This window comes from Talpa occidentalis, unplaced genomic scaffold, assembly GCF_014898055.3.
Source record: "Talpa occidentalis isolate TD23 unplaced genomic scaffold, MPIMG_talOcc4v2.1 talOcc4.13, whole genome shotgun sequence".
Classification (NCBI taxonomy): domain Eukaryota; kingdom Metazoa; phylum Chordata; class Mammalia; order Eulipotyphla; family Talpidae; genus Talpa; species Talpa occidentalis.
The window spans coordinates 40514107-40965284 of NW_023601322.1; the positions used below are offsets into that span (position 1 = coordinate 40514107).

Genomic DNA, 451178 nt, shown 5'->3' on the forward strand with positions numbered 1-451178 from the left:
CAGGGTGGTCCCCAGGAAAGGGGGAGGTTCCCTGCCCCACCCAAGGGAGGGTGGAGCTGAGCAGGAAGAGGAGAAGCTGGAGAAGAGACTGAGGAAGGAAGGAAGCAGGATGGAGCCAGGAGACCTGGAAGAGGCGCATGGAGCCTAGAGACACGTGAAGAAACTGCGCTTGTCTTTTGTTCGTGGACTGGGTGACACAGATGTGGGTGAGACCCGTGGGGAGGTGACCATGGCAGCTTTTATCTTGATGTTGATTTTGCTCTTTTCCTTCCGGGCTTGTCCAGTTGTTTGTGACCCTTTTTGGTGGGTCCCCACTGGAAGATGTTTTAGACTTGTGGCAGGCTTTGGGGCCTTGCTCTGGGCCGACCCCATATGGATGGAGTTTTACCCACGAGGGGACGGGTAACTTTGGGTGCTTCACTTAGAAACTAGACTCTTTGCCTTACCTGTATTGTTTCCTAGTTTTATTAAAGTTCCTTCCCATTAAAGTCTCCTATGTTTTGTGTTGATGCGGCGGATGGCAGAACCCATTTAGAATAGGCAGGTTTGTGGGTTTGGGCTGACCCTCTCCCTGTCCTATAACAGATTCTTTGCCTTACCTGTATTGTTTCCTAGTTTTATTAAAGTTCCTTCCCATTAAAGTCTCCTATGTTTTGTGTTGATGCGGCGGATGGCAGAACCCATTTAGAATAGGCAGGTTTGCGGGGTTTGGGCTGACCCTCTCCCTGTCCTATAACAGATTGTTACAAAATCAATGTACAGGGCCTCCCCGGTGGCGCAGCGGTTGAGCGCTGGGTTGCGAAGCTGCCCACAGCCTCCGTGGCGCCGGTTCGATCCCCGGCTGCTCCCCGGCCCCGGAGGAGGATCCCACATGGTGCGCAGACCTCTCCTGCCACCCGCTGCTCCCCTCAGCAGTGTGCTTCGGTCCTTCTGCCTGTTCTGCTCCCCGCTCTGGCTCTGGTGAATTCTCTCACCCTCCCGCGCTTCTGACTGTACCCAGTGCATGTATAAACAAAACAAACAAACAAATATAATAAATAAATAAATAAAAACATGCCTCTATAAAAAAAAAAACTATTTAAAAAAAAAAAACAAAATCAATGTACAAAAATTCATAGCGTTTTTAAATACAAAGAAAATAATTTCATTTTCAGCCATTCCAAAAAAAATCAAATATCTTGGAATCGACCTAAGTAGGTGAAGGACTTACACAATGAGAACAAGATATTATTCAAGAACTTAGTGATATGAGATGGAAGGACATCCCATGCTCACGGTTGGAAAGAATCAATATAATCGAAATGACTATCCTGCCTAAAGCATTATATAAATATAATGCATCCCCATCAAAATGCCAACAATAATTTTCAAAGTAACTGAATAAAAAAAGTACTGAAATTTATATGGACCCTTATACAAAAGGCCTAGAATAGCAAAAGCAATCCTGAGAAAAAAGGAGATGTTATGGCAGGAAGGGCACGGAACAGGTTCTCTGTGACCCGAGCAGATGGGGTAAAGGAGGAGTCCTAGAGAGTCCTGGAGCCCTCGGTGGCTTTTGCAGGCTTTTATTGGGATTTACCAGCTATACGACAGGCAGAGGTGCCGGGGGCATCACATTACCCGACTTCAAATTTACTATAAAGCAACTGTACTAAAAACAACATGGCATTAGCACAAAACTAGATACATTAGTGGAACAAAATCAAAAGCTCAGAAATAAATCCACATGTGTACTAACACTTAATTTATAATAAAGGAGTCACCACCGCACAATGGGGAAAGGAGAGTCTCTTTAATAAAAGGTACTGGGAAAATTGAAAAGCCACCAAAAAAATAATTAAGTTGGATCTCACTCTATTTCCGTGCACAAAAATAAAATTCCAAAGGATTAAAGATTGAGTTATAAGACCCTGTAGGGTAAAGAAAATGTCAGGCTTTTCTGCCCTTCCGCCATCAGGATAGATGATGGATCCTTGTCCTGAATGCATGCCTGATGGCGGGCACCTGGAATAGGGTGTGGGCATACGTAGATGGGATTCAGCTGAGCTAAGACTGTGCTTTTTAAGGGCGGCGTCACGGAGACGCCAGCAGCAGAAGAAGAAGCCGAAGCCGAAAGAGAAGCCGAGAGAGAAGCAGAAAAGCAGAAAAGCAGAAAAGCAGCAGCAGAAGTAGAGAACGCCAGAGAGCCCAGATAGAGTGAGGATTTGCTGGGGGCTGGGAGGCCTGGCAGCCTCCCAGCCCCCCACCCAGCACCCCTGACTGCCATATGCCTGGTGAACCCCAATAAAAGACCTGCAAAAACCCACTAAAGACTCTGACTCCTCCTTTACCCGGTCTGCATGGGATCAGAAAACCTGCACTGTGTCCTGTTCCTGCCCTACAGACCCTCAACCACATCAGTGATCTGTTTCATGACATCAATGATAATGATGTTTTTAGAGACTTGGCCCCCCATGGCAAGGAAAATAAAAGCAAAATGGAACAATTGGGTTTATGTCAAAGAAAAATTGGGATCACCTCTACATGGCAAAAGAAAATATAAGGTTAGGGTCTCCCTGCTGGCCTAGGGATTAAGTCTTAGCACTATTAGCACTATGCCAGCCTGAGTTCAACCCCCAGCCAGGGAGCTAACCCACATGTGATGCAGCAGACCTCTCCTGTCTCACTCGCTGTTCCTGTTATCAGGGTCTTTCAGTCAATCCACTTATTCTGCTCCCCACTCTGTCGCTGGTGAATCCTCTCACCCCCTGCACCTCTGGCTTACACCCCGGTTCTTTTATGCAAAAATAAGTAAAAGAATATAAAATTAAAAGACCCTCAACAAGTATTGGAGAGATGCAGAGAAATAGGAACTCTACTGTTGGTGGGAATGTATGCTGGTACAGCTATTATGAAAAGAGATCTGGGTCTACCTGAAAATCAAAAAACGGAAATACTGTGTGACCCAGCAATACCAACTCTGGGCATCTATGTGAAGAATAAAAACCATTAACAAAAAGAACTAGGGCCTCCCTGGTGGCACAAGGGGTTAAGCACAGCACTATGAACACATCCGCAGCTTCTGCAGCACGAGATTGATCCTCAGCTGGCCAGGGAGCAACCCACATGGTGCAGCAGACCTCTCCTGTCCCACCCGCTTCTCCCCTCAGCAGTGTTTTCAGTCAATCTGCCTGTTCTGCTCCCCACTCTGTCTCTGGTGAATCCTCTCACACCTTCCCACACCTATGACCTGTACCCCAGTTCTTGTATGCATAAATAAATCTTTTTTTTTAAAAAGGAACTATATACTTTACAATGTTTATTGCAGCACTATTCACACTGAGACATGGAAGCAGTGTAATTAACGATCATCAGAGAACTGGATCAAGATGATGCGGTACATTGGAACTATGAAATGCTATTCAACCTTAAGGAAAGATGAAATGCTGCCATTTATAGTAAAATGAAAGGAGTTTGAGGGAAGTATGTGTAGTAAAGGAAGTCAGAATCACAAAGACAAATACTGGACATTAACATAGTGGACAATTTGACAGAGTAAAACGCCTACAAAAACTAATAGGTGTTAATAAATAAAGGGAGGGTTTTGAGGTTAAAGGGAAGGGTGAGGGAGAAAGGGACAAGGAGACATAAGGGATGTGATGGGGGAAAAAGAGATCCACTTTAGTATCACAAACACAAATAGTTTGAAAGGGAAAATATAAAGATATTCCATTTTATTAGTTCCCTGGGACAAATAATCACAACCAGGAGACAGAAAGCAATGGAAATTTATTCTCTTGCAGTTCTGAAAACCACAAGTCCAAAATAAAGGTGCCAGTCAGCCTAGTTTCTTCTGGAGCTGAGGGAAAATTGATCCCTTGCTTCTTAGCATCTGGTTTCTGGGTTTCATAGTGTCCGGTGCATCACTCCAGTCTCTGACTCAATCTGCAGGTTGCCTTTTTCTTTGTGTGTCTCTCAAATACCCTCTCCTCTCTTTTCTCTTATAAGGAGATTGGATTTAAGGTTCTTATTGAATTTAAGGTCCATCCTAACACTAGTGTTGTTTCATCGCAAGTATCTTTTCTTTTAATTTTTTTAAAAGTTTATTTATGCATACAAGAGCTAGGGTGTAGGCCAGAAATGCAGTGGGGGGAGGGAGGGCAGGTGGGGAGTGAAAGGATTCACCAGACACAGAGTTGGGAGCAGAACAGGTAGATCTACTGAAATATACTACTGAAGGGAGCAGCGGGTGAGACAGGAAAAGTCTGTTGCCCCATGTTGGTCACCTCCCTGGCTGGGGATTGAACTCGTGCTGCAGTGGCTGCGGATAGCTTCATAGTGCTGTGTCTTAACCCCTTGCACCACCAGGGAGGGCCCCTCATTTCAAGCATCTTAATTACATCTGCAGCAAAGACCCTATTTCCAAAAGAGGTCACATTCACAAGTATCAAAGTTTAGAATGTAGACCTATATTTCAGTAGTCACTATTCAACTCACTACACATGCAAGTAGTAAAGACAGCTGGGGTAGATGGGCTAATAGCAGACAAAGTAAACCTTAAGTAAAAAATTGTTCCAGAAGTCAAAGACATCAATAAGAAGATCAATCCGTGAAGCTACAACAATTGTAAATATATATACACCTAATAGCAGAGTCCTAAAATAAATGATAACAAAAATGAAGGTTTAAATCGTTACATAATAATAGTTGCCATTCAGTAATGACAATTCAATATAATGTGGTGATATGCTGTTTCAGTAATGGATAGAACTATCACATAGAAGATCAATAAAGAAATAAAAGACTCAAACAAAATCATAAGCTAACTACACCCTAAAGGCACATATAGAAAACCCGACCCAGCAATAGAATGCACATTATTCTCAATGGCACATGGAAATTTCTCCAGGACTGACCACATGTTAGGTGACAGAATAAGACTCAGTAAAATTTAAAAGACTGAATTCATACAAAACATTTTATCTGGAAAGGAAAATTGGAAAATTCACAAATATGTGGAAAGCAAACAACCTCTGGTTAAAAAAAGAAATCAAAAGGAAGGTTAGCAAGTAATTTAAGGTGAATGTAAACAAATCCAACATAGCAGAACTCATTCAATACAGTGAAAGAAAGCAATGCTGAAAGAGAAATGCGTAGTTTAAAATGCTAAGACTTGGGCCTCCCCAGTGGCGCAGCGGTTGAGCGCTGGGTTGCGAAGCTGCCCGCAGCCTCTGCAGCGCCGGTTCGATCCCCAGCTGTTCCCCGGCCACCTGAGGAGGGTCCCACATGGCGCCCAGACCTCTCCTGCCGCCCGCTGCTCCCCTCAGCAGTGTACTTCAGTCCTTCTGCCTGCTCTGCTCCCTGCTCTGGCTCTGGTGAATTCTCTCACCCTCCCGTGCTTCTGACTGTACCCAGTGCTTGTATAAATAAATAAAATAAAATAAGTAAATAAATCTTTAAAAAAAAAATAATAAAAAAAAAAAATAAAATGCTAAGACTTAAAAAAGAAGAAACATTACAAATCTTTAACCTAATCGTATGCCTTAAGGAATTATGAAAAGAAGAGCAACTGTAGCAGAAGGAAGGAAATAATAAAGATTAGAGAGAAATGAAATAGAAAACAGTAGAATTAATGAAAACAAAAGTTGCTTCTTTGAAAATATCAAACAAACCTTTAGCTAGACCAAGACAAAAGATGCAAATTAGTACAAACAGATTTAATATGAGGTCATTACTGCAAATCTTATAAAAATAAAAGGGATTAGAGACTACTGTTAACAATTGTATATCAACAAATTAGACAACCTAAATGAAATGGACAAACTCCTAGAAAAAGATGCTAACGAAATTCAAAAAAAGAAAAAGAAAATTTTGAAGAGAACTGTAACATTGAATAAAATACTTATTCCCCTAAAAACCCAGGACCAGAAGTCTTCACTGGTGAATTCTACCATTTAGGGAGGAGTGCTCCTCAAACTCCTCCAAAAAATAAGAGAAAGCACCTCCTAACTCATTCTATGATACAAACATTACCCTGATACCAGTATCAGAGAAAGACAACAAAAGAAAGTTGAGACTCCACCCAGAGTAATACCCTTTGATTAACTCAGTCACTTAATTAAAGAACTTAATTACATCTGCAAAATCACTTTTACCCTATAATGTAACATAGTCACAGAGATGATTTTCCATTACAGTCACTTGTCTCCCCTCAAACTCAAAGGTGTATACACACCTTATAAAAAGGTGTATATAATAGGGGGAGGAATCTTGAGAAAGAAGGTACACCTTAGGATTCTGCCTACCATGCATCGTGATCTTTGATGATGCACAAAAAGATATTGCCTTTACCTGTGTTTGGGTCTCATGACCACCATTCCCACCCCACCGCCCAACCTGGAGGATCATAACCCATTAGTCACACAAGTGTGTAACTCACAGAAGGTAAGTTTGGAAATATAACTAAGAGCTTTTTTTTTTTTCAACTTAAATGAGTCGCCTTGCTTAAGAACTGATTTTAACACATCCTTGCAGTGTTTCACATAATCACTCCACACTTGTTTTCTATTAGTACATTTATTTGTAAGCAAGCTATTTGGGAATTAACAGAGCATGGTGTTTTCACAGATGTCAAGGTGGCCAAAAATATTCCTTTTACCAATGACATATGATCAGAAAAGTTGCATCTTTGCATGAAGGGGAATTATATTGAATTAAGAGAATTTTGAGTCAACTCTTTCTTTTGGAACTCATCTAATTTATTTTGCTTTTTGTCTGTCTTTATGTCATTCTATACAAATTGTGTCTTTATGTCCTTCTTACAGTTTGTCTTTGTCTTTCCCCTGGGGAAGGAGGAAGAGAGGAAGCATCAACTTTATGTTCCTCCTCTTGGGTTACAACCTGTAAATTAATCCTCTCCATAGGAAAGTACTCCCAAATGACTCCAGTTACCTTGGAGGAAGCAGGGCAAATTTATCTCCCTATTATGGATACTACTTGGCTGCCATACCTGAACCTAATAAACATAAATTAACCTTGAGGGAAGCTTTTCACAGATTTTTGCTCAAGACTCCAGTGACATATCTAAACAATACAGATTAGGAGTGGCTGGGGAACACAAACTCATCTGCCCCCTCGATAACCTCTTAAGCCTTCAATCAGTTCAACTTGCTTCTTCCCTAGGGCTTCACTTGTGTGCTTCTCCGATCCAATACAACTTTTTACCTATTACTTGAGCAAGTCTTAATTTTAACTCCTTTTCTCAGCTTGAGGTCTCTGGCCTCAATTCCTTGGATTTAGTGCTCCTTCCAGAGAAATCAATCAGTTGGAAATCAGATGGTTAGTGCTAAGGCGGGTCTTTGTTAATGTGAGGGATTATTAGTGTTAAAATTAGGGCTACAATTAGTGCAATTGTTGTAGGACAGGGAGAGGGGCAGCCCAAACCCCGCAAACCTGCCTATTCTAAATGGGTTCTGCCATCCCCCGCATCAACACAAAACATAGGAGACTTTAATGAAAAGGAACTTTAATAAAACTAGGAAACAATACAGGAAAGGCAAAGAATCTAGTTTCTAAATCAAGCACCCAAAGTTACCCATCCCCTGGTGGGTAAAAGTCCATCCAAATGGGATTGGCCCAGAGCAAGGCCCCAAGGCCTGCTACAAGTCTAAAGCATCTTCCAGTGGGGACCCACAGAAAAGGGTCACAAACAACCGGACAAGCCCGGAAGGAAAAGAGCAAAATCAATATCAAGATAAAAGCTGCCATGGTCACCTCCCCACGGGTCTCACCCACATCTGTGTCACCCAGTCCACGACCAAAAGACAAGCGCAGTTTCTTCACGTGTCTCTAGGCTCCATGCGCCTCCTCCAGGTCTCCTGGCTCCATCCTGCTTCCTTCCTCAGTCTCTTCTTCAGCTTCTCCTCTTCCTGCTCAGCTCCACCCTCCCTTGGGTGGGGCAGGGAACCTCCCCCTTTCCTGGGGACCACCCTGTTACACAATGACAGTATTAGAATTGAGGAGCTGAAGATCACAGTGAATTACTAATAAATAATTTGGTGACAATCACATTTTTTTATAACACTCCAGATAGTACTACAATCTTTTTTTTAATTAAATGTAACCTGGGCCTCCCCTGGTGGCGCAGCGGTTGAGCGCTGGGCTGCGGGGCTGCCCGCAGACTCTACAGCGCCGGTTTGTTTCGCGGCCTCTGCCAGCAAGGGTCCCACCAAAAAAAAAAAAAAATTAAATGTAACCTATAATTTATGTTTTATTAAGTATGTGTCTTTGGATTTTTAGTTCTGACATTCTCTGTAACCATAAAACTAATTTCTATTAGGTTTCTAACTAATTTCTCTTGATTATTTGCCATATAATTGAGGAAGATAAGGATATGGAGTGTATCCTATTACATATGGAATTTTTTGCTTTATTCAAATTAACGAAAAAAGTCAGAAACATTACTATGAGATTTAATTCTCCCTAAAGACACTCAAGAAGGGCCTCCCTGGTGGCGCAGGGGTTAGAGACAGCACTATCAAGCTATACCCAGCCATTGCAGCACAAGTTCGATCCCTGGTGTAGGGTAAGGAAAAAGTTTCAGGCTTTTCTGCCCTCCCACCATTAGGATAAATGAGGGAACCCTGTGGTCCTGAATGCATGCCTGATGGCGGGCACCTGAAGTGGGTACACCTGGGCTGAGAGACTGAGTTTATAAGGTCAGCGTCAGGGGGACACCAGCAGAAGCCAAGAACGAACAGAAGCCGAGAGAGCCCAGATAGAGTGAGGACTTGCTGGGGGCTGGGAGGTCTGCCAACCTCCTGGCCCCCCAGCACCCCTGCCTGCTATATGCCCAGTAAATCTAAATAAAAGACCTGCAAAAGCCACTGAGGACTCTGACTCCTCCTTTACCCGGTCTACTGGATCAGAAAACCTGCTCAGTGGCCTGTCCTGCCCCTACACTGGCCACCCGGGAGCAACCCACATGGCACAGCAGACCTTTGCTGCCTTGCCCCACTGCTCCCCTCAGCAGTGTATTTCAGTAGATCTGCCTGCTTTGCTCCCCACTGTCTCTGGTGAATCCTCTCACCACCACCCCCATCGCTGGCTTACACCACAGTTCTTGCATGCATAAATAAATCTTTAGGAAAAAGAAGAACCTCAAGGAGTCCACATAAAAGAATTATACTCTGATCTCACGTTAAACTTAATATAAATACAAATGGATAGACACAGAAATGTGTGTGTGTGTATTCTAATACTTAGGAGTTATCAGTTAAGAGGGCTTAAATAATACCCAGTAACAACGAACACGCCTAGTGAACAGATCTTAGTGTGTAAATACCTTTCCTTAACAAAGGAACCAGAGTATATTACACAAAATTTGTGAAGATGTGTTCCTATTTAAAATTTGTCTTCCATTATATCTTAGAATGTTTTGGCCTTTCTTTAGCTATATATCTTTTCATATGACTTCTTTGCAGTTAACTTTGTGTTGGTTTTTTTTTTAAAGATTTATTTATACATACAAGAACTGGGGTACAGGCCAGAGTTTTGGAGAGTGAGAGAATTCACCAGAGACAGAGTGGGGAACAGAACAGGCAGATTGAAATACACTGCTTAGGGGAGCAGCGAGCGAGTCAGGAGAGGTCTGCTGTGCCATGTGGGTCACCTCCCTGGTCGGGTATCGAACTTGTGCCATTGTGGCTGCAGTGAGCTTCATAGGTTGCATCTTAACCCCTTGCGCCACCAAGGAGGCCCCTAACTTTGTTCTTTTAAAAGACTTTTCACTATTTAATAAATAATAAACGTTTATTGTGACAATTACACAAGAGAAGTGCAAAGAAAAACCAATTTCTCAATGGTTTCTGAAAGCTTAAAACTTCAACTTATTTAAAATATTCAGGGGCCTCCCTGGTGGCACAGGTGTTAAAGACAGCACTATTGCCAGCTACTGCAACATGAATTCAATCCCTGGCCAGCCAGGGAGTTAACCCACATGGTGCAGGAGACGTCTTCTGTCTTGCCCACTGCTCCCCTCAATAGTGTATTTCAGTCAATCCACCTGCTCTGTTCCTCACTCTGGTGAATCCTCTCACCCACCACACCTCTGGCCTGTACCACGGTTCTTGTATGCATAAATAAATAAATCTTAAAAAAAAGACATTAATAAATATATCAATAGGCAAACATGAGCAGTAAGATTTGCTAATTTTGAATGGTTTTTTGGAACCTTTTAATATTTTCTATTAGTTTCCTGTTGTTGCATAACAAATTACCACAAATTTAGCAGCTTAAAACAACACATTTGTTATTTAGCAATTTATAAGGTTGGGAGTTTACGTACAGCTAGTTGAATCTTCTACTCAGGATCTCAGAGCCTGGCCACAGCTAACAGTCAGGCTGTGATCTCATCTGAAGACCTGACTGGGAAGAATCTGCTATCAAGCTTGTTGGCCTATTTCCCTGCAATTGTAGGACTAAGAAACTATGTTTTCCTAGTGGATCCCAATAGTTCCTTGCTATGGAGACCTCTTCAAGGGCAGTTCATATGACTCTGCCTCTTCAAGGCATGCAGGAGAGAAGGAGTCTCTAGCTCTAGTCTGTTAATCTTAAATCATATAACCCAATAATCATAGGAGTGTTGACATCACATCACTTTTTCTGTATTCTATTGGTTAGACACAGCTCCCACTTACAATTAAGGGGAAAGGACTATACAAAGGCATAGATTACAGGAGGAAGAGATCATTGGAGGTTATGTTAAGGTCTGAGTTATTTCCTCATGTAAATTTGAACCAATACTTTTTATTTTAAGGAAGAATATGAATGTTTGTCTAACAAAAAGGAAACCTGGACACCTTCCACCCCAATCATCTCATTTATAAACAAGGAATTGAAGCTTGGAAAAGAGTAAATGATTTTTCTAAATTTGGTGGATGAGTTCAGAGCTGGTTTTGATCCCAAGGTTAGCTTGCTTTCTATGCACTGTGATGCCTGTCAAGTAATTTATTTTACTTTATGTTTTTGCTCTAAGGTTAAGTAAAATGAAATATATATGTATTTATTGGACCAGGCAGAAGGCAGGTAAGGCATTATAAAGAATGTTATATATAAATTGTCAAGTATAAATTGTCAAGCATGGCAACCAGAGTAAATATTTGTGTACTCAGGAGCAAAAGTCACTGAGTGAAAGAGAATTACTTATGTTCAGGGGAGATTCTTACACTATTTGATTTAATCATCCCAACCATAATGCAACAATTAATATTCTGCTGATGAAAAACAAAACAGGCTGAGGAAAGGTAATGAGTTATTCTCAATACTGGCAATCATCAAGTTGTAATGATCAAATAAATTGCTCACTTTAGGCCCATCACATTTCCCTGTCATTAATTTATATCTTTAATTTAGAATCCTGTAAATTATTTTAGTCTATACGAACCCTTACCTTTTCCCTGTAGCCTGTTGAAGTCTCACCACTCCTGGCATCTATGGATGATAGCAGAACATACACTTTTTAAAGATTTATTTATTTTTACAAGAACGGGAGTACAGGCCAGATGTGCAGGAGGGTGAGAGGAGTCACCAGAGACAGAGCGGGGAACAGAATAGGCAGACTGATGAAATGCACTGCTGAGGAGAGCAGCGGGCAAGACAGGAGAGGTCTGCTGTACCATGTGGGTATCTCACTGGCCGACCTGGCTCCAACCCACGCTGCAGAGGCTGCGGATAGCTTCACAGCGCAGCACCCAACTGCCTGCACCACCAGGGGAGGCCCAGAACATAATTTTTTTTAAGATTTATTTACCCATACAAGAACTGGGGCACAGGTCAGAGATGGGGGGAGGTGAGAGGACTCACCAGAGTCAAAGTGGGGAACAGAACAGGCAGACTGATGAAATATACTGCTGAGGGGAGCAGCGGGCGAGTCAGGAGAGGTTTGCTGTGCCATGTGGGTCACCACCCTGGCGGGGGGATCAAACTCCTGCTGCAGTGGCTGCAGATAGCTTCACAGTGCTGTCTTAACTCCTTGCGCCACCAAAGAGGCCCCCATAATAAATTTTTTAACTCCTTCAGATATGTTACCTCGGGCTTTAATCATGTGGGCATAAGGAAGTCTAGGAGAACCTATTTCAAAAATGGTTTGTTGTCTGTACATTAGGTGACTGTAAATTCCCGTTAAGTCTATGAAGCCAGAACATAAATGAACCATAAACAGACTTAAGAATTGTTTTAATCCCAGTTCCTATTCTTGATCTTCTCACTTATTTTCGATATGTCTTCTTACTTAAGGCATGCGTTGGCTACTAAAAGGATTTACAGAGAGATTTAAAGCAAACTATCAATGTCCTGACGTTGAATCTTACAGCCTTTGGAGGCAACACAACTTCCCGGGGAATGTAGGATACTTTCAGTAAGTAGTGCATTCTCCAAACCTATCTCTGGCATTAACACCCCCAAATCTTGGATTAAGTGTACCTCAATCCAAGGCACACTTCCTGAGTGCCAAACCCGGTAGTTTACGGGAAGGATTTACCGAGACCCTCCCCGGTGCGCAATAGCTCAAGGTCACCCGGGCACGTGCCCGCCCCGAGACCTGAGCGTGTTGCAAGGCCCAGCTCCTTTTCCGAAGTCGGAGGCCGCTCTTGCCCCATTCTTGGGGTGCACCCGGCAGACTACGACCGGTCAGGAGACCCCTCGCAGTCAGCCGTGTGGAGGAGCTTGGAACCCCGCCTCTGGAAGGTTCCTGAGTGGCTGGCGGCGGGGGCGGCTCCGGAGAAGGCGGGGCGGAGCCGGCGGCGTCCAGCGGGCTGGGCTACGCCGCCCGGGGCCGCTCGGCCGCACCCGTTGGCTGAAGCCGCGCTCCGTCCGGCCGCAAACGCTCGGGTGGAGGGTCCGCCGCGACGTCGCGCCGGCTCTCGCCGGATAGCAGAGTGGCGGTCCCCTTGCCGCCCTAGCCCGCTTGCCTGCTGGCTGGGCGCCCGCCGCAGTACCCGAGCGTCGCGCTCCCCGGGCTATGCAGAGCTTAGCCATGGACCTGCGGATGCTCTCCCGGGAGCTCTCCCTCTACCTGGAGCACCAAGTCCGGGTTGGATTCTTCGGTTCGGGAGTGGGCTTATCCCTGATCCTAGGCTTCAGCGTCGCTTATGCCTGCTACTACCTGAGCAGCATTGCCAAGGTGAGCCGGGGGGTGGAGCGGGCGCCAAGGCGCTGGGCCGCGGGCGGCTTTGCCAGGAGCGATAGCAGCGAGCGAAACCGGGCTGGGCAGTTGGCAATGATTGGGGCGCTCTTGAGGGCGACCTTAGTGCTCCAGAGTTGTTGACCTTTGCCGGCATCTGATGGACACCCTTGGAGCGCGCGCGGGAAAGCTGACCAGCCCCTGACTTACTGCCCGTGGGTCGGGTCCGGGTCCTTGAACCGCAGCTCAAAAACCCCAATTTCTCCGCGCGAGTGGCGCTGCCCTGCCACCGTTCGCTAATGCAACAGTGCTGCTCGGCAGTGCTGTAGCACTTTTCCGAATGGTTCCCTTATCTCAACTCTCATCTTCCTCTCCAGCGGGCTGATGAAGTAAACACTTCTTAAGTCCACTGTGATTGTGATTTGCCTTAGGCTTCCAAAAGGAAATGTAACCCAACGGGTTACGCGCGCGATGGGGACAAGTTTGTGCTCATTTGTCGTTTATGGTTAGCAGAAACTTTGCTCTGTTCTGGATCCTTCACTAATGCTGTTTTTCCCAAACAGAAGCCCCAGTTAGTGACGGGGGGTGAGAGTTTCAACCGCTTCCTTCAGGACCACTGTCCGGTGGTGACCGAAACATACTACCCGACAGTCTGGTGCTGGGAGAGTCGAGGACAGACACTGCTGAGACCTTTCATCACGTCTAAGCCCCCGGTGCAGTACAGGAAGTAAGTACATTGACATTTTCAGTCATTTCTTCAAAGCCACAGTATTTTGGATACTCCCAGTTCTCGGTTAATAGAAACCTCTGGTTTAGTAAGTATATAAAAAAGAAAGGGGACGTGAAAGTGGAAGATACAGCTCCCTTATCCAGCTGAAAGAAAATATTCAGGCATTGATTTTCCCTGTTTTACATACCGCCCACCCCCACCCCCACCTCCACCCTGTGTCCTGATGTAAAATGTTTATTACTGGGATGAGGGGAGTGTTTGGGAGTTACTGTTTGCCAATTTGTCATGCATTGACCCCAGGACCAAAATCCTTTGATGATGTGCACCAGTTCATGAATGGTGGTGGTGGGGACCAGAAGAATACCAATGAATTTGGATTTTGTGTAATGGAACTCTAAAGTCTTCATATTGATAAGCAGATAGGTTTTTGATGATCGTGTCCTTGAAATGCTTAAAATATGACCCAGAATATCAGTAACCAAGAAATTTAAATGGTGCCTATTATTAATTTCCCTGAGTCATCTAGTCTTTCTGGAATCCCTTTTGTTGCCTAGATTTTGTTTGGGAAAAATGTATAGCTTCATAGATACTGTGTGAGAAGTACTTTAAAATGTTAAGGAAGCAAATGTTGTAATACACTTTACAAAGTGAGGGACTGCATGAATAGAGAGCAAGATCAGCGATAGGTCAGCGTTTTACTTATTCATAATTCTCTGTTGAATTATTTGGGTGACCTCAATCAAATAGGGGTTAACTGCTGGGTATTTTAGAGATATAAGGAAATGATTAAATAAGCATTTGAAGTATTTGGAAGTTCATTTTTATATATTATCTTTTACTGAAGTTGCTGGAAATATTTTATGGTGCTGATCTTCATAAAGTTTCTATAATAAAAGTGAAATAAGTACATGTGTTAGTGAACATCAAAAAAAGTTATTTTGAGATGATCAAATGTCATAAATTTATAGAATTGAGACATTAATGTTAAGATATGACTTAGAACACTTAGTATGTAATGTCTTTTGAATTATTTCTTTCAGTGAACTTATTAAAACTGCAGATGGAGGACAGATTTCACTGGACTGGTTTGATAACGATAACAATAAGTGTTATATGGATGCCAGCACTAGACCTACTATCTTACTGTTGCCTGGCCTCACTGGAACAAGCAAGGAATCATATATCCTTCATATGATCCATCTTAGTGAAGAATTGGGATACAGGTACCAGTAAAAGATTTTTTTCATTTTTCACTTAATTTATTCTATTTTTAAAATTTATTTATTTATGCATACAAGAACTGGGGTACAGGCCAGAAGCATGGGGGCTGGGAGGACGCACCAGAGACAGAGGGAGGAACAGAACAGACAGATTGGCTTATATACACTGCTGAGGGGAGCAGCGGGCAAGTCAGGAGAGTTCTGCTGTACCATGTGAGTTGCTCCCTAGCCTGCAATTGAACTCATGTTGCAGTGGTTGCAGATTGCTTCGTAGGTTGTGTCTTAACCCCTTGCACCACCAGGGAGGCCTACTTAATTTATTCTAAATGAAGCACAAATATATCTATTTTTTTAAAGGTTTATTTATGCATACAAGAGCGGGGGTGCAGACCAGAGTTGCAAGGAGTAAGAGGTTTCATCAGAGACAGAATAGGGAGCAGATAAAGCAGGTCTACTGAAACACACTCCTGAAGGGAGCAATGGGTGAAACAGGAGAGGTCTGCTGCACCATGTGGATTAAGTCCCTGGCTGGGGATCGAACTTGTGCTACAGTGGTTGTGGATTGCTTTATAGTGCTGCGTTTTAACCCCTTGTGCCACCAGGGAGGCCCCATATCTATGTTTTTAGGAAATACTTATTATTTATTGCATGGCTTAAGCAATTCCTTAAATAATTTTTCTCTGCTTCCTTCTTTTCCTCTTTTTCAGATAGAGACATATTAAATCATCTGACAGGAGATGGCACTTAGTATAATAGACACTTAGCGTATTTTGAGTGAATGAATGAATGAAATTAACATCACCTAGGAATTAAGAAAAGAGCCAGGTCTGAAAAGCAGTGGACCCCATTGGAGGCCCCATTAGGCTACGGAGAACACTCATTTCAAACCCCTGAGAGAGTACAGTGGCTTCCGTGTCACACATGTGACACTCTCGGGCCCTGGATCCATTAATTTTTCTCTCATCAACTTATATCCCAAATATAGCAAAATATTCATAATCAGCTTGGAGGTCATCCTTATTTTTCCAAAAGTGACTTGTGCCTCTTCTGTCCACCTGAGTTTGCAGGTGCACATGGCCAGTGTCCAGTTGATGATGCCACAGCATTTTTGAGTAACCATTATTCAACTCAGGCACCAGCTAGAAATTTTTTTTTTTTTTTGGCAATTCAATTGACTTAGCAACTTTAAATTTCAAGTTTACTTCTAGAATCTTTAAGCAGGGTCATTGCAAAAGATACTGCTTTTTCGTGCTTCAGTCCTTTTTATTTATTTATTTATTTTTGTTTAAAGATTTATTTATTAATGCATACACGAACTGGGGTACAGGCCAGAGGTGTGGGGAGTGAGAAAATTTACCAGAGACAGAGTGGAGAGCGGAACAGGCGGATTGACTGAAATACACTGCTGAGGGGAGCAGCAGGCCAGCAGGAGAGGTTTGCTGTGCCATGTGGGTCAGCTCCCTGGCCGGGGATCGAACTTGTGCTGCAGTAGTTGCAGATAGCTTCATAGTACTGCTGCTTAACCCTTTGTGCCACCAGGGAGGTTTCCCAGTCTTTTTTAATTGATGGCAATTATTATAATGGAACACTGATTTGCATTTAAAATAGAGTTGTATTATTTCCTGAACTTGAACACTTGTTTGAAAAATTTTTTGAGTTATAGGTTGAGTTTACATTACCAAAAATAGATATAAAAAGGAAAATGCTTTAATATTTAATTCAATTTTCACACGTTAACTTTGGTCTTTTACAGATAAGGCCTATTTTTTCAATGAAATGAACTTTTCAAAACTATGATACAGTGTTCCAGAATTATGGTTCCAATGAAATTTTCACTAAGCAATAATAAGAATTCATCATTATTGCATGTTTAAGCACCTTCCATGTAAGATGTAGACTTGTTCTAATTTTTTGTAATTCAGCAGTGCTCAGGAAGTATAGACCAAGAAACCTTTTGTACATATTTAAATTGCTGGTCCTATACTTGGCCTGAAATTCTCCCAAGACTTAGAATGTGCTTTTAGCAACAGCTCCAAGAAAAAGAAAAAGCTCCAAAAACTATCCCAGGAAGATTAGAATGAATGTTTCCCTCATGGGATATATGCCATGGTGACATTTCTCAATCCATTCCTGTGCCCCAGTAAAAACAAAAGCCCCCCCCCACCAAAAAAAAGGCCCCAAGGAAAAAAAGAAAAAAAATAAAAGTGCTTTTAAAAGCAATGTAGTTGAAACTCAAGGACTAAATCTCATAAGTTCTGGGGATGCCGGTAAGCATGGCTTTCTTCCATCCTTTACAAAAGTTACCAAATTTTATTTCCAAGGCTGTCATTACACTGTTTCAAAAGCTACTGGAAGATTCAGAAATTTTATTGTGAAAATAAGATATAAGAAAGGCTTTGTTCTAGGTACTCTGAGGAGATACAAGAGTTTTTTAAGTTGTTCTAGACTCAATGAGGCTATGAGAGGAGAAGACAGTGACCAGATTAAAAGTCAGCTTATTTGGTTTTTGGAAACTAAAACACCAAATCAGACTAGGCTTGAAGGTAGCAGAATGTATGAATATGCAAAGGTCAATAAGCTTTTTAATGGTGGTTTGGTCTTCCCTTTTTCATTTATTTACTTACTGTATTTTATTTATCATTGAAGAAAAACCACAGTAGCAACTTCTGTGTTGCCTTCAATAAGATCAAATAGTTCATCTTTAACATAACTACCATGCTTCAGAATTGAATTCAATACAATCATTATTACATTATTACTTATTACCCCCATTTATTTTTTTTTAAAGATTTATTTATTTGTACAAGCACTGGGTACAGGTCAGAAGCGCGGGAGGGTGAGAGAATTCACCAGAGTCAGAGCAGAGAGCAGAGCAAGCAGATTGATGAAGTACACTGCTGAGGGGAGCAGTGGGCGTGGCAGGAGAGGTCTGCGAGCCATGTGGGACCCTCACCAGGCGGCCGGGGAATGAACCGGCACTGCAGAGGCTGGGGGCAGCTTTGCAACCCAGCGCTCAACCACTGCACCACTGGGGAGGCCCTACCCTCATTTATTTTTAACTGCAAGCAATCTCTGGATCTCCTTTGGAGATCCAGTTGAAGAGGGTGTATCAGTTAGCTTTTGCTGTGTAACGAAATATCCCAGAACTTCGTGGCTAAAAGCAACAACCATCTACTCACAATTCTGTGGGTCAGCTGGGTGGTTCTGTGCTGGTCTTGGCTAAGTTCATTGGTGCATTTGTATTCAACAACAAGGAAGGTCTGTGCTTGAGGGCCCTCTGGAGGAATGACTCATCTCACTTCTGCCAGGTCTCTCATTCACCATCAGACTCCCCTCAGGGTTGTTCATTAGATGGCAGCGAGTTCCAAGAGTTTCCAAAAGCAAAAGCTGCAAGGCCTCTTACGACCCAAGATGAGAACAATGTTGTTTCTGCCAAACTCTAATCAAAGCTAATCATGTGGTCAAAGAGTAAGGATATAGACTCCCCCTCTTGATAGGAAGAACTATAAAATATTTTTACAATCTGCCACAGACAGTTTCAGAAACTACTGGTAGTTTCAAAGATCACTGAGGTAAATAAAAAATGGATTTGAAATTATGGTACAAGGCTGTGCTGAGTACTTACGTGGCAAAGCATCTAGTCATTGATACTACAGCATGGGGTCTAGTAGCTAACAGAGTTTGTGGGAGGCTGTGAAATACCTGGAATGTGCATGGGCTCTGGAGCCAGGCCTGGGTTCAATGTTAGAAGTACCACTTACTGATGACCCTCAACAATTAATTTTTTTATGGACAATTAATTTTTAATTTCCCCAATCAGTTTCTCACTACAGATAATTTATTTTTTTTAAGATTTTATTTATTTATTTATACAAGCGCTGGGTACAGTCAGAAGCGCGGGAGGGTGAGAGAATTCACCAGAGCCAGAGTGGGGAACAGAACAGGCAGACTGACGAAATACACTGCTGACCGGAGCAGCAGGCGTGGCAGGAGAGGTCTGAGTGCCATGTGGGACCCTCTCCTGCGGCCAGGGATCAAACCGGTACTGCAGAGGTTGTGGGCAGCTTCGCAGCCCAGCACTCAACCGCTGCGCCACCAGGGGAGGCCCACTACAGATAATTTAAATGAATTAGAACATATAAATTATTTGGTTCAATATATTAAAAAGGGGGGTCTTTAGAAAGGTTTGATTTTTCTTCCTTTCTGTTTCCTGACCAGAATAGAATATTTTTCCATGGGGGACCTCCCTGGTGGTGCAAGGGGTTAATATGCAGCACTATGAAGCAATCTTCAGCCACTGCAGCACAAGTTTGATCCCCGGCCAGGGAAGTGACCCATATGGTGCAGCAGACCTCTCCTAACTTGCCTGCTGCTCCCACCGAAAATACACTGCTGTACTTTTGGTGGATCTGCCTGTTCTGCTCCCCACTCTGTCTCTGGTGAATCCTCTTACCCCCCCATCTCTGGCCTGCACCCCAACTCTTGTATGCATAAATAAATAAATCTTTTATAAAAAAGAATTTTTTAATATAATTTAAAGCACAAGTACAAGCAAACCTACTTCTTGGGAAATAAAACATTTAATTTCGTTGTCGGAATACTTGACTGTTATTATAATGTCCTTATACAGAAGACTTTAATAGGCAGTATAACTACCCCTGTATTATGGGGATGTACTTACCTTTGGTTCCCAGCTACTATCTTGTGTAAAGGTTGAATGTTGAGGGAAAGTCATGACTTCTGTCATGTCTCCAGGAAATTATTGATGACTTACTTGTAAAATACAATTTAGACATTAGAGAGAATCTAACTCCTGGCATGTAGACAAAGCAATATAAAGGTTAACTGTTATTGCTGCTAAACAATTTTTCCCCTATACCTGAAAACTAAAAAAAAACATAAAACTTTTCTGCTAAGTTTCACCAATTAAAAATTAATAATGGATAGGATGGAAACTAAGCTAAAGATAACTCTGAGTGAAGAACTTACTAAGAAGTCAGAGATAAATAGAATTGAATAAGGAATATTTGACTGGCCTACAGTGTCCATCTTCACTGGCAGAGTATAGTATGTACTCTCTGGATAGACTTGTCCCTGAGAGGAGAATTGCTGAGCCAAACAGCCCTTCATTTGTCCAAGTTTTAGCAATCAGAGAAGCCCTCCACCTCTTAAAGAATGAATAAAGTGAGAAAGGCCAGGAGACCAGGAGTATGTTTAGACAAAAGTCCTAATAGAAATGAGAGGGCTGGAGAAAAGGTAGTTTCCCTCTAATAAGTTATACCCATGTGAATAAAAAAGTAGTTATCCTTTTCTTCAAGATTCTTTTTTTAAATTCTCTATTTGGTAACATAGCCTGGCAGATACTATTTTATCTGCCTGAAATGATATGTTTTCTTACTTCTTTTTCCTATTCTCTGAATTGATTTCTAGCACTATAATTAAAACCAAAGAAAAAAGTAGTAACTCTGAGACTGCCCAGCTCATCTTTTATTTGTACTTTTTAAAAAAAGATTTATTTTATTTATTTATGCATACAAGAACTGGGGTTTAGGCCAGGAGGTACCAGGGGTAAGAGGATTCACCAGAGACAGAATGGGGAGCAGAACAGGCAGGTTTACTGAAATACGCTGCTGAGAGGAGCAGCAGACGAGACAGAAGAGATCTGCTGTGCCATATGTTTCAGCTCCCTGGGCAGAAATCACTCATATGGCAGTAGCTGGTGATAACTTGATAGCACTGAGACTTTAACCCCTGTGCCACCAGGGAGACCCTTCATATACTATTTTATTCTACCCATAACTAATATTTTAAAAATGACCTACCCAGAATTATGCAATAATATGTTTATTGAAATCTAGGTCAGTCATTAAGTATTTTGGTACTATAAAGTACAGTATCAGAAACTGTATTCTCAAAGAGGATGTGGTCTGGTTGAAGTGACTAAGAGTATGCACTGGGAGGGAAGAAATGCATTAGAGAGAACCAGATTTGGCTACAAGTGAGAGAAAATTCAAAACAACAGTACTGAAACAAGTTACAACTCTCTCTCTCTCTCTCTCTTTCTCTCTCTCTCTCTCTCTCACCCCCTCCGGTAAAAATTCGAGAAAGTAGACCAGGACTTCCATGGTGCTCTATAGTGTCAGAAACTAACTTTGACTTATCCTGTTTCAATACACATGGTTACGCCAGCACCAGCAGTCATATCTGCCTTCTAATACCCAAGGAAGAGACTGCACCACCTTCCTTTAAGAATGCTTCCCAACCATTGTGTGCACCACCTTGCTTATATCACTTGGGTCTGATCTTTCTTAGCTACAAAGGAGACTTAAAAATGAAATCTTTATTTCAGGCAGCCAGGTACCTAATTGGAATTGGGATATTCTATTATTGACAATGAACAGGAAAATGGATATTGGGATAAAACTGGCAGCAGCTCAAACTGAGTGATCAGAATGCTACAAGTGCCAGAATTCTGGAATTTCAGAAAAAAACAAGAGTGACATTTTACAGAGGGAAGGAAGAAATGGGTCAGCAGTGTCAGAGGCAACGGAATGGGGAAGGAAAATGAAGACAGATAAAGCAATATTTGAGAAGATTCAGTAGAACAATGAGGAAGGAAGCCATATACCTGGGAATTCAGATGACCTTAGGAGATAAGAACAAGAAGGGATTTCATGTTAAGTTTGACAGAGGAGGAGAGAAGCTAAAAGGGATTTTTTAAGGCTGTAGGTTTATGTTTTCAAGACTGTAGGTTTATGTTTGAGGGATTTTTCAAAAGAGTGTAGGTTTATGTTTCAAGAAATGTCTTTCTGTATTTTGTTTACTACTTATAGAAATTACTGATTTTTTAATATGCTTTGACATGAGCAAGATCTTCTATTCTTCACTACAGAGTCTGCCTATTGGTAGTGAGGATGTCATTATTGTGTATGTTTTTTTAAAAAAGGTTTATTTATGGATACAAGAACTGGAGTGTAGGCCAGAGATGCAAGGGCTGAGAGGACTCACCAGAGACAGTAGGGAGCAGAACAGGTAGATCTACTGAAATACACTGCTGAGGGGAGCAGTGGGTGAAACAGAGAGGTCTGCTGTGCTATGTGGGTCACCTTCCTGACTGGGGATCAAACTTGTGCTGCAATGGCTGTGGATAGCTTCATAGTGCTGCGTCTTAACCCCTTGAGCCACCAGGGAAGCTCTCCATTGTGTATGTTTTTGAGAGAGATTTGATGTGGGGAATGATTTCATAGTGGTTCAAATTTGACCACTTTTAAATGTCCCTTTGCATTCTAGTTTGGAGTTTGGCCTATGCATTTTTGATGTAGGGGAAGTATCACCAGTGTATATTCAGCCTTAGGTAACATTTAGCTTTTCTTGCAACACTAGAAGTGCATTGAAGGGTCATCCACTTAATTCTTCCTGAGGGAGGAAGGAAGGAGAGGCTGAACTAAGGAACAGAGGCAGTTAAACAAAAGGGCAAGTTCTGACAACTCCCCAGCCTAAAAGCAGTATCTTATATAAGAAGTCATTTTAAGTTACCACCAGAATATTTTTATCTGAAAGTATTTTATCATTATTTTATTGTTAAAATAATTTGTTTTTGAAAAAAGTTTGAGAATGAGTCAGTTAACTGATTATTCATGAGACAAGCTAGAAGAAATGATACATACTGGAAAGCACTAAACAAAGAGTTTAGCTTATTTAATGGTATTTTTGGGAAAAGTTAAGGTGATACTGACAAATGGTCCCATTCTCTTGGGAACTAAATATTAGATATTCCACTATAAAATGATAGCTCAATTAACTAACTTTCAGAGTGAAAGCTCTTTTTATCAGTGCTAGCTTGCATTTATCTATTTTTTAAATTTTTTAAAAAAGATTTATTTATACAAGCACTGGGTACAGTCGGAAGTGTGGGAGGGTGAGAGAATTCACCAGTGCCAGAGTGGGGATCAGAACAGGCAGACCGACGAAGTACACTGCTGAGGGGAGCAGTGGGCACGGCAGGAGAGTTCTGTGCACCATTTGGGACCCTCGCTGGTGGCCGGGGATCTAACCAGCGCTGCAGAGGCTGCGGGCAGCTTCGCAGCCCAGAGCTCAACAGCTGGGCCACCGGAGGAGGCCCTAACTTGCATTTAAAGGGCATTCTGTTCAGATCAACTGTCTTCTTTGGAAAAAGACTTTAATGTTACAAGTTTAAATAACATGGATGGACATAGTGAGATCGTTAAGTGGATTTCTGAATCAGATCTGCCAGGGCTCAGCTCTCAGCTCTGTCTCACAGTACCTGTGTTCTCAATGATACATGATTTAATCACTCAGTACCTTGGTTTTCTCAACAATGAAGATATCTATACCTCATAGAATTGACATATATGTATATGAAGAATTTGACTAGTACTGGCTTTTGAAAAGTATTTTATGTTGTAATGCAATGTTACAACAAAAAAGAAGATATAAATATTTTTAAAAAAGAAAGAAAGAAAAAGGAACCAGGTCCTTAAATAATGTTGCTTTATTCGAAGTTGGGAGGGATTTTTTTTTTCTGTCATCAGCATGATAGGGAAGCAACAAAACAAAATGGCATTATTCAAGGAGCTGCTATACTTTACAAAGGCAACAAATTTTGACTGCTCAAGGTTTTTAGTCATTGGCAGGTTATAGGTTTTTTTTTTTTTTTTTTTTTCCCTGAAATACACTGCTGAGGGGAGCAAGAGGTGAGACAGAAGAGGTCTGCTGCGCCATGTGGGTCACCTCCCTGGCCAGGGATTGAACTCGTGGCTGTGAAGAGTTTCATGGTGCTGTGTCCTAACCCCTTGCACCATGAGGGAGGCCCCCAGATAATAGATTTTAATGGAAGCAGTTTAACATCAGAGCTCACATTTATCAACATTTGTTCAGTTATGTATTAAGTATAGTTGGCAATATAAATAAATATGTAGGCATATTGATTCACAAGTATTTTGCATTTAAAAATATAAGTTAGGGAACGTAAAAGAGTGAAGCATGCCATTGTCTGGCTTAATTAGGGAAAACCTTGCTCTTTTAGTCTGGTCGGAAGGAATGGGTGCTTACTGCCTAGACCCTCAGTGAGAAATCATCCCAGGAGGATCCAGAGATAGCAATGTGCCTCATAAGTCAGTGGGTGATACAGGGAGTAAGAAGGAAATGCCTTCCTACGGTGGAGAGATTGAGGGATTTATATCCAAGACTTGTCTCTGACTCAGTTTTGGATACCAAAGTTTCCAGTAGTGACACTAGAATAGTGCACAACACTATTGATGTAAAACTATTAAATAGCATTTCCCATAGATTAATTCAACTAGGTCCTTTGTTGACAGAATCTATAGAAATACAAGAGAGACCCAGCTAGAATTCAATGAGTAAGATAAAATATGAGAACATCAGAAAGCAACTGAGTAAATGTTAGGTAAATGAGAAAGCTAGTGGGAAAAAATATAAAATAAAATATGAAATCAGTATGAGAACTCTTCATGCTCATTGTATAATGACTTTCAGCTTCATCACATTTAGAATAACTGACTCTTTTTTTTCCCCCTCATAGCTACAGGTTTTGAGGTACGCCTAACAAATAACATGCATTATATAAATTTTAATTTCTTACTTTTTTTTAATTCATAAGGCCACTTAGAGCTTATGATCAGCAAGAGAGAACCAGAATTGCTATTTTGGTTTAATTTCATCAAATTTAACTTTGTTGAATGGCTGCCACATGATAGGCTCCATACTAGGTGCTATACATTGGTTACCTTATTTAATATGCACCAAATTCTAAATATATATTATTATCCCCATTTTACCACCCCCAATCAGAACTCCAGTATTAGTAATTTCACCAAAATTAGACAACATGTGACAAGTTAAAATTTCAACTGTGGGCCTCCCTGGTAGTGCAGGCAGTTGAGCGCAGTGCTGTGAAGCTGTCGCAGCCTCTGCAGTGCCAGTTCTAGCCCCACTGGCCACGGAGATACCCACATGGTGGGGCAGACCTCTCCTGTCTCGCCCACCGCTCCCCTGAGCAGTGTATTTTGGTTGGTCTGTCTATTCTGTTCCCCGCTCTGTCTCAGGTGAATCCTCTCACCCTCCCGCACATCTGGCCTGTATCCTGGTTCTTGAAGAAAAATAAAAAAAGAAATCTTTAAAAAAATTTCAACTGTACAGGCTTGTGGTAGATAAATGTGTGATTTCTATTAGGTCTGTTGAGATGTTGACTATTCTTAAAAACTCTGTTGCTTTTTTTTTTTTTTTTTTTTCAGATTTATTTATTTATGCATACAAGAACTGGGGTGTAATCCAGAGGTGAGGGGCTGGGGGAGGGGTGAGAGGATTCACCAGAGAGCGTAGGGAGCAAAACAGGCAGATCTACTGAAGTACATTGCTGAGAGGAGCAGCTGGGTGAGGCAGGAGAGGTCCCCAACAACGTGGGTTGTTCCTGGCCAGCTGGGGATGGAACTCATGCTGCAGTGGCTGGAGATAGCTTGATAGCACTGTCTTTAACCCCTGTGCCACCAGGGAGGCCCACTATTGTTTTTTTATATCCTGTGATGTCTCATACTTTTAGCTTGCGAACAAATCCCATGATTGTTGTTTATTGGGATAATGTATACCTTTAATAGCATAAGATTCAAATTCAATGACTTTTATTTCAGATATTGTATTTCTATGTTCTAGAATTTTGATTTTTTTATAGGTTTTACTCATCTACTTAGATTTTCCATTTTGTTATTCATGACAAGCTTATTTTCCTTTATGTTTCTGAGTGTAGCTCTGAGTAGATGCTTTATTTTTTTTTTTTTTTTTAAAGATTTATTTATTTGTTTATACAAGCACTGGGCACAGTCAGAAGCGCGGGAGGGTGAGAGAATTCACCAGAGCCAGAGCGGGGAGCAGAGCAGGCAGAAGGACCGAAGTACACTGCTGAGGGGAGCAGCGGGCGGCAGGAGAGGTCTGCGCGCCATGTGGGACCCTCCTCTGGTGGCCGGGGAGCAGCCGGGGATCGAACCGGAGCCGCAGAGGCCGCGGGCAGCTTCGCAACCCAGCGCTCAACCGCTGCGCCACCAGGGAGGCCCTAAGTAGATGCTTTAAATTCTCATCGATTAACTTTAATATCCAGATTACCTCAGGGTCAACTACGTTCTTTTCTTTTGAGTATGAGTCATGTTTTCCTGTTTCTTAATTGTCTAGAAACTTTGAATTATGTACTAGACAGTGTGAATGGTCCATTGTAGACTCTCTGGATTCTGTTGTATTTTTTCCAAAGAATGTTCATTGACTTGTTTGTTTTATCAGGCAGAGAACTCATACTCCTCTCTGGTAGACAGCAACTGAAATAACTATTCATTTTTAATCCTTAATTGAACTACTTAGAGTTCTGATTCACACATGTATAAAGGGACAGCTAGAGCTTTGCACCAGAATTTAGGGCACTTCCTTTGTCTCTTTTCCAAGGTTTTCTTCCTCCTTTTGTAATTGTTATAGTTGCCCCAAACTCCATTTCCTGGTTTTTCAAATCCACAAAACTGCGAATTTCGATCTGATTTTTGTCCAGCTAGATAAAAAAAACTTATCTAGGGTTAATTTTTTTATTCCAAGTGTCAACTCACATTCAGTTTCTGCCTGCTTTTGGTTGTTTTCTGTTGCCTTTATAATGTCAAAGGTTTATAAATCTTAGTCAACAGAAGAATTGATTCAATAGGACCTATTTTGACATTTCTGGGAATAGTACCTCTTCTTTTCTTAATCTGGCATGTAAGAACTCTTTGCCTATCTTAGTCCTAACCTATTTTTCCATTCTTATCTTCTATATAACCATATTTCAACTAAGGTAATGTATCTCTCATCCCTTAGAAAATTTTGTATATTCCTTGGGCCTCCCCGGTGGCGCAGCAGTTGAGCGCTGGGTTGCGAAGCTGCCTGCAACCTCTGCAGCGCGGGTTCGATCCCCGGCTGCTCCCCAGCCACCGGCGGAAGGTCCCGCATGGCGCGCAGACCTCTCCTGCCGCCAGCTGCTCCCCTCAGCAGTGTACTTCGGTCCTTCTGCCTGCTCTGCTCCCTGCTCTGGCTCTGGTGAATTCTCTCACCCTCCTGCGCTTCTGACTGTACCCAGTGCTTATATAAATAAATGTTTAAAAAATAAAATAAATAAACGGGCCTTCTTTTGAAAAAAAAAAAAAAAAGAAAGAAAATTTTGTATATTCCTACCATATCTTTGCTTACATTGCTTCCTTTCTTCCACAATATATGCCATAGTTTCTTTCTGCTGAAATCCTTCCCTTTTCTAAGTGCCAATTTAAGAACTATCTGCCTTTTCCACAAATCCTTTCCTAATCAACTTTGCCCATCCTTACCTCTTAAGGCTTTTTTTAAAAAAAATTATTTATTTATGCATACAAGAACTGGGGTACAGGCCAAAGGTGTGTGTGTTGGGGGGGGGGGAACAGAACGGGCAGACTGACTGAAATACACTGCTGAAGGGAGCAGTGGGTGAGTCAGGAGAGGTCTGCTGTGCCATGTGGGTAGTTCCCTGCCTGGGGATTGAACTCATGCTGCAGTGGCTGTGGATGGCTTCATAGGTTGAGTCTTAACACCTTGCACCACCAGGGAGGCCCTTAGGCTCTTTGAGCTATACCACTAATGGACAGTGAATTATATGCTGCCTTGTTATAGTCACAGAACTGAAAATATGGCACATTTCTTTTCAGTCTAACTAGACTGTACTCACCTTGAGGACACGAACCTTATATTGTTATTTCATTTTTTTCTACAAGCTGAACTCAGTCTTTGATTCTGTATATATTCTGTTTAATAAATTTTTGAAAGACTGAGTCACTCCAAGATTAGTATTCATGTAGCATTCTAGAACATGATCTGGTACTGAATAAACACTAGTATATGCTATCTGTTGTTCCTTTTTTTTTTTTTATTATTTTTTTTTTTTTTATAGAGGCATGTTTTATTTATTTATTTGTTTGTTTGTTTGTTTTGTTTATACATGCACTGAGTACAGTCAGAAGCGCGGGAGGGTGAGAGAATTCACCAGAGCCAGAGCAGGGAGCAGAGCAGGCAGAAGGACCGAAGCACACTGCTGAGGGGAGCAGCGGGCGGCAGGAGAGGTCTGCGCACCATGTGGGACCCTCCTCCAGTGGCCGGGGAGCAGCCGGGGATCGAACCGGCGCCGCAGAGGCCGCGGGCAGCTTCGCAACCCAGCGCTCAACCGCTGCGCCACCGGGGAGGCCCTGTTGTTCCTTTTTTAATCTGAAATCAGTGTAATGATCTCTGCATCTTCCTCTCACTCTACCCTTTGTTGATAATTATTTCTATTCTTAGACTCAAAGACTTATGGAATCTTAGAGCTGGAAAGTATTTGAGGTCATCTGATAAAATTCCTTTATTCTGGTTGATCTCTGGGCTTGATCAGATTCAAGACTGTTTAGTCCTTTCACTGTAACAGGAGTTCTCAACCAAGGGAGCCCCCACTGCAAAGAATTATTTAAAACATCCATAGTGCTAAATTTTGAGATCCTGTGCAGAGAAAAGTTGTCTGCCTTTTATTTAACTTTCATTAGAGGAGACTTGCCTGCTTTTTTGGTGTTTAGTTGTCACAGAAAGTTCTTAATGCCAGATTTATTCTTCATTTTATATTTTCTTCACTTTATATTTTCCATTTTGAGCATAAAATTTAGATAGTTAAAATAGGCAGGAAAGGTACATTTTGCCAAAGAAATTTCCTCATATAGATACCCTTTACAATTGCAAATATATATAAAGATAATTTGAGGGAGCAGTTAGAGGCTTGTAGAGGCTGATTGAATGTCTTAGAAATCATAGTTGTTTTACAACCAGCTCTTTTAGCTTCATATGTAAAGCTGTATCTCTGGGTGAGTGTCAGGATAGAAAATGGGTAAAATGAAAGAAGAAGCTGATTGCTTGTTACCAGCTAGAGTGGTGAGAGGGATAAAAGGCAGCCCTCATTTTGCCTTCCTCTGTAGCTGCTTTGCTCCCTCATTCTTCTTTATTTCTCTACCCCAATCCAAGGCTAGAAATGTACAATGATGACTGCTATTGAATGAGCATTGTTGGGAACACAGGCCTATGGAGAGGTCAGTACAATTCCTCCTCTAGTAAGAGATGCCAGAGTTGTGATCCACTTTTCAAAGTTGCCTGAAGGAAAGTATAAAAATCCCAGTCTGCAGTTTGGAAGAAAATCCCAGCTGTATTGGCTGCTTTTTCATGAGTCTGCAGATCATCCTTTTCTTTCCCTTTATAAATCCTGTTCTCTTCTCTCTGTGGCAGTCACATGAAGATGTCTTGCCTCAGACACTGTTTTTATCCTCATTTAATATTTGCACTTTATTTTTTATTTTATTTTAATTTTTAAATTTTTAAAAGAGATTTATATATTGGTGCATACAAGAACCGGGGCACAGGCTAGAGGCGCGGGGGCTGAGAGGATTCACCAGAGGCAGAGTGGGGAACAGAACAGGCAGATTGACTGAAATACACTGCTGAGGGGAGCAGCGGGCAAGACAGGAGAGGTCTGTTGCGCCATGTGGGTAGCTCCCTGGCTGGGGATGGAACTCATGCTGCAGTGGCTACAGATAGCTTCATAGTGCTGATACTTAACCCCTTGCATCACCAGGGAGGCCCCAATATTTGCACTTTAAAATGCTTCTTTGCTGAATGGAAACTTCAAGGTTCAAGGTAACAGGTAACTTTAACTGTAGTTCAGTGTGTAACTTAGGTGTAAATACAAGTTAATACAAGGCAAGCTTCAGTTCTATTTATGTGTAGTTTGTCTTACCATTCTTTTTACCAAGAAAAGATTAAGGATTACTGACCCTGACTTTTCCACATGTTTGATAGTATATTTAAAGCCTTTCTTTGACTAGTCAATAAAATATATTCCTAGCTTTTTCTCAAATCAGATTTCTAAGATTCTAAACATTTCTCTTCTTTCAATTGGGCCTATTAAAATTTTCCATATGACTTTTCAGATGCCCAAGAGAATTCCTTTGCAGAAACATATCTTTAATACCACATTGAAATCTAACTGCCCTGACTTGTGCATCTTTTGGAAGGCAATCAATTCATTGCTGCTTAGAACCTATACAGTGATCAGAGGCACCCTAAAAGTAGAAAATTAGAAGTTTAAATGATGTAGATGGACTGGATAAGTGAAATAGACAAAAAGAAAATGAATCTTAATTGACTTGACTATGGCTTCACTAAATTAAATAGACACCATGTAGATGCAGTTAGGAATTTTGTTTGAAGATGTTAAAAAAAAAATACATATCTGGGGATATGGTTGATTAAAAGTTAAATGACAGTTAAATATCTTACTTGAGCAATGACTTTTTAAGCATGGCACTACAGCTACTATTTTTATTAATATCTAACTTTCAGTGTACATTTATTATGAACCAACAGTACGCTACACTCTTTACATGACCGTTAACCCAGGAGAAAAAAACAGCATTATAGCAAACAAAGGTAGTCTTTCTGAACACGAAGCAGTAGCCTAGCGGGGACCCATTTTACCAGCTCAGGTGTCAGGCTCCTTGCAGTTCTACCTGTGATGTTTTCACCTGGAAGAAAGTTCTGGTGTCCATATTTGCTGAACCTTGCACATGGAATAAGAGATTTTTCTTAGGATAGGAATAGATACTTGTTAATGTTACAAATAGAATGGGTAAATAATTTTTTTTAATTTGAGGCAAAACATTTACATTTGACTTTTGACTTACATTTAGCATTATTTTAATAACATTTACTAGAGGTCTATACATATGCATAAAAAGAGGTGATAAAAAGTCTGCCCTTTTGGTAGGAAAAATGAACATCATTTCAATATATAATTTTCTAATTTGAACCCACATGTTTGGATACCTGGATTGGACCTTAGTGCATTTAGATAAAACTGTCAAACATTCTCATGTCTGTGAAAGTTTTTTAATAATAACTTAATGCTCTAAAACAGTGACTTTAATATTCTATTGTATGCAAGAATTATATTAAAAATAACAAAAATTACTTTCCTCTTTTTTCAGATGTGTAGTTTTTAACAACAGAGGAGTGGCAGGGGAGAATCTCTTGGTAAGTAAATTTAAATTAATGACAACTTATTTTTAAAAAATCATATGCAGTTTCATAATGAAAAGCATATTAATATTTATTTAAAATAACTTATTATGTAAATAATACAAATTTATTGTGAAAAATATAGACAAGCTAAACAGGAGAAATTTGCAAGATCCGTAATTACAGAAGCAGGGAAATATCCTTAATTTACATTTATCCACACCTTAAATATAAACAAAATATATGTAATGTGTTTCTAGTATTATAAGAATTAAGGTTCTATTTTGTAACTTTTGTATTTGTTATATTTTAATATCAATACATGTTTATCTATATTATTTTAATGTAAAATACATTTCTTTAAAAAGTATACATTTCTTTAAAAGGTATGAAACAAACCACACAATCTTGCTTTTTTTCATTTAAGAAATTTATTTTTGTCATGAAGCCATGTATTTGTGTATTATATGCCTATAGTCAACCAGAGTTTACATAAAGGGAATTTTATATAAATCCTTTTGTTTAAATCAGTTTTATTTCCCTCTAACCTCTGGAGTTTTTGCTAGGATAGGCGTTCTTCTCCCTATTAGAATATCATCTCTATTTGCTGTTAAACCTGTGAGTTGGAATGAGAACTATTCACTCACTGAAACTTTCTTGAAACTTTTCAGCTGTTTGTTCCTCACTACTTCAATAGATCAGAGGTAACTCTATTAGAAGTGAAAGAAACTTTTTGAGGGTGTCACTGATAGAGAAAGATGTTAAGACTCTAAATAATCAAGTCATGCTGAAAATAAAAATTTACAATCATGTCATTAATATCAGAGCTTTATGATTATTTGGAAGGGAGAGGAACTCTTGTACTTTGCTTTCTAGTGGCGTAAGCCTGGAGGAATGTAGATCAATATGATTTCGAAAGCTAAAGTTATAAAGTGTTTATGGTTTTACTCACATACCTCCTAATAAATAGTTTGGCACGAAAGTTCATATTTCCTTATTTGCTCCAGCTCTTTAAGTTTTGTAGACACATAATAGGTACTCTCAAGGGAAAAATGTATTTTTCACTGTCACCTTGGGCCAAGAAAATTGGTTTTAAGCAATTCTTGTCTGCTATGTATCCTTTAGGTGCTTCTAGGTCACAAAGATAGGGAAGACAAGGTCCGAGGCTCTCAAGAAAATGATGTGATACAAAGTAAAGTCCACTAGATCCCATAAAATGAGTGACAAAGATCTATTTATTCAGCAAAGCTGTGTTGTATGTCTATTAAATCGAGACTGTACAAGGCAATAGGGTGAGCAGTGTACACATTATTAGACATAACCCTAACCAGTGAAAGCTTTAACTGTAGTTGCAGGAGAGTGTCAGATACATAAAAATGTATGTAATACAGTACTAAGTATAACATAGGAAGATTTAGGAAAGAACAGAAGGTAGGAATAAACTGTCTGAGGGAGTTAGAAAAATATAGTGGAGGCAGTGTTGGATGTTGAACTCTGTGTTATTGAACCAAGAGTAGAGAAAGTTTTCAACATAAAGAACAAGGTATTAAAGGGCATGGAATAGCAAGTACTTATTGTGGAGGGATGATCATAATGACATTTTTGTCTAATGTTTATTCAGTCCTTAGGTTGTCTCAGTTATGTCTTTTCTTAATTACCAGCAATAGAAATAAGCCTTGGCTTAGGTAAGCATAAGCACCATCGTTCCCATTATACAGATGAAGAAAATAAGGCATAAATAGGTTAAGAACTATTCTAGCCAAAAATTGAGAGCAAGGGTTCAGACCCAGGTAGTTTGACTATGTACTTATGTTCTTGACCTTCATGCTATTTTCTCTCTCGTTATTTAGAGGTGACAGAAAATCTTCTAGAGGGGATAGGGACAAATTTTGAAAAGACGTGTGTATAATCCCAAGGAACCTAGTATCAAACCATCAACTTTTAAAGAAAGTTAGCTTTATTGATATATAATTGACATATAAAATAATTTTACTGTGGTCATGTTTTAGAAAGAGGACCATGGCAGCAGTATATAAAAGAGATAAAGGGGAGGAATCTAAAAGCTGGGAAACAAATTAGGAAGCATTTAATACAGATCTACCCAGAATTTGAAAGAAGATGTAGGAGGAAGGGGGAGGAGAGGACAAAAACAAGGGGTATCCATGAAGTAGGAAGAATCGTGTTATTTGTATTGTGGGAAGTGAGGATAGGAGAGATCAAAGTGGATATTTCTATCTTGACTGATTGGTAAAAGATGCTGATATTTGCCAAATAGGAAATTTTTTTTTTAATTTACAAGATTTTGGTGAGATAAAAATAACAAGTTCAGTGTTAGATGTTTAGGGTACTTTTTGATGATTCAAGTGGAAATTTCTAGTAGTTGAGTATACTAGACTGGGCCTCAGGATCGCGGTAAGGGATTATCTGCACAAGTGGAACTCGGAGCACAGGGGTAGCTGAGATTACTTAGGGAGGGTTTGTAATGGGGAGAGGTCTATGGACAGCATCTTAGTCACAACAAGTAGGAAGGAGGAAAGAAAAAGAGGCAGAAGCAATTTGAAAAGTCTTCTACTCTTAGCATTTAATTAATTGGAAATTGAAAGAATGGAGTAACCCAGAATCTCATCCATAAACTTTAATTGGATTTTTGAAAAACCTCCAAGAACACATTGAATTCTTATGAAGAGATGGTGCATACATAAGCTTTTTTTTTTTAAGATTTATGTATTTGTGCATACAAGAGCTGGGGCTCAGGCCAGAGGTGCAAGGGGGTGAAAGAATTCAACAGAGACAGAGTGGGGAGCAGAACAGGCAGATCCACCGAAATACACTGCTGAGGGGAGCAGCTGCGGAGACGGGAGAAGTCTGCTGTGCCATATGGGTCGCCTCCCTGGCCAGGGATTGAACTTGTGCTGCAGTGGTTGTGGATAGCTTCATAGTGCTGCATCTTAACCCCTTGCACCACCAGGGAGGCCCCATAAGCTTTTTTTTTTAATTGTTTGAAAGAATTTGCTGAATTGTAAGCAAGAGGATGAGTGGCTTGGACTCTGGGATCCTACACTGTACACTAGGTTGAATTCTGATGAACTAGTAGTCCCAGAAAATATCTGTATCATAAAGGCTAATGTGGGCCTCCCTGGTGGTGCAAGGGGTTAAGACGCAACCTATGAGCAGTCCACAGTCTCTGCAGCATGAGTTCCACACCCCAGCCTGCCAGGGAGCGATCCATATGGCGCAGCAGACCTTTCCTGACTCGCCCATTGCTCCCCTCAGCAGTGTATTTCTGTCAGTCTGCCTATTCTGCTCCCCACTGTCTCTGGTAAATCCTCTCAACCCCCACACCTCTGGCCTGTACCCCAGCTCTTGTATGTATGAATAAATAAATCTTTAAAAAATAATAAAATAAAGGCTAATTGATATAATTTCAAAAAAAACCCAAGAATATAAAAATGACCAAAATGTAATTTTAATTATATCCATTAGTAGAACTATTGTTCTAAAAGGAAATTTAAGGTAGTAAATTAATTATAATTTATATATACTACTTATACCTTAATGGATCACAAAAATGAGATACCAATAGTGATTATTAGAGCTAGCTCTGATATTTAGATCCCTTGATAATCCTTTTCTTCCTGCCTTAGAGCTATAAACAATTATTTCAGACTAGAGGAACTCTATGTTTATTTATACCTCACCTTGTTCCAGAAAGAATTTAATGGAATCAGACTCAGAGTAAGTAAGAGTTTAGGATAGGCATAAAAGGAACAAAAGATGAATCAGCAAAAATCAAACTAGAAAGAACTGTCTCTAACTGCAATTAGCCCAAAAAAGCTAGCAAAGGTATACTGGAATTTAAGGTCAGCAGTTCTCTTAGGACTAGAAATGCAAAAGTGAAAGGTCTGGTGTAGCATGTTGGCAATATACTTAGCATTTATAGGGATACTATAGCTTTTGCAAAGGGGAATAAGAAAGTAGAAATTTTCCACCACTGTATTGTTTTCATTTCCAATTAGTCATTGCAAGATTGAGAGAAAGCCAAAAGCCTTGCTTACTAAGAAATGAGAAAACTGCACCTCAGCCTTCCTGAGGGTGTTAGCTGTAGGAAACAGATCATCCTAGTCTCAGTAGACTGATCCTCAGATATTCCTGCAGGGTTCTTGGAGCCCTAGGACTACATGGTACTTTTTTTTGCTCTCTGCAGATTAGTTTTCAAAGATAAGAATCAAGGAATGCAAGTTTTATGCCAACTCCCTGAAATTATTGATTACTTTGTGAAGTAGCAAGTGTCCAACTTCATCAAGGATACTAACTTAAAAAGAACTCAGCTAAAATTGAGTTTGTTGAAAGCTACATAGTGACCTCTTTCCCTTTTGGTTATAGGATCATACAGAATTCTGTAACTCTAGACCCAACAGGAAAACCTTCCTAGTCACTTTGGAAAACTGTCTGGCAGTCAAAAACTCAAACATAAAGTTATATGACCTAAGTATGTCACTCCTAGGTGTATATCCAAGAGAAAGAAAGTTATTTGTTTACTTTTTTACACAATATTTATTGCTACATTATTCATAATAACCAGAAGGTAGAAAGAACCCATATGTCTGTCAGTGGGCAAATAGATAAATAAAAGGTGGCATATCCATAATGAAGAATATTATTCAGCATTAAAAAAAGAAATGAGGGCCTCCCCTGGTGGTGCAGGCGGTTGAGCGCCACCCTGTGAAGCTGTCCGCAGCCTCTGCAGCACTGGTTCCATCCCAGCCGGCAGGAGAGGGTCCCACATGGCATGGCAGACCTCTCCTGTCGCCCCCGCTGCTCCCCTCAGCAGTGTATTTCATCAGTCTGCCTGTTCTGTTCCCCACTCTGTCTCTGGTGAATCCTCTCACCCTCCTGCACCTCTGGTCTGTACCCCGGTTCTTGTATAAATAAATAAATCTTAAAAAAAAAAAAAGAAATGAAGTACTGATGCATGCTATAACATGGACAAACCTTGAAAACATTATAGTTTTCTCTCCTCTCTCTCCCTCTTCCACTCTCTCATCTCTCTCTCTCTCTCTCCCACTTCGCTTCTCTCCCTCCTCCCCATAAGCACACACTGAAAAACAACATTATACTGAGAGAAGCCAGTTGAAAAAGATCATATATTGTGTGATTCCATTTACATGAGATAGTTAGAATAGGCAGATTTAAAATGACAGAAAGTTGATTTGTGATTGCCTATGGCTGGGGGAGGGAGTTTCTTTTTGAAGTCATGAAAATGTTCTAAAATTGTGGCGATGGTTACACAATTCTGAATATACTAAAAATCATAAATTATACATTATAAATGGGTGAATTTCATGGTATGTGAATCATATCTTATAAATCAGTAAAGAAGAAAACCCTCTTTCAGGTGCTTTCCTGTTCCAGTTAGAGCTGGTTCAGCAGGTAAAAGAGGCCAACAGGGAAGGTAGAAGCCAGAAGATACTATAAAGTAGTGCTGCTCCAAGCTGGTTTGTGGACTAACTTCCACTTCTCAAATATACCTGTCCCAGACAAGATGAGGGACTCCAATAGCCTGTTAACCAACTTCAGTTCCGAGCATACTATTTGGGTTAACTGATCTTTTTTTCTTGTAGTAATACTCTCTTAGTGAGAGGTGCAGTGTGCTGATTTGTGCCCTGACACCAGCAGTCATGCTGGACTGGCACTAGGAATAGCTCTGCTTCAGAGAGCCTCTAATTCCAAAAACCTCATTTTATAGATGAGGACACTTCTGGAGAGCTAGTGTGATAGGCTTTTAGGACAGGAGCAGATTGGGATTGAGGGCAGGAGCTAATGTCTAGCTAAGAGTACTCAAGTTATTTTCATTATCTTTCAGCTCTGGTTTTAAGTCAAGTCATCTAAAAAACTGGACATAAAGTTTTTCAAAGAGAGTGCTTATAAAACAATTAACAAAACACAACAAAAAATAACTCTGAGACTCTGAAAAATATGGTAGACCCTTCCTTTCTCACACCCAATGCTTTCCTACTCAACACCATCACGTCACCCATGTCTTCCCTTCCCTAATTGCTCAAAAAAAAAAAAAAAAATCCCTTCACTCTTCACCCCTATCAGAACAACCTAAGGAAGGTTGATCTCAGCTATATATGGGTGTGAATGTATTAAGTCCCCTTATTTTTTCTAACATTGATAGTTCCAGATCAGTAATATCAACTGATGTAAATGGTGGATACACAAAGGATTGCACAATTCTCTCTGTATGAATAATTTCCAAGTAAAAGGAAGAGTGTTTAAGTAACTGAAGAATTTTAGGACTGGTGGTCACAATAATTTAACAGTTACTACCATTTATTGAATGCCTAAAAAAGTATGAGCTGTTGGGCAATATTTCCCCATGCAATGCAAGGAATCCCTGTAGAACCAGATTTCCCTCTACCCATGGTTAGATAGTTTTATCATTCTCGTCACTACAGTGTCCTTCTACCTTGGCTCAGCTCTCACCCTGTTTCATTATTCTTTCCAAGCAATTGGTTCTCAATCCTGGCTGCACATTAGAATTTACTGGGAAACTTTGAAAAATACTGATCCCTGGATCCCATCCCCCAGAGGTACTAATTCATCTGATTGAGGTGGAATCTAGGTATCTAATTTGTCTTAAAGTTCTCCCATGTGTCTAATGTGCAGCCAGGGGCTGACAACCACTGTGAGGTGGTGGGTAGTATTGGATGCGGCAGTCGCCCTTAAGATACAGGCCTGCCACCTCTAGCCCCAAATCCAGCCAAGGCAGAACATGAGATTTGTGTCATAGAAGTCTAGACTGAGGATAATTCCTTTCTGCCTGACTGACCTGCTCTAAGCCACACACAAACTGTACCCATTTATCAGTGTGATGTGTCATATGATAACATAAGCAAGTGCCATAGCCATCTAGAACAATAGCAAGAACATGGCACATTTTGGCCTCAGAATAGGCCAGGAAATTTTCTGGGATCCATTATTTTGTGATTAGTTATTTTAAATAGTTAAGAAAATCTCAGGCAAATTTAGGTACTTGGTCATTTGCATGACTATCCATGATTAGGTGAATTCTTTTTTTATTAAAATGCTGGTTTTGTGGAGAGAAAAAAGAAAGGATGACAGGAAGGAAGGATAGATTCATGCTAAGGCACAGTACCATATTGATGTTGACATAGATGTCAACATCTATGAAATGAGAAAATAATTCTAAAGTATTGTAAAAATATTTTAAAAATTAGTGCTAGGTTTTTATATACTCATAGTTTTGTTTTCCCTAACTCCTTATTTAAACTCATCTCCCAAATATAAGGTCAATTTATCTAAGAACAATTTGGGTTTTTCACTAGGGACTGGACCCAGCCTGGTTGAAATCAAAATAAAACAAAACAATAATAAAAATATATTGGAAAAGTCAATTTAAAAACATAATTTGTTCTCTATAAAAGGGTTATTCCTTTTGGGGAAGCCTATAGCCACTCAAGAATCACAAAGTTCATTAAGGCAGCATCTTATCAAATACTTGAGTATAGGTCATTAAATGCATGAGAGGAATACTGTAAGATGAAATATTCAAACTCTTTATGATTATCAGACATTACAATTAAGTAAATGTGAAATTTAAATGGTTTTTTGAAAGATAGTTGTTTATCTTTTTTGGTTTTCTTTTTTCTGGACAGAAAACTAAAATCCTAGCTGGTCAGGCTCGGTATTGGATGTATTACAAACATAGCATTGAGAGCAGGGTCCTAGGTTATGGCTTCAGTAGATTAACAAATTAATCTCTTCAAGAATAGCTAGGGAGGGTCTGGCTGCCTGACTAAACAGTGAATTTATTTTGTTTCTCGACCAAAAAAAGAAAAATTTTCAGTGAAATTTGCATTTTAATAGAGGATAAGAAAATTATCTTTCAGGTTGGGAAGAATCAGTTTGTCCACATTTTAGAAGGTGGTAAAGAAGAAAAGGAAATATATGCTTTATTTTTTTCTCATTTCTTTAAATATGAATAATAAGGAGTTAATTTTACTTCATTAGTATTTAACATATCTTTAAAAACTAACTTCTAGTAGCCATTAAAGAAATTACAGTTATTTCTCTCTGATTGTAGTTGCAGTTGAACAACTTGAAGAATCTTGTTTTGTAATTATTGCCAAATTATTCTAACTTACAAAATATTTATGCCCAAACATCTGCTGGAAGGTTATCTATCCTTCAGATTTTCTGCATTTTTCCGGAATACCTTTCTTGTCCTCATTTCACCATAGGGATTGTCACCTATGTGACAACTATGAGTTTACCAGCTGAATTCTTTTTTTTTTTTAAGATTTATTTATTTATGCATACAAGAGCTGGGGTACAGGCCAGAGATGCAGGGGCGCGGGGTGGTGTGAGAGGACTCACCAGAGACAGAGTGGGGAACAGAACAGGCAGACTGACTGAAATACACTGCTGAGGGGAGCCCCGGGCGAGACAGAAGAGATCTGCTGCACCATGTGGGTTTCTCTCTGGCCAGCCGGGGATCGAACTCATGCTGCAGAGTCTGTGGATTGCTTCATAGTACGGTGCTTAACCCCTTGCACCACCAGGGAGAGGTGAGGGACCAGCTGAATTCTACAAGGACTTCCTTCATCCATTTTCTTTTTCTTTTTTTTTTTTTAAGATTTATTTATTTATTAATATAAGCACTGGGTATAGTCAGAAGTGCAGGAGGGTGAGAGAATTCACCAGAGCCAGAGCGGGGAACAGAACAGGCAGACTGACGAAATACACTGCTGAGGGGAGCAGCAGGCGCAGCAGGAAAGGTCTGCGTGCCATGTGGGACCCTCGCTGGTGGCCGGGGGATCAAACCAGCACTTCAGAGGGTGCGGGCAGCTTCGCAGCGCAGCACTCAACCGCTGCGCCACCAGGGAGGCCCCTTCATCCATTTTCTGATTAGCTGTAGCTTGACCTTTTTTTGTTCTGGCATGGAAAAAGACAGGAATTATTGCAGTATAGTTGTTGTTTGCATTAGCAACCCATATCCAACTGAGAATTAACGTTTTTTTAAAATCACAGAGCTGCTAGTAATATCTTCAGACCTGAAGAAAATTTTCGCAAGTATCTTTTCTGTGTATTCTATATGAATGTTTTCTTTAATGGGTCTCAAGTTCTGTAGAGAAAAAAGGCATATGATGTTTCCTGTTGCAGCTCATCAAGTAGCAAGAGTTTGTGTAATATAACTATAATCCTGTGTGCATTAGTGGTAGTCAACAAGTATTATTGACTGTCAGAAACCAGAGACAGAAGTAAGATAGTCATAGCAGGAATCTAGAAAACTTAAATAAGGGACCAGGAAAATGAATAACTATAAGAAAGTGAAAATCAAAATCAACAAACAACTATGAACCAGAGACACTCTATGAGGGGTGGGGGGCGGGGAGGGGAGGGATTGGGGTCAAAATAAGGGGGTTGCAATTGTATGGAGAATATAAAAATAAAATTTATTTTAAAAAAATAAAATACCACAAAAAAAATAAATAAAATACTTACCACAATTTAAAAAAAAAAAAAAACAAGTAAGATAGTAATAGAAACTGACATAGATAGGGACAGTAAGGAAGATAAGCAGGTTGGACAGGACAAACTAGGGGTAAAATTGGAAAAATCTCTGAGTTCTCGGTGACCAGTTGCAAGTTTTACCTGCTGTCTGACATTTACTCAAGGCACAATTTCAGCAAGCAAAGTTAACAGTTTCCAAGACACTTGGCAGATGAAGGTTACACAGGTGGCAAAGATATTAAGAAGCCTAGTAGGCAAGAGAACAGCTTTTCATGACCTGACTCATACCTAGAGAAATGAAGAAATATTTCTCATACTAGGGAAATAGTAAAGTACAGAACCATAAAGTACACTTTCAATATTGTGAACAGCCTTGAATGTTTGCCAGAGGAATTTGTGCTTAATTCAGTAGGTAATGAAAACTAATGAAGAATTTTAAGCAGAAAGTCTGTACTGTCGTGATTAGAACTGGAGTTGTCTTTTGTGTGGTTAATCTTACAGGGAATGGGATACACAATTATGCATGGTTACGTAAGGAATGACTGGAAGTTAACCAGGTAAGAGGTTATCTCAATAATCCAGATATGAGGCAAAAAGCCTGATAGCAGAGACAGTTGGTGCCATACCTTTACCACACTTTTACCTGCCTTGGCACTTACCATTCTCAGGAATGCTGAGGGCTTTCAGCTAGAAGCAACTGCTGCTCTTCGATAGAAAGGGGCATTCTGGAGCCACTGGAGGCTGCTGGGCCTGTGCTTGGAGTAAATCAGAGGGCCATGGAGTTATCCTCTGGGAATATTCTTCACCAATGACAGAAGGGAACTAGTGGATAAATAACCCACCTCCCTTGCCACCAGGCTGCGATAATTGAGCCATGTCTGTCCAGGTGCCCCAAGGGGAATTGAATCTTCTTTGGTCACAGTTACAAACTGCTTGGTAACATCTTCTTTATTGACTTCCTACCTTTCCTGACTTACTTCGCGCCGCCCCCCCCCACCACAGATAAACACACACACACTGGGATATCTGGTACCTTCCAAATGAAGTGTTTTCACCTTTCATTGCTTACTCAATTAAGTAAGATTCCTCTGCTAAGTGTTTAAGGTTGTCCACAATATGACAAACAAACTTTGACTCAGTAGTTCACTATTTCTCTCATGTCCTTGTCTCAAGGGCCCTTCTGAGAGAATCTAATATGCCAGGGCTTTGCCAAGATGAAAAGAAGGGTTCTTCTGTGTTTCTTGCAGGAATACTGAAGGAGATTAAAGAAGGAAAGGGCAATGTCACCTAAGTTTTGACTAGGAAAATATACATGTCTTTTGTAGAAAAAAATGAGAAGTTAGGAAAAACATTGGGAGTTTTTATGATGAAAACAGTTTTACTTTTGGGCCATTGAGTTTGAAGTACTATCAAAATATCACAGTGAAGCCACCTGCTAGAACTTTGAAATTTGAATTCAGAACTCAAGATCACGGTAAGACTGTGAAAAATTAAGTTTCATTAGGTACATCTGGTTGTTGAAACTATGGAGGTAAGATCTTCAGCAATTGGGTTGACCAGACTAGGTACAGATGCAGGCTTAAGATAAAACTTTTTGGAAATTAATACTCACATTTGGGGTTGGGGAAGAAAGACAAGAACTGGGCCAGAATTGGAAATCCAGAAGCAGGAGGTGAAGACAGGGAAGCAGCTGGCAAAAAGCAGATCATGCCAAAAAGGGTCTAGATCTGCCAAGTATGAGAGTTCTGGTAACTTTGATCCATATCGTTGTTATCAGTTTTTCTGCTGTGCATTGTGGGTTGCTCTCTGGCCAGCAGGGGATGGAACTTGTGCTGCAGTGGCTGGCAATAGCTTGATAGCACTGTCTTGAACCTCTGGGCCACCTGGGAGGCCACAGTTTCAATCTTAATGTAATCCATTTGGAGAAAAGCATTTAAGGAAAAATCAGTTCCTATATCTGAGGGAATACCAGAGTATGGATTTATTTACAAAATACCTATGGAATCCCAGTGCTTGCAGGGCTTTACAAGAACTAATTTACTTATTAACAAACACATAATCCAGGTTCAGCTATTTCATGACCTTTGGCAAATTGCTGAGCCTCAATGTTTCATGTGTAAATAAGGAATCAGGTACTATCTATGGTTCTTGACACTAAGATTGTCTGATCCTATAATTTTCCGCAGGCCATTTTCTCGTACCCTAGTCCTCTATGTGTGTTCATAGTATGTGTTTGTGTGTATGCATGTGTACATACATATGCACACATACTCCACTTGAAGCCTGCATAACAAGAGTACATGCTGATGACTGTTCATAAATGATTCAGACTTGAAAGCTAGGCAGTGTGAGTAGAGTCATGTGTAATAAAAATGCTGAGTAAGGATGATTTCTTCACACAAATTCTTTTTTTTCTTTTATATATTTTTTACATCATTTTTTCATTTTTGTACAATGTGTGTGTTTTCATCTTGGCTATAGTCCCAGTAATATTCCCACCACCCTTGTTTTGATCCTACTCCCTTCTCTCCCCCGTAATGTGTCTCTGGCTTATAGTTGCTTGTTGATTTTGATTTTTACTTTATTATAATTAGTCTTTTTCCTGATCCCTTATTTAGGTTTTCTAAATTCCTGCTATGAGTGAGACCATCCAGTATTTTTCTTTTTCCTTCTGGCTTATTTCACTGAGCATGATCCCTTCCAGCTCCATCCATGTTGCTACAAATGGCATGAGTTTATCTTTTTTGATTGCTGAGTAATATTTCATGGTGTATATTTCATGGTGTACATCTTCTTGATCCAGTCATCTATTTTTGGGCATTTGGGTTGTTTCCATAGCTTAGCTACTGTAAATAGTGCTGCTATAAATATAGGGGTGCAGGTGCACTTTTGAATCAATGTTTTTATTCACACAAATTCTTACGACGAGTTTTGCTCACTGTGAGTGAGCATGTTAGTAGATATAATTTTATTTAGATTTACATTGAGTTTGTGCCCCCCAAATGCATTTAATCACAAAGTATGTTTTCAGAGTATCTCAGCATAATCACTTATTAGCTCTTAATGTGTTAGAGGGTTAACTTCTCCAAACGCAATTTCCTAATTTATAATATGAATATAATAATAGGATCTTCCTCAGGGTTTTGTTGGCACAAATTTAATTGTTCAAAAATTGATAGCCACTAATTATCAGAGGAGAAGGATTGGGGAGGTATGTGGTAGGGGGGATTGATTGGTTGGCGGATGATAAGGATGGACATTTGCTGGTGCGTGTGGTGTGGTATTATTCTGTTGCTGAGGTGAGAAATTGTACACCTGGCACCTATACTGTATTGTAGACTAATGTTACCTTTAAAAAAATTATTAGCTATTTTAAATACTACAGGCTACATTTGTCTTTTGGAGAGCTCATATTTGCACATCACAAAAAGATAACATCAGTGGTGTTTTAGGCTTGAATTTAATTGGAGGGGTCATTGAAAATTGTGATTTTTCCCAGACTTGTTAATAATTGAATAGTGGAGGGCCATAATCTTCCTTATTGTGATCATGGTTTATTGGTATATGAAAATCAGGATGGTGCAAATAACTGGTTTCAATGTTGTTATCAGAATGATGTTACTAGATTTTATTAAACTAAAATTAAGCTGCTGGTTATTTTATCTCATGTATACTTTAGTCACGTATACTGTTACATATATTCTAGAATTTGGATTCTCCTGTCCTCCCAGATCTCAAAGCTGTGAATCTTTTCTGCTAGAAACAGAGCCCCTTTTGATGAAGTTCACATGAAAATCATGTTTTAATGCATTATGTTTTGAGGCATAATGCACTTTGCATATTTTACATTTTAAGTGTTGCAGTATATCATTGTAAGTGTTGCAGTGTATGGATATATAATTGTAAAAGAAAAAGTTTAATAAGTAGACTAGCTATTGCTTTCTCTGAGGTGAAGGTAGTGCCAGGAAAACACAGTACTTCATTTCAATCGCTCAGGCTAGAGAAAATGGTTCCCCAGTTAAAATTGATCCAAGAGTTAAGATTTTGGTGGCATTGTTATAAAGTCTTTTTGTTTGCTTACTTTTTTTAACATCCATAAAAAAGTATAATTTTCCACTTTTTCTTCTTAAATTGACTCTATTCTTGTTAAGTCAGGAACACATTTGAATTGGGTACTGCATATCTGTTTAATTCAAGGTATTTGTATTGACCTTGCTCCATTTCCATCATGCCTTCCTTGCTTGAACAGAGCCTTTCTTTGTTAATGACAACTCAGATAGTGTTCACTTTGTGAAATATATGTGTACTGCAAGATATGAAAAGGATAAACTATTATTATGTACAAAGGTTATTTTCTCATATTTATGACTTCTTGCTTTTTTTTTGCATTTCTGCATTTTACAAATAATTAACCTCACAATTTTAATTTTTGTGTTTTACCCGTCACCACTTACAGACGCCGAGAACTTATTGTTGTGCTAACACTGAAGATTTGGAGACAGTTATTCACCACGTACACAGTCTATTCCCTTCTGCCCCTTTTCTGGCAGCAGGGGTTTCAATGGGAGGGTAAGGTTTTTCCTTTCTATAATGTCTCCTTCAGAGGACACTTTTGAAATAAATGTTTACTTTGCTTTATCATGTTGCACCACATGTAGCTGAATGAAGTAATTAATTCAGGTGAATTTTAATATTTTCCTTTGACTACTAGCCTCTGTGGCAGAAAGGATTCAAGATGTTCAAGGTTCTGTGAGCATGAAAGCCTGTCTGAATCCCATGAAATTGATTTCCATCACTCAGCTGGCTGCCATGTTGACCTTCAGATTCCCTAATGTACTCCTGGTCATCCCTGTAATTGAGTTTTCCATTGAAAATTCAGGAAGCTGAATTTGTAGTGTGACTTTCATCACTGTAATCATAGAAATAATCACTTAATACTATCTCCAAATGGATGAGGTTTTCGACATCATTTTTCTCCAGTGGTTTTTTTTGTTGTTGTTGCTGCTGGGCAAATAGACCTACCCTGGAATGCTCTCCAGAAACTGTAAGGTTTTGTTGTTAACCCCTTACTCTCCCTTCTACTTTAAGCATATGAATAGTGTGATAATTTGTGCTACTTGCAATTATATTGGGGGCTATTTGGAACTTTTATTTGCCATGTTTATATTTAGGCTCATTTCTACTAATAATTGTTTGAGGTTTTTTTTCTTCTAGTAATGTGAAAAATCTGGCATTTCACTGTGCTTTCCCTGAACATTTGCCCAAAACTTTAATTCAACAAACACATGAGACAGGAAATGATCTATTTTCTCAATTTTGCAATTGATTTATCTATCATTTCTATCTTTAAACATCTTAGGAGTTTATTTACTTGAAAATGAACAACCTTTACAAATGAAGGATTCTGGAAAATAGACTTTAACCACAGCTTTTTAGAATCTGATAAATATAAAACTAAGAAGAAAAGAATACGTTTCTTAAATTAGCATGGAAGGTCTGACTTGACCTACTAAAAGAAAATTGAATCGGTGCTGAAAACCCAAGCAGAATCTCTCTATTGTGCTTAGTGGACAGTATTTTGCTTCTCTTTCCTTTGCCCTATAAATTGAACCTTAAAGGACAGTGTGCCCGCTGATCTTTTTTCACCTTAATCATATAAATTCTTGACTTTTTAAAGGCCAGACCTTACATAAACAGGCCCAGATTCTCTATTCAGAAACTCCCAGGAAATGCCTATTCATGTGGGATTGAAGCCTCTGCCCGAAGGCAGAACTTGACCATTAGCCTTTGCAGCTGGTTGAATATTAATGTCTTGTAAATTGTTTGAAGAAAGCACCCTTTCCAGTTGCCTAGCACTGTGACATGTTCCCAAGTGGGCTTACCACTTGGGGATGTGTTTTACAGTTTGACACATTTTTTTCTTTTGGAGATGCAACAGACAAAAGCATAGTCTGTTGAAGATCCTTAGGCGTAGGTGCTCCCACAGAGTGGGGTAATCCTCAAATATGTGATGCCTGGGGCCAAGTAGGGGCTTTGAGCCAGAACTGAGTCTAGCCAAGGAAGCCATGCCACTCTAGAGCAGTCAGATCCTAGTCTCCAAATGCGCTGGGAAGCAAGTTTTTAAAATGAAAAATCCAAGTATATATAAAAGTAGAAAGGAGTATACTCACCCTCCATAATACTCATCATTCAACTTCAGTAATAATCAACTCTCATCACCCAGCTTCAATAATTATCAACTCATGGATAATTTTATCAATATCACCTCACCCACCCCTCCCAAATCTGATTATTTAAAAGTAAATCTCAGATATCATTTATAAATATTTTATTATTTTTAAAAGGTAGTCTCAAAAAAAAAAAAAATCAAGCTACCACAATACCATTATCACAACTAAAAAACCTAACAGTAATTCCCAAATGTCACCAAATATTCAGTTCTTATCACATTTCCTCAGTTATGGGTTTGTTTGTTGCTTGGTCTTTACAGTTTGTGTTTGAGGCAGGAGCCAAAGTCCACGTAATATATTAGTTCTTTCTTTCAAGCTCTCTCTGGTAAATTTTTTTCTTCTGCTTGTGAAAAAATGGAGTCCTTTTCCTATCAAAGTAAAACAGCTTTTAGGGAGACAATATCTTGACATCCTTTTTCTCCTTAGTAATAACCAAGTGGTATCCATACCTACTTGGTCATCGCTAGTTCTGGAACTTCCAGCTCCTGATAGCTTACCTATAAACCCTTACCATTTGCCAGTTATAAGCCTCACAGCAGTCTCTGACTTCCAGCCAAAGAATAGGGTCACTGTAGGGTCAGGAAGACCACAGAGCAGGTTTTCTATGATCCAGCAGACCGGGTAAAGGAGTCAGAGTCCTCAGTGGCTTTTGCAGGTTTTTTATTTAGATTACCAGGTACATGGCAGGCAGGGGCACTGGGGGGCTGGGAGGCCTGCCAGCCCCCACCAAGTCTTCACTCTGGGCTCGCCGACCTTCTCTCATTCTCTGCTCTTCTCATGGCTCTGCTACTCTCTCAGCTTCTGCTGGCGTCCCTGTTGATGCCGCCCTTAAAAGCCCAGTCTTAGCCCAGGTGAATCCCATCTACCTATGCCCACACCCTACTCCAGGTGCCCGCCATCAGGCATGCATTCAGGAACGCAGGGTTCCATCATCTATCCTAATGGCGGGAGGGCAGAAAAGCCTGACATTTTTTCCTTACCCTACAGTCCACTCCCTCAGGGCTTTCTGCTATACAATCTACATATATACAATTTTCTTAGCAAACATAAGCAATGCAGCCATGGCCCACAAAGCAAATACATCACAATATAACAACAAAATACAACAGAACACAAATAAGCCCAGGCAGGGCCCCAACCTAGTGGCAAAAGACAATTATTGGTACCAGCAGATGATCCACCAAATCTGCTGCCAAAGGCATTGCTCATACAAGGGAGGGGAAATCACTCAGACATCTCTGTCACATGCCAGGAGCCATCAGGCTTCCTGACCTCTGGCTGTGGTCTCAGCTACAAGCCACACACATCATCCACCCCCAGGATGCACTCACTCTGGGATTGGCGGTTCTATACTGTTGGGGGTAATCGCCAACCCTCAGGGTTTCTGTCTGCAGTCGCTCCAACACTCGGCCTTCATAGCCACCAATGCGACACATAGACCCCTGCACTCAGGCCAACCCACTGCACAAGCACATGGGTCGGGGATCCAAACTCTACATGCAGCCTCTCTTGGGTCCCCTCTTTGTCTTGGTCTTCACCCCAAGCCACGTTCCCCACCCATCCCCCAAGGACGGGTTCCTCAGCTCCTCACCCTCGCTCAAGAACGAGCAGGGCATCACCCACAGGTGATTTTACGAGACTCACTGTCCTTCCTCAGCTGACTTAGTGCTTAACAGCCACTCAGGGCTTCCCAAACTTAGCATCAGCACCAGCTTTTGCCTTCTCAGCTGGCTTTTCTCCTCTGCCTAGCTGCACTGGGTACACAGGCTGCTTTTGGCCATCAAGGCCCACTGGCCACCCCAGATTCCCATCTCCTGGGGTATACAAACAATAGCATCCTTCCCCAGGGTCCCAAAAACTTAACTTGCCAAAGTTCTTCCACCTTCTGGCGGAATTGTCAGTCCAAGTCCATCAGTCCAAGTCCATTAGGCTCTCCCTGCATCAGCACTGGCAAGCTGTGAATCATGGTCCTCTCTTCACCGAAGATTCTTGCTGCGTCAGGGGTCATTGGCTGGTTCTCTTGGGCATCTCCTTCACGTGAGGTCTTGTCCTGTAGCTCCCGGACCTTGTCCCTCTCCTATGCCGCCATGATGCCTCCAGCGTTGTCACAGGCAAACAGTTTGTTACAACTCCTTAGTCCCTCCAGGTCTTCGGAGGCTCCATACCTGTCTGCATGGATCATCTTGCCGACTTACGCCAATTGTAGGGTCAGAAAGACCACAAAGCAGGTTTTCTATGATCCAGCAGACCGGGTAAAGGAGGAGTCAGAGTCCTCAGTGGCTTTGCAGTTTTTTTTTATTGAGATTACCAGGTACATGGCAGGCAGGGGCTGGGCGCCTCCCAGCCCCCAGCAAGTCTTCACTCTGGGCTCTCCGACCTGCTCTCACATTCTCTCTGCTCTTCTCATGGCTCTGCTTCTCTCTTAGCTTCTGCTGGCATCCCTGTGACGCTGCCCTTAAAAGCCCAGTCTTAACCCAGGTGAATCCCATCTACCTATGCCCACCCCCTACTCCAGGTGCCCGCCATCAGGCATGCATTCAGGACAGCAGGGGTCCGTCATCTATTCTAATGCTGGGAGGGCAGAAAAGCCTGACATTTTTTCCTTACCCTACAGTCACCAACACTAGAACCCAGAACCTCTGCAGGAGAATCAGCATTATTTTTTAAAATGATTTAGTGAACCTTAGTACTGTATATAAGGTATAAGCTGTTGTGGTCATTTTCAAAAACAAAATCTTCACTTTTCATCTAAAACTTCATCAAATTTGCCCTGCAAGTGAGTTTTCCATTTGGGTTGGATAAAAGAAAGAATTTTTACATATTTGTCCTATTTCAGAGTCTGGCAACTGGAGAAATAAAAGAAAATACAATGAGAAGCAGGATTTAAGATAGTACACTTTCTCTTACTTTGGAATGTTAAATTTCTCACATTGTTATTAGATTAAACTTCATTATTGTCCCTCTTACCAAATAAAACAGGATAGAATCAGGAAAATTAGTAGAACAAGAGGAAAATATCTGATAGGTGATAAGGACAAATAATAGGAAGGAAGAGAAATAATAGGAGTAGGAAGAGAAATAATAATAGGAGTAGGAAGAGAAAACAAATTACTTTAGGCCAGTTGCTTGGCCATGACTCAGAAAGTCTGACTCTAGACTAGGGAACTCTTTAGAGACTTGGAGTAGGTATGAGAATGCCTAGGTGGCTAGAATCGCCACCCAGACCTATTACTTGGACTCTCTGGGGTAAGGCATCATAGTAGTTGTAAAACTCCCTAGGTGATTCCAATATGTAGCTACCCCCACCCCCCGCCATTAGGATAGAACCCTGTGGTCCCGAATGCATGCCTGATGGCTGGCACCTGGAATAGGGTGTGGGCATATGTAGATGGGATTCACCTGGGCTGAGACTGGGCTTTTAGGGGTGGTGTTGCAGGGACGCCAGCAGAAGCTAAGAGAGAAGCAGAGAAGCAGAAGCAGAGCCCTGAGAGAAGCAGAGAGAACGCAAGAGAAGGCCGGAGAGCCCAGATACAGTGAAGATTTGCTGGGGGTTGAGAGGACTGCCAGCCTCCCAGCCCCCGTCCCAGCACCCCTGCCTGCCATGTACCTGGTAAATCCCAATAAAAGCCTGCAAAAGCCACCGAGGGCTCCAGGACTCTCCTTGCCCTGGTCTGCTGGATCAGAAAACCTGCTGTGTCCATTCCTGCTCCTACACCACTCCATCAGAGCTATTTCATTTATGCCAAAGATTGGCAAACCGCAGCTGGAAGGCCAAATTTGACCAGCTGTCCATTTTTGTGCAGTCCGAGCTAAGAATTATATTTTGAAATGGGTGAAAATGTGAAAATTATATGAAATTTAAATTTATGTATCATATATCATGTTTTATTGGCCCACAGCCACATCTATTCATTTTATATTGTCTACAGCTGTTTTTATACTTTAAATCATAAAGTTGAGTACCTGCAACACAGGTTATATGACCAGCAAAGCCCAAAACACTTACGATATGGCCCTTTATTGAAAAAGTTTGCCTGAAATACCCCTCATGTAGTAACTTTAACTTTCTTTTTTTCTTTTTTATTTTTTACATCATTGTTCTTTTTTTTTTTTTTTGGTTTATCATCCTTTATCTTTTTCTTTTTTTCTTTTAATTTTATTTTTATATTCCCCATACAATTGCAACCCCCTTATTTTGACCCCAATCCCTCCTTTCCCCACCCCCCACCCCCCATAGAGTGTCTCTGGTTCATAGTTGTTTGTTGATTTTGACTTTTACTTTCTTATAGTTATTCTTTTTCCTGGTCCCTTATTTAAGTTTTCTAAATTCCTGCTATGAGTGAGACCATCCGGCATTTTTCTTTTTCTTTTTGGCTTACTTCGCTGAGCATGATCCCTTCCAGCGCCATCCATGTTGCTGCAAATTGCATGTGTTTATCTTTTTTGAATGCTGAGTAATATTCCATGGTGTATATGTACCACATCTTCTTGATCCAGTCATCTATTTTTGGGCATTTGGGTTGTTTCCAAAGCTTAGCTATTGTAAACAGTGCTGCTATAAACATAGCGGTGCAGGTGCTCTTTGGAATTGATGTTTCTGTGTCCTTTGGGTAAATACCTAAGAGTGGAATTGCTGGATCATATGGAAGCTCTATGTTTAGTAGGTCAAGAAATCTCCACACAGCTCTCCATAGTGGTTGGACCAGTTTGCACTCCCACCAACAGTGCAGGAGAGTTCCTTTTTCTCCACAACCTCGCCAACATTTGTTGTTGCTAGTTTTTTTAATATGTGCCATTCTCACTGGTGTAAGATGGTATCTCATGGTAGTTTTGATTTGCATTTCACTGATTGCAAGTGATGTTGAACATTTTTTCATATGCCTGTTGGCCATTTGCATTTCCTCTTCAGAGAAGTTTCTTTTTAGCTCTTCTGCCCATTTTTTGACTGGATTATTTTCTTTGTTTTTGTTGAGTCTCATCAACTCTTTGTAGATTTTTGTGATCAGTCCTTTATCATTAGTGTTGTGTGCAAAATTTTTAAACAATATTAGCTTCCCCCACCGCCTCAGGTAAATTTAACTTTTAACTGAAAGTTGTGGCTCAGGGATTTGTGTATTTATTATAAATCCCTAGTATCATTTTGAGAAAAAGAAAAGAAAACCACTCTCAGGTAGATTTCTCTCATGTTTTTAATTTATAGAAGGACATCCATGTAAGTAGCAAATGTATGATTTGCCTTATTCACAATGTTATTGACTATGAGATAAATATTTTAATATAAGGGAAGAATGTAAATACTTACTTTTTTTCCAAGATAGAGAACTTAAAAACTCTTTTATATTTTCTTCTCTAAGGTTAATATAAAATCCATAGTTAGAAATGGGTTGTCTTAAGAGATGTAACTGAGTTCCTGGAGTTAATCACTGAGTTTCCTGTTCTCTTCATTTCAGAATGCTACTTTTAAATTACCTGGGCAAAATTGGGCCAAAAACTCCTTTGAAGGCAGCTGCAACTTTTTCAGTTGGTTGGAATACTTTTGCTTGCTCAGAGTCATTGGAAAAGCCACTGAACTGGCTACTTTTTAATTACTATTTGACAACCTGCCTTCAGTCTTCAGTTAATAAGTGAGTCATCTATAAAACCTCATATCTGCAAATGTTTTCGATTATGTATCCCAACAGTAAAAAGGCTTAAAGCGTAACACTGCTAACATATGCATATTTATTTATACATTATATGCATTTACTCCTATACCAAAATCTTTTTCATTTTGTAAATATATATGTAATACTTTAAGTGTAATCTACAAATATAGATAAAACTTGTGTTTTCTTTTTGTACCCCAATGGATTATTTTGTACAAACCCTAAAGAACATGCTCCCACTTTGAAGATCACTGTTCTTTTGCTGTTCCAGGTTATTCCAAAAAACGTGAATAATTACTATTATGTGTTGAGTAAAATTATGGATGATTTCCCTGGATTTTCTACTTGTAGATAATCTTATCAGTTCCTAATTCTCTCTAAGTAGTGTATAATGTATTAAGTGCTTTTCAGTGCTGAATAATATGATTTCTTAAGCATGTGCTTATGTGCTTAGTCATGGTTTTGGAAAGTTAGGAGACTCAATGGAGGACTATGGGTATTTTGGTAGTAGGAAAACTATGTTGACCACACCTGAGGACAGAAATCCTATATAGAGAAAAAACAAACAAGAATATAAAATAATGATTCATCATAGATCAAAAAAAGAAAGAAATTTAGGAGAATGCAGCTCACTTGGATAATCTCAGCTCCCACCGCTCTTTTTTTTTTTTAAAGATAAATTTTTATTTATGCATACAAGAACTAGGGTTTAGGCCAGAGGTGCAGGGGCGGGGGGCAGGTGAGAGGATTCATCAGAGAGAGAGTGGGGAGCAGAGAACTGGCAGATCTACTGAAATACACTGCTGAGGGGAGCAGCAGGTAAGACAGCAGAGGGCTGGTGTACCATATGTGGGTTAACTTCCTGGCTAACCCTGGCAGGGATGGATCTTGGACACAGAGAAGATAGCACTGAGATTTATCCCCTATACTACCAGGGAGAACCACTCCCACAGTTCTTTCTTTTTTAAAAAAAAATTTACTTATTTATGCATACAAGAGCTGGGGTATAGGCCAGAGGCGTGGGGAGGGTGAGAGGATTCACCAGAGACAGAGTGGAGAACAGAACAGTCAGATTGACCAAAGTACACTGCTGAAGGGAGTAGCAGGTGAGCCAGGAGAGGTCTGCTGCGCCATATGGGTTGCTCCCTGGCTGGCCAGGAATTGAACTCATGCTGCAGTGGCATGGGTTGCGTTTTAACCCTTGAGCCACCAGGGAGGCCCCTCCCATAGTTCTTAACACTACCAAAATATTGTCTATGCATTGGTGTTTCTGAAATTTTTTGCATATCTTCTAAGAGTTAAATAAGTGTGACAGCAAAAAAAAAAAAAAGATATTTTGTTTATTTTGATGACTGTATCCATGCATTTTTTAAAGATTTATTTATTTATGCATACAAGAGCCGGGATATAGGTCAGAGGGGTGGAGACAGTGAGAGGATTCAGCAGAAACAGAGTGGGGAGCAGAACAGGAACATTGACTGACATGCACTACTAAAGGGAGTAACGAGCCAGTCAGTAGAGGTCTGCTGCGCCATGTGGGTTGCTCCCTGGCCAGGGGATCAAACTTGTGCTGCAGTGGCTGCTGATAGCTTCATAGTGCTGAGACTTAGCCCCTTGCACCACCAGGGAGGCCCTTTATCTGTGTATTTTTAAGTGAATTGATTAATAAATTCTCTAAGTAACTGGTACAGTTAATATGTACATTACTTATTGAAAACTGTAGCTCAGGCTTCCTGGTAGTGCAAGGGGTTAAGTGTCAGCACTATAAAATTATCAGCAGCCACTGCTGCATAAGCTCAATACCAGGCCAGGGAACTAATCCACATGGTGCAGCAGACCTCTCTTGCCTCGCCCACTGCTCTCCTCAGCAGTATATTTCAGTAGATCTGCCTGTTCTGCTCCCTACTCTGTCTGTGGTGAATCCTCTCACACCCCACACCTCTGGCCTGTACCCCAGATCTTGTATGCATAAATAAATAAAGTAAATATTTTTTTAAAAAAAGAAAACTGTAGTTATCCTGTACATTGACATTAAACATTGGATTAAAGTTAACCTAATTGATAAATTGCAGATGTTGATTATAAAATATTGCTTACAATATTAATCATCATATCATTTTGGTGGTCATTGAAATGGGGGACTGTATCAAGAAAAGTATAGATGATTTAAATTAAAATATTAGTTATACAAGAAAAATGACCAAAATCTTGTATACTTATTTCTGAAAATAAGTATACAAAAATTGTAATTTTCAGTATAACAATTGAAAAAATAGTGTCTTCAAGTAATTTATCTAGTTAAAGTTTCTGGCGCAAGTTAGTTCTTTTTGGCAAAATTTGTTTAATTCCAGCTGTGTGTAGGTACAATTTGTTATGAAATAAGACATGTTTATTATTACAAAAAGGTTCATTCTTTGTCAATTAAGGAAAATGTTTAAAATGTCTTTAGGACAAATATCATGTACTACTTCTTTGTCTGGTTCAGTAAGTATTTATTGGAATACACCAACTTTGTGCTTTATACTCAGCTTAGTTATTATATATTTTAGGTATGATTGAGATGGGAATGACCTTAATTTTTTACTTTTGAATTCTTTCTTTCCAGGCACCGGCATATGTTTGTAAAACAAATTGACATGGATCATGTCATGAAGGTAGGAGAGAAATTTAGGTAATATTTTGATTTCCTCTTTGGATTCCAAGAATAGGTATAATCTGTTTTTGTATTTCAGGCTAAGTCCATCAGGGAGTTTGATAAACGATTCACGTCAGTCATGTTTGGATACCGAACAATTGATGATTATTATACAGACGCCAGTCCGAATCGCAGACTGAAATCAGTAGGAATTCCAGTGTTGTGTCTGAATTCCGTGGATGATGTTTTCTCACCCAGTCATGGTAAAATTAACTTCTTTGTATACATTATGAAATGAATAAACTGTTTTCAAAATATTGTCATTTTTAAAGATACAGTTATAAGAAATAAAATGTCAGTCATGTAATGCTGTCCACTAAAAAAGAAAAGATAGCTACTCATAATTTAGTATCTAAATGTCTCAGATGACTTTAAAGGTGTCAGAGACCCTTATCTAGTCTATTGTCAGAGTCTCAAAAATTGACTCAATTTTTTACTTGTTCTTATTTTTTATAACTTTTCCTTCTTGTCAAATGCACAGTTCTTTAGACAGATTATGTTATGGTATCAGTATAATCCTCAAGAATACATTGCCTCCAGAATATGTTACTTTTTCTTCCTAAAGTGCCTATACTTTGGAATTTTTCTCCCCTTTGGGTCTAGAAGAGAACTTGAGAGTTCATAAATATTATGTCACTGAACATCTCAAGGAGTATACAGCACATTTCAGGTTACAAAGTCATATTGATGGGAAGTAGTACTTTTTCCTCTGGATTCTGGAGAAAAGAAAATTTATGCCAAAATTAACTTCCTTGCTGTTTTAACTCAAGAAATATTGAATTTGGTATGGAGAAAAAAAATCAATAAACAAAAAATGTGGAATTTGGTAACAAAGATATTTATGCATGTGTTCATGCATTGAAGCAATGTAAGATGATGAGAAGTAATCATGCTATCTTAAGGATCAGTAGACTGGCATCTAATTTTTTCCTAATGACATTTCACAAAACATTTTATAAAAAATGTCACCTTGTTTTCCCACTAAATATTACACAAATATTTTCCTCAATTGTTTCATTTAAAAAATTATTCTGAGTACAAACACAACACATATATATTGTGAAATTTTCAGAATATCCCCAAAGTATATTTTAAAAATTACCTATTATATCTATAGGTGATAATTTTTTATCATGTAATTTATAATTAATTATAGTTAACTTTAAATAGCTGGAACTTCTGGCCTTTGCCCACAAATCAGAAAATGAAACTGAGCTTTAATATCAAAGAAATTACATGATTAATGTAATTTCATTGGATTAAAGAAGTTTTGTATTTTTCCATCTATTTCTGTATTTCACTAACCCTTCTTTTACCAACCAAAGTTTGCCAACATTTAACCTGATCCACTTGGTCAAAGTTTAAATTCATTATTTCCTATTCTTGCCCAAGCCCTTAATGTAGTCTTATCACTCTGACATAGTGGACAATTGTCTGCATTCTGAGAGCCAGCGTCTGTCACATGACTCAAGTGTGGCACAGCCTTTTGTTCTTCTGACAAGACTGTAACTAACAGTGTTAGAAGTTCCTGAGTGCATCCAGAGTGTGAAATTGGGGCTTTTAATAATTCCACTAGGGGCAAATGAAGTTCTCTACATCTATGCCCTTAATGCCTGATGCAAGAGGAAATGCAAAAATAGTATTAGTCATCTCACCTGCTCCTCCCCTTAAGCGCTCACACTTGATACCAAGATAGGAGATACTCATTTTTAAGTGTGGCTGGCTAAGGATGTACGTTCAGAACTCCTATCAAATAAGGATGTGACTCACTGTGCCTTGATTTAGGGTCTCTAAGTTTATTTTTCAGGGAGTGTTGTGAGAGGTCAAATTTAGAATGTCATATTAAACAGGCAATTTGTACAAGCAACAACTCAGTTTGGAAGGAACTCAGTTCTCTATAGTGTGTCAGCTTTCTTTCCTTCATTAGATAGGTGTCAGGTAGGGAGACATTATTTTTAATTAGCTCAAGACTCTGCCAAAGATGTGAAGTCTAATTATTGCATCAACTCTGTTATCTCCATTAAAAAGATAACATGTAGCAGTATCTGAAATCAAAATACTTGTCAAGCCAGGTTGTGATCTATTTGTCACAGATCTTAAGTGAAAACATTTTCACTCTTTGAACTCTAAGCAGAGAAGAAAAAAATAAAACAACTTTTACTCAAATCATTTCAAGTTTTCACTCAGGATAGATTTTAAAAAGCAAATGATGGACCTCCCTGGTGGCACAAGGGGTTAAGACACAGCATTATGAAGCTATCCACAGACACTGCAGCACGAGTTTGATCCCCAGCCAGGGAGTTGACCCACATGGCACAGCAGACCTCTCCTGTCTAGTCCGCTGTTCCCCTTAGCAGTGTATTTCCACCTGTTCTGCTCCCCACTCTGTCTCTGGTGAATCCTCTCATCCCTCCCTCCTCATCTCTGGCCTGTACCCCAGCTCTTGTATGCATAAATAAATAAATCTTTTTTTTTTAAAAAAGCAAATGAAAAGACTGTCATTACTGGCAAATTATTTCAATAAAGCATTTATGTTTTCAAAATAGTTTTACTTTTTACTGATTATAAATAGAATTTCAGAGAACAAAGAAAAAAGAATCACCATGTTTATCCAAACAAAGATAAACATTGTTACAGTTCAGAATATTTTATTCTATTCTTTCTTATTACCTATATGTTTTTATTATGTAAATCATATTTATAATTTAATAAAGAGTTGTTTATTTATGCATACAAGAACTGTGGTGCAAGCCAGAGGTGCAGGGGCTGAGAGGATTCATCAGAGACAGAATGGGGAACAGAACAGGCAGATCTACTGAAATACACTACTGAGGGGAGCAGCGGGTGAGACAGGAGAGAGAGAGGTCTGCTGCACCATGTGGGTTAGCTCCCTGGCGGGCTGGGAATCAAACTCATGCTGCTGTGGTTCCCGATAGCTTGATAGCTCTGTGTCTTTAATCCCTGTGCCACCAGGGAGGCCCATATTTATAATTTTTAATCATTAATATACCCACCAGTTGGCTTCAGGAATCTAACTCCTGTGTAAAGTTAAGCAAAGTCATACATAATGAATTTATAACTCTCACAAAAGTAATAGCATTAGGTTTTTTTCCCTTGTGTAACACCTAAGTGAAAATCATGCAATATAGTATAAGTATTCACTATTCCTTGAATTATCTTTAACTTCTTAAAACATGATTGGGCCTATATTTTATGTAATAATTAAACACCTAGATTGAATCTAAACTTGATGGTCTGGCATATAACTTTAAACATGAACTATTATAAGAATATTGATGGTTGATATCAATTAGTCAGACTTACTCCATTTAGCCAAGTTATAAAAAACTTCTTGATGTTTTATATTATAATGATTGGAAATGATAAAGACATATGATTTTATTAACAAAAACTGGTAATAATTATATTTTTTGTCTCTCCTTCCCTCTCTTAAACTTTCCCTTACTTTTTCCTCCAAGCTATTCCAATAGAAACTGCTAAGCAAAACCCTAATGTTGCTTTGGTCCTTACTTCTTATGGAGGCCATATTGGTTTTCTGGAAGGAATCTGGCCAAGGCAGTCCACTTACATGGATCGAGTCTTCAAGCAGTTTGTGCAGGCCATGGTTGAGCACGGACATGAACTCTCTACCATGTAGTTCTTCAGGTGCATTTTGTCTGAACCACCGTAGAAAGGCAGCTCAGCTTAGTGCACAAATCTTAACTATTGTATATAAAACAAATAAGCCAGCAAGGGGGAAGAAGTCTAGAAGGACATGCAAAAACTACTTTTTGGGGAAACAGAATAACTTTGTAGCAAGAAATGAGGTATAGATTAGGATTGTAATTTATGTAGATTTTATTTTTACTATGCCTTACCAAGTATGACCTTAAATAAAGTAGTACAAACATAAAATTGCACTTAACCAAAACTATTGTGTAAACAGATTTTAATTCCTCAGGGTTTTAATTTAGGGTAGTATTTTTTTAGATTACTCATTTTAGGTGACTTAATGGTACTTTAATAACTATTAAGAGATTTTGTTTATTTGAATGTATGTATAAGTTGGCACATTCCTAAAGATATTTATACCTAATGATGATAATGTGAAAACTGAAATAAGATAAAATACAATATGCTAAATATTTTATGTACTCTAACTTTAAAAGGCAGTTGCAACAATGTTAGACTGACTTCTATACATATTCTTTTAGTTGGATAATATTAAATTAAGGCTGGATTTATGTTTTTTAATGATTATAGTTCACATGCTTATTTTTAAATAGTGTATGTGCATAATATATATCATTATATTAAAGTAAATTCTACCATTTTAAATTGTTTCTTTGTGAGTTTTTAATCTACAGAAAGGCAATCCCAAGAAAGTAATTTATTATACTTTCATGAATGCATTAGTAAGAAATAACTTTAGTTTTACTATTTCCAGAATATTAGGCTCAAACCATTTGCACCAAATAAAAATACTTTCAGGAAAAAGACAAAACTTGCAAGCTGACATAGATGTGAGGCATACAGAAGGGTAAGGGAAGAGTGAGGGGTCAAAACAGGGGAGGGAAGAGCACAAGGGTTTATGGTGATGGATCACACGGGTGCTATGATGGGGGGAGAACTATGGGGACTCACCTGAGGGGAGCATCAAATACTGTACAAAATGAAGAATGGGGCCTCCCCAGTGGCGCAGCAGTTGAGCGCTGGGTTGCGAAGCTGCCCGCGGCCTCTGCGGCACCGGTTCGATCCCCGGCTGCTCCCCGGCCACCACAGGAGGGTCCCACATGGCGCGCAGACCTCTCCTGCCGCCCGCTGCTCCCCTCAGCAGTGTACTTTGGTCCTTCTGCCTGCTCTGCTCCCCGCTCTGGCTCTGGTGGATTCTCTCACCCTCCCGCGCTTCTGACTGTACCCAGTGTTTGTCTATACATGTATAGACAAACAAACAAATAAATAAATAAAATATGCCTCTATTTAAAAAAAAATGAAGAATGATGTAAGAAAATACATATTTTTTTAAGTTTTTATTTTTTTGTGTGTAAAAGAACTGCGCTGTTGGCCAGAGATGTGGGTGATGAAAGGATTCACCAGAGAGAGAGTGGGGAGCAGAACAGGCAGATTGACTGAAATACACTGCTGTGGGGAGCAGCGGGCAAGACAAGAGAGGTCTGCTGTGCCATGTGGGTTAGCTCCCTGGCAGGGATCAAATTCAGGCTGTCACAGTGATAGCTCTGAGACTTAACCCCTGGGCCACCAGGGAGGTCCTCAATAAATAAATTTAATAAAATAAAATAAAAATACTTTCAGGCACAGGAAGTCTGCCTGACAGTGACTTAATTTTCTTCCATCACAAGGAGTCTCCAGGTATATAGGCCAGGAGTAGATATAGGGCTACTGGTGTCATCAGAGACTCAGGCTTTTTCTGTTTCCACTCCATCCTTAGGGTTGCTAGTTATCTGCTATTCAGAAGGGGTTGTGATAGTGGCTGCTGCAGCTTCAGATATCATATTTGTATTCAGAAAAGCAGAAGGGAGGCCTCCCTGGTGGCACAAGTGATTAAGACATAACCTGTGAAGCTATCCGCAGCCACTGCAGCACAAATTTGACCCCTGGCCAGGGAGGTGACCCACATGGTGCAGCAGACCTCTCCTGACTTCCCCGCTGCCACCCTCAGCAGTGTATTTCAGTAGATATGCCTGTTCTGTTCCCTACTCTGTCTCTGGTGAATCCACTCACAGGCCCCCCACACCTCTGGCGCGCACCCCAGTTCTTGTATACATAAATAAATATTTAAAAAAAGAAAAGGAGAAGGGGAAACATAGGGGGGTGAAACACATCTGCCCTTTTAGGAAAGTGAAAGTTTTCCCCAAGACTTGAACTTAATATTCATTGCAAAACTGCCTGTCACAAGGCCACCTGGTAGAGTGGAGATTTGGAAGCAGTGTGTAATTTTTTCCAAGTGTAGTGGAGGCAAGCAAGGGAGAGGTAATTATTATTTCTCTAGTCCAACAATGGTATTATCTTCCCTAACATTTAATATTGTTTCCTTCTGGTTTTTTTTTTTTTTTTAAGAAATCACTATTGTCTAAATGGCTGTCTCACACCACACTTAGTTGTAATAGCTCTTTAACTGCTTTTCCCCAGCTGATTGTAAGCACAGTGAAAAGAGGAAACATACTTTCTTTGTTCTCCACTTTATTTCTTGGGGCCAGTACAGTGCCTGCCTCATATTAGGTTTATTGGTAAATGATAATATTTAATAATGCTTGAACCTTAGGCCCTTAACCTCACAGAAACATAGAAGTTACTGCATACCAGGAACAAGAAGAGAGAGGGATTTTTGCAGCCCCTCTCGAAATTGGAACATCTATGACAAGTGTGTGTCCCATGTAGACGTCAGGTCAAAAGGATAATTAAAAAATTATCTCACAGTTGCTCTGAACCTAAAAAACCACTGGTTATAAGGTAAGCACCCAACTTTTTAGAACTTAATTTAGAGTCAATGAGGATAATTTATAAGGTCAGGTTAGGAAATATGCTGTTTTAACTTTAGTTCTCTCTTGAAAGATAGTATTTTGGCCCTAACCTTTTCTAAAGCCAAGGTACTGAATGGAAGTTCTCTTACAATGTGATATTGATGTCAACATTGAGATCTTCCCCCACACTCCCATACCATTGTTTTCACTTGTCTCCCTCACCCTCTTTTGTCAGTTTTCAAGGGTTGGTTATAAGTTTGTCTTGGTTTGACCCGTTGTCTGTTTTCTCTATATTCCACATATAGGAGACATCATCCAGTATTTATCTTTCTCCTACTAGCTTATTTTGCTAAGTATAAGCCCTTCCAGCTTCATCCATGTTGTCACAAATGGCATGAGTTTATCTTTTTGATTGCTAAGTAGTATTCCATTGTGTGTGTATATGTGTGTGTGTGTGTATTTGTATATAACTACACCACATCTTGTTGATCCATGTGTCTGTTTGGGGGCACTTAGTTTGGTTCAGAATATAGTGCTGCTATAAACATGAGAGTGCAGGTTTCCTTTCAAATTAGTGTTTTTGTTACGAATTGCTTATAAATTGCTAGCTTGTATGACAGATACATTTTTGTAAACATTTATTCATTTATGCATATAAGAGCTGGGGTACAGGCCAGAGATGTGGGGGGGGTGGGCAGTGAGAGGATTCACCAGAGACAGAGTGGGGAACAGAACAGGCAGATATACTGAAATACACTGCTGAGGAGAGCAAAGGGCGAGACAGGAGAGGTCTGCTTTGCCATGTGGGTTGCTCCCTGGCCGATGGGGATCAAACTCGTGCTGCAGAGGCTATGGATTACTTCACAGTGCAGTGTTTAACCCCTTGCGCCACCACGGAAACTGACAGATAACATTTTTATTCTTTCAAGAAACTTCCACACTGCTCTCCATAGGAGCTGGACCAGTCTACATTCCCACCAACATTGTAAAATGGTTCCTTTTTCTCCACACTCTCACCAGCACTTACTGTTTCTGATCTTTATGATTTGAGCCATTCTCCTTGGTATGAGGTGGTAGCTCATAGTGGTTTTGATATGCATTCCCCTGATGATAGGTGATGATGGACTTCTTTTTTTTTCATGTGCCTGTTGGAGATGCATATGTCTTCTTTGGAGAAGTGGCTGTTTAGCTCCTCTGCCCATTTATTTTATTATTTGTTTTCTTTTAGTTAAATTGTATGTTTTCTTTGTAGATCTTGATACCAGTCCCTTGTCAGATATTTGGTGGTGTGAAGATATTTTCATTTTCTTTTTTTTAGAATTTATTTTTATTTACTTATGCATATAAGAACTGAGATGTAGGCCAGAAGTGTGGGGAGGTGAGAGGATTCACCAGAGACAGAGTGACGAGCAGAACAGGCAGATCTACTGGAACACACTGCTGAGGGGAGCAGCAGGCAAGACAGGAGAGGTCTGCTTGCACCATGTGTGGGTTAGCTCCCTGGCCAGAGATGGAACTCGTACTGCTGTGGCTGCTGATAGCTTCATAGTACTGAGACTTAACCCCTTGGGTCACCAAAGAGGTTTGGTATTTTATTTTATTTTATTATTATTTTTTAAAGATTTATTTATTTATACAAGAACCAGGGTACAGGCCAGATGCATGGGAGGGTGAGAGGATTCACCAGAGACAGAGTGGGGAACAGAACAGGTAGACTGACTGAAACACACTGCTGAGGGGAGCAGCAGGCGAGACAGGAGAGGTCTGCTCGCCATGTGGGTTGCTCCTAGGCCAGCGGGGATCAAACCGGCTCTGCAGAGGCTGCAGACAGCTTCACAGCGCTGCACTCAACCACCTGTGCCACCAGGGAGGCCCTGTTCTGGTATTTTAAAGATCATTTCTTGGGACAGAAATTTGGTCTTGAGGGCCTACCTGGTGCCTCAAGGGGTTAAGCAGCGCACTATGAAGCAATCCGCAGCCTTTGCAGCACGAGTTCGGTCCCTTGCCAGCCAGGGAGCAACCCATATGGTGCAGCAGACCTCTCCTGACTCACTCGCTGCTCCCCTCAGCAGTGTACTTCGGTCAAACTGCCTGTTCTATTCCCCACTCTGTCTCTGGTGAATCCTCTCACTCCCCACACCTCTGGCCTATACCCCAGCTCTTGTATGCATAAATAAATAAATCTTAAAAAAAAAAAAAGAAATTTGGTCTTGAATTTTATTCTCAGCACTATTAATCCACCATTTGATCTGAGGCAAATGATTTATCCTGTGTGGGCCTCATTCATTCATTCATCAAATGTAGATGGTAATATCAATGTTGCAGAGTTATTAGGATTAAATGATGTGTGGGTGTGTTATACTTTGTAACAATTAGGTGCTATAGAAATATAAGAAGTTACGCCATACTCAGCAATGTGGATGGAGCTAGAAGGAATTGCGCTCAGTGAAATAAGTCAGAAAGAAAAAGAAAAATATTGAATGGTTTCACTTATAGGCAGAATATAGGGGAACCAAATAAGACATCAATGTAAAGAAATAATAACAATACAAAAGACAACAAAACAAAAACAGACAATTATAAATCAGAGACATCCTGCAGGGGAGGAGGAGGGAGAGGGATCAGAGGGAGGGAGGGAGGAGCACAGGGGACTGAGGTGATAGTGCACGGGTGCATTGGGGAAGGAAACTCTATGGGGACTACACCTGAGGGGGTGGGGGAAAGCAAATATTGTTTAAAAATGAACAATGATGTAAAAAATTACTAAAAAAAGAAATTTAAAAAAAAGAAATATAAGAGGTTAGGGTCTCCCTAGTGGCTCAGGGGTCAAAGTCTCAACACTATCAAGCTATCACCACCCATTGCAGCACAAGTTTGATCCCAAGCCAGGAAGCTAACCAACATATGGCACAGCACACCTCTCCTGTCTCACCTGCTGCTCCCCTCAGCAGTGTATTTCAGTAGACCTGCCTATTCTGCTCCCCACTCTGTCTCTGGTGAGTCATCTCACCTTTCCCCTGCACCTCTGGCCTACACCCCAGTATGCATAAATAAATAAAAATGAATCTTAAAAAAAAAAGAAATAGGTGCCTCCCTGGTTTCACAAGGGGTTAAGACGCAACACTATGAAATAATCCGCAGCCACTGCAACATGAGTGCCATTCCCCAGCCAGGGATATGATCCACATGGTGCAGCAAACCTCTCCTGACTCACCTGCTGCTCCCCTCAGCAGTGTATTTCAGTCAATCCGCCTGTTCTATTCCCCACTCTGTCTCTGGTGAATCCTCTCAACCCCCACACCTCTGGCCTGTACCCCAGTTCTTGATTCCATAAATAAATAAATCTATAAAAAAAAATTTTTAAATTAAAAAAAAGAAATACAAGAAGTTGCTATAAAAAAGATATTTATTATTATAAACTTAATCAAACCCAAATGACATTTTATTACTCTTGTAATATTCTCTATCAAAACCACTTTAGGTTCAGGGTTGGGAAAAAGTATCCATTGATCTGTATGGCAACATTAACCTTGATCCCTTGGTTGAAGTGATGGCAGGATTAGACTGTGTAAAGTTACTAATTTTCCCTTTGTAATTACTTGATATTCTATGAGAGATTGTAAAGATAGTTTGAGACTATCTAAATATCTTATCACCACTTAAAGTTCTCCCACTCAGACAAGGTGGATCTTGCCTGCCATGGTTACTGCTGTGGTTGTGGTGGTGATTTTCTATTTCCCACATTCCTTCTATGTTTATAAATGGAAATTCTTGTTATTCCTTCTATGTTTATAAGTGAAATTCTTTTTTTTTTTAAGATTTATTTGTTTATTTATACAAGCACTGTGTACAATCAGAAGTGCTGGAGGGTGAGAGAATTCAACAGAGCCAGAGCAGGGAACAGAACAGGCAGACTGACGAAATACACTGCTGAGGGGAGCAGTGGATGCAGCAGGAGAGTTCTCTTGCAACATGTGGGACCCTTGCTGGCGGCTGGGGATCAAACCAGCACTGCAGAGGCTGTGGGCAGCTTCTCAGCCCAGCGCTCAACTGCTGCGCCACCAGGGGAAGCCCAAAGTGAAATTCTTAAAGGAAGAATTGTCTTTTCTTTTCTCTCTCCCTCCCCCATATCTTCATTTAATTTTTGTTTTTACTCCAGGTTATAATTCAGTATCATTGCTATTATATTGTTCAAGTTGTTTCAACTTGAGATTTTTTTCCTGTTGGTTTCTATGTCCCTTTGACATGTTTTTTGGTTTTGGGATGTGTGTGTGTGTGTGTGTGTGTGTGTGAGAGAGAGAGAGAGAGAGAGAGAGAGAGAGAGAGAGAGATTAATTTAGCACTGCAGGCATTATTAGATGCTCTAGGCACATCTGGTATTCTCCCTACTCCAGTCCTGGAATCAATTAGTTCTCCAAGGAGTTCTGGTTCCTTTTATTAAAGAATGGCATTTAAAAGCCAAGATCTGGAAACTAGCAATGCTCATTGCTACTGAGGTCACACTGCTCTGGCAGACAGGAGAGCAAGGCCATCTGAATAGATCTGAAGTCTGAAACAGTATGAAAAATCTGATACCTATAATTAAAATCAGTCTTTTAGCCCCACAGATGATCAAGTATTTAATAACGGGTCCTCAGCCTTTGCATCTCCATAGTATATTCTTTAGAAAGAAAGAGATTAAATCCTGCATTACCTTCCTCTATGCATAGACAACATCCACATATCTTTAGTTGGGGACAACTTAGAAGTCCCTGTCAAGAATAATTACATTTTTAATGTTAATGACTCACTGTTACTACCTATATAAAGTAATTTCAAATTTGTATTTGTTGGAACTGTTCTTGCAAAATAAACTGTTGGATTGCTTCTTGGGTTTGAATCCTCATTTTGGTTATCTAGTAAACTTTTTTTTTTTAAGATTTCTTTTTTTTTTAATACATACAAGAACTGAGGTGTTGGCCAGAGGTGCAGGGGGTGACTTCTCACCAGAGACAATAGGGAGCAAAACGGGAGGATCCACTGTAATACACTGCTGAGGGAGCAATGGGCAAGACAGGAGAGGTCTGCTTGCACCATATGTGGTTTGCTCCCTGTTCAGGAATCAAACTCATGTCATAGTGGCTGGCGATAGCTTGATAGTGCTGAGACTTTAATCCCTGAGCCACCAGGGAGGCCCTTTAGTAAATGCTTTACCATTTAGACTTCATTTCCAACACATACATAATGCATATAACACACATATTTATCTGTCATCTATTTGTTGAACAATGGAAATAAAAGTAGATTGCAAATAGAGTAGTTAAAGAATTCCTAGCCTACCTCCCAGTGAGAAACAAATTTCCTAAAGTCTTTAACTCTTTTCAGTGTGGTTATGTGACTCATTTGTGGTAAACATAGATTTAACTGTACCATCTGCATTTTTTTCTTCCTCTCCATATGCTGGTGGATTTTAAATATACAAAATATACTCTTTGTGAAAAACAGTTCTATAGATTTTAATAAAAGAGTGTGTGCCCACTGTAACAGTTCCAAATATAACCTTTCTATCACCTGCCTGATTCTCCCATAATACATATTTATAGAAAACCATTATTTTCGGGCCTCCCCTGGTGGCGCAGTGGTTGAGCGCTGGCCTGCGAGGCTGCCCGCAGCCTCTGCAGCACTGGTTCGTTCCCAGGCCTCCAGCGAGGGTCCCACAAAAAAAAAAAAAAAAAGAAAAAAAAAGAAAACCATTATTTCCACCCCCACAGTGGCTGGTAAAACAACTGATCAGCCTTCCTCCCTATAGTGTTTTGTGTTTTACAGAGTGTTATATAAATGCAATCATATATTACAAAATCTTAAGGTCTAACTTCTTTGTCTTGGGGTAGTAATGTGCCCACAATCACATCACGTGTAAGTGGCAGAGTTGGATTTGAAATAAAAAAAAAGAAAAAAAGCATTGATTCATCTATACTGTGTAATTTAGTAATTCATTCCTCTTTATTTCTGAGTAGTCTGTTGTATGGATGCACCACCCTTTCTTTATCCACTTGCTGATTTAAGGGCATCTGGGTTGTTTTCAATTCTTGGTAACCAGGAATAAAGGACTATAAACATCTGTATACAGATTTCCATGTGAATATAAATTTTCATTCTTTTTGAGTAGGGACCTGTAGTGGAATTGCTGGGGAATATGGCAGGTATATATCTAAATATATTAGAAACTGATTATCTATTTTCCAAAGTGGTTGTACCATGTGTATTCCCATCAGGAATTTATGAGTTTAATTACTCTGCATGCTCAAAGAATTTGGTATTTAGACTTAAAAAAATTTACACATTCTAATAAGTGTTAAATGGGTGAAAACTAAGCTAGCTCAAGATTAAATTAAATCTAAATTAATTTAATTTAAGTCTAAATTAATCTACATTATGTAGATGTGTGAATTTTGCCATTTTCTCAAAATGTATCAAAGAAAAATGTGAAAATATCCAGAAATATCAGAACCTGAGAGACAGAAGGAGCTATGGGAATAAAGATACTTATTTTTATATTCTTTCATTGTTCTTAACCTAATGGAAAGATAAATGGTATCTTTATAATTAAATGATAGGCAAAAGTCACTGCATAAAAAGACAAGAGAATTGAGCAAATGGTTCAGATATCTTACACCTTCAGTAATAGCATTAGGGATAGATTAGAGCCAATATACTCTTCTCACTAATTTCTTGCAACCCCAATCCTTTGACCTTTTGGCCTACAAAAGGTAACGTGACATCTCCCAAGAGGAGGCTGTCCATAGACACAGTCCCTATGTTATGAGATATATGTGGAAATACCCAAAACATTAAAAATGAAAGTGCAGGGCCTCCCTGGTGGAGCAAGGGGTTAAGACACAGCACTATGAAGCAGTCTGCAGCAGCCACTGCAGCAGCCACTGCAGCACCCACTTTGATCCCCAGCCAGGGAGGTGACTCACATGGCACAGCAGACCTCTCCTGTCTAGCCCACTGCTCCACTCAGCAGTGTATTTCAGTGTATCTGCCTGTTCTGCTCCTCACTGTCTCGGGTGAATCCTCTCATCCCCTGCACCTCTGACCTACACCCCAGCTCATGTATACATAAATAAATAGATGTTTAAATTAATTAATTAATTAAAAATGAAAGTGCTACATGATCCTCAAATCCACATGCAAGTACAGGGGCCTCCCTGGTGGCGGGGGTTAAAAACACAGTGCTATCAAGGTATCGCCAGCACGAGTTTGATCCCTGGCCAGCCAGGTTGCTAACCCACATGGCGCAGCAGACCTCTCCTGGCTCACCCGCTGCTCCCCTCAGCAGTGTATTTCAGTAGATCTGCCTGTTCTGCTCCCCTCTCTGTCTCTGGTGAATCCTCTCACTCACACCCCCCCAACACACACACCTCTGGCCTACACCCCAGTTCCTATATGCATAAATAAATATATCTTTAAACAAAACAAAAAAACAGTTAGTATAAACTGTGCTGTTGGATAGCAGGATAATGATTTCCCTTCCTGAGAGAATCTCAACTAGAAGGCACTCTGGGGGACTTCTTGATTACTGTTAATGATCTGTCTCTTGATCTGATTATGTTGCCCACTATCCACACACTGTCACCCTGACCATCATTTGGTAAGTTAAATGTGAGAGACTGAGCTGAAATTCAGAAAGCTAGTTTTATTTAGAAAATTGGGATTTCTGAGGAGATGGCAGGTAAATGTCCTAGAGAAACCCTCTCAAATCTTGGGGCTCAGGTAGGGTTTTTATAAGGTTATTGAAATAGATCAAAGATTTTGGGGAGATCTCATGGTTTTTGGGGTCTTACCCTTGTGTGCACAAATGCAAGACACAGCTCAATCCAGGGTGCAACAACAATAGGGTTTATTTACAGAAAGGAAGTTGGGATAAGCAATGAATTGCAAATGGCAAACTGTCCTACCCCAGATAGTGCCCACAGTGTACAGTACCAAAGGTGCTGGCATAAGATAGTATTGTCCCTTAATGACAACCTGGAGCTAGTGGCACACCAGTGAGTGGTGGACCAGGATTCAATAGGTGGGTTGCTGAGGCAGCATCACAGCAGCATCTCTCCTGAAGCAAAGGTCTGTTTCCTGAAGCCAAAGTCAAGTCTCCTCCTAATGCTACATGATCCTCAAAAACATGCAAGTACGGGGGTCTTATGTTTCTTCAAGTTGAGTCAAACTTTATTTCTCAAGCTGATTCAAGCCTCAAACTGATCAAAAATCTTCCCGCACAGCCTTAAGCCTCTCCCACGTGTCTACTTATATCCCCCTTCAGAGTACCTGCCTTTCAAACCCAATTGGTCCATTTTCCAAACAAGCTGCTTCCAAGATTAATTGGTGCCTATGCGGGCTTGAATCTAATTGGTGTCAGTGGGAGCTCAGATCTCTTTGATTCAGTTTCAAAATCAGCTTGGGGTTCAAAACCAAAACCCTGGCAGTGGATCCAACCTTCCTGTGTGGTCTCAGGCCAGAGCTGGGCAGGTAAGCTCTGCTGTAGCTGAATGGCACTGTGCAGGTTCAAACCCAACCCGCATGTCTCCAAAACGGCCATGGTTTTCTTTCTTTTCCCCCAAAACTCAAATCAGGCTGCACCAGGGTGGGCCATCAAAGTCAACTTCTGTGGTATAGTCCAGGCTGATACCACTCCACTGTGGGCCCTGGCACCTTCAGAGAATCATAAGTCATCAGGACTACTCTTAAAATATCTTGAGAAAAAGCTAAGTTTCGGCAGGTTCCCTCTAGTTTTTTGCAAGTTTGGAATTGTTGCATTGACATGTTGGTGGCATGGGTGGTCTGAGTCATATCTCCATGATTCATCTGTCAACAAAGAAACTGAGTGGGGAATGCTGGAGGTTTGTGTAAGGTTTTTAAGGCAGTTAATATGTGAATGATCTAAGGGACAAAACTGAGTATTCCAAAGTTTACAGTAATGGCTAACTGAGGCAGAGACTTTTTTTTCCCTATTTGTACTTTTTCTGCTATCAGTCACATCACATATGGTTCAGATATGGTTTGTGAACTTTTTCTGTATGCATGTTTATAAAAAATCACATGAAAATTCCTGACACTGAGGAATGGGCAGCTGATGAAAAAGTATGTTGGGCCTGCTCTTCCTTTCTATCATGTCCTAGGTCTTCTATTTTATCTTTGGTCTCATCCAGAAATTAAAAGAATTTAATTTTCTTATGTTTTAAGAAATTATTTATAGATCTTCAGCTTTACTGAAAAAAGGTGTTAAATGGAATGATTTTGTGAAGAAAATTATAAAACTTTCTAAGAGGGCCTCCCTGGTGGCACAAGGGGTTAAGATGCAACCTATGAAGCTGCCCACAGCCACGGTAGCACGAGTTCAATCCCCAGCCAGAGAGCTGCCCACATGATGTGGCACACCTCTCTTGGCTCTCCCATTGCTCCCCTCAGCAGTGTGTTTCAGTCAGTCTGCCTGTTCTGTTCCCCACTCTGTCTCTGGTGAATCCTCTCACCACCCAAGCCTCTGGCCTATACCCCAGTTCTTGTATGCATAAAGAAATAAATCTTAAAAAAAAAAAAAACCCAAAACTTTCAGGTCTCCCTGGTGGCGCAAGGCTTTAAGATACAACCTATGAAGATGGCCACAACCTCTGCAGCATGAATTCAATCCCTGGTCAGGGAGCAACTCACATGGCGCAGCAGACCTCTCCTGACTCACTCGCTGCTCCCCTCAGCACTATACTTCAGTCAATCTGCCTGTTCTGTTCCCCACTCTGTCTCTGGTGAATCTTCTCACCTCCCACCCCCTGCACCTCTGGCCTGTACCCCAGCTTTTGTATGCATAAATAAATAAATCTTAAAAAAAAAACTTTCTAAGAAATAGAAAAAAAATGATCTGAATAAACCAAAAAACATTTTAACATGCCAAAAAAAAAATGGTTCTAAACTTTTCCAAGTTAATTTATAGGTTTAATGAAATACCAATTAAAATCCAAATGGGATATCTTTATTTTATTATTTTTTTAAATGTGCTTCCTTTTTTTTAAGAACTGGGGTACAGGCCAGAAGTGTGGGGGGCGGGGTAAGAGGATTCACTAGAGACAGAGTGGGGAGCAGAACAGGCAGATTGACAGAAATACACTGCTGAGGGGAGCAGCAGGCGAGTCAGGAGAGGTCTGCTGCTCCATGTGGATCACCTCCCTGGCAGGGGATTGAACTCATGCTGCAGTGGCTGTGGATAGCTTTATAGTGCTGCGTCTTAACCCCTTGCGCCACCAGGGAGGCCCAAATGGGGTATCTTTAGAACTCAATAAAGCAATTGTAAAATGCATCTACAAAAGGAAACAGAATTGTCAAAAATATTTTTATAGGAAGGGAAATAATGCCTTACCAGATCTTAAAAGGTAAATTCACTTGTAATATTTTAAACAGACGTAGGTGTAAAATTTGTCAGATCACTAAAAAAGAAAGGAGAACTAGACAGAGACCTTATAGGCAGAATTTAAGCTCCAAAACCACAGTGAGAAAAATGGCAAAAGTGAGGACAATTTATACACACATGCAACAATACAAATAGCTTTTACAATAACAATGTTTAACCTCATTCATAAATAACAACTAAAACTATGAAATATTTTCTATTGGATTGGCAAAGATTTTTTTTCATCTTTTTAAATAATTTTATTTATATATATTTAATATTTTATTTTATATATTTCTTACATCATTTTTCATTTTTGCACAATGTATGCATTTTCATCTTGGTTATATTCCCCATACAATTGCACCTCCCTTATTTTGACCCCAATCCCACCTCTCCACCCCTCCTCCCCGGCAGTGTGTCTCTGGTTTATAGTTGCTTGTTGATTTTGATTTGTTCTTTATTATAGTTATTCTTTTTCATGGTCCCTTATTTAGGTTTTCTAAATTCCTGCTATGAGTGAGACCATCTGGTATTTTTCTTTTTCTTTCTGACTTACTTCACTGAGCATGATCCCTTCCAGCTCTATCCATGTTGCTGCAAATTGCATGAGTTTATCTTTTCTGATTGCTGAGTAATATCCCATGGTGTATATATACCACATTTTCTTGATCCAGTCATCTATTTTTGGGCATTTGGGTTGTTTCCATAGCTTAGCTATTGTAAATAGTGCTGCTATAAACATAGGGATGCAGTTGCCCTTTTGAATTAATGTTTTTGTGTCCTTTGGGTAAATAGCTAGGAGTGGAATTGCTGGATCATATGGAAGCTCTACCTTTAGTAGATTGAGGAATCCCCACACAGCTTTCCACAGTGGTTGGAGCAGTTTGCACTCCCACCAACAGTGCAGGAGAGTTCTTTTTTCTCCACATCTTAGCCAACATTTATTGTTGCTAGTTTTTTTAATATGCGCCATTCTCACTGGTGTAAAATGGGCATCTCATTGTAGTTTTGATTTGTAGTTCCCTGATTACAAGTAATGTCCAACATTTTTTTGTAATGCCTGTTGGCCATTTGCATTTCTTCTTTGGAGAAGTTTCTTTTTAGCTCTTCTGCCCATTTTTTGACTGGATTATTTTCTTTGTTTTTGTTGAGTCTCATCAGCTCTTTGTAGATTTTTGTGATCAGTCCTTTATCATTAGTGTTGTGTGCAAAAATTTTCTCCCAGTCGGTGGGGTTTCTCTTTGTTTTGGTTATTTTCTCTTTTGCTGTGCAGAAGCTCTTTAATTTGATGTAATCCCAGCTGTTTATCAGCAAAGATTTTTTTTTACCATGAATTGGCAACAGTGTAAGGAATCAGTCATTCTCATACAGTGCTGGAAAATTTAATTGGTGAAACCTCTCCACCCCCATAGAAACAATGGCACAAGTAAAATAACAAAAGGCTGAACTTATTTTTAAAAATACTGTATAGCAAAACTATAAATGTTCAATGATAGGAAAGGTAAAATTATGATTCATTTTCACAATGGAATAATATGTAGCCCTAAGTTAGAAATACCCTATGTACTAATATGACATGGATTCACTGGAGAAAGAATTGAAAAAGCAGGTAGAGAGATAGAAGAAAATGTAACCCGAAGCAAAGATGCAGTATTTGGTGAAATAAAGAAGGGGGATTATCTTTCATTGTAATAGAAAAAGAGGAAATATCCAAATGCAGAGTGAATAATAGAGCTTTTCTTCTCTTTTCCAAAACCCTCTCTACTTCAACTAATCTAGAGGTTCTACTTTTCCTTCCCTTTCTGAAACCCATTTACTCAAAATACTCCCAAGCCACTAAAGCTTTTTATGTCATGCGCAATCTCAGACTACTCAAGGAGACACAGTCAGTCATTTTTCCAATTTTATATTCTTTTATTGAGTTTCAGGTAGGTAAAGGAAAAAGGGAGTGATGGTTTCTGAGAGCCATAATCGTTCATATGTGATTTGCACATTTCCATTTTACAAAGTAGATTTAGATAAATATAATGGCAGATATACATAGTGCTTTCAGAAAATTAATTATGATGGGAGCATGGATTAAAAGAGGTTTCACAAAGAAAGTATTATTTAAATGAGACCTTAAAGGAAGATATTTTTGATTGGTTCATATGGAACCAAAGGGATTCCAAAAGGAATAAACTAAGTTACAGAAGAGAGGAAGCAAATTAAAAACCAATCATTTACATAATTTCTCTTCTATAATGATTTTATTCTCCCATTTCCTACAAGTTAACTTTTCATCCAAATTGACTCTTGGAAAGAGGATATTTCTATCTCAACTTCATATCTCAGTGGCCTCTGGGTGATATTCTGCAGCTTCTTTGTACAAGAGAGAGCAGTGTAAATGAGTTACCCAGAGTAACAGAGAGGACACATAACTTTGGAGAATCCTGAACACAAGATTTAGCAAATCTCTCCAGAGGCAGAAATTCATTAGTTGTAGTTTCTCATTAGTTCTTTATCTGGCTTTCTGCTTAGTCTACTGCAAAAAAAAAAAAAAAAAGGCAACAAAAACTGCAACCTAAAGTGAAAGGTGGAACTGGTTAATAGCCAACATAAAACATAATAACCAGAACAATTTAAAAATATATACATATTTGTCTCTTTTTTTTATTGTCTTTTTTTTCCAGGGAAAATTTTAAACATCATTTAAAAATTAATGTGACTCTCTCCCACTTCTAATTTCAAGCTATGCAAGCATCAAGAAGATAAAAATTAGTTGTGGGCATGAGTTGATATTATAGTTGTGTTCAATGTATCTATAGTTTACTGCTCCATTGGCAATCTGTAATCATGGTTTTCATTAGCACTAACTAATCACCAATAAATAAGGGAGTGCAAAAGGGAACTCCGATTCATAAACTCATAAATACACTTACTGTGTTATAAGTCATATCTTTGGTCCAGTTTGAACAGAGTTCCCCAAAAATTTTATTGGTTTCCTTTAATTTGCCAGTATGTTAAGATTCATGTTAGCCAAATCTCTTAGATAACACCAGCAAGAAGACACAAAGAAGCAATTATCAAATGCTTCAGATGTGCGCAGTTAAGGGGGAAATAACCAATGACAACAAATGCCAGGCCTCTGGCTCAAATCCTAGAACTGCAGAATAGAATTCAAACTCAGATGTAGTCTGTGACAGATCAGTCTGTGACAGCAAATGTGCAAGTAACTCTTGTTTAATTGCAAACACCCTGCTGGAGCTTTTATCTTCACTGAAATTATAAAATCTCCCAGATTTAGAAGGCCTTTTATACAAAAAAGGTAACTTCTGAATGGCTATTAAACTGGCCACAATCAAGATACAAAGAAAACCAAAGCTCTAGTTTAGTTCTTGTCTTTTCCTTTGCATATTTTATTTTGGCTTCTAGAATTAAAATGTTTTCTTGTTGTGTAGAAATTTTTTTCAAATGCATCAAATTCCCCAAAGTAGGCTTAGGGACTGCTTTGTCCTCAAATGGCCAGTTCTAATACTATGAAGGCTTTTTATAGTAAAGTCAGGACAATTGAGGTCTTATTGTCCAGCAGTTCCCATGGTCCAAGACCTACTTCTCCCCTGCAGCCAGTTGACAAGAAGCAATTATTATACTACCACAGTGATTTGGAACAAGAGTTGATTGGAGGGCCTCCTTGGTTGCGCAAGGGGTTAAGCACCACACTATGAAGCAATCCACAGCCTCTCCGGCCAGGGAGCAACCCACATGGCACAGCAGACCTCTCCTGGCTTGCCAGCTGCTCCCCTCAGCAGAGTACTTTGGTCAATCTCCCTGTTCTGTTCCCCCCTGTCTCTGGCGAGTCCTCTCACCCCCCACACCTCTGGCCTGTAGCCCGGCTCTTGTATGCATAAATAAATAAATCTTTAAACAAAAGAAAAAAGAGTTGATTGGAGGTTTTGTTTTTGGAGGCACACAGCTTGTTGGAATTTTATTTCGGTCATCAAGATACTAGATGGCATCTCACTTCCTCTGCCAACGATATGCCTACCTAGTATGGTTTGTTCCTCACTAGTAGTTCTGGGATAAATATAGTTAAAAACCTAACTGATATTTAGTGTTCCTAAGTCTTACTTTATGCAGATAAAAATGTTGTCTTATAGTGATTTTGATATAAGCTTGTCATGTTGTAAAATTTAGCAACATTCTAAGAGAAAAAAAGTGCCATCAAGCCCAGGAAGCAGTGTTTACTTCAGCTTCTTTAATCTGGCATAGCATGGATATTGTGTTTCCTATTGTTATGGCAACACAGGATAAGATTTATATTCAAATGTCAGATAACAAGTGTTGGTGAGGATGTGGAAATTGGAAGCATAATACATTGTTGGCAGAAAGTCAAATGGTACGGTCACTTAAAAAAACAGTCTAGCAGTTCCTCAAAGTGTTAAGCATGGCTACCATACTATCGAGTAATTCTATTCTTTGTAATAGTAATTCCATTCCCCTGTGTGTATACACAAGGGAACTGAAAACATATTCACAGAAATTTATGCATGAATATTCACGGCAGTATTTCTTATAATAGCCCAAAGTAGAAATAACCTGAAACAGAAAGATTATTGGTGTGAGGGCTGTAGGAGGAGGTTAGAGAGTGATGGCTAAGGAGGATGGGATTTCTTATGGCGGGATGATGGATGCACAACTTAGTAAATGTACTAAAGTCATTGAACTGTATGCTTTAAATGGATAAATTGTATAAAATGTGAGTATCTCAAAAAAATAGCTTTTCTTTTTAAAAATACTCAAATCTCAGGCCTCCCTGGTGGCGCAAGGAGTTAAGTCGCACTACTATGAAGCTATCCGCAGCCACTGCAGCACCAGTTTGGTCCCCAGCCAGGGAGCTGATCCACATGGTGCAACAGAACTCTCCTGACTCCCTCACTGCTCCCCTCTGCAGTGTATTTCAGTCAATGTGCTTGTTCTGTTCCCCACTCTGTCTCTGGTGAATCCTCTCATACCCTGCACCTCTGGCCTGTACCCCAGTTCTTGCATGCATAAATAAGTCTTTAAAAATATTCAAATCTCAATAAAAATTCAGGCATATTGAAGACTTAAAATGAGGTTTCAGAAAAAATAAGACAAAATTTAGAGGAAAAGAGTTATAATAAAATTGCTTAGAACTAGCAATTGTTACATTAATTTGAACTATAAAATATTTCTCAGCACTAACATAAATATAATTCTTTATAACAAGTCAACTATTTTAATATTTGTTGTAACACATTATCTTGATGTCTTCACCAGAAACAAATACTACTTAAAAGTCTAGTCTGTGGATATATATTGCCATTCACCAGGAATCCCCAGTGCTTATTTTCAAATGTCCAATTTCTCTACATTCTTCAGGAAAGTGATTCCCAGTATTTAAAAAATATATAACAGATTTATGGTCAACTAATCTTTGACAAAGGAGCAAAGAATATGCACTGGAGCCAAGAAAGTTTGTTCAATAAATGGTACTGGGAAAACTGGGTCGCTACATGCAAAAGAAGGAAGCTTGACTACTATCTCACACCATGTACAAAAACCAACTCAAAATGGATTAAAGAACTAGACATAAGACCTGAAACCATAAAATACATAGAAGGAAATATAGGCGAAACACTCCATGATATGCAAATCAAAGACATCTTTACAGACACATCACCCAAAGCAGTGATAGTGAAGGCAAAGATAAACAGCTGGGATTACATCAAATTAAAGAGCTTCTGCACAGCAAAAGAGACAATAACCAAAACAAAGAGAAACCTCACTGACTGGGAGAAAATTTTTGCACCCAACACTAATGATAAAGGACTGATCACAGAAATCTACAAAGAGTTGACGATTCCATATGATCCAGAAATTCCACTCCTAGGTATTTACCCAAAGGACACAGAAACATTAATTCCAAAGGGCACCTGCACGCCCATGTTTATAGCAGCACTATTTACAATAGCTAAGCTAAGGAAACAACCCAAATGCCCAAAAATAGATGACTGGATCAGAAGATGTGGTACATATACACAATAGAATATTACTCAGCAATCAAAAAAGATAAACACATGCAGTTTGCAGCAACATGGATGGAGCTAGAAGGGATCATGCTCAGCGAAGTAAGTCAGAAAGAAAAAGAAAAATACCAGATGGTCTCACTCATAGCAGGAATTTAGAAAACTTAAATAAGAGACCAGGAAAAAGACTAATCAATACAAAGTAAAAATCAAAATCAACAAGCAACTATAAACCAGAGACACTGGGGGGGAGGGAAGGGGAGAGGAAGGACTAGAGTCAAAATAAGGGGGGGGATGCAATTGTATGGGGAATTAACCATAATGAAAATGCATACACTGTGCAAAGATGAAAAATGATGTAAGAATTACATAAAATAAAATATTAAAACAAAAAAAAATATAACCGTATTCAAACACAACTTCCAAGTACTACGGAGGAAATTTTTCTTCTGTGTCAACAAAAATGTCAATTTAGACATTGGTACACTTATAACTAAAATGGAAAATATCACCTCTCTGTGGTTAAAACAGGAAACTGAAAACAGGTGATAGAGTGGATAAACATGGGATTGTAGAAACATTAAGAGAATGAGACCATAGGCTGTACCTCAGTCAAGCTTGAGGAAATTTGGTCCAAAGAGCTAACCAGAAAGCCTACAAATAAAGATCCTGTGAACCACTTAGGGTATTTTTGGTTTCTTATACCCATAACTTTAATTTCCAGGACTTTTATCAACTAACCACCTCAATCAATCTGACCTCCATTTTCTGTAACTTCTTCCCGTCTGAGCCCTACCAAAAGAGGCCTAGTTACCAATCTTCTTACTAGAACAGAGAAAAGAACTTTTTTTTTTCCCTGTGGAGAAGATAGGGAAATGGTCAAAGTGTACCAGTATACAAGGGGCAATTGTCAAAATTTTGGAAATGTTATGAGCTGATTAACAGCATATTGGTAGCTTGAAATTGCCATGGTAGGGAATTTAGCAATGCTACTAATTTACTTGCCCACCACAGGTTGACAATAATAAATGGGCCTTTACTAATTTAAGGGAGTATTTTATGCTTCACTGTTAATCTCTATTCCTAGCAAGCTTTGTTTCATTAACCAAACATGACAAATGTCTACTTTTTATGCTCATACTCACCAGTGTCATTTTCAGAGGTGATATACCTGAAATGGTAATACTTAGACTAATACTTATTTTCCTTTTGCCAAATTTGGAAGCATAGCTTTAAAATATAAAAAATGCACAGAAAAGCTGAATCACCTAAAACTGATATATTTATAGGTCAAGATAAATTATCAGCAATTTAAAATGTTGCAACCTAAGTATGTCCCACACCTTGCCTAAGAAACAGAACATTACCTTAAAAGTCTTAGGTCCCCCTCTGCTATCACACTCCTTATATTTGAGGTGATTGTTCTCCTAAATGTATTAATCATTCTCATAAACGTCTTTAAAGTTTAACATGTTGGCATCCTTAAACAACTTTTACATGTTTCTTACTTTATATAGTGATGTAAAATTATGAGTATTCTGCTACTTGCATTATTTGCCCAGAATTGAGATTCATCCATTTTGATATACGAAGTTCTAGTTCAACATATTTTTTAATATTTATGCATACAAGAACTGGGGTACAGGTCAGAGGTGTGGGGGGTGAGAGGATTCACCACACACAGAGTACAGAACAGAGTAGGTGGACTGACTGAAATACACTGCTGAGGGGAGCAGTGGGTGTCAGGAGAGGTCTGCTGCGCCATGTGGGTGGCTCTCTGGCTGGGGATTGAACTCGTGCTGCAGACAGCTCCACAGGTTGCGTCTTAATCCCTTGTGCCACCAGGGAGGCCCCTCTAGTTCTACATATATATATATAACATATAGGTAATTAGCTTTTTTTTTCTTTGACCACTAAAAAGTACTGCAGCATTCTTGAATATAACTCCCTGGGTAAATGAGCATTTTGTATTTCCAGATTCTAGAATGTTAAGCATCTACCCTCCCTTATGTTGTTGAACTTTGTGCGAACTTTATCTGTATATTCTTTAGTCACTATTAAATTCTTACTGATTTAAGGGAGTATTTTTTTTTTAATAATAAATTTTATTTTTATATTCCCCCATACAATTGCAAACACCCCATTCTGACCCCAATCCTTCCCCTCCCCGCCCCCCCACCCCAAAAAAGTGTCTCTGGTTCATAGATTTTTGTTGATTTTGATTTTCACTTTCTTATATTCATTTTCCTGGTCCCTTATTTAAGTTTTCTAGATTCCTGCTATGAGTGAGACCATCCGGTATTTTTCTTTTTCTTTTTGGCTTATTTCGCTGAGCATGATCCCTTCCAGCGCCATCCATGTTGCTGCAAATTGCATGTGTTTATCTTTTTTGAATGCTGAGTAATATTCCATGGTATATATGTACCACATCTTCTTGATCCAGTCATCTATTTTTGGGCATTTGGGTTGTTTCCAAAGCTTAGCTATTGTAAACAGTGCTGCTATAAACATAGCGGTGCAGGTGCTCTTTGGAATTGATGTTTCTGTGTCCTTTGGGTAAATACCTAGGAGTGGAGTTGCTGGATCATATGGAAGCTCTATGTTTAGTAGGTCCAGAAATCTCCACACAGCTCTCCACAGTGGTTGGACCAGTTTGCACTCCCACCAACAGTGCAGAAGAGTTCCTTTTTCTCCACACCCTCGCCAACATTTGTTGTTGCTAGTTTTTTTAATATGTGCCATTCTCACTGGTGTGAGATGGTATCTCATGGTAGTTTTGATTTGCATTTCTCTGATTACAAGTGATGTTGAACATTTTTTCATATGTCTGTTGGCCATTTGCATTTCCTCTTCAGAGAAGTTTCTTTTTAGCTCTTCTGCCCATTTTTTGACTGGATTATTTTCTTTGTTGTTGTTGAGTCTCATCAGCTCTTTGCAGATTTTTGTGATCAGTCCTTTATCATTAGTGTTGGGTGCAAAAATGTTCTCCCAATTGGTGGGGTTTCTCTTTGTTTTTGTTATTGTCTCTTTTGCTGTGCAGAAGCTCTTTAATTTGATGTAGTCCCAGCTGTTTATCTTTGTCTTCACTATCACTGCTTTGGGTGATGTGTCTGTAAAGATGTCTTTGATGTGCAAATCCCGTAGTGTTTCGCCTATATTTCCTTCTATGTATTTTATGGTTTCAGGTCTTATGTCTAGTTCTTTAATCCATTTTGAGTTGATTTTTGTGTATGGTGTGAGGTAGTGGTCAAGCTTCATTCTTTTGCATGTAGCGACCCAGTTTTCCCAGCACCATTTATTGAACAAACTTTCTTTGCTCCAATGCATTGTCTTTGCTCCTTTGTCAAAGATTAGTTGACCATAAATCTGTGGGTTTATTTCTGGATTTTCTATTCGATTCCATTGGTCTGTATGTCTGTTCTTGTTCCAATACCATGCAGTTTTGATGATTATGGCTTTGTAGTATAGTTTGAAGTCTGGGAGTGTAATGCCTCCATTCCCTTCTTTTTTTTTCAGGAGAGCTTTGGCTATTCGGGGTTTTTGGTGATTCCATATGAATTTCATCAATAATTGTTCTATTTCTTTGAAGAATGCCATTGAGATTTTGATTGGAATAGCATTGAATCTGTATATTGCTTTTGGTAGGATGGCCATTTTAATAATGTTTATTCTTCCAATCCATGAGCAGGGGATGTCTTTCCATTTCTTTGTGTCTTCTTCTATTTCTTTTAACATTGTTTTATAGTTTTCTTTGTATAGGTCCTTTATGTCTTTTGTTAGATTTATTCCCAAATATTTGATTTTTTTTGTTTCGATAATAAAAGGGATGTTTTTTTTGATTTCTTCTTCTTCAGATTTATTGTTTGTGTATAGGAAGGCTACTGACTTTTGCATGTTGATTTTGTATCCTGCCACTTTACTGAATTGATTGATGAGTTGAATTAGTTTTTCTGTGGAGATTTTGGGGTTCTCTATGTATATTATCATATCATCTGCAAATAGTGATAGTTTGACTTCTTCTTTTCCTATTTGGATTCCTTGGATGTCTTTCTCTTGTCTTATTGCCCTGGCTAGGACTTCCAGTATTATATTGAAAAGCAGTGGTGAGAGTGGACATCCTTGTCTTGTTCCTGATCTTAATGGAATTGCTTTCAGCTTTTCACCATTGAGAATGATACTGGCTGTTGGCTTGTCATAGATGGCCTTTATGATGTTGAGGTATGTTCCTTGTATCCCAAGAATTTCAAGGGCTTTTATCATGAATGGGTGTTGCACTTTGTCGAAAGCTTTCTCAGCATCTATTGATATTATCATATGTTTTTCATATTTCTTTTTGTTGATGTGTTGGATAACGTTGATTGATTTTCGGATGTTAAACCATCCTTGTGCCCCTGGAATGAATCCAACTTGGTCGTGGTGAATTATCTTATGGATACATTGTTGGATTCTGATAGCTAAAATTTTATTGAGGATTTTTGCATCAGTGTTCATTAGGGAGATTGGCCTATAGTTTGCCTTTTTTGTGTTGTCCTTATTTGGTTTTGGTATTAGTGTAATATTGGCTTCATAGAACGTGTTTGGTATTGTCCCTTCCTTCTCAATTTTTTGGAAGAGTTTGTGAAGGATAGGCACTAATTCGTCTCTGAATGTTTGGTAGAATTCATTTGTAAATCCATCAGGTCCTGGGCTTTTGTTTTTGGGGAGGTTTTTGATTACCATTTCAATTTCGCTAATTGTAATTGGTCTGTTTAGGTGTTCTATTTCTTCTTTATCTAGCTTTGGGTGATTGTAGAGTTGTAGGAATTTGTCCATCTCCTCTAGATTGAACTTGTTTCCATATAACTGTTCATAGTAGTTACTGATTATTCTTTTGATTTCTGCTGTGTCCGTTGTGATTTCGCCTCTTTCATTTATGATTCTGTGTATTTGTGCTTTCTCCTTAAGGGAGTATTTTATATTTCACTGTTAATCCCTATTGCCATATGCTTTACAAGAATCTATTCCCAGTCAGTGGATTGTAGAAACAAAAGCAAAACCATCTTATTCTCCAATAGATTAAAAAGAAAAGTGGTAATAAAACAAGGTTAAACTCCTAAAAGGAGACATTGGATAACTGAGCTGGGTTGATAAGGAGAATTATGTGATATATATTGCTTACTTATTTATGCTGTATCAAGATCACTTGTATCTACACTTTTTGGATGTGTTTAGGGAAATATTTTTATTTGTATGTTTCTGTACCTACTTAGCCTAGCCAGTAGTAAATATGTGATATCCTTTTATAAATGCTGTTGTATTCTGGTTTGTGAAGTACTAAATTTCCTCTCCAGTCAGATCTCACAGTAATGTCCAATAAAACTCTACAGTGTTGGGGAAACAAACAAAAAAAAGGCAAATGGGCTATAAAATATTCCAGGGGCCAGCAAACTATAGCCTGCCAAGATGAATTCAGTCCCTGACCATTTTATGAAAATTTTGTAAGCAGAACAGTTCGGCCCGGTGGTTTACAAATCGTGCAGTTGCTTTGGGTGAATAGATGAGAGACCATATGGCCCTCAAAGTCTAAAATATTTACTATCTGGCCCTTTATAGAAAAAGCTTGGTGACTCCTGGTATCCATTCCCCTAATTGGGAACATAGTGGTTTTCCATTTTAATGAAGAATTGTGGGGCCTCCCTGGTGGCGCAAGGAGTAGTCTCAGCACTATGAAGCTATCTGCAGCCACTGCAGCACAAGTTGAATTCCTGGCCAGAGAGCTAACCCACATGGTGCAGCAGACCTCTCCTCTTGCCCACTGCTCACCTCAGCAGTATATTTCTGTCAGTCTACCTGTTCTGCTCCCCACTGTCTCTGGTGAATCCTCTCCCTCACCCCCCACACTTCTGGCCTACACCCCCGCTCCTGCATGCATAATCTTTAAAAATAAAAGAAGTACTGTGATAAGTATCTTCATGCCTAAATTCTACTTTCCCCCTTGGATTCTCAAATGGAATATTGATAAAAGTACAGAAAATTTTTTTTTAAGATATGATAAACTGCTTTAAGTTTTTCAATTCATCTTCCCACTATTCTACTTTGAAAAGTTCTTCTATTTTCATAGTGATGCCTGTTACATCAATTATACATTAGTTGACACACTGTCAGTAACAGGGTTAAAAATCCACCAGGATAACTACATTAAATGTATAATTTGAGGGAATTTGTACCTTTATGTTGTTCAGCCTTTTTCTCACTCTGGAATATGACACTACTGGTTTTATGACTCAGGATTTAAAAAAAGAATTGATTTTTCCAATGGTTTCACAAGTGCTTAAAGAGGGTGAAAATTTTTTAGAAGACAGAAAATCTCTACTCTCCTGACATTCACAATGCACATAATCCTTCAAAGACAAAGTGGTTGCAGTAACTCACGTGGCTGTACTTGAATCATATGCATCACATTTCAATTTCTAGATCACAGAATTTCAGACATCAAGTTTTTAGATGCACTTGTTATTTTATGTAACAAAGTTTGCCCATTTAAATGTGAAACCAAATTTAAATTCTTATCATCATTTGGTATTCTCAATTTCAGATACTAAAATATTTTTTAAAGTCCACCCTAGATGAAGTAGAATTCAAGTTAAGTGGTATGCCTTCACTTTAGTAACAATACATAAAATACCTTGGCATAAACTTATTAGAAGTATGGTCAATCATCATGATCCATGGATTCACATTTTGGGAGTAGCTGCCTACTTGCTAAATTTTAACTCCAAAATCAACATGTGTCACCTTTGTCATACAAGGACTTGCAGCACAACAAAAATTTTGTCATCTGATGTGCATGTTCCCAGAAGTTGAATGAAGCAACACTGCGTTTCAGCTTTCATACTATAAACAAATGCCCTTTCCATGTTCTATTAAGTGGCCTATTATTTTGTATTTTGGAACTCTTTGATGGTTATTTTATTATTTAAAATCTTTTAAGTGTAGAGCTGCCTATTGTTCCTAAGTGCAAGATGGCTGTGATGTATCTTTTAGACAAAATACATGTATCAGAAAAGCGTCACTCAGGCCAGAGTTACATAGTGCTGTTGGTCATGAATTCAACATAAACAAAATATAATAAACAGAAACACACATAAAGCAAGTAATGTATAGGTGAATTGATGGTAATGTGACCAGAGGTTCATAGAAGTCTAACCCTCTAGGAGCAATTGTTCAGTATTCACTAGTTCAGGTTAACAGGGATTTATAAAACATAATTACCACAAATAAGAATGTACTGCATTTGATACCTAGTCTTTGTTATTGTCAATTATAATCTCATTTGTAACCTGAATCTTTTATCATATACTAACCTTATCCAAAACATGAAATACCAAACAAAACTTTAAAACTGCTGAGGCTGGTTTGGATGAATCTCTACACTACATGTTCCTCCTACACAGAAGCTAGAAAGGTTGCAAACTTCCTTTTCAAAAGTTTATTTTCTGGACCCACAAGAATTTTCACATTAATTAACAACATTAGACATACTTTTCTATTGCTGTTTTAACTGGGATTGCTAGAAAATGTCTGCTATTGGTTTAAGGGGGACTTTCTTCATCTTAAGGAAGTATCTTCTAGTTTAGCTTTTCAGAAACAAGTGCTGTTATTGAATGTCATTCTCACATCTATTATAGAGGATCATGTGAATTTTCTGTGAACACTGACTATATTATTTCAAAATACTAAGCCATGCTTGCATAAGCTAGTGTAATTGTAAGTTAAAACATGAAATTTTATTTTTCTATTATTTCACTTATAGTTTTATATCTAAACTTACAACTTTAAAATTAAATCTTACATATAAAACCTTAAGCTTTAAAGCTATCAAATGTGTGCAGAAAAAAATGCAGCAGCATGAAGACCTTACATAGTTTTTTAGGAAGATGCTAGGTAAAAGAACCAATTCAGTCTATTGTTGTCTATTGCATGTTGTAGTGTGCCCTGCATAATTAATAATAATGGCAAATAATTGCTTTTTTCACTAAATTAAATGAAGTTTTTTCCACATAAAATTATATAATGACCTCTAGTGGCATAAACTCAATCTAATGCCCACCACAGTTCAGTCTGACATTTAAACTTTACTAGACTGTTTTCACACTGTAAATATCAAATGCCAAAATTCTCAAAACATAGTTTTGAGTTTAAAACCTGTTATATTGGAATTTGACTTAAAATCAAAATGGATTGCCAATACAAACTGCTTTTAAATCAGCCAAGATAGCGCTCGCTTCGGCAGCACATATACTAAATCAGCCAAGATAACATAAAGTACTCTATCATTTGAATAACCACAATTTGCAAGTACATTATCAATGTTTGGCTCTGCTTCTCTTTAAACTATAAATTTCATAAAGGCAGGAATCAACTTCTGTTTATTCATGGCTATTGCAAGGTTATTGTTTGCCTGCTTCAATTTCCTCTCTATCTTGCTGTATCATTGTTTCTTGCCTTCTATTTGGGCTCAATTAATAGGATCACCAATAGATGAGACACACACAAAGACCACACAAATACTCTTGCTCTCTCTCAATTTATGTAACCCTCTCATAGGGTTTAAATCTTTTAGATAACAATCTGCAGAAAATTTCCTTTTCATTTAAAAAATAAAACTGCATATGCACGATTAAATGAAGATACAGACTTAGCCTCCCTCCCCCATCCTCAAAGCTAAAAATCCATACTAACAATTGAAACGAATCCTTCATTTGCTATGAAATGAAGTCTTTTTCCCTTTGCTTTTATAAAGCATTCCTTGTAAAAGTACTTGATAAAGGAATAACTAAGGGGTACTCGCACATTAACAGGTTTCAACACTGCTTACGATAATCTAGTGAATTATCTGCAGTTTCAACTCAGGATAATATAAAACTATGTTATATTGATAAACTATTTTTAAAAAGGAACAAAACATACATTTATAATGACCACAAAACCAAAGACTTCTGAATTAAAAGATGAAAATAATCTTTTACTAAGTATCCAAATCTCCACAGAGTAAAACTCGGGAAAGGAGAATCAATTTAGAGCCCATTAGATCTAAGGACTAGTTTCTGAAGTACCAAAAACAGCTAACTTCACTTGTAGGTAGGTTCCACAGAATTGAGTCAAAATGAAATGCATACTTACTGCATGTTAAGTAAAAAGGTATATATTCTCTACATATGTTAATACGGGAAAATTTTTAGTCTAATAAATTTAAAGCCTAATATAAGAATGGAGTGATTCTGGGGCTGCCTAATAGTAATGCTCAACTCTTCCTGATTTAGGATCAGTAATATATACATACACTATTAAATTTAATTTGATATAGTCAATAGACAACTGTGCCCTACATTTATGTTTATTAAAAACTGACATAAACAAACAAGGCCTGTACAAAAAATATCCCAAATCACATATCGCTTTGAAACAGTAATCTTGGGCGGTATTATCGCCTCGGACCCCCTCTTCCTCTGCCCCGACCACGTCCTCTTCCTCTTCCTCTTCCTCGGCCTCTTCCTGCAACTGAGGGAAGAAAAAAACAAAAATAAATTCTCTTCTGTATGGAATTAACGGACCACCACAAACTGCATCTATAGTAAATAAACTAACTCAGTCACCCTTCTCAACACACTATCCTGCAGAGCCAAAAACTGCTGGACTGCAGAGATTTTTTTGTAGTGTTTGTTTCGTTTGAATATATTTACTGAGAAATTCATCAAGCTTTAAAACATTTTTTTTTTCTTCTTTGTATTGTCTCAAATTCACCCCCAAAAAGAAATACAAGTGATCTGAATTTCACACAGATGGAAAAGATATCCAAGCAAACGAATTCAAACTCAAGAAAGTTGCAAACATACTCTATCATATAACAACCTTACGACTCTTCAGACCAAGTCATTTGATCTAACTGATCATAACTGAGTATTTAAATCCACACAGCAACATCCCTGTTACATGGTCATCTTAACTCTACAAAAAATTCATCACCCAAATGAACTTACTTCATCTCCAGACAGCTATGAGTATTAAAAAATAGCTTGACATGGTGTCCAAGTCAATCATCTAAATTTCTCTCACTGACCTTAGTCTTATCATCCAAAGCAATAAAGTTGGGGCCTCCCTGGTGGCCTAGGGGTTAAGTCTCAGCACTATCACCTTTATGGCCTCAGTTCGATCCCAGGCCAGGGAGCTAACCCACATATGGCACAGCAGACCTCTCCTGTCACTCCCCTTAACAGAGTATTTCAGTAGATCTGCCTCCCACTCTGGCCAATCTTCTCATCCTCCCCGCTCTAGCCTGTACTCCAGTTCTTCTATGCAAGAGCTGGGGTGCAGGTCAGAGATGCAGGGGGGTGAGAGGATTCACCAGAGACAGAGGAGGGAACAGAACAGGCAGACTGACTGAAATACACTGCTGAGGGGAGCAGCGGGCGGGACAGGAGAGGTCCGCCTCACCATGTGGGTTGCTCCCTGGCCAGCCAGGGATCGAACCGGTGCTGCAGAGGCTACGGATTGCTTCATAATGTGGTGTTTAACTCTTGAGCCACCAGGGAGGCCCCGATTATTCCATTTAATGGAGGGGGGTGGGGGGAAAGGAAGGCAAGCAAATACCTTATGCCAAGTCATTAAGAAATTTCAGGAATAGAGGCAATGTCAAATCTTCCATAGTGTAGGAAGTGGGGGACAAGGTCATGCACAAAGAGACAGGAAGTAAAAATAGCACCAGTCTCTTTACTAGTAACAGGAACAATAATAAATAACATACACACTCATGGCAAGTACGGGCAATTTAAAAACAAAACACAAACCTGTGTTGTTCACTAATGCTTATATTCTGAATAGAGGATTAGTATGTAAAGTACATCATTCACAAAACCATTTACAATCCTTCAAACTTACCAGCTTCCCTTTTCTTAGATTTCACCTTTGGTTCAACATCCACAAGTAGTGTATCCAGAGGTAAGCTGTCTGGCAGAATAAAATATCGAATGTTATTTCCTCGAATACTCAGTGTTTCCAGCTGTACTGGTTCTCTGTTCTTCAGGGTCATTTTCACAGCTTTAAGATGTGTATTCATGCTGACATCTACACCTAAAGGGAAGCAAGAGGGCAATAATTAGCTTAAGGGAATTACTTATCAAGCCACAGCAAATACCATCATACAAATGAATCCAATCCATTTTGCCATAGTACAAGTTTCTATGACAGAATTTAGAGCAATCGATAAACAGGGGAATAGTATCAGTGTATATCAGAAATCTTAGATTTTCCTTAGCCGTGATAATGTTTTATTATGTATGATTATAGAAGAGAATACAATAAGCCAGAGGAACCATGACTGGTACATGTGCCTTATTTCAACTGTCCCTATATCTGAAGATTGGCAGTGCTTATTGCATGGGTCCCATTTTCTCCATAACTTCCTCAGACCAAAATTCTACCAGGCTACCTTCATCTTTGTTTTTAACATGAAGTCATGTATGTACTGTGGTATTTTTTTCTTATTACAAGGAATTTAGCAGGGTTTTTTTGTTTTTTTTAAGATTTACTTATTTATACAACAGCTGGGGTATAGGCCAGAGGCACAGGAGGGTGAGAGGATTCACCAGAGACAGAGTAGGGAGCAAAATAGGCAGATGGACTGAAAGCACTGCTGAGGGGAGCAGAGGGCGAGACAGGAGAGGTCTGCTGCGCCATGTGGATCTCTCCCTGGGCGGCTGGGAATGGAACCCACGCTGCAGAGGCTGCAGACAGCTTCACAGCACAGCGCTCAACCCGCTGCGCCACTGGGGAGGCCCTAGCAGGTCTTTTTAATTGTGCTTCAAAAAAGGATTGTTACTATTTTTGTCAATACTTTACCAAAGTTTTGAACTGTGTGCCTCAAATGATTTTTTCCCTTTAAGCCTTTATTTTTTTTTTTTAAATTTGGTATTATTTATTTACGCATACAAGAACTGAAGTATAGGTCAGAGGTACAGGGGGTGAGATGATCAACCAGAGACAGAATGGGGAGCAGAACAGGAAGATCTACTGAAATACCCTGCTGAGGGGAGCAGTGGGCGAGACAGGAGAGGTCTGCTGCACCATGGGGGTCAATTCCCTGTCCGGGGGATACAATGGCTGGTGAGAGCTTGATAGAACTGAGACTTAACCCCTGTGCCACCAGAGAGGTCCCCAAGCCATGATTTTTAGAATAAGATTTTGCAAAATAAAAGCAAGGTTTTCTGGGCCTTCCCTGGTGGTGCAGCAGTTGAGCGCTGGGTTGCGAAGCTGCCCACAGCCTCCGCAGCGCGAGTTCGATCCCCGGCCACCGGGCGAGGGTCCCACATGGCGTGCAGACCTCTCCTGCTGCCCACTGCTCCCCTCAGTGTATTTTGTCAGTCTGCCTGTTCTGTTCCCCGCTCTGGCTCTGGTGAATTCTCTCACCCTCCCGCGCTTCTGACTGTACCCAGTGCTTGTATAAATAAAATAAATAAATCTTAAAAAATAATAATAATAAAAGCAAGGTTTTCTAAGATGGATATATGGCATTATAGCAGAAGCACCTTACTGGAGAATTTACCAGCTTATACAAACAAATGAAATAACCAAAAATCTAGTTAATTTCTGTCCACAGGGCCTCCCTGGTGGCGCAGGCAGTTGAGCGCCGTGCTGTGAAGCTATCTGCAGCCTCAGCAGCACGGGTTCAATCCTGGCCAGCGGGCAAGGGTCCCACATGGTGCTGCAGACCTCTCCTGTCGTGCCCACTGCTCCCCTCAGCAGTGTGTTTCGTCAGTCTGCCTGGTTTGTTCCCTGCTCTATCTCTGGTCAGTCCTCTCACCCTCCCGCGCATCTGGCCTGTACCCCGGTTCTTGTATAAACAAAATAAATAAATCTTTCCAAAAATAAAAAATAAAAAATAAATTTTTCTGTCCACAGAAAGCTAAATCTCAACTCCCCTAATATCTATCTCAAATTTCCGGGCATTAATCTTTTTCTTCTTCCTCCCAGTCAGATAAAGTCTTTTTCTGTCCTCAAATTAACATACTTTTGATGCCATTCCATTTTGTTGAGGACTTTAATCCCTATCAAGGGTGAAAAAAAAAAAATGACCACTGTGTATGTCCCAGAAACTATATGTGAAGAACTGTAATCTAATTCTTGTATCCTATTGTGAGGAAAAAATATATATATTAGAATTTATTAATATAAAAGAAACCTGCAACAGTGATTGCGGTGGAGGGAATTCAACTAACTAGATTTTGCTTCCCCAAGTTACTGAAACTTCCCCCTAGGACATCATTTATAGTCTACTATTTCTTAGGGAACACTTGTAATACATTTATGGATGTGTGGTTTATGTGTGTCTTCCATCACTGGGTTTAGTATCAGTCTAATTTTTTATGTTTCTCTTGGTTTACTGAGGTGCTGGATTTATGCTTCAAAAATTATTTAGAAATATTTACAATTTAAATACTTCAGAGAAGGACCAAGTGCTAAGATAGCTTTATCTTTCATTTGCCTCATTGAGTCTTTGTACATTTTGAAGAGGAACATCTACAATGAGTGAAGAATCACAATAGTTTTAAATATAAAATGAAATACACAAAGTCATTTAAAAAGGGGGGGGGGCAGCACTCCATCTGCCTACCTGTGACTATGCAAGTGCCTCTTTTCACCAACTCTCTCCCTCTGCAGGGCAGCAGCTTCCTGCCTGCCTGCCTGCCTGCCTGTGACCTGTATCTGCTAGGACTTCCCTTCACTGACCTCCCTCAGCAGAGGCACCTCTCCTCAAGGCCACCCCCCTGCAACCATGCAGCAAACCTGTCCCTTTCAGGGCAGTTCTTCCTGCCCGCTTGTGTCTATGCAAGTTTTCTTTATTCCTCTATCCCTTTTCCTAATAAACCTGCCATTAAAAAAAAAAAAAAAAAAAAGGAAGACAACTAAGAAAATGGATGCAAAGAAAATATTCCAAAATGCTATGCTACCAGTGATTGCCTCAGTTAGATGAAGTCCCCATCACTGTTTTCTACATTTGTTTTTAGACCAAAGATAATCAGACATGGAAACCCCATCCTCTATTTTCTTGAAGACTTTAGAATTTAAACGGGGAAACAAAATTCTAATAAAAATAAAATGTATTTTGTAAGATGCAACATTTCAAACAGAGACATACACAGGCAAAACCATAAAAGCAGGAAAACATGAGTCACATATAGGATAGCCCACGGATTCTAGTTTGGTTGCAATACAATACTTGAAAGTGAGGTTCAAATATAAAGGTAATAAAATAGTCCAGGCTAAAAGTATGACACCTACACTCTGACAATATTCATTAAGTAACTAAATAAGAATTTTGACCTTAGAAGAAGAGAAACTCCTCCCACAGCCCATTATAAAACAATCCAATCTCCATACCTGTGATTGTTCCATGGACCTGTGTTCCATTCTTTAACTCGATGGTTACAGTCTCATGACTCAATTTCATCAAAAATCTATAAAACAATAGAATTAAAATAATTTTCACCTTTAAACACTTCAAAAAATCATGCTTATTAAAATCAACAGGGGGCCTCCCCTGGTGGCGCAGCAGAAGAGAGCTGGGCTATGAAGCTGCCAGCAGCCTCTGCAGTGCCGGTTCAATCCCCGGCTGCCGGCGAGGGTCCCACATGGTGCACAGACCTCTCCTGCTGCGCCTGCTGCTCCCCTCAGCAGTGTATTTCATCAGTCTGCCTGTTCTGTTCCCCGCTCTGGCTCTGGTGAATTCTCTCACCCTCCTGCGCTTCTGACTGTACCTAGTGCTTGTATAAACAAACAAATAAATAAATAAATCTTAAAAAAAAAAAAAAAGTAAAATAAAATCAAGAGGGAATTTCTAAATGACATAAATCTCCTATAGCCCTTATCTGTACCAATTCCTGTCAATCTGCACAATTTCAGCTTTCTCTGAATTACACCCTGAAAGAGCAACAACAGATGCTATCATTTGGACATTTTTGATTCTCTGAATCATTCTGTCACCTCCAATATGTGCATACAGATACCAAAATCATTACATGCCACTAAACTAAAATCAAGAAATTATATGAGTGAAGATGGTCAAAAGATACAAACTGCCAGTTGAAAGGTAAATAAATATTGGGGGTGTAACATACAACATGGTGACTGTAATTAACCAGCTAAATGGTATATTTGAAAGTAGCTGAGAATTTATCCTCACTACAAGGAACCTCCCACCCTTATTTTTACGATATGATGGATGTTAACTAAATTTACTCCGGTAAATCATTTTGCGATGTTGATAAGTCATTATGTTGTATATCTTAAACTTACACAGTACTGTATGTCAATTATTACCTTAATAAAGCTGAAAATAATGGGTATTTCAAAGTTACATATTTATTACGTATATACAAACAGAATCAAGTAAAAGTTCATAGGGATATTTTTATAGGCCCATTTTATATGCATTCATAAACATATCAATCTTTTAAATATAAATTAGACCGTACTTTAGTGTTCTCTAAAACTGTACCTCTCACTTAGCAGTTTATATAGTAGTATGTGACTAAACATATACGCACCCTCATATATATACAGCTATTACAAATCCATTTATGTAAACCCTCATCCATACTGTTACCAATCTTCTAAAGTTTTATCAATTTGATGGGTAAAAAAAGTAACTGCCTTTCCCTATTACTTGTGAGGGTGAGTATCCTTTCATAAGGGAAATTCGTATTTCTTCTGTGAATTACATACCCATAATATACACACATTTTCTATTAGGTAAAAATTTTCTGTAATTTTATACCAGCTTGCATTCAAGTTTGTGGTTTTTAGTCACAGAAAGTCTTTCATTTTTGTTAATTTTGTAAATTCTTCTGAGATATACAATTAATATAGCAAGATGTCTCCTACCCCAAGATCGTAGTCTCTTTGTATACCCATACCATAGCATCTATCATACTAAATGGTACAAGTAACATAATGTATTTTTCTCCCCATTAGAGTAGGATTGAAGACGAGGATCATTACACCTTTATATCTAATTCTGGAATGTAACAGGTACTGAATAAAATCTTAAAGTACCACTTTTAGGGGTATAGACAGTAATCAAAAATGAAGAAATTATTGGGTCTCCAGTTTATCACGTCCCAAACTTTTTAAAGCTCATCTGTCCTCACATAGAGATTTATGTGTTAAATTTATTTTCATATTTGCTTTCAAGAAAAGCAGTATCTCAATGAACTTGGTAATTTTTATTTCTCCAGACAAAAATTCTTTTCCTTCCTGCCCTCAATTCTTTGTTTCCTTTTGTTATATATACATATACTTTTTAGTTTAACTGTCCTATTCAGTAATAACTTACTTTTACAAAAGTTCTCTGAAACCATTTTTGGAAGCAGGCAGAATTAAAGTAAAAGCAAAATACCTTAGTATTCAGGATATCAAAGAGAAGTGAAAGGAAAAAACAGAAGGGGGAAGAGGGAGGGAGAGACAGAGGGAGTGGGGAGGAGGGAGAGACAGACACACAGACCATCAAAACACATTTCAGAAAGTCCAAAGATATTTCTTTCATAAAAAATATTTACCACTAAATGTTATGTTGTAGTCTCTGTGCTAGAAAGGATAAAAATTAGCTCTCAAGGAGCTTAAACTCTAATAGGGAGAACAGACACATAAAAGGTATTTTAAAAATTACTAAATAGTAAAATAAAACAGAGATGCATAGGTTCCTATCAGGAACATAATGTAATGTAGCACGGGAAGTAGGAAGTCAGATCTTCACAGACTTTAGTAAGAAGTGTGCAAAGTTGTGAATACAAAGCAAAGAGAGGTAACAGTACAAAGTAATAAAAAAACAGCACATGGTACAGAGAAATTACAGATACTACCAAAGGAATAATATTAAGTCCAAGAAAATGGGTAGGGAAGAATAGGTTCTTCCATAGGGGAAAAGTCACACATTTTGTTAAATAATTCCTTTCAGAGAATTATGGAAAGGTTTTTATCAATGAAGTGGAATGTGAGACTGATATTCATATTTTATTTTATTTGAATATTTATTTATTTATTTAAACAAGCACTGGGTACAGTCAGAAGCGCGGGAGGGTGAGAGAATTCACCAGAGCCAGAGCAGGGAGCAGAGCAGGCCACAGGAGAGGTCTGCGTGCCATGCGGGACCCTCCTCCGGTGGCTGGGGAGCGGCCGGGAATCGAACCAGCGCTCCAGCACTCAACTGCTGCACCACAGGGGAGGCCCGATATTCATATTTTAAACAGAACCTTGAGTAGGGTCAGAAAGACAGATTTTAGAGACAGAAGTACAATCTCCAAGAAGACAAATTTGAGTCTAGGCAATAATATGTAGGTTAGTTACAGAAATCGAGACAAGAACTGCAAAAACATCAACAAAATTAAATTGTACAGAAAGAGACCTACATTTATGTAGTTGATTTTCTATAAAGATACCAAGGCACTCCAAACATGCAAAGCAAACTAATGATGAAACCTAAAATAGAATGCATATCCTCTAGTAGGAAATACTGAAAATCCACATAGAAAAAAAAATGAACGTGGACCCCTGGCCCACACCAATTGCCAAATTAATTTAAGACAGATCACAGCTCTAACATAGATGTCAAAAAAATTTTTTTAAAGTTAAAATTATAAATTGTCTAGGGGAAAACAGAATAAACATCATGGTTTGAGGGTAGACAAAGTATTCTTTGAATTTACACAGAGAGCAATAACCATAAAAGAAAAAATTACTAAATTAAGACTTTCTCAAAATAAACTTCAGCTCACCAGAAGATTATTAAGGAAATAAGCAAATCACAAACTGGGAGAAATATCTGAAAAGGTCTAGTATCCAGCCAAGAATAAAGAATTCCACAACTCAGTAATGAAAATACACAACCAAAACAAAACCTTTCACAAAGATACACCAATACCAATAGCCAGTAAGATGATAAGGTAAATGTCTTACACAGTGAAATTTAGTTTACATTTACTGATTTTGAGAAATTTATACACCGGTGACCCAAATCCCTATGAAGACTTGGATTGCCCATAAATGACATTAGTCTCTAGGAAAATGCAAATTAAGCCGTATGAAGAGACTACTACAGAAGCATTTAAGTGGCTAAAATTAAACAACTTTTAATTTTACAAACAAATGCTGGTGAAAGTGAGAAGCAATTGCAATGCTAGTATACTGCTGGTGTGAGTGTAAAGTAGAACTTTACTTTGAAATTTTTCAAACAACTATTCTGAAAAATAATCTGGCAGTTTCATATGAAACTGAACAGATTTATGGTACGATCCAGCAACTCAACTCCAAAGGATTTACCCAAGCTGGGAGAAGAAAAAAGCAAACAAAAAACACACTCTGCTTGGGGGAAGAAAAAAAAAAATCCATCCAACTATAAGGGTGCCCAATAATGTTGACTTGACAATTCCTGACTCAACAGACAAGAAACGACTTACACACGTCGATGTGGTTATTAGAAACCCTCTGATCCTGGGAGCGGGGCCCCAATGGGTTACAATGGAGGATTACTGGTTCTTTGGTGGTGGGCGTGGTGTGATAAGACACCTGAAGAGGTATGAACCTATACCCCTAAAAAGTGTTGTAAACCAAGGTTAACGTAAAATTAATTAAGGGGAAAGCAAATAAAAATCTCTGCTCTTATGTACCAGGTTCCCCGTCTCAAGGAAAAACAGCAAAATCAAGACCATTTGCGGCCAGTTTTCAAATATTTCAAATCAGTAAGTGAAGACCTCAGTAGGCTCAACTAACCAAGTTTAAACACAACAAAAAATACGAAAGAAGAATCAATTATCGGTGTAACCAACCATTAAAAAGGGAAGAGAATCTGCCCACGTTGGGAGATTTTTCCCCCTAAATCAATGGTCTCTTTAAAGGTAACTGCACGTTAAATAATCCTAAACCTAGAGAACAGGAAAAAAAAATCCAACTTATTAAATCTGAAGTCCATTCCCAATTTAAAACATTTCAAATGGGTTTTATTGCTTCCAGGTAAATTCCTGCCGCTTCTCTGCACGCTTTAGTGGGTACTTTGCAGTTTTAATGAGGCTTAACAGTTTCATCACCAAAAAAGCGCGTTAATTTAGGCCAGTTACACAAGCCATACCATTTTTCTGAATGAGTCCCACGTTTTCAGGGAACTTGGACCTAGGTATATAGCGGTTTCTGGAAGCTTAGGTGGGCCGGAAAAGAATCCTAATCTAGGGCCTCCCCGGTGGCGCAGCGGTTGAGCGCTGGGTTGCGAAGCTGCCTGCAGCCTCTGCAGCCGGTTCGATCCCCGGCTGCTCCCCGGCCACCAGAGGAGGGTCCCACATGGCGTGCAGACCTCTCCTGCCGCCCGCTGCTTCCCTCAGCAGTGTACTTCGGTCCTTCTGCCTGCTCTGCCTGCTCTGCTCCCCGCTCTGGCTCTGGTGAATTCTCTCACCCTCCCACGCTTCTGACTGTACCCAGTGCATGTATCAAACAAACAATAAATAAATAAATAAATAAGACATGCCTCTAGAAAATTTAAAAAAAAAAAAAAAAGAGTAAAAAAAAAAGAATCCTAATCTAGAGTACGAGTTCTAGTCGAAATGAAAATCGGTAACTGACCCAAAGTAAGAAATCTAAGACTGACGCTGCACCTTTAAAGCCCCGAAGCCACTAGGCGGGAAGAAACGCCTTCGCGTCCACCTCTTGGAAGACACGCGGGACCAGGCGAGACCGTCGGAAGCCCTGACCCAGCGCAGGCGCGGCCAAGATGGGGCGGGAGTGGCGGGCGCCGGAGGCCGTTAGCAGGCCGCGCACGCACGCGGCTTTCGCGCCTCTCCCTACAGACACAAGCGGGCCCGCCGGCCCCGGCCCCAAGCGCCCCTTCACAGCCCTCGCTCAGCTAGGTCACCTCCTCACCTCACGAGCTTCATCCTAGCGGCGCCGTCACACTTTCCGAGTGATAGTGCTCAAAACCGGCCTGCTGAGGACCACCCGACCCGGAGTATGAATGGCCGGAAACGCCTACTCCGGTATTCCGACGTAAAGAGCGCGCAGAGCGCGGCGGACGCAAGGCGGAAATGCTGGGGCCGCGCTGGTCAGACGCACTTCCGGTCTCGACTTGCGCCACAGCGGCCCCTGGCGGCTGGAGGTGTGCCGTGCGGCTGCGGAGCACGTCTCAGGTTGTTCTGTAAGGAAATTCCTTGCCTGAAAGTTTTGAAATTAACTTGAATTAGTGGCCCTGTCGCCCTCGCATTTCGTCACGATAGGGCGCCAGCACTAAATATACCCAGGAAGGAAGAGAAGTTCTGAGAGAAGCACAAAGCCGATGGTACTAATTCGGCTCCAACATTGGGAACAGCAACGTTACTTAATACACTTAAGAAAATCACACAATTTACATGATTATTTTTACTTTAAGTTTTGACCAAAGATCTCAAATAGTAATCCTGCATTGTCCAAAGATCGTGCTGGTCTTTTCCAGTAAGTTCACAAACTATTTCGTGCCTTCTTTCTTCCTTTCCTCTCAAACCTTTTCTGCTTTTCGTACTTTTACAAAGCTAGAAGTATTGTTGTTCATTTCAGAGGCAAATTCCTCTTCGTTGTAGTCTGGATTCCATCTCTGATTTTCTCAAGAATTCACTCCTAAGTTATCCTTCTCTAATTTGAATTGTCAGTCGCCCCTGCCACCAGCTTTTGCATCATACAAATTCATCTTAAACTTTTGATTCAGCTTCAGTTAATGCTCAGTTCTTTTTTTTTTTTTTTGGATTTATTTATTTATGCATACAGGAGCTGGGGTACAGGCCAGAGATGCAGGGGGTGAGAGGATTTACCAGAGACAGAGTGGGGAACAGAACAGGCAGAGTGACCTAAGTACACTGCTGAGGGGAGCAGCTAGCAAGTCAGGAGAGGTCTGCTGCACCATTTGGGTTGCTCCCTGGTCAGGGATTGAACTCATGCTGCAGAGGCTGCAGATTGCTTCATCGTTCAGTGCTTAACCCCTTGCACCAGCAGGGAGGGCTTCTTTTTTTTTTTTTAAGATTTATTTATTTATGCATACAGAACTGGGGTGTAGGCCAGAGGTTTGGTGGGGGAGGGGTGGGTGGACTGTGAGAGGATTCACCAGAGACAGGGTGGGGAGCAGAACAGGCACATCTACTGAAATACACTGCTGAGGGGAGCAGTGGTCAAGACAGGAGAGTTCTGCCCTGCCAGGTGGGTTAGTTCCCTGGCTGAGGATCAAACTCATTCTGCAGTGGCTGCCAATAGCTTCATAGTACTGAGATTTAACCCCTTGGGCCACCAGGGAGTCTCCTCCTTATGGATACTTTTTCCTTTAATCTAGATGATCTCCAACACCATGGCTTTTTTTTTTTTTTTTAAGATTTATTTATTTATTTACACACGCACTGGGTATAGTCAGAAGCGTGGGAGGGTAAGAGAATTCACCAGAGCCAGAGCGGAGAGCAGAACAGGCAGAGTGAGGAAGTACACTGCTGAGGGGAGCAGCGGGCTGCAGGAGAGGTCTGCATACCCATGGCTTTTATTTTTATCTTCAGCCTGCACCTCATGACTGATTATCACAGCTCTTGGATGTTGGTAATGCAATGTTCAAACTTTACTAAGTGTAGGACTCAAATGGGGGATACTTGACACTGAAAATTCTGATTCAGTTGGTGTCTTGAAAGTCTGAATTTCTAATAAACCTTCAATTTATAAGTATACCCCTAGTCCATGGACACAATTGGAGTGCTAAGACTATAATATACATTGTGTGCAGCCTTGACAATATTTACTTCAATGTCTTCCTAACAGTTCCCTAATAATCTGTTTATTTGTGTGGTCCTAAGGTAGCTAATTCTAATCTTCATATCACTCATCACATTCCATTACTTGTCCATGGTAGATTTGGGATTTAAACTGATTCAATCAGAACTTTGCAGAGAATGCTCTTTCATTTTGGATATAAATGGAGGAATATAACTCCCAGGGCTATTGGGAACTCCTGAGAACCAAGCAGAGGGTCAGTTTTAGTATAGTTTAAAAAAAAAACAAAACCCATGATGATACTAACGGATCAAACATAATCAAACATAATGTCTGAAAGTGACTGTTAAAATTAAATGAGATAAAAAATCCAGTTATCATCAATAATAACATTTCAAGGGTAATAGCCATATGCAACTATTGCTACACTTTTGGACACTGCAGATTAGAACATTTCCCACATCACAGAACATTTTATTGGACAGTGCTGCTGTGTTTATTACCATATTTGTTTCCTTTTTTGCATTTAATTGCTATTCTTTTACTTTTTTATTATCTAACAAGAGCCTATAAACTGTGTGAAAGCAGGGAATTTTGTCTGTTCTATTCACGGTTGCATCCTCAGCATCTAGAATCACACATAATATGCACAGCATCTACCTTGCACATAATATATCCTCAGTAAATATTTATGAGATAACAATATCTCACCCATTAGACCTTGTGCATATTGTTCACTGCAGTATTCCTAGTACCAAGCACAGGGTAGTTCTTCCTTTTATCCTCAAGGTTCTTTAGGACCTGCCTACCTCTTAATTTCTTTCCCCTTGATGGTATTAAAATATTTGAGTTCTTGCAACTCATAAAGCTCACTTTCCTCTTTCGATTTTTGTTCATTTGGTCTTTTCATCTGGATAATACCTATTCATCCCCCTTTAAGTGTATGGGGCCAGCATCACTACTTATATATATTACTTGGTAGGTAGTGGTGGATGGGAAATTAAAATGTTATTGTCTGTTGATTTATACCAAAAGTCTAAAAAAAAATTTCTAGCTTGAAATGTAGTAATTTTATAATTTGTATTCTGTTCTCTTAGTATAAAACTTTCAAGAATCCTGAAATAAAGTTAACAAGAGTGGAGCAACAACAATAAAAAGACTTTATTTATTGCTAGCAAGAAGGCCAATCTAAAAGTGAGAGCACCCTGTGTTATGGGAATGAGCAGAGGTTTTAGTGTTAACTAGTGTTTAGATTGATATCAAGAAAGAAAGGGAGAAAAAACAGAAAAAGAACAAGGAAATGAAAATGAGATATGTGGGGCAACACAACGATTCCATTACCAGTTTTTAGAAGATATCCTGACGATAAGTGCAGAAAAGTACATTTTACAGTTTGGAGTCAGCAACAAAAACACACAATTTAAGCAACCCCCTGAGATTACTTTCATAATTTTGAGTTTTACCAGAGAACTAATAAGTAGAAGTTGGGTTATGAAAAGTACCTTCTCAATTTACAGAACTATAATGTTGAACATCAAGATGCATCATCTGGGCCACAGCATTTGTTTCTAGCATGTTCATATGACACAAGTGGAGTCAATCAGTGCTCTTCCCCAGGACTTTTAGGCATTTCTTTTCTCAGTTCTCTGTGAGCTTATATAATCTTTGCCACGTTGTCAGAAGAACCTGTTTGAGAATTAAGCCAATGTAGATAAAAGAATAGCTGGACATTTTAGGGATGGTGTCCTGCTGACATGAACTGAACTTCAAGTTTCAGAATGTCTTGAAGTCAGCTCATAACCTGCAGTTCTCAGTTATGGTAACAATAACTTTCTTCTTTTTTTGGTTATGTTAGTTTAGCTGGATTTCAGACATTTTCAATTTAAAGAGACTTGACTTCAGATTACCTAATGCTTATCTTTCTTTAATATCTTCCTATTTTATCTGAAAAACTACTTTCTTATTACTGCAAGTTCCCTTCAGAACTAAAACTTGTTTTCCTTTCTTTTGATTATGATCTGTACTCCTTTACTAGTTAAACAAGAGGCTTCTTATTGACAAATTTGCAAAACCCAAAATCTTTACTCTTTCCTGCAAGGGGCTGAAAGTTTAGTCAAGCAGAATATTTATTCAGTTGATTATGATTATTTTTTAGTAGACAACCATATTAAATGAACCAACTTCCAAGTTCATAGAGATTGTTCTAAAAGAAAACCACTGAAAAAGGCAAAACAAATTTTGTCAAACATTTTACAGAATAATTAAAATTTAATCAACCTACAAATTGAGACTGGTATTAATGAATCAGAATCATTTATCTTTTGGGCCTCCCCGGTGGCGCAGCGGTTGAGCGCTGGGTTGCGAAGCTGCCCACAGCCTCCGTGGCGCCGGTTCGATCCCCGGCTGCTCCCCGGCCCCGGAAGAGGATCCCACATGGTGCGCAGACCTCTCCTGCCACCCGCTGCTCCCCTCAGCAGTGTGCTTCGGTCCTTCTGCCTGCTCTGCTCCCCGCTCTGGCTCTGGTGAATTCTCTCACCCTCCCGCGCTTCTGACTGTACCCAGTGCATGTATAAACAAAAAAAAAACAAACAAATATAATAAATAAATAAATAAAAAAAACATGCCTCTATAAAAAAAAAAACAAAAAAAAAAAAAAAAAAAAAAGAATCATTTATCTTTTAAAATGATAAAGAATGCGCAAGAAAGCTTATTTCCCCCCCAGAAAAGCAAGCTATTTTTAAAATTTGCTTTTATTGAGCTCTTAATCTTACAGCTGCAAATCTAAAGTATATGATATGTTAGGTTGATACATGTATTTATTGCAATATGATTTCCACAGTAGCCAACAAGTATTTATATCACATAATTGTCTTTCTTTTTGTGGTGGGAACAATTAAGATACAGTCTCTTAAACGGAAGTTTATAATACAGTATTGCAAAATCAAACTTTTATACTTTCACAGCAAGTTTAAGAAGCTCACTGTGAAACTTTAGAAGCAAAATGTGGAATAAATTGCAGACACAATTATAAATCAAATATAATTTACTCATGTATGAAATATGGTCTGACATTTGTAAACATTCCTATGCTCCTTATTGGACCCCATACAACAAATATGGTGGAATAGGTCACTCAGAAGAAGTCTATTTTGTGGGAATGGAAACTTGCAAATGTGGTCTGTGTTGTATGCTAGAATTTAAATTGCTAAAGATTAGGTGGTTTATAGGACTAAAAGAAATCCTCCCAGCTGTCTGATAAATCTAAAGGTGAAGGCAAACATAGCTAAGATAGTCTGATGACTAACCAGCTTTAACCAGGTCGGCAGTCTACCCCTGGGCAGAAAGGGGAGACTCCACTTTAAGCCATTATATTTGGGACCAGAGATGAAGGTGGGGTGTGGGCAATAGCCTTACCCATCAATAGCTCTCGCAATTCATTCGTTTTGTGGAAGATATCTGAAAAACATCAGGCCTGACCAACTTAGCGCTCGTTTTGGTTATACTTAGTTTCAAAAAGGAAGAGAGAACCCACCTATCATAACCTCTCCAGATTCTCAAAGGCAATTATCCATTCTCAGTTCTGCAAACGAGGGCAGAACAGCATAGAAAACGCGTATAGTAGTATTGTGGAACCCTCGAACGGTAGTGACAGAATTCTTAAGTCTATCTTCAGAGGCTTAGAAGAGTCAAAGCTTCGCTTCAATTCTACAATTTCTTGTTGACTCATGCTCCCGTAGACAAAGAGGAAAGTGCAAGAACAGGTGAAGCTCTGCATTTTTGGGAGGCGCTGGAGTGCAGTCGAGAGAAGGAGAGAAAAGGGTCACTGTCTCCATTTTCCTTTACATTAGCCTACGTCGAAGATGAAAGGTATTTGCACTAGAGCTCGCAGAGAATGGTACAGAAACTGACAGGAAAATCCGCGGTGACGGATTTCCAAGACAAATCACCTCCGCTGGAGGGATGCGGGGTTTTATTCCCAGAGAAGACCCCGGGAAGGCCCGCGGTCGCCGCCAGGAGGCGCCGTCGCTTCCCCGCGAGGCGCCCACCCGCGGTGCGCACACGCGCGGCCTCCCACCGCGCCTGCGCTAGGAATGGACGCTGGCTCGCCTTTCCCCGACGCCGAGCGGTCCCGGCCGGGGTGCAAAACTGCGTGACACGCAGCGAGCGTGGCGGCCATCTTCGTCTTCTGGGCACGTCAGCTGAGCCGGTAAGGGCTGAAGAGGAGCGCTGCGCAAGCGCGCCCAAGACGGTCACAGGTAACTCCCATCTGACGGGCGAGGCGTCGCCGTCGTCGCCGGAAGTTTAGCGTTTCTGCGCCGCGGGAGAGGCGGCGGTCGCGGCAGAAGCCGCTGAATGTCTCCTGGTACCCGGATGTGAGGCCCTCCGCGGGCTCGCGCTGGACCCGCAGCCAGGACTGGGGAAGGTACGCGAGAGCCTCAGCGCCCCCGCCGCCTGCTGTCGCGCCGCCTGCGCCCTCACCTCCCCGCTGCCAGCCCCGCGGATAGCCGGACGCTTCTCCCCCTTCCTGTCCCACCCTCGGAGTCGCGTCGCCTCGCACGCCTCTTCCTATTTCCCCGACTCGGGCTCCGGAGCCCCTGGGAGGGAGTGGGCGGCTCGGAGACGCCGTCGCCTGAGGGAGGCAACAACGTGCGCATCTCGGCCCGCCCAGTCGCTGCACCACCTGCCGCTACTCGCGAGGCGGTCAGAGGTAATCAGGGGCCGTGGCCGCGGGCGGGGCGGGTCGGGGCTCCCCTGGCGGCCGCGAGGTCGTCCAGAGCCCGGAGGTGCTGTGGAGCCATTGCGACTGCCGGGGCGGGTAGGCGCTGGCCCCGCAGGTAGCTCCGGGCCTTGTCCCCGCCCCGGCGTCTGGCCCCCGCCGTCTCCCCCGAGCCAGCGCCAGCCCACTCGGAGCTGCGGTGCCTGCAACTTGCTCCCCTGCCCCCGCCGCCCCCCGCTGCACCGGCCCGAACCCCCAGGCCCCTGCCGTCTGCGGGGCCGTATTTGGGAATCAGGCTTTAGTCTTCACCCGGTGAGGGGGAGCGGCGGCTCGGGTCCAAGGTCATGCAGTAATTTGGGTCTGGGCACAGGTAGAACGCTCTGGAGTAGAAACGAATGCATTGAGGGCTAGAGTGGATTTTATAGTGAACAGAAGGGGATTTAATCACGATTCATGAGGTTTTCTTTTTTCCAGCGGAGGTTTGTTTCAGGCAGAATGGGGTAACAAGTACCCAAATTAGAGAACTTGCCTACCTCACCCCCTCCTATCTTCATCTCCCCCCGCCAAAAAAAAAAAAAAAGTTGAGTTCTGAAAACCCAACGCAGTGATCTTTTCTGGGAAATGGGGGAGCAGCGGAGGAGAAAGGGATTAAAGCGTTGAGATTTGAGAAGCACCGTGAACCATATTTTTTGTCGCCTTTAGATAGCTGAAATGGAGTGTTGTTTTTTTTTTTTTCTCCAACAGGAAGTAATTGCAGCACACATTGTTTAAATAATATTATCAGGTCTTATTTCAGTAGGTAAAAAGCCCTTGTAGAAATCCAAAATAATGCTGCTTAGTGAAATGTTGGATGTGGATGGGCTTTGTCCCCCCCCCCCCATTAATTTTAAAATAACCAGTGTAAAACACGAAATTCAGTTTAAAACACTCCTGTTCCTGTGAACTGTGCTTTATTCAGTCCGTGTTCTGATTAGGTCCATAGCGCCTGCTTTTATACAGGACATAACATCAGTGGCACTTTTTAATTTGAAAAAATTAAATCTCACTACCTAGATTCTAGTGGAATTAGAGTGGGGTGAAAAGTGCTTAGTTTGGAAGCTGCAAATGTACCCCTTAGGTCAGATATGTGACTTTGGGAGTACCGGGTCTTAGACCAGATTTGATCTGGCTTATGAACTGCTTCTGCCCATCTTAATTATTCTTGATCAAGGAAAAATATGCTGTTACTTCACCTTGCTCAGTCAGTATTATAAATCAAATTATGTTTCCAAAACAGCTGAAAAGGGACCCTAAGTAATGAATGACATTTACCCCTTTGCTGGGTGATGCTTTCAGTTTGGTGATTTACTACAGCACAAAATTGATTGTGTTTATTCTGATAAGGAAGGTAATTAGCATTGTACACTTCAAAATAATGGATTGATTTTTTTCTGTATTTTTAAGATAGTTAAATAATTTTTCATGAATTTTATTGACTGATTTATGATCCACATAGATTTCTTTCAATAGTATCTACTGAAAGTAACTAGAAATCTAGATGGTCGTTAGAAATCAACTAGTAAAATTGTTAATCATAGATAATTCACGTAATGACAATGTTAACCCTTTGAAACCAAGGGTTTACATTTTCTTGTGTACCCTCTTTTCTTGGTACAGTTAAACGTCTTGGGCTGTATTCTGCCTAAGTTATGTATTTCAGTTATACTGAGACAGTTATTTTTGGCAAATACATCATTCTGTTCATCTTATCCTGCCTTTTGAAGGAGCTTTATCTTATACTAATTGCATTATGGTACATCCTAAGAAAGCAAGGTTTATGTTGTCTGCTTTCTTCAACTTTAAACATTTTGGCAGGATATGTGAGATTCACAAATTAAAAACTCAGGTAGACATTAATATTAAATATTTTATGTAATGGTTCTCTGGCTTTTTGTTCAAGATCCCATTACACTCTTAAAAATTATATAAGATTCCAAATAGGTTTTGCTTGTATGAGCTTTAGGTAGTGATAGTTATTTTATTCAAAATTAACTTAAGTGTTTATTTATTAAAAGTAACTAATAAGCTATAGGTTAATATGACTAATACGTTTTATGAAAAACAACTATTCCAAACCAAAAAATTTTAATAGAAAAATGGCAATTGTTTCTTACATTTTTGTAAATCTCTTTAATGTTTGGCCTAATAGAAGACAACTGGATTCGCCTATCAGCTTCTGCATTCAATCTGTTGTATTTTGTTCTGCTTGAAATACATGAAGAAAATCCAGTTTCATTGCCATATGTTGGGAGTAGTACTTTAATCTTTTTAGATAATTGTGATAAATGATTCTACAACAAAACTCAGTAAGTGGTAATTTCTTTTTTGGGGGGGTATAACAGTATTTTTATATAATAGAGTTATGTGGTGAATTTTTTAAATTAATTTTTGGTTTTTTAATTTTGTATATATGTATTTTTTTAAGATTTATTTATTTATTTATACAAGCACTGGGTACAGTCAGAAGTGTGGGAGGGTGAGAGAATTCACCAGAGCCAGAGTGGGGAATAGAACAGGCAGACTGATGAAATACACTGCTGAGGGGAGCAGCGGGCGGCAGGAGAGGTCTGTGCGCCATGTGGGACCCTTGCTAGCGGCCATGGATCAAACCTGCGCTGCAGAGGCTGTGGGCAGCTTCGCAGCCCAGCACTCAACTGCTTCGCCACCAGGGGAGGCCCTTAATTTTGTATATTTTGTACATCATTTTTCATTTTTGCACAACATGCATTTTCATCTTGGTTATAGTCCCCGTACAATTCCCACCACCCTTGTTTTGCTCCTATACCTACCCCCCCCATTTATGGTTGCTTGTTGATTTTGATTTTTACTTTATTATAATTAGTCTTTTTCCTGATCCCTTATTTAGGTTTTCTAAATTCCTAGTTGTGATATAGAATCTGAAACTATATAAATTTTTGTATGATATTGTGCTAAAGTTGATTGGTCTGTTCTGCACTTTGATTTTTCACTCATGTGTGATGGATCTAATGAACCCCCTGAAAGGGTCTCTGGATTCCCCAGGGTTCCCATACTACACTTTGAGAACTGCTGCTTTATTGTAAATAATTGAATAGTTTAGATTTAATGTGGTTACTGAAGCTGAAAGGGATCCTGATAATATGTAAATGAAGTTGTCAGGTAGGAATAACTAAGGTAAATACTTCCTTTTTTATGCTATCACTTCATCAAAATATTAGTAATATTATAGCTAATACTTAGTGTTTATAATGTTCCAGGCACTGTTCATAGTGTTTCTATTGTGTCATTTTGTGATGGATAAGTGAAAGGCAAATATAATTTAACATTTTTTTCTACAAATAGTATAATTTGACATTTTACTGCATGTATGTAATTATAGTTACATTTTTAGAGGGTATATACCACTTAATTTTTTATAAGGTTCTTGAAGATAGGGAATATGCTTATCCCTAGCTTCTTTCTCTGTGTATTTTGAAATACATAGTTTTAGCCTGCATTATTAGCTTATTAAAAGTAGAGTTTTTAAATAACAAGTAGTTTTTGAAAAGATAATTTTATTAATGTGGAAATTTGAAATTTATTGTTTTATTCGGTTATATCAGTACAGCTAGTATTTGAAAGTTTGTTGTGCTAAGTGAATTTTTCTTCAAAAACAAAAATAGGTAATTTTTTGAAGTTATCTGGGCCTTTTTTTTTAATATTTATTGGATTTATGCATACAAGAACTGGGGTACAGGCCAGAGGTGTGGGGGGTGAGAGGATTCACCAGAGACAGAGTGGGAGCTTGTGCTACAGAGGCTGCACATAGCTTCGTAGTGTTGTGTTTAACCTCTTGCGCCACCAGGGAGGCCCAGTATCTGGGGTTACTTTAAAAATCTCATGTATATTAGAATTTCAGACTCAGATTTTTTTTTTAAGATTTATTTATACGTGCAAGAACTGGGGTACAGGCCAGAGGTGTGGGGGCTGAGAGGATTCACCAGAGACAGAGTGGGGAACAGAACAGGCAGATCAATTGAAATACATTGCTGAGGGGAGCAGCGGGTGAGTCAGGAGAGGTCTGCTGTGCCATGTGGGTAGCTTCCTGGCTGGGGATTGAACTTGTGCTGCAGTGGATTTTTTGGTAATAACTTTATGGAGATAAAAATCCATCCTTAATACAACTCAGTGGTTTTTAGTATATTCACAGAAATTGTGCAACCATTACTGCTGTCTAATTTTAGATTATTTTCATTACCCCCACAAGAAGTCCCATGACTCTTAGCAGTCACTTCTCATTTTCTTTCCTCCCCAGCCTTTTACTTCCTTCCTGACTTTATAGATTTGTCTATTCTGGGCATTTCATAAAATGGAAACATACAATATGTGACCTTTTGTGTGTGGCTTCTTTCACTTAGCTTAATGTTTTTAGGGTTCATTTATGTTGCAGCAGTAGTGCTTAATTCTTCTTTACCACTGAATATAATATTCCATAATAGATGTACCACACTTTGTTTATCCACTCATCAGTTAATGGACAGGTGGGTTGTACTTTCTTTGTCTATCGTGAGTAATGCTTTTTTTACGTTTGTGTCCAAATTGTTGTGGAGACATGTCCAGATTCACTTTTTGGTTTTCCCAGTAAATTTTACATGAATATAAACCATACATGTAGTTTTTTATTTTGCAACTGATAAGTGTATTCATTTTTTTTTTTTTTTTTTAAAGATTTATTTATTTATTTATTTATTTATTTATTTATACAAGCACTGGGTACAGTCAGAAGTGTGGGAGGGTGAGAGAATTCACCAGAGCCAGAGTGGGGAGCAGAGCAGGCAGAAGGACCGAAGTACACTGCTGAGGGGAGCAGCGGGCAGCAGGAGATGTCTGCGGGCCTTGTGGGACCCTCCTCCAGTGGCCGGGAGCAGCCAGGGATCGAACCGGCACCGCAGAGGCTTAGGGCAGCCTCGCAACCCAGCACTCAACCACTGCGCCACCGGGGAGGCCCAAGTGTATTCATTTTTTATATGAAAGTTTCAAACATTGCGAAACCATATACATGCAGTGTAAAGAAACTCATTCTTTTTGAAGATTTTGCCCTTTTGACGCCATGTTTTATCTCACTAGAGGTAACTGCTGTTAACTTTTTTTTTTTTTAAGATTTATTTTATTTATACAAGAACCAGGGTACAGGCCAGATGCGCAGGAGGGTGAGAGGATTCACCAGAGACAGAGCTGGGAACAGAACAGGCAGACTGACTGAAATACACTGCTGAGGGGAACAGCGGGTGAGACAGGAGAGGTCTGCTTGCCACGTGGGTTGTTGCTCCAAGGCTGGCCGGGATCAAACCGGCACTGCGGACAGCTTCACAGCACTGCACTCAACCGCCTGTGCCACCAGGGAGGCCCCTGCTGTTAACTTTTTAGTGTGTATTCCTTCCTTTAGTGTTTCCTATGTGTTAGCACACTTACATGTCACAGATTAATTTACCTTTCTTACAAAATTTGTTCAGTTTATCTACTTTTTTAAAAAAAATATGGAACACTTCACGAATTTGCATGTCATCCTTCTGCAAGGGCTGTATCGATCTTCTCTATGTCATTCCAATTTTAGTATATGTGCTGCCAAAAAAGGCACTCCTTATTTCTAGTGACTAAATTCTACATTGGCATTTTACTTTTCTCTTTTGAGCATTTGGGCTTTTTTTTTTTTTTTTTTTTTGTTATTCTTGTTAATATAAATGCTGCTGTTGTCATTGCTTTCTTGATAGAATGTCTGTATTTTCTTGATGTGGGTGAACTGGATGGCCATATAATAAATTCGGGGAGACAGACATTGTGGGAATGAATTGACTGTTTGACAGTTGAGTTTAAAGTTCCTTTAAGATGCCTGAATGGAGATGTCCAGTAGTCTATTGGGTGTCTGAGTGATCGCAGCACTTGGGATGGAGTTTTGTCCTGGGGATACTCATCTGTACATTAATGACTTAAAGGTAATAATTGAAAGTGTGTGCGAAGATGAAACTATTTGGTAAGTGTCCTTTGTGATGGAGGACAAAACCAAGGGAATGCTCATTTATGAGAGGTGAGTGAAAGAAGAGAATTAAAATATTGAGGACGTTGAGCATGCCCTGTCTAACTTAGAAAAAAAAACAATTATCTTGAGTTTTACTGAATACCAACTATCAATCTACTGAGAAAATTATCAGAATTTTATAATTTGTTTTCCTATCAAGGTGATTATGAAAACATTTTTTACAGTGGTATTTCTGCTTCTCTTAGGATAAACTGTATTTGGTGATAGTGAATATCAGTAACTGAAATGCTACTGATTTGGGGCTTATAATTTTCTTTTTAGCATTGTTCCTGTTAGTTTTAGTTCCCCAAACATATTCGGCACTTGAAGTGAGTAGATGATCATGTTAATCACTTATATTTTGGAGCCATTTCTATAATATATTTAATCTTAGAAGTTATGGCAAAAAATTTTTAGGGACAGTACTTTGGGTTATTGTGATGTGTGTGAGTGTGTTTTGTTACATTCTTCTTAATAGTCTATTGTTGCTTCAGTTGTAACATGTTTTTTTTGATTAGTAGTAGTTAATGTAATCTTTGTATTCCTTAAAAATGTTCATTAATCTCTAAGTGTTTACTAGGTATTTTAGAATTTGAGAAACAATTGGATTCCCTTAAATAGTGGGTTAATGAGTTGGCATAATACACAAAGAAAGGAGGATATAAGGGAGCAAATACATTGATGGAGCTTGATCTTGTGGAAGAAAAGAACAGAAATTAACAAAAACTAGACTTTACTGAAGAACACTATGCCAGGCCTTATTGAAATATGAACATAATTCAGGACTCAGAAGGTTGTTGAGAATGGTGCAGTTCTCGCACTTGGCTTCGCTTGTTTTAATTCCTGTAGCAGCAGGTGTCAATCAGAGGTCTCAACCAGGGATGATTTTGATTTTAGAGGACATTGGGCAATGTCTGAAGATATATTGATTGTCAGAGCTGAGTTTGGATACTACTGGTATCTAGTAGGTAGAAGCTAGGTATCTAGTAGGTAAGGATACATTTGATTGTCAGAGCTGAGTCTGGGTATCTGGTAGGTAGAAGCCAGGATACTGCTGCTAAACATCCTTCATGCACAAGACAGTCCCCACAATGAATTTATCAGGTCCAAAATATTAATTAGCATTGAATTTGGAAAGCCTTGCATTATAGTAACTATGTCTTGGCTAGGCGTTGGGTCAGGAACCCATCTTTTAGTCAGCTAAGGGGATCATAATTGATTGGGTAAGGAGGTTCAGAATATAGCTATTTGTGTATTCCTTTTTTTTTTTTTAAAAAAAGCAGATTCCTGTGGATTGGGTAAATTTTCCAGGAAGGGGCTGTGATCATGACAAATCAATCACCAGACTTAGATTTTCAGTAAATATTTCTCTCATCTCTGGGATATAGTGAAAAGTTTGTATGGTTGAACTGGAATAAGAATTGGTGAATTATTAGAGTTAAGGAGATTAAGGATCTCTGCTTATACATGTGAACTCTGTTTATAGTCCATGAGGATGGTAATAGTTTGGTTGGAGAAAAAAACTGTGAAGAGTTTTGAGTATTGAATAGAGTACCACAGTGAAGAAAAACAGAAGGTATAAAAGCAGAATGGCATAAACCTTAAAAGAAAAGTATAAAGAATTTTGTATAAGAGACAAAAAGTGGTTGTGCTGGAAAACTTTAAGTCCCTTGAGAGATACAGCCTGTTTAGGAGAGGCCTTAATAACCTATGTCTGCTGTAACATTATCCCAAACTTGGTGGCTTACAGCAACAGAACTTATTTTCTCACATTTTTGGAGGCCAGTCAGAAGCCAAAGTGTTGACATGGATATATGTCCTCTAAAAACTCTAGAGAAGTCATTCCTGACCTCTCTCATTTTTCAGGGCTGCTCTTGGCATTCTTGGCTTTGTGATTGTATTACTTCAGTCTTTTTCTCCAATTTCATGTTTTCTCCTTTCTGTGTTTGTTTCCTCATCTGTATTTCTTCTAAGGCTACTTGTCTTTGAATTTAGGGTCCTGGGTAATCCAGGATTATCTTATCTCAGAATCCTTAATGTAATTAAGTCAGCAAAGATCTTTTTTTCTTTTCTCTTTTTTTTTAAGATTTATTTATTTTATGCATACAAGAACTGAGGTACAGGCCAGAGGTTTCCAGGGTAAGAGAATTCACCAGAGACAGAGTGGGGAACAGAGCAGGCAGATTGACTGAAATACACTGCTGAGGGGAGCAGCGGGTGAGACAGGAGAGGTCTGCTGCGCCATGTGGGTAGCTCCCTGGCCGGAGATCGAACTTGTGCTGCATTGGCTGCAGATAGCTTCATAGGCTGTGTCTTAACGAAGCCCTTGAGCCACCAGGGAGGCCCCCCCAAGATTTATTTATGCATACAAGAGCTGGGGTATAGGCCAGAGATGTGGGGGGTGAGAGGATTCACTAGAGACAGAGCGGGGAACAGAACAGGCAGATTGACTGAAATACACTGCTGAAGGGAGCAGTGGGCAAGTCAGGAGAGGTCTGCTGCGCCAAGTGGGTCACATCCCTGGCTGGGGATTGAACTGGTGCTACAGTGGCTACGGATTGCTTCATAGTGCTGCTACTTAAACCCTTGAGCCACCAGGAAGATCCCTGTTTTGCCCCTTTAGATAAAAGGGGATGGTTTGGAAAGTGTCAGTTTTCAGTTAAAACTAGGAAGTCTAATTTTATTATCTCAGGATATTGAAAGTAAGAAGCTTCTTTCCATTGCAAAAGGGTTCATTAATTTGGGCCCCCAGTAGAAAGCATTATTGAGAAGGGGAGATCAACAGAGGGTCAAGTTGGGAAGAAGACAATAAGGGAAAAGTAACTGATATGATAAACTTGGATTCGTTTGGTGTATGTGAATGTCTTACAGAACCTTTAAGTTTAGGGATCTGTGCAAATGGAAGGTTTTCAGAGAGAATTCTGATGCTATTGGTAGATTCTGTAGAACCTGCTTTGAGTCAGGCTCAAGATGAGTATTGCTGAAAAGTTATTTTATTGTCTCAGAAGCACAGTTGGCTAGGTGACTTTCTGAATTTGCACAAGTGTTTTATTGAATGAAAAGAAGTTTTGTAGTAGCCTCTAGAAACAACCCTTTAAATTATTTTGGAATTGAGAGGTATTCTGAGTTGGATTTTGCAGTAAATCTTCTGATAGAATTACCTTGGGATGGCCAAACATTTCCAGTGATTTTTGAAATAGCAAGAGCAGAGTGGACAAAATAATCCTATGGTTATATAGGGGGAAAAAAGCTCCTTAAATTTGAAGTGTTTTTCTTTGAGGAGGGTGAATGGTTATGATGAGGTGATAGAATAATTGTACTTACTTTACTGGCCCAGGTCATGTATTAATTCAGTCATCTCTGTGTTCCTCTCATCAGTTTTATTTGGTTGCAGTGGACCATTTGTCTGTGCTCATGTTCTGTTAAAAATAACTAATTTATGCTTTTCATATATTTTTTGTATATGAGATTAGGAGTTTGTGTGTGAGTGTTTGCATGCACTTTTTTGCACATTAATTTTGTTATCAAAACAAATGTATTATCTTGGGTAACTTGTTTTTTGCTGCATTCTAGAACAAAAAAATTTTCAGTTACATACATATTGTGATTTGCTTTAGTAAGCTTCGTAGATGCTGTTTTTACACTTTAAAGGCAGCATCTAGTAAGCCAGTCTTGCCTCTTTTTCCCCCAGTAGCATGTGATCACATTGTGTCACAATTTGTTAATTCTCACAATATTTCAATGTTTTCATTATTATATCTTTGCGCTTTGTGATTAGTTATCTTTATTGTTACTATTGTAATTTAGGGGCACCGCAAACTGTCCCCTATGAGACAGCAAACTTAACTGATACATGTATGTTGTAATTGCTGCGTGAACCAGAAGTTCCCCCATCTCTCTCCCTCTCCTTGCACCTCCCTATTCCCAACACAGCAATATTGAAGTCAGTCCAATTAATAACTGTAATGTCCTTTAAGTGCTTGAGTAAAAGGAAGAGTCACATAGTCTTTCACTTTAAATCAGAAGCTAGTAATAATTAATCTTAGTGAGAAAACATGTCACAAACTGAGATAGACTAAAAGCTAGACCTTTGCATCAGTCAAGTTATGAATGCAAAAGAAAGGTTCTTGAAGGAAATTAAAAGTACTACTTCAGTGAATGTACTAGTGACAAAAAAGTTAGAAAACCTCATTGCTAATATGGAGAAAGTTTAGTGGCCTGGATAGAAGATAAAAAATTCTCATCAGCCAGAGCCTACTCCAGTGCAAGGTACTAACTCTCTTCCAGTCTGTGAAGGCTGATAAGAGGTGAGGAGGCTGCCAAAGAAGTTTGAAGCTAGCAGAGATTGGTTTATGAGATTTAGGGAAAGAAACCATCTCTAACATTGAAGTGCAAAACGAAGGAGCAAGTGATCCAGAAGATCTGAAATAGCTGATGAAAGTGGCTACACTAAACAGCATATTTTTAGTGCAGATGAAACAACAATCTATTGGAAGAGGATGCTATCTACGATTTTTATAGCTACAAAGGAGAAGTCAGTGCCTAGCTTCAAAACTTCAGAGGACAGACTGACTTTTTAGTTAAGGGTTAATGCAGTGGTGACTTTAAGTTGAAGCCAGTACTTATTACCATTATGAAAATCTAGGACCCTTAAGTACTGTATTAAATCTACTTTGCCTGTACTCTGTGACAACAAAACTTAGATGACAGCACATCTGTTTACAACCTGTTTTTTTGTTTTTAAGGTTTTTTTTCCCCCCAAGATTTATTTATTTATGAATATAAGAGTTGGGATATAGGCCAGAGGTGCTGGGCCGGGGGCAAGCGGCGGGGGTGGGGGGCGGATTGTGGTGGTGAGAGGATTCATCAGAGAAAGAGTGGGGAGCAGAACAGGCAGATTGACTAAAATACACTGCTCTGGGGAGCAGCAGGTGAGACGGGAGAGGTCTGTGGCGCCGTGTGCGTTAACTCCCTGGCTGGGGATCAAACTTGTGCTGCAGTGGCTGTGGATAGCTTCATAGTGCTGAGACTTGACCCTTTTCACCACCAGGGAGGTCCTACAACATGGTTTGCTAAGTATTTTTTTTTTAAAGATTTGTTTATACAAGAACTGGGGTACAGGTCAGAGGCGCAGGAGGGTGAGAGAATTCACCAAAGACAAAGCGTCGTCGAGCAGAACAGGCAGACAGACCAAAGACACTGCTGAGGGGAGCAGTGGGTGGGGCAGGAGAGGTCTGATGCGCCATGTGGGTTCCTCTCACAGCCGTGAATTGAACCCGCGCTGCAGAGGCTGCGGACAGCTTCACAGCATGGTGCTCAACCTGCTGTGCCATGAGGGAGGCCCTGTTTGCTAAATATTATAAGACCTACTCAAGATTCCTTTCAAAGCATGATTGCTTGTTGATAATGCATCTGAACACCCAAGAACTCTGATAGAGATATGCAGAGATTAATGTTTTTCATTCCTGCTAACACAGCATCCATTCTGCAGACCATGGATCAAGGAGTAATTTCAACCCCTGTCTTATTAATTTAAAAGTAAATTTCTTAAGGCTATAGCTGCCATAGATAGTGATTCCTTTGATGGATCTGTAAATTGAAAACCTTCTGGAAAGGATTCATCATTCTAGATGCCATTAGGAATGTCTGTGATTATTGAGAGAGGATCAGAATAGCAACAGGAGTTTGGCAGAGACTGATCTAACCCAAGAGGGTTAGAATTCCTTATAAATACATACCAAAAAATCCTCAAAAAAAAAAAAAAAATCCTCATACACTTGCACACTGAATGTAGCAACATAGGAAGGAGATTATATACCATGACCAAGTGGGCTTTATCCTACCAGTGCAAACGTGTTCAACATATGAAGATAACTTAGTGGGGTACACCATGTTAAGAGAAAAAGGGGGGAAACCCATGTGGTCAACTCAATAGATGCAGAGAAAGTTTTGTCAAACTTTTAACACCTGTCTATAAGTGATAAAAACACTCAATAAATCTAGTACTAGAAGAGCATCTGTGAAAAGCCTACATCTAACATCATACTCAGCAGTGAGACTGAAAGCTTTCCCCCTAAGATCAACAATAAGACAAGGATATCTCCTCTTGCCACTTTTATTCAAATTGTATTGGATATTAGCTAGAATATTAGTGAGAGGAAAAAAAAGAAGGAAAAAGGCATATTTATCAAATAAAGGAATAAGTAAAACCATCTCTATTTGCAGGTGACATGATCTTGTATGTCACAAGAGGATCTTGACATGATCCTCTTGTAGGAGAGGAACCTTCAAAAAAAAAAAAAAACCCACAACAAAACCTATTAAAACTAGTAAATCAGTTCAAATTGCAGGGTTACAGATACAAGATCAGTGTACAAAACACAGTTGTATTTATGCACACTATTCCTGAACCACCTGAAAAGGAAATTAAGAAAATAATTTCTTTTATAACAGAATCACAAACAATGTAATGTTTAGGAATAAATTTAACAAAAGAAGTGCAAGATGTACATTGAAAATTATAGCACATTATTTAAAAATTAAAAATAATCTAAAAGATGAAAAGAATATGTCTAAGGATTGGGAGACTTCTTAGGAGACAATAATCCTCAAATCTACAAATTTCAGTTCTATCCCTATCACATTTCTAGCTCTTTTTTCCCTGTAGAAATTGACAAACTGATCAGCAAATTAATTCTGGACAACCAAAACAATCTGGAAAAATAATAGCAAAGTTGAGCAATTCACTCTTCCTCAGTTTAAAAACTTGCTAAAAAGTCAGGCCTCCCTGGTGGCGCAAGGGGTCAAGCACAGAACTATGAAGCTATCCGCAGTCTCTGCAGCATGTGTTCAATCCCTGGCCAGCCAGGGAACTAACCCACATGGCGCAGCAGACCTCTCCTGAGTAGCCCACTGCTCCCCTCAGCAGTGTATTTCAGTCAGTCTGCCTGTTCTTTTCCCCACTCTGTGTCTGGTGAATCCTCTCCCCCCCACACCTCTGGCCTGTACCCCAGTTTTTGTATGTATAAATACATCTTTAAAAACAAAACTTACTAAAAAGTTAACAGTAATCAAGACTGTCAAGATCATATGGATCCATGGAATCAATTTAGAGTCCAGGAATAAACCCATACATTTATGGGCAATTGATTTTCAACAAGCAGGTTAAGACAGTAGATAAAGAATGGTATTTTTAAAAATTGGCTATCCACCTGCAGAATAATGAAATTTTTCTCATACCACAAAATGAATTCAAGATGGATCAAAGAGGCCTCCCTGGTGGCACAAGGGGTTAAGACGCAGCCTATGAGGCTGTCTGTAGCCACTGCAGCATGAGTTTGATCCACGGCCAGGGAGCGACCCACATGGCATAGCATGACCTCTCCTGACTTGCCCGCTGCTCCCCTCAGCAGTGTATTTCATTCGGTCTGCCTGTTCTGCTCCCCACTCTTACTCTGGTGAATCCTCTCACCCCTGCACCTCTGGCCTGTACCCCAGTACTTTTATGCATAAGTAAATCAATCTTTAAAAAGAAAAGATGGATCAAAGATCTAAATGTAAACTAAAACTAGAAAACTCAAAGAAGAACACATAGATGTAAATATTTATAGTCTTGGATTAGGTGGTAGTTTCCTAGCTACAACAGCTAAATCAAAAAAACAAAAGATACATTAATTGGACTTCACCCAAAATTAAAACACAGATAAAAGAATTGGAGAAAATGTTTGCGAACTATATACATCTGATGTGAATCTTATAGCCACATAAAGAATTGTTACAACTCAATAAGAAAAAGAATGATGACCTTAGTTTTATAAAAATGAAAAAGAACTTCGAAGACATTTTTCTAAAAAAGAAATAGTCGTGATTAATAAGCACATGAGAAAAATCTCAGTATAATTATTCATTAGGAAAATCATATCGAACTTACAGTGAAATACCATTTTGTGCCACAAAAGAATGTAGAAAGTGTTAAGCATGTAACCCATACATAATTGATGGGATTGTAAAATTATTCAGCTGGTTTGGAAAATAATCCAACAAAATTAAACATATAGTTAGTTACCATATGGCCCAGCAGTTAAACTCTTAGTTATATACCCAAGAGACTTGAAACCATGTTTACACAAAAGCTCATTCAGGATTGTTCATAGCAGAATTGTTTGTTCATGATAGCCCTAAGTAGAAACAACCCATCAAACTTTATGACTGATGGTTGTATATAGACACAAGGACATAGCCTTGAGCCACAAAAGAAATTATTTTTGGTACATGCTACAACGTTGCTTGAACTTTTAAAAAACATTATGCTAAGTGAAAGACGCCAGTCACAAAAGGCCAGATGTTCCATGATTCCAGTTACATGAACTGTCCAGAATAGTCAAATCTGTAGAAACAAAGTAGTTTTGTAGTTGCCAGGGGTTAGGGGTAGAGAGAAATGGGGAAATGACTGCTAATGGGTACAGGGTTTCTTTTGGGGGTGATGAAAATATTCTGGAGTTAGACACCAGCAACTGTATAACTCTGCATATACTGAAGACCATTATATTTTATGTCATAAAGTGGTGAATTTTATGGTATGGAAATTATATCAATTATAAGATGATTTTTTTTCAAAGATTTATTTATGCATAAAAGAACTGTGGAGTAGGCAAAGGTGAGAGGGTTAGAGGATTCACCAGAGACAGAGTGGGGAGCAGAACAGTCAGATTGCCAGAAATACACTGCTGAGGGGAGCAGCCTGCGAGACTGGAGAGGTTTGCTGCACAATGTGGGTTAACTCAAACTGAGGTGGCTGGTGATAGCTTGATAGCGCTGTGTCTTTAACACCTACACCACCAGGGAGGCCCATATAAGATTATTTTTAAAAATCACTTAAAATATATGGAATGAAATATTAAAATATTTTAATAAGATTTAAGTGTGTTTTATTATAAAGCACTGTGGGAATTGGATGTATTCTTAAATTCTTGCTATTTTTTAACATTTGTCTTATAAATTATTTTTCTACAATAAAACAAATATTTTGGGTTTCTGCACTGATCATTTTTTATGATGTTCAATTACAGTTGTTTTGCCCCATAGTGATTTCATTATGCTAGTATTATTTAACTAGCTTTTATTTTAGGGGGAATCATGTCAGCTTGTTAACAGGTCAAAGAATGTGTCTTGGTTCTTGATTGCAAGATTTTAGTAGGAGAGAGGGTAATGAAGTTATATAATGCTAGATTAGGTACAGTTTAGCATGTAAGGTAAACTAAAGTGATCATTAGCATATCTGAATAAAGTATTGATAACTACTGTAAATTTTTGTATCACTATACCTCTTTTCTAAGGTAGATCCCAACTGCCAGATATTTTGCTATATAAAAATTTTTAGAAATTGGGAGTGGGGGGGAAGAATAAGGAAATAAGGTAATTTATTATTTAAAAAATTAGAAGTCTTATTACTGAAGTAATAAAGGAAATAAAATGGACTGTCTTCATTTTTTTCAAGTTATTATACCTTTGAAGATTAATCTTGAGTAAATTTAGAGCTTCCAAGAAAATAAAAAACCTTAATTGTTAGATGTATTAATTTTAATGCATATATGTACAGAAATGATCCTAGAATTCAGGGTTTATAACAGCAATTAATTTTTCTTGCTTACACATAGAGCAGCTGTGTGTTAAGTGATTTAAATTAGACTTGACAAGGCAACTCTGTTTTAAGTGTGGGTGTGGGAGTCTTTATTTCCCATTGTAATTTAAGCTTGACACTTCATCTGGAGCCTAGTGACCATTTAGTGCTGTTTTTGTATTTTCATGTTTTTGTAAAGATTATTTTGCTTCAGCTGTGGAATTCTTTTTTTTTTTTAAATATTAGTTCCCAGCATACAAGAAGTATTAGAAAAACATCATTTATTAGAAGCATCATCAGTCAACTTAAAGAGAAAAGTGCTATGTGATTTCTCTTTCAGTCAGGTAAATACCTTTACTTTTATAATTTAGCACCTTCCAAGATGATCAGTGTACCAAATATACTTTTTATTTGCGGAGAAATGTAACCCTTGTTTGAAAAAAATCTTAATAAAACATTTAAGTAGATTTAGTGAAAAGCTTTTTTCCACACTTTTGACACTTCTGTTACTCGGAAATCTTAAGAAACTTCTCATACCTAGTGTGCATCAGCAGGTATGTTTTAATACATGTCCTTTCCATTTTTTACACTAAGGGAAGCTTGCTATACATCCTGTTCTGTGCCTTTTTTTTTTTTTAATAGTTTCTTGATTATAGACCCACATCAATTATTTATAGCTTGTATTTTGGCACAACTTTATAGTTTATGTGCAAATAAACTCTCTTAAAATGTACATTTTTGACATATTTACACACTCTTGTAACTACTACCACAGTCAAGATACAAAACAATTTCCATCACCTCCAAAAGTCCTCTCTCCTTCCACCCTTTACCATGAACAGTGACCATTTGCTTTCTGTTACTGTAGATGAGTTTGCCTTTTCTAGCCTTTAATAAAAAGTGGAATCACATACCATGTACTTTGTGTCTAGCTTTTATCACTGAGCATAATGATTGTGAGATTCACCAGTATTATTCCACTAGTTTATTCCTTTTGACTGCTGAGTAGTTTTCTGTTACACAGAATCGTCACTTAATATTGTTGATAGCTTCTTAGAAACTGACGGTTATTAACTAAGGCGTATTCTTGAGTAATCAGTCATTTCATTCAACACTGGCTAGGACTTTTTCCTTCTCATCATGTTAATGAATGATGTTGAATGAAACAATATTTGAGGAACTGCTGTGTATTGCTACAACATATTTTGTTTTATTAATTCACCAAACTTGTAGGTTGCTTTCAGATTTTGGTTTTGTGCATAAAGCTGCTTTGAAGATTTTTGAACAAGTTTTTATGTGATGTAGTGTGGATTGAGTAGGATTCCTGCCTAAACCTTTCTTTGTCTACCTAAGTGTCTCAAAAAATTTTGCCCTTGTTTTCTTCTAGAGCTTTATAATTTTGCATATAGTTTGTGATCAGTCTTAAAATTATTTTTGTGGGTTGTGTGGATTCATCTCTCTTTTTTTTCCTAATTGGATATCCAGTAGTTTCAGTACTTTTTTTTTTTTTTTTTTTAAACTTTCTTTTCCCCATGAACTTACCTTGGAGCTTTTGCCAAAAATCACTTGGCCATAAATGTACGGCTCTATTTGGATTCTTTACCTCTGTTCTTTGTAACTATTATACTCTCTTGACTACTGTAGCTTTATAGTGTCTTATGAATTGGATAATTTATTTCAAATTTGTTCTTAAAAAATGCTGTGACTATTGTACATGATTTGCATTTCCATATATGTTTTGAAATCATGCTGTCAATTCTATATAAAAAGCTTGTGGGAATTTTGTCTGGAAGTCGAATTTCAGCTCTCTTTTGACATGACTGTATGGTATTCTGTTGCATGAATGTAGCATCATTTATATAAAGAGCATAGTAGTGATTCTTGTTTGTTGGGGGCCAGTTTGTTGATACATTGTTACAATGAGTTTTGTATTTATCTTTTCTTTGTGCATTTGTGCAAGTATATCTGTAATAAAAAGTTCTGCAGTTGTTTAGAATGTAACATTTATAATTTTGATAGTTACTGCTAATTTCTCTTTAATCAACTTTGACATTTCCACAAAGACTTTTTTTACATTTCAGAAATCATCAGATATTTCAAGTATTAATTATCGGAGAACAGCATTTATAAAAGTCTCCCTAATAATACCTGATGTCTAAGTAAAAAGTATTTCATGTTTGTGACATTGAATCACCTACAATAATGTGCAAGTACTTGTCACAAATCTGCATCAAGACTATGTTTTTAAACTTCTTGACCTTTGATCTGATAGGTGAAAAATGGTATTTTATTTTAGTTCTGATTTATATTATTGTTATCACACCTTACCACCTGTCATTTCTTTTCTGTAGATATTTATGATGATTAATTGTGCCTGTTATTGTCACTATTTTCCCCTAAGATTTATACCTCTAATTTGGCGTCTGAATTTTAGGACAAGACTGAAAGCCTTTCCCACTCTGAAAATATTAAAATTTTCCAGTGTGGTAACATATATCTGAAGAGGTATGATCCTATACCTCTAAATAATAATGCAGTGTTGTAAACCATGTTACCTCAATGGAAAAAAAACGAAACAAAACACACATATATAACAACTCAAGGAATGTTTCAGCAAGGCACAGCATGAGATTTAGAAAGGTATTTGAGTGGGAATTTAAGATAATAGAGTTTAGCTATGTTTCTTTTTGATCATTTCAAAATACAGTGCTTAGGGAATCCAGTGGTTCACAAACATGAACTACTTTTTACTTAGACATCAGGTATTATTAGGGAGACTTTTATAAATGCTGTTCTCAGATAATTAATACTTGAAATATCTGATGATTTCTGAAATGTAAAAAAAGTCTTTGTGGAAATGTCAAAGTTAATTAAAGCGAAATTCCTATCAAAAAATAAAGTTCTCTTATTTTTTAATTTTTAATGGTTGATTTTTTTCTTAGACATTATCTCACTCTTAGCCCAGAATTTCCCAGATGGCTGACCAGTTGTCCTAATGCCACTCTTGAATGATCTTTTCTTTATTAATTTGAAATTAATGAAATTCGTACCACCTTTATATGTACTAGATTTTTTTATCTCATGCATTGGAGTCTGTTTTTGGAATCTCCCTTTTGTTTCATTAATCCTGTGTCTATTGATGTGTGGAACTAAATTGTTAATTGCTACAACTTAGGTGTATTTTTATATCAGAAAGCACAATTATTTTGTACATCGACTTGTATGTATGTATGCGTTGTTACCAGTGGTATGTGATATTTTTTGTTCTATTGCAAGTTTTTGAATGTTTAACATTTATTTTTTTTCCTACTCATCTTACTGAACGAACATACTGATAATTTTTCTATTGATGGTCTTGGACGTTTTTCTGTAATTTGTCTTTCAAATTTTTGTCTTCTCAGTTACATCACCTCTATAACAATTTTTTTTTTAATATTATTGTATGGAAGAACTGGAATATAGACCAGAGGTGTGGGGGTGAGAGGATTCACCAGAGATGAAATGGGGAGCAGAACAGGTAGACTGACTGAAATACACTTTTAAGGGAAGCAGCAGGCGAGACAGGAGTGGTCTGCTGTGCCATATGTGGGTTAGCTCCCTGGCCAGGGATCGAACTCAGGCTGCAGTGGTGATAGCGCTGAGACTTAACCCCTAGACCACCAGGGAGGCCTCCAACATTGTTTAAAAAATACTCTTGAATTTAATGGGAGACTTCTTGTGTTGCTCCATATAGCATACATGGTTTTTTGGTTTGTACATCCCAAAAGTTAATGATATGAAGAAGTATACATTTGCAGATACCCTTGATTCTTCAACTGCCAATTGAGTGGCTATATATCTGTATTAATAGCAATTCTTTTTAGTTATCTAAATTATTCATAAAAACTTAAGTAAGGGTACACACATGCTCTTGGATGATTCTATGACTTTTTTCTACTTAGTTTCTATATCGATCTTTTTATTAGGGGGTCGCTATATTCTAATGTTTCTAGTTGACTTTGCTTTTCCTTTTGGTTTTCAGAAGTTCAGTTTTGCATTATTTATTTTTTTTTTTATTAGAGGCATGGTTTTTTTTTTTAATTTATTTGTTTTTTTATACATGCATTGGGTACAGTTAGAGGCGTGGGAGGGTGAGAGAATTCACCAGAGCCAGAGAGGGGAGCAGAACAGGCAGAAGGACCGAAGTACACTGCCGAGGGGAGCAGCGGGCGGCAGGAGAGGTCTGCGCACCATGTGGGACCCTCCTCCAGTGGCCGGGGAGCAGCTGGGGATCGAACTGGCGCCGCAGAGGCCGCGGGTAGCTTCGCAACCCAGCGCTCAACCGCTGCGCCACCGGGGAGGCCCCTTTGCATTATTTTTTTTTTTTTAAAAGATTTATTTATTTATACAAGAACTGGGGTACAGGTCAGAGGCACAGGAGGGTGAGAGAATTCCCCAGAGAGAGTGAGGAGCAGAGCAGACAGATGGACTGAAGACACTGTTAAGGGGAGCATCGGGCAAGACAGGAGAGGTCTGCCTTGCCATGTGGGAATCTCCCTGGCCGGCCTGGAATCGAACCTGTGCTACGAGGCTGCAGACAGCTTCACAGCACAGCGCTGCGCCACAAGGGAGGCCCCAGTTTTGCATTCTGAATGTTCTTTTATATTAGTTCTATGAATGAATTAGCTTATTTGTAGTTTTTAATCTCTGCGTAGTTTGTTTCTTCTACACTGCTTATTTTCTGTTTATTTTTTTTAACTTTTTCTTTGTAATGTGGTGATTCTTTCTTACATGCTCATGGTTAAAGTGAGATACTAAAAATTGATTGGAAACTGCATGTGCAGTAATAATAGGTAGGCTGGTAAACTGCTGATTGTAGTATTCGAGTATGTGTGTCCCTGCTTAATATGGGCCCTGCCAGTATTTTTAGGTATTCTCTTTATTTTTATTTATTTTTATGGGTTTTTTTTGGTTCAGAAAATATTTATTTTTTACTTAAAAATTTATTGTAAAATAACAGTAGTAATTCTATTACATTTATATAAATTTCATGCTTTTAATAAAAATATTGATATTTTTTAAAATTTGTGAGAAAAGGAGGATGGTTTTGTATTTTTATCATTTTCTTTTTTTAGATATATATTAATTTTATTTTTTACATCATTGTTCATTTTTAAACAATATTTGCTTCCCCCCACCGCCTCAGGTCCATAGAGTTTCCTTCACCAATGCACCTGTGCACCATCACCTCAGTCCCCTGTGCTCCTCCCTCCCTCCCTTTGATCCCTCTTTCTCCTCTTCCCCTGCAGTATGTCTTTGATTTATAGTTTTTGCTTTGCTGTGTTTTGTACTGTTGTTATTTTTTTACACTGATGTCTTACTGGGTGCCCCAATATTCCTGCTATAAGTGAAACCATCCAATATTTTTCTTTTTCCTTCTGGCTTATTTTACTGAGCATAATTCCTTTTAGTTCCATCCACATTGCTGTGCATGGCATGAGTTTATCTTTTTTGATTGCTGAATAATATTCCATTGTGTATATATGCCACATCTTCTTGATTCAGTCATCTGTTTTGGGGCATTTGGATTGTCTTCTCTTAGACTTAGAAAATTCATTAGAAAACAGTCTTTCCATTTGCTTTCTAGAAGGCCATACACTTGGCTGCCATACACAAGGCCATCCTCTTGGAGTTTCTGAGTAGGCAAAGGGGTCTTTTGGGTGGAGAATGGGTCTCAGCAATCATTGTATGTACTGCTAGTTATTCCCTCTTGTCAGAATGATTGTCTACTCTCAGCTGTGCCTTTTGAGCACTCAGACCTTTTATTTTTTAGTTTCAGAAATTTTTATCTCCAGTCTTTGGTTGTTAACGCAGGGTAAGTCTTCTGGTTGCTAGTAATTGGAATGGCAACCTGGAGTTTACCTGCTTTTTTGAATTTCATTTCCATCTCCTATAGAACCTGGTACTGCCAATTAGCTTTGAGTCTTGGTGGGGTTAGGGGCATTGTAGTTGTGGTTTAAATAGAACTGCTCCTCAGTTCTCTCCATTTTTGGTTTAGGATTCAGGTTTTCTTGAGTCTAGGGTTGTTATTTGTCCAGTTTTTGATATCTTTTTATTTTTAATCATCTGTTCTTTACTTGGAGTTCATGGTTTTGTTAAATCTATTGTTTTTTTTTTTGGTAGGTTTAACATGAGAGTGGAAGGTAAATCTGCATTTAAATTTGCCTTTTTAACTGTGTATGAATGCTCTTCTGTGAATGTATTTACAATATTTTTCTTCAAGATAAGATTTTTTTCTTTACAAATTTAACATAGTTTTTTTTTTTTATATTTTAAACTTCTGTACAACATAAAATGGATATATATTCCATTGGGTGCATATACCAGAGTTTAGGTTTTAAATACTAAAATTAAGTACTCATTGATATTAAAATGGGCTATGAAGGCTTACTGGTAGGGTGAGTAATATTATGGAATGATATATTTGTTGAGAGGTAAATGAACACATCTTTCCTTTGTCTTGTAAACATTTTGAATTTTTTCTTTTAGGTGCTGTGTGATGTGTTAAGAAAATAATATAAGGAATGATTTTGTCAAATTTTCATGAGTTATGGTGGCTGAAAAACCAATTCTGTCTTGTGGGAAAAGGACTGTAAGTAAAACTTAAGAAATAAACTAATTTTCAATTATTCTATTTTTTTTTAATATTTATTTTGCATTAGAAGAATTGGGAAATAGACCAGAGATGCAGGGGTGGTGGTGAAAGGAGTCACCAGAGAGAAAGTGGGGAGCAGAACAGGCAGATTTAGTGAAATACACTGCTGAGGGGAGCAGCAGGCGAGACAGGAGAGTTCTGCTGCACCATATGTGGGTTAGCTCCCTTGTTGGGGATTGAACTCAGGCTATAGTGGTGATAGCGCTGAGACTTAACTACTAGACCACCAGGGAGGCCCCAACTATTCTATTCTTGTATTAGACAAGTTATTGATTATTTCTAGAAATGTACTTGAGATACTTTATTCTGTTATCCTTAAGTATTTAGCTAAATAATGCAAAAGGAGAAATTGTTTTTATTTCTATATAAAACAGGTTTGTTTGTTTATAGTATTAGCATTGCCATATTTTTTGAATTGTACAAAATTTAATTTTTTTTATTTTTCAGAAATGGCAGCACAAAAGGAAATCTATGTTAATAGAGTATTTTATTAAACGAAAAAGGTTAGATAAGAATTTCAAACCAACAGACCCAGCAAACAAGGAACTAAACTCGTTAGCCCTAAGACATGTTTCAAATGAATCAAAGTCTAATAATTGTAGACTTCAGAAGAAAAAAGTTTTCCAAGACATCAAAACAGAGTGGTCAGTGATAAATAACACCTGCAGTAATAGGGCTAGACCTGAAAACCAATAATAATTGAAAAAGTAACAAAACAGTTTGAACCTGAATTAAGTTTTTTCATCAAAAAATTCTCAAAAATTCAAATTAGAATTAAATTTTCTTCAAATTTCTATTGCCTATCCAAGGTAAAACAAGTATCTCTTAGCCTTCATACCAGCTTTCCTCATATCCTAGGGATGAGAGAAACCTTACTTGAAGCAAACTACTATTTTTGTTGAAAATGTGTATCAACATCAGTTAAATCAGCTCTTTAAAACCTCCTCAATAGTAATAATAGATATTCAACATTCATACCTACTAGGACACAGAAATCCTCTCAAAAACTATTTAGAAAAGGAGGACCTTACTCAGGAATGATGTCCATTCAAGAGAAATTAAAAGAAAATTCCTCCAATGTTATTAAAAAAAGTGAAGATAAGAACTTAGGAACACAAAGTCAAGGTTCTCTAAAGAATCCGGCAAAAAAATCAGGTCCAAAAGAAACTACAAAATCACTGGTGAAATCTTCCAGTGAAAGTAAAGTAAATCAGCCTGAAATAGGAACATGTATGAGTACAAGATCAGCAAAAGCAGTGTCCAGTGATAAAAAAGCAAGTAAATCCATTAGTAAAAATATGGTAATTCTGAAGGGACATTCACAGCAAGAATGTACAAAAAAAAAGAAATTATGTCAGAAAAATTCAATCCATGAAATCCCCAGATCAAATGAACAACTTAATCGGAGATCACAAAGATTACAACAGTTAACAGAGGTTTCAACAAGGACTCTGCGTAGTAGAGAAATTCAGGGTCTAGTTCAAGTAGTTAAACAGAATTTGCCACCAACAAGAAAAGAGCGCTGTAGTAACACTCAAAATAAATCTAATAAAGTTAAAACAAGTCAGAAACATGTGAAAAGAAAAGTACTGGAAATAAAATCTGACTCTAAAGAGGATGAAAATCCAGTAGTAAATGAAGTAACAAATTCACCAAAAGGAAAGAAACGCAAAGTAGAGCAACAGATAGCGTATACTAGTAGTTCTCAGTGCATAAAAGGAGCTGAAAAGTGTCTTCAGAAGAATGCTAGAAAAGAAGAAACAAGAACTGTGCCTGTAACTTCATCTGAGATAAGAAGATCCAAAATGACTACTTCCATGGTCTCTAAAAAGAATGAGATAAAGAAGTCAGTTCATACACAAGTGAATAGTAGTGTAAAATCCCAAAAAAGTCCAAAGCCATCAGTGCCTGAACAAAGTGTAGATAAAGAGCTGGAGCAAACAGGAAAGAGCAAACGAGGTAGCATTCTCCAGCTCTGTGAAGAAATTGCTGGTGAAATTGAGTCAGATACTGTAGAAGTAAAAAAGGAATCTTCACAAACGGAAAGTGCAAAGGAGGAGAAACCTACAGAAATAAAGTTGGAAGAGACTGAGGTTGAGAGACAAATGCTTCATCAGAAGGAAACAACTCAGGATGTCCAATGTAATCGTTTCTTCCCCAGTAGAAAAACAAAGCCTGTGAAATGTATATTAAATGGAATAAACAGCTCAACTAAAAAGAACTCTAACTGGACTAAAATTAAACTTTCAAAATTTAACTCTGTGCAGCAAAATAAGTTGGACTCTCAAGTTTCCCCAAAACTGGGCTTATTACAAACCAGTTTTTCACTACCAGCTTTAGAAATGCATCATCATCATCAAAGTACATTTTTAGGGATCAAGTCACATGATGATAAAAACATAGCTTGCCAGCAGAAAGAAATGAAAGAAGTTAATTCTGAAGTTAAAATTAATGACGTTAAGGTTGAATTTAAAAAAACCACAAAAATGGCTTCTGAAAATTGTCAGTTGGATAATCAGACAAAACCTCCCATCCCACCTTTGGGTAACCAGATGAAACAGTCATTTGAATCAACATCAGATAAGGTAATCCATTTTCAGTATGCACAGGAGAGGTTGTTTGACTACTATATAATAAGAAATAAGTGTATATAATATTTTAGCTTAAGAATTAAGTCATGAAAGTCATTTGTTAAGGCATACTGTTAAATCATTAGCAAGAATTTTTATTAACCCAGTCTTCATTGATGGAACTTATTCCTTTAGATGTCTCACATTACATGAATGCTTGTCATTGTTTCCTCATTTTCATCTTATTTTACGTGAGAATAAACCTATTGAAGTCTAGCTTTTCTTTTTAACAGTAAATTGTTTCCTTTTTCTATTATAACCATTGAAATGATGTTTCATAGTGACTAAAATGTAGAACTTGGCTCAATTTTGATATGTTAGAATTAATTTTAGCTGGGATGCCCTCCCTCTCTTACCCCCCACCCTCCATACTTGGTAAAATTGAAAAGTTAAGCATTGGTAGGGTGCCTTCTAGTTTCACTTTTGAGTAGTTGACAAATGAAATGTCTGAAAGATGTAAATTCTTTCTTCAACCTAAGAATAAAATTGTAGTTGCCAAGAATTTTTAAAATGGAAAAGTAAATTGAAAAACAACATCTAATAGCTGTAAGAAACTTTATTATCTGAGGAAAATAGTTATAAAACTTTATATAAAAGCAACTGAACAAGCCATTTCTTTCTAAGTGAAATCATATATAGAACACCAACAGATAGAGCCAGTAAGAAATTTTGTATGTATGTATAGACCAGTGTCTAGTCTCCACTAAAAAGCAAAATGAATTTAAAGGAAACTGTCACCATATGATACTCTAAGATTTTATTTTCTGTGCAAATGGGAATGAAAGCATAAATTAGAAGGTAATTATTCAAATAGTCATAGTAATTAGAATTAAGTAATGGTATGAATAATAAGCATGCTTGCTTCCAGAAATGTGGTGGCATGCTATTCAGGGAATGTTTTTGTCAGCAAATTGGTAGGTACGCTCCAAGTATTGCTGGAGAGAGTATCTTCTTATTCTTTGCTGTGTCTAAGTACCTATGAGAACTCAGAAGGCAGATGGAGGTAATATATGGAAAATATATTGAAGAATAAAAAATATAATCCATTACTTTGTACCAAACTGTACTTGAATAGAGGTACTTCCTTAGATTACATTAATTTGACCTATAATACTGCTTTTACTGAAATGTTCTTTGGATTTATGCCATTCAGGGCATTTTTGAGAGCCTATTGAGATCAAAGACATGACAGGACCTTTTAAGAAATTTGCATTACAGTAGTCACAGAGATTTCTTCTTACTCCATTAAAAAAAATATATAATGAGGTAGCTTAGTTTAAGAATCATAATGACTTTTATTTGATGAACACTGACTCTTTGTCAGGAAAGATGAGCTTCATATAATTCTCACCATAGTTTACACTATGACTTCTATTCCTTTTTATTTTTAAAGATATATTTTTATTTAGGCATACAAGAACTGGGTGTAGGCCAGAGGTACAGGGGGTAAGAGGATTCACCAGAGACAGAGTAGGGAGCAGAAATCACTGCTGAGAGGAGCAACAGGCAAGACAGGAGAGGTCTGCTGTGCCATATGGGTTAGCGCTGTGGCTGGGGGATCGAACTCCTGCTGCACTGGCCACCTATAGCTTCATTGTGCTTAGACTTAACCCCTTGCCACCACCAGGGAGTCCCTGATTTCTATTATTATCCACAGTTTATAAATGAGAATGAGACTTAAAGTTTAAGTAATTTACCTAAGTGACATTAAGTTCTGGAGCCAGGAATTTAAAATAAGATTGACTGGCTTCAGAATTTAGCCAGATTTACATTTGAGATGGTAGGAGACTAGAAAAACAAACCTTACATCACTGAAAAACTTTTTCTGTGATTGCCTATAATTTTGCTCTTCTAATTACATAGTGTCAGTTTTAGCAGTACTGAGAAATTGTTGTGGTTGATAAGGCTAAACTTTCATAGATTTTCTGTGAATTCATCAACAGAATTTAAATGATTCCGACCTTATTTTATGACCTGTTGTTTTAAACCAGTAAGTTTCTATTAATAGAGTTTAGTAATATATCATTGTTTTTGGCATTTATAATTCTGCTTTTCAATGACCAAAAAAAAAAGTTTATTTAAAAAACACAATGTTTGAAAGTAATATTACATGTTTATTGTAGCAGTCACAGTGCAGATAAATACATATTCAAACAAATTTAGTTGCTGGCTTCCTTGTTTCCATTTCTCTGAGTTAGCCAATGATGTTAGAGTTTGGGATGTTTTCTTTTGGTAATTATTGAGTATTTGCTTTTTGATGAGGTTCTTATTTAGAGACTCTTGGGAGTACAGCAATTAAATATAGTATGGTTTTGAAGGAAATGAGGGGCCTCCCCTGGTGGGGCAGGCGGTTGCGTGCAGCGCTGTGAAGCTGTCTACAGCCTGTGCAGTGCTGGTTCGATCCCTGCTGGCCACAGAGCGACCCCCATGGTGCAGCAGACCTCTCCTGTCTCGCCCCCTGTTCCCCTCAGCAGTGTATGTTGGTCATTCTGCCAGTTCTGTTCCCCACTCTGTCTCTGGTGAATCCTTTCACCCTCCCGCACATTTGGCCTATACCCCGGTTCTTGTATAAATGAAATAAATCTTTAAAAAAAAAAAATAGTTGTAGGAAATGAGTCAAAAATAATTCAAAATAGGATGTGATGGTCAAGAAAATAGGTCATGATAGAGGTCGAGATGAAGTACATGGAGAATTCCAGAGTGTGGAGAAGGGTATGAGGAAGCTTGAAGAAGACTTCCTGGAAGAGGTTAGTGACTTGAGTTTATATAATGCGTAAGGTGTTCTAGATCAGTACTATGCAATAGAAATATATTTCGAGCTACATATATCATTTAAAACTTTCTGGTAGCCACATTAAAGCAAAAAGAAACTGGTAAAATTAATGTGTCTTACCCTGCCATATATCATTTCAACACATAATCAGTTTTAAAATTCAGATGTTTTACTTTGTGGTTTATATTACACATATCAAATCAGGTTTTTTTTTTTAAGATTTATTTTATTTATGCATACAAGAACTGGGATGTAGGCCAGAGGTGCGGGGAGGGATGTGTTCACCAGAGACAGAGTGGGAGCAGAACAGGCAAATCTATTGAAATACACTGCCGAGGGGAGCAGTGGGCGAGACAGGAGAGGTCTGCTGTGCCATGTGAGTCAGCTCCCTGGGGGCCAGGGATCCAACTCATGCTGCAGTGGCTGAGGATAGTTTGATAGAGCTGTGTCTCTATCTTTAACCCCTGCACCACCAGGGAGGCCCCTCAAATGAGTTTTACTAACGATATGTTAAATGCATAGTAATTAGCTGTGGCAGTGGATACTGTATTGGTCAGTGCAGATTTAGATAGGTGAAGCTAGAGAAACTAGACAGTCAGACAAATATGGGATATTTCTGTGGGAGATATAAGTTTTTCAATCAGGCATGGAGGAGGAATAATGGGAGTTGATGTTTAAAGGGTGACTTAGGAGACATCATGAAGAGACTTAAGGCGTATCTTTGTGAATTACTCCAAATACAAAGTATTATCATAAGTTTTCACTAAAATTTACTGAAAATGTTTTGGGATAAGACCCAAAGATAGGTATAAAAGCAAATACTAACATTTTGCATTATATGTGTTTAGAATTTCAGCCTGTGTTTGCAGTCCAAGCTTGAAAACAATCCAGTGGAAAATAGCACTACTGTTTCAGCATTTGTCAGTCAAGCAACACTTGATACAGGGGAGAGTAAATTTCCAGGTAACACCTTGAAAATATTTGAATTTCATAGTGTTCAGAGATACTATTGTCATTGTAACAGGAAACTGTATTAACTACCAAAATAGGCATGTCTTACCCATTGCCTGTGTTTTTCAAATGTGTGATTATCGTGATCATCATATTGCCTCTGTTGATTTGTTTTAAAGTACCTAAGTATGATTCTTTGACTCCCTACCAGTTTTTTTGTTTTTAGTCTTTAATTTTATTTCTGACATACTCTCTAGAAAAGTGTTACTTAATGAATTGCCTAAGTTAATGGTGGCAGCTTATTTCTCAAGTATAAATGACTGCTTTCCTATTTTAATTTCTTATCTGTAAACCTCACTTACTCAATTTTCCATCTTAGTGATTCTGTCTTTGAATTAAGGACTTAATAAATGCTGTATTTGTCTACTTACACCATGTAAAAATTGAGCTTTGTAATCTAGTGAAGAATATTTGACAATATCTGTTGTAAACATGTTACATGGGGGTATATCAGATGTAGCTCAAGGGGATATAGAAAAGAATTCCTAATTCTTGTTGTTTTCTCTCTGCTAAAGCAAAAGTATACATGAAACAAAGTATTGAGGCCAGATAATTGTTTCCATTACATGTATTAACTTTTCCTCTTAATTGGGCACAGGTACAGTCTGATACAGAGAAATGTACTTGTTTATTGTAAAATAAAATGCATTGATTATTAATGTGATTGAAACTCCAGAGACTCGACTCTATTTTGAATATCAAGAAATGTTTTCATTTTGAGATTATATTAGTATAAAAATATTTAAACAATTTCCTTTTTTGTTCAGGGCTACTAATTATTGGTGAAACTAGATGCAAACTGTTAAGCTACCATTAGATCTCTTTAGGAATGTATAAAGCCTTTTCTCTGAAGGGTAGTTTCTAGGAAGGGCTCTAAAATTATTAAATGCTGTTTATTTAAATTAAAACAATGCATTGAATTATTTTCTCCTTCCTGTATAATAATTTTCAATCATTAGATGAAGAGCTAGTTCAAAGCTTAAGTATATAACTCACCTTCTCGATTAAATTACAGGTTCAGCTCCCAAACATCAGAACATACTCCATAACCAAACATCTAAGTCCAGTGATAACAGGTAAGGTATTAATAAAAGTAGAAATATGAGAACTAAATGATTTTATACCTTTAAGTTTTGCATTGGATGAACTCTTCTCCACTTTATAGACATACTTCTTTGTCTACTTGATATTTACTGTTTAACCTATATTGTCCAATTTCTGTCTGAAGGTGTTGTGTTTTTTTATGCTTCCAGCAAGTGTGCGAGAAGGCTGTTTTCCTCATACTCCTGAAAATACCAAGTATTACCAACATATAAAAGTAGTTTTAGTAGATTAAAAGCTTCTTGTTTTGTTGTAACATCAGAATGAAATAAAATGTCTCATTTTGCCTTGCAGATTACTGAAAACAGTATTTAAGGCAAGCTGGATGGCTAAAATTATAAAACTTAAAAATTATTCAGAATATAGCCAGTGTTAATAGTTTTTGTTTTTTGGTTGAAAATTAGTTTTCTTGGGTTCCCCTCCCTTGATTTTCAAAATTTTCTTTTTTCCACTTTGGAGTTGAAATTTGTCAGTTTTATATAGACACATATATAAATTAGTTTTTTTCCTTCTAGATGTGAAGGATCTATAACATTTAATAGTTTTTGTTTTGTTTTTCCTTTAAAGAGAGACATCAGATAATTCTTGGCCTAAGTGTAATTCTCACTTGGAGATAACAATTCCAAAGGACTTGAAACTAAAAGAAGCAGAGAAAGCTGATGAAAAACAGTTGATCATAGTAAGTATAAAACTTGACCTTGGTAAAGTGTTTTATGTATCTTATTTCTGCAAAGAGCCTTTTGACACCATACATTTTCATTATAAAAATATAAAAATATTCCTGCTATCATTGCTGTTTCTACTCCTCTAGCCCCTACCCCAACTCCCCTAGTCAAGTATGTACTGTAGCAAATAATAAAAATTCAAATTTCTGTATTTTTAGTTTTATTTACAACAGATCAGTACTTTATGCCTCAGTTGTTATTTTCTTAAATGTATTTGATCATTTTTTTCATTTACTAGTTGGTTTAATTTTTTTTTTAAAGGTTTATTTATTTATGCATACAAGAACTGGAGTATAGGCCAGAGGTGGCGGGGGTGAGAGGGTTCACCAGAGACAGAATGGGGACAGCACAGACAGATCTACTGAAATACAATGCTGAGGGGAGCAACAGGTGAGTCAGGAGAGGTCTGCTATGCCATGTGGATAGCTCCCTGGCTGGGGATCAAACTAGTGCTGCAGTGACTGCAGATAGCTTAATAAGTTGCGTCTTAACCCTTTGCTCCACCAGGAAGGCCCCTAATTTCTTTTCTTAAAGATTTTTGTTTGTTTATGCATACAACAGCTGGGGTGCAGGCCAGAGGTGTGGAGGGGTTGATGAGAAAATTCACCAGAGACAGAGTGGGGAGCAGAACAGGCAGACTGACTGAAATACACTGCTGAGGGGAGCAGCGGGCGAGACAGGAGAGATCTGCATCATGTAGGTAACTCCTTGGCTGGGGATCAAACTCTTGCAGTGGCTGTGAATAGCTTCATAGTGCTGAGCCTTAACCCCTTTGGCCAGCAGGAAGGCCCCTAGCTGGTTTAATTATTAACATAATAGGGAGTTTTCTAGATTTTAAGTTTCTGTGGAGCTTACTTATTTTAAGTATCTGTGTTTTAGTATGTGTTACAATTTTTAAAAAATATATTTTTTTGTGTAGAAGAACTAGGGTATATGTCAGAGGTGTGGGTGGTGAGTGGTCTCACCAGAGACAGAGTGGGGAGCAGATCAGGCAGACTTACTGAAATGTACTGCTAAGGGGAGCAGCAGGCAACAGAAGATGTCTACTGTGCCATTTGTGGTTTAACTCCCTGGCTGGGGTTGGAATGCAGGCCATAGTGATCAGCTGAGATTTAACCATTAGGCCACCAGTGAGGCACTTAAAAACATATTTTACAGAAAGATAAACCAGTAGTTAATTTGAAATAGAAATTAGTAAGTGCAGTTTGTGACAAAGTGGAAAAGAGAGTGAGCCATTTTGATTATAAATTTATTGGAGCAAACAAGCATAATATTGAAAGATGAAGGTACTCAAAATAATAATGATATTTAATATAGTTTCACCCAACATAATTAATAGACTTTTTGGGACTGAATGGTTGATTGTAACTTAAATATGGAGGATAATTATACAATAAATATCTAGAAATTTTTGAGAAGGATTGTCTAGAATTTTTGTAAGCGCTGTTTCGTTACTTTTAGTGATGTTTTTGTTGTTAAATAAGTATGACAGTGAACTAGAATTAGTCAATTAGAATCTGAAGATGCTGGGCCTCCCTGGTGGTGCAAGGGGTTAAGCACAACACTGTGAAGCTATCTGCAGCCTCTGCAGCACAAGTTCAATCCCCAGTCCATCCCCAGCCAGCCAGGGAGCTACCCACCTGGCATAGCAGACCTCTCCTGTCTCTCCCGCTGCTCCCCTTAGCAGTGTATTTCAGTCAGTCTGCCTTTTATGTTCCCCACTCTATCTCTGGTGAATCCTCTCACCCCCCACATCTCTGGCCAGTGCCCCAGTTCTTGTATGCATAAATAAATAAATCTTTTTAAAAAAATAAAGATGCATTGTCCAATGTGGTAGCCACTTTTTGCTGTTGAGCTCTTGAAATACAGTTTTGTAGACTAGATATGCTCTAAGTATAAACATATACTACATTTCACTAGTACAAAAGGAAGGTAACATCACTAAGTTTTATTTTGTATCTAATACATGTTGAAATTACAATATTTAGGATACATTTTGTTAAATATTGTAATAAACTTTCAAAATTAATTTCACCTGCTTGCTTTTGTTCTTTGACACAGCTTTAAAAAATTTAATATTTTGAATCACTTTTCTGTTGGATAGTGCTGGGCAAGAATTGATGATGGCAATGATTGTGATAGCAGCTATACTTTGTATTGTTTGTTTGTTTAGGGAGAAACAGTTATCTTTATTAACCTTAGGGTTTATTCAGAAAGGATTAAGAAACATACATTTTTTTGGACACAAAACCATTCCCGAAGTATTTCTTCATAGACCAATAGTCCAGGATTTACACAAAGACATACATATTGGTGCATGTTAGCTTGAATTACTATACAATTCAAATGTTTTTGCATCAGCTTTCTAGCAGACCTTATTGCATTAATGTGAAAGTGTTGTACAACTTCTTTAACCCTTTAAAAATAGCACTAAAAATTATGAAATATTGTAAATGTAGAATTAAGGCTGATACTGTATAATCTAGTATTAATAAAGCCAAATAATAAAAATTGATACTGTTCATTTGGTTTGTGTGTGTGTGTGTGTGTGTTTGTGTATGTGTATAGGATAAATCATTAGAAATTTAAGGTGCTACTGCTGTTACAACTTTAGTCATTAATTTAATGTATTCTGAAGTATCTTAACATTTGAATTCTCAGAGCTATACTTTTTGAATGTGCTATTCCATGTGCGCCACAATTATTTCCTATTTACCAGTGAGGAAACAGGCAGAGAAATGTGTGTTCATTACTATAAAAATTGCCTGCTTGAAGAAGTGTTTGTATATTGATATTTGTTACTCATAATAGCCAAAAGGTGATGGTAACAGTGTCCATTGACAGATGGATAAACATGGTCTCTATATATGCAGTGGAATACTATTCAGCCTTAAAAAGGAGAGAGATTATGACACATGCTATAGCATGGATGAACCTTGAGGCCATTATGCTTAGTGAAATAAGCAGGTCACAGAAAAGACAGATACTAGATAATTCCACTTCTGTGAGGTACATAGCATAGTCACTTTTTTAGAGAGAGGAAACAGAATGGTTAAAGCAGTATGACAGTGAAATAGGATTAGACAGTTAGAATCTAAAGATGCATTGTCCAATATAGTAACTGCTTGTTTAAGGGGTATAAAATTTCGATTTTGTAAAATGAAAAGGATTCTGGAGGTTGGTTGCTCAACAGTGTGAATGTACTTAACACTACTGAACTTTGTACTTAAGAGCTTAAATGTTAACTATTATGTATATTTTTCACAATTACAGAATTTTAAAAAAATAAATTTTAGGCAACACTTTGTCCAAAATTTGAATCTTTTGGAATGAACTTCCCTTTAATTTTACATACAATTATCAGTTAATTTCTCTTTGCTATTTGAGCATAGTTCTAAGGTAGACTGTTAGGTTCTATTTTTTTCAATAATCAGTTGAAATTTATTAAAGGGATTATACCTTTTGAGTAGTTTATTAAAATTAGACCATATAGCAGAAATTCTCTTGTTGAATAGGAGAATAGAAAACATTTTGTAAGCACTCACTATAGCATAACTGTTGTAGTGTAGGTGTAGCCAGTCTTTATGTATTTATTTAATATAAAGGTAATAGAAAAAGTTTCTGGTGATATCAAAATATTCTTTTTAATATCTGTAAACTAGAACAAAACAAAGAGAACATACTTGATTTTTTTAAGTCTATAAAACAATATTTCCTCTAAACTTCAGCAGTATAATTATTACATATATAAATTATGTATTCTCATTTATAAGGTACTTGCTATTTGTGGCTTTAGGACCAAAATTGTTGTGTTATGGATGTTTCATTTCAATGGTTATTAAATGCTGTGGAGTAGAGCCATAATGGTGCAATCACTTATAAATGCTATGGAGTGAGTGATCATATTGCTATAATGGGAACAGTTAGTAAAATTACACACAGACTTTAAAGATTAACATCTTAATTTTTGTAATCAACATTAACTATTATAGGTTAAACATGTTGCTTTATGTTTACATTATAGCTTTAGAAGCCAGTGTTCTAGGATTATTCTTTGGGAGGAAAAAAAAATGTTTGTTTGTATTTTGTAAATAGGATGCAGGACAAAAAAGATTTGGAGCAGTTTCCTGCAATGTTTGTGGTATGCTTTACACAGCTTCAAATCCAGAAGATGAAACACAGCATCTGCTCTTCCACAACCAGTTTATTAGTGCTGTAAAATACGTGGTAAGTGGAATTCATGACTTTAAAATGCAGAATCAACTAATTAGGTCAGAATCTATGAGATGAATTGCCAAAGCTAAGTCACTGAAGAAGTTGTTTTTAGGAAACGATAATATATACAAAACCCTTGGAGTATATATATATGATGGCTTATTCCAAAACAATATCAAACATAAAAAGCCAGCTAATTTATTCTGGCTGATTTATGCTGTGGGATTTTTTAAAGTTAATTAAAAAAAAAAAATTCTTGTACTTCGTCTAACAAATAATGCTATTCAACTCAAATATTTTTAAAATTCCTTTGATCTTAATAATTTTTAGCTTTTGATTAGCCTGTTTTACTATTCATATAGCTTGGTACAGCTTTTAATTCAAAAAGATGATTTGGGAATTTATCTTCTCTCTGCTATCATGAGAGTTTTTAATAAAATTAAAAAGGACAAATTTGTGAAGGTTAAGACCTCAATTTATAATATACTAAAAAGAAAAATCCCACAAAGTAAATATGTTTTAGTATATATATTTTAAATGCATGTGCATTTGAGGCAAATGGGTATTTAATATATTTGTTTCTGGAAATAGCAAAATTTTAAATAATTTTGAACCATTTCAGATATCTTGTGAAAATGGTAATTTAATATAATTGCTGTTTACCCATATCTGAAATGGAATAAATCTATTTTTATTCTATACATGTTACCTTCAGTACTGTACACTCACATTAATAAGACCTCCAGGATATCTGAACTGAGATCACCAATTCATGTCATATAGACTTTTATATATAGCCTCCAAATGTTGGAATTTTAAAGATTTTTCTTGGTTTCAGTTCAATTCAGCCATTGGTTGAAGGGTTCTTATTCATTGTTTTCATTTATCCAGTTATTTCTACCAGATAAGTGGGGCATTTTTTTGCTTTCCTACTGTGGTTATCTTTTATATTCCTTATTCTATTTGCTTTTTCCACCCTCCCCCCGCCAACTGTTTAAGTAAGTAAAAATATAATAAGGTGTGTAGATAGAATATCTATAACTAGATATTGATTTATCATATGAAGTTTTACTTTTCCGTTTTGAATATATTAAGATACTTAGAATTTATGACAAAAATATTTATTTTACATACATTAATCTGGTAAAATTAATTTTAATGATTTCTGCTTGGTTTACATTATTGTTATAATTTGATTTCCTAAAAATTAAAGAATTAGATTTAAAAGACTCAATTCTTCACTTTTTAGGAAAGTTATTAATATCTAAGAGTATTAGTGAAGACTTCAATTAGGAGAAATGTACTCTGTTCTTCATAGTACCAAAGGAAATTGGTTTATGGTGCAAAGTGAAGTCATCACCTTCTAAACAAATTCTGACTCTTGCAAACTGTAAAGCAGTGTGTGGCAACTTAAGGAAGATTGATTCTGGTCCCTAGCAACCTTCCTACACTCACACCCCTTGATGGGACAGAGCTATGGGTTATTTTATTTTTGAAAGACATTCAAGAGAAGGAATTGAGTTTAGCAGTTGGCCATCTTTTGCTAACATTAAGGTCAATATTCTGTTGTTTTCAGATTTAGGAATCTATAGAATCTAAAGTAGAAACTCCTTCAAAACATTGTAGCATTTTTTTTTTTTTTCAGTCTAGGAACGAGGATGAGACCATAACTATATTAAAGGTGTTCTGCTAGAATCACAACTGGATTTTGGGTTGTGATGTTGAGCTAGTATTGTGCTCTGTATAGACATTAAGGTCTCGTAATTGTTTGACAAAAACATCTAATCTTTTTAAATGCCAATTTAATCTTTGTGTATGTTTCTTGGAGAGATGCTCAGAGAAAAGAACTCATTTGGTTCTTTGGTGTTAATTCATTTTAAAAAGATAATGTTCAGGTACTAGAGATAATTTGTTCTACTTATCACTATAAAAATAGAGTAAATTAGAATAATTTTTACTTTTTAAAGTTTAATCAAACATTTTTCAGAAAATACATAGCTTTTCCTTAGGGTAAAAATTTTGCCTTAGACTTGGTGTAGTACTCTATGACAATTGAAAATGACAAAAGCCTTGTTTTCAGAAAATTAAAATAATAGTTATATAACTTAGTGTAAGTTGTATACCAATATAAATTAATGCCCACAGAACCTATTTTTGGTTGACTAAAAGGGTTTCTGTCTTCTTTAGTTTTGGGTAGGGTTCAGAGTGATAGTACTCTCTTTTTTCTTTCTTTGAGCCCCCTCATTTAATCATTTTTCTTCTTCCTTGTCTCCTTTCAGTTAATTACCATCTGAGTGAAAGGGGGGAAATTATTATAGCTCTACTGAGGGTCCTGCTTTCAGGGTCTATGATCTGTATGCCCTTGCATTCAAGTTTAGAAACAAAGCCTGAAAAAAATGGTGAGAACAAAAGATTTAAGTAAATATTAAAGCAGCAAGTCACTACTAATTATTTAAATTAAAATCATGATTAAGCTTTGCAGTTTAGAAGTGATAGTTACTTTGGTAGAGGAAGTTAGATTTGATTTTTTTAAAATGGACATCAGGCCATCTTTGATAGCATACTTATAACTAAACCGTCAGAAAGCTTATCTTAAAAAAAAAGCTTATCTTTTTGGGGAATAATGAGGCCCTTTTTTTACAGAATCATTTTTTATAGGTAATAAGACTAGAAAAATAGATTTTGATATTTTGATTTTGAATGACATTTCAACTTATTTTGTTTTAGATGTTGAAGAGTTTTGAGCATTGTAAGCATTAAATTTAAATAATGTTGGAATAATATGTGGGTTAAATGTAGAGAGAGAAATAATATCTCAGTAGCATATGGGGATAGTACATGTATGAGGTATGTGTAGTGTGCTGAATTACTTTGGCATTGGTGGAACCAGGGAAATAATTGACAAGAGAAACTTGGGGAAAGGTTTGACAGATCCCAGTAGTGTCCTAGTGTAGTAGCAGTAAACCATATGAAACTGAAAATATTCTCAGTTACACCACCCAGTGGTTGAGAGTTCCATGTTTGCTTGCTAGAGGCTGCCTATCATATTAATGTAGATATAGACCATTTATGTTATCTAAGACAGCTGAGTCAGGGAAACATGATCTAATAACTCTTGCTTAACCTTTTTGTGCAATTTGAAAACATGAATTTACTTCTGTATATTTTTTGTGTTTTTTTGAAGATTAGGGAAAAACAGTTCGGTCTTTAATAGTATAAATTGAGTGAATTGCTAGTATACTGTACCCTTGAACAATTTTGTGTTTAAGGGTACTGAACTCCCACACAGTCAAAAATTCATGTATGACTTTTGACTCCCCTAAAATGTAATTTTTTTTAAAGAGATTTATTTATGCATACAAGAGCTGGGGTACAGGCCAGAGATGTGGAGGGTGAGAGGATTCACCAGAGACAGAGTGGGGAACAGAACAGGCTGACTAACTGAAATATACTGCTGAGGGGAGCAGCAGGTGAGATAGGAGAGGTCTGTCTCACCATGTGGGTTGCTCCCTGGCCAGCCAGGGATCGAACTTGTGCTGCAGAGGCTGCGGATTACTTCATAGTGCGGTGCTTACTTAACCCCTTGTGCCCCCAAAAATGTAATTAATAGCATGCTGTTGACCAGGATCCTTACAGTAACATAGTCAGTGAAAACTTATTTTGTTTCTTATGTGTGTTACAAACAACATTTTTACAGTAAAATAAGCTAGAGAAAAATTACTAAGAAAGTCATAGGAGAAAATAATTTCCAGTACTGTACTTGATTGATGCCATATATTTGTGCCATCTTTTTAGTAGAAGATTTGCATATCTCGACCCATGCACTTCAGACCCCTGTTGTTCAAGGATTAACTATATAAATATATTTTGAGGGAGATGGAATATATTGTGTATAAATATGTACAAAATAAAACAACTTCAAAATAGGTTAGCAGCCCAAATTTGAATTCAGTGAGGTAATCAGGGTTTTATTAACTAGATTTGTATCTAGAATTATATACCTGATTGAATTAAAGCTCTAGATTGATTTAATCTTCATTTAGAAAAGGTCAAAGTAATTTTAATCTTTTTCTTAGTAAGATATGAGGATATTATAGATCATTTTCTGCTAGTAGTTTTCTTCAGTTTGCTTAATAAATTTTTTGTAGGATATATTTTCCTCTGCATATGAAAGTAATGCTTCTAATTCTTCTATCACAGGGTGTACATCTTTGAGAGTTTTGATTTCTTTATGAAATTCTTCTTTTCACAGTTTGTTCATTTCATTCTTTAAATTTTTGACATTTATAATAGCAGTTTTGAAGTTCTCTTCCACTTTTTCAAGCATCTGGCTCATCATCATTGGGCCTTTTCCTTTTCCCTCTTGACTTGATTTTGGGTTGTAATTTTTTATTTCTGTCTGTGGTCTCATTAATTTTTTTCTTGACGGCTGGGAGGGAAGGGGCGAGGAAGAAGTAGGGTCAAAATAAGGGGGGGTGCAATTGTATGGGGTATATAACCAAAATGAAAATTCATACATTGTGCAAAAATGAAAAATGATGTAAGAATTATATAAAATAAAATATTAATTAAAAAATAAATTGTATTTATTTTGCATAGAAGAACTGGGGTGTAGGCCAGAGGTGCAGGGGGTGAGAGGACTTACCAGAAATAGAGTGGGGAGCGGAACAGGCAAATCTACTGAAATACACTGCTAAGGGGAACAGCGGGAGAGACAGGAGAGGTCTGCTGTACCATATGTGGGTTAGTTCCCTGGCCAGGGATCAAACTCGGGCCATAGCAGTGATAGTTCTGAGACTTAATCCTTAGGCCACCAGGGAGGCCTTAATTTTTTTTTAAATAGATGTTTTTAGAGTTTTATGTTCATAGCTAAATCGAGCAGACAGTATAGAGCGTTATATACCCACTGCTCCTACATATGCTTTTTTTATTTTTAAAGATTTATTTATTTATACAAGCACTGGGTACAGTCAGAAGCGTGGGAGGGTGAGAGAATTCACCAGAGCCAGAGTGGGGAGCAGAAGAGGCAGACCGAAGAAGTACACTGTTGAGGAGAGCAGTGGGCGTGGCAGGAGAGGTCTGCGCTCTATGTGGGCCCCTTGCCGGTGGGGGGATCGAACCAGTGCTGCAGAGGCTGCGGGCAGCTTCGCAGCCCAGCGCTCAACCGCTGCGCCACCAGGGAGGCCCACCCACATATGCTTTAATCCAACACCAGAGTGGTATATGTGTTAAAATTGACAAACCTACATCAACACATCATTATCACCCAAACTCCATATTCTATAGTAAGGGTCACTCTTGGTGTTGTACATTCTGTGGTTTAGACAAATGTCTGACATGTCTCACCATTGTAATATCATATAGAGTGATTTCACTGCCCCCAAATTCTGTTTTGTTCCTAGACATCCCTCCTTTCCCCTAGCCCCTTGCAACCAATGATCTTTTGTTACTATCTTCATACTTTTGCCTTTCCTTTTTTTTTTAAATTTTTTTTAAAGATTGATTTATTTATGCATACAAGAGCTGGGGTACAGGCCAGAGATGTGGGGGGTGAGAGGATTCACCAGAGAGAGTGGGGAACAGAACAGGCAGATTGACCAAAATACAATGCTGAGGGGAGCAGCGGGTGAGTCAGGAGAGGTCTGCTGCACCATGTGGGTTGCTCCCTGGCCGGCCTGGGAATCAAACTGGTACTGTAGAGGCTGCGGATTGCTTCATAGTTTGGTGCTCAACCCCTTGTGCCACCAGGGAGGCCCCCCTTTTGCCTTTTCTAAAATGCCATATATTGGGGCATCCCTGGTGGCTTAGGGGTTAAATCAAGCCCACTGTGATGGCTTGGGTTTGATCCCCAGCCCCGGAGATAACCCATATATGGCTCAGCAGAGTCTTCCTCTCTTGCCCTCTGCTTCCCACTCTGTCTCTGGTGAATCCTCTCACCCCCTACATTTCTGGCCTACACCCCAGTTCTTCTACGTAAAAGTAAGTGTTCAGAAAAAAATACATATAATGCCATATATCATTAGTTACAATCATACAATATGTAGCCTTTGTACTCTGACTTTTTTCACACAGTAATAATTCATTAAAAGTTACTCCATGTCTTTTCATGATGTAATAGTTTGTTTCTTTTTAGTGCTGAATAATATTCCATTGTTTGATGTCACACAGTTTTATTTATCCATTCACTTACTGAAAACATCTTGGTTGTGTCCAAGTTCTGGCAATTATGAATAAAGCTACTATAAACATCCATGTGCAGGGTTTTTTTTTGTGTGGACACAAGTTTTCAACTCCTTTTTTGTAAGTACCAAGAAATATGAATGCTAAATTGTATGCTTATGATTATGCTTCATTTTGTAAGAAACTGGTAAGCTGTTTTCCAAAGTGGTTGCACCATTTTGCATTTCCATTAACAACGAATGAAATTTCCTCTTGCTCCACATCATTGCCAACATTTGCTATTATCATTGTTTTTGGTTTTGGCCATTCCTGATAGTTGTGTATAGTTGTGTAGTAGTATCTAATTGCTGTTTCAATTTGCATTTCCTTATTATTATGTAGTATCTTTTCATATTCTTTTTGTCACCTTTATCTCTTCAGTGAGGTGTCTATTTAAGCCTCTGACTTACTTTTTTATTGGGTTGTTTTCTTACTGTTGAGATTTATTTATTTATTTCTTACTGTTGCATACCTTAGGTAATAGCCCTTTATTAGATAATGATTTATAAATTATTCTCACAGTCCGGTTTGTCTTCTCACACTATTGACAGTATCTTTTACAGAGCAGAAGTTTTAATTTTAATGAAGTATGCCTTATCAAGTCTTTCATGGATTATTCCTTTGATGTTACATCCAAAAAGTCATTGCCATACTCAGGATCATCTGGAATTTCTCCTGTGTTTTAGGAATACTATAGTTTTCTATTTTACATTTAGGACTCTGATCTATTTTGAGTGCATTTTTATGAAGATTATTAAGGTTTGTGTCTAGGTCCTTGTTTTTTGCAAGGGGATGGATATCCAATTCTATCACCATTTGCTGAAAAGATTGTCTTGTTTCCATTGTATTGCTCTTGTACATTTGTGAAAGCTCAGTTAACTATATTTATGTGTATCTATTTCTGGACTTTCTGTCTGATTCCATTGATGTTTTTTCTTTTGTCAACATCACATTATTTTGATTATTGTTGCTTAAGAATAAACCTTGATCTCAGGAAATATCAGTCCTCTGACTTTTCCTTCCCCTTCAGTATTGTGTTGGCTATTCTGAATCTTTTGCCGCTTCATATAAACTTTAGTATTAGTATCCAAAAAGCTACTTGCTGGGCTTTTGACTGGGATTATGTTGAATCTGTAGATTAATTTGGCAATAGTGACCTCTTGAAAATATTGTCTTCCTATATGCTTTTTATTGGGTGTAAAAGTATCCCAGTACTTTCTGCACCCTCCTTTAGCTTTCCCTTTCTTCTCTGAGGCAACTGATCTCATATCTAATTAGGGATTTAATTGGATTGAAATTTTGGTTAGTTTTCCCACCTATTTACATTTTTAATGTCTTGAAGTTTAGATTAGGTGCCTCTCCAACAGAGGTTGAAGATATAAACTAAACAGGAAGTGGGGCCTCTCTGGTGGCGCAGGAGTTAAAGACAGCACTATTAAGCAGGCCACAGAGCTAACCCACATGGCGCAGCAGACCTCTCCTGTCTCACCTGCTGCTCTCCTCTGCAGTGTATCAGTACATCTTCCTGTTCTGCTCCCCACTCTCTCTAGTGAACCCTCTCATCCCTGCCCCTCTGGCTTATACTCCTGTTCTTGTATGCATAAATAAATAAATCTTTTAAAAATAATTAAGATTCCTTAGTATTTGAGGGGCCTCCCTGGTGATGCAAGGGGTTAAGCACTGCACTATGAAGCAATCTGCAGCATCTGCAGCACAAGTTCGATCCCTGGCTGGCCAGGAAGCAACCCACATGGCGCAGGAGACCTCTCCTGACTCACCTGCTGCTCCCCTCAGCAGTGTATTTCACTCAGTCTGCCTGTTCTGTTCCTCACTGTCTCTGGTGAATCTTCTCACCCCCTGCATCTCTGGCCCATACCCTAGCTCTTGTAGGCATAAATAAATAAATCTTTAAAAAAATTTTTTAAAAAAGATTCCTTAGTATTTGGGCATGATGGGACAGAAAAGAATTCCATAATTATTCTTGTTTAATTTTTCTAAATGTGGCCCAAGTATATTTCTTTTTAATTTATTTAAACATTGATCAAATATATCTTATGAGAAATTTTATTCTCAAAATAGCAGATTTTTTTATACTGCAATTATAGTAAACATTCTCTTAACTGATGTAATTGAGAGAATTGGGTCATTGAAAAAAGTTGTTTCAAATGGAAATTCATAATATTAGAGTACCCCACTAACAGTGACTTAAATAATAAGGACATGTATTTTCTTTTCTTTTTTTAAAGATTTATTTATTTATTTATTTATATAAGCACTGGGTACGTCAGAAGTGCAGGAGGGTGAGAGAATTCACCAGAGCCAGAGCAGGGAACAGAATAGGCAGACTGATGAAATACACTGCTGAGGGGAGCAGCGGGTGGCAGGAGAGGTCTATGCGCCATGTGGGACCCTCGACGGTGGCCGGGGATCGAACTGGCACTACAGAGGCTGTGGGCAGCTTCGCAGCCCAGCACTCAACTACTGCGCCACCAGGGGAGGCCCAGGACATGTATTTTCTTAACAAGAGGTACATAGGGTTGGGAATTTTAGTGCCTTGACGTTCAGCAGTATTATTAGGAATACTGTCTTTTTCTCCTTCAGAGTGTTGACTTTTCAGCTTTACAGCTGTAACATCATTATCTTTAAAGTAGATTGCTGTGGTCCAGTATATCTTCAAGTACTTTCTAGCAGATTGAAAGTTTTCTCCTGGTTTGTTCCTAAGAATATTCAAATATCACATCTTTTAATTAGTGCAGGTTACTTCATGTCACATTGTCAAGGAAAGGACTAGAAGAATTTTTTGATGACCCAGATAATTGAGAAGAAGAGAAAGTAGAATCTGGAACTTCATGGGCCTGTCAGCAATTAAGGAACAGAAGTAATGAAGATTTACATAAACTTTGGTGTATGCTACTGAAGGAAAGAAACATGCTAGAACAGAGGGCCAAGCAGCAGAGATTGCCAATACCAAGTCCAGAGTACTTAGAAAAGGTAGTTGATTCATAGATGATTTCAATCAGGAAAGGAGACATCTTTGGAAGGAAACAATTTTTTGTGCTATTGGAATGTTTTGTCAGACTGTGACTTGAGAAACAAACTCACATAAATGCAAGGAAGAAATGTTTAGAGAAAAAGAAAGACAAATTTTTTCAGGAAAAGTTTACACATCTTTTTGAAGCCCAGAATTCAAATCTTATCTAAGATGTCTGAATTCTTATTTACCGTTTTATTTGTTTTTCTTGGATAGCATTCTGAATACTAATGTAACTATGCGTTAAGTGGTTTATAAAGAAAATAATAAGAAAAAAAAGAGCAAGAACTTAACAGCTTTATAAAGCAATCTGAGAATCTGGCTTGGACATGTCTTATTTTTAAAAGAGAATAATTCTTGTTATGTTTCTGGTTTTTAAAGGCTTAGCTTATTTTTGTTTCCAGAACATTTCATGCCTTGTTAACTGAACATGTATCAACTGTACAATATTTTCATAATTTAAATTCCCAGATGAATTTCAGTTTTAAGTTCCCAGAGGACTTTGGTTAAATAAATCAATACAAATTTATTTTTTGCATCTAGGAAAATGAAATCATAGAAAATATTAAGGTTTTCTGTGTATCAGGCTGATCTAAATATTTTACTTATTAAACTCCTTAATTCTGTCAGCAAATCATAGTTACTGTTCATTTATAAATGAGGGTAGGCAGAAAGAAAAAAAAAATAAATTTTTTCTAAAGTCTACAGAGGTAATAAGTAATGAAGTTTGCTCTAGAATCCGTGTGTGTGTGTTTGAGTTATAGGGTACTCTCTGAGGACAGAGCAAGGATAAAAAAGGCTAGAATAGTGAGATTAAGAACTTGGGTATGGGGCCTCCCCGGTGGTGCAGCGGTTGAGCACTGGGTTGCGAAGCTGCCTGCAGCCTATGCAGCGTGGGTTCAATCCCCAGCCACCAGGCGAGGGTCCCACATGGTGCGCAGAGCTCTTCTGCCACCCGCTGCTCCCCTTAGCAGTGTACTTCATCAGTCTGCCTGTGCTGCTCTCCGCTATGGCCCTGGTGAATTCTCTCACCCTCCCGCGCTTCTGACTGTACCCAGTGCTTGTATAAATAAATAAATAAATCTTTAAAAAAATTTATCTTAAAAAAAAGAAAGAAAGAAAATGTAGGTGGGCGCAGGGTCGTGAAAGACCTTGTAAGGAATGAAAGCATCAAAGATTTAAAAAGTCTAAGAAAATGTTTAGTTACCCTAATGGTAATAGGAGCTATTATTGAGTGAAATTACTGTGCTTAATATTAGGTAGTATTTTCTAGCTTCTTGGTAATTTTGTGTTGCAGTTGTTATATCCATTTTATAGGTGAGGAAACCAGGTGCTTAGAGAGGTTAAGTAATTCGGGCAAGGCATCATCAGTGACAAATTAGAATCTGGGTTTGAATCTAGGTTTTTCTGGTTTTTATTTTTTATTTTTTAAAGATTTATTTATTTATACAAGCACTGGGGTACAGGCCGAGGTGTGGGAGGGTGAGAGACTTCACCAGAGACTGAGCAGGGAGCAGAACAGGCAGAGGAACTGAAATACACTGCTGAGGGGAGCAGCGTGTGGGATAGGAGAGGTCTGCCGTGCCATGTGGGACTCTCCCTGGCTGGCTGGGAATCAAACCAGTGCTGCAGAGGCTGCAGACAGCTTCTTCTGATTTTTTTTTTTTAAGATTTATTTATTTATGCATACAAGAGCTGGGGTACAGGCCAGAGATGGGGGGGGGGAGAAGATTCACCAGAGACAGTGGGGAACAGAACAGGCAGGCTGAGTGAAATATACTGCTGAGGGGAGCAGCAGGTGAGTCAGGAGAGGTCTGCTGCACCATGTGAATTGCTCCCTGGCTGGCCAGGGGATCGAAATTGTGCTGCAGAGGCTGCAGATTGTTTCACAGTGCAGTGCTTAACCCCTTGCATCACCGGGAGGCCCCCTTTTCTGATTTTTAAGAGACCTTTACGTATGCTATACTACATCAGTCAATGGTGTGTACACATGGTAGGCGACTAGATAAGTTTTTCATTTAGTTTTTCACTTCTGAATAAATGGTACCTGAGTAAATACACAAAATAATCCCCATGTTTTCATCACCCGCTTCAATAGTTACCAATTCATCAAGTCTTCTTTAACTTTGCCAGTCATTTTGAAGTGAGCCCTAGATCTAACATCATTTTAGTAGATAATTGTATATTTCTAAAAGATGTAAAGATTACTCTTTTGTACCAACAAAATGACTTAAAGAAATTATCTATACCTTTAAAAAAATCAACTGATTCCTTACTATCAGATGTTCCCTCAGTGTTTAAAAGCCCACTAAATATCTCATAATTTTGATACTGTTAATTTTTTAAATTAAAGTCCACATTTTACATTAATTATTACGTCTCTTAGCCTTTTTTATTTATTTATTTTTAAAAAGATTTATTTATTTATTTATACAAGCACTGGGTACAGTCAGAAGCGCGGGAGGGTGAGAGAATTCACCAGAGCCTGAAATGGGAACAGAACAGGCAGACCGACGAAGTACATTGCTGAAGGGAGCAGAGGGCGGCAGGAGAGGTCTGTGCGCCATGTGGGACCCTCGCCTTGTGGCCGGGGATTGAACCGGTGCTGCAGAGGCTGCGAGCAGCCTCGCAAACCAGCGCTCAACCGCTGCACCACCGGGGAGGCCCTCTTAGCCTCTTTTAATGTGAAGAGTCTCCCTCTATGACTTTTTTCCCTTGTAATATTTGTTGATAATTTTAGATCATTGATTGATGGTTTGATTTCTCAGGATATTATTTCCTAGGTATTCTCATTCGGTCTCTTATGAAAGTGATTATTTTGAGATTTTAAATTTGGGTTATAATGATGACTTTTCATGGTTTTGTGTGTATATATCAGTGTATCCTATTGCCCATTACATTATGTTTTCTATTATTTTAAATGGGAAAAGGAGAAACTTCTACCAGTCTTTAGACTCTAAAGCTTAGAGTAACTACAACAGTAACAAAAAGAAAAAACAATCATTGATTGCTATTAGGAGCATATAGTTTTGTGCTTTTCAGCAACGAGATGGCTGAATTAAGAAAATTTAGGGTTTGGAAAATACTGTTTGCTAGCAGAGGGAACATTTTAGTGCTAAAGGTGAGAACTCAAATTATATACTTCTCTTAATGTAAAAGCTTAATGTAAAATAGCTATGGCTATTTGGTTATTCCTCTAAATTGTGTATGCCCTAATTTCTTCCTCAATTTCAAGCAATAGACAGGCTACATCTTTAAATTCTCTAAAATTAGGAGGATCGTGTGGTAATTAACTCTAGGAAAGATTTGACTGTAGTTGAGGCATATCAATGTCTCTAGTATGTTGCAGACATCAAGTTGGTTCTTTCATGTTTCCTTTGTCAAAGATTTGAATTTACTGTCGTGTTTAACTTTGAGGACTTGATTATCTTGTGTTTTCTTAGTCTAGTGCATTGATCTTAGCTTGATATCAGTTTGAAAGTAAGGTGGGAGTCTCTGAGAGTTATAGAGTGGCTACTCTGAGGAATCATTTTATATACACCTTCTTAACTAACGGTGGGAGGGGTGTCAAAAGCCTTTTTGTATATAGACTAGGTCAGGAAACATTTCCAGTTATTTGAAGACCATGTAGCTGGTAATGAAGAACAGGAATTTAAATCCTGAATGCTTATTCCAGAACTCTTTGGAAGTTTTCACTAAAATATGCAGTCATCATGGATGTATCCTTTGCAATTCCTGCTTTTTATGAACAAATAGAATCATATTTAAAACATAAAGATATGTCATATCCAATTATGATAAAGAGTTCTGCAGGAATATGCAAATCTCAGGTAGTTTCAGGAGAATGTTTTGTACCAAAAAGTTAGAAAGCAGAAAAATGTCTAGAGCTTCTGGTATAATATGACATTAAACCAGTATTACTATTTTTTAAAGACAATAGGAAAATAGTTCATCAAATTGTCTTTAGATAATTCAACTCATTTGGTATAATTTAAAAGTTGGGACTACATAAGTTTCTAGTTACTGAATTTGAGGTTTAATTTTTGAAAGGAAAATTTCTTCATTTTTATAAAAATAGATTTCTTTAAAAAGCTTTCCCCTAACTAACATAATAATATAAATTTGTTTTTAAAGAGATTAGATCTTTTATACCCCTTAAAAATGTTTACCCATATTCAGGTCTAGATATGATTCAGATTTAGTTGCTGCAAGAAATGACTCCTATTACTGTTGTTTCTATCTTTTCAAAAATTGACAACACTTTACCAGTCATAATTCTGTAATCCCCTGAATTTTACTTTTTCTTTGGGTACTCTATTTTTAAACAAAATTACTATTTAAAATAATTTAATCCAAATTGTTACATGTACCAAGCTCTTGTTATTGGAATTTTTGTTCCTAAGATCCTGCTCTTCCCCCAGAAAAGTTATTCAGGTTTAAGAAAATCAGCCACCTTTCATTCTTGCCATAGTATTAAAACATTCTCATTTCATTTTTCTTGGTTTCAATGAGCTTTCATATTCTTTAAAGAAACAGATCTCAGAAAGAAGATGGTTTCCTCTAAAAGAAGTACATATTGCTTCTTGAAAGACCTTTTAATGTAAAGTTGGTTGGGTAAGACAAATGAAACAGCCAGTTAAGCTCATTCCTTCTGTACTTATTTTAACTTCAAAGCTCCTAGTTTTAACCTCTGGTTCAGTCCCATCTTACTAGATTTAAGTGGCTTTTGTTTTGTTTTGTTTTTCATGCAGGTTCTGCTCATTAATCACCACGAGTGTGGATCTGAAGAAGAGTTTATTACCTCTCTTTTTTTGAGTATGTTTAACTTCAGATACACACAACGTAGCCTCTCCTTCCCCATTAGATTCTTAGAAGGTAGTTATATTTTTATAGTCTCCTTCTTGTGACTTTCATAGTTGTGATCAATAAGAATAAAAACGATTCCTTACATATTGGGCTACTGCATGCAAATCAGTTCATTTAATACCTCCTGGAGGTCTTTGGCATGCCAGACATAAAACCATGAGTGTTTGTTTGTGGAGGTAACCATGTTCCAAAGAAATTTAAGAGTTTATTTATTTATTTTTTTTAAATCAGGAAACTGGGAGAGTTCTTTTAGGTTCTGGGAATCACTGATTTTAGGGGGCTTGCTTTTGGTTTGTGATTTTCAAAATTAATTTAAAATGGGAAAGGATAAACTAGAAATATTCTTCTGATATTAGATCTCTAAAAGAGTATCAGAGAGAAATTTGCTTGCATTGTACCTATTTTATGCTTAACAAAATAGCTGATTTATCATGTCTTAACAGTTAAACATTAATGAACATGTTTTTCTGTGTATTTTTCTTCTTGTACATGAATATGATGAATGAAATATGATACATAAAATTCTTCTTTTATTTTTGTATCTAGGGCTGGAAAAAAGAAAGAATTCTGGCTGAATATCCTGATGGCAGGATTATAATGGTTCTTCCTGAAGACCCAAAATATGCCCTGAAAAAGGTAAATTTCCAGTGAAATTTCATGTAGAATAGATAATATAATTTTGTAGCTAATTTAAAAAGGGTAACACATTGCTGGCATAGCACGTTTAAACACCAATTCTGAAAATAAGAATTGAAAGAGTACAACCCAACGGAAACACTATGTTTAAACTTAGTGTCTACTAGCGTAGCACATAGCATATGTGAAATAATTTCTTAGTAAATTGATTACTGTCCATTATTAATAATTTGAGGCATAGAAGGCATACAGTTAATGAATAATGCCATGTGATTTCAAAATTAGAATTACTATTTAAATCACAATAATTTAGAAAATTTAATCTAAAAAATATAAAGTTTCATTCTAATAAAAATCAGAGCTTATTTAGAAGGGGATCTTGTAGTGGGACATTATAATCCTGATTAAACATTACCTAATCTCATACTATTAAGAGGGGGAAAAGATATATTTTGATTTATTAATATAATGTAGAAAATTTAAAATCCTCTTATTTATATAAATCAGGTTTTAGTACAACTTAAGAATTCTATACTTGGAGATGTCAGAGAAATAAACAAAAGATAGTAAAGTCTGGAACCATTTTATAGAGTAATCTTAAAAGTCAGTAACTGCAGGAGTACATATTTTAAAATAATGTTAATTACATTTTCCAGTGATACACTGATAATGTTTTTTCTTCAGCCTGCAAAGGCTCTTTTAGCAGTACCTCATAATATGAAGCCAAATGGGTCAGGTGTTCTCTGAAAAACTTAAATTATACACATACTATGTGTGTCTAAAATATCTAGAAAGAAGGAAAATTACTGTATTTTTTTAGGTAAACAGTTGGACCTCTTTAAAAGTATGAATATTTGATATGAAAGGAAGGTTAAAGGAAAACACTTTTGTGTGTGTGTTTTTAATTATAAAATAGAATGTATGCTATATAAACATTTGAATGAATGTACATCTAGGTCTATATATTTGCATATGTGTGAATCCACAAATAAAGCTATCTACATACATATTTAGCCACACCCATATTGCTTTTGCACAAATGAGATCACATTCTACAAACAATTCTGCAACTTGCATTTTTCAGTTATCAGATAAACTGATATTCTTCTTAAGAACATACTCCTGGGTTTCCCTGACTGAGAACTTCAGCACTTCTATTTCCTGATGATGAATTATAGTCACACAGCTGGCTAAGGCCTGTGTGCAATTGAATCAAATAAGAACACACATCTGAGTACAGGATGAAAATGCATACATTGTGCAAAAATGAAAAATAATGTAAAAAATATATAAAAGAAAATTAAAAAAAGAAAAAAATGTAAAGACAAAAAAACTGTGCGAACATTTCCTTCTAGCTGTTGCAAAACATTATGAGAGTATCCAGTCTACTTATGTATAAATGTGGTCCTCACACTACTATGGTATGTTGGTAGCCAACATTAGTACAAAGGAAAACACTTTTAACCCATTAATTGAAAATACATACAACATTCTATGTAAAATAAAGGTTTGTCCTGTACTTTTCATATATATATATATATAGTAAGTTATATATATATATTCACCCTGTATATATGACAGACAGTCCCAGAAACCTAAATACGCTCCCATGCTACCCGTGCCTGACAGTATAGACAAAGCCTAGTATGACAAACATGTCACCGATCTTGTATTTGAAACATTGATCCTTGAGCAAAAACAAACACGTGTTAGATTAATTTTGGATTAGTGATTGACTAAATGAAAATGAAATTACAGAATTTCATTATAATTTGGAAATGCTCAGTGGAAACTTTACTACAATCACCATATGTAGCAACTAGACATCTCTTATTAAAAATCTTCAGTAAATGCTACTTATTTTAGCTTCTCAGGGCAGAATCTTAGTAACTTACTATTTAGTATGTTACTGGCTAGTAACCAGTTAATAGGTTAAAAGTTAAAATCTAGGAAATTGTGAATCATTTGCCTTAGAAACTAAGTTGGAGGTTGTATTGTGAGATAATGTTCCGAGATTAGGAGCATTTGAGTTTTCATCACTGAATAAAGGATGGATTACATGGTATTCTGGTTGCCAGGGGTATGAATACTTAACCTTCTGAGGGATTATTTGCATTTGAAACTTAATGATACAAATAAATGTTTATTGTATTGAATATTTGCATGTTATTTTCTGGGGAAGGAACTAATGTTGGAATGTCTACAAAAGTTTGAGCTTACATTTGATCTTGACCACAGCTCTAGAAGGTAAACTAGAAGAACCAGAGTTTGATGCCATATTTACATTAAGTCCCTTTTCCTTGGTTTTCTAAATATTCAGTGTCTGACATGGCAAGGTTATTAACTTTTGATTTTTTTTTCTTCTATATGTTAATAAGCCTCCAACAGATGTTGAACTTAAATGTGATAATATTCGTAAAGTGAATAATGACAGGACTATAAATGGTTGATAAGAAAACATGTGTTTCTTTTCTTTTTACTCCTTCCATTTTACTGATGAGAGTGCTAATAAAGACGTGGGAAGAAAAGTATCTTGTCCAGCTAAAAATTTTAGTAAATTCTCTCCAATTCTTAAACCCTATTCTTATTACCTGTTTTAGGCTCTTTCATTCCTTTTGTTCCCTCATCTGCTGGATTTAACATTTTTGTCCAGTTTCCTCATTTTGCAAATTAGTCAACAGGGCTTGAAAGACAGTTATTTAAATGATCTCTTTAGAGAATATCCTGCTTGAAATAATATACTCAACTTACTGAACTGCAATAGTATAGTGTATATACACACACAGTGTTTTTAAAATGTTAAAAGAATATTGTTCTTTATTTGGCAGGTTGATGAAATTAGAGAGATGGTTGATAATGATTTAGGTTTCCAGCAGGCTCCACTAATGTGCTATTCCAGAACTAAAACACTTCTCTTTATTTCTAACGACAAAAAAGTAGTTGGCTGCCTAATTGCGGAACATATCCAGTGGGTAAGTGGTTTCTAAAAGAGTATTCATATGTAGATTGGTATTTCTCAAGTCAGTGTGTAAGATAAAATTTCTGTAAATCAAGAGTAATGTTAAATTTTGTTTAGTGTTTCCATGTCGGATATTAATACAAGTAGTTGTTTCAGCAGTGGAATAAATCAAGGATTGGCAAACTACCCAGAGGGAAAAAGCCTGTTTTGTAAATAGAGTTTTATTATAATACTTATATGCCCACTTATTTACATATTAATTATGGCTGTTTTCATACAGATGCCAGGTAGACTGCAAAACTCGAAATATTTAAAAGTTGGTCTTTTTATAAAAAGTTGCCTTGCCTAGAAATAGATCACCTAGAATAGATCACCACCTCTTTGGTTGAGCTCTGAATGAAGAATTGACTTGAAAAAAATAACAAACAGAAAAAACCAGAATTATAGTAAAAGGGATATGTTCATGTTAAGTAAGTAATTTAGTAAGAGACCATTTTAAGAGAACAGTGGGAATTCTTCTGGACTCCTCTCATCAAACTCTGAGGCTTACCCCATTTGAATTCTGTTTTCCTCTGAATTCTTGCTCATTGGACTTGACCTCTGCAGATGTTTACCATAAAATGTCCTATCTTAAAGGAAAAGGTCAGGATGAATTAATTTCTATGTATTAATCCACAATTTAAAAATAGTCAATTAATTCTCTCACCCTCCCGCGCTTCTGACTGTACCCAGCGCTTGTGTAAATAAATAAATAAATCTTTTAAAAATAAAAATATTCACTTAGAAATTGTAATTTTATGCAAAATGAACAGGCAACTATAACTCAGAGACTTTCTGCAGGGGAGGGGAAAGGAGAGGAATCAAAACAAGGGAGGAAAGAGCACAAGGGACTGTGGTGATGGTGCACAGGTGAATTGGTGGTGGGACTTTTACAGGGGCTACACCTGAGAGGAGAAAGCATACATTGTACAAAAAGGAAAAATGATGTAAAATCTATAAAAAATAAAGTAAAAGAAATTGTAGTTTTATGAGTCTTGCTATTTATAATAAAATTGATATAATAGCTGATAAAGGTAGTTTGGGAATTTAAATTTGATATAAAGTGACTAATTTATAGACTTGCCATACTGAAATTTAATTAATTTTAAATAGTACAAACCCTTGGGTTTTTTTTTACACTTGATCTTAGCCAAAAGGCCAAGAAGCGATCTTGGTTTTTTTAATTGCTCATCTACCTAGTACCAAAAGTGACTTGTATCAATGTTAGACTAGAAGGTAGCAGTGTAATGTTTGCTTGGTTTTTGTTAAATCTTAATTGTTTTGTCCTAAGCTCTCTAGCATTTACCATCAGAAGCCTGACCATATTTGGCAGCTAGACTGGCAAAGGAGATATATGTTTTTTAAAGTACCTTATTTTTGATAAAGAGATAGGAATGTGGGGAAAGGAATTACACCGGCTTCTGTGTTCCTAGTTCCTGCACAGTTGTGAACCCTAGAACTTTGATACCTATCACAGAAATGGTTGTGATTGCTGGGTCTTAACTTGGACTTTTGCTAGTACTTACAATGTGAGAGGTAAAGAAAACATTCACTTCTTATTATGGGTCAGCCATGATGGCAGGGTGCTTTGTGTGTGTTATTTAATCTCTCAATGAATTTATGAAAGAGATACCTTTTTTTAATTAATATATTTATTTTTAATTGAGATAGTATTATTTTTTAATATTGCCAGTGTAGTGCACCCATCACCAAATTGCCCATAGTCCACCACCATAGTCCTTTGAGCTTCCTTCCCTCTTTGTTCTTACCCTTCTCCCATACCTTCCCCTCTCTGGATGCTTCAGTTTTGTAGTCAACTTTCCACGGTTTGTTTTTTAAGCTTGTTTTTATTTGACTCTTTGTTTAGATATTCTGTGTTCCACATATTAGTGACACCATCCCTTATATTTCTCTTGCTCCTTCTGATTTACTTCACTTAGCGTTATCCCTTCCTGCTTCATCAATGTTGCTGAAAACAGCATGAGTTTATCTTTTTTGATTGCTGAGTAGTATTCCTTGTGTATATATACATCTTGATCCACTCATCTGTTTTGGGGCACTTAGGTTGTTTCCATAATTTACCCATAGTAAATAGTGCTGCAGTAACTATGGGAGTGCAGGTTTCCATTCGAATTGGTGTTTTTGAATATTTGGAGTAAATGCCGAGTAGTGGAATTACTGAGTCGAATGGGAGATCCATTTTTAATGTTTCAAGATACCACCATACTGCTTTCTTTCTATAAGGACTGGACCAGTCTGCATTCCCACCAGCAGTGTATAAGGGAGCAATCTAGAACTTAATTAACTTCCTCTCCTAGTAACATAACTAAAAAGACCAGCATGTATATCTTGTCTATTTTCTAAAATGACAGTGAAAGCATAAAGGTCCACATACTTTGTCAAGAAGCCAAGCCAATGTACGGACCTTCTCACAAAGGTCAGAAATAGACAATTGCTATAAAATATTCTCATTTTAAAATCTCCTACCCCTCTGCATTTTGATACCTATAGGGCTACAGAGTTATAGAAGAGAAACTTCCAGTTATCAGGTCAGAAGAAGAAAAAGTCAGATTTGAAAGGCAAAAGGCCTGGTGCTGCTCAACATTGCCAGAACCCGCAATCTGTGGGATCAGCCGAATATGGGTATTCAGCATGATGCGTCGGAAGAAAATTGCTTCTCGTATGATTGAATGCCTAAGGTACCTTGGATATAATTCTTCATATCATTTCTAGTAGTTTAGGATTTGAGTTTTAGAAGAAACACTAGTATTTAATTTTATTATGTAATCTTTATATTAAATTTTGCTTGAGATTGTCAGTGTATTGAATTTTTAAACACTCTGTGATACGAAGTTAATCTGAGGGGAAGAAAGCACTATTGACTAAATATTATTAAACCATTTTAACTCAGCTGTAACTATAATAGACCAAAATAACCCGCTAATTTCAAACTTTATTCAATATTGGAGAATCTTAAAGATAAATGTGAAGTTTTTTGAGAGTTTAGCTTCTAGTTGAAATTTTCTTAAAGAATATTATTTTTAAATTTTCTCTAATTTTTCTTTTATTGCTTGATTTTTTATTCGGAGGTATAGCAAATAACTGATGAATTGCTTGTTTTATTTTTTCTATAAAGGGTTAGTGGAGGAGGTTAAAATTAATTATGCAAAGGAGGTTTTTAGATCAGTCTCATTTATTAATAGAATTCCTGAATACTTGCTATCTATAGGTGTACTTTTCAAGTAATCCATCATTATTGCTAGTGGCTCCGAAGACACTAGGATTGATAGAGCCTGAATGTGTTTATGGTCTCTCCCTTATTTTGTCAATGAGTAATGATCCAGAAGGGCTCAGGTGTAACCCTTTTTTCATGACAAGCAACAGGTTTGTTTTTAGTTCTTTTGGAACTAAATCTGGAAAATGCAGCTGATTAAATAATAGTCTTAAATAAAGGTGTTGCCCCTTCCCTAAATCTTGTAAACTTAGGTCTTATGACAGCCATAAGATGGTTCTAGCTTATAAAAGCATAAAATAGTATTGCTCTGGTATTTGTTCTGTGTGCTAGTGAGATTACCGCTGTAAGCTTCCTGTTAAAACATAGTTTCTACCTATTTCATTTAATGTTTTTAAATCCCCCACTTATATTAAGATTATAAGATGAAAATTCTAATAGTATTTTATCTTGATTACATTTTAAAAATTTTAAATAGAAACTTCTTTGAGATATAATTACACCGCATAAAATTCATCTATTTAAAGTGATAATTCAGTGAATTTGAGTATATTTAGAAGAATGCGCAACCATCACCACTGTCTAATTTTAATGTATTTCCATCATTCCTCAAAAAAAAACCCCAAAAAACCATACTCATAGCAGCTACTTTCTGTTCATCTTCTCTAGATTCTGGCAACCACTAATACTTTATATCTTAATGGATTTGCCTATTCTAAACATTTATGTAAATGGATTTCTATATTTTATGGACTTTCTATTGTTCATTTCTTTCACTTAGATGTTAGAAGAATCATACATGTTGTATATCATGTATCAGTGTGCTTCACCCATTTTTTGTCAACTATTTCACTGTATGAACACATCTTTTATCCATTTATCAGTTGATAAATATATGAGAATGTTTCTATTTTTTTGGTGTTATGAATAAGACTGAAAATTTATGTACAAATTTTTGGTGTATTTATTTTTGATACTTAGAGAAGTACTTGCATGTTTTTATTTCTCTTGGTACATAACTAGCCGTAGAATTGTTGGGCTATATGATAACAGTATGTGTAACATTTTGTGTAACTACCAAACTTTTCTAAAGAGGTTGTGTACTGCTTTACATTTGCATGAGCAATGTATGAGAGAGGATCCATTGCCTCATCAATACTTGTTACTGTTCTTTTTAATTTTAGCCATTCTAGTGAATGTGAAGTGGTATTTCATTGTGGTTTTTACTTATATTTCTATCATGGCAGATGGTTGGGCATCTTTCATGTGTTTCCTGACTGCTTATATGTCTTTAGAGAAATGCCTGTTCACACGCTATGTCCATGAGTTGTGGTGGTTCTTTTTCCATTCATTCATTGATGAGTATAAAGAAAACATTCATGTATATGTATATATATAGTGGAATATTTATTCAGCCATAGGAAAGAATGTAATCTTGCCATTTGCCACAATGTGACTGGACTTTGAGGGTATTATGCAAAGTAATATAAGGGATGCAGATATAAGAAATAGTGTATAATAGCACTTTATGTGGAATCTTTAAAAACATTATTAAAAAAGCCAAGTTCACAGATATAAAGAATAGATTAGTGGTCACCAGAGGCAATAGTTGAAAAGGTAGTCAAAGGATAAAAGGGGTCAAAAGATAAAAATTCCAGTTATAAATACATAGGAATGTCATGTGATGAATGGCAACTGTAGTTAATAATACAGTATTGCATATTTGAAAATTCTTAAAGGAGAGTAGGTCTTAAAAGTTCTCATCTTTCACAAGAAAAGAAATTTTTAACTACGTGTATACGTTATAACTAGATTTAATGTGGTGATCATTTCACAATATATACAAATACTAAATCATCATGTTGTACATCCTTAATATAATGATACATGTCAACTATATCTCAGTTCAAAAAAAAGTGGGAGTATTATAGGGTGGAGGGCAGGGGCAGGGAGAGGAAGGACCAGAGTCAAAATAAAGGGGGGGTGCAATTGTATGGGGAATATAACTAAAATGAAAATGCGTACATTGTGCAAAAATGAAAAATGATGTAAGAATTATAGAAAATAAAATCTTAATTTAAAAAGTGGGAGTATTATAATACACAAGCAAAAATATTTTTTTTAAAGATTGATTTATTTATGCATACAAGAACAGGGGTGCAGGCCAGAGGTGCTGGGGGTGAGAGGATTTACCAGAGACAGAGTGGGGAACAGAACAGGTAGATTGACTGAAATACATTGCTGAGGGGAGCAGCGGGCAAGACAGCAGAGGTCTGCTGTACTATGAATGTCAATTCCCTGGCTGGGGATCAAACTCATGCCATAGTGACTGGAAATAGCTTGATAGTGCTGAGACTTTAACCCCTGCACCACCAGGGAGGCCCCCAAAACATTAAATTTTAAACTCCAAGTTATAAATCCTTTTCCTTTGTCATTTGTGTTTTTGGTGTCATATTTAAGAAGCCATTTCTGAATCCAAGAGCACAAAGATTTATGCCTGGTATTTTGTTCGATGAGTTTATAATTGTAGTTCTTATACTTAGATCTTTGATTCATTTTAAGTTTTGTGTTTGATTTGTTTTTCATATGCATGTCCAGTTTTCCTGGCACAATTACTTAAAAAGACTACTCGAAATTTTCTATTGCATATTCTTGGTACCCTTGTCAAAAATCATTGACATGAATAAGGCTTATATATAGACTCTCAGTTCTATTTCATTGGTCTAATCTTATGTCATTAGCAGACTGCCTTGAATGTTGCAGCTTGTATCTTGTTTTGAAATAAGGAGTATGAGATCTACAATTTTGTATTATGTTTTGAAATAAGGAGTATAAAATCTACAACTTTGATCTTTTTTACGATTCTTTTGATTATTCAGTTTCTTTCATTTCCATGTGAATTTTAGGACCAGATTGTCAATTTCTGCAAAACCATCAACTACAGATGAATTTGGTGGGGGGCAGAGTAATACCTTTTTAGTAAAGTTAAGTCTTCTGATTTCTAAACAAGGGTTGTCTTTTTCAGCCTCCTTTAATTTCTTTGCCCATTCTTTGCACAGTTTTTATTTTATAGGTTTTGCACTTCTTTCATTAAATCATTATGTGAAGTATTCTTTTTATGTTATTGTAAATGGAATTGTTTTCTAAATTTCATTTTTGGATTGTTCATTGCATAGAATTATAATTTTTAAATATTGATCTTGTATCTTGCAACCTTGCAGAAGTCTTTTTTTAATCGGACCTAATAGTTTCTCAGTGAGTTCCTATGGAGTCCTTTGATATAAGATCATGTTATCTGTAAAAGAGAGAGTTTTACTTCTTCTCTTCCTTTCTGGTTGATATTCCTTTTCCTTGTCTAATTGCCTTGACTAGAGCCTATAGTACATTACTGAGTAGAAGAAGTACTAGCAGAAATAGCCTTAACTTGTTTCTGACATATGGGGATCAATTTTCAGTCTTTCACCATTAATGTTGATATTAAGTTGAGGAGGTTCCTTCTACTCAGAATACAATATTTTTTTCATGAAAAGGTATTGGGTAAATGTTTTTAAAACCATTATTGCTTTTTATAATTTTTTACCTTATTGATACTATTGTATTTTAGATATCTAATTATTTTCAATAATTTTTAGAATATGCAACATTATCTCAAGTCTTTCTAGTCAAATTTGTATTTGACAGAATTTTCCAACTGTAATGATTAAAATTTTCTCCCTCCCCTTTTTTTTTTTTAATAGGAGTAACTTTATATATGGCTCATATTTGAGTAAAGAAGAAATTGCTTTCTCAGATCCCACTCCTGATGGAAAACTGTTTGCAACACAGTACTGTGGCACTGGTCAGTTTCTGGTATATAATTTTATTAATGGACAAAATAGTACCTAAAACAAATTCTTGCCTACAGTACTAGAAGACATCTACTGAAGAGAAATGGATTGGTTGCTGACTTTAACCAGGAACTAGGGCCATTTTTATTACAATGAACTCAGGACTGGCAACAGCCAAAAGGTTGTTCCATTTTCATAAAATTGGAAACAATGCAGTAATAGCTTATTATTGTTTTGTTTTTTAAAGAAGATATTTTATTATCTTTTACAGAAATTTATGATTGATGTATTTTATCTATAGTTATTTAGACATGTTTACATGCAGCAGATAATTGTTCATAGTGGACTGAAAACTAATGCAAGGACTATGGTCTCAGTGATAAGTACATTTTGAAGTTCTTAATATGGAAATATACCAGTGTAGCTTGGTACTGTATTTTTTATATTGATCTGCTGATACCAGTTATAGTTTTAAAGACTGTATTTTCACAGAGCAGAAACCCAAGGTTTTTGAGTTATACAGGGGGGTACAGTATTACATGTATAAGAATATGAAGCTAACTCTTAAAGGACCTGAAATATACTGTGAAGGCACTCCCTTAAAAATTCAAAGGTTCAAGTAAGAAAAAGCAGGAAGAATTTGTAATATTGAGCTTTTCGTTTTCATGCACAGGGGCAGGTTTACTGCAAGAAGGGAGAGAGGAGTAGAGAGTACTAGCACAAACAAAAGTGGGCAGAAAGAACAGCCCCTGAAAGGGACAGGTTTGCTGAAAGAGAGGGCTGCGTTGTCACAGGCGGGCAGCCCTGGGAGGAGAGCTGCCCCTGCTGCCTTGCAAAGGGAGAAGGCTGGTGAAGAGAGACACCTAAACGGTAACAGGCAGGCCGGCAGTTGTTGTTTTCTTTTTTAATATTGAGCTTTTTCTTCCATTTCTTTCTTTTCTATTCTCAATGGTAGGAAGAAATGGAAGGTGGTAAAGAATTGAGGCTTTCCTTAGTGGAGAGCAATAGATGACTAGAATGAGGAAGGTACCTTTAAAGTTTATCATTCTGTTTTTTTTAATAAATACCATCTTTGGCACACTTAGGCTGTTAACAAATCCCTAAGAGATTTATAAAAACCTATGGATAGTCACAAGCTAAATGTAGATGATTTGGTATCTGCTTTGTTATTCCTCAGAAATACTACACTGAGTATATGTCCTCATTACTGGACTTCATTTTGATACTTGTCTATCCTTCATAGTGCCCTCTACTTTTAAAGGGTTTATATGTTGAAAACTGCTGTGGCCTTTTTGACCTGTAAATAATGTAGAATAAAATAATAAAATACTTGATAGCTTTTTTTTAAGTGATAAATATGATAATGGTTTGTTGTCATTTGTGTTTTTTTTCAGGGAGTTTCTTAGGTTTGATACCTTGAAATATAACACTGACTTCTTAAAAGCCAATATTCACCAGTTTGCCAAAGGATCTAAATGTCAGCAATAACTGTTCTAAACTCTATTTCCAAAAGGCTAAAATCCTAACTTGAGAATTTTCTAATTGTTCAAAGAAATAAAGAGCCATAACCCAAGATTGAAATACTACTGTGGCTTAACAGATTAATTTTATAAGCTGAAATTATCATATCTCCATTAAAAACTGACTAAAATTAGGACTTCAAGATGAATAAGTATACATTTTATCCCCCTCTGAATAAAAAGGTGTGCTTTTTAAATTTTTTTAAAGATTTATTATTTATTTTATTTTTTATACAAGAGCTGGGGTACAGACCAGAGGCGCGGGAGGGCGAGAGGATTCACCAGAGACAGAGCGGGGAGCAGATCAGGCAGATGGACCGAAATATACTGCTGAGGGGAGCAGCAGGGGAGACAGGAGAGGTCTGCCACACCATGTGAGAATCTCCCTGGCCAGCTGGGAATCGAACCTCCACTGCAGAGGCTGCGGACAGCTTCACGGCGCTGTGCTCAACCTGATGTGCTGCCGGGGAGGCCCTGCTTTTTAAATTTATAGAGTAGTATAAGGTTCTATAGGCTTTATATGGGTGGAATGGTAAGACACTGTAAATATTTCATGATTGTGTGACTTTTGATACTCTTTCTTTCCCTTTGGACTTGAGGCTTGCTTGTCTAGTCACTCCTGGACTTATTGCTTGCCTGAAAAAGTGTGAACTAAGGATATTTATGAATTTAGTTATTTGAAGGTTTAGAAGAGATCATGATCCTGAGGTTTGTGAAATAAGGGGGTATGAGGGTTGTAATAAGTACCACTGTTTAAGAGTCTTACATAAGAGCAAGTGAGAAGACATGTGCAAGGTTAGAGAACGAGAAGAGAGTGTTAGAAAGCATAGAAAGAGTTTTAAGAATCAATGGTCAGCACTGTTCCAACATAGTTGAAAACTGAAGAAAATTCAAATGATGTTAGAAAAAGAAATGCAGTCCCCACAGAGTGATCAAGGCAGTCGTGGACACAGTGAGTATACACTGATAACCGCAGTCAAAAGAAGTTGATTTTATAAATGCTGATATATGAAGGGGCCTATGGTATTTTTGGCCAGCTGCCCTTGAATAACTGTTTAAGGCCATTATAAAAATATCTCATATCTATACAACTTAAGATTCACACACACAGACAGGAACCATGAAGTTTTTATCAGTTGTGGCTAGGCCTGTATGGACATGCAAGGGCTTACTTTGCAAGAATTATAAAATCAGTATGTTACCAGTTCATCCAATATGCAAGCGTGAATTTGGTGTGTCTACTACAAGCTTAACTAGCAGTAGAACAGTAAGTATAATAGACATACATGATACCTTAATTGTTTTGCTTGCTTTGCATGGTTGCCCAGCTAGTATCTGGATAAGAAAACAACCATATTCTTGCGTAGCATTATTTACCAGGGGCTAAGATTCCTGCATTCATATTTGAGGTATTGACTGCAGACGTATATTATCTACCTATTCTCATGGCCTTCTGGCAGATAGGGAAGGTTCTGTCTTACAACAATCTCCTTTCACCCCTCTAGTTAAAAATAAAATACATTGAAATGCTTATAAAATGAAGAAGAGGTCAGAAATCAACTTGTTGCTTTTTCTTACCACTTATTCCATCTGTTGTCATAGTTTTGAAGTAGGTGCTTTCCCTAGGGTCAGTACTTGACAGTTATAAGAACAGGTACTTTGTTGAATAAATGTCCTTTCCTTGGTCTCAAAAACCCCTTCTGAAATCATTGTTAGTGATTTTTTTCTGCGAAGCCAGGGTTTCAGTATTATAGCCAATATTGTACTGGACACGAGAACTTTAAAAGGCAATTTCCATGAATAAAGAAAGGACTGAGGATTGTGTGTTCCCTGGATGCTGTTCCAGCCCTAAGTGGTTGAATACGAAGGTACAGCAGTTTCACAACTTTCAGTCTTTGCAAAGCACCTGCTTTGGGATATGTAGCAGAACACTGACAGTTTCTGCTCACTCCTGAATCTGTCACGTATGCACAAATATTTATTGCCCCTCTCTGTGCGGTACCTTTACCCTAGAAGAGTAGTTTGATGGTTTTATATCAAATTTTATTATTTTAGCTCTTCACATAACAGAACTGAAAGGGAATTTTCTAGATTCAGTTATTTCTTCTGAAGAGTAGGTAAAATTTTGTAGCGTTTATAAATGGAATTGACACCTTAGATCACACTACACAGTTCTAGCAACCCAAAGGTGTTCATCTAAGGACACCAAAGTAAGTATAGTTGCCATAGATAAAAGATTATGGATGTACTACGAATATTAACATCTCTTTAATTTTAAATCTGTCATCTTTATGTGTAACTCTGTAAATACATGTGGTTGTAGAGGCTTTTGTGTGTGTGTGTGTGTGTGTGTACATGTATCTGCTTCATGTATGTAAAAGCCACTGATTTTAATTCATCGATTAATTGGCACTTACTTGGGCTATTAGGCCAGAATAGTAGACTCTTTGTCATTCGATCTTTGATATATGGATTTCTCACCTTGCTTAGGCATTGCCAGAGTTACAAAGCTCGTTCCAGTTTTTGAAAATGCCAGAAAATTAGTTTAGAGAAAACAAGCTTTCGGAGGGGGGAGAGAATTTTAATACATTCACCAAATTAAACGATAGGACAAGAACATAGTGTAGACACAACTTAAGACAATTTAGAATCATAAACAAAATGTGAGGTAGACTGACTAGTGAAATTCACCAAATTTTGGTTAAGAAAATTTTACAGTAATAAAGTAACATAGGTGCCCCATTTTCTAAAAATCACAGAAAGCAATTGCATAAATTACAGCCAAAAAAAAAAATGAATACAATGATTCTCATTCTAATTTTAGTTTACATTCAGTATTAACCTGTGTGAACTGGCATCCACGGCAAGTTTCAACAGGTCTATAGGTCAATTATTATGCAGGCCTAGCGAACACATTCATACCACAATGTTAAAGAGATGGCAAGGCTTGAAGCTGAACACACCAAGGTATGTATTAACAAATTGTGGTGTCCTGTGCTTGTGCAATTTTATCCTTAAAGGAGTAGGACTTAACATTCTCTAAAGAATTATACTGATAAGGTGATTTTAAAAGATAGAAACCTTGGTGAGACAGGCATTAGAAAGACAAGGAGGTCAATTTGAATTTTCTATCATTGGGTTGATGGCCTTTTGGCTTTATTCTGGCAGTTCTCTTCCACAGAATTAATAGTATATAAGAAATTGTAGTCATTTCAGTTCTCAGAGTAAAGCTCTGAAATACCTACATCTAAAGTAAACTCTAAAAAATTTTTCCTTAGAGTATAAAGCCATAAAGCCAGAAGAAACCCTGAGAAGCCATCTGCCCAGGTACACATGCTTGGAATTATTTCAAGTATTTTTTTTTTTTGCTCTATACAGTAATTATCATTGGAATATTGCACAAACATGGGTTTCTTGTTACTATCTGTATTAGGTCTTTTCAGCAAAACAGGAACAACTGAAATACATTCATATCTAAATCAACCTGCTTCAAAACGTACCTCTTTGCCAAAAATTCTGCTGTACTTAATAGGAATATTTTTAAGCATATATATATATATATATATAAGGCAGATTCTCTTTGAAGAACAATTAAAAATAGGGTTGAAAGGAATTAACTCATTTCAGAATACATTTAAACCATCATAAGTAGTTATATTAAAACTGAGAGCTGCAAATCATTTTCAGATTAGTACATTGCATCTTTTCACTAGCTGTAAACTCGTTATCACAAGCCAGTAGAGCCCGTCAGTTAATACTTTCTTTGTTCTAAGTAAATGTAGGCTTAGTAGGCCCCTCTCTGTAGTTTCAGGCCACAAATTAGACATTGATTCAAGTTAAAAAAGCCATTTTAAGGAGGAATAAAGTGGTATATTCGGCTAATGAGAAAAATGTTGAAGTGTTGTTTAATGATGAGAATTGAAGCATTTAAGAGTAAACTTCCCAAAGAGACTTAATTTGTAACATCACTTTCTAGAAATCCGTACAAACTTACGCCTTCTACAGTTGATAAAGACACAGCCCCACTTGATTATTATGAGTCAAAAGGACTTTAAATGGATTCTTCTCTCTTGTAAAAGAATCACTGGTAAGATTATGTAAAAAACAGTTCTCTTTCTTTCTGTGGCGCCTTTTCCCATTCCAGCAATTTCTATGTTGTCAGTACAAGGCAACTAATATTCATCCAGTGTATCTTTTAAAGGAAGCTTTGATTGCATCCCTGAAAGGAAACAAACTAATTCCAATCCACAGGGAACCTTAGCCTGACATTTACTTTGCTGGTGCCAGCTACTTCATTTCAACCAAACAGGGCAGTTGTGGGGTGACTGTTGAAAGCTTCTTAGTTATTGGCTCAACTATTGAGTCAGGTTCTCCTTGTACAAGGTTAATCACGGTTCCATATTCTCAGACATGGTGTGCTTAGAGACTGCAAACATTTTAATAGAAAAAGCAAAGGAATTTAAGCAAGAAGCTGCATAAATGCACACACGCCTGCTCTGTATTTACTGATGTTTTTTGTTCAGTTTAAATAGTAAACTTTTAACTCCTGTGGAAATTTTGCCAAAAGTTTCAATACATATAAGATTATAAATCTTAAGCTAACACTGCACAGAGAAAGACAAAGCTACTTTTTTTTTAAATACAAATATCTTCTACATTCTATCATTTCAGACCCCTGAGTAAAATGCTGTACCAAAGTACAGCTCTGAAGAGAAACTGAGGGTTCAGGCCTCAAACGTTAATCTTCAATTAATTCCACACCAATGGTGTGAGTCTCATGTAACACATTCAGGCTAGCTAATGCTGAGCGTCAGATTTCCTCCTAACTTAGTGTTGTAGATAAAAACAATGCAAATTTCATTCATGTTTGTTCTCCAAAGTATGTCCTCAGGCTCCCATGGGCAGGCCTTGTCTTAAGGAATTGCATAACTGCCTAGGGTGGAGTTAACCTGGATTTAAGGTCCTGAAATTAGAACTGAAGGAGAATGATGCCCCCAAAAAACCTAGGTCAGATTTGGGGGGGATTCTTTGGAGAATAGACAAATATGTTGCACTTTGCTCCACAGTGATTGTACTTTAAAGGAAAAAATAATTTGTTTCTGCCCCACCCCACCATCCCTTTACTACTTTCCGTCTCTCGAAAGCTCATACATGACGTCCAGTGAGAAAGTAGAGGGGCTTGTCATCACTGCTGTTAGCAGTTTGAAACTCATCCCGGAGGCGGAACTGCCACTCATCCTCTAGTTCTAAGCGGACAATTGTTTGGCGTAAGGAGCTTCTGTCTTGGCAGATGACACACAGGGTAGCACCTTCAGGAGAAAGAATGTATCTTAGGCTTGAATGTATCTTAGGATTGTAATGATAGAGAACATTAAACCTCTCTGATAGGCTCTAAAGTAACACAGCTAAGACCAAACATCAAAATTATTCAAAAATAAATAAAAGAATAGTACGAGTTCAAAAGTTCAGAAGAGTGTAAAGTGAAAACTCTCCCTACCCAGCAGCTAAATCCAGTCTTACACTATTTCTCATATTACACGTTTGCCTCTAGGGGAGGGTCTCTCAGTCTCAGTACTTCGCTGTGAGGGGCTGTTCCGGTTCTGTCAGGTGTTTATAGCTCCTCTGGCTTCTGCTTGCTATATGCCAGTAACACAACTCCAGGGTGACAACCTAATATGTCTTCAGATCTTGCCAAATGTCCCCTGGGTGACATAATTGCCATACGCATTCTGCCTCAAATCTCTGCTCCAGATGTATTTTATACAAATAAGTGAATATATCATTTTTTCTGTTCTCATAAAAATGGTAATATGCTATATACAGTATTCTGAACCTTTTTCTCTGACTTGGAGGTTATCTTATCAGGATTATTTGTGATGCTTAATCCGCAGTTCTTATGCAAATCTCTCTGCATGGCGCATGACTTTTGGAACATCTTTATCTTCTGTATCAGAATCAATTCATTAATTTTAATAAAAATCAGGTTATGTGAGAAGCATTACTTCTTGCACTGCATCATTTCTAAAATTAATATGATCATAAATCTGGCTGTTCATCTGCATTTAGTTTAGGATAACTTGACTTATTCTCCCCTGTCGTCATCCCCATTAAGAAAATCAGTAAAGTGAAAAGGCTTCCCAACTACATCCCTTCTTTCCCTGTTTTAAAAGCAAGGTATTCTATATTGTCAAAAATATTGTTAAAGTGCTTTTCTATCTTTTCCATCTCAATATTCTGTCTAGGGGTAATCGTTAACATCCAGAAGCAAGGTTCAAAATTTACCTTTTAGAAACTTAAATTTCTTAAGAAGATCAGCACCTACAAAAGAGTCACAGAGGTACAAGAGAAGTCCACTGAAAAACACCCCCTCACAGTTGACATTGCTGGAGTGGGGCCTGGAGCTGATGTAGCATATAGCCACCTGGAATCAAACAGAAATAGTGTAGGCATCTCAGATGCAAGCAACAACCCGCATTTTTAGCTGAATAAGTCAGGTTCTTTTTACTATTTCAGGGTAAGGTAAAAAAATGATTGTTTTACATTGAAATTTAAGTGAAATGGTTACTTAAGCTTTACACATACTATTGTGTCAAAGTTTAGCCTATTTAAAGCTTCTCTTATTTCTCATTAAGAGAAATGGTTATGAAATTAGTAAGAAACAAAAAAGTCCCTTGATTTCAAAGTTTTCATGAAATAAAACTTTCCACAAAAAGACATACTTTGGAAAGATTAAATACTTAGATTACCTTATTGATAATAAAAAATACGCTTAATAAACTTTTCATTTACATAAACTTTCAATTGGATAGAAGCTTTGAACAGTGGATGAGTTTAAATTATTAGCCCTATGGCTTCTATGTACATAACATTACTTCACAAAAATAGGAATGTGAATAAGGTAGTTTGGGAGACAGAACAGTGAAATAGCTTAATACGTGAGTCAGACTGCTTGTGTTCAGATACTTTATAGCTGTGTGACACCTCAGTTTTGTTCATTTCTTGATACCTCAGCTTCCTTGTCTTGTAGAGATAACAATAGTACCTGATGCATAGGACTATTTTGTGAATTACATAATTAATGCAAGCCACAGTATTCATTCAGTAATAGCTGCTATTAGTGGTTGTAGAATTGAGATAGTATTGCCTTAACACCCACACCTCTGGATTCTGTGATGGCAGAATTGGAAGACCTGGGTTATATAGCTGACAGAAATTATAGAAGATATTATTACATCTGATAGGCTTTTTCTTCTTCTAAGACTCTACAATTCCTGATCCAACTCTTAAACTATTGAACTATGAGAATGATGTAAAATGTTTACACTAATTTTAAAAACCAGTTTCTAAAATTTCCAGAATTGAATCCTAACGTTGGATTTCAGTATTAAGAGATATTTGTGAATACATGCAAAGAAAAAACTGGAAATAAAAGTAGTTTGCCAAAGTGTTATGTTCTAATTACATGTGTTATATTCTAACTTTTTTTTCAAATTTTATTTTTTAAAAGATTTATTTTTGCATAGAAGAACTGGGGTGTAGGCCAGAGGTGCAGAGGCTGAGAGGATTCACCAGAGACAGAGTGGGGACCAGAACAGGCTGATTTACTGAAATACACTGCTAAGGGGAACAGCAGGCGAGATAGGTAAGGTCTGCTGCTCCATGTGGGTAGCTCCCTGGCTGGGGATTAAACTCAGGCCATCGCGCTGATAGTGCTGAGACTTAACTAACCGTAGGCCACCAGGGAGACTCCAATATTCTAACATTTAAAAAAATTATAAGGAGGATATAGTAAAAACAATACAACTTTAAAAATGTATCGGAAAATATTGTGACAGAAGCCCTTTAAATCCTGAAGACCATCAGTAGTCAGAAAAATCATGAAAAGTATACAAGAGGCAATTAAAAAAAAACACAACTGGTGAAGAACTTGAGAGAGAGCAAGAATGAAAACTGAGGAAGCAATGAAAAAGTCAAGTAGTGGGAATTGGAGAAATGACAAGTATAAAGGTATCCCATGATACTCTAAATTGTTCAGCAGTCGTTGAGATTCTCTTAAGATGGTGGCTAAGTCATACTGTGCCAAGTGAAAACTCAATTTTGTGGAGAAACATTACACGAATCCGGTATTGTGTGAAACGTGTTATGACAGGAAGGAGTAGGAGCAGGCAGCTGTTTCTGTCCAACATCTCTGAGGTAGGCTTCTTAGCAAAGCTGAGCTCTGAGCTAAGCTTTGAGTATTATGTTCACTGGCCTTTAAGGAGAGGCAAAGTAGGTACAGGGATCATGTTTTGTGTGAGACTTTGTATAAGTATGGCTCAGGCTTTTGTCGTCATTTAAACTTTCAAACAGTAGATAAAATGGGAAAAACGGATGGAAGGAGGTAAAAGCAGAATATTAGCCCCTTCCAATTTACCTCTGGTCCAATGTTAAGGTAGGAGTCAATGGCCAACACAGGACTCTTGAAGTTATGGATGGCTTTGGGGAAGAGTTTGTATGAAGCATGCTGAAGAAACTTCTCCAGGAGAAACTGCGCGGGGGCTGCCAGTAGCGTGTGTTCACTGTCTGGAGCACAGACATACTGAAGGGGCAAGATGGGTGCCAGGATCTCTGACACCTGAAATGAGAGCCGAGATTATCATGGGAAATGTTTTCTGTCACTCAATGAAGTGGGCAAGGAAGCACTGCATCACACTCAATGGCCTCTCAAATGATAGTGGTAGTATAGTGACAGATCCAGGTTCAAATGTAAGCCCATCACTTTTGGGTTCTGAAAGGTACAGTTGGGTTTAACATAATTTACACACAGCAAGGTTAGGGAAAAATGAAAAAGTAGGCTTCTTTGAAAGTTACTGCATTTAGCAAGTACATTGTGAGGATCAATAGGAAGCCTTTACAATACTGCTGGATATGAGTGGGTTAAATTCCATCACATCCCAACTCCCCAACCCCCCTAAAAAAGGAAAAGGCTTCTAAGCTCCACTGGGGTGTCCACATGTTAATTGCCAGTGGATCTCAAACAGAAAAGGGCAAGCCCATGGGATTTACCCTTAAAAGGTTGTGATGTACATTATTTTCTATTAAAATCTGGCAATGGACTAGAGACCATTTTGACTTCTTTTTTAAAAGATTCATTTATTTATGCATACAAGAGCAGGGGTGCAGGCCAGAGGAACAGGAGGTGAGAGGATCCACCAGAGACAGAATGGGGAGCAGAACAGGCAGATCTACTGATGTATACTGCTGAGGGGAACAGTGGGCGAGACAGGAGAAGTCTACTGCGCCGTGTGGGTAGCTCCCTGGCTGGGGGTTGAACTCACGCCACAGTGGCTGGCGATAGCTTGAAGGCGCTGAGACTCTATAACCCTTGTGCCACGAGGGAGGCCCCATCTTGACTTTTTAATTTTACTTTATGTGTTACATGAGAAAAGTGTTAACATTTCATATTGCTAAACTAGCAAAGTAAAGTTTGAAACAGAATCTTTATCGAGTTGCTAATGAAATCTAAATAAGGGTAATTCTGTTGAAACTTCAAAGCATGTTTAGATTGTAGTGAGTCCTCACTAAGAGAAATGAGACTAGAAGTTTGACTTCTATAACCTTACTTTTCAAGCAAGTGGCACGTACTTAGTGCCAGTACCTAATAACAAAGATCAGAAATTTTTGACTTATATCTAACAGTAGAATCATGCTTGTGAAACTTACCATGATCTTTGGTTTGATGATAAAGTCCCTCTGCCCTCCAACCTGAACATGTTTCTTCATGAGGCTGAAGTTATTAAAACGGCAGATGAGTAGGCCACTACTGTTTGTTCTCAGGTTGAAGTCGACATCTTCACAGAAATACCTGAATCATATAGGAGAGGTTTCATTGACTGCCTTTTAAACCTCAACAGAAAGTGTGGCAGGTGTTAGGAGATAGCCACAAACAAAATCACCTTGACCCCTCCTGGAGCTTGCCCTCCTAACATGCCCAAGACCCCCAGATTTGAATATCATGAATATTAAAGGAAGAAGCGGGGTGACTTTGGTCCCAGACACTCCATGGGGTTTTAGGCACACCTGAACTGAAATAGGGCTGTACACTCTATACTCTTGCAGGCAAGGTTGACATAACAATGACTTTTTGGTTCTTCTGCTATCTAGGATGATAACGTAATTGGTTGAGGTGGCAAAGCCTAGGGTTGGACTGCTCACATCTGCTGGTTTCTGTCTATAATATTCAGCTCTCTGGGTCTTATATTTGAAGAGTGATTAAATTCTGAGTGTGAATGAAGAGTTAATCTTCAATAATTTATGGGTCCACACATAAACAGGCTTTAAGTTCTTGAATAATGAGGTGGCTAAAGTATGTTTTCTGACCATTTCACATTGTAACACCTATTATTGAAGGTCTGGGTTAGTTTGAAGGATGATAAAGGGGGATGTTGTGAGTTGTGTCCCCTCCCCACTTTGTCCATATGAAGAGATTCTCAGTTTCTCAAAGACACAGGAATAAAAAGGTTAAAACTAGGCAGAACAATCAGGATTAATTGCATTCAGGAGGCCTGACTTACCTGTTGAAGTCATACTGCACATTCTGAGTCAAATCTATGTTAAGGAGAATGAAGTCATGCACATGGCACCTCGAGAAGGGGGCCTTCAGGCTCTGGGAAGTCAGCTTGCTGCTCCATTTCTGTATGCCCAGGATTGCATAGTGAATGATTTTTGGTGTTGCTTCAATATGCTGCAAGACACTCTTCAAGGACACATTCTTACTAGAAACTCCTGTTTCCATGGGCTGGCTGTGAAATATAAAGGTAGTTTATATAAGGTATCAGTAACGTTGAATGGAGGATCATTTATGAACTACTATACAGTATTTATATCTGTAAAGGAAATAATCAGCTGGTTTACTTTGCATTAACCTGGAATGGCGAAGGATGCTGAACCCCGGTGTCATGCTGCCTGTCACTGCAAACTTAAGGAAGCTGCCACTTTAGAGCAGGGGCTTAATCACCTTAAGGCAAAGAAAGAATTCCAGCCCATAATACCTCAAAGTGAATAATGAACTGGGAGCTACTAAAAAGGTTGCCAGAGATTAGAATTAAGTATAATTCCCAGTTCTGGTTATTCTGGTTATAAAAAAGGGATGTTTGAAAACTTCACTGTCTTCAAATCTACAATGGAAAGAACACAAAACCAAAATGTTTGAGCTTTGGGGTGTATAGATCATCTGACATGGGGCTATGCTGGAGTACCATTGACATTTTGGGGGCTATTTATCACATAAGACTTCCATGTCTAGGGCCTCCCTGGTGGCACAAGGGTTAACATGCAACCTATGAAACTATCCGCAGCCACTGCAGCACAAGTTCAATTCCCGGCCAGCTGGGGAGCAACCCGCATGGTGCAGCAGACCTCTCCTGACTCGCCTGCTGCTCCCCTCAGCAGTGTACTTCGGTCAGTCTGCCTGTTTTGTTCCCCACTCTGTCTCTGGTGAATCCTCTCACCCACCCACACCTTTGGCCTGTACCCCAGCTCTTGTATGCATAAATAAATAAATCTTTAAAAAAAAAAAAAAGACTTCCATGTCTGGCATTCTCTGGAACTTGGGGACCACTTCACCACTATCCAGCAGGAGAACCTCTGATTTTGACCCAGCGATACTTTTACAGGTGGTAGAATTAAGACAGAGAGATAAAATAACTGCTTTTTCATCCAGATAGTTATGATCCAAAGCTTGGGGTCAAAAAGGGGGTGTCCTGATTTAGAAGCCACTAGACTTTTTAAACAAAACATAATGTCTCAACAGACTTTCATAGCTAACCAAAGTCACGATGCAGAGATTTTCAGGAATTTAATGGCATACCAAATGTCTCCAAAAGTTCCTCAGTCACCACAAAATGTGCTAGTGAGTGTGGTTTCATGGATGACCATTTTGCTCTGTAAGGCTGTACCTCTTATTTACGTCCATGCATGACTGCAGTCAAGGAAATATCTTCTATAGTATTGTCATACTCCCCTAAAACTGCTTGGGAAGTATCACTACCTGGTCTGCTCCTGAAGACTGTGAATGTTCCACAGGACACATGAGTCGTCCATCACGACGATGAAAGGCCAGACACACTGGCGTTTAACTCCCAGCTCTTCCAGGCGGTTCCTCTCTAGTTCCAGGTTGTGATATGAGAGCTCCTTAATGAGAAATCTGGCCGCACCTGGAAGGCAACATAATGACAGCTGCACATCCTTCTTCAGGCTTGGCAGAGGCCCCACAGACAGCTCACATCCTTCCGGAGGCATGCGTGTCCATATGGTGACCATGCAGGTGTGTGTGGGATGTTAACCAAATACTCAGAGCAGTGTTGGTAAGAACCACTGGTCTATTTTAAAATGTAGATTCTCTTTATCAAAGCAACATTGGCTTACTACACTATATGATTTTTTTAAAAAGGAAAAAAAAAAATTCCCAGGAACTTATCACCAGAGATGTTGGCATGATGCAGATGACTCGTGAACTAAGCTTTGAAAAGTGCTACAAGAATCTAGTTTCGGGCCTCCCGGTGGCGCAAGGGGTTAAGCACCGCACTATGAAGCAATCCACAGCCTCTACAGCACGAGTTCGATCTCTGGCCCACCAAGGAGAAACTCACATGGTGAGGCAGACCTCTCCTGTCTCTCCCGCTGCTCCCCTCAGCAGTGTATTTCGTCAGTCTGCCTGTTCTGTTCCCCGCTCTGTCTCTGGTGAATCCTCTTCCACCCCTCCCCTCCCCCCTGCATCTCTGGCCTGTACCCCAGTTCTTGTATGGAAAAAAAAAATCTTTAAAAAAAAAATTAAAAAAAAACTAGTTTCCCTACAGGGAGAAAGGTTAGCACATAGACTAAATGCTTATTATATAGGTTAGTTCCTAAAAGTCACAAAATGAAGGGACTCGTTCTTTGAAGCACCTTGTACTAGAGAGTGGCTGGGGCTGGGGTAAGGGGTGTGGCTCTTCCACTAATGTGTCCTGTGCTTAAGATACTGTTAGGAAATTTGCATCAGTGAACAATATCTTTGAAGATTCTGAAAACGAGCATCCTTTCTCTAGATCTGCCTTTTTTTTTTCTTTTTTTGGCAAGATGCAAATGATACAGTGAGCACAAGAACAGACAGGAGTTAAGCTGCCTAGGTTTGAATCCTCATTCCACCATTTTATAGCTGTGTGACCCTGAACAAATTAACTCCCCTGTGCCCTGCTTTCCCCACCTGTAGAAAGGCAAAGATAATGTCTGCCTCATAGGTGGCTGTATGCTGCTCAGGATGGTGCCTAGAATGTGCTAAGTACGCAGAGTGTTTGCTGTTGTTAAGGTGACCATAAGGAATTAGCCAATTTCTGTTTAGGGCCGCCTAAGTGCAAAAAAATGTAGATGATAAATGAAGAGGAACTAGACAAACATAAAGGGTAACATGAAGGCTAAGGCTTAAGGATATGAAAAGGAGTGGAAAGGAGAATAAAGGGAATTGAGGGAGACACAGAAGTGGGGGAACGGAAAGAAATCCTGTAAAGAAGGACCGTGTAGACTCACACAAATGACTCAGGTCACCTCTGCTGTTCAAGCCAGCCCTGTGCTAGATATTCGTTCTTCCAAATGTTAATGAGCTCATGTCCTCAGCCCTTCTGAGGCTGCACTAAAAATGAGACACTCACAAAAACTGGGAAAACTGATTTAGAACTACAATGCAAGCCGTGACCAGACAGTACAGCTTTTAAAACACTGGGTCCAGTTAGAAGTTTTCCACCTGAGTAAAACTGAGTTCTAGACTTCGGTGCCTCCCACAGGTCTGTCATACACACACCCATTGTGTCCCTTGGAAGAAATCAGCCCATGGGGAAAAGGCAGGGAAGACTTCCAGGCACTTTCAAGATGACGGCCATAGGAGGGAATGATGCTTTTAACTCCTGGGTTGTACAGAAACTTACCATGAGCCTTTAATATTAGCCACAACTTGGGAACTCCAGAACAGTGAGCTAGCTGCTTTCCTCCCCAGACCTCTCTCACTGTTACATTCCTGCTGCAAGTGTGCTCAGCCTAGAACACTCCCATCTACACTGGTGCGTCCCAAGCCCTTCCCAGGGTACGCGATATACCGCTGGCTTTTTTAGTTACTAGTCCTCGGAAGTTAAAACTGCAGATCAAGGGAAAAGAAAAGTCAACAGGCCTTTCATTTGGAGGGGAGGGCAGGACACTTTCCAGAGATGGGAACCTTTGAAAGTTTAATCCCTTGAGGAAGGGAGCTCAGTTTATCATTCAGCCCTCACCCCATCCCAGGGAGGCCCCTTACCCACGCCTGCATTATTGAACATGCCCGGAAGCACCAGCATGATGTGGTTGGGCCAGTACTTGCGGTACAGCGGCATCTCGTATTCTTTGACCACCAGAAGGTGAAGGTGGCTGATGCCCTCCATGGCGTGAAAAAGATTTAGGAGTCCATGCTCATGGCGACCACTGGAAGGAGTGAAAATAGGGCTCTTCACTGCATTCAAATTCTGTTGCAAGGAAAAAAAGAGCGAGAGAAATGAAAATCCTTAGGTATAAGAAACTTAGAGCACCAGGACCTCCCAGGTGGCAGGGGTTAAAGTCAGCACTATGAAGCAATCAGCAGCGACTGCAGCATGAGTTTTATCCCCTGCCAGAGAGCAACCCACCTGGTGCAGCAGACCTCTCCTGACTTGCCCCCTGCTCCCCTCAGCAGTGTATTTCAGTCAGTCTGCCTGTTCCGCTCCCCACTCTGGTGAATCCTCTAACCCTCCCACAACTCTGGCCTACATCCCAGTTCTTGTATGCATAAATAAATCTTTAAAAAAAAAAAAAACTGAGAGGACCCGTGTGAGCCTGTCAGTACTTGTGTCCCAACACTATCACACACCTTGTCTGAAACCAGGGGCAGCCGCATGCTCTCCAGGTGTTTGCCCTGCTTGCTGAAGACAAAATGACTCTCTTTGGATTTAGGAATGATGAAATAGAGCTGCACCTCTTCTCCCAGCATGGAGGAAGAGAAGGTAAATGCATGAAGGGTGGAATCTGACATCTACATTTGCAAAGAAAAAAAGAGAATGTAAGCGCACAGTGTACAATCTTCCAGGCCACTTGCCTAGAGAGGTTGGCTAATCTGAACTGACGGACACCACCAGATCTGGCTCTGTGCACAAAGTTGAAAGGGTTGAGAAGGTGAGCGTTTTTGTCTTTAAGTTGTGGCCATCTTGCCCCTACAAAGCCTCTCCATGGTGGAGGGAGAGGTACCTGTTCTTTGCGTTTTTCGAGTTCTTTGAACCATAACTCAGTCTCACAGACATTAAATACACTGATGCCCTGCTCTGTAAACATCCTCACAGTGCCCAGTTATAGGGAAGAAAAACACTTCTGCTTTATGTGGGTCAGGTCAAATGAAGTCAGTATTTTTCTAAGCAAAATACTAGGACTAATAGTAAAATGCTCTGTGCCCTCACTTTTCCTGGCTACAAGTGGAAGAGGTCTGAACGGTCATTTAGCCTGGAAGTCTGCTTTCGGGAAAGACCATTTAACTCACCAAAGCTAAATATAAATCTAATCTATTTTTGAAGTTGCTGGAAAGTTCAAATGCTCTCTCACTAACCAATCTGAAAAATTACAAGAAGGTCTTTACATGTTTTACAGTGCAGACAATATTTGCCTTAATGAAAGGATAGCATCACTTTCCAGCAACAGCTAGGACCCAGAAAGGTTTCCCAAGTGTTTAAATATCACATTTCATAGAAAAGTAATATAATCTGTCCCTGAAATGCTTGTTTCATTCTGCTGCTTTGATTTGTGTGGGAATATGCTTAGTATTGTAACCATATAGAAACAATATACTTGGGTTTTAATTAAGAAATTTTATAAAAACCTGATTTTTAAGCTAAGGGACTCTAATTTTTCAAAACATTGTGAGCCAATTTGAAGCCAAAATTTTTCAATAGCCCACCAAAAGTTTTCAACAATACCACAAAACCACCAGGATATAAAAGGTAACATGTATTACAAGAGCAGAATGATTTGATACAGATTTTCAATATATTCTTTCTAATACCCCGTGGGGAAGGGTGAAGACCTGCTCCTCAAATGTGGGGGAAGTCCAGTCAGCATATCCCATGGGAAGCGTCGTTGGAGGTATTCAGAGCCAAGTAATAAAAATCAAGAAGCGATGGAACTTATCTCCAAACTATGCACTGGACACGACATCGTTTGCTGCCTTTCCCATCTTCTGTACTTAAAGGTGTACTGACCAAAAAGAAGCCAAATATTGTGGGGTGTTGCCTTACATTCTGTGTTCCTACTTCTCAGGTCTCTCTACATTAAAGAGCAGACATTGATGCCACTGTATACCTAGTGAAACCATGTCGCGCTGGGGTAAACTTGACTAGCGTGGTACACATCAAAGACACGTTAGAATCACAGCATCATGGGCACACCCCATGGTTTTTCATCAATACAAAGGGGGAACGACCCTTTTAACAAATATACCATAATTAGGTTTTTTTCCCCCCAGAACCTCAGAGTAAGAGCTACTCTCTAGCCTACACATGATACATGTAATTGGTTTGTTTCAAGTGACTTAAAGCATAAAACTCAGCCTTCCTCTCTTTCCCTCCCCTCCAATCCTAGTAAACCCAAAGCAATTTTAAGCTATTGTTTAATGCATTTTGCTTCCCAGCTAGCACCTCCACCTCACAAATAAGCAATCCTTTGTCTAGGAGGTGAAGCTGGTAGCCTTAATTTGCACGCCTTCCCTAGGAGGTCCAGTGAGGTACTGGCAGGGGCGGGGGCGGGGGGTGGGGGGGCTGCACCTGGGAAGCAGAGGTGAAGTCCATGTACTGGTGGCACTGCTCGCAGTGGTGGAAGGTGTTGTACGCTGCGTACTTGGTCAGCATCATGGACACCGTTTCTCGTTTCCTGGGTTCTTCAACTTTGGGTTCCTTTATTGCTTCTGTGTATAAAGGGGCAAAAACCCTTCCCATGATATGCGTGAAGCCCCTAGGCCTGGGAAGAAAGTCCTCGACACCCCCAAAGAGCATTTCAACGGATTCTATAACTTAAGCCCTGAGAGCCAGGGATGAAGATGGAAAGGCAACATGTATGTGTGGAAGAGAAAAGAAAAGCGGAGAGGCAGGTTACTTAAACCCTTAAAGATGAAATTCCCCCAGTCCTCCTGCCCTGACTTCGGTGCCCCTTGACCTCAGAGGAGGATAGTAAGCTTGGCTCCTCTTGCACTGACCTTTTTTGACCCCGGATAGCTTCTCAGTATACACCAGGCTCATCAAACTGTACTTGGGATCATGCACACTGACGTCAAAGGGCATTTTGCTGAAGGTCTCGATGTCAGGCCAGGGCTCTCCCTCTGACTGGCTTACTTCACTGCTCTCACTGTGATCTAGGACAAAAAGAAAGAAAGTGCGCAGAACAGGCCGACTGGTCTCTTGACCTCCATTCCAGGTGTCAGAGAGGAGAGGTTTTAGCAAACAAAGCCCAGGTGGGTGGACAGAGCCATTTCTGAAAAAGGAGCCTCTCTGTACTTGGGGAGAGGGAGCCAACATTGTCCATGCAGACCCATGCTGGGAGGGACGCTGGCCCTCACAAGCCCCCCTCGTTAGGCTCTCTACCCATGCATTCATGTGCAGAGGTCAACTGAACCTCCCCCACCCCAGCCCCCCTGAATTTCTCTAATAAAAGCTTTTTAAATTTTGGATAATATAAATTCTTAGACTCTTAGTTGTGGGATTTTAAGATACTGATTTGAACAGTGCATTGGGCAAAATTCCCAATGTCTGCTGCATATTAGAATCACCTGGGATATAGTCAAAACCCCTGTGGTTAGGTGCCCCCCTTATCTCTTTTGTTACCCAGGCACCTGTTGTGATGTTTAAACTTCCTTAGATGCAGTCAGGTCTGAGAAGCAGACATGAGTTTGAGTCCGGATGATGTCCTTTACTACTCACCTGTTGGCACCTTCACCCCACAGGGTTCCCTAATTCTTGTAAGGATTCCAGATATTATGCTGAAACTGCTCAGAGAGTGGCAGGCATATGGGGGGTGTCCACTTATGATATTTATTGTCATTAATATAAGTTATCAAAAAGTTTAAGGCAACTTTCAAGGGGCGAAAGGAAGAAAAAGCTTTCCAAAAGAAGCCTAGAGATTTGGATATTTTCCCGAAGCATACAGATGGCCCATAGGCACCAGAAAAGATGTTGGACATCTCTTATTGTTAGGAAATGCAAATCCAAATAATGACATACCTCACACCTGTGAGAAGGGCTCTTATGCAAAAGGCCAGGGACAACAAGTGTTGTCAAGGATACAGAGATAAGGGGGAAAGGGAATGCCCACCCTCCCCGGCAGTGTTGATGGAATTGTAAATTGGTGCAGCTGTGATGGAAGACCGTATGGAGGTTCCTCAAAAAGGTAAAAATAGAACTACCATATGATCCAGCAATTGCACTTCTGGATATTTACCCCAAAACTATGAAAACATTAATTTGAAAAGATATGTGCACCCTTCTGTTCACTGCAGCATTATTCATAATAGCCAAGCTATGGAAACAACCTAAGAGCCCTTCGACAGATGAGTGGATAAAGAAAATGTGGTTTGTTTACACAATGGAACACTGCACAGCTATAAAAAAAAAATAATAATTTTTGCTGTTGCAGCAAGGTTGGCACTTGAAGGGATTATGTTAAGTAAAATAAGGAGAAAGACAAATACAGATGATTTCACTCATGTAGACTATGAAGTAACAATGCAAGCAAACGAACACAGTAAGACAAAAACAAATCCTTAGACTATGATTACAGAAAGGGGTTACCAGAGGGGAGGAGAATGGGTGAAACGGGTAGACAGTCAATTGGATGACAGTGGATGGAAACTAGACCTTTGGTGGTAGGGTGGGGCAGTGGTATATATTTGCTGAGGTGTGAAAATGCACACCTAAAACTTATACAATGTTGAAAACAATATTTACCTAAAAAAAAGCCTAAAGGCAATAAATACAGGGACTCTCTTTTTAATATAACAGTTTATTTCTTATATCCCTGAACTGAAGTTTGCATTTTATTTAAAAATCTAAGGTGTAGTCTGTTGGGTTTTTTAAGGTGTCATGCCTCTTAAGAGAACATCACATTCATCTGCATGAGAATGAGGGAAAAGGAATAAAGCCAAACTCACAGAGGCCAGGCGGTACCAGATGACCCGCCCCGCCCCGCCCCTGCACCCTCTCCCAGGGCAGAGTATTTGGTGTGAAGCAATAGTTTGAAGCTTGAAGCTCAGTCCCAGTTATGGGGCTGCTGCCTGCTTCATGCCCACTTTCTGGCCCTGTAGACAGGGCTGCACGGGACATAGGTGACAACTGGGGTTAAGAGCTGGGGAGTACCAAGTTCTGTGACCCTTGACTCAGAGAAGATGGCCAATTGCAAGGCTAAACTAAAACCATTTAAACTAAAACCACAGGGCCTCTCTGGTGGCACAAGAGATTAAGACCCAACCTATGAAGCTGTCCATAGTCTCTGCAGCATGAGTTCAATCTCCCGGCCAGGGAGCTACTCCCATGGTGCAGCAGACCTCTCCTGACTTGCCCGCTGCTCCCCTCAGCAGTGTATTCCAGTCAATCCGCCTGTTCTGTTCCCTGCTCTGTCTCTGGTGAATCCTCTCACCCTCCTGCACATCTGGCCTGTACCCTGATTCTTGTACAAATAAATACATCTTAAAAAAAAAGCTTTCAAAAAAAAAAAAGAAACAAAACTAGCCCCACATTCCTGTCGAGCACAAGCCCCTGCGGCTTACTGGAAATGTGAAGAAGATTTTTTACGGTGCCAGGGTCCTGGTCTATATTCAGAAGTTTTCATTTCACTATAGCAAAATCTGAATGCCCAATTATATACCAAGATACTCAGAACCTTTAGTCAAAACAGAAGATATAATCTGACTAACCAAGAAAAGACTACTATCTAGATTATAAAAAGTTCCCTAGATCCTCATGCAGTTAAACACCACAATGGAATTTTAAATTTGAATGCTTTCACCACGCGAACAATTAACCCACCTACCTATCCGGGCTTTATAAAATGCCTCTTTGCTCAGCATCTTGCTGGAGGAGAGAGAGGCCAAAAGAGGCGAAGTCGCCAGCCCTGACCTCGAGTAGGTAAAAAGGACCACAGTTTACTTACAACGATTGCGAGGCACATTACATGTAACCAAGTCGCCCTGCACATGAGCTACTGGAGAAATCCCAGAAGGCAAAGGAACCCACGGGGTTGGCATTAATGGCTGCGTGTCTGGCCCCCTCCCAGGGGCAGCACTCACCGGTGTTGATGTCTCCCTCATCATACACATCCACCTCCAGGAGCCTGATGAGCATGCGGAAGAGGATCCTAAGGAACTGCAAATAGGAGCCGGTCTTTCCCACCTGGTGGAATCATTTTTATTGGGAAGGGGGAGGAGAGCAAGAAGGGCAGGGAGAGAAGAGAGATTTCACACCTGTGCTCTTCACGGCTCCACGTGCCTCCGAGAGGCGAGAGGCCCGCCCAAGTCCTCCTTGCTCTGGGCTACACCCCACCCCCTTCCCCAAGAGGTTCCCTGGCTTCTTCTCTTTCTGGGGACCCTCGGCTAGGACCCAAGCCTCGGCCCTGGTCCTACCTGGGGGGGCCCAGTCAGCAGCAGCCGCCGCGGGTGGCAGGTCCGGGCCCCCGAGGCGGGGTCCGGCTGGTTGCCGTAGTCGGCGTGGTGCTGGCGCGCCGCGGTCCACTGGCGGTAGTACAGGGACTGCTCCTCGCTGCTCATGTCCTTGTGCAGGAACGGCCGCAGGGAGCTCACCCAGGCCACGTCCGCGTGGGGTAGCAGCGCCGCCGAGGCAGGCACCTTGCCTCCCCGCTGGGCGCCCAGGAGACCGTAGGCCGCCTTGGATAAGATGACGATCGGGGGCAGGGCACCGTGCAGGCTCCTGCAGCCGGGGACAGGCTGGCCTGGCCACGGGAGGGCCCGCGCCCCCGAGCAGGAGGAGGACGAAGGCTTGGAGGTGGTGCTGCTGGCCATCTGGGGACCCAGGGAATCACACTCCTGCTTCAGAGTCTCTCCAGCGCCCGCTGTGCCCGCGGAGACCCCTTCATCCAGCCCCACGCTGTTGGCTGGGCTTTGGAAGTTGGGGGTCAGGGACGGCTTCTGAGACTTGTCGGCCATGCTGGAGGAGCTCACTCCATTCTCCATGATGGAGCCTGGAAGAGGACAGACAGGGCCCGCCCCACACCCGCCCTGTTACTCGTGCTAAGGTGCGCGCCCCAGGCTCCTGGCGCCCCTGGGGAGGAGGGAAAGGCCAGAAGCCTGCAGGACATGACCGCTCCTCCAGTTGCATAAACTGGGCTAGAAATTTGCCTGCTGCTCTCCTCCCCTGGTTCTTCCTGGCTCCTTAGCACCCATGGGGTTTGCCAGTGGGAGAGGCCAGCAGGAAGTGGGTTATTTATTCCCTGGCTCTTCCCCTGCAAAGCCACCAGGGTGCCTCTACTCCGACAACAGCGCGCATCACGCCAGCTTCTCGGCCCGGAACTGCCCCCTCCCGAGGCTTCTGCAGGCCCAGTGTTGGTCCAGGCACATGGGGTTGACCCACCATCTTTTGTTCCTTTTCTGAATCCTGCCTGCATCTTTGAAAAATAGTTCCCTTATCAAACTCTCCTACATGACCTAATTTGAATGTGCCATATGATTTATTCTAGACCCCGACCAGCACAGGCCAGGTCAGGATGCGCCACCTTCAAGTCCTGTTCCAGTGGGCCCTGCCTTCTTGGGTCTCGGGTGTCAAGGTTTTGACTGTGGATAACCCTGGCTGTAGCTACTTCCACGGATGCGCAACCAGTGGGGGAAGGGCCCCGTGTGAAGGGGGATGGAAGGGAGCATCTACTCCCAATGAGGTGTTTGCTCTTGCCTGACTATTTGGCCAATTTCACTTCAAATATGATTTTTCCTTTAATAGCTCAGCCTCTCTTTGGTCTGAAGACAAACCAAATGCTCATTGCCTTCAGGACTGAAGGCTCCTCAGGCAAGCCTGTCAAATCACGGCCTTGGGAGGTCCTAGATGAAGAGCTAGCACCTGCAGGTTACTGAAACCACGTCACTGCTTCTCTGGACTTTTGTGTCTTTCTCTCTTGTATGGGAGCTTGCCTTCTCCTCACATCCCCGCCCTCATCCACAACCTGCACCTTCCTGACCACCCTGGGTCAGCCCTGAGCTGGTGCGGGAGGGGGCTGGGGTGAGAGGTGAGTGTGTGCTCTGAGGTGTGAGTACAACGGGCGGTCAAATTGTCCTAGGAAGGAAGTGAATTCTAAATAGCAGAAGGCAAACCATTGTCTTTGTGTGAGTTCATCAGCGCACATGTGAGCTTGTGGGGCAGCTCTAGACGTGACCAGAAAGGAGGGGGCTGATGAAAGCACCACAGGAAGGAAAACAAACTCCCCCTCTCCCCTCCTGCACACCCACCCCCTCTTCCCCGTTCCCTCACTGGTGCTGGAATCCCAAACTTCTACTAATAGATGTGATAGTTTTCTCTCCCTTCTGTTCCTCTTCTTTATCTGCTTTGAACCTTTTCGCTTTGCCACTGGTTGTAGAAAATTGGGGAGCCTGGTGTGGTGGGGTGGAGGGAGGTACAGCCCTGATCCCTGACTGAAGGGGCGCAGCTGGGCAAGCCCAGTAGAAGGACAGTCCGCATGCTCTTCCAGCTGAGGGTCTCTATAGACAGACAGGAAACCCCGCAGCATCTGCCTGTTCGACTCCCACAGAGACATCAACAGCTGCCGACAGAGAGAACAGTGTGTGTCTGCACACGTGGGACGGTGTGAGGGAGGGAATCGTGGGAAGGGATGTTAATAGTCGTCACCTCTCGTGTGGGGTTCGGTTTCATTTTTAATGTTTTCTCTATATTTTGTTACATTCTCTGAGTTTTCTACATTACGACATTATTTCATAATCAGGAAAAAATTTAAATAGTGCTACATTTGATGTAACATAACTTAGAAGAAAATTTACTGCCATACAGGCCACATAGCAAGGTCACCAGAGGGGCTGGCGGGCGGCACGTGGGTCATCACAGTCAAGCAGAGTTTCCAGAGGAGCCAGCAGTTTATCAACACTGCCATTATGTATTTACAAAAGTCATTCACTCATTCATTCACTAATTCAGTCGGCCAGGAACTAAGCTAGTAAGCACAAACTAACAGCTTCAAGATCTAGAAGAAAAAGAACCTTTATGCACATAACGGTTTCATGACATCCATGAGGTGATTATGGATGGGGAAGATTAAGGAAAATGGTGCAGATTGGGCTGATAAGTTCTTCATTAAGTGTTTACCCAAAGAAGTATTTTGTGGATGTTCACCTGTCACATCTCCACGTGTCTCTCCCAGGGAACTGAGGTCTACACGGGCTGCCTGAGTCACCCAATGCTCCTCTGCCCTCCCTCCTCCTCACTCCTGTCCTTTACCCCTTGAAAGAGAAAAGAAAATACTGACCTGAGGTTCCAGTGACAGCACTACTGTTGCTCTGGGGCCTTTCCAGGTCAATCAGCAGTTCATCGGTGTCATTCTCGCTAATGGCAGCTCTCTCCTGCTCCTTCCCGCTAAGGTCCAGGGCAACCGCAGGTCCCCGGATGACCTCTTTTGATACATAGCAGCATGCTAGACCCACTTCTTGCTCCAAGGCAGTGCGGGTTAAATAACTTGAATCAATTAACCGGAGGTCACAGTATTTCAAAGACCTGGACAAAAGTAATGTTTTTGGTGAGTCCACCTGACTACACACTGTGTTTATATGTATGGACAGCTGGACATATCACACAATTAAAATTATGGATTTCAGTGCCACATAATCTTTGCTCTAAATCAGTTCTTCCACCTTCTACCTGTTATGATCTCTGGCTAGTCATTGCATATTCTCCAAGTATAAAATAAATTAATAGTGCGTGGCTCATAGGGTTATTGTAAGAAATGAAGGAAAATGCCTAACACAGTAAGCATTCAATGAGTGCTATTACTGTTGTGGTTGACTTCCAATTTATGGGCCTTAGAGCCTTGAGGGAATTGGAAGCAGCAGAAAAAGAGCTAATTCATAGAAAAAAAGTCCTCATTTGGAGCGGATGCCTTTCTCTGCCTCTCTTACTTTGAATCACATATACTTGTCAATGGAGGCTTCCTCCATTCCCTAGATTGTAAGGTGATCTCTGGAAAGTCAAAAGAATCAAGGAAGGTTCAATTTCTTGTATTCCTAAGTAAAACAATTATTTTCTCACTTGCCAAATGAATGATATGGTTAATTATCAGACAAGTATTAATCATTAGCTCAGCTGGATGACTAGCGAAAGATGCAAAGTAATTATTCACATCGTACCTGGGAAATGTTTCTCCAAGAGGATCTTTGCCAGTTAATATCACAATACAAGGCAGACCTTCCAAATCTTGATATGTCCGAGGGATCCACTCTTCTGGTTCATTTCCTCTCCAAGTCTGTAGAAAGGAACCATATGATAAAGTCAAAACCCCTTATTTAAGTTTCCACTTTTTAAAAGGTTTCTAGCTCCAGATTTTATACATTTGTGCTTCTAAATGACTTCTGGTAAGTGTGTGTGTGTGTGTGTCTGTGTTGCAACTAAAAAGCATACACAAGCACTTCTTAGAAGAATGGCCTTTAGTTTTTTTCTCAGTGGGATAAAACAGGAAATCTTGTTGCATTACCCACACTGGGCAAAGAAACATACAAAGTAACATACACCACCAGGGATACAAACCTTATGGAAATCCTGGCTAAATTACCTGACTCAAGGGTCTTAAGTGTATTTTCTTCATATAACGGACAAACTTTTGGGATTGATTGACAGAAAAAAAACACAGTTTAGATGTAAATGGTTAATAAAAGAATATCAACAAAACTCCATGAAAAGAGACATTTTTGTTAGCTCCTCTGATGGCTATTTTTCCTCTTCCTTTATGATTTTCAAATTAACTGACAAATAACGTTGGCTTAGGGCTCCAAAGAGTGTCTTCCAAGAAGGCTAAGTTAAATAACCAAACCTGGACCAAGAAAAAAACCTGCTTCTCGGAAGAGTAGAGCAAAGGTTTCATAAAAACCTGTTAGCATCAACTTTGTAAGTATTTTAACACATATACATATATACACATGTGTATCTTCAGTAAATATGAATATATCAACGAAAAGGAAAAATTCCCACCAACTTGAAAGATATTAAAAAATGAAAAGATCTCTTATATTTTTCTATCTTAGAGCAGAAACAAAGTAGACCATCTCTTAAGTAAATAAGATTTCTGCTTTTTATAAAGTGTGTATTTAACTATGTCAGGTCTCTAGCAGGAGTTATAAGAAATGAGCTGACATTTCTGATTCTACTTCAGGGAACAAGAGACTAAGAAGTGAGGTGTTAAGTAATGCATATGATTTCATTTTAAAATAGGCTGTTATTTCCTCTGCTAAACACAAAATGGAATAAAAAGGAACCACAGAGCAAGGAATAATATAGGATTTGATTAATAATTTGTTGATGTCTGCAAAAAGCAGTTTTTAGAAATAAATATACTCATGATTACTTCACTTGATCTTAGCCAAAAGGCCGAGAAGCGATTCATGATTACTTCAAATAAAGAGCATATAATTTGTAAAACTGGAAGAGACTTAATCTAGTGGCCGAATCTTACATTTTTGCATGCTTTGGGGAATCCAATCATTCTACACAACTTTGTAAGTTTGAGAGAATATATGTCTTAGAAAATCAGTCTGTCAAAAAGATTTTTATTTGGAGAAAGATTCTCCACAAAAATTCAATTTTCCATATATTTTCCTGTCAAAGGGAACCATAATATTACCAGATTAAAGCAAACAATTCTGAAAACTGGAATCATTTCACTTAAAGCTTTCACATTGACTCATGATATCCCAGCACTGGGGTTCTCCCTGAATATTTTTTATCTCCCAGGAACCATCATCCACAGGTCATGGCTCCACCAAGAATAATGAGGTTATTATAATAGGAAAACATGTATTATGATTTACTTTACAAGATCTTTAAAAGATTGGTAAACAAATCTTGACCAATCAGACCAATTGCTACTTGTGATGAAAGATGGATGCAGTTCTTCTATGAACAACCATGGCACCCTCAGGATGATTTTACTGCAGGGGCATTTAAGACAACAGAAAAGATGGGCAAGCATTGAGTTCAAGGAAAGTATTGGCTCAAGGACAAGGAAATCTAAGCTTCACAGGCTTTCTGGAAGAATTGATTTATTTAGATTAAACCTTGTATCCTTCTAAAGAGCTTATCATCACTTAGAAGTTAACCATAATACATAAGATAATTAGGGTAAAATGCAAAAATAAGAGCCTCTACCGGAAAAAGAGGCATTGCATTTCACTCAAGACAAAATGAAAGGCACACCGTGCCTTCCCAATAATGGTAAAGGAGGCTGGTAACTCAGAAATAAGAGGTGAAGCAGAGACCACCAGGCAAGTGGCAGCCTTGTTTAGGATTTGAACATCCTACTGGGATTCATAATTTCACTTTTATACAAATGGACCATACAAAAAAAATGGACTGATGTGATCCAGTGGTTTTGACACCATGGAAATCTCTGGTGTGGTTGGTATCAGCTACTGGTGTTGGATGACAGCTACTCATCAAATTATATGAGGTATAACTGCCTTGTGAGGTAGTTACTTGAGATCCCCGTCACGCAGGACAAGCTCTCAGAATAGCCAGTCAGACCCATTGCTCCTTAACAGCCCTGCAGCTGATTCTGATATTTTAGCAGGCAGGTTAAGAATCTCAGGTCTTGACACTGGTTTCAAAACTTTGGCCCAAAGGGCAAATTAGTTAGGATTTCCTGATTTATACTTAGTGATTGGCACTTCTGAAGGATGTAAACAAATGACACACTGTAAGTTACTAAACTTGTCAGTGTCAGTGGCAACCCAGAGAAAACCCTGCAGCCTCACAACCTTTTAAACCATCTCCCTGAAACAGATGTGAAGGACTTCACACATCACCACCCATTATTTGCTTTACCAGATGGGTCATCATTGGCATCATTCAAATTGTCTCAAGATCTATGTCTCAATGAGTCAAGACTGTTAGAAGAGTTGCAGAACTCATTGGATATTCATCCTAGGAAATCCACTGTAATGTGGTCCATGGATGAATGTAAAATTATGACTACTATATCTATATATGAGATAGAATTGTTAGAATTTCCACTAAATATGGGAGATTCTATTTTAGATTTATTACAATCTAACACAAGATATTTTATTTGCATTTTGGATTATTCAGTTTAGATTAGCAAATAGAATAAAAATAAAAGTTTACATTTGTAAAATGTTTAGGAACACTAATAATCCCAAAGTAGGTCTCTTAGACATCATACAATCCAAGCCTCTCATTTTGTAGATGGGAACTGGCAGCCCAGGATAGAAATGCAAATCCTCCAAGTATATGTGCTTGCTTTTCATAGAATTTGTGCCACGCTAGATTTTTGTTAACCCAATAGCTCATATTTAGTGTATAGATAATATGTTGGTTTAACTTAGACACAGTACCTGGCACAGTACATATATACATATATATGTATACATATACATATATATGTATATATGTATGTGAGTATTTTATCAAGTGCTCTTTAATGGCTAGGCCACATTGGATTCTCAAAGTTCCCAGAAAAACCTGAGCAGGGCATAAGGTAGGGGGTTAGTTTAGTTGATTTAGGAATTCTACCCCCTCCCAAACTTAACAGGAGGGGCTGAGGAACAGCAGTCAGTCTCTGGCCATGCAGAGGGGCAGTGGGTGGCTCATGCACTGAACTCCTCTCCAGGAGGCTTGGATAAGCCTCAATCCAGCCCAAGCCATGGGGGGCTGAGGGTCAAGGTAACCACAAAGAAACAATAAACTGTTGTAGATCCACATGCAAGAGGGTGGGGAAGAGTTTTATACGCATAGTGAAGATAAAGGAGAATACCTTACCGACTCTAGACATGAGCTGATAGGCTGGATGGACAGAAAAGGAATAGTAAATTGATAATATTTAAAGGCATACCCCCACAGAGACCAGAGAGAACAACTTACCTTTCCCCTGAGAAAACAGACGGCCGCAGGCTAGCTGCATCTTGAACAAGGTCAATAAACAGGGGGTCAAATTGGGTCATCTCATTTTTGCACCTGCAGTTGGAGAGCATGGAAGACCAACTGCATGCACAGGCTAAAAAGGGGGCTTCACAGAATCTTAGTCAACTGTCTCCAATTAGGAAAGTGAACATGTCCCTTAGTTTCACTTTAATATCGTCATAAAGATCAAATTGACAATGTGCAAAACCCTATTAAACTCAGGCCTCTGTGCCACCTATGTGGGAGTCCTAGAGAACAGAAACAAATGGTATTTTGAAGGAGAAATGTCTGTCCATTGCTAACCTTTAATCGTGCCACAAAGTGAGTTGCAACACTGAGTTCAGAGGCAGGATTCCCAAGGATGATCTCAAAGCGGTACTGTAGACCCAGCTTGTCACGCACCTCCTGCAGCCGCTCCTTGGCTAACATCGCCAGCTGCACAGAGGGCACCCTGATAATGAGCATGTGTCCCCTTCCACTCTTGTTTTTTCCTGGTGAGCTGATGAGGTCATCCATAATGCTGAGTGTTTCTGGTGTGCTGTGGTCTCGAAGAGATGCCATGGTAGTGAGAGCCATCAGAGCCTCCGAGTACTGCTGGATGAGAAGGTAGCAGCGGATGACCATGCTGTGCAGCCTGGGGTACCTTCAAGAGAACACAGGAGGAAGCCGGCATTCAGGCAGCAGGACCAGCTGGGATAGCAAGGTCTGTGCTAGGAATACAGAGGAATAGTAGCAAGGGGCTATCATAGGCTTGAATACTAGAATGACCTTCGAGCCCACATCACCTGAAGGAAAAGTTGAATCAGAACTTGTAGGAATAGGCGCTGCAAGTTTAGGGATAATCTAGTGACTGTTGCTTCTCCAAATGTGGTTTCTGGATCTGAAACAGCACCACTCAGGAGCTTGTGAGAAATACCAAATCCCCCAGCCCAGAAACACTGAATCAGAATCCACAGCCTGACAAGATCCCAGTGATTTGTAGACATATTAAATTTTGAGAAGCACAGTCTAGTCAGGTCACTATATTTTCCTATAAAATAAGCCTCTGTGCTTGAGAAAACTCGGCGCTGACTGGAGAAATAGCACCCCCTAGTGGTATGGCCTCCTAGCACATGAACAGTGAAGCAGCAGGGCAGATAGGGGCCTCCTCATCTCCTCCTAACACCCATGATACACGCCCTGTCCCCAGGCTTGGACTGCCAGGTAGGAGGATCACTTTGTTCAAATTGGCAGTTTGTAGAGTCAGAAAATAAATCACACAAATGAGTAAATTTATGTGCTATTTCTCAGAAAGCCAGGTCTTTCTGAAGACAAAATGAGTAAAAATGGGCATAGAGGATCCGTTGCAGGCATAAAGAGGAGTGGTGAAGAAAAGTCTTTGGCAAAGTGAGGCCCTTGCCAGAGTCTAGACAAGTCTCTCGTACAGCCTGGCAAAATGAAGATGAATCTGTGAACTTTTTTTTGATGACCAGCTGGGAGCTCATGGAGCCGCCTTATAGCTGGGTGGGCTAATAGGGGATTACTGCTGCTCCACTTTAAAATTATATTTAAAGTAAAAGAAGTGGCCCACTTGCCTTGTAAAAAAAGCCCATAGTCAAATGCCAAATAAGGTCATCAAATGAACAGTGTGATTTCAAAATACTTCAGAGCTGGAAAGGACCTCAGATGTCCTAGATTCTGATCACCCTGCCTTCTCCTAGAAGGAGAATGAGTTAAGAGGCAGAGAGAAACTTGCCAAAATCATCCAACTAGTCAGAGACAGAACTGAGTCTAGTTCATTCAGATCTCTCATAGTATCTTCTTATATTGCAAAGATTTAGATTGGAGCAAAGCAAAGAAATCAGTGAAGTCTGGGCAGTTCCTTCAAGTGTTCAATAAATCATAGCTATCATTAGCCTGAGAGGACTGGGTTGGAGGAAATAAGCACAGATGATACATGTTTCACACTTAACTTTTTTTGCTGAGTCATGTAGGAATGCCAAAGTTAGAACAGATGGTAACTTTGATACACAGGCATTTAAATTTCACATTCTTTTTTTTTTTTTTAAAGATTTATTTATTTATACAAGAACTGGGGTACAGGCCAGAGGCATGGGAGGGTAAGAGAATTCAACAAGAGACAGCGCAGGAAGCAGAACAGGCAGACAACCGAAAACACTGCTGAGGAGAGGTATGTGAGTATCTCCATGTGAGTATCTCCCTGGCTGGCTGGGAATCGAACCCGTGGTACAGTGCAGAGGCTGTGAATAGCTTCACAGCACTGCGCTCAAGCCCCTGCACCACCCGGGGGGCCCTAAATCTCACATTCTCAAAGAAGCATGAAGTGAATAGTTTTCTCAATCTGTTTTGTTTGCATTAAACTATACAAAATTGTGTAGATTTGTAAATATTAGATGAGTTGTAATAGGAGTCATGTAATATGAGTAATGAAAACCTGCCTGATGTTACTGGAATAAAAGAGACATTCCAAGCTGGTGGATGGGATAGACGGGTTGAAAACACTTAAAAGGGAGTCTCATGGGACATTTCTGGAAATCTAAGATCACATGTACTGTGAGAGGATTAATGTCACAGTATCAGTTAAGTCTCCTCAAACCCAACAGCTGCAGAAATATAAGACCCTACTTCAGGCCTGTCCCTTCTCCTGACACAGCAGTATAACTTGCTAGAGAGAATGCATGTACCTCTTCTCATTTTTAGTTATTTTTTCTTAGCAAAGTTACAGTGTAGGTTGTTAAATAGATAGCTAGTGATCAGCTGGAGTTAGAGAACTTCAGCTACCAATGATTAGAATGTACCTCATCACGTAGAACCCACTTGCCCCATCATTGGAAGATCAGACAGAATTCTGTAGAGGGAGCTCTGTTAGATGAGATAGACTCTAGTGCCTCTACGTGCTCTTTGAGTTTATGATGTCAGAAAAAAGTTCTTTTACTCTTTCAGAGTGTGACCTGGAACTGGGTAATAAAAAGAAGGCTGAAAAGATTGAACAGTCATAATCCTTAACATGTAAAGTCAGGGACACTGAATTCACTTAAATGATCTGATTGCTCTTTAATTTTCTCCAGTCTACACTTCAAATATCTCTTAGTAAAGTTTAATTATTAAAGTCATCCCAGGGTTTTTGCTTGCGGTAGACAGAAGAGGAAAAAAAAGGAGAAAATACCACGGTATGGGGTATATGGTAGGGGAAGCCAAACCTTGAGGTATGGTCTTTAATAAGCAAGCTCCTCTCTGCCTATGTAATCCTGGGTGGTAGCAATGGGAGAAAATTCAGAGCATGGAAAGAGGTTCTACATTACACTTTGGGTTGCTAGTTTCCTTTGTAGGTCTTCAATGATCACAGAAAACCCATATTAATACAAGGTCATGTTAGGAAAGGCTATTTTTATTCTGCCTTCACATGCCATCTGCACAGCCCAGGCTCCACCAAACTCCCTGTGACACTGACACAAAAGACTTGTGGCTATTTTATCTAAATATATGCAAGTACAGCTAAAGAAAAAGCAGAAGGTCCTTATTTACCTCTCCAGGAGCGTGTTCACCATTTTTTCAAAAGTTTCGTCACATCTCAGAAGTGGGCTTGTGATTCCCCATTGCAGGGACTTACTGTACTCATTCAAACCAAAGTACAGCTTCTCCTCGCAGGTCATGTCCTCCTGATTCAAAACACAGAGCAAATCCCAGTGAGGGCAAGATACAATGTATCTTATTTTCTAGGGTGGGGGTAATATCCCTGTAATAGGTTATTTCCTGGGAGCTTAAAAAAAATTGTGAGTAAACAGGTGTGACTACAGCAAACTACTACAAAGCTTCTATATAGGAAAGGAAACCACCAATAAATTGAAAAGGAAATGTATGGAATAGGAGAAAATATTTGCAAGCCATTTATCTGATAATGGGTTAGTATCTAAAATACATATGTTAAGAACTCACACAACTCATTAGCAAAAACAATCCAATGAAAAAATCAGCAGAGGAACTAAATGGACAGTTTTCCAAAGAAGATCTACAGATGGCCAATAGGTATGTGAAAAGGTGCTGGACATAACTAATCATTAGGGAAATGCAAATCAAAACCACAATGAGCTATCACTTCACACCTGCTAGACTTACTATTATAACAAACACGAGATAACAAGAGTTGGTAAGGATGTGGAGAAAAAGGAAGACTTGTGCACTGTGGTGGAAATGTAAGTTGGTGCAGCTCCTGTGGAAAACAAGGTTCTTCAAGAAGTTAAAATCAGAACTATTCAGCAATTTCAGTATTTGTTCAAAGGAAATAAGAATAGGATGTTGAAGAGCTAGCTACAGTTCCATGTTCTCTGCAGCATTAGACACAGCAGCCAAGACAGGGAAACAACCTAAGTGTCCATCCGTGGATGAGTGGGTAAAGATGAAGTGCTCTCTCCCTCCCCGCAAACCCCCACCCAGAACAAATTTTCCTGACACAGGGATTTTTCCAAATCTTAATGGAGGCAAGTTTTTTTCTAAATATAGTAATTACGGTCATAAATAAAAAACTAAACCTAGGACTCCCTGTGGTGCAAGGGTTAAAGTCTTAGGGCTATTAAGCCCTAAGTCTTAGGGCTGGTGATAACCAGCCACTGCAATACACGTTCTATCCCTGCCAGGGAGCTAACCCACATGGTGCAGCAGAGCTTTCCTGTCTCACCTGCTACTCCCCTCAGCAGTGCATTTCATTAGATCTGGCTGTTCTGTCCCCCACACTGTCTCTGGTGAATCCTCTCACCCCCCATATCTCTGGCCTACACCCCAGTTCTTGTATGCATAAATAAATAAAAATAAATCTTTAAAAAACCAAATCCTAGAGCAAAAGTAAAGCATATCCACATAAAAGAAAAGACAAAACAGACTCCTAACAAAACATTTTTCACAGAGAATGGATTTTTTAATGGGTACCTAGGTTTTCATTTAAATGAATTATTAATTACAGGTTTCCTGACTCAACTGAAAGCAATAACTTTAACATTTGTTACACTCCCTGGCTGGTCAAAACACGATGTAACTTATGAACATGGTGATGGCTAGTAAGAAAACCAGTAGAACTAATTAATCAAAATTCCATTTACCCTTTTTTTCCCTGACAACTAAGCCAAGTTTCCCTCACAATTTGCTCAAATAAATGTAAAGAAAAGAAAATTAATTTAAAATAGTTACAATAGTCAAAATATATTCAGGACCAAGAACCAAAAACAAGGCATTTTAAGAAATGGAAGCAATGTAAATCCAATCAAGAGAGAAGGAAATGTCCCAGCTGTTCTTCACAGCTATATGTGTATACACACACACATACACACACACACACACACACAATGGAATATGTTAAACCTTGAATAAGAAGGAAATTTCTGTTTGCGACAGCATGGATGAAACTTGAAAGCATCATGCTAATAAAATAGGTTAGAGAAAGACAAAAACTGGGTGCTATCACTTCTATGTGGAATCTGAAAAAAAAATCAAACTCAGAAACAGAATAGAAAGTAGTTGCTAGAGATTGTGGGTAGAGAAATTAGGGAGAGGTTGGTGAAAGGGTATAAACTTTGATCTCTGAGATGAGTGAGGTCTGAGGAGCTGATTCATAACATGTGTCTAGAGTTGATAGCAATGTATTATATGATTGGAATTTGCTAAGAGAATATAAATGTATTCATGAAAATATGTACATGTAGACACAGGATGGATGTGTTAATTAAATAGATGAAAAGAATCTTTTTACAATGTATATGCACATAAAATCATCATGACATATACTTTAAATATTTACAATTTTCTCTGTCAATTACACATCAATAAAACTGAAAAAAAAATTGCCTTTTATTACATGATCTGACACGAACTCTACAATCTTCTCTGAGGCACTGACTGAAATTTCCATGTACTTAAAATGAACTTCATTGTGACTAGTGAACTGTTGACATGCTTTCTAACCAAATGGTAACTACATACATGATTTTTTTCTTCTTTTATTCAGACATATTCTGAAGAACAGCATTTTTTTTTAGACCATGCAGTCACAATGTCAGATTTTTTTTTTCCTCTTGGAGCAGCTCTCTAGAGTAACACATGAGATTTATAGACCTCTTGAGATCAACAAACTCAAAACTATAAAGAAAATTTAACTTTTCTGACATTATTTAATGATGGTAATTCATAAATGCTTATCCTTTTACAACCAAATTTTATTTCAAAATGGAATGTATACTTTTCTACCTTCTTAAGCAGAGTATACAGTATTTAATTTTTTCTCCTTGATGACTCATTTATCACTATGAAAATGAATAACTATTTTGAGAGATGACAGAGATTCCCTCAGAAAATCCTAAAGTGTGTGACAAACTGCTTACCCTTAAACTAAGTAGCCCCAGAACATTGAATAAGAGTTATGACTTCATATCTTTTTCTATATTAATTTTACAGTCATTTCTTCTTGCAGTCATGTTGCTTGTGTGTTTTAGCCTCACGTTTGCTATTTATTATGTATTAGTATTTTTACTCTCCAACTCATTTTAGAAAGATAACACACCAATTTAAACCATATAATAAGATTAAAATAAATTAGGCAACCAAAGGGAAAATAAGTAAGGTTAAGAGAAATAAGATTAGGCCAGGGGTTAAATCAACACTCCTAAGGATGCTTACCAGAAGTTTTTGTGCATTTGTTGGAAGTGGCCTACACATTTGGCTCTGAGTTTTTAGTAACCCATCTAAAGGAATAAGCAATAATGTGACTTAGAAAGTCCCGGTGATAAAAATAAAGCATTATTTAATTGACAACTTTTAATTTTTTGAGGACCCCAAAGAAGCAGTTCATCCTGCTTGGAACAGGATGTTATTTTAGAGTAAATTTATTTTACAAAAGGACCAGAGTCTTATAAATACTGGATACTCAGAGCATAGATTGAGTGACATCTATTTCATCAGCTTAGAAGCCTTTTCATTAGTTGATTATTTCCTTCTAAGTTCTTGGCTATGTTCTGGATAGATGTATCAAATAAGTCATTTCAGGTTGAAAAACTCATTCATTTGATTTCCCTCCTTACCTAGACTGCTGTGTGGCACAGAATAAGTGGACAGGCTTTCTCTTATATGCACTTCATCCTCACATTCTTTCTCATCTTTGGAAAAATAAAACACCCTATTCCAGGCCTGCGCCTTCTCTGATGCAATATACCTTGCTGAATAGGATGCACCCAATTGTTCTCATTTTATTTTTCTGAGCAAAATCATAGGTTAGGTTATTAAATAAATGGCTGGTGAAGCCAGTGTGGAATTTAAGAACTAAAAATAAGAATTAGATATAGTTTCCCCAATCTGCTAAATTTTTAAGTTTTCATTAAACTATAAATACAACTTCCTAAGAATTACAAAGGTTGTCATATTAGTTAATAAGACCATCTTTACAAAATTCTGAATGTTGTTACTCTAAAAAAAATCATGTGTCCCAAGTACCGCAAGAAAAAATCCAGTTGCTGGGGCATCATGAGGGAGCATGTCTGAGACATGACAGAGAAGCCACCAAAGAGACCAAAAGATTTCAAGTCTTAGATTGAAACTCATTATTTAAAGGCACAAAGATAATCTGGGATATTGATGATGGTGTCAGATAATATCAGCTCTTTTGGGGAAAAATTACATGACTAATTTTGTACCTACATCACAATCTAAAAGAGATCACCTAACCAAATTTACATAGCACACCATTCACTAGTTGTTAGTCTTGTAATAACTAGCTATATGGAACCTTTGGAAGATAAAGCCTAGTGTAGTTAGACTTTTGAACTCTTGTGTTTTATTTTACAAAGTCATTACCATACTTATTGCAAGCTTCTCTCCCCTGGGGAACTTAGTTATCATTATGTAGCAGAGAAAACAATGGAGACTTACCATGTTGTCCAACTGTATCCAGTGAACCTCATTGCTGGAGCTGATTCGGGACTGTTGGGTCTGTAGAGTGTATGGGAAAGAGCTAACCTGGAGCACCAGGAGATTGAAAGCTTCGAGTACTTCTCTGCAATTAATAACTCTGTCAGCCAATCCATGACTGGGCTCACCATGTGACAAAGAGCCAGAAATGACACTGTAGAAGTAATGAAGTTCACGTTAATAAATACCTCCTAATTTAACTGATTAGATACAGAAGCAGACACCAAAAATGGAGATGTTTTAGTTCTTATTTTTCTAGCTTTTAAAAATTGAAAACAGGGGCCTCCCCTGGTGGCGCAGCGGTTGAGCGCTGGGCTGAGAGGCTGCCCTCAGCCTCTGCAGCACCAGTTTGTTCCCCGGCCGCCGGCGAGGGTCCTACAAAAATAAATAAATAAAAATTGAAAACAGGAATAAAAGCAACTGTATTTGATTTGGAAGAGCAAAAATGACACTCCTCCTTACCGATTCCATACAGATTTCAGACTTTTTTTTCTTTTTTCAGTTTTTCCTTGATATACCTCAAAGTGTAAACTCAAATCATGATTAGATGGAGCACATTAGTTCGAAAGTTCATCTGAAAGCATGAGCTTCTCCATTAAAGTGTAATGCTTATAACTATGCAAGGATCTCCTCAGTGTTAATATCACTCTCCTTCCTTTGAGGTAGCTAGACTTTAAGGAGTTCTAAGGGGGGGGCTCTCATCCTTCTCTGCATGACCAGCATCATTTTCAATTCTGTTCAATTTGTACGTACCAGGTTATTGTGAAGTATCAAAGTTACATGTGTGTGCATGTGTGTATGAAAGAAACAATCTCAATGTTCCATGTAATTAAAAACAAAGAAGTTCAGGGCCTCCCCTGGTGGCGCAGCATTTGAACACTGGGCTGTTAAGCTGCCCGCAGCCTCTGCAGCGCCAGTTCGATCCCTGGCCACCCGTGAGGGTCCCACATGGCGCGCAGACCTCTCCTGTTGCACCCACTGCTCCCCTCAGCAGTGTATTTCATCACTCTGACTGTTCTGTTCCCCGCTCTGGCTCTGGTGAATCCTCTCACCCTCCTGCGCTTCTGACTGTACCCAGTGCTTGTGTAAATAAATAAATAAATCTTTAAAAAAACAAACAAAACAAAACAAAGAAGTTCAATGCATATCCTTTGTGCTATTATCCCCAAATTTTAAGGATGAGGTAGATAAGGTCAGTGAGCTATTTCTGCTCATAGAACACTACTGATAACTGAATAGTAATGCAAGATCTTATTTACACCTGCATATGTATACTCTGTGGATTGTAAAGTTCCAAACATTCTGTCTTCTGAACAAGCACTTTTTAATCCTGATATTTCTATCAACAGACCAAAAATCTTGAAATTCATAACCTCAGTGTGTTCTTGAGAAAAGAAAATCTTACATAGTTGATGATACCCGAAACTTCCCTTTCCTTCCTTACATGGTAAAGACAAATTATGGTATGTAATACCTAATGATGGTTTTTCCCTTTAAAGAAAATAATCTATTTGCTTTTTAAATCTATAGGAGCAAAGGTCCCTCTACTAGATCATTACTGTAATTTGATCTGCAACCAAAGCTACCTCCATCATGCCACATTTACTGTTCTTTCATTAAGAATATTATTCTCAAATGTATAATTCTGTTTCATTAAGAGAAATATTATATTCTTTATATTCTCAAACTGGTAAATTAAAGGTTTCAGATGTGTTTTCATATAATTAAAATGGCACCTCTACTGCTGTTAAAGGTAAGAGGGAGGAGAAAGGCAAGGAATGAAGCAGAGAAAAAGGAAAGGCTGGAGAAAAAAAGGTCTGAGAAGGAAAGCACCTCTCTCTTCTGAGAAGGAAAGCACATCACAAAGCACTTCTTTAGCCTCAACCTTTTGCTACCACCCTTCTCTGCAGCACCAAGTTCCATAATGCTTTGAAGATCATGAATTTTTTTCTACAGTTTTAAAAACTTATCATTTTTTAAATTTATAGGTGTCTAAATGTACAGAATTCGCCTTTAAAAATTTATTACAGACAATAAGTGCAGTAAAAATTATCTTAAAGCACTGGTTTTATTCTCTTAAGATTACAAAATCTGGTGTGAGTGGCTGGCAGTAAGTATAGAGGGAGAATGTTTGGGGATTGGTGAGGAAGACCCAATTTCCTATTTTGGAGGAGCTGGTGAAGACCATATTTAACAGAAATTTCTAAATTCATTGAGAGTTTAGTTAAAATAAAATCTTCACTTAAGTTACAAGAAAAGTTGAGAAAGGAAGGAAAGAGTAGGGGTAAGTTACCCATAAGAAGATGCCAAATGTTAGAGCTCCTGGGCTTTCAAATCACTACCTTTTAAAGTAATTTATTACTTTATTCCATAATAATAATTGCTGTAGAAGAAATACTGTATTTGCTCACTCTGAAGCAATCACCTCGTTAGTTCCACATGGGAGTTGTCATGGACCAGCACAAACAGTGTGTAAGGGTTCTGTTTCACCCTTCTCATAAAAACTTCAAACTTGGTTTGAATCTCATTGTCCAGACGAACAACATATTTCTCCGCTCTCTGATAAGCTGTCCCAGTTTCCTCCAGACCCAAGTCTACAAGGACACCTGCAGAAAAGAAAAAAATTTTTATCTTCATACATACATATGAATGAAACACTTAAATTCACTGTCAAATGATATGCCAGATACTGTGTATAGGGTTTACAGAGTAGGTAATGTTCATATTTCCCTCCACAATTTTGAGGAGGAAATAGCAGATTTCCTTTTCTTTAGAACACCCCACCTCACCTACCATACTTTTCACAAATGCCAACAGTAGACAATCTGATACTTTAAGTAGAAACAATTAAATGTTTGAGACCTCTAATTAAATTCTATTGATATACAAAATGCTGCTGCTAACAGTTACTATAGGCTATGGGGGGGAGGGGAAAATGAAGCTTTGGTCTATAGTTCTTGGCCAAATTAATATAATTACATAAGCCCCCTCTACAAATTTAGCAACAAAACAAAATATGAGAAAAAGGGAAGTAAAATGTAATACCCAAATACACCACAACTAGATTTTTAAAATTGTATTAGGTAGTATTTTATTCATTTTTTAAAGTGACAGTTTTATATGTTATCTGTAGTACGGGAAGCCCAATGAATGTCGAAATTACATATTAAATTAATAGCACAGAACAGAAAATTTCAAGATCACTATATTCAAAATGTTAAAAACTAACTTTATTTCTGTATCACTATCTCTGTATACAATAAAATTTCCTCTACATAAAAACATCTAAGACAGTTGTAGGCATATGGAGCTGTTACTGGGATAACTAATTAAAACATCAAATCCTCTTAAAAATGAAGAGCCAAGACAGTAATTATATAAGGTGAAGGATGTGTTAAGTAATCTTTTTGTGGTAGACATTTTTGCAATATATGTGTGAATCAACAGATCAGCACCAGAGCTTTTGTTGCTCTATAACACTTTGACCATCTTGGTTTCACACCTGGGCAGGTTTACCCCTCCTTAGACAATCTGGTGGTTGTGTACTCTTAAGGTCACCATCGTGATGTCAAATTTAGTGCAGACACCAGACCAGCTTAGTACAGTACAGTTCAGGACTCCTGGGCTTAAGCAACCCTCCTGCCTCCGCCTCCTGAGTAGCTGGGACTCCAGGGCACATGACACCACACCTAGCTGTGTATGTGTATAAATTTCCACATTGTATTACACAGCATTTTACATCAATTAAATCTCAATATACCTGAAAACTCCCCAAACACACAAGGGCAAACACACCCCACTGCTCTCCCACAGATAAGTAGTTGCACAGCGGGACAGCTAAGCCTCCTGAGATAAGAGTCCACAATGTTCTAAACAGGAGAAGGAACTAGAAGACTGATTTGGGGTTATATATGTCACATTTGTGGTTTAGATTATAGTCCTTGAGAACCAGCCTGGAACTCCAAGGGCTTCAAGGTATCTATTTAGCCTCCGAGATCAGCCACACCAAGCAGGCCCAACTATATACAAAATTTAAAATTAAAAAATAAATCATAAGTAAAATGAAGAGACTTTCATGAGTGATGTTGACTTAGTTTCATTTAACTTTAAAAAATATAAAACCAGCTTAATTAATTATATGCAATTAGGATCTATAAATGCTAATACATAGCTCTAAATGGAATAAAAGAAAAAAATGTTACAGTATATGAAGATTTCATAGTCCCAGAGAAGGTGCAAAGAAAGTTAACTTTGCTTCCAAATATTTTTCATTAGGAGTCTTTTCTCAGAGATTGTTTTCAATTTCCAACTAAATGTGGTCAAATGTAATGAGTAGTTGTAAAAACAATCAAGTAAACATTACATTTGACTGGTATTATGATTTTTTTGAAAGTTGATTGCACTTTAATTTCATTTAACATTTGATAGTAATTTATTGAGCATGTGTATCAGGTATGTGCTAGATCTGAGGATACACAGAAGAACAGGACAAAGATCTTAATTTCATGGATCTTATGATGGAGAAGACAGATAATTTTGCCAAGGGAAATGAAGTACTATGAGGTGGAAGAGGTAACTAGAAGCACAGAGACAGGATCTATTATCTCTGGGGTATATTAATTAAGGACATCCTAGTAAGGCCATAAATAAAGAGAAAAATATATAACTTATGGATAATTAAGAATTTACTATATTTGGGCCTCCCTGGTGGCACAAGGGGTTAAGATACAACCTGTGAAGCTATCCGCAGCCACTGCAGCATGAGTTCATTCCCAGCCAGGGAGATACCCACATGGCACAGAAGACCTCTCCTGACTCGCCTGCTGTTCCCCTCAGCAGTGTACTTTGGTCAATCTGCCTGTTCTGCTCCCCACTCTGTCTCTGGTGGGTCCGCTCACCTCCTGCACCTCTGACCTGTGCCGCAGTTCTTGTATGCATAAATAGATGAATCTTTAAAAAAAAAGAATTTACTACATTTAAAAACAAGTGAAATAAGGATCTTAACATGTGAATTTCATTCATTCCTTTAATGGAAAGACAAAGTTCCATGAATCTAAGAGGGGTTTTTCTTAGTAATAACAGGGTATATTAGTCTATAACTAATACAGCCAGCTAGCTCAGCAGTGGTAAATTTAAGTAGAAAGCAGGCACATCAGAGGTACTTGATTGTGTTATTTCTAACTGGGCATTTCTGTAGAGCATCCTTACCTTTAAATTTTGTTTTAGACTTGCTTTTATTTTTAAGTTTTGTTTCTTTCCTGGTTATGAAAGTGATAGATACTCATCTTGGAAAAACTGGAAAGTATAGAGATATATTAAAAAAATTTATCCATAATCCTTTAACTCAAAATAAGCCACAGTGAACATTTTGTGCATTCCTTCATGTCTTTTTTCTAAGCAAATTTTGTTACCTAGTTTACATTTTGTAATTGTATATCTTGATTTTTTCACTTACAACTGCAAAATAAGAAATAAATCTATCATTTACTAATAATACACTTGTAACAACTATAAACCAGAGACACACTATGGGGGGGTGGGGAAAGGAGGGTTGGGGTCAAAATAAGGGGGGTGCAATTGTATGGGGAATATAAAATTAAAAAAATTTAAAAAATACACTTGTATAGAAAACACTAAATAATCCATAGATTAAATCAAATAAATAAGAATTTAGTTGTTGATGGATTCAAATCAATTTATAAAAACTATTTGCATTTCTATATGCCAACTGCAAATAGAAATGTATTTAAAAAATAACTAGGGGCCTCCCTGGTGGCCCAGGCGGTTGAACACAGCGCTGTAAAGCTGTCCGCAACCTCTGCAGTGCGGTTCAATCCCTGCTGGCCTCGGAGTAATCCACGTGGCGAGCAGACCTCTCCTGTCTCGCCCGCTGCTCCCCTCAGCAGTGTATTTTGTCAGTCTGCCTGTTCTGTTCCCCACTCTGTCTCTGGTGAATCCTCTCACCCTCTTGCGCATCTGGCCTGTACCCCAGCTCTTGTATAATAAAATAAATCTTAAAAAAATAAAAAATAAATAAAAAAATAACCATTTACAATAATTTAAAAAATATTAAGTCTCTAGGAATAAATCTTACGAAAGTTGTATAAGATCTTTGTGGAGAAAATGATGACATTATTATAAATGACGCTGAAGAAAACCTAAATGGAGCTACATCATAATATATATTGATAGTTAGAATAAAATTCTCCACAAAGTTATCTATAATGTGATTCCAATAAAAATTCTAAGAGCTTTGTTTTGGTTTAACTTGAAAAAAATGTTTAAAAATTTATATAGCTGGGCCTCCCCTGGTGGCGCAGCGGTTGAGCGCTGGGCTGCGAAGCTGCCTGCAGCCTCTGCAGCGCTGGTTCGGTCCCGGGCCACCAGCGAGGGTCCCACATGGTGCGCAGACCTCTCCTGCCGTGCCCACTGCTCCCCTCAGCAGTGTATTTCAGTCCTTCTGCCTGTTTTGTTCCCTGCTCTGGCCCTGGTGAAATCTCTCACCCTCCCGTGCTTCTGACTGTACCCAGTGCTTGTATAAATAAATAAATAAATAAATCTTTTAAAAAATATATATAGCAAACAGTTGAGACAGTCCTGAAGAAGAAAAGGTAGAACTATTTGTCTTATCAGAGAACAGAAATTATAGAGCTCTATTAATAAGATAGAGTGGTTTTGGCACAAGAGTAGACACCAGATATAGATCCCATATGATCCCATTTGACTTATACTAAAGCTTGCATTGCAGATCAATGGCAAAAGGATGGGCTCTTCAGTAAATAGTGCTGAAAAGACAGATTAGATGAGGTCTTATAGATATACATGCAAAAATTCCCGATAGATTAAAAACTTAAATGTAAAAGGTAAAACTCTAAAACTTTTAGAAGACAATGTTAGAGAGTAACTGTATGACCTCATAAGGATTTCTTAAGTACAAAAGGACAAAGGATAGATAAACTTAAGAACTCCTATTCATCAAAGACACTATAAACAAAGGAACAAGTCTCCCAAACCTGTAACAAGCATTACTAACAATGTATTAGTATCCAGAATACATAAATTACTCCTCAAATCCAAGAGAAAGGTGAACAAAAAACTTTAGTAGGCATCTTTTTAGAAATAACCTAAGTGGTTAATAAACTTATGGAAAGATGTTTAATATTTTTAATAATACAGGAAACATTTAAAGCCACAATGAAATGGAATAAAAATACAAAAAATAAGACAGTTCTAAGAAAGACGTCCATGGAAGAAAATACATGCATATCTTCTCATTTCTGTAAAGCAAATTCAGGAAGGATAAACCAGAAACAAAAGAGGTTACTTATGGAGGGTGGATAAGAAAGGGCGTTTAAAGAACGGGACAATGGGAACAAAGTAGGGAAAAAAGGAGAGACTCTTCTTTGAATATATCACTTTATGTATCTTTGAACATAGCAATATTCAAACAAAATCAACCAAGAATGGAGTGGGTGTAGGCAGAGGCATGCCAATTCTTTCCAAACAGTAACAAATGAAAACTAACTTAACCATACTGAAGGGGATGAGGATGAAAAAGAACACACCAAAGTAAACAATCAGTGTTTGGGCTGGATACTGTTATTTTCACAAAAACTTTAGCAAATCTGTTTCTCACTGGAGTATGGGTTAGTGATTGTATGACTTTTAGGGGAAAAAAAATCAAAGAAGTAAATTTAGTGTAGATAATGAAGACCAGGTTTCTCCCTGTCAGGGAAAGAAGTTACAAATAAGAAAGGGGAAAAGACTAAAAGAGAAATGAACCCTGTGGTGTTCATATGGGACTGGAGGTTATCACTATGAACTCATGTTTTTTTTCCAATTTTATTGCATGATCCATCATTTACACAACTATATAACTTTGAGATTAGAACTTAATAACTTCATATGTGCACATGCTTCATTCACCCTCTATCAAAGCTCCAGTGCCAATACCAGTCATTTCCCCTCCCCTACTGCCTGCTCTCTCCTTCCATCCCACCTCCCCCACTCCAAGCATCCTATTTTTCACTGAGTCTATAAATTATTCTTTTTAAGTTTGTTTTCTTTGGTTATTATATTCTACAACTGTAGAAACCACCTGGTAACTGTCTTTCACTTTCTGACTTATTTTGCTTAGCATAATCACCTCAAGATCCATTTTGTTCCAATGATATTATTTCATTTTTTAAAATAGCTGAGTAGTATTCCATTGAGCATATATCTATAATTTATTTATTCAGTCATCTATAAATGGGCATTTAGGTTGGTTCCATATCTTGGCTATTGTAAATAATGCAGCTATGAACATAGGAGTGCATAAATCTTGTTTTAGTGTTTTCATATTCTTTGGGTAAATATCTAGGATGGGTATTGCTAGATTATATGGAATTTCTTTCTTTTTATTAATCTCCGACCCTTTTTCTGTAAAAGCTGTACCAACTTATATTCACAGCCTACAGTGGATGAGCTGAACTCATATTTTAAAAAATAGATATGAAATTAAAGAGATGTATGTGCAACCATGTGCACATGGGATTTAATATCCATATGCATATTTCTTACCTCTGTTAAGTGACAGAGGTCTATATGCATATTTCTTAACAAACAGAGGTAAGAAATATGCACTCAGTAACAATGAGCATAGTTAGCACTCAGATTTTGGTTTCTAAATACCATTCTGCAATAAGAGGAATCAGAATGCACTGGAGAAGAGTGTTAGTTCAAGGTTTGGGGTAGGGATATTAAAAATAATCCAAGGATGTCTGTGGTTCCAGAAAATACTGAAGAACATGAAGGGACGGTAACATGTTAACAGAACACAAACAATGTAAGTTCATCAGCTATAACAATTATACCACTTTGGGGGATGTTGATAATAAGGATTAGGCATGTGGGACTAACGGTTACAGGGTAGATCTCTGAACCTTCTCAATTTTGCTGTAAAGGAAATTTTTCTAAAAAAATAAAGACTTAAAAAAAATCACAGCCTATCTGAAGGAGTTCCTAAAGACCAAAATTGGAAAACTTTGAGCACCCAAATAGTGTTGGAAACAACCCACAGAATAAGATAAATTTTCATGACCCATGTTGATATAAAGAGAGAACAACTTTTCCTTGCAGAAGAATTCAATTAATAAATTCCTACTAATAAATGTGGAAAAGTGATAGAAATTCAAAACCCCCATGTCCAAATGCCACAATAATTCACAGGCAAGATTAACTGACAGGTGCTCATAGCAGTGATAAAGATTTAAGGAGAAATAGGATATTAGCATAGTTTCAAAGCATCCCCCCAAGACTTTTATCAATTGTGAAAAGGAAAATAATTTCATAATGGAAAAACCTGTCAGACTTTAATCGAATGATCAAGGTTAACACTACTAATAATTAGACATAGTAATGTTATATACTCCTGACATGACGCACCAAGAAGGACACAATATCATACTTGTGGTATTCTTACCAAAAACACACAACTTCAATCTAATAGTGCAAAAACATAAAGCATTCCCCAGTTGTAAGACCTTAACTAAACGACAGGCTAGTATTCCCCCCAAAAAGTTAAAGTCATTGAAAAACAAAGAAAGACTGAAGAAATGTCACAGATTGGAGATTAAGTGGACACAACATCTGAATATAATGTATGATCCTGAATTGGATCCTGATACTGAAAAATATTAAGGGAAAGACTGGTGAGGTTTTTTAGTTAATTTTATTATTCCAGGATCTTGTTTTGATACTCATATGGTAGTTATGTAAATTTTAAGTTGTTAACTTGAAGGGGAGCTAATGAAGAATATACATGAATTACTATTTTTAATGGATTTATTGATATATACTTCACATACAATGCACCCATTTATAATATATATGTCAATTTTAGTATATTCACAGAGTTGTAAAACAATCACCACAATTTTAGAACACCTGCCTGAACTCCAAATGAAATGCCATATCCTTTAACCATCACCTCTGTTTCCTTTATACCCCCGACCCTAGACAATCACCAATCACTTTCATTCTTTCAAAAAATTTTTTATTGTTCATTTTTAAACTGTATTATTATTTATTTTTTATTATATGTATTTTTTACATCATTTTTCATTTTTGTACAATGTATGCATTTTCATCTTGGTTATAGTCTCCATACAATTCCCATCAGCCTTGTTTTGCTCCTACTCCCTCCTCCCACCCTGTAGTGTGTCTCTGGTTTATAGCTGCTTGTTGATTTTGATTTTTACTTTATTATAATTAGTCTTTTTCCTGGTCTCTTATTTAGGTTTTCTAAATTCCTGCTATGAGTGAGACCATCTGTTATTACTTTTTTTCTTTCTGGCTTATTTCGCTGAGCATGGTCCCTTCCAGCTCCATCCATGTTGCTGCAAATTGCATGAGTTTATCTTTTTTGACCAATCACTTCATGTGTTCTGTTAACATGAAGTGATTTAATATAAATTAATATAAATTAATCATAACAATATATGATCTTCTGTGACTTCTTTTTCTAGGAATAATGTTTTCAAATTTCATCCATGTTGTAGCTAGAATCAATATTTCATTTATTTTATTGTTGAATAATATTCCATTGTATGGATATATTGCCTTTTATATATCCACTCATAAGCTTGTGGACATTTGGATTGCTTCCTCATTTTTGTTACTATGAAAAAATTTGTGTATAGGTTTTCATGTGGATATATTTTCACTTCTTTCTCATTTCTTACCTAGGTATGGATTTATAGGATCATACGGTAACTGTTTAATCATTTGAGAAACTGACAGACTATTTTTGAAAGTGGCGATGCCATTTACATTATCATCAGCAGTGTATGAGGTTCTGATTTCTCCCTGTTTTCAGCAATACTTATTATTGGCTGTCTGATTTTGGCCAGCCTAGAGGATATGGTTTTGATCCCCATTTCTCCAGTTGGAAAATGATGTTGAGCATATATTCATGTGCTCATGAGTCATATGTATATGTTCTTTGGATAAATGCCCATTCAGATCTTTTACCCCTATTTTAATTAGGCTAGTTATCTTTTTATTATTGAGTTGTAATATATTTTTAAATATTATAGCCACAAGTCCTTTATCAGATATGTGATTTGCAAATAACTTTTCCTATTCTGTGAGTTCTCTTTTCACTTTCTTGAAAGTGTCCTTTGAAGCACAAATGTTTTTAATGTATGAAGTCAGGAAGATCCATACCTATATTTTCTTCTAAGATTTTTAAAGTTATAGCTGTTATACTTAGGGCTTTAATCTACTTTGAGTCACTTTATTTTGTGAGATAGGGGTTCAACTTCATTCTTTCACATGTGGATATCTAGTTGCTCTAGCACTGTTTGTTGAAATAATTTTTTCTTCACTGAGTACAAAATTCAATTGACTATAAATAGGAAGATTTATTTTTTAACTCTCAATTCTCTCACTTTCACCTATGTAGTTACACAAGTACCACACTGTCTTTACTACTATAGCTTTATATTAAACTTTAAATGGGGAAGTGAAAGTCTTCCAACTTAATTCTTCATTTCCATACAAATTTTAAGATCTGCTTGCCAATTTCTGCAAAGAAGCCAGCTGGGCTTTCAACAGGGAATGTATTGAAAATGTCTGTACATCATACATTCAACAAGGGGCTAATATCCCAGATCTAAAAAGAACTCATATAGCTCAACAAATAGAAAATTTAAAACCAAGTTTAAAATTGGGCAGAAGACCTAAATATACATATCTCCAAAAAATACATACAGATGACCAACAGGCACATGAAAAAATGTTCAACATCTCTGGTTATCAGGGAAATGTGAATGAAAACCACAAAGAGATCCCACTCTCAAGCATGGCCCATGCCAAAAAGACCAGAAACAACAAGTGTTGACAAGGTTGTAGATAAAAGGAACCCTCACCACACCCACCATGGAAAACAATATGGAGGTTTCTTAAAATATTAAAATGAGATCTGCCATATGACCCAGCAATTTCACTCCTAGGAATATATCTGAAGAATGCAAGAACATTAATTAAAAGAGATGTATGCACCTCTATGTTCATTGCAACACTATTTACAATAGTCAAGTTATGGAAACAACCTAAGTGTCTAATACAGATGAGTGGATTAGAAAGATGTGGTGCATATATACACAACAGAATACTACTCAGCTAGAGGTAAAGATGAAATCTTGCCATTTTTGACAACACAGATGGAACTGCAGGGAATTATGTTAAGTTAAATACCAGATGATTTCACTCATATATGCTTAGGTGTTAGGTGTAGTATAGTAACTTACATTTGAAGAGGGTGAGCCTATACCCCTTAATTATGTACAATATTATAAGCCATTGTTACCTCAATAAAATAATACATTTTTAAAAGTATAAAGATATTACACCCTATTTATAATTTTTAATATGTGGAATACCTTGAGACTGTATAAATATTTGTTCTTGAATGGCATTTCCCAAGGGTGTTAGTATCTATTGATGATTCTTGTCAGAATGAATAATTACATTGGTAATAGGAAATAAGAATTTTCTAATTTGATAATATCTCCACATTTTTATTATCTGGTACTCTTTATTAAAGAAGGACTTGCTACCCCACCCTTTCAATTTTTTTCAGAATTACTATGAACTCACAGGTTTTACAAAACTTCTGTAGATTATAATTCATTGCCACCATTCCTTAGATATTCAAAATTAGCTAATGTAGCCAGCAAAATCCCCATTCAAGCAGGCTGTTATGACCTTTTGACTTGTCCTCATCGATTTTGCATATTTTCCTGCTTTCTGGCACAACATGGCATCTGTTTCCATTTCAGAACTGGGACAGTAGGGAATGGTATTTATAAGCCAAAATCTGGATGATAATTGTGTATACTGACACTAAGAGGTCACTGTTTTTTTTTGTTTTAATTTATTTTTGCATACAAGAAGTGAGGTATAGGCCAGAGATGTGGATGGCAGGGGTGTGTATGAGAGGATTCACCAGAGACAGAGTGGGGAGCAGAACCAGTGCATTTACTGAAATACACTGCTGAGGGGAGCAGTGCATGAGACAGGAGAGGTCTGCTGTGCCCTGCGTGTGTTAGTTCCCTGGTCAGAGATTAAACAGGCTACAGTGGTGATAGTGCTCAGACTGAACTCCAAGGCCATCAGGGAAGCCCCAAGAGGTCATGATTTTTAAGATCTTTCAGTGGACAGAACTAGGAAGCATATTTAATTTTTTTTCAAATTATGAGTTCATACTTATATTTCCAACTTAAATCTAAAAAGCATATTCCTTACTTTCCCCCATTCCATATTTGAGGCTCCTTTCTTTCAAGTAAGAACCATGTTTTTCAGCATTAAAAAATTTACTCACTCTATTCTGTGATATACATAAAAGTTTTTAAATGATCAGTACTATCCCCAACAATAAATATATAAAAACTATATTAAAAGCTATATTCATCCCATCCCTATCTCTTCCACCCCATATACATAAAATTTTTTATTAGTTTCTGGGTTTGCATCCATGTTTGTTTTTATTTTGTTTTGATTTTCAAAAATATGCTCAGAGGAATGGATTTAGAATGGTCAGAATGTTGAAAAATGGCTGGTTTGAGAAAACTTACCTTTTGTCTTCCTGATAATTTATTTATCACAGATCTCCAGGATTAAATAAAAATATATATACTAATAAATAACAAGCAAGTCTGTCACATTTCTTCAACTCCACAATAAAAATATTTGGCATGGAGAGATTCAGACAATGCCATCTAAATACTAGATCTTAATTTTAATGTGAGTAGTTACTTAGGAGGCACCAGTAATTCTTTTACAACATTTTGTGACTCACTGATTTCTAGAATAGAGCCAGTAGCGGTGAAAATCACTGAGCTCCCTAAAGGTGATTAATCTGCACCTTGGGGAGCTGTCATATGTGGTACCTCAATCCTAGACAACCTCCACAGAAATAACCCACTCAAAAGGCCCCTGTAGAGGATACTTCTTGGATGGACAAGGACTCCAAGCAGCTGGATTGCAGCCACTTGTGCCCCCTTTTTCTCTACTGAAAACTACAGGGTTCAGGTGTTTAAGGAAAAATTGAGTGTTAGACTGTGATCCCTTTATAGGATTAGAGAAAAATCACATCATGTCCTCTGAAGTCACTCCGTTAAGAAGTATAAAGGGGGGTCAGCAATTTTTTAGCTGTCTAAGGGTCCCAAAGTTGCAAAACCTCATGAAAACCCATGAACACAGCACCAAGTTCACAATACCTTGTGAGCACCAATGTCACGGGCTGAAAGAGGGGAAACTGTGAGTGAGTGGCCAGAACCCATCATTAGAAGCAGTTGATCAGTTTGAATATCAAGTAAAACTGATATGGATCAGGGAAATCCAAATTACACAGGTATTATTAAAGATGTCCCAGCACTCATCTTAAAGCCTCTTTACTCTTTTATTTGGAGTGGACAGCATTTTTTATATAAATAATTTTATTTCTAATGTGTTTATTTCTATTTTTTATCTCTTGCTCTTTCCATCAAGGAACTATCTCAAAGAAAAATAAAACTAACTCCTAATTTTAGCTGTTCATCTTCTCTGTGGATTGAATCAAATTTTCCATAGTTTTGGTAGGCAAAAACATTCTACTGCATAAAAGGATATGAAAATAAAGAAAATATTGGATCATTAGATCATACTGAGTTTTTAAGTATTATTACAACAATGGGCATTGTTTTAATTGTTCCCCTGACAATCTCTTTTCAGCCAATTAATAACCTGGGGATTAAAATAGCTGATTAAAACCCTGCTAATTGCTTTCAGTGTCCATGGCACTAGCAGTGCCTTTGTCTTCTGATGGTCCAGCTGGTTCCCTTCTGTTCTCCCCCAGTATAATCTGCATTTGGTGACACTTGTCTGTGCAGGTGTATACCACTGTGCTATTTGCTTGGATCAGGAAGGAAGCAGCACTAGACCTGGTGTTTATTACACCTCAGGATAGAGTGGCTTTCTAGGACTTTCATCCGTGTGATCCCATCATTTGCTACCTTTGTCACTGACCAAGAAATACTATCTTTTCTTCTACTTAAATTTTAGGTGATGGTCAAAGGAGTAAAATGAGAGTAGGAAAATATATTTTAGAAAGTGGGGGGGGGGGAAAGAAAAGAAAATGCCTTCCTCTGTCTCTTTACTTCCCCTCCAAATCTTTACCTCTGCCTTGAAATGTCCTTACACCCATTTGGATAATGTATCTAATAGCAACAAATGGAAAATGTCTTCCTGGTTCTTTTATATATAATTAAAAGTAAGGTATATATCATGCATCAAATTTGTGTCACTCTCCTGAGCTTGAGATAACTGCCTTGAATGGACACTGTCAGATCTGCTTCCACTGCCTTGGGGTCCCAACTCCAGGGAGGGAGGAAGAAAATATGGATAGTCACCAGCTCTTCCAGTTTCTCTCCCACCCACCTTGAATTTCATGTGGCTTGCATTTTGATCACACCAGTATTCTACTATTCTAATTAATAGAATTTTGGATCTCTTTAATTAGAAGAATTTTGCTACAAAAACTAAAAATTTTTAAATGACACTAAAATAAAGGTATTTCCTAGTCTAGAATTAGTTTGCTTCTCTACTGATCATTCCAGCAGCAACAGATCCATTTTGGTAAGCCTGAAAACATGGAACCCATTTCATTTCTTTTTATTTTACTTTTAAATTCTTTCTATTATGTTTTCTGTGGTTTCCTTTTTCTCTCTCCTATTCTTTAATTAGAATGTGAACTGAGGTATCAAATGCTTCACTTTACTGCTGGGTCTGCAACAACGTGATGGTTTCTATTTTCACCTTTTTCTTTCAGCCACACATGGGCTGCCAAGGACATGCCCTTTCTGCATGTCTTGGCTGCTTCTCACTGACTGGTGCTTTTCCTGGCAGACTGGCTGTTGAAATGCTTCCTTTAGGTCAAGGTAAATGGCACCAGAAAGCACCACAATTGGACATTGTTTCTTTCTGCCTGATACTTCCCTTCCTCCATCAAATATTTGTTGAAAACCTACTGGAGCCAAGACCAGAGAGATACTAAATTAGGTACTAGGCACATCAAGATGAGAAACCAGTCCTTGTCTTCAAGGTACTGCCCTCTGGGAGCTTAGACAAAGTTCTCCTTGATTCACAGGAAGAAAAATGAGGAAACGGAGTCAGATGATTTCTTGAGAATACTTTCTGTTTTATGGAATTATTTTAGTGGTTCATCTCCTGCTTTGTCCTGGACACTTTAATGCTATGGTCCTTCCTCTTTTGTTGTCAATTGTTATGTGTTTCAAGGATACAAAGGTATTTGAATATAAAAGTAAATAAATTTTGGTGTTCTTATGATATGGAATACTATACATTCAGGAATAATGCTTCTAAAAGCTTACAATGACATGGGAAAATGTGCATACTATAATGCTAAGTGAAAAAAACATACAGGCAGAGAACAGAGCCTTGGAATGCAAGGCATTAAGTTATTTGTTAACACCCAAATTTTAACAGTGGATACCCCTGAATGGTGGGGTTATAAATATTTAAATTTGCTAATTTGTTTCTTTTATTTTTTTAAGTAAAGAATTCCATGACTATGTTTTTCTAAAATAAAAATTAATAAAGTTACTTTTAAATATACAGAAGTGATTGGTTTGTGAGCAAAAATTTCAGTGTATGCCAATGCCAGATATAATTTTAGAAATATACTTGGCCTCAAATTTTCAAAATGTTCAATGTTTCTGTCCTTAACATTGACTTTTATGGATTTGAAGCTTATATAACTAGTCAAATTCTGTTATCTATCTGAGGAATTATAATCTTCAAATATTCACTTTAGAAAAATCTAAGGGCTCCGTAAAGAAAAAAGGAAGGGCCTTTCTTCATCTATTTCTTCATCTGTCAAAAGTGCAAGGTTTTATTTAGAGTCTTGCATTTGTTAAGCAAGGTGAAAGTACAGGTCACCAAGAGGTTATTTCAGGAAAAAGCTTTGCAGAGAGCCACTGACCATGGATGACTTCACTGCTTGAAACAGCTGCTGTGATGCGTTTGCTCAAGCATGATTTGGGATATCAGATCACAGACTCAGAAAGGCCACAAATGTCGACTGGTGCACATAAAATACCTATAAGAGAAGGTGCTCCCTCCATATGGAAAATCCATAAGAAAAAAATCTATTAGTGCTTGCTTGGTACCGCTAAAGTCATTCTATTTGCTTTAACTGAGGAGAGCAGAAATAGCCAGTAGCTGAGGGATCCAAAAACTCACTCTGGTTTCTAGGAGAACTGTGAAAGAAGGCATTTGATGTTTGATCAATCACCTATAAATCAATATTTCCAACAGCTCATTTTGTAACTTGTCATTAAGTATCTAAAAGGCTAAAAAGAAGACTGCACTGTTAACCAGGCAATTGGGTCTCCAGAAGACATGGAAAGACTTTACACATGTCAGTCAGTCACTAAGGCATGTTAAAGAGGGAAAAATCAATTGTCAGCTCATATGGCCATGGAACTAACAAAGAAAGATTTCTCTTGGAGCCGTGTTGCTCAAAATGTGGTCCTTGACCAACAGCATGGGCATCCCCTGTGGCTTATTAGAAATGCAGGATCTGGACTTTGCCTAGTTCCACTAAAGGGGAATCTGCATTTTAACAAGATCTCCAGGTGATGTAGTATTTAAGGAACACCATATGGTATGTATGGAACATAAAAACCACTTATGAAGCTATTTTGAGTGTTTCTGTTTCCTATCTGTTTTCAAAAATATTGAAAGTAAACATTTTTATTATGGCAAAACCACTCATCTTCCAGTCAAAATTCTCTTTCCTCTCTTCCTCCCTCCCCCCACCCTGTTTTCCCCACAGCTGAGGTAATCAGAACTACATTTATAATTTATTTTTCAAATCTAGTTTACAAAGGCAAGCATTTTCCAACTGTTCCAATTATCAAATTGCTTTTGTAATTATAAGCAAATTATATGTTTAAAGGGATATATTTACCACAGACTTCTAGAATTTTTACTTCATATCTTTCTACATTTTCTGGAAATTTTTTGTCCCTTTATAAATATTCTCTTAATGAAGAAATTCTAACTTTGTATTTTTTAAATGAGGCTTCTCGTTGTTGCCATGGGGATAGTGTTTTGGTTTCTAGGATAAAAAATATATTGGTAGTGTGCTAAATGTCAGCAAGCCTCTAGGAGAATGTGACTTCTCCCAGCCATAGGAGTTCATGGGGCATAGATCCCATATCCCATGCAGGGCTATCCTTACCTTGAGATAATCTCTGTTCATAAATGAGTGACCAGTTTCTAGTCTACTGATGACATCACTGATACATAACAGTATCAGACAGACATACATGTAAATTTATCTTTGATTAGGAGGTAAAAGGTGAGAAAACTGTGGGAAAACTTGCAGATAAATTTGAAGTAATTATTAAAGTGATATTATGGTTTTTTTAAATGTAAAAAAGGATGGAACTGTCCTATAAAATTTGGATTAAGAAAAAGAAGGTGGCAGAGGGAATCTAAGGTGGGATCTAGGTAGATCTTTGAAGGTCATTCATACCTGATTGTCGAATTCTTTGAAGAGTTTGCTGGACCAGAACCTCTGATCTTGGGACAATGATGATGAAGTCTACTTTGCTGAAGTGGCCAAGATCCAGGCTCTGGCTACCACTATCTGCGATAGCACACACCTGGGATAAGAGTTTTCTGGCAACTGTTAGCTGCGGTTGATAAATTTGGAAGGTTTCATTATCTAAATCTAAGATAAAAAAAGTCATAAGAACAATATTAATTCACTTCTATAATGGCCACTAAGAATCCACATGGAGACATAATATCCACAGGGCAAAGTAATGTTCTGTCACCAAGAATTTCATTTTCTAGTCACACTCTGGATTAAATTTTAATAGTTTTTTAAAAAGTTATTTGAAAGAATGTGCTCAGGAGTGGATGTGGTAATTTTACAGTGTACCATTTTAAAAATAATTGTCTCATAAATTACTAACTCAGCACCCTTCCCCCACTAAGGGAGAGACAGACTCCACTCCTGCAGAAGAAGACAAGACTCATCTCTGGAAAGGGAAAGAAAGATTTTCCAGTTTTATTTAGGAACATCAGCACAGGTCAGGTACCTGAGCCCTGTTCAGGGAAGGAGGCAATGCTGAGTTCCTTTGAGCGTTTCTTGATGTGCTACAGTAAACAGTTCCTCTCTAGCAAATCAGTTGCAACATAGTTTGAAATTCTTCTCCCCATGGCTGCATAACATTCATAGGTCACAGAGACACTACCTTCACCTTTCTTCCCACTTGACTGCCAGTTCTTGTGACCTGGCAGGTCTAGGTGGTTGTGGTCAAGTCCAGTGCTGACGCCAGTACTATCTGAAGAGACCTAACTCATGACAGGGCCAGCTGGCCACTCAACAGGTGACGTATTAGAAGAACATTGCCCAGATGCTCCAAACATGCCAGTAGCTTTTCATCACAAGTTATAAGTAAGCAATCAATCTCTCTTATCCTTGTGTACGTGCATACACACACACAATGAAAGAGAGGCTTAGTCAGCTTAAACACCTGAGCAGGCAACAGCCAAGACTTCTGTAAAGTGTTGCTTTTTATCAGGAACACATGTGGAAGTTTGACTGGCACAATTGAAGAGCCAATTAACCTGTGCTAATGAAGGTTTTCTAAAATCAAACTGCAATGCAGCCAAGGCAAGACAGTAATCACAGTGCCCCACCACCACAGAACCCTGACAGTGTGTGGAGATTTATACAGGTGGGTCTCCTACTGGCTGAGAGAAACCATTAGAAAAGCCCAAAGCTGCAACTTTTAATAGTAGCCCGTGCAGTTTTTACCACAAAGATTAATAACCAAAAATAAATCTGTCTTCCAATAATTAGGCTGTTATTTCTATCAATTCACAGGTTAGATGAGTGGGTACAAATATTTATATGATGGGAAACTTCTTAGAATTTAACTTACTTAGCAAATTTTGAAGTTTGGGGAATTCTAAAAATATCTTTAAGTGATGCTTAAAAACAAACAAACAAGGAATCAAAAAATCTATAAGTATTCTCAGAATTTTAAAATTCCAATGTGTTAATAATTCAAAAACTGCATAAGCACATTTAGATCATCTTGGTGATGACTTTACTAACAGATATGGTCCAGAAGTGAAAAAATTTTATTTCCTGTATTTGTATTTGTTTTTATGACTGAACTGATACCAAGTCATGCTACTTTAATTGCGCTGACAATCTTAAAATATAAATGATGCGTTCCTATCAAGTGGAGGCCAAAAAGCTGTCAGCAGCAGCTTGTACAGATCTGTTTTGTATCTATGTGTTCTCCTGTTCTTTTTTTCTGTCCTGTCCTATGTGTCCCTATCAATCAGAAGACAGGGGAAATAATTTGAACCCAATGGGATCCACTCTAATAATGGGCATCTTCACCCCTGGCCTCATGAGTACCCCTCTGCATCTGTGAAGGTTTTTGTAGGGCAGATTAGGCACTGGTACTGCTGCTCCAGCTGCCAGGCAGTCCTCAGTATTGCTGAGGTTATGTGTATTTTACACATCAGGAGTGGAGTCCCAGCTCCCGAACAGACTGTAGTCTAGACATTTTCAAGTAGTTCTTTGAAACCCCCAGTGAGTACCGACAGCTTTCTGGGCATACCTGGTGGAGCTAAAGGGAATTTTACCAAGGACTCCAGAAATTTTTGAGAAAAAAAATAGGAAAAACTGTTTAATATTATGTCTTTGACTTTGATTTAAATTTTTGGAGACATTTACTAAGAACAAGGCCTTTGATCCAAGCCACATGGCAAGCCATTTTAAATTTGACTTTGTTTTATCATGTAGATAATGAGAAAAAGTCCATCAGAGCTTGTGACTTGAAGAAGAGTCCTCAAAACCATCAGAAGGACATTGATTTAATAAAGTTTGTTCTAAGGGATGATTTTCTCCTTTTGGTCTAAGGTTATATTACCCAGGTTTTGTGTAGGAATCATTGCAGCCGCCTCCTGAGGTGATACACATTCATTAAGATCTCCATTGAAAGGAGTAATCACACTGTCTCCTCTTCTTTGTTGCATTTTTTCTAGCAGCTTGTCCAGATCATCGCCTATCACAAAATAAGGCAGAGGTAAGAAGATTACAAGGAATGAGATGTTTGTATTAGGCTCCAAGTTGGGCAGTTCAGCTGGGTTCTCATCCAGGTTTGTTGGTGAGCCAGCTTTTCATGTCTGAGTTTACACTATAGCCAGAGCTAACCTCGTTTGTATCCTCCTTACAGTTCATACACTTGCACAGGCTGTATTTCTCTTGACCTCCACAATACTCAAAGCAGGCAGGATGGCAGCACTATATCGCCATCTGACATATTGGAAAACTGAAACCTAGGGGACAGAGTGTCACCCAAGGTCACAGAACAATGTAATGGCTGAGCTGAGGCCTCCAACACTAGTATGTGTACCTTCCTCTAGACAGCAACAGAATACTTAGAAGAAGTCATTCCAAGTAAGGGACGATCAGCTGGAAACCTTAAGTATATACTCATCTCCATGACAGGCTAAGGTTTAAATTTAAAAACTCATGCAGCTAAGGGCTGGCACTGTTGCTGACTCCTACTCACCTAATGATGTGGTTTTGAAATGCGATGCCAGGAAACTGACCTTTCCCGTGATGAGCTCATAACTAATTTCTTTCAAAAACTCACTTGTGGTGAGCATGCTCTCTGCCAGAGCTCTGGACTGCTGCTGACCTGAGGAACAGAGGGAGAGGAGACGATATGCCAGGACATGCTTTATAAAAGCACAAACTGGAAACAACTGAAGTATGTCACTACAGGGATTAGGTTAAGAAAGTATAGCACATCAAAAGATGGACAACTGCACGGTCTTTAAAATGACAACTATAAACATAAATGTTTTTAATGCAATGTTAGATGATCAAGGAGAAAAAAATGGCACACCTAATATTTGTAACTGAAAACATACCGTGTGTGTTCAAAGTATAGGAAGGAATATAAAACCTTTAAAAATTGTTTGCAAGGTTATTATGAATATCTGTCTTAAAATATGAACTCCCCTTGTCAAGAAGTTTTTACAAATGAAAATTTAAAAAGTCAATGTATTCAATTTTTGATGAAGCTCTCTGAAAGAAATATGTATTATAGAGAGATAGAAGGGAAAGCAGGTTTTGCCCAACAGAGAGGGTGTGGTCTCTATGGTAGGAAGAAGTGAGAATTATTCAGTAGAGAAGAAAAAACAAAATTTAGTCCAAATGGCTACCTAGAGTGGTGCCTGACAGAAAATTAGCAGAAGAAACAAAAGTATATTTTATAATACATTGATTTTCTGAAACTTTTCTTTAGAGTCAACATTATAACATTAAATATCCTCTCTGACAAGGAGAAGAATGCATGATCTAAGTTGCTGGCACCTGATTAACTGGCTTAGGCACCTGTGGCAATGGCTTTATCACATGCTGGAGTGGTAACATTTCCAGAACCTTTTAAGGACAGAAGTTATGTGAGACAAGGGTATCTGTTACTAGGGTGTGCTTTGAAATAATGCCCTCACAACCAGCTGACAGGAACACCAGCCAAACTAAGGGCTACAAACACCTGATCTGAAGGGAAAGGGAAAAGTTAAAATTAAAAGTAAGAACCTAAGTTGGAGCAATTAACAGCCAGAGATTAATTGCATAGGTGTCTGAGACACCCAATAAATATATTTCCAAATGTACAGTAGATTGAATGATTGGGTTAAAAAATACATTACTTACCTAATACTACCACACAAAATTCATTTCCTCTGATTTTTGATGCACAAATTGCCACAACATAATCTGGTAGCCTTTGGTAGTGTCTCATTTCACTGAGAGTCCTCAAAGTCTCTGAAATGCCCTCTGCCAAAGAGTTTTGGGTCACAATCACATGAACCAAGTCTTGAGATACACTGGCAATTAACCGAGCAAGCCAAGGGAGCTGTCCTGGTGACACAGGTGCACACTGAGCACCCATCTGCAGGGCTCTCTCTCGCAGAGTAAATTCCTGCATAGCTTTCAGCATAATTTGCTCAAATTCTTCCCTGAGAGGTATCTGATCAGGACCTAAGTTGAAGAGAATTAGAGCTAGGATTTTTAAAAAAATCACATCTAGAAAGAAAACACACACACACACACACACACACACACACCCAGTGTGCAGCCCTCCTGCGTCCTCCGTACTCCAACTGGAAAGTATGCTCCTTTTCCCCATAATGGCCCCAAGCATGGAGCCCTTACTAATATTTTCCATTGTGAAATTTCTTTTCTCTCAATATATATATTGTAAATATAGGTTTCTTTTCTCCTTTATTCTAGCACGATGTCTTTAAAAGAGAATGTACTCACAGATATAATCAATTCTATGTATGCCTGGAAGATGGTCATTGCCTATGGCATATTTCTTGACATATTCAACTAGCATCATAGAAATGGTTACCCGACTAATGAAGCGAGAAGTTAACCTGCTGGTCTATAATCAATAGGTTTCACTCATTTCTCATTTTATTCATAGGAATTTGGAAAACATTTAGTGTGCTGCCTCTCTATTTTTGAGAACACGATGGACAGGAAAACTAATTTCAATTATTTTTAATTCCCAAATTATATTTAGGCAGTCTTACACTTTCCCCCAGATAGAGGATGCTCTCATTATCTAGTTATTTCCCTGTGCTCTCAGTTGTTAAGTATAGCATTTGGCTCTCTTCCCCAGCTGTGGTTATGATTAACCTTCTACGGGTGACCTGTGGCCCTGGACTTAGGGGGATTTTGTTTCTCTTTTACAGACTCAACCAGACTTTTGAACAAAATAAGAAAGTCATTGTTCGACATTCAAGTGACACAAATGAGTTCCTACATTTTGTTTAGATTGAAACCATTAAGACAACATTTACTACTACTATTCAGGGTCATTTCTTTTATTAGGTAGACCTGAAATTTGAAATTCAGGTTCTCATAAACAGATTGCAGACCCCTCAGTATTTGCAACTGGAGATTAAGCGATAGCCTCAAAAACCCAAGACTAAAAGCATCTTGCAAAAGAACACGGTAAAGAACTAGACTTCTGTATGGGAAGGAAGCACCTTGCTTGAGTTAGAAATCTTTCCTGTCACATCCCTGCCCATATTCTATGGGAAAGTAAGAAAAATGAAGATTTAGGGATGTATGTAAGGATAAGAAAAATTAAATAAAATACATACTTAAAAAACAAACTATTCAATTGGAGAAAACAGTGTTTTCCTGGATATATTGGAGACCAGCAGGAGTAGGAGAGTAAAATACCCACTGATATCTTTTTCTTCTATACGTGGAAAGAGGGCAAGAAAATTATAATGCTTACGTGTATGTGTTTCCTATATGCTCCCCAATCACTTGCTAGGGTGAAGTGGATGCTTTCTTGTTACCTAGGAACCACCAGGGCTTCTGATCTTCCTTCAATGTTTATCAAATTAGCACCACCCTTAGTGGTCACTAAATATACAGCCAGTAATGAGCTGAAAGTGAATAGATTTGTGCTGACTATACCAGACTGTGGGAAGATAGTCATCTATTTAAAGCTTTCTTTCATTAGAACATACGATAGCTCGAAAGTGTGTGTCTCTAATTTCCTTCACAGTGGACCCAAGACTCAGAGGCCAGGCTGATAGTTGTGTCCATAAGATCCACTATAAACCATGACTGAATAACATGTTCTATTAAGCAGCATGGTTAATTACAAAAATAAAGGCATTCTGGGAAAAGAAAATGATTAAACACATTCACAGCATTCTCTGTTGTCTCAAAATTCAACTTATAAAGATTTAACTGAATCACTATTGGGACATAAGAAGTGGAGAATAATATTTTAAGTTTAAATGAGGTAAGAGACTTCTTAAAGTAAAATGCCTTCTTCCAATCACCTCCCATTACTTCTCATCCTGAACCTTTACAGGTAAATTGCAGAAGCCTTTTCTCTACTTTTCACAAACTCGATAATAGTAATTTTTTTCCCTTCCAGTGCTGATCTCCCGTAACCCAGATCTGATGACTTTTCAGACAGCCACCTTAACAGCAAAAGACAAGGTTCCAACTGACTCAAACCCTTCCAAGAATCTGGATTTGCTGATTTCATTATCTGCTTGAAAAGATTTTCAGATTGTAAAATAGCAGAGTTTTTTTTTTTTTTTAATGACTATAGTAGAAAGGCCTTTTCTTTCTGAAGAGTCTTGATTTTCTTCTTCTCTATTACCTCTAAGTAACTGAGCCATTATAGTATTAGGTCTGTCTTTCTAGAAGTTTGGATTTATTTTTCTAAATTTCTATATATGAAAATATTCTTGATGCCTCCTTAAGCTTCTGAAGGGAAAAAAAAAGTCAAGGACTCCAGAAGAGTCACAATTATTGAGGAACAGAGATGTCACAACATACAAAATTTAGATTAAAAAAAAAACCTTTATTTTGCACACTGAGAGACAAAATTAATTGACTGCAAGTAAAACTCTGGAGAGAAGTAATCGTTCAGGACAAAGAAGACTCTTGTACTAATGAACATATATTTTTTCTATTTTTTTTTAGAGAAGAACTTTTAGTAACTTAAGTGAGACATTCCGTTTTGACCATTTACTTCATCCACTTAATTCAGACTTTGGTTTTTAAATTATTAATAAGATTTAAAAATTCTATATTGGTTTTATATGATATAATAGCATTGCCCTATATGAACTTGAGCTACTGATTCTGGATGCACTTAGAAGTTTTAGATTCTGGAACACAGTTAAGTCAGTAGAAAGCAATTGAAATGATGACATCAAATGAGCTGCAGACCCAGGTGATTTTTATCATTTTATTACTTATTAATACTCATGATTAGCAAGTTCTAAGTTTATCATGAAAGTGATTCATAAGATACCTGAAGCCTTGCAAATGTCAGAAGCCCATGTCAAAGCAGATCCCATGTCAAAGCATGCCTTGGGCTCTCAGGACAACAAGAGTTATAGTGGGGGTGGGGGGGTGGTGCTGGCCGGTCGAAGCTTGTGTGTGTGTGTGTGTGCACGTGCATTTTTTCTCTAAACACTGTTTAGTCCAATGTCTTTTATTTAACGTCAAAGTATTTTCAAATATTAAAAAATTTCATGAGTGTCGATAAAAATACTTACGTGTAGATTTACATCTTAAACATTTTCCTAAGTAAATCAATGGTTTGAAGTCCTGGAGTGAGTGTATAATTAGCCTGCATATTAGATAGCCTAGAGTGGTTTGCAAAATAAAGGACATTGCAATGTAAATGCTGCTAAGCCACATTGTCTGGGCACCTGCATATACCTACTATGGGGCTGTGTGTGGGGCATGTATCAACTGGAGGAAGTGAAGGGTTCATGACCTATGTATCCCAGTAACCCTATAGCCTAGAGAATCTTCCAGGGAGGTCCACAGTAACTACCTCAAATGAAGGAAAGGATGATGGGACTACATCAAAGGGCTGTATCAAGAGAAAGGAAAAAAATGGGGGCGGGACTGTGAATACACAAGATAAAAAGGCTAATTGAAAAACTAGAAAATAATTGTCTAAGGCAATGGTTATATTTACATTCCAGGTGGCAGTTGCTCTCTCAGAAAGGTGAGTTGACCAGACTTTGAGGTTCTGCCTATATCAGCTATTTGGAAGACCTTAGGTCCATCATGAGAGTTAACACTAGGTGGAGCTATTTATCTCTTTTAGGACCCAGACATGCAAGGAGAGGTGCAAAGGCGGCTACAGCAGAAAGAAATTGAGGGCAGGGGTGGAGAGAGGAAAGGCAGGTGGTAGAAAGTAAATGGAAATGAGCAGAAAAGAAATAAGGAAGAGAGAAAAGTCATAGAGATTGGGATTGAAGGAAAACAATGTTAGACATGAGAAAGAGCTAAATTGGTGATTAAGTGTGATAAAGTGAGAAAAAAGAAAAAGTAGGTTTCAAAAAAAAGAATAAAAATTGTCACCATCAAATAATTATTGAAAATAGCTCACCCAGTCGCACAAGATACTGTATTGTCAGAAGAATCATGCTTTCCACACTCAGGAGTTGGCTGCCAGTCAACCCTAATTGTTCCAAATCTTTGTTTTCCAACTGTGGAATCTTGTAGCAGTTCACCAGCAGAGGACTGACAACAATGTCACCAACATTTCCATAGAAGTACGGTAAAGTGCCATAGCCTGCTCAAGAGAAGCGGGTCAATAAAGGTCAACATTTCTTGCTGCGATTCAACCAGGTATGTTGGCTTAACTAGGATCAAAGATGCTTAACAAAGTTCCCTGCCCTCTGAGATGTCTACCAAACAAATCATTCAAATATATTAATCTTAGTGATTCACTTGCATATTCTGAATCTAGTCCTATATTAAATCAGATAAATAGAAAGAAAAATTACTTATATTATCTGTTTCTCACAGGAGGGACATAATATATTTCTGCCATAGAGGACTGATGAAATGATAAAATTTGTAATGATAAAATATTTTTGATAAAATTTCTCATTGTTTCTTTTCAATATGAAATCCGAAAACTATGTCAATATGTTTCACTGATATTTTCTTAAAACATTTTTATGTCAAACTCATTGATCAATAATAACATCCACCAGAAAAGTACTTGGAGAGTCCTACTTCTTTTGCTGTCTTAGCTATCTTTATGTTATTTTTCTAAATGTTAGTAAATGGCCTCAAATTATCTTAGAAGTAGACAGGACAAAAATATGTTGAAAATCAACCTTGCTTTAGTTATATGGTGAAGAGGACAGTCTCTCTCTCTCTGAGTCTTTCTAAAAGACAGACACCAAAGTGCCCCCCATGCTCTACGTATCTTTCCAATGCTTAGTTATACTATTCATGCAACCAAATGCTCAATATAAACCTCCTGACTATATGGAATTTAAACAACTGGGATTCCCCAAGTAGCTACAGGTTCAGGAGCAGTAGATAGGGCAGCCTGATAAACGACAAGACTTGCTGAGTAACTGATAAAGGACAGGACTTGGAGCAAAACCATCCGTGTCAGTAGACTCAAGTCAACCTCAAGAAGCAGATAATGCCTCACATAGATATACCATAAAGATATAATGGGGTTAAACACCCCAACTGTTTCATCTAGAAGGTAAAGCAGATAAGTCTTCCTGGTCTAGGCAAGCTCCCAAATGAGAGAACTCTTGATGTGAGTATGAAAGGCACTAAATTAAGGGACTCTAGGGGTCCCTAAATTTCTGCACCTTTACCTTTACATAGATTGGAAAGACTCAAACTCCTTAAAAATACCGATTCACAGATACGTCTCCATGTTTCATATCTCTAACTGTGGGGCGTCTTGGTTCTCCTGAGTTCAGATGTTAGATAACTTAGCTTGTTTCTTTTTCCTGTGTTTGTGCCTCCCTTAGACCAGAATGTCCCCTTCGTTAGCTGTCTACTCTTGCAACCTTGAGGACCCAGCTGCAAGATCACTTCCGAGAAGTCTTCTTAGACCCCCTTGTGATTCCACAAGGGTGAACCTATCTGGGAAAATTAAGTTTCTTCTCCCCTGGGCTCTTGCAATTCTTGGTTGTGAATCTCACCAGCTCAATTACACAGAGTGCTGTCATTTTTATTTATGTGACAGCTCCCTCACTAAACAGTGCTCCTTGTGGGCAAGAGACTGCTTTATTTGCAACTTCTAGTTTACATATTTAAGATAGAATGACGGAGTTGACTAATAAAAGCTAAAAGAATCAAATATGGGGCCTCCCCAGTGGCGCAGCTGTTGAGCACTGGGTTGTGAAGCTGTCCACAGCCTCTGCAGTGCCGGTTCAATCCCCGGCCGCCGGCAAGGGTCCCACATGGTGCACAGACCTCTCCTGCCTCCCACTGCTCCCCTCAGCAGTGTATTTCGTCAGTCTGCCTGTTCTGCTCTCCCCTCTGGCTCTGGTGGATTCTCTCAGCCTCCCGCGCTTCTGACTGTACCCAGTGCTTGTATAAATAAATAAATAAATAAATAAATAAATAAATAAATAAATAAATAAATCTTAAAAAAAAGAATCAAATATGTGTCAATGAATACATGAATAAACAAACAGTGAAATGGAGAAACATTTAGACTCCGGTGGATACAGGCAACTTGGAATTCCTTTGCCTTACCTATCAAAATTACTGGTCTAACTCCTGAGTTACTCAGCAAGTTTTCAGGAACAATTACAGTTTCCCCTGCAGGAATGGGTCGAGGTTGTAAAATTCCAGTTAATGGCGTCTGTGGAACTGGGGCAGATAAAAGGGATTCTGGAAAAAAAGTTGTTGACAAGAAGGATTAAACATGAAAGCTACATTTAGCTTCAAATTAAAACAACTTTAATATAATACTTAATATTTTTAATATAGATGCTGTGGACATCTAATAGTTTTTTTGCTTTATTAATAAATCAATTACATTTATTATATAAACTTAGAAATGAGAAAAACAAAAAGATGAACCACAATTACACTATCTGAAGATACCTACTTATTTAACATCTTAGTACTTTTCCTTGTAAATGTTTTCCACACGCCATCTTTTGGATTCTGTTTTGTAACTTATCTTTCCTCCCTCGATTATCAAGGGAGGAATATAACTATCATTATAGAAAATTTGAAAAGTGCAGCAAAGTATGAAGAAGGAAATACTCATCATTGTACTACTTAGAGGCAATCATGGTAACATATTGGCATAATTCATTGTGTACATAACATCTCTATGTAATATTTAAACTATTTATGTAAACAAAAAAAGGTTTAAAGAACACTATCCATATCATAGAATTGTTATGCCTACATTTGTCAGTGTTTATTAAAGCAAGGTAGATGAATATTTGAACATTTAACTTAGGCACTAAATGGCCATAGCTTTAATATAATAAAGAAGAACGAGTTTGTTTTTCAGATTCCTAGCCACAGGTTGAACTATCCAGGACAGAAATAATATCACATAAGGAACCAGATCACAGAAGGAAGGAACAGGTCACAGAAGGAACCAGATCACAGGAAAACACATGTAACACCATCATCGGCAAAGCAAATCCATTTGTGAGTTGGTAGCATCATGCCCTATGTAAAGAAAGGCTTATAGATCCTATAAGCTAAAACAAAGCCAGATTCTGAATTAAGATCTGCTGTGATGGCACATGTGCTTATAGAGTAGGAAGATGTGATGGGACCAAAATATTAGCTACTACAAATATCCTGACATAATATTAGATACAGTGCTTGGTTAAGGAAATGTATCGCCAGGGGTTCAGGGAAAGAACAGCTGTAGAAGATACCTGTGTTAATTTAGGGAAACTTAAAATCCATCTTCTGTTGAAATCTTACCAGTTCTTGAAAGAGGGCGAACTGCAGGAACAGGTACAACTAAACCAGGTTGGGTCACAGGTGACCCAGGATACCATCCTCGGTGTCGTTTCTTTGGTGGTCCGGAAATGAACATGGCAGCTGAAAATAAAAGGAAAGTTGAACCTTGTCCTCAGCAAGGGAAGAAAGGAAAGAAGCCAAGTAACATAGGACCTTTTTTTTTTTTTTTTTTTAAGATAGGACCTTTAATTTGAGTATACCTAGAAAGTCTAAGTCACTCTTCTGGAGGTAAAGGTAAAATTAGAAAAAAAATCACACTAATTATACCACCTAACATCTGTATACTGTTTCACAATTTATAGTTTTACCCAGGTTATTTCATTATGATTCCATTAACAACCTTGTGAAGTGACAAGTGACAAGACAAGTATATTACTATATCCATTTTTTTTTTTTTTGTGGGACCCTCACCGGCGGCCAGGGAACGAACCGGCGCTGCAGAGGCTGCAGGCAGCCTCGCAACCCAGCGCTCAACCGCTGTGCCACCAGATGAGGCCCTATTACTATATCCATTTTGCAGATGGAGATAGGAAGGCTCAGATTTGCCTAAGATCAGTCAATAGAGAGGAACTTTGAATCCGGTTCTTTGGTCCATGGTTTTTCAGGATATTTTCTCATACATTTGTTTCTACTTTATTTCCTAGATAGGTTCATCCTTGTGGAATCATCAAGATATTTAATCATTACTGTTTATACCAATTGCAAATTTTAAAAACACTATATAGCAAGCTAAGGAAAAACTCTGGGAATGTGCTGTTAGATGATTCATTATTCCAAATTCTGCAGCACTTTTATAATTAAGTTCATTACTTCAGAATTCTAGGAAGGGTACTGTACCTTGGTCTCCTGAGGCATAGCTAGGTCTTGGTGACAAAGAATAATTTCCTGGACGTGCGGGAGTTGAGCTTGATGCACTGCTCTTCCCTCCATGGCTACTGTTTCCATTCGCAGCATCTGTAGCACAGGAGAGGAGCCACTCAGAACAGAGGTGGGCAGGATACTGCTTTCTGTGATTCTGTAACCATATGATAAACCTCACACTCTAGGATCCAAAGATATCTCACTGATAGGACTCAGCCCAGTTATAAAACCAACTATAATAATCAGAACAGTACCTATATTAAAATGAAAGGTGACCTAAATTTTTTTTTAGGACTCCAAGTGATCTCTTAGAATTTTTTATAAGGAAAACTTTCAAACTTTGTAGTATGAAAAATTTCAACCACATACAAAAGCAAAGAGAATTGTATAATAAACTACATACCTGCAACCCAATTTCACCATTTATCACCACATGGCCAACCTTTCTTTATACTCTCTATCTCTTCCTCCCAACCCACATACTCACATACATGCTTTTAATTATTTTGAAACAAACACATTTATCACACCACTTAATCCATAAATACATTTGTATGTGTTTCTAAAAGTTACTCTTAAAAACGAAACCATAATGTCATTATTATACTAAAATTAACAATGATCAATAATTCTTAATATCAAGTATTCTATTATAATTCAAACTTACCCTAATTATCTCAGAAATGGTTTTTTACAACTGATTTGTTCAAAGTGGGATTCAAAAAAGATCTGCACATTGAATGTAGTTGCCATGCCCCTTAAAATTCTTTGAATCTATGGGAGCCCCTTATTATTAATCTGCAAAAAAACCTGGCAAGTTAATAGATATAGAGACTTGCTTAGATTTTGATTTTATATTTTTATAACGGTATCTCATAGGAACTCTTGTATATTTCCATAAGGGCAGGTTTCTTCTCTTCTTGTGATGTTAAGATTGATCAGTGGGTTCAAAAGTTGTTGGCCTAATCCTCATATTACAAAGATGCTCATTAGCCTTCACCTGATGGTTTTAGCAAACATGAAGATTATTTCCAAGATCTATAATTACATTAGTGTTTTTAATGCTCTAAAATTTTTAATTCAGTTTGTTCAAGTCTAAAATCTAACCAAAAAGTAGATCCTGTAAGAATTATTGCGAGAGAGTAAGAACAAAAGAGGTTTGGATAAATTATGATGCCTAACTGTTGGAAAGTTTCCAAGAATGATAGGTTTTCTCTCTCTCTCTCTCTCTCTCTCTCTTTAAAGATTTATTTTAATTTTAATGCATACAAGAGCTGGGGTACAGGCCAGAGGCGGGGGGTGGGGTGAGAAGACTCACCAGAAACAAGTGGGGAACAGAACAGATGGACTGACCGAAACGCACCGCTGAGGGAAGCAGCAGGTGAGTCAGGAGAGGTCTGCTGCGCCATGTGGGTCGCTCCCTGGCTGGGGATTGAACTCGTGCTGCAGTGGCTGTGGTCAGTCTCATAGGCTGCGTCGTAACTCCCTTCGCCACCAGAGAAGCCCAGTTCTCTTTCTCTCTTTACCTTTCAGATCATCCCTTTTTCCTAAAACATTAGCATTTTCTAGGACACTATCCTTACTTCACAGCTTGCCTTATCCTGCCACTCTCCTTGATAGATACTGTTTATCCTGATAATTTTAACCACATATTGCTGGCTCAACTTACACTGTCAGTCCTGATTTCCCCCTACAATGACTGTTGAGCTGCTCCATTTGGATGTCTCATGGGTATTTCAAACTCAACAAGTTTGAAATTAAATTCCCTCTTTCCTCTTGGGGAACCTGCTCATCATCTCTGAACTCTGTCTCAGATAATGAGACCATGGCTAGCCCAAAAAGAGAATGTCAACATATATCCCATCTTTGGCTTTCTGCTAAGATTAATCATTCAAGTCCTGCTGATTTTTCTTCCTGAGTATTTCTCCAATCTGTTCCCTCTTTTCAAATCTATTACCACCATATCCAAGGACCTTGTCATTTCTCACCTACACTGATAAAATGACATCCAACTAGTTTTCCTATCTCATCTGTTTTGCTACTGAAAACAGTCTAGTACAAGTTCACATCAGACCAGGTCTCTCCTCTGTTCCATAGGTTTAGAGTAAAGTCATGCTTTCCAGCCTGGCTTCCTGTGACCTTTTCCTTGCCCACCACTTGCTCACTTCCCAACAATTCCCTGAATTTCGCATTTTATGATCCTAACAAGACCAAACTGATAGAAAGTTTCTACTCATACTGTGCTGCTTCTTTTCTTTTCAAGCTTTGCCCTTGCTTTCCCCTGAAATTTAAATGCCTTTCTCCTATTTTTGGTATAGTGAATATATCCTCTTAATTCAAGACCAAACTTCTCCAAGAATTAATTCTCCATTACTCCCTAAAACGTCAGGTTTAACCCCCCTCTTCCAAGCTCCCCTAGCATATTTATATAATTACTATAGTACACTCAAAATATATTGTAATAGATCATCTTTGCTATTAGGTTACAAGTATATTAGAAATCAGGAATTGAACTGTATTTATCTTTGTATCCCTAATTCTTCACCACAGCAGTTAGCCAAGAAATGTTTGTTGAATGGAAGAATGGAATCAATCCATTCTGTCGCTCCTCTGTCCTGAATGTCATTCCTGGACTCTTTGGGTTGCAATACAGAGAATACAAAGCTTTGTCTAACAACACATTACACAGATAGCCCTATTTCCACTTTCAACTGGCGAAGAAGCAATTGACTTCTACCAAATTGTCAATTAATTTCCACACAAGTCTTTTGTAGACTGTATTTACCAAAGAAATAAAAGTGAGGAAAACATCACCTGCAGCAAAAGTCTTCCCTACAACCTGTAAAGATAGAGCTAGTGGTTTCACAACATTCTTATTCCGGGTCAGGTCCTGAGCGCCACTCAAATTGATTGCAGAGTTAGCTGGATTGAGAATCGGTGAATCTTTAAAATGAAAGAGGTCATTCAAATTAGCAACTATTTATATATGCAGGAAGAAAATTAATTCAATAAGAGTGAGGTGAGAAAAAGCAGGTTATGAAATTTTGATTTTTTTCCTTGAGTTTATTTAGCATTTTAGAAAAGTCAATTCCTCTGATTTCAGGGTTTTTTGTTCTTTTTTAATGTACTTAACAAATACTCACCAGAAGTTAGTATGCACTGGATGTTAGTGTAAGCACTTTAAATATATCAGTTCACCTAATCCCTGTAAGAACTCAATAAGGTAAGTATTATTACCTTAAACAGTGGTAAACATTTACTTTGGTCAAAATCAGATGATGTGGCGTCAAATGTATCAATATATGCTATATTAAAACTATCTTCACAGTTTCCCATAAAGCCATATTTTAATGATTCAAATATATTTATCTTTACATGAGTTTGTCATTTAAGAGGTGGCATAAAAACTAAGTCATTGCAATCTAAGAGAAAACATTTTTCTCTGAAGAAATTTTACTTTAATTTTTAAAATAAATTAGAATTGATTTATCTATATAACACCAGATATACCCAAAGGAAAGTTACTATTTTGATTCAGAAAATAATTTCAGAAAATCACATTTCATTTCAGAGAAAAGCTATGGGAGAGATTAAGATTTAAGCCAACTAGTTTTTGAAATGAATATAGACCACCAAAACCCTGACTGTACTTCAGCAGAACACTTGACCAATGAAGAGAGGAAAGTATCAGAAGGAATGTTAAAGCTCTGAAATTTTGCAAAACAAAGTGCTCTAAAGAGCAGGATACTAATAGTGGCACATTAGAAATTAGCTAAAAAAGTTGTATTCATATCATTATGCAATCACTGATACTACTAATCATAGCTTCTTATAACACAAAAGACTGAAATGGTATTGCACAAAAGAGTTAATGTGTCTTTCCAAGGGTCCAACTTAACAGTAGGGAGTGATTTTTAAGGTCCACAAGAAGATTAGAGGTCAGCAAATATAACATTATAAAGTCACAGAAAATTGAAGATGGCCCAAGTTTTTCAGGTCTTAATGGAGAGCCTTACATGGTAAGAATCCCAAATAAGTTCACTGTGTTATTACACAGCTTAGCCATTTTGTTTCAGGCCTCAATCATATTGTTTGGAACAAGCAATGCAGTACTTACTATACTACTTTATACTCATAATTTTAACATATTCCTAACAGTTCAGGGAACTATATAGGTGAGATCTGACTGACAAATTATGAAGGGTGGCAATTGACCTTATTTTTTCAAATCAATGGTTGAAATAAGCACAAACTATTTTTTTTTTAAATAATGAAAGGGTACACAACATAGAGAAATCTCTCTCTCTCCATATATGTGTGTGTGTGTGTGTGTGTGTATGTATATGTATATATATGTGTGTGTGTACACATAAACAGTCAATAGTTACATAAAATGTCTAGGAATGAGCTTAATTGGACTACGTATGAAGAAATTATTGGATTATTTCTATATTAAGGTTGTTTCTCCTTTTCAGTTAATATAAAGAATAACTGCAGTGAATATCTTAACTTTCCTTTAATGTTATTTTCTTGCCTAAGCCCTCTGAAAAGAGATTACTAGAATAAAACACATAAATATTTTTATTTTTTCTTATTTTTTATATTAAGTTTTTAATTTTTTACATCATTGTTCATTTTTAAACAATATTTGCTTCCCCCACCCCCTCAGGTGTAGTCCCCATAGAGTTTCCTTCACCAATGCACCCGTGCACCGTCACCTCAGTCCCCTGTGCTCCTCCCTCCCTCCCTCTGATCGCTCTCCCTCCTCCCCTGCAGGATGTCTCTGATTTATAATTGTCCGTTTTTGCTTTGTTGTGTATGGTACTGTTATTATTTTTTTATTTGGTTCCCCTATATTTCTGCTGTAAGTGAAACAATCCGATATTTTTCTTTTTCCTTCTGGCTTATTTCACTGAGCATAATTCCTTCTGGCTCCATCCACATTGCTATGAATGGCATGAGTTTATTTTTTTGATTGCTGGATAATATTCCATTGTGTAAATATACCACATCTTCTTGAGCCAGTCATCTATTTTTGGGAATTTGGGTTGTTTCCAGGTTTTACCTATTGTAAATAGTGCTGCAATAAACATAGGGGTACAGGTGCTCTTTTGAATCTCTGTTTTTGTGTCCTTTGGGTAGATCCCTAGTAGTGGAATTGCCAGGAAATATGATAGCTCCATTTTTAGTAGACTGAGGAACCTCCAGACAGCTTTCCGTAGTGGTTGGACCAGTTTGCACTCCCACCAGCAATGTAGGGGAGTTCCTTTTTCACCACATCCTCGCCAACATTTGTTGCTTGTTTTTCTGATATGTGCCATTCTTACTGGTGTAAGGCAGCATCTCAGTGTGGTTTTAATTTGCATTTCCCTGATTATAAGGGATGCTGAACATTTTTTCATATACCTGTTGGCAATTTGCATTTCCTCTTTGGAGAAACATCTTTTAAGTTCTTCTACCCATTTCTTGACTGGATTGTTTATTTTGTTTTTGTTGAGCCGTGTGAGTTCTTTGTAAAACACATAAATATTTTTAATGTTCCTGTTATATATTGCCAAGCTGCTTTCATAAAAGGTCATAGCACGCTTCATCTCCCCCAGTCTGGCTGAGAATGTCAGTCTTACCATATCCTCCTAGAACTGTATTATTACTACTTGATAGGCTCACCCCTATCCTGTCACACAAATGGTAGATAAGCATATCTCATATGGAGAAGAACATAAACACCGGTAAATTAATAATCTCCCAAGTGCTAACTTCAAATTTAAATAAAAATGGAATTCAACTAATATTTATTTCTAGCTATTTACCAGGTACCGGGGATACCGGGATAAGCAACATAGACAGTTAACATATAATTATAATTGGTAGGAATGTAACACAAGAAGTATACAGCAAGGCTGAGTTAATCCTTAGTTGAAAGTAGGTGTTGGTGTTTTCAGTTTTACAAGTGAGATAACCAAGACACAGAATAATTGAGGGGCTTTTCCCAAGTCTCAGTATTGTCAGGTGTAGTATTTAAACACCAGAACTCTGATTGCAAACCCTGACTGTGCTGTTTACCTTTTGGTCTGAAATAATGCCAATCCCAAAGTACATATCAATAAATTAGACAAGGGAAACAGTACATGCTAAAGGATTTCACCTTTCTCTCAGAGCAGCTTTTTAATCTATTTTTGAGATGTTATTAAGGATTATTTTACATATTATAAAATTCACCAATTTCAAGTGTATAATTCAGTGAGTTTAGTAACTTTCAAGCTGGGCACATACCATCAGTTTTATTTTTTTTAATTTTTTAAAAAGATTTATTTATTTTTGCATAACAAAACTGGGGTTCAGGCCAGAGGTGTGTGTGTGGGGCGGTGGTTGAGAGGATTCACCAGAGACAGAGTGGGGAACAGAACATGCAGATCAACTGAAATACACTGCTGAGGACTGCTGCGGGGATCAGCAGGTGAGTCAGGAGAGGTCTGCTGCGCCACGTGGCTATCTCCCTGGCCTTGGATTGAACTCGTGTTGCAGTGGCTGCGGATAGCTTCATAGGTTGTGTCTTAACCCCTTGCGCCACCAGGGAGGCCCTACCATTAGTTTTAGAACATTTTCATACACCCTCAAACCCCATGAGAAACTTCATGCCTATTTTCAGTTAATTTCTTGCACTAAGCAACCATTATTTCCTATCTGTATAAATTTGCCTTTTCTGGATATTTCATATAAATTAAATCACATAATACATGTTCTCTTTTGTGTTACTTTTACTTAGTATATTTTTGATGTTCATCAACAATGTAACGTGTCAGTCACTTGTTCCTTATTATTGTTGAGTTGTACTCCATTTATGGATACACCACATTTTTGTCTATCCCTTCATTAATTTATTGACACTTAGATTGTTTCTAGTTTTTTACTATAATATATAATGGTGCTATAAACATTTTTTTAAAGATTAATTTATTTATGCATACAAGTGCTGGGGTGTAGGTCGGACGTGCTTCAGTGGCTGCCAATAGCTTAATAGCGCTGAGACTTAACCCCTTCCACCACCAAGGAGGCCCTGTAAACATTTGTATGCAACTTTTTGTGAGGACGTAGGTCTTCATTTCTCTTGGGTAGATATTTTGAAGCAGAACTTCTGGGTAGAACTTGTGTGGTAGTTTATGTTTAACTTTTTGAGAATGTGCCAAACTATAGTCTTAAATTGTTGTCACATTTTAACAATCCTACCAGTCAATTTACCATGGTTCCAATTTCTCCATATCCATAGGCTCTTGTTAATGTCATCATTTTGATTATAGTGATTCTAGTGGGTATGAAGTAGGATCACATAGTTTTGATTTTCATTTCTCCAATGACTAATGATGTGAGCATCTTTTAATGTGCTTATTAGCCACTTGTACATATTCTTTGAAGAAATGTCTATTCTAAATTGTATGTGTTTTGATTAGCTTGTCATCTTATTACTGAATTGTAAGAATTCTTTGTAAATTCTGAATACAAATCTTTTATTAAATGTTTTGGAAATATTTTTTCCTATTCTGTTGCTTGTGTTCATTTTCTTAATGTTGACTTTTGAAGTGTAAAAATTTTGATTTTTATGAGGTTTTTTATAAAGATTTGTTTTATTTATGCATACAAGAGCTGGGGTATAGGCCAGAGGTGTGGGGGCAGGGCGTCAGAGGATTTACCAGAGACAGAGTGGGGAGCAGAACAGGCGGATTGACTGGAATACATTGCTGAGGGGAGCAGTAGGTGAGACAGGAGAGGTCTGCTGTGCCATGTGGGTTAGCTCCCAGGATGGGGATGGAACTCATGCTGCAGTAGCTGTGGGTAACTTCATAGTGCTGCGACTTAGCCCCTTGTGTCACAAGGGAGGCCCTATGAGGTATATTTTAACAATTTTTCTAGAAATAAATCCTTATATTTATCATCACCTTATTTTTGACAAAAGCAATACACTGACAAGAAGATAGTCTGATCAGTAGAGGTGCCAGGACAACTGCATGTTTACACACAAAAAGATGAACTTAGATGTTCACCTCATGCCATACACAAAATTAACTAAATATGACTCATACATAGACTTTAATGCAAGAGATAAGACAATTATATTTTAGAACATAGAAGAGACACTTTCAAGGTCTTGGGTTAGTCAAAGACTTTTTTCATCTATACTTGAATACTTGTCTTTATTAAACATAATATATATTACATATAAATACATGTGTTGTATGTGTGTATCATGTGGGTAGCTAACTATATAGCTACCTTCAGTCAAAATGACAAAATATTTTACTGGATTGTTGATGAAATTTTGAATCATCAATGACATTAATATGTTGAAAGAAAATATGCAAGGACAAGTGGCAAATCAGCCAGAACAGAACATTCAGTACTTGGCAGGTGAAACTCAAGACAAAACTGTGTGAATAGTAAGTTGATCCTTTTTTCAAATACTATGCAATCTGTTACCTATCCTTCAGGCCAAGAAACACTGATTATAGGCAGTAACTGATTGCAGATTAAGAAGGCAAGCTCCCAAGAAGCTAAGGAGGTGGTACATAACCCAATGTTTGCAATGTTATAATAACACATTTATGAAATTCTTTCAGCCTATTACTTTCAATATGTGTAGGAAGAAATTATTGTTGAAGAATCCATAGACATAATTCACCAAGAAGAAAGCTATAGACATAAAGTCTCACTCTCAAAGGCACTTTCATCTATTAAATTCTCTAGATGACATCTTAAATTGTTAATAACTATTTCATGATCATATTACAACTTTCACCCTCACAGGGATACACAAGAACACTGACACAACATTGGTCCTTATATTCCTTGTGAGTCAGTCAGTGCCATGTCTATGTTCCTTCATGGTAACTGAGGGAGTCTTTGCTAGAGCCTGAATGTTGAATTCCTTTATTCTGAGCAACACATTTTGAAAATATTTTTCCTGGTATGATTAAAACTGCATTACTGCTTAATACATTTCAATATATTTTCATTATTTTAAGGTACAACAGGTTACTTAATATTCACCTCTTCCTCTTTGGAAATGTAATATATTTTATTGCTCTTTTACCCTAATGTGAGTGGTTTTTAAATCTTCAAATGAAGCCATCAGTCAAGTATTAGAATCCTGCCTTGTGGCATTGGACACACGTCTTAGAATATAATAAATACACTTGATAAGTTTTTGTTGGACTGAAGTAAATACTTATTTTTAATAGTATTGTTTTTAAATTATGTATTATTAGCCCCTAGGTCTAATGGTAGGAAGTATATCATGGAATAAATTAATAAAACAAAAATCTAAAAGAAACATATAGGTTTAACATTATTGTAATGAGAGTTAATCCTTCAATGCCAAGAGTTAAATGCCAACTCTTTTTTTTTTCACTTGAATACCTAAGAGACTTGATATCCTCACACTTATTCTAAAGAGATATGCTCTATCATCTTAGAGCACAGCCTCTATTTAAATGTCTCAAACTACTTAAAAAATAGACTTTTAAAATTCGGGATGAAGTAGAGATAGGTGAACATATAGCAAGAAGTGCCTTGCTATAAATGGTTGCTATTGTTCCTAACCCACTCTAATAATTACTTCCATCTTAAAAATAAGTAGAAAAAGTTAGTAGCTCATCAGAATTTCATATAAATTTGAGAGAGAAATGCTTAGTGAAAAAAATGAAGACAGCCTTCAACTTGTGGTTGAATGGACACTGGCAAAGCATGTGTACTATGAAGATTACATATCATATGAGTAAAACGGTATTTCACAAAAACAAGTAAACAAAAAAACTATGAATTCTTTTAACATATTTTCCTTCTTGTCTAAGTTATTACCTAAACTGGTTCTGAATAATTTTCTCAAATCTTATCTGCATAGATCTTATCAGTTATAGCCCTCCAGCCTTTCAGCCACCTGGAAATATTAAGTCCCACCTGGAGCCTCATCCTGACCTCAGGGCCTGGGCCAATGCAGGTCTCTATGCTGGAGGAATTTTTAGAAGCCTTAGACTTGTTACTTATCTGTTCAGTACCAGATCAGCTACTCTGCTGATCCTGCTCTGATATCATAACCTAGAAGTTAAAGACACTAAAATTTTATCTGGGTATTTGTAGCCTAACCCCTCTCTTGTACCACTAGAAATGAGATCCTCTTCCATTGTGATCCTCAGTCTTACCATGGGTCCTTATTTTGTTTTGTTGTGTTGTTTATTTTATTTTATATATTTATGCATACAAGAACTGGGGTATAGGCCAGAGATGTGGGGCAGATGACAGAGTGGGGAGCAGAAAAGGCAGATCTACTGAAATATACTGCTGAGAGGAGCAGTGGGTGAGGCAGGGGAGGTCTGCTGCACCATGTGGGTTAGCTCTCTGGCTGGGGATTGAACTCATCCTGCAGTGGCTGGCACTAACTTGATAGCACTGAGACTTCAACCCCTGTGCTGACAACATGCATGGGACTTTATTTTGTATACCAGTTGGTAAATATTCCTTACAGTGTTCAGTAAGCTTAGAGTCCTACTGGGACTCCAGTCTTAATGAGTATGTCCTAATACATGCCACCAAATAGTTATGAGTTTTCCTCATGTTTAGATTTCCACTTATTGACAACTGTTAGATGTCTTTAGAGACTAAATTTTCTACCAACTGTCAGTTCCTTTCTCCATTCCTTGCCTTGTAGTGATAGGACTATTGGGACTTGGGGTCCTGGTGACCCACAGACTTACCTGGTAAATGCTGAGTTTCAATTCTAATATAACTCAATTAATAGCTCCATTGAAAAATATCTCTTTCAAACCAACCAGCAATAATTTTAAGCTACCTCATTAAATATTCATTTGCAGCTTAAAATCCCAAAAGAAAATACCCCATACCTGTCTGAATGAATCCTGATTTATATCCATTTGTTGTGCCATTTTCTGAGGTCACAGTTGATGACACTGAAGAGTTTGGTTTAATAGAATGGCAAGCAGTGGTGGATTGTCGGCTTCTACATTCTGGAAGGAGTAAGATCATATTGTGATCTTTATGTTTAAAACAGGTCATGGAACACATTCATGGACTCTCTAAAATAATTTGCTCCTTAAGTGACAGTAATTTCCCAATGAATGCTCAAGATGGTGACCACAATTTGCCTCCTAGATCAGCTGTCATGTGTAGAAGGCAAAGAAAAGGTTATAAATTACAATTGCATTTTTCTATTTCAGAGACTAGATCTTGGGAAAAAATTACTCATAGTGAACATAATCACACTAGTTTTTCAGGTAAGACCACAGCTAAAATATCAATTATTTATTTATTTAAAGATTTATTTATTTATGTATACAAGAGCTGGGGTGTAGGCCAGAGGTACAGTAGGGGGTTGGGGGGCTGTGAGAGAATTCACCAGAGACGGAGTGGGGAACAGAACAGGCAGATCTACTGAAATACACTGCTGAGGGGAGCAGTGGGCCAGACAGGAGAAGTCTGCTGTGCCACATGGGCTATCTCCCTGGCTGGTGATCAAACTCATGCTGCAGTGGCTGCTGATAGCTTCTCAGTGCTGAGACATAACCCCTCACACCACTAGGGAGGCCCCCACATTAGCCTTTAAAGGTAGCATGTAAAAGGAATATATAAATGGCTTAAATGACAAAGTTAATTACAGAGTGTGCTGTATAGAGTTTCCAAAGTTTTTCAGGTATGTTAAAGACTAGAGGCAATTTTTTTTAAAAAGATATTTTTATTTATTTATACAAGTACTGGCTACAGTCAGAAGCACAGGAGGGTAAGAGAATTCACCAGAGCCAGAGGGGGGAATAGAACAGGCAGACTGACGAAACACACTGCTGAGGGGAGCAGCAGGCGCGGCAGGAGAGGTCTGTCGTGCCATGTGGGACCCTCACTGGCGGCCAGGGATTGAACCGGCACTGCAGAGGCTGCGGGCAGCTTTGCAGCCCAGCACTCAACCACTGCCCCACCAGGGGATAGAGGCAATTTTTTATAATGTTTTATGCTATGACCTTCCTTGAAGAATTTATATGCACATTGTTATTATGTTTGTATATATGTAATTCTAATTCCCAAATAGCAACTGCTATAAACCATGAGGCTTCAGAATCAACCAGAATCACAGCATCACAAGTGATTTCACAAGTGCAATTCTTTATAAGAAAGGTGAATTATAATTGAGAATGAAATAATAAATTAAAAAATATTTTTTGTAACTAAAACAAAAGTATGTGTATGTGGGGGAAGCAGTTAAAAAGCAGAAGCGTATACCATTTTTATCTTTCATTACTATTTGGACATTTAATATGCTTTCTCTAGAGGAATACCCCTTAAATTTTATTAGGATAATGAGTTACCTGTACGTTACCATGTTTATGACTCAGTGGTCACATGCTTTAAGTTCCAATGATACTTGGTAAGGAACATGCAGTCATTTCCCAAGGAGTCAAATGTCATTTTGAATGTGACCAAGAGTAATTATGGTGAAGAACAGATAAATCTGCAGTTGTAATTTGGACTTTTAATGCTGCTTTTCATGTTTAGACCAAAATCATGCACAGACAAACATGACATTATATTGAAAATTGTTATGCCATCTTTATTATTATAATAATATTAATAATTAAGGGGGAAATCGGCATCTAAGAAACCACTGAAAAGTGTAATATCTTCCACTGCATTAATGCAACGAATGGACCTTGTGGCAAATCCTATTAATCACACAAAGGTGTGAAATTTCATGTGCATTCATTTCTATAAGTTAAATTCTTCCTCACTTGAAATAAATAAAACCACCAACTTAATAATGCATTCTCCAAGGTATTATGATGAGAATTATTTATTCTAAAGCATGTTGAATTTTAATTAAAATAGAAAAATATAGCTGCTTGAGAATTACCAAAGAACCTAAATAAAGTAGAAAGACCATTTGTTCAGAAAAGTGACACTTTGAGGTAGGTACTCAAGTGACATAAGAACTAGACAGAGTCCCACTTTTTTCTTGAGACCTGTACTCCACCCACCCAAGAGACAAATACAAAGACACTTTCATCAATCTGAAAAGTCTCTATTAAAAAATAAAAAGGAGCAAGTCAAATAACCCCTGAGATTTGCACTTTTGAATAATCTGTTGAGTATGGGGTATTTATCTACATCACACCTGGACTCTGGACTCCATATGGATCATTTGTCTTTATCATAACACCCTCACTCCCTTCTCTTTCCCTTTTGGGAACTGACCTACCTTTCCAGCAGATAAGCGGTCCCTTTGACAGCACACCTTGGGAGCTTCTGACTAGGTAGTACTTTAAGTGCTTCTGCTTCTTTGGCTGTGTGGTGAGCTTCAAGTTAATGTGGTTGGAAAATTCTGTGAAATACCGAAATCCTCTTTCTCCGCAGCCAATGCAGTTTCCAGAAAACCCTGGAAGGAGGAAAACCAAAGTTACTGGTAGCCTCTTAAATTGATACAATATCTTTTTATAGATATATTAATAATATTTGGCTCAATAACTTCCTATTTTCAATGAAGTGATTCAAAGGAAAAAAAAAAAACAGGTAAAGAATTTTAGTACAACAAAAAACCATGAATAGCCAAAGCCCTACTGATGAAAACAAAGGAGAAAGGAAGTATCATACTTCCAAACTTCAAGCTATACTACAAAGCCATAATAATTAAAAAAGTTTGGTATTGTAACAAAAACAGACACACAGACCAATGGAACCGAATAGAGAGCTCAGAAATAAAACCACACTTATATGAACAACTAATCTTTAACAAAGGAGCAAAGAATATGCAATGGGACACGGACAGTTTGTTCAATAAATGGTGCTGGGAAAACTGGATCTCCAAATGCAAAAAAATGAAACTAGACCACTACCTCTCACTGTGCACAAAAATCAACTCAAAATGGATAAAAGAACTAGACATAAGACCTGAAACCATAAACTATATAGAAGAAAATATAGGTAAAACACTCTAAGACATATATCTCAGAAACATCTTTAAAGACTAATCACCCAAAGCAGCGCTAGTGAAGGCAAAGATAAACACCTGGGACTACATCAAACTGAAAAGCTTCTGAACAGCCAAAGAGGCATTAACCAAAACAGAGAGACACCCCACTCATTGGGAAAAAATCTTTGCACTCCATTCAACTGATAAGGGACTGATCACAAAGATATACAAAGAACTCACACAGCTCAACAAAAACAAAATAAACAATGCAGTCAAGAAATGGGTAGAAGAACTCAAAAGCCGTTTCTCCAAAGAGGAAATGCAAATGGCCAACAGGCATATGAAAAATGTTCAACGACCCTTATAATCAGGGAAATGCAAATCAAAACCATACTGAGATACCACCTTACACCAGTAAGAATGACACATATCAAAAAAACAAGCAACAACAAATGTTGGCGAGGATGTGGTGAAAAAGGAACTCCCCTACATTGCTATTGGGAGTGCAAACTGGTCCAACCACTACGGAAAGCTGTCTGGAGGTTCCTCAGTCTACTAAAAATGGAGCTACCATATGATCTGGCAGTTCCACTACTAGAGATCTACCCAAAGGACACAAAAACAGAGATTCAAAAGAGCACCTGTACCCCTATGTTTATTGCAGCACTATTTACAATAGGTAAAACCTGGAAACAACCCAAATGCCCAAAAATAGATGACTGGATCAAGAAGATGTGGTTTATTTACACAATGGAATATTATCCAGCAATCAAAAAATAAACTCATGCCATTCACAGCAATGTGGATGGAGCCAGAAGGAATTATGCTCAGTGAAATAAGCCAGAAGGCAAAACAAAAATATCGGATGGTTTCACTTATAACAGGAATATAGGGGAACCAAATAAGACATCAGTGTAAAAAAATCAGTATAAAACACAACAAAGAAAAACAGACAATCATAAACCAGAGACATCCTGCAGGGGAGGAGGAGGGAGAGGGATGAGTGGGAGGGAGGGAGGAGCACAGGGGACTGTGGTGATGGTGCATGGGTGCCTTGGGGAAGGAGATTCTATGGGAACTCAATCTGAGGGGGTGGGGGGAATCAAATATTGTCTAAAAAAATGTAAAAAATGATAAATGTTAAAATAAAATAAAATAATCCATAATTATTCCATCCCCCCCAAAAAAAAGAATTTTGGTACAAAAAATCCTTAGCAATTATTTTAAAACAGTGAAAGATTGAAAATGAGTAAAAAACTGCTCCAAAAGTATAATGGTTAAGGAAACAGCGAATATATTGTGTGATAGTATTTATTCATTTGACAAAGTATAAAAATGTTTGGTCCTAACGATGTTTATTACATCTCCCCCTCCATACTCTTGTCTCTGAACTTTCTAGTCCAAACTCTGTTTCTTGCCCTACTGCAACGTGGGCTTGCCTCCATGGCCACAGTTTATTAGATTATAGACTCATATCTGACCTAGTCTTGGACAGTCAGAATTTGTCTTCTGGAATTTAAAATAAATATAAAAAGAGTCTGTCAAATGGTACTGAATTTTTAAGATTTTATAAAGAGGAAATATAAGTTAAGGTATGGGGAGAACAAATTTTGAACTGTGAAGAGGAGGCTGTTCTGCAGAGAGAGCAACATGGACAGTGATTTGTACATGCAGCATTGTCAACCTTCCAGTTTCTAAGAGATAGAACTGTACTTTATGGCATGAGTTTCCTGAAATTTCCATTTCCTCTTTATTCAACCCCCAGTTACTCAAACTAGTCTGTTATTATTTTAGCTCTAGCATCCAAACAAATTTCTCACTCAGATTAATCAAACAAAATAAAACTAAACAATTATTTACAACAGGGGACATAGAGTAAGAAATGGAGAAAACTGGGAGGATGAGTAGCCATGCTTTCCTTTATTGAAAATCCACTTTTCAGTCCCCTCTAATTCACAGAGGAAAAGGAAAAGTGAGATCATCTGGTTGTGACTGATGAGACATAACAAAACTAACAAGTATATATTAAGGAGAGAAGAATAAAGCAATCAGGATTAAAGACAGAATATCACACAATATGCTAGTCACAGGATACTGACAATCAACTCAGAGTATTTAGAAATGGGCAGTTCCATTTGTTTTTATTCATTTAACAATTATCAATTGAGCACCTACCAGGTGTCAGGCATTGGAATAGCCATGATGAACCCACCTACCCATCCATCCATCCATCAATCCATAAATCGATCCAACCAACCATTCATCCATGTATGCATCCATCCATCCATCCATCCATCCATCCATCCATCCATCCAACAAATGCTTATTGTACTCTATTATGTGCTACTTACTGGTTCAAGTATGAGGTTTTTGTACTGAAGAAAGCAGAAAAACCCCACTGCCTCCCTGGTATTTACATTCTGGTTTGATCCTCATGACTTGATGGAAAACTGCCTTTACTTGTGAGGCAGATACAAAACACAGTAAAAATCTACAAGAGCGGGGAGGGGGGGAATTGGAGTCAAAATAAGGGGGTCGCAATTGTATGGGGAATATAAAAATAAAATTTATAATAAAAAATGTACAAGAGCCTTTCAGTCAAAATAATTAAAGACAGTGCCCTCAAACAAGCTTATTTGATATATCCCATTAACAAATTACTGGGACTGGGTTTATATTTTATCTTTTCCTCTACCTATTGTCTGATGTGGGGGAGAAAAAAGGAGTGAGGAAGTAGAAAAGCAGTAGATCTGGATAATCTTCAAAGAAGAGAAACTTCACAGTAATGATGAAAATTAACAATATTAGAGAGTTAGAATCCTGCAGTTCATTTTTAAAACTTTGTATGGTTTCAGTGTTAGCTCTGATGTGGTACAGATTTTATCTGCTCAAAGTTCTTGCTGTCATGATCATAAAAATAACACCTCTTACAGCCAAATTACCTTTCTAGTTTTTCTGGCAATCAAGTCTTCCAATTGCATGGTAGATTTGGGACACATGCACTGCCAACTGGATCAATATATATTTTAATCAATTTCCCCACAGTCTTTGGAATCTGCATAATTTATATAAAAATTTAGACAAATTGATATTGACATCCACAGGGATTCTAGAATATTTGAAGCTTATAATTTTCCCTACTATGTCTTAATGCATACTAAAAAAAATCCATCATAAGTAAGAAATGTTGGATGAATATTAACTTTTGGATAATAGAGTACTGAGTATATAAAAATCTTAACAATATACTTGTCCAAGAAAAATAACTTCTATCATTTTGTTGCATTACACTGTTACTTGGAGAGGTAATTAGTAAAAATTTATGTTCACTCACAAGCCTCGAGAAAATAAGCAATGCTCCAAGCTTATATGGGTATTTAATAATATGATAAAAATGCAGAATAACTATCATTTAAAAGCAACTATTATGTGCCAGGCACTGTGCTGGGTGGGTGCCTATAAATATCATTTCATTTGCAAGGTTAGCATTATTGGTAATTTTATATAGATGATATATCTGACATTTCAAGAAGATAAGTAGTTTGCCCAAGTACTAAGCGAGATATACCGAATTTAGTTATTTTTAAGAGATTTGTTTTTATTTATTTATGCATACAAGAACTGAGGTGCAAGCCAGAGGTGTGTGTGGAGTGGTGGTGAAAAGACTCACCAAAGACAGAGTGGGGAGCAGAACAGGCAGATCTACTGAAATACACTGCTGAGGGGAGCAGCAGGCCAGACAGGAGAGGTCTGCTGTGCCATGTGGGGGATAGCCATGTGGGGGATCGAACTCATGCTGCAGTGGCTGGCGACAGCTTGATAGCGCTGAGACTTTAAGCCCCGTGCCACCAGGGAGGCCTAAGAAGTATGGAATTTAAACTTAGTTCTGATTCCAGAGTCTCTGACCTTTGGTCTCATATTCCAGGTTACATGGGATTATGAAATGTTTTGTTCTCAGGGTGTTATTTCCTTTTCGCGTTGTATTCTTGGAGGACTCCTTTACACATAAAGAATCACTTAACAAAAATGAATTATGGGGAAATATTTCTGTCTGTAGTTAGAGCCATTTATAAACTGTTTCTTTGCTAAAACTATGATGCTTTTCAAATATTAAAAAGTTTTCCAAAGTTGTTCTATGACCGGGTCAACTAGGTCATTAGCTCCGTGAGAGAAAGGGCGATAATTCATCATTTTTGTGTCCTCACATCATAGCATGATTTCTGTTACCCAGTGTATTTTACACAAACACTGTGGAATGAATAAAGGAACAAATACTTGATACTTCTTTGCTAATGTTCAATGTGTAAAATTTGCCATTAGGTTTCTGTAATAAACTATCTCCTCAATTTCACTCAAAAAGTAAAATGAACATTTTTATAAAACATATGAAAAATGAAAATTGCTACTTTTCCTATGAATTAAGAGAAGGCTTTGAACTGTAATTTAAGGAAATTTTGGAATATAAACATGCGTTAACTTCCTCAGTCAAGGCACTGATTTGTGTATTTCTAGACACCAATGACTATGTAAAACTAGGATGAATACATCCAAATAAATAAAAATACATCTCATATTCAATCTAATTGTATTATTTGCCCTTTTCTCTCTTATTTTCTTTTTACTGATATTTTTGCTAAAAACATCTATTTGTCCAGCAACAGTAATAGATATTCTGAGAAACAAGAACAACTCAACTCTAGAAAAAAACAGGAGCAAAAAGCAACAAATCTCATGTGTCTTCATATTTGTTGTTTTAATATTAAAATATCTTTAAAAACAAATCCATTCTGCATTATTTCCCATGATAAAAGGAAGATATGTTGTGGGGTAAAAGTTCAGATTCAAAGTAAGACTAGAAAGTAAAACAATTCTGAGATGAAGCTGTACATTATACATCATCTATAAGACACGCATACATATGTCACTATGTGTCATTTGCAACTAAGAGAGGCTAAAAAAAGTATGATAAATGCAATTTCAGAAAGTTGTGGGAGTTGGAAGAAGAAATAAATATATATATTCCTAATTGTCTTGTGTGAACTAATGTAATCAAGTGCACTTAGAATTGGTGGCATTGCAAAATCATAAATAACTTACAAAGTGGAATAATGAGAGTTGAATAATTGAGAGTTGACTTGACATCAGACCAATAATGACTCTACTTTGGTTTTTAAAATATTTCTTTTTGATAACTCTCAATGTTATCAAATGTTAAAAATGACAATTAATTTTTAAGAAGTTGCTAATAGAAAAATATCTCATACTTGAACTAAACCATAATATGATTTTTTCAAAATTCTGCCACAATTTAAAATAAACTTGCATTTTAACACTACCTTGGAAGGAATTTTATGAGCATGAAATACTCACCTAAAAGTGCATTTTTTCCATGATCATCTGGTAGAAATCGCTTGTCTACAGCACACACAAGGATGTGTTCAGGGAGATTGGGAGACTTAGCCCCAACCAGAAGGAATCCTGCTGGGATGTCGATTTGTTCCATACACAGAGATACCAAACGCAAATCCTTTCCAGCTTGACAAAAACCTAAAACCCAGTTAGAAGGACACAGTGAAATATAGAGAAAGGTCATATTTTTTTTTAAATAATAAATTTTATTTTTATATTCCCCATGCAATTGCAGCCCCCCCATTCTGGCCCCAATCCCTCCCCTCCCACCCCCCCACCCCCAAAAAGTGTCTCTGGTTCATAGTTTTTTGTTGATTTTGATTTTCACTTTCTTATAGTTATTCATTTTCCTGGTCCCTTATTTTATCACCTATTTGGAGAGCATATTTACTTGTTGGAATTACTAAATTTAAGATTCCTTTGTCATAAATTAACTGGCCTATATAAAAAAGTTCAGAAACAAATGTTGGCAAAGGTGTGAAGAACACGAACCCTCATTTACTGCTGGTGGGTATGTGGACTGGTCCAGCCCCTCTGGAAGACAGTATGGAAGTTACTCAAAATATTAAAAATAGATCTACTATACGATCCAGCAATTCCACTATTTGGTATTTATCCAAAGAACACAAAAACATTAATTTGAAGGGATATATGTGCTATTTGCAGCACTATTTATAATAGCCAAATTATAAAATCAACCAGTGTCCAACTACATATATATATATATATATATATACACACATATATATGCAACAGACTACTCATTTTATAAAAAAAAAAAAAGATGAAATCTTGCCATTTGTGACACACGAATGGATTATGCTAAGTAAAATAAGAAAAAAGGAAAAAGGCAAATTACTGGATGATTTCACTCATACTTGAACTATAAAGAAACAAAAAAAAGAACAGACAAAACCAAAACAAAACAAACCTAGAAATATGATTACAGAATTGAGGCTACCTGGGGGAGAGAGGAGGGTACGAGTGGGGTACAAAGGAGGGAGGTCAGGTCTAATGGATTCTGGGACAGGATTATGGGTACCTTGGTGGTGGGTGTGGTCTGGTAATATACATATGAAATGTGTGAACCTATACCCTATGTCATATACAGTGTTATAAACCAATACTACATCAATGATAAGTGATAAAAATATAAATTGCATACATTCCAATCAGAAGACAAATCTAATCATATATGTGCCCCTCTGAGCAGTTTTGAAAACACCCTAAAAGCAGGTAATTCCATGGGATTTATATTTTATATTTAACTTTGTATTTTCTGGTCCACAAACAAGGAAATGATAAAACAAAGCAAACTTTGGAAAATACCGTAACTTTTAAGGTGCAGACTATAGTATTTTTGCTTTCAATTAAAATTCACTTCTCTAAATGGAATGACATAGGAAAAGACAGGAGCTCAGTTTGGTGACTCATAAATGATGGGACTAGAATAGAACTCAAAGCTAGTATTTTCGCTAGATATGACAAGACAAGACATCTAAAATCTTACGTAACTACTGTGTATATATGATTTATTACACTAAGTCATCAGGTCATCCTTTACATCAGGTCATCCTTTATTAAAAACGATTTGCAAAAGATGCTCTTCTATGCCTGAAGAAAAGATTGAACAAAATATATCTTCTCTTAAGAGCTCACATTATAGCCATTTGTAAGAATGTATAGGGAGCTGATCATCACAAAACAGTATTACAGAGAGCAGCTATTTTCCACTGGAAAACACCAATCTTCACATCTTTTGAAAAAATGATACAACCTGTATTCTGATCATGTGATTCTCCTGGAGAGCTGTGATAGTCCTTGCTCTGTGACAGAAGTCTGTCAGTAGTGATGAGGGTTGGGAGGTGGTTGAAGAATGTTCTGAAGCCCAGTTTTATCTGCCTTTCCTATGGTTTGGTCATGAAATCTTGTGTTTTGGAATTTTTCTAATAACTTCATATTACCTAAACTACTCTATGTTGGGGTTAGTCATTTATATTGTGCACCAATATGTTTCTAGGACAACAACAGCAACAAAAATTCAAGAAAAGGCTTCCCTGGTGGCACAGGGGTTAAAGTCGCAGCACTATGAAGCTAAAATCATGGGGATACAGTCACTGCTGCACATGAATTAGATCCCCTGCCAGGGAGCTACCCACATGGCACAGCAGGCCCCTCGTGTCTTGCCACTGCTCCCTTCAGCAGTGTATTTCAGTAGATCTGCCTGTTCTGCTCCCCACTCTGTCTCTGGTGAATCCTCTCACCCTCCACATCTCTGGCCTACACCCAGTTCTTATATGCATAAATAAATACAAATAAATCTCTAAATTAAAAAAATGCAAGGATAAAGTACAAATTTAGTGATTATATTCTAATTTGGATTTTCATGTGAGGGAAAAACACAATCTCTTTCAGCAGAATGTTATTTGCAGAGAAATTCCACAAACAGTAGCCAGAAACATTTTCATCATAGAGAGAAAAAAATGCAAAGATTATAAAAATTAACTTCTAAAATATAGAAATTCTAAAATTTGGATATTAATAGTAGATTTTGACTTTTTTTTAAAGATTTATTTATACAAGAACCAGGGTACAGGCCAGATGTGCAGGAGGGTGAGAGGATTCACCAGAGACAGAGCAGGGAACAGAACAGGCAGACTGACGAAATACACTGCTGAAGGGAGCAGTGGGCGAGACAGGAGAGGTCTGCTGCGCCATGTGGGTTTCTCCCCAGCTGGCCGGGATAGAACTCGCGCTGCAGAGGCTGCAGACAGCTGCAGAGGCTGTGGACAGCTTCACAGTACGGTGCTCAACCACCTGCACTACCAGGGAGGCCCCAAATTTGACTTGTTTTTGAGCCTGGAAAACATTTAAATATACTTGGCTTCCCTTTTAACCCCACCAAAAGTATAACATTTAAAAAATATATGTCAAATAAACCTTTCTGCTTTAAGTCAATTCTTCATTACAAGCCATGTAATCATACAATTAGTTTTTAAAACCCCAAAAGGGTTTAGATGATGATATATTACTCTAGGAGAGATTTGTGAGTCAAAGATTGAGTAACACTAATCAACACCAATTTCTTTGGTATGTGCATGAGGATACTAGGGACCATAAAGGTTGAGAAAATGGCCCACAGTCAAATATAACAGCAAACAGAAAAGCTGGAATTGGAAACCAGATCTCTTGACTCCAAGTTAGAGGCTCCTTTTATCATCATTAACATCTCTCTCACTCATATAATGCTCCATTTACCTTCCCTTAATCTGATGTAAGACACTCTCCCATAGCTTCTTCCTTGCTTATTTTCCTAAGTGCTGTCACCCAAATTTCTAGGCTGAAATCTGGTGGGCACTTGATAAATCAGCCCCCCCCCCCACCCACAGGTTATGTCAGCATCCAATTATCTCATGCTTGCTGGTGAGTCCTTAAAATTCATGGCTTTGCGAGTCACAAAAGTGACTGTGATCAGAGAGTGACATTTCTTTTTCTTTTTCTTTTTTAAAATATTTCTTTATTTATTTGTATAAGCACTGGGTACAGTCAGAAACGCAGGAGGGTGAGAGAATTCACCAGAGCCAGAGCGGGGAACAGAATAGGCAGAGTGATGAAATACACTGTTGAGGAGAGCAGTGGGCGCAGCAGGAGAGGTCTATCGCACCATGTGGGACCCTCGCTGGCTGCGGGGGATTGAACCGGTGCTGCAGAGGCTGCCGGCAGCTTTGCAGCCCAGCGCTCAACCGCTGCGTCACCAGGGGAGGCCCAGAGAGTGACATTTCTGATGAGATTTCTCAAAACATTACAGGGGAAATTAAGGGAAAAAAGGAAATAAAGGGGAAAAATTATAAATTTGGTTCTGGACTAAACAGGGTATAGTCAAGAAGACACATTGTGGAGAATATCTAAAAAGAGCAGCTTTTTTGTGGAAGAAACATGATTTTAGAGGGATTTCTATGATATAATGAGAACTATAGAGCACACTCAAATTAAGCACAAATTGTTTTTAGTTACCAGAAGGACACATTTACCAGAAGGACACATCGAGATCAAAAGTAACAATATTCAACAATGATTAGATTCTATGGGAAGCATGTTTTCTAGTCTCATCTCAAAATTTTTTAGTTCAAGAGGGGCCTGTGATAATGAAAAAGGAAAATAACCTATTTTATACTTAAAAAAAAACTCACAATGATGGGATTATGTTTAACACAGGATGTGCTCCCCATTGCCAAAACTGGAATAATTTGAGTAATAAAAATAAAGTAACTCTGGATTATAACCCAAAATATAAAATAATATCCATGTGTGCATAATGATATAATAAATGACTGAATAAATTAATAAATGGGGGAGAAGAAACAAGTTTCCATGAAGCAGAATTCCATTTTTTTTTTTTTTTTTTTTTTTTTTTTGGTGGGACGAACCGGCACTGCAGAGGCTGCGGGCAGCCTCGCAGCCCAGCGCTCAACCGCTGTGCCACCAGGGGAGGCCCAGAATTCCAAATATTTTAAGTAGAGATTCCATCTTCTAGGAGGTAGGGCAGCGCACAGCATTCTTTGAGAATGGGCTGAGCATCCCTTTCCAGGTGATCTAAGTCAAAATCAAGTTGAACAAATTAACCCTTCATACAATATGATAAAAATGGCACTTTACCTCTGTGATCTTCCACCCCCAAACGCAAAGACACAGTCTTATAAGGAGAAAAACATCAGACAAATCCCAGTAGAAGGTGTCCTACAAAATACCTGACCAATTATTCCTCAAACCATCATCAAAAGCAAGGACAGTCTAAGAAACTGTCACAGCCCAGGGGAGCCTAAGGAGACATGACAAGTAAATCTAATTGGTATCTTGGATGGGGTTTTTGGAACAGAAAAAGGACAGTTAAGTAAAAACTAGGGAACTCAAACCACAGGCTTTAATTATTATTAAAAATTAATAATAATGCAAGAGATTAACAATAGGGGAAATGGTAGGGATAAAAAAGGAACTATAACCATTTTCCTGTAAATCTAAAACTGCTCTTTTTTTAAAAAAAAAAGTCTTTTTTAAAAGTTGATTTTTTTATCATCTTGCCTTCCAACTTACTAACAAAGGCAATTTAATTAAAAGAAAAGTGAATAGGAGAAAAAAAAAGAAGGCAAGGCTGAGTCCAGAAAAAGGGTAAGGAAGGAGTGAATTCAAGGCCAAAAATGGTTGTAAAATCAAGGAAAAGTTTCTAAGTTCAGTTATTCAGAGAGGATGCTTACCTGCCAAGGGTCTAGCCTTTTGCTGTATTTATTAACTGACTGCTTCCTTCAAACTCTCATTCTTGGGATTCAGATCAGCTAATTAAATATAAATTATACCATCAGGCATCCCCAGTTAGGAAAAAAAAATACGCAAAGAGCAATATTTAATTTGGGTTTTTTTTTGTGAAAAAGATCAAAAGTAAGTTGGGTGTGTTAGTAAAGGGTGGACAATTGAAGAGTATGAAATGTGATTATATTTCAAAAATTATAGGATTCAAATATTCCAAGTAGCAGGTAGTTGTTTTACCAATTAGAAATATGTCAGCTTATGAATCTCATAGTGTTCAAATATTAAATCTTAAGTAAAACCTCAAACAAAAATGAAATATTTACTCCCCTGTCGGAGTAATTTTGAATTACATCTAAACTAATCCTTGAAAAAAAGATAGGATCTTTCTTTAGAGGTAAGTTACTAGAAGACCTGGGAAAGAGCACCCTCAGGAAGGACCTAAGCCTGTTTACTGTATGCAAAGAAAGAAAGATAAGTTCTGGGCATACAAATAACAATTTATTTGACAAAGTTGCTCTTAAATAGTTTTTATTTTCTGAGAATGTCGCCCCCAAAACACAATTCCTGCTGCAAATTATTTTAATTTTAAAAATGAATAGTAGTATAGGGCCCTTTTTTATAAACTCCATCTGCATTTCCTTAAGAAAATAGTCAAGGTTTTCACTTCAGAAGAACAGATTTGCATTCTTCAATTATCTCCCAACTTGAAGGTTACTGAGTAATCTAAATGGGGGAGGGAACCGTTTACTGAAACAGCTGTAAACACAAATGAAAGTAATCAAAGCAGTATTTGGAAGTCTAAAATTTGGTGCCCTTCACCTCTTTAGACAATCACTGCCTCCCAGCAGGGTAGGAACCTACACTATTCCAATAATTTACATAAGAAATTAGCAACCAAAATTTACATCTGAATGGACCCCCCACCCCAGCAGCCCATCAGGTGTTAAGTATCTGCTTATCTAAATTGCCTCTAAAAATAGCTTTACCTTCCTTTAAGCCTTAGGTAAATAAAGAATTTCCCATGGAGGGAAGGTGGATGCTGACACAAGTCCGGGCATTATAGGGCCCTCTTTGACTGCCATTTTTATAAAGAAAATTTCAGGGCTGTTCTCCCTGTGAGTAAGAGAAATTGGAATAAGCCACATTGAGAGACATATGAAACACTTGCTATCTACTAGATCACTAAGTTTTTATCTTGGTAGTACTAAGCAACTTTCCATACCTGGTTACAAGTAATACCAATAGTGGCAGATAACCCAGAGGTAAATTAAAAACATACCTAGGACATGGGAAAAGCAGGGAAACTCCTCTCCCATTTTTGGTATAAAATTTGATATTCAAAAATATTCTCTAAAGCTTTTACTCTAGCTCTACTTAATTATTTTTGTTGTTGTTTTGGTTCTACTTAATTCTTATAAGAAGAGGCTCAGTGATAAACCAACAATAGTTAAAGCCCTATTTCAACTTATAGCTGTTAACTGATAAACAAGTTGACTGAACAATTAAATAAAAAGCATGAGAATAGATGTAATAAAGGTTGGAAGCTTAATACCAGTCACTGCCCATACCTCCACAGATTTAAAGGCACTTATTACACCAACAATGAGTATAAAAAAATACAGTTGGTCCAAGACTTTAAACCTGCAGATGAGTGGGAGGTGGCTGGTTATACATAATGTAATCCAACCTGATATACTATAATAAGTATAATATAGATAACATAAAAGATTAAGCAAAAGAAACCGATCACATGGAAGTAAATTCATAAGGAATAATGTGCTTGAGGCCTGCCTAACTCAAGGAAGTTGTAAAATTGCGAGAGACCACTTGTAGAAATTTAGGAGCAGATAAGCTACTAGGAGAATTATTCAGGTCTCCTCATCACATAAGGAGGGGATTTTGAGCCCTTTATAGTTTATCAGATTCTGAGAAAAGAGAAAGTAAAACTGCCTGAAAGTACCCATTTATCCGGCTTTGCCTATTTTAAACTCTCATTTATCCTAATTTTTATTATTATTATTATTATTATTTTTGCTCTTCAAGCTTATAGGAGAAATGTACTGAAATGTTATCCCTCTCCTTCTCCCCATACTCCAAGATTTCATGCATTGGAATTGCCAGGACTCAAGTAGTCGGAGTATGAATGTTATACTATATGGATAATGTTATACTAATATGGATAAATTAGAATACACATATTGGTTAGGTTGGAAAGGCCCGAAAACAGCACTGAATACAGCTTAATGGAGAGAAGAGAGTGCTAAGTTGTGACACCCTCAAAATTATGATTATTAAAAATGTTCTATAGTAAGATTTTCTTTTTAGAAATGAGGTTATAAAATCTTGGTAGAGGAGAGGGTTGAAAAAAAATAAAGAAAATGGGATTATCAAAATATGTAATTTTTATCATTTATAGATTACAATATACTGGGTGGGTGTTCAAAACAAATGGCAAATATAAAGCATCTGCTATTTTCATTATTGTTTTAAAAGTAGAACAGAAAGGAGAAAGAACACTAAAATGTTCCTAAAACAGCAACATTCTTGCAGGAAGTAACTGAAGTGCTGTAAAAAGTCCTGACTTGAGTCTAAACTTGCCTTTGCCACATACCAACTCAGAGAAGTCATTCATGCAGTGAATCGCAGTTTCTCATCTCTGAGATGCAGTGATAATACTTGTCTTTCCTATAGACACCTGCTATGAAGCCATAGGAGATAATGTGAGTGAGAAAACAATCATTCCTCATTCCTTTCCATAATTACTGTTTTTCATCATTGAGCAACATATGGAATGATTGCAAACTAGCCAGATAGTATTAGAGGGATTGTGAAAAACAAAAACAAAACCCACCATCTGTAGTGCAAGACCCTTCTGGGGCAGGTTTTTGTGAATAGGGTATTGGTGGGCTATTTGAATCAGACATTTCTTCATCATCTTCATCATCTTCCATTTCATTAGCTGTTAGATTGTTAGAAAAATCCAGGCTTCCATTTTGAGTGTAGCGGTGTACCAAATCTTTATCGAGATCTTCCACTTTGGGTTTTACATCTGGGTAAGCAGATAAATCACAGCTAATTTAATCAAAAGCTATTATGGGGAAATAACCAAAAGAAAAAAATAATAATTCTGAGAGATATCTGAAGACAAGGAGACTTAGTATTTTCTAACACTGAACAAATTTACTTCAGGGGTCTCCAGATTTGGAAATCCCACTTCTTCTAAAAGGAATTTAGAAAGGTGTAGGATTAAGAAACTTACCTGTGGATGAGAAAGGATGCTGGTCAGGGTCCAAGTACAGCTGGGAAAAAATTGGCCGAGGTACCACACTACTACATCTGAGAGAGGCTTCTATGGAGTTGTGGAGAGCTTCCTCAAATCTAGCAGATTTCAGTTGCCCAGCATATGAATTCCCCATGGTCTATACAACCCCCAAAGAAAAAGAGGAAAAAAGGAGAAAAGTGATAAAATTAGAGGGTTACATAACTGCAAAGTATACACATACAACTGATATATAAGCTAAATCCACACACTTATTATCAGGGAAATGCAAATCAAAACCACAATGAAATACCTCATACCTGTAAGAATAGCCCACATTTAAAAAACCACAAACAACAAATGCTGGTGAGGATGTGGTGAAAAGGAACCCTCTTACACTGCTGGTGGGAATGCAAACTGGTCCAGCCACTAAGAAAGCTGTGTGGCATTTCCTCAAAACACTAAAAATGGATCAACCATATGATCCAGTGATTCCACTCCTAAGAATCTACCCAAAGGACACAAAAACCCTAATCTGAAAGGAAACCTGCACTCCTAAGTTTACTGCAGCACAATTTACAATAGACAAGATATGGAAACAGCCCCTAAACAGATGAATGGATCAAGACATGGTGTATATACACATAATGGAATACTACTCAACAATCAAAAAAGATAAATTCATGCTATTTGCAGCAACATGGATGAAGTTGGAAGGGATTATGTTAAGCAAAATAAGTCCAAAGGAAAAAGATAAATATCAGATGGTTTCACTTGTATGTGGAATATAGAGAAAACAAATAAAAGGTCAGGAAAAGATAAAATTTGCAAACTGATCATGGATCTGAGGCATACAGCAGAGAAGTGGTAGGAAGAGGGGTCAAAACAGGGTAGGGAAGAGCGCAAGAGACTGGTAATGGATCACGGGTGCTATGGTGGTAGGAGAATTATGGGACTACACCTGAGGGGAGGAATCAAATACTGTCCAAAAATTAACAATGATTTAAGAAAATAAATAATAAAATGAAATAAATCCATATATCTTGTTATGGTATGAACTACCCCATATTTCCTGTTAGCACAACTTTCACAGGTTATGTTAACATGTCACTTTTGCTTTTTTGCCTTTACAGTCCAAGTCCATGTCAAAAACTCCTTTAAAGGAACTTTGTGTAGAATCAAACAGTAATAAATGCTTAAAGTCAAAGTTCTCAACCAGTAAGTCAAGACTAACCTGTCAATTTTGAGTGGGTGGGCTACCATAACTCCATACCAACTCTATCATTGGTGTCAGAGTAAATGGATAATTATTTCTCTTTCTAATAAGATCATATTACCCTATGGGGGAGAAAAAGACTCTTTTCTGGGGGCAAAAAAAAATGAAAGTTTTATGACAATACATTTAATTGGCAAATTTTTGAAAGCAAGATTTGGGTCTTTCAAACTCAATTAATTTATGTATTACTAGCATTTATCTAAAAAAATTTTTTTTTTTTTTTTTTTGAGGCTTGTAAGAAGTTTAATTTTGCTACAGATAACTTTCATTCTTTGTACAGCATTTTCTTAATGATGTCTCTGAACCATCCCAGAGGTCCATATTTAGGAAGTTGATTCATTTCACAGCAAAGACACAGACAGACAGATATATTAAAAGTAAAACCTCATGCTCAGTGTTAAAATCTCATATCATAGCCGTCCTTATTACAGTGCTTGTTTTCCACACAACTGAGACCATTGGGTAGAGAAAATTTACCTTGATTTTTGTATTCAGAATTTTCAGTTGCCTGTTCACCATGACTTCATTTTTAGATGAAATTTCCCCCTTTTTGAGTGTAGCTGACTGTATCTCTCAGTTGCCAAAGAGGAGAGGAATATCAGTATTAATAAGGATGATCATTTACTTGCCAGTTAAAACACATTCTGAAAAGGATGAAAGCGTCTTCTTGCCTGAAGCTTGCTTGTTCTGTGTGAGCTGTGAGGTGTCTCTGAGCGTTATTTCCATGCTGTGCTTTTCCCTGGGTCTTAGCAGTAAGGTATATTTCTTTTTTTTTTTCTTTTTTTTTTTTTTATTATTAACTATTTATTTATTTATTTATTTATTTTTTTTTTTTTTTAAATATTAAATTTTATTTTTATATTCCCCCATACAATTGCAAACGCCCCATTCTGACCCCAATCCCCCTCCCACCCCCCACCCCCCCAAAAGTGTCTCTGGTTCATAGTTTTTTTGTTGATTTTGATTTTCACTTTCTTATATTCATTTTCCTGGTCCCTTATTTAAGTTTTCTAGATTCCTGCTATGAGTGAGACCATCCGGTATTTTTCTTTTTCTTTTTGGCTTATTTCGCTGAGCATGATCCCTTCCAGCGCCATCCATGTTGCTGCAAATTGCATGTGTTTATCTTTTTTGAATGCTGAGTAATATTCCATGGTATATATGTACCACATCTTCTTGATCCAGTCATCTATTTTTGGGCATTTGGGTTGTTTCCAAAGCTTAGCTATTGTAAACAGTGCTGCTATAAACATAGGGGTGCAGGTGTTTTTTGGAATGGATGTTTCTGTGTCCTTTGGGTAAATACCTAGGAGTGGAATTGCTGGATCATATGGAAGCTCTATGTTTAGTAGGTCCAGAAATCTCCACACAGCTTTCCACAGTGGTTGGACCAGTTTGCACTCCCACCAACAGTGCAGAAGAGTTCCTTTTTCTCCACACCCTCGCCAACATTTGTTGTTGCTAGTTTTTTTAATATGTGCAATTCTCACTGGTGTAAGATGGTATCTCATGGTAGTTTTGATTTGCATTTCCCTGATGACAAGTGATGTTGAACATTTTTTCATATGCCTGTTGGCCATTTGCATTTCCTCTTCAGAGAAGTTTCTTTTTAGCTCTTCTGCCCATTTTTTGACTGGATTATTTTCTTTGTTGTTGTTGAGTCTCATCAGCTCTTTGCAGATTTTTGTGATCAGTCCTTTATCATTAGTGTTGGGTGCAAAAATGTTCTCCCAGTTGGTGGGGTTTCTCTTTGTTTTTGTTATTGTCTCTTTTGCTGTGCAGAAGCTCTTTAATTTGATGTAGTCCCAGCTGTTTATCTTCGCCTTCACTATCACTGCTTTGGGTGATGTGTCTGTAAAGATGTCTTTGATGTGCAAATCACGTAGTGTTTCGCCTATATTTCCTTCTATATATTTTATGGTTTCAGGTCTTATGTCTAATTCTTTAATCCATTTTGAGTTGATTTTTGTGTATGGTGTGAGGTAGTGGTCAAGCTTCATTCTTTTGCATGTAGCGACCCAGTTTTCCCAGCACCATTTATTGAACAAACTTTCTTTGCTCCAATGCATAGTCTTTGCTCCTTTGTCAAAGATTAGTTGACCATAAATCTGTGGGTTTATTTCTGGATTTTCTATTCGATTCCATTGGTCTGTATGTCTGTTCTTGTTCCAATACCATGCAGTTTTGATGATTATGGCTTTGTAGTATAGTTTGAAGTCTGGGAGTGTGATGCCTCCATTCCCTTCTTTTTTTTTCAGGAGAGCTTTGGCTATTCGGGGTTTTTTGTGATTCCATATGAATTTCATCAATAATTGTTCTATTTCTTTGAAGAATGACATTGAAATTTTGATTGGAATAGCATTGAATCTGTATATTGCTTTTGGAAGGATGGCCATTTTAATAATGTTTATTCTTCCAATCCATGAGCAGGGGATATCTCTCCATTTCTTTGTGTCTTCTTCTATTTCTTTTAACAGTGTTTTATAGTTTTCTTTGTATAGGTCCTTTACCTCTTTTGTTAGATTTATTCCCAAATATTTGATTTTTTTTGTTTCAATAACGAAAGGGATGGTTTTTTTGATTTCTTCTTCTTCAGATTTATTGTTTGTGTATAGGAAGGCTACTGACTTTTGCGTGTTGATTTTGTATCCTGCCACTTTACTGAACTGATTGATGAGTTGAATTAGCTTTTCTGTGGAGTTAAACTCCATCTAAACACAACCTTATTTGGGATCCTTTACGAAAGTATATAGTAAGAGGTGTTTAAGCTATGACCTTTACTTGTCATCACTAATTTTTCATAGTATTTGCTAGCTTCAAAAATTTCCAACTATGTTAATAACGATTACACTTTATTAGGTGTTGACTGTTGGCTAGACTAACAATCCAGGTCCCCAAGACCCTTTCTATGGCCGATGAAGTCAAACCTTTGTTTTCAAACTACTAGTAGGATATTATTTGCCTTTTTTACTATCGTTTTCTTACTTGTATACAGTGGAATTTTCCAGAGACTGCATGATGTGTGGTATTGCAACAGACTACATGCAGAAGCAGACAGACTAGTCTTTTCACTCACCTTTTTAGGAAAACAAAGTTATCAATTTGTAGCTATCTGGTCATGTTCCTGTGCTCCTAAAGCATAGTCAACTTAGGTAAATCTGATTTCAAGAAAGGCAGTTTTGAAAATATCTTAGCCTCACTTGCCCATCAGAGAGAAGGATGGATGTTAAATTTCCTCCAGAACACCAACTCTGATTGAATCCCTAGAGAGAGTTCCTGGAGGACTGAAGGAACCTGCGTATGTATCTGGACTCAGCAGGATAGGGGGCCAAGATCCTATTGTGATTAAACCCTGAGTAGAGAAGGGGCAGTACACAGAATATCATAACCCTATTCTCAAGTTTTCCAGACTTATACACAAGAACTTTATAGGAGATTATGGTGCCCCTGAATTGTCTGTATAAAGCAAGGAAGTCTGCTTACTCAATTTCTGGTATCAGTGACTCATTTACAGATTTCTACTGGAGTGACTGGGTTTATCAAGGCTTTATTGGCAATTCCTATGATTTGGAGAAAAAGTCAATCATATTTTGGTAACTTTTCATAATAATTTATAAGAATTACGATGGATTTAAACTACTAGTTGTCTTTCTTACAAACAGTAGATACCCAAAAGTATAGGTATGATACCCGATTTAAAAGTTGTAAGTGTAAGAAAATTGAAGTCTTTGTTTTTGTCCCAGCTCCTACGACTTCCTACTAGTACATCTATAAACATTTAATTAGCAGGCAAACTATAAATTGGAGACATTCACCAGGAGAGGGGGAGGGAAAGGAATAAAATGGGAGGGAAGAGCACAAGAGTCTATGGCGATGGCTCATGGGTGTCTTGGTGGTGGTAATTTTATGGGGACAACACCTAAGAGGAGAAACCAAACATTGCACAAAAATGAACAATGATGTAAAAATAAATAAATATAATTTTCTAAAGCTCAAAAGCAACTTATTTTGTAATAACCACACCCAAGCAAAACAGGGTGAGAGGTGGAGGATAAATGTTATTCCATGCCACTCGTTTATCCATCTAAGCCGCTTCACCTTTTAATAGCCGCTTCACCTTTCTTCACTGGAAGAAAACTACCAGGGACTAGCACCAAGTAACCCTTGGAATTTCTTACTGATGGGACAACAATTTAAAAACTTCAAAGGTGCTCCTTTAGTTTTTCTCAGAGCAACAAATGCCTGGAAATCTCGCCCCTTTTTATTCTATTACAGGTTCAATAAGTTATCTTCATCATTGAAAACCTTAAGCCTACATTCTCAAATAGATCTTTTTCAGTCTTTCTCACTGAAATTTAATTTTTATTTCAAATGACTGTAATGTCTAAAGACAGTAGCTAAAGCTGAAAAATAATTTGCTAAACTGAAGATTAGAAGTAGTTGATTTGTAGGACAGCAAAGGGTGTGGAGACTGCCATGGCACACTATAGTGGTTATACAAAGCATAAAAATAACCAGTGTCTTTCTGACACCCAATCTGGATATTCAGCATTTACGGCAAATAACAGAAAAAGTAAAAAAAAAGGGGGGGGGGCAGGAAAGAAAAGAAAATCTCCATAGAACCCCAAACCTTAGAAATTGACATTCACTTAAGAACACAATGGTGAAGATTTTTGATAGCAAATTTTTCACAATTCTTAAAATGGGAGACTTCATAAGTACTTCTTCAACTTCAAAGGTAAAAACATAAATGAAGAGGAAGCAGTTACACTGGCTTAGAAGAGCTGGCATTATTGCAAAGATGACGATCAGTCCTACTTCCAAACACAGGAATAGTCTGCCACAATGACAAAGCCAACAGAAGCTGACTGATGGGCACTGACATCACTGATTATACAGGGACATGGATCACTCATCATTAACAGGCAAAGCCACAGCTACTGCTCCTCCTCAGTGATGCTGGGATTGCCTTTCTGCACCTTGAGTTCCTCAGCGGTGACCATCCACGAGTAAGTGGCTGCATATTTAGTTCAGAGGAATTGGTGCAAATGTGTCTGTATATAAAGATTCACTTCTGTGTGGGTATGGGAAATTGCCTCCTGTTTTAAGGTGAACCTTCCCGGCCCTAGGATACACTTTGTACGTTTTCTTCTTTAGCGTCAGTTGAAAGTGCACACTGGCCAACACATCCATAATGGTTACAGGGATAGCCTAAATTTTATGAGGTTCCATATAAGAATTCTAACAATACAGGATAAGTCTTGAAGCCAATACTCTCTGACCCAAACATTAAAGGCTGTCGATCATGAAATCAGTGTCTTCAGCCATCACAGGATCCATTGGGCCAGATGAAAAGTTTCAGAACTTTTTTTTTTAGGCGTAAATGATAGCATCAGCTAAAAGCTGTCTGCAGTGCAAATTTGTTTAAAGACAGAGGCATCACTGAAAGAACTGCAAAGGATGAGGGAATGAACTTGAAGATTTGTACGTTCAGCAAACTTCAGGGCTAAAAAACTCTCAAATAAGCTTAAGAAGATGAACTTATCCAATTGCAAATGGCCTGAAAGTTTTCTGACTCCATCATAGAATTCAAGATGGTCCAATAAATTGGATACTGCAAAACTATAACCCAATAACCCCATCTAATCAAAGCCAAAATAGGTCAAAAAAATACATCTGTAGTTCTGTAGACAGGGGAAAAAATATGAGTGGACAACAGATATTTCTGGGATCTGCATCATAGTGTGGCCGTATCTCACTGTCATCATCATCTACAAATCTTTAGGGGTAACTGTACTTCTAAGCCAGCTATAATTGGGAGAGACTTAATCTCTCCCATGATAAGTAGAAATGGAAGTTAAACCTGTGGTAGTCGCCCCCAGGTCCCTTTCTCTCTTCTGCAAGACCGCTCTTCCTTCCAGTACAGGTGTGGGTCAGAGAAGCTGCAGGGTTAGGCAGGAAGCACAGTAACACCCTGGACCCACAGGTGTCCAGGCATAGTAAACTAGGGGGTATGCTGGAGGGCGGGCCTCTAAGGGTCTGGCCCACAAAACTCGCTCCCCAGAACCCATCGTGCAGCTGATGGGTGCTTGTAAGATCTTTTATTTAATAAACAAGTGCCCCATCATGCACAGAGGATCACATTATCTCAGTCTCATCCCTTTACAGTTTATAGAGTAATGTGACAGATAAAATACATGTACAGGGCAAATATTGTGCTAAGTAAAAATATTACATCAACATAAAAATGGGCACTCAGGGCCTCCCCTGGTGGCACAGTGGTTGAGTGCTGGGCTGTGAAGCTGCCCGCAGCCTCTGCAGCACTGGTTTGATCCCCGGCCACCAGTGAGGGTCCCAGATGGCACGCAGATATCTCCTGCCGCGCCTGCTGCTCCCCTCAGAAGTGTACTTCGTCAGTCTGCCTGTTCTGTTCCCCACTCTGACTCTGGTGAATTCTCTCACCCTCCCGAGCTTCTGACTGCACCCAGTGCTCATATAAATAAATAAATAAATCTTAAAAAATAAAAAGGCACTCAAGTTTCATCATCATAGAAGTTACACATAACCCTACAAGAGCATTAGCAATACTCAGATGAGGAAGACAAAGAGAAGTATCTATGATACAGACTCTGTACAGTAAAAGGAAGTCGCTGGCTCTATTCCAAATGAAAACATAACTGGACACTATCTTAGTAATGATACTACGAAGAATTACAGAATTAAGCATAGACTTTTTTTTTTTTTTTTTTTTAAGAGCAGCCGGGGATCGAACTGGCGCTGCAGAGGCTGCGGGCAGCCTCGCAACCTAGCGCGAGGCCACTGCGCCACCGGGTAGGCCCTAAGCATAGACTTTTTTAGTGTTTTCTTCTTTAGTGCTTTTTTAGTGCTTTTTATAGCTTTCTTCTCTTGGTAGTTCAGTGCTACCCAGAGGGCAGAGTTCAAAGAAAGAAACCTTTTTACTGCAATGTATTCTTAACATCATATGCCATAGTATTTACTGTCACTGAAATGACAACAAAGAGCCCATAGCGCCTGAGATGACATAACAGTTATTAATGTGAATAATCTAACTAGAGGTCAGACAGTGGTCAGTTGTTACATACAAGAAGAAAGCTGACTTGTGATTCTATCACATCATAGATAAAATTTTGTAGTTGGCCGACATTAAGTTATGATACTGCATTTTATTACTTTCCCATGTTTTCTTTTATTATTATGAAATTACAAAAGGTCAAACTATATTAAGTGCTTTATTATACCACTAGAGATTTCTGAATTGCTAAAAGACATTTGACACTCAAGATATTGAGATATCTCTAAGAAAAGGATGGTATTCAATATGGGTTCTTTCTGTACCACTAATTAATGCTCACAGTGTAACTGGGATCAAGTTCAAAACACCATGACATTCTGGTTTGCCATCTTTCTGCTCTGTCCTTTACCCTTTTCCACAGAAAGTAAGTCAGAGGAATATGGGTAGAAGAAACAGGCAGCTTCTATCACTGGTAGCTTTAGGAATAAGGACTGAAGCATTAAAGAGTGGTTGGGTAATAGCTACATGCTAATGCCTTCAAAGCCTCTTCTCAATTCTCCTTTTCCTCTTGAAAATGGAAAAGTAACTTCTCATTTTAAGTATTTTTTTTTAAAGATTTATTTATTTATTTATTTATGCAAGCACTGGGTACAGTCAGAAGCACAGGAGGGTGAGAGAATTCACCAGAGCCAGAGCGGGGAGCAGAGCAGGCAGAAGGACCAAAGTACACTGCTGAGGGGAGCAGCGGGCGGCAGGAGAGGTCTGTGCGTCATGTGGGACCCTCCTCCAGTGGCCGGGGAGCAGCCGGGGATAGAACCGGTGCTGCAGAGGCTGTGGGCAGCTTTGCAACCCAGTGCTCAACCGCTGCACCACTGGGGAGGCCCTCATTTTAAGTATTCTTGATCAGTAATGTTTTGACTTCCTTTTTTTTTTGACAAAGTTTTCATGGTTAATAATTAACTATATTATTAATGCAGTAATTACTTTTACAGTATATTAAGTACACGGGAGACAGAGAGAAAAATTTCTCTTAAGTGGGCCTCCTGAGTGGTGCAAGGTGTTAACATCTCAGCACTATGAAGCTATCAGCAGCCACTGTAGCACCAGTTCAATCCCCGGTTAGGGAGCTGACCTACATGGCGCAGCAGATCTCTCATTCTCATGTCTCACCAGCTGCTCCCCTTAGCAGTGTATTTCAGTCAATCTACCTGTTCCCCATTCTATCTCTGGTGAATCCTCTCACCTCCCGCACTTCTGGCCTGTACCCCAGTTCTTGTATGCATAAATAAATCTTAAAAAAAATTTCCTTAACTTCCCAAATACTTTTTTATAATTAAAGTGTCAGATTAGATTTCAGCATACAAGTTCTTGTTTTTTAGATGTCAAGTTGTACGTGAAGACATACCACAATGGTAGACATCTAATAGAGAGGTGATATAATAGTGGCTGCTACCCTCATTACTGTTATTACCACTGGTGGCAGGAGTAACAGTAGTAGTCACCATTGTCAAGAATGTGAAAGGAAACATTCTTCTTTGAATGATTATAACGATACTAACATGGACAGCTTACTAGCTGCCAGGCAAGTACTATTATTGCCCCATTATAAAGAGAACTGAGGCCTAGAGAAGTTAAGCAAATTGCCCCAGGTAAATACTGGAGTAGAATTTAATCAGTTTGTCTACAGCAGCTTCTCTCTTAGGTTATCCTAATCACTTTTGTCATTCAGCTGTTAAGACACCTGCAATATGATCTAATTGGGTAAATGGACACTCTGTAAAGAAAACTAAATTGTTAGGCAAAAATAAAAAAAAAAATCAAGGACAATTTTTTCTTTACTGATTTTCCTTTCTTCCTCTCTCTCTCTGTCTTTCCTTCCTTCCTTCTTTACATCTATCATAGCTGAAAGATAAGTCTGAAAGGAGTGTTAAGATATGGGGCTAATAGGCATAAAGCCAATCAACAATTTCAAAAATAAAATAACTACCCCTTTCCACAATTAAGAAAAAAGAGACCTCACTCTTCGCTGAAAGTGATGGATGAAAGGGAAAGTTGAACAAAAGGTAAGTTTCTTAACAAAGAATAACTGCACACATAGAAGGGAGGAAGCATGGGCCTGCCTTAGACCCCACAGCACCAGAACATTAACTTTGCAAAACTCCAGCCCACTATCTTTTTTCCTCCCCATTAATTACAACCTTAGAAGACTCATTAATCCATTATATGTTTTGTTTGTTACTATCATATAGTAATTCCAGGAACAAAAACAATCGTATAGACGCCTTAAAAAATCATGAGTGTTTATATAATTTATTTTCTTCCAATTTTTCTTCTTTCTAAAAAAAAGCTTTTGTTTTCTAGTAATGACGAGAAAGTTTTTTTAACATTCAAATGATAAAAAGAAACTAATTTGAGAATGAATCTTCCTTGTCTTCCTTCTAACATTCGTTTAAAAATACTAGATTTGAGATACTGTCCAATCTGTGATCTTGAAAAACTTAAACACTTTAATTTTGATTTTCCTCCTCCAATTGTAGCAGAGCATTTAATTTGAGTAGGTAGAAATCACAAGAAAAATTATATTAATATGAATTTACTAGAAAATTTTTAAATAAAAATTTCATGTAAAATTATCAATGCAAATAGGAAAAATGACAAAATGTATATGCAATAATGTATTAATAATGTTTATCTATTGATGATGGGTTGTTTAAAAACTATATTTCATTTTTATTATTGGTATCTTTTTATTTTTAAGTAATGAAGAGACTCTTAGAGAATAATATAATACATGGAAAGATGTCATATAATAGCTGAGCTAATCAACTCTATGACTATCCTTGAAAAGTAGTTTTAAAAAGTAGTTTTATCACTCAAAGAGATGGTAAGAACAATTGAATTTGCAGAGGAATATCCCTCCACCACTTGCTGATGCATTAGGATTCCTGAAAAATAAAATTCATTCAAGCATTTGGGCTGAGAATTCACATTAAGAATTGGAGAATAGGGCGCAGTGGTTGAGCACTGGGTTGTGAAGCTGCCTGCAGCCTCTGCAGCGCCGGTTCGATCCCCGGCTGCTCCCCGGCCACAGGAGGAGGGTCCCACATGGCACGCAGACCTCTCCTGCCTCCCACTGCTCCCCTCAGCAGTGTATTTCGTCAGTCTGCCTGTTCTGTTCCCTGCTCTGGCTCTGGTGAATTCTCTCACCCTCCCGTGCTTCTGACTGTACCCAGTGCTTGTATAAATAAATAAATCTTTTTTTTTTTTTTAAAGAATTGGAGTATAGTTTGAAGTACAATTCTCCAAACTATTTCTCCAGTTATGATATACTTGAAATGACCTGACCATATTTTCTCAACAAGTTTCTCTTTTAACCAAGTATAAATATTTTCCGCTGGGCTACTAAGTTGATTTTTAATAGCAGCTACCTGGAGAAGCTGGACATTAATGTTAAAAAATTATTTTAACAGGATCACAGTTAGTGACAAGAATCAACAAGAGGAATACTCATTTTAAAAAATGTACATGCTAAAAAAAGAACTATATCTAAGAACTACTTTAAGGTCACTAGACTATAAAGTGGATAATAGGGATATACAGATGGTCCCCAATTTAAAGTGGTTGATTTATAATTTTTCTACTTTATGACTACATGAAAGCTACACATGTTCAGTAGAAACCATACTTTGAATTTTGAATTTGTTTTTTTCCCAGAGTTGGCAATATGTAGCATGACAGTATTATGATATAATTCTTGGTAGTAGCAATGAACCCCAGCTCTTTGTCATCCATGTGGTCATGAGGGTAAACAACTGATATTCTACTATCTACTGTGTTGGCAGTGTTTTGGGATGTTGTTTTGTGTTTTCATATTCCTTCATGTATACAAAATGTCCAAATGTGTCTCCTGTTTCTTCGGAGAAAAGGAAGGCAATTACTCTTGTGATGAAACTAAAGATAATTGCCCAGCTGCAGGCTAATGTAATATTCTGAGCATGATTAAGGTAGCCTAGGCTATGCTGGGTATATTAAATGCATTTTTGACTTAGATAATTTCAACTTATGATGGGTTTGTCAGGATATAAACATTGCAAAATGAGAAGCATCTGTATTTTTTTTTAAAGTAACAACTCATTTTTTAAAGAGCTTCAAACCTGAATTTCCAAGTTTTGTTCATTCAAGTCTGAGAAGCAATAATTCAATAACAATCAGCACTTCCTACTACCCTGATTGTGACTTTCTAATACCATTCCCTCACTGAAAAGAATAAGGCCTATCGAAGGTATAGCCAATTCCAGGGCAGGGAATACACAAGATGAGCCTTACCAGTAAGCAAATAAGCTATCAAAGACTAATGAGTCACATCAAAAGATATGAGTCTACATGAAGGGTTGACAGGCCAAAGATAAGAGAAACTGAACATAAAAGAATAAATGCAAAGGACCAGATCACGTCCAAAATTTAAAAACTTGTGAATTAATTTTGCTAGTCAAAGAAAAAAAGAGAGTCTCTTGGAAAAACAAGACCAAATCTAACTAAACCCTAGTAGAAGGAAAAGGAAAATGAGATACATTTATCCTGTTGTTTTTTTTCTGGACGTCAAATTAACCATATAGTCCTGGTTTTTGAGTTTTTTTTTAAATGAAGAATTCCAGCTAACATATGGAAAGAATGATAAAATTATAAAATTACCACTTTGAAACCTTTAAAGCAAAATTCACTTATGCAGTGATATGAGTGAAATCAGTAGATAGAAGGTTGATGGGAAACTATAATGAAGGGATAAGCCTGTAACCTCCTACATCGACAAGGTTAGATCACTAAAAGTAAGACAATGAATGTTGTGTGCCTCCCCGAGGGAGACAGTATGCAGCATACACATCCCCTAGGAAGCATTCCTGCCAATGGATGTAGTGACAGTCATCAAACCTCTAATGAGAATTTCCATTAATAAGTAAATGAAACCACAGGAAGCAAGCAAATTCAGAAAGAGGGATAGACAGGTGGTCATAGCAAAGTTTCTGCAACAAACCAAATTTATCTAGTTTATAAACTTGATGCAACTTGAATTCATATTTAGACTCAAAAGCCCATGCCTTTTCCATTAAAACACACTATTTGAAATAGAAAAAAGGTGAGCGTGAAGGAGCTATATTCTGTTGGTAGTGTGTGTACATGTGTGTGGTTATTTTGGTTTTTTGAATTTTTTTATTGATTGGTGCCAAGCATAGTACTAAAAAGACGATTATAAAAAACAAAACAAAAATTTAAAAATGAAAAAAAATTTGAAAAACACAACTATATATAACTCATCAGTTTTCTCTTACCTTTATCTCTACAAATGTTGTCACATAATTTCCAAACTTAAAATCTACCCAACCCGGTATCATTTATAGAAATCTTACCATCGAAGTGGTTAAGCACATAGACTCTAGATTCAGAAGACCCCAATTCAAATCCTGCACACACTATCTTGTATGATATTAAGCAAGTTACTTAGTCTTTCATCAGTAAAATGCAGAAATACAACCGTACCATAGGTTTTTACGAGAATATGTGAGACTTTATACTCACATAAAATTTTACAAATAGTTCCTGGCATAGAATGAATGTGCAGAAAATGTTAGTCATAATAGTTTGTTTTTTTTAGCATTGTGCTATACTAACAGTACTAAAAACAGTAAGCTGTTCTCCTTCCCTTGTACATATTGGTCACTACAGTAGATTTTGGGGCATTGTTCTAGGAACAAGTGACCATCAATAAAAACATTCCAAAAGTTGATCTTTGATACTACATACTCATTTATTAAGAAATTTTACAATCATATACAAATCATTATCATTCCCTATAGCCAGCAATCAGATCCTTATGAGCCCTTACTCTATTGAAATTGTTCACTGATGACAGTGACAATGTGTGACTTCTAGACATGGAATTCAAACCTGGTTCTGGCAAGTTCTCATAGTGCCTATATCCAAAATTAAAACCAGCATATATTCAAAGTTCTCTATTTTGTGCTCTTTTCATACTTCACTTATCCTTTTACCTTTACATTTGTTGCTCTTAATTATAATTAGTTGGGTCTGGTACTTGTCTGGCTCCCCCAATTAGATTGTGAGTTCTTAGAGGAAAATATTTTTGTTTAAAACTGGAATTGGGGCCTCCCCGGTGGCGCAGCGGTTGAGCGCTGGGTTGCGAGCCTGCCCGCAGCCTCTGCAGCGCCGGTTCGATCCCCGGCTGCTCCCCGACCACTGGAGGAGGGTCCCACATGGCGCGCAGACCTCTCCTGCCGCCCGCTGCTCCCCTCAGCAGTGTACTTCGGTCCTTCTGCCTGCTCTGCTCCCCGCTCTGACTCTGGTGAATTCTCTCACCCTCCCGCGCTTCTGACTGTACCCAGTGCATGTATGTATAAACAAACAAACAAATAAATAAGAAAATCTTTAAAAAAAAAAAAAATAAAAAATAAAACTGGAATTGAGTTAAAAAAAATACATTGAGCTTTTTTGGTGTGTCCTATCTAATTATACATTAAGTGGATTTGAAGAGATACTATCTCTTCCCAAGCACATTCCCAAAAAGCACAAAGCTAGCCACACATTAGAAATAAGAATTTTTATTCATCCTCTATGCCAAAAATTTTTAGAAAATGCAAACTGATTAAAAGACAAAATTTCCAACCTCTTTTAATAGTTCTGTGCCTTTCAGTCTAGATGGATCTTGACAGTTTCTGAAGTTACAAGTATTTAAGGTACTAAAATAAAAACCCAGTGCTAGTAACAATTTTTAAATTAGCTATTTTTATCAATATACTTATGGCTATACAATGTCTTAAATTGTTAGAGAAACAATTACTGTACTATGCCAGCTAATTTCATAATTATTAAAACCCATTATAATTAAATGATAAAGTATATTTCTATTTCCTTTGTAACAAAGAGTTACATGTTACTACTGGAAATCTTTACTTTCTTCCTTGAAATGCCAGAAATTCTTTTGTAAAATAAACACATCTCATCAAGACTCTCTGGAACTAGTATAATTACCAGAGGCAATCCCTGTGTAAGATCAAAGAAGTAAAACAATAATAGGCAACGTGTGACCTCTACCAAGTCACCAGAGACCAATTTTTCAACAGAAGGAAGAGTCAATAATCCAGAACAGAAAACATTAAATAACGAGAAATGCTTCCAAAGTGTGGCTTACCACATCCATCAAGACTGCCACATTCAGAGAATTTAGAGTCTCTATGGTTTTAGAGAACAAACTTCTGGGGATTTATCACAGCAATCATTAAAATTTGCATGAAACACCACAGGCAAAAACCAATTCCCCAAATGGTAGGTAGAATGTCAAAAGATACTAAAATAATTTTCCAAATTTCACTGAATACTTAACAAGTATAATATTTTTCACACATTTACCTCATTCCTCTTATTTACCTATTCCCATTTAATTGTTCCAAGAATTGCTTTTGAAAGTGGGTTATGAACAGTCATGAGATAAATATAATTAATAAAAACACATTAAAGACTTCTGCAGGTTTTTGTTTTGTTTTGTGTTGATAGTACTGGTTTACTAAATCCAGAAACGGTTTTAGTCTCCTTGTAATGTATTTGGATAATTAAAAAGAATTCTAAGGTTGTAAAGAGGTGTTATGAAATTACCATTGATGGTAATTACAGTCAAGTAGAAGTACATTTAAAATTAACTTTAAGAAGTACAAAGAGTCCCACGAATAAACTTGTGCCTCCAAATCAGAAAAATTTGATTGTTTTCCCTAGATACTACTGCCAAACATCTGTCTTCTTTCAAAATCAGATGAGTTAGGGACTGAACAAATGTATATGAATTATTTAACTTGCAAAACCACCCTTCTGCTGGTAATTCAGAGAGTAGTAAAACACAGAGCTAGCATAAAAGAAAAAGGTCTAGAAATTCAAAGCAACTGTGAACATTCTGTTCTCGTATGGATTTGTTACTCTGCTTCCTTCATCTTTCCACTCTGTCATCTGCCAGGTCTTTCCATCTTCTTATCTTATTAACATTGCTAATTGTATCTGTCGGTTTTGCCACAATTTCAATGCTACTTAAACAGCTGTGGGTTTTCTCTGGGAAATTATCAGTCACTACACTTAGGTTTCTAAATTAGTTGTTGAAAGGTACTTTAACCTTGAGAAAATAGACATATAGCACACTGTTTGCTAAATCTTACATTTTTGTATATATTACTTTAAAATGAGGAATTATTTTTAAAAAATTTTAAAAATTCACATATAGAAGTAATTTACAAGTATTCTGAATTTACGAATCACTAAGAAAATCCTTAATAGAGCCTATTTTTATACTATTCATCATTTCATCTTTTGCCTTCATACAATACACATTGTGCTATAGGCTCTTTCTGTACATGTAAACAAAATAATAAACTGTGTGTAAAAAATAGTGGGAAAATAAAAACACTGTCAAATTCCTCTAACAGTCCCCTTTTACTACCTATCCACCAGATGGCCAACTTTCAAAGGTATCATAGAAGTGGTATTATGAGATCATGCGCTATGGAGGAGCTTACAACACACAGATTTTCCCCTGCTCTATCTCCCTTCAAAGAGAAAATTCTGTATTGTATTTGCTTCTCTTATACTCTGACTTGACTGTGCTAATGATTTTCTTTTCACTAACAAAATCTGTAAGAAACATCCAAGGAGAAAAACAAGATTTAAAGTTATTTATCAACAGATATGCACTTCTATTCAATCCAACTAAATTTTTTATTTGAGAAATACAACTAAATTAAAAAAGAATTTCTACAATCCCGAAACATTACGCTTCCTGTGCCACTTAGTCCTTTTATATGTAAAAGTAAATTCAAATAAAACTTCTTAGAGTTAACAAGTATTAATGTTTTAATAGGTTTATAATATCCTGTTTGTGGGTCAGTCAAAAGCTCATGGAACAATTTCTTAATTAGTATAGGCTCATTCATTAACCCCTTACCTCACAAACATAATTTCTGCTCCAAGGAAAGAAAAAGGTGATATTTCAACTGCACAAAATTCCTTACTGAGAGAGAAATATCGAAATGATAAGCATTTTGGAAAGCAAAGTACACTTCAAACCCTGACTATTCTCTTCAGATCTATATTGACTTATAGAAGTTGCCAACATTTGGTAAGGATTATCCTTCCATTAGACAAAAGCAAGCATTCCTTAGATAAATCAGGAGTTTTTGCCATGAGACTCATAAAACCTTTTCACAACACAGATTTTCAAGAGAATCCTTTAAGGTTTTAGGAGGCTGCTCCTTTTACTAAGTAACAAAATACACCCCATGGTGTCTCACTGACCCCACTCAGCTGTCCTTTGACCTCTTCAATTGTTGAAGCCTAACTCCAGGGCCCACAGAATTTGCCTCCCATATCAAAAAGGCGAATGTCGCTTCCTCCTAGCACCTGGTGTAACAAAACGCAACAGTTCCCCCTCTTTTCTGTTTCCTCCTCTCCCTCTCCGACCATTTTCCAGATGTTCCAGATCCAAATGTTAAGCCAATACTAGCTTTCAGGATCTGCATGGTCACCATGAAGGAACAAACAGGGACCAGGCTGAAGTGGCAATGACCCTCTTGTTCTTTTTGGTCTCAAAAGGATACGACAGGTCATAAAAGAAGAAAAGCTCTTTGGCCTCCATTGGAAATGCCAGGCTATTTAAGCAAGTTGTAACTTCCAAAAGGAGACTCTTGGGTTGTGCCCTGATAGACAAGTTACCTTAAACAATATCCTAAATACTCAGTTCTACACAATGCTTTGATTTTCTTTGACATGGGAGTAGGGGGAGGCAGTATCACCTTTTCCCTTTTCTAAGCTAAATCTCCTAAAAATAGGAAAATAACTTTAATGAAACTTTTTTAAAAAATGTTTATCTCAGTGTTTTATGATAAAAATTTTAAATATACATGGTTTCTAGGTATGGTTCATTTTTTTTTTTTTTTTGCCAAGGTTACAAATCTAGTTGTCTCTCTTACTAGAGATAGTTTGAAAGATAAAACCACAGTCTACAAAGGAAAATAAACTGAGTTGTTATCCTAATTTAGGTAAACAAGAAATATAACACAGAGAGTATTGTAGGGGAAAAAACCTTATTGCTGAATATTTTTCTTTACTTTTTGCCAAAGAGAAAGAGGAGGGATGAAGAAAGCAGGGAGGAGAGAAAATGGGAGGAGAGGAAATCATAGAAATAGTTGCTTAACCCATTTGAGGGCTAATATAGTAGCTTTATTTAAATTCTAAATATAACTTACTAAAACAAATTTGATTTTGAAAAATCTGGGAGCATACTTTATACAATACCTTGGTTTATATATTAACATTTTTGAATCACGTTCATGATTAAGGTGGGTTGTCGACACTTCAGGGAGCCTCTTGCCTAGATTTTACTTGTTTAAAGCTTTTTTGCACCTGCAAAAACATAAAAAAAAAAATACATATGTAAGGACATAATTCCACAATATAATAACCTAAATGTTTATAATTCTACAAAAATTATAATTAGAAATGGATTATCAAAGTCTTACACAATTCCATAAACACAACAGGCAAATACAGATATTCCTTCTCCTTAAAAATTCCCAAAATACTAATTATACATAATCAAAAATAAATCTTTTGGTCTTAAGATACCCCCCAATAAATGTATGTTGAATAACTGTTAAGTCTACATTTTTGATAGCTATTACCATAGTGCTAAAAGTCTACAGATTATTTTTAGGTATGAGATCAGTGAAAAGGAAATTTTTTTACTCTAAGGAGTCTGGGTTTTATAATCTGATGCTAAATTTTATCTCCTCAAAGAACTAACAAAAATTTAAGACATAACTAATTTGATTGAAATTATTTTTCTACTTTTTTAAAAGTAATGCTTTAGTAACTTCCAAGAAAGTCTGCAAGAAGAAAAGAGCTACTATTTCCAACTCTTTCAGTAGTGTATTCCTAGAAGAAATTAAACTAAATAACTACAATTACATGTAACTGGTTGAAAAGTATAGTGTTCATGTTACTCTTTTCTCTAAGTAAATTATGGTCAATATAAACTACTACAAAGAAAAATAGAAAATATATTTTTAAAAAGCTTCAGGTGATTTTTAAAAAAGCTTCATTGATTATTATACATAATTTTCCCTTGTTGCTGTGTCTAAAAAGAAAACAAAAGAAGATTTTCCTAAGAATGTAGTAATTTCAATATGAATATTTATAACACTAAATTATGTAACATAATCTTAACTTACATCCTCCAAAAAAAGTTTCATTTTACTCTTCTTTTCTATGAACTTGAAAGGAAAGAGTGAAATGAACCATTTTAGATTTTGAAATAAAAATCTTTACCTTACCTTTCTTACTGTCAAAAAAATGTCTTCAGGCAGAAGAATGATTATAAGTGAAAAACTCAATTTTTAAAACTCATATATTTCCCAGCCACCCAACCAGAAATACACATCTTTTTTTGTGAGTCAGGAGTCTTGCTACCTATATTCAAACCCAAGATTACTCCATATGGTCAACAAGGTCAAACTGCATTACTGCCAATGAAACTATATGACTCCACAAGGACCTTAATGATTTTTAAAAAAGGTCAGTAATCCAATTCCAATGGCTTCAGAGTCTAAAATTGCTAATTTTGGGCCACGTGCTGCACACTTCACCTGCTAGTAATGACATTTTTGTATTTTCTTCTAATTACACTCAAAGCTAAGACCTTTGGCCCTGGGCCACAGACCCCTATTCAAGCTGCATACATTCTCTTAAACGACCTGATCCTTTGTTGTCACTCTTACTCTTTCATCTATTATTTACATCCATAGAGAAGGAAGATACTCTGCCATTTGTATAGCTTAAAGCTTCTAATCATCTTAATTTCTTTGCCTTTCAACCCATGGTCTTTTTCATAGACTAATGCCAAAAAGTTTGAAAAAAATCATCTTTTCAACCACATCACCCCCTTTCTCCTTTCTTACTCCCTGGCCAACCTCCTTCCTCTTCTTTCTCCTACATAGGAGGGACTTTGTATCAGTCAAAAATTACAAGTTTTGAGTTTCACCAACAAAATTAATTTCTAAATATAATTCAAAATCCCACCTTGTTCTGGCAGATCAATAATTAGTATGTGTGTCTCTCTTTCATCAAAGAGTTCATTTAAATTAAGTGAAAGTTTACTTAAAATAACTTAAAATCTGTTCTTGCCTCACTAAGGCATGAGTATAGAATTTTCATAATTTTCCTGCCAAAAAAAACAACAAAAAAGCCAAAGAAGCTCCTGCAAACAGTAGGGATGTTAGTTATGTGGCTAAACAGTTTCAAACATTTAAATAACTACAATTGTTCAACTACTCCCAAGAAAAGAAAAGAGGAAAGAAAGAAAAATATACAAAAAATTAAAGATAAAATCCTTAAAAGTTTTACATTTTAAGACTACTCATTGTCCAAACAGCAAAATCCTCACATAAAACATTCTCTATCATTGCAATTTTCCAACACTTTCCCCAGACTTTTCTGTTAATGTCCAAACCCATTTTACAAATCCAAAGCAGGGAGTTCTTTACCATGATGCAGACGTCCCCCTCAGATCACTGTAGCCACCAAAAGATTCTGATTTCCAAGATGTTTATAAAAAGACATATGATCCATCTTTGGGGGTCTCGTCCTCTATTGCTCAGCTTACTCTTGATTTCTAACAGTATTTCCTTGTTGTCTGTCCTCTCTGCAGACCCTGAAACCCCTTGTCTTTTCTTATTTTCACCATTTGCTTCAACCAGCAGTTCACTGGAGACCCATCCATCTTGTAATGCCTAAAGTGACAGATGCTCTCAGGAACCACCACACTGCTGAGTGAACAAAAGATAACATCACCTCTAGGAACTCCAGAGAGAAATACAACTGCAACCTTAAGACAGGGGCTGACTTGACAGACATTGGACCATAAACCTCTTCTAAGCGAAAAAGAAAACAATTGCCACACACAAAAAAATCTGACACAATCAAAGGCAGAAAAGAGTGATTATTTGTGGATTGCCTTTTCACTCTGAAGCTTACTTTTCCCCCCACAACGCTTTTATATTGGGGCAATTCACTTGCCAAGAGGCAAGAAAAGTTCTTGGGGGAAAAAAGCCTTCCTCAAGTACTTTCTTTTATTCCATAAAATTCAAAGTGAAATTCATTCACATGTGTGCTCCAGTGACCCTAAGGCTATAATAAGCATTCTTAAATCTGACCTGTCTTGTTTACATAAAGAAATATCTGGTCTCAGAAATGCTGACTCATTTCTACTGCCAGGAAAGATTTATGCATGCTTTGCACATTAAAAAGGCATTAGAAATTAAAAAGCAACATGTGACACAATGTCAACAATATGGGTCGCTCATAAAAAATGCTCACCATTCATTCGTCAGACAACCTCCAACTTGAGTGAAAAAGACAGTTAACAAGAGGATTCTGGGAAAGGCCACAGATCTCCTCTAACAAAGAAAAGGTCTTATTAACATCTCCCAGCATCAGGCGAAGGACAAGGAGGATGCAGTAGATTCAGGGGATACTGCCTTATGCCATTTAGGGTTTTCTTTTTTAAGGTTTTTATTTAAAATCTTTATGTATCAATAGATAAATTTAAAAGTAACATTTAATTTTAAATTTATTCTAAAATTCACGTAAATAAATGAAATGAAATTTTTGAAGAACAGTAAACAAAAACTGACTTGGTGTTCAATTAAGAACATGGTGTGATCAATGTCAATTATAGAGATTAACAACCATTTTTATAACAGATATCAAGATGACACTGCAGCTGAATACATTATCGTTTTCAAATAGGGTAGATGGCACAAATATCTGTGTTAAATCTAACCAAGCCAAATACTCAAGAAAAGTTGTTAAGTATATTTCTGAGAAGAAACCTAAGAATTTACAACAGCATTTCCTTAAGACAGAGGGACTGACTTGAAAAATACCAAAATAAAATAAAAACATTTTATTTTTCTTTAAAATATTTGCACAAGAAGTCTTAAGTTATAATTATTTTTCTTTAGAGTCACACTCATTTTACTAAAATAATTTTTAAAAGATGTTTTATTTCATCTCCTGTATTTGAGGGGTAGAAGAAAAAAAATCTCAACTTCATAAAACAACATATCTCATTCTTAAACACCTGTTTATGTCTCCTTCATTTCCTTTGTGTCTGCACAAAATAGGGAAATCATTTCAGTCTCAGAATTTCTAAGTTTTATATTAACATTGGTAAAAGAGAATGCACACCAAAAATTTAAATGTGCACAATTATATAATTCAATGAAAAAATATTAAATCATTACATACTGTTCACTGATATATGAAGGACTTGTTCTAATTTGGACTTGCTCTAGGAACGACAAATACTGGGCAATTGCATAATGAACAATTTGACAAAATAATATACTTACAAAAACTATTGGACATTAAATAAACGAAGTGAGGGTACTGAAGTTAAGAGTGAGGGGAAAGGGAGAAAGATAAGGGGATGTAAGGGACTATGGTAGAAAAAAAAGTGGACTTGATCTTTAACTAGACAACTTTGTTTAACACACACTGACCCTAAGTAATCCCCTCATATTAATGATTCAAAAACACTACATCTTTCAACACTCGTAAACACTGGCATTAATGCCTAGAGAGACATGACCTTGAAATGACAGTTTCCTTGCTTTAAAAAAAAAAAAAAATTAAATGACCTGTTTTTAAATACAATAGGATCGATATGCATGCAGGAAAAGTACACCCCTGTGGAAAGTTCTTATTGCCTGATTGATCAGAAACAAAACAAAACTTCTTTCTTAAGGGCCCTTTCCAGATCACAGTCAGTGCCAGAAATCCACACAGGAAAAAAATCCATCAAAATGAAACCCTAAAAGGGTTTACCCTTCACCATCCTATTTGCACTTCAAAACCCTGTAAGTCCTTCAGTTAAACCCCAGGCCTGAACCATTTCAATAATAAGAGAGGTGGCCAGCAGTGATTTATCTCCCATTTGGCCTCTGGACAGAGCTGTAATGTCTATGAAGCTTCCCTTCTCTGACTCAAACCCTCCCCCCCCAAGTCAACCTTCATTTGTGCAGCTTTGGATCTGCAATACCTTATAAACAAGTCTTATGTGTCTCCCAATCAGATGCAAGAACAATCTGTATGAACTCAAGATTTGGGTACTTTTTCTTGGCAATGTTTTCACAAACCAGAATGCTGCTAAGTAATAGGAAAATACCAGGTTAAATTTCAGGTCCCCTTTGTTATAAGCAGGGGAAGAAAAGAAAATTCTTTTACTTAGCCTTTCTTCTCACTGTTGTTATCAGAACTTCTTAAACTTTTTCCAAATTATACCCAGATATCCTTCATGTTTTGGGCCATATCAACCAACTTCCTGAAGTGATTTTCATCTAAATTTAAAGTCTTGCACTGTAAAATATCTCACCAAATGCAAAAAAGTAAAGATTTCATAGGTCATAGACTCCTGGGTCAAAAAGACCTTAAAGACAGATATCAGGACACTCTGAGTCAACTGATTTATTCTATCCCTGTTATCAAATATAACTGCCTTCACACACACACATTTTTTTCTAGTACAACAAACACCAAACGTCAGTAGTTTTTTAAACTGAAATACCAGAAGTTATCAAAGTGAAACACAGTGAAGCTTTTCCTTAAAGTTGAAGGATACTTTGTCACTACACATGAATTCTCTATTTCAATATTATGTTCACATGCATCCTACTGTGTAGAAAGAGAACAAAAATATGTGCACCCTTTTCCCTACTTGTTCACTAATTTCAGTTTTCATTTAAATGAGTTTGCTTTCTAATTGCTTCTGATAAATTTCATCTGAATTCCACAGTCACAACTTGCACTAAGTGATTTCACTGTAGTCACTCCCATTTCACAGCTTGAAAATCTTCAAGCTATTTCACTAACTTATAAAATTAGAGAAACCACAGGAAAATATGTTTATTTCATTTAAACCTAGTATCAGTTACAAATCAATAAACTTTGAGATGAAAAAATAAACCTATTATCAGTAAAGGTTAAAAAACAACAAAATCACATATATGTCTGATCTGATATTTAAAATACAAGAAATACAAATTTTTGTCAATGAAAAGGAAAATATCATTGATGGTTTGGGAAGCATTAATCAATAAAGATTACATAGCCCCCATTAAAAAAAATTACCTCTAACATCATTAAACCTCATTAGCAAAGAGTTTTTTCATTTTAGACCCCAAATATCACAAATTCTAGAAAAAAGCCATCATCACAGTAAATGACTTTATTATATATTAGCACATTCAATGAATCTGAGATTTGTATTTGTCACTTAAAAATTCAAACTGCATATATAAACTAGGAAACATACAGTAGCACTAACAATAATATCCAGAAAACAAATATCTTAACCTAGTACATACCACTTAAAAAAAAAAAGCTTTCATAAGAGAATCAACAAGAGTAATTGATCTACACAGAGGAAATATTCAATCTTCATTAAATATTTATTCAGTGCAATAGATTGTTAGGTCTATTTAGACCTCAAAGAAAAAATAGTTCCTGTCTGATAGGAATCAGGTCTTGGGAGAACTACAGCCATGACACTATATTTCAAAATGACAATGCTAAAAACTGCAGATGTGCCATAAAATGTATATTACTACCTGGAAATCTGATATCAAAGAATGTCACTTTTATGGGCGTTATTAATTTTAACTAGGTTTGACTGGCTATGCAATTTGATTTCCTATTAATGTAGCACAATGCAATTTGGATGTTCAAGATTTGTCGTTCCCAGCTCTGTCACTCTGTGACCGTGGCCACATGGTCTAATTGTAAAAATACCTGTTTCTCAAACAAAATCTCAATAGAATTTTTGGGGAACATTATGAAAGCATTCATAAATTCCTTTTTTTAATTCAGATTTTTATCTTTTTTAAAAAAGATTTTATTTATGCATACAAGAACTGGGGTACAAGTCAGAGGTGTGGGGGGTGTGAAGATTTGCCATAGAAGAGTGGGGAACAGAACAGAGGATCAACTGAAATACATTGCTGAGGGGAACAGTGGATGAGACAGGAGAGGTCTGTTGTGCCATGTGGGTAGCTCCCTGGCTGGGGATCAAACTTGTGCTGCAGTGGCTGCGAATAGCTTCCTAGGTTGCATCTTAACCCTTGCACCACCAGGGAGGACCCCAGATTTTTATGTTTAATTGAGATAACATCAGTATGCTACACCATATATGGTTCATAGGCATAGGGTGTCAATTCTTCAGATGTGTGTTACCACACCACACCCAGCACAGAGTCCTCCACTGTAGTCTCTTGGCTCCTTTCCACACTTTATATTTCCCTCTCCCTTCCTCTTCTGGTAGCCTCAATTCTATAGTCAGATTTCTAAGATAGTTTTGATTTGGTCCTGTCTGTTCCTTTGTTTTGTTTATCCATAATATATACATGAGTGAAATCATCTGGTATTTGTCTTTCTCCTTCTGACTTACTTCGCTTTGCATAATCCTCTCCAGTTCCAATCAAAACATTCATAAATTCACAAGGATTATTATTTTTTTTTAAAAAATGGAAAAATCCTTTCCAAAAAAGGCTGTAAGTGGAAGTGAGTCAAAATAAACATCACATTATGAAGAAAGAGATTTTGACTATTAACTTCAAGTTACTAAATCCAATGAACACTTTTCAGTTCTCATCCAAATGCCCTCTTGGTAGATTTCTTTGAAATTTCCTTACCTGGATTTTATTTCACAACTTTTCTGATTTCCCTCCTCCCCTGTACTACTTTTGAATTTCCTTTGCACTCCAATAATATACTCCCAGTTATGAAATATTAGTTCCACAGGTTTTAGCCTGTGGCTCCCAATGATTCTCATTTCCTGTGTAAGCCTGTCCCACACTGAATCAGGGCTGACTTGAGTGATCAATAAAATATTAAATAACTTTAAGTGTATGATTTTCAGAATCATAAAAAATACAGCGGTTCTGCCTTGATGGCTTGGATCACATGCTTTTAGAGAAGGCAGTCACTATGCTGTAAGAACACTCACGCAGCTCTGTGTAGAAGCCCACATGAGTAGGAGCCACAGCCTTCTGCCAAGTCTCTATCAACTTGCCTACCTCTTCCTCTTGCCACCATTTTTGCCTCATTGGTTTCTTTGCCTTCTCTCTTGCACCCTCCAGTCACTTCTCTGCATTGCAGTACAAAATAAGCAAGCAACCTTTAGCTAAAACCTTATCATTTTTATATTGCTCTGAAGATAAAAATTAGTATTACAAATATTCCCTGCCCATCTCTCCAGCCTTACCCTGCACTGTTCTCTTCTAAAATGCTGTGTTCCAGCAACACTTTCCAAACTTTTTTTTTTTAAGATTTATTTTTATTTATACAAGAACTGGGGTACAGGCCAGAGGTGTGGGAGGGTGAGCGGATTCACCAGAGACAGAGCAGGATGCAGAACAGGCAGACAGATCGAAAACACTGCTGTGGGGAGCAGCGGGCGGGACAGGAGAGGTCTACCGTGCCATGTGGTTGTCTTCCTGGCCAGCTGGGAATCGAACCCGCACTGCAGAGGCTGGGCACACCTTCACGGTGCTACACTCAACCCGCTGTGCCACTGGGGAGGCCCCCAAACTTTTTTTTAAAGATTTATTTATTTATGCACACAAGAACTGGGGTACAGGCTAGAGGCGCGGGGAGGCGAGAGGACCCACCAAAGACAGAGCAGGGAACAGAACAGGCAGAATGATGGAAACTGCTGAGGGGAGAAGCGGGCGAGTGATGAGAGGTCTGCTGCGCCATGTGTGTATCTCCCTGGTGGGGGATTGAACCCGCGCTGCAGTGGCTGTGGACAGCTCCATAGGCTGCGTCTCAACCCCCATTGCCACCAGGGAGGCCCCAATACTTTCCAAACCTTAAAAACAAGTTCCCTTTGCCTGTAATACCACCCAACCAATCTTTTACCTTCGTTGCCTAGTTACATCTTCTTTTGTCCTTTAGATCTCAACTCAAGCATTATTTCCCTTTGCCAAAAGCTGTCACAAAAACCTTGCTCATTTTCTTTTTAACAATTAACTTACTTTTGAGTTGTATAATTCATATGATTAACTAACTAATGTTTGTCTTCTCTATTATAGTATGATACGTGAAATAATATGTTTATCTGGTTTTGCCAATTACTGAAATCATAGCACTTCTTATGGTGACTTCCTACCTCATAAGCACTAAAAAAATATTATTTGGATAATGTAATCCTTTAAAATGTAGGACTGGCACAAGAATGTGAAATTCATTGGTGATGGTCCAAAAGGAATTTATTACCCATAAGAATTATGTGACAATTGATGAATTATAAAATAATAAAGCAAAGGAGAATATGTTTATGTTACCAAAATAATGATCAACAGTTTAAAAAGTAATAGCTAAGAAACAATTTGTATTAGACACTAAAAATAAATTTCAGAAAGAATGAAAGATTGCATTTACATATATCTAAATACACTTACATGTCCACTGACATTACACCATATAAAAACCAAGAGGAAATGAAATTAATAATTTATTAATCAAAGACATCTTTACAGACACATCACCCAAAGCAGTGATAGTGAAGGCAAAGATAAACAGCTGGGACTACATCAAATTAAAGAGCTTCTGCACAGCAAAAGAGACAATAACAAAAACAAAGAGAAACCCCACCAACTGGGAGAACATTTTTGCACACAACACTAATGATAAAGGATTGATCACAAAAATCTGCAAAGAGCTGATGAGACTCAACAACAACAAAGAAAATAATCCAGTCAAAAAATGGGCAGAAGAGCTAAAAAGAAACTTCTCTGAAGAGGAAATGCAAATGGCCAACAGGCATATGAAAAAATGTTCAACATCACTTGTCATCAGGGAAATGCAAATCAAAACTACCATGAGATACCATCTTACACCAGTGAGAATGGCACATATTAAAAAAACTAGCAACAACAAATGTTGGAGAGGGTGTGGAGAAAAAGGAACTCTTCTGCACTGTTGGTGGGAGTGCAAACTGGTCCAACCACTATGGAGAGCTGTGTGGAGATTTCTGGACCTACTAAACATAGAGCTTCCATATGATCCAGCAATTCCACTCCTAGGTATTTACCCAAAGGACACAGAAACATCAATTCCAAAGAACACCTGCACCCCTATGTTTATAGCAGCACTATTTACAATAGCTAAGCTTTGGAAACAGCCCAAATGCCCAAAAATAGATGACTGGATCAAGAAGATGTGGTACATATATACCATGGAATATTACTCAGCATTCAAAAAAGATGAACACATGCAATTTGCAGCAACATGGATGGTGCTGGAAGAGATCATGCTCAGCGAAATAAGCCAGAAAGAAAAAGAAAAATACCGGATGGTCTCACTCATAGCAGGAATCTAGAAAACTTAAATAAGGGACCAGGAAAATGAATAACTACAAGAAAGTGAAAATCAAAATCAACAAAAATCTATGAACCAGAGACACTTTTGGGGGGGTGGGTGGAGGGAGGGGAGGGATTGGGGTCAAAATGGGGTGGTTGAAATTGTATGGGGAATATAAAAATAAAATTTATTATAAGAAATAAAAAAAGAAGAAAAAAATGTAATAAATAAATAAATAAATAAAATGAAAAAAAAATTTATTAGACTGATATTTATCATGTTTCAGTATATGTTATGGTATCATAGACTTTAGTTTTCTGAGCCTAGAAATCACAAAGGCTGACAGATTTGAGCAGTAAAAATATAAAACTTTTGTATATTTAACATGTAAAACAAATTATAAAAAAATGTTTCTAATGAAAGAAGTTACTGTTTATTATGTATATTAAAAAGTAAAACATTAATACCCTCACACCCCAGGGACAACCAAATAGTCCATCAATAGGGAAAAGGTTAAGTACATTATAGTAGCAGTAATAACCACTTCTGTTTATTGAGTAGCTACCACATACCTCATATACATTGTCATAGATATATCACATACATTTAATCCTCACAAATCCATCTATAAAGAGAATACTATGATGCTATAAGAAGTATATTTTTGACATAGAAATATATCCATTGTGTTTAATATATGATACAGAAAACATAAAACATTATGGTTCCACTTCTTATAAGAAAAAATTACATAAATAATTATATGAGATAAATACATAATCCCAAGAATATAATATAAACCATAAAACAGTGGGTGATATGATTATAGCATGTAATTTTTTCTTTATGCTTATCTTTGTTTTCTCATTTTTTACAATGTAGTTACTTTATAATTTTATGCATATTGAAAACTTAATTAAGCCCTATTTTTTAAATTATCATCATCATTACTACCCTTATTGACTTTGAATATTTGAGAGTTGTAAAACATTGATTTTCTCACTTGACAATATCTTTTAAGTACTGTAGGCTTATTGCAGTAGGAATACAGTAACAAATACAGTTTATGAATGTATGCATAGTAAAGACTGTAAATAAATACAACCTGCTTTTAATAACCTATCAGATATCATTTTTAGTATCACAGCCAATAAGCTTCTTAAATTACAACTGATTATGTGGAGTTTTGAAAAAATCTTCCATGACAATGTAGGAAGTAGTCCAAAATTGGTAATCCCTAAAACACAAATTTCACAACCTAGTGTTTGAAACTTTCATTAGTTATCTTTCTATGTCTTTCCAAACTTAACCTTCTGTCACACTCCAATAGGAAATACCTGTTCCTGTCTATATTATTTTATTGTGGTTACCCACAAATAAGCCCAGATCCATCTCTGTGCCTATATTCAAGTTGTCTATCCCAACCCCGCATTTAACTTTTTCCTTCTTTGCTCAGATTTATCTTCCTCATTGTAACCCCCACATCACCTAGTGTGGTTTTGGACATATAACTGGTGCTTAAACAATATTAACAAAGGTTAATCCTACCTCTATTGAACTTATGTCTCTGTCAGTGCTTAAAATAGAATATAGCTATTTTAAGGATTTTTAAATGATTCTTTTAATTATATTGAGTAGCGATTATATGTCTACAATTAAAAATCTAGTACAAATGTATATAGTAAACAGTATGTCTTTTCAATTCTTGCCCCATAGTACCATCTCACAAGAAACAACTACCCTTATTGACTTTGAATATTTGAGAGTTATAAAACATTGATATATTTAGATTAGATATATATATATATATATATATATATATATATATGACAAACTTCTAAGTAAAGACAAACCAAACACATTCACTCTTTTGGACATTGCTTTTTTAAGTTAAAAATATCTTGGACAAAGAGACACCCTACTGATTGGGAGAAAATGTTTGCACTCCATACAGTTGATAAGGGACTGATTACAAAGATCTACAAAGAGTCCACACTACTCAACAAAAACAAAGTAAACAATCCAGTCAAGAAATGGACAGAAGAGCTAGAAAGATACTTCTCCAAAGAGGAAATGCAAATAGCTAACAGGTATATGAAAAAATGTTCAACATCCCTTATAATCAGGGAAATGCAAATCAAAACCACAATGAGATACCACCTTAAGTCAGTAAGAATGACACATATTTAAAAAACTGGCAACAACAAATGTTGGCAAGGATGTGGAGAAAAAGGCACTCTCCTATACCACTGGTGGGAATGCAAAGTGGTCCAACCACTATGAAAAGTTGTGTGGAGGTTCCTCAAATTACGAAAAATGGAGCTACCATATGACCCAGCAATTCACTCCTAGGAAACTATCAAAGAACACAAATACACTAATTTGAAAGGAGAGCTGAACCCCTATGTTTCTTACGTTTACTGCAGCACTATTTACAATAGGTAAGATATGGAAACAACCTAAATGTCCAAAAATAGATGACTGGGGGGCTCCCCTGGTGGCGCAGCAGCTGAGTGCTGGGCTGCAAAGCTGCCAGCAGCCTCTGCAGTGCCGGTTCGATCCCCGGTTGCTGGGCGAGGGTCCCACATGGCACGCAACAGACCTCTCCTGCCGTGCCCGCTGCTCCCCTCAGCAGTGTATTTCGTCAGTCTGCCTGTTCTGTTCCCTGCTCTGGCTCTGGTGAATTCTCTCACCCTCCCGCGCTTCAGACTGTACCCAGTGCTTGTATAAATAAATAAATAAATCTTAAAAAAAAAAATAGATGACAGAATCAAGAAGATGTGGTATACATACACAATGAAATACTATTCAGCAATCACAAAATATAAACTCATGTAATTTGCGGCAACATGGATGGAGCTGGAAAGGATTATTCTCAGTGAAATAAGTCAGCAGGAAAAAGATAAATATCAGATTGTTTCACTTATAGGAGGAATGTAGGGGAACCAAATAAGGGATCAGGAAAAAAATATAATAATAATAAATTTAAAAAACTAGCAGGTAAGTATAAATCATAAACATACTGCAGGGGAGGGAGAGGGATCAAAACGAGGGGTGGAAAAGCACAAGGGACTATGTTGATGGTTCACAGGTGAACTGGTGGTGGGAATTTTAATGGAGATTACACCTGCGAAGAGAAATCAAATACTGTACAAAAAATGAACAATGATATAAATATATATGTATATATATATATATATATATATAAATGGTTTGGAGATCTTTCTATATAATCACATAAAGGCCTTCCTCTATTTCTTTTGTATGTGTATGTGTGTGTGTGAGAGAGACTTCAGAGAAGTCCCTGGCATGTATGTACCATAATTATTTTAAACTAGTTCTTCAATGATGGAAACTTAATTTCCTGTCTTTCTTACTACAAAAGACGACTTAATATTCAACCCTGCATTTAACACACTGTGCAACAATTGTTGGATAAATTCCTAAAGGTGAGATGACTGGATCAAAGGATATATGCAGTTTAATTTTATTAAACTGCAAAACTGTTCTTCATAAGGGTTGCACCAATTTACACGCCCATTAACAATTTATGTACTCAAAACCTTCATTACTGTAGAATGTTATCTACTTCTCGGAAATAGCCAGTCTTTATCCACTTTTTTTTTTTAGTTGTTGGTTATATTTTTGATTTGTAGGACCTCTTTATATATTGAGGAATTTTGTCATTTGTGTATGATATGAATTTTTTTAAGACTTCCATTTTCTGCCAATTTAGCATTTTGTCATTGCCTATGTTATTTGTTGCTATTTTTCCATGAGGACAGTTTTAATTTTGTGTAATTAAATTTATGGTTTTTTAGAGTTAAGCAATTACATGGAAACATAGATTTATTTTATCTCTTTAATAATCTACATAAGTCAATAGTGTATTTCCTATAGGCACTAAGAAAGCAAAGGAGTGGAATAAAGGAGGAAAGAGTTAAGAAAAACCTACTTAAATAAAAACAAATAACATTCCCAAAGACATTATTTATAAAAGCAATTCTTAATTTTTTTTGGTTTGTTGACCATCTTGTGAGGGGAACAAAAAGAGATATTCCCACGCTACCTATGCTCTTGCTACTGCAAAAGGGGTAGGAACACACACAGACACGTGCCATAAAAATAGGAGAGAAGGAGGGAAAGAATGGACCAGGTGGGTTTGAAGTAACCAGTAGAAGTTTGGGATGAAATATTTGATTTAGTAGATTCTAATACTAGAAGAAATAAAAGAACTATCTCATGATCCATTTTTTTCCCCCTGGTTTCTGGAGTTTAAATCAGTGGAAAGGCTGTATACTCCTAGTAGCGAAGACCCCATGCAAAGGTGTCAATAGAGGTTTGTCCGGTTTTTTACAAACTGTGCTCTAAATTCCTCCTGTACTCTAAATTCTGATTCCCAACCCTTCCACCACATCCTATAAATGTTCTATCTTTCTTCAGTCCATATTTGACAAATATGGGATCCAATCAGTTTATTATCATTGCTGATGGTTCCTACATCTACATCATCGATCTTAAAGTCTTTTCTGAGTTGTTGCTCTCCTCTTAACCTCAATATAGTCAACTCAATATGCCCAAAATTAATATGCCCCAAACAAAGCTCATTGTTATTAGAATAAATGCCATTCTTACATTTTGATTTATTATTCATTTCTTCACCCTGAAAGTGCTATGAACTGTGCTAGGAAGGATGATAAAGGCAATCCCTAATCACAAAGAGATCCCAATTTAAAGGTGAAGCCAATCTGTAAATGTGTAAATGTTCACCAGAAGTAGGAACAAAGAACTATAAAAGTACAGAAAATGTAACAATTCTATCAGGAGAAATGCAGAAAATAGCAGAAAATAAATGACATGTGGGTCATTTTATTTTATTTTTAACATCCTATTGTTAAATTAATTTTTATTAATAATTTATTATTTTTATTTATATCTTTTACGTGATTGTGTAGTCCCTGTAAAATTCCCACCACCAGTTCACCCATGAACTATCACCACAGTCCCTTGTGCTCTTCTCTCCCCTGTTTTGATCCTTTTTCGTCCCCCTCCCTCAGACTGTCTCTTATTTATGGTCACCTGCTAGTTTTGTATTATTATTATTATTTTTTCCTGACCCTTTAAAATGGGCCATTTTAAAGGATAAAGTAGGAATTTATCAAACAGAATTCGCCAACTTCACAGTCCAGCAGACAAGAATGTGAAGGTATGGTGTGTTTTAGAAACACTGGAAGTTCATTGTTTGGGGGTGGAGAGAATGGCGAGAGAAGAGAAAAGAATATGCCAAATTAGGAATTTTAATTTAATTCTAGAAGCAGAAGTAAGCCAATTCTTTTAAAAAAAGGAATTAACATAATCAGACTCACAGTCCTGTAAAAGTTGGATTAGAGACCAGATAAGAAGCACACAAGTCTAGGAAGAGGTGATTTAGGATTGCTCATAATCAGGAATTAGAAGGAAGAAAGAAAAGGACCCTTTTGGCAGACAGTTAGAAATTCAGGACTGGGGCCCTGGAGTGGCAATGGAACAAACACACCCTGGAGACAGACAGCTGCCACACAGATAGCTGGTATCAGTATGGGTGAGATTACCTAGGGATTGCCCTGGTAGGGAAACTATGTGGCATAAAAGGGTCAGGAAGGAAGCCTAAAAAACTCTCATTTGTGAGTCAAGTAATGGAAGAGGAAAACCCAGCAAAGCAGATGGAGAAGGAGCAGTAAAAGTAGGAAGAAAAGCAGGAGCCAAAGAGTTATGAAAACCAAGGGACAAGAGTATTTGGAAAAATAGGAGGTGGTTAACAGTTTCAACAGGTCAGAGAGCACAAGTAAGAACAGGAATGAAAATGTGCCATGAGTGCAGAGATTACCCTTTCAGAAAATGTGGTGAACTAGGATGGAAATAAGTTAATAAGTAGAAAGGTAAAATGGCAGGAAAGAGTAATTAGAAAGACGGATGCTTGTAGGGTGAGGTTCTTGTACTTTGAGGTCCTTCCCTCCAAGAAAAAGGAGAGGTGGTGGTACACAAGACAGGAGATGATTAATGGAATAAAGTCCTTAACAGGCTAGAGAAGGGAGAGAGGAACAGGATGGAAGCCACACATCGATGGCAGAAGCCTGGGTTGCTAATGATAGCGGAGATGCTTTATCAACCTTAGATAATTACCTCTAAACTTTATGTGGGAAAGAAACTTCAAATGCAAGTTCCTGGACAGAAAAAGGAGATGAATATGTAGGTGCAGGAGTGAGGAGTTGAGACTGGATCCTGTAGATTAAAAAATAGCCATACAAAAGGTCAGTCAGCAAAGAAATATTCCCATTTCATTCTTGAATAGATTTCTCTAGTGGTAGCCTGAAAAGGGCTCACAGAGAGGCAAAACAGGATGCAGAGAGTGTTTAGAAGCTTCTGCGATAGTCCTGGTGAGACATCATGAGTGCAGCGGTGGTAGGGCAACAGAGAATAGATAGACCTGAGAAATATTTCAGAATTAAATTTTTAGAAATATTTAGGAATTCAATCAGTAGGAATTGGTTACAAATGACAAGGCAAATGATTCAGGTCAGAGCCTCAGTCTTTACCTCCTGTTGCTTTTCTCCATCCCCTCTGTTAGTCCTTTAATTCAGGTATGCCACTATCTTGTTGAGTCATTCAACAAATATTTATTGAATGCCTTTCTGTGTCAGGTTCTGCAGATACAATAGAGAGCAATCTAGAAAAGTTCTCTGCTCTCATAATATTAGGGACACCAGTGCTGAAAGTTTTATACGTATCTCATTTAATCCTATGACACAACTACTATTATTGTGCCTTTTTTTTAATGTGGTAAATCAGACTTAGAGAATTTAATAATTTACTCAAGGTCACATAGCTAGCTGATATATGGTGACTCCAAGAATCAAATACAGATCCATCTTACTTCAAAGTCATAATTTTAATAACTTGACTGTGTTATCTCTCATGCAATTACATACAATGGGTCAAATATTATAACAAGGAGTACAGTAGCTTGGACTATTATAGCCTTTCAACCAGACATTCTTTCTGCATATGTGGCATATTCCAACCAGTGTAACTTTTCCAAAATGCAAAATGGGTAAGATGGTGACATCTTTTTTTGATTAAGAGCATTCTGAGGAGGAAAGTAAGGTTTTAAATGGAAGTTGATGTATTCAGGTCTTAAATATATTGATCTTGAATTGGCTGTAAAACCTCCAAATGGAGATGTCCAGGAGCAATTTGATAAATGAGTCTGAAGGTTAGGGGCAGTCAGGGTTGGAAGTAAAGCACTTGGAATCACTAGTTCTTAGAGGTCAGTAAAAATCAAGGCAATAACTGTGACTCTCCTTTGACATGCTAGTGAACACTTGATCTATCAGGTTCTATTAAAGGCTGTCCCCCTTGGGCTTTGAAATTTTTAAAGTTCTTTGAGACATTGAAAATAACAAAGATCTTTGGACTTTGAAAACCTGTCTTTATTTATTTTTTATATTCCAGCATTTGAACACTGTATACTTATCTACAGTTCAGACTTTAAAGTCTCTGAAGGCAGGAACTATGAATTTGCACAGTTTAGCAGGAGCATCACCTGAGTTCAATGTGTCCTTATTAAACACCCACACAGTGTGTTCTCATTAAAAATTTGTGGGATTGTATTTTACTTCAATCTGGAAGCCATAAAATGTACGTTATTTTCTACAGCCATTTTGTACAGCGATTTTAAGTTTTCAGATGTGGAATAAACAGTCCATCCTCTAAACTTCCATTCTGTTTTCACCAAGAGGTAGTTAAGACACCTCTACCATAGCATGCCATTCTGTCTTTGGAAAGTGGGGTCCACTAGCAGCTCTATAGGGTCTGTGACCACGGAGGAGCTAAAATGAGTTTCTGTGTCTCCTGCATCTTCATTTCTAAAACTCAAGGTACTGGACTTGATGATTGCTGATGTCCCTTCTCATTCTAAAATTTGAAGATTCCATGACCTCTGGAAAAACCTTTTAATCACCTGAGAACTGCTGTCTTATAAAGCACAGCTAAAATATGGGTTCCATATTTCACTATTGGAAAATGAACAAATAAAGTCTGCTATAAAATTGGATTATAATTTATAAAGCACATTGCTTCTAAAATTAAAACACTGAAATTTTATATTTAATTATTGCTTTGACTTCTTACTAACATTTTTTCATTATGCAATTTTGTTTTTCAATGATAGGTTTACCCAAAAATTAAAATTAAAATGAAAGGACACCATACTTCATTTTGGTAGTGCACAAGGGTCCATGGTGATAGTTCACAGGTGAATGGGTGGAGGGGATTTTATGGGAACTATAACCAAGATGAAAATGCATACATTCTACAAAAATGAAAAATTATGTAAAAAATACATTAAAAATTTTTTAAAAGAAAAATATGAAAGTATAGAGACACTAAAATCCACCAGGATTCCAAAAAAAAAAAAAAAAAGAAGAAGAAGAAAGGCAAGTTGGAAGAATAGAACACATCATGTTGGATATCATAATGGACCTTGGTAATACTTCTCTTTTTTCCCCCCAGATGAAACAATCAAAAGAGTGTAAGTGACTTACTCAAGATTACAGAAGTATTATACTCAGGACTGCAACTAGATAGAATTCAAGGATCCTAGTCATATATATATATTTTTTTTTCTAACAACCATATTGGTCAAAAATCTGAAAGACAAAAACAGATGAAGGTAAAGTGCCAATTGGGTGAGTTTAAACAGAGATTCTACTTTGTTCTTTCTAGTTTCAATAATAAACAATTCTAGTGATTAGCATGAAGGACTGGCAGATGAAACATTCTGAGTCCTAAAGAAAAATATTTGTATTTTTGTACCACAGTCAGTAAATCAGTTGTGAAAAATTAAAGTAAACAGAAAACAAGGGAAGTTAGCAAACCCAGAACACAATTTCCCTCCACTCTTTTTGGAACACAGATTGAAAAAACAAAACAAAACAAAACAAAATCCCTGTGGCTTCCTTCATTAGCAGCCACGGTGGTGAGTCCCATTGTAAATCCCACTTATAAAGGATCATGGCTACCTGCAGAGCCTAGGAGTGCCAGTCACATTAGTGAAGACACCAGATGACCGAAGGAAGCCATGAGAGTCTGGGAAAGCAAGTAAACAAAAGGCAGCATTCCAAATGAATGCCATTGCTAGAGTCTGCATTGTAAAATGCCTCGATTTGAGAACTCTAAAGCAGATTAGCTAAAGCAACAAAAGATTCAAATAAGATACAAAGAACTCTTTGACACACTAAGAAATTGTCTTCATTAGATCATCAGGTGCTTAGTTATAATTATAAAAAAAAAATTCCCCCCAAGTTGTGTTTGGGACAGTGAGGACTAGAACAGAGACCTGAAAATGGCTCTTGAAAACAATGCGTTCATAATAAAATTCATAAAACAGACACACCAACCTTTCCCCTTTTTAATCTTCCTGACATTTTAAAGGCCTATAATGACTTAAAAATTTTGTTGTACCCATCATTTCAACTTTACTACTCTGCTCATAAGTGCCACATTAAATACCAGCAAGAAAAGCCTAAATCTCTCTAAATGTTAAGTTTTTTTTTTTTTTTTCCTCTCACACTATTGCCTTCCTTATATACAAAGAAAACAAGTTAACACTTTTGGGTGTGAATTGCCAAATTAAAAGAAGCAAAACATTAGACCATGGCATAATTCCTGAAAATTTTCCATCGTTTTATACACTTGTTTTGTTTTTGTTGCAAAGTTTAAACTTTGAAAGAGGAAAAAGGAAGCACAGAGGTAAAGGATGTAGTTGACAACACTTCAAGTTGGCTAAAAATGAGGACACCCCAACGAACTCTCAACTAAAGACACTTTGACCAGAACTGTGGCCTCTCTGGCTTCTCAGTTTTGTCAAAGAGAAAAGTGGCAGAAATATGCCCTCTCTTGTCAGTGAGTACATTTTCTCAAATAGCTCCTTATTTGCCACTAGCACACACAAAATCTTCTTCCATTTTCTTAGACTCCTTCCGTCTATTTTTGGTAGCCAAAAGGCAGAACCAAGAATGGCACAAACTGTGCGTTCCCAAAGCAATGAAGACAGGCAGTGTGGTGAGTGATTCACCTATTGAAATCATTCTCCACTACTTTATAATCCCATGACTAGATGCTAGCTATCTGTAAAATGTGAATAAAATCTCCTGCCTCATAGAGTAATAGTAGAGGAGGAAATGTATGTGGCATATATTAGGCATACAATAAAAGTTAATGACTTTCCTTATATAAATTCCTAGCCATAAAAAAAATAATTCTTTTATGCTTTACAGAGTTCTTTCATGTATATTGTTACTAAATTACTCTTTATAACATTACCATACTCTGAAGTTGCCAAGTACTCAAATATATGTTCTCTCTGACTTGAGGGACATGCTTTTGTTGGGGTACACTGTGTGTGTGTGTGTGTGTGTGTGTGTGTGCTGCTATGTGAGAGGTTGTGATGATTTTGTTTTTTCCTTAGTGTGCTGATAAGTGAGGGATTGTGGTGGTGGAAACTATGACATTATATACCTGTATCATTACTCCTGTGTGTGTGTGTGTGTGTGTGTGTGTGTGTGTGTAGCGGTGGGCGGTGGGGGGCGGGTGGGGACATGAACTGAACTGGGAGGGATCATAGAGGAAAAGGAAACAAAAAATAGATATACAATCAAATAAACCCATACCACTTAATAGGGTAATTGACAGAAGGATAAACTGCCCTTAGGGCTCATTAATAAATTATCATTTAATTTAATGCTTTTTAAAAATATGAAACACAATTATAATGTCCTAGGTTCTAGATCTTTATGAGCATGTGATTATTTTAGGTTTGGTCAAAGACAAATTTATAAAAATAGCAGACCTACAGAATATTGTGCTCATGTACTGTTGAGAGAAGGTTCCAAATTGTCATTAGGAAATAGTGTTGATCAAGCAACCAGCACCTAAACTGACCAATTTTTTTCTAAACAACACCTCAGATACACTGGGAGCTTGGACACACTTCACTTCATTTAAGCCTCACAATAACATTTTGAGATACATATTGTATTTGTTACATGGCTCCAAAAGACTGAGTAATTTGTTTGAGAAAGTTAACAGTGCCGAGATTCAAGTCCATATCCTTTAAACTCTATAAGCTGTTCTCTTCAAACTAAGTCACACTATATTCTCTATAGTACTGAAAAGAATATGTGAAGTGTTCTAAACTAATCAAAATTGTGAATTAAAACTCAGAAGAGAATTAATTAACCTTAGGTTGGCTAAACATGAGTTTCCTTACACAAATTTGAAAATCCTCAATTTGAGATTTCTGAGGTCAGATTGATATCAAGTCTCCCTGGTGGCACAGGGGTTAAAGACAGCGCTTTCAAGCTGTCACCAGACACTACAGCATGAGTTTGATTCCTGGCTGGCCAGGGAGCTACCCACATGGTGCAGAAGACCTCTCCTGTCTCGCTCCTGCTCCCCTCAGCAGTGTATTTCAGTAGATCTGCCTGTTCTGTTCCTTACTCTGTCTCTGATGAATCCTCTCACCCTCCCGCACATCTGGCCTGTACCCCAGTTCTTGTATGCATGAATAAATAAATCTTCAAAAAAAAACACTGGGATGAAACATTAATCTTACAATCAAAAGGAAAAACCCAGCTCCTCTAGGTTTAGTATTCCATTACACTCCCCCATGCTCTCTCTCTCACACACACACACACACACACACACACCCACCCCCTACCCCCCACCCCCCCTTCTAACCAAGCTTTTAAGTAATGATAATTGGATCATGTGTTACACTTAAAGGTGCAGATCTAAAGAACCTGTGGAATGTTCAATTATGTAATAAAATGAGTGAAATCTACGGAATTCCGAGTTAAAGGAAGTTGCAAGTTAAACAGAAAAGCTGAAATGTTATTAAACATCAATTATTATACTCGTTTGATTGAGAGAAAGAATGCCAGAAGGGAGTTCTGGAAAAAGTGGTCCAGGAGCATAGAAAGGTAGGAGTGGGAGTAAAAAGACATGTAAGGAGTCTGCAAAGATAAATTTTGTCAACTGCCAGTATCCTAGTAGTAAATGTCAGTGTGCCTCACAAGTCATGGCACTGAAGCCTGTGACAGCCAACTCTGAGTTGCCAACTCTGATGTATGCCATAAAGGAAAATACATTAGTCACATTAAGTCAAGCTCATGCACACAAATAAGTACAATCTAATTTAACATATGTAGGATTCAACAGAAATTGTTTGCTGATTTAAGTTTTCTGGTTATATTATTGTCCTAAGGTCATGTTGTTTTACTACTAACTTGTGTAGGAGGCTGGATCCAACATCATCTGATGTCATTCCCAATACTGAGGGGTTTGTTATGTTTGTTTCTATAGAATGATGTTCTTGGACTGTTAAAGGAATCAATCTTTCCTTAATGTAGCTACACATGTCACTTTGCAGAAGGAGGGAAGACACCTGATTCACACAACCAGGTATAGCAAAGGGAACATGTGAACTTTTAACAAAAGAGGAAGCTTTGCACCAGATGTGAAAAAGTAAACTTTATTTTTTCAATCAGTTTGTATTTTTTTTTATTTTTAAGAATGAAGGTGTCAGTGGCTGCTTCCCATTTCAAATTGCTCAGAGAATGACTTTTCCTCTTCTTCTTTTTTTTTTTTAAATAAATGAACAAAGTTGGCTACTGCTGTTTCCAGAGGGGTCGAAAAGGAACCAAAACACTAATGATTACATTTCATCTATAGCTAGTTTAACCTTTGAAGCCTGACAATCAAGGGAAGACCAAGAGGGAAGGTCAGTGCAGACTTGCCTATCTAGCATCCTCTCACTGTTTTAAGGGAAAACAATTTATTATGGAAATTATTTTAAGAAATTCAAAGCACATTATAGAGACCACAATCAAGGTTTTCTTAAAATTGATTTAAACATTAACAGCTGAGAAACTCGCAATCTTAATTTTTTCCCTTTTAATCATTGTATATGAGAAGTAGAGTGATAGAGCTTTAACATTTGAAACAAAATAACAAAAGAAAAACATCTTTTGTCCTTGATTCATTTATCTTTTAACATTATTTTGGTTTGACATACATTTGTTTCTAGACTAAAGATCTTCTTGGCATATACCCAAAGATAGGCACTATCTTTTTCACAATTTGTTGAAACACTTCTTTTAATGCTGAAAGTATGATTTGCTACTGAAAATAAAACACACAAAAATAATCATTGGTATTTTGAACATGTATTTGTTATCAAAAAGGCCAGGCCACAAAATATTAAATGACCTTCCCCTATTATTCATTTATACATCTATTTTTTAAAACATTTGTCTCCTCTTCTTTCTCCCTAATATCCCTTCATCCATTTTTTTTTTTTTTTTACAGAAAAAGAGAGATCACATCACTAAGATTAATGGGGCATTGGTAAAATATTTTAGGTACAAATGACCAACTTATATGTAATGTCAGAACAATTCAGCAAAGGTGTAAGAAGGAGAAAATTCAAAGGTATTTTCCATTGAATTCATGTAGCTGGTGGTGATAAACTGATTGTTCTCATTTAATGGTAGAGTCACAAAGACAAAGAGAGAAGCATTTTCCATAACCAGCTATATATTTTATTAATTAGTAAGCTGTTTTTTCTTCAAATGTTCTACGTCAATGAGATGAATAACTTCCAGTTTTGAAGACCTCTCAAAGGTTAACTCATTCTGCTAAATGAGAGTGCAAGAATGACATAACAAGATGATTTTTCTTTCAGTAAGGCAAAGTGCAACAGATTCATTGATTGCTTTTTTGTAAGAGAAATGGAATTGCATTTACCACCTAAGCTTTTATTTCCTGAATTGTTTCTTAGACATTTTGTTTCATGAAAACCATCATTTTAGCTTATCATCTTCAAAAACTGAAACTGAAAATACAATTGGTAATATATCAAAAATTTTTTTAAAGATTGATTGATTGATTGATTGATTGATTGATTGATTTATACATATATACAAGCACTGGGTACAGTCAGAAGCGCAGGAGGGTGAGAGAATTCACCAGAGTCAGAGCGGGAAGCAGAGCAGGTAGAAGGACCGAAGCACGCTGCTGAGGGGAGCAGCGGGCGGCAGGAGAGGTCTGCGCGCCATGTGGGACCCTCCTCCAGTGGCCAGGGAGCAGCCGGGGATCGAACCGGCGCCGCGGAGGCTGCAGGCAGCCTCTCAACCCAGCACTCAACCGCTGCGACACCGGGGAGGCCCAATATGTCAAATTTTGATCCAGTGTGAAAATCAAGAATCCTACATTCTGAAACTAAATCTGTTCATCTAAGTATCACTATCAAGTGCTAATCAAGCTACGACTCACTCACTTGGTCTTGTCTATGAAACCTCACAAAGATCTGAATCTGGTCCTACAATTACTACAGTAACTGCAATTACTGTTACAATTACTTACACCAATTAGTGTTTAATGCCCAGTTTAAAGATTTTTTTTCCATGCAATCTAATAGTTGATTTTTATTTAAAACAGTCACAAGTACCATTTCACAAAGGTAGTGTTATGGCTTCAGGAAAGGTAGGAAAGAAGTATCTAGAGTGGATGGTCACTGCAAATTTAATCTTAAGGCTGAGATGTGAAAGTGTGCCACTGGTGATACATACTCGCAGAGCCTCTAAAAAAGCACATGATATATAGTGTTGATATTTGGTATCAGTAAATGAACACATTTACGTAAGTAGGTGTTGTGTGTGCATGTGTGCACAGTGCACGTGTGTTTAAATAGTAATGCCTTCTTCCTGGCATCAGATTTCCAGGAAGGGTCAATATGTACCCTAGAACAAGTCAAACACCTGGAGGAAAAGACATTTTAACAGTGATATAATGGAAGAAACACAACTGATTTATATTGTAGATGGATGCTCAGGCATAAAGCAAATAGCAGTTTATGAGCAATATTACACAGAGATTCCAGGGACAAGTGAAAACTCACCTAAAGACAAGAGATTACATATCGACAAAAAGCAGATAGTAAAAATAAATATATAGCTACTCAAGCCATTTAGGGCAAAGGGAAGCAACCCTACATAAAACACTTCAATAGTCACTGAGGACATATTTCAGAGCAGTGCAATAGCTGGTTTTTATAATTAGGAGCCTGAGTCAGTTAATGTACATTACTTAAGAGTCAGAGAATTAAGTGATAGGTTATAGGAAGATTGTTCATTGAAATAAGTTTTGAGGCTTCATTTATCCAGAAAACAAAATTATTTGAATCAACTTTATTATTGTTATGTGCTATGCAATGTATTTTGTCTCTAATTTTCAAGTTTTTCTGAATACTGATTTGTTAGGCTCAGAGAAATTGTGAAGAATGTAAACATCCTAAATATTAACATTGTTTATAAGTAGATTAAATTATATAATTAAGAATTGAATTTTTTAAGGATGCCTTTTCATATTATAGAATTATTTGTCTTGTTAAAAATGTGTTTACTAATGTGTTGTACAAGTTTGAATGTATTGCAGTGTCTCTTCTTCCACATTACTATACCAAGATACCATTTCTGACTTGTAATAAATTACCACTTAAACGATTGTTACGTGATTTTAAAATCTGGTGTGCAAACTCAGGTATTAAGGCTTTTGAAGAAAGCTGTATAAGGAACAGGAGGAGCAGTTGCTTAAAACTAAAATTCCCAATTCTTTAAACACCACAATGTCATGGGTGTAATCCAATGGTGTTGGGAGATGCTTAGAAGACAACAGAATAAGAAGATTTCAGAGTAGCTGAAATCTTTAACTCTCTTTCTTTGAAAATCTTCTGTCACAAGTCAGAAGGATAATGTCTCTTTTCACCCAATGAGAAAGCTGTTCTCACACGAGCATAATTAATCTTCTGACACCATGACAAAGAAATTCCTTAAAAGGATTTCTCCGATTTCCTCTCAAGACAGAAGATTGTCTTTATCCATCATCTGTTCTTCCTGATCCCTTCTTTTTGAATATCCACATCAGCAGAATTGTCCATCAGAAGAGGCAGCAGGAGGGAAATCTCTGCATGACTGATAGGGCCCCAATGCTCTGTGGGCCTATTTAAGTGCAAGCATCTATTGTTGCAAACTTACTTTACAGCAGTTAAACAAATATAATAGTCACCAATTCAACTATTGTGCAGCTTAGACTTGACTAAAACCAGTAAATGAAGTTTGCTAATGACAAGGCACTGATTTTGAAGCCAGATAAAAATGTCACAGATAAGTTAACCTGATGTCTATTTAGAAAAGAGAAATGTCTCAAAATAAGGCAACAGAATCTGTATATCAGAAAGTGTTATGTACTATACTGTATGTAGATGGACATTCCCAATAAAAAGCAATAGTCTGAAATCCTTTATTCTAAAGACACTCAGTATTCTCTCCTACATCACAGCTAACTGATTAAAAATAACCTCAAAACTGTGTATGTTAGTATCAAAAAAGCAGATGTATCAAAGAAGAAAGTGCATCCCAACTCCCTTAATTTTTTTCAGAATACTCAGTAAAGTTTTTTCAAAGAGCAATTTAGGTAGTTAGGGGTGTGTGTGTGTGTGTGTGTGTGTGTGTGTTCTTAGCCCATCTGCAAAAGAAAACCCAAGGTCATTTGAGTCATCTTGAGTACCCGCTACTTCCTTGGGTAAAACCAATGAACCAGAGCACTATAGGTCAGTTTCAAGTGGAGAAGCAAAACATACTGGACAGGGGCCCAATTCACAGAAAATGCAAGCCTGGCTCTTCTTTCAAAACAATCTACACGAGTATATACACAGTGGAATACTATTCAACAATCAAAAAAGATAAACTAATGCCATTCACAGCAACATGGATGGAGCTAGAAGGAATTATGCTCAGTGAAATAAGTCAGAAGGAAAAAGAAAAATATGGGATGGTTTCACTTATAGGAGGAATATAGGGGAACCAAATAAAATATCAGGGTAAAAATAATAACAATATAAAACACAACCAAATCAAACAGACAATTATAAACCAGAGACATCCTGCAGGGGAGGAGAAGGGAGAGGATGTGGGGAGGGAGGGAGGAAGGGAGAAGATTGTGGTGATGGTGCACGGGTAAATTGGTGAAGGAAATTTTATGGGAACTACACTTGGGGGCAAGGGGGAAGCAACATTGTTTAAAAATGAACAATGATGTAAAATGTATATAAATAAATAAATTTTAAAAACCCAGAACAATTTACATGAAATGGAAATAGATCTAGAAATCTCACTAAGGTTTGGTGAGAGCACACCCAACATCAACAGTAGTGGTTACAGTATGCTCTGTATTCTTTATAGATGCTGCCAAGAAAGGCCCAGATACTAGCACACACTGATATCACCTGTTCTGTTTGCACCACAATGACCTTGATGACTCAGTTCTGGACACGCCCTATGAAAATATTTATTTATCCTTCCAATCCCCAAACAGTGAGGCTAGCCTTCATGGGCCAGAGCCCCAGCTCACTGATGCTCCCCTTAGCATGGCTAGAAGGACAGAGTGCCACTGCCTGACCCATCATGGGGCTTCTCCTCCAGCTGACCTGCCACCTCTAGCTAAGGAGAGCAACTGTTGGCTAGACTACAGTCAGGACCCACACGCTCTTCAGTGAGGAGCTTGCTTTTGGTTTTTCTTACAGATTTGTATTCAGGATTGATTACACAGTTGAAGATCTAGTTTAAAAAGAGTTATATTCAGATAAAGGCCTAGGAAAATCCTTGTGGATGAAGTGGGGCAGTCTGAATGTAGTATACACCGCAGAAATTGAAAAGCTAGAAATACTGTTTTCCAGGCTGAAAATCTGGAAATCCAGAGAGAATGAGCTGGTAGTGAAAGTAACACAGAAGTGAGGAGCAATAGAGAATGCAGTACTGCCCAGAGGGACTCCAAAGTGTCCCCTAACCAGTAGAGAGCTCAGAAATCTCCTAAGGGCTCACAGCATCAACAGCTCCATACTGCTGGTTAATAGTTGTTTTGTCAATGGTTTGTCTTTCAGACAGAATGTGTGTACTGGGGGGGTTAGGGTGAGTCGTTGAAAAATATCAGTCTTCATCATTTTTGTTTATAGCATCTTGTCAAGATTATCAAACACTTACTAACTGGTTAAAATGGACCTTGAGTAACAAGTTATTAGTGTTGCTCAAGCAGGTGTGTAAGATCCAGGAAGGGAACAGGCAAATCTTACTGGACACTGGGTAGGAAAGCAATGAGATCTTTGAGATTAAGTCCAAGTTCAATAAGAATACCCTCGCCTATAATGGTCCTTGGAGTTAAATCCTTGATTAGAAAAGCCAAACAGCCTGTATGGGAAAATCTGTACCTTTCTCTTAATTTTTGCTATGCTCTAAAAAGGGGTCGTAAGTCATCAGAATCTACAACTATACCATGATATGGTAAGAAGCGCTATCGAGAACTTTAGTCCTAGGTTCTAGGAGGAGTTCTTAGATGAGGCAATTAGCTTTTGTGAGATATGGCCTTTTTTTGAAAACCAAAAACAAATCATACTAGTGCTCAAAAAACTCAGGGGAAAGGCACATTTAATTCCTTTGCCCTTCAGAGACATCTATGTAAGTTGTAATGTGGTCCATTATAATATTTTAAGACTGTGTCCACAGCACTGACTTTGGATTAAGACAAAACTGACTAGATCCCAGCTCCCCCACTTCTAGTGATGCATAAGATTCAGTTTCTCTTTGCATCAGTTACCAATTGTTTAAAGTAGGGGTAACAATCACAAAGCATTGTAAGGATTAAATGTAATTCCTGGCATTTGGAAAACACCAAGCACCCAACTATTATTCATCCTCTGTTGCCTCTGTGTTCCCTCCATGCATACAACTCCCTAAGTAGGCATATTCAGCTTTATTTCTGGAAGTTTATTTACACACACACACACACACACACACACACACACAATATAGCAGTCATTGGTGGGTGCTGAGAAAGGAGTAGGTCCAACAGAGTAAGTTGAACGGACACTTTTGAGTAATTGAGAAAATAGAATGAGGAAATTAGGCAGAACAAGTGAAGAAAAACAGGGCAGGCCAGGGTGACATGGGCCTGGAAACAGACAATTTCATAGGACCCTAAATACTACAGACCTGGGTGTGACTCATTTTGCCTTATCCAGTTCATCACCTGGTTTCCTGGTTATCTTGCTACTATTTCCAGGTTGGAGTCTTATTGGGATACAACGAACATTGTACAAGTACATTCTGTACTTGTTTTTTATTTCTAATCAATTCAATGAATATTTATTTTGTTCCTTGAGGTGCTAAGCATTGCAACAGATGCTGAGGACACATTTGTGAATAAGACTGTGCCAACCAGAAGTTCATAGCTCACAGGCACTGATGTGACAACTACATACAGTATAACACAGAACATACATAGTGTTTGAGAAACCTCAGATTGAAGGTGGGGTGGCATTTAGGATTTCAAAGATGAGCAGAAGTTGCATGACAGAAAAAGTGTGAGTCTAAGATATTTCAATAAAGAAACATTAGGTCAAAAGATACTTCTTTTGTTATTTTGTGTGTGTGTCTTGAATCTTAGAGTGCATGAAAGCAGAACGACAGGAAGTTAGGATAGACAGTAAAGCCAAGAAAAGCTAGAGTTAATGAAGGTCGTTAGGTTCAAAAAAATTGTTTTAATAGATAAAGGGGAGTCCTTAAAAAGTATAGGAAAGGGATGACATGATAAAATGTATTATTCATTGTTCAAAACGATAATTCAGGAAATCAAATGGAGGACAGTGGAAGGAAATAGGAACAGTCCAGATGCTTGGGAAGGAGATGATTAAAATAATCTAAATGTCCATCAATGGTCTGAACAAAGAAGATGTGGTATATACACTCAATGAAATACTATGACATCTTACCTTTCGCAACAACATGGATGGAACTTGAGATAATTATCCTAAGCAAAGAAGTCAGAAAGAGAACAAATACCAGATGATTTCACCAATGTGGAATATAAAGAAACAAAGCAAATGTGCTAACAAAACACCACAAAAACATTCTTAGACTCTGAGATAAGGGGAGGAGGAGGATAGGGTGGGAAGAGTGGGTAGAGAGGGTCAATTTGCTAGGGGTGAATTGTATTAGAACTTTGGTGGTGGTATAACGTGATATATACATAATGAGTTGTGAAGGTATACTACTGAAGCATACAGTTTTGCAAACCAAAGGCAAATCCCTTTTTAAAAAATCATATTGAGTTCCTAATCAATTAAAAATCTGTTGAAAATTCTAAACAGGCAGCATAACATTATATAATTATAGCAAAATAGTTTAATAGTATAGTACAATAAATACATCCGTAAGTGTAAAAAAATAAAATGCTCTGGCAACAGACAACGAGGGATAGTGAAATGAGATGTCATGTATTCAAGAATCACATAGGATGCTGAATTGATGGGACACAGGATATGAGGAGGAAGGGGAAGCCTAAGATTACCGGGAAGTTTCTAGTTAGAGCACTTGAGTAACTGTCATGCCATTAATTTGGATGGGGTAGTAAAGGAAGTATTGGTAGTAAAGGAAGTATTTGTCACTGTGTGTGTGAATTTGTAGAATCATGTGCCTAAGGCCTTTTGGTTACCCTATGTCACTAACACCTGACCCCCTCCCTCCCAAGAGAGAATTTAAGAATAGATTGAAAACTCAGGAAAAATAACATTTTTCAATTTGTTTTTAATAAGGTATTCTTTTACTTCTACTTCCTTTCCAGAGGAATCCTATAACCCCCATTATAAATTCTAATTTTTAACAGTTGCCCCAGAAATTCAGCTTCATGGTTTACTTCATGAACAATGGTTCAATGAATTTTGTGGCCAGACTAGTCTTTAAGTATTAGACAGTGAGGTGAAAAAAAGAAAAAAGGGAGCAGACATCTGCCAAAAGGCTACATGTGCCAAATGGGAAATGAGAGCACATAGAGAAAGAGGAAGAAGGAACAACAGGCTGGTTAGTACCTCTATTTTACTGCTGGGGAAGTTTTTACAGGGGAAGAGCTTGTTTAATGATCAATTTAATATAGACAGGCCCTAGTCAAGAAGACTTTGAATCATTTTTAGAGTAGTACCAGTCTTATTCTCATGTTTTATGGGCATCTATTCTATCAGATTATACAATGATTTGTACTAATTACTAGTGTCACAAATGAACATGAAATTAATGATTTTATTGGAAATATGGTTTATTCACTAACCTACAGGATTTCCCAGTGCATTCATTTTTATAAGAATATAAAGTTACTAATGAAAGTAGGGAAGAAATATTGACAAGATGGTTGGAGCTCAAGGGGTAAGCTATCTTAGACATGGGGTATCTTCAGGAACAGAAGTCATGTGTAGTCGAGCAAAAGATGGAAAGAATTTGTGTCCCTGATCGATAAGTCACCATTTTAGGCCTAGCTTGACTCCTTTAGGAATTCCCAAAAGTGAGAGAGAAAGAATTTTTATTTAAGCCATTATTTCTTTGTTCTCTCTTATTCAGTGACAAATCTAACTCTCACAAAAACAACTCATTGTAACGCCTTTCCTACATTAGTTTTTTTTTTTTTTTTGGTTTAGCTTTTGTATATATGTGTATAATTTCTCTTACAAAAGGTAGGTATTATATTGTACATACTGCTTTTTTTATTTGTCAATTTCTGGTATTTTCTTATGCTGAAAAAATAACCTATGACACAATCTTTGCAGAGTATCATAGAATTCTATTATATTGGGCCTCCCTGGTGGCCTAGGGGTTAAGTCTCAGCACTACCACCAGCCATTGTCTGAGTTTGATCCCCAGAAGGGAGCGAACCCACATATGGCTCAGCATTCCTCTCCTGTCTTGTCCTCCTGCTCCCCTCAGCAGTATATTTCAGTAGATCCTCCTGCTCACTCCCCACTCTATCTCTGGTGAATCCTCTCTCTCTCACACACACACACACACACACCTCTGACTTACACCCCAGTTCTATGCCAAAAAAAATAATTCTAACATATGATTACTCTATCATTTATACAACCAATTCCCTGTTTAGAGATATTTAGTAAGTATTACTTTACAATGGACTCCAATTTATTATAATTTGCCAGCCAAAGCGAGGACCAAAAATTATTAGCTACACTTTCACAATTAGCTAGGATTTGAGCATAAAAGAGGTACAGGAAGAATCCAGCAGATATTTGGTTATTTGTTCACTATAAAGAACAACAGACAATATTGCCAATTTGTATGGACTTATTATAATTAACAATTTATCAAAAAGCTTCCGATCAGAAGATTCAACCCCACAAAACTTTCTCTTTATAAGTTATATGGCAGTTTTCCAAGCCTAAGTGGGCAGAAATAGGTAATACGTAGGTAGAATTTCTCTACTAATGAGACTTTGGTGACATCAGGATGTTTAAAAATTATAAAATTATGTCTAAACTTGACACAAAACAAAAATCAATAAAACAAATCATTATCAATAATTTTATTGAAAATTGTTTTCAAATTCTGGTGAGTGTACTGAGAATGACGAAAGTTCAGTCCTGTGTATTAAGTCATCAGCATGTATAACTATACCATGATGTAGTAAGAAGTGTTAGTGAGAACTGTAGTCCTAGTTTCCAGGAGGAGTTCACAGGTGCAGCAATTAACTTTTGCAAGATATGGTCTTTTTCTAGAGCAGAAAAGTGAAATAATTCCACTTAGGCACTTTCAATAAGAGTTAAAATTGTTTCCCGGTTGATTTTCAGAGAGACAATAATTGCTAGTTACCTAGAATTTCTAGTTACTTGTTTTTTCCAATCATATGAATAAAGTCTTTTATAGTTAATCAAGATTTCATTTTGTATTACAAGCCAAATGGCATATTGGCAATAGGGATAAATCTGCACTCAACCTCCCACAGACTCAGCCTTCTAATGCAGCTTTTACTCTTATCTGGAATGATAGGATAACAGCACTTTTTCAGGTAGGCTGAGTAAACATATATTAAACATCCCTGTGCTGAGTGTGTTGTCATTTCATTGCATAGCATTAGTAAGAAGCAAGAATATGAACATACCCAAATTTTGCAACAATTCAAATACAGTAACAACTTCTCTTTCCTGGGGTAACTGAATCCAAATTCTCATTTTTGGAAACAGTCCAATGTCTAAATATAAGTAAATAAGTATACAAACAAATATGACAGCACAAAGTCCACATTCTAAAGGTATTTGCACTTCATTCAAGGGTATCTTCACAGGCACTCACCCAAGCATATTTCCACTCATTTTGGGTACAGTTTGAAGTTTACTTTTGTGACTCCTAGATTTTGTCAGATTAAAAGCAGTGGAATGCTAGGGCAAGGACAATGGCAGTTTAAAAAGGTAAAGCTTTTAATCTGACATTGGCAGTGAAGACAGAAAAATAATTTTTAAAAGGAGACAGGAAAACTTAAACAATCTAGAGTCATGTTGACCAGGGGTACATTACTGGTCCAAATTGGTCCAGATTGGTTCAAACTAAGATGTTGAAAATGACTAAAATAATCAAAATAATGTTATATTTATAAGCACTCAATAATCTATAATGATCTTTTAAAAGAGTTCTATAAAATTGTTACTTTTTAAAACCTGAACAGTTCAGAGAATAAATTCTAAATAAATAAATTCTATTTACTCATGATTCTCTGGAAAAAATCAGAAACTCTATTTCCCAGTGATGTGGGTTACATATGTGTGTGTGTCCTAAATATCATCACACACAGACACACACACACACACACACACACACACACAAATAGCTATTTTAGTAGGCAATGTATACCCATAGAAAAGAAACACACACACCATGAAAGGTAACTTTTCTACCATTCAATATCACTTGCTAAGGACAATCATTATTGCCAGTTTCTTGTTTATTCTTCTGAGGAAAGATGGAATATAATAGTAATATAAATACACATATATATGTACTGATACAAATGTTAGTATACTACAAGTAATCTATATCTTACATTTTTTCCTCAGAATAAATCCGGCACATCTTTATGTATCAGAATATAAAGAACTTTCATGTTTTTTGGTGGCTATATAGTATTCCATGATTGATTTAACCAGTTCACCGGTGAATATCCATCCAATTTTTGGTTACGACCAAGAATGCTGCAATGATCACTTGTATACTTAACTGCTTCAAAAGTGTACCTCAGTTTGATAAATTCTTATAGGTGGAATTTCTGGGTAGGTGCATTTAAATTTTTTTAAAGATTTATTTTTATTTATTTATGCATACAAGAACTGAGCTGTAGGCTAGAGTTGTAGGGCTTGAGACAATTCACCAGAGACAGAGTGGGGAGCAGAACAGGTGGATCTACTGAAAACCCCATTGCTGAGAGGAGCAGGGGGCGAGACATGAGACGTCTCTGCGCCATGTGAGTTAGCTCCCTGGCTGGGGATCAAACTCATGCCACAGTGGCTAGTGGCCTGATAGTGCTGAGACTTTAAACCCCTGCTCCATCAGGGAGGCCCCCCCATTTAAAATTTTGATAAATATTATCAAATTGCTCTCAGTAGAAATCTGATTAATTTATATTCACAACAATAATGTATGAGAGAGCCTACTTCATCATAGAATCTTAAATCTCAGGTCTTTGATTACATAATTGAAAAATTGAAATAAAAAATAAATTGGAAAAATAGTAACTCAGTGCACTTTAAATTTGTATTCATATTATTATGAATGAGACTAAGCATCTTCTCAAATTTAAGAACCATTTATAGGGCCTCCCTCGTGGCGCAGGTAGTTGAGCACAGTGCTGTATAGCTGTCCGCTGCCTCTGCAGTGCGGGTTCGATCCTGGCTGGCCAGGGAGATACTCATATGGTGCAGAAGACCTCTCCTGTCTCACCTGCTGCTCCCCTCAGCAGTGTATTTCATCAGTGTGCCTGTTCTATTCCCCACTCTGTCTCTGGTGAATCCTCTCACCCTCCTGCACATCTGGCCTGTACCCCGGTTCTTGTATGCATGAATAAATATTTTTTTTAAAAAAAAGAACCATTTATAGATTCTTTCTAAGAAATGTCTTTATATTTTTACCCACTTTTCTGCTTTTTTGTTGGTTGATATAGAAGCATTCTCCATAAATTAAGGAAATTAGCCATTTTATCTGTTGTATGAGTTACAAATATTTTTCAGTTTGTTTTTATTTTTTACTTATAGTGTTGTACAAATTTTATTTCTATGTATTTGAATACATCAATCTTTCAAACTTAAAAAAGTCACTCCAAATTTAGATTACGAAAAAAAGTCCATGTTTACTACTATAGTTTTTATACTTGAATATTTAATTCATTTTTACTTTATTGTAATATATGGAACTTAAATAATTTTCCCCAGATTACATCAAATTAACTTAAGCCCATTTACTAAATAATGCATATTTCTTCCTCTATGTGAAAGGCCTTCTTTATTGTATCCAAAATTCCAATATATATTTGGGTCTATTATAATCAGTTCAATGTAATATTTGTCACAGCTTCATAGATACTAGAAATTGTCCTCCACATCACTAGTGTTTGCAGTCAGAATTTTTCTTGAACTTCTTGCTGAATTTTACATGTGAATTTTTAAGTCAGCTGTTTTGGTTCAAAAAATTAATTTTTTTAGCTTTATTGAGATATAATTGACAAACAGCACTGTATAAGATTAAGGTGTACATTAAAACATTAAGGTGTACATTAAAATATCACAAAGATATACAAAGAACTCATATGTCTCAACAGAAACAAAATAAACAATCCAGTCAAGAAATGGGCAGAAGAACTCAAAAGACATTTCTCCAAAGAGGAAATGCAAATGGCCAATAAGCATACGAAAAAATGTTCCCTTATCATCAGGGAAATGCAAATCAAAACCACATTGAGATACCACCTTAAACCAGTAAGAATGGCACATATCAAAAAAACAAGCAAAAACAAATGTTGGCCAAGATGTGGTGAAAAAAGAACTCTCCTACATTGCTGGTGGGAGTGCAAACTGGTCCAACCACTGTGGAAAGCTATCTGGAGGTTCCTCAGTCTACTAAAAATTGAGCTACCATACGATCCAGCAATTCTACTACTAGGGATCTACCCAAAGGACATAAAAACAGTGATTCAAAAGAACACCCATACCCCTATGTTTATTGCAGCACTATTTACAATAGGTAAACCCAGAAACAACCCAAATGCCCAAAAATAGATGACTGGATCAAGAAGATGTGGTATATATACAAAATGTAATATTATTCAGCAATCCAAAAAGATAAACTCATGCCATTCACAGCAACGTGGATGGAGCTAGAAGGAATTTATGCTCAGTGAAATAAGCCAGTGAAATATGCTCAGTGAAAAAAAGGAAAAAGAAAAATATCGGATGGTTTCACTTATAACAGGAATATAGGGGAACCAAATAAGACATCAGTGTAAAAAAATAGTAACAGTACAAAACACCAAAAAGCAAAAACAAACAATTATAAACCAGAGACATCCTGCAGGGGAGGAGGAAGGAGGGGGTGAGAGGGAGGGAGGGAGGAGCACAGGGGACTGAGGTGATGGTGCATGGGTGCCTTGGGGAAGGAAATTCTATGGGGACTCAATCTGAGGGGGTGGGGGGGAAGCAAATATTGTCTTAAAAAAGGTAAAAAATGATAAATGTTAAAATAAAAAAATTTTTAAAAAACCCATTTTGTTATTTTTTAAAGATTTATTTATTTATTTTTATAAGAACTGGGGTACAGGCCAGATTCGCAGGAGGGTGAGAGGATTCACCAGAGACAGAGAGGGAAACAGAACAGGCAGACTGATGAAATACACTGCTGAGGGGAGTAACGGGTGTTACAGGAGAGGTCTGTCAAACCATGTGGGATTCTCATCAGCCGGCCGGGAATGAACAGGCGCTGCAGAGGCTGTGGACAGCTTCACAGCACTATGCTCAACCACATGCACCACCAGGGGAGGCCCCATTTTGTTATTTTTATTGAAATTTTATATTTAAATATCAATTTAGGAAATTTTATGTATTTTAGTATTTTGGAACTTCTGAATAAAGAACATTTACTAGACTTCCTTTGTGCTCAATAAGTAGCATTTTTAAGTTTTTTTTACTTACATTGGGTCTTTTCACTCTTAGCACTACTGACATTGAACACTCAAAATTGTCCCTAGATATTGCCAGATGTCTCTGAGGGGCAAAATTGCACCCAGCTGAGAATGCTGATCTAGCCCAAGCATACTTCTGCTTAATACCAGATTTGTTATCTTCCCTTTTCTTTTGCTAATCTAAATGTTATCCCTCCTGCTTGCATATCTTCTAGTTAGTTGTTTGCATATATAAATACTATTTATTTTTATATTTATTTTATATCCAGCCACTTTGAGTTCTCTTATTGTTTTGCTTTTCAGTTGATTCTCATGAGTTTATAAATTAGATAATCACATCATCCACAAAATCATTTCACATCTTTTATTATTTTTCCCTATAATTCTTTTAAACTTCATTTTTATTTTATTTTATTTTGATTTTCAGTCTTCCTTCCTGTCCCTCACTGGGTTTTCAGAACCTCTTCCCCTTTTTGTGCTATTTGCAGAAAGTTACTTTTGCTTAAAATAGTTTCATTTCTCTCTTCTGCTTCTTCACTGAATTTTATATTAATCCTCCTGTTAATTTGCTACATATTCTCCAAGCTCTTGTATCTTTGCTTTAAGCTCTTGTTTTCTAGCAATACACATATATATGATAGTAATTACATAATATATGGTATATATACAATATAAAATAATTATATGCTACATACGTTATTGGTGACAATTTCTATATGTTCATCAAAAGCAACATTTCTTGTCAGCATTCTTAACCTACTATTTTTTTCTGTTTTTTTAGTTGTAACTTTTTATATATTCTGCAGCCCCCTTTTTGATTATGATTCATCCTTAAATGAGGCAAACTCTAGAGTCAGAAGTTACAACAGATTCATGTCAGAGGTGTAGGACCATATTTTGGGTTAGCATGATTTATTCTTTGACATAGGTTGTGTGTGTATGTGTTACTTTAGCTTTACCTTCTCCTCAGCTCAGAAGGGAGCAGTGGTGAAAGGTCTATTCAAAATACTGTTTCTTTCCTTTACTCTGCCTCACTCATGTGCTGTTTTATACAAATGTTTCTTCCCTGGGAAGTCCTTTACAGCATGAACCTGCATTTCTTTAGGCCAAACCAGCTTCAAGAAAGCTCTTAGATCAACTTGCCATTGTCATTGTTCCAAATAAAGAATTACTGATTTTACCCCTAAGGTTGTCCTATTTACTTAACTGTTCTGACAGCTTTGTTTCAGACCTGTAGTCACGGCATGCCCTCTCTTAGCTTCTCCCCGTGTCCTACTTTTACCTTTGCTATATTTGGCAGTGCCTTCTGAAACATTATATTCATAGTTTGGGCTTTCAGGTGTCCTTCTCATAGTTGGAGTTCTTAATATCTGTTTGTCTTTCTCCTAGTTGCCATTGTGGGATTTCCAAGAGAAGAGGGAAAAATATTAACTTTTCTCTGCATTTAAAACTGGGACTCCTATCAAATAAAGTATTCTAACTTCAAAGCTATCTAATAACTCAATTTTTGTTAATTATGAAGACAAATATAAGATTATAGGATCCTTAGGTATATTTCCTAATATAATTTATCAACATATTTCTAAATGTAAATGATAGATAATGGTAGAATTTCTCTTAAGTTGGCATTATTAGAATACATGATTATTTGATAACTAGAAGAATTGGTTACGTGGATGTGCAGGATTGGCTTTTGTCAATTTGGCCAACCTAGGAAATAGTTTCCCAGGATCCCTTTTCCTCTACGGTTCTGGGTTAGAGTTGGTAGATGTGGAGGAGGCTTGTGGGAACTTTGGAAGGTAAAAGTAAGGAAACAATCAAACCCTTAGAATGTCACTGCCATCAGAAACAGTGACATATTACCACCCATGCCAAAGCTGATCTCTCTATCCTTGCTCTCTTCTGTTTCACATCTAGCTTTTCACCCAGTCTACTGGCCAGGGATGACTCCAGACCACTGCCAGCTCCTGGATATGGATCCACAGAAGCAGCTACACTGAGGTAATAGACCTTTCCATGAAATAGCAGGCTGTGCTTAGTGTCCACAAGCTTTTCTTTGCCCACACACATTTCTTTGCCCACAACATTTCAGGATGACTGGTTATTAACTCCATGAGCCTCTGTTCCTCTTCAGAACTTCACTTTCCTAGCTTCACCAACACTTGTAAAATTCCTAAAATAAATTCCTCATCCCCATTACATTTATAGTTGCTGTTTGTTATTGAACCCTAACAAAGTAAGGATACAAACACACACACACACACACACACAATCCATTTATACTTTTAGTTAAAATATAAATGAGAATTTATTTGTTGATCTTTGGATGCATAATGAAGTCTTTTCCTTTGAGAACACATCAGCTGTTTGGCAATCCTTTTGATAAACCACACCTATAATGCATAATCAATAATTTCCAGTTTCTGCCTATTTAAAGAAGAATTTAAATACACTTATGGAACAATAAGTCCAGAGTACATCTAGATTTTTATGATTCTTGCTATCAACATCCTTTATAGTGGCCTCTTTGGTGGCACAGGGGTTAAAGATGGTGCCAACAAGCTATCGCCAGTCACTGCAGCACAAGTTCAATCCCCGGCTGGCCAGGGAGTTGACCCACATGGCACAGCAGACCTCTCCTGCCTCACCCGCTGCTTCCCCTCAGCAGTGTATTTCAGTAGATCTGCCTGTTCTGCTCCCCACTCTCTCTGATGAATCCGTTCAGCCCCCCACCCACCCACACACCTCTGGCTTATACCCCAGTTCTATGCACAAATAAATAAACCTTCAAAAAAATCCTTTATAGTACTCTTACTATACCTGTTTCAACAGGAATTATTTTTACCAACTTACCATTATTGTTTTTCTGAATCACTCAACCTAATTTTTACAGAAACATAACTATCCTTGTATTTTTTAATTTATACTTCATTGGTATTTCATGTCCAAATTAAATTATTCATTTACAATAACATATTTGGGACAATGGTAAATAACTGCTGGCAGGAGAAATGGCTCAGCTGCTAGATAACAGCCATGACCAATTCAGTCACCACTGTGCATCTGGTGAGCATATTTTACGCATGGAATGGAAAGCCCTGGTTATTCCTGAGAGGTTAAAAGAGTTATCACTATAATCTGAATGTGACACATCCCAGAAATTGATTTGCGATAAATCTTTGACATTGCATACTTACTTCTCATTTACACCTTCATGAAAGTAGAGAATAGAATATTCAAGAAAAAGTATCTGAGTTATTTATATTATTTTGTATTAGAAGGTAAAGACCAATTATGATTGGGCTTTAACCTATAAATGTGGGCATTTGTCAAGGTTACACCAGATCTTTGGGAAATTTTAGACCAATTTTTAAGAGCTGAAATTAAAAAAATTCAGAAAGCATAAGATAGTGTTTTTAAGATCAGTATGCTGTCCATATCTGTGGGGAAAAGGGGTACCAAAATCAAAAAACTTTGTAAGACATTCTAAGGACAATGTAATCTTTACCTGAACTAGATTAGTTCCTGATTTCTTGATGTTTTTAGCCTAAACTTTCTTCTTTTGTTGTAATCAGATCAAACAGATTTATATTCTTCAGATATTTGTTAATTACACTACATACTTAATTCTGAAATGGCAATTTTCACAGATGTCATCTCATGTAAGACTTACATCAAACCTGAGGGATGTGATTTATCCCCATTTTCTATATAAAGACACAAATCAGTAGGGACTAAACCATTACCCAGATATAAGCAGTAGAGCTGACACTGGCTCCACATCTGCTCAATGACTTTTATTTTCAGAGTTGGAAGGAATATGAGCAGGAGAACTTACTTAGTCCCATGAACTACACTTGATAAACTGATATTGGCTTATAATTAAACATTATTATATAATGAGTATGGAATTATTTTTTAAACATTATATAGCCACGATAGGGGAATTTTTAAAACATGTTAAGAAAGAAGATATCTATTTCAGTAAACTTATACCTAGTTGCTAAGAAACATTACTAAGAAGATAAGGTTTTTAAAGGCATAGTAATAAGTAGGGGTAACAATAATGGCAGTTTAACTTGTATCTCTTTTTTTTTTTTAAGATTTATTGATTTATGCATACAAGAGCTGAGATGCAGGCCAGAGGTGTGGGGGATGAGAGGATTCACCAGAGACAGAGTGGGGAGCAGAACTGGTAGATCCACTGAAATACACTGCTGAGGGGAGCATCGGGTGAGTCAGAAGAGGTCTGCTGTGTCATGTGGGTCATCTCCCAGGCAGGGGATCGAACTCATGCTGTAGTGGCTGTGGATAGCTTCACAGTGCTGACACTTAACTCCTTGCATCACCAGGGAGGCCCCATAACTTTGTATTTCTGTAGATACTCCTTTTTCAACATCTTAAAACAACTTCTGGAAACATTATCTACTGTCATTTATAATAGTCAAGTAGCAAGAAGTAGCTTTTACATCAGTTAACATGGGCATAAGCAAGCTCGGAAAGTCCCAACAACACAAAACATGTGGGCAAGGCAGGAATAATAATTTCTGTGCCTGATGTTCTGTGTATTAATCCTAGCTTCATCACCTCAGCCACCACCAAAATGATTTACTGCAATTTGACAGAGACAAAAAGATCTGGGAGACAAATTTCGGCTGTAATCTTTTGAGTATTGGAAATATAATATTGCATCTTCTCTGGTTTTCTATAATTTGAGTCAGAGCTTTCTCTCACATCACTTAGACAAAAACTGGAACAAAAGGAAATTGCTCATGTCCTAGTTTTGCTGATGCCTTCAATAACACAAGCGATAAAGGTGGCAGATTTTCTTTTTGGTTATCACTAACACAAGTCCTTGGTTTACTGCAATAAGCAGACTATTGATAGGAACTCAATTTGAAGTAAAATTAATAACTATATCCTTTACCTAGACTCTAAGTCAATTATGAAGAGATCTGTACATTGTGTCTGCCTTTTTATCCAGTTAATAAATATTCCCAAGATCATAGAAACTCCACTCACAGTCTCTGAGGAATTCTGGGTTTAAATATTGTGGCTTAAGTTATTTTAATGTACATACATAAACATCATTTATTTGAGTGACATTTTCACCAGACCCGAAAAAAGTGAATTACCATCAACACCAATCACTCCATTAGTTTTATTCTTCATACGTACTTGGATTTTATTGGACCACTGCACTCTACCTGATCATTACAAGTTTTGTGTGTTACCTTTCCCATTTTTTTTTTTTAAGATTCATTTAGGGTCTCCCCGGTGGCGCAGCGGTTGAGAGCTGGGTTGCGAAGCTGCCCGCAGCCTCTGCAGCGCCGGTTCGATCCCCGTCTGCTCCCTGGCCACCGGAGGAGGGTCCCACAAGGCGCGCAGACCTCTCCTGCCGCCCGCTGCTCCCCTCAGCAGTGTACTTTGGTCCTTCTGCCTGCTCTGCTCCCCGCTCTGGCTCTGGTGAATTCTCTCACCCTTCTGCGCTTCTGACTGTACCCAGTGCTTGTATAAATAAATAAATGAATAAATCTTTTAAAAAAAATTCATTTATTTATTTATACAAGCACTGGGTACAGTCAGAAGCGTGGAGGGTGAGAGAATTCACCAGAGCCAGAGTGGGGAACAGAACAGGCAGACTGACGAAATACACTGCTGAGGGGAGCAGCGGGCATGGCAGGAGAGATCTGCGGGCCATGTGGGACCCTCGCTGGTGGCTGGGGATCGACCTGGCCCTGCAGAGGATGCAGACCATTTCGCAGCCCAGCGCTCAACCACTGCGCCACCAGGGGAGGCCCACCTTTCCCATTAATTCGCAAACATCTTGAGAAACTGAGTTCTAAATCCGTTCTACTCCTTATTCACAAGTCATAGAATAGGGTAGGGACTGGTAGGGAAAGTAATACCAATGGCCTACTATACACCAGGTCTGCTCTTACCATAGTTGTCCACAAACATCTTATGAGGTGGCTATTATTATATTCATTTTACAAAAAAAAGAACTCAGGAGTTGAGAGAAGCTAAAGGATTTCCCTAATTTACATAGCTAGTAATGATGAGACCCAAACCAAGCTCTGCCCTCTTTTCCTACTGTCTCACTCTATATAATTTTAAAACAACTTTCATTGCAAGTCTTTCATAATAATAAGGGTAATAAGTGTTACTTTAAAGAGCACAAGGAAAGTGAAAATAAGCCTTTTGAGCCTCCTCAGAATTATGACAAAGAAAACTAATTACTTAATACTATGCTCAATCTATTAACACTCCTTGCCAAAATTTTAGGAAGTGTTTTCTGGTTATTTTCCTCCTGATTATCAATGTAATGCATGCTCTTTGTAGGAAATACAGTGAGTAGAAAAAAAGTTGTTTTAAAAAAACTACCCTAGGGAAGGAGGGAGGAGCACAGGGGACTGTGGTGATAGTGCACGGGTGCACTGGTGAAGGAAATTTTATGGGGACTACACCTGAGGGGGGGGGCGGATAAGCAAATATTGTTATATTGTTTTAAAATGAACAATGATGTAAAAAAAATAAAAAAATAAAATTAAAAAAAAAAACCACTCTAGCTTATAGTGTGGTAACATTTACCTGAAGAGGGATGATCTTTTTTTTTTTTTTAAGTATAAAGACAATATTTTTATTTGCATAACAAAGACTCTAAGAAATAACATAAAATACTAATTTATTTTAAATTTACTTTCTTAAATCATTGTTCATTTTGGTATAGTATTTCATTTCTCCCCTCAGATGTAGTCCCCATAGTTCTCCCACAGCACCAGTGAACTGTCACCATAATCCCTTGTGCTTCCTCCCTGTTTTAACCTCCCCCTCCCCTGCTGTAAGCCTCAGATCTATGGTCTGTCTGAAAGTGTTGTGTTTTTCCTGATACTCTGTTTGGTTTCCCTATATTCTTCCTACAAGTGAAACCATGTAGTATTTCTCTTTTCCCTTCTGACTTATTTCACTGAGCATAATCCCTTCCAGCTCTATCCATGTTGCTGCAAATGGCATGAGCTTATCTTTTTTGATCTCTGAGAAAAAAAGTGCTAACATTTTAATGTAGAAATGCATCCAATGTTCATAATGAACTTTTTTTTTTGTTTACTTTTTTTGGGTTTTTTAAAATATATTTCTTACATCATTTTTCATTTTTGCACAATGTATGCATTTTCGTCTTGGTTATATTCCCCATACAATTGCACCCCCCTTATTTTGACCCCAATCCCTCCTCTACCCACCCTTCCCCCCCCCATAGTGTGTCTCTGGTTTATAGTTGCTTGTTGATTTTGATTTTTTCTTTATTATAGTTATTCTTTTTCCTGGTCCCTTATTTAGATTCTCTCAATTCCTGCTATGAGTGAGACCATCTGGTATTTTTCTTTTTCTTTCTGGCTTATTTCTCTAAGCATGATCCCTTCCAGCTCCATTGAAGAGGGATGATCTTATATCTCAGAATCATATTCAGTATTGTAAATCAATGTTACTTCAATATAAATAAATTAATTAATTGAAAAAATTTAAGACCACCCTAACCTCAGCACTCAGAGACAATTACATTTAATCTTTCAGCATACCCCCTTCTTATTCTGCCTCTTCCCTCCCAGTTCTCGTCATATAGATTTTTCTTTTCATAATTAGCTTGCATATTTACTATTAAACCTCTTTCCAATAAAATCAGATCAAAAACATTTCTGATGTCTTTCAAGCCTTTTACTAGATACTCTAATGGGCAATATTGTTCTTAAACAGGACTGGGCTCCCATGCCCAGGACCTTGTTTTTATAGCAGTCTGCTTGGTCCCTCCTGTGGCTATCCCCTTTGCTATTAGATGAGAGATACATTGGGAACGGAGGATGTATGCACACAGTCAATATTGCTCTTCCAGAGCAATTACAGGTTCTCAGAATCCTCCAATTCCATGATGAAAAATCCCAGCATAGACCTCTTCCCAGGCCTATCCAATTAGGGACAGCTGCACAGCACTGAGCCCTCTGGCCACAGGGTAGACAAGCAGTCCAAGAGTATTGATGGACTTTGGATGTAAGGGTTGAATGTCCTCACAAGTGTGTGTAAAGGCTGCTCTTGGTACAGGACTGAAAAGAGCTGGGAGGAGTAGGGGGCTGGCTCTCCCCAGGCTACCACATTCCAACGTGGAATTCCAAAGACTCAGAGAATTTTAAATTTAAACCTGGCCTCCCAGGTCATTAAGAAGGCATACTAGTCAAAGTAGGAGCATTAAAATATACACTAATTCAAAATCAATTCTGGTGAATTGGTTTATAAATTTAAATATTCAGGCATAATTTATGCATCTCTATTCATTTTTTTGTTCTGGGTCTCAAAGACTCTGTAGTGAGAGGGTGGCAATAGATGTATTTTTTCATGTAGATATATCATAATATGCCTAATCATTATTCTAATGTTGCATGCTTAAATGATTTTTAAATTTTTATTTAAAGTGACTTGTGTTAAACATCTGTACATAAACATTTGCCTTCATTGTGATATATCTTACGACATACTCCAAGGAGCAGCATTACTGGGCCAAATGATATAAACTCTAAACAGCTAACACCTTACATTTATGGTTAGACTAACAGGAGAGCTCACGGAATGTAACCCTATCCCTCTCCATTTTCCTACATTCCTAATTCACTGACCTACGTTAATGGTTACAGAGGTCATAGCTATATTTAAAGACTTTCATATCTTGTCATTTATTTCTACATAGGGAACTGACTCACAAAATAGTTTTTGATATGCTTTAGAAGTCGACTGAATTAATTTCAAACCCTAAAATCAGGGATGGGCAAACCATTTTCCTTGGGTTAAATCCAGCCTACAGCCCATTTCTGTAAATAATATTTCGTGGAACACAGCCATGCTCATTCATTCCTATATTGTCCAGATGGGTTTTCACACTACAAGCAGGGCTAAGTAACTGCACGAACACAACTTTTATATCCACTTACAATATCTAAAATATTTACTCTCTGGGCCGCTGGAGAAAAGGTTTGATTTAAAATTATCACATAATTCTAACCATGAAAAAAAATTAGAAAATATTGAGTAACCTTAAATCTCTTGCTTGTTTCACAAATCAGATGCCCTGGTCCCACTGAATTTTTGTTGAGGTGTTTCTGTTGAAATCTTTGGGGTTTTTTTAGATATTTGAAATACAATTTTATTCTAAACAAAAAGGAATTCTAAACAAAAAGGAATGGGAATGATAATAAACAATATTTTACCACTGAATACTGTTCTGTGACTATAGCAGTCTTGTACTGGAAACTCAAAGAGGAAACTGCATTCTAAAAGAGTCAATACACAGATCCAAAATATGAAGGTTTTAAAACTGCCATATTCACTCCAAGGCCCATTCATCTCCTATAGCATCCCAAATATTGAGCACATGTTCTGCTTAGCTATATAATAAAGTGGCAAACACTGCAACACTGTCCTGTGACAAAATTGCCTTTAAAACTAGACTTCTGATCCTGGGCTCCATTCTCTCACAGGTCATCATCTTCATGTGGGATAGCAGTTGTCTGAGCAACCTCTAAATCATGATCATACTGTGCCACCAAAGCTGACAACCTCTGGTGGGGCAAGAGCAAGCATGGTAACCCAGCTAGGGTCTCTGATTAGTTTTCTAGCAAACCAAAGGGAGGGCTTTTCAAAGTTGTAATTAATTTTGGAAGAAATGTCCTTCAGTACTAGACTTGGACATAACAGCCATCTTTCAGTTCACAAATTTCTCCTGACTAGCTGAACCTCACAGGTCCACTTGGTATGGAACACAAGAGGATGGACCTCAACAACTACATACTTCTCAAATTCAATGGTAAAAAGTCATTTCATGAATGTAGTTTTCCCAGTACCAACATCACCAACCAACACAAATTTGAACTGAATCTGGGGTTTTCCTTAGGAAGCCATTGTGATGTTACTTCCTGAAACATCTCCGGGCTTGTCTCTCCTGTTGAAATCTCAATAAAGCCACTCATATTTCTTTTATTTTTTTTTGGTATTTATATATTTTTACATCATTTTTCATTTTTGCACAATGTACGCATTTTCATCTTGGTTATATTCCCCATACAATTCCCACCCCCCTTATTTTGACCCTAATCCTCCTCCCCCAACCCCGTAGTGTGTCTCTGGTTTATAGTTGCTTGTTGATTTTGATTTTTACTTTATTATAATTAGTCTTTTTCCTGGTCCTTTATTTAGGTTTTCTCAATTCCTGCTATGAGCGAGACCATCTGGTGTTTTTCTTTTTCTTTCTGGCTTATTTCGCTGAGCATGATCCCTTTCAGTTCCATCCATGTTGCTGCAAATTGCATGTGTTTATCTTTTTTGAGTGCTGAGTAATATTCCATGGTGTATATGTACCACATCTTCTTGATCCAGTCATTATTCTTGGGCATTTGGGTTGTTTCCATAGCGTAGCTATTGTAAATAGTGCTGCTATAAACATAGGGATGCAGGTGCCCTTTTGAATTAATGATTCTGTCCTCTGAGTAAATACCTAGGAGGGGAATTTCTTGTTTAATAATATTTATCAAGTTCTTACTGTGTGTCAAGCACACCTTGTACCAGGGTCTAAAGGCTTATGGAAGAATAATCATTTTTATCTCAAGGAGTTGATAAATGTGCCTACTGCATGTCAAGTAGTTCTTGCACTGGGTTTAGGAAGCATTATTCATCATTTTTGGCATCAAAGAGTTTTTTAGTTTCCAATTGTGCGTTTCCAAACCTTCACAAAGCCAGTGGGATCATTCTAATCTTCTCAGACCATCTCCTGTCAATTCTAAGATTCTCAGAATGGGTTGTATAAAGCATAAATGTTATAAAGAAACTGTGGCAAGAGTTGAAGCACTTTTACTATAGCAACATGGAGCCTGAAATGCAACAATTAGACTAACTTGATGATAAAACCACTGACAGAAGATGCAAGGAGAGCAGGAAAACAGGCAAAACAAATAATTTCTCTGTACCTCCTGTAGAAATTTCCTTGATATCTCTATTTCAGTCAGTCAGGGGAACGAATTGTTCTTTTTTGACATCAAGATGAGCAGGAGAATGGTTAATGGTTATTTACTTAAAAAATGAAAATTCCCATTGATGAGGAAAAGCCCATACATATATAGTGAGTAAAAAGAGATTTTTTACTCTCCATAAACATGGGAATAACAAGAGTAATTTAGCACTGGGAGAGGACATAAACCTGAGCCAAGTATTTCAGAGGACTCTAAGAAATGTGGCTTGGATTTAAGTTTGTTTTTTTTTTTTTTAAGTTTTAGTAGAAAGAAAAAAGGGAGGAGAAACTATGTACAAACTAGATGACTTCACACTTTTCATTGGCACAATTAATCTGTTAAAAATTGTATTACATGAATCAAAAACAAATGTCATGAATGTGCTATTGCTTGGATCACTGCTGGTATTGCTATACAATTTTACTGGGGTAAAAGAGAGATTTTGTCTGTGAATTTTTTTTAAAGATTTTATTTATTTTTACATAGAAGAACTGGGGTATACACCAGAGATGTGTGGGGGTGGGTGGGGAGGAGTGTAGTGAGAGGATTCACCAGAGAGAGAGTGGGGAGCAGATCAGGCAGATCTACTGAAATACACTGCTGAGGGGAGCAGCAGGTGAGACAAAAGAGGTCTGCTACACCATGCAGGTCAGCTCCCTGGTTGGGGATCAAACCCATGCTGCAGTGGCTGAGGATAGCTTCATAGTGCTGAGATTAACCCCTTGCACCACCAGGGAGGCGCTGTCTGTGAATTTGTGCTCCTCCTTGGCCTCTTATTAATTGGACAACCTTGTATAAGTTTCCTCATTTTTTAGTCTTATCCTTTGCAAAATGTTGATAACACCGCCTACCTTTCTGGGTTCTGTCATGGACTATATGAGGTAACATAAGTCAGATTATCCTTTCATCATAATTTACAGTATATGTGAAAGTCCCCAAAACAGTCTTCTTGGAGTTGGTAGATGAATTGCCTCCACAGTTTATCTTGACAATAACATCCCTGACTCTTTTTTCTTTCAGTCACTAAATTTTACAAAAAGGTATCTTTCTTTGGCTAATGAAATCTTCTCTCCCATTGAGAGTGATCAACAAAAATCCATATGCCTCTGCATGCTTGATGTCTTAACATCAGGCATGATGTTAAGCAGTTGAGCCTTTCCTGGGGATTAGTGCTATCTTACCCAGTTGAGCATGAAGTCCTTAGAAGAAAGCTCCCATATTGAGCAACACATGTGCCTGGAGGAGGGAAAGAAATATTGAACAGGCAGGTGGATGGGTGCCACTTTGGGCATAATTTATCTTTCTACAAAGAATTATCTACAATGGCTCATTTTTGGAAATATGCTCATTTGCGAAGAGCAGTACGCATTTGCAAGATGAGAGGGTAGTCCTGCTTGTTCATGCCAATTCAAAACCATTAGAATGATTTGCTCTGACCTACTTAGAATAAACAAACCTATTAACTATTTGTATTTCCAGACTGTGTTATAAAAACATAGCTCTCAGAATATCTCCAAGGTATCTACAAAGGACTTCATTGTTCTATGAATTTTGTTCTTATGAGGAAAGGTAAAAATAGTTAATGCTTGCATTGCTAATATATTAATTTAATTATTTTGATTATTACATTCTGTTTCAAGAGCTTTAAATATCCCTTCTACCTAAGTCCTTGTGTGGCCAAGAAAATATATTATTGTGCTTCTATTGTTCACCAAGCATTAGAGTAGGTGTCTCAACTTCCTCACTATCCATCACTGCTTCCACTCCTTGTAAAGTTACTTATAAATCCACTACTTCATAGATATTACTTTATCAATGTTTTTCAGGATGGGCCCCTATTCACCAAACTGATTGGCCTTATGCTGATCTTCATACTCTACAACAATGTGTCTTGAACAAGATGTGGGCTATGCAAGACAATAGCCCATGGAAGGAGGCACAGCCAGTGGCAGACCTGCCATTAGCAGGAGCACTGTAGGTCCTCAGAAGGCTCTCCAGATGAGCAGGAGGGACAAAGCCAACTCAGCAGATGACCCATTGAGAGCAGCATAGCACTGGTGAGCATCCTGAATGAGTGTGAGGGCAGACCCAAGCAACAGACACCCCATTGACATCAAACATCCTCATCAAAAACCAGGAAGAGGCCTGGGTAAAAACCCAGAATAGCAGACTCCACAGACAGGACATCCCTGCCACTCACTGAAGACCCATCCATATTAGTTCTCCCTGATAAAAACTCCATCTATTGGAAAAATAGAAGTGCTTCACTCTTAGTTTTGGAAAGCAAATAATAATGAGATGAAAAAAACCACAACAAATGGCAGCCTGAGTTTTCAGGGGGATATTACACCACAGTGAGAGAACAAATCCCCAGGACCTAATCACAAAGACATAGAAGATCTGTTCTTCCTATCAAATACAGAATAAAAATTTCCATCATAAGAACATTCAGAGAAATGGGAGAAAACACAAAAAGCTAATCAAAGATATACAAGAAAGCACAGAAAAACAAATGAGCTAAGAAAAAACTAATGAACAGAATATCGAAATTGAAGTTTTAAATAAGAAAATAAAAGAAATGCAAGATATAAAAATATCTGTAGAGAATATTTTTAAATTCTGGAGAAACTATGAAAGTAGAATAGGCCAAATAGAAGATCAAATTAGTGATGTTGAAGTATATATGATGAACAAAGAATTCTGGTGGAAGAAGAGAGATACAAAGCAAAAAAAAAAAAAAAGAAGAAGAAGAAGAAACACTTTGAGAATTATCTGATTCCAAGGGAAAAGGCAATATGAGAATGAAAAGGCAATATGAGAATATCCCAGAGGGGGAAGAAGGGAACAGAGAACTTAAAGAAATAATAGAGGAAAACTTCCCCAACCTGGAAAAATAACTAATTATACAAGTTCATGAAGCTAAAACACCAGGGTTCCTAAACAGAATGAAACATACACCAAGACACAACAGTGAAGCTGTCAAGGGTTCAAGACAAGGAAAGAATATTGAAGCTGGCTAGACAGAAGAAGCAGATAACCTATAAAGGAACCCAGATCAGGCTTTTACTTATCTATTTCTTATTCTTCAACTATCCCATTTTCCTTCTAACCTGACATATTTCTGAAACTGCAATGGTCTCTGAAACTTCTCTCTGCTAAAACATAGTGCACCTTAAATTGCATCAGAATCACTCAGATACTCATTAAAAAATAATGTCCTTGGGACAGGCGTATCATTCCAAACCAAATGAAGTACAAGCTTCTGGAGGAGGGGGAGCAGTCAATTCCCACTATCCAAGCATAGCCTTATGATGACCCTAAGTTTGAGAAGCTTCTAATACTCTGGCCTTTGGGAATCTCACCCATTCCTACATCCATAAACACATGTTCTTTTTTTCTCTAGTCTCAACCACTCTCTGAGCTTCAGACCTACATCTTTCAATGTTCCCATGACATCTCTAGAGACTTCAAGTTGCCCTAAATATGACTCAACTTCCCAAGAAAATGTTACTCAATTTTTTGTCTTTTCCTTAATAATATCACAGTGATCTCATTTACTCAGGTTTGGACTACTGAAATGATCTTTACTCTTTACTTCTCCATTGCTTCCAAGTCTAAGTAGGTGCCCAACTGCATATTCCATATCTGAATCATCACTTGTATCTCTCCTGTCCATTTCAAACCTAGTTTTTGACCTTCTTACTTCTTTCTCAAGATGATTAAATCACCATTTTCCTTTTGTCAAGAAGTTCAAGTTCTCGTTGCTTGAAAACCAATACCTTCCAATGCCTCTATGATCTAATATCATCTGCTGGTATGTAAGTATTATATTATACTCTTGGAAAGTTCTTTTGGAGATTATTCAAGGTCATCTGTCATTCATTCTATGTGAGGGCACAGGACTGCTTCTAGCATAGAAAACTGATCTCAGGATTAGCAAAAGAAGTGAGACATCTATGTGAGAAAGCCTGGGACTGTAATATTAGGTAGGCAGAAAAAGGATAATGAGAAATCAGCCCAAAGAGTTGTAACACCAATACTACACATATACTTGCCAAAGTTAAAATAGTCTTAGTTATAAAGGACAGACTGGGTTAACAAGAGAATGCTGAGGAACAGTGAGAGAAAAAAAGTTACATGTACAGCCACTGAGAGGGAAAGAAGGCAAGGTGTGCTGGTTATATCATTGTGTACCCATCCTTACCCTGCTCAGTTCCAGGAGGTTGACCTGCGTGTATCACATTCACTGACGTAACCTATCCTCTGGCTTCTGGTTGAAGGATACTTTGGGGAGGCTGAGAGGAAAAAAGATATAAGGAATGGAGAGAGGGAAGTCTTAGTTCTTTCTTCCGAGCCAGATCACCGATAGTTTCCTAAATCCTCTGAAGAAGGTGGCAGCTCCTACCAGGAAGCCCAGTCCTCAGTCCTCCATGATGTTGGGTTCCAGGAGTGGCCTCCTCCCTTATTACCTCAAGCCTACAGGTGATAAGTACACTCCACTTCTAACAGTCCTGGGCGCTGGTATTACACCTTGTGCCACCCTACCTTTTGCTAATATCCTTGTAAATAGTCGTTTTACAAACTCCTCAAACCTGTTCAGATTTGAGTATGACATGTTTCCTGCTGGAACCCTGAATGATATACATGGATACAGAAAAAACAGAAAATTCAATGAAACTAAGACAAGGGAAGGAAGAGGAAAAAGAGGAGGAAAAGTCAGTAACTAATTTTCTCCATGAAACATGCTCTTCATCTATCTTGACCACATTCTTCCTCCAACACCTCTCCTATCTTAATTACCTCCTTCTTCCATGTTTCTTAATATACTTTCCTCATTACTTTACCCACCATCATCTCTTCCATCCAAATCCATTCCTTTTTATTCACTAAACTTCTTTCCCCAGGACGGTTAATCCAATTCTATGTCCATTCGGATATAAATATGGTATAACACCTTTCAATAGAAGGCACCCCATGGCTTTCTGGGCTCTGCCTCATATAAACTCCCTAATGATGGGGCCCCTCCAAACTTTCTTCCTTCTCCATTGGAATCCAACACTGCTTCCAATAACATGACTTCTTTGAAGACACTTCCTTTGCAGCTAGCTCTAAGTTTCCTCATCATCCAAATTACTCAGGTAATTTCTGCTCATCAATTGTAAGCTAAGGTATTCAAAGAGGAGACCTATGGTCTAGATTTGCACTGTCTAGCATGGTAGCCTCTAGCTATAGTGTGGCTATTTAAATTAAAATTAAATAAAAATTTCACTTCCTCATTTTCACAGGCCACATTTAAAGTGCTCAATGGTCATATGTATCAATAGTAATAACAACTGAGTAGAACATTTTCATTATTAAAGAGTTATATTGGACAGATAAGGGCCTATATAAGTGTTTCTTAACCTTAGAACTATTAAAATTTTAGCCAGATAAGTCTTTTTCATAGGGCGCTGTCTTGTGTTTTGTAGAAATCTTAGCAGTATTACTTCGTGACAACCAAAATTATCTACAGACTTGTAAGACTTTGGGTTATATGAAATAATTTGATTGTGTTTTGTTCACCTACAGAGAAGCAGCAAGACAAGTAAAGAAAAAGAAAAGAGTTGAGACATACTTGGACAAGTTGTTGAGATATTCTTGAAGCAGGAAATGAGTAAGGAAAGGAGGCCAAAGAGAGAAAACCATCCATAAAACCATCTTGAAGCTTGTTACAACTTTTTAGTCACAAGTCCTACTTTTACAGTAAGGTATAATGAATTTTTTTCCTGGTTGCCCCCAATGTATTTGGTAGAATCAAAAAGGATCATCATAGACACAACCCCTTGGCCCTAACTCCAGAAAATATCAGGGGGAGTTTTGACTGTTTTGTAAATTGATGATGTCTCCTATTAGGAACATGAAGTGCAGGGCTGTCAAAATCATCTTAGAATGATATTAATGATAACTAAAAGGATCACTCACAGGATCACTCACACACATTCCTCTCCTTCACACAGAATAGGGAGTATTACATCTTTCTTGATCTGCCAAATTCTAGGTATTCTAACACCAATGTCTTCTAGTGAGCAGACATTGAAAGCAATGTAGGGGAAAGTTACTCTCACTAGAGAGTGTAGTGGATTCAACAATGCAAAGCAGGTTTTCCCAAAAAGTAGTCATCAGTTCTAAGAGATGTCTTACAGTGAAGAAACTTTTTTTTAAAGATTTCTTTATTTATGCGTATAAGAACTGGGGTACAGGCCAGAGGTGTGGGGGTTAGAGGATTCACCAGAGACAGAGCGGGGAACAGAACAGGCAGACTGACTGAAATACATGGCTGAGGGGAGCAGCAGGCGAGTCAGAAAAGGTCTGCTGAGCCATGTGGGTAGCTCCCTGGCCGGGGATGGAAATCATGCTGCAGTGGCTGCGGGTAGCTTCATAGGTTGCGTCTTAATTCCTTGCACCACCGGGGAGGCCCACAGTGAAGAAACTTTTTAAAGTTATTTCCCAAATCAATTTAACCTTCTGAAGCTTACCTAATTCTAAAATAATTAAAAGACTGTGCTCAACTGAACTTTTCTATCTGCTTAGAGGGTTTCCTTGACACTCTACACGATTCCCATTCAGAGAGAGCAAGGCACAAGGGATCCTATGAAGAGTTCAGGAATGGTCATGCTTGAGAATCACACAGATCACTGTATCAGGAGTGAAAATTACGAATTCAAAACTAAGAACAGAACCGGGCAGGATCAGGCATCAGGTACAAACAGACAGGCTAGTGATCTTTCTGCTTTATTATCAAGCTTTTAAGGCAGGAAGTTACTGAGGGCGAATGAGGATCTACAACACTATGGGCTGTAGGGAGACAGAAATCACGTTGATACCTCCTACTCAGTTGAGGACCACAAAGAGCAATGACAGAGACTCAGAAACTGAATATTAGAGAGGTTTATAAAACAAGCGGTGTGACCTTAAAAAAAAAAAACAACAAAATGAATTTCAGCATGAAAGTCTCCTATAGGCTCAAGCAAGGTACAGTGTAGTTTTAACACTCTAAAGAAGAATAAGGCAAAGCCCATGTCCTCCATGTGTTCACACTCAGCTCCTTATGAACTGATGATGAGGATGGTAGTGGTAGTGGTGGCAGTGATACTCTTTTTTTTTTTTTTAAAAGATTTATTTAGTTATTTATACAAGCACTGGGTACAGTCAGAAGTGCGGGAGGGTGAGAGAATTCACCAGAGCCAGAGGAGGGTGCAGAACAGGCAGACTGACTGAAATACACTGCTGAGGGGAACAGCGGGCGCGGCAGGAGAGGTCTGTCACGCCATATGGGACCCTCGCTGGTGGCCAGGGATTGATCCAGCACTGCAGAGGCTGCGGGCAGCTTCGCAGTCCAGGGTTCAACCGCTGTGCCACCAGGGGAGGCCCAGCAGTGATACTCTTAATCCATACTTTAACCCTGGAAAATATATGAGGCTTGGATAGAGGGGCTTCATCACTTTCTGGTACAGGATCTGAATAGCTAGCATGTTCTGTAAATACACAGTTCAAATAGAGATATATAATGGCAAGAACCAAATGGTGCTCACATATTTGCCTCAGATCCATTGACCATGTCTGGCTTACAGCAGTTATTCAATTAATGATTGAATAGTGAAAAAGGTAAAGGAGAAGCTTGTCTTCACATGGCAGATCCCTCAGAAGACAGTGACTCTTATTTTGTGCCTACTCCACATACTTTGTTCAGATAATGTGTCTATAGTAGGTACTTAGTCAAAAATAGTTCATCATATCCAAAATCTAAGAAATGATAAATTTGTATCAGACAGGACCCCAACAAGTAACAGATGGCATATTTCAAATTAGGATAATTTGTGGAAACTTATTTCAAATGGACTATGTATAAAGATAAGGACACAGGGCCTCCCCGGTGGCGCAGTGGTTGAGCGCTGGGTTGCGAAGCTGCGCGCAGCCTCTGCGGCGCCGGTACGATCCCCGGCTGCTCCCCGGCCACCAGAGGAGGGTCCCACATGGCGCGCAGACATCTCCTGCCGCCCGCTGCTCCCCTCAGCAGTGTGCTTCGGTCCTTCTGCCTGCTCTGCTTCCCGCTCTGGCTCTGGTGAATTCTCTCACCCTCCCGCGCTTCTGACTGTACCCAGTGCATGTATAAACAAAACAAACAAACAAACCAGCAAACAAATAAATAAAGCATGCCTCTATAAAAAAAAAAAAAAAAAAAAAAAGATAAGGACACAGTGTAGGGAACTACAAGGGAAACTTATGTAATTTGAAAATGATAGCAGAAGAACTGTTACCATGTCTAGGGTAAAAGAGATGAAGAGGATTGATTACAGGAACCAAAAAGGAGACAGTCTTACAGTGAAGAACCATGACCTTAGGATGGAGGGGCACAGGCAGCCAAGGCAGGCCCACAAGGAGGGAGCCAAGAGAATAATTAGCCTGACCTCACTCTCCTCCCTCCCTTGGATCTCCAGCTGGGACTCTGCATTTGGAGGAAGTCAGAGGCCACAGAAGCCCTGGTATAGTCCTCACAGAGAGCCTCTTGGGTAGAGAGACAGAGGGTAGAGAAGGGAGGAGAGTAAGAGTATATCAGAAGGGGCAAAACAATAGGTGATCACTATTGCTGAACTGGAAATCTTTAAAGATGCCAATTCATAATTAATTTGTCTATGATCTGATGAGAATCACTTTTAAAATCTTATTCTTTATTTATGCTCAAAATCTTAGAGTTAGGACAGTCACTCTAACGTTAAAATGGGATTTTATTCAAGCAAAAAAATCAAATCTCAATTAGAAGGAAAGTTAAATTTAAATGACAGAGAAATTGTGAGCCTTAATTCTGCCAAAACTGAAGGTCATCCACAACTATACCAAATCTAGACTCCAAGCTAGAGGTAAAGGTGTTGGTTCTTCCCATAAGGGCAAATGATCAAAAGATTAATATACTGCTGAATATAACCAAAGCTTCTGCTGTTAGAGAATAGAGCAGAATACAGTGTTTGGGGATTTTCCAATGTAATAGGCAAAATGAAGATGTCCAAAATGCCTATGAGAAAAGTTATTACCAAGTAGTAGAAGTCAGAGAGCTGAGCACTGGAAAGTTAATGAAGAAAGTCAGTGTAAAAAAAAAAAGGCTGCTACATTTCCTAAGAAAGGAAAGCACTACCTATCAAATGACAGAAAATAACACAAAATGATATATTAGAAAGAAGACACAAAGAAGAATTCTGATGTGGGCCCTCCCCTGGTGGCACAGGAGGTTGAGCACAGCAATGTGAAGCTGTGCGCAGCCTCTGCAGCGCAGGTTTGATCCCTATGGGTCGCGAAATCCCACACGACAAAGCAGACCTCTCCTGTCGTGCCCGCTGCTCCCCTCAGCAGTATATTTCGTCAGTCTGACTGTTCTGTTTCCCACTCTGTCTCCAGTGAATCCTCTCACCCGCCCACACATCTGGCCTGTACCCAGGTTCTTGAATAAAAACAAATAAATCTTTAAAAGAAAAAAAAAAGAATTCTGATGTGGCCTCAGAAATAAAAGAAACAAAAACAAGATATTCATCAACTTTCAACTTCTGTGCAACTATGACTTATCAAACTGTGACCTATCAAACATTAGCAAACTACAAAAAGGGATACAAGATCTTTTGGTTTTTGGGTCTCTTCTGCCTTAATCACAGGCATACATCTTGATTTGCAAAGATTTACAGTCACAAAGTAAATATGTAAGTATTCTTTATATATAATTCATCAATTCCTGGAAACTAATTATGTATTCAAAATCTTTACAGTTAAATTAATTTGTTTTAGTATGGAATTTGATGTTTTCTTTCTTGAGTAAGACATATTCATGGCTACTACCTGTTCAGTGCAAGCTGTTCTCATCATATTGAGTACTGACCGCAATTTTAAGCTCTTATCTGCAAGGAGTACACCATGTACTGTTGTTCAAGCATATAACACTCACACCAAGTTGCAAGTAAAAGATATGCACAACTGATAAATGATTTTATATGCACAGATACTGTAAGAGGAAAAGCCAGCTGGCTACAATTATCAATCTCTTTTGCTTTGTCACAAATTAATGCAATAAAGAGAAAAGAAAGGTCCTTTCCCTTGCTTTTGGACTACTTAATTATTATGGAAGTTTGACAGGAACATTCTCACTAAAATATAATCTACTTTGATTCAGTAGTTTATAATCTTCGTGGTCCTAAATATTCTTATTCACCACTTTAACTATAAATATTTAATGAGTACCTACTGTACATACCAGCAATTGTTAATGACATTAAGGGATACATCAGTAAACAAGATAGACAAGTTCCCTGCACTCATATAACTTACATTCTAGGGGAGATGGTGAATTTCAACAAAGAGGTAAGTAAGTAATTAAGTAAATAAATACATACATACATAAATACATAAATAAATAAGAACTTTAGATTGGGTCTTTGTGAGAAGCATAACTAAATAAGTAATGAGGTAAAGAATAATAGAAAGGACATAATTTAGATGAGATAGTCAGAGAAGGCCTCTGAGGAGCTGACATTTTCAGTAAGGCCAAAACAAGAGGAAGAAGTCAACAACTTGAAGATCTGGAGAAAGAACATTCCAAGACAGAGAAGAGCTAAGGTAAAAGCCCTGAGGTAGGAGTGTGTGTGTAGGGGGTGGGGGTTGGGGGGTGGAAGATGCTTGAGGAATTATAAGAAGGTTAGTAAGTGAGAGGAAAATGATAAAAGATAAAGACAGCAGGGTTGCCAGATATCAGACCATGTGGGGCCTTGCAGGACAAGGAATTCGGATTTTGTTGCAGGAGTGATGAGAAGTTGCCTTAGGGCTTTGAAATGGAGAGCATCTGATCTGTGCTTTAGAAAGTTCATGCTGACTCTAAAAGGCAAAGATACTATAGGAGGGAGAGAAGTGCAATCATTCAAGTATGAGAAGATAGTGATTGTGGGGGAAAGGATGTGGGAAGACAGAGACAATTTGGGGATCCATTATGCAGATAGGCCTGCTGGCAGATTTAATGCGGGATATGTTCAAGTAAAGAAATAAAGAAAAAAGAACTCCTAGGTTTAACGTTAAGTATAGTCATTAACTGAAAGAACAAAACCAAGTATGTAGTAGGTAGAGTGGTTATGAAGGAAAATACAGAGTTGCATTTTGCATGTATTTTGAGATAAGTAGATATGAAATGGAGACAATCACATGTATAAATGTATAAATTAGACAGTCACATGTATAAATCTACTTAATGACCAAGGAAATTGAATGAGAGGTCAGACATACTTTTATTTAAAAATCCAAATGAAAAATATTATTAGCAACATATGCTCAAAAAAGGTAGAAACTGTGTCTTTAAATTTACTTTGTAGGTTACAGAGCCGAAATGCTGAAAAATACAGGATGCTGTGAAGTAGTAATCATAAAATAAACAAAAAAAACCTAAAGTATTATCTTTTTTATTTGTTTGATACTCCTACCATCTTAGCTCAAGTATCAATCATATTACTGATAATTGTAGTGGAGAATTAGAAAAATTAATGTGGGTTTTTAGTAAAATTTGAAATATTCAACTGATATTTCAAATGCACTGTTTTTTCAGCACAAGTCTAAACACAACAGTTACTCAGAGATGAGTATCTAGAAAGAGGCATCACAATTGCAGGAAAGTTCTATCAGTACTGCTATATCAAAAGAACAAATTCTATTAAGGGACAACTGACTAAAGGTGTTAATGTCCCCTTTAGGGGTGGGTTGTGGGTCAACAGAATTTCATAGAAATGTAAATACCTCTGAGTGGTTGTTCCCCAACAGTCTATGTTCCTGCTGATTGATTGGTTTTTACTTTACTATACCATTCATCATGGGGAAAAAAAAAAAAAGAAAGCAAAAGGTATTTCAGCTCTTGTAATAAGAACTCTAAAGTCCCAGTAAGTATTACCTTTTAAATTACACAATTAAACAGGTTCAAATGAAAAGTAAATGTGTGGAATTTAATAGACATGCAAATATCAAGAAATTTTATTTGAGCTGATTTCTTTACAGTAAGGTCTAAACCCACAAAACCCCTTTGTAAGGACAATAGGGCAGGAAGTGGCAAAGTCATAATCAGTGACCTTAGATCTTTTTGAAGTGCAAAGAAGCAAAGTAACAGCCTACAGGGTAAAACTAACATCACACCTTTGGTAAGTGAAAAGAGAAAATCATTAACAGCTAACCAATTCCTTAGTGAGAATTTAAAAACCAATTAAAAGTCCCTGAATGTTATATTCATCTTAAGAATTTAGTCCTTCCAAGAATTTGTTTCTAAAATATTTCATAATATTTCATAATTTACTGTCCCAGAGAACAGTAAATAGAGAACTTTTTTCTCCTGTTAGTTTAATTCTGATGGATTATTTGGCAGTTTCTGTGCAAGCCTAATGGAAGGGTTACTGTACCAAGAGGGTGAGAATGAAGCATATAAAGACTTCACTTTTACCTTAAAGATAACCATATGAAGACCTAGACTTCAAAAACATGTATTCAAGGTAATAATTAAAACTTCTTCAGGAAAGCATACAACTGTACTCATTCCTCAGACTTTTTTTTAAGATTTATTTTTATTTATTTATGCACACAAGAGCTGGGGTATAGGCCAGAGGTGGGAGGGGGTAAGAAGATTCACCAGAGACAGAGTGGGTAGTAGAATAGACAGATTGACAGAAATATACTGCTGAGGGGAGCAGGGGGCATGACAGGAGAGGTCTGCTGCGCCATGTGGGTTGCTCCCTGGCTGGTAACTTGTGCTGCAGGGAAGCCCTTCTCAGACATTTTTTGAGAAATGAAATGTGTGTTTTCAATCTTCCACTTCTCCCTCCCAGAAAAACCTGCACATCTTAGATCTTACTCTGATTTTCCTTAGTTTCAACATATTTTTACTCACATATAGAAGAAGGGGAGGGAGAAAAGGAGAAATAGAGAAGGGAAGGAAGAAAGTAGAAGGCCATCAGTGTTCACTTTCATATGCCAGAGTTAAAAAGTGGTAAACGCTGTGAGTTTAAGGTCCACCAGGGAATCCATCCTTTCAGCCTCTCTTCTTGCAGTTTCCTCTTCTTATCTCTCTCTTCCTATGTTTTCCAACTTTGGCAACCTCCTCCCAAGCCCAGCCTGTGTGCGGTCATTAGGGGTATCGTGCAAATTATAGCTGGCCAAAATTTAAATTATGGATATATTTCAATAGTATTAACAGATTCATGTAGAATATTAGAATTAGTCATTTTAAAGATGTAGCAATTGGTTTGAGTCAAGCTAAGTAAGTATTCAAAATTAGTAACTCCTCATACAACAAACTGGGAAAATAAAAAAGGTTTTGTTCTTTCCAGTCAGATATCACAAGCAGCTACAAAAACTGGTAGTATTTATCTAAACCAAATAATCAAATTATAATCTAGTTCTCAGATTTCCACAGCAAAAATTGGCCATAGGACCCTTAATATTATAATTTCACCACTTCTAGGCTTTCTCCCAAATTTCACTAATGTCTGGGATTCTAGAGCATGAAAAGAATTCAGACACCCCAGATGTTTTCAATTTATTGGCCTAATGTTCTTTGTGAACAAGGTATACATAGATACAATTTGCTAAATGGTATCTCTCAGTGGAATTAGGAATTAAAATGTTCTGTGTTAAAAGAACAGCCTCTGGAAGGGAATGTCACAGATTTCCCTTTCAGGATACCAGCACCTCAAGTGAAGGCAAGGATGTGTTTCCTCCTGTTAAGTTCCACAAAGTAATCAAAACAACCTTTTGTCACCCTCATTCCAACAATACACACAGATAGGAGAGATCAAAATTCCTTTAAGAACCAATGAAATAAATGGCAAATTATCTGAATTACACTAAATGATTCTAAGCCAATCTGCAAGAATATTTACATTTTTTTCCAAGTAGCTTTCTGTCAGGTATAGAACACTCTCAAAATGCCAGCAACATGGTGACCTCACAAGTTGTGAATTAAATATAGGCTCTACATTCCAAACGTTAGGAGAAGACAGGCAAAATTCAAAGTTTAGGCACATGCCAGTCATGACTCGATCCTGGGTAACCTTTACAAAGCCAGCAAGGTCTCCCTGAAAATAAACTGGAGAATTATTTTCTAAGAGTAAACGCTTCAATTGTAGGATAATGTAACCTTAATACACAGTTGTTTTCCTCTCTACTCAGGAATGGTGTGTGGCATGGGGAGCAAAGAGGTAGTATCTCAGAAAAGATGATGGAAGGGAGAGAAAATATAATAACAGCAAGAACGTAGCAGTGAAAGGAGTTTTCCATAGTTCTGTATAATGCTTGGAATGTAGGTGGACATGAAAGTTGAAAATATGTTCCATTCTTTTGGCTTATTTTGGACTGATTTTATAGAAGAAAACAATGTAATTACATCAAAGCATCTGCAAAGATAAAATCTAGGAACTTTTCAAAACCAGAGAATGTTTGGAGAGGGGGAGGGGAAAAGGAAGAGGCAACCGAAGTTAAAACAGGATAAAATAGTTACAAAACTGGCTTTTGAACAAAAGAAAATAGGAGCATAAAACACTTATGAGTGTTTTCATTCATACTATTTCTTCCTAATTCAATTAAAACATAGGCTTATGATAGATTTACACCATAGTGAAACTCCTGACAACTTCAAAATCAACTTCATGTTTGGGCTCCATTCTTTCAGGTGATGAATAGTGGGAAATCAGTGAAGGAATGTCACTTGAAGTCAGTCATTTATCATGTACCAAAATGGCTAAGTGCCCCATAAACTGCAATGACCCATTTCCTATTAGCATCACACAACAGAAGGTAGCCTCATCTGCATTAACAAGTTTTATGACCTCCGCAGGCAGAGAGGCTAATGTTAGGAAATGGGTTATTTTTGTTCTGTTATAAATGTTCATTATTATACCATAAAAAATTCTTTAAAGATATAAACTACTGATTGATTCATTATGGAATTCTTTTTTAAAGGTTTTCCCCATCTTAGATTTTTTAATTTAATTTTAATAAAGTAGTTTTACTGTGTTGGTCAAACTCCAGCTGGTATCTATATGTAATTCACACTTCTTCCATCATAATTTCAAATATCACAACAGACTACAATTAAAATAATTTCACTCCTGCACCCCAAATATAGGTGACCCCTGACAATTTTTCAGTGTCCCATATTTCAATATATAGACAGACCTTTAAATTTGGGTGAACTTTAGCTTTCTTAATTCAAAAAAAGGCATAAAATATCATGTCATAATTTAAAACTAAGTAAAACTGTTACAGCATTTACATCCAATATATTTACCACAAAATACAATCTAACCATTTAAATAAATTAGTGAATCACATCCAGATGACTAGTGGCACTCTTGACTGCAAACATGGCCAGGAGTTACCTTTCTACAACAAATGGTATCACTTCCACAGAAAGAAAAAAGAGAAAGAAACCCAAATGGCAAGATGAGAAAAGCAGCTAAGGAAAATGGGTACCGTATACGACTAGGAAAACAAGGATATTTACTAAGGATATATTTCTACAACTTTTAAAAAAACTGCTCTTTTGAAATGCATTACTGAAAGCACAAAAAAGATTTCAATAATTATCTGATAGTGTTATATTGGCTTAAATTTTATCTACAGAAAGCAGCTTAAAAGGTGCACTGTATTTTTGAAGATTCTTCGGCTCTCTCTCAGACTCTCCATTTTCTTTTTCATATGAAATATCAACAAACTTGGAAAATAAAAAGTGTAGGGCAAATTATTTTTAATTTTTGCCACTGAAAATAGTTATTTCATTAAGTCACAAATTCTCAGGGACTAGAAAGAAGACTTAGACTTGATCCACTGTCCTCAATGTGCTTGTAATCTATTGTATTTTGGGAGATAGGATATATACGTAAAGTGGAAAGATAAACCCTACGTGAATTATTGAAAAGAAGTATCTATCATGTGCTTTTTAAATATCAAGACTGAAAAATACTTGTTTGTTGACTCATCAAAGAGTATTCTAGGGAGGAGAAGAGGGGAGAGGGGAGGAGAGAGAGAACAGAGTTGGCCAGGGAAGAAATCATGGAAGGGAACATCTTAAGCTTGGCCTTGAAGAATAAGCAATTTACCATACAGATAATTTCAAACATTTTTCCCAAATAAAATTATCTCTTGGAATATGTTGGTTCCCCTACAAGTATTGTCCCAGCTAAAATGTCCCCCACAACAGTAAGCCTTTCATACTTGGACTTTTAACCTCTCCATTTCCTGAAATTTTCCCTTGCAACCTATTCACCAAATGATGACCATCATTGTTTTCCTTTCTCCTTTGAAATCACTAATAACCCTCAAGTCGAATGATCACACCCACCAAGAACTAGGGATCCTGCAGAGGGCTGAATGTTTATGACCTTATTTATGCCAAGCAGATTTTAATCAACAGAAACTCTCCTGGCTCTTTGAGAGAATGCTACACTAGGATAAACTAAAGCAAAACAAAAAGTTATAATTGTCTACAAATAAGGAATAAAGGATTCTGTCATAATGCCTTCTAAGCTTTGCCCTTTAGATTTGGGGATGGTACTTAAGTGTTACTCAAACTTCAAAGTATACCTATGTTCTTTACTATTGGCCTCTCTTACCTTGTGTGCGAATTACTGCAACCTTCTTTAAATTGTCTCCCAACCCTAGAACACCTCTCTTCTAGTTCATTCTATATATCTCTGTCAGAAAAATCTTCCTACACCACAATATGGCACATATAATATCCTCTGATAACAAATCTTCAGGAAATCTCCACTATTGAAAGAATACAATCTGACTCTAGTTGATGCTTCCCTAACTTTTTTTCCTGCAAATTGTCCAGAGGGCCTCCCTAGTGGTACAAGGGGTTAAGCACCACACTGTGAAGCAATCCAAAGCCTCTGCAGCATAAGTTCCATCCCTGGCCGGCCAGGGAGATACCCACATGGTGTGGCAGACCTCTCCTGCCTCGCCTGCTGCTCCCCCCAGCAGTGTATTTCAGTCAGTCTGCCCGTTCTGTTCATCACTCTGTCTCTGGTGAATCCTCTCACCCCCGCATCTTTGGCCTGTACCCCGGCTCCCATATGTGTAAATAAATAAATCTTTTTCAAAAAAAATAACAAATTGTCCAGACAAAAATGCAATATTATTTGTGGAGCACACATAATCAAAGATTTCTAGCCTCAACAAGAAATATAAGCATCCCTTATAGCTTGAGGGAAATACAGTATCACTGCCCACCTGTAATTCATTCCTAGCCCAACACAATGGCTAGAAAAATATGGTTAGGTTATCTGCTCTCTTCAACCATATTTCTCAGTTTTTCTCTAAGCAGTGCTTGTCAAATTTTATTGTGCATACAGATCACATGGTATCTTGTGAAAATGCAAATTCTGAGTCCCTAGATAGGGGATGGGATTTGAAATTCAACATTTCTTCAGTAGCCTTCAGGTGGGGCCGACTCTGCTGGTCTAAGGACCACAGTCTGAGTTAGGAGACTATGGTCCTGGTCCTCAACTGTGGCAGTACATAAAAATCACCTGTGAAATTTTAAAAATCCAGATGTCCAGGCTGTACCTCAGATCAATCTGAATCTTTAGGGGAGTTGTTTTTAAAGCTCTACAGGTAATTTCAATGTTGCATTTTCTTCTTCAGCCAAACCAACTGCTCTAATCATTATTCTAACTGTATCTTTGTACAGGTTGTGTTCCATGCAGAGATGACCCTCTGTTCAGTTAAGTCCTATCCTCTAGTAAGACCTGAAGTTAGTCTTTCATCTGTGAAGATGTCTCTAAGCCTGGATATTCAACACATCCTCTCAGTCACTTTCCTGCAGCTTTCCTTATTCCTTAGCCTCTGCCCTGCATTAACTGAGGAATTTGTGTTCCTTGAAGCAAGCGCTGTTCGTTACTCTTCGTCACTCTCTCAAGGCCTGGCAAGTACAAATGTTAAATGTAACTTGCTATGATTTTGAGATAGGCTTTCAGGAGAAATTCTCTAAATAACAGCAAGTGAGATTCTTTCAAGGCTAAAGAGAAAAAAAAAGTCTTCCTAGAACACAAGTACTTTCTCAGCTAGGAGGGAATATTTCAGGACTTGACCATGCCTGCCAGACAGATAGAGAGATCTAGCTCCTCAGGGTAAGAAAAGCAAAGCCTTTACTCCATCGCAACATTTTTCTCTTAGAAAAGGGCAAAAAGGAAGAAAGAATTTGGAAACCAGGGTCATGACCTTTGGGGTAAGAAGTGGAGAGGCTCAAATAACAAGTCATTCCCCACCACACGGAAGCAAGGATTCCCTGGGCATCAGGGCCATTCAAATTTGGGAGTGAATGGATTGTCTTCTCCAATTTATTATTTTTTTAATTATTTATTTATTTATATTTAAATTATTTATTTATTTATTTATACAAGCACTGGGTACAGTCAGAAGTGCGGGGATGGTGAGAGAATTCACCAGAGTCAGAGAGGGAACAGAACAGGCAGTTTGACGAAATACACTGCTGAGGGGAGCAGTGGGCGAGGCAGGAGAGGTCTGCGCACCATGTGGGACCCTCGCCAGGCGCCGGGGATTGAACTGGCGCTGCAGAGGCTGCGGGCAGCTTCGCAGCCCAGCACTCAACCACTGCGCCACCAGGGGAGGCCCTGTCTTCTCCAATTTAATTCGCTTACCACTCCATTTTAGGATATAAAAGCCTTCTAGTGCCATACATACACAGAAAAAGAAGGGAAACTGTCATTCTAACTATTTTAAAAGTGGAGTTCATCAAAGGTTTAGTTATCAAAATAGGCTATCTTGGCTAATAGGCTGCTCCCGGCCACTGGAGGAGGGTCCCAAATGGCGCGAAGACCTTTCCTGCTGCCCGCTGCTCCCCTCAGCAGTGTACCTCGGTCCTTCTGCCTGTTCTGCTCCCCGCTCTGGCTCTGGTGAATTCTCTCACCCTCCCCGTGCTTCTGACTGTACCCAGTGCTTGTATAAATAAATAAATAAATAAATAATTCTTTAAAAAAAATAGACTATCTTATGATATTAGTCTCTTGGACAGAAAACATTTTCAATATGAAGTCAGATGATTAAAAAAAAACAACCTAGTAGATACTTAGAAGTCAGGGCAAATCATGGAAGACACACTTAAGGAAATCCATCACAACTCCAAACTGGGAAAAATTTCAATTAGAAGATGTAGAATCATTGATGAAGGAATTGAAGTCTATCAAACACACCTGGATTCAAATCCTGATTCTCTCCACTCTGAATCCTGCAGCAAATTCCTTTACCTTGTTTGGACTCAGTTTTCTCTTTGTGGTGTGGGGATCATAATGACTATTTAGCTTATCTAGTTTAAATGATAATGTGGCAGTTTCTCAAATAATGTATATCACACAGGTGCTAAAAAATGTTCAATTGGAACATACTCTAACTTATATACAGTGTTTTAAATAAATGTCACTTCAATAATAAAAATGTTAAATTTGTTTTTAATCTTTTCAGTTGGGCCTTCATCATAAAAGCCATGTCATATAATGATAATATTATAGCAATCTACACTGTGACCCTACCAAGCTCCATACCTTTTCTTGAACTTGCATATACATTTTTAATGCCTCAAAGCTCCTGCAAACTGTGTTTTTTGCCTGGGATGAAACCTCTCAACTTCCTCCTCTCCTCCTCTTCTAAAATAATAACAAAAATAGGAATAATAATAATTTTTATTTCTTTTGTTTTTAAGTCTCCTGTGCAAACTATCTCCCTTCCCCTGGGTTTTTCCAGTTACTCCCACCACCAGAAGCTGTCTCCTGAGCTTCTAGAACATTTTATAAGGATGTGTACTGGAGTGTGCATTACACCTTTGTGTGTTCCCACTTTTGTGAATTTCTAGAGCTGTGTTGTCCAACATGGTAGCTATTAGCCTCATGAATCACTATTGATATTTAAATTAATTAAAATTAAATACAAACTCAGTTCCTCAGCCCTATGCACCACCTTGTAAGTGCTCAAGCAGCACAAGTGGCTATGACTACTGGATTGGACTACACATAACAGAATCTGTTACATCACAGATTATTCTGCTGAATAATAACATTCCATTTCTTGGCCAGGGTTTATGTCTTGTTCATTCTTTAAGTCTAGTACTCACAATAGTGAGTTTGAAAATGAATCATGATTTCAATTAATACAGGCATGTTTACACATTATTCTGGATAAATGAGAAAGGATTACTCATTTTTATTAATGTTTAAATCTGTAGGAGAAAATATTTACAAAATACCTACCATGAAGGTTATCACAAAGCAAATAATGAATACAAGTTATCTAATCATATGAGCCAATTGGTTGCAAAGTCCTACCCCTTGCCTTTTGATAATCATGAAGTTATTCCACCAGAAGATCATTAAGGAGATTTTATGTCACAGGTTATCACCACAATGGGTGAATGGTCAGTTCTATTTTGTATTTCGGTTGTGCCTTAACTGACTAGTCTCACCATGTCTACTTGCTCCTTACTCTCAGAACCAAAGATCTGATGTGAGCTGTTACATAAGAGCATGAAAATCAGCTCTGTGATGTCTCTAACAGACACAGACAAGGTCAGTGTCATGGTCAACAGTAAACATTTCTCAGAAGGTCACACCAGAGCTGCAAAACTGCTCCTTTTGTGAATCACGCCTTCTTTTCAATGACATCCCCAACCCCTCTGTGCACCTACCCCATTCTAAACAAATACTGCTGAAATAACCAAATAACCAAATAACCAAATACCCAAATAACCAAATACTAAGCTTTGTGATGTCACCCAATCCATTGTCGGTGCCTCTTCCCTGTCCCTCCTTAGAATCATTCAGCGCAAATTCAGATCCTATAAAAGGACCTTTATCTTGCTGGATGCCACACAGTCCCCCCTGCTGTGTTCTCACCTTTGGTGTATCAAGTCAATGAACCTAACTATGATTACAGTAGTATTCCTGGGGTCCTTCCCTATGACCAAATTTTAGGAGCTATTCTATAATAGCATTTGGTTCCATAAAAATTTCCATGGCAGAAAGTAACAGAATGTCTTTGGGTCATCTGACTTTTTATTAAAAACCATGTTTCTCAGGTAAGTGAAGGGAATCAAGAGGTAAAACTTCCAATTATAAATAAATAAGTCATGGAATGAAGTGTACAGAATGCTGTTTGTAAGCAATAAGATTGTACTGCAAATTTGCAAAATTGCTAAAAATAAATAAGAAATACATTGTTGTGGCTATCATTTCATATTGCATACAAATGTCAAATCATTGTGTTGCACATCTGAAACTAATATTGTATGTCAACTATACTTCAATAAAGAAGAAAAACATCCCATCCCCCCAAAAGAACTTTCCAATTCAGCCATAAAAAAAGATTAAAGTACTGATACATGCTCCAACAGGATGAACCATGGCAACATTATGCTCAGTGAAAGAATGTAGGCCATAGACTGCATAAATCCATTTATAAGAAATGTCCAAGTTAGGCAAATCCATATAGATGGATTTGGGAGGAGGCGAGAATGGGGAATGACTGATAACAAGTGTAGGTTTTCTTTTGGGGGTGATAAAAGTTTCTGAAATTAGAGTGGTGATGGTTGTACAAAAACTAAAAACCAATGAAATGTATGATTTAAAAGAGTAATTTTATGATGCTTGAGTTATAGCTCAATTTTATTTCTTAAAAGGTTTATTTTCTATTTATGTATACAAGAACTGGGGTGCAGGAGAAGAGAGGAGTCAGCAGAGACAGAGTGGGGAGCAGAACAGGAAGACTGACTGAAATACACTGCTGAGGGGAGCAGCAGGCAAGACAGGAGAGGTCTGCTGCACCATGTGGGTTAGCTCTCTCAGGGGATGGAACTCATGCTGCAGTGGCTGGCGGTAGTTTGACAGCACTGAGGCTTTAATCCCTGAACCACAAGGGAGGTCCTATAGCTCAAATTTAAAAATAATTAAATTTATGCCTTTAGGAGTACAGTTTTCTGTCTAAGTTTCAGAACCATTAAGGGGGTTGGAAGTCTCTTTTTTAGTTCATTTTGATTTCTATTATATACCACAGACATATCCACCAGCCAGAAAGTAATATGATTCTCTGTACTCTTAAAATCATACGTAATATATTTCTATTTCCCTCCTTATTCTGATATTGGAGTTGCATTTCATATTATTATTTTGGGACAAGGTTAGGGCAAAGTAAAAGAAACCACTGAAGGCAGTGCATTAATGACATAATTATGAAGCTATTTTTGGAAGCCAGTAGCAACTTACTGATTGAGAACAGCCAGGTTGAGCAATATTCACAATACTGATATTACTCAGCCACTTGTATTTTGATTGTCTATGGTTACTAGATATCAAAAAAATTGAAGAGAGTTTCCTAAGAATTTTCTATTCTTGTTTGTTTGTTTGTTTCCTTGTTTGTTTGTTTGTTTGTTTGTTATTGTTTGTTTGTTCCAATAACATCTGAAAAGCTTTAAAAACAGCACAAGTCCTTGTTCATTGGAAATCTTTTCTGTGCATTCCAGAAATGTAGACAATGCACTACAGTCCACTTCTTGGCAGATGTGAGCTTTAACAATCATGCCTGCTTTTGGCAGTGAAAGAGTATGAGCAACTAAAGAGTTCCTACAAGCACTTGACCTATCTAGTTAGCTTCAGCCTTACATACTATGCAGGTGAGTCTCTGGAGAGTACCCTGTGGTATTCTTGGCACAAATTAAGTTTAATATGGATATATTCTATCTTATTTGCACATACAACTAGGGAAGATTAATTTTTCTTGACTTTTTCATCAATCAGGAGGGAACACATTTTCAAATTCAATTTTGAGGTAGGTATAGATAGAAATGAGAAAATTACAAGACACCATAGGATCTAACCTCTGTTTACCTTTCAAAGCTTATATCTTAATACTCCTCAAGTGGCACAAACTGTGTGCTAAATAGTCCATACTAAACGACTGGAGTTTTTATACATTGCTCTTAAATTCAACTTAAGCATTGCTTCTCTAGAAATAAGCTCATATACCTAAGTTGTTACCCTTCTTTTTTTTTCTTCTAGATTCTAGCATTATCTCAATAATAAATGCTATCACATGCACTTTGCAAAAATAACTTCGTCTCTCTTTATTCACTACATTATATAAACTACTAGTGGGGAAAAAACTGTGTACTTGATCTTTTGTCTTCAGTGATAATGTACAGTATGAACTCTGTTATAAATGCTTCTTGAAATAATGTTGAAGTGTAAGTATTCTTTTTAAAGTGCTAGGTCTTTTTTCACAAAACTAGGCAGAGATTTGTTCATTTTTTGACTTTATAGATTTGTAGAAGTTCCTTCCTCTAACCTCTGTTTTGTCCTAGAGTAAAACTAGACTGACCCATATACAACTAAGAGGAAGAAGTCTATTACAAACTACATATTACTATTATTCCCAGCATAAAAGAGCTATTTGGAAATTGAAAGAACATAAGAACATTCATCATAGTGCCTGACACAGCACCTGTATTAACAAGACACTGGATTTGAATTTAAATGTTTTAGGTCATAAAGAGAATTCAATGAACTATGTTGCCTATCTTTTAAGATTTCCTGGAAAGAAAAAACATGCTCCTGCCACTGGCACAGCTGAGAACAATCAGGAACTAAATATTTGCATAAAACAAATTCCAGGAGAGATGGAATCAGCAGATTCTAGAGCCAGCAATAATGGTAGTGAGAGTATTTGAACCTATCAATCTGTGGGCTTCAGTGCCCATCATCTCACCCAACAAGAGGTAGTTCATCTGACGCTTAAATTGATCCTTAACTCTCTTCTGCAACCTAACATCCCATCAAAACCACAAAAGGAATATATGAATATTACGTGGAATTAAAACTACATACAGTGCCCTTTGGGTTGGTTAGAGAATAGGATTTAGTGGTAACAAAAAAATAATTAATGAAAATGCTCATTGCTTTTCTTTATAGACTCCTGTATCAGCCTCCTAAAGCAAGCTCATTAAACTACTTTGGACAGAGCTATTTAATTGATCCCTATAGCACCTAATAAAGGCTCCCAAGTAATACATTCTGCCTTGTCTTTTTTCATATTCATCCTTAAGTTTGTTTCCGTCTTACTCTGATGCTTCCATCATTTTCTCTAAATCCCATCAGTTCTGTATATTTTGAAATTTAACTGTAAAACTGCCTTGGCAGTTAATATAGATCTTCTATAATTAATATCAATGTACAAATATAGTTCTGCCAATCTGCATTTCCCTACCCTAGCAAGAATACATATTCCCAAGATTATGTTGAGCATAGTAGAGTTAAACACAGATGTTTGAGAGTTGCTAGTATCGGAGCAGACCTAATGGTGCCAAATAGGACATATTAAAGTTCTATATAATCCATTTTCAACTGTAATTACAAATACGAAGTAGTACTTCTCTCAGAAATGGTTTAAAACACTTCTTCTATTGCCACAATGCACAAAGCGCATTCCTCTCACAGAGAAAAAGGCATCTCACCAAGAGACTGCTGAAAAGAAAAAGGAACTGAATGGCAGCACCATTAGCTGATAATGTGGATGGCTAGCACTAGGAAAAACATTTTCATGTGAAGGAAAGCCTTCCACAGAAATGTAGTGTGGGGAAATGATATTTGAACCTGCTCTGAGCAAGTGAATCAGTAAAATTCAGACTTTTCCATGATTTTCAATTAAGGTTCTCAAGAAAGGAGCAGACATGCCCACGCAGAAGGCTTGAAAGTTGGCAATGTGGTATACAAAGGAGCTCAACCCAGATCACGACAGAACAGTACCAGGTTATACAGTAAGGGCTATCACTAGCTTCTAAAAGAGGAAGAAATGTAACATAACATCAAAATCCATCCTACAAGGGCCTCCCCGGTGGCACAGGGGTTGAGCGCTGGGTTGTGAAGCTGCCCACAGCCTCTACAGCGCCGGTTCGATCCCCGACTGCTCCCCAGCCACCCCACCGGAGGAGGGTCCCTCATGGCACGCAGACCTTTCCTGCCGCCCACTGCTCCCCTCAGCAGTGTGATTCGGTCCTTCTGCCTGCTCTGCTCCCCGCTCTGGCTCTGGTGAATTCTTTCACCCTCCCGCACTTCTGACTGTACCCAGTGCTTGTATAAATAGATAGATAGATAGATAGATAGATAGATAGATAGATAGATAGATAGATAGATAGATAGATAGATAGAGCAATACGAAGCTTAGTGTTAAAAAAATCCATCCTACATACTTTACAGCTCATATTATAGATAATATTCAGAGTAGACTATATATAGACCAGTGATTCTTCAAGGTGTGGGTTTTGTTCTTCTTACAAACTTTTTAGTATTTTCATGTTATCACATAGAGATACCTGCACACATGGAAGTGATGGTGATTTCAGGGCCTTCAGAAATTCCACAATCTACTCTTCTTATTCCCCAAAGTTGTTCTCTTTCTTTAAGTTTTTAGTTCCCAAAGAAAGGTGTGAATTCAGCTTTACCAAGGAAGACTAGGGGAGCCGCAATTGCACACCTTTGTCTGAGGTTAGCCGTTTCACAATTTTTAGCATGTTGTTTAATAAAGCCATCATGTTCACAGTATCTTCAAGTAACATGGGTTCCTACCTTCCTTCTTCCTCTAGAGCAGTACAAAGGAATAAAAAAAAAATTAAACATGAGTTGTCTCTCACCATATATTCATTCATGCAAAATACAGTACCAGGTACTATACCCGGTGTGGGAAACACAAAAGAGAAAAAAATCACTTACTCTGTATTGGTGAAATAGACATGTGTCCCACAGGGAAATTCCCCAGATGTCCCTAATACAGGGGAGACTGAGTCAGAGGAGGCTTTGCCACAGAAGGAACACTGGAGTTGAGCTGAGCCAGACTTTCCTCAGGCAGACAGGTCTGTAAAGGCAAGGACAGGAAGCACATTCCATACAAGCAGAGAGGACAGTGTGTCTGAAGTCACTGAGATATGAGAATGTTTGGGTTTCAGGAACAATGGGATAAGTTCTTAGTGTAGCCAGGGTGCAGCCCATGGGCAAGGGTGGGTAGGCGGGAGAGAAGAAGAAAACAGGGTCAAATTATGATGTGTGATCACCTCGCTTAAGAATATGACAGAATATTGGCTGGAAATCATTTTTAACTAATGACATCAGTGGAATGATATGGTGAACTCATTTAGAGAATAAATTACTTGCTGGGGGGAAAAAAATCCTATAGCTGGACAAATAGTGCTCATTATAAAGCACTTTCAAAAGGGAAATTCTCTTTACATAAAAGAGAACAGAAAATTTTCATCATAAACTTGAGATGTTCTATTTTAAATGAACTTAGTTGTGGGGGAGGAAATCCAAATAATTACAATTTAGAAAGAAAAAAAATTGAGCCATCTATCCAGAAGTTAAGGATTAGGTAAGCATTTACATAAACTGTAATTTTTAGGCACATTTACATTAGTGTGTTGTGATATCAAGATAAAACAAATTAGTGGTTTAAATAGCAAAAGATGACTCATCTATTTCATCCAAATACAAACAACCTACGTGAAAAATAAAAACTGAAAAACATACTTAATTCTTAAAAGGAATATGGTACTATTGTTAGCATTCATTGAAGTCTCTCTCCTATGTCTATATCTGGAAGGCAACTAAAATAATCCTGATAATAAATAATATTTATAAATAATAGTTGAATGAAAAAAAACAGGATAGGAAACCAGGTGCTCATGCTATTATATTTCTCACAGAAGCATTCCCAGGTCAAAGCCTACTTTGTCTTTTCCATTTCCTAGAAGCCAGGTAGTAGCATGGCATTTATCAGTAATCACAAATATAGGGCAGGAAGTCACTAGTAAACTCTTATAACCCATCTGTGTCAATCATTGAAGCCAAAGAGCTCTTGGTTCTGAACAAAGTAGCTCTGATAGAGCCCTGTTCCCATTTTCAACAATCACTATGCACTGTCAACAGGAAAATTTCCATGCACTAATAATTCTGAAAGATATCAGTGTCAAGCAATAATATGGTCTGTTGCTATGGTAATGGCATAACACCATTAACTATCACCAACAGACAAATAAATACAACTCTAATGTAATTGTCTAGATAAAACAGAAAAATAATCCAGGTTATCAAAGTAACTATACTTTCATCACCCAGATAAACATGGATAGTTCCCCTTACTATGCTAAAACAAGAGTAAGACTGAATGCAAAGTTAGCTGGACACAACTGATACAAAATAATTATTTAAGCCAGTATCAATACAATGATGATTTATATTCTATTCAAATAAGTGTATATATTAAGGACAAGACCTAAAAGAAAAAAAGCATATTTTACTGAAGTACTCCTCTGGCAAATCTTTACCATTGTAATTCAGAGAAACAAAATTAGAAAGAAAGATGAGCATTAATAGTTTCCTTTCAGTGAACTGGAATGCCCTGAATGAAGAGTCGGATAGCTCAATCTCTCACCCAAGGATGTGCTATGCAATCTTCATCTTCTTGTCCTCAGTCCTGGGAGACTAAACAAGAAAGAGGAAAAAAGCATGGTGGCCTTACAAAATTCTAGGCTGATTGTTTCAAATCCTCAGTTAAGAAGTCACCATAAGCTAAGACTACAAACAGCAAATATGGGGACTCACACACAAAGTGATAAAATGAATAATTTATAAAAACTAAGGCAACTCTCTTAAATCAGGAGTTGTTCCCAAAATCCTTGCCATGCATGGATTTGGGAATGGGAAGAAGAAGGTTATAAAGAAAGTGCACACATCCATTGCCTGCTGAGAGCAGGAAGAATGAAAGAGAGGTAAGAAAGAGGGCCTTCTTTTTGAGAACTCTCTCTCTCTTCTAGTATATCTTGGACTTGCTACCAGTGGTCTCACCATCATTATGTTGCGGGGAAAGGATGTCCTGAACAAACTTCACAAATAGGTCTTATGGACCCCATCCCAGACCAAAGAGATCCAAGATACCAAGGATGACAATCCCATAATGTCATCACCACTGAAGGGAGGATTGCTGGGAACTGAGGGTGGAGTTAAGCAGCCAGGTTTGGTATATATCCCGACATGTGGGTCTCGGGGGCCTCTGGTTTTTCACCAGCTTTCAGCGTGCTATTGGGGCTCCAGCTCAGCTGAATTGGTAGGACACATTCACCAATTTATCACTCTCTTTCTCCCTGACTTATTCATTTTCTCATTACCCCATCTCTCTCTTTTTTTTTTTTTTTTTTTTTTGGTAAATAAACCCTCTATTTTTTTTTAAAGATTTATTTATTTATGCATACAAGAGCTGGGGTACAGGCCAGAGATATGGGGGGGTGAGAGGATTCACCAGAGACAGAGTGGGGAACAGAACAGGCAGACTGACTGAAATACACTGCTGAGGGGAGCAGCGGGCGAGACAGGAGAGGTCAGCCTCACCATATAGTTGCTCCCTGACAGGCCGGGGATCGAACTTGTGCTGCAGAGGCTGTGGATTGCTTCATAGTGTGGTGCTTAATCCCTTGCGCCAACAGGGAGGCCCAATAAACCCTTTTTTTTTAAAAGATTTATTTTTATGCACACAAGAGCTGGGGTACAGGCCAGAGGTGTGGGGTGTAGGGGGGAGTTGAGAGGATTCACCAGAGACAGAGTGAGGAACAGAACAGACAGATTGACTGAAATACACTGCTGAGGGGAGCAGTGGGTGAGTCAGGAGAGGTCTGCTGCGCCATGTGGGTTGCTCCCTGGCCGGGGATCGAACTCGTGTTGCAGTGGCTGCAGTTAGCTTCATAGGTTGCGTCTTAACCCCTTGCGCCACCAGGGAGGCCCCAATAAACCCTGGGGAGGCCCCAATAAACCCCAATAAACCCTTGCGCCACCAGGGAGGCCCCAATAAAACTGTGTACCTGCAGTTGAGTCTCATTATAAGTTCCTTTTAAATGTACAGGTGAGGACCCACAGTCAGGCCAACCCATTGCACACTGGGGTTACCCTGTAGCAGTTACGCCAGTCTTGGTACACACACAGTATATTGGCATATGTGTATTTTAATTTAAGTGCCTGGTTGACATGACTCTCATTGCTCTGCTACAGATAAGATGCTTGACTCTCAGTTTCCCCATTTGAGAATGGGAATAGCATATCTACCTTCCAAGGGTTACTATGAGGAATAACTTAGAGGAAATCACTTTATAAACAGTAAAGCATTGCCTTAAATGTTATTTATGAGTTTAAGAACACCTTTCAGTAGATGTTTTATCATTACCATTAAATTTTATCAATTTCTCAAAGTATATATTGCAAAGTTAAACAGAATATTTCTGTATCCCCATGCTATTTTTTTTCCTTTTTTTAACCCTAACACTAACCCTAGCCCTAAACCCTGACACTAACCCCTAACCCATGCTATTTTTGACTGTTAATAAAACAACTGCAGAGGGCTTATTATTACTAGGTACTAATATATTAATATAAATAAGTACTTATATATTAATATAAGTATTAATATAAGTGCTAATATTTACTGGACAAAAAGAAGCCTCTTATTACCCAAAGAGCTATTATTATATTTTAATTCCCTCTACCAAAGTCAAAACAAGTAGAAATGTCACTCAGAGTATGGACTAGTAAATCCCAGGAGAGTTGTTTTTCTTAAATATACCTTTCCATGCATCATCAGCAACTTACCTAAAAATTAAACCTAAGTTCTAAGTTATCTAATTAAACCTAAGTTATCTAAAAATTAAACAAAAGTTGTTAAGCTTATATAAAAGGAATATTTTTAGTTTAGTTCTACAAAAACATCCTAAGTATATGCTTAAAGACAAACTATAATATTCAATTAATATGACATAGTCTTTTTTTTAAGATTTATTTTATTTATTTATGCATACAAGAGTTGAGGTACAGGCCAGAGATGTGCAGTGAGAGGATTCACCAGAGACAGAATGGGGAGCAGAACAGGCAGATCTCCTGAAATATACTGCTGAGGGGAGCAGCGGGTGAGGCAGGAGAGGTCTGCTGCGCCATGTGGGTCAGCTCCCTGGCCAGGGATTGAACTCATACTGCAGTAGCTGGAGATAGCTTGATAGTGCTGACTTAAACCCTTGTGCCACCAGGGAGGCCCCTGACATGAAATCTTTTATTTTTACTATTGAAAAGGAAGAAATAACCCTGTTGACAGTTTTCAGAACTGACATCACCACCATTCATTCATACGCAGAGTTGACTGGTTAGACAGAAGAGTGGTGTGTGGTCCAAAAGCAGTAATGTGACTCTAGCTCTGCAACAGCACAAACATGTTCACTGGAGAAATGCAGGACCCTAGGACTTCCCTTCACAGACACAAACACACCTATATGCCCCAAGTAGAAGAACGACCACAGTACCTTTTTTCTGCCTAATCTTCTCACTCCTTGGCAGGGTGGAGGGGAATCTTTACGGACTATTTTTAGCTAACAACCCAAAATGTCTATGTACCCAAAAAGGGTGGGGGTGGGGGGCGTTAATATTAAGCTGACTTCAGGTAGATAGGTTTAAGATGATTTTGATATTCTTTTTTTCTCATCACAAGGCTGCTAAAACATTATAGATTCTTTCTCCATTTCACTAGACCAACTCTACCTAAAGAAAAAAAAAGTTTACTTTTAACTCTCATGCTTGGTATAGAAATATCTTCCAGGTCAGTGTTTCTTTTCTTAAAGGTAGGAGTAAGTGAAAAGGTAGTTGGCTGCTGCACCGAACAAAAATGTTAGATCTGTGTTTAAAAATTATTTTTTAGTAACATTAAGGAAAATGGATAATTTACATGAAGAATGGATGATGGAGCTGAATTCTAAACAATTGCAAATATTTGGGGTTTTTTATGTATCTCAAAAGGCAATGCACACTGTATTGCATTTTAACAAAAGACTTTCCCACTTCCCAGAGGAGTTACTATTTAACATTTAGAGAGTGCCAACAGTGCTGTGGAGTGTGCAGTTTTTTAGAACAATGTGTACAAGTTCTTGCTTTAAGCTCTGGTGTAGTGAAAATACCATGTAGACTAATTACACACTCTGTTCTGTTTCTTAAAAAAACTCACATCAAAAAAATGTTTCATATAATTAATCTTTTAGAGAGTCAACTCAACTCGAAAACTATAGCACCAACAGCACTTAAAGCAGCCCAGATGAAATCGTTTACCACACAAAAAGGAGGCATTATTGAACTTAAAATTGGAATTGAGAATTTCTGGCCCAGTATTTGCATCTACTCTACATTTAATCCACTTGCAGGGTTATGTTGTTCTAGCTCTCATTATAATCCTCAGAATTATCTTCTGCTAAGCCATTCCATCTCTTCTATTCATGACCAAATCCCTAAAAAGTTGAGATAAAAAGCCATTGAATGACAAAGACGACTAGTTAATGTGCCATTTGGTATCAAAGGACAGTGATAACTCTCAAATCTATGGCTCAAAATGCTAAGCAAGATTTGACAAAAATCACTAATTTAGAAACCTAACAGATCTGGATTCTGGTTACACACTCCACTCATTTGAAAATCATATGATTTGGAGTCAAGTTTCTTAATTTCCTGGAGCCTGTTTCCTCATCTGAAAAGGAAGTTAATAAAGTACCCCACAGGATTGTTGTAAATATTAAGATAGCTATAAAATACCAACTACTATATTTTATACATAAAAGGGGCTCAGTAAATATTTTTACTGCTGTTCCCATTTTCACTTCCACAGCCTCTGACTTGACCAGATATTTATTGTTCCTCTTCTGCCTGACCTCTTATGACTTATTTCTTGATCATCTCACTGTATCATTTCACTCCTTCAATCAATCCTAAACATGAAAACTACTTTCAAAAAAAATGACATTTCAATTATATACTCCTGCTTCCTACTCAAATCTTTCACCCTGAAGAATGAAGAGTAAACCATCTGATACTTTCCTTTTTCTTCTGGCTTCTTTCACTGAGTATAATCCCTTCCAGCACCATCTATGTAGCTGCAAATGTTATGAGTTTATCTTTTTTGATTGCTGAGTAATATTCCATTGTGTATATATATGATATCTTCTTGATCCAGTCTCTATTTTTGGGCATTTGGATGGTTTCACTTATAGGGAGGTTACAGGGGATATAGGGAAACCAAATAAGGGATCAAGAAAAAAATAATTATAATAAATTAAAAAAATTAACAGGCAACTGTAAATCAGAGACATTCTGCAGGGGAGAGGGAGGGAGAGGGAACAAAACAAGGGAGGGATGAACACAAGGGACTATGATGATGGTGCACAGGAGAAATGGTGTTTTACGGGGACTACACCCAAGAGGAAAAATCATAAATTGTTTTATATATGTATATAATATATATTCCTTCCTATATAAAATATATTTCTTCCTATATAAAATACATAGGAAGAACGATGTTATTTTATATATATATAAAATAAAATATGCCTTCCACAGAAAAAGAAGAATGAGACCTCCCCGGTGGCGCAGCGGTTGAGCACTGGGTTGCGAAGCTGCCCGCAGCCTCTGCAGCGCTGGTTTGATCCCTGGCCACTGGGCGAGGGTCTTACATGGCGTGCAGACCTCTCCTGCTGTGCCCGCTGCTCCCCTCAGCAGTGTGTTTCGTTAGTCTGCCTGCTCTGCTCTCCGCTCTGGCTCTGGTGAATTCTCTCACCCTCCTGCGCTTCTGACTGTACCCAGTGCTTGTGTAAATAAATAAATAAATCTTTAAAAAAAAAAGAAAAAGAAGAACGAAGAGTAACTTCAATTTTTGGTCTGACCTCATGTCAAGATGAAAGTATCTTTTATTAATCTTAATGGTTCATTCTAGTCAAAGAGATCTCCTAATTAACTCCGTAGACAGTTGATCCAAACCCCTCTGTAGGCATATCAGGATAGTGCAGCCTCTAAACCATGCTATTCAAAGTGTGGTCCACAGATCAGAGATGTTCCAAAAAAGGTAAGTAGAGAACAACAGCTTAGTAAAGCATTTTATTTTATTTTTGATTGTTGATATTTTGGAATTATAGCATCCACCCCCTCAAGTATCACCACTGTTGTGTGCCCACCACCAAATCACACATAGTCCGCCACCATAGTCCATTGTTCTTCTTCACCCTTTGTTCTCACTCCTCCTCTATTTCTCCCTTTTTGGATGCTTCAGTTCTATAGTTAGCTTTCAAGGGTTAATTTTTTTTTTTTTTTTTTTTTTTATATAGAGGCATGCTTTATTTATTTGTTTGCTGGTTTCTTTGTTTGTTTTGTTTATACATGCACTGGGTACAGTCAGAAGCACGGGAGGGCGAGAGAATTCACCAGAGCCAGAGCGGGGAGCAGAGCAGGCAGAAGGACCGAAGTACACTGCTGAGGGGAGCAGCGGGCGGCAGGAGAGGTCTGCGCGCCATGTGGGACCCTCCTCCGGTGGCCGGGGAGCAGCCGGGGATCGAACCGGCGCCGCAGAGGCCGCGCGCAGCTTCGCAACCCAGCGCTCAACCGCTGCGCCACCGGGGAGGCCCCTCAAGGGTTAATTTTTAAACTTGCCTTTATCTGACCCTTAGTTTGGTTTCTCTATATTTCATACATAAGTAACACCATCTGCTATTTATCTTTCTCCTTCTGACTTATTTTACTTAGCTTTATCCCTTCCACTCCATCCATGTTGCTGCAATTGGCATGAGTTTTATCTTTTTTGATTGCTGAGTAATATCCTATTGTCTATATATACCACACCTTCTTGATCCACTCACCTGTTTTCGGACACTTAAGTCATTTCCAGAGTTTGGCTATTGTAAACAGTGCTACAATAACCATGGTAGTGCCGGGTGTGTGTGTGTGTGTGTGTGTGTGTGTGTGTTTAATTAGTATTTTTGCATTTTTTGGTAAAAAAACATCTAGGAGTAGAATTACCTGGTTGTATGTCAGATCCATTTGTAATCTTTTGAGACACCTCCATACTGCTTTCCATAGAGGTTGGGCAAGTATTCCCACCAAGAGTGTAGGAGGGCTCCCTTTTCTTCTTATCCTTGCTAGCACTTATTTTTGGTCTTTGTGATTTGGGTCATTCTCACAGGTATGAGTGACCTTGATTTGCATTTCCCTGATAATAAGAGATGCATAACTTTTTTCTTTTTTCTTTTTTTTTTTTAAAAAGATTTATTTATTCATTTATACAAGCACTGGGTACAGTCAGAAGCGCGGGAGGATGAGAGAATTCACCAGAGCCAGAGCGGGGAACAGAACAGGCAGACTGACGAAATACACTGCTGAGGGGAGCAGCGGGCACGGCAGGAGAGGTCTGCGCACCAAGTGGGACCCTCGCCGGTGGCCGGGGATCAAACCGGGGCTGCAGAGGCTGTGGAGCAGCTTCGTAACCCAGCACTCAACCACTGTGCCCCAGGGGAGGCCCACTTTTTTCTTATACCTGTATGTCTTCTTTGGAGAAGTGCCTATTTAGATCTTCTGCCCATTTTTTGATTGGGTTATTTCTTTTTTTTTAAAGATGTATTTATTTATGCATACAAGAACTGGGGTACAGGTCAGAGGTGTGTGTGTGGGTGGGTGAAAGGATTCACCAGAGACAGAGTGGGGAACAGAACAGGTGGATTGACTGAAATACACTGCTGAGGGGAGCAGCAGTTGAGTCAGGAGAGGTCTGCTGCACCATGTGGGTCACCTCCCTGGCCGAGAATCAAACTTGTGCTGCAGTGGCTGAGGATAGCTTCATAGTGTTGTGTCTTAACCTCTTGCACTACCAGGGAGGCCCGACGGGGTTATTTCTTTTCTTTTTTTTTTTTTTTGAGTTGTATGCATTTCTTGTAAATCTTCAACATCACTCCCTTGTCAGATGCACAGATTTTCTCCCATTCAGTAGGTGTCTTTTCATTTCAGTTACTTTCTTTCACTGTTCAGAGTTTTTTATTTGTATTTTTTAACATAGTCACAGTTGTCTATGTTTTTTTGTTTTCCTTGCTATAGGAGAAGAATCCCTAAAGACATCACTAAAGCTTATGTCATGATGTGGCTTATCTATGTTTTCTTCTATGTATTTTATGCCTTCAGGTCTTATATCCAAGCCTTTACCCATTTTTGAGTTGATTTTTGTATATGGTTTGAGAAAGTGGCCTAGTTTACTACTTTTTTGCATGTGGCTATCCAGTCTGGTAAAAAACTTTAGTCTGTGTTAATCTAATATTTAACCATTGGGGTTAAAGTTTGTGTGAATTTTTTTATTTCATTTTTTGAGTTATTTATGCTGATTGTATTTTACAAAATTATAGTCAAACTAGATTGGAAAAACAAGTAAATTGATGCAGTTAGAGAAGCACATTTCTAACATACTGCCTATTCTATTAAATGTTGTCGTCTTCCTAGGCTCTTAGAACACAGCTAAGCCCCCCTACTCAACATGGAAGGTTCCAGGTAATCTGACTAAGCTGTACAGAATCTACTCCACTTCGGGAGCAAATGTAATCATTTATTACATACATATGTCAGTTGTAATTTTACCCACTGGAGTCTAGGTAGCTAATAATACGGTATGGAATTTAATATAGGGTTAATTCATTTGGGATTCCTCCCAGGTACTCACCAAGTTTTTAATCCACTCTTTTAATGAGACAATTTAATTAGAAATTAACTTCATGCAGATGTACTAAAAGTATCAAAAGAAAAATATTTTATTTAACAGTCTTATCACATAAATCCTAAGAAGTTCCAGTTGATTTATTCTTTGATCAGCTGTGCAGATTCATCAAAATTATCTCCTCATCTGTAAGTAGACCATTACCAGTCCCTTTTACATGAATTATAAGCCCCAGCACCTAGTATGAAAGCAGGTACTGTTAAGTTTCTGTCAGAGAGTCTTGAACTACCCCAGACAAGTGCCCCAAAATGGTCACCTATTTAAGTAGGTGACTGGCCAAGTTTCTTCTATCTTGAGTCAGAAATTTAATCCAACAAACATAACTAAACATCTATTATGTTCAAAGAAGTGTACCAAGAGGTGACAGTATACCAAGTTGACTGGCCTCAAAGGAGGTTACAACTTAGTTGAAGAATAATATAAATCCACAAATAACTATTATGTAAAATGATATCTATGTGGTACTGTGAGAGATTTAGAAACCTGTTTATAAGGCAGTGTAAAGAAAATCATCTCACATATATCTGGATAGGCTGCAGGGAACACAGAGTATTTGAGGGACACTAGCGAATGGGAAAGACATTGACAGCTGAAAAGAATGAGATGGAGAATAGAGATATGAGCATGAGGTTGTTAATTGTTTTTATATCAAAAATTATCAACCTGTAAAAAGTTGCAAACTGATAAAGAAATTCATTCCCTCACCATTGAATTGTATTGCATTTTATGGTTGTTATCTAAAAAAGTGAATGTAAAAAATCATATGTCCAAAGTTAGGTAAAGGACTCAAAATTTCAGTTTATATTTGTAACATTACCAAGGTTCTTTAACTATAAAATATTAACATCAACTTCTTTGTGTCGACCAGAGTTGCAGAAGCCCAGAAAAATATTCCAGACTGAAGTGATAAGCAGAAGAAAACATGTAACTATCACTTAGGAATTCTCAGACTTATTGGAGAAGTGCGTGGACTGAGGCACAGACTTAGAGAACTCTCTCTGCAAGCTGGAGAACATGTGGATATTTGGGGCACAATAAAAAAAGCCTATATAGGGCCATCCCAGTGGCGCAGCGGTTGAGCACTGGGTTGCGAAGCTGCCCGCAGCCTCTGCAGTGCCGGTTTGATCCCCGGCTGCTCCCTGGCCACCAGAAGAGGGTCCCACATGGTGCGCAGACCTCTCCTGCCGCCCGCTGCTCCCCTCAGCAGTTTACCTCGGTCCTTCTGCCTGCTCTACTCCCCGCTCTGGCTCTGGTGAATTCTCTCACCCTCCCACGCTTCTGACTGTACCCAGTGCTTGTATAAATAAATAAATAAATCTTTAAAAAAAAAAAAAGCCTATATAACTCCCTTTACCTGATACTTCACCTCAGACCTCCTGGGTTCTTCTGAATCTATTGTGTCCTTACTGGCTGCATGTCATGATCAAGAAACTGAGCATCTTAAGAAGTTTTTAAAAATATTCCAACAGCTACATATTAACCTGAAAGTCTAGAAACTATAATCTTTCCATTAACTTTTTCTTAATGGAAAATATCTTTTTGCTACATATTGCAAATATTCTTCTTATTTTTCCATGTTTTATCCTATCATGTAGTTAGAAGAACATGAACTTTTAAGAATCAGGTAGATGCAGTCTCTCTGGTACAGATCATACCCGAGAGAGCACTAAGAGATGAGAACAATGCATGAAGAATTTGGAGAATAAGCCTGGAGTCTAAGATGACTTGGAGTATTATTATCATAAATAACAATTATTGAGTGCTTATTGGGAATTTCACATGTATTCGCTCACTTAAACCTCACAACTTCCTCACAACATACATATATTTAATATCCCCATTTTACACAAGGAAACTAAGATGCCGAACAGAAATATCTCCAAGGAAGACATAAAAATGACCAATAAACACATGAGAAGCTGCCCAACATTATTAGCCAATTAGGGAACTGCGAATCAACAACACAGATACTGGGGCATCCCTGGTGGCATAGAGCTATCATGCTATCACCATAACATGTTCGAATCAAACATAAGTTCGATTCCCAACCACACAGGGTGCAGCAGACCTCTCTTATCTTGTCCGCTGCAACTCCTTAACAGTGTATTTCAGCAGATCTGCTCCCCACTCTGTCTCCGGTGAATCCTCTCACCCGCACCTCTGGCCTACACCCCAGTTCTTCTATATATAAATACATAAATCTTTTTTTAAAAACACAGATACTGCTTCACACTCACTAGAACAGCTGAAAGAAAATAATTGTGTTGGAGAATACAACCCTCATATATACTGTTGATAGAAATATAAAATGGTATAGCCACTTTGGAAATTAGTTTGGCATTTCCTTAAAATGTTAAAGTGGGGCCTCCCCGGTGGCGCAGCGGTTGAGCGCTGGGTTGCGAAGCTGCCTGCAGCCTCTGCAGCCAGTTCAATCCCCGGCTGCTCCCCGGCCACCGGAGGAGGGTCCCACATGGTGCGCAGACCTCTCCTGCCGCCCGCTGCTCCCCTCAGCAGTGTCCTTCGGTCCTTCTGCCTGCTCTGCTCCCCGCTCTGGCTCTGGTGAATTCTCTCACCCTCCCGCGCTTCTGACTGTACCCAGTGCATGTATAAACCAAACAAACAAACAAATAATAAATAAATAAATAAGACATGCCTCTAGAAAATTTAAAAAAAAAAAAAAATGTTAAAGTGTTTTCACATGACTCAGTAAATCCAGTCTTAGGCATGTATCCAAGAGAAATGAAAATAAATTCACCCACATTTGTACACAAATGTTTATAACAGCATTAAACAGTATTTATAATAGTAAAAAAACCAACAAATGTTTACCAAGTGATGAATAGTTCAAGAATATGTGATATAGCTGTATAAAATAACAGTATTTTACAATGAAAAGAAATGAAGTACTGATGCATGCAACAAAATGGATAAACCTTTAAAACTTTGGGCTCATGAAAGAAGTTAATCATAAAAGGCTACAAACCATATGATTCCACTCATATGAAATGTCTAAAACAGGCAAATCTATAATGATAGAAAGTAATTTCATAATTATCTAGGATTAGGAGATTTGGGGGAATGGAGATAACTGCTAAAGGGTATGGGTTTCGTTTTAGGTGAGGAAAATGTTCTAAAATTTATTGTGAGTTGCAACAGTTACACATCTCTGTGGATATACTAAATATTATTGGATTGTACCTTTAGAGGAATGAATTTTATGGTATGTGAATTACAGCTTTAAGAAACAGGTCCTTGAATCAATCATGAGTTGAAGTGTGTGATTGGCAGGGGCTGAGGGAAGGTGAGTAAAAGGCTGATGGCATTATCCACGCAAATGGGTTGGTAACGGAGCGCTCCTTGACCCTCATGTTGGATTTTTCTGGCGACCCAGTACTGAAGAAGGGAAATAAGAGGAAGCACTTGCCAAGGAGAGAGCCAACTTTAAATTTTGGACTATCTTTAAAAATTATCTTTTAAAGTGTTGGTGACAAAGCCAGAGTTGTCATTACTGTTACAGCATAGAGGGAAGTACAGGAGAGGTTGTAAGTTGTACACATTATTCCTCAGAAACTAACTTGACCTTGGATTTCCTGAGATCCTACAATTTAGCTCATGCAATGAGTACAGTATCCTAAAAACAGTTAATTCAGGCCGTGTGTGGCAGGTCATTTCAGAATAACAAGCCTTCAGATTCCCTGCCTCCAGTGACCCAAGTATATGCTCCTATAAAGGGTGATGTGCATTTCCTGGATGCTGAGAACATGAATCTTGTTCTAAAATGCCCAGTCATTTCCTCACTTGGTTAAGTAGTAACCCATTTAATAACGCTTATTTTAAAAAAAATTTACCTAAGATTTTGTAAGGAAAGTTTTCAGATTGTATTCCAATAAACCATAGCTAAAAATCAGTGATGAGATAGCCCAACATGGATAATTGGAATGAACAGGTATAGAAATCTGAGGCTGCCCATCCGAAGTGTGTTCTGTACCCCTCTATTTGGAATATTTAACACTTTCCTAGTAATACTTTTTCTTGATTTTCAGCGAGAGAATAATTTATAGGTGTCTTTCACAGAATTATTGCCTTTCTTCTCTTCTTCAGATCATTATATCGAATAAAAAAGAATGTTCAGCAAAGTATCAGAAGCCAAAATCATTAAAAGTAATAGTAATAAAGGCAGTCTACCCACTTATGGACTCTTCTGAAATATATTTAAAAGGGAGCTGCATAAAAGTCAATTTATTTTGTTCTAAAGTTACTTACATTTGTTTAAGTTTAAGCAGTAGAGGCTTTCTAGGAATTTATCCTAATAATGAAAAAAAGAAAAAACATGAGTGAAGTTATGCATTGTCATTTTTTTAAATTTTTTTAAAGATTTTATTTATTTATACAAGCACTGGGTACAGTCAGAAGCACGGGAGGGTGAGAGAAATTCACCAGAGCCAGAGCAGGGAACAGAACAGGCAGACTGATGAAATACACTGCTGAGGGTAGCAGTGGGCACGGCAGGAGAGGCCTGCATGCCATGTGGGACCCTCGCTGGCGGCTGGGGATCAAACCACACTGCAGAGGCTGCGGGCAGCTTCGCAGGCGAGCGCTCAACCGCTGCGCAACCAGGGAAGGCCCCATTTTTTAAAACTTGATAAAGTCTAAATGCTCTAACACAGGACATGGCAATCAGTGCAAGAGATACACCACTTGAAATATTATGAATACATAGCAAATGGAAGAATGGTTAGAATATTGTTTCACAATCACAGTGCTGAACTATATGCAATAGTTATAAGTATACATCAACATGTAAGTATATGAAAAATAATCAAAGGCAAGCAAAAAATGTATTATGAAAGTGGATTTTATGTGTTATTTTAAAAGGCAAAAAGAGGGCCTCCCTGGTGGTGCAGGGGTTAAGACGCAACCTATGGAGCTATCAGCAGCCACTGCAGCACAAGTTCGATCCCCGACCAGGCAGACCTTTCCTGTCTTGCCCGCTGCTCCCCTCAGCAGTGTATTTCAGTCGATCTGCCTGTTCTGTTTCCCACTCTGTCTCTGGTGGGTCCTCTCACTCCTCCACCTCTGGTCTGTATTCCAGTTCTTGTATGCATAAATAAATAAATCTTTAAAAATAAATAAATAATAAAAATATTTTTTAAAAGGTGAAAAGAAAAGAGTTGGGAAAAATACAATTTGTTATTTATACAATGACAATATATTTTAAAGGTCTAAATCTGTTGACATGAAAGATGTTCACAGTAAGTTTTTAAGTGAACAAGGATATATGATTGACATATATGTGTGTTTATATATACAGATACATAGTGTGATATAATTGTATTTTAAATTTTATTGTTATTTTGCTGGTCAATGGGAAATTTTAAAGCAAATTTATTGTTATAATTTATATACCATGAAATATACAATAGCATTTAGTAAATTTCTAGCATTATGCAACTATCACCAAATCTAACCTTAAGACATTTCTATCACCCCAAAAAGTTCAGAATACACCCCAAAAAGTCAGAATACACCAAAATTCTAGGCAGTGGCCCATATATGAATAATATGAATTAAATTTAATTTTTTCTGAAGTTTTTAACCAACTGACTTTTATTGCCTGTTGAGAAAGGTTTTGGCTTTGTTTTCCTTCTAATGAAGGACATGTGAGAATTTCACATAAATATGATAGATTATGCAAATGCATTCACTTTCACTCACTGCCAAAACCTAACTAAAAGTATACATAAATGGTTTTTTTTAAGCATGAAAACATGAGGACAAAAGAGAGCAGAAACAATGGAAACAGCAACAAAAATTTTAAACTGGAAAGCAGAAGGATAAGCAAATGACCTCACAGAACTGAGAAAGTTGAATCCCAAGTCAAGCTCAGAAACAGCCAACTTACACAATAAACCGCATACCTTTCCCAAAGGTATCACCAGGTTTGGTTCCAGATATGAGGCTTTATAAAGGTGAGGCTAGAAATAGGAGGTTAACTGAAACTGTCTTTTAAGAATCAGATAAACCCCCAAGATTGCTTCTCCAATTCTAAGCAGGTAACTACATCTCCCCCACACTGCAGAAAGCTGAACAAGCACAGTTGCATATGGGGTACACAAGCAGGGAAGTTAGGGGAACATTTTATATACTGAAAGCTGAGTCTACCCACCTCTAGACTTCAACTCAGACACCAGGAAGAAGGGCCAGAGATCAGAAAAATTTCTCTGGGGAATCGAACCAGTATGGGAGGAAAGATATACCAACAACTATGCTTACCATAGGATAAGGCTTCTTATGAGCTTTATGGGGGAAATACTCTTAAATAAGAGCAGACCACCAGGATCAACAGGGAACTGAGGAATATCTTAGACATAAAAGACAAAGACCAAAACAAACAAACAAAAAGCAACCAGAAGAAAATAGATTCTGCAAGGAGGAAAAAAAGGATTTGGATTTTATTTCATGAATATAGGACAGAACACATGTATAAAATAATAACAGGTAAATATAAAACATACTTTACACAAACAGATTGGAGCATTCACACACACCAAAAAAGAAAAGAAGGGAAAATAAAAGAAATCTTGCACACAAATATTTATAGCAGCTTTATTCATAATTCCCAAATCTAGTGGCAGACAAGATCTTTTATAAAAGGTGAATGGATAAATTGTGCACATTCATACAATGTGATATTATTCAATGCTAGTAACAAACTATCAAGCTTCAAAAACACTGGAAAGAAACTTAAAAGTATATTGCTAATGAAAGAAGCCAGTCTAAAAGGATACCTAGTATACAATTTCAACTATATAACACTCTTTTAAAAAGGCAAATAGATACCATTTTTCTCTATTTCCCAAGTTTCTAAAATTTTATATTTTATTTAAACAAGGAAGGGGTTTGAAATGACGATGCAAAGTCTTTGTTTATTACATTAATGTAAATACACTATTTAAAAGTAGAGCTTTCCTATTTGGTATGGTTTGGTTGGTTATATTTGGAATTTGATACTGGAAACATTCACAAATTTTTCCATAAAAATTAATGGTAATAGTATTTCCAATTTCCAACAATAACCTAAATCATGCCACAAATGGCATGATTACCATAAACGCTTACTTTTAGAATAAAACAGTCTTAGAAATATTAGAGAAACATGGAATTAGTTGTTCATAATATTTCTTTATATGATGTGTTCAGTTATATAGAAACTATTAGGATATTGTATTATTCATTATTTTCAAGTTTCCAAAAGTCTAAACATAACTTTTTGAAGATAATTATTGGCATTAAGACAATCTGACTTATAAATTTTATAACTGACATCTGGTCTGAATGTGGCATAAGTATCTTTTTCTTATTATTTTTGATTGCCACTGTATAAATTCATATCTGGACTCTGAAGATCACATTTATTATACAACGTGATTGACGTTTTTCTCTTACATGTTTTTTACAGTGGCTTTTATGAAATGCTCAGTGATTATTATTCTGACTTAAACATTCTAAGAACACTTGATACCAGAACATTTTACACAAAATGTTCTCAGTGCAGGAAGGACCAGAAATTCTGGTACCAAGCAAAACTGTGCTAAGTACTAAATGTAAAATTTTCAATATCTTTACTACTTAAATTTCATGTTTTAAGGAGAATGTTGTTATAGCCCCAGTATCTTACAAACTAAATGACTTTATACTAAATAAAAAATCATCTGTCATGCATATTTCATCAGTTTCATCAAGTATCATGAATTTTAATGTGTTTTATGAACAGGTCCTACAGTAAAAAGAATGTTTTTGGCACTTCATCTATCCAATTTCTCAAATTTAGTTCATTTCAGAGGACAACCCACTGATTAATTATTCATGACTTCTATCAGAAACACCTGAATCCAAAGTTCCATCCTTTCATGTTTTCACTCACCTTCTGTCCTTGTAGTCTCTCATATATTCATTGAGCAAATTCAACATAGTGAATGTGAAAATGTAGAGATGAAACATATGGCCCCTGGCCTCAAGAAGCTCAAAATGGAATTGGCTATACAGACAAGTCACATAGTATTATGGCACAGTGGGTCATGTAGAATGACAGGATATAGAATGGCCCAGTGTGTAATGGCATGATAGGAGATGACAGAGTTGAATTTTGTTGTGTTCAGTTTGAGATGACAGGTCAAAAGTTTGTGATAAGCATGTGAATACAATGTGGGCACTTAAGTCTGTAGTCTACAAAAAGCTCTAAGCTGTGGCTATAGATTTGTGAATCATTAATATAAAGATAATGAGATTGCATTTAAAGAGTATGTAATGGTAGAAAAAAGAAAAGAAAGGATGGAATTATATTTGAGATGAAAAAGTGAGTATCAGCACTCAAAGCATGTGAGAAAAAAAAAAAGAAAACAGAAAAGTATCCACAAAGAAGGTAATAATACAAGTTTTTTTTTTTAATTATATTTGTCATCCATAGTTCCTTTTTTAAAAAAGATTTATTTATTTATGTAAGAACCGGGGTACAGGCCAGATGCGTGGGAGGGTGAGAGGACTCACCAGAGACAGAGCGGGGAACAGAACAGGCAGACTGACTGAAATACACTGCTGAGGGGAGCAGTGGGCGAGACAGGAGAGGTCTGCCACGCCATGTGGGTATCTCCCTGGCTGGCCAGAATTGACTCTGCACTGCAGAGGGTGCGGACAGCTTCACGGTGTGGCCCTCAACTACCTGCGCCACCAGGGAGGCCTGGTAAAACAAGTTTTAAGAAAGAGGTGACAGTCAACAGTCACCGAAAGCTCAAGTCTAATAAGATAAAGATGGAAGGTGTACACTAAGTGTGGCAACTTGGCCAGGGCATCTTCACGAGCCTCATAGGAGGCTGAATCATCTGGTACTGAGTAAGGAAATGGTGGCAAGAAGAGAGCGCATTCAAAAGGGTGGGTCAGGAAGGGCTACAAAGAGACAGCTGACTAGGAATGTAGGGTCCAAAGAAATATCAAAGAGTTTTCTTTCTATTCTTTCTTTCTCTTCCTCTCCCTCCCCACCTCTCTATCTTTATCTCTTCTGTCTTTTATTTTCTTTCTCTCGTCTTTTCTCCCTCTCTTTTTCCCTTCCTCTCCTCACATCTCCCTCTCTCCTTCCTTCCTTCATTTTTATTAAGGAGAAAAGAGATAGACTACATTATAAGGTATAGGAAAGAGAAGAGTTTAGAGACAAAATACTGAAAATAAAGTAAGAAGGCAGTATCACAAAAAGATTCCTCACTCAGGAATCAAAAGAGTTCAAGAGGTCCTCCCTGGTGGTGCAAGGGGTTAAGATGCAACCTACGAAGCTGTCCACAGCCTCTACAGCACAAGTTCAATCCCCAGCCAGGGAGATACCCACATGGGGCAGCAGACCTCTCCTGTCTTGCCCACTGTTCCCCTCAGCAGTGTATTTCACAATCTGCCTGTTCTGTTACCCGCTCCTGTCTCTGGTGAATCCTCTCACCCTTCGCATATCTGGCCTGTACCCCAGTTCTTGTATGCATAAATAAATAAATCTTTTTTTTTTTTTAAAAAAAAGAGTCAAGATGCAGTTATTACCACTGGCAGGTCTCTTTTTTCTATGTGAAGTATTAATATAAGGAAAGTTCAAAGAGCTAGAAAGGAATGTGGAACAGGAGTGCTGAAGTGAGAGAAGAAAGTTTAGATGTAATTATGGATGAACTTATTTGAGATTATGCAGGATTTCTGGACAGAATTCCCAGCAGAGGTGAGAAACCATGAATGTAGTTGTTTAACCAACTGCCTTAGTTGTATGATATCTCCAACAAAAGTCAATAACCTGGATGCAAAAGCAGAGAAAAATGGATGGCTGAAGAGTCAGATATTGATGAAGTCTAGTAAATGGGTCTTGAAAATACTGAGGATTCTAAGGTTTATTAACCACAGAAAAAGAGGTGTCACAGAGGAAGGTAGGAGTAGGAAGATAGGTCAATAGGAGGACTGACAACGTGGGAATAAATGTATAATAGAGGACAGATGCCTATAGATATTCACCCATAATAACTCAACCCAAGATGAGTTCAAGATAAAAGGATGGAGATGAAGAAAGGATGTCAAGTGGCTACAGGTCCATTCTTCTCTCAAGTCACCAAAGCCCCTAAAGCTATTCCAAAAAGAGACTCTGAATTGTCTTTCAAGACCACCAAAAGTGGATATTCCTTTACATCAGAGGTCAGTGAACTTTTTCTGTAAATGGCCAGGTAGGAAACACTGCAGGTTTTGTTGTCACAGTTACTCAATTCTGCCACTGTAGCTCAAAAGCAACCAAAGACAATATGTAAACAAATAAGCATGGTCATGCTCCAGTAAAACTTTATTTTCAAAAAAGATGGTGGGCTGGATTTAGTTCAGGTTTTGTTTATTGACCTCTGGCCTAGACCATAATCTTTTAGGGGATCTGTTCTTTTTTTATTATTATTATAATGTTTTATAAACAAAGAATATTGACATTTTGTCTGTTATATACACTGCCAATATTTTTTTCCTTTTCAATTTTTTTTTCTTGTTTATATTTTGTTTTGAGTGTTTGGGGAAAATGTAAAATTTTAAATAAATATATTCATGTAGTATTCCATCAATATTTTCCTTTGTTTTTGGCTTTATACTCAATGATTTCCCCTACACAAATATTATATAAATATTTGCCTTTTATTCCAGTGGAATTTTAGAGGAAGTATGTATATGGTAGATAAAACAAACTCAGGAGCTAGAATATTGAGGTTTGCAGTGCCTGTAGCACTACTTATTAACTCTCTAAGCCTTTCATTGCTTTACTTATAAACTGGGAAAAAAATAAGTCCTAAATTATACAGTTGCTCCAAGGAGTGAACAAAAAAAATAATTACCACATTAAAAAAAAACCTGCTAAAACCAGGACTTGACACATAACACAAACTAAATAAATGTTAGCTGGGCCTCTCTGGTAGCCTAGGGGTTAAGTCTCAGGATTATCACCACTGTGGCCTAAGTTCCACCCCTGGCTAAGGAGTTAACCCACATATGGCACAGCAGACCTCTCCTGTCTTGCTTGCTGCTCCCCTTAGAAATGTATTTCGGTCAATCTGCCTGTTCTGCTCTCCACTCTATCTCTGGTGAATCCTCTCACTCCCAGCACCTCTGGCCTACACCCCAGGTCTTGTATGCATAAATAAACAAAATAAAAATCTTTTTTAAAATCCATTTAAAAAATAAATGTTAGTTATTATTATTTAGTTATTGTTAATTCATCTGGAAATTTCCTCATTAAAAGTGAGATTAGGACAAATTCTTTCCACCCTCACTTCTTTAAATCTATCCCCCACCACATTTCTCTCAGTCTAACTTAGTTTCCTTCCTTCTTTTATGACATAATCAACATTCTTAGCTGTTCCAATGTTGTTACAAGTGTGGTTTTTTTAATTAAAAAATTAAAATTTTATTTATATATTTGGCATTTATCTACTTTATTGCAAATGTTTTATGGTGACTAAAGGATTTATTATATGTTGACATCAAAAACTGTAAGTTCATTTTAGAACAGGTATCTCTGCGTCTGGAGCCCACCCAGATTGTGTGGAACTGGGAAAGGGCTGTCCCCCTAGCCAGAGGTGAGCTGAAGGCCACCACAAGCAAGGCCCCGCCTGGCAGAGTTGGAGCCCAAAGGGGGATCCAGTGATTTGGAGGCCAGCGGGCAATCCAGACACTGCCAGGGCAGTCTGTGTGACCTCAAGACCCACCTCTGGAATTAAACAAATACAGACGGAGGAGATTTTCTGGGACAGAGACCATTAACATATCCATAGTATCACTGCCCTACTGGACTTCTGGCATAACAGCATTGAACTCAATTGGACCACCAGTTTCTGACAACCCAGAAAGAGCATACCAAAGAGATGCCGGCCAGTACCAGCAACACAGTATCCCAGTGCATAGGACAAATTAGAAAACAAGCAGCAGGGAGAAGAAAAATTACAAGCAACCAAGTATGTCCCCAGGGAAAAGACATACCACAGAAAGACAATCAAACACCGGACTAAAACAATAGTAACTTAGAGGAACTTACGAGACTTCCAGATAGAGAATTTAAAATCACCATGATTAAAAAACTGAAAGAAGTCGAAAATGATATGGGAAAAATAATCAACCGATATGGGAAAAATAATCAACAACCAGAAGAATGAAATTGAGTCCCTAAAGAGAGAAGTGAAAGAAATGCAGAAGATCAAAGGAGGAGCTAAAGAACTCTGGGAAAAGCAATGAAAGCAGAATAGATAAAATGGAAGAATGAATAAGTACTCTTAAAGACACAGAAATAAAAAGAACCAAAACAGAAAAGGAAAGAGAAGTACGAAGGAAAAAGAATGAAAAAAGACTTCAGGAACTATCTGACTCCATGAGGAAAGGAAATATAAGAGTTATAGGAATCCCAGGAGAGGAGAGAGACCTAGAAACAGAGAAAATATTCAAGGAAATAATTGAAGAGAACATGAAGAAGCTGAAAATAGACATACAAGAAGCAAGAAGAACACCAAACTTCTATGATGAAAGGAAAAATACAGCAAGACATATAATAGTAAAGCTCCCAATAATCCAAGACAAGGAAAAATAATGAAGCTGACAAGAGGGAAGAAACAGATAACATACAAAGGAAAACCAATCACACTGACATCAGACTTCTCCAAAGAAACACTATGGGCAAGGAAAGAGTGGAGGGACATAGTCAACAGACTCTAAGACAACAAATGCCAACCAAGAATACTCTATCCTGCAAAGTTTTCCTTCCTCTATGAAGAAAGAATAAGGAACTTCCCAGATAAACACAAACTCCAGAATTTCATCACAACTAAATCCCCACTCCAAAAAATACTACAAGGAGTCCGAAAGCCAGAACCATCAGAAGGATGAATAAGAACAAAACAAGACCAAAAAAAAATTAAAAAATAAATAAAACCAGAGAAAAGACAAACAAAATGGCAAATACAGACACTAACATATCAATATTAACTCTAAATGTAAATGGACTAAACTCTTCAATAAAAAGACACAGAGGGGCCTCCCCTGGTAGCGCGCAGCGGTTGAGCGCTGGGCTGCCTTGAAGCTGCCCTCAACCTCTGCAGTACCGGTTCGATCCCGGGCCGCTGGCGAGGGTCCCACATGGCGCGCAGACCTCTCCTGCCGCCCGCTGCTCCCCTTAGCAGTGTACCTTGGTCCTTCTGCCTGTTCTGCTGCTGGCTCTGGCTCTGGTGAATTCTCTCACCCTCCCGCACTTCTGACTGTGCACAGTGTTTGTATAAATAAATAAATAAATCTTAAAAAAAAAAGTTCTGGATTATATACACAATGGAATATTATTCAATGGAATATTATTCAGTGATCAAAATAGATAAACTCATGCCATTTGTGGCAACATGGATGAAACTGGAAGGGATAATGGTAAGTGAAATAAGTCAGAAGGAAAAAGATAAATTCTGGAACATGACATTTATACGTAGAATACAGAGAAACCAAAGTAAGTGCCATATAGACAAATTTAAAAATGAACCTTGAAAGCTGACCACTGAACTGAAACATCCAGCAAGTAAATGGAAGGAGAGGTAACAACAAAGAGGGAAGGGAGCACAGTGACTATGGTGTGGACTATGGGTGGTTTGGTGGTAGGTGCACAACAGTGGAAATTCCTGAGAGTGGAATTCTATACTTTCAAAATACTAACAATAATTAAGCCAATGTAACCTCAATAAAAAAATAAAATAAAATAAAAAATAAAAAAAGAAAGACACAGAGTTGCAGGCTGGATTAAGAAACAAAACCCAACATTTTACTGTCTCCAGGAAACACATTTAACTACAAAAGATAAAAATAGACTGAGAGTAAAAGGCTGGAAAACAACCCTACGAGCAAATGGACCAAAAAAGAAGGCAGGAACAGCTATATTTATATCAGATAAAACAGATTTCAAACTCAAAAAGGTGAAAAGACACCCTGACGGTCACTACATTATGATCAAGGGGACAATACTTCAGGAAGACATAACACTCATTAACATATACTCACCAAATGAAGGAGCACCAAAATATAAGACAACTATTATCACCTCTGATAACAGACATCAGAGAAAATACACATGTAGTAGGAGACTTCAACAACCACTATCAACAGTGGGTAGATCAACGAGACAAAAAATAAGTAAGGACACTAAGGTCTAAGTAAGATAGATAATTTAAAGGATCTAGAACTCATGGGCTTAACTGACATCTATAGAACACTGAACCCAAAAAAAAATCTGAGTACACATTTTTCTCAAGAGCACACAGATCATTCTCCAGGATCGATCACATTACTGAGACACAAGAAAAACATCAACAGATACACCAAAACTGAAATCATACCAACCATCTTCTCTGACACTGAAGGTATCAAACTAGAAATAAACCATAAAAAGAAGGCAAGGAACCCTCCTACCTCATGGAGATTGAAATCCACACTACTGGAAGGCCACTGGACTAATGAGGAGATCAAAGAAGATATTAAAAAATACTTTGAGTTGAATGACAAGGAGTACTCCAATTTCCTAAATGTATAGGATGCAGCAAAAGCAGTAATAAGAGGAAAATATTGCTATATATTTTAGCAATTATAGATATTGCTATATATTTTAGCAAATATATTGCTATATATAGCAATACAGGCTCACATCAAGAAACAAGAAAGAACTCAAAGAAACAACCTAATCACACATCTCAAAGAACTAGAAAAAAGAACAACAAAAAAACCCCTAAAACCAGTAGAAGAAAGGAAATAATAAAAATCAAAGCAGAAATAAATGAAATTGAAACTAAAAAAAAAAATCCAAAAGATCAATGAAACCAAAAGTTGGTTCTTTGAAAAAATAAATAAAATAGACAAACCCCCAGCCAGCCTCACAAAGGAAAAATGGGAGAAAGCACAAACAAACAGGATCACAAATGAAAGAGGAGAAATCACAATAGACACAGCAGAAATCAAAAGAATAATCAGAAACTACTATGGACAGTTATATGCAAACAAGTTCAATAATCTAGAAGAGATGGACAAATTCCCACAACTTTACAATCACCCAAAGCTAGATAAAGAAGAAATAGAACACCTAAACAGACCAATTACAAGCAGGGAAATTGAAATGGTAATCAAAACCCTCCCCCAAAACAAAAGCCCAGGACCAGATGGATTTACAAATGAATTCTACCAAACATTCAGACAGGAACTAGTGCCTATCCTTCATAAACTCTTTCAAAAAATTGAGAAGGAAGGGATAATACTAAAAACATGTTCTATGAAGCAAACAATACACTAATACCAAAACCGAACAAGGACAACACAAAAAAAGAAAACTACAGGCCAATCTCTCTAATGAACACTCATGCAAAAATCCTCAATAAAATTTTAGCTATCAAGAATCCAACAATGTATCCATAAGATAATTCACCACAACCAAGTAGGATTTATTCCAGAGACAGAAGGATGGTTCAACATCTGAAAATCAATTAATGTAACCCAACATATCAACAAAAAGAAATATAAAAACCATATGATAATATCAATAGATGCTGAGAATGCTTTCAACAAAGTATAGCACCCATTTATGATAAAGGCCCTTGAATTCTCGGGATAAAGGAACATACCTCAACATCATAAACGCCTTATATGACACGCCCATAGCCAATATCATTCTCAATGGTGAAAAGTTAAAAGCCTTTCCATTAAGATCTGGAACAAGACAAGGATGTCCACTCTCACCACTACTTTACAATATAATAATGGAAGTCCTAACCAGAGCACTAAGACAAGAGAAAGACATACAAGGAATCCAAACAGGGAAGGAAGAAGTTAAACTATCACTATTTGCAGATGATATGATAATATACATAGAGAACCCCAAAAACTCCACAGAAAAACTACTCAAAATAATCAACCAGTTCAGTAAAGTAGCAGGGTACAAAATCAACGCAAAAAATCAGTAGCCTTCCTATACACAAACAATAAATTTGAAGAAAAAATCAAATACTTGGGAATAAACCTAACAAAAGAGGTAAAGGACCAACACAAAGAAAACTATAAAACACTGTTAAAAGAAATAGAAGAAGACACAAAGAAATGGAAAGACATCCCCTTCTCATGGATTGGAAGAATTAACATTATCAAAATGGCCATCCTACCAAAGCAATTTACAGATTCAATGCTATTCCAATAAAAATTTCAATGAAATTCTTCAAAGAAATAGAACAAATATTGATGAAATACATAACGAGCCACCAAAAACCCTGAATAGCCAAAGCTCTCCTGAAAAAAAAAAAAAAAGAAGGGAATGGAGGCATCATACTCCCAGACTTCAAACTACACTACAAAGCCATAATAATCAAAACTGCATGGTAATGGAACAAGAACAGACACACAGACCAATGGAACTAAATAGAAAATACAGAAATAAACCCACAGATTTATGGTCAACTAATCTTTGACAAAGGAGCAAAGAATATGCAATGGAGCAAAGAAAGTTTGTTCAATAAATGGTGCTGGGAAAACTGGGTCACTACACGCAAGAGAATGAAGCTTGGCTACTACCTCACACCATGCACAAAAGCCAATTCAAAATGGATTAAAGAACTAGACATAAGACCTGAAACCATAAATTATATAGAAGAAAATACAGGCAAAACACTATATGACATACACCTCAGTAACATCTTTAAAGACACATCACCCAAAGCAGTGATAGTGAAGGCAAAGATAAACAGCTGGGACTGCATCAAATTAAAGAGTTTCTGCATAGCAAAAGAGACAGTAACCAAAACAAAGAGACACCCCACTGATTGGGAGAATATTTTTTCACACAACACTAATGATAAAGGACTGATCACAAAAATCTACAAAGAGCTGATGAGACTCAACAAAAACAAAGTAAATAATCCAGTCAAAAAATGGGCAGAAGAGCTAAAAAGAAACTTCTCCAAAGAGGAAATGCAAATGGCCAAAGCAGGCATATGAAAAAAAGCATCACTTGTAATCAGGGAAATGCAAATCAAAACTACAATGAGATACCATCTTACACCAGTGAGAATGGCACATATTAAAAAAACTAGCAACAACAAATGTTGGTGAGGTTGTGGAGAAAAAGGAACTCTCCTGCACTGCTGGTGGGAGCGCAAACTGGTCCAACCACTATAGAAAGCTGTGTGGAGATTACTCAACCTGCTAAAGATGGAGCTTCCATATGATCCAGCAAGTCCACTCCTAGGTATTTACCCAAAGAACACAGAAACATTAATTCAAAAGGGCACCTACCTGCACCCCTATGTTTATAGCAGCACTATTTACAATAGCTAAGCTATTGTTACACCCCAAATGCCCAAAAATAGATGAATGGATCAAGAAGATGCGGTACATAAACACAATGGAATATTACTCAGCAATCAAATAAGATAAACTCATGCAATTTACAGCAACATGGATGGAGCTGGAAGGGATCATGCTCAGGGAAATAAACCAGAAAGAAAAAGAAAAATAAGTCTTACTCATAACAGGAATTTAGAAAACCTAAAAAAGGGACCAGGAAAAAGACTTATTATAATAAAATCAAAATCAACAGGCAACTATAAACCAGAGATGCACTACAGGGAGGGGAGAGAGGAGGGAGTAGGATCAAAACACGGCGGGGGCGGGGGGGAAGGGGGGAATTCTATGGGGACTATAACCAAGATGAAAATGCATACATTGTGCAAAATGAAAAAATGATGTAAAAAATATATAAAATTTTAAAAATTAAAAAAAAAAACCCATAAGTTCTTCTTAGTGTTTTTTAAGTCACATGAGCCAAAGGTTTAAAGCATAGGTCCAAAGCCTTTGAGGTCCAGGCCTAACTTGGTGTAAGGTCCAGGAGAGCTGGCAAGTGCTCACTTCTCCCTAACTCCTTCCAACATGATGGTTCTGGCTCTTTCTCAGCTCCTCCCATTTGTCAAGAGCATACCTCAGCATACACTTTCTGAAGAGCTCTTTCCCCAACACTCCTCCAGCTTTGTCTTACTCTTCCTTTTCATTTCAGCACAGACAAGACTGCTTCAAAAACCTCAAGTGGCCAGTATAAATTTGCATAAATTTGCACTCCCTATTACTCTTTGCTTACCAGCACTCATTTCAGTGGTCAAATCAGAGAATATGTTTATTAGTGTCTTCTATTTGAGTAAGAACTCACTGAAGTTTGAATTAATGAGCACAAAATTAAAATGGTATTACAAATATCACTACTGAAAAGAAGTTTTACTTATTTACTCCCCAAAGATGTGAAATTTAATGCTACACAAATTGAACTATGTGTTTATTTACAAAAAATTTAAGATCGTCTTATGTTCATTTTTGCACAACTAGACGCTATAACCACACATTAATTATGCGTGATCAGTTAGTCAAATGATCATTTTTGTTACACAGAAAAACCAATTTTTATAAAAATTCTATGAAGCAATTCAATACTAGCTGTTCCTTCTTTTAGACTGAATGAAGTTTTACTATCGTGTGAACAGCTGTGCATTTATTTATCCACTTTATCATTTAACTACATGTTTGCTGATTATCTCTTAGTTATTAAGCCCTGATGATTGAAAGATAAATGGCACATAGTCTGTGCCCCTTGAGAGCCTATAACCAAGTGAGATACACGCCCACTGGTTATTCCAGTCAAGAAGCAGCATACACAGAAGTATATACAAGGTGTCTTCTTGCCATCTGGAGACAGCAGGGAAGGTGTTTTGGAAATGATGCACTTGAGAAATTAGTATCCATATTTTAACTGTCTAAAAAGAGATTATTAGGTGAAATATCCTTAAGAAATGTTAAAAGATAGCAATTCTGTTTTTATTTAAAACTTTTTTACAGTTTTAAAGACTAGGTTTATTAGAAAAATGAGAAAAAGAGAGACACCTGCATAGTCATAGGTGGGCAGGAGAGCTGCCTATTACAACTTTTATAAAACTCACTTGTAAAGAATATCTTTATCCATTTTGTCAAGTACTTCAATGACAACTAGAATTCATATGACCACAGTGTGGCAGAGGCTCACCAAATCCACTTCCTCCCTAGAGAACAGCCAGATATTTCCTAGTTCTCACAATGGAATGTGCCTGATGTGACGGCCAAGGCAGCTAAGCTTTGTGAGTCTACCCTAACTCTCTCCTTCCACAGCAATCTTGGAGACTGGAATTCAACTGTGGCAGAAGAACAAGATGAAAGGAGCCTGGATCCCTGAGTGACTACAAGGAGAAGCCCTTGTCATTATGAACTGCAAAGTGAGCAAGTAATTAAGGCTCTGATTTTTAGATGTCTGTGACAGCAGTTAGTTAATCCTGCTAAATAATTCCACAATGAGAGCAGTATGTAGTCAATCAGAATTTTAAAGAAAATGATGACAGATTTCTCAGTTCCTTTTGTAATACCTATCCCCCCTACTTCTTTTCTAATAGAATCCTAATTTTATTTGGGGTGCCAATGTACCCCAAATTTGATTGGTCTAAGATCACTATGAAAATCCTGTTCTCTACTTTTCTAGGCTTCCGTTCAGTGAGAAATGGCCATACAGCCCATCTCCAGCTAATGAGACCTAAGTGTGCCTACTACAGGAATTTCTGGGAAAGTTTTCTTTCCCTGACAAAAGTTTCTTTCCCTGCAAAGCTGGTGTCATGCCTTCTTCCCAGTCCTTGATTCAAACTGGAACCTGGCTGACTAATGCTGGGTTCCAAGTAACGTAATAAATGCTTTCTGAATTAATATAACATATTCGCTAATATAAATGTGTGAGTTGATATGGGAATGCTATCTAAGGCATTCAAAGGTAATTTTTTATTTAAACATGGAAAAGAGAAAATAAAGTTCTCAGTGGCTCCATCACCACTCAGTTCATGAAATTTGAAATGAAAGTTCTATTAATCTAACACCAACCCTGAATTTTTTTTTAAAGATTTATTTATTTATTTTATACAAGAACCGAGGTACAGGCCAGATCCATGGGAGGGTGAGAGGATTCACCAGAGACAGAGTGAGGAACAGAACAGGCAGACTGACTAAATACACTGCTGAGGGGAGCAGCTGGCGCTACAGGAGAGGTCTGCCACGCCATGTGGGACCCTCTCTGGCAGGCCGGGATTGAACTGGCGGTGAAGAGGCCGCGGACAACTTCACAGCGCGGCGCACAACTGCCTGCGCCACCAGGTGAGGCCCCAACCCTGAATTTTTTGCCATCATCTACTGACCATAGAACATGTTTATCTCTCAGGTTTTCTTTTCTTTAATTTTTTAAAAGTTTTTATATATTTTTTTAATTAATTGTTAAAAATTTTTACATCTTTGTTCATTTTTAAACAATATTTGCTCTCCCCACCCCCTCAGGTGTAGTCCCCATAGAGTTTCCTTCACCAATGCACCTGTGCACCATCACCTCAGCCCCCTGTGCTCCTCCCTCCCTCCCTCTGATCCCTCTCCTGCCTCCTCCCCTGCAGCATGTCTCTGATTTATAATTGTCTGTTTTTGCTTTGTTGTGTTTTGTACTGTTATTATTTTTTTATATTCCTACTATAAGTGAAACCATCTGATACTTTTCTTTTTCCTTCTGGATTATTTCACTGAGCATAATTCCTTCCAGTTCCATCCACGTTTCTGTGAGTGGCATGAGTTTACCTTTTTGATTGCTGAATAATATTCCATTGTGTATATATACCACATCTTCTTGATCCAGTCATCTATTTTTGGGCATCTGGGCTGTTTCCAGGTTTTACCTATTGTAAATAGTGCTACAATAAACATAGGGGTACAGGTGTTTTTTTGACTCAATGTTTCTGTGCTCTTTAGGTAGATCCCTAGGAGTGGAATTGCCAGGTCACATGGTAGCTCCATTTTCAGTAGACTGAGGAACCTCCAGACAGCCTCTCATGCTTTCTTAATGTGCTCTTTTAAATCAGTGTAATGTACTAAGAACTCAGGCTTCGGAATAAATTCCCAGTTCTGACAATGTGTGACCTTAAATGATTCTGTCCATTTTTTTCATGCTAAATTGGAGGAAATAACAGCATATGCTTCTAAGGATGATAAGGATCAAACAACACAATTAGTAAAGGTGCTTAGGAGAGAACTTGCATATTGAAGTTTAATAAACATAAGCTTTGATTTTTATTACCTCCAAACTTCAGGCATACAGCTTCAAGTAATGAAATAATCCATTGTCTGTGAGACACTCTTTGCATCCTATGGGTGTAAGTGTGCTTTATGTATTCAGGCCTCCTGGTGAGTAAACTAAAGAATAATTAAGGTTGTCCGACAGCCTTTGGACTGCTTGGGTTTTAAGCAGGGTTAAAATAACATCACGGCTAAGTTGTTTTAGTAAAGGATTAGAGTCAATGACTAAGAGTCAAGGGCGGGATGAGAGAGGACTCTAGAAGAATAGGGTATGTGCTCTCTCGTCCCTGTGACCTCTTTCACCTTGGGTTTGTGGACCCTAGAGCCTCACTCCAGACAAAATGATAAAGAGAAGAGCAATAGCACAGATGATAATCCTAACAGCAGTAGTCAGCCAGGCTCCCTCCCACCACTGCATTCACCTTCCCCAGGCTTCTCCAAAATGGAGAAAGAGTCCATAGTTTTCTACTGTCATATCATTCCCTTTCCTAAAAAACCCACCAGCCTGTCTCCGCCTGTCAAAACCCTATTCGTTCTCCCACCTGGCATAAATGTCTCCCCGATCAAGATAACATCTCTAGTTTTCACGCTCAGATAGTGTTCCTGGCTTTTCTATACACTTGTTGAGTCTCATTCACTCAAAAAGTACTTTTTAAGTACCTATTGGAATTAAACCATGGCTGAGGGAACATGGTTTTGATCCTTTAGGAAGAGTTTAGTGGTTATAATAAATTGAATTTATTTTCTATTTTCACCATCTTTCTTCTCCAATAGGATATGCACCGGCTTACAAGAAGAAAAAATACACACAGTATAATAGAAAAGTGAAATATCAGGTCCAGAAGAGCAAAGAAATCAAATACACTAAAAAAATATATAGTTCAGATTAAATGTGGCTCCCAAGGAAACAGGGTAAATTAAAAGGGCAACATAACAATCTCATCTCACAACATTCTCTTATCGACAGAAAAGAGGATGCATACCAGTTCATCAGGGCAAATAAAACTTACCCCTCACCCTAAAGTATCATATAATTTCTCCTTTGAGATGTTACAGAGGTTTCAATAATTATATTTCAATGCCAAAATTGTTAAAACAGAGGCATGTACCCTAAGGATTCAAACTAGTTCACTAAATTTCAAACTCCTTAAATGTAATTACTACATTTATTAATAACAACAAAAGCAATAATGCTGTACTGTAGTGCAACTCAACAGAACACCATGCCAGTTCTCCTTTTCAGAATTAAACAAGTTGAAGTCATATGCAAGGATATAAATGGATGTCAGTTATAGTGCAACAAGCACACACACTGTAGGTATGAAATGTAATGTTGGAGCAAATAATGAAAGTATACTCAATGTTCCATATCCCTAACATGAACATACCTGCTGCTAGTAAACTATTTGCTCCCATTTAAAGCGGAGTCTGATGTGAACTCAACTAATGGTAAACAGTTCTTTTTCTCTGGTCAGAAGATAATGCTGGCAGGGTCTAAAGCACAAAGTTGGGGATACTGCCATGCACAGTTTTAATACCTTTCAAGAGTTTTGTTTAGTCCTACTCTTTGAACTACACACTTTTATCTGAATGTCTCCCCATTATGTCAACCTTGATCTAAACTCGACACCTCTTTCCCCAAAACTGGTTCTGTATTTCCTTTTTGTGTTAATGGCTTCACTTTCACCCTAGGCAATTGGGCTTGACTGATGACATGGGGTCATCAGTCTCTCATTCCTTTCCTTTTACTCCAAAATTCAATCAGCAATCATATATTTGCTTTCATATTATTTTTGAGTCTCTTTCTTTCTCTTTTATTGCCAGCAGTAATAATCAGGTCCATTTTACTCTGAGCCCATTTTTTTAATTATTATTTTTTAAAAGATTTATTTATTTATGCATTCAAGAACTGGGGAACAGTCCAGAGATACAGGGGGGAGAGGATTCACCAGAGACAAGAGTGATTGACTGAACAGAGAGAACAGGGAGATTGACTGAAATACACTGCTGAGGGGAGCAGCAGGCAAGACAGGAGAGGTCTGTTAATGCCACATGGGTCACCTCCCTGGCTGGGGATCGAACTCTTGCTGCAGTGGCTGCAGACAGCTTCACAGTGCTGTGCTTAACTTTTTGAGCCACCAGGGAGGCCCTGAGGCCATATTTATACAATAGCTTAGACTCACATTTCTAAAATACAACAAAGTCATAATTCCTGTTCAGAAACTTTCATGATGGGCCACTGTTACTAAACGTAGGGTGAGCCTGGAGTTCTCCATAACAGTTTTACTCCCTATGGACATCTTTATTTCCTCCACTTTCGTACTGCCCATCTCCCGGTACAGTAGCCACCCCCTCCATCTGCGGGAGATATGTTCCAACACCCCAGTGGATGCCTGAAACTGGGACCAGTGCTGAAGGCTATATTTACATACATACCTATAATAAAGTTTAATTTATCAATCAGGCACAGTAAGCGATTAACCACTGTAACCAACAGTAGAACAATATACTGTCAATAAAAGTTATGTGAATGTTCTCTCTCTCTTTCAAAATATCTTATTGTACATAGTAGTTTTCAGACTTCAGGTCTGAAAGCACAGAAAGTGAACCCACAGATAAGGGGGGACTACTGTATTTACAGTGTTCCTCAGTGCCACAATGCTTTCATTTCCTCTTCCCTATTAATTCAAATTCAACTATTTAAGGCTTAGGAACACTCATACCTTCTAAGCAAAGTTTTCTTAAATTTCCCCACCTTTTGCTTAACTCTTTGTACTTACTCCTGTCATCTTAAATATGTGAGAATATATTCAGCCTTCCAAATTAAAATGTAAGCTCCTTCTATTTTTTTTTTTTTTGTCCCCACAGTGCTTAGCACCTAATAAGCACTAAATATATCATAGCATTTGAAAGGAGGAGCCCTCGAGGTCATTTGTTGCCTGCTGCCACCGGGGATGAGAATCCCTTTGACATTCCTCAGAGCTAAGCCTCTAGCCTTTATTGAACATTCTAGTGATACTTCTCAGTACATCACAAGACAGTCTGTTCCACTGTTGAAGAACACTAGTTAATAGAAAGGTTTTCATCAATCTCCAAAATACACCTAAGTGAGTAAAAACTCAAAGTACCAAACAGTATGTTCAAGATGCTTCCTTTATGCATGAACAATGGTCAGAATGTCCTAGAAAAGATATACAAGAAACTGGGGTTATGTCTGGACAGGGGATTTGGATGGCTAGGAAACAATGGTGGAAGGTGACTTAAATTTCACTATTAGAAAAATTTCACTTTGGTATACTTAATAATAAATAAATAAAATGCGTTTTAGGTCCTTTCTTTTTACGTACTTAAATCTTTCTCTGTGAATCTTTTATCCTGATCCTATTTCTGATCTCTGGATCTGCCCAGCATATCTCAACTACATTGATTCATTGATTAAGATTTTAATGAACTCTAGTTAAGAATTATGTAAATATGCATATTATGAGATTTATTAAAACCCTTAAAAGTAACACATTCTCTTAAGTGAGTTATAAGTTTGATGTGCTACAATATAGTTAAATACTTATATTTTATATACATAATTTCCAAATCAGTCATCTTAATTGTCTCACTCAATTTTTTCCATAGGCATCTATTCTATTTTCACCCATACTAGTATAAAGAACTTGTTGCCTGAGGCATTATGATGTTATCTTGTATATTTCATGAGTAGTTTTGTGATGTTCTTGACACCTGCAGTGCCCTCCTATTACCTAAAGCCTTAAGCCATACTTAGCAGTTTGAAGGATATAGTCCCCAAATTCCAAAACAGTCTATGAAAAATTTACAGAATGAAAAATGATATCATCTCTGACCATTATGAATAAGCACTTATTGTGGGAATCAAATAAACTATATTCTAATCCTGGCTCTTTAAGAATCTCTGGGTCCCTAATTTCCTCTCCATCCATAACACAGGTACTGGTATTAGACTGTTTTTGAGGGCCCTTTCCCAGTTAGCTTTCTATCTATGACTTTGTCACCAGCAGATACTCAGGTATTACAGCACACATAACTAGGATTTACAAGTACTCACCTAGTGAAAGCATTCATTGTCCTTGAAAGTATGGCAAGGCTTTCTGAATGTTGGAATCATTGACTACAGGCATTCCGTTTGTCATTTATCAATAATGATCAACTTGAACAGAGGTCTTTCACAAGCCTGTTTGTGTTTTCAATAGTTATCAATTTCCCTGTTTTAACTGTAAGGTATTAATATCATGAAACTTGTTCCTAAGCTCTCCTCCATGTAGAGTTATCATAAAGACTTCAAGCAATGATAACTACTATCATCAGTTATAGTATATACTGTAATTGGTATTTAACTCTGAAAGCCCCATTAATAAAATCTAGTTCAATTAAATAAGCATTTCCTGAGCATCTAGCAGGCACAAAGTAATGCATCAGCCCTTTCCACCAAATACAATGGGAAGAAATATAATAGGTGTCTCACGAATGAAAGGGTTACTTGAGATTATGTTGTTCTCTTTAAACACCTGTCTGCCTCTACCATTTCCACCACAATTTTTTACTAGATTTGATCTTGCATCTGGAAAACTTTCCAATTTATACCTTTCAGTTCTAGTTCTCAATAACAACAGAAACAACTAAGTCATAAGGGACTTGAAGTTCAGGCTGGGGATGTGATACTCTTCTAATGCACTCTCCTAAATGCACCTAAGTTACCTGGAACTCCCAGTCTACTCTTCTTTTGTGTCTCAATTTCTCAATTTAAATGGAGAGTCATGGTTCCTACATTCAAGTTTTCACCTACTTAGCCTAGGGGGCAGATGACTTAAGGGGAACAGAGAGTCCATATTCACTTTTTCAGATACAACAGTGTTCTGGCTTTTTGGCCAAAGAAATAAAGGTTTATCTTAAATCTCCTTTGCCATTTCTACTATTTCTGGAGGGCAGAAAGCAGCAATAGGGGAGAAAAATCCTGCAAATACCTGCCCTTATCACTTTGTGACTGGGAAAGGTCATAAGGTAATTAAGCATGTGCTTCTTGTAGTTATTTCTTGTATCAAAAGGTATTTGCTGAGTCCCTACATCTATGCTGAGATCCAAAGAAGCCAAAAATAGTGAAAACATTATTTCTACTCTTTGGAACGTCATGATTTAATGGGAAGGTGGGTTTACCCAAAAACCAAATTGAAAACAGCTAAGTGCCAAATCAACTGATAGTGATTAAAAAGAAAGGGAGGAAGGAAGGAAAAGAGAAAGGAAGAAATCACCTACATGGTTTCACATACAGGAGGAATAATATAGGGAAACCGAATAGAGGGTCGGAAAAAAAAAAGGCAAAACTTGCAGGCAAACTATAGATCTGAGACATAGAGCAGGGGAAGTGGAGTGAGAAGGGTCAAAATAGGGGAGGGAAGAGCACAAGGGACCATGGAGACGGTTCATGGGGGCATGTGGTGATGAGAGATTTATGGGGACTACACCTTAGGGGAGAAATCAAATATTGTATGAAAATGAAAAACAATGTAGGAAAATAAAAAAGTTTAATCAATTAAAAAAAGAAAAATTAAAAAATAGAGGAAAAAAAGAAGTCAACTACAGAATCCTAGAACTGCAGTAGGAAACCTAGGTGGTATTCCACCCAACCTCTCCCCATAAGCAGAAATCTTCCAACATCTTTGTCAGGGTCATTAAACTTCTTATGTAATGTAGAACTCACATTTCACAAAGCAGTGCATTTAATTTTTTGAAGTGTCTTAATGTTAAAACATTTTATACAATGTTGAAAAAAAACTCTCATCTCTTTATTATTCTATACAGCAATGATTTTCAAAACATTATTTTTTAAGCAGTACAATGTGTTTTTAAAAGAAATATGATCCTACTCCCTCAAAAATGAAAAATGATGTAAAAATGTATGATAGAATACATTTTTATTACACATAAAAGAAATATGAGGCACAAGTCCAATACGAACACTAACTAAAAGCAGAATTCTATTGGTCACTGTGGAGGGCCTTCAACATGTCCACTAGTGCCCCTTTCTCCTCTACCCCTCTGCAGACCAAGGCATACCTCAGAACGCCTGCAGCTCTGTGGAGCAAAATTTGGAAACCACTGCATTAAAGTCTAATTACAGTTGCATGTATCAGCCCTTGAAGACTGCTATCTTGTCTCTCTAAATCTTGATTAAACTTGCCCCTTTCAAATTGTCTATTGTTTTTTATGTCATTTCCCCCACATCTCCCCTTATTCTGACAACTCTCCTGAATGAACACATTTTCTACTAAAATTAATTCTTTAGATACTGTGATCAGTCTAGGATACTATCTCTTTTATTCTCTGGATACCAACAGACGTTAAAGAGGACTGAGTGAATGAAGAAGGACCTGAGCTGGACCTTGAGAAATAAAGAATTTAGATACATGGTGATAAGGGAAGATAAAATTCTAAGCTGGGAATCCAGCATGAACAAAAATACAGAAATTAGAATCAAGGCCTTCTAAAAACACTTCCCTTCCAGACCTTTGTAAGGTCTTTTCCATTTAGCCAGTTGCCCACTCTGTAATATTTTCAAAAACTGTGTCATCTTTCAGAGAGTCAACATCTTGAGAAGAATATTCATAAAGGTTATAAGACTAGTGAGGAACATCCCTAGAGATTCTCAAATCGAAAGCCAACCCAAAGAACACCTCATTGCTAAAAAATTGTCTTTTGTTTATCACTTATCAAAACAGGTAATATGTGTCCCAAGTGGTCTCCTGTTATAAAACAACAGCATTTTCATGTATGCAAGTGCTAATCCACCAAGGCAAAACATCCTGTGAAAATAAATGTTAGCAGACTGATTTTTGGGTAAATATTGATTTGTTCAAGAAGAAAGATCTTAAAAGACCTAGTATTTTTCTATGTCTTTTTCCTTAAACATATGCATTAATGATTACATGAGTATTTAGTATTTCTTATTGGAGAAATGTGGTTTTCACACACATAGCACTCACAAACCTGGGGAAATGAATCTTGTCCTAAACTTTAATATGTGTTATGAATTGAAGAATTTTAGGTCACTGAGAAAAAACTGATCTTATAGCATTCAGGTTAACTGATTCAGACATTTTATTGCCATTATTTTCTCTTTTCCTTCATCTCAAAAGGAGATAATCTGAATTGCACTAATCTGAAAAACAACAATAAGTGTAGCAAATACTTGACAATGAAGATGGAAAGGCTCTAAAAATCTGTTACCTTAGTAACAGCAAGAATGTGGAAGAATAAGAATACACTGTCAAGACATCATTTCAGATTCCACAGATTTGAAGCCTAAATACAGTCAGCTTTCATTAGCTTTTTGTTTTTCCCAGCAGGTCCTTGGACTTTGAAACAAAAACCTGAATGACAGCTATGAGCAATTCCAGCCTGGCTCCTGATTAGCTATGCCAAACAAAACAACTCTCTGCAGTGTAAACTTTCCAGGCATCTGCAACCAAGCCTCTGCAGAGACTATAATTCCTCAGCGAGATTGAAGGAGAGTCAGAGGCTGGGGGGTAAAGGGTGAACAGGAGGGGGAGGGGAGAGGCCGGTAAGACCTTCCCCTCCACCTCGAACTAGTTCCCTGACCTAGTCCCTGTTAAAGCGGGTGGGGAGGAAATTAAGTAGACCTTGTCTTGGTGTTATTGTCCTTGCAGCTTTTTAACTCTGCCTACTCTATGATTTAACTACCCATCTCTTTAAATCTGAAATTTCATTCCAATTAGCCTCCATAACATCCTTGTATTCTAAGCCATCCATGCATTTAACAAATAAGCAGTTCTGAGGCTCTATTACAATCAAATAGAGCCAGCAGTAGATTAAAGAGATCTAAAAGAGAAAAGCAAATATATGAATAGACATTGTCCCATATGGATGAAATTAAAATATTGTGCCATTTGTTGTCATTCACTTTCACTGCATGCAGACCTAAAATTAATTACATCAAATGACAGTGCACTATGCTGTGTGGTCCCATCTGCTACATAATTAGATACCGGTGGAACAAACAAGTTTTTTTCTTATGATCAGTCCCCTTGATTCTACCTAAAGAACATTCCTTTATCTACCCAAAAGAATTACATATTGGATCTCAAAGACAATTTTGATCAGATGCTTAATTTAAAAGTTATAAATGGTTTCAGAAAAAAAATACTCGAGAGAAAATTCTGTATTGGAGTGCTAGATGCAATTCTGCTGTCAAGAGATGAATTAATCTAAAAGGTTGACTGAAACCCTGCCAATAATCCATCTATAACTTCAGAAGTAAAAATTAATGTTTTTATATTACTCAGCTACACAGCCAGAGAGTAGCACTGAAATTTCCTCTTGTCTTCTAGAAAAGTGACACTTAACCAACACTCTGATTTCTTAGCTTCTGAGATAAACTACAATAACTGATAAATGGTAGACAACGAAAGTCCCTACTTCTAGTCAATAACCATTTTTTTTTAAGTCTCGTGATAAGTGTGTAGCACTTAAAACAAGGGAAATAGCTCTGACACCCTAAGATGTAATTTGGATATATGTGGCAGCAGATACCACAAAAAATTTACCATTTACATCACCACATCATGAAAACCTAACCTACATTTAAGACATTAAATTGTTTCTTGAACAATGTTTTACATTTTACTTTATTTTAAAATTATTTTTGAGATAAAGTTGATTTACATATTGCATCTTTGGGAGTTATAGTTTCAAACCTCCACAAATGCATATCCTCACATCATGTCCACCGTCGGCCCCCCAATAATCCTCCAATATGCTCCACTGGGCCCTCTTCCTTCCCTTCTCACACCCTGCCATCTTCCCCTTCTGGTTGCCTCTGTTTTGCAGTCAGATATTGAGAGTCCATTGTTGGTTTGGTTTTGACTGATTCTTAATTATGTTTCTCTATATTCCACATGTGGTATTTGTCTTTCTCCTTCTAACTTATTTCACTTAGCATTATCCTCTCCAATTTTATGCACACAACATTAAATTTAAATCATCAAAAGGAAAATTCAAGTTCAGACATAGAGAAGAGTCCATAAAGATTCACCAAAAATCACAGTCAAGGAGGCAGTAATTCTGGAAACTAAAATGACAAGGAAAAATTCAATGTTAGTGATAGACAATCTCAAACAAGTAAGTTACATTTCTAATTACTTTATTTTACTTGTCTGCATTCCCACCATTCTATTAGTCTGTAGAAAAGAGCTTTAAGAATATTTTTATAATAAATGAAGATTTAGAAACTGATGTCAGAAAAACAGAAAACCCCTCAATATGAGCCTATGCTTGAAATCCCAAACCAAACCTGCTGATTCAGCACAAAGTCATCAACAGAGGACTTATCTGTAAAAGGAACAATCCATTGTCTGGCTGAAACAAAGGGCAGTGCACAGGAAATCAGGCAAATCTGGGCCAGATGGTCACTGATTCAAGTTTCATTCTTCCCATCCCCCACCCTCCTGTCACCACAAAAACAGATTCAGATAACATTTTTGGTTACCAGGTAATAGCCCTGAATATAAGGTATAAACGTTTGCAATTGCCTATACCACCCAACCTCAATACCATATAATTTACTAAAACAGAATGTCCTAAATAAAAGTTAATGAGAAAGTTATTGTGCAGCAATTACTGAAAGGAAAATATCTCTGAAAACCCACTGTTTCTTAGGTAAGACACAGAGTTTTACCAGGTGGAATTATTAAAAATATCCACACTAATTTGTTTTCATATATTGTTTTATTCTCAAACCATGACACAAAATATAAGTGAACCCAGAGAAAACTGATTTATCACACTGATTTTCTACGAGTTGACATTACCGAGTCATCCTTTGAAAAGAATCTTGTGGTTTCCAACCTAGAAATACTTTTTATATTTACAGTGACAAGCTACCAACAAAAGTAATCACTGATTTTATTTATAAACCAATATGTCTAACCTCATACGATAGAGTTTGTATATAAAAATACTATTGCAAAACACATTTCACACCCCTGTAAAACTCAGTTTTAAATTTTAAACAACTGTTAATTAAAGCAAATCATGCAGAATTATGCTTTAAAATCAGTAAGAATGCTAATACAAATGTGTAATAAAGGTGACATAAATAAAAACTCAGAATTACTCAATAAAAATGTTCAGAAAACATTCCTTTACCTGTCTTAATTGTATACGATAAAGACATTTATAATAAACAAACATCTTTTCTTTGAAGAGAACTCTTGACTCTATCTATAGCAGTTACACTGGAAATATTTACATTGATGTAACCTAAGTAAGTTTTACCAACAAACAAATAGCAATTCCTTTAGTAAACTTTATAATCCCTTTTATAATTACTATGGAAATGTCAGTGCAGACGTTTTATTGGTAGGCTACAGAACCACTTTTCCAAAATTTACATATAGAAAGGTTAGGGTACATCAAAGAGTTTTTTGTCTATTTGTTTGTTTTTACACAAGGTAATCACAGGCTGACAATGCAATGGCTAAAGACAAAAAATGACTTCAAAATATGCAATTAACAGCAACTCACAGAAATAGCCTGTTTTATTATAGGAAAGCTGAAAAAGTTGTTAAAGACAACACAATGTAACCTCCCTTAAGAGACCCTTCATGGCCGCTTACACATGGCAACAAGTGAGTATAAAATGAAGCCAAATCTTGACTTTCTGTCTTAACTTGAAAAGCGATAGTAGGAACTTTACAAACTTGTCCTCAAACACTGTACCTGAAGTTGATTTATAATAACACTGTGAGACTAACTTTTAAGCAGTGATTAAAAATATAGTTTAAAATAGTACATAATATATAAATATATGTGAGACATACATATGTCAATGTACTTCTGCTAACTTCAATAACTCAATGGTTTTTTTAATATCTCAGATTTAATTATTTGAAACGTATTTTTATAACCTAATTTTTAAAAAACAATTGTTTTCTTTTACAAAATAAAACTCAGCATCATACAAGTAATTATTGAAGTGTTACATGTGCGATTATAGCATATAAATTAATTTTCTTTTAACATAATTATATAATCTCAGAAAAACTGCTAATGACAAAATTAATAATCCATTAAGGGAGTTAAGTGCTGGCTATTTCACAGAGTTTTTTTGGTGTTAAATAGGGATTTATTTCAGTACCCATGAAAAGAGAAGAAAGTAACTATTCAAATTAAAATTTTCTACCTTCTGAGCTCATGTTTAGAGACTCTAAGATAAATTTACATATAAATGAAACACACACAAAGGCAGCTGGACTATCATAACCATCCTACACACATTTTGTGTTTCAGAGAGTTAAAACTCTCATTCTTAGAAGAGAGAACACCGTAACTACACACTATTTTTAATCAGTCAATTTTATTTGCATATCATTGCAAATCAGATTTACATGTGTATGCTTTTATTTAATGTAAGAGGAAGGGAAAAGTATCTCCATGCAGTTCGATCAAAACAAAATTCTACCAACAGAAGTCAATTCAGAACAGATTTCTCATGCACATAAGTTTCTGAAAAAACAGATTTTAAGTAAGATAGAAACAACAGCTATATCAGCAACAATAAATGACTACATAAATGTAAGGCATTATAATTTAAGTTATGATCTTGTTTATTAAACCCTGATATAAAGGAATAACCAAGTTTAAAGCTAAAATATTGTATAAGAGCTGAGCTTTAATTATCTTTTAATTCTTTTTTTCTTTCTTTCCCTAACATGTATCTTCCTTTTTTAGTAGTTCACAACTTAGGCCAAAAAATTAATTCCATTGGAAAAAATGTGCAAAAAAAAAACCATATTAATGAAAATATGACCTACTTTTATTACTTCTTATTACTATAGACAATAAGAAACTTATCAAGGATCAGATTAGAGGATGCATAGTTTTCATTCAGGAAAACTTGCTGAGAACCCAAATTTCTGAAGGATGAATTGTATTTATAAGAAAATGCTTTATGATCTATACTTTAAATATTTATTATTTCCCAATATTTTCTATAAGCATTAATGAAATAATAATGAATTAAGTAAGAAATCTCATATGGCTAAATGTGCTTTTAACATAGTTTAAGGTCAAAATAAGCTGAGACTCATTTTCTCTCTCTAGGTGATAATTTCTCATGCTTTAAATTTACTACATGTACAAAAGGGGTTATTTACTAAAATTAGCTTCTACTGTATAAGACCAAAAAAAAGATATGTTGGATAGTGATAAAAAATTTGTATGTGTCCCTCAAAATATACATGCCACAGTTGGGCTTTATTTATAGATACCTTAATATCCATGAAATATCACTAAAAACTGAAAGTTCATTCCATGATTTCTTTCACATAATCAACACTGCTACAAATTTTACCAATGCCTCATGAACAAAGTTAAAAACATCCTTTGGGTTAAAAAATGAAATGGATAGTAAATCCCCATTAAATATTAAATGAATTCTTTCATAAGTTTGATATTCAGTAACAGAATCAATGACACTCTTACATGGTATATTATAAAATCTTTTACTACATTAGGTGTGAGTTAAAGAACATGTTTTAAATAAAATTGGATCTGAATCTACAAAACCACAAGTCACATAACTGTATTTTAACCAGAATCTAAGCTTCCCCAAGATCAGGGATAGTTCTCTATTTTTCTTTCTTTTTTCTCCCCAGCACCATTCCAAAAATAGGTACCTGATAAAAACGTATAACTTGACTTTAATTGTTAATTTCCTGCCTAGTGGAGGCTTCTTTTATTCTCACTGAATTTAAAGTTTTTGCTCAGTAGGAAAATTCTGAAGAGAAAATTTTTTTAAGAAAGCAACAAATGTATTTGATGCAGTAATTATTTTTTATCCAAGTGAAAATGAGAGGCAGTTTAAAATTATAATGGTTGTTGCCAATTATTACTTCAAAACCTTAAAAAAGTCAGTACAGGTTAAACACAAACTTTAGGATAGAATTATGGTGTCTGTTTGCAATCCGTGAACTTTAGCTTCCCATGAGTAAACACCATACAGATGTCTGGTAATCTCCCATGTAACAGTATCTAAAATAAGCCCACACTGTTTTGATTTTGGAAGTCTTATCAACTTAAAATCCAATGAGCAAAATGAATGGTAACATCTATACAGTACAAGAGATTTGTCATAGTTTTCAAAACATTTTCTCCAGCCATCAATTCCATGATTCTCATCCACTATGCATTATTATCATGAAAATATATGACTTTCAATTATTTTTATTAACTAGGATATTTATTGGAAAATTTAAAATCCATACTACCTTACTTACTTATGTAAGTAAACTTGATGATAAACTAAACACAACTGAAGCATTACAAAGGTATCATTTTGTGAAACTCAAAAAGAAGAGAAAATGAGATGCATTTCTTTTCAACTCTGCCACAAAATTGTTTTGTATTTATTTTTTCTGTTTATTATCTTTAACTGAAAAGATAACACTATTGATCTAGCATGGCCTCATCTTGGTATTTCAAAGAAAAATGTATATTGTTCCATCTACCATCATTTCTCTCAGTTTCCTTTTAGTCAGTGGCTTAGATTTGAAGAAGTTTGGTCAAGTTTAAGGATAGAATCTATAGTCATGGAAAATGGTCCCTACAGATTCCCAAAGAAGTCACTTGGCTCAGTCATTCATTTATTAACAAATATTTATTGAGGGACAACTATGTGCTTATACCAGGTGCTAAAGGTAGAGTAATAAGCAAAAGAGACAAAGCACTTCCAACCCTGGAACAAGGCTAGTAAGTCCAACACGACCCCCATTACATTCCTTACCAACCGTGATATAACCTACGAACAGTCTGTTTCCCAAAAATAAACAACTAAATGATCACCTAGTGGTTTTAAAGAGTTAATATGCTCCTTAGCACCCATCTATACAACTTTTTTTTAAAAGTTTTTTTTAACTTTTTTTTAAAAGACTTATTTATACAAGAACAGTGGTACAGACCAGAGGTGTGGGAGGGTGGGAGAATTCACCAGTGACAGAGAGGGGAGCACAACAGGCAGACGGACCAAAGACACTGCTGAGGGGAGCAGAGGATGAGGCAGGAGAGATCTGTCCCGCCATGTGGGTTTCTCCCTGGCTGGCCGGGAATCTAACCCACACTGCAAAAGCTGCAGACAGCTTCACAGCGCAGCGCTCAACCTGCTGTGCCACCAGGGAGGTCCACATCTACACAACTTTTAAATAAAACCAACAATATTTACCACATGTTATCTTTCTGGATAATATAAAACATTGTAAGATACAATTCCTGACATGCAGATCTTACAGCCTAATTGAGTTGCAAAATATGTACCCAACAGTATGCACAGAAGAAAGAACAAAGGCTTTGGAATCAGCCAAACTGGGGTATAAATTCTGACTTTACCACTTAATACCTATGAGCTCTTATGAAACTCACTTAAACCCTTCTGAGCCTTAGCTTTTTTAAGCTGTAAAAATAAGAACCATGAAGCCTACTTTATGGGACTAATGTGAGTATTGGAAATGATGTGTACAATGCCTCATATAGTGTACATAATTTTTATCAAATTTTTGGATTAAATTAATTTCTGCTATAAATTATTAAAAAGTAGAAAAGGACTATGCAGAGAAGGATACACAGATTATAAAGACTTTGATGCTTTATTTTACTAAAGGCTATATATTATGTATACACACATTTTCTGACATACATACACTGCCTTTGAAATTCTAGATATGGAACTATGTCATATATTATACTGCTCCATCACAATTCCTACTCAAGAGGCAGAAGTTGAGATAAGGTATACCACAGACTCAGGAGTCTTTATGATTGCAGATAATGTCAAACATTTAGAATATCTGAAATACTGTAGCCCTGACACTATACTTCTAGACTCCAAAAGAGCTTCAGTAGACTATGCAGATAGTCTAATACGCAACAACACCACACAACTCCTATACGTCTTTTTTTTTTTAAGATTTATTTATTTATTTATTTATTTATTTATACAAGCACTGGGTACAGTCAGAAGCACAGGAGGCTGAGAGAATTCACCAGAGCCAGAGCGGGGAGCAGAGCAGGCAGAAGGACCGAAGTACACTGCTGAGGGGAGCAGCGGGCGTGGCAGGAGAGGTCTGCGCGCCATGTGGGACCCTCGCCGGCGGCCAGGGATCGAATCAGTGCTGCAGAGGCTGTGGGCAGCTTCGCAACCCAGCGCTCAACCGCTGCACCATCGGGGAGGCCCTCCTATACATCTTTTGACTATGAATAATATGACTAGTATTAGATTATTCTATATGTATAAAACAGGTGATTTTTTATGTGGTCTAACTTTTCTAGAAAAGGGAAACTTGCTAATATTTTTAGTGGGAGGCAAAACATTTAATGTTAATTGAGAGTCTCTGATTAAGTCTAAGGCTTGTCATTCAGTAAGCCTGAGAAGGAAAAAGAGCTCACAAAGGGTCTGCTTTGTACCAGGTATTGTGCTTTGTCTATTGATCCATTAGCTCAGAAATGTAACTGTTTGGGAATCAAAGGATGAATCAACTATCTTTGAGTTAAGAATATATCAAAAGGAAAATAATTATTTGCTCAATAGAGATTTTATTTCTTAAATAACAGATTAGGCTGATTTTATATTATAAGGCACTGAGCCTACCAGAGAATGTCATTGTTTTTACATAATCCCATTGTACGATACAGTCTGAAAATATGCACAGGAGAATGTAAGAGAAGTATTCTTTACATTAGTCCTATGTCAAATATTGTTGTTCTTAGCTAGCATTACTACTATTAGTAGTAACATTACTAGTATTAGTAATATTAGTATTAGTAATATTATTAGTCGATCTTGATTCTTTGCTCCAACAATTCTCAGGTTATTGCTAAATGGTTAAAGTGTAGTAGAATGGCTACGTAGGATTCTCCAGTGACAGTAGCCTACCCATTCCCTTATCCACCAGGGATACATTTCAATATCCCTAGAGGATGCTTGAAACCAAGGATAGTACCATATACTATGCTTTTCCCTCTACTATAAACTATGATAATGTTCTATTTATAATTAGACACATTAACAATAATTAATTAAACAGAACAATCATAACAATATATGTTGATAGAAGTTAAATGAAGCTTTCTTTCTCTGTCTCTCAAAATATCTTATTATACATAACATTTTCAGGCCACAATGGGCCATGGGTAACAGAAACCATGGAAAGTGAAACTGCAAATAAGGAGCAGGACTGCTGTAGTAATTAGGAGATGAATCTTAAAAAGTTTCTACATAGATTCATATGAGGACTTTGGGTGCAACGGGAAGTTCTGTCAGCTCCAGCTCCAGATGTTTCATTGGTTTATGTCCCACAAGAGAATCAAGGAATCAAAGGATTTTTAAAATAACCATTTTAAAAATGCTACAAATTTAAACCTTACAGGGAACATCTTCATATAATATTTGTGAGAAATCCAACCAGAATTTTCAGATTTATTCCCATTAAATGAAACCGAGAAAAAATATTGTGGAAATACCTTAATTATCATCCATCTTGCTTCTCCAATATTGTACTGATTTTTCAAAGAATTGCCAACTAACTTTAGATAGTATACTATCAATTCTGTAGAATGCAATTAATTAGTCAAGACTTTGTATTTATTTACTATGTCCCTGACATTTTGGAAAATATAGACTATAAAATGCCAACAGATTTACATCAGGAAGAATGCTTTCTAAAAGAGAGAATATAAATGTCTATTTATTGGAATCTGTATTTAAGCATCATCTCCAGTTGATTCTGGAAGTGGTCTAAAGTTTGGCAAAAATTTTGTTAAATAATAGGTATGATTTGCATGTGCTGTCCAACGGAACTGCAATAGCAGTAATATTCTATAGCTGCTCTGTCCAATACATTAGCCACTAGCCAATGTAGCCATTAAGCTCTTGAAATGCTAACAATATGCCTGAGAAACTAATTTTTATTGTATTTAACCTTAATTAATTTTATTTTAAATAATCATAGCCGCTCCAGAGAATGGGGAAAACTAAGAGAAATGAGCACAAGGAGCAGGTAAATAGGCGGGATAAACAACTGACTGACTTGTCTAAAATACAGATTTTGTATTAAATTATCATGGGGTGAGATTATGAAGTGTATTGAAGGTAACTGAAGAAACTAGATCTCATGGAACAAATTGTTAGCTACCTAGTTAAGCATTTTCCTGACCATCTTCAATGTTAATTACCCCAGCGTTTATATATGCTCACCTCAGAGAATGGACCCTGCCCAGGGTCCACTGAGGATGATCCTCTAGCAGTTATGGTAATGCCACTCTCCTTGTAGTTGACTGCTTATACATAAACATGTGGTAAATTCTGGTTTATGGGATTTGGGACATCTGTGTATATAGGTAAACTCTTTAAAAAGTGTTTATCCTGAAAACCCCGTTCACAAAAAGGGCACTGAAAGCAAAAACAGAGCCCCTCTCCCTCCCAAAGTTGAAGCCAAAGCAAATACCTTGAAAGCCAAGAAAGCACCCACAGTCACAAAAAAAAAAATCTACATCACCCACCTTTCAATGGTCCAAGACACTGCAGCTTCAAAGGCAACCCAAATATCCTTGGAAAAGCACCCCTAGGAGGAACAAGCTTTACCACCGTGCCATCATCAAGTTCCCCCTGACAACCAACCAGCCATGATGAAGATAGAAAATAACTATACACTCATATTGTTCAATGAAGATGTCAAGGTCAACAAGCACCAGATCAAATAGGCTGTGAAGGTCAACTCTCTCAACAGAAATGATGGAGAGAAGAAGGCATATGTTCTACCAACTCCTGACTATGATCTTTTGGATGTTGCCGACAAAATTGGGATCATCAAAACTGAACACAGCTCACTAATTCTAAATATAAATGTTTTCACCATTAAAAAATGTATTTAGTCCAAAGAAGATTAACCTTTCTCTGACACCAGTCAAAGCTTGAAGCTTGGGTACACTCCTGATATGTTGGAATAATGAAAAGACAAGATGGGATACAAACACTAACAAGCAGAGAATAAGCAACCACAGTTCCTGATGACATCATCAAGCACCCAAATTAACTGAAGAATTGACCTCCCTGACTCCCTCCTGCAGACATTTTAGGAATATAATGAATTAATTACTGCTTAAGAGTTTCAGTTTTTTGTTGTTGCTGTTCCATGCAGCTGACAGCATTAGACAGAGGTACTAAGGCGTAGGAGTACACCCTCTGGGAAATGCTGAGAGAGGCAACTGGTAACCATAGAAAGTGATCAAGGTTGGAGACCAATAAGTCTATGCCTTGTATTTTACTAAGTATTAAGTGAGAAAAGAAAATTGATTATATATGTATCCATAAAAGTTCAAGGTGTTAAAATGATATGCATGTAAAGTAGGTCAGAAGAAAGAAAAGGTGGAGTCAAATAGAACAATTTAAAAGACCTGAAAGTCCAAGTTTCCAAAAGATTTTGGAAATATTAGAGAAGTATCACTAGTATGCAAAAACATTAATGCGTATAGATAAATAATTGAAGCAAAAAAAATGAGGGGAAAGCTCATTTTGAATTTTTTTTAATTTGTTCTGTTATTTTTATTTAAAATTAAAACAAATCAGGGCCTCCCCGGTGGCGCAGCGGTTGAGCGCTGGGTTTCAAAGCTGCCCGCAGCCTCCGCGGCGCTGGTTCGATCCCCGGCTGCTCCCCGGCCACTGGAGGAGGATCCCACATGGCGCGCAGACCTCTCCTGCCGCCCGCTGCTCTCCTCAGCAGTGTACTTCGGTCCTTCTGCCTGCTCTGCTCCCCGCTCTGGCTCTGGTGAATTCTCTCACCCTCCCGCACTTCTGACTGTACCCAGTGCATGTATAAACAGAACAAACAAACAAATAAATAAATAAAACATGCCTCTATAAAAAAAAATAAAATTAAATAAAATTAAAACAAATCAGGGCCTCCTGGTGGCGCAATGGTTAAAGTCTCAATGCTATCAAGCTATCACCAGCCACTGCAGCATGAGTTCCATCCCCGGCCAGGGAGCAGCAGACCTCTCCTGTCTCACCTGTTGCAGCCCTCAGCAGTGTATTTCAGTATATTAGTGTATTTCAGTTTATTTTAGTATTTTAATATGGATTAAAGTCCTTTATCAATATCAAGTAGGTATGAAATGACAGCTTATTATTAACTTACATTCTAATAGCATTTCTAAATCTGCCTGTTCTGCTCCCCATTCTGTCTCTGGTGAATCCTCTCAACCCCTGCACCTCTGGCTTGGACCCCAGTTTCTTGTATGCATAAATAAATTTTTAAAAAATTAAATTAAAACAAATCTAAAGACATACAATTTTTCTAAAATGTTTGAAAATTGAAAAGTTATTGATGTATGATTTCTTAATATGAACTACAATTAAAGATATAAGAAGACACTGGAAAATGATATGGTAAGCCAGAAACTGGGTTACCTTGGGAAGTCAAGTTGATAAGGTGCCCCTTATCAACAGAGGCCATGTTGCAAGATCCCCAGTGGATGGCTGAAACCAAAAATAGTGCTGAATCTTATTTATATTGTTTTTTCCTATACATATTGATTTATGATACTAATTTATAAATTATAAATTATTTTAAACTTATACTTAATCTATAACTTAGGCATAGTAAGAGATTAACAACAATAACTAATAATATAATAGAATAATTGTAACAATTATTGTAATAAGTTATATGAACATAGTCTCTTTCATTCTCTCAATATATTATTGTACATATTATTTTCAGACTGTGATTAATTGCAGGCAACTAAAACTATGTATAAGAAGGGACCACTAAACCCTGCTTATTCTTTTCCCTTTCAGGGTGCAATGATTTGCAGCTCTAAAATTCAACAATCTCTTTTTTTCAAATGGAAGGAAACTCTTTTGAATAAAAAAAATGGCAAGCAAATGATACCAAATTTAATTTTCTAGGGCCTCTCTGGTGGCACAGCGGGTTGAGCGCAGCACTGTTAAGCTGCCCGCAGCCTCTGCAGCATGGGTTTGATTCCCGGCCGGACAGGGAGATACCCATATGGCATGGCAGACCTCTTCTACCTTGCCCGCTGCTCCCCCCAGCAGTGTGTTTCAGTCAGTCTGCCTGTTCTGTTTCCCACTCTGTCTCTGGTGAATCCTCTCACCCTCCCGCACCTCTGGCCTGTACCCCAGCTCTTGCAAAATTAAATAAATAAATAAGATATTTATTAAAAAACTAATTTTCTAAATTCTGTTCCTACTCTCTAACTTATGCATCTAAGGGAATAGAAGTTAATCTCACTCAATTCTCTGGGCAAAGCTTAAGTGTAGGAAATAAATATGTATGGCAGCTTTGATATAACTTTCAAGAAAAGTTTCTGCATTTATTTTCAGTGAATAAATAAACCAGTTCTGGAAATTTTAATATGGATTAAAGTTCTTTATCAATATCAAGTAGGTATGAAATGACAGCTTATTATTAACTTGCATTCCACTAGGATTAATAAGGCTAAGCATTTGTTCATATTTATTGACAAAATTGTGCCTCCGTGAGTAGCTTAGTTACATCATTGTCAAAATTCTGAAAAAGTATGTTATATAAAATACTTTTATTATTATCTTGTAAGAGTTCTTTATCTGCATATGTAGATATTTCCAGTTCATTTTTCTATGGTATTGGTTTACAGTTAATTTTTTGTTTGACAATAAAGTTTTAGGGCCTGCCTGGTGGCACAAGGGGTTAAGCCTCAGCACTATGAAGTTATCAGCAGCCACTACAGAATGAGTTTGATCCCCGCCAGGGAGCTAACCGACATGACACAGCAGACCTCTCTTGTCTTGCCCCTTGTTCCCCTCAGCAGTGTATTTCAGTGGATCCACCTATTCTGTTCCCCGCTCTGTCTCTGGTGAATCTTCTCACCCACCTACACCTCAGCTCTTTTATGCATAAATAAATAAAATAAATCTTTAAAAAAATGTTTAACTATATAATCAGATATGGTCACCTTTCAATATATAGTTGTGGTTTCTTATTTAGTTAAAATAAATGCCAATATGGCCTCCCCTGGTGGTGCAGCAGTTGAGCGCTGGGCTGCGAAGCTGCTGGCAGCCTCTGCAGCGCAGGTTCAATCCCCGGCCTCTGGCAAGGGTCCCACATGGCGCGACAGACCTCTCCTGCCGCCCGCTGCTCCCCTCAGCAGTGTAGTTCGGTCCTTCTGCCTGCTCTGCTCCCTGCTCTGGCTCTGGTGAATTCTCTCACCCTCCCGCACTTCTGACTGCTTGTATAAATAAATAAATAAATCTTTAAAAAAATAAATAAATGCCAATAAAGCAATGGTTGTTTAACCATGGAATATGCATACTACAAATTATTATTCAGTCATTAAAAAGAATAGGAACTATACCAGCTGACTTAAAGCTATGCCTTATATTTTATTAAGTATGAGGTGAGAAAATAAAAATGATTATATATGTATCCATAAAATAAAAATAAAAATATAAAAATATATATGAAATATATACTATATATAAGGTTACAGGATCATGGAAAAGTTACATCAAAATAAATATATCATCCACATCATGCTGGGATGAAAAAGGAAGGGTAAAAAGAAAATTTAGTCTCCCTGAATTTTTTTCAAACTTCAGCTTTTTTAAAAACATGATCTCATTAAGTAAAATTATTTATATTGGTGAATATATATAAACATGCAGGGGGATACATAAAAGAATGGTCACTAAAATGTTAATGGTATATAGTTTAAGGTGGTTAGGTTTCAAGAACAAGGGAAGAAAAAGAAAAAAGAAGTGAAAAAAGGAAGAAAAAATGAAAACATGATTTAAAATAAATTTTCATTCACCCCTTCCAAAATACAGAAGAGACCAGGTGGATGATGGGGGAGATAAGATTTTCAAGTGAAAAGATTTCCACCTTCCTCCAAGAAAGGCAAGAATTACAATAACAGAGTTCCCTGAATCTGCTGACAGAATTCTATACATTAACATAAAATAAATAGGGCCTCCCCGGTGGCGTAGCGGTTGAGCGCTGGGTTGCGAAGCTGCCCGCAGCCTCTGCAGCGCCGGTTCGTTCCCTGGCTGCTCCCCGGCCACCGGAGGAGGGTCCCACATGGCGCGACAGACCTCTCCTGCCGCCCGCTGCTCCCCTCAGCAGTGTACTTCAGTCCTTCTGCCTGCTCTGCTCCCTGCTCTGGCTCTGGTGAATTCTCTCACCCTCCCGCGCTTCTGACTGTACCCAGTGCTTGTATAAACAAACAAACAAATAAATAAATAAATCTTTTTTAAAAATAAATAAATAAATAAAATAAATAATATTGGCTTAATCAGTTTAAAAGCAGGAACTAAATGAGACATTATAACAATTATATCTTCTCTTCATTCACATCATGACCTCCACAGGCGGGGCTAACAATTTTAGGCCCATCTGGCCTATAAAACTAAATTTATAGAATATGTGTAAGGAGTGACTCCAATACTTTGTGTGCATAAAAACCACTACAAAGATTGTTAAAATGCACATTCCAGAGTCCCACACCAGAAACTCATATTCAATAAGTTATGAGACCAATAATCCACATTAAACAAGCATCCCAGGTGAGTAAGGCAGGTGTTGAGAGATTACACTAAGCAACAGTGAATTTAAGGATGCTTGATTTCTTTACAAACTGATTAACCAAAGAATTCAAGGACTGTAGTATACTAGAGAGAACAAAGAATTTTGAAGTTAAAAGATCTAGATTACCTCTGTAGTCTAATCCCCCACTCACTCCCTCACTTGCCTCTCCCCTTCAGTGCTACTGGTCTCATAGCGACTCCTCCCACAAGAGACTTTTCCCCTAAACTTCCAATAGTTCAGTCCTTAGCAAGCTTCAGGTCTTGAGTGAAGTATTGCATCTCAGCAATACCTCAAAGAGAACTGTAACCCTCATCTCACGTTCTAATTCCCCCTTCTACTTCATTTTCCTCGCCAGCAGTTCTCCTAGCTTAAAACACACATGTTATTCATTTTCTTTTCCTTATTGTTTGTGTCTGATGAGGACAGGAATATTTGTCAGTTTTCTCCATTGCTACGTTCAGTCTAGAACAGTGCCTGGGCAGAGTTCAAAGAGATTTCACTTGACTAAAATGAAACAGTGAAGCTTGAGAGTTCTATGATAGGAGGCAGATATAGCCAGTACATGACCGGCTTGTTAATACACAGATTTCTGGGCCTTGCCTGAGATTCTGATTCAGTTTTCTTGCTGTGGTATTTGAGATTCTGAATTTCTAACAGGAAACCAGGTGATACTGATGCAGCTTGGAGAGCTGACAAGCGCCTCTGCTGTCTTTATAGTGAAAGAACCTATTCCATGACATGACAACGGTTGACTAAAAATGGAAAGCTTTGTTATACTTGTATGCATTTTACAGAAGAGAAAAATCAGTCTCTATGTCCCTAAAACCATCTACCCAAATAAAATGATTCTATAACAGTGATATTTTCCCTTAACCATGTATCTTGGATATTTACTGCAACATATTTTTTAAAAAACCTGATGTTTTAGTTGTTTCAAAGTTTTTACTCTTATAATGTTTCCAATTACATTTTGCTATACGCCTTTGTGCATTTATCTAATTATTTATTTTATTTTTTTTTTTAAATAGAGGCATGTTTATTTATTTATTTGCTTGTTTGTTTGTTTTTGTTTATACATGCACTGGGTACAGTCAGAAACGCGGGAGGGTGAGAGAAATCACCAGAGCCAGAGCGGGGAGCAGAGCAGGCAGAAGGACCGAAGCACGCTGCTGAGGGGAGCAGCGGGCGGCAGGAGAGGTCTGCGCGCCATGTGGGACCCTCCTCCAGTGGCCGGGGAGCAGCCGGGGATCGAACCGGCGCCGCGGAGGCTGCGGGCAGCTTCGCAACCCAGCGCTCAACCGCTGCGCCACCGGGGAGGCCATAATTATTTATTTTAAACAAATTCCTGGAAGAGAAATTTCTATATCAAAGAGTGTATATAGTCCAGTACTGTCCAATTGACCTTTCTTCAGTGATGAAAATCTTCTGCATCTTCACAATTCAATATGGTAGCCAGCAGTCACATGCAGCTACTAAGCACTTAGACTGTGATCAGTGCAACTGAGAAACTAAATCCTTCATTTTATATAATGTTAATTTAAATCTAAGTAATCACACAGGGCAAGGGACTACCATATTCTTAATAAATATATCTTAATAAATTCTATCTTAATAAAAGCAAGGAGGGAAAGAGACTACTATATTAGACAGGTATAAAACATTTAAATTCTAAATACTTGATGCCAATCGCTCTCCAGAAAAGTTGTAATTATTTACCTTCACTCTCAGTGTATAACAATAATCATTTATTTACCTGATTACCAATGTGATTACCTATCTATTGAAACTTTACAATCTTAAACTTGAAATATGTGATTTTCATTTGCATTTCTTTGATTATAATGTTGAACTGGGTTGTTTCTTCTGTCATCATAGTCATTTAAATGGGAATATTTTTATCCATGTTAATTAACTGAGAGTTTGAAAATTAATCTGATTTCCAGTTTGTTGGATCTATAAGTCTTCTTTAAAAGTTATTGCCAAATTTAAATTCATAGAAAAATATGAATCTCCATTTCCACCTAGAAATCAAGTGATCTGGCAATAGTGACCTATGTTTCCACAAAGCAAAAATCCGGGAGTGTTAGAAATTCTGGCATCTTCAGACTTTCTTGTCTACTAGAATTCATCATCCCCTATTATTTACAGGTGTCCTGCTTCATTCATGCAGATTATCTGGTTGGCACATATAGACACCTGAGTTTACAATTCCTACTCTGAATTCAATGTTGAGAGATTAAAAGGCAGAAAGAAGCTAACTTTCATTTCCTGCATACCACCCAAGTGACTTTATGGTATTTCTTGATTATTTTGTAACTAATATTTATTTAACTAGCAGAACACTTTTCTAGTGGTTGTTGACATTTCCTACCTCCTAGAGTAGAGGTTCAGCACCACAAGTGTTGTTAAAATGCAGATTAGTAAATCTCACCCACCCTCAGAGTTTCTACTGAGTAGGTTGGACTGGGTCCCAATAATTTTCATCTAACCCCAAGTTCCAATTGAGCTCCACAATGAGACAAGTTTTTTCCAATGATATGGACACTCCTGGAAGTTATAGTGTGTAATTTTGATGATATAATATAAATGTATACACCCTTTCTTCCTCAAAACATGTACACATTTATCATTTCATTTTATCTTCACAACAGTCCTATGTGTAGAAGCTTGATAATTAGAGTGATTATTGGTAGCCCCATTTTACAGAAGAAAAGTAAGACAAAGGAGTTAAGAAACTCCCCTAAATATGTAAGAACTTAGCAGAGGCCCTCCCCGGTGGCACAGCGGTTGAGCGCTGGGTTGCGAAGATGCCCGCAGCCTCTGCAGTGCCGGTTTGATCCCCGGCCACCAGAAGAGGGTCCCACATGGCGCGCAGACCTCTCCTGCCGCCCAGATGCTCCCCTCAGCAGTGTACTTCGGTCCTTCTGCCTGCTCTGCTCCCTGCTCTGGCTGTGGTGAATTCGCTCACCCTCCGGTGCTTCTGACTGTACCCAGTGCTTGTATAAATAAAATAAATAAATCTTTAAAAAAATTAAAAAAAAAAAAAAAAGAAAGAACTTAAGCAGAACAAGCAGATTTCCTAACCTTGGTAATAGAGGCAAACATAGCAATCCAGGACACCACTGGAACTTCTTCTCCAGACTGGTACCATAAAATAGAACCATGCTCAGGAATGGAAAAGACCATACAAGATAAGGTTCACAACAACAAACATTTATCAAGTGCTGATTACGTGTTAATCTATGCTAATTGTGGCTACAGTCTCTTCTGTAGGGACTGTTGAAGACATTCATAAAACACAGAGAAAAATTAAAAACATAATCTGAAGCCACAACCTTGAAAAGATAGTGAATTTATCATAGACAGGACAAAGGCAAATATGCTAAAGAAGTGGTTGGTAGGGGTAAATACAGAATTGGGTAAAAGAGAGGAGTCCCTGAGGGAGCTTCACATCTGGACTTGGAGGAGTTGCTATCACCAGTCAGTCAAGAATGGGAGGGAAGGAAGAGTACACAATAGGGAGCCCTCCTGGGGCTCAGCAGCACAAAGAGCTGCTGTTATCCACACAGGGTGTGTGTTTGTCAGAAATATCAGGGCTGCTGGGACTCCAGAACTTACAAGGGCATGCTTTTGTGTAGTCTAAATTACCTTGACTATATAAGAACTCAAGTCAGAGGGCATAACTTCATTATCCATTTATAGCCAAAGGACACCATGGATAGGGATCATGGAACTTTGTCTTACTCTGGTTTTTCCCAAATTTGAGAACATTCCTGCTGAATATCTACCAAGCTCTGATCAAAATAATGCTAATAATAAATCAGTCCTTCAAGGGGGGAAAAGAGAAGAGTGAATTTACTTTTAAATAGGATTGGTATCTGATAGTATTTGTTGATTTTAATATCTTATTTGCTAAGATTTAAAATAATAACTAATAAAAAATACCATAGAGGATAATATAGTTAATTTGAAAAAGCCTATTAGAAAATTTGGTCCAGTCTTCATTAGTGCTATAGTTGATTTGTCCTATATGTCTGCCTTTTGGTCTAGTTCAAAATGACTGAGGCAATTAAGATTCCATCACTCTTTTTGGAAAGGGTAGCAATATTGCTGAAAAAACTACCTCCTTCCCACAGACCAAAGAAATACAAATAAAAACAAATGGATACAATTTGCACTGATCAAATTGGTCACATTAATAGAAATGTTTTAAGATAACATGAGAATATATATAGGTTATTAATTATACCATATCTTTATGTAATCCTTTTGGAAGGTAATTTGAAAATTACTAAAAATCTGTGCATTCCCTCATAAGAGCAATAGCTAACATTTCCTGTCTTCTGGTGTGTCACTGCTTTTTATCTTAACAGCTTTGCAGAGCTATTACTATATCCATTTTACAGATCAGGAAGCTAAAGTTCCGAGAAAACAAGGTATTTCTCAGAATGTTTCTCAGAATGCCAATAAGTGACAGAACTAGGCTTGAACTCTGAAACTTTAATTTTAGAGCCTACCCATTTATATATAACTACTCTATACTGCCTCTCTACTGAAACAATCCTAAGGAAGTTTTAAAAAATAACAATAAAGGAAGCTTCATGAGGATGGTCATTTTATTTTCTTCCATTCAGGAAAACCCAAATAGAGGAAAGTTTAGTTAGTTACTGTACCTCAATAGGTAAATGATGATAAATTATTACAAATAATGGGAAGCAAATTATGCAAAGTTTTTATAAAATAAAAGTAAAATTATATATACAATGTGATAAGACATCTGTAAAAATATATATTTATATGGCAATGTTGGGAAGGGAGCCAGGAAAAAAATGTTATTCCATTTTATGAGAATTTCACTACTAGTACTTCAGTTTCTTTTATTTTTGTCTACTTTATCAGTCAATCAAAATCACACTAAGCACACTTACAATCTATTCTTCTAGTTCATATGCTTATCATCACAATCACTATAACTTTTTCATATTACACATTAATTCAAGGTAATTATATAATATTCTTTATTTGTAATTCTGACACTTTAAAGTATGAGATCTTCTTAACGTTAATAATTTTTGCCATCACCACTCACAGTGTTGTCTTAAAGTCCCTTAATTGAGATTATACATAGTGACTAAAATAAGTTAATTCTTTTTACTTTCACAACTTTACAGTCATGCCTCACCTCCGAGCACATATGCAGGAATCATTAGCCCAGAGGTTGCAGGTGTTTGAGAGATTGAAAAAGTTTCCTGTTAAGAACTGATCTCGAAGTGAATATTCATGCAGTAATTAAAATATCTTAGCTTTAAGGGATAATCATATTCTAAATACTTTTCAGAACTACTAATTAAATTAGTAGTCCCTTTAAAATAAGTACATGGACTTTATTTCCACTTTATCCTAAAAGAAAAATAAGAGTTTGATTTCCCTAAAATGGTACCATGGGTTGTGAAAAAAACTGACTCTTCTCAATTATACAAGGTGATGCACGGAGGCTTTGTCAGCCTAAGGTTTGGGCTCTATCAGTAACTTAAACAGATATTTTGTGGTAAAGTAGCTGTTGTCCAACGATATCAATCTCATAAAAGCAGGAATGTGGTTTAAACACCTCTACTTTCTCTGAACACCTCCTCTCTACACCTCCTGAATCTGTCATTCAGGAATTTTTTTGTCAATTAACTTTCTCATACCCACAAGTTCAACTGGGTGCTCCTTAGCCAATCTCAAGACACCTACAGAACTATTTTAATCATAAACTTTTGGAGACAGAAGGACCCTTTGAAAGCACGTAGTTCAATTTCTTTCTTTAACTGAGGGTGGAACAAGGGTACTTCTGAGAAAGTTACTTAATTTAGGTAGAGTATGAAAAAACCTAGGCCTGGAAATAAGATGTGTGACCAAATGTCTTCAACTTGACCTCGGTATTTCTCCCTTACCATTAAAATGGTTATATTGTCATGTCAACAGGACTATACCTATATCCTTTGAATGTCTTCAGTTATATACTGCACTAGTCAGTAAACCCTAATTTCCTATCCTTTACTTCATAAAGAGTTCCAAAATGGAGGAAATAGTCAACAAAGATAGTAAAAACCAAGTGTAGAGAAGCTGGTGGTGGAGGGAGGAGAACAGCAGTTTTAATACTTTTGTTTTCCACTGAATATTTATTCTAAGATTTTTAGCACTCTAACTGATCTTCAACTGTAGTAAATGTGTCCCTTAAGTCAAATAAAGGGTACTAATGTTACCATGAGTATTAGTATCAATCACCACTTTCCTTATTTCAGTTCCTTTCATTCTTTATTTCCATACTGTAATTTCTTTCTAATAGGCAGCTTATGGAAGAACATACAAGAAACTGACCACAGTGATTGTCCTCTGGGGAGGATATGGGAAGCATAGGGCAGGAGAGATTTACTTTTACACTGTTGTTTCAAATGTTTATCTTATGCATATTATTTTTCAATTTTCATTAATGAAGTATCTCCGTTTAAAATAGCCAATATGCATGTAATTCTATTACGAAATATTTTCAATAAAACAACTATTTTAAATGCTTTCTCTCTTAAGTAAGTTTTTAGCATTGCAATTTGTAAAGCCACATAAAAATACTCAGAAAGACAAAAACCAACAGTCACAAAATTCAAAGCAGAATTCCAGGAATTAAAGTATAAGAAAACGTATCCAGGAACGAAAGTCTTTCGAAAGGGGACATGTAATTTTTCAAAAAGCTTTTGTGGAAAAGGTCTTCCCCATATTTAAATGTTGAGGTTTTAAAATGAAATTTAAATCAGATTTGATTTGTGAAAAGTAGAAATTAAAATTTGATTTCCATCTTCTCAACAGGGGTCAGAGGGCCGGTGTGGGGTAGATAAAGACCTTTTAACAGTCACGTTCATAGATGAAAGAAACATAACCAAGGAGTTTCTCCAGGACCTGTCCCCCTCCACTGCAGGCAGCAGCTGTTCCCGTGCAAATGAATCGTGCGACCTTACTCAGCTCGGCTGAAGTGAGAAGCCCACGAACGGAGTCTGCACAGATAATTTTCTTTTAATGGACCTCGCAAGAAGGACTGAGGAAATTGATTTACTTTAACGAGCACCCTCATCATCACCCTCGCCCGCCAGGGTCTACACCTCCCGTCGCTGTCTACTTGTGTCAGGGACAGCTGTCAACGCCACCCTTTGTATCGCAGTCAGAGTAAGAGTGGTCTTCAGCCGCCCTCGGAGAAATGGAAACGATGGCCGAAGACGCGCGCGCGCTCGTGACGAAGTGACATTTGGTGTGGAGACAAGAGAAACCCATGGACACTAGGCAAACGCCCAGCCACCGCTGGGCGCTCTCAACTTTCCCGAGCCGAGCCCTCCTCCATCCTCCCGCGGTCACCTCCGCGCCTCCCTACCTGCCGCCCTCCCGCCCCGGCGAGCTCCCGGGAGAGTCTCCCCGGCCCCGGGACCCCGGTCCAGAGCGCGCCCCGAGCGGCGCCGCAGCCTCCCCGAGCCCGGGCTCCGGTTTCCTCGGCTCCCGCCACAAAGGCGGCGAGGGGAGCTGGGATGACAGGCCTTTGGCCTCCGGGCGCCGGCCGCTCGGTCTGGGTCCGCTCGGGGGGCTGCGCGGGGCGGCGGGGAGAACCGGCTCAGATCCCGGGCTGCCAGGGCGCCGGCGCTCGCCACGCAGACACACTCTCGCTCACACTCGCTCGCCGCCTTCCTACCGCTCCAGGAGAAGTCAGCCGCTGCGCTGCCCCGCGCAGGCAGGGTGTCCACTGCCCGCCAAAGGGCAGCGCCTGCCCGGCAGGGCGTGCGCTCGCGCCGGGCTCGCGACCTCTCACCTCCCCGCCTCCCGCGCCGCGCCCCGGAGTCCCCGCAGCCGCTCACCTGGCCCTGGCGGGGCGCGAGGACAGAGGACCAGGGGGGGCCCTCGCCTCGGCCGGGGCTCCTCTCCCCACCCCCAGTCCGAGTCCCAGCGCTGCGCTCCGCTCGCTCCCGCCGCCCTCCGCCGAGGTGCTAGCGCCGCCGGTGGCTGGCGTCTCTCTGGCAGGCGCGCCCGCCGCGCGCTCAGTCCCCCGGGGCGGGGCGAGGCGGCGGCCGCGGCGGCCGGAGGCGGATTCCTCAGGTGCGGCCCCTCCCGCTCCCGCGGCTCCGCCGCGGCCGCGACACCCGCGCCCCCTCCCCCCGCCCCGCCTCTCCGCTTCCGCGCCCGCGAGCGGCCCCGGGACGCGCGGCCCGCCTGCGGTGGGGGGGCGCACGTGTCCCGGCCCTTCCCCTCGGACGTCCCCCCGGGCCGTGGAGCTCGCCGTGCCCCGCGCCCACGCCTCCATCCCCCCACTCCACGACACACGTGATGTGCTGTGCGTGGCCCTTGTGGCCAGGGGACGGTGGAGGGTCTGGAGGGGGTCTTTGGGGAGGAGGTGCCCCGCAGTGTGACTTTCGCGCGCAGCCCGGAAGAAAAATGGGCTCGCATTTCTTCACCGAGGGCACTAACCTCGTTGCGAGATTGCTCTTTCTGTGCCTTGGACGGCGGCTCAAGGACCGTAGGCGTGGACTCGGCCTGGGCGATGGTGGGGCAAAACCCTTAGCATTTTGCAAGAGGGATGGTAGAGCGGAGGCAGGACGCCGACAAAATCAAACCAACCCGGGAGCTCCAGGCCAGAGAGGACTTTTGCTCAGGAGCTCGCCTTCCCCACTGCCCACCCCAGCCGAGCCGAGCCGAGGCGGGCGGGGCGCTTAGGGACGCTGCCTGCTGACCCCGGGCTGGTCCCGGCCTCCGGGAGGACAGACCTCCGCCACAAGGGCAACCAGTTCCTGCGGGTGCTGGGTCTTCTTAAGAGATGCTGTGGACAGATTTCGCTCCACTTTTTCACAACTGATGGTTTTTGTTATTAGAAATGTTACTCGTTGTTGCCAGAGGTTAAAGACTACACTCCTTTATGGATTGGATTATCCAGGCTCTGGAAGAAGAAATTTTACTCTGGCTGTGGAGGAAGAGTCTGGTAAAGAAGAGTTGACCTATTTTTAGGTCCTGGGGACAAGTATAGCCCCAGGTAGCTCCGCTAGTCCCTGCAAGAGGGGAAGCTACCATGATGCCCAGCCCAGCCAGGGCCGGCTGGGTATCAGTCTGTTCTTGGAGGATCATCGTTAATTATAGTTCAAAGATAACCCCAATTAAAGTAGACCAATTAAAGATCTCACATGATTTCTAACTCTATCTTGTCTAAAAAAAGGACTGAAATACATTTTTTCTTTCTCTTTTGGATGATACAGAGAAAATTGACCGGAAGTCTGGAATCATCAGGGAATAACTCAAGGAAAGCATAGATCAGTTCTGACTGGCAAAAGTCAGCAATGTGTTTGTGGCTTGGATTGTCTTCCTCCTGCACTAGGAAGAAAAGCTTTACTGCCATTTTTTAAAATCCTTTTGTCCCTGTGGGAATTAGGAACAGAAATTTTTTTGTTTTTGTTTTTGTTTTTCAATTGAATGCTTATTATCTGGCCTTTAAAAAAACATTGAAATGCTTTTATGTGCATGAAGGCAGGAAACATGATTTTCTCAGTCACCCTGTATTCCCGCTGTCTCATCATGCACATAATAAAGGTTTAGCACATGAAATCAATGTTTTGAAATAACTAACATAGAAGGGTGCAGATGATTAGCAGTATAGGTCAGCATATCAAAAAGGAATCCAATGTCAGGAAGTTCACCATTAGAACTGGCATATATGTGAGAAATATGATAAGTAGAAACCTGAGATTTCAAGTTCACCCCCTGAATAGAAACTAAGCTTACAAGAGGTTAAAGTAGAGGATCTTTTGAAAAACTAATCCTTCACAAGGTCTATAGAGTTGGGGAGAGGAATACCTTCCATTTTAAAGAAAAGGAAACTGGGAACAATGAGCAACCTCAAAGTAAAGCCAAAGTGCAGTTTTCTCTAAGTGTACTTCAAGGACCATTTGTCAAGTGGCAAGCAGACCAGTCTGGAGATGTAAAGGCAAATTTGGCAGTCATTCAAGGACCTTAGACTAATATTATATTATTCTGGTATTCATTCTTCATTCAGTCAACAAATATTTATTGACTGCCTACTGTGAGCCACATGGTGTAATGAGAACTGGTGATTCATCAGTAAATAAGGCCCTAACAAGGTTAAAAGTTAGTGATAATAACATCTATATTCTGGAAGACTGAAAACATCTCAATGTCTCCTTTATTTAAAAAAAAAAAAACTCCCTTGCCATGAATTTGTACATATGCTTTACCTCTTCTTTAGGATTTATATATTCTCCATTATGAACAGTAGACTTCTGTAGTTATAAAATGTGATACGCTTAAGAGTGAACACTCTGGGGGTAGGTCCCATACTTTTGAATCCTGGCTCTAAGATGTACCTATTTGTGACCTTGATCAAGTTACTTGACTCCATCTCAGTGTCCCCACGGGTAGAACATCGTAAGAGCACATACCTCAAAGAGTAACTGTGCTGAGATATGTATAGGGTCTAGCACACTATAAAATGTTAACTGCTGTCATTGTCTGTGAGTACCTCCTCTCTTCCCCATAACAGTGATTCCCAAATGCTTCCCCATAGATATCCTACATTAAAATTTAAGTTCAATAAAAAATATAAGACTCACAGCACTCTGATTTCATATAAATGATAGAACCCTTTTGAGGAGTGTTTTTGAAAGACCTGCCTAGGCAATGGGAGTTCTGTTATTACATCCTGGTTCTGCCCTCCAGGATGAAAACACATTTGTACTGATTTCTGCCACCCTTGACACCACACTCTGGAAGACTCATTTGTCCATTATCCTCAATGGCCACATCTGAAAAGGGCATTGGGATGTAAACCCTCCTTGAATACTTCACAGTTTTCACAGCCCATTTCCTACTGCTAAAGGTTTGATGTCCTAGGAGTTCTTTTACAATCAGAAGTTTTTTTAAGGCCAGACTTGTTCCTGATTTGGTTATCTAATTCCCTCAAATACATAGTAAACTTCAAATTTATTGCTCCTATTGAGTTCCATGTGCCAATAGTCACAACCAAAGTTCTTTCTGAATCATAGTTCAAAATATTTTTTAAATTTCTTAGTTTTGTTTATTTATTTTAATAATTTTACTTAGTTAATACTGTTACACATCATTGTTTGCATTTTTCAAACATTGTTGCCATAGTGCACCTACAACCAAAGAACCTATAGTCCCCTACCATAAACCGTTGTGCTCCCTCCTCGTTCTTGTCACTGCCCTTCCCCTTTGGTAGCCCCGATTCCACAGTCAGCTTTCAGGGTTAGTTTTTTAGTTGGACTTTATGAGAATATTCCACATATAGGTGATACCATCCGGTGTTGTCTCTCCCTCCTGACTAACTTCGCATAACCCTTTCCAGCTCCATCCATTTTGCCATGAATGTCAAGAATTTACTTTTTTATTGCTGAGTAGTATTCCATTTATATTTATATAAATATTATATATATATATACACATATATATATATACACACACCACATCTTTTTCATCTGTTCATCTGGTTTTGGACATAAAGGCTGTTTCTCCATATCCTGGCTATTGTAAACAGTGCTGCAATGAACATGGGAGTGCAAGTTTCCTATCAACTTAGTCTTTTTCTATTCTTTGGGTAGACACCTAGGAGTGGAATTACTAGGTCATGTGGCAGATCCATTCATAATCTTTTGAGAAAACTCCATAGAGTTTTCATTGGGGTTGGCTCAGTCTCCATTCCCACCAACAGTGTAGTAGTTCTTTTACTCCACCTCCTCACCAGCAATTATTGTTCCTGACTTTCTTCATATGGCCCATTCTCACAGATGTAAGATGTTATCTCATTTTCATTTTATTTACATTATCTCTGATGATTAATGATGATGAACAGTTTTTCATATGCCATTTGTATATCTTCTTTAGAGAAGTGCCTATTTAATTTTTAAGCTCATTTTTTAATTGGATTATCAAATACTTTATATCTGTGCTTCCTTCACCCTATTCCTTTTACTTTGAACTTAAAGTATGGTTTAGTATCCCATACACCATCATAATCATCTTCTATGAGGAAAAAAACCCTACTTCCCCACTCAAATCTAATTCACTGGACATTGAAAAATAAACCTTTAACCTAATACCACCATCCTCAGACAGTAAGATATCACTCACTAAAATGGAGTTTATTGAGAAAGTAGGAGAAAACTTTTAAAGATTTATTTATTTATGCATACAAGAGCTGGGTACAGGCCAGAGATGCGGGGGGGTGAGAGGATTCACCAGAGACAGAGTGGGGAACAGAACAGGCAGACTGACTGAAGTACACTGCTGAGGGGAACAGCAGGCGAGACAGGGGAGGTCTGCTTTGCCATGTGGGTTGCTCCCTGGCCGGACCGGGGATCAAACTCGTGCTGCAGAGGTTGCAGATTGTTTCACAGTGTGGTGCTTAACCCCTTGCGCCACCAGGGAGGCCCTATTTAAATTTTGTTCAAGTTCTTACTGAAATTGAAAGAATGACAAGTGTAGTTTATCATGAAAATGAAGCAATCTGAGAACCACAGTGTCCTCAGAAATTAAAAACAACATGAATATTTAAGTAAAAAAGATTATAAAAGCAGTTAAAAGAAAATAGACTATGTTGAAAACTGATCTTGAATTGTATTAGCATCTCAAAAGAGTTCTTCCAGACTAAAGAGCAAAATAATAAAGAGTTAGAAACTGTGGAAGGAAAGAAAGGGACATTGGATCCAATAGATCCAATATTTATGTTGGAAGTTTTGGAAGTAAAAATAAAATATACTGTATATTGCAAAAGATATTCTTATACTATAGAGCATTATTGAAAGACAGTAAAGAATACCTATATAAATGGAAATACATCCTGTTTGTTAAAGAGTTAATATTGTTATGGTAGCAATCTCCCCAAAGTGATCTATAGATCCAGTATAATCCCTACCAAATTTCTGCTGCCTTTATTTCCCCCAGAAATTGAAAATCTCACCTTATAGTTTATATAGGAATGCAGGGAAACTCAGAATAGCCAAACAGTCTTTAAAAAGAATAAGTCACAAGACTGTACTTCCCAATTTCAAACCTTATTATAAAGTGACAGTAATCAAAATAATGTGGTACTGGCATAACAATAGATATATAAAATCAGTGGAATAGAATTAAGAGTACAGAAATAAACCCATGGTAGATTGATTTTTAACAAAGTTATCAAAATAATACATGGTCAAAGAATAGTCATTTCTACAAATGGTGCTGGGACAATAGACTATCCACATGCAAAGGGATGAATTTTTGGACATCTGCCTTATGTTAAATATAAAAATTAACTCAAATGGGTCTCCATCTAAATTTAAGAGCAAAAACAATGAAACCCTTTGAGTTAGGCAATAGTTTCTTAAAATGACATCCAAAGCACAAACAAGAAAAGAAAAACTAGATAAATTGATTCACAAAATTTAAAACTATTTCATATCAAAGGACAATATCAAGAAAGTGAAAAGACAACTCATAGTACGGTAGATAATATTTGTAAATTATGCATCTAATAAGGAATCTATTATTTGGAACATATAAAAAATATTGCAACTCAGTAATAAAAGACAAATAATACAAAGAAAAAATGAATAAAAGATTTGAATAAACATCTCTAGAGAAGGTATACAAATAACCAACAAACACACAAAAATTTCATCAACATGATTAGCAATAGGGTAATATAAATACCCTAGTTCAAACTCATCTGGACAGAAAGTAGAAGGATGATTGGGTTTGGGTGGAGGTAAGGGAAAAGTAGAAGGTGATGGGAACCTATTGTTTAATGGGTAAAGTTAGAGGTAGGATTAGGATTAGAATTTCCATTTTGGAAGATGAAAAAGTTCTAGAGATGGGTTGTGATGATGAATATACAACAATGTGAATGTACTTAATGCTACAAAACAGCAACATTAAAAATAGTTAAAATTTTATGTTATGTATAGTTTACCATGATAAAAAAAAAAGCACTAGTTTTTGAAAGATACAATAACAAACTCTAGCAAAGACGTGGAAAAACTAGAATTCGTATGCATTGATAATAGAAATGTAAAATGGTATAGCCACTGTGGAAAACAATTTGACAATTCCTCAAAAAGTTAAACAGAGTGATACTGTGATCTATCTAACAGTTCCACTCCTAGATATATACCTGAGAATTTATTTAATTTTTTAAAGATTTATTTATTTATGCATACAAGAACTGGGGTGTGGAACAGAGGTGCAAAGAAGGGTGTGAGAGGATTCACCAGTGAGAATGGGGAGCAGAACAGGCAGATCTACTGAAATACACTGCTGAGGGCAGCAGCAGGCAAGAGAGAAGAAGTCTGCTGAGCCATGTGTGTTGCTCCCTGGCCAGCCAGGATCGAACTTGTGGTGCAGTGGCTGGCAATAGCTTGATAGCGCTGTGTCCTCAACCACTGTGCACCAGGGAGGCCCTATACCTGACAATTTAAATGTATATTGACACAAAAACTTGTGCATGAATGTTAATTGCAGCATCATCCACATTAGCCAAAAGGGGACATTACCCCTTTTTATCAACCAATGATGGGAATAAACAAAATATGATATAGCCATACAATTGAATATTATTCAGTAACTTTTTTAATAAAGTACCAGCACATGTAAACATGCTTCAAAATGGATGAAACTTGAAAACATTTTACTATGTAAAATAAGTCAGACATGAAGGGTCAATTATAAAATGATTCCATTTATGTGAAATGTCTAGAATAGCAAAATCCATAGAAATGGAAATAAATCGGTGGTCATTAAAAGCTAAGAGGTTTGGAAACAAAAAAGCTAAGAGGTTTGGAGGGAAATAGAGAATAAGTGTTAATGAGACTGGTTTCTTTTCTTTTCTTGATCAAAACGTCCTAGAATTAATTATGGTGACCACACATGGATTGTATACTTTAAAAGGGTAAACTTTATTGGTTGTGAATTATATCTCCAATTAAAATGACATTAAAGAGAAATGGCATTCATGTAAATAATAGAAGAAAATTTTCCTGAGATGAATATAAATTTGTGTATTCAATTAGAAAGGGCAAGATTTTTTGAAAAGGATCCACACTAACACACATCCTTGTAAAATTTATGATTTTGAGGAAAAAAATAAAATTATTTTTTCAGACCGCAAAAGGATATATATATATATAAAATTAGAACATCATCTGGTGTCTCAATTACAACATCACTTGAAAGATTACTTATAGGACTGTGTTCTGAAGGAAAATCATATCAATTTGAATTCCAAACAAAGCTGTAGTACAGTTGCCTCCCAAGCAGCTCTTCTTCCATTGGGTAGCAGTTTGATGCACATTTAATTTCCTTTCCCATGCTCTTGTGATTGGTTCAAGGATGGAAAATAACACGGTAGACTTCTGTATCCATGGTTTTGTTTTCTACTGTTTCAGTTCCCCACAGCCAATTGCTATCCAAAAATATTACATACAAGAAGATATTTTGAGAGACCACATTCAGTTAACTTTTATTATGGTATAATGTTATAATTGCTGTATTTTACTATTAGTTATTGTCATTAAATACTTGCTGTGCCTAATACATAAACTACCATAGTTATTCATGTATATAGGAAAAAAACAGCATACATAGGATTTGGTGTTATCTGTGATTTCAGGCATCCATTGGGGACCTTGGAACATATCCCCCAAATAGGACTAAACAAATGAATACCTGACATTTCCTTGACATGGGTTTTGGTTTGTGTTACTCCAGTTAAGTCAAGATCAAAAATAAGGAGAAACCTTTCTCCTCTTCTAAATCGTGTGATATGCTTTTGTGAAACCTGAATTGCTACAACCATCCTGATACCCTGAGGGACACCAGCACAAGGAAAACAGCAGAATTTGTTGGCATCTTTGTGTATTGTTGTCAAGAATATAAAATGGGGAGGCCACTACGGAAAACAATGTGGCAGTCCTCAAAAAATGAAGCTAGAATCACCACCATCCAGCAATTCCTCTTCTGGATATATATTCAACAACATCAAAAGCAGGATCGCAAAGAGACATTTGTTTGTTTTTTCATTTTATTCAAAGAACATTGCATTATAACATATAAAATAAATTACTTATAATATTATAGATAAAATTATAACATCACATATTTCAGGTATGCATCTTTTTTGCTTTTTTAAATTTTTTTATTAATATTTTTTAAATTTTATATATTTTTACATATACACAATGGAATATTACTCAGCAATTAAAAAAGATAAACTCACGCAATTTGCAGCAATATGGATGGAGCTGGAAGGGATCATGCTCAGTGAAATAAGCCAGAAAGAAAAAGAAAAATACCAGATGGTCTCACTCATAGCAGGAATATAGAAAACCTAAATAAGGGACCAGGAAAAAGACTAATTATAATAAAGTAAAAATCAAAATCAACAAGCAACTATAAACCAGTGACACACTGTGGGGTGGGGAGCAGAGAAGGGAGTAGGAACAAAACAAGGATGGTGGAAATTGTATGTTTGTTTGTTTTTAAAGATTTATTTTATTTATTTATTCACAGAAGAACTGGAGTCTAGGCCAGAGGTGTTTGGGGTGAGAGTATTCAACAGAGACAGAGTGAGGAACAGAACAGGTGGATCTACTGAAATACATCACTTAGAGGAACAGGGGTGAGACAGGAGAAGGCTGCTGTACCATGTAGGTTAGGTCCCTTGCCAGAATGGAACTCAGGCCTCAGTGGCAATAGCCTGATAGCACTGAAACTTAACCCCTATGCCACCAGGGAGGCCTGCAAAGAGACATTTGTACATCATCATCCCCAGTAGTGAAAAGGTGAGATAAGTGTCCATTAGTAGGTGAAAAGATAAACAAAATATGGTACACACAGATAATGGATTATTATTCAGCCTTAAAAAGGAAGGAAATTCTGACATGCTACAAGATGGACGAATCTTGAGGGCTCCAAGTTAACTTGCTTTTAAGTTCTTTAGTTTACTTAAAATGTCTTCTTTAAATGTCTGCATTGTTTTTTAGATTTTTTTAATGATTTATTTATTTATACATACAAGAATTGGGGTACAGGCCAGAGGTGTGAGGGGGTGAGAGGATTTACTAGAGACAGAGTGGGGAACAAAACAGGTGGATTGACTGAAGTACACTGCTGAGGGGAGCAGCAGGCAAGTCAGGAGAGGTCTGCCCTGCCATGTGGGTAGGTCCTTGGCTGGGGATCAAACTGTAGTGGCTGCAGACAGCTTCATAGGTTAACCCCTTGCACCATGAGGGAGGCCCTGTTTTGTAGATATTTTTAATAGAATATGGTGATATCTTTGATTTACTGAGACTGTACAAAACTAGTTGCTGGGATTTTTATATTTCCTTGAATAGCTTTCTGAGAGTTGGGTTTTTCTTTTTACTTTTTTGCTCATGTTTCTTTTCCTTCTTTCTGATCTTTTTTATACACACACATGTTGAATGCTTATACTTAATTTTGCTGAAAAACAGACTGAGGTGGAGGTAATAGGAAAGATTTAAAGCAGATGAAGGGGGCCTCCCCAGTGGCACAGCGGTTGAGCACTGGGTTGCGAGGCTGCCCGCAGCCTCTGCAGCGCCAGTTCGATCCCCGGCCACTGGGCGAGGGTCCCACATGGCGCGCAGACCTCTCCTGCCGCCCGCTGCTCCCCTCAGCAGTGTACTTCGGTCCTTCTGCCTGCTCTGCTCCCCGCTCTGGCTCTGGTGAATTCTCTTACTCTCCCGCGCTTCTGACTGTACCCAGTGCTTGTATAAATAAATAAATAAATAAATCTTTAAAAAATAATAAAACAGATGAAGCCCTCCCTGGTGGCCGAGGGGTTAAGTCTCAGCACTATCTAAGCAGTCACCTGAGTTCAGGGAGCTAACCCACATATCTCACAGCAGGTCTCTTCTGTCTCCCCCACTGCTCACCTCAGCAGTGTGTTTCAGTAGATTCACCTGTTCTGCTCCCCACTCTGTATCTGGTGGATCATCTCACCTCCATGTACCTTTGGCCTACACCCCAGTTCTTCTATACATAAATTAATTAATTAATGTTTAAAGAAATAAAGATGAAAAAAAGAAGATGAAATAAATTTTGGTAGCCCCATCTGTGATTTACATTTTTCCCAACTGCCATACCTGTAGACTTGGGGCTTGCGGCTCCCCACAATTGTATAAGTCACTTAGTTGAAGTGTGGGGGGGGGGGTGGAGGGGGTATGTATAGCAGCAAGCTGGAAATATATTTTTTTCCATTTTGAATCCTGTATTGTCACTGTCTTTATGATGTCTTTTTGATGAACAGAGATTCTTAATTTGAATGTGTTGCATTAATCATCTTTTACTTTTCATAGTTTATGCTTTTTGTTTAAATATTTTCCCCTACTCCAGTATTAATGACATTCCTTTACATTTTCTCAAAAATTTAAAGTTTATACTTTCACATGCAAGTTCTTACACTAACTGAAATTAATTCTTTAAAATATGATATGAAGTAGGGCTCCAATAAATTTTTTAAACATGGGTAACCAATAATCTCAGCACCCTTTATAGTGTTTTTTTCCTTCCTCTGATCTTAATCCACACCCCCCACACTCCCCATCATCGATTAACAAATACTTGCCATTTTTCTGATTGCCAAATCTAATAGTCCTTTCTTAGTTCCCATTCTTTAAAATTTCAGGGCAGTATTTATCCATTTCACTGTTTCCTTCTTTTCTTTTTTTTAAGATTTATTTATTTATGCATACAAGAGCTGGGGTACAGGCCAGAGGCGTGAGGGGTGAGAGGACTCACCAGAGACAGAGTGGGGAACAGAACAGGCAGATTGACCGAAGTACATTGCTGAGGGGAGCATCAGGCAAGACAGGAGAGGTCTGCTGCACCATGTGGGTTGCTTCCTGGCTGGCTGGGGGATAGAACTCTTTCTGCAGAGGCTGCAGAGTCTTCATAGGTTGCGTCCTAACTCATTGCGCCACCAGGGAGGCCCCTCCTTCTTTTCTCAGTTTGGTTTTAATTTCTCTGCACTTTCTTGGTTATCTTTTCACTCTTCCTGTATGTCTTTGATAAATCCTCTTAGATCTCATCTCTCTCTACATTTGTTTCTTTGAAAATTTCAATGACTTTCCTATCTTCATTTATCACCTTTTTTTCTGGTTCACCATTCTCTTCAGAGGAAGGTCCACATCTTTAAATAATGGTTAGATGTTTACATGTTTTGCCCTGATAGGATCTTAACACTTATATGCTTTCTAAAGTAGAGGAGATTTGATGACCTACCTTCAGAAATAAAACATTGCAGATGGAGTTATGAGTTGAATTGTGTACTCCCCAAATCCTTATGTTGAAGTATCTCAGAATATGACCTTATTAGGAAAGAGTTGTTGCAGATATATTTAATTAAATTACAATGAGGTTAGATGGAAATAATGTGTACCTCTAATTTAATATGATCGAAGTACTTATATAAAGGGAAATTTGGTCACAAACATGTGCACAGGGAGAACACCATGTAAAAAAAAAAAAAGCAGCATCTACAAGCCAAAGGACATCAACAATTACCAGCAAACCAATAAATGTTAAAAGAGAGTTATGGAAAATAACTCCATAACCACACTCAGAAAAAAACCAACCTATTGACACCTTGATCTTGGACTTCCAGACTCCAGAACTGTGAGACAATAAATATTTGCTGTTTGAGCCACCCCGTTTATGGTACTTTGTTATAGCAGCCCCAGCAAGTTAAAACATAGGTTGCTCAAGAGGCTTCTTATCTATGACCATGACAGGCATAGATAAGACTATGTTAACTTAGAATCATAGTTAAGACTGTTAACTTTAAGGAATTCCTTAACTTTGTAGCATCACTATGTTTATTAGATTCTTTACTAATTAATGGTAAACCCCATAAAAAGGAAGGACCAGATTGTTTGCCTTTAGGCATCTGAGGAAGAAAGAATTTATGGAGATCATGCTTCTCTCTACATCAGTCTTGTGAAAGAAAATGACAAAAGGATGCAGAGGTAGTGGCAACATAAAAAGTCGAAGATAAGAAGGCTTCCTTTAGGGCTTGCCCGCCCCCCACAAAAAAAGAAAGAAAAATGATAGGTTGATTCTTGGACTAAGAGCTAAGACATGTCCCTAGTTTCCCAATACCTGTTAACTTCTATTGCCCAGAGAATTGCAGCAATCTTTTAACAGGTTTTCCATATCTCCTGTCTTTGCTCCTGACATTTTTTCAGCCTCATTTACCTCTTTTTTGAATGCCAGAGATCTGACTAGGGGTGAGGTAAGCAAAGCACCTAGGGCTCAAAATGTGAGGAGGCACTCACTTTCAGGTGCTAGCCCTGCTTTCCACCACTCTGAGAGTGAGAGTCTCTCTGAATTTTGCACTCTAGTTTCCGTTGAGTAAAAAAAAGGTTGAGTCTTCAATGCTCATCTACTCTCTCAATCCAGGCCAAAGCAATTGCTTATCCTATGAGCTGTCATACATTTTGTTTCTTTTTCTTTTTCTTTTAAAAATTTTATTTATTTATTTATACAAGCACTGAGTACAGTCAGAAGTGCAGGAGGGTGAGAGAATTCACCAGAGCCAGAGCGGAGAGTAGAACTGAGGCACAGTGATGAAGTACTGCTTATGGGAGCAGCAGGTGGCCCGAGAGGTCTGCGCGCCATGTGGGACCCTCGCCCGGCGGTCGGGGATCTAACCGGCGCTCCAGAGGCTGCGGGCAGCTTCGCAACTCAGAGCTCAACCGCTGCACCACGGGGAGGCCCTGCTTATTTTTCTATTAAGTAAAGTGATCAGATCTGTCCATGTCAAAACTTGGAGTCATCATTGACTCCTATAATTCTTTTATACTCCACATTCAATGCATCAAGAAATCTTTAACTGTTTTAATACACCCAAGCCTGACCACTTTTCATTCCCTGCACTGTTACTTGTTCTAAGATCTCTGGACAATTACAATGACCTCTTAGTTTTCACTCAGTTCCTCCCCTACCTCACCTGTTATTTTGAGTAACAATGAAAACTCTTAAAATGATACACTTAGAAGCATGAAAGAAGTATAAGTAAAAATTATTACAAATGTATAAAAAGAGACCCTGTCCCTCCTCTCCCCAAAAAACTAAAATAAGCTTACTAACTTATTAATAGCAGCTGTGTTTGAATAGCATCATACGTTTTCCTTTTTTGTCATGTTAAGCATTTTAGAAATATTTGATGAATGAGCATGTTACTCAATTCAAATTAATGTTTTCCTTAAATTTAAATACATGGTAAAGATAATGCAAAATTAGCAGGAATCATGAGGGAGAATGGTAATAAAAGGTGGGCAGAAAAAAAAAAAAAAAGGTGGGCAGATAAAATGGAGAATTAACCCTAAGGCTGACTCCCTGCTTGATAAATATTTCCTGTGATACTTACAGGAGAAAGGCTGCTCTTCTCTCACTTTTACCAAAAGTCTCAGTTATGTAAAATATTCCTATTTCGTTTTTTCCTGGATGATCAAGAAGTTCATTTGTATCAGAAATCTTTCACACCCCCCTAGGTTTTGTTGCTTAGAGTTGACTCATATCCATGGAACCCCTGAGAGCAGTCATCCACTAATATCCTCTTTTTTGTGTTAGTGGAGGCCTCCCAATCTTGTGGAGATGAAGATTTGGTAAATACATCTTGGGATTTTTGTAAGAATATTCTGGAACCCCCTGGCTCCCTACTGTTAAAATAAATTTTCTACACCAGTATGCCAAAACGGAGTTTGACTTTGGAGCTAAGGTCAACTGTAGGGTCAATCAGCAAGGGGTCTTACAAAACCCCAGAGGCTATGACATCTCAATGCAGAGTAAGTTTTTTATTATGTAAAAGTGAGTGTTTGCAAATTCTTAAAGCAAACATCTTTTACTTGGCTGTTATTTTTTTTGGTCTCAATTTAAAAAAAAAAGGAACTCTCCAGCAATTGTCACATGATTAAATCACAATTAAATAAACCTCAAGACTTTATTTAATAAAAGGGTGACTTTTCTTATACTTAACTCTTGTTGCAATCAGGTAATTTTCCATCATTTATCAGTTGATTTAATGGAGAAATTTAAGCACAAAAGTTGGCTCTAGGGCAGTATCTTGTAGAAAACACTAGAGAAGTAAGACATTATCAAATTAAAAACAAAAAAATATTGAATTTCAATTATGAATATGACATTGCTTTAATATTTTAATATAACACAGATTTACCCATACTTGCTAATTGGCTTGGGTTGTCTAGGAAAGAAATAAAGTTTGTAGTGTATAAATTCTTATAAATTCTGAGCATAATTAACACTAGAAAAATAAATGTTTCATATAGCTCTTTTTATGTACAAATGCAGAATCATAGCACTTTAAAATGAATTTTATTGAAGTTACATTGGTTTACAACACTGTGTAAGTTTCTGGTATTTGGTATTATAATTCAACATCTGTAGCCATTACATCATAATCACCACCAATAAATAGTCTAGTTTCCATTCATCACCATATAATTGAACTATACCCCATTCCCCAACACCCTTCCCTTTGCTAACCACCAATCTGTCCTAAGAGTTTGTTTTTGTTTGCATGCTTTGTGTGTGAAATCATACCATATTTGTCTTTGTCTGACTTTTTTCATTTAACATGATACTATTAAGGTCCATCCATGTTGTTACAAGCAGCAAGATTTCACCTTTTATTGTAAGAGTAGTATTCCATTGTATATACAGTCAAGTTTATACACCAAACTTACTTAACAGTATTTCAGTCAGCAAGGGATCATTTATATAATGGTGGTCCCAACAGGCTAAACAATATAGCCTAGGTGTGCAGTAGGCTACATTATCTACATTTGTGTAACTAGACACTATGATATCACACAATGACAAAATTGCCTAATGACACATTTCTCAGAAGGTATTCCTGTTAAGGGGTACATGACTGTTTATATCACATCATCTTTATTCATTCACCCTTCAATGGGCACTTAAGTTTCATATGTTGGCTATTACCAATAATGCTGCAATGAACTTAGGGATGCAAGTATCTTTTGAATTAGTATTAAAAGATAAATACCCAGAAGTGGAAGAGCTGGATCACATGGTACTCTATCAGTAGTTTTTTGAGGACACTCCATACTGTTTTCCATAAGGCCCCACCAATTCCCACCCCAACAGTGTAGGAAAATTTCTTTTTCTCCACATCCTTGCCAACACTTGTTATTTCGTGTCTTTTTTTATAACAGCTGTTTTCCAGCTATGAGGTCCTATCTCACTGTGGTTATTTGTGTTGTTGGTGCTGGTATGTGTGTGTTTGTATGTGTGTTTGTATTTTAAAGCCTATAGCACCCAGTATTCCCAGGCAGTCTCCCATGCAAGCACTAGCCACACCCAATCCAGCTTAACTTCCAAGATTGGATGTGATAGGGTGTGTCCATGTGATTATGGTCATAGACTCACTGTAGTTTGAGACTTACTGTGATTTTGACTGGCATTCCCTAGTAATAAGTGATATTGAACATTTTTTCATGTGTCAGTTGGTCATCTGTATGTTTTATTTGGAGAAATGTTTTTTTCAGTTACTCTTTCCATTTTTTAGTCAAGTTGCCCATTCTGTTGTTATTGAGTTACATTAGTTCTTCATGCATTTAGGATTATAAACCCTATTGGATGTAGATTTGCAAATATTTTCACCATTCAGAGGTTGCATAATGCAAAAGACCTAAAGGTATTGATGAAGAGATTTCTGAATAATTCACCTAGCCAGATATTCCTATATTGCAGCCCTATCACGTGCTCAGAGATTCTTATCACTTCCTAATAGTGCTCTCTTAAATGTGAACTCATAATGGATTAGGGTTTTTGGGAGAAGTCTGGAGTCTAAGGACCCCAGGCAGGTTCTTCCTTGGTTTTTGTCTTCAGAAAGGAAAGAATGCAATGTAAAGGCCATAGTTGCAGAAAAGCAAGAGATTCAGTGATAGGTAAGTGGAAGAAGAACAGAAAAGTTCTTTAAATGGACAGGAGTTCCCAGAGGGTAGCCACTGAGTTGTCTAGATGTAAGTGCTTATATAGGTATTTTGGGCAAGGAGTCGGGGTTTGGCCTTTGGGTGTGTCTGCATTGTGTCTCTTGCTGATTGGCTGGGTCCTTGGGGGCCTCCTAGGGTACCCACTGAGTTTGCCCACCTTACCTGGCCTACTTATCTGAAACCAGCTTTGGTTTGTTGCTATTATGTTGGTTTTCTGAACATTCCCTTTTAAATTGTATGTGGCGGGGGGAGGGGGGGGTCGCCCTCCTGGTCTGTAATTGTGTCTCAATCAGGCTTATAAATGGACTTAGAGCTTAGGGCACCCTGCTCCTATACCCATTTCCTAACTTCCTCCTTCAATAACTAAGGACACTAGATATCAGAGAAAAGTCTCTGACATAGAAGGAAAAAAAACAAAACAAATAAACTGGAAAAGAAACTTGGAGAAATAGAGCTATGTATGGAGATGAAGATGTCAAAAATGAATATCTTCAGAAAGATAAGATCTCATGAACATATGAAGGAGAAGAATGATATAAAGAAAACTCTGAAATTAAAAATGTGATTGTATAAATGCAAATCAAAATAGAAAAAGTGGTAAATAAAGCTTGGAAACTCTTCCAGAAAATAGAACAAGAAGAAATAAAAAGCTGGAAAGAAAAGCTAGGAAAATTAGAGGGCCAGGAAAAAGGCAGAGAAAATGGAAGAAAGGAAATCATCAAATAAATAATTCAAGAACATTTTTCTATAAATAAAGAATATAATTTTTTAATTTAAAAGACCCAACACGGACCTCCCCAGTGGCGCAGTGGTTGAGCACTGGGTTGCGAAGTTGCCCGCAGTCTCTGCAGCGCCGGTTGGTTCCCTGGCTGCTCCCCGGCCATCGGAGGAGGGTCCCACATGGCACTCAGACCTCTCCTGCTGCCCACTGCTCCCCTCAGCAGTGTACTTCGGTCCTTCTGCCTGCTCTGCTCCCTGCTCTGGCTCTGGTGAATTCTCTCACCCTCCCGCACTTCTGACTGTATCCAGTGCTTGTATAAATAAATAAAAATAAATCTTTAAAAAAAAAAGACTCAACACTGTGAATATCGATATTGAAAGCATATCACTATATAATTTATTAAAATTAAGGATAAAGACAATTCTACAAGCTATTGGAGGGGAAAACACAGATCATATGCAAAGTATGAAAAACCAGAATTGCTTCAAACTTCTTGTAAGTACTACTGAAATCTAGAAGACAATGGAGAAATGCCTTCAACTTTTTATAGAAAAATTATTTCTAAGTGATGATTCTACTCCAGTTACACTATCAATCAAATGGGATGGTAAAATAAAGACATTATCACTCATGCAAGTTCTCAAAAATTTACCTTGCTCTCATTTTTTTTTTTTAAATTTATGTATTTATACAAGAACCAGGGTACAGGCCAGATGTGTGGGAGGGTGAGAAGATTCACCAGAGACAGAGCAGGGAACAGAACAGGCAGACTGACGAAATACACTGCTCAGGGGAGCAGCGGGTGCGACAGGAGAGGTCTGCTGCACCATGTGGGTTTCTTCCCGTGGCCGGGATCGAACCCATACTGCAGAGGCTGCAGACAGATTCACAGTGTGGCACTCAACTGCCTGCGTCACCAGGGAGGCCCCTTGCTCTCATTCTTTTTAAGAAACCATTAGAGGTGGTGGCCTGGGGGTTATGCTTCAGTGGTATCACCACTATGGCCTGAGTATACCATCCCCAGCCAGGGAGCTAACCCACATATGGAGCAGGAGACCTCTCCTGTCTCACTGGCTGCTCACCTTAGCAGTGCATTTCAATAGATTCACCTGTTCTGCTCCCCACTCTGCCTCTGGCGAATCTTTTCACCCCCTGCACCTCTCGCCTAAACCCCAGTTCTTCTACACACACACACACACACACACACACAAGAAACTAGTAGAAAATGAACTTCATTAAAACAAAGGGGGAAATCACAAGTAAGACATGGTCTGCAGGAAACAAAGGATCCAATACAACAGAGACAATTTAAATCTTCAGAAGGATGGTAAAGAAATAACCCATGATAATGCCCATCTGCTGAGGATAGAGGGCAAATTGTTCCAGATTGCAATGAGTTAGAAAGCTCAGGAAAGTTTTCCTAAGAAGATTAGACTGATGGAGTACCCAATGCATGTAAATGTGATGAGAGATTTACATAATTAGGTGAGACTTTAAAGTTCAATTAAGAAGAATGCATAGAAAATAAAACAAACAAAATAAATTATACAATGAGCAATCTTAAAGAAACCAAAGGGTCATCATTGTTTTCCTATACAGGTCTAAAAAAATGACAATCTAATTGTATTGGGAGGTTGGGAGGGATGAGAAAGAAGTTAGTATGTTGTGGAAAGATGGGGGCAGTGTGTAAGAAAGCTAAATCTTTGACTTCCATAACAGAGTTCCATTCATAATGTCTAAAACTGAAAAATCACATATAAGCAATAAAATATATTATTTAGATAACTGGAGCTAAATACTGAAATTGTTAGATAAGAGGGAGAACAATAGGGATAAATGTTTTTTCTAATAAGTCTTAAAGAATATGTGACTCTTTCAACTATATGCATATATAATTTGACAAAATAAAAGTAAAGTCTATATTGCGCTGTGGAGCATAAAAAATGAACAAGATTTGCTTCTTCAATTTGCCTATTGTTAATCTGGGAAAAGAGATATTTAATGCAGGCAGGATTCAGTGCTGAGAAAGAAGACGGGGGAGGTAGTTGAGGACAAACCTTTGGATGACCTTTGGTATCCCATTAATGCTTTTGGAAGACAATAGGAAATTGTTAAGTTTTTTGAATAAGAGAACTAACATGTTCTGAACTGTAATTTAGGAAGATTATCTGGCAGGAATACATGAGTTGGACTGAAAAGGGGAGGTGAAAAAGAAGACAAGGAAATAGGAAGGAACTCAATTCAATAACCCAGGGCAGAGGTATGAACTTGAAAAAGATTGGTGGGACCTGAAAAGCAAAGATGAGATGTTTCAGAGATAGCAATTAAACCTGATTTAAAATTCTATGAATTTGCTTTTTTGCTTTTCTTGTGTTGGAAATTCTTGACGGGGACTGTGGCTTTAACTGGCTGATTCAGAGAGACCAGGAGCCAAGTAAATCACATTGATTTGTAGCTTATATAAATATATAAAGTCAACTAGTTAATAAGCCTAAGAACATTCTGATCTTGGTACAAATGCTTGATGTGCTTGTGTTTTCTAACACATTTCATTTCATTTGGTTTTTAAATATGAGTTACTATACCATTGACTTCTAAATTAACAGTTATACTTTACTTTTCATCTCATCATTCTTGCTAGCCCAAATTATTTTAAAATAAGTTGAGAAATAGTTATAAATTGGTAACTCTATTATATTTAACCACTGCAGTGTCTACATAACTAGTGACACTGACTTTGGTCTCTACCATATTCCCATTCTATCCATTTTGCATAGCATTGTCAGATAAATGTTCCTGTTTAATATTTATTTTTTTTAAGATTTATTTTGCATAGAAGAACTGGGGTGTATGCCAGAAGTGTTTGGAGTGAGAGGATTCACCAGAGACAGAGTGGGGCGCAGAACAGGCAGATCTACTGAAATATACTAGCTTGGGCAAGACAGGAAAGGTCTGTTGCGCCATGTGGGTTAGCTCCCTGGCCAGGGATCAAACTCAATCCCAGTGGCTGGTGCTAGCATGATAGCACTGAAACTTTAACCCCTGCACCACCAGGGAGGCCCCTGTTTAATATTTAATCATGCATTCAAATTTATACAATGTTTAGTCCCCCCAAATTACATTTTTTTCTTGACATTCAAGATTTCCAAGACTTTATCTTCCTATTCCCTCAATCTATCTTCAATTTCAATGACCCCTACAACTATATTTTCACTCTTGTCTATCTGATCTCTTTATAATCTTGAACTCTCAACATGCACATCTGCACTCAATGTTTTGCTTTCCAGTTTCCCTTCCTGGAATTTCCACCCTTTACTTTTCCTTTATTCACACTCTTCACCTGTCACTTAAGATTCACTTTGAGTCTGTCTTCTGCATTATCTAGACTTCCAGGCACTTCACTTCAGAGAAAGGTCATCTTTGCATTTGCTAAAGTTATGTATCATTTAAAGTCTGCACCGTGTAAACTGACATTTAAGTATCTGCCTTATTATATGTGCTGGTTGTGTCCCCTTTCCAAGCAGTTACCATTTGCTTTAGGACAGGTTAATTCTATCATAAACTTCTGACTTTCCCTACCTTTACTCTCTTTATTAGAATTATTTTAGTTGCAACTGATAAGAGTTACAGTTAGTTTTGAAAAGGGGGGGCTGTTTTATCTAATGTAAATAAAGTCTCCACGGGTAAAGCAGATTTTAGAATGGAGGGATTTGAACATTATCATCATAAATAAGTTTCTGTCTCCTGACTCTGCTTTCCCCTGAAAGAATGAGCAGAAAGAATGCATTTTTTTTAAGAATGATTGATTGATTGATTTATACAACCAGGGTATAGGCCAGATGCGCGGGAGGGTGAGAGGATTCACCAGAAACAGAGCAGGGAGCAAAACAGGCAGACAGACCGAAATACACTGCTGAGGTGGGCAGCGGGCGCAGCAGGAGAAGTCTGCTGCGTCATGTGGGGCCCTCGCCCGCTGGCAGGGATCAAACCGGCGCTGCAGAGGCTGCAGACAGCTTCACAGCACAGCACTCAACCGCCTGCACCACCAGGGGAGGCCCAAGAATGCATTTTTTTCCTCTGTTGTTTTAGAAAAAGAATCCAGGCTGACTCTCGACTGTCCTGGAGAGGGTCACATAACCACCCCTAAACCAAACACAGCAATTGTGATTAGTTAGGTCTGGGTCACATGAAAAAAGCCTTGAACTGGAGCTGGTCTCAGGGTTTCAAGTAGACTGAGAATGAGGCAGGGATGTTCTTCCAAAGGAAAGTCTGAATATTCTCACCCAATAACAGGAAATTATTCTGGGCAGGCAAAAATATCCAGTGTCTGCTATACACTGTCAATCTCCTGTGTTATTTAGGAGATATTATAAAATCTCTTTCAAATACCAAACAAAATAAACTCTTTTGAGCTGTTAAATTATATACATTTTTTATTTTTTGCTCACAATGGTGAAGATATGAATAGGCAAAATGTCTAGAAGAGTAACAGTCATTTTATGTAAATATTATAAGCATGGCAAGCATAACTTGTGAAATAATACCAAATGAACCCTCCTCAGTCTTTGGTAAAGGCATTTTAGATTTGGGTATTTTTTTGTTTGTTTGTATGATTTTTGCATTAAGAACACTTTATGTTGAAGTATGAACAGTTTTTTCAATAAAATACAAAAAGATTTATATTGTATTGCAAAATTTAAATCTTTGCTACAACAAATGCTGTATTTCTCTTAAATAAGCTAGAAAGGTAAGGAATATCATGATCAATCTATACTTTCTCTTTCCAGTATCAACCTGGAGGACCTTGACATTTAAATTGGACAATCAGGGCCTTCCTGGTGGCTCAAGGGGTTAAGCATCGCACTATGAAGCAATCCGCAGCCTCTGCAGCACAAGATCAATCCTGGCCAGTCAGGGAGCAACCCACAGGGCAAAGCAGACCTTTCCTGTCTCACCCACTGCTCCCCTCAACAGTGTACTTCAGTCAGTCTGCCTGTTCTGTTCCCCACTCTGTCTCTGGTGAGTCCTCTCACAACCCCCCCCACCCAACCTCTGACCTGTATGCCAGCTCTTATATGCATAAATAAATAAATAAATCTTTAAAAATAAATAAATAAATTGGACAATCATAGGTGTGAATTTCCTGGTTATCTCCAACACACACAATTTTTTAGCCATTTCCATTGTACTTTATGCCCCAGACCTGTTGATTAAAGAAAGTGTGAACACATATCCTTGTTCTAATATCCCAGACTTTTATACTATTGTCTGATGAACTGGAAACAAAACAACATTCAGCACCCAGAATGCGTGGCTGCTCAGAGTGCTGGCCAAGTTGGTATGTTGTACATCATAAATCTTGATGTAACCATCATTAGAAGCAATGACAAGGAGCTAGGAATCAAGGGGGATAGGCCAAGGAGTGAATGGACATAGCATGACCTTCCACCATATGCAGAAATTTTCCAGTTGCAATATTAAAAATATTATGAGTCAATTTATGGTTCCTCTGGCCAGACAATTCCCATCAGGACTATATGCGGTAACAAGAATTTTCCTTTTTATGTCCAGATAATATTGGTTTTCCCACTTTCCACACCAAAAACATTCACTTTCTCCACATGAGTTTCTGTGGTCATGTCCTGTGAGTCAGGAGAAAAAGTCAAAATTCAGGGATCTATAGGTTCTGCTCTACAGAGTTTATCTGTTTGCCATTTCCACGTCCCAGAGATTTATGTGAGTGTGGCTGAGGTCCACAAATACCACATCCAACTGATGTCACTCTGAACTCCACTCTAGGTCCAGTCTCTCATCATCTTTTCCATACCTTCACCAAGCCATCCAGGGAGACTATGACCACTGCCTCAGAGTTTTCTTACTTACTTGTTTCTCAGGCAGTGGGCCAAATGGCATCATCTTGTGCTTGCCCTTGTTTGAAGAGAATACTATACTGGTTGGTCATTTCCTTAACTGAGGATGACAGGCTAAAGACCAGACAGTACACCCACTGTTCTGCCTGCCATACCTCTGATTTAGGCATGTTTGAAAGGGGCTGATAAATGTGGTACGAAGCATCTTAACTAAATAGAGCACTTTGTTGTTTCCTGTGCTGTTAGACACTAAATAACTTCAAGAATAAAGACATTCAATGTGATGGAGAGTGGGAAATAGAAAACAAATTTAGTAATAAGTTATAAAGACTAACAATAATTTAGCTTTAACATTTTCTCATCATTATAGAAGCAAACAGTATTTTATTTCTGAGCTCTTAAAATGTTGTGAAAATATCTGTCCCCACTGCCACCTCATGACAGCCAATTCAGTGGCTATCACCATGAGAAACATCAGGACGTAGGTGGTGGGGGAGAAGTTGGTATCAGTGAATTGTGAAATGGATGCAATTGTACAAATAAGGCATTAACAGGTCAGATGACAATTTGTTGAGAATTGTCTTCTTAATCTTAAATGAAAAGCTCAATCTGAATTAATTCATTACTGAACTCAAAAGAAAAATATAGGGGGAAAAAGCATCAAGTTGTATTTCACTAGAAGTCAGATGATGCAATTGCCTATAACCAATAGATAACATAATACAATAATCACCCATTAATTGAGTGGATAAACAACCGATGGTGTTTATTAAAACTCTCAACAAATTCAGTTTATTTGGCATGGGAGGGATGGAAATAAAAGTGATATCTGAGTAGTATATTTTTTAAAAAGATTAAATAGTTTTCTTAATAATCCACATGATGTAAAAGGTATCTATGTTTTTAAAGGATTTATTTATGCATGCTTGCAAAAACTGGGGTATAAGCCAGAGGTGCAGGAGGGGGGTGATGAGAGGACTCACTAGACAGATTAGGGAGCAGAACAGGCAGATCCACTGAAATAGACTGCTGAGAGGAGCAGCGGGTGAGGCAGCAGAGGTCTGCTGAGCTATGTGGGTTAGCTCCCTGGCGGGCTGGGTATTGGAATCATAGCTCCCTGGCAGGCTGGGAATCGGAATCGAACTCATGCTGCAGTGGCTGGCGATAGCTTGATAGTGCAGTCAGTGTCTCTAACCCCTGCACCACCAGGGAGCCCCCAGTATCTGCGTTCATTTAAATTAAACTGGAAAGGAGATTGGGAAGTAAGAAAAGAAAAACATTGGAACATTTAAATTGGAGATCCAAATTAAATTTTGCACCACTTACTAGGCATAACCTCTTACAGTCTCTCCAAGCCACAGTTTCCTCATTTGTAAAATAGGGAAGAATAATAACAGTACCTTGTAGCTTTTTCTAAGGATTAAACAAAAAAATACATGTAAAATATTTAGAACAACAGCTGGAATATAGTAAGTGCAAGTTAATTATCAGTCATTATACTATTATTATAGTCATGATTATTCATTCTTAAAGTGAGTTCTTTGAAGGACATGATGAAACATCCATATAACTTTTGTGGAAGCAAGATTAGAAACAAACTGGATGGCTTCAAAGCATTCAGAATCATGACAGTAGTTTTGCAAACATAGATCAAGAGGGTTCTAACTGGATTCTCCAGAAAAGAAGGAACAGGGTCCCTCAGGATGTCAAGCAGGTTAACCCTAAATCCTTTTTTTTTAATGTAAAATTAAGGATTGTAGTGCATGTTCACATTTGTATTACATATGCCTGTATTTCAGGACACCCTTTTGGACTAAATGGAAGAATTGTTTTGAAAAACACTGATGAGAACATATTTCCACTCTGAAATAATGAAACAATTCTATAAGCATCAGGAGTTTTGTTTGTTTGTTTGTTTGTTTTGTTTGTTTGTTTGTTTGTTTGTTTGTTTTGTTTATACATGCACTGGGTACAGTCAGAAGGGCGGGAGGGTGAGAGAATTCACCAGAGCCAGAGCGGGGAGCAGAGCAGGCAGAAGGATCGAAGTACACTGCTGAGGGGAGCAGCCGGCGGCAGGAGAGGTCTGCGTGCCATGTGGGACCCTACTCCGGTGGAGGGGGAGCAGCCCGGGATCAAACCGGCGCCGTGCGGGCAGCTTCGCAACCCAGCGCTCAACCGCTGCACCACCGGGGAGGCCCAGCATCAGGATTTTATATACAGTCTGTAGTTTCTAGAAAAGGAGAGATCATGAGAACAATACCTAAGGAATAGTGCCTGAATTAAATGTCCTAGCAGCATAAAGAACCCAGAAGCTGTCAGTTAATACTTTAGTCCCCATTTATATGATGTTGATGCTTCCAGAATACTTGAGATCTATACAAGGGTGAAGGAAGACTAGGCTATGAAGCCGGGATCAGATCCAAAGAGAAAATTACTTAAATGTATGTTATTAAATTAATAAGTGACGGCACATTTTAATTTTATTTAGCCTATTTAAAAAATTTTACTGAACTGACACTGCTTTAAAACATTGTATAGATTTCTGATGTACAACATTATAAATAGATGTGTATTTATTACATTATAACCACCTCCAAAAAAGTCTAATTTCTACCCATCACCGTAAAATTGCTTCCCTTTACCTAATTTACTGAATCCCCTTCTCCTTTTCCATCTAGTAACTACCACTGTTATAATCTAAGAGGTTTTTCTGTTTGTTAATTTGTTTTGCAAGTACAAAATTTAATTATCTGCCTCTTTAAAAAGATCACAGACATTGGGGAAGCCTAAGAAGAAACAAGTAAGATAGATTTTGACAAATAACTAAATGCTGTCCAATATAAGGTTAATAGTAGTTAGCGATTGAGATTGAGTTATAAAGTTCAGTGGATTCCAGTAATACAGCTATACATGATTTTTAAAGACAATATGCATGAGAAATGACTCTTTCGATGACTATAGGGCAAATAAATGTTGGCTAAAAATTATTGGAAAACAGATAACAGAGAACATGGATAAAGAAAAATAAGCTGCAAATAAAAAAATACGAGATTGGAAGAAGTAAGATTGATTAAAGAAGAAAATAAATATCGTTTTATAGGTTTTTGTTGAATCTGATTTTTGGACGAGTAATGGTAAGATTAAGAGCTTTGAGAAGACAGGGAGGATTTTCTAACCTCCATATCAAAGAGAAACCATGATTTTAAGCCCAGAGCCTGGAATTCTCTTGGGACTCTATACAGACCAGCATCTGTCACCGCAATTACAAAAGGTGTCATCTGACTGACCTAATGCTGCAATGTTAGGCTAGTGGTGTGAAACAAAACAAAATTTTACTTTCTTAACATCCTTTAAATAGGTGTTACTTCCCTTAATAGCACTGCTGTGCTTGCTCAGGGAGGAAGGAAAACTTAAGTCCTCATTCAATAGTTTTAATAATGTTCCCACTATTGCTTTTAAGCACATACATTTTATCCTCTATAATCCTCTAACTTCTTCTTAAAGACTTTTCTTCTTTGTACTTGGATGGTTTTAGTGTATTTTTAGTTTGCTCCCACAAGAAACACCAAATAGTTGTCAAGAGTTGTTTAGATCTTGACTTTAGAATGCATAATTTAAATTTTTTAATTTAAGTGCCTTATAGTCAGAAAAAATTAATTTTCTTTGAATTTATATGACACCTGGTTTCCAAGTTTTTTTTTTTTTTAGTTATAGCTGAGTATCACAGGTAATATAGCAAAGAAGAAAGAGATATATGTGCTTAGCAAACATTTATTTAATTAAACATTTTCCCGGGGGGGTAAAGTAAGAGATAAAAAAAATTTAAACGGACAATATTTCAGACTTCCATGAAAATTTCACTTAATAGTGAATATTTCTTAAATAAATAAAGCAAACCTCTTATAAAATAACAGAATTTAAGATTAAATTCCAACAAATAAATAATGAAATATTGCTAGTTAAATTTACATTTTTTAAGAGGATAACTATAGTCATAAATAGACTTGATCATCAATCATCATAACACCTCTTTGGGCCTTAATACATTGTCCACTTCCTTCACACGTGGTCATATGTGTTTTAGTCCATATTGAAGGTGTATTCATCAGACTAAACTTTCACTGTTTTTCCTAGTGGTTTGAATAGAGGACTAACAATTGAGTCTTGTCAGGTTCTTAGAAACCTACGGTATCTTTCACCTCACAATAAAAATCAAATGCTATACCAAATTGTAGTTTTTATATCAACTGTCTTGGACACAGATTATAGATAATGGGTATGGACATTTTTAATACCAAAAAGGGTGACTAAATTCTCAGAATAATTTTGAGAAATGTTTCGTATGTCTGGTTTGGTTTTGTGTTCTAAAAGACAGTATAGCTAGTGCTTTTTAAAAGTGTCCACTTAACTTAGATAAATCCTCTGTGTAACTGCTAACTGGAAGTGATGGGAAATGCCAAAGATTCTAAATCTCCCAAAACACAAAATTTGTATGTTTTTCATGCAATAATTTACTTGAGACTATTTTAGGAGAAGGCACAAAAGAAAGAATAGGGTGGTTAAAAACAAACATACTTTGGGTTTAAAAAGAATTGGATCAGTCCGTGTGCTATCACAAACTGGCTATGTGACTTCAAGTAGTTACTTAAAATCACCGACTCAGTTTCGTCAACTGTAAAACAGGATAATAATGCCTAGTTCACAGGGTTGATGTGAACACTAAGTAAGTCAAACATAGAAAGTGCTCAGTCAGCAACTGAGAGTATAGTATGTTCAACACAAGGTAGACAATGCTATTAAAAACATATTAAAATAGGGAAGAAATATCTAAGGCAGGATTTCTGCTATTTATGACATAGGCTACCATAATCTGGACAGTTGTTCCTTATTTCCTTTATCCAATCTAGGAAAAACTTTTTTTGGAATAAAAATAAGAGTCTTTTTTCAGTTTTATGCAGATAAAAAATTAATTTTAATTTGAACAAAACTCTATACATTGGGCCTCCCCTGGTGGTGCAGGCAGTTGAGCGCCACTCTGTGAAAATGTCTGCAGTTTCTGCAGTGCTGGTTTGATCCCAGCTGGCAGGCGAGGGTCCCACATGGCGGGGCAGACCTCTCCTGTCTCACCTGCTGCTCCCCTCAGCAGTGTGTTTCTTCAGTCTGCCTGTTCTGTTCCCCACTCTGTCTCTGGTGAATCCACGCACCCTCCCACGCATCTGGCCTCTACCCTGGTTCTTGTATAAATGAATAAATAAAAATTATTTTTTTATTTATTTATACAAGCACTGGGTACAGTCAGAAGCGCGGGAGGGTGAGAGAATCCACCAGAGCCAGAGCGGGGAGCAGAGCAGGCAGAAGGACCGAAGTACACTGCTGAGGGGAGCAGCGGGCGGCAGGAGCGGTCTGCGCGCCATGTGGGACCCTCCTCCGGTGGCCGGGGAGCAGCCGGGGATCTAACCAGCTCTGCAGAGGCTGCTGGCAACTTCGCAACCCAGTGCTCAACCGCTGCGCCACCGGGGAGGCTCTAAATTCTCTTTTCTTAAAGCACTGACACGAATGACTATATAATAATATCCCTAGGATTAATCATAATCTTAGTTCCTAGTTCTTTTCAGTATGTGAACTTTCTTGGAATTTTTCATATTTGCAAAAATTTTGTACATAATGTTGTTCCTTAAAGACTCTACGTACAGGGCCTCCCCGGTGGCGCAGCGGTTGAGCGCTGGGTTGCGAGGCTGCCCGCAGCAAGGCCGGTTCGATCCCCGGCTACTCCCCGGCCACCAGCGAGGGTCCCACATGGCGCGCAGACCTCTCCTGCCGCCCGCTGCTCCCTCAGCAGTGTACTTCGGTCCCTCTGCCTGCTCTGCTCCCTGCTCTGGCTCTGGTGAATTCTCTCACCCTCCCGCGCTTCTGACTGTACCCAGTGCTTGTATAAATAAATAAATAAATCTTAATTTAAAAAAAGACTATGTACAATAGATTTTTTTTTCTTTTTCTTTTTTAAAGATTTATTTAAAAAATAAAGGAGGGTGAGAGAATTCACCAGAGCCAGAGCGGGGAGCAGAGCAGGCAGAAGGACCGAAGTACACTGCTGAGGGGAGCAGCGGGCGGTAGGAGAGGTCTGCGCGCCATGTGGGACCCTCACCAGGCGGCCAGGGAGCAGCCGGCGATCGAATTGGCACTGGGGAGACTGCAGGCAGCTTCGCAACCCAGCGCTCAACCGCTGCGCTACCAGGGAGGCCCACAATAGATTTTTTTTTATGCATACAAGAACTGGAACTGGAGTGTAAACCAGAGGTGCAGAGGTGGGGTGTAAGGATTCACCGAAGACAAGTGGGGTGCAAACTACCAAAATACACTGTTGTGTGGAGCAGCAGGCGAGACAGAGAGGTCTGTTGTGCCGTGTGGGTCAGCTCCCGGCCTGGGATGAACTCACGCTGCAGTGGCTGCCAATCCAATAGCTGATAGCGCTGAGACTTGTAACTTCCTATGCCGCCAGGGAGGCCCTATGTAGAATAGATTTTTTTTTTTTTTTTTTTTTTTAATAATAAATTTTATTGTTGTATTCCCCATACAATTGCAGCCCCCCCATTCTGACCCCAGTCCCTCCCCTCCCGCCCCCACCCCCCTAAAAGTGTCTCTGGTTCATAGTTTTTTGTTGATTTTGATTTTCACTTTCTTATAGTTATTCGTTTTCCTGGTCCCTTATTTAAGTTTTCTAGATTCCTGCTATGAGTGAGACCATCCGGTATTTTTCTTTTTCTTTTGGCTTATTTCGCTGAGCATGATCCCTTCCAGCGCCATCCATGTTGCTGCAAATTGCATGTGTTTATCTTTTTTGAATGCTGAGTAATATTCCATGGTATATATGGACCACATCTTCTTGATCCAGTCATCTACTTTTGGGCATTTGGGTTGTTTCCAAAGCTTAGCTATTGTAAACAGTGCTGCTATAAACATAGGGGTGCAGGTGTTCTTTGGAATTGATGTTTCTGTGTCCTTTGGGTAAATACCTAGGAGTGGAATTGCTGGATCATATGGAAGCTCTATGTTTAGTAGGTCCAGAAATCTCCACACAGCTTTCCACAGTGGTTGGACCAGTTTGCACTCCCACCAACAGTGTAGAAGAGTTCCTTTTTCTCCACACCCTCGCCAGCATTTGTTGTTGCTAGTTTTTTTAATATGTGCCATTCTCACTGGTGTAAGATGGTATCTCATGGTAGTTTTGATTTGCATTTCCCTGATGGCAAGTGATGTTGAACATTTTTTCATATGCCTGTTGGCCATTTGCATTTCCTCTTGAGAGAAGTTTCTTTTTAGCTCTTCTGCCCATTTTTTGACTGGATTATTTTCTTTGTTGTTGTTGAGTCTCATCAGCTCTTTGCAGATTTTTGTGATCAGTCCTTTATCATTAGTGTTGGGTGCAAAAATGTTCTCCCAGTTGGTGGGGTTTCTCTTTGTTTTTGTTATTGTCTCTTTTGCTGTGCAGAAGCTCTTTAATTTGATGTAGTCCCAGCTGTTTATCTTTGCCTTCACTATCACTGCTTTGGGTGATGTGTTTGTAAAGATGTCTTTGATGTGCAAATCACGTAGTGTTTCGCCTATATTTCCTTCTATATATTTTATGGTTTCAGGTCTTATGTCTAGTTCTTTAATCCATTTTGAGTTGATTTTTGTGTATGGTGTGAGGTAGTGGTCAAGCTTCATTCTTTTGCATGTAGCGACCCAGTTTTCCCAGCACCATTTATTGAACAAACTTTCTTTGCTCCAATGCATAGTCTTTGCTCCTTTGTCAAAGATTAGTTGACCATAAATCTGTGGGTTTATTTCTGGATTTTCTATTCGATTCCATTGGTCTGTGTGTCTGTTCTTGTTCCAATACATGCAGTTTTGATGATTATGGCTTTGTAGTAGAGTTTGAAGTCTGGGAGTGTAATGCCTCCATTCCCTTCTTTTTTTTTCAGGAGAGCTTTGGCTATTCGGGTTTTTTGTGATTCCATATGAATTTCATCAATAATTGTTCTATTTCTTTGAAGAATGACATTGAAATTTTGATTGGAATAGCGTTGAATCTGTATATTGCTTTTGGAAGGATGGCCATTTTAATAATGTTTATTCTTCCAACCCAAGAGCAGGGGATGTCTCTCCATTTCTTTGTGTCTTCTTCTATTTCTTTTAACAGTGTTTTATAGTTTTCTTTGTATAGGTCCTTTACCTCTTTTGTTAGATTGATTCCCAAATATTGATTTTTTTTGTTTCAATAATAAAAGGGATGGTTTTTTTGATTTCTTCTTCTTCAGATTTATTGTTTGTGTATAGGAAGGCTACTGACTTTTGCGTGTTGATTTTGTATCCTGCCACTTTACTGAACTGATTGATGAGTTGAATTAGCTTTTCTGTGGAGTTTTTGGGGTTCTCTATGTATAATATCATATCGTCTGCAAATAGTGATAGTTTGACTTCTTCTTTTCCTATTTGGATTCCTTGGATGTCTTTCTCTTGTCTTATTGCCCTGGCTAGGACTTCTAGTATTATATTGAAAAGCAGTGGTGAGAGTGGACATCCTTGTCTTGTTCCAGATCTTAATGGAATTGCTTTCAGCTTTCACCATTGAGAATGATACTGGCTGTTGGCTTGTCATAGATGGCCTTTATGATGTTGAGGTATGTTCCTTGTATCCCAAGAATTTCAAGGGCTTTTATCATGAATGGGTGTTGCACTTTGTCGAAAGCTTTCTCAGCATCTATTGATATTATCATATGGTTTTATATTTCTTTTTGTTGATGTGTTGGATAACGTTGATTGATTTTCGGATGTTAAACCATCCTTGTGCCCCTGGAATGAATCCTACTTGGTCGTGGTGAATTATCTTATGGATACATTGTTGGATTCTGATGGCTAAAATTTATTGAGGATTTTTGCATCAGTGTTCATTAGGGAGATTGGCCTGTAGTTTTCCTTTTTTGTGTTGTCCTTGTTCGGTTTTGGTATTAGTGTAATGTTGGCTTCATAGAACGTGTTTGGTATTGTCCCTTCCTTCTCAATTTTTTGGAAGAGTTTGTGAAGGATAGGCACTAATTCGTCTCTGAATGTTTGGTAGAATTCATTGTAAATCCATCAGGTCCTGGGCTTTTGTTTTGGGAAGGTTTTTAATTACCATTTCAATTTCGCTAATTGTAATTGGTCTGTTTAGGTGTTCTATTTCTTCTTTATCTAGCTTTGGGTGATTGTAGAGTTGTAGGAATTTGTCCATCTCCTCTAGATTGTTAAACTTGTTTCCATATAACTGTTCATAGTAGTTACTGATTATTCTTTTGATTTCTGCTGAGTCCGTTGTGATTTCTCCTCTTTCATTGATGATCCTGTTTATTTGTGCTTTCTCCCTTTTTTCCTTTGTGAGCCTGGCTAGGGGTTTGTCTATTTTATTGATTTTTTCAAAGAACCAGCTCTTGGTTTCATTGATCTTTTGGATTGTTTTTTAGTTTCAATTTCATTTATTCTGCTTTGGTTTTTATTATTTCTTTTCTTCTACTGGTTTTGGGGTTTTTTTGTTGTTCTTTTTCTAGATCTTTGAGCTTCGAGATTAGGTTGTTTCTTTGAGTTCTTTCTTGTTTCTTGATGTGAGCTTCTATTGCTATATATTTTCCTCTTATTACTGCTTTTGCTGCATCCCATACATTTAGGATATTGGTGTCCTCCTTGTCGTTCAATTCAAAAAATTTTTTAATTTCCTCTTTGATCTCCTCATTAGTCCAGTGGTCTTCCAGTAGTGTGGTTTTTAATCTCCATGAGGTAGGAAAGTTCCTTGCCTTCTTTTTATGGTTTATTTCTAGTTTGATGCCTTCATGGTCAGAAAAGATGGTTGATATGATTTTAATCTTGGTGTATCTGTTGATGTTTGTCTTGTGCCCCAGTATGTGATCGATCCTGGAGAATGATCCATGTGCGCTTGAGAAAAATGTGTACTCCGTTTTTTTGGGGTTTAGTGTTCTATAGATGTCTGTTAAGCCCAATTGCTCTAGGTCCTTATTTAGAGCTTTGGTTTCTTTACTTATTTTTTGTCTTGTTGATCTATCCATTGTTGATAGAGGTGTGTTGAAGTCTCCCACTACGTATGTGTTTTCTCTGATGTCTGTTTTCAGAGAGGACAACAGTTGTCTGATATATTTTGGTGCTCCTTCGTTTGGTGATATATGTTAATGAGTGTTATTTCTTCTTGAAATATTGTCCCCTTGATCATAATGTAGTGACCATTGGGGTCTCTTTTTATCTTTTTGAGTTTGAAATCTGTTTTATCTGATATAAGTATAGCTGTTCCTGCTTTCTTTTTTGGCCCATTTGCTTGTAGGATTGTTTTCCATCCTTTAACTTTGAGCCTATTTTTATCTTTTGTAGCTAAATGTGTTTCCTGGAGACAGCAAAAGGTTGGGTTTTTGTTTCTTAATCCAGGCTGCAACTCTGTGTCTTTTTATTGAAGAGTTTAGTCCATTTACATTTAGAGTTAATATTGATATGTTAACATCTGTATTTGCCATTGTGTTGTCTTTCCTTTGATTTTATTTATTATTCTTTAATAACTTTTTTTTTTTTTGGCCTTCTTTCATTGTTATTCGTCCCTCTGAGGTTCTGGCTTAGGACTCCTTGTAGTATTTTTTGGAGTGGGGGTTTAGTTGCAATGAAATTCCGGAGTTTCTGTTTGTCTGGAAGGTCCATATTCTTTCTTCAAAGAGGAAGGAGAGCTTTGCGGGATAGAGTATTCTTGGTTGGCATCTGTTTTCTTGGAGTCTGTTGACTATGTCCCTCCACTCTCTCCTTGCCCGTAGTGTTTCTTCGGAGAAGTCTGATGTCAGCCTGATTGGCTTCCTTTGAATGTTATCTGTTTCTTCCCTCTTGCCAGCTTCATTATTTTTTCCTTGTCCTGGATCTTGGGAGCTTTACTATTATGTGTCTTGCTGTATTTTTTCTTTCGTCGTGGAAGTTGGGTGTTCTTCTTGCTTCTTGTATATCAATTTTCAGCTCCTTCTTCACATTTGGGAAGTTCTCTTCAATTATCTCTTTGAATATTTTCTCTGTTCCTACTTCTCTCTCCTCTCCTTCTGGTATTCCTATAACTCTTATATTTCCTTTCCTCATGGAGTCAGATAGTTCCCGAAGTCTTTCTTCATTCTTTTTCCTTCGTACTTCTCTTTCCTTTTCTGTTTTGGTTCTTTTTATTTCTGTGTCTTCAAGAGCACTTATTCGTTCTTCCATTTCATCAATTCTGCTTTCATTGCTTTTCCCAGAATTCTTTAGTTCTTCCACTAATTCTTTGATCTCCTGCATTTCTTTTACTTCCCTCTTTAGGGACTCAATTTCATTCTTCTGATCGTTGATTATTTTTCCCTTATCATTGTTTTCCTTTATGACTTCTGTCAGTTTTTTAATCACGGCAATTTTAAATTCTCTTTCTGGAAGGCTCAGAAGTTCTTCCAAGTTACTGTCGTTGCAATCTGAGGGCTGGTTTTCTTTTTGTGTGCTTTTTTTCTGGAGAGTTGCTAGGTTGCGTGTGGTTCTTCTCCTCCCTACTGTCTGTTTTCTAATTTGCCGTATGCGTTGGGACACTGTGTAGTTGGGACTGGCCGGCATCTTGGGTGAGCTTCTCTGCTCCCCTCTGGTCCTCCAGGAGTCATCTGTCAGTTTCAAGCAGTCTTATTGGAGAAAGGTCCCTGTTCTAAAATGTCGATGTGGGGACACACTCCCCTGTGCGCCTGGTCTGCCCCGGCGGTGGGTTCCTGCTCCCCACTGGGCTTGGACTGCAGGCCAGAGGGGGTCTGGCGTGGGCGAACTTCCCCCGCTCACCTCTGGCTCCTGAGGAAGCCTTCTGCAGGTAGTCTTTACTGAAGAAATGTCCCTGTTCTTAAAATGGTGATGTGGGACACACTCCCTGCGCGTCGTTGTCAGGCACACTCTTCTGCGTGCCTGGTCTGCCCCGGCTGTGGGCGCTCGCTCCCCCTGTGGGCTCAGACTACTGGTCGGAAGGGGCCAGGCGTGGGCTAACTCCCCAGCTGGCCACTATCTCCTTCAGGAGCCTGTGCTGGCTACAAGTCGCTAGGTGGCGCCAGAGATCTCTCCTAGAGCCCTTGGGGAGCTGATTTTCCACCCCGTGGGACAGGGAGCAGAGCGGGAATGGTAGGGTACACCTCAACGGCTTTGGGGTGCTGTGTCTGCCTTGTGCCCCACCGTCGTGCGGAACACGCCCCTAATTTCGTGCCCCGGGTCTCAGTTCCAAAGCCCTCAGTTCCAGGACGCGGGCTGTAGCCCAGATCAGTGGCGCGGGAATGGCGCCTTTTGAATCCCGCTCCCCTGCCTGGGGCCTGGTTCCTGCTCACTCCGGCGAGGCGCCCCGCGCGTCTCCCCGCAAGCCTAGGTCGTCTCCCGGCAAGCCTAGGTCGCAGGCGGGGACCTGGCAGCTGCGATCCGATCCGCGCAATCCGCGCCGCTTTCCCCGCGCAATCCCGCTCCGCGTCTGTTTTTCCGGCGCGCCGCTTCCGCGCAGGCTTACCGGGCGGCCGGGCTGTGTGCTGGGTGCTGGGCTCCTCCTGGGCGGGGCTCTCTGCAATGGCGCCCGGAGCTCACCTCCGCGGCGATCCTGCGGGGGTTCTCCCCAGCTCCCGTTCACAGGGTGTGGTGGCTGCAATAGTTCCTTTCCACTCACAGTCCCGCTTGCTGC

General features: G+C 37.8%; 4 protein-coding genes, 1 non-coding gene and 4 pseudogenes across 21 annotated transcripts; 2 read left to right on the plus strand and 7 right to left on the minus strand.

Annotated features, from left to right (window-relative positions):
- Positions 1-12919: 12919 nt before the first annotated feature.
- On the plus strand, positions 12920-59658 carry ABHD3 (abhydrolase domain containing 3, phospholipase). Its single transcript, XM_037509727.1, has 9 exons — positions 12920-13159; positions 13723-13886; positions 14930-15112; positions 31177-31222; positions 45204-45316; positions 52428-52601; positions 55228-55276; positions 55355-55520; positions 58797-59658. The coding sequence occupies exons 1-9, from the start codon at positions 12998-13000 to the stop codon at positions 58973-58975; spliced, it is 1236 nt and encodes a 411-aa protein (XP_037365624.1). The 5' UTR covers positions 12920-12997; the 3' UTR covers positions 58976-59658.
- Positions 59659-87611: 27953 nt separating this feature from the next.
- Positions 87612-98331, minus strand: SNRPD1 (small nuclear ribonucleoprotein D1 polypeptide). 3 transcript variants are annotated; one of them, XM_037508749.2, is made up of 4 exons: positions 98187-98331; positions 92664-92740; positions 89166-89357; positions 87612-87788 (listed from the first exon to the last, which is right to left on the minus strand). In XM_037508749.2, the coding sequence occupies exons 1-4, from the start codon at positions 98198-98200 to the stop codon at positions 87712-87714; spliced, it is 360 nt and encodes a 119-aa protein (XP_037364646.1). In that variant the 5' UTR covers positions 98201-98331; the 3' UTR covers positions 87612-87711. The 3 variants fall into 3 exon arrangements, with proteins under 3 accessions (XP_037364646.1, XP_054550116.1, XP_054550115.1); XM_054694141.1 differs by lacking the exon at positions 98187-98331 and adding an exon at positions 97922-98039; XM_054694140.1 differs by lacking the exon at positions 98187-98331 and adding an exon at positions 97890-97913.
- Positions 98332-104133: 5802 nt separating this feature from the next.
- Positions 104134-166117, plus strand: ESCO1 (establishment of sister chromatid cohesion N-acetyltransferase 1). 8 transcript variants are annotated; one of them, XM_054694149.1, is made up of 13 exons: positions 104475-104745; positions 106943-107099; positions 120693-120790; positions 126975-127077; positions 127588-129725; positions 133392-133506; positions 134570-134630; positions 135223-135334; positions 139476-139607; positions 154258-154347; positions 157176-157319; positions 159857-160044; positions 164315-165792. In XM_054694149.1, exons 5-13 carry the CDS (start codon positions 128178-128180, stop codon positions 164460-164462), a joined length of 2538 nt encoding a protein of 845 aa, XP_054550124.1. In that variant the 5' UTR covers positions 104475-104745; positions 106943-107099; positions 120693-120790; positions 126975-127077; positions 127588-128177; the 3' UTR covers positions 164463-165792. The 8 variants fall into 8 exon arrangements, with proteins under 8 accessions (XP_054550128.1, XP_054550126.1, XP_054550124.1 ...); XM_054694154.1 differs by lacking the exons at positions 106943-107099; positions 120693-120790 and adding an exon at positions 165799-166117 and having other exon boundaries at positions 164315-164415; XM_054694152.1 differs by lacking the exon at positions 120693-120790.
- Positions 110283-110389, minus strand: LOC119243913 (U6 spliceosomal RNA). The gene has a single exon (XR_005124897.1). It is a non-coding gene; the product is annotated as a U6 spliceosomal RNA (small nuclear RNA).
- Positions 158420-158515, minus strand: LOC119243894 (U2 spliceosomal RNA; annotated as a pseudogene).
- A 2061-nt stretch (positions 166118-168178) lies between the features above and the next one.
- Positions 168179-416460, minus strand: GREB1L (GREB1 like retinoic acid receptor coactivator). 8 transcript variants are annotated; one of them, XM_054694143.1, is made up of 38 exons: positions 415688-415788; positions 355762-355811; positions 354048-354189; positions 353812-353916; positions 332441-332531; positions 279923-280030; positions 261270-261429; positions 260862-261059; positions 252668-252844; positions 246587-246763; positions 244227-244349; positions 236149-236277; positions 233311-233427; positions 232435-232554; positions 231232-231369; positions 229100-229285; positions 224857-225183; positions 223703-223831; positions 223058-223192; positions 220633-220830; positions 204472-204652; positions 202008-202200; positions 197625-197758; positions 194403-194742; positions 190319-190434; positions 189445-189689; positions 186587-187161; positions 186254-186356; positions 183173-183328; positions 182745-182884; positions 180809-180970; positions 180224-180428; positions 177953-178118; positions 176478-176705; positions 175627-175768; positions 174338-174538; positions 172207-172345; positions 168179-171233 (listed from the first exon to the last, which is right to left on the minus strand). In XM_054694143.1, the coding sequence occupies exons 7-38, from the start codon at positions 261424-261426 to the stop codon at positions 171070-171072; spliced, it is 5901 nt and encodes a 1966-aa protein (XP_054550118.1). In that variant the 5' UTR covers positions 261427-261429; positions 279923-280030; positions 332441-332531; positions 353812-353916; positions 354048-354189; positions 355762-355811; positions 415688-415788; the 3' UTR covers positions 168179-171069. The 8 variants fall into 8 exon arrangements, with proteins under 8 accessions (XP_054550118.1, XP_054550119.1, XP_054550120.1 ...); XM_054694144.1 differs by lacking the exon at positions 355762-355811; XM_054694145.1 differs by lacking the exons at positions 355762-355811; positions 415688-415788 and adding an exon at positions 368185-368199.
- On the minus strand, positions 191495-191564 carry LOC119243892 (U2 spliceosomal RNA; annotated as a pseudogene).
- On the minus strand, positions 267408-271083 carry LOC119242808 (maspardin-like; annotated as a pseudogene).
- Positions 416461-437718: 21258 nt separating the features above from the next.
- Positions 437719-438561, minus strand: LOC119242809 (SKI8 subunit of superkiller complex protein-like; annotated as a pseudogene).
- Positions 438562-451178: the final 12617 nt, after the last annotated feature.

Coding starts and splice junctions, on each gene's coding strand:
- ABHD3 (XM_037509727.1), top strand. CDS start 12,998: ATGCAGAGCTTAGCCATGGACCTGCGGATGCTCTCCCGGGAGCTCTCC. Junction 15,113..31,176: donor AGTGAAGAATTGGGATACAG/GTACCAGTAAAA, acceptor CTCTTTTTTCAG/ATGTGTAGTTTTTAACAACA. Junction 55,521..58,796: donor TGTTTTCTCACCCAGTCATG/GTAAAATTAACT, acceptor TTTTCCTCCAAG/CTATTCCAATAGAAACTGCT.
- SNRPD1 (XM_037508749.2), bottom strand. Junction 89,358..92,663: donor GGTCCATGGAACAATCACAG/GTATGGAGATTG, acceptor GCTTCCCTTTAG/GTGTAGATGTCAGCATGAAT. Junction 87,789..89,165: donor ATCTAAGAAAAGGGAAGCTG/GTAAGTTTGAAG, acceptor TTCTTCCCTCAG/TTGCAGGAAGAGGCCGAGGA.
- ESCO1 (XM_054694153.1), top strand. CDS start 128,178: ATGATGTCCATTCAAGAGAAATTAAAAGAAAATTCCTCCAATGTTATT. Junction 135,335..139,475: donor ATGAAAAACAGTTGATCATA/GTAAGTATAAAA, acceptor TTTTGTAAATAG/GATGCAGGACAAAAAAGATT. Junction 139,608..154,257: donor TTAGTGCTGTAAAATACGTG/GTAAGTGGAATT, acceptor TTTTGTATCTAG/GGCTGGAAAAAAGAAAGAAT.
- GREB1L (XM_054694146.1), bottom strand. CDS start 261,426: ATGGGGAATTCATATGCTGGGCAACTGAAATCTGCTAGATTTGAGGAA. Junction 233,428..236,148: donor AGGGAAGACTTTTGCTGCAG/GTGATGTTTTCC, acceptor CCTGTGCTACAG/ATGCTGCGAATGGAAACAGT. Junction 197,759..202,007: donor GGATACAGTTGGACAACATG/GTAAGTCTCCAT, acceptor GTTTTGAATCAG/GAGGACATGACCTGCGAGGA.